General features: G+C 42.0%; 3 protein-coding genes and 1 pseudogene across 28 annotated transcripts; 2 read left to right on the top strand and 2 right to left on the bottom strand.

Moving 5' to 3' along the window:
• The first annotated feature begins 18,608 nt into the window (after nt 1-18,608).
• On the top strand, nt 18,609-66,500 carry NSUN7 (NOP2/Sun RNA methyltransferase family member 7). Of its 3 annotated transcripts, none has more exons than XM_027544359.1 (12): nt 18,609-19,410; nt 19,649-20,047; nt 31,673-31,731; nt 32,113-32,243; nt 39,452-39,604; nt 39,945-40,128; nt 42,230-42,440; nt 51,945-52,088; nt 55,849-55,950; nt 58,195-58,312; nt 63,530-63,653; nt 64,163-66,500. In XM_027544359.1, exons 2-12 carry the CDS (start codon nt 19,738-19,740, stop codon nt 64,790-64,792), a joined length of 2,166 nt encoding a protein of 721 aa, XP_027400160.1. In that variant the 5' UTR covers nt 18,609-19,410; nt 19,649-19,737; the 3' UTR covers nt 64,793-66,500. The 3 variants fall into 3 exon arrangements, with proteins under 3 accessions (XP_027400160.1, XP_027400161.1, XP_027400159.1); XM_027544360.1 differs by having other exon boundaries at nt 18,609-19,278; XM_027544358.1 differs by having other exon boundaries at nt 18,615-19,359.
• Nucleotides 66,501-67,301: 801 nt separating this feature from the next.
• On the bottom strand, nt 67,302-451,447 carry APBB2 (amyloid beta precursor protein binding family B member 2). 23 transcript variants are annotated; one of them, XM_027544336.1, is made up of 19 exons: nt 451,223-451,429; nt 371,918-372,073; nt 340,633-340,738; nt 307,057-307,176; nt 272,972-273,040; nt 262,684-263,493; nt 190,852-191,060; nt 181,624-181,686; nt 181,156-181,241; nt 181,001-181,061; nt 141,463-141,609; nt 138,893-139,020; nt 137,588-137,593; nt 81,458-81,572; nt 80,764-80,851; nt 79,896-79,979; nt 78,017-78,132; nt 75,483-75,662; nt 67,302-71,237 (listed from the first exon to the last, which is right to left on the bottom strand). In XM_027544336.1, the coding sequence occupies exons 5-19, from the start codon at nt 272,988-272,990 to the stop codon at nt 71,070-71,072; spliced, it is 2,280 nt and encodes a 759-aa protein (XP_027400137.1). In that variant the 5' UTR covers nt 272,991-273,040; nt 307,057-307,176; nt 340,633-340,738; nt 371,918-372,073; nt 451,223-451,429; the 3' UTR covers nt 67,302-71,069. The 23 variants fall into 23 exon arrangements, with proteins under 23 accessions (XP_027400137.1, XP_027400139.1, XP_027400140.1 ...); XM_027544338.1 differs by having other exon boundaries at nt 67,785-71,237; nt 190,852-191,057; XM_027544339.1 differs by having other exon boundaries at nt 67,785-71,237; nt 79,896-79,976.
• LOC113894235 lies at nt 117,647-120,218 on the bottom strand (annotated as a pseudogene). Its single transcript, XR_003511520.1, has one exon. The product of XR_003511520.1 is annotated as a 60S ribosomal protein L7a pseudogene (transcript).
• A 51,619-nt stretch (nt 451,448-503,066) lies between the features above and the next one.
• UCHL1 (ubiquitin C-terminal hydrolase L1) lies at nt 503,067-514,801 on the top strand. The gene is made up of 9 exons (XM_027544361.1): nt 503,067-503,187; nt 503,320-503,331; nt 503,815-503,943; nt 506,693-506,843; nt 508,747-508,832; nt 508,910-508,957; nt 509,781-509,847; nt 510,742-510,800; nt 514,371-514,801. The coding sequence occupies exons 1-9, from the start codon at nt 503,155-503,157 to the stop codon at nt 514,455-514,457; spliced, it is 672 nt and encodes a 223-aa protein (XP_027400162.1). The 5' UTR covers nt 503,067-503,154; the 3' UTR covers nt 514,458-514,801.
• Nucleotides 514,802-563,193: the final 48,392 nt, after the last annotated feature.

Consider the following 563,193-nt stretch of genomic DNA (forward strand, 5'->3'; position numbering starts at 1 on the left):
AGAATATGTGACTGCAATACTACATAACAAAATCTAACCCTTTACAAAGTTCTCTATACTTTCAGTCTATTTCTTAACAAATTCTCTGAAGAAGCACAGAATCACATAAACAGGTGCATTCAGAGCAATTGCTCATACCATTTGGGTCAAGTCATTGCCTTTCAGAGTGTTTTAAAAATGCCCTAATAAAACCTTAATACTTAAGATCATTATCATGGTTATTATCATAACTATTCTTTGTTGAGTGCTTATTACATTCTAAGAAGGAGGCTAAGGATTTCATGTACATTATCTCATTAAAGCCTTAAAACAATGCTAATAGTCACTTGCTTAAAGACATCTAGCTAATACATGAAATAACCAGGATTAAAATTCTGCTCAGCCTGACTCTCAAGTCTGGAATCTTGTCCACTGAGTTTGCCCACCCTCCTTATTTTTGTAGTGAGAATACTTAAATTCCCTCAAATCATGTGATTTGTCTAAGACTGTAGAGCTATTAAATGGCAGAGTCAAAACTAAAATCTACATCTCCTCCTCTCAGGACCAGATTCTTTTCTCCATACTATGCAATGTTTGTTCATTAACAAAGTATGGGATCATAATTTATTCACGATATATACTTAAAATAATTTAAATTAGAATTTGACCTTCACATAGAGAAAACTAGTGATTATGAGTTTTAGTGTATTTTGCCACTAACAGCAAAGTGTTTTCTGTAGTCAGGATGGGGCTTGAGGAAGCAGAATCAAGACATTAAGGAGGGTACATGATCATTGATTCTGGTCCCAAAAAAAGCAAATGAAGTGAACCATTATCTGTGAGAGTGGTCAGATATTAAAATGTTATTAGTAGAGGGATTCCACTGAAGACCACAGAAAGGCTTGGTTGGAGCTAATGGCGCAGTTGGTAAAGAATCTGCCTGCTAATGTAGGAGATGCAAGTGATGCAGGTTCAGTCCCTGGGTTGGGAAGATTCCTTGGAGGAAGAAATGGCAACCCACTCCAGTATTCTGGCTTGGAAAATTTCATCGACAGAGAAGCCTGGTGGACTATAGTCCATGGGGTCACAAAGAATTGGACACAACTGAGCACAGATTCATACTGTCATTCAAGAAGCATGAAATGTGATTTAAAGGGGAGAGAGCTCTCCTGGGTTGCTCAGAGAGTGGCAACTGTCTCTCTAGATCCCTCCTGAGGGCTCTTCCCACACCTTCTCCCCATGTCTTTGAATCTCTATCGCCTGACTGGCTGGGGGCCAGAGACCGGGGGAGTGTTCCAGCCCTGGGTGGTTTCAGGACTGGCCTGAAACATTCAGCTCTGGAAGGCAGCAGGTGCTTCTTCAATCTCCATAAGCCCCAGGAGAACTCAGAACAATGGCCTTCTCAGTCCTGGCAGCCGGGGCGGCTCTCCTCAAGGCCACCTCCCTTCCATTTAAGTCCCTTTTTATTGAAGCCAGTTGAATGCTGCCTTATCCGCATTAAGGGGGCTTGGGCTGCTCCCGGCTACAATTAGATTTTTATGCCACCTGGGCATAGAAACTCACTTCATTTCCAGTGTCCCACCATTCTGTTAGATTTTTTTACTTTGAAGTTCACAATTTTTCATCAGCAACCTATTAGATGAAAGAAAAACTATACAGGTACACGGAAGTAGAAAACAATTCTTGCTGAGTTACACAAGAAAGTCCAGTGCAAGAGACATGGTGACTAGTAATCAACTGTGGGAAGCAAGCGTCTCAGCTCAAATCCCTGAAATTGTTCCTATAACTCCCCTTGCTGGCCAATGTGGAGAGTGACAAGAGAAAGAAAATCGTCATATACTTTCTGCTCTCCCAGATATTTCTTCCTCTTACTGTGTATCCAAATACCTCAAGGTTAGAAAAGACAAAAAGGTCAGGTGGGGAAAAAAAGGTAAGAAAAAAAATCTAGTATGAGGGGATTAAAATCAATAGTTCTGTTTGCTATGTTTTTGAGGGGTCAGCTATCCCAGTGGGAAATGCAGTGACGTAATCACTTTGAAGGAGAAGGAAGTGCCTCCCTCGGTATGAAAACTGCATGCCACTCACCCTCATTTATCTCATAAAAAAGAACATAAGTTACGTTGGACAGGATTTATATCTATAGCACCAGGGAGTCTAGCTTTTTCAAAGCCATAACATCCAGCTAATCTCAAGGTAGTGGGTGAAAATGAATTATATTTATTGAATCTGGCACTAATCATGATGAATCACAAACACAAGAGTACCATGAATTCAGTTATCTCATTGAAAACACATTTTTAATTCAGACAGAAAATTCCTGTAACATATACGTATTGAGAAATAACATTGCACTACACTCAATGTATTCAATCTTAAGGAAAGGTGGCATGGCAAATGTAGTCACCAAGTACATAGATTTTTGATAGTTATACTCTTTTTATTTTTTTCTTTAAAAATTTATTTTTCTGAGGTCAGAGGTGAGCAGGTGCCTGACCCATAGGGCCCTCCTGTCTGTCACACGTACGAACGTGACCCAGAGCCCAACAGTCTTCCAGAGTGAGGGACATCCCAGGAAGGGTCTGCTCCCCGCAACCCCTTCTCCCCCATACAGAGTGGGCTGCCCTGCATCTGCCTGAGTCCTGGTGACATCTAAGTGACAAAACATACAAATACAGGAAATCCTCACCACTCAGTCAAGGTCACTTGGTTTGAATCTAGACAGTTATACTCTTTAGCATGTTTGGAAGATATAAACAGGTGTCAGCTAGGAAAATCCATTGTCATTTGATATTAAATTTATATTTCATACGCCCTGAGTCTTGTCTTATGATAGCCGGATTGTTCTTTTTTGAGGTTCTGCCAGTTAACAGTCCCATCACTAAGTCAGCTTCTGGTCATATCCCATAAACAATAATCTGGAAAGGATTTTCCTGCTTGTGGTTAAATTATTGTAAGAAAATAAGCTTATTTGAAGGTTATTTAGAAATTTCACATTAACTCTCTGAACTTCTCCCATGTTACTTAATACTTTTATGTTCTAATAACCTGCAAAATGATGTCCTCATGATTATTGCTCATCTAGAGTGATTGTATATAGGACAGGATATCAGTCATTGTTCACTGGTGATGTGCATCAACATGATGAGCAAAGATTCCCAAATATCTGATCATCACCCCTAAAATGGTAAAAATCTGCCTATCCCTGCTTCAGTTTATTTATCCTGTGTGGTTAATAATGCTGTTAGGCTGTTCCAGTGACACTGGGCACTGCAATCTTTAAAATATGATGTCTAAAATAGGGATATGTGTGTGTGTGTGTGAGCTAAGTTGCTTCAGTCAAGTTCAGCTCTTTGCGCCTCTATGGATCATAGCCAACCAGGCTCCTCTGTCCATGGGACTTTCCAGGCAAGAATACCGGAGTGGGTTACCATGCCCTCCTCCAGGGGATCTTTCTGACCCAGGGATCGAACTTGTGTCTCTGGTGTCTGCTGCACTGGCAAGCAAGTTCTTTACCACTAGTGCCACAAGTGAAGCCCAAAATAAGGACACAAATACAACATTTGGTGGTTAGATGAAGCTAGAGTTTCATATAAGGTTGAGGGACCTGGATCTGGATTCACATTCTAAAAGTGGCATTGTCAAATGGGAGGACCAAGTTACAAAGGTGAGACCAGGCTACAGGAAGAGGTCTCAAAGCATGTGATACCAGGAAAATACAACTCCTCCACCTTCTTCTTACCTATCACCTTCTATTTCCACCTCTCTCCCTGGTGGCTCAGATGGTAAAGAATCTGCCTGCAATGCAGGAGATGCAGGGTTTAATTTCTCTTTTGGGAAGATCCCCTGGAGAAGGGTATGGCTACCCACTCCAATATTCTTGCCTGGAGAATCCCATCGACAGAGGAGCCTGGTGGGCTATAATGCACGGGGTCGCAGAGTTGGACATGACTAAGCGACTTTACACTTTCCCTTTCCCTTCACCATTTAGGCTCCATGGCCCATTTCTGCAGCTACTTTCTTGTAAACAGCTTTGTCATCCTTTCTGCATTAGTTCTTCCATCATAACTGCCAGGCAAAAGACTGGCTCTGGATCAAACCACTCATCCCCATCTCTGCTGAGCTCCCCAGGTGGCTTAGCTTGCAGGAGAAATCATACAACTACATGGATTGATTCCACTGAAGACTAACGGTCTCCAACCTGAGTTGGTCCCTCAATACAGCCTGGTAGTCATTTCATATTTCCTAGGTGGCTCTGTCTGTCTGCCATGCTTCATAGGATTCAACTTCTATTCACTTTCCTCAAAGCTCTGATATTAGCATGAAATCTGTCTTCTTTTCCAACAGAGAAGACGGTGTTTAGATGGGAGTTCTTTGTCTTTCCTGCCCTCCAGGGATGTGATGGTAGATGCCTAATAACTGATCGTCTGCAGGGTGCGACGTGGAGGAGTTCTGATTTGTAATGTTGCCAACTTCCATGGGATAAATATTCCCATTATGGCTGAATCAAAGCTATTAGCATAAGTTAACCAGATCTCAAAATTCCTGAAAATTTAACAACTGGCTCCTGATAGCTAGTAGAAGCTGGCTTCAGCACACACTGCTTGAAGCTCAGAAACTTAAATGCATCCAAAATACCCTCTCCTTCCCTCTCAGTTACAATGAAAGAGCTGTCTGTCCTTTGCTCCTATCTGAAGTGAATGTCTTCTGCCTTCTGTAATACCTTTTTCCATCTCTCAAAAACTCAAATCAGATCATGTCAGTTGCCTCCTTTAAAACTTGTGATGGTTCTCCAAGGGGATAGAGTTGACACTCCCTGATATGACCTATGAGTCCCTGTGTAGTTGTTCTGAATCCCATCCAAGGTCTCTCTCTGCTTCCCCTATTCCCATTGATATAATTTTTTCAGATTCCTTACATGCCATGAGGTGTTTCATCTCTGAGCCTTTGAATATTTATTTTGCTCGGAACACCATAACTTACTTCCTGCTGCCTCCCATCCTTCTGCCTCTGACTAACTCTTACTCATTATTAGAAGTTATTTCCTGAATAAATGCTACTGACTCTGCTTCCTCCACTACTCCCACTATTTCATTTAACACACTGTACTGCAATGATTGTTTTACTTGTCTATCTCCTTCATAAATAAATCTCCATGAGGGCAAGAACTGTGTCTATTCCCATTACCATCCCATTGATTTTAATCATAAAACCTCATATTCATTAACAGTCACTCCTTATCCACTCCCCACCCCAGCCCCTGGCAAACAGTGACCTGCTTTCTTTCTCTATGAGATTCATCTCTCTCAGCAAGTTCACAGTGACAAATATTGAACCTGGACCTAACTTTTAAAAAAGGTAGATGTTTAGGGAGACTTTTTAAAAAGATTAATCAATTAATTAGGCTCCGGCAAGTCTTAGTCATAGTCTGAGGGCCTCTCTAGGAGCAGAGGTGCCTGAGCTTAGTTGGCCCAACGCATGTGGAATCTGAGTCACCCGACCAGGGATCAACCCCCCAACCCCTGCATTGCAAGGCAGATTCTTAACCTCTGGACCACCAGGGAAGGTCCCTAGCTACTAACTTTTAAAGTAAGAATATTAAGATAGTGATTAATGGCAAATTATTAAACATTCTTGTGTTTTATTTTCCTTAACTTGGAAAGGATGCCTACTTACGTAAGAAGGCAGGTCATAAAATGACCAACAGTTTTTAATGAAGTATGCATTGCTCAGTTTCTCATCTACTTCTTCGATCAATTTATAGAATTTTCACAATGTTGGTTTCTGCTCCCAGAAGTGAAACCTCTCATTGTTTCAAAAACCCCTTCTTCTGCCATGGCTGCTCCTTAGGTCCCTGCCTTCTGCCTAGAGTCCTCTCTGTTCTATAAACATGAGTTTCTTCCACTCTGATCTCATGAAACTTGGATCCCTATGAGTTAACTATTTTAAAACTTGTTGTACATACAATGTTTTACTGTTCACACTTAAAGCCTGTCTTTTAAGAACTGTTTTAGAGGTTTTATTTTCAGAAATATGTAATGAAAAATAATAGTGAAAATATAATAAACACTAATGTAAAGGAAACATGCATCTTATATTATTTGTAGGAATGATTTGAGGCCTAGATGAAAGGTCCCTTCCTCAAAAGAAGATTTTGAGGAATCTTCTAGGGCATTTATTTTTTACAGGTCCCTGGAGGCACAGCCAACATGAGACCTGTGGGTCCAAGACTTGCCCAACTCACACAGGAAGTCTGCTTGAAGTCTCATTTACTTCTGGTTCAGCCTGACTCTAAGGGTGTAACCCTTTGTAACCCTCTCAGCCTACTGTGGGAACAGTCTCTTACTAGACTTTGCGTCTTCTGTAGACCCAGTGCTTTCATTTCTGACCTCCTCACCAGTCAAAGCCATCTCAATGAAGTTTCAGATTTGCTGGGATCAACAAATGCTCTCAGAGTAAAAGCAGATTCTGTATTCTGATCACTTTTATTGGTTCTTGTGTTAGCTTTAGCTTTAGTCTTTTGATTCTTGACTAATTTGAAGCATCCAGTTACTGTTTTCATATTTTTCCAGAAATTTTGTTTTTCCTATGAGAACACAGATCTGAAAAACCTTGCCCACCATTACAGGAAATGAAAATTCACCCACACCCATCCAAACTCTTTAAGAAGGAAATAGAACCAGAGGAAACCAAACAGAGTCTGTGAAAAGCAGCAGGTCCTTCCAAGTGTGTTGTGTGGTACTGTGAAGAGCAGAAAGGTGAGAAGTGAGGGGACACAGACCACAAAACGAGTGTATGGAATTGTGGTGAGGGAAGATGAGAGGCTCCTAGAAGCCTCTGGATGCAAGAGAATTCTAACTAATGAGGATTATTGATTTATCTATACTTTTAAAAAATAGTGACAAATTTAAATGAGCTACTATAGACCCCCTTAAATGGTTGGGAGAACAGAGACAATTTCTATTTTGGCTGACTTCTTTAAAACAATATCATTCTATGATTGTGCTACAGAAATCACTGCTTTATCAACCTTACATATACTTGTTTACTGCAGCTGATTAAGAGAGTAAAAGGGAAGGGAGAACACAGAAGGGAGGGAGAGAGGAGTAGTGATACCAAGAGCAAAGCTGTGAAGACACTTATTGTATCAGTAGAATTAGTACCTGTTTCATGTGAAAGAGAGAGGTTGAACGAAGCATTACCTCTGTCCTGTTGAAGCTCATTGTCCAGTGACAGGTGAGAAGAATGTATCATCAAATAATTTGAATACAATCTAGGTCTAATCAAGTTTTACTGAGCATTAGCTAAGTGCCAGATGATTTCTAAGAAAGAAAAAAAGCAACCCCTGACACCCAACAATTGATCTTTAACTTATAGCTAGACTTGCATGTGCTCAGAAGCTGGCCTGGAGTTCATTGCTAGGTCAAGTTATTCTCCTTTGGACATATACCACTTCACAAAACACCCAAATCAGTCAAGGTCTCTCTGGGACCATGAGCAAGTGAGACAAAACAAGACAACTTCTTAATTTTGTCTGCTGCTACTGCTGCTGCTAAGTTGCTTCAGTCAGGTCTGACCCTTTGGGACCCCACAGACGGCAGCCCACCAGGCTCCCCCGTCCCTGGGATTCTCCAGGCAAGAATACTGGAGTGGGTTGCCATTTCCTTCTCCAACGCATGAAAGTGAAAAGTGAAAGTGAAGTCGCTCAGTCATGTCTGACTCTTAGCAACCCCACTGACTGCAGCCTACCAGGCTCCTCCGTCCATGGTATTTTCCAGGCAAGAGTACTGGAGTGGGGTGCCATTGCCTTCTCCATAATTTTGTCTAAGCATGGACAAACACAAAGTCACTCTACAACACACAAAATACCAATTAGCTGTTTTCCCACTCACAGGACTCAGTACTGCTTCTTTACCATAAGAATTTAGCCTCACTCTACCCTCCCTTATGGGGCTTCCCTGGTGGCTCAGATGGTAAAGAACCCACCAGCAATGTGGGAGACCTGGATTTGATCCCTGGGTTGGGAAGATCCCCTGGAGGAGGGCGTGGCAACCCACTTTAGTATTATGCCTGGAGAATCCTCATGGACAAAGGAGCCTGGTGGGCAGGCCACAGTCCATGGGTTGGCAAGAGCTGGACATGACTGAGTGACTAAGCACACAGCACACACCCTCCCTTATAAATAAATTTCAAGTTATCCAGTCATTAATTGTCCCTGCATTCTAACAGCACTCAATCTAGAGGAAACCCTGTTTCGTCAGATCCTCCCACAAATCGTCCAACCACAGCCCAAATCCTATAATAGGTCCTTTCCTCCTACTGAGAGGCCTCCCTCCACCCATGGCGTGCATTCTGCCTTACTGCAATGAGTGATAAACCCAACTTGTCCAACTGCAGGTGTGTTCCTAGCTTTGGCTGGAGGGCATCACCATTTCAAATATATTATTTAATGTAATGTTCAAAACAAGAGCATAAGCCTGAATTTACAGATGATCTTAAGACTCCTAAAGGTCAATTTAATTCAGAACTACAAACAGAATGAGACAAAACAGGGATTTGAATACAGGCCGTTTGAATGCTTGTCACTATCTCAAATGACTGAAGACAAGATAGTGAGGGAAAAATGTGTCCAAAACAGACAAAAGACTTTTCCCCCTCTTTAACTATTTTTATGAAGTGATATCTCCCTCTTGTGATATTTTATAACATGGGTTTTTAGTAATTTGAATTTTGCAGCTATAGGCAATTATTCGTATGCTACCAAGATTTAAGAGAATACATTTTCTAGATATTTGCCCCATAGGCAAAGTAAAATTGAGCAATTCAATTAAAAACTATAGTTTATGAAGAAAGAAATGTCTTTTATTGTCACCTACAATACTTTTTTTCCCCTTGAGAGACAACCCTATTGCCTTCTTTTACTTTAAAATAAATGACCTTTCTTAAGATGACTAAGGATCACGTAAGATATATTGGTTATCTCTATGTCAAAGACAGGAGTGAGAGAGATTCTTCACTGAATATTCTCTTGTATTTTTTTAAAAATTAAAACCATGTGAATAAATTACCAATTAAACACAAATTAAAATGTTAAAGGTCAAAAATAAAATATACATGTATACCCTTTTACTTTTTAAAAGATAAGTGGAATCTGCAACTGAGGTACTATAGAAAATAAGATGAATTCTCTTTTGGTTTTCCGTTTTTAAGCTGTAATTGACCCAGATTCCTTTTCTGAAAAATTAAAAAAATTTTAAGCCACACTATGCCACATTTTAGTTCCCCAACCAGGGATTGAACCCATGTCCCTGCATTGGGAGTGTGGAGTCTTAACCATTAGACCACCAGGGAAGTCCTCTAGATTCTTTAATATGAGACTGTAGCAGCAGGAAAGAAATACACAGACTAGGAAAACTCAAGTGAAAAATAACAGAGACAGATAAAAATACAACAGAGGAAGACAAACACATCATGCTGGAGCATGTGAATATAGCAATGAATACATTGGCTCAGACAGTAAAGAATCTATCTGCCATATTCAGGTTTGATCCCTGGGTCGGGAAGATCCCCTGGAGAAGGGAACGGCAACCCACTCCAGTATTCTTGACTGGAGAATTCCATGGACAGAGGAGCTTGTCGGGCTATAGTCTGTGGCGTTGCAAACAGTCAGACATGACTGAGCAACTAACACACACACACACACACATTCCTAAATAATCATACTATCTGGATTTCAAGACAAACTTTTCTGAATCACTTAAAAGAGTATAATTATAAACTTAAAGTAGTGTTGGAATATGAAGCAAGTACTGCCCTGATATCTTTATGCTAAAATAATTATTTGTAGTTTATTTGAAATTCAAATTTAACTGAAGTGAAAGAAAGTAAAAGTCACTCAGTAAAAGAAAGTAGAAGTCCGACTCCTTGCGACCCCATGGACTATATAGTCCATGGAATTCTCAAATTGAACTGAACATTTTGTAAATTATCTGGCAACTCTATTCTTTAAAAAAAGTCAGACAACTCATCAATTTACCAGCAGATGGCTCCCTAAATCTAGTTTAAAATAGTACACTCAACCCTAGTGAGGAGTCATTGTTTCAGGGTTTTTGTTGTTATGAGTATTTACTCATTTGATTGGTCTGTTGTGGGTGGGTTAATTTGTTGAGGGGTGGGGAGATGGGAATTTTTACTTAGTTATATGAAAACATAAAATATCCCTTCCAGCCATTTGATATGATTCTTTGTAATCCTTAACTTTAGAATTAAAATGAAAAAAAAATCATTTTTAATATCTTTTTTTATATTTGCTCAAGCATTTAAACGCTAAGGCGACATACACAATTTCAGTGTAAAGTGACTCTGACATTTCACAAAGGAATTTCATACCAATTAAATTATGTATTCTGAACTTTAGGGCAAAGATCTCTATGAAAACTAAACTTTTACCTCTTTCATGCAGTCTGATTTGCTAGAATATTCTAGCATTGAGTCTCTCTGGATTCCTCCATGGTTCAGCGGTAAAGAATCCACCTGCAGTGTAGGAGATGTGGATTCAATCCTGATGCAGAGCATCAGGAAGATCCCCTGGAGAAGAAAATGGCAACACACTCCAGTATTCTTGCCCGGAAAATCCCATGGATAGAGGAACCGTGGATTCAATCTCTGCATCAGGAAGATGCCCTGGTGAAGAAAATGGCAACACACTCCAGTATTCTTGCCTGGAAAATCCCATGGATAGAGGAACCCATGGATAAAGAAAGCTGAGAGCCAAAGAATTGATGCTTTTGAACTGTGGTGTTGAAGAAGACTCTTGAGAGTTCCTTGGACTGCAAGGAAGATCCAACCAGTCCATCCTAATGGAAATCAGTCCTGAATATTCATTGGAAGGACTGATGTTGAAGCTGAAACTCCAATACTTTGGCCACCTGATATGAAGAACAAACTCATTGGTAAAGACCCTGATGCTGGGAAAGACTGAAGGCGGGAGGAGAAGAGGGTGACAGAGGATGAGATGGTTAGATGGCATCACCGATGCAATGGACATGAGTTTGAGTAGGCTCTGGGAGTTGGTGATGGACAGGGAAGCCTGGCGTGCTGCAGTCCACGGAGTTACAAAGAGTCAGACACGACTGAACAACTGAACTGAACTGAGAGGAGCCTGGTGGGCCACAGTCCATGGATTAGCACTGAGGCAAGAGCTCTGTTTTTTAAATTTATTTATACTTAAAAAAATATTAAAGTACAGTTGATATATAAGTTACATGCGTACAATGTAGTGATTCACAATTTTAAAAGGTTGTATTCCACTTAATGAAAATTGCTCAGCCGTGTTCAACTTGCAACCCCATGGACTATACAATTAATGGAATTCTTCAGGTCAGAATATTGGAGTGGATAGCCTTTCCCTTCTCCAGGGGATCTTCCCAACCCAGGGATTGAACCCAGGTCTCCCTCATTGCAGGCAGATTCTTTACCAGCTGAGCCACAAGGAAAGCTCAGGAATACTGGAGTGGGTAGCATATCCCTTCTCCAATGGATCTTCCCGACCCAGGAATCAAACCAGGGTCTCCTGCATTCCAGGTGGATTCTTTACCAACTGAGCTATCAGGGAAGAATATTCCATTTATAATTATAATAAAATGTTAATTATATTTTCCATGTTGTATAATATATCCTTGTAGTTTATATGTATTAGTTGATACCACTTCATACATGCTGTACTGTGACCCAAAATACATATCCAATGCTCCCAATGAAATCACTGATTCAATGGAATTTTTTGACATGCCACAAATTTACTAACATTTTGCAAATGCCAGAGTGTACTGATATATTCAGGTATGTTTTCTAAGAAAAACATATTATAGAAACAACTGTTATCTTAAAGTCTATTTTGTTTGATAACAGTATAGCCAGTCTCTGAAGACTCTCTTGGTTCTATTTTGCAAGGCTATAGTTTCCCATCCTTTCACTTTCAATCCATTAGTTGGGACTTTTAAATCCATCTTACTAACCCCTTTATATTTAATGTAAATACAGATTAGGTAGAATTTGTATCAACCATTTTTCTATTTGTTTTCTATATGTTGTATATCTTTGTTTTTTTATCCTTCCATTTCTGCATTTTTTGTCAAAATAAACTTTTAAATGGATATTTTAATAGATATTAGGTAAATATTAAATAGATATTTAAATATTTTTCCCCTATAAACTGCCAATCTTTTCAGGCTCATTAAATCCTTTCCCACTCACTTTTTTCTTAGTAAATAAATCACAGACTTGAGCATACACGCGTTCCAAGTTGCTTCAGTCATGTCCAACTCTTTGTGACCCCATGGACTGCAGCCCACCAGGCTCCTCTGGCCATGGGATTCTCCCGGCAAGAATACTGGAGTGGGTTCCATGCCCTTCTCCAGGGGATCTTCCCAACCCAGGGATTGAACCTGTGTCTCCTGTGGCTCCTGCAGGCAGATTCTTTACCGCTTAGCCACCAGGGAAGCTTGATTTGAATATGTCAAAGAACATACAGAAAGAAGAGATTTGCCCAGGCAATGGCAACCCACTCCAGTAATCTTGCCTGGAAAATCCCACGGATGGATGAGCCTGGTAGGCAGCAGTCCATGGGGTCGCTAAGAGTCGGACACGACTGAGCGACCTCCCTTTCACTTTTCACTTTCATGCATTGGAGAAGGAAATGGCAACCCACTCCAGTGTTCTTGCCTGAGAATCCCAGGGATGGGGGAGCCTGGTGGGCTGCCATCTATGGGGTCGCACAGAGTTGGACACAGCTGAAGCGACTTAGCAGTAGCAGCATACAACTAAATGGCAACTTACTCCAGAATTTTTGGCCTGGAAAATCCCATGGACAGAGGAGTCTGGAGGGCTACAGTCCACAGGGTTGCAAGGAGTTGGACACGACTGAGTGACTGAACACACACACACATTAAGACTAAAAATCAGGTCTTCTGACTCTGGTTTCAAAGTCCCACTACAACTGTGCCATTCAGTTCAGTTCAGTCGCTCAGTCGTGTCCGACTCTTTGCGACCCCATGAATCACAGCATGCCAGGCCTCTCTGTCCATCACCAACTCCCAGAGTTCACTCAAACTCACGTCCATCGAGTCGGTGATGCCATCCAGCCATCTCATCCTCTGTTATCCCCTTCTCCTCCTTCCCCCAATCCCTCCTAGCATCAGAGTCTTTTCCAATGAGTCAACTCTTCGCATGAGGTGGCCAAAGTGTTGGAGTTTCAGCTTCAACATCAGTCCTTCCAGTGAACACCCAGGATTGATCTCCTTTAAGATGGACTGGTTGGATCTCCTTGCAGTCCAAGGGACTCTCAAGAGTCTTCTCCAACACCACAGTTCAAAAGCACCAATTCTTCAGTGCTCAGCTTTCTTCACAGTCCAACTCTCACATCCACACATAACCACTGGAAAAACCATAGCCTTGACTAGATGGACCTTTGTTGGCAAAGTAATGTCTCTGCTTTTCAATATGCCATCTAGGTTGGTCATAACTTTCCTTCCAAGGAGTAAGCGTCTTTTAATTTCATGGCTGCAGTCACCATCTGCAGTGATTTTGGAGCCCCCAAAAATAAAATCTGACACTATTTCCACTGTGCCATTGTGAGTGAGTGAGTGAAGTTGCTCAGTTGTGTCTGACTCTTTGCGACCCTGTGGACCGTAGCCCACGAGGTTCCTCTGTCCATGGGATTCTCCAGGCAAGAATACTGGAGTGGGTTGCCATTTCCTTCTCCAGGGGATCTTCCCGACCCAGGGATCGAACCCAGGTCTCCTGCATTGCACGCAGACGCTTTAACCTTCCACTGTGCCATTAGATCCTTCTAATTCTTTTTTGATCAATTTCAAATTACTTGCATTTTCTTCCTCTTATTTCAGACAGCATTGTTTCTCTAATTCTTGAACTCAAATCTCTTCATATGGTATTTCCCCAAGTATGGGAAATGATTTGAAGTGGTATGCCAACCTAGTGTTGAAAAACAAACATACAATGAGAAAGTTGCTTTATCCAATTCTCTTCTATTCCGTCTGTCAAGGAGAAAATATACTGGTGTTTAACACCTTGCTAACATTGCCCATCTTCCTTTTTCTCCTCTTTCTTTCTATTAAGGCACATAGGCTTAGTTGCTCTGTGGCATGTGGGATCCTTCTGGATCAGAGATTGAACCCCTGTCTCCTGCATTGGCAGAAAAATTCTTTACCACTGAGCCATCAAGAAGCCCAGCCAGTTTTCCTTTTTAATCAAGAACAGTCAACCTCAAGCCTGGAGCTTTGGTACAACCATTTCTAACTAGAATTTAATAGTGTTATTTTGCTTTTGTTGTGGTTATTTTCATTTATGGCAAATGATTATGATTTTCCATGTACAAGTTTGCTATTTAAGAAAAGCCATGATTCTGAGTTAAAATAAAACACTGAGTAATATAATTGGTAGTATATGAATATGTAAAAATAATTCATGAATGTGGTGTTTGAATGACTAACTCTGGGAAACTACTGTATGGCGGAAATTTATTACAATGGCTGTCTGTTGTAACCCTTGATTCTCTTGAGCCACAAGAACAATCAAGGGCTAGGGTTACAAGTCTCCCGAATCTTCTTTTCCTCTTGCGTCTTAGGTAACAAACTCCTCCTTAGTTGCTGTTGTCATTTTTGGATTCTAAATCTCAAAGTTATTCCTAATGGCACTTTTGCTCAATTGGACTTCTGTTCTTTTTCACTTGCCTACCCTTCAAAATACTCTGCTCCATCTCAGTCTCCTGCTGTTTCCAAATTAAGGAAGATTTCTACCCCTGCTCTGCAAACGGTTATGGCTCTTCTGGTTAATCTTTGACTGTCTTGTAGTAAAGAACCCACGATCATATTTTGATTTGCCCAAAGGGATCTTTGCATTTCCTTTTCAAGTTGCTTGAAACAAGTTTCCATAAGGACTAGGATAGGAAACACTTGAATAATGCAAAGTATTCCTTCACATCAACACTCACACAGCATCAGAGGATTGATGCTCTTTACCTCAGAGTGAGTTTCCTGCCTTCTTGGGTTATCAATCCCTCCTCCCTCCTCTGGAATGGGTTATTTCAATATCTATCAGCTCTAAAGTTCAGAGTTGGGAAAAGCTTAGGTCCAGGCTGGAACACTAGATAGCTATGTCAAATAAAAAAGAGTAAGGGAAAGAATTATTGTACACACACAAAAAAAAATCAGTAGTACTATTTCTCAGTAGCCATAATGATAAACTGTGCTGTGATGTTTAAGAACATAAGTTAAAATTCTTTGTTTCATACACTTTTTACATTTCTATAACAAGTTGCACTGGAACTAAGCACAACTTTTTATGCCCAGATCAAACTGAAGCAAATGAGCAAATGTGTTTTTGTTTTGTTTTTTAGTTTATTTATTTTAACTGAAGGATAATTGCTTTACAATATTGTGTTGATTTCTGCCATACATCAACATGAATCAACCATGGGTAATTATCGTATATTAACGCATATATATGGAATCTAGAAAGATGGTACTGACAAACCTATTTATTTGCAGAGCAGCAAAGGAGATGCAGACATAGAACAAATGTTTTTTGAATACCTACTTGACTAACATACAGGAGCTACTCTGATTCAAATACAAGGAATGTTAATTTACAAATATTTAAAATACTCTACCCTGTGGGGAAAGAAAATCACTCCTTTAAGTTCCTTCTGCAGAAAGCTCCAGGTAACTAACCCTTAATTTCCTACATCATCTCTGACTTAATGTTCTGATCATATTACAGAGTGCAATTTAAACAAGGACTATATTTTTTCATACGTGCTTTCACAACAGCTGAATCCACATACCTATCTCTCCGGTAACTTTTGTAGTGCTCACTGAGATTTGATATGCTTCCCTCTAGTCCTCCCCTCCAATACTTTAAGTCCACAATGAGCCCATAAACCAGGAAAGGTAAGGAGGGAGGATTAGAGTAAATAGTAACCACGAATTCACTAACCCACAACTGTTGGCCTAAGCTTTACTTTGGGGATAAAGACTCTCATTAAATCTTGTTTTCAATACAGTGAGTTGTCACACTGATATATCATTAAAAAAAAAAAAACAAACAAGAGCTAATCAAACTATATTTTGAAAGACAATAGTATTTTAAAGTTTATAGCTAGCTTTTTATCTCACATTTTCCATAGATCATACTGTGTACTGTGTGATGCATAATAAAATATACCATGACCCCTAAAGACACCTTCATGTTTATAATCTGTGCATGTGAAAGACTGATATTTTGCTCTTTCTGGGAATAAAAAGATATAACAAAACTTAAAAGACACAATAAAACTATTTTATAGAGTGTGTGTATTGTCCGGGTTATGCAAGTAAGGATGGCAGAAGTGGGGAATACAGAGATACACATAAATATATACAATAAAAAATAAAGTGTCTCAAAATACAAGTATACATATCCATTAATTTCCTGAGATTAAGGTCCCTGATCATTCTATACATTTTTTTTAACCTTTAGGACTGAGGAAAGTGTGAGGCACACGGTAAGAATTTAATATATATCTGATAAATGAATGAATGAACACATACATGCATGCACAAAATATTATGGGAACATTAAGTAGGGGAGACTCCACATTGAGAATAATGGGAGTGGTGCATTGAGAATAACTGGTGGGTGATGGGGTCAGGGCAAACAAATTTGTAGCAAATTGCTACTAATAGTTCCCCAATATCCATTCTCCCCTTCTTAACAATAGAGGGGGAAAGGAGGAACTAACTATTGAGCTACTACTTTCCAGACAATCTTGACATACATCATTCCACTAAATACTCACAAACCTCCTCAAAGGCAGCATTATTATTCAGTCTGCCTTATAGGTCTAGAAACTGAAGCTGAGAGATGTAAGGACTTGCCTAAGGTTACACAGATAATAAACCAAATGCCAAAGTCTAGCCCTTCCTGTTTAACACACGGAGAAAGAACCAGCGAACACAATTTAGAATCTCTTGAGTGACCATACTGATCTTGCTGCTGCTGCTGCTGCTAAGTCGCTTCAGTCGTGTCCGACTCTGTGGGACCCCATAGATGGCAGCCCACCAGGCTCCCCCGTCCCTGGGATTCTCCAGGCAAGAACACTGGAGTGGGTTGCCATTGCCTTCTCCAATGCAGGAAAGTGAAAAGTGAAAGGGAAGTCGCTCAGTCGTGTCCGACTCTTAGTGACCCCATGGACTGTAGCCCACCAGGCTCCTCCATCCATGGGATTTTTCAGGCAAGAGTACTGGAGTGGGGTGCCATTGCCTTCTCCCATACTGATCTTAGTTACATAAATTACGTTTCTTTTCCAGATTGAACCACTTCTACAAAGAAGATGAACAAAATTTGAGATTCCCAACCAGCAGCAAATAAGGTATTTACTCAAGTATATTTACCATACATCTTGCAGAATTTGGGGCTTGCACTTGCAAGATTTTCCTATGACTTTGATCTCAGTCCAAAATGAAGAACTTCATTCAACTTGTAGGCTTTGGTTTTTGCTTCATACAGAAAATGGAGACCAAGTATCTAGCAGATTTTTCTTTCTTTTAAGTAGATATTAGCATCTATTTTATTTTCAATAAAATACAATCTTATTTTTAAAATGATTTCATAATTTTTTTTCACTTAAAACTTGAAACGTAATTTGTCAAGTTGCGCAATCCAATGCCCATTTGTTTTAAAACCTAGGATTTTTTTCAACCAGGCAAGAAATGTGAAGTACATACATGTTATTCTTCACATGATCTTTATATATTCATATTGGCATTTGTTCATTGAATCGTACTGTAAGAAAAATTTGAGAGCTATTGAAGCTCTCAAAAATTAGACCTATTGAAGTCTGTTGGAGAAGTTTCAAAGCAGCAACACAAATGGTATACAGTAGAGAAAAAAGCAACCTTTTCTTTTTCTCCAGTTTTAGAACATGCACTTTGGAGATAGGTTAACAGGCAATCAATAAAAAGCTTAAGAGGCACATAAACTTAAATCTCAGTCATCTGGTTTTTATTCTAGAAATTAAAGTATTTTCCCACTACCTGTAATACTTGAGCACAGTTGGTTTTTCTTTGATGAGTTAGGATGCAGACTTCTCTCCAGGACACTCAAAAATTAAAGTAGCCATATTAAAACCCTTTGGGGGAAGCTTATATATATCCCCAGTTTCATTCTATACTTTGAAGGGTGTGAATTTGCTTGTTTGTAGGCCCATTTCAGCAACATCTTTCTTTGCAGGCAGCTCCTGGGAAGGAGGCTGGCAAAGATCTTTACACAACTTGCCCTGGAAGGCTTCACCCGTGGCTCAGAGGGTAAAGAATCTGCTTGCAATTAATTTAGGAAAACGGAAGACGGGGCAGGGGTTCCATCCCTGGATTGGGAAGATCTCCTGGAGAAGGAAATGGCAACTCACTCTGGTACAGTATTCTAGCCTGGAAAAATCCATGGACAGAGGAGCCTGGGAGGCTACAGTCCATGGGGTCACAGAGTCCACCACGACTAAGCGCAGCACAGTCAGTCCTGGAAGGGTCTATCTAATGTGATATCTGTGGTACCTATTGTTCCAAAAAGCGTGGAAATAGTCGATTCGTCTTTTTTTAACCTTGTTTTTTTTCTTCTTCAATAGTTCTACACTGAGTTGTTTTAACATTTCCTGCGTGCCCGCTAATCCTCTAAACTGGATGTTGTCAGCAATACAAAATTCTTGCTTTCAAGGAGATCACAGGGGACAAGTTGGAGAAGAAGGGTCACTTGTGACTCTGTGGAAGTCGAGGATCTTCAGGGCTGCGCAGTCCAATTATGGAGGGGCCTCCAACCTGAGGAGGGGCTGGCACAGGTGTCCGGGGTGAGAGGAGGAGCAACTCAAGAAAGGAAGCGCTGGCCAAATCCCGCGGGAACTGCCCTCTGACAGCGTTCCCTCCCCCCTCGTCGCACCCTTGGTTGCCACGGAGACCCGGGTACTGGGTAGGCTGACTGCCGCAGACAGGGGAGGCCTACCTTTTCGCGGCCGGAGCCGGCGGGCCCACCAGCCTCGTGCTCTACCCCGCTCAGCTGCCGCGTTCGTGAAGACGACCGTGCGGGCGGGCGAAGCCCTGAGGAGCATCCTCCCCTCAGGAACCCGAGCGAAGCGAGAGCCGGGGGTCGCGACCCCCCTGCCCCGACCCCGGCGGGTGGGAGAAGCTCATTTGAACCAAACTGCCTGCGCGGACCACCGCGGCAGCCCAGCAGTCCCGGGGCCCCCGAGGGCGCTGTGTAAGATACCAGGCACCGGTGCCCGAAGTGCTGCGGCCGCGTCTCTGTTCCCAAAGCCCCGGGGAACATCCGCCCTCTGGGGTAAGGGAGGACTCACGGGAGCCAGTGAAAGGAGCGCCCGAGGGGCCGCAGGTGCGGCTCTTGGGGGAGCTCTGCACCCAAACGGGCCTCGGTTAAGGTCTCGTAATTCGGAGGCCATTCGGAGCCGTCTCCACCCCTCTCCCTTTGTGTGTGGAGGTTTCCCGGCTCCAAGTAAGGGATGCTCGGGGCGGCCAGGGAATGCCACCGCTGGGTCTCTAGGGCCGGTGGGTCACCAAGTGTAGTCCTGCGGAAATAGTGGTTTAACCGGGATAATCTTTTATTTTCACAGAGACGATGCTTGAACAAGGAAAACCATTTCCCGGAACATCTGAATTGTAATTCAAGCTTGAGTTACCTAGGACAGTCAGGGGGGCAAACATGTTTAACTCCGCAAATGAACTGGAGTTTTTGGAAGAAACAACCGCGGAAATCTCCCAACTCTCTTCGCTGGCGCTGTCAGGTGACCCAGCATGCAGCGAAAACAGCTCAGCTGGTTCACCCGAAAAAACTGGCTATCCGGACTCCGTTTACATTCTGGCAGCGAACATTTTTCAGGGCACTAGACTCGAAAAGTCACCAGAGAAAGCCTTAATAAAGTATGGGAATGAGCCCTTGCCGTCCTCAACCGAATCCGAGGATGAATCCTTTCAGCGTTTGTCCTATGAGTTGGCTTTCAGTGCACTTAAGTGTGAGTAGTACCAGTTCTGACAGTCAGCACTAAAAGAGAATAATGAGAGAATTTCTGAGGTGCATCGAACCTCCTCCTCGCACCCTCACACACATACCCCAGGTTTTGTTTTTAGGCTTCTGAATATCTTTGGTCAGTTGCGGATGTCAAGGCTTTAAGGAGAGTTTCCAGGAAAACAATCTCTTTCAGTCAGATATGTTTTCCACTGTAGATTTCCCTGTGCTTAGGTGGGTCAAAATTAAGATGATCCTATTCACTGCCATTTTCTTTGTTTACTTTTGGAAGCTTGTAAATTTATTCTTCCAAATTTTTGTAGAAATCCCTTTTAATCTGCCTCCAGGATTTGAGGTGTTAATATTTCAGATTTCCTCGATGGTGGGTAATTATCAACTTCTGAGTATGGAGTTGATTCCAGGACAAAACCAAATATTTTTACTATAAGAGCAGTCAAAGGGCCTGGAGACAGGTTTTAGTACTAACCATCAACTATAATACAATATAAACTGTAAAGTTTGTACTGCTTGGTATACTGACTGAAAAGAAGTTCCAAAGAAGTTCCAGAAATGTTTGGAGTATTACCAGCATGGCTAAAATGATAAAACTTCCTAAAGAGACACCTAGAAAGGGCATTACATGTATCATTTACTTACTGTTAATACTTATTGGGCCTTGCACATCCTTGCTGAGAGTTGGTTAACAATTGTTCAGCTGAATTAAAAGGTCCCATTAATTACTCAGCTATAAATGTGTGTTTTTGGTTGTCTACAGACATGATGTAGCTCAGTTCTGAAGCCAGGAATTTGTCATCACAGAGAAAAATTTGTGTGATGTTCAGAAGCAGCTTCTCCCTGTTTCATTTCTTTACTTTCTGCTTGTGATCTTTTTTTTTTTTTTTTTAAATCTGTCTTAGCCATTTTTCCCTCCTCCAGTTTAAACTTTCAGATTCTATTTCATCCCTTCCCTCCTCTTCTTTTTTAAAACTTAGATTTAAAGACCATCCAGAGTGTTGGTACTTTAAATCACGAGTCAAATTAACATTTGAAGATTTTCTCCTTGCAACAGTGAGATGCACATTAGGCATCTGTGTCAATTAATTGATATTTAATATTAATGCCCAAACTCTATTATAGACAATTTTTTCCTGATAGAGTATTGAATCTTACCTTTGTGTGTGCTGTGTGTGCTTAATTGTTCAGTCGTGTCCAACTCTGTAACCCTGTGGTCTATAGCCCGCCAGGCTCCTCTGTCCAAGGGATTTTTCAGGCGAGAATACTGGAGTGGATTGCCTTTAGAAATCAATAATAAAAGCCTGAGATTATTCTTTGTAAAATTAATCCATTGATTAGATGGTCATGTTGTAGTAATGTGTATGGTAGATTATAATTTTCTTTCTCTCAATCTTTATTTCTTTTTATGAAAGTGTCTTGTGACTGGCATTTTTTAATAACCCAGATCCCATTTAGATAAATTACTGTCATTTGTTGTTGTTCAATCGCTCAGTTGTGTCTGACTCTTTGCGGCCCCATGGACTTCAGTATGCCAGGCTTCCCTGTCCTTCACTATCTCCCGGAGTCTGCTCAAACTCATGTCCATTGAGTCGGTGATGCCATCCAACCATCTTGACTTCTGTTGTCCCCTTCTCCTCCTGGCTTCAGTCTTTCCCAGCATCAGGGTCTTTTCCAGTAAGTCAGTTCTTCACATCAGGTGGCCAAAATATTGGAGCTTTAGCTTTAGCATGAATGCTTCTAGTGAGTATTCAGGACTGATTTCTTTTACGATTGACTGGTTTGATCTCCTTGCAGTCCAAGGAGCTCTCAAGAGTCTTCTCCAACACCACACTTCAAAAGCATCAATTCTTCGGCACTCGTCCTTCTTTATGGTCCAACTCTCACATCCCTACATGACTACTGGAAAAACCATAGTTTTGACTAGACGGACCTTTGTTGGCAAAGTAATGTCTCTGCTTTTTAATATGCTGTCTAGGTTGGTCATAGCTTTTCTTCCAAGGAGCAAGCATCTTTTAATTTCATGACTGCAGTCACCATCTGCAGTGATTTTTGAGGGCAAGAAAAAGCCTGTCACTGTTTCCATTGTTTCCCCATCTGTTTGCCATGAAGTGATGGGACCGGATGCCATGATTTTGGTTTTTTGAATGTTGAATTTTAAGCCAGCTTTTTCACTCTCTTTCATTGTCATCATAGGCCTTTATAAACCTACTTTTCTTGAAATGTTCATTTTTATAAGTTCAAATTCTAAGATGGGATGGTTTTGGTTGTTTACTTGGTACAGCTGTTATTTTCTTTTTAATGATAATAATACCTTGCTTTAAATTATCATCTGAATAATTTCCAAATGTTCATATGGAATAAAGCTAGAATTCCTAAATGTAGTGGATTTCCAAGGTAATTAAGAGCCTGATATTTTGCTTTAAAATATTGGAGGTTTTTATATATTTCACTTTTGTCTTATGTATTATCAGTGTTCTTTCAATATTTTCACATGTAATATTTTATAAACTCAACATCTGGCTTATATAGCATAGGTTCAAGGAATCACAGTTCAGAGAATCATGGTTCAGAAAAGAAAACTCAGGATTTCTTCCCTAAGGTTTTATAGGAGCAGTAAAGCTGAAAAGGTTAATGCACAAACTAAAGAGAGCTTGGGTAATGATCATCTTTTTTATTTTTTATGATTTCCAGTTTTATTATTTGCCCTTTTGTTGATGTCCTTTGTGTATAAGCTCTTTCAAAGCAGAGAGTGTGTTTTTCTGATTAATTGTTTAAAGGGTTCAGAATAAGGATTTTTGAAATGATAACCCCTATTCTTACTCCGCTAAATAAGATGCAAGGTCAGTTTTCTACTAAAGAAGGTAATGAAGAGTAACTTATTCCTATTAAGTTTGACTTATGTCAGAGAAGTAGAGTATTAGCAGCTAATTTATTTTTCAAAGAATCTCTGGATGTTTCAAGAACTACCAAATATTAAAACAGAAGAAAAACTGGCAAAATGATTTCTTAAAAAATAAATTAATGAACAACCCATTAAGAAAAAAAATTGAGGAAGAAGGTATTCCTGAAATTATTGATCATAAGTTCAGTTCAGTTGCTCAGTTGTGTCTGACTCTTTGTGACCCCATGAACCACAGCACTCCAGGCCTCTCTGTCCATCACCAACTCCCGGAGTTTACCCAAACTCATGTCCATTGAGTCCGTGATGTCATCCAACCATCTCATCCTCTGTCGTCCCCTTCTCCTCTTGCCCTCAGTTTTTCCCAGCATCAGGGTCTTATCAAATGAATCAGCTCTTCACATCAGGTGGCTAAAGTATTGGAGTTTCAGCTTCAACATCAGTCCTTCCAATGAACACCCAGGACTTTTCCATCCTTTAGGATGGACTGGTTGGATCTCCTTGCAGTCCAAGGGACTCTCAAGAGTCTTCTCCAACACCACAGTTCAAAAGCATCAATTCTGCCCTCAGCTTTCTTTATAGTCCAACTCTTACATCCATACATGATTACTGGAAAAACCATAGCCTTGATTAGACGGACCTTTGTTGACAAAGTAATGTCTCTGCTTTTTAATATGCTGTCTAGGTTGGTCATAACATTCCTTCTAAGGAGTAAGTGTCTTAATTTCATGGCTGAAGTCACCATCTGCAGTGATTTTGGAGCCCCCCAAAATAAAGTCAGCCACTGTTTCCACTGTTTCACATCTATTTGCCATGATCTTAGTTTTCCGAATGTTGTTGATCTTGTTTCTGGCTTAATTCTTTCTCCAGCTTCCTCAGGTGTATATACTAATTGGTGACCTCTCAGTCCAAGGAACTGGTTATGTCAGTAATCTGGTCATTTCAGAATATGTAACCTGTCAGTGAAAAACCTGGCAAACATTTAATGTATGGTTGAGTTATGGCTTTGGGAATCACTAACTGTAGTCACGGATCCCTAAGACCACCCTCAGGTTCAATGATTCACTAGAAGTACTCACAGAACCCAGCAAAGCTGTTATATTCATAGTTACAGTTTATTACAGTGAAAGGATTAAGATTAAGGTCAGCACTGGAAAAATGTACACAGGACAAAGTTCAGAAGAGACCAGGTATAAGCTTTCTATTGTCCTTTCTCAAAGAAGTCTTAGGGACAGTACTTAATTCTCCTAGCAACAATGTTTGACAACATGAATGAAGGTTGTCAAATTTCCCTCCTTCCACAGATACAAAAACCCCATGTGCCTATATTTATAATTATTCTTTTTAAAATTGAAGTATAGTTGGTTTACAATATCCTGTTAGTTTCAGGTTACAGCTAAATTACTCAGTTACTTATTTTTTCAGATTATATTCAATTAGAGGTTATTACAAGATATTGAATATAGTTTCCTATGCTATACAATGAATTTTGTAACTTATCTATTTTATTTATAGTAGTAATCCCTGTTACTCCCATATTCCTAACTTGCCCCTCCTTTCCTTTCTTTGCCCTTTAGTAACCATAAGTTTGTTTTCTATGTCTGTGATTCTGTTTCAGTTTTGTATATAGATTCATTTGCATTATTTTTAAATTCTACATATAAGTGATAGCTTATTTGCATTTCTTTATCTGACTTCACTAAGTATAGTGTTCTATAGTTCCATCCATGTTGGTGCAAATGGCAGTAACATTCATTCTTTTTTATGACAGTAATATTCTGTTGTGTGTGTGTGTGTGTGTGTGTGTATATATATAAGTGAAAAGTGAAAGTGAAGTCGCTCAGTCGTGTCTGACTCTATCGACTCCATGGACTGCAGCCCACCAGGCTCCTCCGTCCATGGGATTTTCCAGGCAAAAGTACTGGAGTGGGGTGCCATTGCCTTCTCTGAAGAACTACAATAGATTTATGTATTTGGCTATCTTGCTGAATTCATTTATTAATTGTAATAGTTTTTGTGTGAAGACTTTAGGGTTCTCCATGTAGAGTATCATAGTATATCTAAATAGTGACAGTTTTACTGCTTCCCTTCCAATTTGAATACATTTTGATTTGTTTATTTGGCTGTGTTGGGTCTTTGTTGCAGCATGTGGGATCTTCATTGCATCATGGGGGACTTTTGTGTGGCACACAGACTCTCTAGTTGTGGCTCAAAACCTTAGTTGCTCCATGGCATGTGGGATCTTAGTTCCCTGACCAAGGGTTGAACCCACGCCCCCTGCACTAGAAGCAGATTCTCAACAACTGGACCATCAGGGAAGTCTTGATTTCATTGTTGAACTCATTGGGTTTTTAGTAGCATGTTGTTTAGTTTCCATATGTTCATTTTTTTCCAATTTTTATTCCTGTGATTGATTTCTGGTTTCATAGAATTTTGGTCAGAAAAGCTGCTTGAAATAGTTTCTACCCTTTTAAATTAGTTGAGTCTTGTTTTATGACTTAGTATGTGATCTATTCTAGATAATGTTCCATGTGCCCTTGAAAAGAATCTGTCTTCTGGATTTTTTTGATGTAGTGTTTTGTAGATATCAGTTAAGTTCAAATGATTGTGTCATTTAGAACCTCTGTTGCCTTATTGAGTTTTTTCTCTGAATAATCTGTCTATTGATGTCAGTGGGGTGTTAAGGTCCTTTATTATTGTATTATCATCATGGAGTGTTAAGGCCTATTATTATTGTATTATTGTTAGTTTCTCCCTTTATGTCTGTTAGTATTTCTTTTTAATGTATATTTAGGTGCTTCTCTATTGGAGGCATTTATGTTAACAAGCATGTTATCTTCTTGCATTGATCCCTTTATCATTATATAATGCCCTTCTTTGCTTTTCTTTATGGGCTTTGTTTTAAAATCTATTTTGTCTGATGTGAATATGGCTACCCCTGCTTTCTTATTGTTTGCATTTTCTTGAGCTGTCTATTTTTTATCTTTTCCCTTTTGGTCTGTGTATGTCTTTCACCCTGAAGTGAGTCTCATATAGGCAGCATATTGCAGGTTCTTGGTTTTGTTTTGTTTTTCCATTCAATCTGCCACTGTGTGTCTTTTGATTGGAGCATTAGTCCATTGACATTTGAGGTAATTATGGATAGGTATGTACTAATTGCCATATAATCCTTGCTTTTCAGTTCTTATAGTTCTGTTTCTTTTGTTTGTTTCTTTTTCCTTTTGTGGTTTGATAATTTTCTTTTGTGGTATGCTTGATTTTCTTTATATTCTTTTCAAAATAAACTGTTGTATATTTCTGATTTGTGGTTATCATGGAGCTCAAGTATGTTAACTCAAAACTATATCTCCTGGCTTTAAGATGATAGTCATCCAATTTCAAACACACTATAAAAGATCTATATACTGCCATTACCCACATTTTGTGATTTTGATGTCCTATTTTACATCGTTATGCATATCCTTTTACTGTTAATTGTAGTTATAACTTTTTTTTTTTTTTTACAATTTTTTGATTCTGTTTTAATCTATGTATTCTCCAAAATCACTGCAGATGGTGACTGCAGCCATGAAATTAAAAGATGCTTGCTCCTTGGGAGAAAAGCTTTGACCAACCTAGACAGCATATTAAAAAGCAGAGACATTACTTTACCAACAAAGGTCTAGTCAAAGCTATGGTTTTTCCAGTAGTCATGTATGGATGTGAGAGTTGGACTACAAAGAAAGCTGAGCACTGAAGAGTTGATGCTTTTGAACTGTGGTGTTGGAGAAGATTCTTGAGAGTCCCTTGGACTGCAAGGAGATCCAACCAGTCCATCTTAAAGGAGATCAGTCCTGGGTGTTCATTGGAAGGACTGATGCTGAAGCTGAAACTCCAATACTTTGGCCACCTCATGTGAAGAACTGACTCATTGGAAAAGACCCTGATACTGGGAAAGATTGAAGGCGGGAGGGGAAGGGGACAACAGAGGGTGAGATAGTTGGATGGCATCACCAACATGAGGGCACGAGTTTGAGTAGGCTTTGGGAGTTGGTGATGGACAGGGAAGCCTGGTGTGCTGCAGTCCATGAGGTTGCAAAGAGTTGGACATGACAAAGCAACTGAACTGAAGTGATCGTCAATCCTTTTATGTATTTGCCTTTCCTATTGTGATTTTCCTTGTCCTATAAATACTTTGTTTCTTTTCTTAGAGAATATCCTTCAGTATTTCTTTTCAGTTCAGTTCAGTCGCTCAGTTGTGTCCGACTCTTTGCAACCCCATGAATTGAAGCACGCCAGGCCTCCCTGTCCATTACCAACTCCCAGAGTTCACTCAAACTCATGATGCCATCCAGCCATCTCATCCTCTGTCGTCCCCTTCTCCTCCTGCCCCCAATCCCTACCAGCATCAGAGTCTTTTCCAATAAGTCAACTCTTCGCATGAGGTGGCCAAAGTACTAAAGTTTCAGCTTTAGCATCATTCCTTCCAAAGAAATCCCAGGGCTGATCTCCTTCAGAATGGACTGGTTGGATCTCCTTGCAGTCCAAGGGACTCTCAAGAGTCTTCTCCAACACCACAGTTCAAAAGCATCAATTCTTTGGTGCTCAGCTTTCTTCACAGTCCAACCCTCACATCCATACATGACTACTGGAAAAACCATAGCCTTGACTAGATGGACCTTTGTTGGCAAAGTAATGTCTCTGTTTTTGAATATGCTATCTAGGTTCATCATAACTTTCCTTCCAAGGAGTAAGCGTCTTTTAACTTCATGGCTGCAATCACCATCTGCAGTGATTTTGGAGCCCCCAAAAATAAAGTCTGACACTGTTTACACTGTTTCCTCATCTATTTCCCATGAAGTAATGGGACCAGATGCCATGATCTAAGTTTTCTAAATGTGGGTAGGTTTAATATTGCTGAATTCTTTTAGTTTTTTCTTGTGAGAAACTTTTTCTCTTTTATTTTAAATGATAATCTTGCTGGGTAGAGTATCCTAGCTTGCAGGTTTTTCCCTTTCAGCAATTTGAATGTATCATGCCACTCATTTCTGACCTTCAGAGTTTTCTGCAGAGAAATCTACTGATAGTGATAATGGGGTTCCCTTATAACTTACTCTTTGTTTTCCTCTTGCCACCTTTAGAATCCTTTCTTTATCTTTAAATTTGTCGTTTTAGGGAATTCCCTGGCAGTTGAGTTTTTAGGACTTGGCACTTTTACTGCTGTGGCCTGGGTTTGATCTCTGGTTGGGGAACTGAGATCATGCAAGCTGTGTGGCATGGCCAAATAAGATAAAATAAATTCATCATTTTAATTATGGTATGTCTTGGTATGGGTATCTTTGGGTTCATCTTGTTTGGGACCTTCTGTCCTTCTTGTACTTGGTATCTGTTTTCTTCTTTAGGTTTTGGAAGTTTTCATCCATAGCTTCTTCAAATACACTTTCAATTCTTGTTCTCTTTTCTTTCTGTAACACCTATTATGTGTCAGTTGTCATGTCTGAAATCATCTCATAGATCTCATATGTTGCATTTGTTCTTTCATTGTTTTTCTGTCTGCTCTTCTCATTTAGTGATTTCCATTATTCTATCTTCCAAGTCACTTACGTAGAGCTCTTTCTTGCTAACTTGGTTGTATAGCAGTTCTTCTGCCAGTTTCCAGTTAGTTTTCTGTGAGAATTGTTCCACATATAGAAGTTATTTCAGTGTGTTTATGGGGAGAGGTGAGATCCACATCTTTCTACTCTACCATCTTATTCCCTTTCAGCCTTGGCATTCTTGAAATGTAAGTTTTAGAAGTGAATTATATAAAGTGGATCACTGAAGGAAACACTATGAACACATAATAAAAATAGAGAAGGAGAACCTAGGGGAAAGTCAAAAGAAGAAACATCTTCCATCTTTCTTCCAGGATGGGAGGGATGATCAGACAGACTGTGTGAGTTTTAGGGGTCCTATAAATAGCACCCCTCTTACACCTGGGGCTTCCCTGGTGGCTCAAATGGTGAAGAACCTGCCTGCAATTCAAGAGACCTGGGTTCAGTCCCTGGGTCGGGAAGATTCCCTGCAGAAGGAAATGGCAACCCACTCCAGGACTCTTGCCTGGAGAATTCCATGGACAGAGGAGCCTGGTGGGCTACAGTCTATAGGATTGCAAAGAGTTGGACATGATTGAGCAACTAGCTTGTACTTTCTTACACCTGAGTTTGTAACCAGTAGAGAGAAAAAAAATGTTCAGGGACATGGCTTTAGATCGTCAGTCAAGGCAGGCTTGTGAAATACTTCAGAAGTAGAACTAGAACTTTCCATCTAATCCAGACACAGCTGAAGAAATGCAAGTCCCTCCACCCAACTCACAAGGCACATGGCAGAGAGCAGTCTGGAATGCATGCCCACCTTCTGCAGAAACACTGGCAGACAAAGAGTGGAAGGGGTAGGGAGTAAGATATGCCCCATTCTTTCTTCCAATTTCACTCACTAAATAAACTCAATTTTCGTTTCATGTAGAGTGATGAGTAGGTAGGGAGAGAATCTAGGAGTGTTTCTCTAGGGAAGGCCTTCTACATTGGAAACATGAGGAATGAGGATTGAGTTCCCTTCAAGAGACTAAAGAGAAGAGTTTCGAATTAGTGGGAGATGAGGGATAATTGGAGCTATTGTGCTGAACTAGGATAGGTAAATTTTGCAATCTTCAAAAAGTCCTGATAACTCAGTTGTTAGCAGTGTGTTTTATTTAGCCAGTGTGGTGTGTTGTAAGAGTAAGTACAGGAAAGGCAGCATAATGTGAAGAGAATGCATTTGGGTATCAGACTGCCTGGGTTTGACTCTGTGATCTGCCGCTTGCTGTGTGACCCTGAACATATTACTTGACCATCCTGTGCCTCATTTCCTAATCTATAAAACGGGGATAATGATGGTACCTAATTCATAGGATTGTTTGAGAGGGTTAAATGAATTAATATATAGAAAGCATTTTAGAACAATGTGTATCACATAGAAAGCACTATCTAAAATACACATTATTAGGGACTTACCTGGTGATCCAGTGTTTAAGATTCTGTGCTTCCAATACAGGGGGCATCTGTTTGATCCCTGGTCAGGGAACTAAGATGCCACATGCACGGCCCACACAAAGAGTATACATAATTAATGTTCATATTGCTGTGTGAGAAAATTCTTTAAACTGTAGATACATAAAGGCAGTGCATTCTGCGCAATTGACAAGAGCTCTAAGGAAAAAATGCAGTGTTGGCAAAACAAATGTTCTGTCTTCTTTTCCTTCATTCTGCCTCTCATATTTTTTAGGAGTCCAGTAACTCCACTGCTCAAAGTTCTAAAGCCTATGCAGGTCTCCTGTCCTAGCAGGCCTTCATTCTTATGATGACTGTATTTTCTATGACAAAAATTGGGACTCATGCTGAGAAACTATGAATTAGATAGGATTCGGTTTGCAAGTACTAAGAGTGTGAAACTATAAACTTCATTTTCCTTATAAGTGAAATGGGGATATTGCCTTGTACAATACAGCCATAATTGGTGACTAAAACATGGATATGATACCTGAAAGATTTCCTGTGAAAATTGGAGTCTGTTCTCCCAAGTTTGTCGCTTCTTATTAGTTTTCCCATCCCCTAGATAAAAACTGAAATTCAATGTGTACTGTGTATGTAGGAGGTGTTCCACAAATGTTGATGAATTGAAGCTATCCTAGCTTTCTGTTAACTGATTAAAGCATTTGTTATATGATGTGTATATATAGTTAAGTCATTATAACAAATGGAGCACTCATCTGCCCTGTGGAGGTTTCAAAATATGTCCATATGTTTTTACTTATTACCTTTGTAATTATCCCTGTGACCAGGTTGCTGTCTCATCCTGGACCTTTACATGGGTAACTCCTTGTCATTTGGGTCTTAGATTAAATGTTATCAGTGTCTTCACTAGTGAGTTTTATCAAATATTTAAATAAGAAATAACACCAATTTAGTGCAAATTATTCCAGAGACTAGAAGAAGAGGGGATATATCCCACAAATTTTATAAGGCCAACATAACCCGGATACCAACATTGACAAAGATATTATGAAGAGAAAATTATAGACCAATATCCTTCATGAACATAAACATAGAACAAAAATCCTAAATAAAATGTTAGCAAATTGAATTCAACAGTATGTAAAAGGATAAGACATTATTAATTAGATCTTCTTTAATGTTTTTCAAGGATATAAATTAAAGATTGAGATTCCTTTATTACTACCTCAGCTATTCAGATAATGCTCCTTTGACTTCCATGATGATTCCATGTGGAGCCTGGGCTTTCCTGGTGGCTCAGTGGTAAAGAATCTACTTACCAATGCAGGAGATGTGAGTTCGATCCCTCATCTGGGATATCCTCTGGAGGAGGGCATGCCAACCCACTCCAGTATTCTTGCCCAGGGAAATCCCATGGACCGAGGAGCCTGGTGGGCTACAGTCTATGGGGTTGCAAAGAGTAGGACACAACTTAGCAAGTAGACAATAAACAACACCACCACCATGTGGAGCCTGGGTCACAGGGGTCTGGGATTCATAAAGATTACAAATATTTCATTATGCCATTGTAATTTGGGTCTTTATCAAGAATTAAGGTATATTTTGAAAGTAAAAGTATTTTGCAGTATTGGCTAAAGTGTATTTTGATTCCAAAGTTTTCATTTTCAGCTTTGGTGTTTTCATAACAGACATTTTCTTTGTTTTACAGATCAAGATATTTTGGAAACTATATTAATAGACAGCTATATCTTCCCAAGTACCACAATAGTAAGTGTATAACTTTTATATAATTAGCTGTCACGTGAGTGTTATTTAGAAAGCACTAAAAATAAGCCTTGGGATTTAAATACCTAGTTTGTTTAATGCTAAGACCTCTTCAAAACACAGCCTTAACTCTTTCCTACTTCCAAGTTTCTAATATAGATTGTACTCCTTTCATTTTGATGAACATGCCAGAAATTGTCCTTTTTGAAAGTTTTATTTTTTACTGAATTTTTTTTCTAGTTTGCAGTCCTTTTCTATCTCCCAGTTTAATCAGATGATGTGAAAATAGTCATACTCCTGCTCGCTTGAAAAATAATGGAATGGGAAATATTGCTGTTAGATGTTATTTGTATGCTATTCCTTCTCTGTGTTTCCCCTTGGTAGCCAGATCATTTGAACAGTCTTATCATTGTGATGCTATATGATTTCCAAGACAGAAAATTTCAAGCTCGTCTTCTTTCTGGTAATGAAGAGTCTATAGCAGAAGTTCTAGAAGTGGAGAACCTTCTTAACAGGTAACTATAAAGGTTAAAAGGATGTTTTATATGAATTCATTATTAGTGTTTCACTGGTGAAATAGTATACAATATAATGTGTGGATAAGTGTTAAAATTTTATAGAGAAAAAATATAAAAGTTCATAAGTTTCTTGAGTTCCTTTAAAAAAAGATCTTGAACAAAGTAAATATATTACTTAAATTCAAGTTGTTTTGAAAGCTTGAATTGTAAGATCCAATTTGTAAGTATTTGGAAAATCATGAAAAATTCCTGACAATTTTTAGCACATACATAACTTACACTTCATTTGAAACAGCTATTATTTATTTACTTGGCTTTGTTTACAGCTCTTAAACTAACATGTATCAAACAAGAAAATTCCAATTAGATAAGAACCCACCACTTAGCCAAATTGAAAAAAGAATCTACAGCTTTTACAACTTAATGTCAGTAGTTAAGAGGAAAACTAACATATTTAAAATTTGTTTTCCTTTTACCCTAAGTATCAGCAGAAGCCTAGCATGAGAACAGTAATAGCACCTACCTAAAAAGGTGGTTGGGAGAACTAATTAGAGTAATGTGTGTAAAATGCTGAGCTAGGAGCCAGGCGCATAGTAGATGATAGTAGATGGTCATTCATTAAATGCTACCATTGTTAGGGCTGCAGGATCCTAGTTCCCCAACCAGGGATGGAACCCATGCCCCCTACTGTGGAAACGCAGTGTCTTCACTGGACCAGCAGGGAAGTCCTCTATACTCTTAAGCCTTAATAGAAAGCACAACATAGCAAACAACAGCAATCCTGTAGGAACACGTTTCCCTGGTGAATAATCTGAAACAGTTGTCATATCTCATTTTATATTGTTATGGAAAACTCAGTTTCATTTTGAAGGTTGAGACCAAAAGAGTCACTGAATGGAGTTATAGTAATAACTTACCTTTATTGAGGAGCACTTAATATGTATCAATCACTATTACAAGAAGCTCTTTACATAACAATTCTTCGAAGTGAATATTGTTATCAACCTGTATTTTTACACAGAGGAAAACTGAAGCACAGACATGTTAAAGTAACCTGTCTAATGTCATAGAGCTAGAAAGAGAAGTGCCAGAATTCAAATTCAGGAAGGCTAACTCTAGAGAACTTCCCTATAGCTCAAATGGTAAAGAATCTGCCTGCAGTGCAGGAGACCCAGGTTCAATCCATGGGTCAGGAAGATCCTCTGGAGAAGGGAATGGCAGTCCACTCCAGTATTCTTGTCTGGAGAATCCCAAGGACAGAGGAGCCTGGTGGGCTACAGTCCACAGGGTCCCAAAGAGTCAGGCATGACTGAGTGACTAACTCTTTCACTTTCACTTCAGGGCTCAAGATTTAACCATTTATATGCTACTTTTCCTTCTACTTAAGATAGTGAATCTTGGGTAAAATATGCTAGACGATGACAGATATGACATAGTACTATGTCAGTTGTAGCCATGAGAAATTTGGGGATGCAGAAAAGCAAAAGCAATTGAATGTATGTACCTTAGATAAGCAAGGATCTTGCTCCTGTTTACTACATAGGTTCCTGGGCAACCACTTCACCTCCCCATACCACTACTAGGCAACCTGCCTCTGAGGATGGGTACCCAGGATGGGTGCAGATACATTGGAGAAAAAGTGGTGGGGCAATGTGCTTTGGGACAAGCTCTGAGTTTCAGCTTTCCTGAACTGCTTTCAGTTTCCATTTGACTTAGGACTAAGGAGATTTTCATGGAAATCTCAACTTAGTGTGCGTAATGAGAGCTGAGGTTAGGCTAAAGCAGCCAGGAAAGCCACAGAGCTCTAACCAAGTAAGAAAGACCAGACTGCGGTTTCAGCAGCAGCAGATTCTTAGCTGAGAATGCTAGCGAGGCAGGTAGGAAATAGGACAAGCAAAGACCATGGCTCACGAGGCCAGAAGAGCCAGAAGATATTATTGTCTAAGGTTCCTGATTCCTCAGATTTTTACTTTTCCCTGTAATATATACTGTGCTGCCTCTTGCCTGGAGGAGGTTATCTGGTTACATTCCTGTCAGTGCAACAGAAACTACCCGAACCAATCGGGCTTCATATAATACAGATCTTACTCCCACATTAATAAGTTATTTTATATCCAATTCATGCTATGCTCAGTTCATAATATGTTATAGGATAAGTGAGTGTATTTAGTGGTTAAATTGAAGAGAATAGTAGTGTAATATACTGGTATAAGGATAACATTGAGAAAATCCATGTACAATGAGAAAGATAATGCTAAGAAAATACATGTATAAAGATAACCTAGAAGGTTCTAATCAATAATCGCAGCTTTCAAGTAATAGAAGCTATTTTCAGTTAGCGTGAGCAAAAATGGAAAATGTTCTTAAATAGATCCTGGAATATCTTATGCAATTCAAAGACTCAGGAAGAGGATGAAATCAGGAACTGGAAAGATGTCAGGATTTTCTTTGTCTCTTTACCTTTTTATTTCTGCTTCTCTCTTAATATCTGCTTCATTCTCCTTTTCTCTCCTGATCTGCCTTCTCTGTTTGTAGCCTACAAGGAAAAAGCCTTACTGCTGCACCCCAGGTCTTAAGCTTACTTGTTATACTTGTATGTTAGTTTCTTCACTTAGATTAATTTATTATCTCTACACCCAGTTCTAAATTCTACCCCCTTCCAGGGAATTTGATTGGCTCCTCGTGGGTCAAGTGCATTCCCTTGGGCCAGTCCTCCATAGCTAATGGAGTAGAATTCTGAACTCAGAATGTTGGAGGCCAACCTCTATAGATCATCTGGGCCTTGGGGCTGGGCAGTATTGTCCCCAGGGCAGTAGAATCATGTTAAGCTTAAAGTATACCTTAGTATGTTTCTACCAAGACGATGAAGACTAATTTTAAGAGGTGATAGAAAAAGAAGCAGTTATTTAACAAGAAACTGAATGAGAATCATTTTCTCCTTATAAAAATTGTGTTTGATCTTTGTTGTTGTCTCTACCAGAGATCCTTGTGTTTTATCACTCTGTATACCAACTGGTATCTTTTTCTTCATTTGTTCATGGCTCTAGGGATAGAATCCAAGGTGAACCTATTATCATTCATTTGTTTATTATTTTTGGCTGCACTGGGTCTTTGTTGCTGTGTGGGCTACTCTTCAGTTGCCGTTCGTGGGCTTCTCATGTTGATGGCTTATCGTGGTGGCTTCTCTTGTTGTGGAGCACAGGCTCTAGGGTGCTCAGGCTTCAGTAGTTGTGGCTCATGGGCTCAGTAATTGCAGTTCTTGAGCTCTAGAGCACAGGCTCAACAGTTGTGGTATGTGGGTTTAGTTGTCCTGTGGCATGTGGGATCTTCCCAGTTCAGGGATGAACCTGTGTCTCCTGCATTGGCAGGCAGGTTCTTTACTGCTGAGCTACCAAGGAAGCCCTATCTTTTTGATATATGCAAGGGCTTTAAGAACTCATTTCTTGTACAAATGCAACTATCTTTGAAACAGTGAGACCGGATTAAATAAAAGAGACCACAGCTTCTTCCTTTCTTTCTCTGCATGCCTCATACTAGCCCAAGAATCTGATTCTGCCAAATAATTTGTTGGACTTTGGTGAGGCAAAACTAGAAAAGGCACAGTGAAATTAGAAAATGGGCAGTGAAAGACTGGAGAAGCAACAGGAGAGGAAAAACTGAGTAGCCCTTCCTCCCAAATCACCCAAAACTATCCTGTTACAGTCAAGGCACCACCAGCTTCTTAGATATTATCCTTGATTCTTCTTTCCTGCCCTCCCCAGTGCCTCTGCCATACCTATTACATTAAGTTCTGTAACTCCAGTTGGAAGCCATATGCTGAATGTGTCTACTTGTTTCCATTTCCACTCCTACTATCCAAACCCAAGCCATTTATAATCTGTCACTTGGACTACTGCAATAGCTTCTTCATTCCCTGCCTGTAACTCTTCCTTTTTCACAATCTCTTCCATAAATAAAGTGATCTTTTAAAAATCACTTTAATCACAGAGTGTCTTGGATCAAACTTATTCATTCCTCCTATAAATAACTAACTGTGCATGCTAAGTTGCTTCAGTTGTATCCAACTCTTTGCAACCCTATGGACTGTAGCCTGTCAGGCTCCTCTGTCCATGGCATTCTCCAGGCAAGAATACTGAAGCGGGTTGCCATTTCCTTCTCCAGAGGATCTTCCAGACCCAGGGGTTGAACCCACATCTCTGACATCTCCTGCATTGGCAGGCATGTTCTTTACCACTAGCGGCCACCTGGGAAGCCCCTATAAATAACTAGATGGACAAAATATATGAGACAAAGATTTTGGACATTAGACAAAAAGCAGCACAGAAATTTAATCCTTGAGAAAATGAAAACAAATGAGGTGAGCCCTAGAATAGTCCTGGCTTTATGCTTACAGGTACCTTCCAACTGCAGTGCAGGAAGGATGATCTGTAGAGAAAACTGTAGTCTTACTAAAATTAAGAAAACAGAGACCAGAGTTTGGATATGATCATTTTTCTTCTTGATTTTATTAATGTGGTAAGGTTATTTACCTGGAATGATTCATGAATTTTAAAACCATTTTTAACATTCATGGATTTGGGGGATAAATCACATTTGCTTAGATACTCCTTTTCTTCTATTCCCAATTTTCTCATTCACATAATGCTTTAGAGTTTTTCATTTGCCAAAATGCTTCTGAACACTTGTTCATGGGGTTCTATCTCTTATATTCTTTCCACCCCTTCTTTAGAAACTCTTAGCCCATTTGACTTACTTAGTGAATATTGTGAAACAGTGCTCAGTATAATGTCTGATTTTTTTTTATTTCTATAGGAAATTCAAGCAGTTCACTGAAGATTATCTTTTGGCATTAAGAATATAATTTGTATTTAAAGAGAGCCACATTTCTTTTGTGTTAGGCATTACTAATGGCACTTCAAAACTTGAGATATTTTGAGAATTCCCTGGTGGTCTAGTGGTTAGGACTCAGTGCTTTTACTGTGGAAGGCCTGAGTTCAGTTCCTGGTTGGGGAACTAAAATCCCACAAGCCATGTGGCACAGCAAAAAAACAAAGACAAAACCCACCACCACCACCAACAAAAAACAAAACAAAAATCCCCTTGAGATCATTTGTTCTTTGTATATAAAATTTCTGACAATTTTAAGCTAAAAAGGAATAAAACCCATTTCTTTTAAAAAATAAACTTAGAGAAAATGGTGTACTAGGTAGGATTCCTTTTTGACAACCAGACAGGAGTCCAACTCAAACTAGATTAGGCAAAAGAAAAATTTTATTATAAAGTATCTCATCAAAGAATTGCACAGTGAGACTTGCAGGAAGGATGTTGATGTGCTTATGCTTCTGCTAACTACATCCTGTGTTGAGGTCCTTTAATGGACTGGAACCTGGTGGTCCGGAGTTGATGATAAGAAAGTAAAAGGGAGAGAGAAAGAGGATGATATTCCTTGGTTAACGCAGAAAACCGATAAAGTCCTTAGACACAGGGCTTGCATCGCTCACGAAGCCACCTGGCGCCCTCTCGAGGGGGGCGAAGGCACAGTGTGCCTTGTTGAGAGGGTCTTAGAAACCTGGTCAGGAGAATGAGCATGACGGGTCTCTGTGCTCCAGAGAAGTAGCCTGAGAGAGAGAGAGAGAAAGAAAGACACGGGGACCAAAGCTCTGATGGAGCAAAGGTGTTTTATTCAACATTGTGTGAGTATTTATACTGTCTTACAAGGTAGCTATTTTCAGCAGAGATAAAATCAAAACTTACAAGTTATCAAGGAAACATGAGGTCATCCATATGAAAGAGGGAGGGTTGTAAATAATCACTTTTACCATATGGTTCATAAAAAGGAAGAGGGTCATAAATAGTTACTTATCACTGTATGGAAAAACTAACGAAGGAAATGCATGCATTCCTAAGCCCCCAGGAGCAGTGTGCTACTCCACTTAATTCCTGAATACTCAGGAATTAATAAGGGACAGAGGATTCATGACAGATCCAAAATAGCACACAGGAAGCCTCCTATTAAATGCTTCCTGACAATCCTGTGACTCAGGTATGCTCAGGACTCTCTTCCACACTGGTCTCTGCCTCTTTGTGTGCTTTAGCTTCATTGTTACATCTTCTTTTTCTGTTTGTAGAATGGGAAACTTGGCTGCTGTCAACTCAGGAGCTTTATATTGTACAGCACCAAAACCCAGAAAGACTGACTTGGCTCTCTGTTACTACACAAAAAAATTCTCTTGACTGGTTTGGGTCAAGTGCCCACCTTCTGCTGATTACCTGTGGTCAAGGAGACAGAGTCAGTACGCAATACCTCCCAGTGATTTAGGCCATAAGATTAAAAAAGAATCATTGGGTTTTCATTTTATGCTAACAAGTTCTTGTTTTTCTTTCCTGTTATTTGTAACTATGAGATATGAGATAATCAGAACTGGGAAGGACTTGATACCAATTCATGAAAGCTCCTTAATCTTGTCAAGATTACACTCTTGCCATCTCTGATAACACAGACTGACCTAATAGTGAGTGCCTGCCAGGCACGGTGCTTGGTGACACCCATGGTACTAAGTGAAATTCACTCAGTTGTGTCCAACTCTTTGCGACCCTGTGGACTATACAGTCCCTGGAATTTTCCAGTCCAGAATACTGGAGTGGGTAGCCTTTCCCTTCTCCAGGGGATTGTCCCAATCCAGGGTTTGAACCCAGATCTCCCACATTGCAATGGATTCTTCACCAGCTAAGCCACCAGGGAAGCCCCATGATACTAATCCCCACAGTAATAGCAAGGTAAGCTGATCACGTTCTACAGATGAGAAAACTGAGGCTGGTGAGAGTCAGCATCATACCTGAGGTCACACAGCTAGTAAGTGACAGAGCCTTAATTTAACTTCAAATTTGTCTGACTCTAAGCCCTTCACCTTTACTACATAAAATTTGTCTTTCAACCAGCTGTTGTTATAAACGATTAAGATATACAACTATATGGAGATAGCAAAACCTGAAAAACAAGAAGCAGAATTATTGGGTTTCCATTTTTAAAAATTTGGGGGGATTCCCATTTTTAAATATGGCAAATTTTAACTTTAGACTTCAAAAATTTGAAATAGAATTATAGAGTATTATAATTCTAAATCTAATTGTTAATTTTTCAAGTGGAAAATTGATAGTCTTGTCTTCAATGCAGTAGTTACCAAGAATGGATTTTCTGTCTCTAGTTTTAAGACAAAATTGGCTGCAGCATTGGCAAGATGTCGAATCAAACATGATGCCCTTTCAATTTACCACATTCTTCCAGAAACAGTTAGGAACCAAGAATTAAGGGCCTCCACTTTGCCGCTTTATGCTTGGATAAATACTTGTAAAATCAGGTAAGAGTTCTAATCAAATTCTTTACTCAAGTCACTTGCCTTTCAAAATAATGTGATAAAAGTATTACCTTTTTAATGGATGAGGGGCTCATCTGAGGGAGTGAGTGGGAATTATAGTTTCGTTCAGGATTTTATCACCAGATTACCAAAAGTAATTTAATAAATATGTTAACTTTTTTATCCCTAAATTTTTTTTTACTTACTGATGGCTTAAATTATAAGTTCCATTAATGCAGTATATGCAATGATACTTTTATTTATTGTAGGAAAAAGATGCTGATATTAAATACATTTTTATGTATTATATTTGTAATTATAACCTAATATTATGTATTTACAGCCCTGAAGAAGTTTATTATACTTTGAAGAAAAATGGTTATAATAAAGTCAAATCTGTATTGCATATTGATAATAAAGTCTTTGCTGTGGATCAACATTGCTATGATGTCTTAATTTTTCCATCTCATCTTAAAAGTGATCTTCTAAATATAGATCTTTTTAAAGATTATAAACTTATATTTCAGGTAAACAAATTTTTACTTTCACTGTGGTTCTCAATATTGTGATTCTCTCAATAATCCTGCTTACCCAAAGAATTTCTCTACTTAAAACCTAAGAAATTGATTATATTTTGTATAGGTTATCAAGGAGGTTTATAAGGCCTAATTTCCACATAGAAGTATAAAATTAACACTGCTACATCAGTTTTCCTGTTGTACTTTGGCATCTTTGCCCCATGTGAAGTGGGCATATTGTAAGGAACATATTCTCCTTCCAAGACACCATAGATGGGGGAACTTGTATTGCTTATAGCTGAAAAGCTGTATTTTTCTGTCCCAAGGGAGGATTCAAGAGAAGGCATGGTGATTCCTTTTTCTTTTTTTTGTTTCTGAGGAAGATGCTAGTGCCATCCTGCATTTGAAAATGCAATGTGTAATATGTTCCCATTATCTCTTTACTATAGTCTTACAGCTTTGATTTGTAAGATATGTATAATGGCTATCAATACAGGAAGAGAACGTGAGTTATAATGGTATTTCAATAGAATGAAAAATAAAAGGTTCAAGAAATTGAGTTAAATTAATTTTTATGTCCTTAGATTCCAATTCTTGCCTCAGAATCACTTTGATCTTGTAAGGTTTATCCCTTCACAGTACCTGCATTCTTGGGTAGTGTCTCTTGGCCTTATCTTGTGGTGACATGCTATTGAGCACTGAGACCAGTTGTATAAACTCATCTGCTTAGCGCCCTTTTTAAACTTGTCAACCATCTTACTTTTAATCTCTGTGAGCTAGCAGCCAGTTAGATGACAGTGTGATGGGGAAGAAAGAATGGCAGTGGCAGATGAGTACATTTTCATGAAAGTTTAAGAATGGGAGCTAAGGCAGGACACCAGTAATCTATTAATCACATTTAGGGGGTTTGGCATTGCCTTATTACTATCAGTTCAGTTCAGTTCAGTTGCTCAGTTGTGTCTGACTCTTTGAGACCTCATGGACTGCAGCACACCAGGGTTCTCTGTCCATCAGTAGCTCCCGGAGCCTACTCAAACTCGTGTCCATCGCATCGGTGATGCCATCCAACCATTTCATCCTCTGTCATCCCCTTCTCCTCCTGCCTTCAATCTTTCCCAGCATCAGAGTTTTTTCCAGTGAGTCAGTTCTTCACATTAGGAGGCCAAAGTATTGGAGTTTCACCATCAGTCCTTCCAGTGACTATTCAGGACTGATTTCCTTTAGGATGGACTGGTTGGATCTCCTTGCAGTCCAAGGGACTCTCAAGAGTCTTCTCCAACACCACAGTTCAAAAGCATCAATTCTTCAGTGCTCAGCTTTCCTTGTAGTCCAACTCTCACATCCATACGTGACTGGAAAAACCATAGCTTTGACTAGACGGACCTTTATTGGTAAAGTAATATCTCTGCTTCTTAATATGCTGTCTAGGTTGGTCATAGCTTATCTTGCAAGGAGCAAGTGTCTTTTAATTTCATGGCTGCAGTCACCATCTACAGTGATTTTGGAGCCCCCAGAAATAAAGCCTGTCAGTTTCCATTGTTTTCCCATCTATTTGCCTTGAAGTGATGGGGCCAGATGCCATGATCTTAGTTTTCCAAATGTTGAGTTTTAAGCCAACTTTTTCATTCTCCTCTTTCACTTTCATCAAGAGGCTCTTTAGTTCTTCACTTTCTGCCATAAGGGTAGTGTCATCTGCATATCTGAGGTTACTGATATTTCTCCCAGCAATCTTCATTCCAGCTTGTGCTTCATCCAGCCTGGCATTTTGCATGGTGTACTCTGCATGTAAGTTAAATCAGCAGGGTGACAATATACAGCCTTGACGTACTCTTTTTCCGATTTGGAACCAGTCTGTTGTTCTATCACTATGTAACAGTTAAATGATAACAGTCATAATTTAAGCTAAACCAATTTTGTTTGTTAACTTTATAAATATAAACATATATACATATAAATTTATAAAGTTTATAAATATAAACTGCTAACTTTATATTGTGACATATATTTAAGGTGTTTTAAACTCAAAATGGGCTAGGTAACCTCAAGATTTCTGCCAATACCTTGTTTTACCTAAACCCTTTGAAATTCTAATCATACTCTTATCTTGTAGGACAAATCTCGAAGTCTCGCTGTCCATTCCGTAAAGGCTTTATTAAATATGGATGATGATATCTTAATGGTCAATACAGGTTCCTGGTACACAGTTGCCCATATGTCAGTCTTAACAAATAATAATACCTCAAAAATATTTGTGTGTGGAGTGCAGTCACAAGCTAAGGATCCTGACCTGAAGAACCTTTTCACAAAAATGGGATGTAAAAGTATGTACATATATTTATTTGCTTTGTGTTATGTTCTGTAAGACTTAGAAATGTTAAAAATATTTGAATTTGTTTTTTTTTTGTAATGCAAAACTCTGTATATGAAATATACTCCTAAAATCCCCACTATATCAGACTACTGTTGCTTAATATTGGTTAAACAACTGCAGTTTAAATTAATGAATATATTAGCACTTTGGTATATTGCTTAACGTTCAACTACTACATAATTTGAGGTTCAAACAATAATTAAAGTAAGTGGTAGAAATTGTCATCTCGTAATACATAAGAACACAATCACAGGAGCACTTAAGGGACAAAGCTAATATCTAGGACCAGATTCTAAGTCCTTAGGCTTCTTATTTTTAAAAAATGTTTCCACTGGATCAAGCTGTGACAAAAGATAACATTTTATTATAGGTTCAGTGGAGCTGGAAAACTAATCTTTTGACAGATTCACAGGGTCAGAGAGACAATAAGTAGAATTCAGGGCTTAACATGGAGAGGTAGACTGTAAATTCCCAGGATTTCATTGGAGCACTGAAGTACACTCTGGGTAGTGATCAGTCCTTTGATGAACTAAAGCCCAAATTCCAGTCATCTCAGTTCCCAATTGAATTACGGTGATGTAACATTGCTAGTGCCCAGGCTTCACTGTGTACCAGAGGTAAAAGTAAATTCTCTTTGGAAGAAAGAAACAATATCCTGAATCTCATATTGTCTCCTAAATTTTTTCAAATACAGTGTCTGGCACTCAAAAAAAAAAAAAAAAAAAAAGAAGAAGAAGAAAGATGTGGGTGAAATAAAAAGAAAAATACTGCAGTAGAAGAAAACCCACAGAAGGTCCAGTGGAGATACCAGATGTGAACTTTATGATTAATATTCTTAAAAGACTAAATGACAAGTTGTAGAATTTCAGCAAAGAACTAGAAACTTTTAAAAAGCCAGAACTTTAAAAAACTTTTAGAACTTTTAAAAACTTTTAGAATTTTTAAAAAGCCAGAAGAAAAATCTAGAACTGAAAATACAATATGTGAAATTAAGAAATAGATTTTAACAGTAAATTAGAACTAAAAGAAGGAATCAGTGAACTGATGAGTCAGAAGAAACTATCCAGACTGAAACATCTGGAGAGAGAAAAGGATGAATAATACGGAAGAGATCATAAAATACACATGACACTCAGTGATCCAGTGATCTCATGTATGTTGTGATTAGGAACCCAGAAAAAGAGGAGAAAAGGAGTTGAGAAGAATCAATATGTGAAATTCAGGTGGAGGGGTTTTAAAAATTGATGAAAGTCACAGATTCAAGAAGCCCTATGAACTCCAGCAAAAATAAATGTGTAAAAAAACATGCTAGGCACATCATAGCATAACTGCTGAAAACCAAAGATAGAGAACCATGTTCAAAGCAATGAGAGAGAGAATACATATTACCTTTAATGAAATAGGAATAAAAATAAAAATTAGCTACTTCAACAAAGACAGCTGAGGCCAGAGACAGTGTCTTCAGTGCAGAAAGAAACTGCCAGGTTAGGTTTATTTACTTAGCAGAAATTTCCTTTGACGTGAAATATATTCTCAGAAAAGAAAACCTGAGTTTGTCACCAGCAGATACAATAAATGAAATACTACAGATTATTTTTTGAGTAGAAGGAATATTATCTCATACAGAAAGTTATAGGTGCTAGAAGAAAGGAGCAATGGAAAAGGTTAGTACATAGGTAAATCTAAATAGTTGTAGTCTAATATCTTGCGGGATTGTAAATTAATGTCTTGTGGAGCTAAAAATATGTGTCATATATAATTAAAATAATGGTATATAATTTAGAGAAGGAAAAGAATTAATGTGTTCTCTCATCCTTGCTTTGTCTAAGATATGATAAAGGTATTATATCATTGGGTTGCAAAAGATTCAGACACAACTTAGTGACTAAAACAATGAATGTGTTATAATATTGGAGGCAATCAATAAATAAAGAATGTAAAACTAATAGCTAAGGGGGAGATGTGGAATATGGAATTGGAAACACCATACTAACATATACAAGGCAAAATAAATAGAAAATAAGTATGTAAATTAAACTTAAAATATGAATATCTAAATCAAGTAAACATTAAATATGCATGACTAATACTTAAATTACAAGACAGCATCAATACTGGATTTTTATTTATTTATTTATGTATTTAAATATACATTTATTTATTTTAATTGGAAGCTAATTACTTTACAACATTGTTTTGGTTTTGCCATACATTGACATGAATCTGCCATGGGTGTACATGTGTTCCCCATCCTGAAATCCCCTCCCACCTTCCTCCCCATCCCATCCCTCTGGGTCATCCCAGTGCACCAGCCCCAAGCATCCTGTATCATGCATCGAACCTGGACTGGCGATTCGTTTCACATATGATAATATACATGCTTCAATGCCTTTCTCCCAAATCATCCCACCCTTGCCCTCTCCCACAGAGTCCAAAAGACTGTTCTATACATCTGTGTCTCTTTTGCTGTCTCACATACAGGATTATCGTTATCATCTTTCTAAATTCCATATATATGTGTTATTATATTGTATTGGTGTTTTTCTTTCTGGCTTACTTCACTCTGTATAATAGGCTCCAGTTTCATATACCTCATTAGAACTGATTCAAATGCATTCTTTTTAATGGCTGAGTAATACTCCATTGTGTATATGTACTACAGCTTTCTTACCTATTCATCTGCTGATGGACATCTAGGTTGCTTCCATGTCCTGGCTATTATAAACAGTGCTGTGATGAACATTGGAGTACACATGTTCCTTTCAATTCTGGTTTCCTCAGTGTGTATGCCCAGCATGGGATTGCTGGGTCATATGGCAGTTCTATTTCCAGTTTTTTAAAGAATCTCCACACTGTTCTCCATAGTGGCTGTACTAGTTTGCATTCCCACCAACAGTGTAAGAGGGTTCCCTTTTCTCCACACCCTCTCCAGCATTTATTGCTTGTAGACTTTTGGATAGCAGCCATTCTGACTGGTGTGAAATGGTACCTCATTGTGGTTTTGATTTGCATTTCTCTGATAATGAGTGATGTTGAACATCTTTTCATGTGTTTGTTAGCCATCTGTATGTCTTCTTTGGAGAATGTCTGTTTAATTCTTTGGCCCATTTTTTGATTGGGTTGTTTATTTTTCTGGAATTGAGCTGCAGGAGTTGCTTGTATATTTTTGAGATTCTTTGTCAGTTGCTTCATTTGCTATTATTTTCTCCCATTCTGAAGGCTGTCTTTTCACCTTGCTTATAGTGTCCTTTGTTGTGCAGAAGCTTTAAGTTTAATTAGGTCCCATTTGTTTATTTTTGCTTTTATTTCCAATATTCTGGGAGGTGGGTCATAGAGGATCCTGCTGTGATGTATGTCAGAGAGTGTTTTGCTTATGTTCTCCTCTAGGAGTTTTATATTTTCTGGTCTTACATTTAGATCTTTAATCCATTTTGAGTTTATTTTTGTGTATGGTGTTAGAAAGTGTTCTAGTTTCATTCTTTTACAAGTGGTTGACCAGTTTTCCCAGCACCACTTGTTAAAGAGATTGTCTTTTCTCCATTGTGTATTCTTGCCTCCTTTGTCAAAGTTAAGGTGTCCATAGGTGTGTGGATTTATCTCTGGGCTTTCTATTTTGTTCCATTGATCTATATTTCTGTCTTTGTGCCAGTACCATACCGTCTTGATGACTGTGGCTTTGTAGTAGAGCCTGAAGTCAGGCAGGTTGATTCCTCCAGTTCCATTCTGCTTTCTCAAGATTGCTTTGGCTATTCAAGGTTTTTTGTATTTCCATACAAATTGTGAAATTGTTTGTTCTAGTTCTGTGAAAAATGCTGTTGGTAGCTTGATAGTGATTGTATTGAATCTATAGATTGCTTTGGGTAGTATACTCATTTTCACTATATTGATTCTTCCGATCCATGAACACGGTATATTTCTCCATCTATTTGTGTCCTCTTTGATTTCTTTTACCAGTGTTTTATAGTTTTCTATATATAGGTCTTTTGTTTCTTTAGGTAGATATATTCCTAAGTATTTTATTCTTTTCGTTGCAATAGTGAACGGAATTGTTTCCTTAATTTCTCTTTCTATTTTCTCATTGTTAGTGTATAGGAATGCAAGGGATTTCTGTGTGTTGATTTTATATCCTGCAACTTTACTATATTCATTGATTAGTTCTAGTAATTTTCTGGTGGTGTCCTTAGGGTTTTCTATGTAGAGGATCATGTCATCTGCAAACAGTGAGAGTTTTACTTCTTCTTTTCCAATTTGGATTCCTTTTATTTCTTTTTCTGCTCTGATTGCTGTGGCCAAAACTTCCAAAACTATGTTGAATAGTAGTGGTGAGAGTGGGCACCCTTGTCTTGTTCCTGACTTTAGGGGAAATGCTTTCAATTTTTCACCATTGAGGATAATATTTGCTGTGGGTTTGTGGGTTTCATTATGTTGAGGTATGTTCCGTCTATTCCTGCTTTCTGGAGGGTTTTTATCATAAATAGATGTTGAATTTTGTCAAAGGCTTTCTTAGCATCTATTGAGATAATCATATGGTTTTAAAGATCAACTGTAAAATGCTGTTTGTAAGAGATACCCCTAACATAAAAGCGTATTAAAAATTGGACAGAAAAAGATATCCAGTAAACATACTAACAAAAAGAGATACAGGAAAGCAGTGCTAAGTCAAGAAAAATTACTAGAAATACAGTTAGAACATGTTTAATTCATCAGGTAAATATACAGTACTAAAGAAGACTAATACAGTCTCAAAATATATAAAGCCATGTTATCTAGAATCAGCAGATAAAATGCTCTGTATATAGAAAATTCTAAGGAATCTATGAAAAAAATGCAAAGTTAATGTAATCCCTATTAAAAAAAACCTAGGTGGTATTTTTCAGAAATTGACATTCGAATTGTCTTAAAATTCACATGGAAATCAAAGGGACATGGAATAGCTTTGAAAAAGAACAAAGTTGTAGGACTCATACTCCTTGATATTAAAACTCACTACCCAGCTTTAGTAATCAAGGCAATGTGGTACTGGCATAAAGATAAACATCAATTTAGTTCGGTTCAGTTGCTCAGTCGTGTCTGACTCTCTGCAACCTCATGAATTGCAGCACGCCAGGCCTCCCTGTCCATTACCAACTCCCGGAGTTCACTCAAACTCATGTCCATCGAGTTGGTGATGCCATCCAGCCATCTCATCCTCTGTGGTCCCCTTCTCCTCCTGCCCCCAATTCCTCCCAACATCAGAGTCTTTTCCAGTGAGTCAGCTCTTTGCATGAGGTGGCCAAAGTACTGGAGTTTCAGCTTTAGCATCAGTCCTTCCAAAGAATACCCAGGACTGATGTCCTTTAGAATGGACTGGTTGGATCTCCTTGCAGTCCAAGGGACTCTCAAGAGTCTTCTCCAATACCACAGTTCAAAAGCATCAATTCTTTGGCGCTCAGCCTTCTTCACAGTGCAACTCTCACATCTATACATGACCACTGGAAAAACCATAGCCTTGACTAGACGGACCTTTATTGGCAAAGTAATGTCTCTGCTTTTGAATATGCTATCTAGGTTGGACATAACTTTCCTTTCAAAGAGTAAGCATCTTTTAATTTCATGGCTGAAATCATCATCTGCAGTGATTTTGGAGCCCCCCAATATAAAGTCTAACACTGTTTCCACTGTTTCCCCATCTATTTGCCATGAAGTGATGGGACCAGATGCCATGATCTTCGTTTTCTGAATGTTGAGCTTTAGCCAACTTTTTCACTCTTTTCTTTCACTTTCATCAAGAGGCTTTATAGTTCCTCTTCACTTTCTGCTATAAGGGTGGTGTCATCTGCGTATCTGAGGTTACTGATATTCCTCCCAGCAATCTTGATTCCAGCTTGTGCTTCTTCCAGCCCAGCGTTTCTCATGATGTACTCTGCATAGAAGTTAAATAAGCAGGGTGACAATATACAGCCTCGACGTACTCCTTTTCCTATTTGGAACCAGTCTGTTGTTCCATGTCCAGGTCTGACTGTTGCTTCCTGACTTGCATATAGGTTTCTCAAGAGGCAGGTCAGGTGGTCTGTTATTCCCATCTCTTTCAGAATTTTCCACAGTTTATTGTGATCCACACAGTCAAAGGCTTTGGCAGAGTCAATAAAGCAGAAATAGATGTTTTTCTGGAACTCTCTTGCTTTTTCCATGATCCAGCGGATGTTGGCAATTTGGTCTCTGGTTCCTCTGCCTTTTCTAAAACCAGCTTGAACATCAGGAAATTCATGGTTCACGTATTGCTGAAGTATGGCTTGGAGAATTTTGAGCATTACTTTACTAGCGTGTGAGATGAGTGCAATTGTGTGGTACTTTGAGCATTCTTTGGCATTGCCTTTCCTTGGGATTGGAATGAAAACTGACCTTTTCCAGTCCTGTGGCCACTGCTGAGTTTTCCAAATTTGCTGGCATATTGAGTGCGGCACTTGCACAGCATCATCTTTCAGGATTTGGAATAGCTCAACTGGAATTCCATCACCTCCACTAGCTTTGTTCATAGTGATGCTTTCTAAGGCCCACTTGACTTCACATTCCAGGATGTCTGGCTCTAGGTGAGTGATCACACCATCGTGATTATCTGGGTTGTGAAGACCTTTTTTGTATAGTTCTTCTGTGTATTCTTGCCACCTGTTCTTAATATCTTCTGCTTCTGTTAGGTCCATACCGTTTCTGTCCTTTATCAATGCAAAGAAATAGAGGAAAACAACAGAATGGGAAAGACTAGAGATCTCTTCAAGAAAATTAGAGATACCAAGGGAATATTTCATGCAAAGATAAACATTGATCAATGGAATAGAATTGAGAATCCAAATGTAAAGCCCTAATTACATTTATGGTCAACTGATTTTCAACAAGTGTACCAAAACCATTCAACAAAGAAAGAATAGTCTTTTCAACAAATGGTGCTGGGATAAGTGGATATCCACATGTGAAAGAATAAAGTTGGGACCCCCTACTTCATATCATACACATAAACTGGGTAAAAAACCTATTTATAAGAGGTAAAACTATCAAACTTTTAGAAGAAAACACAAGGGTAAAACTTTCAGACCTTGAATTTGGCAGTGGTTGTTTAAACACCAAAAGCACAACAAAGGAAAAGATAAATTGAACTTCATCTAAATGAAAACTTTCATTTTTCAAAGATGGTCATACCATGTGCTGGCAAGGTATGGAACATTAGGAATGCTCAAGCACTGCTAGTTGGATTATAAATTTGTACAGTGACTTTGGAAAACTAGCATTGATCACTAAAATTGAAAATATACATGCCTGCTGCTGCTGCTGCTAAGTCACTTCAGTTGTGTCCGACTCTGTGCGACCCCATAGACGGCAGCCCACCAGGCTCCTCCGTCCCTGGGATTCTCCAGGCAAGAACACTGGAGTGGGTTGCCATTTCCTTCTCCAATGCATGAAAGTGAAAAAGTGAAAGTGAAGTCGCTCAGTCGTGTCCGACTCTGTGCGACCCCATGGACTGCAGCCTAACAGGCTCTTCCGTCCATGGGATTTTCCTACTTCTGGTTTTATTACCCTTATGAATTTTTACCTATTTAAGTAGAGAGAATGGGAACCACTGGGTAACCAAGTAGTAGAAGAACGAAAGTGTCTCATTTTAGAAGCATTCCAACTGATAAATGAAAAAAAGAAGACGGAATTAGAATATGACTATTTTGCAGCACCTTTGCTCATACCATAAAGGCAATTTAATGAATGAATATGACATCACTTGTGAATTAGTTTTGTGCCCTCTACCTCCCAAGGGAAAAAAAAAAGAACTCGAAACTAAATTAAGCTCTAAAGATCCAACTACTAATTTATAGGAAATACAGAAGACAAGAACATGTTAAACTACTCTCTAGGAAAGCAAAGAACAAAATCCAGGCTCTGGGAAACTAGTAGTACAAGTAACCATGTTATATTAAGAAATAAATGCTAAGAAAAAATGGAAAGGGTACCTGTCAACAAAAAAAATTTAAAGTAAGACATTGACTCATTGCAATGTGTGAACTATGTAACTCCTGATTTAAACAAACTAAAAAAAATTTTAATGTGTGAGACTTGGAAAATTTGAGCCATGATTGGATGCTATTATAATTTGATGACAATAAGGAATTACTTTTTAAAATGTATGGGGTTATTTTTAAAGAAGTTCTTATCTTTTAGATAAATGGTGAAATATTTCATAGTTTCAAAATAATATGGGGGTGGAAGTGTGTGCAGATATAGATGAAACATGATTGGGCATGAATGTTTCACTGTTGAAGCAATATCATGAACATTTGAAAAATCACTATATATTATGGGGTTTTTGACATAATGTTTGAACTTTTGCAATGAAGAGTTAAAAATAGGGGGAAAAAAGAGAAAGGTGCACTTGATTAAAAAATTTTTTTTCAAAAGAGACATAATAGAAGATTGATCAGACAAAAGAAAGGGGTAGGGTATCGCAATTTCAAGAGTGACTCCTCAGCAGATGAGGAGAATGAGAGCCATTGTAGGACTGGGGGAGTTGCCCTAATATTAGGGTCACAGACAATTACAACCTGAGGGAAGGCAGACTGTCCTAAATTATAGGGTCCCTAAGGGCCTTTAGACTGTGCTTAAGTAAAAATTATAAAATGCTAAAAAAAAAAATAAATGCTAATAAAATTTTTTCCAGGGAAAATAGAATATAAAAGGGGATTAAAAAAATGGGAAAGGGAAGTAACCAGTACTGAGCATTTATTGTATACTAGGCACAATGCTAAGCCTAACTACTTTATCTCAATCCTCACTACAATTAAATGAGGTGTGGACAATAATATCCCATTTTACAAATAAGGAAATAGAGGCTTGTCACACAGGTAAATAGTGAATTTGGGACTCAAACTTGGGTATTTCTGCCTCTAAAACTCTGTTCCCTCCACTACACTGGGCGTGCATGCTAAGTCGCTTCACTTGTGTCTGACTGTGCGACTCTATGGACTCTAGCCCACCAGCCTCCTCTGTCCATGGAATTCTCCAGGCAAGAATATTGGAATGGGTTGTCAGGCCCTCCTCCAGGGGATCTCCCTGACCTAGGGATGGAACCTGCGTCTTCTGTGACTCCTGCAATGCAGGCGGATTCTTTACCACTGAGCCACCAGGGAAGTTCACTACACCATACTGCTTTACATGGAATCTGAAGTTCAGGATGGAAAAATTTAAATTACATTTTATGTAGAAGATATTTAACCTTCAAAATCATTCAAGTGAAGGAGGAAGGACTCTATTAAGAGAATTCATGTGTTAACTTAAGGATGTTATCAGAAAATAATCCTCTTTTCTGGTTGCATTAAAATGACATTTTGTGTGGTTGAGGATTTAAAAATGAATAGTGATAAATAGATATAACTACATACTGCATAAGATTTTTTAATTAATATTTTGCATACATTTTCTGTGTTTTTTCTCCCAGATATTGAGATACTTCATGAGACATTTATGAAACTCGAATTAAAGGATCATCGATTACAGAAAGTTAAAGTGATTCTGCTGCTACCTCGTTGTTCAGGACTTGGTGTTAGTAATCCAGTAGAATTTATTTTAAATGAGCATGAAGGTACTTGCTTTAACTTTTAATTTCTAAATTATTTAAATTTGTTAATATTTTTTAAATTAAGTTACTTAAAATCATTATTTTTAAAATCATTAAAATGATAGATACATCTGATCAGTGAATAGTTACCATATATAAGGCACTTATATAGAAAGTATTTTACAACCATTATACCATTTAATTTTTACACCAGTTCTGTGAAATATGGACAAGGGGGATATTCAAAATATTTAGTAATTAGAGCGATGTAGGCAATCAGAACAGATGCTGGCCAGTATACTATTTTGGTATATACCAGAGCTCAAGATATTGGCATTAAAATGTATGAGAATTTTATAAATAAAACTGAGACTGAGAGAGATTGATTCATTTTTATAAGGTTATATAACTAGTTGGTGACAGAGTCAGGATTAAGATTTAGATCTGCCTAACTCTAGAGGCAGTGTCAGACTTTATTTTTGGGGGGCTCCAAAATCACTGCAGATGGTGACTGCAGCCATGAAATTAAAAGACGCTTACTTCTTGGAAGGAAAGTTATGACCAACCTAGATAGCATATTCAAAAGCAGAGACATTACTTTGCCAACAAAGGTCCGTCTAGTCAAGGCTATGGTTTTTCCTGTGGTCATGTATGCTGAGCGCCGAAGAATTGATGCTTTTGAACTGTGGTGTTCGAGAAGACTCTTAAGAGTCCCTTGGACTGCAAGGAGATCCAGCCAGTCCATTCTGAAGGAGATCAGCCCTGGGATTTCTTTGGAGGGAATGATGCTGAAGCTGAAACTCCAGTACTTTGGCCACCTCATGCAAAGAGTTGACTCATTGGAAAAGACTCTGATGCTGGTAGGGATTGGGGGCAGGAGGAGAAGGGGATGACAGAGGATAAGATGGATGGATGGCATCACTGACTCGATGGACGTGAGTCTGAGTGAACTCCAGGAGTTGGTGATGGACAGGGAGGCGTGGCGTGCTGCGATTTATGGGGTCACAAAGAGTCGGACACGACTGAGCGACTGAACTGAACTGAACTGAACTCTAGAGGCTGTGCCCTAAGATGATTCTAATCAAATTGTAAACAAACTTTCAAAGTCAAGACTTCTTTAACCTGCAGCATGTATGTTTTATGATTTTTCTCAAATGTTAATTCTGAGAATATTTTATTTGCTTCTTTAATAAACTAAGAAATATTTTTAACACTAACATTTATTGAGCAGTTACATATAAGGCACTGAACTGAACACTTTGCTTGGATTATTTCATCAAGTCCTTACAAGAACACTGTGAAGTGGTTAACTCTTATTATTTCTCTTTTACAAATACGGAATACAAGCCTCAGAGAGGTTGAAGCCTCTTGGTGTTTTGACTAGTAAGTGTCAGAGCCTGGATTCAAACACTACTGCTCTGACTCCAGCCCTTTGAATCATGCTGTTAATCACAGTATGTTAACTGAAATTGATTCTCACTTTAATCCCTTGTTTATAGTGAAAGGCATAGATAAGGTTAACTGGATATTAAACAGAGAAGACATTCCACTAACATTCAGAATATGTTGAGTAACTATTTGCTATTTCTAGCAAGGAAAGAATTTAAAATGAAGGAAAAGAAATTGAGGGAAAGTAATATTTATGGAGTACAGCTATGCCCCAATCGATATTCCAGGAAGTGTTCATGCATTATAACTTAATATTCACAATAACTTTGTGAGGATAGTGTTATGTAATTATCTCTGTTTTATAAAAGGGGACAAAAAAACAAAGATTCAGACAAATTTAGCAAGTTGCCTGAGGTCATGTAGCTAGATTCAAAGCTGGAATTCAAATTCAGCTTAGTTAGCATATTCCACTATACTACACTATAGAAACAATCCCACTATACCACACAATTTTTATACTGAACCATATGGAATTCTGTCTTGCTTATACTGAACCATATGGAATTCTGTCTTGCTACAGAAAATTTCTTTCCATGAGAGTTAAACAGAAGAATAACCAGCTCAGAGGGGAGTGTGGTAGACTGAGAAAATTCCTACACTCACTTTGGAAAATGATCAGAGAATAATTAAATTTTGAAAGAAGAGAGGAAGTAATAGCAGCAGCTGCAATAAGCACTGCAGTCAAAAGAACTCGAGCTTAGAACTCCTGTGAGACTGGCCTTAGCCTGAGCCATCTTGAAGTGGGAACGCAGAACAAAATAAACCATTGGTAAAAATAATCTAGAGTCTAGGGGAGAAAAGACCAAAGGGAACCACAAATGACAAAAAGGGAAAATAAAGTTTCCTAGATATTGGTAATATTTTGAAATCCTTGACAAGGTGACCAGCTAAGCCAAGAAGTGGTCTTAGGCAAGCTTGGAAAAAAGGAAGGTTTTGAAGGAAACTACTTTGAGGAGGTAATAGCCAGAGCAGATAAGGAGCTGCTGACCTAGTGATTATGGTAAAAATATTAGTCATAAATTTAGTGATCATAAACTTAGATTCATGAGAAATCATGAATTAGTTTGAAAAACACTTTAATATTGAAAAACATTACAACCATTTTTAGAATGGTTAAAAAAATTCCTATATTTGAGGAATATATAAAATTGATCTTTGTTAACCACTTGAAATTATTTTAAAATGGGGTGAAAAAGGTAAGTTGATATGGTTTTAGAGTATAATAATGTATAAATAGTCCTTTAAAAAGTGATTAAAGACTTAGAAAAATGTGAAGTGTAAAACTAAATTGGAAAGAAATGAAGTTTAATTAACCTTTAGTAATATTACTGGAATGGGGACCAGCCCAATATATGGTATAAATAATTGCCTCTTATATTCCCAGGGGGCTTCCCTGGTGGCTCAGTGGTAAAGAACTCACCTGCCAATGCAGGAGACATAAGAGACATAGGTTCGATCCCTGGGTCGGGATGATCCCCTGGAGGAGGGCATGGCAACCCACTCCAGTTTTCTTGCCTGGAGAATCCCATGGACAGAGGAGCCTGGCGGTAGCAGAGAGTTGGGCATGACTGAAGTGACTTAGCACATATTCCAGGGACTTACTGAGAGGCAGAATAAAACAGGGCTTAGAAGTTTGGTCTGATTGCCAGGCTAGAACCTGGTTTTGATCTAGTAGCTGTATGACCTTAGACAAGTTATTTAATGTATGCTTGAACAATTTTCTCAGTGTTAAGAGGGATAATAATGCTTCAAGGGGTTGTTGAATAAAATAATCTATATAGAGTAGTAGTCAATATATCTTAGTTAATATTATCAAGAAATATGTTAAAAATAGTTTTAGAAATTTAAAAAATTACTGTAAGAATTTCTTGATCTGTTGTTTTTTTATCTATTATGAAGACATACAGTTGCTTCCCTGGAGTTTTTTCTTCCAAGATTTCTTTTAGTAAGCTAATGTTTTTAACTGTATTCTTTCTTTCTCATATCTGACTGTAGCCCATCAGTTTCTGCCTTGGAAAATAGATCTTTTTTCTCTTTATTCATACTCAGGCTGACTGCATCCTATCTTTTGTGCTTGAATGACTTATTTTGGCTGGTTAGATAACTCTATGATAAGAATTTGGAGAATAAAGAAAAGTAATATTAAAACTAAGCAAAATTATCAATTCAGATTTAAAAATTTTAAGTCAGCATTTTTATAGTACTGTATTTTTAAAAAATATTTTCTATGAAAACTCATTAATAGGGAAAATGATTAAAATATTAAATAATGTGATCACAGCAATATATGAAAAATCTAATAGTGATATATTTTAAAGCATATATTTGTTTTTAGATACAGATTTACTTAAGGATTTCTCTCAAGGAGGCCCATCAGAAGATAAACTTCATGTTCTTGCTCAACAGCAATATGAACAGCTAGCACATGCCATGAAATGTAAGTTTGTTATCAGCACAAACTGGAAATATGTTGTAAATCTTAGAAACACTAATACTTCATTTATCATATTCAGGCAATGATGTGTGAACCATAAGTGGATTTCCCAGAACCCTTAGTCATAGTTCCTTAAAATAACAAAATATTTATTTTTACCAATCTAAGTCTCTAAAATATATGCTTTACTATCATTTTAAATATAGGTTAGCAAGAAGAATTATCAGCTTCTTAATAGTGAAATGAAATAATTATGTACATCAGTTGTTGTATAATTTCATCTTCTCTGTTTCTCTTCTTTGGCTTTTCAATGTAATTTTTCTGTTTTGTATCGCCCTAACAACTCTTCTATAATTCCAACTTTAGTTAAACTCTTAATTTGTTTAATACTAAAAAGAAAGTAGATGAATTAAAGATATAGCCTAGATCTCTTAAAGTCTGAGTAACAAGGCCATTTAAGTATTTATATTATTGCTTCAATCCCTACATTTAGATTTTGAGTACCAATGCCCTTTCACACTTAGATATGGAAATCTAGAAGACTCTGAGAAATTACATTAACTTTTATTAACTTAGTGCATGTTTATCAGATGTCTATTCTGGGTCAGGTATTAAGCCAGTTGTTAAGAATATGAGTTTGGATAAATCCTGACCTCCAAAGGCTCAAAGGTTAGTATAGGGTATAGATGATTTAATATATAAAGATATAGCATATATGAAGTAGAAATTAGGCAAAATAGAAAAACATGGAGGAGTTCTGTCCTTTTAACTGATGCTATTAATAAACACTATTTTGAATATGATAGTATGTATATGATCAATGAAATGAGTTGGTTGGAAGATTAGGGAGCTGATAAATAATACATTTTAAAAATTCTTTCTATGATTGCTCTATTTGAAATTGCAAGATAATCTCTTGAAACTAACCATCCTCCATATCTGCTTTGATTTTCTCTATAGCATTTGTCACCGCCCAATGCTTTAGTTTTAGGTGGGGTCTCACTGCGCAGCTTGCAGGATCTTAGTTCCCTAATGGGAACTAAGAACCTGGGCCCCTGGCAGCGAGACTGCTATGTCCTAACCACTGGACCAGCCGGGAATTCCAAAATCTATTTATTTATGTTTTTTCAAAATTATTTATTATTTTTGACTGGGCTGGGTCTCCATTGCTGTGCAGGCTTTTCTCTAGTTGCAGAGAGCAGGAGCTACTCTCTAATTGTGGTGCACAGACTTCTCATTGCAGTGGATTCTCTTGTTGTGAAGTAGGGGCCTAGGCACGTGGGCTTCAGCAGTTGCAGCTTGTGGGTTCAGTAGCTGTAACCCATGGGCTTTAGAGCTCAGGTTAGACTCATGGGCTTAGTTGCTCCACGGCATGTGAGATCTTCCTGGACCAGGGATGGAACCCATGTCTCCTGCATTGGCAGGTGGATTCTTCACCACTGAGTCACCAGGGAAGCCCTGTTTATGTCTTATGTCAATGAAACATAGAAAATAAGCTCCCTGGGGCAGGGGTTTTTGTGTGTATGTATTAAATAGTAAGAACAGTGCTTAGCATGTAGTACGTGCTTGGTAAATGTGAACATGAGTGAGTTGCTGGTAGTAATATTACCTCACTTTAGAGTTGAGGAATTGGAGAGGTAAGTAACTTTCTCAGGTTCATAAATCAGTAAATAACAGAATTGGGATTCACACTTAAGTCTGTCTCTAGAGTCCTTTTAACTAGTTATGCGATATGGCTTTTGGAAGAATGGCTGGAAGTGTCAAGCTGTGGTAATCTGCAGTATTTATTTGCTTGTGTTTGTAATAAGGTTGGTCACATGGATTGGATTTTCAACTTCTATATGATTCAGTTATATTTACTTCATTTATTGGCCAGACTATATTACTAATACATGCTTTAAAGGGGAGCCATGCAAGCATCTGTAGACATCATTCCCATCAAAACCGTGTGGTATTAGTACAGACATCTGGGCTTCCCTTGTACCTCAGTTGGTAAAGAATCTGCCTGCAACGCAGGAGACCCAGGTTCGATCCCTGGGTCAGGAAAATCCCCTGGAGAGGAAATGGCAACCCACTCCAGTATTCTTGCCCAGAGAGAGTTCTATGGACAGAGGAGCCTGGCAGGTTGCAATGAGGTCGCAAAAGTTGGACACAGTTTAGTGACTGAACCACACCACCACTGAAAACACAAGAGATTTGTTCACGATTGTTAATGGAGTCATTATATTCCGTCTTCTTTAAATATAGTTACCAGAGCTCAAGCTATTGTTTACTGCACATGTTCAGTTTATCCAGAGGAAAATGAAGCTATTGTTAAGAAAGCACTGGAATTTCAAGACCACGAGATTAAAGTACAACCTTATAGGTAAGAAAGAAAGAAAGAATTCTAAACAACTCAACTAAATATCTTTGAAAGTGAAAAATTACAATTTTCTAAGTTAGAAGGCATTTCATTTCTTTTTTATTGGACTTTAATATGACCAAATACCCTAACTTCTTACAACTTTAAAGTAGATTCTGTAAAAGCTTTGCAATGGCTTGGTATGTGAATTGTATTGTACACTAAAAGATTTGTTTTGTTGTTGTTATTATTATTGCTCAATAAGGTTAAAGGCATTTGGGCTTCGACTTGATTGATTTCTGGGTAAATTGAATATAAACTTTGTATCCTGAGTCTTAGATACATGCTTCAATAAAAGGAAAGTATAAAATAACCTTAGAAAGTAGCAAGAAAATTGGATATTTATTATCTGAAAATATATGTTTCTTAGACCTGTTTAGCCTTTGGCACCCACAAGGATTGAAATAAAAATAGCCTGAATAACCATAATAGCTTTTGGGTAAAATGATATATTAAACTAGGGGTAGAAGGCAATGGCACCCCACTCCAGCACTCTTGCCTGGAAAATCCCACGGACGGAGGAGCCTGGTAGGCTGCAGACCATGGGGTCACTAAGAGTTGGACACGACTGAGCGACTTCACTTTCACTTTTCCCTTTCATTCATTGGAGAAGGAAATGGCAACCCACTCCAGTGTTCTTGCCTGGAGAATCCCAGGGATGGGGGAGCCTGGTGGGCTGCCGTCTATGGGGTCGCACAGAGTCAGACACGACTGAAGTGACTTAGCAGCAGCAGCAGCAGAGAAGAAGAACTGTAATACTCCATCCAAACTCTGGACATCAAGATAAGGAGTATGTCTATTAATGATATATGACACCAGTTAGTTCTTCAAGACTGTGACAATTAATAAGGTATTTTAAAATGTCTCCAATTTTTAACTTATTTCCCTTGTTCTGAACTTTTCCTGTAATTCTTTTTTTTTTAATTATTTATTTCTTTGGCTGTGTTGGACTCAGTAGTTGTGGTGTGGGCTTAGTTGCTCCAAGGCATGTGGGATCTTACTTCCCCAACCAGGGATTGAACCTGCATCCCCTGCACTCCAAGACAGATTCTTAACCACTGGACTACCAGGGATGTCCCTGTAATTCTTATAGTAGGATCTTAATAGGCATATGGTTTGTTCCCTCCTTTTAATTTGATGTTTTTCCTTTGCCAGTTCACAGATGGACATGTTAACCACATCTATATTTCCCTTCTTTCTTTACTTCCTTAATAATTCTTGTTGGTAGTTAACAGCCAACCTTATTTCTGCCAGCTTCTTAACACAGCACAAACTAAATCACCATCTAGTAGCAAACAGAATTATTGCACAATATAACCAAATTCACCAGTGTGAGTGATTTGATTTGTCTGTCAGGAATGATGTTTCTAAGAATGTAATATGGCAAAAATAGAGGAAAATCTGTATGTATTGTATTTCATTAGATTTTTTCATTTTTAAGTTGAAGTATAGTTGGTTTACAATATTATATTAATTTCAGGTATATCATAACATCATTCAGTTATATATAACTGAAATATATTTATGTATATATATGCATGCTTAGTCACTCAGTCCTGTCTGACTCTTTGTGACACCATGGACTGTAGCCCGCCAGGCTCCTCTGTCCATGGAATTCTCCAGGCAAAAATACTGGAGTGGGTTGCCATTTTCTTCTCCAAGGGAGTCTTCTAGACCCAGGGATTGACTCTGGGTCTCCTGCATTGCAGGTGGATTCTTTACCATGTGATCACCTGGGAAGCTCACAGGTGTATATATAAGTGAATATATATATTTTCAGATTATTTTCCATTATATTTATTTATATATATATATATACACACATTTCTATTGTTACAAGATATTGAATACAGCTCCCTGTACTTACTATACAGTAAATCCTGTTGCTTATCTATTTTTATGTATTATAGTTTAGATCTGTTAATCTCATATTCCTGATTTATCCCTTCCTCCTCTCCCTTTTCCCATTGGTAACCATAAGTTTGTTTTCTATGTCTGTGAGTCTTTCTATTTGGTATATAGATTCATTTGTATTATTTTTAGGTTCTACATTTAAGTTATATCATATAGTATTTGCCTTTCTCTGACTTCACCAAGTATAATATTCTTTAGTAGGTCTACCCATGTTGCTGCAATGGCAATATTTCATTCTTTTTATGGCTAATATTCCAATATATATGTATATAGCATCACATCTTCTTAAGCCAATTATCTGTTGATGTGCACTTGGGTTGTATCCATGTCTTGTCTATTGTAAATAGTGATGTTATGGACATTGGGGTACATGTATCTTTTTGAATTAGAGTTTTCATCTTTTTCAAGATATATACCCAGGAGTGGAATTGCTGGATTATATGGTAGCTCTATTTTTAGTTTTTTAAGGAACTGCCATCTCTATTTACTTCCACTGTGATTATTATTTCCTTCCTTCTGCTGATGTTAGGTTTTATTTGTTCTTCTTTTTCTGATTCTTTTAGGTAGTAGGTTAAGTTGTTTTAGATGTTTCTTGAGGAAGACTTTTATCACTATGAACTTCCCTCTAAGAACTGCTTTTGCTGCATCCCATAAATTTTGTTGTGATTTCATTGTCATTTGTCTCAAGGTATTTTAAAATTTCCTCTTTAATTTCATCATTCACCCACTGATTTTTAAGATAACATATTTTGTCTCCATGTGGTCATTTTTTTCCTCATTTCTTTTTCTGTGATTGATTTCTAGCTTCATGCCATTATGGTCAGAAAAGATGCTTGAGATAATTTCTATACTCTTAAATTCATTGAGACTTGTTTTGTGCCCCAGTATGTGATCATCCCTAGAGAATGTTGGCTGTGCATTTTGTGCTTTTATCATTTAGGATCTGTTACTTTATTGATTTTCTGTCCAGAAGATATGTCCACTGATGTGAGTGGGATGTTAAATCTCCTACTATTGTTGTATTCTCATCAATTTCTCCTTTTATATCTGTTAGTATTTGTTTTATATATTTGGGTGCTCCTATATTATGTGCAGGGCTTCCCTAGTGGCTCAGTGGTGAACAATCTGCCTGCCAATGCAGGAGATGTGGGTTTAATCCTTGGGTCAGGAAGATCCCTTGGAGAAGGAAATGGCAACCCACTCCAGTATTCTTGCCTTGGAAACCTCATGGACAGAGGAGCATGACGGGCTATAGTCCATGGGGGTCACAAAAGAGTTGGATGCAACTTAGCAACTGAACAATAATTATAATATTAGGTACATGTATGTTGATGAATGTAAAAACCTCTTCTTATATTGATTCTTTTATTATTATATATCTCTTTTTGGCCTTTTTTTTCAAGTTTATTTTGTCTTATTTGGTTATTGCAACCCCCACTTGTCATTTGTTTGCATTAAATCTTTTTCCATCCTCTCATTTTGAACCTGTGTGTTGTCTGTCTTAAAGTGGGGCTCTTGAAGGAAGCATATTGTAGGCTCTTTTTTAAAAAAAATCCAGTCTGCCACTCTGTCTTTCGTTTGGAGCAATTAGGCCATTGAGAGGTAATTATTGATATATATTTATTACCATTTTAAACCTTGTTTTCCAGTTGATTCTGTATTTCTTGTTACTTTTTCCTTTTTTTGTGTGTGTGATTTGATGATTTCCTTTTATGTTTGTGTTCTCTTCTTTTGGCTTTTGTAAATCTGTTGTATGTTTTTGACTTGTTATTCTGTTTTTCAAGTGTGTTTACCCCTTTCTGTGTCAACTCGCTTTAGAGTGATAGTAATACAGGCTCAAACACATTCTCAAAAAAATCTACATTTTCTTACTCACCTCCCCAACATTTTATGATTTTGATGTCTCTTTTACATCTTCATGTTAATCCTTTTGCTGGCTTACATTATTTACTTTCCAGTTATGATTTTCTCTTTTTTATAAATTCTTGCTCCTATCCTATTTAGAGAAGACCTTTCAATATTACTTTTAGGATAGGCTTAGTATTACTGTATTCTTTTAGTTTTTGCTTGTCTGAGAAATTCTCTCTCTCTTCTTCTGTTCTAAAGGATAATCTTGCTGGGTATAGTATTCTAGGTTGCATATTTTTCCCTTTTAGGAATTATCTTCTGTGGCCTTAGAGGGCTGTTTATATGTGGGACCAGCCCTGTGTAGCTTGTGTGGGTTATTTTTTGTGTGAGGGTTGTTTTCAGTATGAGTGCCTGCTGCCTCTTTCCTCATTGTGTGCTATCCATTATCCCATTGACAGAGTGTGTGCAGATGCAGTTGCTGGCATTCTCTCTCAGAGTAACACCTAGTGCCCACTCCCAGAGCTCTCAGAGGCAGCTTGCTCATGCCCCTGGAACTTGTGATACTGTCAGTGGCTCATGCCAGTTCCTGGAGCTCACACGCAGTGATTGGTGCTTGCTCCTGGAACTCATGTAGCCTGTGTCCTATTGTCTTGGAGTGCGTGTGCAGGGAAAGAGGCTGCTATGGCAGGTTCCGCCCCTCCCTTCACATGCCCTCAACAATGGTACATCACCACTATGGTGGGTTCAGGCTTTCTCTGCATACACTGTTGGCTGCAGTCGCACCAGAATCCAGCCCCTTCAGGCTGTTTCTGCACAGCCAACCCTGGTCCTCTCCCCAGATTGGCCCTCTGAAGCCCGAGCTTCAGCGCCCAGCCCCTACTTGCACCAGTGGATGCGTGTCTCAGGCTGGGGAGTGCACAGCTGAGGCACTGACCGTCTGTACAGGTCTCTCTATTCTGCCTGCTGCAGACAGGTTCTGCGCTCTCCTCTGAGGAAGAGCCTCTCCTTACTGGTGAAGGGACTTCACAGGGTGCTGGAACCTTTCCTCTTACATAGTTCCCTCCCAGGGGCACAGCTTCCATTTTGATCCTTTTCTCCCTCATTTTTCCTCTGTCCTCCCTGGTTATGTGGAGATTTTATTGCCCTTTCAGATGTCTGAGGTCTTCTGCCAGTGTTCAGTAGATATTCTGTGAGAATCGTTCCATATGTAGATTTTTTTTTTGCATAGTTGTGAGAGGAGGTTGGCTCACGTCATGCTGTACTCTGCCATTTTGATTGCTCCCCTTGACATTTTATTCTTATTTGGAATTTTTGTTTAACAATTGGTGGATGCGTGTGTGCTTTGTTGCAATTTACTGTCTCCCTTGATTGGCAAATAAAACATTCTAACTATTAATTATTTGCTGTTATCTATTGCAGGCTTAGTCCCCCTGTCCTTCCACTGTGCTCCTTAAAGGAAATACATTTGTCTACTGACAAATTTTTTAGAATGGAACCATCTGAAATTACCAATGGTTGTTTTATTTCTGTTCTAACAAGGGAGGTAAGGATAAAATCCCAATCTATTTCATACTTAGGGATTAAGAAACAACAAAGCCTCATACAAAGAACCTAGGAACTTTGTGAACATTTCATAATGGTATGCTTATTTCATAAATACCTAAAGGGCATGAAAAAGAATTATTACTGTCTGGCCAAAATCCCTGTTTTTATCTTTATGCTTCTCCTGAGTGTTCTTCCCTTGCTTACTCTCTACCCCCACCTCTCTAAGCACTTGTCAACATCTAGTTCATTTTAGCTCACAGACAAGAAATAAGCTCTGTAATTCTGTTTTTTTTTTTTTTTTCTATCAGGTTCACAGATGGGGAGGTTTGAGTACAATGAAAGTAATTTCCTGAAGCTTATGGGATATAGTAGGGACTGAAGCCTAAAAACTATTTCTTTTAGTATAATAATGATACTCTTTTATCTTTACTGAAACACTGATAACTATTTGTGATATACATGGTAACAGTTAACTCCCACATTTACTAACTGCTTCTTTAATTATAGCGGGACCCATCTGAGACAGTGTCTGTGAAAGATGTTTTGGCCCGTGCAGCAGCAAAGGGTCTACTGGAGGGGATTGAGTTGGGTAAATCTTCAAAACGGGAGAAGAAGAAGAAGAAACAGAAAATGTCATTGCCAAAATCTTCCATTGCTGATAACAGCGGCATCCAAATGAAAATTGCTGAGTTCCTGAGTCGAGAAACTAATGTGAGTGCTAATCAGCCGGAGACATTAACAACAAAAACATCTCTTCCACAGAAAAATACAAATCAAGTGGGTTCTTCCTCACAGGTCAGAAAACCCAGCAAGCCCACCACCAATCCTTTAGTGCCTACAATTATGAAGAATACATCTGCCAGACCACATGAACGGCCAACAAACTTTGTGAGATCTCGGCCAGAAGACAGAATGATTCCACTGAAACCCATAGAGATTGCCTTGCCTCCAGTCATACTGCCGTTTCCCAGTCCGCAAGGGATCAGATCTCACTTACCAACTCCACATTTTTACTATCGTTGGGTTGGGCCCAAGACTGTCTTGCCTGGCTATCTTTCCACACCATCAATACTCAGAAGAGGGGAAAAACCTAAAGAAAACTTACCTTCCTCTCTACCCAGGCATCCTCGACCATAGCTGTGAGTGTCTTGCAATTTTTTCTACAGGGTCAGGAGTAGATTTTTTTTTTTTCCCCAGAGTCTGCAGATTAGACAGCTGTTGGAACTGGTTTCACTCTTGGTAACTTTCAGTCTGGACTTAGGACACTGGTTTTAAAGCTGCAACAATTTTTCTACAAGGGAAACTGTGCCTTGTAACAGACTTGTTTTCCAAGTTAATTTGTGAGGCATTTATTAGCAAGCATAAGTATGGAAAAGATGATCTTGCACTGAAGATCACTCTTCAGTACCAAGTCAGCTGTAGTTTAAACATTTCAATCACTATCGAGGTTGATCTTCTGTAATGTGATTGAGGTTGAGTAGAAATAGGAAAACCAGAAAGGTCCAATGTTCTAGTTCATATGTCCATTCAGAGTGAAAACTTTCTCACTGGAAGAGCTTCCAGGATCCTAAGCACAGTGAACATAAGCTCTCCCTTCTGGCTATTTAGGCCAAATACTGTTGTTAAAAAAACAACAACAAAATGACTATAAGCAAATTTCTATCTAAGTAGTAATTCTGTGGACAAGGTCAAACTGTTGAATGTAAGTGACACACCTGTTGTTCAAGAAATGTATACAAATTTCTGGGTCTATTCAAAGATCAGGTGAAAACGGTTCTTTCAAATGGCACATAGCAGTGAAGCCCTGGTAAATCATTTCTGATGCTCAATTAAAATATATTGTAGCACTATTTTAATTATATTAAAAGTCAGTTCATCTTGACTGTATTATCAATTGCCTTCCAAGAATTGGTTATGGTTATTATTTCTGGGTCTATTGACTTTTTTTCATCATGGCAACAGAAATTGATATTAAATCAAGTAAGTTACAACTATAAATCCTGCTGTTTAAGAACATGTTCACAGACACATTTATAACGTTTGAATTTAACGTTCTATTTTCAGAATCCAGTTGTGTTGAATAGCGTTATATAAATTCCTAAATTTCAATTCAGATGTCATGATTTTAGGAGAATATTATCTTCTTCAAGATGAATATTTAGGTCTGTTTCAGCTCTAGTATTCATTTCAGCTCTAATTTCCTCACTTGAAGTGAGGATAAAAATGGTGGATTTCATTTAGTAGTAATAAATTTTTTTAGCTGAAGCATTATCAGTAATGCATGTCAATGAAACATGACTTTTTATACTTGAACCAGACATATTATTTTTAAATCCCCAAAGAATTTTCATGTTAACTATGACTTAAAAACTATGGAAATGTTTTAAATGCTCAGCTTATTTTACTAATTTCAAAAATCAAAAACTATATAATCTTTGCTTGATATCAGAGTATGGTTTCCTCTTACTACCACTGACTCAGAGCCTTCCATGCCTCCCGGAGGCAAGTGCAGCTGAACTGAACTTTGTTCAGTAAAGACCTGATATTTTATCCCGGGAATCTTCTATCTCTTTCCTGCCCTCACGCCTCTGCCCCAGGCTGAAGAGCACTCCACTGTCCAGAAGTAGCAGGTCCAAGATTTTTACTTTCTGTGATAAGTTATAAGAAGAGAACTCACCCTATTATGGAGTAGGTCAGGATATTTTTCTGATCTCTATAGCAGTGTATAATTCATGTCATAACTTCAGCCACTTCACTTCAGTATCCCATAACATGAATCTTGTTATAAATTATTTTTCTCTTTATAAGTATATGAAGATTCTGTATTAAACCATTCTTTCATTAAGCCTGTGGTTTTCTTCTTTTAGAATCTTCTTAGAAGGACGTGATCAATTGTTTAAATATTTTGGTAGAGTAAAAAAGGAAAAATACTTAGGATAAAAACAATATGCTAAAATTCTAGTGAAAAATACTGATTACACTGACATTTTTCTTTCTTCAGCTTAAGAGAAAAATGCTGCAAAAACTAAAATAATGAAATTACTGGTATTTAGATATCCCAATAGCAAATTGATTTTTAACCTGTAATTATTTACCTCTGTATAATACCTGAAACCAATTGAAATTTTGCTCTTTGAAGAATAACTACCTTTGAGATAAAAAGATAAGGAAATGCAAGATGAACAAAAAAAATGGCTATACACTTTATATTCCATTTATCTTCTTCTATATGCCTAACAGTTAAACCAGATTCAAATACTGTTTTTCCAGTTACTTTTCATTTTGGATTTAGTGCCTGTACAACTCTTTTATTCTTTGACATCAGGGTCTTAAAATAAAAATGGACTCTCTTAATACTAGAAAGAGTGCATACACGAGCATCAAGTTGGTGACTAGGCTTCCAAGTCCAAAATGCCAGATGTCCTTCCTGAGTAACAAATAAGGACAGTGTGATGAGTTATTCAAAATTTAAAGTTACTTTCTAGTTCTTACCAGGTAGAAATATACAACAGCTAATCAAAGCAAAATCTTACATTACTAAAATGGTTTTAAATTTAAGAATAATTTGAAAATAAAATGACTGGCGTGAGATTTTTATCGCTATGCCTGGATATGTATAACTGATGTCAGATAAATGAGCCAAACATTTTACGCAGCTAAGTTTATTCTCACAACATATTACATTTAAAATGTGTAAAAGTGGTCAACAGCAGAAGGGGCCAAAAGCAAAACCAAAGGTTCTTTTGGGATAAACAAGCTGCTCTGGATGGCAGGGAGTGCTCTCACTGATAAATGTGTGCAGTATCTTTTCTCTGAAGCTGAAATAAATTAAACTTCATTTTACAGGCTGTGTAACACATGTTAGCTGTGTATTGGGTAGAGGAAGTCTGGCAAACTAGAGAGCTAATGCTTTTACTAGTTAAGTGGTGCTAATATCAGTTAGGGAAATGTTTTTCACATTGTTAATGAAATCTTTAATTTGTGTTGCAATGCTTATGAAGTGAGCGTGTCATCTAAGAAGAGGAGGAAAGACTTAGGGCTTCTAGTAAATGACCTTGTGTCGACTTGTACAAATGTTCATCATAAAATCATAAAAGCGGCATTTTTTAAAAAGTAGCAGTGCCAACAGTTTATCACCAAGAACTTATTTTAATGAGAATGGGTCTAGTGTTGCTTCATGCAGTAAGACAGACATAAACGAAAGACAATGGTCCCAATTAGCTATGGCTGATCATATATTCAGGTGGAAACAAAGGGCATGAGGACATGTGTGTGTCTCTGGATGAGTTCACACGTGTTGTGAAGGATATAAAAATGAAGCACCGAGCAGTGCTTTAAGTTTGCAAAGTAAAGTTTTTAGCCATAGGCATGTTGGCTATTGCCCTTGATGTGGCCAAGGAGCACACGTATGAGGTGGCAAGTATGCGTCTATCTAGCTGCTTTTAAAAAATAAAAAGAAACTTGTAAGTATTTTGCCGTTTCTTCTACATATTCCAATAAAAATGTGACTACAAATCATTACAAAACCACCTTTGAGGCAATGTATAGTTCACTGAGATTACTTAGACCTGGATACACTGAGAGATAATATCCAGTAAAGATAATAATACATTAAACACAATAATGCAGTATATTTCAGTAAAAATAGAATAAATAAAATAAAAATATTTTAAGCTGTATTTAACAGGTTAATTAAAAAAATGATAAGACATACAAGGCATAGTGAACATGGCTGCCTGTTTACCGAATCACAGATACAAAGAATGCATAGATAACTGAAGTGTCACTACAATATCAGGTAAAACACTGGCATCCTTTCACAGAAAATACACACACACTTTCATACATACTTTTTGGCCATGGCAGAAAGTGTCTGAACATACGGCTTAACATAATTAGTTTTACAAAAGTAATTGCATTTACTATGCAAAGCTATTTTTAAAACAAAATATCTGCAGTAAAGTTTTCAGTATGTAAAGGCTATCATTCATCTTAATGCATCCTATAATTGCATATATAAATCAGTTTGCTCTTTAAAGCTAGCTCAGTATTCTTGATCCTGAAAACAAACGTATGCCTTAAAAATGAATGCGGTTCTGGTAGAGATTTCCAATATAAAAGTGGCTCACTAGTTAAGAATTCTGAAGTTTATCACACTAAAATGTTTCACTGTGGAGGTCAAGATGAAAAATCATCATGATTGAATTCTGAAGGGCACAGTAAGGATTTCTTTAATGAAGTAATTTCTTAGGATGTTATTGATAACTTCCATAGAATAGTATATAGGCTGGTGAGAAGTATAATTCATTTCTAGAGTGGCATCTTTTTTGCCATAACTCTAGGGTGCTAGCAAACAACTCCAGAGTTCTGAGAGGGAACAGAGGCAGGAGGCCACCTACTCATTCCATCACGTTCTCTGGTGGCTAAGTATCATGAATTAGGAATATTTCTACCACACGTAACATCATCTCTGGATAGTCTGTGGGTTGAACAGGTTGTGCTGCACATAGAATCCTGTCTTTACAACACATCTGAGGCACAATGCAGGAAAACAGTCCTGGACTGAGAGAGGGCATTGGCTTTATACTTAATTCTACTGCACAAGTAATTTGGCCATACTTCCCTGCTTATACAGGGAATCTTAAGATTGCTCAACAATAACTGGATATGCTCAGAGTAAGTTTGAAAAGACTCCTCCTGACTTGCGTGGAAGCAGCGTAACTTTAATAACTGGGAGTTGAGATGCGTGATGAGTTTTAGTCCTGGCTTTCTCACTCACTTTCCTGAGGTCTTAGGCTAGGTGGTTGAGCCCCTGTAATTCATATTTTTTTATTTCTCAAATGTGTTTATTACCTTCTCTACCTCATAAGGCTCAAATGTGATGATAAAAATGTGGAAACCATTCTGACAAGTACATAGCAGTAGATAAACATAAAGCATTGCTTTTATAACTGGATGATGCTATAAAATGATCATTTTTATCACTGAAGAGTAAACAAAACATGTTTAGATTTAGCTTCTTAGTGACTTCTTTTAAACAGTATCAACAAGAGTCTAAATCTGTGTATCTTTACATCTAAGTCTCTTGTCTATTGATAAAGAAGGAGGAAAGTGCTATTTTTGGGAAACCTGTTAAATAGTACATTGTTCCTATGTATATTTTGCTCTGATAAGAAATTCTTAAATCTTGAAGATAAATGGAAAAAATATAAATTTGAAAATATATCTAAAGTTCAACAAATTTTAATATTAAACACATAAATGCAGAAAGGTTCAATTTAATGCAGTTTGTTGCCATGGACAATACATGATGGACAGACAGCTTTCTGGGCAAAAAGCATTAGGGTAAGACTGAGCTAGATGTAGAATCCTAGCAGAACGTTTACCTAGAATGGGGACTACAACATGACATGGTGGTGGTGATCTAAAATAGAAAATGGTATTTCCTCAACTCCAAATTGCATATTGGCTAATTATCAAATTAAGGATGAAAGGCTTACGAGGACTATTTCGTTTTAATGTTGTTTATGTAGAGAATGGCCATAGTGAACTGTAATTCTATAGCTGCATTGTACAATATAAGGCAGAAGTTTGAAATAATGTCCCACCCAAAATGCATCCTGATTTTGCAAATCTCTTTCTTTTTCTTAATCAGTTTGAAAACCACCTAAACAGAAAGGCTATTTTTGTTCGATTTTAATTTCTGAAATTTAGCTTTTCAATTGTGAAGCTTCACTTTTTCCCCCCAATATCCCACAAACAGCTGTAGACATGAAATGGTGTCCATGTGTCAAGAAGCTCGTCAAGGAAAGCTGCCAGTTGGTTTCTATTCTGATGCCAACAGCCAGTTTTGTCAACCAAAGGTTCGATTTTATGAAAAACTAAAACAAAAATTCGTCATCCAATTTTTATAGCAATTCAATGGTATCCAGTATGCAGTGTCTAATCCAATGCTGAAAACAGAGCAAAGTGCTGTAGGACTTAAAAGTTGCTTGTGACAGATCCAGTCAAGAAGACAGTGAAACTAACTCAGGTGTCATTCACTCCAAGGATTCAGCATCTTCACTGGGAGGGATGTGGCCACGTTCTTCCCCGTGTGTGTGTGTGTGTGTGTGTGTGTGTGTGTGTGTGTGTGTGAAATTACGTAATGTTTACGATATTTACAATAAGAAAGGGACCTTCCACTGCTCATGATGTAACTTACCAACAGCAAAAAAAATTAGTCATGCTTCTTTTCATATCACACGATGGTGGCAAGACGAGAGAACATGCTTGTCTAACACTGTTTGGTTAAGGATAAATTCTCTGAAGACAAAGCATCAGCAACTGAATGGAAGGCCAGAGATCAGCTCCTCTTCTTTAGTGTAGCTATTCAACCTTCAGTAAATGGTACAGAGTCCTTTCGCATATGCAGCTATGGCGTTTCTGTGACAGGGCGTTTCTGTTTCAAAGTGTCAATGAGGGATAAGACCCCTCGTTTTACATTGGTTGTGACTCTTCTGGTCACAGAGTCTGCTGGCGGGGGAGGCGGTCGAACTTTCTGTGAAGGTGGCCTGGCTACCAAGCACTTCTGGTATCGTAACTGAAAACAAAAAAAGTTTTATGGTGGTTAATAATGTATCATTCCTTCTTGTTTAATGTGATTTTAATTCGTCAATATATTTACTCCCAAAGGTTCACAACCTAGCTCCTAAACATGAATCCAAAAGTTTATTAGTTTTTTCCTTAATGTAGAGTGTTTTAAATTCTTTAAGTTCTCTGTATTGATAGGCTGTGATTAATACACCTCCTAGTCAAAGAATGAGTTGATGAAAAAGAAAAAGGATTGGGAGAGTATGAACGGTTTCCTCAGGCAGGTAATGAAGGGGTGCTCATGCTAATTGAGAAGCAGAGTAGTAGAAAGGGCAGGGTTCGAATCTGGTGCTACCATGCGTGAACTGCATGGCCCCAGGCAAGTTATTAAATCTCGCTGAGCCTCCTTTTCTTCATTTGTTAAATGGGCGAAGAATGGGGACCTTAAAAGACAGTATTACAATTAAGACGTACTTGCAGAATGCCTTTTAAAAGAGGCCTAGCAAAACAGAAGGCATTCATAAATGTTTGTTCCCATTCCTGTTTCCTGCTTTAACTTAAAAAAATTATGTATTAAGATTTCAGGATACATTAACCTTAATAGATTAATTTTTAAAAATACCTTAGCACTGGTACCAAGGACAGGGTCTATCCTTCAGAAATATAAAAACACAATCGACCTGTTTTTGAATCAATGAAAAGATAACTAGTTCTTCAAAATTAGATTAGAAGGTTAAAATGTATCAATTTTCCCCCTCTAATCCCAGCACTTTAAAATCCAAGCACTTTAAGGTGATTCTTAACAATCTACTTAAATATTAATAGGCTCCTCAGAACAACTGTGCAACAGGTTGATGTTTCTGAGGAGCATGAACTTTCCTACAGCGAGACTCTTGTCACAATGCTCTGTCATAGCCCGCAGGCTACAAAATTAGCCCCTTTCAACCCAGTCATATGAAAAACAATTTATCACGTCTCCTGTGTGTAAAGTAAGTTTCTAGGTTTGCATCACAATCAGAAGTACACACTTCAAAGCACAGTTTTATAAACGGCAGGTATGGCAACATGGGACACTGGATGGGGAGTTTCTAGTGTTATGTTATATCCAGTGAAGAGTCAAAGTTATGCCTGATGCATTTCATTAAGAGGACCCCTCTCCCTCTCATCAAAGTATTTTCAACTGGGCCTCCCTCTACCACTCAGCTGCAAAAAAGTAAATTCAGAATGTGTTAATGCCAGAGACATTTCAGATTGCATGCATTCACACATAGATATTTCAGATGGGGAACCATGCAGATTTGAATCAAGAGGAAAGAGACCAAGTTAGAAATGCTGGATACAGAGTATAAAGAAAGGTTTATCCCTAATGTCTTACACTAGATTGGCTGAGTCACTTTAGCTGGTGGCCCTCATACAATTAAAATAGTAAATGAGTAGAAATTATTTCTAGAGAAGAGACAATGAGTCTTGGAATCAGAACAAACTATAACCAGTGATAAAGCTAATTATTTAATTGTCATCAGCATTGAAAATGTATAATTAAGGCTAAAAGCCATTCATTTTATGACTAAAATCATCTGTTACGATTTGTTTATAATTTCACACACACACACAAGAGTTACCATCCATTTTTGCTTAGCTGGATTCTCCCATTTTCTGTTTTCTCCACACAGTCCCTTCATCCCATCTCAGCTCCCTATGTCCAGTCAGGAGGTTCATCTCAACTCCTCTACTGCCCCGGCCCCCTCCACTGGGCCCTGGTTCTTTATATGCAGGTGGATTTGAGGTAGAATCCTGGCCCCACAGAACACGAGGGGAAACTGTTCTCTGACAAAGGACCGTGGTGGGGATGAAGCCACATAACAAGTGCACAGCGCAGAGCGCCTTCCCCTCCTGCCCTCTGCTTTCAGAGGCGTCCACCTCTGCCTCTCTGTCCAGCCACCCCTTCCTTTCCCCTTCTTAACCTAGCAACGTGCTTGTCTGTAAAGAAACAGAGAACGCCCTCCACTGCCCCCAGCCAGCTCCACCTGTTCCTGGACTCCTGGCATCTTCCGGCAGGTCTCAAAGTCACTTGAACCCAATCGGCAGGCTAAGCCCAGCTCCAGGATCTTCAACTTCCACCAAGACCTTGGCCCAACAACAAATATGACACCCGTTTCAATCCGGCTTTGCTGGCTCATTTCCCTCAGCCTCAAAACCGTGTGGCTCTCCCCCATCCCAAACAAATGAGTAAGAGCCCCGACGGCGTACTTCCAGCTACTCCTTCACCTCAGACTTGACGAGCAACCTTTCTTCAGGGCCCCTTTCCTCCTCCAGGTCACTCCTCCATCCAGTGCAGTCTTACCCTTAGAGCACTTTCTACACCATAACAGAAAGTCGGTTTCTGCATCTCCCCACAGTCCCAAACTCCACAGTACAAGGATCACATCTTAGTCCTACTTGAACTTCCCAGAGTGCAGCCCACAAACGGTGGACTGAGTTAAGGGAAGTGCTGCTGCTGCTGCTAAGTCGCTTCAGTCGTGTCTGACTCTGTGCGATCCCATAGATGGCAGCCCACCAGGCTCCCCCATCCCTGGGATTCTCCAGGCAAGAACACTGGAGTGGGTTGCCATTTCCTTCTCCAATGCAGGAAAGTGAAAAGTGAAAGGGAAGTTGATCAGTCGTGTCTGACTCTGTGCAACCCCATGGACTGCAGCCCACCAGGCTCCTACGTCCGTGGGATTTTTCAGGCAAGAGTGCTGGAGTGGGGCACCACTGACTCTGGGCAGGTGCTTCAGATTCCGCATTCCTTGTTGCCAGCCAGGTGATTCTCCGTCACCTGCTTCTGTCTTGTCCCACTGCCACTCCTGGTTTAGACGCAACTCTCCCCTGGCCCCCTGGTGATCTCCCCACCTCAGCCGCATCCTTTTAACCCTCCTCCACTTTGTTTTCTTCTCTCTTTTGGAGGATGGTCTATTCACTCTCCTGCTTAACAAACTCTGCTGAAAGTAACACCCTGGCATGAGATCCCAGGCCCTTCGTGACATGGACCACACCTCCTTCCACCTACCCCACCTGCTGCTGTAGAATACACCATGCAGCCTAGGTTTGGATGCCTCCTTCAAACAGTTCCCTCCTCCTTACTAGAACTTTTCCAGTGGCTGGAGTAACAGGAGCTCAAACGATATTTGTGGATTGGATCATTTGAAATCATATATGTGGTAAAGAAGCACTGGCTTTATTGCCTGGAGACCTGGGGGTGAACACAGGCTTTGTCACTTACCAATGCTGCCCTGGGGCTGGCCCTTTTCCAAATGACCCAGTGCCCCAACGGCATGCTTCCAGCTACTCCTTCACTTTAAACTTTAGGAGCGAGCTATTTTCAGGGCCCTCTTCTTCCTATGGGTCACTCCTCCATCCAGACTTGGGGGCAAACACAGGCTCTGTCACTTAACAAGTCTGTCCTGGGGCCTGCCCCCATCCCAAACAAATAAGCAAGCACCCCAGTAGCGTGCTGTCCTCTGAACCTCAATTTTGTTATAAATAAAAGAACTACCTAACAGGGCTGTGGTGAGAATAGAGTTCACAGATATAAACAAGAACAATGCACTTAGACCAACTACCTAAAATAAAGACCATTTGATACACTGAATTAAAAAAAATTAGGTTTGGTTCCAAGAAAAGAAAGAAAGAAAGTGAAGGAGCTCAGTCGTGTCTGATTCTTTGAGACTCCATGAACTGTAGCCCACCAGGCTGCTCCATTCATGGAATTTTCAAGGCAAGAGTACTGGAGTGGGTTGCCATTTCCTTCTCCAGGGGATCTTCCTGACCCAGGGATCGAACCCAGGTCTCCCGCACTGCAGGCAGATGCTTTTACCGTCTGAGCCACGAAGGAATTCCCTGGTGGATTTGGTTCCAAAAATGGCACCAATTCACACATGACCAGCATCTCCTGATCACACACTGAAATTAGGGATCAAGAACTGAGAATCCTCAGATTTATGGCTTTGAAGGTCATCGTTTTCAGTGTTCCTGGAGTCTCTAAGAAGAACTTGGCTCCAGCCACTCCTGCTGCTTCCGGGTGTCCTGCCCTCTTAAGACAGCAAACTGCTCATCACGATTGATTCCGTCTACAGGAATGAGGGTGTCACACAGCAAGGCCTTACTTGAGAGCTTAGACTCAGCTTCTTTTAAGTCAGAAATTCTACTCTAATTTATGGCATATCAGACAAAAGCAAGGGCCTGAGGGTGGAACCCCCACAGTGGGCTTACTCACCATGCAGGCAGCCTGCACCGCCTCCGACACGTTACCGGCATTAGGCTCACACCAGAAAACGTGGCACTCGAAGTGCTGGTTCCCAGTATCCATGATGAAGGCAAACGTGTGCACGTCCTTCCCGACGCCCATGAAGGACAGGAATCGCACCCGACACTCCACCAGGATCTCCTCTTCATTCTGCAAGAGACCCTGTTCAGTAGCCCAGCCACAGTCACAGACACATTTGGACCATAAGTCATAGAATTGGCTTACAGTGGCTGCACAGAGGAAATGGTCTTTAAAAATATACAGCCAGACTGAATTTAGAAAGGACTTGTATTTTTCTAGCAAGGGAAGTTTCTAAATGTGTCTGGAGAGGCCTCACTGCTGTGGGTGCCTCATTCTGACATTGAGTCTACTCTGAACCACGCGGCAACCAGGTATGAGTGTTTTGGTCTCTGTCCAGTCCACTCCAAGCCTGTGACTTCACTATGGGTAGGAACAATGCCATGTACACTTTTTATGTACTGCCCATACAGTGGCTCAGAATCCACTTGCCCTGGCAAACCCACTAGAAACCCCAGAGCACCAAGAGGAAAGGATTCACGGGATCTCTTTCCACCCAGGTCTTCCCCAACTCAACAGCGCATTGAATCATAAGTGTTAGCTGCTCAGTCATGTCTGACTCTTTGCAACCCCACTGACTGTAGCCCGCCAGGCTCCTCTGTCCACAGAATTCTCCAGGCAGGAATACTGGAGTGGGTGGCCTTTCCTTTCTCCAAGTGATCTTCCTGATCTAGGGACTGAACCCTGGTCTCCTGCATTGAAGGTAGATTCTTTACCATCTGAGCCACCAGGGAACCACTGAATCGTATTTCTGTCTAAAACTATGTAAAACAAAAAGTTACCAAATGCCTTTTTTTTCTTTTTCACAAAGTGATATCCATATGACGCTGAGTTAAGAAATGTTCGGAACTCATTCTAATGAACACTATTTCCTCTGCAACAGCCATTTGTAATTTGTGAAAATTAGTAAATACATCCAGAATGTTGACTTTTGGCTCATGAACATCTGGACTTATGAAATATTCACTCAGGTGCTGTGGGACTGCTTAACAGGCAAACGAAGCTGGTCTGAGAGGGGGAAAGCTTTCTTGGAAGAAAGACATTTATGTTGAGATCTGGGTAGGCCAAGGGGAGCGGCGCCTGCAAGGTGCTGGGGTAGGAAAAGGCACCCCGTGTTGCAGACTTGAAGAACACCCAGCGGGGCAGGCCTGCAGGCTCAGTGAGCATCTTCAGAAACTGAACTGGGTGTGAAGGCGAGCTGCCAGTGGACGAAGCAAGAGCAGACAAGGACTTATGGTCTTTCCATGACAGGTGCCTCACAGAGGCAGAATGGAAAACTGACCCTGCTGCTTCTAGCTGTGTCAGGGAATGTTTAACAGGAGGACTCCTACGTGCTGTTTCTCACAAGTCCTTTGTTTCTTTTTAAGCAGAACAGCACGCTGCTCCCAGGAACTGAGGTCATTGTGTGAGACAGGCTTGAGTCTCCTTTAGTAAACATTCTCTTTACGCCAAAACTGCTTAGTCTTGATCCCCTTTCTTGAGATATGGATTGTCTCCTGACCTTGTGACCATTAATCCCTTGTTCCCTTGGTAACAGCTGCTGTACATTTGGTTTTCTGATCTTTATCATTGGCGAAAGAAACTTCTTGTACCACAGCCTTTATATACTCACAGAGAAATCCTTAAAGCACCTTTGCTCCATCAGAGCTTGGGTGCCCGTGTCTTTCTTTCTCTCTATCCATCCTCAGCTGATTCTCTGGAGCACAGAGACCCATCTTGCTCACTCTCCTGCCTGGGCTTCTAAGACTCTCTCGAGAAGGTGCCCTGTGCCTCCGTGAGAGACGCAAGTCCTGTGTCAAGGACTTTATTGGTTCTCTGCGTAAACCAGGGAATATCCGCCTCTTTCTCTCTCTCACTTTCTTATCGTCACCTCCGGAGCACCAGGTCCCGGTCCATTAAAGGACCCCAACATAGCTGTGTGCCTGGTGGTAGTTGCTTAACCTCTCTGTGCCTCAGTTTTCTCAACCACAAAGTTGAGATAATTTGTGTCTGAGGTTAATGCTGGCCTCTCTCCAGATGACCAGTGACCCCTGCTACCACAGGACCTTTCTACAGCAGACGCACCTACTGCACCCCAGCCCCAGGTAACAGAGCCCAGTCAATACTGGAGCCTGGAGAGTGGTCAGAAAACCAAGCGCCATTAGCGAGTTACTGCTAACATCATACAGTCACCTCTAGCAAATGATTCCAATCTCCTGGGCAAAGGAAGAATGAGGAGCACCAGAACAGAATCCTCTGAGGTGTGTGCATAGATCCAGACACAAAGGGCAGTTTTCTTTTTTTTTCATGTAAGTTATTTTAATCACAAGCAAGCACAGCTCCCGAGAGGCCAAGCCTTGGCATGTGCCTGAGTTTCACAGAAGCTTATCGTATGCGAAACTGCACTGTATCCCAGACAGGCCAACTGTATCTGCCACCCTTCTCACCTTCTCACTGATGACAGTCACAGTAGCATCGGCCACGTTCATGTTCACTGACGGCCACTCCTCCTTGCTAGAGGAGGTCATAAGACTTTCTATGGCATTGTTCAAGGTATCCATTCCTGTGGATGGAAGGGATAATTGAAAAAGGCCCTAAAGCTATTCCTGACTCTCAAATATGGATCCAAATCACCCAGTAGCAGCTATGCCCAGACATTTTTTTTGTAGCCCCAGACGTTTCATTTGAGCATTTCACGGCTCAAAAGAAAAGAAATGCGAGCGTTTTCAATAGAAAAAAGGGTCATGAGAACTTCCAGAGATGTAGTGTGTGATGTCCTGTCTAACCAGACTGTCTCTCCCAAGATTCCCAGCTCCAAGTGTAGAAACATTACTCAAATGCTGCTACCTTTTTTCTAAGTAAGGAACCTTGAAAAGGCGGGAGGGGGTGGGGGGGTCCAACAGAAGCCAGCCTCTGCCAGATTACCCTGATCATCTTTTATTGTGCCTTGTTACTTGAGTAAGGCCAAGTTCAGATGGCCCCTGGATATGAAGAGTATGTGTTGCTCAATGGGGCCCTCTGGCTGAGTGTTCCCACAGCTATTTTTGGTGGGTGGTATAACAACTTCATTGCGATCTAATTCACATACCATACCATTTACTCATGTAAAGTACAAACTTCAGTGGTGTCTAATATATTCAGAATTGTGCAACCATCACCATAGTTTTAGAACATTTTTATCATTCCCTAAAAGAAACCCCACACCTTTCAGGAGTCACCCTTCATTGCCTCCAGCCTTCCAGTCCTATCTTTAGAGATCTGCCTGCTCTGGACACATTTCATATAAATGGAATTATAAAGGGTACAGTCTTTTATAATTGGCTTCTTTCATTTAGCATGATGTCTTCAAGGTTCAGCCACGCTGCAACAAGTCTAATACTTCATTCCTTTTTATTGCCAAATAATCACCACTGTATAAAAGTGGTTTTTATTCATTCTTCAGCTGATGGACATCTGGGCTGTTTCTACTTTTTGACTATTATGAATGATGCTGCTGTGAACACTCCTATACGAGGCATTTCATGTGGACAGATGTTTTCATTTCACTTGGTTATATGTCCAGGAGTAAAAACTGCTGGGTCAAATGATACTACTACATTTAACTTCTGAGGAGTTGCCAGACTGATTTCTAGGGCAGCCACGCCATTCTACATTCACCCCAGCAGTACGTGAGGGTCCTGATTTCTCCATAGCCTTTGTTATCCAGAAAAAGGTGACATCTCCCAGATTCCTTCCAGCTTGGTATGGCTAAGCAACTAAATCCCACCTATGAAATGCAGCTGACTGCTGATGCTGGGTGTACTTCTGGGACACACCTTGATGGGAAAGCATGAGGGCTCCCTCAGCCCCCATCCCTGCCCAGCACTTGACAAGGACTGAAGCAGATGCCCCAGCCTGAGACAGATGCTCTGATTCAGAAGCACAGGGCCCTTCCACAGCCCTGGCTTATGCATCTCTGAACTGCTGGGTGAATGAGAAATCAGGTCCTCTTCATTCAAGTCCCTATATTCTGGGACCATGAGTCGAAGGAGTTTAGTCTGTCCTGTTCTTTTGTTATAATTTTATTTTGCTCTGCAGCATGTGGGATCTTCCTGGACCAGGGATCAAACCTGTGTCTCCAGCACTGGTAGGTGAATTCTTTACCACTGAGCCACCAGGAAAGCCCTGTGCTGCTCTTTTGACCAGGACTGTTGTGTGCTCTAGCTGGGGACGGTGTGAGAGTGTGGTTCAAGACAAGGCAAAGGAGTGAAACAGCAGACGCCACCCTCATGGGAGGCTGAACACCAAACACTTGCCAGGTGGAAAGACAGTGAAGGTTTCACATACCGACCGGTCTGTCCACTGGTAGCATGCCCAAATACTGCACGTGGAACTTCTGGACCAGCTCAGTCTTTGGTGTTGGAAAATCTACTACAGGGAAGAAAACAACACATCTTTCTCAAAGGTTCCCACATACACATAACATCCTGCGTTTCTAGAGGTGACTGTGACAATCATTCTGTAAGAACAGCCGCTTCTTCTGCCAGACACTGGGGCCATCAATCAAAATCCCCTCCACCTTTCATGGATACACGTGTGTGTGTGGCTGGGTCGCTTTGCTGTGCACCGGAAACGTTCACAACACTGTCAATCGGCTAAATACAATAGAAAAATCGGCTAAATACAATAGAAAGTAAAGAGCTTGAAAGAACCCCAGTCACCTTTCATTTCTAGGTAGGCAAGCATTTGAAAGAAGGAGCTGGAATCTATGTGTTAAGCTGTGACGGTCTCTTGGAAGTGTGCTAAGTAGCAGCTTCAGGTGTTTGGTTTATTAGGGGAGGTTGATGCTGGAGGAAATTTAATTACAAAGGGGTGCAATCAGAGACAGGAAAAATGACTAAACAGAGCTCCCCAAAATATCAACCCACACACTTTTAAACTAGCTGGTCCTTACCCCAGGCTGTACATGAGTTACAAAGCCACTAAAAGTAATTGTCTTTAATTTTTTCCAACAACAAAACTCATCCTGGTTCTTAGTACCTAACCCTGTTGACACAAAGTCAGCTCTAAGCCACACTCAAGGCCCCGAGTGCAGGCTCGGCCTGGGTCTGGCGGGTCCAGCGTGGTTCTGAGGGACACTCGACATGTCTAAGACCCTGTGTTTGGTGACTCAGACGTGGAGTGCCAGCACCAAGGCGGTGGGGCGCGGACGTACCTTGCAGGGGGACGTCGAGGTTCCCGTGGGTCCTTTCCTGTAAGGAGCTGCAGGCCAGGGCCTTGGCATTCTTCCGTTCGGCCATAATCTGATGAAGAGAAAACGTAGCTTTGGCTCGTGGTTAGGGACCCCGTGTCCTCAGCTGTTCCAGGCAGTGGAGTGTCTGCTTCATTTTCAAGTTAAACCGGCTTTAGTCTACTGCCGGACCCCCAACCCCATCTCCGAGCTGCACACTTTGAGAACTGTGCCCTTTTCTCTGGGGGGAAAAGTGAGTGACGGTACCTCAGAGGAAATGACATTCTCCTGATTGTTCAGAATGTATGCCTCTTCCATTTCTAACGTAACAACACCCACAATAACCCTGGCCTTTTGTAGACCTCCGGGCCCACAGCTGTCAGTGGAACACAGAGCAAGTGGTAACCCCCTGCTGCTGGCACGTGGCCACTTCTGGACTTATTAGACCAACCGGACTGTGGGAGGGACCACGGCCATGTTCCCTTTGTAGGTGAAGCACCACTTAGAGCAACAGCCGACATCAGAAAGCGTATGAACTACGCTGGTAGGACTGGCGGTCGGCGTGCTTCGCCCAGAGCTTGACCTGAACGTGTCAGCTCCTGTCCTTCCACACCCCTTTCCTTGCTCAGCAGTGAGGGAAAAAAAGAGGGTTGAACTCCTCTGCCCTGACCCACCTTACCTTGGAACAGATTTCGTGGAGACTTGTGGCAATGGCTTTTGCTGGTGTGTCACATCGAAATACATGACATTTCAAAATTCTTGTATCTTTGTCCCTTGCTACATAAGCAAAATCTCTGTGCAAACAAAGTTTATCAGTCTATTAGAATAAGGAACCTTTACAACACACATTCTAGTTATGAATGTTAACTGAGCTAGGAGCCAGCGTGTCAGAGGTAAACAGAGTATGCAGTGGTTAAAAAACATAAATAAATGTCAACAGCCACCTCAAATAGAGGAACAGTTGTGTGGATGTGAGGAATTCATTTCTGACTAAAATAACTACAATGTTCCCCAGACTCTGTCTGTTGAGCTTCTGGAATCTTAATGAACAGCACATAATGAAAACTGAACTTTATGGGAACCTGCTATCTAGTAACAACAAATGTCATGGTTATAAATATTATGATCACAAAACAGAACACAGGCTTGAGAGGAGCATGAATCTGTACGCGCGATACTGTGACACACACCATGATGTAGCAGAAGCAAAACAGGCTCTGACGTGTAAACACGTGCCCAGAGACTGGATCCGACCCACGGCTGCAGAGCAGGCTGAGAGGCAGTCACGGGGACACGGAAGGACGCCACAGACCGAAGTCCCGTCAGAGGCACTCGATTCTGCTAATCACGCCTCTCACTCCAGGGCTTGGGGCGGCCACGGCAGCATCACCCCAAAACTGTCAGCTCAGACTCCGCGGTGAGCCTGCAGCTGGCCCTGGATTTCAGCATCTCCTTTACTGATGGAAAGGACAGTGCCTGTGACCTGACCTGGCTTCAAAGAACCACGCCACACAACTACATTTCTCACTATTACTGAGGACAGCAGTTAAAAAGATCAGAGGTTTATGAAAAATAAACGCTCATACTTCCCCATCTGGCAATGGATCACAATGATTTCCTGGCAGGTGCTGCCAAGCTTGGATCCCTGTTTGTAGGCATAACCACAGATTAATTTATTAATCACTTCTCAGTGTAAGAGCTGGTGATGTTCTTGTAGTCTAGGACAGATTTTCCCCAACAACGATTTGGCTTCTTTGGGAAGGAACAGGAATCTATCTGCTGAAGGCAACTGGCCACTGTGAAGGCCTGGCCAGAAAAGCCTGTCTCATCACCTTGCTGTGCCCCAGGCCACCTTGCAGCGGCTCCTGGCCACCCACAGGCACTTGAATCTCCACCTGTGCACACCTGCCCACGGACCTGCTCTGCTCCACCTTCCCGTGTCCTCACCTTCCATCGCAGTTGGTGCCCTCCATACTACAACCAGGGCCCGTCCTGACTCCCACCCCGCCATTCCTAGCCCCGCACTCCGTACCCAACCCCTGCATTCAGCCTATTTTCCTCCTGACAGAGTCTTGAATCCACCCCTTCATTGCCAGCCCTGCCAGCGCTCAGGATTTCTAGGCAGGTCTCGCCTCCCTGCCTTTGCTCACACTGTCTCCAGGCTCTGGCCACAGCTGAAGACCCAGTTGAAGCTGGGTAAGCACCCTGTCCAGTGCTGGCATGCTCCTTGCACACACAACACCCACCACTGAGTACCATGAGTGTCTGCTTGTGAGTTCTGTCTTCCCCACACCTCCTTTGAAGCTCTGTGAAGATGATTTTGTGCCTTGCTGCTGCTGCTGCTAAGTCACTTCAGTCGTGTCCGACTCTGTGTGAGCCCACAGACGGCAGTCCACCAGGCTCCCCCATCCCTGGGATTCTCCAGGCAGGAACACTGGAGTGGGTTGCCATTTCCTTTTCCAATGCATGAAAGTGAAAAAGTGAAAGTGAAGTCGCTCAGTCGTGTCCGACTCTTAGTGACCCCATGGACTGCAGCCCACCAGGCTCCTCCGTCCATGGGACTTTCCAGGCAAGAGTACTGGAGTGGGGTGCCATTGCCTTCTCCTTTTGTGCCTTATTCACCCTCAATACCCAGTCTCTGGGCCTGGCTTTAATTGGTACTGAGTGCCCCCCTCTCTCAAGCACAGGGCAAGCAGCATGCACCCTATTATCCATTGAGAAAGTTGGCCTGTGGTCAGAGGTATGAATGGCTGCTCTGATAGTGGGCTGAGGGTGGGTCTGGGTGAGAAGCTGGGCCCAGACTTTGGGGGTAAGCACAGCCTTGCTGAAACTCCAATACTTTGGCCTCCTGATACAAAGAATTGACTCACTGGAAAAGATCCTAATGCTGGGAAAGACTGAAGGCAGGAGGAGAAGGGGACGACAGGGGATGAGATGGCTGGATGGCATCACCACCCTGATGGACACGAGTCTGAGTAGGCTCTGGGAGTTGGTGATGGACAGGGAAGCCTGGCGTGCTGCAGTCCATGGGGCCGCACACGACTGAGCGACTGAACCGCCAGCCTTGCTCCACACTGTGCTCCCGAGGCCTTCCCGAGTCCCAGCCCCCATCGGACAGCACATGACTTGAGAAACGGTGAGAAGGCATCACTTTTGTTGGAGACCATGCTCGAGGGAAGTCATTTCAGGCCTGCCTCCTCCTGGCGACTTCTCTTTTCTGGACAGTTCCTAAAGTGATAACACACAGAGTCACGCCACACACTGCTCTTCTTCTTCAAAGTTCCACTTTCAGTCAGCATTTTTCTGATGCTAAGTCTTTGAAGTTCTTGTGGTCACCCATGGAAAGTCCAAAAAATTTTGTCTGGATTTCTGGAGTTCCAAAGTTTGTCCCACCAACTCTCCCAGCATCCTTAGTCCAGCTAAGCAGCTCTCCCCTCTGCCCCCGAAAGCTGGGTCTCCGTGTCCACTCACAGCACCTCCCCCTGCCCGGCCAGGTGTGCGCTGACCATCCGGCACACTCTGCAGCTCACTACACCATCTACTCCGCGTGGCCCAGTGCGAAAGCCCTCTGGCCCTCTGGCCCCCAGCACCTTGCTTGTGTCTCAATGCTGAAAGGATCTGCGTTCTGGACCACAAAGGATTACAGCTCGTTGTACCCCACCTTTAGTAGAGACCTCACCAGCATCTGTCCTCTGAGAGAGGAAGGGACAGCCAGAGGGCAACGGGTCAGAACCCAGGCACCCCAACTTCTAGTCCCATTCCTGATTCCACCGAGCTATACAGTCTTGGACATGAGGTCAAAAAAAGATGGAATTCTCCAGGACTCCTTTCCGGCTCTGATAATCTATGATGTAAGCATCCAAGATCCATCCTGCTCTCTGTGACTGCTGGCTGGCCTACAAGTGTAATAAGGCCACCATCAGGGAGGGCCAAGCAGGCCCTGATCAATAAGCAATGGATCACTCCCATCACGCTTCAGATGCAACCCCATAGGGGTAATTTTTTAAAATTATTATTATTAATCTTCATCTTCTTCTGGCTCAGGAGAAAGTGATTAAGGTCTAAGTCGACCATCTGATCCACATTTTCCCAAACGGGCAGCTTAGCAGCGCAGGCTCTGGGGCATTCTGATACTTCTTTTTTTTTTTTAAAAACAGCTTTGTTTTTTCCTGTTCCCTCCTAGGTACCAGGCTAATAGATCAGGGAGGCAGAAATCTGTTGGTAATTTAACCTCCCAAGAGAAAACAAGTTCCCTCGTCTCTTCCCTGTGGAGGGGGGGTCAGGAGATTTGCATGTCTCTATTTAATTACCATGAAACATATCCCAAATCACTCTAAAGGAGCAAAAAGACCCAAGAATGAGGATTTGTAAGAATTCACTTTCAGGCCTGGAGCACAGACAAGTCGAACAACTTCCTTCTTGTAAGAGAAATATATGGCTGAGCTAATCTCATCATTATTCAGAATGAAATCCAAATACCTATTAACTGGTGGTTGTAAAATCCTGCCTTTTCAGCACCTGATTTCTGAAAATGGCTGCAGCTATAGACAAAATAACGACCCTCCCAAGACATTCCTGTCCTAACTCCCAGAGTCTGTGAATAGGTGACCTTACAAAGAGGACTCTGCAGGTGGGACTGAGTGAAGGATTCTGAGTTGGGGCTGTGACCCTGGATTATCTTACAGGGGAAAGAGGAAGCACTCACCTTACAAAGGGACTTATCAATAAAAGAACAGGCGCAAGGGCTACAAGCCAAGGCAGGCAGGCAGCCTCTAAAGACTGGAAAAGTGGGAAGGCTTCTCTAGTGGGAACACTGCCCTGCTGACACCATGATTTTTCGCCTCTAAGACCAGATTTCTGATCTCCAGAACTATATAAGAGAATAAATCTGTGTGACTTTAAGCCACTAAGTTTGTGGTAATTTATTATAGCAGCAATATAAAACTAATACACTTCCCTGTAGGCTTCACATTCTAACCAAATTACGATATGGTATAAGAACTTACATTTAAAAGTAATATTCAATTCACTTCCACAAACACCTTCTGAGCCACTACGACACATCAGAGATGCCAACACAAACAGACAAGGTGCCAGCCTAGGCAGCCAGCTGTTCAATGACAGAGAAGCTCAGTGAGATCTAAGCTGCATCTCTAAGTACCAGGAACTCCCCAGGGTGAGAGGGCAGCAGTGGTTCAAGGAACACTCAGAGGAGCTTGAGCAAAGGCACAGAGGTAAGCAAGCCCACAGAGGGTTTGGAAGAACTCCTAGTCCTAGGCATGAGCCCTGGCACTGTGGTGAGGGTCCATGGCTGCAGGGAGGTTGCACCATGTCCTGGCAGGAATCTGGCTCTTACTCTGAGCCATCAAGTCTGTCATATGACACATGACCCCCTCTGACATGTGTTTTAAAAAGTTGCTTCTGGTAGAACAAAGTGGGTCAAGGGAAGGTGGAGGAGACAGATGGGTAAGAGGTATCAGACAGATGTCTGCAGGACTCACGGGTGTGGGAGACGAGAGGCAGAATCCGGAATAGCTCTGGAGTCCCTGCTGGGAAAACTAAGCGCCCTCACACTGGGGATGGGAGAGGGAAGGATCTGGTGAAGGAGGCTGGTGAGCTTCAGGTTGGACAAGATGTGTGAGGTGTTTGCGGGCCCACTGATCAGGTGGACACTCAGTCCCTGAGCTGAGGCCAGGTCTGGAGCTGGGCAGGTGGAGTGGGGGGTGCGGGCGGAGTGAAGACAGAGAAGCAGATGAAAAGGTAGGGAGCGAGAAAACACAAAACAAGGCCTGGATCTCAGGAGGAAAGGCATTTGAAGGCCTATCTGAGGCCAAGGGCCCAATGAAAGGATGAAGAAAGACTTCTGGGAAGGAGGAAAGCCCAGGACAGGCTGTCTCCAAAGACACAAAGGAAGGGGCTTCAGAAGAACCCAGGACCACAGAGGCTGAACAGCAGGAGACAGGCCACTCAGTCTCAGTGCCACGGAGGTCTGGGGTGACCTCGGCCTCTCGGGCCATCCCCTGGAGAACGGTGTCTGGGTCCCAGCTTCAGAGTGAAGCAGTTGAGAGACCACAGTGCATTGCCTTTCCTTCTCCCTTCTTAAACTTCTCACTCTGGGGCTCCTCAAATATACATTAAAGCAGAGAGGACAGTCAATGACGTACACCCAGTTTCACGCTGACTAAGACATGGCCTGACTCAGCCTTTCAGACTTTTTTTCTGATCAGTGCTATGATCCTAAAAGTCCTTATGCCCATATGTAACAGCACCTTAACATTTTCTAGAGCTTCTCCTGTATCCTGCTGCTGCTGCTAAGTCGCTTCAGTCGTGTCTGACTGTGCGACCCCAGAGACGGCAGCCCACCAGGCTCCCCGTCTCTGGGATTCTCCAGGCAAGAATACTAGAGTGGGTTGCCATTTCCTTCTCCAATGCATGAAAGTGAAAAGTGAAAGTGAAGTCACTCAGTCGTGTCTGACCCTCAGCGACCCCATGGACTGCAGCCTACCAGGCTCCTCCGTCCATGGGATTTTCCAGGCAAGAGTACTGGAGTGGGTGCCATTGCTTTCTCCGCCTGTATCCTGAGGGGACAAGAAATTGCTTTAATTACCAGCCTCCATGGCTACAGTATTTCTATCAATCAGCCCAGCACCACGGATGGGGATGGGGAGGGAAGAGCACCCGGAGCTGGTGGCTGTCACCCAGCTGAACAGGGCCCGCAGGGGCTGTGACACTGTGAGGGTGCGGTCAGCCTGCTGTAGCACCCTGCAGGAGCTGCTTCTTCCCCTTCGGGCCTTCACTGTCTCTCCTGTCCCCGACTTTGCGTCTCAGAGCCACCAGCAGCACTGGTGTTCACAGCCCCGAGAGTGTTGCATCTCAGAGCTGAGACAGGCTCGGATGGACTTCTATGTCCCTCTGCTCCCTGCCCCACCCCTGGGTCATGCCTCCTCCAGGGCCTTGGCATGGTCACCAATAAAGCCACAAATCTGTCTCAGATGACCCCCGAGGTCCAGTCAGAACAGGCTCCTGTCTTTTCTGACACATTCTCCAAGATGCCCATCTATCCGAGACACTGTGTGTGACACTGAGCAGCCAGCACCACTTCTGTCCTTTGCTGCAGCTTTCTCCTGGAGCGAGGAAACGTCTGCTAGAGAGGAGCTAGTCCCCTCTGGAGTTTCACCTCACCCATTTCCTGCAGTCAGGGGATCACTGCATTTCCTCCATCAACCAGGAAGTGGAAGGTTCACAGCTGTGTCTCCCCCTTAAACTGTAACAGAAGGGCGTACCAGGAATCAGCTACTTTCACCGTTAGTTGGAAACCCTTGTGATTCCAGCTCTTTTTGTTCCTATTCTTTTGCTCTTCTCCCCATTAATTACTCCCCCAGCGGACCAGCGGTAAGTTCTGTCAGGGAAAAATGTCAGTGCTAAGACATCTTACACAACAGCCTCAAATTTCTTAATGGCAAAGGGAAAAGACAAAAGAGTGCTTTTATTGTTCTCAGCTGACAGCATTTTAATCGCCCTGCAGGGGCTTAATCCATCTGTATAGAATGAATGAATCAATGATTCTTTATTCAAATGGGTTCCATTAAAAAGCTGCCAAGACAGAACTGCTCACTCTTTCCCTAAATCCCTCCCCTTGCAACTCTTCCGTAAATGAAAACTTGCTTGTGATCTTATCCCTCTTCAAAAGGAATTTAAGAGGCATCTACAGACCTCTTCTGTGTATTCCTGCCACCTCTTCTTACTATCTTCTGCTTCTGTTAGGTCCATACCATTTCTGTCCTTTACTGAGCCCATCTTTGCATGAAATGTTCCCTTGGTATCTCTAATTTTCTTGAAGAGATCTCTAGTCTTTCCCATTCTGTTGTTTTCCTTTATTTCTTTGCACTGATCGCTGAGGAAGGCTTTCTTATCTTTTCTTGCTATTCTTTGGAACTCTGCATTCAGATGCTTATATCTTTCCTTTTCTCCTTTGCTTTTCGCTTCTCTTCATTTCACAGCTATTTGTAAGGCCTCCCCAGACAGCCATTTTGCTTTTTTTTGCATTTCTTTTCCATGGGGATGGTCTTGATCTCTGTCTCCTGTACAATGTCACAAACCTCCGTCCATAGTTCATCAGGCACTCTATCTACCAGATCTAGCCCCTTAAATCTATTTCTCACTTCCACTGTATAATTGGATATTGTATAAGAGATTTGATTTAGGTCATACCTGAATGGTCTAGTGGTTTTCCCTACTTTCTTCAATTTAAGTCTGAATTTAAGTCATGATCTGAGCCACAGTCAGCTCCCGGTCTTGTTTTTGCTGACTGTATAGAGCTTCTCCATCTTTGGCTGCAAAGAATATAATCAATCTGATTTTGGACTGCAAGGAGATCCAACCAGTCCATTCTAAAGGAGATCAGTCCTGGGTGTTCTTTGGAAGGAATGATGCTAAAGCTGAAACTCCAGTACTTTGGCCACCTCATGCGAAGAGTTGACTCATTGGAAAAGACTCTGATGCTGGGAGGGATTGGGGGCAGGAGGAGAAGGGGACGACGGAGGATGAGATGGCTGGATGGCAACACCGACTCGATGGACGTGAGTCTGAGTGAACTCTGGGAGTTGGTAATGGACAGGGAGGCCTGGTGTGCTGCGATTCATGGGGTCGCAAACAGTCGGACACGACTGAGCGACTGAACTGACAGACCTCTTAGTGGTTACCCAGGCTAACGTTTCTTCCCTCCTTCTATAGCACCCAGACGGGTGGTACTTAGAAGGTATCAGTGGTATAAAACCTCACTTAGTTAACAGATCAGGAGGAGCTCCACTACTGGGACACTCCCACAAACCAACACATTTTCTCTTAATGATGAATGAAAACTTGCCTCCCCACAACGTGTGCCTATGGGACTGGGCTCTGCTTTCTGGAACTGCCCTGGTCCCACACACGACAGCCCAGATGTGTCTGGCAGTAGCTCGCTCCTTTCTTTTCTGTTAGATTCCCTGCCATTCAGTCTCTCGCTAAATCTTTTCTGTTAGCGCTCCTGACGAAGTCTCCACAATTTAGTAAAGTCTTTTATGTAAAGTCTTTTTAGTAAAGTCTTTTATGTTTGCTCAGGTCAAATACACATTATGTCTGACACACGCTGGCACATGGAGGAAACTGATTAACATTTGTTGTTATTATACATGAGGAAAAAGAAGTAAAAAGAAAAAATAAGGTCCACTTTGAAATACTGTCTCCTACTGTCTCCTTATCCACAAAGGACATTTTAATAAATCTTTGCAGAGGTACGAATATAATAACACTTGCTGAAATGTTCCCAAGACCTTTTCCTCCCAGGTTATCTTTCTGTGGAGGTGATAAGCGAACAGAGTTGTTACCACTGCAGAGGACAGGTCCCACCTGCAAACAAGGAGAAAAGAGCAGCAAGGAGATTTGGTCCAAACATTCCAAATCCAGCCCTTTATGATAAGGGGCTTTCTCTTTTCATCTCACCTGCAAAGGGCCTAAAAGGAGGAGTCCTGTTTTCAAGGCTGCCTGCTCTTCTTTGCCTAACGGCTCTTATTTTCTTATTACACTTTGAAACTATTGTTTTGGGGGCTTGGGGAAAGGAAGAGAGGGAAAGGGGATGAGAAATGCCTTCCTCCTAAATGGCTAATTAATCCAGAAGGTTACACATACATACTGGCTACATACACGTACGAGCCACTTTGATTTTTCTTATTTCACCCAGCGGCACACACAGGCTCCGATTTGGTAAACTCAACTTTCTTTGCAAACTTAAGAAGATGCTCAGTTTGTAAACTCTGAAAGGGGCATTCTAGCAACTCATCACCTGCGTAAACACACCTTTTCCACAGGGAATCCTTTCTTTACCAGGTGCTTTCACGAGACAGACTGCGTACACAGCAAATCTGAAAAGCGACTACCTGCAAATAAACACTACAGGTGCAGTGGGCAAACCAGCGTTTGTAGCCTCTCTAGACGGCCTTTGCTGTTAATATTCAGAGCAACGGGTCCCAGAGAGGAGCACTGAATGAACTCGGATGGTAGGACCTACCAAGGCAATGGCACCCACTCCAGTACTCTTGCCTGGAAAATCCCATGGACGGAGGAGCCTGGTAGGCTGCAGTCCATGGGGTCGCTAAGAGTCAGACACGACTGAGTGAGTTCACTTTCAGTTTTCACTTTCATGCATTAGAGAAGGAAATGGCAACCCACTCCAGTGCTCTTGCCTGAGAATCCCAGGGACGGGGGAGCCTGGTGGGCTGCCGTCTATGGGGTCACACAGAGTCGGACACGACTGAAGCGACTTAGCAGCAGCAGGACCTACCAAACATGTGAACACATTCTCACCATTGGCTCCCACAAGACTTAGTGGGGACTTCAGACCAGGGAGCTGGTGTCCAAACCCACGGCCCTCATCCTCCAGAAACTTCCACCACCTCCAGGGGCCAGGGCCTCCTCAGAAGGAGTGAGAGAGTCAATCAAGCTCCCCAAATCTCCTAAGCATGCCCTCTGGGAGACTGACCGTGGAAGTGTCACCACACAGCCTGTGCAGTCTCCCTTCCCTCGGGCCACTGAGCGATGACTGCAGCTCATCCTAAAGGAGGAAGTGGCCCTTGGAGCTCAGCCCCTCCTCCCCTCTTCCCCTGAGGGAGCACCTGGGTCAGACTCCAGCACAAAGAGCAAAGGTGCCGGCGCTGGTGTCTCTTCACTTTGCCGAGCAGTACTGACATCATTCTTTCAACAGGAAAAATTCCCAAAGGTTCTCCTTCCATCAAAAATGGAGCTTTTATGAAGTGACAGAGCTGAGGAATCATGGAGCTTAAAAGCCCCCAATCAGCCAACGGTCAGGCTGACATTCAGAGTACCGAAAATACACGTGTCTGAGGTACAAATACCTTTCATTTTGGAGGTGCAGCCTTTCTATCGGTATGTTCTTCTAGATGTGAGGAGAGGAGAAGAATTCCATATATTTTAGCTAATAATCCAGACTGAAATTGAGTCAGTCCCTCTGGCTGTCATCCTAGAGTCAAACCTTACCAACAAAGCTCTTTGGAGAAGTCCTAACAAGCCAGTCCTAGTATTCAGATCAGATCAGATCAGTCGCTCAGTCGTGTCTGACTCTTTGCGACCCCATGAATTGCAGCACGCCAGGCCTCCCTGTCCATCACCAACTCCCGGAGTTCACTCAGACTCACATCCATCGAGTCGGTGATGCCATCCAGCCATCTCATCCTCTGTCGTCCCCTTCTCCTCCTGCCCCCAATCCCTCCCAGCATCAGAGTCTTTACGATGAGTCAACTCTTCGCATGAGGTGGCCAAATTAGTTCTTCACAAAGCACGGAAAGCCTCCTTACACAACCTTGTACCTAACCTGATATTTCTATCATGTCTTCTCCCCAGCACGCTGACTAGATTGTGCTCAGCCAGCAGTGAGAAGGACCAAGTCATGGCTCTGCCCATCACCTTCCCCAGACAGGGTCAAGCAGCAGAGGACCACGGCCCCAGAGGCACGGCCACAGTGTTTTGAATGCAGGACATGTAACAATGATGATGAGAAAAAGTTAAAACAAAGTTCCGCCTTGTAAAGACAGCGATGGCTGTGATGAAGGTGACAGGGGCATGAAGAAAGCAAATGAGCTTTGCTAGACACTGAAGACAGCACAAAGAGGGGGAGAAGAGAAAATCGGCCGGTTACCTCTCTCTGAATCCGGGAAGGCATGAGGGAACAGAGCAGAAACAACACGTTAGCATTCACACGGTACCTGCTATTTACCGCAGTCCCATTAACATCGACTCTAAGCGCTGACATCCCATCTTATTTCCCAACTTGGCTGTAATTAATAGCCTTTCGGTGCTTATTTTAGCTGAACTCCCTCACACAGAAGCGTGTATTTTGAGCCACTTTACGATGGAGCCAAAAGATGCCAGCTGAGTTTACAGAGGATCGTATCCACCGTGGGAGGTAATCAAGCCTAAAATATCACAGTGAAATACGGGAAACGGTTTGCAGAGAACAGCAGCAGAGTACTTATCTTCGTTTTCCAGCTCCACCTGCTCCCAATAAAAAACATATGGAAACAAAGACATGGCAACAGCCTTACCTGCTTTACTAGCACTTCCGACATTTTATTAATAGAGCTACAGTGTTACAATCCAGGGATTCTCCCAGGACTGCACCCGGAGAGGGGGACGAAGCAGGAGAGGTGAAGGCCGAGCAGCAGGCCAAGGGCAGAGGTGGGCCGAGGCCTGGCTAGGAAATGAGCTCAAGGGTGAGAAAACAGATTTGTACCAGGGAAGAGAGGAACGGCATGTGGAGAGAGGCCGGCAGCAGTTTGGGGTTTGGGGCTGAATGCTTTGAGTTCCACCCCTGGAGCTGCTCTGAGCTTCCAGGGGGACCCTAGTGAAGCCACTTAACCTCCCGACCCAGAGTGCTCACCACCTGTCTGGTTTGGGCACAGCCAATTTGAAGGGGCCTGAGGGCAGAGCCCCAAGTCAGTCACAGGCAGGTTCACACTTGACCAAACTGAAGAGGCTGGATAACAGATAAAGAGGAGGAAAGCCAGAAACCTGTCTCCGCAGGGGCCCTGTGGCCAGGGTCATGGAGCGGCCAGCGGGACCCTGAGGGGATGAGAGCTGCAATCAGAATGTGAGAGACAGCGGAGTACAATCACTGGGCAGAAACGCAGGGCTGTCCACTTGCTACTGAACAGTGACTGTGACATCTTATTCAATGGGGGAAAAGCAAACAATCCAAGTCACAGATATGCGGTCTTACAGGAAAAACCACCAAAAAAGTTTGAGTGTGAATTTCAATATATGCATGGCAAAATATCTGGAACAGCTTAACATCCAAACCTCTTATCTGGCGATGGAATAACAGAGGAATGTATTTAATATAGTCATTTGAATATTATGCAATAAGAACACATAACTTTTGTAATACAAATATGTAAGTATCTGCCTCAACACTTGAGAAAAGCATTGTGATATGCATACTCTAAGGCTCAAGTAACCATGCTGCAGTGTGTGTGATCAGTCACACTCCCAGTCAATAGCAACTACCAGACTACCTTTTACTGAGTGCTGGCTCTGTGCCACCCTAGCAGCAACCTGACAAGGTAAATACTATGTTCTCAGCGATAGAAAGAGAAACAAGTTGAGAGAGAGTGGAGGGGCTTGACCAAGGTCACACAGCAGTGCCTGAAGTCAGCATTTGATTGTGGGCCTGTAGGACTCTAATTCTGGTCTCCTGGGAATGCACCTAAGACATGGACCCCACGCTTCTTCACAGTCCTGCAGAACCACCTCACGGTCTGTCTCCCGAATGAACCAGCAGGTTACTATGCACAGGTGTTCAAAATGGGGCAAATGGTTTGCAACTGGGCTTTTAGGTAAACAGAGGAGCACGCCCCCGCCCACCCTCCCCCGCCACCTTGTGGCCTGTGAACTTTTGCAGGGAGAGAAGGCATTGAAAATTCCCAAGAGAAGCCCTTTAGCTAAGTAAGTGGTCAGAGCTGTGTTCAAATCCTGCTGGTTACTTACCTTCTCTTTTTCCTGGGCTCCCTCTCTGTGACCCTCAGAACCTGCTTTCTAGTCAGTGAAAAAGGGACAAGGCCCCCTCGCTCAGGGTAATCACGAGAACCCAGTTAAATGGGATGGCGTGTGCAAAGAATGTCTGCTATGTCGCAAGTGGAACAGACTGCATCGCTACGGTTATCAGATGGTGTCATGTCCCAGCTGGGTGGGGCTGGGCAGCGACTGAGACAAAACATCTTCCATGGCAGGGAGGTTGCCTGGGGGTAATTTGTGGTCTCTCCTCGGATCTGCTGGGCACCACTTACCGTAGCATGAGGTTACCTCCCGTGCTCCTCTGCACCGCCCCCATCAACGCCAATGTTTGGAGGCAACTTAGCTCATCAGCAAAGGATCCAAAGGTCTAGTTTCCAGTCCCGGTTTGAGTAAACACTCTGCAAGTCACTTAATCTGAATCCTGGGTTTTTCATCTAAGACAGACAAGGACACTGAAGAGCAAAGAGGCTAAGGGCCTTGACCCAAGGGCAAACAGTGAATAAATACCAGGGACAAGAAAATTTGAAATTTCCTAATATTCAGATTTTTAGGATTCAAATGCTTTGATTCTTACTACAAAGATGCATGGGCAGCATTTCCTTGACTAACTTTTTATTTACACCAGGTGGTTTTGGTTCTTGATAAAAAGTTTATACCTAAGTATATGGATTATGCTTAAATAACCTTAAGTCGAGACACCTGAGGATGTAAGCTGTTTCTTTTGTGTATATTATTGGTCCCTTGGCTATTTGAAATTAGAATTATTATTAGTGGTTCATTTAATGAAATAACATCTATATGTACCTACTACGTTTTTCCCTGAAGGCAGGACTCAGAAAAATGACACTGTGAACTTTTAACAAGGTCTGTTTATTTGAGGTTAATAGACACTGCTTGATTTAAGTGTTGAAGAGAAAACCAGCCATAACTGGGGACACTTCAGAGCGATCTTTGAAATGTCATGCAAAAAATGCAGAAGAGTCCTGGTGGCAGCTGCTTCACCAACTCCACACCTTGTAATGTGCTGGGGAAGAAACATCAGCCCATAGTTGGGCTTCTGTGTGAGATGTGCCATTCTGAAAGCGGGGAAGGCTAAATTTAGAGTCAGGCGTAAGCTCACTCCCCCTTCTCACAGTACAATATGCCAGTGGGAAGAATTCAACCCCAGGATGAAATCCACACCAGCCACACAGGCGAATGCTGCCTGATCAGCATGCTCTTGGCGACTATTTCTTGGGAAAATGAATGGAGTAAGTAATTGGCAAGGTTTTCATTAAAAAAAAAAAAAAAGCCGGAAATAGCAGAACTACTTGGCATGGGTAACTGGGCATCCAAATGAATAGAAAATTCCTAAAAAAAAAAAAAGCATACCAGAATCACATGTCGATTCTAGCTCTTGGAAGAAGACATATCTCCCCAGCACAGCCACCTACTTCTTATGCAGTGCACACTGCCCATGCTTCACAAACTGAGCACGTACAGCAAAGACTTGCCAGGGTACTTCTCGCTCCATGTTTGCAGAACTCGCTGCTTCGCGCTAGTTTTTGATGCTTGTCTTTCATCACTGAGAGTCTTTTGAGCCATCTGAGCGCCAGCACAGACCAGCATTATCCACATGGCAATGAAGTAAAGACATAAAACTTCATATCATGAGAACTCTAGTACCAACGCCTGAACCTGACAGTTTCTCTTTTCCTCCAGCTTCAGATTTCTTGTTCCTGATATTTATTCACTACTTGCCCTCAGCCAAGGCCCTTAGCTTCTTTGTTCTTCAGTTTTCTCATCTGTGAAATGGGAGCAATACTGGTAACTCACCTCCTAAGATATTAGTGCTGGAGGGATGGCACTTGTTAATCAGTGTCAGACTCAACGGTGGGAAGGCCTGCAGTGTAGACCTGACGTATACACTGCACGGTGTGGTTACCAGTTGAGGGGGAGTAGGGGAGGAAGGTCTGCGAAGAGGAAGGTTTCTAAACCTGTGTTGGATCATGAAATCTTTGAACTCTGATGAAAACATCCCAGAAAGAAATGTCTACAGACCCACACTTTGACACACCATTGCAGGGGGGTGGGGGAGAAAGTTCAATAACCCCAGAAACTCATGCATAGACCCCTTTAGAATCCACATGCTGCAGGTGAAAGATCCCTGAACTGAATTCTGAATTTATGCAAATTCACCATCTGGTGTCTACTAAGTTTCAGACAATTCAGCTTAAGGAAAGGTTCTCTCCTTCCCAAGACCAAACGACAACAGGAACACCTCCGACAAGCGTACCTTCCTTTGCAAAATGAGCTGCCTTCCCACCTCCCTGCTCCTGCGCCCCCTTCCCAGCACCACGCAGCCTGTTAACTGTTGACTGGCACACACAGGAGCTAACGCTCCAACTGGAAGTGTGAAGCTGAGGATCTAAAGTGGTTTAAGAGTATTGAAATTCAAGGCACATTTTTCTAAACAAAGGACTTTCTCATGCCACTAGAGAGAAAACACAATAGTTACCAGTCAGCTTACTAATGAGGCAAAAAAGGATATTTGAGAGCAACCAGGAAATGAGAAATTTTTTAAAGTCCATCTTTGAAGAGAGCAAGAATTAATGAGCATCTGCTTGCATCTGTGCTGTATTACAATTAAAAAATAAAAAACACAACCACCTTGCTTCTCTGAATATCTGAGCAAATAGAGAATACACATAATTTATGTTTAGTTCTCAAGTAAGAGATAATTCATGCCATGTTCAAGATATAAAGTTTAGGGCACAATCAAAGGATAAAACTAATGTAAAATATACATGAATTGTAAAACCATGAGGTGTCTTCCTTCCTGAAAGGACAGATGGTAAACAAAAAGAAAATGGTTGCTTTTGTTTTTTGAAACAAAACAAAACCCAGAAAGACCCTATCTGACAAGGTTCAAGAACAAGGGAACCTCTGGGGAAGATGACAGCTCCCTATACCAGGCAAGAGGTTTTCATGCAAAAAGTGCCATGACGGGACCTATCACTGGCTGGTACAGATCAGGCTCTGAGTTTAAAACCACGACGAGGGACTTCCCTGGCAGTCCAGTGGTGAGGACTCCACACTTTCACTTTGGGGTTCCATCACTTGTCCGGTAATTAGGATACCACACAGCCACAAGGCGTGGCCAACACACACACACACACACACAAGCCCAAAAATGAACCACAGTGAGCCTGTGGGTGAATTCCTTTCAATTCCACACACCCAGCCTCATCGAAAGCCTCTTGTGAGGAAGGTACATTCTTAAACCTGTTTCTAAACTTTCAAGAGGTTTTAGTGAAAGTGTTAGTTGCTCAGTCATGTTCAACTCTTTGCAACCCCGTAGACTGTAGCCTGCCAGGCTCCTCTGTCCATGGGACTTCTCAGGCAAGAATACTGGAGTGGGTTGCTATTTCATTCTCCAAGGGAATCTTCCCAACTCAGGGACCAAACCTGGGTCTCCTGCATTGCAGGCGGATTCTTTACCATCTATACTTACGTAGACAATCCCAATTCCTTTGTGCAGAGACAAGGAATACGAGTGTGTCTGTCTGCTCAGTTATGTCCGACTCTTTGAGACCCCATGGACTGTAACCAGGCGGGCTCCTCTGTTGGAACACTACTATAGATCACACAAAAAGCCAAGACGTTCTGCCGTCATTTGAATTTTGGAAACTTACTGTAGATACAAATATCCCTGATACACTGTAAACTCAATAATACCTACATAAAAATAGATATCAACACTAGGGTGACTGATTGCTAAAAGCAAATAACACGAGTGGTTCCCACCTTATTCAACCTGCCACCCAGCCAGGCTCTGTTTTCGGTGCACATTATCACCAGGCCACACAATAACCCTTCAGGGGAGCCTCACGACTCTCACTTTATAAGAGACTCTAAGGTTCAAAACCCACACAGCTAAAAAAAGTGGCGGATCCACAAATGGAGGACAGGTTGGCCTGGCCAGCCTCATCTTTGCTCTGTGTTTTGGCGGGGGTGGGGGTGAGGCGCCTGGCACCTGAGCCTGCCTCCCTCCCAATGAATGGGCTCTCCCCAGGACCCACCCCTTAATGAACAAAGACGGCCTCAGTTCTCCGATCCTGGCTCCAACCCTGTTGGAGCTTTGGTTCCGCTTTCAACTGGACCTGGTAACAAAAATTAAGTGCTGTGCTTGGTCTAAATAACTTTCCAGGGCAAAGGCTGAGAGTTTCCTTCTTTACACACCAGACACTTGTCCTGTTGCTTCCCTGCTCTTCCCCACCCCCCACCCCACCCCATCTCTCTCTCTGACCTCACTTCCTGCCTCTTCCATACCTGCTGGGCTCTGGCTTCACCCTGTTCGTTCACAAACACACCGGACTTTGGAGCCTCTGTGCTCACTGTTGGTGCTGCCTGGATACTCAGTCCCCTAAATCTCCCACCAAGGACTTCCTCTTATCGTCATCACCCGTAGAAGACCCCTCCAGACCACCCAGTCACCGCCAACTCTCAAAGCATCTAAAACTACCCTGCTTATTTGTTTACTGTCTGTCCTTCCTTCTCCCCCACAAAAAAAGGAAACTCTGTGTTAACGTGGAACCTGCCTTGTTCACTCACCACCTGGGTAAGTGTTCACTCACCACTGCCTGGCACATAACAAGTAGTCAAATATTTCTGAATAAATAAGTAGTGTAAACAAAGGTCTTTACCCCTTATTCCTGATCACGTTGCTACGGGAATAATGCTGTGAATAATGGGGACTTGGCTGGATTTTTCTCCTGCTATTATTACAGTCAGCACTTTAAAAATGACTTTAGTTCACATTCAGTTCTCATGTCATCTGAAACAACGTTAATAAAACATATATTTTATCTGAATGGGCAGAAGGCGAGTTCTGAGAAGATTATAATCTCTTGTGACTGAATATGAAAGCAAAGCAAATCTATACCCTGATCATCTCCACACAAAGTGTTTCCAGAGCCCCTAACTAGATTCTTTCTTCGGAACATTTGTCTAAATGAACCACGGCTCCTCTGCTCCTAAGGAAATCAATATATAAATTTCCCTTGTACGTTGATTTCTATCAAGATTTACTGACTCCCCAGATAATTGTCTTCATATTTGTGTTCTTTGAGAAATAAACTTTTGTTTATCATTTACAGAAAAGACCCCAGGACAAGGTATTTCCATGCATGCTGAGGCAGAAGAAGTATGTAGAGCTGGGCTACACACACACACACACACACACAGAGCAGGAGTTAACTTCTTGATACACTTTCAAAGAAGACACACCTTTCCTATTTGGTAAGGTTACTTTTTATACACAGCTAGCCTCCTTACAGCTAGCATCTTTTTTCTTTTCCCTCAAATATGGTAAGTCTTTACAAAAACAAAACCACAATCCCATCATGGTGGCATCCTATTTTTACTGTGAATTTACCTTCCTTTTATTATCCATATGTCTTTATACTTGACAAATAGAATTAACATGCCTTCATGGAGAAGAAGCTCGAGTGCGGGCTGGGGGATGTTTGAATGATGGTCTGTCACAGAGGTACTCCTACCAGCCAGACCTGTTCAGGAATGCTCTGGAGACTGGTTTTCAGAATACCATAAAGCTGTCCAAAGGTGACCAAGCCTTCTTGTTTCCAAAGGACAAGGTCCCTATTTCAGTCAGGGGTGGCAAATGATGGCTTGAGGATCACAGTCCATCGTTCCCTGCCTGCTCTTACGAACAGAGTGTCACTGAACACAACTGCACTCCTTCACTTCAGTTGTCAGTGGCTGCTTTGGAGCCACCGTGACAGAGCTGAGGGGCTGCAACAGAAACCACAGACCCCCCATATTTAATATCTTTCACAGAACAAGTCAGGGACCCCACTTTAGATGTCAGCCTGATTCAGGGGTGCAGCGTACAACATGGACAAACAGTGAGATTAGGACCAGTTCAATAGCTTGCAGAGCCCAGTGCAAAACGAAAACGCAAAGCTCTGCCTGCATGAGAAATATTATGAATCTCAAGATTCTAACAGCAGAGCAGTACACGAAGTGTGTGTTAAACCTGTGCAACTGGCTGAGACGCTGGAATAATCCTTGTTACAGGTGATAAACTCCAGGGCCAGCTGGAAACTATTCCACTCTGAAGCAGGACTAAGATGGCTGAGACGCTGGAATAATCCTTGTTACAGGTGATAAACTCCAGGGCCAGCTGGAAACTATTCCACTCTGAAGCAGGACTAAGAACTCTTTCAATTGTAGCTTGAGAGCCAGAATGCCTTTTGCTCAACTAAAATCTTACATGGATGCTCAGAATGAGAATCAGAATCAACATGGGTCTCTGCTCCAGCCACTTTATTTTGAAAGAATCATTAGCAGGCTATGACTCTGCTTAGAATGTTTTTCCATTTTTTGGGGGGTTGGGGTGGGGTAGATAAACAAAACACACTAGACTCCTTGGAAACAGCATTTTCATGTAACCTGGCAAACAGATGCATGCTTTCATATGACAGAATCAGGTCAAATCAGTCCCAATTGTCAACTGTGTTCTCCGCAGCAGCTTTCCCTCTATCATAATTATTTCAACTGTCATAATTTATTCATCCCCAGACATGCTTACATGTTCTAGGGTAACCAGTCCAGGCTTCTAGAGCAGAAGGGGTGGTGGTCTCCATCACTTCTGCTCCTTTTCATCTGCCTAAAATTCTGACTGCAGAAGGAGTATTTTCTGCATCAAAATTTTGCAAACCCAAACCAAAGCTGGCTTCAAAACCAAAGTTAACTGACAAAGACATTGTAAGATTTCATGTTCACAAATCTGTAGCTAGAAAGAGGGGCCAAAAAAAAAAAAAAAATCCCATCAGAGACCAAATATTGCATTTCTCTACTTTTCAGATACAAGGAAATGGCTTTCTAGCTCTTGAAATGAACAGTGAATTTCCTGTGTTATTAAAGAATTTTACTCCTGCTGACTGTAAATAGATACAGAACTAGGCTTATTTACAACTGAGTATCTGTTGTTGGAAAGTCAGAGGATATTGGATATGAAATTAACAACTTCAAATGTAATTATCAACGGTATCTTATAAATCTGGAAGCCCAGGCAGAGTAATTCCATATGGATTAAAGCTGAAACCTGCCTTCTTTCTTACTTGGATCCTTTATTTTTATGACACAGCAAAGAAAATGCTCCAAGGTCTGATAGGCCACTGAAGGGTAAAATGTCCTGGACAAAAATGGCCAAATGCACAGTACACCAATAGGCAGGGCTGCTCATCCATACTGGAGAAAAAGACAAAATAAGTCAAGGTCTTGGAATAATAGAAACTGAAAGTGAGTTGCTTATTGCTTAATTGTCTTTATACAGTCATTATTTTCCAACAGGAAAAAAACAAACACAAAAAACAATGAATCTAAAAATCCAGCTCGGTCCTAGATGACCCCTCTTCCTGCGTCTTCCTCTGTCAACCGTGCCAGCTCAATCTCCACAGCCTGCTTCTCTTCATCCCCTCGCCACCACGTTGATGTTTCCTGGACCAGGACTTGCTGCCTGAACCTTCAACTTCCACCTCCGCTACCAACATCCATACCCCTTAACAGCATTCACTGGTATCTTTCTTTATGAAACAAAAGAGATAATGGCACTCTCCCAGTTACCACCTTTCAGAGGTTTCTCACGGAATCAGAAAGAAAATTCAGGGACTTCCCTGGTGGCCCAGTGACTAAAACGCTGCATTCCCAATGTAGGGGGCCCAGGTTCAATTCCTGGTCCGGAAACTAGATCCCACATGCCACAACTAAGAGTTTGTGTGCCACAACGAAAAGATCTCGCATATCACAACTAAGACCTGGCACAGCCAAAATACATTTTAAAAATACTTTTTAAAAAAGAAAAGAAAATTGAAACCTTCAACTATAACCCAAAAGCCCTGTGTGATCTTGTCCCCCTGCCCCCAACCATCTCTTCCATCCAGCATGTATCACTGGCCTTCCCACTCCAGCCACACTGGACTCTCTTGTATCCATGAACATGTTGAGCACCCCTTGTTCTTCCTCCAGCGCCCCCCACGCGCCTGGCTTCTTCCCAGCTTTTGGCTGAGCTCAAAGGTTGCCTGCTAGGATGGGCTGCCCACTGGGGCCCCCTTTCCCCATCGAGATACTCTCTCTGTCCCACTGTGCCGCTGATTTCACTGCACTTATCATGATCCGTGTCATCTTGCTTCCTGAATTGTTCTTCCAGCTTATGTCCTGCCTGTTTGAAGCATGTCTGTCTCATCCCTTCATGTACCTCTCAAGACACCTGGCATACAGACGTTCCACATCTGTTGAAGGGCAAACTAATCTATAGATCTTATTTATATCTATCAAGTACATGTGATGATCATAGTTAAATCTTAAAAAACAATTCAATTATTTATGGAGCACATCCTATCCTAGGCACTATGTTAAGGGCAGAGAAATCCAAAGGGCTAAGATGTTCTAAAAAATATTTGTGTTTAAAACAGGCACTTGAAAAGAACAAGTTATACGACTATTTAGTATGTTTTCACATGATCCTAGGGATTTGTGGAAAAGGTGAAAAGACAGACAAGTAAGAAAGTACATATTATCAGGAAACACTATTGCAAATCTACAAAAATTAGAGTGAGCTTGACAGGTGTTTTCCAACCACGCTCTAGGTCTCTAAGCCTAGGAGTCACCTCAACACCTGGGAGGCTGGGGACAGATAGAAAGCTTTGCTCAGTCAGTGGTACAGAAGGAAATTCATTTCCCCAAGGAGCTGTTCAAGATGAAAGCTGTTGAGGTGAGACTAGGAGACTGCATGAACAGTAGTTTTTCAAACAGACTGGAATTACCACATCTTAAACAATGCCACTGTTCAAACTCTTTGAGAACTCAGCTCTGGCCCACCTTGCAGTCCCAGGCTCCTCTGAAAGACATCCATGATCATGGCAAACAGGTTTAAGAAGACAGATTCCAGAGCCTACGACCCACTGTATGATTAATACCTTCACCCTTGGAGCAGAGGTGACTTTGGTCCCACCTGTGCATATCTACATCCTGGGCTCAGCTAACCTCCAGGGCAGCAGCCAGCAGCAACATCTTCTTGGTTCACATCAGGGTCAATCCGTCCACAATGCCTCCCAGGGATGCTCCAATTCAGAAGCCCAAAATGGGCCCCATGCTGGCACAGTACAAGCTCCAAAAAAGCAAGAAGGTGCTTGATGCATTTACCATTTCACCATTAGTGCCAAAGCGAAGCACACAGCAAGTGTTTGATAAATACTTGTTAAATAACTGTCCCCGTTGTTCAAAAGCCAGGGCTTGCTAGAATGACAGAAAAACTCATAAATGAAACAGCAGCTGTCAGAAAGATGGGGTTCCTGACCAAACCAGCCCAAAGCTCATGCCGTCACTCTGAGCCAAGTCCAATAGCATCTTCTACAACGATAATGGCTGATCCCTTGTAGAAAGTCTTTCCCCTATTAAGCTTGTTACACACATCTCACTTTGGACAACACAGCCACTGATAACTTAGAAAAATTACAGACGAAATTTACAAAGAGAGATTTAGGGCTATTCCCCTCATAGTGCACTGTGTCTAACTTCTTGTGAAAGGCCTCAGGACACTTTTGTCCTGAAAGGCTTCATAAAGCAAATAACAACTCAAAGGCAGTAACAAAGATTGGGAACTTTAGGGTAAAAACTTACAAACTGCTTTTGTGTCAGGGTAAGGCTGGAGGAGGAGCTGACTGCTCCATGACCTGAGAAAACCAGAAAAAGAATAACATGAGGAAGGCAGGCGGAACCCACCATTCTTGACGCTAGTCAAAGCTAGGCTGCAGCTGCAGTTATAAAAAGAAAAAGACTAATGGGATTGCCTTCTCCCCGGCCATCTCCCATCCAAAGCAGTAATGAAGATTCACAGCTAACACATTAATTGGGGAATCGATAGGCGTGCCTGGATCCAATATTGGTACAGGGAAATAGATAACAGATAGAAAAGACACAGATTCCCTGAGAATCCAATTAAGTGTTGTGTGCAACATTTAAATCACATTTTTTTTAAACAAACAAAAATCTACTTCTTTTCAGTGCCAAACCAAGCACGTGATAAGTTGGCTGTCTTTCCACATTTTGGGAATTTGAGACATTTTCCCACACGGAAGTCCAACAATATTGTAAGTCACACAACTAAAATTATTTGAAACTGCATAGTCTTTCTACACCCAAAGATACTGCTTTCAATTCAAAAATCGGACCACCAAGATCCTGAGTATTTTTCACTCCTAATACAAACAAGAGTACATAAACGTGGATTCAGAGGTCATGCGAGATGAATGCACTCATTTATTCAGTCATAACACTGGGCACAACAGAAAGCCCCAAAGCAGATCATCTCAACAGCCCGCCCCTGAACAGCTTCCTGCCACGCTCGTAAACTGCATCAAAAGACTCCTCCACCTTCCCCTCATTTCATACAATTCTCATCCTTCCCTCCAGCAAGACAGAGAGACACCTCCTCACCCCTCCCGGCCGCCCTCGACCTCGCTAAGCACTGACTCTAGGGATGGGAGCATGCAGCCTTTGTCCCGCGGGTCGGGTCTCCGCAAGCTCGGCGCCCACCCCGCCGGTTACCTGCAGACAAAGGCACGCCGCCCCGTGCTCACATCCCTCACCTTGGCCTCCGGGGCGGCCCTGGGACTGGGCGAGGATGCTGCCCCCAATGCAGGGGACAAGACCAGGCTGCGGGCACCAGCCACCCTGGGGCGGTCACTGAAACCAGCAGCGGCGCGATTCCTTCTGTCTCAAGTTGAAGCGAGAGCGGTCCGCGCCTCCCAGAGCCCGGCCCGCCCGCCGCCGCCACCCATTGGCTCCTCGGCAGGCACGTGGGCCGTCGCCCCCGCCCACCCCGCACCCCGCTGGCAGGTGCCTCCAGCCAGGTGCTCTCAGCCTCCGGCGTCAGTCCCCAGAGAGAGGCGGAGTCCCCCAGCCAACATAGCCCCATTCTATGCTGGATGTTTCTCTTTTGGGACTTCCAGGACTCGGAAAATTCCTCCTAATCCCACCTCTTTGGAGAGTTGACATCCCGGGCCTGGGTTTCCGATTTTTTCATAGATCTGCCTGATAGATGCCAGGGAGAGGGGCCATAATGAACCCACAGTCAGAAAGCCTCTGCAATAGCACAACTAAGCAGAAACAACCGACCCATCAGGCAGCAAGTTTTGAACTGAGCTGAAAAGGTAGGTTGGTTTGTTTTTAAAAACAGATTCCCTGCCAATTTACACGAAGCACTAACAGTGGTTCACCCTCCCACATCGTCCTCATCCCGTGGTGCCTCTCTTAAGGCACCTTTTGTTCCTGCCTCTCTTAAGATGCCGTTTGTTCACTGCTGATTAAAAGCCAAGATGACACTGGTACCCCAATGCTGCTGCTGCTGCTAAGTCGCTTCAGTCATGTCCGACTCTGTGTGACCCCATAGACGGCAGCCCACCAGGCTCGTCTATCCCTGGGATTCTCCAGGCAAGAATACTGGAGTGGGTTGCCATTGCCTTCTCCAATGCATGCATGCGTGCAAGGTTGCTTCAGTTGTGTCCGACTCTGTGCGACCCCATAGACGGCAGCCCACCAGGCTCCTCTGTCCATGGAATTCTCCAGGCAAGAGTACTGGAGTGGGTTGCCATTTCCTTCTCCAAGGTACCCGAGTACTGTCATCTGTAACTGAGAGCTCCCCTCCCCCTACACATATGGAAGCAGAAAAGTGTCCCCTTGGCTAGATAACAGTATTTTAAATAAGAGTGCTTGCCAGCTGCTGGCCAAAATCCTAGTTTTGAAAGGAAAATCCAAGGTCTTTTACTGAGTGTGTTCTATATGTGCCTAAAGTATTTCCTCTCTCTATTTCTGGGCAAGAATAAGTTATCTGATTGAGCAATTACAAAATGAAACAGGCAGGGAACATCAGCCATGGTTTCTGCCAAATTCAAAGTTCAATACACTCCTTTTATAGGGAACAGAAAATACAAAATAAACATGGAAAATCAAGGGAGTACGTAACTGAAAGGGCTTGTCTGGGTTTAGAAAAACACACGACAGATATACTAGAAACTCTTTAATGTTCCTGTTTTAAAAGAGGAGTAAACATCTCACTCATTCAGCATTTATTAAGCTCTTCCTAAAAAGTGTCATGCTTTGCGCTGACAACCATATACTAGGCTTTTCTGGTTAGCAGTTATCTCCCAAGGGGGACATGATTTAATTCATGGTGTATTCAATCTATGACCAGTAATACCTCAGTTATAAAGAACTGTTTACAATGAACTTCTGGCAAACACAACGGTTTGGAACACGGCCCATTTTAGAAGTTGAGGGGGTGGGTTTGAGTCTTGGGGTTCAGCAGTCAGAACAGGTACCACCAAGTCTAGAAACATGAACTGACTGCACAGGACTGCACCTGTTACTCTGTCAGAGGGTGCCCTTCCTGCCGTACACATAATGCTGGTCAGTCTGGTTATCTGCTTCTCTGCTCACTGCCAAACGGAAGCCACAAATCAGACAGGACTGCCAGGTGCCAACGGTGACAGCACAGGGTCACAGCCAAGGGTCTGCTTGCTTACCAAGACCTGCCATCTCTACCTCCTACTACTGCCTCAACCTCTCCTCCTCTCTCCTACTTTACGGTCACCCCTTGGTGCCAGCCGCCGATTCCTCCTGTTGGGATGGTCACAATAGTCTTGAGTCCCCCTGTTTTCACTCTGTACCAAATTGGCCATTCTCACGGCAGCCACACACCTGAGCCTTTAAATAGACAAGTCACACATCTGAGCATCCATGCTCCTGCTTTTAAACTTTACAGTGGCTTTCCAGTGATTGGAAATAAGGTCCATAATCATTTTCAGGGTCTCTGAGGCTACTTGGAATCTGGTCCCTACTTCCTCTCTAGTCAGTGCTGCAACCACATTCTTTCCTCCTCCTGTCTGCTCTGGTCTCCTCTTCTTCCAGTTTCCGGAACATGCTCAGCTACTTCCCACTTCAGGGTTTTTGCACCAACCACCCCTTCCTCTTGAAATGCTCTTTGCTGCACTACTCACCTGGCTACATGAGAGTTAGACTATAAGAAAGCTAAGCACCAAAGAATTGATGCTTTTGAACTGTGGTGTTGGAGAAGACTCTTGAGAGTCCCTTGGACAGCAAGGAGATCCGACCAGTCCATCCTAAAGGAAATTAGTTCTGAATATTCATTGGAAGGACTGATGCTTAGCTGAATCTCCAATACTTTGGCCACCTGATGCAAAGAACTGACTCATTGGAAAAGATCCTGGTGCTAGGAAAGATTGAAGGCGGGAGGAGAAGGGGACGACAGGGGATGAGATGGTTGAATGGCATCACCGACTCAATGGACATGAGTTTGAGTAAACTCTGGGAGTTGGTGATGGACAGGGAAGCCTGGTGTGCTGCAGTCCATGGGGTCACAAAGAGTTGGACACGACTTAGTGACTGAACTGAAACTGAAATCCCTCTCACCCTTCAGACCTCTGTCTACTTCCTTGTGAACTCTTAACTGACAGTACCATCCACCGCACAACTCTAAGCATCCAGACTCTTCCTGCACAGTCTTCACCTTCTTCACTTTATGATCTTCACTTTATTGTGAGTTCTGTAAACTTATAGTAGCGTCTGGTTTTGTTCCTCTACAGTAAAGAATTCAGCCTTGGCCAAAGAGAGGTCTGGACTTTGCCCTCGGCTTCTGGGAGGTAATTTTTAAGAGCACGGGACAGTATATTAAAAAGCAGAGACATTACTTTGCTGACAAAGGTCCATCTAGTCAAAGCTATGGTTTTGCCGGTAGTCATGTATGGATATGAGTGTTGGACTACAAAGAAAGCTGAGCGCTGAAGAACTGATACTTTTGAACTGTGGTGTTGGAGAAGATGCTTGAGAGTCCCTTGGACTGCAAGGAGATCCAACCAATCAATCCTAAGGGAAATCAGTCCTGAATATTCATTGGGAGGACTGATGCTGAAGCTGAAATTCCAATACTTTGGCCACCTGATGTGAAGAACCAACCCATTGGAAAAGACCCTGATGCTGGAAAGGATTGAAAGTGGGAGGAGAAGGGGATGACAGAGGATGAGATGGTTGGATGGCATCACCAACTCGATGGACATGGGTTTGAATAGGCTCTGGGAGTTGGTGATAGACAGGGAAGCCTAGCGTGCTGCAGTCCATGGGGTTTCAAAGAGTCAGATGTGACTGAGCGACTGAACTGAATGTCATAGCTGATATGAGTGTTTTTGTTTTCCCAGGGGTCTTGGGTCACACTAGATAGTCTAACAATGTTGTTTAGGGTCAGGGCTTTGGGTCACTGAGCATTGGTTCCACCTCTGGCTTAGTCATGTGTATGGTCAACCACACCCACATGATGGGACCCCCCCCATAAAAACTGCGGACACCAAGGCTTGGATGAACTTCCCCAGTTGGCAATGCTCCATGGACAATGTCACACATCAACGCTGGGAAAGCTATGCTGTCCATGACTCTGCAGGGAGAAGGCCATGGAAGCTCCACGTGTGGGCCTCTTCGGGACTCGTCCTGTGCGCCTCTCTCCCTGGCTGAGTTTAACTGTAGCTTTTAGCTGTGAGTGAGTTCTGTGACTCACTATAGCAGACTACCAAACCTAAGAGCGGATTTGTGGACTGTTCTCCATTGTATTTTCAGAAGCAAGCACATTTCCTGACACAAAGTGCTTAATAATACATTTAATAATCATAGAACTTAATCTTTTTATGGGTACTTTTAAAACAAGCACATAATCAGCATGTGATGCCTTTATGATTTAAGGAATAAATTGTATTACTACTTAAATATCCATGTAACTCCTACTTCTGAATTGAGGTCCAGACCCAAAGTCACCTCTTCCCTGAAGCCTTTCCCCACTCTCCAGGGCTTGCCGTTTTTGCTTCTGTGTTTTCTGGCCCACAGCTCCGCTTTCAGAGCAGTCAGTGGTCGGGCACATCTTTGTTGTGAAGGACCTGTGTTGGATCGACTCTGAGCCCCTAGCATTGGGCATGGTGCTTACACTGAACAGATATACAAAAGGTGTTTGCAAAATAAAGCCAGCTTTTCAAAAACAAGGGTTTGGTTTATTGAAAGATAGGTTCAGTTATCTGTGAAATTCTGGTACATGTTACAGCTCATTCCCTGAAAAATAGGGTAGCTGTTACTGTAGTAACTGAGTATTATTATGGTGTTCTACTCTATTATTTTCTTTTCTTTCTAAAAATAAAAATGTTCCTCAAAATTATTATCCATGTTAAAATCTGACATGCTTTAAATAAAAATATGAAAGCAGATCACCAAACTTTTTAAAGTCATCTACCTCCATAATTAGAATGAAATATCACTTTATTTACATAATACATTAAGAAAGTTTTAAAAAAGTCCAAGCACTAATCTTATTCTCCTCTGTATAAACCTAATTGGAAATTCAAACAGCACACCAATAACCTACAGTGTCTTCAAGTACCATAGAAAAATCAATTTTATTTCCTTCAGACCTGCATTTAAACTGGATAATAACTGCTATAATGTGCAACAGCCATAATCCAATTTCAATTTGTTTGATTAGATGAGTATAAACATTAAACAAGAAAGTCATGGGATTGTCATAACAATGTTCACACTGTTAACTCATTATAGAGCAAAGGATTTTAATTTGCTCCTGGAAAACACGCTGCTAGAAAATATAAACATATGATCTGAACAATCTTTAAATACTATCCACAAGATCCTGACGTTGCCTCACCCAAAGATAAAAGCAGCTTTGAGTTTGGAGGCCATGTGAAACTCCCCCTGAACTTAGGAGAGGAAAGCTCTGAATGAGTCCTTGAACATTTGAGATTATATATAAACATCCCTTCCCATCAAAATGTGTAATCATCGAGGATATCAAAGCTGTACCTGTGTCAGTGGCCCTCAAATTATAATGTGCATAATAATTTTTAAAATGAAGATACCTGGGCTCACTCCAAGGGCATGATCCGGAAGGTCTGGAGTGACCCCGTGCTCTTTTCACAGAACCCCAAGGACTGGGAGGCAGGTGGCCTGTGGACTATACACTGAGAAACTGTTTTCAGAGAAGCGGGCAGGAACTCTGTGGGTGAAGGGAGTCAGATGACACCGCAACACGGTGCTAGAGCACTAGACTCTGTCCCCCACTAGACTCCAAGCTCCTGGGAGCTCAACTGTGCCTGTGTGGTTTTGTGTCTTTGAGCACTGACTAAATTAAGTTCATAGCAAAGTGCATGCACCCACACTCACACCTGTACGGATATCAAGATAATGTACCAGGGGTGCACGTCTGAGGGTCACACGTGGTCCTAACAAGGTTATCAACAGAGCAGGTGGGAGATTTGGGCAGGATTGAGGCCTTTCAAACTTCAATGTGCAAATGCATCTCTGAGGATCTGTTAAAATGCCAATTCTGATTCAGTAGGTTTGGGGTGGAGCCTGCATGTCTAAAAAAAACCCTCCCAGGTGATTCTAATGCTCTAGTCCAAAGACTCCACTTTGAGTGGCAAGAACCCAGAGATAAATGAGCCAAACAAGGCCACAATGACAAAGAAACAGCAAAAAAGAATGCAACTTCAGATCTACAATGAACCCAGGCAAGGAAAACCAGAGAGTGGTGGACCAAGAGTAATATTTCCCAACTTATTTTAAAGGACAGGGTACTTGATGGCTGCTCTTGGAAGAAACTATAATGTGCATTTGTAAAAGAAAACCTCCACTGCTGTATGAAACATCAAATACACAGAAAGAAAATATTGGGGGAAAAAATCATGTTCAATGGCCTGGAACCTTCTTGTCCTGCTCTATAAAATGCAAAGGCTATTTATAATAAATGTGTACAATAAAAATCTTTGTAAGAGGAAGACATTCGCAAGCCCTAGGTAGGGAGCATAGCCCATTTTCTTCATGCAATATTCAGCAGAAAGAATCTCCCTCTAGATTGAAGACAGTGGGCAACTTCCTGGCACTCAGTGGATTATAAAGAGACTTGACTTATCCCTCTTCCCCCGACCTTACCCAACAGTCCTCATGTTCCCAGCTAGGGGTGGGAGCTACGCATAAATTGTTACCTTGATGATTCAGGATCCTAATAGAACCAGCACAACACTCAATTCTTCAAAGGCATCTGCTCACTATCTCCCTTCTGAACCCCGCTCTGGCTTGCCCTCTGGGACACAGAACTGCAAGGCGGTGCAGGGACGCTGACAGCGGGGTGAAGACACAGCCAGGCTGCCCTCAGGCTCACTCAGCAGGGACCCTGGAGGGGCCAAGGGGAACGCCTGCTCTCTGGCAATTTCCATGATTAAAACTAGAGAAAAATCACATTTGTGTTTCGCAATATAAACTCTACCTTAAATTGATATTAAATCCTTGACAGGGAAGATGGGGGCAGGGGTAAGAGGTTAGGGGCTGGTGGAGGGAAGCCAAGAGAAGTTCTTGAAAGAAATGACATTTTCCTTCTCCTTGAGTCCACCACTGGTCTGGTTTACATCTCTACAGTTTTGTCTTTTAAAATATTGTATAGATGGAATCATATCATATATAGTCTGTGAATCTTGCTTTTCTCACTTAGCATAATTTTGGGGGAGGAGGATAAATTTTATTATAAGACCCAACCTCTTTTCTCTAAAAAATTTTTACTTCCAGTTTTATTGAGGTATAATTGACATATATCACTATATAAGTTTAAAGTGTAGAGTATAGTGATTTGACTTACATGCATCATGAAATGATCACCACAAGTTTACTGAATATCCATCATTTCATATAGATACAAAATTAAAGACAGAAAATTTTTTTCCTGTGCTAATGATTCTTAGGATTTACTCCCTTAACAACTGTCATACATAACATACAGCAATGTTAATTATAGTTATCATGCCATACATCACATTCCTAGGACATATTATTCTTATAACTGGGAGCTTGTACCTTTTGACTGCCTTCATCTAATTCCCCTCTCCAGACTCCCCCACCTCTGATCTCTTTGAGTCTGTTTGAGTCTCTTTGAGTCTGAAGTATTAATATAATTGCCCCTTCAAACTACATTAGTACCTGTTACACAACATAGGCAATTGGATATTTCCATGTATTTCAAAATGATCACCAGGATAAGTCTAGCTATGTCACCATACAAAGATATTACATAGTTATTGACCAATTATCCCCACACAGTACATTTCATACCCCTGATTCATTTATTTTGCAACTGGAAATTTGTACCTCTTAATCTCCTGCACCTACTTCTTTCCCACCCAACTCTTACCTCTGGCAACCACTTGTTTGCTCTCTGTATCTATAACTCAAAAGACTCTGATGCTGGGAGGGATTGGGGGCAGGAGGAGAAGGGGACGATAGAGGATGAGATGGCTGGATGGCATCACTGACTGGATGGACGTGAGTCTGAATGAACTCCAGGAGGTGGTGATGGACAGGGAGGCCTGGCGTGCTGCAATTCATGGGGTCGCAGAGTCGGCCATGACTGAGCGACTGATCTGATCTGATCTATAACTCTTTCTGTTTTGTTATGTTTGTTTCATTTTTTTAGATTCCACATTTAAGTGAAATCATACAGTATTTGTCTTTGACTTATTTCACTTAGCATAAACCTTCTACATACATCCATGTTGTCATATAATGGCAAGATTTCATTTCTTTTTCATGACTAATACTCCATTGTATGCACATATATGCACACATCTTATTAATCCATGCATCTACGGATACTTATGTTGCTTTCATATTTTGACTATTGTAAACAATGCTGCAATAAACACAGGAGGGCATGTATCTCTTCTGACGAGTGTTTTTGTTTTCTTCAGATAAATACCCAGGAATGGAACTGCTAAATCATAGGTTAGTCCTATTTTTAATTTCTTTAGCAATCTCCATACTGTTTTCCATAGCTGCCACATCAGCTTACATCCTCAGCAACAGTGCACAATGGTTCCCTTTTCTCCACATTGTCGCCAACACTTGTTATTTGTTGTCTTTTTGATAACAGCCACTCTGACAGGTATGAAGTGATATCTCATTGTGGTTTTGATTTGCATTTCCCTGATGGTTAGTAATGTTGAGCATCTTTTCATGCACTTGCTGGGCATTTATATGTTTTCTTTAGAGAAGGAGCGACTGAACTGAACTGAAAATTCCTTTATTTCGGTTTTCCAAAGTTCACAGATCTGTGCATCTCAATGATCTTTAAAAATAATTAAGAGATTAAAAAACAGAACAATCTAATTTCTTGGTGGTTAAAAATCTCTATGCTTAGGCACTTGCTGTTGAGTCTGAATCCCAGAGAAGGGATCAAACAGGAGCTCACCCTATTATTACCACTTCCAGAGCCAGGAAGCAGAATGAGGAAGAAGGTGGCATTCTGACCCCTAACTTCTTAACCTTGACTCCTTCCTTCACCCCACTTTGCTCACCCCTCAAAGAGATATCAGCTACATCAGGGAACTATGGAAAGTAAAGCAGATAAAATGTGCCAGCATTTCGATCTTCCAAAATTGAGTTTAAATAAAAACATCACTTATAATCGCTCTTATTTGTTTTACCTTCTGCTCAACTGGAAGTTCCTAATTGGGAAGAACTGTGGCATTTGGGGTCAATTTTGGTACATCATCTAGCATAGCTGCCCTTGTTTTTACAAATAAAAAATAAAGCTTTATTGGAACATAGCCACACCCATTCATTTATATCTTCTCTATAGTTATTTCTGCCTAACAGGGGCAGAGTTAAGTAGTTGAGACAGAGACAGAATGATCCATACAACCTAACGTATTTATAGTCTGGCCTTTTATAGAAAAAGTTTGCCAAATCTTGATCCAGCAGAATGGCCGTTTAGTCCTGGTGGCTCAGACGGTAAAGCGTCTGCCTACAATGTGAGAGACCTGGGTTCAATCCCTGGGTCAGGAAGATCTCCTGGAGAAGGAAATGGCACCCCACTCCAGTATTCTTGCCTGGAAAACCCCATGGACGGAGGAACCTAGTTAGGCTACAGTCCATGGGCTTGCAAAGAGTCGGACACGACTAAGTGACTTCACTCATTAGTGTACTGCTGGTATAGCATTGGGCTTCCCTGATGGCTCAGACGGTAAAGCTGACATAAAGCATCTGCCTGCAACGCGGGAGGCCTGGGTTTGATGCATTGTACAGCTACTGGTCACTAACATTTGTGCAGCATTTTACATCTTCAGATCTAAACAAATGTCTGTTCATATCTATCATTTCATTACAGAATCCAATTATCCCTATTAAGACAACTATTATTATTAACATCTTCCATTACAGATAAAACAGGCTCAAAAAGAATGAATGAATTTATTTACAAGAGGTGAAGCCAGACTGGGACCTAACTCATTTCTCCAAAATTTCTGCTCTCATCACAAATAAATAAAATGTAATAAAATATGGACTTCCCATGTAAGTGGTAAAGAATCCGCCTCCCAATGCAGGAGACGCGGGTTCATCCCTGGGTTGGGAAGATACCCTGGAGTAGGAAATGGCAACCCATTCCAGTATTCTTGCCTGAAAAATCCCATGGACGAGAAGCCTGGTAAGCTACAGTCCATGGGGTCACAAAGAGTTGGATATGACTAACATGCACACATGCAATAAATAAAATATAGCACATACAAGCTGATTAGACAGTCCACAAGCTAAGGCCAACTGGATTTTCATCTACTTAATGTTCCATCTAACTCCTTCAATTAAAGTAAGTTCCACACAAAGTTCACATGTCCTCTGAGATGATTATCCACTTACCATTATTTCTGACACATTTAGAAATTGCCTAACCTGGTGGGCTGCCGTCTATAGGGTCGCACAGAGTCGGACACGACTGAAGCGACTTAGCAGCAGCAGCAGCAACCTATTTAAAGGGCTTACCTGGTGGCTCAGATGGTAAAGCGTCTGCCTGCAATGCGGGAGACCTGGGTTCAAAACCTGCTCTTTGTTACAAACTATGTTCCTTTTATACATTGTTAGTTAATTATATTAATTAATTATCAGAGTTGATTCAGGTTTTATGGGACCTAAAGCTGAGACAATTTCTGGGGACATCTTTAAGAAAATGAATACAAAAATATCTTCCTTTTGCAAGTTTTATAAACACCATGTGAACTCATCCCTAAGCCCCCTCCCCAGAGCCTTGAAAGGGGCCCTAAATTTTAAGGTTCACTATCATAATAGTAAATCCTCCTCTACTTTTTATCTTTCCCCCTAAAGAAAGGAAAATCATAGATTCCAAATTGAGTTCCTTACAAAAAGCTGGAGGAGAAGGCAATGGTACCCGACTCCAGAACTCTTGCCTGGAAAATCCCATGGATGGAGGAGCCTGGTGGGCCGCAGTCCATGGGGTCGATAAGAGTTGGACACAACTGAGTGACTTCACTTTCACTTTTCACTTTCATGCATTGGAGAAGGAAATGGCAACCCACTGCAGTGTTCTTGCCTGGAGAATCCCAGGGGCGGGGGAGCCTGGTGGGCTGCCGTCTATGGGGTCGCACAGAATCGGCCACGACTGAAGGGACTTAGCAGCAGCAGTAGCAGTGACTATAGAGACTAATTATTTAAACCTGCCACCCCCAACACTTTCTCTTAAAGCTACAAAACTGCAAGCATTATTCTCAGCAAATTCTTTCTCCAGCCTAGAGCACTGTTTTCCAAGAGCGGTCTGTAGCTAAAGTTAGCCTCACTTGGGAACTCTTTAGAAATGTAAGATCTCAGGTCCCACCCCAGACCTACTGTATCAGAGACTTTTGAGGATGGACTCAGCTTTCTTTTTTTTTGGTTGTGTTGGGTCTTTGTTGCTGCATGGGCTTTCTCTAGTTGTGGTAAGTGGAGGCTACTCTGCAGTAGTGGCGTGCAGCCCTCTCACTGTGGTGGCTTCTTTTGTTGCTGAGTGTGGGCTCTAGGCACGCAGGTTTCAGCTGTTGTGCCACGTGGGCTAAGTCGCTCTGCAGCACGTGGAATCTTCCTGGACCACGGATCAAACACATGTCCCTTGCTCTGGCAGGTGAATTCTTAACCACTGGACCATCAGAGAAGTCTAGGGATTCAACTTTCTTTGTATTCATAAAGATCTACAGCTGATTCTGATATGTGTTCAGGTTTGAGCATCACTAGTCTATGAGGCTACAGATTCCACCTTCTCCACTCATATAAAACATTTTTTGAGGAAAAGAGGGGAGACCATATCATTTAAGCAAGTTAAAATTTTATCTTCAAGAACACAATAATCTAATGATCAATTTTAATAGGGAGTAATCTCATTTTTAGAGTTCTGGAAAACTATGACATGTGAGATGTGTCAGGATTAACCAGAAGGAGACAGCCAAATGTTCACAGCTCAGAGTCTACTTTGATGACTTCTGAGTGCACTGATGATAAATTTAAACGAATTCATGAGTTATTAACTGAGTGGAAAATATATTTAAACACTCCTGATATAGTCAGAAGGCTAAGTCAGTAATTCCAAGCTCTGAATCATCTTAGAAGCTGAAGAAGCTTCCCACAAAACAGCTAGATTACTTACCTCAAGCAAAATTTCTTATTTTCAAAGAGTGGGAGTTGGACCAAATTGGTCCAACATACTGTTTTATAATTTTAACCACCTAAGATCTTTTAACACACATTTCTCACACAAATACGAGCTACTTTGATTTGTCCCCATGCCACTTTTCTCTGTTAATCAAAGTTATACTTAGCCACTAATCATAACTTCTGATCAGCATGAGCAAACCAGTGTTGCCACTCTGAATTAATGTATTTTAATTCCTTCTAGAAGCAAAGTCCCTTACCATTTCAGTTGCCCTGTGCAGCTTATACTGCACAAATGCATAATTTTCCCTTTGTCCTCTCCCCAGCCACAAAATGCAAAGAATAAAATCTGCCTCCTAATGCTGTTATTGAGAATTAAAATTAAAAAACCCACAAAACAAGATATAATGTGATTACCACTGTTTCTGGCAGATGGTGGGCACCCAAATGTGGCTTCCTGTGATTGTGAAGTAGACTGTTAGAATCTTGAAGTGAGCTCTCTAGTGCACACTTGTGATCCCCTTTTCTGGGAAACACCACACCGCCCCAACCTATGTGGCAGCAGCGGGCCCCTGGCTGACATCTTGTATGAAGTGACCTGGCCAGTCTGACCAGGATGGTCTATGCCTGGTCTATGCTGAGTATGAGTCTCTTCTTCCCTTAGGAATTTGTAACTGAGACACTGCACTCACACTGGCTGGAAAAGTATTGTGCAGGGTCATTTTTTTTTTTTTTTTGAAGGAGAATCTTTTTTATTACTTTTATGCACAGAAAACTCCATAGTGCACACTCAGCCCAGCTTGGTGGCCAGCTCTTTGGCCTTCGCCTTTTCCAGCTTGGTGATGCAAGCCACTGACTTCGGCCCCAGGACGCTGCCTCCCCAGTGACGACGGATCTCATCGTATCTGTCGTTGTAATTGGTCCTGATGGCTTCCACCAGCTTAGCCAGGGCACTCTTGTCCTCCGAGTTGACTTGTGTGAAGGCTACAGTGGTGCACGTCTTCCTGTAGACCAGGCGCCCCAGCCGGGCCTTGCCCTTGATGATGCAGTAGGGAACCCCCATCTTGCGGCACAGGGCAGGCAGGAAGACCACGAGCTCGATGGGATCCACGTCGTGAGCGATCACCACCAGCTGAGCCTTCTTGCTCTCCACCAGGGTGGTGACAGTGTCGACCCCTGCTCGAAGGACAGGTGGCCTCTTGGTGGGGACATCGCCTTTGCCGGCGGCTTTCTTCTCAGCTCGGGCCAGCAGCCTCTGCTTCTTCTCTTGCTTTGTCTCCGGTCTGTACTTGTGGGCCAGCTTAAGCAGTTGAGTAGCTGTTTGTGGGTCTAAGGCCTGGGTGAACTGGTTAATTGCAGGAGGCACTTTCAGCCGCTTATATAGAATAGCCCTTTGCTGCTGCAGCCGGATGTAGCGGGGCCATTTGACAAAGCGGGTGAGGTCCCTCTTGGGTTGGATGTCCTGTGTGAAGCCAAAATTCTTGGGCCACTTCTCGAACAGGGGGTTGACCACCTTCTTGGACTCCTGCTTCTTCACCATGGCCGGGGCCGGGGCCACCTTCTTCCCCTTGGCCTTCTTTCCCTTCGGCATCTTGAAGGGCTGGCGTAGAGAGCAGGGTCATTTCTACCATAAGAATTAAGAAGAGAGGACGAAGCCAAGAATCGAGATGAAAGATAGATATGATCCTGACACTTCGTCAGACTCTTCTCTCTCATCTTGGTCATCTCCCTGCCTCAGAGTTTCAGAAGACAACCAAACTGTCTTTTGCTTGCGTGTGTGTGCACTCATCACAAAGTCACTTCTGACTCTTTGCGACCCATGGTCTGCAGCTCTTCAGGCTCCCCTGTCCGTGGGATTTCCCAGGCAAGAAGATGGGAGTGGGTAGCCATTTCCTCCTCCAGGGGATCTTCCCGACCCAGGGATTGAACCTGTGTCTCCTGCATCGGCAGGTGGATTCTTTACCACTGCACCACCTGGGAAGCTGTGTCTTTTGCTTAAGATCACGCGATTTGTTTTCTGTTGCTTGTAATCAACGATCTTTAGTAACCCCCCATTCTCTACTGTGATGGAACCTGCACCCTCCCATGAAGACTGAGGTCAGTTGTGACTTGGTGATGTATGATCCCAAAAGCAATCGCTGGTGGTGAGGATGGCTGTTCCTCCGCATATGTCACTCCAGTATGTGGGAGTCAAAAAGGAAGTGGGCCCCTAGGCAAGACATACATTGTATGTTCAGACTAATTAAGAGTCAAGGATACTAGCCCATCCAAAGGCTGGTAGGAGAGATGGAGTGAAAGGGTTTTATGCTGGCGTCTGTCACCCACCAGCTATGGGATCCTGGTTAACTCATTTCACTTCCTGAGCCTCAGGGTTACTCCAGAGTTTCCTCTGAAGCATGAGACAATGATGACAACAGGAACAACAACAGCGACAGTAAATGTTTACAGTCTATTATTAAGGGCACAGCAAGGAAAACAAAAACTGCTCTTAGTATTTGAAACAGACGGGTGGTGGAAGAGCTGAAAAGCAGACAGGAGACAGAGCGGCACTCGGAATTAGCAATAGCAGGAAGCGACCTACCACCTCCAGGCTGAAGGGCCCACGCAGGAGGTGGTAGAGGCTCCCAGCAGAACCACAGCCTTGCCAGCCTGGGCAGGGGTGGCTGGAGCCATGAGGAGGCACAGCCTGGAGGCGAACAGCCGGGAAAGGAACCATGGTCTCCCTTCCCCCAGCCTTCACTGCTTCCAGTGGCCAAACCCAGGTGAAGGCTAGAAACGGCCTGCAGGGTCAGAGGTCAGCAGGGGAGGCGAGGAATGGAACTGAGAGCCAAAGGACTGGGGTTCTTACTATGGATGTGCCAGACACTGTTCTCAACTCTTACCAAAAGCTCAGCAATTATATTCCAATAAAAAAAAAAGTGAATCTAAGAATATGAAAAGAATGCGTATATATGTATAACTGAGTCACTTTGCTGTACAGCAGTAATTAACAAAGCATTGTAATTCAATTATCTTCAATTAAAAAATAATTTTAAAACAACAGATTAAAAAAAAAGTGTTCCTCCTAGGTGGGACACAATGTTATTCTCTGATGAGGAAATGGATGTCAGTGAAGAGGTTATATAACTTGCACAAGAAGACCTTAACAGTTGGTGGCAGGGCTGGGATTCACATCTTTTTTTTTAAATTTTTTTAATTTTTTAACTTTACATAAGTGTATTAGTTTTGCCAAATATCAAAATGAATCCATCACAGGTATACATGTGTTCCCCATCCTGAACCCTCCTCCCTCCTCCGTCCCCATACCATCCCTCTGGGTCGTCCCAGTGCACTAGCCCCAAGCATCCAGTATCGTGCATCGAACCTGGACTGGCATCTCATTTCTTACATGATATTTTACATGTTTCAATGCCATTCTCCCAAATCTTCCCACCCTCTCCCTCTCCCACAGAGGGGATTCACATCTTAAAGTCCATCTTCCCCCTTCCAGGGGTGTGGCAACCAAAAACAAAAGACCACATTGTTGCCAGCACTGCGCATCTGTTGAGAGGCAATGCAAATGCTTTAAGGATTTAATATTCGAACACTGCATGTATGCTGTTTATCCACAAATGAAGTTACAGGATGTTCTTGGTCGTTCTGAACACTGTGGACCTCTCTGTGCTGGGAACCACTACAAACTCAGCCCCAAATTCTGAAACCAAGTTTTCCCACGGCACACACGGTCACAGTACTCTAGAGCAAGTCTCTGCCTCCTTTCTTCCCTCGATATTTATCAAGAAATCATAAGTTTCAGATATAATGGATACATATTGAGAGTATTCGATATTTGACCACTCTCTTCCCCCCGCCATTTTTTGCCTTTCCTGTGTAAAAGTTAATGCTAACCAATGACCCTGGGTCAAGCTAACTGTGTGACGGCCTAGATGGAGTACGTTCCAATAATTACCTGTGCTTTAGTCACGCTGTGCCGCGCCCATGTTTTGCTCCACTGCAGACACGACTAACAGGGCAAGGAACCCCTCAGCTGGTGGAACCCCTCAGCTGGTTTTGGTTTCCTGGTTCTTCTCCACACAGCATTTCAGACCCCTTATGTCATCAGAGACAAGAGGGCAAATAATCCCTATTTACTAACCTAGCATTAGGATCAACATTTCCTAAAAATAAGGCAAATGTCTAAAGGGACTGCTTTATAAACTAGCCTAGCATTTTAGATTCTGAAGGCAGACAAGTATGTAAAACCGCAAAAATGGGTTTGAGAAAAAATGGCTTTCATATATTTTTCTTTTTACGTTTGCATTCATTTCCTTGCCAATTATATAACTGTTTAATTTTCTTCATAGGCTTAATATTATAAAGGCTTGCTACCTATGGTATTTATTACTACTCAATATTTACTAAATACTAAAACTTATTGGCATTCGTGCACATTAACATATCAGGTTTTACATACTATTTTAGAAATGGAAAAATACGAGGTTGCTCTACTATGCACATCTATATCTCTAGAAAAGAAAAAAAGTGCAAATGAATGAGTACTACATTACCTTCAAGTTTAACTGGCAGAGAGAAAGAAAACATTCAAGTGTCTAAAAATGCAGATACCAAATCATGTTATACATCATTTTGGAGGAAGACATAGTTTCTCTGGCAATAAACTGTTCACCCGTGAAATGAAATAACTCTTCTAGGAAAGGATGATTAATTATTTAATGAACATTGTGTATTTTTAGAGTCACGAAGAAAAATAAATGGGAGGAGGTGCTCCAGGAATGTCCGTGGGCAGCATCTCTACCTGCAGCCCACCAGGCCCAGCCCTATGGGTGCAGAGGATGGGGAGCCTAAATGAGGGACAGCGCAGAGCGGGGGTGGGGCACTCGGGCAGGTGCCCACTGGGGCCAGGTGCCCCTGCCAGGCCCTGTCTCATTTATCATCTCACACCAAGCTGCACACAGGTTCTAAGACCTCTGTCTCTATACAGGAGGACACTGAGGCTCAGGGTAAGTAATTCACTTGCCAAAGTCACACAGCCAAGAAGAGGCAGATCCAGGAATTAACTGGATGTGTATCAGACTCCAGAGATCCTTTCAATATACCATATAACCTGTACCACTCGGAGGGGAGACAGAGATGGGCGAGGATAAAAGAGGGGCAGAGCAGGGGAGAAAAGCGGAGTAGCAGAAGAGGTTCCCAGCACCCTAATGGTCCCAAAGGTATCAATATCAGACCCTCATCTCTGGAACCTGTTGTTGTTACCTAATATGGAAAAGGGATCTTTGCAGAAATGATTAAATTGATGATCTCTTTTTATAAACTGATTTTATTTTGGAGTATAGTCGATTAACAATGTTGTGATGGTTTCAGGTGGAGACCAAAGGGACTCAACTATACATACGCATGTATCCATTTTCCCCCACACTCCCCTCCCGTCCAGGCTGCCATGTAACATAGAGCAGAGCTGATGATCTTGACATGGGGATATTTTCCTGGATTATCTGGGTGGGTTCTAAATCTAATCACACACATCCCTACCAGGGAGAGTCAGAGGGAGATCACAAACTTAGAAGAGAAGCCTACAGAAAGAGGATGTGGAGACAGGAGTGATGGCACAGCCAAACAACACCAGCAGCCACCAGCAGCTGGAAGAGGAGGCAAGGAATGGATTCTTCCCCAGGAGCTCTGGAGACAGTGAACCTACAAACATCTTGATTTGGGCTTCATGAAACTGATGTTGAACTCCTGGTTTTCAGACTCTGAGAGAACAAATTTATATTGTTTTCAACCAGCAAGTTCATGATAATTTGTTACAGGAGCTACAGATAAACTAATACACTGGCCTGCTGAATTCAAGCCGAGAGTTCTGCTGTGTGTCCCCCTCAGCTCTGCTATCACCCAAATGCCAGGAGCTACATCTTGGGCTTTCAATTCTTTCTGAAGTTTCCTTCTCCCTTCCCCTGTGTGATCCTCAGCAGAAGTTAAAAATCGGAGTGTTCACATTAACAACTACAGGAGTAGGAAAAACCACTGGCCCAGGATTTAGAATTCATGGTTTCAGATGTAGCTCAATCACTTTTTTTTTTTTTTTGGTGCAATAGTAAGCAACTCATGTACAAGGTCTGGGTCTCACTTTTCTCATCTGTTAAAGGCATAATATTATGTCCTTTGGTCCTTGAAAAGATTAAAGGAGATAGTGTACACAGATCCTCAGTAGACTATCAAGCATTATATTAAAACATGGAGAGAGTTCTGATTATTCTCTCTTCTCGCCTTCATACAATTTATGATCATTTTTAAGAACCTAACATAAGGCCAGCATCATGCTGAATTACACATAAGGAAGAATAAAACATGTGCTAGTTATGAGGGAATTTATAATCTAACTGGGGAGGGGCACACATTTACATTAAGTAACTACACAGGGTTGAATGATGAAGTGTCATTTAAGATCTACATGAGTAGAGAGATCAAAGAGATCATAGGGCACTGCAGTGATATGAATATATCCAGTCCCTTTTCTAGGGAAGTAAATCTCCCCATCTCCTGAAGTCACACTTGGACATGTAACTTGCTTTGGCCAGAGAAGTGTGAGAAAAAGTGTTAAGTGTTGTTCCTAGGCAGAAGTTTTAAGAGTCAGTGCATGTTTTCCTCCTAACACCATGGCTGGCAAAACTCTAAACCGTGGCACTCCCTTCTGCCTTGGACACAGAATAAGGAGGTACTACAAGGAACAGTACCTCCAGCCAACATGGCATGGACATTTAGTAGAATGAGGACTGTCCTAAGCCACTGGTCTTGATTGTTACTGAAGTATAACCTAGACAGTGCTGACTGATACAAATGGTGACAAAAAGACTAACAGAAGAGGTGGGACCTGGACTAAGTGATAAGGACGTGCCATATACTTAGTATATGATAGTTTGCTATCTTGATAGCTATACTACAAAGTGCTTCATGGGACTGAAGAACTCATCTAATTACTTGATTACTTGCTATTACTATTCCATTTAGTATCACGCATGAAAGCAGGAACCATGAAGCGCTTGTTCATAGTTATATCGTTGGTGCCAAGCACAGTGGCTGACACATATTGGGGACTTAATATATGCGTGTCTAATAAGTTCCCAGAGAGGTAGATGGGACCACACAGGAGAGGAAGAAGGAGGGAGAAAAGATATCCCACAGTCTGCAACTTCAAGGCGGGCACAAGGACGATGTGGCCTTGGGCATAAAGCAAGCCACCCTGACAGATCATTTAAAGATGCACAGGTACAATTATGGTTAAATTACAAAGTTAAAAAAACAAAACTCAGTGCCCCTTCTGGATGATGACAGCCGTTTCTACTCTCCTCCTGCCCTGGTTAACATACTTCTTTGCTATAATCTATTCTAATAGTATGAGTCCAAGGCCTATGGCAATGATTAACAACATGATGATTAAAAGTGACTCAAGATTCAAAGACTTAAGATATACACCTCTTTTTTTAAAAGTGAGGCACTCTAATTTGTTCAGTATAGACATATTAAAACCTTATCTTTTATTTAAAAAAATTTCCCTCCCTTTTATTTCAACCTTTGACTTAACGAATTTAATGAATAGGATTAGGTTTTATCTTTTTTAATAAATATCTTCTACAGTTTCTTCTAAGTTAAAAAAAAAAAAAAACCCAAAGCAACTCTTAAGCTAGAAGCTATACAGAGATAAATCAAAATATTTCCTCTAGACAATAAAGGGGCTCACCCATTACTCTAGGCCACCGACTCTATGGAGGAAATATATTAAGAAATTCCACACCATCCATTAGATGTAATGTTTTTAGTAACTGCTGCTTATCTTTGTAATGAGATCCCTGGTGGAGAAAACTAGCCTTGTGAGCAAGTACCTTGAGGGCTGAGGTGGCTTCTGTGACACTATTATTCTCTAATTCATGCAGAAAGCAAGTATCATTTGGACTGGTCAATAAATATTCATTGTCTACAAAGATATATTTTTTAATTTGTTGTTCTCATAGCCACCCAGGGATTGTACAGGGGAAAAAAAATTTCCCTCAAAATACTCCTCATTGCAGAATCCACAGCATTTACCAACTACTGAATAATAGGGAAATCAGGAAAAAATCTGTATTTTAAACACTCTATTGGTTAATGGGACATTACAGCTGGACTCTATTTACTTATTAAAATTTATATCCATTTGCTTTCCAAAAGAATAAAGTGGTTTACAACAGAAGACACATATTCTAGCAGGCTCTTAAATTAGAATAAGATTTAAAACCAAATGGAAGAAGGAAGTGATTCTATAAATCGGTTAGGCTAAATATTAATTTGAACTACATCCAACCATCTCAGATCCTCAAAAAAGGCAGTCATATGGTTCAGTGTAATATTACTGCAACTGAAAGTTTGCTTTAACTTGAAACTTCCTGGCAAAGAGAGAAACATGACAAATTATGCAATTTGCACCATAAACCAAATTCTTTTAAAATTTATTTAATTGGAGGCTAATTACGTTACAATATTGTGGTGGTTTTTGCCATACACTGACATGAATCAGCCACAGGTGTACATGTGTCCCCCATCCCGAACCCCCCTCCCACCTCCCTCCCCATCCCATCCCTCTGGGTTGTCCCAGTGCACCGGCTTTGAGTGCCCTGGTTAACTAAATTCTTTAAGGAGAATCCACTGACTGCACCGAAAGCTGTGCTTCTGACAATACCACACTTCTCAGTGCAGGCATGGGGAGTGGAGTGCTAGGCAAATGAAAATCTAAAACAGAGATCTGTGATGACAGACTGTGATAGAGAGTCATCATTCAGAGTCTCTCAATCAGTGCACTGCAGTGTTTTCTAATCTGGTGGGCCCCAGAAATGCCACTGATTCCCTGAAGTTCGTTGGTAGGAAGCAAATAATGTGTTTTACGCTCACAGAGTGTTAAGCTCAGGACAGCTTGGGAAGCCCAATGGTTCAATGGTAAAGAATCTGTCTACCAATGCAGGACATGCAGGAAACATGGGAAGATCTGGAGAAGGAAATGGCAACCTACTCCAGTATTCTTGCCTAGAGAATCCCATGGACAGAGGAGCCTGGTGGGCTACAGCCCATGGGGTCATAAAGAGTCAGACATAACTGAGCATGCACAGAGGAGAGCTTAGAGCCTTAAACAGGTAAGCTGTGTATTCCGGGCTCTCTGAGAATAAGATGTTTCCCCAAATTATTTGTTTATGCAATCTTTTTAAATTTAAACACCAGGTATTAGGCTGGTAGAGTGGTCAGTTCAAGGACTTTTTGGAAAAGGTAACCAAAGATCAGTGTAATTCAGACCATAATCAATTAGGGTAAAAGCAGCATTCAAAAAGTTAAATAGAGTGTAGCAAAGAAAAAAAAAAATCAAGGAACAGAACACACTGCAAAGATAAGTATTGTTGTGTGCAATTTTTGTGTGAATAAAGGGAAGGCAGGGAGGGGAAAAACTAGATCGTGTCATAAACTATGTTTCTTACGGGTTAGGACAAAATAGCTTGAAAGCCAATGACACAAAAAACAGATGGCTACAAAGAATGTGGGGGCTCACACAGCAAATAAAAAAAAATCTAATTCTCCTTGCAAAATTTATTTTCATGTGAGTGAACACACACAGACATAATCATCAAGTTAAATAAGGCTCCCTTCAGAGATGCTGGGATTTAAGTTCCCATTGGGTTGGGTTATGCCCTGGAGGAGGGAATGGCCGGTTCAATCCAAGGAAACATAAAGGCTACATGAGGAGAAAGTGGGCAAGCGGGAAAGGACAGCAGATAAGGGAAGGGAAGTGCAGGGCGAGGGCACAATTCAGTGTAGCTGGACCTGTGCACTTGGCCACCATGCCGGGGGAAGGGACAGAATCCTTAGTGCCTGACCACTCCTACATGTTGGTGGGGGCAGTAAGTTGTTGGCTGTGCAGCTGATTAGACAGCAGAGCCATGAACCACAGTGGACTGAGGGCAAACGTGACCTGGCTATAGGTTGGCCAAGGAGGCGCTATGCACACACCGCTGTCTACAGCCTCATGGTTTGCAGGAAGGAGAGAAGCTTCTTTCATAAGGTGGATGAATTCACTAGAACTCAGACAGATGCTTACAGATTTAGGAATGACTGGTGCTCTCTCATCATTATCCCAATCCCCATTCCAGTTATGTTCAAACACTGAAGGGTGGGAGGGCTGCTGGTGGATCAGGGCCAGGGAGAATCAGATACTTTCAGTCTGAGCCAAATACCTATTGCACAGCTTTGGTAATCAAACAACTGGTGCCGTCTGTAAAATTCCTGCACAGCTGACCCCGCCCCACAGGCTGTCGTTCCCTATGTAGTCTGTCTCCTGGGACTCACCTGCTTTCAGTGCCTTTGTAGAAACATTTGGTTCTACTGGGCTAATAACTGAGACTTAGATTTTTCTGGCTTTGTTTCCAATAAATTTATACATAGGAGTACTCCCTTAGGGGGGTGCCAAGAAAAGATTTAGGGATCAAGAGGCAGGGGCCACAATTTTCCAGCCACAAAGGGACCCTCCACTCTACCATGACCTGCCCTGCTCTTAGCTGGGTGGTCCAGGATCCGGGGCCTGGGTGCCTGAGTCCTGCCCGAATGTGGATCTCTAATGGGCCAGGGTGCTCTGTGCATGAAAAGAGGAGCCCTTGAAAATGCAGCTGGAGCCACTCATCCAAAGAGGCAGACTTGGCAAGACAGGGCCTAGAGAAGCAACTATAAGCGCAAGGCACTGCCTTCAGAGAATGGTGGCCTTCTGTGCATGGCCAGTCCCCTGCCCCAGTACCTGACTGCTCTGTTTGCCAGCAAGCCCTGAACTCAGCCTCCTGCAACCCTGGGCTCCTGCAGAGGCTGTAATTTTGCACCCCTACCCCACCTATTCCACCCCAGTATTTTCAGACCCTTCTTCCCCTTTGGCATGTTTCTGGTGTGAAATACCAGGCAAAATAACAGACTTTCCTAGGTTTTCTTTTTCTTACTCTCCACTCCCTCCCCATTCCACTCAACTTTGCTGGATATGTGAATGGTGCCAGATGAACCTGTCACTGCCTCTGTGTTCCTTTATTTATAATCCAAATGATTCTTCCTGGGTTTCTCAAGATTTACCCTTTCCACTAAAAATGAACTCTTTGGCTCATTTTTATTTGGCCCAAGTCTAATCTGGAAAAGGCAATGGCACCCCACTCCAGTACTCTTGCCTGGAAAACCCCATGGACGGAGGAGCCTGGTAGGCTACAGTCCATGGGGTTGCAAAGAGTCGGACACGACTGAGCGACTTCACTTTCACTTTCTAATCTGGTACTTCTAATCTGTGGCCACTGAAACCATGCCTGCCTGACTCTGCTCCCAGGACTTTACCTTCAGAAATGAGTCCTTGTTTGAGGACCCTGACTTCAATTTCTTAATTCTTATTTTTTATTTCCTTCCTTCTCTTCCTTTTTCTAAAGAGTAGCTCCAAGAGCACTCTTTGGGAACTGCCTGGAAAAGAAGACTCCCAGTTGAAGGTATAATAAAGCAACAGGAGACGCAGTGCTGGAGCCCACAGGTGCTGCTAAGAGGAAAAGCAGCAAACATATTAATAAAGAAGGGAGCATAACTCGGTTGTCCTCTTGCCGAAGGAGAGAGGCAAGCGAACTGGAGAAGAGAAGCATGGACCCCAGTGGCAGCTGGTGTGACTCATGCCAACCCAGGCATGAACATGCCTTCATGCCGGAAGGAAGGGTGGAAGTCATGGAGACCAAGTGACTGGACTGAACTTTCATTACAAGATAATTTTTACAAATTCTCACCTTTCTCTATTAAAAAAATAACTCTCACATATGCAATTCATTGCCAGGCTTTAATTCACAGCTGTGATATGTAAGCATCAAGTCTAGTTTAATAAGAGGGTTAGGGACACAGTAAGCCCCTTGGTTGTGGCAGGGGGCCAGGGGATTCTAAACATTAATGTTAGCCCTTGAAGAGGCATCATCTCATCAAGTCAAGACTCACAAGGAACCAATAACAGAAGAGTTTTAGATATTTAAAGTCAAAGACAAAATCATGCCAACATCCTATGTTTTAAAGTTTCTACTGATTTTTATAATCTGTTATGATTGACCCAGGCTAATACTTTAAGGAAATATTGTTATTCAGTTGCTAAGTCATGTCTGACTCTTTGTGACCCAATGGACTGTTGCAGGCCAGGTCTCCCTGTCCTTTAGCATCTCCCAGAGCTTGCTCAAACTCATGTCCATTGAGTTGGTGATGCCATCCAACCATCTCATTCTCTGTCACCCCCTTCTTCTGTCCTCAATCTTTCCCAGCATCAGGGTATTTTCCAATGAGTTGGTTCTTTGCATCAAGTGGCCAAAATATTGGAGCTTCAGCTTCAGCATCAGTCCTTCCAATGAATATTCAGAGTTGATTTCCTTTAGGATTCATTGGTTTGATCTCCTTGCTGTTCAAGGGACTCTCAAGAGTCTTCTCCTGCACTACAATTCCAAAGCATCAATTCTTTGGCACTTAATCTTCTTTATGGTCCAACTCTCACATCTGTACATGACTACTGGAAAATATTACATCCTCAGTAAAAGTACTGCCCCTGAGGACAATGCCTGGCAGTCCTATGAAGGCACCTCCACATCTCTGCCATTCCAGCAATGATCCCCACTGCAGATGGACAGGCTAGGATGCTACGTGTCCCCCAGTACCAGTGCGAGGGAAGAACATGATTATTATTAAATTGCAAACAGCAGGATTCCTACTCCAGTATTCCTTCTCTTGATCACCCTAGCTCTCAAAATCTTGACATAATTATATACAGTGAGACACTTTTGAATTCCACCTAATGTCCTCAAATTTGTCTTCTCCAGTGACCAACTGTACACTGTGATATTATAATATAATAAGAAATATATATTAGTTTTTGTCCTGCCACAAAACTCCTAAAACCCTTGTAATTTCCTGAGAGGTAGGAGTGCCTTTTGTAATAATAGTTGGTCTTAGTCCCTGGTTTCTGACACAAGAGCTTGTAAAACCCTTGAAACATGCAGAGTGACAAGCAGATCTTTCTGTACACGAATGAGATGTCTGGAGGTCCCCTACGTAGCTTCAGGATGGAGGCTGGTCCCAGAAAAACCTCACTGTGATTAAAGGGTAGGGATTTACAGTTTTACCCCAACTTCCAGGGAGGTGAGAGGGCCTGGAGATCGAGCTAATCACCAAGAGCCCATGATTTCATCAATCAGCCTGAGTAAGGCAACCTCCATAAAACTCCTGAACAATCGGGTCGGGATAATTTTGGGGGTTGGGGGTGAACACATCCAGGTGCCAGGACAGTGATATACCCACAAACTCCATGGGGACAGAAGCCCATAACCCTTTTGAATCTCACCCTATGTACTTTTTCTGGCTGTTTATTTGTATCCATTATAGGAAACTGGTAACAGTAAGTAGTGTTTTCCTGAGTTCTGTAAACTGTTCTAGCAAATCACTGAACCAATGGAGAAACCTCCCTGGGAGCCTCCGATTTACAGCTGCTCTGGCAGATGTGGGGGTGGCCTGGACTTGTGACTGAAGTGGGGGCAGTCTTGTGGGGACTGAGCCTTCAGCCTGGGGGTCTGGGCTAACTCCTGATAGTGTTGGAATTGAGTTACATTGCAGGACACTTAGTTACTGTTGGCAGAGACCTGGAGAGTTGTTTGGTGTGGAACACGGACACGTTTGCTGTCAGAAGTGATTCTGTGAGTAGAAATGAATCATTTGTTGTTGTTCAGTTGCCCAGTCGTATCCGACTTTGCAACCCCATGGACTGAGCACACCAGGCTTCCCTGTCCTTCACCATCTCCTGGTGCTTACTTAAACTCATGTCCATTGAGTCAGTGATGCCATCCAACCATCTCGTCCTCTGTCGTCCCCTTCTCCTCCTGCCTTCAGTCTTTCCCAGTTTCAAGGTCTTTTCTAATGAGTCGCCTCTTTGCATCAGGCAGCCAAAGTATTGGAGCTTCTGTTTCAGCATCAAGTCCTTCTAATGAATATGCAGGAGTGATTTCCTTGATTGATTGATGAATTCAGGATTGACTGGTTGGATTTCCTTATAGTCCAAGGGACTCTCAAGACTCTTCTCCAACACAACAGTTCATAAGCATCAATTCTTTGGTGTTCAGCCTTCTTTATGGTCCAACTCTCATATCCATACATGACTACCGGAAAAACGATAGCTTTGACTATACAGACCTTCATTGGTGAAGTAATGTCTCTGCTTTTGTAATATTCTGTCTAGGTTTGTCATAGCTTTTCTTCCAAGGAGCAAGTGTCTTAATTTTATGGCTGCAGTGATTTTGGAGCCCAAGAAAATAAAGGAGTTGCATTATACCCTCAATCATTGTATGCACCGTGAAGCCCAAAATCTGAGATGATTACATTTAAGTGTAAGAGTTCGAGGTGATGATTTGTGTATGAAAGCAGTGACTGCTTATTCATCTGTGGTAACATAAGGCTTTTAGCGGCTTATCAAACAATCATTTTTTAAGTACATACAACAGTCCAATAACTGAGTGACACTCTGGGTTACGACAGTTACGTTTCCTGCTAAGACGTGAATCCAGGTTGGTGTGGGTCGTTAGGCTACGTCATCACTGATACTATACTGCCTTCTGGTTTTGGAAGGCTCCAGTGTTCCAAGAAGATTGTGGCACTTTGCAGACTGACAGTGAATCACTGGAGCCTAGCATGATGGATCACCCCTCTGCTGCATCCAGAAATGGCCATCCCTCATCTGACTTGGGAGTCAGGGGAAGTGTGAGAGATGGAAGTTGCTCAGGGATCATCATCACAATTTTTTGCTTCCTTTTGACATGATAGCCTCAAGCCCCAACATTTCACTGCCTGGTGCTGAAACATGCTTATGAGAAACAGTGGACCAGTTATCAAAACAGAAGATGCATTTCTCAGAAGAAATTGTTGTCTTTCATACATCCACCAACAGGGACAGCAACACCAAGATGGATCGGCTTGCAAACACCCTCCACATACTCCTCTGAGGGACCTCTTAGACAATCACTTACTGTGTCTTTCCGTAAAGGTTATTCTAGACTGAAAGTATTAGCTAGCATCCTGGCATGATTAATAGAAGGCAAGGAGACCACTTTCATAGAGATAAAATACAACCAAGGTGTAAGTCGGCAGAATGGTCAAGTAAATCCCGATGCCTCTGCTTACTCTGTGTCTGCATTAAAAAGAAATTAACTCTAGAGGTCAAGATAATATTGGAGCAAAGGGAGAGAATTACTGCTGTCTCCCTGAAGACTTTTCTCCCTGAGGCAAGACAGCATATACCTTAGATTAAACTTTTATCAGCAGATCTTGCAATTCCATCAATCTTTCATTACCGGCTGGCTCAGAGAACCCTCTGACTACTTGTCATTAGGAGGCTTTCCATCCTCCCCGTGAGGACCCGCCTCCCTCCATCATCCCTAGGAAAAGAAACAATGGCAAAGTGAAAATAGAGGTAACTTTCTGATTAGCTCAGAAACCAAGAGGCCCATTATTTCTAAAATCCTAAAACAGAACTGCCCTTTATCACTGACAACTTCTACCAATTTAGAAAGGATGTTTCCTTGGCACCGACAGTGTGCAAGGCTGGACAGAAAGAATAGCTGCACTCAACTTGGTCCCTGAAAGCCCTCTTCTTGGCAGACACGCCTTCCACACCGCCTCCTGCAGTCAGGGCTAATTCAATTTAAGGGTCAACAACAGAGAGTAGAGGCAGGAGACCGGAACCACGTCAGTTATTGGAACAGAGAGAGAAGATCATATAAAGAATGGTAACTACAAAATGAAAGGGGAATAGGAAGAAGTTATCATGAAGGCAGCCACTGCAAGAGGGGGCTGTGACCTGGAGGGTGGAGAGAGCAGAGGGCAGAGGTTGGAACTAGTAAAACCCACAAGTTTGGAGAAGCCCCATGGAGCAAAACCTCTGACACGGAGGAGGTGGTATGCTGGGCTGGTGTCTCTAGACTTGAAGCAGGACCAGGGACCCGGACCTTTAAAGGGGGTGCCTAAGCCAGTTGTGCTGGTGGTTCTGCATTTCTGTATTGGGAAAACTGTGTCATAACTGATGCACAGAGATAAAAATCCTGTTCCAGGATGAAGCTCACCGCAGGAAGTAAGTCCCTCCCTCCCTCCAGCCACACAGTCCCGTCAAGTCTGAACCTAACGTAACAGCAGCAAACCAGAGAAGCAGAAGTGTGGTCTGCAGAGTCCTGGCTCCAGCCTCACAAAGCAAGCAGAGAACAGTGGGTTTGGAGCTCAGGGACAGCGGCCCAATAACTGGCATAGGAAGCAATAGGTCACAGGCTGGGAACACGGAGGTGATTCGTTTCCAGACTGTCAGAAGCCTGCTTGTTTCACCTCTTCTTTGGTGATAGTGGTATTGACTTGGCAACTGTTGGCCCAGCTAGGGACTCCATTTCCCAGAATCCTTTGTAGTGGCATGGGGCCAAAGGGATGTGACGAGAATGTGGGCGTAACATGATGTGCGAGGGTTCCAGGTCGCCGTCAACTTAAGAGACAAGTCCCTTGGCCAGTCAGACTAGGAAGACACCGGACAGCAGAACAGGACTTCCTGTTTCCACAGACTTCCTTCAGAAGTCACAATGACCGCCTGATTCAATAATGATGAATGCATTATTACCTTCAACACTCTTTCTGTAAAGAACCAGGCCATATTGGGCCACCGCATTTGAGTCTCATATTGTTTTTTAACCTTTCCTTTTTAAAATAATCCATTAAAGATGGAAAGACACTCTTAGCTCGGGGGCCTCTACTGTTAATTCACACCCCTGGTTTTATCTCATTAAGGAACGGGACCAGGCCTAGATCGTGGAGTTCTTGGTCTCCCTGCTGACCCCAGGTTACTTTGGCCCATCCATATGTCTTGTCGGGATTAACGGAGGAGCTCCTCCTTGGACAGAGGACAGTGCCCAGGGGTCTCTCTTTGCCTGGTTAGCTGGGTCACTTAAGGCAAATCACACTCTCTGACCTCAGTTAATCCCTAAAATAAAAGGGTTTAAAGACCTTGGCTACTCAGCCATCTTTTACATTTAAAAGCCTGTAAGTTACAGTTTGACATATTTTAACTAGTTTACAGTCAGGATGCCCCATGCATCAGCCTCCATCCCAAGTCCCGAAATTAAGTAGCATTTTTCACAAGAATCAACACAAAACAACACTGGCAGGAAAACAAAAGCATGAATTCTGTGTGGTGAGACTTCTAAAGCAACGTAAACCAGGAGCTTGGTGGATAAAACCAGTTGGGAATATCCCAAGAGAAGAGAAAATGAGAAAAAAAAAAAAAAATTACTCAGTGCACTTGAGACTTACTATGTTATTTAGATAAAAGTTCCCCGAGATCTTAACTAAATCAGTTAAGCCCAAGATAAACATTTGAAAACTTATGAATAATCTACCACAAGGTAAAAATTGTTCATCAAAAAGAGAAAAAGAGATGCATAAAACACGTTCTCAGAAGAGACGCTCTGCTATACAAACTATAAGCACAAACAGTATCTCAGGGCCAAGATTCAACCTGCAGAAGAAAGCGCTTTTAAAAAGTACTTGTGCACAATGGCTGTGAGGGTTGCTGTTAATTAGGAAGGAATTTTATTTCCTTAGAGCAGGCCCAGTGGGGGTCTCCACTTATAATGGTTATTTATTACAAGGAATTCCAATTCTTTCTAAAGACAAAATAGCAACCTAGTATTGCCACTAATTTAAATTAACAAGTTTATTAACCAGAGCAGTATTTCCTAAAGTGTGTTCCATGTGATCACATTTACATGAAGAAAAGAGTTCTAGTCCACATCAGCACAGGAGAACCTGTGAGAGGGTCCGGAGCAAAGGGGCTTGTTACACTTGGTTTAACACACTCTTCCAACTGACCCTAGAGCTTTTTTTCCCCCCTCATTTTAAGGGAAGTCTATGAGCATCTGACCCGATTAGTGCTCCATGCTACACTGACCTGGAAAATCCCACTTATGGGGTCTGAAACCCTGCAACTATACCACTTTCCTTTCTCATGAGAAACAAACCGGAATAGCAGACTATTGGCAACACCCAGAGGATCTGTGCGCCCCTTCCTAGACCTGCCACAAGAGGCAGAGAGAGTCCCTCTCTCAAGTCTCCTGTGTTCAGAAGTCGTGTCTCCTTGCTGCTGATACCTCTTTACAAGAATGAGGAGCGTGCTTTCTCCCAGGGCCCAGTGAGTAAACAAGAGAGCTGTGGCCAGGATTGGCAGAGCCCCTGAAATTGTTGTAAAGTCCCTCCCAACCCATCCTTGGAAGAGAAGCCTGTAGGTCCACAGAAACAAGATGCGAGGTGCTACTGTGGTCGCCTGCTCCAGTCCCTGGAGGCAAAATGCCAGCTCTACAACTCAGTGCCACCGGCACACACGACAGCCTCCCACAGGAGTGGGTCAATCTGAGTGCTCCCTGGGGCTGCAGTTCCAATTCTGACTGGAAATGCAGGGCTCTTTACGAAACCCCTTTCCCCACTCTGCGCCTCTGGGAGCCTTAACATTTACTTCACTGTGATCAAAAAGAACGAAAAGTACAGAACAGTCAAGAAAGAGGAGGGTGGCCTCCCTTTGCCTAGTAATCATGCTTCCCGGGTGATACCAGTGGCAAAGAATCTGCCTGCCAATACAGGAGATATAAAGAGGTATGGGTTCAATCCCTGGGTCAGGAAGATCCCCTGGAGAAGGAAATGGCAACCCACTCCAGTATTCTTGCCTGGGAAATACCATGGACAAAGGAGTCTGGTGGGCTATAGTCCATGGGGTAGCAAAGAATTGGACATGACTGAGTGAGCATACGGCAGCATAATGCAAATGGACTCTAAGAAGCACCATAATTAAGGCTGGCGTTGAGTCTCAAGAACAAGACAAAAACTTCAGTTCTGTCCAGCAACCACTGACACCCCACAGGGAATCAGCCTCTGGCGCCAAGGAGACTTCTTAGCTAATCATAATAAGAGGCTTCTCTGAATCAACCTGGGGGATTAGTAGGGGGTGTCACAGCTGGATCACCTCCCTATCCAAAGTAAACTTCCTCCATAAGGAATTTCTGCAGAACAAACCAAACCCACTTGAAAACCTTAAGAAAATGCTAAACCCCAAATAACTTTATAAATTCTGAAATTACATGGCTCAGTGAAGCACTCAGAATTTCACGAGAATCTGCCCTTCATGCCTCTGGTATACATACTTTTCATATTCATTTTAACCACATCAAGAAATCCCCTAAGAGATTCCATTTTCTCAGCAAGGGAAGTTACAAAAGAGAATTCGAAATGGACTTGTTTTTGCAAGCAAAATGAAACACTTTTATGTTTTATTCATGCAAAGTGTAAGTCCCTTCGCAGCATTACAAATTGAATTTGCTCTTGTAAATTGCTGTAAAGGAAAAAAAGAAAAAAGGAATCAAAAGCAAAACCAAGTATCTTAAAAAAAAAAAAAAATCAGGAATACAAAGGTCCCTTCTTTCAGAGAATGAAAACTGCACTGGGGAGAAACTGAAACTTTCACTGACAGACATATTTTTAATTTACTGCTTCCAGAAGCAGCCCAGCTCAAGGGCCCCCAGCCAATGCAGGAGCTTCCTGAGGTCCTGAAAGCTAATGTGGAACCCTCCATGTATTTCTAAATTACACTTACCTGCTAACATTGAGTAAGAACAAGAAGGGGTTTAAAAAACACAAGTAACCCAGTGCACATTTCAGAAACATAACCAAGGCAAGGTAACCTGACTTATACTGATATCATTGGGTGCAGTGGCTGCTAAGTGGGGTGCAGTGGAGGGGTGGGTAGTTCTTTCCACTTTGTAGGACAACTGAACACAGCCTCTAGAACAGCCTCTGGTCCTCTGTTATCAAATGATAAACTGTACTCAAAACCTCCCTGAGGTCTGATCCCTCCCTCACCCTCTGTTTGAAAGGAAACCATGTAATTAGCTGTCTCTCCAAGTGGATGTTGCTTTAACAAATCAAAGCTAACATGCATTAAGCATTTTCTATATCCCCATCACCCTGCCAATTACTATACATACACACAGGCATAAACATACACATGCTTCGTGGTCCTTGTTATCATCCCCATTTCACACATAAGGGAAACTGAGCTCAGGGCTTGAATAATTTTGTCCACTGGAATTTGAATCATATTTTTCACCCTGAATGGAGAGCATTTGGCCTTACTTTAAAGAACTGGGGTGACCTGAAAACCTCATTGATGAAATCCACTCACAAGCTAACCTTAAGAAAACACAACCCCATCCAGTTGGACATGCATATACTGATCTTCACCTCGGCTCCCGTCTTAAAAACAAACATGGAGGATAGGAAGGAGGGAAGGATCAAGCATCTTACACTCTTCCATCAAGGCTAAACGTTTTAAAATATGTACAGACATCATCATGTCTTTTCCTTTAATTTCAGCGCTCCAGCTCTCCCACGCAAGTGAATGACAGGTGCAGATGCATAAGCTAGCTACTTACTCCCTTCAAAGCACCTGGTACAGCTGTCACTGTTCATCACTGTTACAAAAGCTCAGAGATACAGCTGTGCTCCCAGGGAGGTTTATCCAATCAGCCATCAAAGGACACTCCACCTCTCTCTTTTGCAACCATTTCTACGTCTGGTTCCAGCAAAAATGCTTGTTCTTTGATGAATGCTTATCCATTTTCCTTTCAGGCTTAGCATTTGGAACTGAATCAAAACACTATTGAATTTGCTACTGCCCGAGGCTGGGTGAAGCCAAGGCTGAACCCCCTAGAGGACCACACAACCCAATAAACCAGAAAACCCAGGAATGGAGTCACAGGCTCGAGAGAGCCATCTCTGTCATCTGGGATTTCACCAGCTTCCGCAATGCTCTTGTCCATTTTCAGCAAAGTAATAAATCATACTACAGCTCATCCCTAAATGCTAGGAGATCTTTGGGCACCTTGAGAGTTGCCAAAGATTAATTATAATTCAAGAGTTAGATGCATTTCATGCAGCCCGATTACTTAAAAAAGTATCAAATTCTGATGTCTGTGATACCTGCCACTTTATTACTTAGAACATGTACTTGAAACCGGAATTTCCCTGTTTCCAGTCACTCTGGAGACCAAAAAGATTCACAACACATCTAAGTAAGAAGTACTTGCTGGAAATGACAAACATTCAGTAGAATTTCGAAAAATACACACTGAATGGAATGTTGGTAGGACCAGACATTTCAAATGTTAAAAATGTTCAGCCAACTTCAAACTCCAGAAGTTCCTGATGAGCATGAGTTAATGACCTAAAGCTCGTGATCAACAAGGTTCTACTGTATAGCTATATTTGATATCCTGTGATAAATCATAGTGGAAACGAATATGAAAAAGAATATATATATATACACACACACGTGTAACTGAATCACTCTGCTGTATAGCAGAAATTAACACATCATTATAAATCAACCATACTTCAATAAAATAATTTAAAAAAATAAAGCTTGTGATTAGAGGCTGTTCAACCCCTCCCTTCCAACAAGCCCTCTACGAAGAAAATACCAATAGCAGAGCATCTGAAATAGCTGAGACTCTACTCTAAAACAGACTGCAGAGAGGAGGCAAAAAAAAAGGTGAGAGTTCCGAGAGTCTGGATGAGCTAGGAACTTATATGGGATGGGTGGGTGGAGAAACATGCAGAACCAGAGGCAGGGTCCAGGGCTGAAAAAGGTCTGAGGGACAGAAACCGGAAACGGAAGTAGCTTGGTTTATGAGGCTGGGATAGAGATGTGCTTTCATTTTTCACATTTCTGCAGAGAGTTCACTGTCCAGTTTCATAGTCAGTGACATGCAGTAACAGCAAGGCTCCACCTTGGCACTAAGCTAAAACCGGGCCACCTGGTGCGGTGACAGAGGACACGTGGGGCACTCACCGGCCGTTGTCGCGGCCCACGCCCCACACGCGGATGCTGACGATGGGCTGAGCGTGGAGCACGCTGCGGTCCATGGGGTCCACCAGGCTCAGCGTGTCGTTCTCCAGGACCAGGTACATGTCCTTCCCCTGGGATTCAATGAGAAGACCGCTTACCTTCTGCACAAAACTATGCATCCTCAGGACATTTGTGGCTACCCAGGGATGTCGCTTCAATGATCAAAATATCGCCCCCTGGGTCTGAACTTTGTTTTTTAAGGGAGAAACATCCTCTCCTGATTAAAATATTTATAAATCCTTCATCTTCCCCTCACATGCCCAAATTCTCTCTCCTTCTCCAAATCCTCTGAAATGTGTCCCTAGCCTGCTTTGGAGCTGGCTCTTATTTTTAATTATTTACACTTTGAATCTTTACTCTAAGAAAAAAGGCTAATGGCAGGTTCCCTGGAGAATTTGGTCTCTTACTAACTCCAGGTTGGCCAGCCTCTCGTAACCCCTCTGTCCCCATTCCTTGCCTTCTGCCCAGACCCTACCAGCCATCCCTGTGATGGCCTTCCTGGACGCACAACAAGGGCTGTCTCTTCTCGATTTGTATACCACCTCTGATCTGTGTGATTTGCCCGGTAAATAGCAGGCACAGCTGTGTGCCACTTCTCGGTGCTTCAGTAGCTAATGCTGATGTGCCTTTATGACATCTCAGATATTACAGCACACGCTTCAGGCTCCTTGGCTCGTGAATGGGCTCACTTGCCTCAGAGCTTGGTTTGTTATTATCTCCAATTAGCAGATGGGGAAACTGAGGCCTACGGGTTAAGTGACTTGCTCATGATCTGACACAGAGGCTGAGATGCCTTTAGCCACGGGGCGGGGGGGGGGGGGGTGGTGCTGCAATAAGACCAATACTGGGGAGGAGGAGGTTTCCAGCATCACTGTTCAGGCTCTGGTCTCCGGTCTCCCCACATATTAACGGCTCTTTGAGGGCAGGAACGCTAGCCTATCCAACTTCATTCTCCTCGCAAACCCTCAGGCATTTTAAGAAATTATTAAATGTTTGCTGTCTGATGGAAAGGCTGTGTCCACTGAAGGTCACAGTCAGCCCAGATGCTGTGGTGTGGATGCCAGGGAGGTCTATGCTTCGCTATGTGATGCTAAGTCGTTTCAGTCGTGTCCAACTCTTTGTGACCCCCCTGGACTGTAGCCTGCCAGGCTCCTCTGACCATGGGGATTCTCCAGGCAAGAATCCTGGAGTGGGTTACCATTTTCTTCTCCACCAGGATGGTCTAGCGGGGCAGAATGGTGAGGCTTCTTGGCCGATCTTCAAATTCCAAAGCGGGACAGATAAACTGCTCCTCGGTCTGGGTTTTAAGAATGATATCCCATCACAAGTTCTCAGAGTGAACATAAGCGCTGCTGCTGAGGTGGCAGACATGGGTGTTGCAATGCCTCTGCTCGTCAAGCATCTACAACTGAGATCCAGGATGATTTGAAATCTCCCGAAACGGGAAGAGAGCCACTTCCAGGCAAGAGCACTGGCAGAAAACAAAACTTGTGCAGGCTGTTGTAGAGACCCTACACAGCCTGGAGCAACAGACAGCAGGCCGCCTCAGACCTGAAGCGCCTCCCAGTGTCTCTGTTGGGAACTGCAGCTCATAAGGCTTGCTGTGGGCAGGGTTTTTTCTATGGACACGTCAAGTCACAGTCGTGTCCAGACCCTGAGTAAAGAGCTAGCTGCTAATTAACCAATCTGTAGATTAATCATGATTGAGGTGCAGGTCCTGGAGAGATTCTGTCTCCCAGCACCTCATGGAGGCTGGGTAGCTGGTGAGCAGCTAAGCAATGGTTGGCAGAGCCAGGAGAATGAGCCAAGCTATGGGGGAGGGTTGCAGTTCCCCAGCCTGTCCCCCCAGTGAAGGCCAGGCTCCCTTCTTCCCGCTTTCAGCTGAGGGCTGCCATGTGCTCAGGAGCTGCGTGATCAGAGAGTCCTGAGGAGCTGGGGCCCCGTGAGCAGGGCAGGTCCTACGGCCCCCGGGGGCCAACCAGGTGACCTGCTTTGGGATAACTGAGAGCTGACTGGGAATTTTTGGTGCCTTTTCCCTCTCTCTGTTCTTTCCCACCAGGAACTGGGTCATTAGCAGTAACCTCAAAGAAATCTGCAGCCAGACCCAGTGGGGAGTGGCCCCCAGCGTAATTTCCACCCACTGGGAGATCAAATCCACCCCGCCCGTCCCCGCCCACCCACCCACCCACCCACCCACACACACACACACACACACACACACACACACACACACACACACACACACACACACACACACACAGCATTTCCTTGGGATAGATTCAGGTCCTCACAAAGGCAACAAAGCCATCTTCATCAGTCAATCCTACCAACAATCTCCGTATCACAGGACTCAACCAGGGACCACTGCCGACTGTGGAACACCCCTGGTACCCAATAAAAACCTTCAGCGCTCCTCAGCACTGTGTCTCTCGGCTCTTGGGGCTCTGGGGTTTCATGAGGCACAGCGGGACTGCAAGCAAGTCTGACATTAATTATTTTCACCTGTAACTTACCTCTCCCCAAATGCCAACTGTATCTCGGATGTCGTTTTTGCAGTAGGAAAGCTGCCTGATGCAGTTGTTGACGGCAACACTACTCTTGCCAGGAGCGAGGTCCTCCTCTGCCATTTCCACCCACCCCAGAGAGCGCACAGCGAAACACTAGGAGAAAATCAGAGAACCGGAGATTACCTACTGGCCCCAGGTAGCCTAAGATCCTCTACAAAATGTGCATAATGTGTCTTCAATGACTATAAAGTGTTCAAGCATCTAATTTAATAACTAATTCTCGATTGTTGAAAAATTTAATTGTGGCTATATTTCACCACTAAAAAATGTAGTAATAACTATATTCTTGCCTACTTTTCTGTGTGTGTGTTCAGTTTTTTTCTTAGAACCAATTATTAGAAGTAGAATGATAGGGCTAATGGGTTTAAACATTTGTAAGCTCTTTTTTCTAGAATCTGGCAGTATCAGTATCTTTTATCTAGTATCAGGCAGGATTTTTCAATATTAAGAACCTCAGAGGGTTCTCACAAAGAGTAACCTCTCTGAGATTTGTTACTTGTTAAGCACCTAGGAAAAGAAAATAGAAGGGAGAAGGAATTAAATACATGTTTGGCACTTGTTTCTAATAGCAATGGGGCAAAATGTTTTCTCTAATATCCAGAAATGAAGGAAAACAGAGGGTGGGGGTGTGCATTCATCATAACAAATCTCAGTGTTTGTTATTAGCACCAAATCCTGAAAAGTCTACAGAATAATGAACCTGTAAGAAAACTTAGAGCACAAATTTAATTTATTCTTTTATCATTTAGAGATATTCAATTTGAGATTATACTCATCTTCTTTTTAAAAGTTCGGGTATTCAATTTTTTTTTAATGTGGAAAGTATCATATGCATGTTGCAACAAATAAAAAATCCAAAAATTTATAAAGAAGTTCATGGGACATATGAGGGCAATTTGGATACAGCATCTACCTAGCGGTTAACTGCCAGGGTTACCAGGTGGCTGGAACTGCAGTCTCCCATGGCAACCTATGATGCAGGTCTCCTCCTGAGCTGCACATCAATTGAAGAGACCAGGTTCCCAGGACAGGAGGGGCAAACAAGGCACCACACTCCTGTGGAGCCAACAGGCTGACTCTCAGCATCTTCTAAAGTTCCCATAACTGCACTTCATAACAAAATGAAGAAATGCAGCAAAGTTTCCCAGAGGGACCACATTCAGTCTAGTTTTACCTTCCTTGTGTCTCAGCCCCTATACCCAGACGGGGTGCGTCCTTCCTGAATTGTTAGTCACTTTCTCCAAAAAATATCCCACCAAAATACTGAAAACGGTAACAGAATGTGGATCCCCAGGTCCTAGAGGGGAAGGACCGAGGTACCTAGGACCCGGTGCGGACCCCATGTGGAATGGGACAGCTCCCACACACTGATGGTGCCCATGAGGCCTCTTACAGAAATACCAAAAAGAGAAGGTCATCGCTACAAAAACCGCAAAAGCTACTCAGGACCCTAGGTCCTGGGGAAAGGTTCTGGGAGAGGTCCTCACAGTTCATGTGCGAGCGTGCATCTGTTGGAGAGACACTGCCCAGGAGGAAGATGCCACAGGAGCCAGGGCTGCTCCCTCTGAGGCTCTGCTCCCTTTATCCTGAGACCAAACTACTCCCGCAAGTGGGCGTGTCAGAAATGCCGCAGGAGGACACCATAGCGCGTCTCCCCACGTTTCATTAAGACCCACAACTTCAAGGGCCATGCCTTCAAGTACTCATTTTCTGCTTCCTGCAGGGGGCGCTGTGCAGCTCAGTAACTTTTCTTTGTTGGTTCCGAACGTAGTCCCTGGTGAGTAAAATCACAACGCCACAATCTCCCTGCTTCCATCTGCCATTTTGATCTTGCTATGCACCAGCTTATAATGGAAAATCTCATCTCTTCCACCTTCACCAAATGTGTGGAGGTTTTCCAATATGCCAAAGAGCAGTTCTCAGTCACCAGCAGGGTGTCTGAAAGTTCAGCTCAATTCTGACACTAGCTACCTGGAGAAAGCATCAGATCCCACAGGTTTAGGGCTCAGCCGTACAAGACCCCCTCTCCCTCACACCCCTGCCAACTTCAGTTGCCAACTGCAAACCTGTTATCACCTGAGCTTCTAGCCAACCAGCTACAGCTTAAATGTTCTAATGGACCTTCCTCACTGGGTTCGCTTTATTCGCTAGAGTGGCCAGCAGAACGCAGAGAAACATTTTATGTACTAGATCGCTGATGCAGTTGTTTGGTCACTAAGTTGTGTCTTTGCGACGCCATGGACGGTAGCACGCCAGGCTCCTCTGTCCTCCACTATCTCCCGGAGGTTGATGATAAAAGGATACAACTCAAGAACAGCCAGAAGGAAGAGATGCACAGGATAAGGTGCAGAGGAAGTGTGCAGAGCTCTCATGCGCTTCCCAGGGACCACTCTCCCCAGCCTCCACTTGTGCATCAGCCTGGAAACTCTCTGAATCCTGTCCTCTGGGTTTTACGGAGGCATGATTGGTTAAATCACAGGCCACTGGTGACTGAACTCAATCTCCAGCTCCTCTCCCTTCCTTGGGGATGGGCATGGGACTGAAAGTTTCCAGCCCCTAGAACCCAGTGGGTTCTACTGGCAACCAGGTCCCATCCTTAGGTGAGTTCTAGAAGTCATCTGATAGGTATTTACTCATTTATTCCTCACCTCAACCCTACCAGGTTGATACTAAGTTACTGTGTCCATTTTACGGAAGAGGAAGAAGAGGGAAGCAGAGGCTGATAAACAGTGGACCCGGGTTTCCAGCCCAGGCAGTCTGACCTCTGGGCCTCTTACTGCTCTGCCCTATGCCTGAGATGTTGCTGGAGGGGCAGAGTCCGTCTGGGCTGGGCCCACAAGAGGCGCAGGAACACAGTCAGCAAGGTTAGTACAGTCGAGCGTGTCTGGCCCAAGAGCATGTGTCCTCCCGCCGTGTCCGACTCTTTGCAACCCTATGGCCCACAGCCCGCCAGGCTCCTCTATCCATGGACTTCTCCAGGCAAGCATACTGGAGTGGGTAGTGATTTCCTCCTCCAGGGGATCTTCCTGACCCAGGGATGGAACCGCATCTCCTGCATTGGCAGATTCTTTTACCATCTGAGTCACCAAGGAAGCCCAGCAAGAGCAGGGACAGCCTAAATCACCATTTTAGCTCTAACTTATAGGTATGTGATCTTGGCTGTGTAACTTACAAAATCTCATTTATTTGCAAAAATGGGAATAACAGTAATACTTACCTCAGAGGGTTCTCACAAGGAGAAAACAACATAATACAGGTAGCAAACACACCATGAGCACTGCTGAGTGAGAGTGTAAATGCTTACAGAGCCACACACACCTTAGAGGGAGTCAGCCAAGGGGGAAAATGAGAGGAGATTAGGAGATTTGTAGTTAGCGTGATCCCCATGTTCCAACTATCCCCAGGATGGTTTTGGTTTATGTTTGTTTTCTGGCAAAATCATTAAGAGCAGCTCCTTTTATTCTCAAAAGTGTCCTAGTTTGCACAATAAATTATAGTCACTGTAGTCAAAATTCCAGTGAATTCACCCTCTGGCACAGAGACTGAGGTTTGAATGTATCATATGCATGAGATATGCCCAGGTGGAAATGGGTTCAGCATGGCAGGGTGTGTGTGTGTATGAGTGTGTGTGTGTGTGTGTGTGTGTGGCGGGGGGCGGTGAACAGGGAATACCCTAAGACACCAGCATTACTGTGGGATGGTGCTATGCTCTAAAACTAGAAGCCAGGAACACATTTCTCCACTTTTTATACAGCCTATTACAGAATCCTATAGTCTGTGAATACTCAAAGAATTTACTAACATTAAGGCAGGTGAAAAAGAATACTGGCTGGTTTTTGTCTTTGAGTGCATGGATTTCAAAAAACAATAGTCCTCACAATACAATTAATTTTCTGTATGTATTCAATACTGCTGTAATTTAGTTTCTGATCTGAAAAACTTCACCACTGGTCCCTACGGCCACAGTAAGAGGAAATGGATGTGTGTGGGAGAAGCCCCACTAAGAAGCCAGCTCTATTTCCTCCCAAAGAACCAAGCAGCAAAGAGCAACCTGTGCTACTTGGTGCTGCCCCCGTGTGGCCAGGAAGGTTTATAGCCACCACTTTTCCTTAAAGTCAGGAAATTACTAATATACAATCAGCTTTCCGAATAAACACTCATAGAATAGGAGGAACTCAAAATATTCAATCCAAATATGTAATCAAATATCTAATCAATCTGACTGTTTAAACACTTTTTTAAAACTTTGAATAAAAAAAAAAATCAACATTTGTACTCTGATGCTCATTCTTCAATAGCTCTTTACCAAAAGGGTAAAAATGAGTAATGAATGGTTCAGGGGTCTGTGTCATCAGGCGGATCTAGATTCAAGTCACAACTTTGTACCTACCAGCTAGTGACTTTGGGGAAATCACTGGTCTCTAAGACTTAGTTTTTTTATCTGTAAAATGGGGATAATAATAGTACCTTGTGGCTCAGATGGTAAAGCGTCTGCCTGCAATGTGGGGGACCTGGGTTTGATTCCTGGGTAGGGAAAATCCCCTGGGGAAGGAAATGGCAATCCACTCCAGCAGTCTTGCCTGGAAAATCCCATGGATGGAGGAGCCTGATAGGCTACAGTTCATGGGGTCACAAAGACTCAGACACGACTGAGTGACTTCACTCACTTATACTTTATAGTACTGTTGTTAGACTGAGATAGCATATCTGGCATATAATAAGAACCCAATAAACATTTATCATGTTCTTCATAAATTTTAACTTTTATGTGTGGATTTTAAAGATTTCTCTAGTTTAACTGATATCAGACACAACTAAAACACTCAGAAGGCTCTATTAAAACACAGAAAACCGGACACCATCCCCACAGTTTCTGATTCCGTGGGCCAGGGTAGGGCTCTCAAACCTGGATTTGTAATAGTCTCCCAGGTGATGCTGAAGTTGCAGGTCTGGGGACCACTGATCCTAAAAGGCAGATCTAGGTTCAAATCTCAGGATTGCCACTTGCTATGTGTGATATTGGGCATGCTCATTAACCGTTCTGTGCCTCAGTTTCCTCACCTGTAAAACAAGGACACTGAAGTCCCTGTCTCACAATAACCTGTGCATATTGTGAGGATGAACTGGGCAGAGTTTGCTGCTGTGCCTGTTGCTGCCATCAGTTATTACGGGCATTTAGGGAACCAAGGTCACGGCTGAATCAGGAGGGATGGGCTCTTGGTTGGGGCTTCTTTCTCTCCCACCTGTTCTCTCTCCCCTGCACTGGAACCAATGGTCGTATCTTGGTTGGAAACACACATCCCGTTTCAACTTCCGTTTGAGTCCTCTATTAATAGAGACGGATGCCTGTGGAGAACCTTTTTCTGAGACACATGTCGAGGGGTAGAACACAGTGCCAAGCCTTGGTTTCTGGGGCCTGTCAGTCCTGTGTCCGCGTTCCTCTAGTCCCATCATTGTGGCTCAGCCTTCAGGAACCTAAGCTTGCTCAGTTGCAAGATGACAGTAACACTAGGCTCAGAGCACCAGGAGAGCTAAAGTGAACCAGAAAGCTCAGGGAAGGGGCGCTGCAGGCCCTCAGCAAATGCTCACTCTCTTCTCTCTGGCTCCAGGAGACCCTCTCATGTCCTTTCTTCATTCTCCCACAGGCTTTCTTCTCCTCCTTCTCCTGAGTTTTAACAAGGACAAGCAAGATGAGAGCGCCTTCTGGCTGAAAACTGGGGGAGGGGAGAGACAAGGGGAATTGGAGCTGATGGAGTTACAATCAGACACAAGCCTTGCCTCCAGCCAGGTGAGCCAGCTCTGTGCATGGCATCAGAGATGCTGCTGCTCAGACCAGCGCAATCCACGAAGCAGCACCTTCGATGCCCAGAACACAGTTAATGCTCTACATAAGTACTGAAGGATGGTGACAAAAAAGCAAATGATACCAGAATTGATAGCAACACTAAATTATAGATGTTAAAAAAACTAAGAACATCCAAGAGAAAAGCTACAATTTAGTTTACACTGCAAGTGTAATCCTGATCCAAACTCATTTATTGGAATTGCTTACCACTAAGCTAGATTACTCTGCAGCACAATAACAACTGTGTATAGAAGTCAGTAAACATTTATTGAGTGCCTGTTGGTTCCTGTAGACTTAGGGAAATGAGCAGGATGTAGAGGCGATGAGAAATTCAGGGACAGAGAGGCACACGTGTGTGTTGGGAGTCTTTAAACTCAGAGAGAGGGAATCATGGACAGCTCACTGAAGGATATGGTATTGAGCTGAGCCTTGTAGGATGGATGGGTTTATTCAGTTAACAAAGATTTACTGACAACTGTGATATGCCAAGTACTGGAAGCACATCAGTGAACCTGAGAAGCCAAACGCTCTGCTCTGAGTAGTATTTCAAAAAACTGGAAGGGCGTATTCATTTGGCTGTGACACCAGAGGTCGCACAGCTCTGTTGACACAAACCACGAGTAAGGTACAGTGGTACGTGGGGGAGGGGACGTGAGACAGTGGTTTAGGGCCTAGGTTTTCAAGTCACTGACATGGGAGCAAATCCCACGTTGGCAACTATAAGCGGTGTGATTGGAGCCAAGTTACTAAACCTTGGTATGCGTCAGTCTCTTCACCTGTTGCAGTGAGGTTGGTGGTATGGACCACCTGGGGGTACTGGCATGATTAATGGGAAGCCTGATGGTAAGAACAGGACCTGGCCCAAAGAGGATGCTCAAGAAAAGGTGGCTGGTATTTTCACAAGGTCTCTGGCTCAGGGGGTAAAGAATCCACTTGCAAACGCAGGAGACACAGAAGATGCAGGTTCAATCCCTGGGTTGGGAAGATCCTGGTGGGCTATAGTCCAAAGGGTCGCAGAGTCAGACAAGACAGAGCCACTGAACAGGAAGGCACACTGATCCCTTTCAAAAGTGTCATGCACGCGTGCAGAGTCACTCAGTTGTGTCTGACTCTTTGAGACCCCATGGACAGTAGCCCTGCATGGACTGTAGCCCTCCAGACTCCTCTGCCCATAGGATTTTTCAGGTAAGAAGACTGCAGTGGGTTGCCATTTCTTCCTCCCGGGGATCTTTCTGACCCAGAGATCGAACCCGTGTCTCCTTCAGCTTCTGCAATGGCAAGTGGATTCTTGACCACTGATCCACCTGGGAAGCCCAGTCAAAAGCTTCAGGACTAGGGAATTCCACCAAGAGTCAGTCAGTCAATTCTGTTTCATTTTTCCAACTTATGATCAAACATTACTATGGCTATACCTTGGGTGGCTGGGGATGGGGAGAGGCCCAAGGCCTGGGGAGAAGGGGGGGAAGAAAGCCCCCAGGCTCCATCATCTCATGAGCCCACCTAAGAGTCCACGGACCCTGGAGATCCACTGATGGGCTTCAAGAAGTTCTAAATCTCCTACAAATATATCCAAAATTATGTGTGTTTGCATGTAATGGAAAGAGGATCCAAAGCTGTCCAAAGGTTCTGGGAATATAAAACACTTTAAAAGAATCCCAAGGAGTTTGGAAATCAGAGTACTCAACTCATCAAAACATCAATTGAGGTAACATGCGTTCAAGGTAGGAAAAGCTGAGTAGCAGGCATTTGAGTTCTTTTTTGAGAAGTGGATGAGGAAAATGGTTAGCTGGCTCTACATAAGAAAGAAAGGGAAATGAGGGAGGAGCAGTGAGAAAGGGCTGCAGAGCCTCTGAGGAAGTTTTGAAATGGCAGGTAGGGCCTGAATGACTTATAAAGGTGAAGGAAGTCCAACACCCGGTTTTGAAAACCAGTGACTAACTTCCGATGCAACATAAACCCCCTCTATATTACCCCTGATGCTCCAGCAAAAGCCTGATAGAGAGATGGCTGACATCATCAGGAATGAAGAGAAGGGTGGACTCCTGCCCTGGGTAAATGCTTGGCAGAGGAGAGTAGTGGCAAAAGCCTCAGAGTGGAGCACTGGGAGTCAACACAAGAGAAATATAAGCCCGGTAACTGGCAGAACTGGCAGGGGTGCCGGGGTGAGGGTGGACCCATGAACTCTGCAGGATGTGAGACAGGGACTCAAGCCTGTCTCTCCTGCATCCTAAGAACATAGAGATCCCGCTGCTGCCTGAGCTACACAGAGCTGCTCTACAGAGGCTGTTTATATCTGTGTTCTTGGGGTCAGGTGGGAAAAAATATATGTATTCTTGTTGTATGTGACTATGAGGAAGGACCTTTTGAACAATCATACAGCCTGCAGAGAAACTGAGAGAGAATCTGTTTTTACTTCATACTGATGGCTGCCGTAAGGTAACCATCTAGGATATAGTCATCACGTTTGAGAGCCTATATCCTGGGATGTCTCTCTAAGAATCTGGAACTGTCCTCTGCCTGTCCCCTACCCAGTTACTGCATCAGAGACAGCATGGACCTGATTTTTGCCTACAGGACTGTCCAGATTTTGCTGAGAAATAAGGCAGCCAGTAATAAACACAGGGCTGTGACCTCAAATGACTTTCACAGCGTTGTCTAAAAATGCACAGGCTTTTCAGGGTTCCAAATATCTTCCTTAGATTGTGGTTTCCATAACACACAGGGAAGTCTTCAGCAAATCAGAGCTTGTGGTCATGATATATAGGAATGTAGATCACTGTCATTATGGACACAGTTTGAAACAAAATTAGGCTTCACCTGCCACTGGTTTTCCTGGAAACACTGAAATGCTTTCTAAATTCAGCATCTCGGTGGGCTCCACCAGAGAGGTGCCTGGGGACTCTGGAGTGGAGCCTGACCTAGTTCTCCATCCGGCTGAAGCAAGGAATCAGCCTGATTAATTATTCAGCCTGGCAACAACCTGGCCAGCCAGGAGGACCCAAAGAGCATTTCTACACTGACCCCAATGAGCACGTCAGCTGTTCCTGCTGTTTCTCCCCAGACTGTCTGCAACGTGGTGAGCAACCAAGCAGAAAACAAGACACCTGCCCTCTGGGGCCGTGGGCCGCTAGTCCCGCTTACTTAACGCTCCCTCTTTCCTACTTTTCAGGGCAAGATCACTCTACTGGAAAAATTCGTCCTCTGCTAATATCCTATGCTGACAGCTTATGCTGTCAACGTGGACACTCATCATAATGACTAACACGCATCTGGTGCTGATAGCGTGCCAGGCACCAACAACTGACCTGTAATTGAAATCTCGTCTACAACGCCCACCTCTCTGCCTGCCTGCCTGCTCACCACCCCTTACTGGTGGTCAGTTCATGGAGTGGGGTTCCCAGCCCAGGTCATCTCTGTCTCTAGTAAATAACAGGCTCCGTCCCTAGTAAACACTCTACAGACCTCCAAGGTCAGGGGCAGGAATACCAACCACATTCCCTATTGTTGGGAAATGCTCAGTGCATGCACAGTTATGGAGTCAGAGCTAAGTTATCTAATGGAAGTGGGGAAAGATGTGTCACAGTTTAGAGGTGGTGCCTTTAAGTCGTCTCTCATGTACAGCATGGGGTCATGCAGATTTCTGAGATTTAAGGCTTCGGTAACTTTAAATCCTTAAATGAAAATGTAAGGGTTCTTTCAAAGCCCTGCGCCTTGATTTCACCCTCTCTCTGTGCCATTGCAGCAGGCGATGACTCTTCTGCAACTGCTCCCTCGGCTTTATAAAAAGTGCTTGCTGACTGGCACTGCTCTACCACATGGAGAAAGCAATTGTTCTGAGATTTAAGGGAACCCAGGTTTGAACCGGAGAAGGCAATGGCACCCCACTCCAGTACTCTTGTCTGGAAAATCCCATGGATGGAGGAGCCTGGTAGGCTGCAGTCCATGGGGTCGCTAAGAGTTGGACACGACTGAGCAACTTCACTTTCACTTTTCACTTTCATGCATTGGAGAAGGAAATGGCAACCCATTCCAGTGTTCTTGCCTGGAGAATCCCAGGGACGGGGTAGCCTGGTGGGCTGCCGTCTATGGGGTTGCACAGAGTTGGACACGACTGAAGCGACTTAGCAGCAGCAGCAGCAGATCTGAACCACTGACGTGCTGAACAGCAGGCTCAAGGGGAGGTCACACTTGGGGTGGGGGGGTAGGGCTGAGATCTGACTCTGCACATAATACTTCGAATATTCAACCATTGCTGAGGTGTCTTTGCTTCCTCACTTTTACTCAGGGGAAGCAAAATCTCCCCATTCTTCCTTACCAAGTGGTCTCTAGAGATGAGCCAGTTCAGATGGGCAGAGCTGTAGCCTGGCCTCCTCCTGTCCCCTAAAGTGGGGGTGGGGGAGGATTCATGCTGGAGAATGGGACAGTGCTATTGTGCTGGATTCCTTTTAACTTTTAACTTAAAACACGTGTGAGCAGCACTGAAATCATGAAACCAACGTATCTTGCTTTTAATTTAACACATAAGATGTGCACTTTTACACAGCAATGAAATCATGACATCCATATGCTTTTAACATATTTCTAAGCATGATTATGTTGAAGAGCAATATTCTCACTAGTGCTTAAATGGGATTTCAGAGCGAGGGAGGGAATTCCCATTTATTGCACTCCTATATTAGAGACTTTTTATTAGTTATCTAATTCAATTTGGTTTAATTCTCACTCACAACCAAGTAAATGAGTTATTCCACCCGTTTTTGAGAAGAAATAAACTCCAGAAATGGTATGGACCTAACAGAAGCAGAAGATATTAAGAACAGGTGGCAAGAATACACAGAAGAACTGTACAAAAAAGATCTTCCCGACCAAGATAACCATGATGGTGTGATCACTCACCTAGAGCCAGACATCCTGGAATGTGAAGTCAAGTGGGCCTTAGAAAGCATCATTAAAAATAAAGCTAGTGGAGGTGATGGAATGCCAGTTGAGCTATTTCAAATCCTGAAAGATGATGCTGTGAAAGTGCTGCACTCAATATGCCAGCAAATTTGGAAAACTCAGTAGTGGCCACAGGACTGGAAAAGGTCAGTTTTCATCCCAATCCCAAAGAAAGGCAACGCCAAAGAATGCTCAAACTACCACACAATTGCACTCATCTCACACGCTAGTAAAGTAACGCTCAAACGTCTCCAAGCCAGGCTTCAGCAATATGTGAACCATGAACTTCCAGATGTTCAAGCTGGTTTTAGAAAAGGCAGAGGAACCAGAGATCAAATTGCCAACATCTGCTGGATCATGGAAAAAGTAAGAGAGTTCCAGAAAAGCATCTATTTCTGCTTTATTGACTATGCCAAAGCCTCTGACTGTGTGGATCACAATAAACTGTGGAAAATTCTGAAAGAGATGGGAATACCAGACCACCTGATCTGCCTCTTGAGAAATCTGTATGCAGGTCAGGAAGCAACAGTTAGAACTGGACATGGAACAACAGACTGGTTCCAAATAGGAAAAGGAGTACATCAAAGCTGTATATTGTCACCCTGCTTATTTAACTTCTATGCAGAGTACATCATGAGAAATGCTGGACTGGAAGAAACACAAGCTGGAATCAAGATTTCCAGGAGAAATGTCAATAACCTCAGATATGCAGATGACACCACCCTTATGGCAGAAAGTGAAGAGGAACTAAAAAGCCTCTTGATGAGAGTGAAAGTGGAGAGAGAAAAAGTTGGCTTAAAGCTCAACATTCAGAAAACGAAGATCATGGCATCCGGCCCCATTACTTCATGGGAAATAGATGGGGAAACAGTGGAAACAGTGTCAGACTTTATTTTTTGGGCTCCAAAATCACTGCAGATGGTGACTGCAGCCATGAAATTAAAAGATGCTTACTCCTTGGAAGCAAAGTTATGACCAACCTAGATAGCATATTCAAAAGCAGAGACATTACTTTGCCAACAAAGGTCTGTCTAGTCAAGGCTATGGTTTTTCCAGTGGTCATGTATGGATGTGACAGACTGTGAAGATGGCTGAGTGCCGAAGAATTGATGCTTTTGAACTGTGGTGTTGGAGAAGACTCTTGAGAGTCACTTGGACTGCAAGGAGATCCAACCAGTCCATTCTAAAGGAGATTAGTCCTGGGTGTTCATTGGAAGGACTGATGCTAAAGCTGAAACTCCAATACTTTGGCCACCTCATGCAAAGAGTTGACTCATTGGAAAAGACTCTGATGCTGGGAGGGATTGGGGGCAGGAGGAGAAGGGGACAACAGAGGATGAGATGGCTGGATGCTATCACTGACTCGATGGATATGAGTCTGAGTGAACTCCAGGAGTTGGTGATGGACAGGGAGGCCTGGCGTGCTGCGATTCATGGGGTGGCAAAGAGTTGGACACGACTGAGTGACTGAACTGACAGAAACTCCCAAAGAAACCCTGGCAAGTCTAAGGTTACATAAAACGTTCTGCAAAGTCTTACTCTGGCCATCACACATAATGCTAACACTTGTGAAGTGGTGGTGAGGAGGGGATTCGGGTGCTGGGGACTGAGGTGGAGGACAAAAGTGTCACACGCGACATTTATTATGAGTGTCTGTGTGTACATATTGGGTCGGAAAAATCCACTTCTCTTTTATTACTCACACAGAACACATCACTTCTGACCTATTTAGTCATCAAATGTGCAGGAGCTCTTCTGCACCCAAGCAAGTCTCTGCAACACCAGAGGGGTGTGCTACGATTTAACTCAAGCCTAACACTCTCTACTTAGAGAGACAGTCAGATCCCACAGGTTAAGGTCTCAGACCCACAAGGCTGCTTGCCCCAACCCCTACCCCTCGGACACCAAATCACCAAGTCCAGGTTGTCAACTGTGCTTCTGACCAAGCAGTTATAAACTGGAGACCCCCCTGACCCCTCATCAGGTTTAACTTGCTGGAGAGGTTCACAGAACTTGGGGGAAGTTTACTTACTAGATTACCTGTTTATTATTAAAGACTATAACTCAGGAGCATGCAGAGAGACGAAGAAAAGGTATGTGAGAGGGCGTGGAGTTCCCAGGCTCTCTCTGGATCAGGCCACTCTGCCAGCACCTCACGTTGACCAGCTCAGAACCTCTCTAAGCCTTGCACTTTAGGGGTTTTTATAGCAACGTCATCCAATAGGCATGACTGTTCATTAACTTCCTTTCTATCTCTTCTTCTAAGCTTCTAATCATGGCTTGGTCTTTCTGGAGCCTACCTAGAGTCACGTCATTAGAACAAAAGACATTACTATCATCTCGGAAAGTGAAAAGGATTTAGGAACTCTGTGTCAGGAACCAGGGTTAGATGTGTGTGTGGGGTGGGGGCGGGGGGTGGGGGGCACTTGCTTTTACAATATTTAATCAACTCATGGCCATATATGAGACAGATGTTATTACTATTCCCATTTTACAGATGGGAAAACTAAGGCACAGAGTGGCTGTTATGGACTGAATTGTTCCAAATCTATGGTTTTTCCAGTGGTCATGTATGGATGTGAGAGCTGGACCATAAAGAAAAATGAGCTGAAGAATTGATACTTTTGAACTGTAGTGTTGGAGCAGACTCTTGAGAGTCCCTTGGACTGTAAGGAGATGAAACCAGTCAATCCTAAAGGAAATCAGTCCTGAATATTCATTACAAGGACTGATGCTGAAGCTCCAATACTTTGGCCTCCTGATGCGAAGAACTGATTCCTTAGAAAAGACCCTGATGCTGGTAAAGATTGAAGGCAGGAGGAGAAGGGGACGACAGAGGATGAGATGGTTGGATGGCATCACCGACACAATGGACATGGGTTTCAGTAAGCTCTGGGAGTTGGTGATGGGCAGGGATGCCCAGCATGCTACAGTCCATGGGGTCTCAGAGAGTCGGATATGATTGAGCATCTGAACTGAACTGAACTGAGTGTCATACCTGATATGAGCAACTGAACTGAACTGAGAATTCATATATTGAAGCTCTCAGGCCCAATGTGGTTGTATATGGACACAGGGCAGTTAAAGAGGTAAGTAAGATTGCTGCTGCTGCTGTTGCTAAGTCACTTCAGTCGTGTCCGACTCTGTGCGGCCCCATAGACGACAGCCCATCAGGCTCCCCCGTCCCTGGGATTCTCCAGGCAAGAACACTGGAATGGGTTGCCATTTCCTTCTCCAATGCATGAAAGTGAAAAGTGAAAGTGAAGTCGCTGAGTCGTGTCCAACTCTTAGCGACCCCATGGACTGCAGCCTACCAGACTCCTCCATCCATGGGATTTTCCAGGTAAGAGTACTGGAGTGGGTTGCCATTGCCTTCTCCGAAGTAAGATTAAATGAGGTCATAAAGTAGGCTTAATGCAGCAGGACTAGTGTCCTTATAAAAGGAAAGAGACACCAGGAAAGTGGGCGCACAGAAAAGGCCAAGTGGGGACACAGAGAGAAGGCTGACGTCTGCAAACCAAGAGGCTCTGGGAGAAGTGAAATCTGCCAGCACCTTGACGCTGGACTTCCAGCCTGCACAGTGTGAGAAAATTAGTTTCTGTTGTTTAAGCCACTCGATCTGTGTGGTATTTCATTATGGGAGTAGATTCATACAGTGGTATATAAAGTTCAGGCGACCAGCTAGCATATAATGAAGCTGGTATTCAAACCTGTTTCCGATCAGTCACTCAGTCATGTCCGACTCTTTGCAACCCCATGGACTGCAGCCAGGCCTCCCTGTCCATCACCAACTCCCAGACTTTACTCAAACTCATGTCCATTGAGTCGGTGATGCCATCCAACCATCTCATCCTCTGTTGTCCCCTTCTCCTCCCACCTTCAATCTTTCCCAGAATCAGGGTCTTTTCAAATAAGTCAGTTCTTTGTAACAGGTGGCCAAAGTATTAGAGTCTTAGCTTCAGCATCAGTTTATGTACCTAGAAATTCCTATCACCACACCAGGCTGTCTCCTAGGAGCGGCAACAACGTTGGTTTTCCTAAAGTGGGGACAGGGAGGGGGGCAGGCAAACCTCACTCTACACCCAGAGACCTCAGAGAGGGCCTACAACCAACCCCTCCCTCAACCCAACAGGCGGTGCCTGTGCACAGTCCCTCCCCCTCCTTCTTAGGTCAGCCAGAGGAGGCTGATACCAGAGGTCAGGAGGCCTGGTCCTACTCTGAAAGGCCCAAGATAATTCAAGGGTGGGAACATGCGGAGAAGAAGGAAAATCTGCTTGAACAGGGAATGAGGGTTTCAAGCCCCCTCAGGCCTCTATTTATGGCTTCCAGCTGGCTCTGCTTCTGATGGTCAGAGGTCTAGGGGAGACCCCACCACAAGTCCAGAGGTGGTCCAGGAGCTTTTGCTCACATTGTCCACCAGGGGGCGCAGTCACACTTCTCCCTCCCAACCCCCAACTCCGATCCCTGGGGGTAAGAAGTCTCCACCGAGGTAAAGCAAAAAAAAAAAAAAAAAATTAATCAACTGCCTGATGACTCTCATCCCTCTAGGCCATTGTACTGCTGCTCACGCTGCTGCTGCTGCTGCTGCTGCTAAGTCGCTTCAGTCGTGTCCGACTCCGTGCGACCCCATAGACGGCAGCCCACCAGGCTCCCCCGTCCCTAGGATTCTCCAGGCAAGAACACTGGAGTGGGTTGCCATTTCCTTCTCCAATGCATGAAAGTGAAAAGTGAAAGTGAAGTCGCTCAGTCATGTCCGACTCTAGCGACCCCATGGACTGCAGCCCACCAGACCCCTCCGTCCAAGGGATTTTCCAGGCAAGAGTACTGGAGTTGGGTGCCATTGCCTTCTCCGACTGCTCACACTGTGTTCTAGGAAGTGCTAGGGTGGTCAGACTCAGCAACAACCTGTGGGAGGGACCAAGGGGCAGCCAGTGTGGGGCTGAGGCCTCTGGGCCCCTCAGCCAGGGTCCTGCTCTTTCTCTCACATGAAAGGTTCCTTCCGTTGAAGACAGGCCAGCATCTCCTGGTGATGTCCACAGTGACAGTCGCTCATCTATTACTGAACAGGGTGACTTATGACATTATGAGGCATTTAAATACGTTTAAAAACAAATACCATAATGCCAATTTACTCATTTACAGAGAAAAGTGTACATCTATCTCACTGGTTGCTCAGCCTGGCTCACAAGAAGATTCATCCTCTGGAGGAAATCCACTCAGTTCTGACCACCCACTGACCGCAGGCTGAGTAGAGAGGCAAGCAGAGGAGCCTGCCTCAACATCCTAGGGGCTAGGATACTTGGAGACTGATAGCGAGTGCGAGACACAGGCCTCCGGGATGCGATAAAATACGTAAACAGTGGATTGTATTAGTCATTTCCTGCACAGGAGCCAGCCTGACATTTGGAGGCCTATTTTTATCAATGGAAAAGTTGAGTGGAGGTGGGTTCAACCAGAAGATTTGGCCCAGTGTTTCCACAACGTCACAGAACAAATTAGATGTACACGCATGTTTAAACATACCTGCAAGTACAGTGCATCCAACAAATTTATATGCAGTCGTCGTCATCTCTCTAGCAGTCACTGTTTAGCCAGTGCTTTCTCTGGGCTGAGTATTTTGTATTAATATATAAAATTAAGAGCCTGGGCTTGGCAGGGAAAGCAAGGCAGCCCTGACATTTACAGATCACTTTCGCAATGCTTCACAGCATACGACAGGTAGCACAACACGAGTTCACAATCCTACAGAGCAGCAGTTCTTTATTTTACACGTGAGAAATCGAGTCTGGAGAACCAAGTAGAATCACCCCGGGCCACACGGTAAATAAGCAGCAGCCACAACGTGATCTGAGGCATAGTTCTCAAGGCAGACTGCTGTGTTGTCTTGACTTTAGAGAAGAGGAAACCAGCTCAGTGAAGTTCAGCAAAAGGACACATCTGGGGACCGGCTGGACCTCCCCGATGTCAGCATTACCTGTTCTGGAAACAGAGCACTCCATCCATAGGAGGGTCTCCAAGAACAAGCCTCTTCTGTGGACCTCTGAACGCCCACCACCCCAAAGAGGGCCTGACATGTGCTACACACTCAATAAACATTTGTCAAATGAAGACACTGGAGCTGGAGACAGACTGGAGTACGGTGGCCAGAGAGCAATGGGACTGCCTGGACCGCTATTCTCTGGCTGCTCCCTTGGCTAGCTAATTGATCTAAGTGTCTGCCTCTGTGGAGGGCTAACTCCACAGGCGCTGGTGAGAATTCCGCCTTGAACAGGCAGAGAGCCTAGCACAGAGCAAGTGGAGCCTGGACAATGCAAGCGCACGGAGCCTGGACTCTGAAGCCTGAGCACTTATGTCTGAATTCCAGCTCCCCACTTAAGTCTTGAGTGAGGCAGCTTTCTCACCTGCAAAATGGAGACAAGGACAGTCTTATGACCTAAGGAATGTCGGGAGCAATAAATGGTGCGATACCTCTAACGTGCTTAGAATGGCACTTGGTAAGTCTTCGATGTGTTGGCTATTATTATTATTATTATGATTATCTCTGAATTTTCAGCCAATCTGATCTGGGCCATGCCTGGTGACATAAGGGCTTCCTTGGTGGCGCAGTCAGTAAAGAATCCACCCACAATGCAGGAGACCCAGGTTTGTTCCCTGGGTCGGGAAGATCCCCTGGAGAAGGAAAGGGTGACCCACTCCAGTATTCTTGCCTGGGAATTCCCAGAGGAGTCTGGCAGGCCACAGTCCATAGGGTCACAAGAGTTGGACATGACTTAGCAACTAAGCCACCAACACCGACATAAAAGTCATATAAAAATATCCATTTAGCCAGTAAGGTGAGCTAGGGTCAGATATCACTTGCCTCCAAGTGCCTCCATTCTGAGACCAGAGGGCCAATCCTTCCATAGGCTAATCCATGCCCAGTGTCCAATCCATCCTTATTGGTCTAAAAGGAGTCCCATCTTCACTACCTGGCGGGGCCTTCACACAGCCCTGCAGACAGCAGCCCACATTCAAGGGTTCTGGGACACATGACCGAGGAAAAACCCGAGTCCTGGCTATGTTTGCAGCCCTTCTCTCCGGGCTTCCAGTTGCTTCCTGATTGACACACGGGCTCTTAGCAGGTCTGGGAGTGCTGTCCCAGAGCAGCGTGTGGTGCTCATGTCCCCTCTAGGCGTCAGTGGGATCTGGACACCTCCTTGTCATGTGGGCCCTCTGTCCCAATCCTGACTCTGAGCTGAAGACCATTGAGATCCTACAAGGATGGGCTCATTAGATGGGTCCCTCTGGACATGGAGCAGGCCTGCTGAGTCTTTGGAGAGTAAGGCTTGGACCATTCCTACACTCATCCAAGCAACACTGGACAAAAATTCAATACTTCATTCACTCAAAAATTCAAAAGCTTCCACAGAAGATGATTTCTAATATGCTATGAAATGGTGGATTTCTTACAAAGGGAGGTGGGATATGGGCAGAAGGGGGCACTTCTTAGACCTGATGCCTGACCCTTCCAGCTGGAGCACCTTCAAATCTCACCAGCCAAACACTCAGTAACAGCCTCCCGCAGATGGCCCAGCCTGCTGCAGCCCAAGGCCTGGGAGACCTCAGAGTCACCATGAAACATCTCCAAGAACCTTGATCTGACAGTAACCACAGAAACTTCTCCTCGTGGGAGAGTGGGACAAAAGGGAACTTCTGCCGCTGGAGACACTCGAATGCCAACAGAAGCTGAGTCTGCAGCAGTAAACATCGGCTCACGGCCCACACTCTTAGAGCCTGAGTCAGAGCCCACGCCCAGCCAGGCCCAGCAGCGAGGCTGGCAGGAGCCGTTCCTATTTCTGCAGGGAAGTGGCAGATGTCCTCACTCCTGGGAAACTATTCTTCTTCCCCAGAAGCGTGAATGATATTTTAGTTTTCCCGTATGGGAGTCTTGGAAAAGATCGAGAGGCGAGTTGTATGGTCCACATGGTTGATTTACACTATTGATTTCATTTCTGCTGCTGCAGAGTTGAGAAGCCTTATTTGCAGAGTAAGCATAGAGTAAAACCATAAGGAATACCCAAGTTCTGCATGTAAAGTTGGCTATTTTATCTTGCAGGGAAAGCAAGATGACTATGTGAACTCTAGAGGGATTGCTGATCCAACAGAAAGTGCAGAGAACCTGAGGTCAGGAGACAGGCTGCACCCTCCAGGCTGAGAGTTGGAGACCTGGGGTTGGCAGGGCTGGGACACTGCTGTCTTTTGCTATTTCTCTCTCTCTCCACACTGTAACACAAATTACAAGAAGGCAGAGGCTTGCTCTGCAGTCTTCTCTGCCCCAAGCACAGAATATGATCACTATGAGGGTTAAATGAGTTCATACATGTCATATAGGCTTTGCACAGTATTTGGTGTTTGGTAAAAGCTATACTCCAGCTTCCCTGGTGGCTCAGTGGTAGAGAATCTGTCTGCAATGCAGGAGACACAAGAGAGGCAGGTTTGATCCTTGGGTTAGGAAGATCCTCTGGAGGGCATGGCAACCCACTCCAGTATACCTGCCTGGAGAATCCCATGGATAGAGGAGCCTGGCAGGCTGCAGTCCATGGGGATGCAAAGAGTCAGACACGACTGAAGCAACTTAGCATGCACACAAAAGCTATACTCATCATCATTATTGGGACTGATTGTAGTTTTTATTGTTGGCTTATAAGAAAGATTTTTTTTAAAACTGCACTGCTCACCAAGAAACAAAATATCTGCAACTTTTTACAAAGGGTCTGAGATGAACACAGTGAACTCATAGAGTGTGAAGACCTACAAAGACCGCAGTTAGAAGCAAAGCTGTTGGTTTGATCAACCCTAAAGGGAGATTTAGCAGATCCTCGCTCGCAAAGCCGACTCCTAGAAGTCTACACAGCATGCACATGGAAAGAGCCTTTACCCACAGCATAGAGCCTAGTGCATAAGGGCCCTGGGGACCTGGAACCCAGCCACCTCATTTTACAAACAAGTAAACTCGAGTCCCGGGAGTGCTGCAGAGCTGCTGCTGACAAGAATGAGCTTCTGCCTTGTGGGGGGAGTAGTGGGCATGGAAGGTCGTTCGTCAAAGTCTTCCTTAGTCACGACCATTTGCTGAGATGGTCCCTGACCAACTGGCAGCAGAGTGCAATGCAAAGATGAAGGGAGTGTGAGCAGATGCTCTTCCAAGTCATTTACAGCAATTCAAGAAGAAAAAAGAGTTCTAAGTAGTTGTTTTAAAGGCTTTGCTTAAAATTAACTCTATTGAATTCATAGAGTAGGAATGTATGTACACAGAGCTGAAAAATTAAAATGGAGCAAATTTCCAGCAAAGACCAGCAAAAACCAAAGTAGGCTTTTAAAGGCTGAAAACCTACTCCCAGAGATGACAACATATCTGAGGAACAGATGTATCTAGGACTACAGCCAAGACGGACAGACCAAAAGGACTTCTTGTGGCCCCTCCTCACAAGCGGGTAACATGCCAGTGTCTCAAGTAACTCAGATTATGTCCTGTGAGTGTGGGGACACAAGGGAAGAGGGGGCCTTAAGGAGCCCTGTAACTTCAGAAACTGGAAACCACTCTAGGATTCACCCTGGTGATCACACAAAATAACCATGGGGGGCCCAGAGAATGTTGCAGGGCAATGGATCCCCAAAATTCTAAGAGGAGACGTGACTCTGCAGACTGGATGCTGTCACAAAGCTTTGAGATGGTAGTAAGAAAGATGACAGAGACTCACAGATAGGAGCAGAGAGGAGTTCCTGGTGGGAAAGGACAGGAGGAGGGAGAGAGAACTTCGCATTATTCAGGGACCCAGCCTCGGGGTCTGGGGACCCCAGGTCTCCACAGCTCCTGATGTTGCCCAAAGCTTATTATGCCATCTGTGTGACAGTGCAGCTGTGCCCCCTGAATGGACCTGGGGTGGAGGTCCAGTGATTTGGGCCAGAGACTGCTGGTCCAAGTTCAAGGAGAAGACTCATCAACAAACTCAGCTCCCTCTTTCCTGGGTTTCCACTGTAGAAACAGTAGCTCATCTCTTAATGCTCTGCTGTTCTTTGATTTAATGCCCCAGTAGCCTCTGAGCCTTGTTTTCAGAGCCAAACTGAAAACTCTGCTTGTCCCTTTTGCTTGATGGATGAGGCCCATCAAGGGGTAGTGACTCACCCAGGGTCTCCCAGCCCATGAGTGGCAGGTATGGGTAGGCAATGGGGTCTTCTGATTCTCCCCCTTGCCACCTCCCCCAGGAGCCACCTGAGATGAGACCCCTGTGTGTGCTTTTTCTCATCTCCCACAATGCCTAGGTAAGTGCCACACACATCAGCAGCACTTAATATCTGTTGATTCATTTTTTTCTTCTAATGAGAAGATGCAGGGTCTCCTAAAAAATGTCACTAAAACTAACTAAAGCAATATAAATTATAAAGAAAGGTGAAGGAAGTCTGCATTAATTTTTTAAGAGAAGAATGAGAAAAGCTATGGAGAAGTAGCTGGAAAAGTGTTGGGGAAGATGCAACCCAAAGTCCTCCTTCTACATAGGCCATCAAGTAATGAGCAGGTGCTCTGGAATGACAAGAATCTGGAGAGAGGGAATGATGAACTTTTTTTTTTAAATTCTATAGTTTGTGATTGTGCTTTTTTAAAAAATAAATCTATTTTTAATTGGAGGATAATTGCTTTACAATACTGTGTTGGTTTCTGCCATATATCAACATGAATCAGCCATAGGTATACATATGTCCCCTCCCTCTTGCACCTCCCTCCCACCCCTCTAGGTCACAGAGCACCTGATTTGAGCTCCCTGCATCATATAGCAAATTCCCACTGGCTATCTATTTTACATATGGTAACGTATATGTTTCGATGCTACTCTCTCAATTCATCCCACCCTCTCCTTCCTCCAGGCTTTGCTTGTGGCTCAGCTGGTAAAGAATCTCCTGCAGTGTGGGAGACCTGGGTTTGATCCCTGGGTTGGGAAGATCTCCTGGAGAAGGGGATGGCTACCCACTCCAGTATTCTGACCTGGAGAATCCATGGGGTCACAAAGAGTCAGATGTGACTGAGCAACTTTCACTTTCGCTTTTTTCTCCTTTCCCCACTGTGTCCACAGTCTGTTCTTTATTTCTGCATCTCCACTGCTGCTGTACAAACAGTTTATCAGTACCATCTTTCTAGATTCCATATATAAGTGTTAATACACGATATTTGTTTTTCTCTTTCTGACTTACTTCACTCTGTATAATAGGGCGTGGAGAAAAGGAAACCCTCTTGCATTTCTGGTGGGAATATAAATTGATACAGCCACTATGGAGAACAGTATGGAGATTTCTTAGAAAAATTAGGAATGAAACTACCATATGGAGCTTCCCGGGTGGTCAAGCGGTTAAGAATTCACCTTCCAACACAGAGGACATGGGTTTGATCCCTGATCCCAGAAGATCTCATATGCCATGGAGCAAATAAGCCTGTGCATCACAGCTACTGAGCCCACACGCCCTAGAGCCTGCTCTGCAACAAGAGAAGCCACCACACCGAGAAGTCTGCCTGCTGCAATTAGAGGGTAGCCCCTGTTCACCACAACTAGAGAAGGCCCACGGGCAGCAGCAAAGACCCAGTGCAGCCAAAAGAAAGAAAGAAAACACATTACTGTATGAGCCAACAATCCCACTACTGGGCACATACCCTGAGAAAACCATAACTGAAAAAGATACATGTACCCCAATGTTCACTGCAGCACTATCTATAATAGCTAGGATATGGAAGCAACCTAGATGCCTATCGACAGATAAATGGATAAAGAAGTCGTGGTACATATATACACACACAGTGGAATATTACTCAGCCATAAAAAGGAACACATTTGAGTGAGTTGTAACGAGGTAGATGAACTTCTCAACATAAAGGGATAAAACAAGGAAACTCTACCAAGGAGGTTGTGGGCTCTTCACCCCCGGGGCAAAGTTTTAAAAGCAGGATGTTGGATTAACTGTCCCGAGTGATGTTCCTGTTTCAACAGAGATGACCACCTTAGAGGTGCTATCTAAGTTATGATTCTGCATGCAAAATGCAACCTCTTTGAAACTTATTCCCAACAATACATGAGAACCTCAACTGTCCCACTTCTCAAATTGCTTTGGGAAGAGTCTTTACATCTTGAAGGAGAAGAAGGTAGTTCCACTTAAGCACATAAAAGAGGACACAAAATAAAATGTTTCTCTCTTGATAATCTCTTCACTTATTAACAATGTGGAGGGCCCCAGTGCTGGCAAAATCACATTACCTTAACTCTACACAGCTTCCTCTGGGGAAAACGGGGACCAGCTTCAACTAGCACACCCCCACCCCGCCAGTACGAAGTGAGCGCTGGTACGCGCTCATCTTGGCAGACGTGAACCTTCCACAGAGAGAGGTCTGCAAAGAACTCCAGAGGAACACGGAGGTTCTGCATAAATGTGATGCAAAAAAAAAAAAACTATGGGCCAATGGTGAATTTCTGAGCTTCCTGTGTCAATTCCCACCCCCACCCCCGCCCCCCATGTGTTTAATAAGTTTAAAAAAAGATTTTGGGGAAAATGTTTTATAGGTGCTACATTATTTATCTACACTTATCTTGTGGACAATATAAGTGCTTTAATGCTGTTAACGGCAGCAGGCCAGACTCCAGGCCAGACTCTGCTGCAATCCCCCACTTTTTGGCAGTCTTTGTAAATTCTGAAATCACTGCCAATGCTGGGGAGAAGTAGCAATCACGGAAGGAACAATCTAGAGTTTCCTGTAAAAGGAGGGCAACTCTGATGTCAATAATACAGAGAACCTTGGAATTTTTGTTTCTGCTTTGTTTTAAAGCTAATCTAAAGCTCCTGGTGGCTGAAGCCCAGAGCTTTTCAACCAGAACTCAGAGGTCTGAGACCAACCTCAGGCTTGGCTTCTCCCTGGGCATTGCCAAGAGAAGACTCTCATCACTGAACTCAAGTCACTGCCATCTGGGCTGAACCGCTGAGGGATTCTGAATTGATGCAGAATTTACATAAATGTGCCTTAACATACAGAAGAAGGGGAGAGTAATATGCTGTGTGTAAAGTGAGAAATCACACACATACACACACAACTATAACCAGTTAAAAAACTGTTTCAGGATTTGTCTATTAAATGAGGCACCACACACTCAACCTTGACACAGAGGAAACTCTTTATTCCTATTGTCACTGTCTCCTTTCTGAAAATTAGATTAAAAAATCCCTCATATAACTTGTATAAGCTGGTACTGTCTGCATTTTCATTAATAACCAGTGTGTTACCAGACATTATTTGTTTTATTTTCTAAAGTCTGAAAAAACGAAAGTAATCCTGCTTCACTTAAGCTACGACACGCTATAATATGCCATTTGCTAAAATGATTCCCAAACCAGTCGGATTAGAGAGGGAGGGGGGGTGGCCTAAAGATGGCATGCTTGGGACTGGGCTCAGCCCCTCACTGCCTCTAGCTGACGGGACCTACCCAGCAGCAAAAACGAGTAATTCACCATGACTGATGGGTCTGTGGGAACCATTACACCAGAATTTTCTAAAGAAACTCTTGGAAGACCAAAATCACATGTCATATACATCAAAGCATTTCTATAACATCTTACTTGGTCTTCATAGTAACACTATGAGTTTCCCAGACTAGGCATTAGCGCCATCCCACTTTACATATGAGATAAGTGATGTCCAGAGAGGTTAACAAAGTCACACAATAGTATTGGGGCCAGAACCCGGGTATTCTCGCTCCCATTTCATACCCTTTCCCCTTGGCACATGGCCCTACATTAGGGACAAAGGCTATGGCTGTTCTTTCCTCTTCGGTCATTCACTGGGAGTCAGGTGCTTCGACAATCCACTAAAACGCACACACACACACACACACACAATAATTTTTTTCCTCTCAATCTTCCAATGGCATGCTTGCAAGGCCACGGGAAGGCCCACCTGCATGAGAGGAAGCACAGCCCAGAAGTGAAAAGCTTGGTCTCTGAAGCCAGGCTGCCCGGGTTCACATCTCAGCTCTGCCATTTATCAGCTGTGGAACTGTGGGCAGGATTCTGTGCCTCAGTTTCAACTAAATATAGGAGAAATGGAACACAGCTCATAGGGCTTGCGGGAAGCAGGCTCTGGAAGCAGGATGTGGGTGTCGCAACTGCCTTTCACAGAGGAGCTAGATGAGCCTGAAAGACAGGAAACAAGCTTTTTCTGACTTTAGCCCCAAACCACCTTGGTATATGTGTACCCCATAGACACTAAGCATGAATTTGAGCAAGCTCTGGGAGTTGGTGATCGACAGAGAAGCCTGGCGTGCTGCAGTCCATGGGCTCGCAAAGAGAAGGACAGGACTGAGCGACTGAACTGAACTGATACACACTAAATGATCAATGAACATCAGCAACCATCACTGGTATTATCAGAACACAGGCTTTAGAGTCGGCTTCAATCAGGTTCAAATTCATCCACAGAATAGATTCGTCATTTTAGGAAAGTGACCTGGGGTCTCTGAATCTCAATTTGCTCATCCATAAGATGGGAGGAACAATGTCACCCTCCTTTGCAGGGCTGCTCCGAGAATCAGATGGCCTGCCGCAAGTAAAGTGCCCAGCAGTGTGCCCAGCACAGGGCTGGAGCCAGAGCTGTCAGCTACCTTCTCCTCCCACCCTCTACCGTTGCCAAACGATCAAAGTCTACGTTGGGTATCCATTCGTTTCATTGTTTCCACAGCTCAACCAAAACGTGCCAGACATGGATTAGAATACCTGCAGCAGGAGAGAGGTCTTCTTTATAGGGTATTTTATTTACTAAGTGGCATTGCCTCATAGCATTAGGTGAAGAGGAAAAACTGACATTTTCTATAAAACAAGCTCTAGGTTGCTATCGCTCTCATTTGAACTCACAGCTCTGACAAAATCACAGCTCTCAGAAAGGCTTTTTGAGAAATCATATATTCTGGCTTCTAGGGGCTGTGTGTCATTTACAATAGGCCAACATTTCAGCTTTGTTAGAGACAGGGGTAGTATGCTGGTGAAACCGACCACTGGGAATGTGGCTGGAGCAGAAAAGTGGGCCTCAGGTGGGGCCCTGTGTCCCCTTCTTGAGCAGCAGGTCTGCTGAGAATGAGCGACTCTGAAGGAACCCGAAGGGACACCTTTCTGCTCTGTGCCCACAGGAGGTGGGCTGCAGCATTGTCTGGCTGGAGATCTGGGTTAAGAACGTGCTGGTTCAGTTTTACTGAAGTGATTCTCAGTCTGAGGATTTCTTAAGGTCAAATCGAATTATTTTTAAATAGTCAAAAATTGAGTTATATAATTGATATATAACCTTATGTAAGCTTAAGGAACAGCATGCTGATACATTAGTATACTTGAGTAAGATCACCACCGTGGTGTTCACTAACCCCTCTATCACATCCCATTTTTATCATTTCTCTTTTTTGGTGGAACAACCAAGACCTAGTCTCTTAGCAACTTTGACATTTTCCATACAGTATTTTGACTATAATCGCGACACTGTATTGGAGCTCCAGGATTTATTTACCTCCCAGCTGCAGGTAAACATCTCCCATTTCCCTCTTCTCCAGCCCCTGGCAACCACCAGGGGCTACTCGGTTTCTATGAGCTCAGCTTTTTTAGATTCCACATAGAAGAGACGTCATACAGTATTTGTCTTTCTCTTAGTGTAACACCCTTAAGGCCCACTCACATTGTCACAAGTGACAAGCTGAATACTATTCCGTTGCATAGATATACTACATCTTCTTCATCCATCTGCTGATGGACACATAACGCTGTTAAACTATTTACAGATTATGCTTAGTGAACTGATCTCAAATGTCTCCTTCAACACAAAGCAACTGAAATTCCACTTATAGCTGCAAATTATCTCTCCCTTCTTTAAGTTCAGTAACATCGTAACTGTCATTCTTAAATGAGACTACCACTGTCTCTGCTATTATCTTCTTTTGCTCCCCTCCTCAATCTGATTGACTATATCATCTTGCACAGCACAGTTGTTGACTAAGTATAGCGTATACAGAACGACTGGATGGGTGACTTGGTTGCAGACAATTTGAGGGTTGTCACCGTTGGTGTCAATTTAAGAGACCGAAAATACCGAGCCTGACTATTAAAACCATTTCCTTAAAAGCACCAGAACCTGGAGCAGAGAAAGATCTCAGTCTTTGATTCTTGTGGCTTCATACTCTGATGAGATTTTAAATAGGAGGAAGGAGAGTGAGAGAACAGTGTGGCTTAGTTAAAACGCCTCAGTGTCTGAATCATTCTAACAGTGCTCTAGGAGGAACCACTGTTTCTTTGTCAATTTCATTAACTGAAAATAAATAAGAAATGGCTGCAGTACTCCATCAATACTGGCACCAGCATTAAGTCCTGGGAAGATAATGCCCAGTACCTGTTGCTTGGAATGCTAGCTTCAGGACCCCTAGGTCCCGAGCAGCTGGCTCTCCCTGGAAGGCCCTGCTGGAAGAAGGCAGTGCTGCTGCTGCTGCTGCTGCTCTTTCTGCTGGAGGCTGTTCAGCTCTGTGACCACCCGCAACCCAGAATTCTTGACCAGGATCTCACGGGGCCAGGACGCCCACCTCTGCCACTGCTGCTGGGGGCCGCCCATCAGCTCACTTGCCTCCTTCCTTCAGGAAGAAGAGGAAGTCTGCCTCTCCTTAATTAGCCTTCCAGGCACCTGCCCACTGCAGGGCACAGCTGCCAGCAGTGGGATAACAATGCAGTTCGTTTCAACAGCGCCTTTCAAAACCCAGGGTTCACACGGCTGCCAATTCCTCGACTGCTCATTCAGGCAAGTGAAGTGACCAGAAGTTAATAAGGGAAAAGGAGCCGTGGTTCTGCTGGAAACACAGCATTATGCGTGGTCATGTTGGCAAATAAAGGGAGGAAAACAGTTGTAGAAACACAAAAGCTGTCCTCTGGGCTGGGAGACAAAATGAGTACTGAAGGCCACTGGCTCAGTGTCCAAGAGGCAGCGAGTGTCGCTCTGCTCAGCAGAAAATCATGCTGGTCCACAGTCAGGAGCCTGGCTTGAGTCCTGCTCTCCCCAGACCAGCTACACACTCCTGGGCAGATGACGCGGCCTCTCTGTGCTCCGTCCACCTCTCCTAAGGCTTAATGAGATGGTCCTTGTTTTCTCTTTGTGAATGTCAACCTGAAAGCCATTTCATTTGGCCAGGACTTGGTATGTTCATCATTGGCTCTGTGCCTTGGTTTCTTGATTCAACTGTGTTGACAGCCATACCCTTCACTCAGGGCATTTTCACCGAATGACTAAAACATGAGAATGACATCTGTCATAGACTGTATTTCCCAAAGATGTCAGTGATAAAGGTCCCCCGTCCCACATGCTCTTAGCAGTGTGACCATGACATTCTCCTTGAAGAGGTGGAGTCCGTGTTTCCACCACTGGGTCTGGGCTGTGACTGCTCTGATCCACAGAGTACGGTGGAAGTGATATGGGGCTGTTTCCTGAAACAGCCTCATCTCACCTGCTGGCTTCAGCTTCCTACTCCTTGGAAGCCAGACACCACATGAGAAGTATACCTGCCTACCCAAAGACCACCACTTTGTGAGAACTCCAAGCCCCATGGAGAGGCTCTGGAGGATGAGATGCCACATGAAGAGAGACAGCGGCCTAGAAACACTGAGCTACCAGGCACGTGAGTGAAGAAGCCATCTTGGAAGTGGATTCTCCAGTCTCACCTGCTCCCAGATGCCTCCATGTGGGTTAAAAAGGAACTGCACCACTGAGCCCTTCCCAAATTCCTGAATCCACCAAATTTGTTTCATGAGCGAAGTAGTTGTCTTAAGCTACCATGTTTTGGTATAGTTTATTATACATAATAGAGTTTTGCCAAGAAAATGCACTGGTCATAACAAACACCCTCTTCCAACAACATAAGAGAAGACTCTATACATGGACATCACCAGGTGGTCAACACCGAAATCAGACTGATTATATTCTTTGCAGCCAAAGATGGAGAAGATCTATACAGTCAGCAAAAACAAGACCAGGAGCTGACTGTGGCTCAGACCATGAACTCCTTATTGCCAAATTCAGATTTAAATTGAAGAAAGTAGGGAAAACCACTAGACCATTCAGGTATGATCTAAATCAAATCCCTTATGATTATACAGTGGAAGTGAGAAATAGATTTAAGGGCCTAGATCTGATAGATAGAGTGCCTGATGAACTATGGGATGAGGTTCGTGACATTGTACAGGAGACAGGGATCAAGACCATCCCCATGGAAAAGAAATGCAAAAAAGCAAAATGGCTGTCTGGGGAGGCCTTACAAATAGCTGTGAAAAGAAGAGAAGCGAAAAGCAAAGGAGAAAAGAAAAGATATAAACATCTGAATGCAGAGTTCCAAAGAATAGCAAGAAGAGATAAGAAAGCCTTATTCAGAGATCAATGCAAAGAAATAGAGGAAAACAACAGAATGGGAAAGACTAGAGATCTCTTCAAGAAAATCAGAGATAACAAAGGAATATTTCATGCAAAGATGGGCTCGATAAAGGACAGAAATGGTATGGACATAACAGAAGCATTAAGAAGAGATGGCAAGAATACACAGAAGAACTGTACAAAAAAGATCTTCATGACCCAGATAATCACGATGGTGTGATCACTGACCTAGAGCCAGACATCCTGGAATGTGAAGTCAAATGGGCCTTAGAAAGCATCACTACGAACAAAGCTAGTGGAGGTGATGGAATTCCAGTTGAGCTATTGCAAATCCTGGAAGATGATGCTGTGAAAGTGCTGCACTCAATATGCCAGCAAATTTGGAAAACTCAGCAGTGGCCACAGGACTGGAAAAGGTCTGTTTTCATTCCAATCCCAAAGAAAGGCAATGCCAAAGAATGCTCAAACTACCACACAATTGCACTCATCTCACACGCTAGTAAAGTCATGCTCAAAATTCTCCAAGCCAGGCTTCAGCAATATGTGAACCGTGAGCTTCCTGATGTTCAAGCTGGTTTTAGAAAAGGCAGAGGAACCAGAGATCAAATTGCCAACATGCGCTGGATCATGGAAAAAGCAAGAGAGTTCCAGAAAAGCATCTATTTCTGCTTTATTGACTATGCCAAAGGCTTTGACTGTGTGGATCACAATAAACTGTGGAAAATTCTGAAAGAGATGGGAATACCAGACCACCTGATCTGCCTCTTGAGAAATGTGTATGCAGGTCAGGGAGCAACAGTTAAAACTGGACATGGAACAACAGACTGGTTCCAAATAGGAAAAGGAGTATGTCAAGGCTATATATTGTCACCCTGTTTTTTTAACTTCTATGCAGAGTACATCATGAGAAACGCTGGACTGGAGGAAACACAAGCTGGAATCAAGATTGCCGGGAGAAATATCAATAACCTCAGATATGCAGATGACACCACCCTTATGGCAGAAAGTGAAGAGGAACTAAAAAGCCTCTTGATGAGAGTGAAAGTGGAGAGTGAAAAAGTTGGCTTAAAGCTCAATGTTCAGAGAACGAAGATCATGGCATCTGGTCCCATCACTTCATGGGAAATAGATGGGGAAACAATGGAAACAGTGTCAGACTTTATTTTTGTGGGCTTCAAAATCACTGCAGATGGTGACTGCAGCCATGAAATTAAAAGACGCTTACTCCTTGGAAGGAAAGTTATGACCAACCTAGATAGCATATTCAAAAAACAGAGACATTGCCAACAAAGGTTCATCTAGTCAAGGCTATGGTTTTTCCTGTGGTCATGTATGGATGTGAGAGTTTGACTGTGAAGAAAGCTGAGCACTGAAGAATTGATGCTTTTGAACTGTGGTGTTGGAGAAGACTCTTGGGAGTCCCTTGGACTGCAAGGAGATCCAACCAGTCCATTCTGAAGGAGATCAGCCCTGGGATTTCTTTGGAAGGAATGATGCTAAAGCTGAAACTCCAGTACTTTGGCCACCTCATGCGAAGAGTTGACTCATTGGAAAAGACTCTGATGATGTTGGGAGGGATTGGGGGCAAGAGAAGGGAACGACAGAGGATGAGATGGCTGGATGGCATCACTGACTCGATGGACGTGAGTCTGAGTGAACTCTGGGAGTTGGTGATGGACAGGGAGGCATGGCGTGCTGCATGGGGTCGCAAAGAGTCAGACACGACTGAGCGACGGATCTGATCTGATTACACATGTACATAGGAAAATATAGCAGAAACAACTGTTATCTGCAGTACTGGACAAATATAGATGGTCTCATTTTAAGACCTGTTCCTAGAAGCATTTGCTGAAAATCAACACAAAATTACACATGAAATTATTTTTTAATCTTCTGCATTTACATTTAAATTCTGGAGGATTTTCCTAGTGGTCCAGTGGTTAAGAAAATCCACCTGCCAATGCAGGGGTCATGGGTTCGATCCCTGGTCTACTGAGCTCGCATGCTGCAACTGCTGAGGCCCATGCTCCGCATCAACAGAAGGAAAAGCCATTGCAAGGAGAAGCCCATGGACAACTAGAGTAGCCCCTGCTTGCTGCAACTAAAGAGAGCCCTCATGCAGCAACAAAGACCCAGTGTGGCCATAAATAAATCAATAAATCTGGGGAGAGAATCAGCAAATCCCATTGCAATCCAAGTACACTCATTGGTTTAGGCCTCATTTCCTTCTGGAAAGCCACATAAGCCATCCTTACTACCAGCCAGGGTAGATGTCCCTGGCAGAGCATCCATCCATGGCACTAGAGCTCAGCACTGACTTTGCCTGTTTGCTGTCTGCCCCTTGAAGGCAGGGGTCATAGCCACTCCTCCTTGTAAGAGCTCAGTCACAATGGCTAATGCAGAAAGTATGACTGAGATAGTTCTAACCACTTGACATATTATCTTATGTTTGTCTCAGTTCACTTAATGTTTGCCATAGCTTTGTGGGGTAGGCACTGTTATCACTCCCACTCTCCAGATAAGGAAACTGGGGCACAGAGAGGCTAAGTACCTTGCCCAACGTTACCCAGCTAAGTAAGCAGCAGAGTTTGGCTTTGAACCCAAATAGCTGGGGTCCCGAGTCCATGCTCTTGGCCATTATAACACACGACTTCTCCTTTAATATTCAGGATTCAATAAATGTTTTTGACTCAATTAATGAGTCAACAACAGAAATCAAACCCAAGCTTCTCACACAGATGAGGATTTCTGAAAGAAAAAAACCAGTGCCATGTGAACAAAAATCAATTCTAAGAACTATACACAGACATAAAAAATCCCATATAAATGCTAAGTAATGATAACGAATTTGCTACAAAGACCAAAAATAAACCTGAATGAGAAAAGATACTCCCTACCCTTCCTGTTTATCTATTAGTGCTAATCTAGTCAGTAGCCACTAATATAATTACTTCGGGAAAATCTATTCTAATAGGAACCAAGGGAGGACACAGATAAATAAAGCTCACGTACAAATACTGGCATCTCAAGTTCATTCACCGTTCATTTCTGAAAGTATCTCTACCAGACCTACTGATCTGTTATCATCTCTTCCCTCTTTGTCTCCATCTGGGCCAGGGTATAACAAAAGAGGAAGGAGACAAGCAAAGCTTTCACAAAAAGCAATGCCTGGGAAAAACACCCCTGATACACTGAGAACTGGCTGCAAGTGGCCATGACTGAACTGGGAGGTCCTGGATACAAAGACTGCAGAGGATGCATGAACATAAAGCCTTGTTGATCAGATTTCAAACTTTTTACTGTTGCTACTTGACAGCATGTTGTGTACAGACCAGCAGCATCAGCAGCACGCTAGAGCTTAGCAGAATTGCAGTACCTTGCAGTCTGGCCACAGGACAACTGAATTCGAATTTGCCAACGTGGGCAGAAAAGTTTGAAAGCACTGAAAAGGACTGGACCATGTGAATGTGGGGGACGGTGGAAAGGAAGGGAGGGGGTCTGTCCTGAAGCAGTGACCCTCCGGGTCCCTCTACCCTGCCTCACCTCCAATATTCCTGCTATCTCCGTTCCAAATGTCACACAGCCAGTGACCGTAAAGCTGACGGAAATGGTCACTGGGAGTGGGCAGACACCAACTCAGACTTTGTGGAGTCAAATGCAACAAACCTTGAGTCCCAGTTCCACAGGTTACTGGCTGTGATAAAAGAATTATTTAACCTGTTTGAAGCATGAATTTCTCACCTGTAATACACAGGAAATAACCATGGTGCCTTGCATTTGCAGGAACATTGCATGTTAGTGCAGGGCGCAGGAGGAGAGTGAGGTCAGAAAAGGGAGCCAGCCCTGCCTCCAACCCTCCAACCCAGCCCTCTCTCTGGACCTGGAGACAGAGCAGACGGAACTATTTCATCTCCAGATGCCAGAGATCAGGACTGCTCAGATCTCAGAACCAGACTTCATTCCTCAGAACCAGAAGTGACTTAATAACACATTCATTTTACAGCCAAGGAAGCTGAAACCCAGATAATTTAATGTTTGGGACAATACCATCTTCCTTACCCGGTTCCTTTGTCGTGGATGCCCAAGAGCAGTGTTTTAAATGCAGATCTAATTACTTCTCCTCACAAATATCCTGAAAATGATCTGTTATACACTCAAAGAAGACAGCAGGATGGGGTGATCAGAGGCCCAGGAGACCGCCTTCGAATACCATCTCCACCACTGATTGTGTGACCCTAGTAAAGTTAAGTACTAAAAATTTCTGGAGCTTACCTTTTCACCTGTAAAGGAGGCCCATCAGATCATCTTTAATGTCATTTCTAGCTACAAGCATCACTGACTCAATGGACATGAATTCGAGCAAGCTCCAGGAGATGGTGAAGGACAGGGAAGCTTGGCATGCTGCAGTCCATGGGGTCGCAAAGAGTCGGACACGACTGAGCGACCCAACAAGCTACAAGCAATTCAGTCCAAATGAAATGCCAGTTTCTCTACAGATGTAATTTTCAATACTGTCCACAAGATGGCAGAACACTTCCTTTACAGAAGTCCAGCATAGGGACACAAAGGGAAGAAATTCTAAGGAATTAGTACGTATTTTTCAAAGCATTCAGTTTTCAACAGTTTAATTATAACTGGATTTATCTTAGTGTTACTCATTCTAGTCAAGCATTTGGCCAGCAATAAGCCATATGCCATGAAAAGGAAAGTTTCAAAGGGTTAAATTAGGATTTTAAGGTATGAAAGGAGGATGAGCACAGGGGTAGACTGCGGAATTATGTAAATTTATAAGTGCAAGCGACCTGGTCACCCAAATATGACAAGAAACTGCCTTCTTGACAAATGAAGCACAAAAGGCAGTTATCTACAAAATGTTTGGATATACAAACATTTAAAAAACATTTTCACATAAAGAATCTGAAAAAGAATAGATACATGTATAACTATTGAGTCACTTTGCTGTATACCTGAAACTCACACAGCACTGTTAATCAATGATACTCCAATATAAAATGAAAAGTTTAAGAAAAGCATTTTCACATGGAAAAGTGACACAAAATAGACAAAGAAAAAATAATGAGATTACAAACCAAGTTTTGAATTTAAAAATGCAGAGAGATTAAACACGCTGTGCTGTCCTGAAACCAAAGAAAGACCTAGAAGAATGACTGGTAAAATCAGAATAGATTTTAGTTAAGAGTCTTGTTATTCCGTTTTGACAAGGGCACTACGGTTAAGTAAAAGAAAGGGAAGCTGGGTGATGGGAATATAGGAACTCTCTGCACTATCTTTGCCACTTTTCTGTATATCTCAAGTTATCCCAAACTAAAGTTTTCATTTTAAAAATGGATAGAAAAGCAAGAGGAAAAAACACCCAAGAAAGGACAGCAACATGGAGTTCCACAATAAATGCAGGGTTTTGTAAATGTTAAAACAAATGTCCTAGTTGATAACTTAAGAGGGGGAAATTTAAAGAAGGAGGTAGTAGCTCACATGTGATACAACTAATAATGTGAATAAATAAAAATGACAAAGCCTAGAGAACAATGGGCAGCGGACAAAGGTGTCTTCTGGGGTATTACAGATGGAATTACGTGCTGCTGCAGCCTCTCTGAAAAACAATTTTGCAATAAGTGACAGAAGCCATAAGCCGATAGCCTTTGACCTGGTAATACTGGTTTCAGCAATCCGAACCAAAGCAATGATTTACAGGGAAAAACAGCCACCTATTTTTATGAAGTTGTAGCTCTGCTCTGTAGTACTGGAAATTGTACGACTACTGGGTGTCTAGACAGATTATGGTGCAATTAATTAAATGGAATATTATTAATAGAATTAAGAATAATAAATCTGAGAACTGTGGAAAGGAACAGCTAAAATAATTTTTTAAGAGCTCAGTACATGCAATGTAGTATCCTGGATTAGGTCCTAGAACAAAAAAAGGGTCTCGGTGGGAAACACTGGAAAATGGGAATGAACAAAGCCTATTTTAGTTAGTATATGGTCTCAATATTATTTTCTTACTTTGGATAATTGTCCATGATTATGAAGATGTTATTATGGGAAGATAGGTGGAAGGTAATATGGGAACTCAGTCTTGGTGACTTTTGTATAAATATATAATTATCTTAAAAGAAAAAGTTAAAGAGCTCAGAATTATATACAAACTTATGCATACACGGCAATCAACTAAAAAACACATTCACTGCATAAAAAAGTAGGTCGGCTCATAAAACACTGTCAGAGTTATAAAAATACTTTGCTCTTGCGGGAAGAGGGAGGTGATACAGGGAAAAGAGATCATTTACACTGGTACTTAGATTTTCACTGAGCAACTGATTATCAGCATGTTTAGACTCAGAGTGGCTGGAGGGAATTTTGAAGTATTTACATCCTGATGGCCTAAAACAACTTTTGTTTTTCCAGCAACTACGTTTCACTGAGGGAGTAAGGAAGACACTTTCTCTAACAATCTATTTATTCTCCAGAGACTGTATTTAGAATTCCATCATACATGAAATTAATTTTTTTTCCCCCTAAAGAAAGGACACCTTCTGCTTGTTTATGGGGCACTCAGTTCCTGGGTTGCTGGCAAATGAAAAAGAATGGAAAGCGTTAACTAAAGATACCCTTTAGATATCTTTAGATCTATGGAAAGCTTGAACATCTGGGAACCTAAATCTTGCCACTTCGCCTCCTTAGGTGCCCCAGCAGCATAAACAGGCGAGGAGAAACCAAGAGGCAGATGGGACAGGCCAGGGGGTGGTGTCAATGGGGAACCCCTCCAAAGTGGCCTCATCAATGTCAGTTCTAAACCAACGGACTTATTCCCAATTTGTAAAAAATAATTCCATTTAGTGTTGCTGGAAACAGCACTGAAGGATTATCTGAGCCTTCCCTGCAGGGTCTCCCCCGGCCCACTTCCATCGCAGGGTGGCGAGACCCTGCATCCAGAGAAGCACAGCGAGACTCCTCAATTTCCCAAAGGGGCTCCAGGTGCGTGGGGCATCCAAAGTGTGTGGCTCTGCCAACTGCCAGCCACTCGATGAGCCCCACTCCAGCCACCGCTGCCCACCGCCCGACCCCGTCCTTCCTCCTGTCTTGGCCCAACTTTTATCAAAAGCCTGGTTGAAATGACACCACTGAGGGATGGTCTGAAAAAACCTGTGGCCCATCCATTTCACTTCTAGGCTTCACCTCTGACTCAAGTCAGACCAGAAAGCTGGTCCACACTGTCATAATTCTCCACCAGTTTACTTGAAATGGGTTTGCCCTTTGCTTCCAATGAGCAAAATTCAAATTTCTCTCTCCCTCTCTCTGTGTACATAAGTGTGTGTGTGTATATATCTATATACATACTCCAAATATACATATATATATTTGGAGTATATTACATTAATTGATGGTGGCCCCTAAGAGAAGCTCCAATTGAGACTTTTTGGGGGACAATCTAGTGAGCATGGGCTCTGGAGCCAAATCCTGACTCTGCTATTTAACTAGCTGCTTAACTTCCTATGCTTCAGTTTTCTTATCTGCAATAATGATACTGAATCCCTTGAATTTTTGTGAGGATGAGAGTTAACAGCAATGAAGTCTTTAGGATTATGTCTGGCAAAAAGTTAGTACTCAATAAATATTCATTATTGCAATTAATTTATAATAGAGCCCTGGAAAAACCATTCTATTCCATCAAGACCTGAGATGCTTCTACCTCATGCACAGTGCAAGCACGGAGGGCAGGGGTCTGAAACCCTTCTCTCCTCCCAACAGGCTTGGGGTCCCCAAGAGTGCCAGGGACTTTCTATAGCAGGGGGACCTTCAGAATCTAGGTCCCTAGACCTAGGGGAGGGGTGGGGGAGTTAGAGGCATGCATTGTTTGCAGAAGTTCTTACAAGATTCTGAGATGCCCCTACAGGAATTCATACCATTTACTGTAAGAATCCTCAATGTAAATAATCACCAGGAAGCACAAAGATGAACCCAAAGGTCAATGTTCATAACTGTGCCAAGTCCTATATGCTGAAAACCACGCTTTTTCCTTCTCCCCAGTCTGATCTGTCCTAACGCCATCTACTGTCCCAGTACAGACAGATGCACTGATTATTCCATTATGTTTTCTGTGGCTTCTAAGTGTTCTTATAAGTCTCCGCAGATCTTTTATGGAACAAAGAAGGGTATAAAATAAATAATACAATACACACACTTTTTGTTTTGAACTAAGTACAACTTTAGTTACTTATGAGAAAGCCGAGCCTCCTTATTCACACAGATTTCTAATAGGTGCTAGAATAGACATGCTGGCCATAGAACGGGGGAAGATCGAGAATTCAGTGAGCAATAAACTGGGAGGAAAAAGAGAAAGTGTCATCTTAGGTAACAGCTCAACCAGGCCACCCATTCCTGTTACTAATTGGATCTGCTTTCTGTGCATCACCCTCCCGGTCTACTCTCATCAGTTTCACACTCAGCTTTACAGACATCGCTGGCCCAGCCCTTCCGGGTAAAGCAAAATGATGCTGCTGCTCACCTTTCTTCCTCCAGCCTTTGCTGACAGCCCTTGTAAAACACCTAGTAGAAAAGCAAATTATTCACAGCCCGCCTTCCTGTTTTTACTGCGTTCCTTCCCTTTCTCACCATACAATTTATCTTTAAAGGTCAGGGCGTCAGCAGCAGACCAAGAACTTGTTCAGAACACCGCTGGCTCTGGAGCAGCCATCGTCCAACTAGTATGTGCTTAGAACAAAGCTCACCAAATTAAGGGCAATGGAGATTTCAACTGCGACCCCTGGGATTCTTACAGAACCAATGGCAATGTGGCAGCTTCCAGCCTAGGAGCCACGGTTTTGAACCTGGTTGGTGTTCCCTCCTTAACTGCTGCTACAGGAACCTATTTGCTGTTTTATGCATCGACATAGATCTGCTTTGGGATTCAGAAGAATATCTAGGTCCTGCTACATAAGATGCAAATGAAAATGCGTTTAAAAAGCAGTGGGAAAAAAGCTATAAAAAAGTATTGACATGAAGCTTTTTCCTTTCTTCTGCATTCTTTCTCTAGATTCCTAATGGTGTTTTTTCACATGTATTCAGTGTTGTGCTCTCTTGAGGATGGGGATACTTACAGGGTGAGTGCAGACCACCACAGGCCGCTCATCCCCACAGACCATCAGCTGCTGAGATGATGTACCACGCCCTGGCCAAGAGTGGGGAAACTGAGCCAGGAATCCCCCTTCCCATGGACCCACCACCCTAGCTCAGAGTAAACAGACGACCCTCCAGTCTATTACAGCACCTGTGTCAGGGGATGCGAGGTACCTGGACTGGGAGTGGGCGGGCCCCCACTGTGTCACCCACTGAACACACCGCTATGCTGTCTTCCCGGGTTGGACAGGTCACTACTTTGCTCCTTCCTAAGACACCATGGAGACTGTGTGCCTAACACAACCCTCCCCAGGCTCACACCCAGCCCCATACCGGGCTTGAAGGCAACAGCAAGCAGTGGGTAGGGGCAGGGATAGGGAGGTTGGCAGAGCCTGAGGTACCAAGAAAAGGGGAACAGGGAACCGAGAAGCAGAGGTAGGGAGGTGGCAGGACTGTGCATAAGCCAAGGCTCCAAGCCCCCCAGTGCACTCTCCACCGCCTCACTGGACTTTGCTTAGAGAACACAAAGGCAAAGATAAAAGCTTTAAGAACATCAAGTGAGCAACTGCACAGAGAAATACAGGGCCCTGATTCTCACGGATCAATGTACAACTGTAACAGCTCATACCCAGCACCAGAAGTCCAGAGCAAAAGTTCACTCTCACTTTCCACCATAAAACAGTCCAGTTTTTACGACAGGGATGGCAAGGAGCTTTCACTGTGCACATGTATGAGCTGCCCTGGAGGAGATGGGTGTGAGAGGTCCACAGCACCTGTTCAATTCCCCTTCCACCGCATTACAGGGTAGAGCCTGGCTTTTCTTCAAAGGCTTCTGAAGCCCACCTGTTCAAACAATAATTTTATCGTGTTGCACAAAGAACTGATGGAGTGAGATACAAGCAGAGTTGTGATGATTACAGAAACCCTCCCAAACCCAACTTGGCTGAAAGGATTTACTTTAAGTGTTAGGGAGATTAGCAATGAGAGAGGACTCACGGATAATTGCTTATTAAGTGGGTCTGGGTTGATAGTTTGTAAAAACTGGGCCATTATCCAAAGTCATTATTCTGATGCAAGACTATAACCTGGTCACTAAAAGCACATTTCTTACAAACCTTAGCTTCTGGGTCACTGTTGATACTACAAGAATCATCATCATCGGCATGTGGAGCATTTCTAGAAAGAAAAACAGAAAATGGGACTTAGGATTCTATTGCAATCTCCAGCTGCACAAAGCTACACCTTCTGGCAGGTACATCCAATGCCCTACCTGAGTTTCAAGGATGCATAGCGCAGGGTGGCTCCTTCAAACTCTTTTAAACTGGGGTCCGGGTTGACTGTGGCCGCGTGCAAATCCTAGAGGAAATGAGATCCCTGTTAATGCACAAAGGCAGAGACCTAGGACACGGCTTCAGATATTAGAGGGGAGAGAAATCCTCCCAGCGCGAGGCAGAGAGTGTACGTGAGCTCAGGCAGAAAAAAAGGCATGCGTGGGCTGCTGATGCTGGCTCGGTGCAAATGCCGGTTCTTACGAGACAACAGGAGCCTGGGGCGACCAGCCTGAAGTCATTCACAATGGGAGACATCAAAAAAAGCAACATGTGTGAGCCCCACCGCCTGAGCCAGAAGCCCCTCAGTCCGTCCCTGCAGAATGCATGATGTTCACAAAGAAGATGCAGCCACAGCCATGCAAAAAGGACAAAATATTGAATGAGCTAAAATCTGACAATATACTTGCCTTCCAAATGTCACTATTAATCTTTCCCCCATTCAGAACAGCAAAATCACTCCATGGCTGTTTCTAGACATACAATTATTCACATAGGAAAAAGCACATTGATTTAAAAAAAAAAAAGAAAAGAAAATAATAAAAGGGAAGAAAAGGAAAGAAAAGAAAACACACACACAAGACACTGTTGTTAGCATTGATATTCACGGGGATGGGTTAGGGAACAAATTCACTCTAACAGCAACACGTAGCTTGCTCTCCCTAGATCCACATCGTCACTAGAGGCCCAGGGTAGGAGGGCAGGAGGGTGCTTTAATTACTTACCAAGACAAATGGCTGAACGTTATTACCAGACAGGGAAGTTACTATCTACATGTGGTCTTAAAAGCACACAATATGCATCCAAGTATTAAAGGCCTAGCACACCTAATTCCATAAGTTTTTCTCTCCTATTAACCAAAAGAACTGTTTTCTTGAGGTATGCTGGTCAATGAGCTGGTTGAAAACTGGGGAGTGTCCATCGCTAGGGGCATAACAAAACTAGGGGCCAAATTATCTCCACTTCAGGAAAAAACAATAATAAAGGAGGGTAAGGCACCCTGCCTGACCTCATCTCGCTGAGATTTAATCTAATAAAAAAGAGTCTAGACAATCTAATGTAAATTCCCCTCATTCATACAAAGGTCTACTTCCTTGGCACCCAAGCCTCTTCACAAATTAATATTCAGTCACAAAATGCTTTCTGAAGCATAGTTATTGGAGAAGGCAATGGCACCCCACTCCAGTGTTCTTGCCTGGAGAATCCCAGGGACAGGGGAGCCTGGTGGGCTGCCGTCTATGGGGTCGCACAGAGTCGTACACAACTGAAACGACTTAGCAGCAGCAGCAGCAAGCATAGTTACAGGACAAAGTGTGAAGCCTTTCCTTGTTGGCAAACCTCTTGTAATAGACCTAGAATCTAAACAACTCCTTCTTTTATTCACCTCGGATAACATGGGACCATCTTTTTTCTTTCTACTCCATTAACTGAATATTCAAATATTTTTTATGTGACGTTTGGGGAATTAAATGATACTAATAAGACACCCAGGTACACTCTCACGAACTTGTTCCATTGATTTGTCAGGCAGATCTCTTTTCTTGAATAAGTCAACAGGAGGAACTCTTCCACTAAGTAACTTTTCAACTAAAGTTCTTTGAAAGTGAGATGGTAATATTGACCCATAGCTTCGGCACACAATGAATACAAGTTTCAAAGCCACTCAGAACAGAAGTGGCTGAGTTCAAACGTCCCAGGTGTTGACAAATGCATTTATCTGGCTCTGAAGGCCTCTCTGAGGGCAAAATCATTGCAAATTTGGATCTATCATCACTGCACAGCTGGCGTCACTGCTGCTTTCCTTTCTGGATTAGGCAGCTGACCTGCAGTTTTTCAAACTTAGACCACTGGGTCTATTTATTTTTTAAAATGATCTCTTTTACCGAGCACAGAACAGGAAAGTTGTCCAGCCCCTCACCTCTTTCCTCCCTCCATCCTCCAAAAAGTATTCGGTTTTCACTAAGGAGAAAATATTACAGGAAAATCTTCAACCTGTCAGTTGGGGAGACTGCTGCTGCTGCTAAGTCGCTTCAGTCGTGTCCGACTCTGTGTGACCCCACAGATGGCAGCCCACCAGGCTCCCCCATCCCTGGGATTCTCCAGGCAAGAACACTGGAGTAGGCTGCCATTTCCTTCTCCAATGCATGAAAGTGAAAAGTGAAAGTGAAGTCGCTCAGTCGTGTCAGACTCTTAGCGACCTCATGGACTGCAGCCCACTATGCTCCTCCATCCATGGGATTTTCCAGGCAAGAGTACTGTGAACCCCCTAAAATGGATGTGGGGTTTTGTGTCCTCCCTAACTGCATTCTTGTGAAGAAATTTTTTAAAAAGGCGTGTGTCTGACAAAAGTAATCTGAAATCAGAAATCATATTCAAAAAACACTGTGTTGGGATTATAGAGAGTGAAAGAAGAGCATTTTTAAAAACAAGTATTCAGAAAAGGCTCTGGCATTTAATCAAACATTTCTCTGTACGTGTGTGTTTAAATTTATATATATATATATTTACTCTTTGGATGCAGGAGTTCCTGTAAAGTAAAAGTTGTTTATGCTTCTAAGACTGTATGAATTCAGCTCTCATGCTACGGAGACATGAGTCAGTGGGCAAACTTCCAACAATCACATTTTACAGATTTAAATAAACAAAGGTGATATACAGTGATTTTGCAAAATCTTAAAATAACATATAAGTATTCCTAAATAAACCCTTTAGCACAGAACTCAAGCAAAGAAAAATGGAAACTAGTGTTATTTACCACGAACAAGACAGTCTTTTTTTCCCTCCTAAATTTAAAATTTTCACTGACAATGAAGATGAGAAATGTTCTCCTTCACATAAGTGATTGTAATTTTTCTTTTTTAAAATCAAGGGCAATGAAGGACAAAAACAACTTGTCTTAAATTTTAAGAACGATATCGTCTATTCATCTATTTTTTTAATTAAGAGAGAATACAACATTTTAGCTAGTAGTGTAAAGAAAAAAGAAACCAACAGAGATGCTTGGGTTCTACAGAAAGTCTGTAGTTTGGGTGATAGGAGTGAGGGATGAAAGAAAAGAGAAAGACAAAGAAAAGGAAAAGGCAGGTGGAGTAACCTAGGAAGACAGACACAGGATAGAGATAAAGGGAGAACAGAGACCATCGTCGGTGAGCAACAGCCTCTAATGGATCATCTCTCAGGCAATGCAGCTAAAAAGCCTTGCACAGCTGAGAGATGCTGGTGTCAGTATTACGGTGGGCACATACTCTCCGGGTGCTTGCCGTGACCCTGGCCAGGCTGCAGCAGCCCTTATCCTGATTATGGTGATCATGCTCAGGTCTGAGTGAGCCCCAAAATCCTAGCTCTGGGGGACTCACCCAGCACCTGGGGCATGGCACCTGCTGTGACCCTTCAAGACCTTTCAGCATGGTGCCCTTCATGACCTCTTAAGGGAATCTGACTGTATAACTTCGACTACTGAGAGTTTTCTTCTTCTAGATTTCTCTTCTGGGATCTTAGAAAACAGTTCCTCAAATCAAACAAAGATGATGCACTGTCCTTCTGCTGAAAGAAAACTAAGAGTTGGTCCTTTGACACCGTCAACAGAGTTCTCCTGAGGATGGGGTCCAAGGGGGTGAGAAAGTCCCTGGAGGTGCTATGAATGTCTCTATGAAGTGGTATCAACGTGCAAACTGGAGAGCAAGAGTGAAGGGCTGAGCCCGCTGACAGCTGGGCAGACAGGGAAGCACATGAACATCCCACAGTGGTCTTGACGAAGCCACGATCACATCACTGCTGCATGCTCTTCGGAAGCTATGAAGTCAACACAGCCGTCTGGGAAGCTCGAGTTCAAACCCTGCCTCTGCCCTCACTGCTCTGTGAACTCAGTGCCCTGCATATCAGACAGGGCTAGAGACACTTCCCACCGGCGTGTGGATGCCATGAGGTCAAGAATGTGAGCCCTTGGCTCAGGGGCTGGCTGCCCGAAGCTGCCCAGGAAACAGCACTGTCCTCTACTCTTGCCACGGAGAAAATAAATAAAGGCATTTGTAAGAATAAAATGTTTGAGAGCCCAGGGACTACAGAGCTTTATCAATTATGCTTTATAATCCTCTTCTGTCAAGATTTGAGCCATGGCCTTGACCATAAATGGCAGAGCACCTGGACTTCTGGAATTCTGAATAGGCCAGACAGCGTTAATGAGCACTGTGTCCATGTACATGGGTTTATTTTTTCCTTCTTTTAAAACTGCTTTCTATGTTTTGTTGGATGCAACACTATCAAAAGAACAGTTATGGTTTGTCATGCAAACATAATACAAAGCAGTTTTAAAAAAAATCTAACTAGAAAACAGATTGACAAATGCTTGTGGAATTAAATTAGTCTGTGTGAGCAGCAGCACAATTTAGAAACTATAAACTAGGGAAAAATCAGGAGAGCTGAGGCTCTAGTGCCGGCTCTGTGGCTACAGTAAGTCAGCGAAGAGCTCCCTCCCGGTATGAAGCCAGTTTATTCCTTCATTCAGCAAATATTTAATGAACATTGCCACATACCAGGCACTGTGCCAAGTGCTGAGGATGCATGACGAGGGGGGCAGGTCCCAATCCCCCAAAAAGGGAGGCTCACGTGCCTCAAGTAAGAATACTACAAAGAGACACAATGCAATGAAGATCAAAGGGCTCAGAAAGCAGGCAAATGAGAGCAATGATTCCCAGGAGATGCTAAGACGAGGCCAAAGTATTTAAGCAGAAGTGACACATAAATAAAAACAGACTAGATTCGCTAGAAGACTGGCTTTGGTAATCCCTCGGCATATAATTTCCTGGAAAGCATATGATTTTTTTTTTTTTTTCCTTTTTTGGAAAAGTGCAAGTTGTTCAGTTGTGTTTAACTCTTTGAAACACCACGGACTATAGCTTGCCAGGTTCCTCTGTCCATGGAATTCTCCAGACAAGAATAATGGAACCATTCCCTTCTCCGGGGGATCTTCACAACCCAGGGATCGAACCTGGGTCTCCTGCATTACAGGCAGATTCTTTACCATCTGAGCCACCAGGGAAGCACCCCTCGTTTTGGGGGTGGGGCAAAAGCATATGATAAAGGCAGACTCTCAGGCCTCACCCTTACAGAGTCTAGCTCAGTAGCCTAGGGTAAGAACAAGGAATCAGCATGTTCTGCAAGCCCAGAGGTTACCCTGGCCACAATCCTTGGTTCAGTGGGCTGAGAAATACTGCTGTAGCATTCACTAGTCCCTTTTCGAAGGTTCCTGCCAGTTCTGAAATATTAAGACTCCGTGAGCAGGTCAAGAACTTGGTTCAGGAAAATGATGACAGACCGGCCCCTTAATGTTGCTGTCTTATTTCTCAATGTACATGAAAATCCTCAGGTTCTAATGCAATGCTCGGAAAGTGTTCTCCTAGGGACTTAGCTGCACAGGCCCCTCCCAGGCTCCAGGAGCGATGCAGCAAGAACAGAGTAAACTATGATCACAAAGAGGTCCTGAGAAACAACTAGACCTCCCCTTGCTCTGGAGCCACTTTTCCCCTCCTTGCCCTTATTCTTAAGGAACTGGGAAACTCCTTCATCTGGGAAGATTCTAAGCAAGACTTGCTCACGGGCCAACAGTTACTCGTTAAAATATTTTGTGGAGCTCCCTCTTCTCTCTAAGACGCAACATCTAAGTAATTTGGAACAAACTGATGGATTAGGGGGAGACTGTCTCTGGGCCAAATTTCAGCGGCAAGTGCTTCCCGTCCAGTTTATAAACTTGCAAAAATACTGCTGGCGTCTGCAGAGGAAACACTATGCGTTGCGCTCAACACTTCCCTGGTGAACTTTGGAATGTGAAATGTACAATTTTCAAACTGTAAGGAAGCCTTCAGTCCTAGACTTTTGTGAAGCTTAGTCAACAGATTTGGCACTTACTTTTTTTTTAAAGCCAGCTCAGGAAAAAGCTGTATAAAAATATGCGTTTCTAACACGACGTATTACAAGTTTCTTCTCGCCCTTAACATTTTGCTTTCTCTCATGTTTCCAAATTAGTCAAAATAGATTCTATTTAGGGATCAAAGAAATGGCATTAGAGAAATAATCACTTTTTTCTCAACTGTTATTAACACCTGCGGCTGAGTACCAAAGAATTGATGCCTTTGAACTGTGGTGTTGGAGAAGGCTCTTGAGAGTCCCTCACACAGCAAGGCAATCACACCAGTCAATCCTAAAGGAAATCAACCCTGAATATTCACTGGAAGGACTGATGCTGAAACTGAAGCTCTAATACTTTGGACACCTGATGCGAAAAGCCAACTCACTGGAAAAGACCCTGAGGTTGGGAAAGACATAAGGCAGGAGCAGAAGCGGATGACAGAGGATGAGATGGTTGGGTGGCATCACCGACTCAATGGACGTGAATTTGAGCCGACTCCAGGAGATAGTGAAGGACGAGGAAGCCTAGCATGCTGCAGTTCATGGGGTCGCAAAGAGTCAGACACGACTGAGCAACTGAACAACAACACTGTTGTTGTTATGACTGTTATGAAAAGCAGTCATTTTCTAGAAGGCTCTGCATATGTCACCACCCTCCCCTGGAGGGAGATGAAGACATCCAAGGCTCTCCAAAGCCCCTGATAAACACAGAGTGAAGCCTGGGGTGAGGGCAGGGGCCAGCACACCTCCACTCAGGCTTGACTCCACCAGGGAGTAGGTGTGTGATTCTGGGTAAGCTCCCTCGCCTCTCCATGTGGGTTGTCAAATATAAAAAAGGAACGACAACTACCGTACAGATGCATAGGGTTTTAGGAGATAAGCCGTGAAGCTGGTGCTGTAAATACTCGACCTCCCTTAGCGCCTCTGCTTTAATACCCTTGTCAGCACCTGCAGGACCTTGGAACGTGGAAGGCTGGGTCTTCCCCAACCTCTCCTCTCTGCTACCTGCTTATCCCTCTGCCCCTAGGATTTCAATGTACTGCCTTTTATATCTGCTTGGTTCTTTGACTCTGTGGATAGCCTTATGCACAGGGAAAAATGTGTATGGAGCTAACAACCAAAAGGTTGATCTGAAGAACATCCATCCCACTGGTCTATTAAGGTGCTGGGTATGAGCCTGTCTCTGAAATGTCAAAAAGCTACACATCTGTTAACATGTGTCTCGGAGGGATAAGACTTTATCCAACATGATGGCAACAGAAGAGTAGAACAGAACCAACTTCAAGGTGGAAATTCACCCAGTGCTGGGGCAGATCACAGGATCTGGAATGGAGAACTGGGCATCTGCCCAGCCTGACCCAGCTACTCAGTTCACTGAGCCCCAGTTACCTCTTAAGTGGGAAACAGAATAGCCGTCTTCTCTGCCACATGAAGAGTCTTGAAGGGAACAAATGAAGTGACATTTATGAAAATATCCTGAAAGCTACAATAAGTCATGAATAGCCGCTGGGAGGCTGAGCAGTGGAGATGTGAAGGAAATACTGAATTCCAGGAGAGGAACTGGGTGGGGGGGACACAGTTTGAGCTGGGAAGGGGGTTGGGCAGTGAGGGGGAAGGGAGGGAAGCAGGCAAGGACGGGGCCAGAGCAGGTGACAGTGGATGTCAGAAGGAGGCTCAGGGATGCGAATGTGGACTCTGCCGCCTGATCATCTTCCCCAGGGTCAGCAGCCCACCTGTGCTGCGTTCTTCTATGCAGAAAGTATGAAAACAAAAGTCTTCCATATTCATCAAAGAGGTAAAAAATCTGAGGCACTTAAACCCCGAGATGCCCACCTTGGGCCTCACCCCACCAGCGCCTCAGCCTCAGGATGCGGGCTTCAAGACAAACTTCATTTCTTCCATATACGGAAGACGAGAGGCTCACTGAACAGAAAGCAGTATCTCAAAGTCAGTCTGATCATCTCGCCTCTGGACAAAGAGAAAGCAGGTGGGCTGAAATCTCAGAGCCAGGGAAGCCAAGTGAGGAGAACTCTGGCCTGGAATTGAGGAGGATTTGGGAACCCTGAGTTCTAGACCCAGTGTGGCTTCTGGTCACTGGCCTCTCTGTGCCTCGGCTTCCCTGTCTGTGATGGCTGGACACTGGTGCCAGATGCCCCCTTCCCACCCTGGCATTCTCAGCTTGCAGGGCTCTCTCTGGAGGTGAGGATGGCAAAGGGATGCAGTAGGAGAGTGAAGTCCTGGGCTGGAGAGACTCTAACAGAGAAGCCAAGCAGTGCAGGTGAAGATGAAAGAGGACCTCTGCGTCTCACTGAGGGCCCGAGGGTGTCCTGGCCCACTCAGTTCCTGGGAGCCGCGCTGAGGTCCAGGGAGAAATGCCAAGAGACACCTGGGCTGGCATGGAGGAGGACTCCACTTCCTGGTAGGCTGAGTTGGTTCCTCTCCACCTCCCAGCACACTTCACACAAGGTGAATAAAAGACTGAATGGGATTTGCTCTGGGAGTAGGAATATTATGCTAATAAAAAAATTACCCAAATTGCCCAGTGATAAGCAATGAAATCCTAAGTAGCTCAGTGGAACTGAAGCAGGTGTCTGATCATCAGGGCCCCGCACCAACAAACTGAAGCCCCAGTCTATTAACAGAGGGTTATAGCTCGCCCTAACCGTTACTTGAAAGATGGAGAGTTTAAGGCCCAGGTGGAGTGAGTGAGATGCTGAAGCCCAGTAACAGCAAGAATGTGGTTGGAATGTAGGTCTTCCTGCCTCTTAGAGAAAAGTAAGTAAATAATGGAAGATGTTGTTTACTTTTAAAGACAGGAAGGGCAATAATAGCAGCAAATATGTAGAGAGGCTTTTGGGTAAGAGATGCAGCTCAAATTCCTTCCATGTCCTCAAAGTAAAAGAAAATATGTTGTTTAAAGAACAAAAGATTGTGGTCAGAGAAAAGGCAGAAATGCCTGTGTGTCAGGAATCAAACCTCTTTTCTCAAAAAAAAAAAAAAAAAAAAAGCCATTACTTAACTGTGACCTTTTCCCACTGTAATTCTCTTGAATATTTTGTTATCAGGATTCACAAAGGTTCACTGCAGGAGTTTCTGTATTAACAACTATCATGATGGAATTTTTTTAATGCCTCAATTCTTTGTTTAAACATCAGATTTCTTCCTCAGGGATAGAACAAATTTATGCTGCTAATTATTTCTAAAATAATGTCACTTCTGCTAAATAAACAGATTCTCTTTTTTTATTTCTTATTAGAAATTAAGCATTTAAGGGTTCTCAAGGGTTATTCCTGCAGACATTCTCTCCTTGCAATCAAATGAGCCCAAGGATATTAATAAGATGTGCGGTAATTATAACACGTCAGGCCAAGAGACGTTCTTCCGTGTGTAAATATTTTATGGAACCAGCACTGTGAAGCGGCACCTACAGAGTGAAGTACTGCCTCAGTGAGCCCCAGGGAACCTTAACCACTTCTCATTAATCAGCCTCTCTTACTTTCTGTACCTGAAATGGTATTTAAAGAGACCAAAAGCCATTAAAAAATAAAAAGATCCCTGAAAGATGATATTAACACTATTCACGAAAAGGAAGCATTTCAGAGGTTTCAAATGCAACATGCGTAAAAATTGGAAAGCTTACCTTGATGACCTGTTGGGGCAGAAACAATGAGTCTAAAGAGAAATCACAAGTTACATCCACTCTACTAAGCCATTAAAAAGATACTCCATTTTACCTCATTCTCTGGGGTGGGAGATGACGTTACAGAACTAAGGGACCCTTTCCTAGAACCCTGAAGATCTGCTGGGATGGAGACAGGGCGTTCCCACTGAGTCGTCCCTGTTGGTATGTGCCAGTAATAGGTCCCAGCGATGTCGCTGATTCTCTTCCAGCCAGGTGGCAAATCTGGATCAGTCTGAAAGGAGTGGTCACTCCATATATCTGCTGGAAAATGGAAGAAAAAAAAAGAGAGAGAGAGGGGTTTTATTAAAAGAAGAAACAACTACCGTCTTCTGGTTTTAGTTCCAATAGTCAGCAGAATTCCATGGGCAGATGTGTCCATAGCCCAAATGAGAACTAAAGCCATCCTACAAACACCAAGTATGCTAAGAGGGGGAATACAGAAAGGAAGAAAGAACTGGAAGGTTGACGCTTGATAACATGGATGTAAAAGGACCCATTATCATCATTTTATAGTCCCAAGGACCCTATGAACAGGCTAACGCTCCATTAGTCAGAATCAACTACTCAAACAAAATTTGCAAGATTGCACACAAATCTACTGAACCCCTTTGTAAAGTAGTAAGATTTACTGTTTGGGATTACACATCCAGCAATGAATACAATTCTTATTTTCTTTGCTTTCTGGATGAGTTGCTGGATTTATGAGTACTGCACTTTGCTTTAATAACTCCTGCCACTTGATGGTAAACATCTAAAGCAGCATGCCTTTTGTAACACTCTGGAATTCCAAACTGCACACAGAAGCTTCCCAAAGAAGACAGACTGATAAGGCCTCGGAATTCAAAAAGGAACTCTAAAAACAGACCAGTAATGTAAATACAGGAATGAGCGTAGTGTGGAACACAACAGAGAATGGCAGGGACTGCGGCAAACGGGTGAAAGTGAAAGCTGCTCAGTCGTGTCCAACTCCTTGCAACCCCATGGACTACACAGTCCATGGAATTCTCCAGGCCAGAATATTGGAATGGATAGCCTTTCCCTTCTCCAGGTGATCTGCCCAACCCAGGGATAGAACCCAGGTCTCCCACATTGCAGGCAGATTCTTTACCAGTTGAGCCACAAGAGAAGCCCAAGAATACTAGAGGGGGTAGCCTATTCCTTCTCCAGTGGATCTTCCCAACCCAGGAATCGAACCGGGGTCTCCTGCATTGCAGGCAGATTCTTTACCAACTGAGCTATGAGGCAAACCAGTAAGCATGTACAAAGTCCAAAGGCCTTTAAATTCAAAAAATAATTCTTTAGGCACTGTGTATATGTATGTGTGTGTGTGTGGGGGTGTGGGGTGGGACAAATAAAATACATCTACTGGGCAATTTCTGCCATCTCTGGACCATATCAATATTTTATTAGTTTACTGCATAATTATTTGCTTTTAAATATCTCATTTTGGGCTTTCTTATAAAATGGGCTAAAGTACTAGAGAAGAGAGGAGAGAAGGGGAAGCAGAGTAAGAAATCCATAGAGTGAGAGGCATGATGGAGAAATTGCAAGCAGCTGGATGAACATACATAGGTAGGAAAACATAATCAGTTTGCACTCTACGTTTGGGGATCACTTTATTCTAAGGAAAGGCCCTTTCCTACGTGGTCATTCATAAGAGGCTGGAGCCAGAACAGCAATTCAAAGAAAGTAGGCTGGCCTTGCCCTGTGCAAATGTCACCGCATCATGTCACTGAGACTGCTACCGTCGCAAGATGAAAAAAAGAAGCCAAACAAAGAAGTTGATTAAGATGACGGCACAGATGTGCATTCATGAGGGTGTTTGGCATCCCAGCATTTGCTTTTCTCATTTAAATCTGTCAGAGGCAAAACTGCCGCTTGTCTCAAATTATGATGGAAACTTCCCCTCCCCCTACAGGAAATTAAGCATGATTAAATAATTTCAAGTTACCCAAATCTTTCACAAACCACTCGAAACAAATATGTGCATACACTCCTCTGTCTTGTCTCCTTGTTAGGGGCTGGGTGGGAGGGCTGTTTCTGCTGTTGTTTTATTGTCAGTATTTCAACGAGGATGGGAAAAAATACACAGGTCTTGGGATTCAGTTGGAGAAAACCCTACCAAGGGTGTCCCCTTGTCAAATTCTAGCAGCTCACAGACAACAGGCTCAAGATGGAAACTAATAAAAGAACAAAAGGAGGGTGTTCGTAAGCATTTCTGTGGTTTTTAAGGTCCAAGGGCCTGAATTTACACATGTCCTAGCTGTCTCTGCAGCTGGGACACTAGCATGCTTGTAGAATAGCTGTATACCACGATGAACAACAACGCGATATCATGTCAGACCAGGGAGAGAGACCATGGTCAGCAGCCTTTGAGTTTGGCTGTCTGGGGTGATGGAGAGGGGCCTGGGGCTACAGGGCAGGAATTGCGCTGTTCTGTCTTCAATCAGACCTAGTCACTTATATTTGGTTAAATGCTGAGTTTCTGCTGACATTTTGTTGGAATAAAAATTCAGTTCGGTTCAGTCACTCAGTCGTGTCCGACTCTTTGCAACCTCATGAACCGCAGCACGTCAGGCCTCCCTGTCTATCACCAATTCCCAGAGTCCACCCAAACCCATGTCCATTGAGTCGGTGATGCCATCCAGCCATCTCATCCTCTGTCGTCCCCTTCTCCTCCTGCCCCCAATCTTTCCCAGCATCAGAGTCTTTTCAAATGAGTCAGGTCTTCGCATCAGGTGAATAAAAACTAAAAGAGGGTTATTTCATTGCTAAAAATTGATGATGAGATGATGATGGAGGAAGTGAGGTGGGAACATTTACAATACAATTAGCAGTTAGCAGCTCAGAACCATTTATAGAATCCGCTCCACATCACCCTATACTGGTTGTAAGGAATGTAAGTCCCGTGAGGGCAGGCAGACATCATCCCTGTCATGTTCACCATCCTATTCCGAACACCTAGCATGGCAGGTGTTCAATAACAATGAGCCGGATGAATGGTGGAGAGATGGCAGATGGATGGATAGACAGATGGGGTAGACAGAAGAAAGGAAGATAGGAAAGAAGAACGAAGAGAGAAGGAGGGAGAAATAAGTGAATAAAGTCCCGAATGATGGGAATTGAACTTGGCACTTGGCAAAAGAGGAATTCTGAAGAAATCATTTCTGTGCAATTTCATAACACTGAGCAACTTCACAGAGTACTCCGGAAAACTAGCTTCTAGTTAAGGGCAAGGTCTACTTCCTTTGATGGTGTATATGAATGTTCTTGTGGACAAAAAGAAATAAGATATGATAAACTGGGAAGAGTTCTGGGCTGGAGTTGAGATTTTGTTTCTTTTTTCATTGATAGGTTCCAAAGGAATAGTAAGAAATGCGCTTTCTGAGGCGCCTCAGTGCTATTACACTTTATTTTGTTTAATCTTCAAAGCTCCAATTTGCTTAGTTCTCCTATATAAAACTATGTGCACATTTAAGTAAGTACCCTGGACCTTATTCAATAGGTCAGCGGTTTCCAAATGTTATTAAATTAGGAGGAGGGACAGTGTTGCTGGCAGGTGGAACTCCAGGCCTGTCCAGAGTCTTTTGACTGTGCACACGAAGTCATTTTAGTCGTGTCCGACTCTTTGTGACCCCACGGACTGTAGCCCACTAGGCTCCTCTGTCCATGGGATTCTCCAGGCAAGAATACTGCAGTGGGTTGCCATCTCCTTCTCCAGGGGATCTTCCCGACCCAAGGACTGAACCTACATCTCTTATGTCTCCTGCATTTTGGCAGGCAGGTTCTTTACCACTAGCGCCACCTGGGAAGCCCCTTTTGACCATAGCAGCACCATTTTTATCTCTTTTAAATATTGGTCTTGTTTGTATGATTTTCCTTGAAAAAACAGGGATCAGTTAAAGCTCACATCAATCCCACCAGAAGGCAAGGACGATGCAGCCAAGATAGGAAGCCAGGCTTTAAGGCTTAAACCCAAGTTCTCTTAATGCTGCCATGAGGTTCTCAGGGGCTGGTAATGACAGCACTGTTAGTAAGAGTAAAAAGTAACAGCCATGCTGACATAGTCTGTGGGCTGACTTACCCAGCTCCTTTACTGCAGAAGTTCATGGAGTGTCCCCTGTGGCCTTATGAAGGATACACTATTGTTACCCCGTATCTAAGGCCAGCGAGGACAGCAGTTTGGTTTAAGGCCAAGGGGTAAACTAGGTCCCTATGTAGAAATGGCTGCTATTTTTTCAGAGACCTGAGTAAGATCAGTTATAGTCAGCTTGGGGGAATTCAGAACGTGAGTAAATAGGGATGGGACAAAAGAAAGAACACAATGGCTTCGAGTCTGAGGCCTGCAGACCTGACCAGGGTTACAGAGCTGGTAACTGAGCCCCCCAAGACCCACCCTGCAGCCTGGGTACATCAATGCCAGGACACTGCCATTGCAGACTTTGCATAGGAGTCTCCCTCCTTTACTCCCTCATTAAATCTGCAACCAGTAAACTCAGGCCACCTCAGCTGGTCTGTGCATCTGCAGCCTCTCCAGTTAGAAGCCTGAGCTTCAAATTCCACTCCCAGACACACGGCGGAGGCTGAGATCCCACCTGTTTCGCCCTCCGCCCTTCCCTACAGGATCTCACACCTAAGAAGCTCTATGGTCTTCTGTCCTGTCATCACTGCATCCCTGCCTCTTACTGAAGGTGCTTCAAGGAGACGAGGTTCAGTGGTAGGTGTGGAAAGGTGCAGGTGTCCTTTCCAAGTGGCCCACTTCACTGTGTGCAGTTCTGTCCCAGAAGCAGGGCCTGCAAGTCCGAGTGTAAAAATAGCAAGGCTGAGAGCCCCAAGAAAGGCCCTCTTGTGCTGGTAATCTCTTGGGCCAAGAGCGATACTTGGCATAGGAACAAGGGGCCTGTCTGTGAGCAGCAAGGACCCGCCCCTCGAGCCGCCTTGGGGCGCCAGTGCGCTGGCCTGGCTCCACCCCTGCGACTGGGCTCTCCTCCGCAGTTGGGTCTGTGAATGAGGCAAGCCAGCCTCTCCTCACCCTCTCCCTTGGGCTCACTAGAGGAACCGAAGGGTCAAATGGAAACAAATGAGCATCTAGCAGCAGCTGGAAATTTCCCTTTCTGCTCGGGAGGCCACAGGAAGGAGGGATGGGTGAGTCGGGATTCTAAATTTGGTAACGTCTACAGCACAGAGCACAGAAGTCTCCCTCTGGTCCTCTGAATGGCCCTCACTCCCTTCCTCGACAGCTGCTGTGTGCCCAGTGCCTCAGTGTGCAAGGCAGGGGGTGAGGGCCTTGCGAACAGAGGAGACAGATGAACTCCTTCCACAAACATTTCCTGCTTACTCTGTACCAAGCATTGCTCCAGGGCTGGGGGCACAGAGGTCATCGGATAGACCTAGCCAGACCCTGCATCCGAGACCTGGGTTCTCAAGCATCAGTCACCTGGAGAACCTGCTAGAACACAGATCGTGGGGTGCCAGCCTCCCACCCTCCACCCCCACCCCAAGCTTCCGACTCGGTATCTCTGAGGTGGGGCCTGAGAATCTGCATCTCTAACAGTTCCTAGGTGCTACTGATTTCACGCTGTTGGCTTTGGGAACCAGACTTTTTAAGAATGACTGGTCTGGGAAAACAAAAGGTAATCATTTTTATCTACCAAATCCCATCTGACTGCTGGCCTCAGAAAACAGAAAATGTGAATTATACTTCATCATTCTTTCATTCACCCACTATTCATGCATTCTCTTGTACAGAGGGACTCTACTACATACCAAGCACTATTCTAGAAGCTGAGAATACAGCAATGAATAAAAGAGGCAATTTAGGGATAATGGGATCAGTTGTCTGGTGATGGGCTATTTGGTAGGATAGTCTAAAGAAAGAACAATGTCACCTCCAAACAGAAGGGACTGGCCTTGGGAACAGCATTCCTGGAAGAGGGAACCTCAAGTGCAAAGTCCCAGTGGCAGGAAAGAGGCTGTCATGTCATGACAACAGAAGGTCACGTGAATGAGAGATGAGTGGTCCAGAATAAGACTTAACTCCATAAGAGCTAAGAATTCACCCTCTATGCGAAGGAAAACTCGTGAAGTTCTCGTGCGGTCTGTGTTTTCAAAATCAGAAGAGCAATCTGCACAATGCTCCCATTCTTGGAGAAGAAAAACCTCTCTCTTCTGAAGTCTCAGCTGCAGCTGCTGCTGGCTACTCTTTCTGAGCAATGTTATTCCCAAAGGAGCCAGGCTCCTAGGTCCAAACTGCTGTATATGAATTTAGCGTTAAAACCGTTCCTCTGCTCACCAGTGGTCTGCTTCCACTGCCCCTCTCTCGCTCTCTTCTTCTCTAACTCACTACTTAGCCCCTTTATTTTTTCTGGACCTAAAACTTTGTTGTCAGGAAAGAGCAAGAAGGCTCTTCATCCCCTCCAGCTTCATCATTGACTTCTGGCGACAAGAGCACAGAGCCAGGATTCCAGGTCAGGATCATTTATTATAGGTTTGCTGAGGGTTCCAGGCAGCACACGGAGGCTGCTTAGAAGATGGTATGAAACTGTCCTAAGTCAAAGGAACTGGCAAAAATGATGACTATGGAGACAAGGGGATGAGCCCCAAATGCCCCAAATCTGCGAATTCTCAGAATTCTGACCTGCTGGCTTGCTGGACAGAAGGGAGGAAAGCTTGCTCCAAACAGTCTCAGCGCTTCTGCTCTTTCTTATATTTATTTGCAGGGCCTATCTAGGACTCGGAAGCATCTATCACAGCCTCACAAAAATTACACATTTTATTCCATTGAGCTTTCCCATGGTTGCAGTCTTCTGACAGCTCTAATAAAACGCTGACAGTTTTGAGAGTGTTGATTTTCTAACTCTTTCTCCTATATTTTCCTTTAAAAAAGTTAAGATTTTTTAATGTTTTTGAAATAGGGAGTTCTTTGTAACTGAGGATTTTCCTGTTAAAGATTCTTGAGTAAATGTTCCAAGAACTCACAGTTTAAACAGTTCTTAAATTTGGGCCTTGTAATACTACATACTTTGTGTATTTTTAACAAGTATTTTGGCATAAGCTCAACACAATATTTCTTAATTTAAACTCACTAGGGACATAAGTCTTTGCTAGGCTTACTCGACTACATTTGTTTCAAGGCTGTATTACTATTACAGACAAGAGCTCTGGAGTCAGTCAATAGCCTTGAATGTCAGCTCCAACGCTGGCTAGCCGTGTCATCTCAGACAAATAAATGGCTTAATTCTAATGGCCTGTCTGCTTACTACAACAGAACTGATGACAGCTTCTACCCCATACAGTTGATGTGGGACACGGTGCTCAGCACAAAACCAGGCACGTAATAACCACTCAGTAAGTCTCGGTTACTAGTCGCTATTAATTACTTCATTCAAATGTGGCTTTGGGGGAAAAGACTCTGGAAAAAACACATTTTGAAGTGGCATCAACCACAGTGTACTTCACTGAAAAACTAAGATTCCCAAGAGTCTGCATCTACCAAATGTGTTTTTTTTTTTTTTTTACTAAAAAGGTAGTTTTTATTTAGATCAAGAAAAGTAGATGAGAGCGTTGGCCACTCACATGTCCATTCAGAAGCAAAGCATCACATGAGGACACACTGGATTGAGTTTGTGGCATCTCTTTAAACAGCGTGTGGCTGCTTTATGCCATGCAGCTAGGCCATTAAAGAAGTGAAATGAAATGAGAACAAAATAGCTTATGAAGTCTAAGTATTATTTCAGGCACACTTCTTTAGAGACTGCTCTGCCTCAGGTCCTCAAGAAGGAATGCAAAAGGAACTGATCTCATGATGGTGGAAAATAAAAGGGAAATTATGCCGCCCTGTTCACAGACTGTTAACCAAAATCAAAATAGTCAAGGGGACTCTGCAAGGACAAATTTAAAGATGAAAGGGCATGAGATGTAAGTCACTAAAAATTATCCAGAGGGAAAACTGGTATTTGTAAATACGAATTCATCCATTCACACCTATACAATACATATGATTGAAGTTAATCATATGACCTGGCTACAGAATACTTAAAATATCATAAGAAGGTCTCATTCGACACACTTACACAATAAAATGTGCATTTCTTACAAATTATAAAAAGGGGTATTAAAATTTTAAGATATGAAATATAATCTAAGAACACTATACTTCCTTTTACAGTGTGCACAAAGTACAAAGTAGCATAATTTATAATCACTACTGAGAAGCCCCAGCCTTAAAGTCCCCAGCCCTCTCCAAAAAAGTAAAAATAAAACATTAAAACTTGAATTTTAATTTATATTTATATAAATGTATTTATAACTTTACTTATTGGTTTATATTTTAAGAAAGCTACAGGCCATTGTGATAACCTCAATTTTGTTTTTCTAAGAAGCACTGGGAAACACCGGTGATGAAACCAATGCAATCTTCAAAATTTAAAAGTTTAATGACAATACAAAATGGAGAATGTATGTGGGTGGGCATGCTCTTGAATCAACTTGTTGGGTGATTTTAAAAGTAAAGGTTACAGCATACATAAAATTGCCAGGCAGGTTTATCGCTTTTTCCTCCCGCTGTCTGACCACTTGTGCACTGAATGGCAGCAGTGCTCCCGGTTCAACAGCAGGTGGGATTATTCAGGTTTGGCAGGACGATCAACAAGTCAGCCCTAACATTCTTTGCTTTCAAGTTTGGGCATTTAGTGCCTAAATACAGTGTAATAGGGATATCTATGGTCAAATGATTAAGCAACGGTGCAACAACGGTCAGAGAACGTGTCCAGCTGCCATGCCAGCAGTCGATCCAACCACACACCTTCCTTATTTGATTATTATTTCACAGTGAGCAGCTGCAGAGGAGAAGACAAACATCCACCTCTGGTGGCAATCTTTCTTTGGCTTCCATTCAATGAGACAGACGCAATGACGACCAGCACCATACTCTTTCAAGGTAGACAGGTCTGAAAGTGCATTAAATAAAGCCCATTTTCCAGCCCTCCACTATTCTGGCAGGGTCTTCAATACACTTTTCCCTTAGAGCTGTGGTCCTCTTTAGGCTGATGACAAGAGCACTGATGACAAGGTGGAAGCTATTCCAGAGGCTGCCTAGACCAACTTCAAGGTCACTGTTACTCTAAATGGTGGCATGCAAGGACTTGACTTTCTACATTAAGTACTAGGACAAAAAATGATTAGGGAGAAACTACGAAATTGACAGAGTATTTAACAACAAACTATAATCTGGTCTTTTGCCCGCAGATTAAAAAGGCAAACTGAGGACTTCCCTAGTGGCCCGTGGTTAAGAATCTGGTGGTCCAAGCCAGCAAAAGAGACACAGATATAAAGAACAGGCTTTTGGACTCTGTGGGAGAAGGTGAGGGTGGGATGATTTGAGAGAATAGCATTGAAACATGTATATTACCATATGTGAAGCAGATGACCAGTCCAAGTTCAAGGCATGAAACAGGGCACTCAAAACTGGTGCACTGGGACAACCCAGAGCGATGGGATGGGTTCAGGATGGGAGACGTGTGTACATCCGTGGCTGAATCATGTCAATGTATGGCAAAAACCACCACCATAGTATAACGTAATTAGCTTCCAATTAAAATTAATTGATTAGTTAAAAAAAAATCTCCCTGCCAATACAGGGTCCATGGGTTTGATCTCTGGTCTGGGAAGATCCCACATGCCATGGAGCAACTGAGCCCTTGTTCCACAACTATTGAAACCTGTGCACCCTAGAGCCTGTGCTCTGCAACAAGAGAGGCCACTGCGATGAGGAGTCGTCATACTGCAAATTGAGAGCAGTCCCTGCCCACCACCACTAGACAAAGCCTGCATGCAGCCATGAAGTGACCCAGCACAGCCTATTTTGTAAAGCATGCTGAAGTGGCTGCCATCTTTTCTAAAATCAAAATCTATGTGTGGGAGCACACAGAACTATGCTCCCATAGATTACAATGTGTATATTTTGTTTCTGATATAAAAACAAAAGCAAGCACTTCTAGAACACTACAGAATTTTCAAAGTCCTGTAACTAACTTAATCTCATTTGATCCCACACAATCTGAGAAGACAGGTACAGGAGACACACTATTCCCATTTTACAGGTGAAAAAACAGATTTTAGCAAAGGCGGAGAATCTGGTTGTCATCCACAGTGGAGAAATCTCAGTGCATTTTTTTTGTTTGCGAACCATTCTATTTGTTAGAATTTAAAGGTTGTGTATTTTTACACAAGTATTTTTAAAGGTTGTGTCCTTTAAAAAAATCAGCATAACTGAAGTAATCTGTTCAGTATGCCTGAGTGGTTAGTGGACAAGATTTAATATTTGATGTAAAATGTAAAACACGATTTTTAGGCTATGGATTGGGTGGGGGAGTTAAGAGAGATGTTTTTCGGAGATTAACTTTTAAAATACACATCATAAAGGATCAGGGTAAAAGCTGTTCTTTTATGACTCCTCTGAGATATTTGTTCTCCATCTAAGTTAAAAGAGAATTTGAGGCAGCTTATAGAAAAGATAAAAATATATTTGAAACAGTAAAATAATATGAGAAAATAAGAGCCATGGAGTTGAGAGGAAATTTAATTTCTTGCCCCTAAAATTTACAAAGTTTTAGTTCTAATAAAAGAAGTTTACCAAAAAGGAAACTTTTCCTCAAGCATCAAATCTAAAAGGAACTTAGCATGTGGTAGTAGAAAAGCAGTAAATGATTTGGCTTCACATTGCATCTAGGTGGTTTTATTTTCTAATCTTGTTACAAATTATAATCACAGTATATAATAGGTAATTACGCGTAAACTTTTTAAAATAATAAAGTGGGCAAACTATTCTGTATCTTCCTTTAGTCCATGAGAAGCCTGGTGTCTGGGTCTCCCAAATAAGGTAGCAGACACAGCAAACTGTTCATCAGTTCTGAGTGTTTTCCTTCTTATTGGACACTTGGCCATCCAGAATACATTTCCCAGCCTCCCATGTAGCTAGCTATGGCTATGCAGGTTACATTCTAATATTGGGATGTAAGTTCAAGGACTGTATAGCAGCTTTTAAGAACCTTCTTCATAAAATAGTTTGCAGGCACATTTTTTCTTGCTGTCTGGAACAGACAAGCCTTCTGGGACCATCAGTACACTGGCTACCCCCTAGGGATGCTGGAATGCTAAGGACAAGGAACTTGGGTTCCTGAGGTCTTTGTGTGGAGCAGAGCCACCACATCAGTGGACTGCTACTACCAGGCTTCTATGTGAAAGGGAAATACTTTTCTATTGTAAATAAGCCACTGTTATTTTAGAGTTTTACATTACTAACAGCTGAAGTTGATCCTAACTTATCCATTTAATGGCAGGAGAGTGGATTCCAGACCTAGTACCTAGGAAAGAAACTAGTACCAAGGATTAGCTTTGCAACCCCATATTCAATACCAAATTTACAGGCATATAAATTATAAAGTTGAGTTCAGAAACCTAGGATCCTGACTCCCAACTTCTTCAACATTTCCCAAACCGTCTACTGTTGGAATATAACTTCGTTGGTCATCATTCATTCATCTTCACCACCACCAGTACAAGCAAGCATCTTAACCGTATTTCCAACTCTTGTAAAAATACCAAAGGCAGACTCTATATTGGGTCTAATTTATCACAAACCTCAAAACAAGTGTCTATCAGGATTCAACCAACCGCAAGCAACATTCAGCCATCCATTTGATCCAAGGCTTTTGATGCTTTGATTTGTACCATCCTCCTCCCCTACTTTTTCGAATTCTAGGTCAGGAGAGAAAAGCAAAGATTCTCCAGGGAAAAACAAAATGACAAAACCAATTAGCTGATGCACACCTGTGCAACAGCTTGGTTTTTCTTTTCCAACAAATGAAAGAATGGTACACAGAGCTCCGAGTTTCTCAGAGATGCTGAGGCTACTGGCAGAAAACAGGCAGGGGTATTTGTGGATCCCATCTGCCAGAGATGCACGTGTAGAGAGTGTCATTTTTTTTACTCTTCTCAAAATAGAATGTAGCATAAGACAATATTAGATATTTGGGCCAAAATTCCAGGAAAGGACAAGCAAACATAAAAATTATTCTCAGAAACTTCAAACAATAAATTATTGCCCACAGTTTAGAAGGACTTCTTTAGAGAATAGGATGTGGAACTGTTTGGTGTTAAGTTGTGGGTCCTCAGTAGTAAAAAGTTTAGAAAAAGTGTCTAGAGATGCTGTTTATCACAACAGATCAAAGTTCCTTAAAGTCAAGATCAAGCTTGCGCCTCTTTTTTTTAATCAACCAGTGTACCACAAACATGTCATACACACAGTAGGTATGCAGTGTTAGTTTTCTGAAGGTAAGTGGATGTAGCTAGGAGTGGCTCCCCTTTTCCGTATCTTATCCTCTGAAGGACTTCCCTGATGACTCAGTGGGTAAAGAATCTACCTGCAGCAGGAGACACAGGGTTGATCCCTGGGTTGGAAAGATCCCTTGGAGAAAGAAACGGCAACCCACTCCAGTATTCTTACCTGGGAAGTCCCATAGACAGAGGAGCCTGGCAGGCTACAGCCCACAGGGTCGGAAAAAAGTCGGACACAACATAGCAACAGGAATTTATCTTCTGACACCCCAGAGGCTGCTGAGATAACAACTATATGAATGAGATCTATAGGAAAGGAGAAGACAAAGAGGGAAAGGGGGGAGAAAGAAAGGGAGGGAGGGAATATGAAGGTGTAGCCTGTACCACTAAGCCGCCAGCCTCCTGAGTTGAGTCCTGCTCTACACTGACATCTAAAAACAAAGTAGAATTACAGTTTGCTAGTTTTTATTCACCCACAAATGTACTGGTTAACCCACAAGGTCTCAAATCCCAGGCAATATGCTAAAATTATCTTCTTACTAGAAAAATGCTCCCAAAGCATTAGAGGTTTCTTGCTTGCAGGGTGTCTGGGAAGGAGTCCAGATTATTATGCTACAGAAATAGGTTTCTTTTTCCTAGTCTCAAAATCTAAGCCGCTCACTTGTGAAAACTCTGGTTCAAACAGTTTTTGTTCTGGGTTAGCTCCGTTTCCTTCTTTCTAGGTCTACTGGTAGTTAAGTGTCCACTTGTAAATGATAGTCTATCTGTTCTTGAATTCTGGAATGCTCTATTAAGTATCTTCCTCCTCAACTCTGTCCCATTACTTCCTCTCTGAAAGAAATTGCTATAACCTTCGGGCCTTTTGAGAGAAGACTCTGCTCGTCACACACAAGTAATCCTTAGATATCAGAAGTGGGTACAGAAGAACATTCTTTGGAAGCAAATGAATTGGATGCTGTGTCAACGTCTTCCTTGTTGCAGGCAAATAGGCACAGATCAGCAGGGACAAGTGTATGACTATGTGGAGAATGTCACCCTAAACAGTTGCTGTGCTTCCTTCCTTGTAGAAACAAACTGTGTGTGTCTTTCCGGGTCACAGATGTGCTTTGATGAATGAACTAAGAGCATATACTCCTCCCTTAAGAAAATATTATAGTGGAGGTACCAAACCTTGAGCCATGAGCGGAAAGGAGCTGAGTAAAAGAACACACTGTATTTTTGTTTGGTTCTGTTTAGTTCTCTTTGGAGAAACAAAGAGTATTAATTACTTTTGAAAGCAAGAGTATGTTTTCAGTGTAAATTTTCCATGGGTTTTCTTCCATAAGGGTAATAATATTTTTCTTCCACTCGCTGCTTTGATGACTGACTCATTTTCAAAAAATATATTCTACTCTGATAAAGCAAGAATTGTTAAATTTTCTTATTGCAAATCAAGGTTACTTGCACTTGGCCTAAATTCTAACTGGTCACCCTGGGAAAGCTGACCTCTTTTCATGGCCATTGGGTCTGTCTGAGAAACACATTTACAAGAACTGAATTGGTTAGCGACGACTTGGAAAAAAAAAAAAAAGCCATAATTTGGAGTAGAAAACAGCAACCCATTCCAGTATGCTTGCCTGGAGAATTCTGTGGACAGAGGAGCCTACTGGGCTATAGTCCACGGGGTCGCAGAGAGTGGGACACGACTGAGTGACTCACACACACACCGTCAAAAGGATCTGACTCAACAAACAATTGCAATGCTCTATTTTCACTGAACACAATTAAAGTATATCTATCAATAAGATAAAGGTATCTTTTTTTTTTCAAAACAAGTAAATAATATGTATTTTATAGCCAGCAATACTAAGTATAGAGCTCATACACCTCCTCACATCGTTACCCTGGAGGAGGCGCTCCCTGTGAGATTATGTGCAGGGCTGGGAACAGGGGCGCCCTGGGAGTCCATTGTTCTACAAGAAAAAAGGGGAACCCCAGAGTGCCATGCAGTCAGCATTTAGAAACAATGCATTAAATGTCGCCCAGCCTCACAGACAGATCTTTGAAACACAGGACATGGGGGAAAAATTACTCTAAATAAATTAAGAACACACACACACATACTAAAAACAGCAATGCATTTTACCTTTTAAAGAACTTCTTGTAATGTGGCTATTCAAAATATTGTTTATTACATATGTGGCTCACATTGTATTTCTAGTGGATGGCACTGGTCAGAGGCTTCCAATAAGCCAGGGGTACAAGAGGGCTTCTATCCATAAAAATTCTCTGGAGCCTCAAATTAGAAGGTACTGATGAAATGACTTGTTGTTGTTGAGTTGTTAAGTTGTGTCCAACTCTTTGAAACCCCATGGACTGCAGCATGCTAGGATTCCCTGGCCTTCACCATCTTCTGGAGCTTGCTCAAACTCATGTCCATTGAGTCAATGATGCCATCCAAACATCTCATCCTCTGTCATCCCCTTCTCCTGCCCTCAATCTTTCCCTGCATCAGGGTCTTTTTCAATGAATCGGCTCTCAGCATCAGGTGGTCAAAGTATTGGAGCTTCAGCATCAGTCCCTCCAAGGATTATTCAGGATTGATCTCCTTTAGGATTGACTGGTTTGATCTCCTTACAGTCCAAGGGACTCTCAAGAGTCTTCTCCAGCACCATAATTCGAAAGCACCAATTTTGGGGGGCTCAGCTTTATAGTTTAACTCTCACATCCTTACATGACTACTGGAAAAACCATAGCTTTGACTGTACAGACCTTTGTTGGCAAAGTGATGTCTCTGCTTTTTAATATGCTGTTTAGGTCGGTCATAGTTTTCCTTTCCAGGAACAAGTGTCTTTTAATTTTATGGCTGCAGTCAACATCCACAGTGATTCTGGAGCCCAAGAAAATAAATCTATCACTGCTTCCACTTTTTCCTCATCTATTTGCCATGAAGTGATGGGACCAAATGCCATGATCTTAGTTTTTTGAATGTTGGGCTTTAAGCCAACTTTGTCCCTCTCCTCTTTGACTTTCATCAACAGGTTCTTTAGTTCCTCTTTGCTTTCTGCCATTTGAGTGGTGTCATCTGCATATCTGAGGTTATTGATATTTCTCCTGGCACTCTTGATTTCAGCCTGTGATTTATCCAGCTGGCATTGCACATGACATACTCTGAAATAAGTTAACTAAGCAGGGTGACAATATATAGCCTTGATATACTCCTTTCTCAATTTTGAACCAGTCCATTGTTCCATGTCCAGTTCTAACTATTGCTTCTTGACCTACATACAGCTTTCTCAGGAGAACAGGTAAGGTGATCTGATATTTCTGTCTCTTTAAGAATTTCCCACAGTTTGTTGTGATCCACACAGTCAAAGGCTTTAGTGTAGTCAATTAAGCAGAAGTAAATGTTTTTTAGGAATTCCCTTGTTTTCTCTATAATCCAACAAGTGTTGGTAACTTGATCTCTGGTTCCTCTACCTTTTCTAATCCAGCTTATAAATCTGGAAGTTCTTGGTTCAGATATTGCTGAAGCCTAGCTTGAAGGATTTTGAGCATTACCTTGCTGCTGCTGCTGCTGCTGCTGCTAAGTCACTTCAGTCGTGTCTGACTCTGTGTGACCACATAGATGGCAGCCCACCAGGCTCCCCCGTCCCTGGGATTCTCCAGGCAGGAACACTGGAGTGGGTTGCCATTTCCTTCTCCAATGCATGAAAGTGAAAAGTGAAAGTGAAGTCACTCAGTCGTGTCTGACTCTTCACAACCCTATGGACCGCAGCCTACCAGGCTCCTCCATCCATGGATTTTCCAGGCAAGAGTACTGGAGTGGGTTGCCATTGCCTTCTCCAATCTTGCTAGTATGTGAAATGAGCAAAATTGTACGGTAGTTTGAACATTCTTTGTTATTGCCCTTCTTTGGGAATGGAATGAAAACTGACCTCTTCCAGTCTTATGGCCACTGTTGAGTGTTCCAAATTTCCTGACATACTGAGTGCAGCACTTTAACAGCACCATCTTTAAAGATTTGAAATAGCTCACCTGGAATTCCATCACCTCTACTGGTTTTGTTCATAGTAATGGTTCCTAAGGCCCACTTGACTTCACACTCTAGGATGTCTGGTTCTAGGTGAGTTATCGTGGTTATCTGGGTCATTAAGACCATTTTTGTACAGTTGTTCTGTATATTCTTGCCACCTCTTCTTAATCCCTTCTGCTCCTGTTAGGTCCTTACTGTTTCTGTCCTTATCGTGCTATCCGTGCCCAAGAAATGTTCCCTTGATATCTCCAATTTTCTAGAATAGATCTCTAGTCTTTCCCATTCTATTGTTTTTTTCTTTGCATTGTTCACTAAAGAAGGCTTTCTTATCTCTCCTTGCTATTCTCTGGAACTCTGCATTCAGCTGGGTATATACTGCCCTTTCTCCCTTGCCTTTCACTTCTCTTTCTTTCTCAGCTATTTGTAAAGTCTCCTCAGACACACACTTTACTTCTTGCATTTTTTTTTTCCTCTTTGGGATGGTTTTGATCACTGTTTACTGTACAATGCTACAAATCTCTGACCATAGTTCTTCAGGCATTCTGTCTACGAAACTAGAAGGATATAAAACCAGTTCAAGATTAAATATTAAAATTATAAATCAGAAACTGCCAACATTTTTGAACCACTCACAACCTTCCATTGCTCTCGTTTTAAAACTTTTCTAGGATTAATGCAGCTCTTCAGAATTTCAAACCCAGTCCTTGAAACTAGACTATAGAAAAAATTCTACTACAACTTATCCCAAAGCTGTGATTTAGAATACTAAAATACAGTTGTAAAAGCATGGTATAATTTATCAATACAGTTGCACAAATATAAGATTTAACCATCCACTCCTGGGAGGTGCTTTTTTAAAAATAATAATTTTATTTTTGTTCATCTTAGTTTTGGCTGTGCTGGGTCTTTGTTGCTGCACATACTTTTCTCTAGTTGCAGTGAGCACAGGCTTCTCTTGTGGAGAATGGGCTTAGTTGTTCTGTGGCATACGGGATCCTCCCAGACCAGGGATCAAACTCGTGTCTCCTCCATTGGCAGGTAGATTCTTAACCACCAGGGAAGCCCTGAGGTGCTTTTCAAAAATCAAAATGAGTGACTTCCCTGGCAGTCCAATGGTTAGGACTCTGGATGTCCACTTCAGGGGGCTGGGGTTTGATCCCTCATCAGAGAACTAAAGCTGCAAGCCTCGAGGTGCAGCCCCCCACACACACACATTACTTACAAATAAAATGAAAATGACCTGGTAACAATTTAGAGATAACACATTCAGTAATCCCCCTCTCTCCCATGCTCTCTCTCTGACATGATCCTTTGTTGCACATGGACTATTACTATTTCCCCTGCACTCTTTTGTATGGGTCATTGGCCACCTATTAAAGGCCTCCAGGCTCCTTCACAAGACCCTTGCATTTTTACCTTTGTATCCCTGGCACTGAGCACAATGCTCAGCACATAATGGATGGTCAATAACTACCCATCAAACCACCTGGAATGTTTCGAGAGGGGAAGACTGAGATGCTGAGAGAGAAACAGTCAGATAACTTATTTTGCTTAATAAAATTATAAAAAAGTAAGAAACACTCAGCAATGTTTCCTCATTAACACCAGCATTCACATTAATGTTTACTGAAGTGCTTACCATGTGTCAGGCACTGCTCAAAGCACTCTACAATTACCTGTTCATTTACTCCTTATAAGAAACTTTTAAGGTTGGTGTTATCCCCATTTTATAGGGGATGCTTAGAGAGGGTAATTGGGCTTACTGGGTGGTGCTAGTGACAAAGAATCCACCTGCCAATGCAGGAGATGCAAGAGACATGGGTTCAATCCCTGGGTTAGACAGATCCCCAATATCTCATGGACAGAAGAGCCTGGCAGGCTACAGTCCATGGGGCCGGACACAAATGAGCAACCGAGTACACACACACACACACACACACACACACACACACACACACACCGTAACTGACTGACCCTTGGTCCCAGAACTAGTAATGGCAGAGCTGGGATTCAAGGCAGGCAGTCCCACATCTGAACCCATGCTCCCAAGCACCTGTTGGCCAATACACAAAATTATGTATTTCAGGAAATGTGTTGGGAGGAATACAGTGCTCTTATTCTCATGGCTTGCATTCCAACCTCACAGCACTGCATCAGTCCAAGCTCTCAAGAGTCTCACCGGGATTTGAAAACGGTTCATGATCGGTTTCTGTTGATTACACTGCTGCTGATCATACCCCAGCTGGCAATTTCCCAGAGAACACTCACTTCAACCACTCTCTGTCCCTTTTCCTGCACAAAAGAAAGTGACCTCTCTGAGCACACCACTGCATCCCTCTGCAATGCCCTCTCTGTGCTCTCGTTCCCTTCTGCCTCTTCCAGTCCAGCCAGTTGCATACTCAGTGGTCTCTCAACATCCCGTGCATTTCTGCACCCCTGTGCTTTTGTGTGTGTTGGTCTCCTGGACTGGAATCTCCTCCTTTTCTACAGCCTCAAAACTAGAACCTGGTCATCCTTCTCCATGGAATTCTTCCTAATCATCCTTTTTTTTTTTTAAATTAACCAGTTCCTCCCTGTACTACTACCTCCCTTTAGTGACAAAATTATTTAGGGCAATTTTCTACTTAGTGTAAAACAAAGAACATTGCCCACCATCCAGTTCTCCAAGGATCAAGTCATTAAGCACTACAGCTGCTGCCAGAAACAGTATACCCTGTAAGGAATTCAAGACAGAAAAAACAGGATAAGGCACTTTGTACTTTGGAAAAATAGGCCCCTAAGATGGTTGGAGATATCTCAGGGGAAAAAAACAAAAAACATAGCCACATCGTGAGACTTGCAAGATCTTAGTTCCCCAACAGGGATTGAAACTGGGGCAAAGGCAGTGAAAGGCCTGAGTCCTAACCACTGGACCACCAAGCAAGTTCGCCCCAAATAATTCTTCTAATGAACCCAGATTCTTGCATCTTCCCATACACAGAAGAGCACTAAAAGCATGAACTGAGCTCTCAGATCCCCATAGCTCCCACTGAGACGTATACCTGACTGCACGTATTACCCGGCCCAAACTGTATCCACGCTGGCCGCCCTCTGCCCCCCTCTGCTCAGAGCTATCTGAGAGGCTGTCTCATGGGCTATTCTTCAGTAAGACCCTGAATAGAATTCAACTCACAGCTCTGACGCTGTGGGTTTTCTTTCATTCGATATTAATATTATAGCTTCCAGTGTGACACCCCGGTCTTCTCCCCTAACTCCTGAAGACTGGAGTCAAGGATCATACATGTGTGGGATCTACAATGGCTGCAGTTGAGAGAGAGCATTGAATGTGAGGTGGAAGCTACTTTTCACAGAACCCCCTACACAACCGCATTCTTAAGTTCAGAATTTATTATATAGGCAACAAAATGCTATCACAAATTTTGAGCAGGAGACTCCATATATTTCAAGAATATTATTATTGACAAGGCAGAAAATAGATGACATATATCATTATATGTATTGGTATAAAATTTATGTATTATAACACATGTTCAAAAATTACATGTCAGTAACAGAGGTGAAAATATTGAGCCAAAAGAACATATAATTACCAGTTCTCCATCCCTACTTAATTCTGCTATCAGTATAAATCAGTGATTAAAAAAGCAGCCATTGGCCATCTGAAAGAGTCTTTCTTCCCAGCGTGTAAGTGTTGTCATGACAACATGCCTGCTTGCTGTATCTCTGTGAACAAGCTTATGTTTAAAGGGAGAGGATGAGGATCAATCAGGTTACATAAAGAATAAACTGACCAATTTTGAAATGTTTCAACCAAGGTTACCCAATACAATATTATCTCTTTAAATCCCATTAATAATGGAACCAGGCTGGGAGTTTTCAATCAATAAAACCACGCTTTAGCACCTACATTCTTTACATATAATAATAACACGCACTTAAATTCCACACACTAGCCCTGTAATTAGTGAGGAATTTTTCAAAACATATTCTGTCCTTACATTTACTGATGTTATCCTATATCGTTCCAAGTCAGATGTCACCTTTCTTCTGTCTCATCCCTTTTGAAGGATGTACTCTCCTTAGAAGCTGACTCTCTGATTCCAAGGAGACAGGATAGGGGTGATGGTGGCGGTCCATTATCTCTTCTATGCTTCCAAACTATCTAAATGTTGGACCACCTTGCACAACTACATACATTAATTTGAAAATTCTGTGTGAACCAGTATTTGTGAGTAAGAACCACAAATGACAAAACCTTGACTAAAAGTTTATAAACAGAATCGATTTTCTTGATTTTTAACACGCACTGGATTTTGGATTCACATTGTCTATTAGAAAATCTGTTGAGGTCAATAAATCTTAATCTTGAAATTAAAAACAAAACAGAACATTGCTACCTCCCACCTCCCACAATCTTGTCTTGAGCCAAAGGCATTTGGATCCTTGCTGGTTTGAAGTTTGAACATGGTCTCTGGCATCCACCTCACTTCAGCAATGATCTTACCAAGAGCACCAGAGTCTGTCAGCACCATGGGTTAGACTCAGAGTGGTCTCTTATCTCTAAGGGACACTTGGAAATACATGGGAGTGTCTGGGGTTCTCACAGCGGGTGGGGGGAGTCAGAGATGCTGAATGTTCTGCAATGAGGAGGTAGGTCAGTCTAGCAAGGGTAACCAACTGCCCTGGCTTTCCTGGAACTCTCCTCACTTTAGTACCAGAAGTCCTGAAGCCTGGGAATCTGCCCAGTCCCAGGCAAACCATCACCTTAAATCCAGCACAAATAAAGGACTGTCCTTGCTAAACAATGGAGAGCTTCCTTTCTCAAGGACAGTAAGTATACACTGACCTCTCTGTCCTCCAGGAATTCTCTGTGGTTCTACAACTCACTAGTTCCTCACAAGGGTGAACCTTCAAGCCAGCATTTCTGAGAATAATTCCTATGTCAAGGCTATGAAATGTCTTTTTATTGTTTGGCATGTTTCTATTGACTGAGAAACTCCAGCGAAACCTAACAAAGGGGAGCACAATTCTTCCTTAGGAGACTCAAACTCAGGAGGAAGGTAACATTTTAAACCTAAAACTCAAACAACATATTGAGAAACAGACCAGTGGGTTTTTGAACCTGCTTCTTCTTATCTTTGGTTTCCTTCATTAATTTTTTTTACAAGTAATTTCCTCAATTACTTTTAAATCGAGAACCTTTTATACCACTGACAACTGTAAGAACTAGACTCTGTACTTACTCATTCGAATAAAGGACTCAATAATGGAGTCAGAATCTCTAGGGATAACATTATACATCTTTATGCAGAAATAGCAGACACTCGCTGTGGGAAAATGGTTAAGTCAGCCACTTTTCATTCTCTTTAAATTTCCTCATCCTGAGGCTATTAGATAGCATAGCTGCTCAAGGATTCTACGATATTTTTCCTAGAAATGTTTTCCTTATATGGTAATCAGAGGAGTGCTGCTTTCTGTTTAGTAATGCTCCTCTGGAGGCCCAAAGGAGTTAATACCCCTAATTTAATACCAAAAATGTTTCAGTAGCAGGGAAAGAAAGTTTATCACATAACTGCTCCCCTTGACATCTTTTGGTGCTCTAATCTGATACCAGGTGGCAGATATTTTGCATTAAAATAGGTAGGGGGTCCCCAAAGAAACAGAACCAGGCATGGCTCTCTTGACACAAGAGAAGCCATTATTGGCCTAAGCCATCTTGTGCTCTAAGCCTGGCCACAACACTTGCCCTTGAACAGGTCTCAGAAATTAGTGATCTTGAGCAAAATGAGGGAACACAGGAACAAAGGAAAACCAAGCAAGACACAACAATTCAGCATAAACCAGAGTCCTAGTTCCTCCTCAAGGGAAAATACAAAACAATCTGATACCTATCTTTGAGTTCTGCAGGAAATATCAGCCCTATTCAGGTGGAGGATGGAATGATGTTTGTGTATGCTTTCTTTAAAAAAAAAAAATTTTTTACTAGAGTATAGTTGCTTTACAATCTTGTATTAGTTTCTGCTAAACAACAAAGTGAATTAATCAGTTGTGCGTACGCATCCATCTACTCTTTTTTTAGATTTCCTTCCCATTTAGGGGTGCTTTTTCTGACCCTCATGACTTCAATCAAGTAAAGCCTGGACTCTGTTAACCTTTGTTCCAAGTCTATGCTGAATTCTCCTCTGCTCAAGCCCCTTCAGGAATACACATGTACCCTTAGCTTAAAACTTCCCCAGTTTTGCTGTTGGGGAGATATGGCTTTGGGAAAGATCCCCAGTGTTCTTCTTACTTGCTGCAAGTAATAAATCCTTCCTTCTCTTGATCTGTGGCTTGGCTGTGTGTCTTTTGGCTTGATACCAATCAATAGGCAAACCCATTTTTTTTTTCGGTAACATTCCTCCAAATTCTTGGTCTAGATTTAAACCATCGGTATGCTTTGCTATGTTTAGTCACTCAGTGGTGTCTGACTCTGTGACCCCGTGGACTATAGCTGCCAGGTTTTGTCCATGGGGATTCTCCAGACAAGAATATTGGAGTGGGTTGCCATGCCCTCGACGTAGTCTTTCATATTCACATTCCAGCTTTTTATTTATTTATTTTTGGTTGCACTGGCTCTTCATTGCTGCACCCGAGCTTTCCCTAGTTGCAGCGAGCGGGGCTTCTCACGTTGCTTTCTCGTCTTGGGGAGCACAGGCTCAGTAGTTGTGGTGCATGGGCTTAGTTGCTCCACAGCATGCGCAGTCTTCCTAGGCTGATGATCAAACCCGTGTCCCCTGTGTTGGCACGTGGATTCCTATCCACTGTGCCACGAGGGAAGTCCTGAAGATTTCCTTTAATTTCAGTTAATATTCTTATTGGGTTTTCCTGGTGGTTCAGTGGTAAAGAATCCAGCTGCAATGCAGGAGACACAGGTTTGATCTCCAGGTTCAGGAAGATCCCCTGGAGAAGGAAACGGCAACCCATTTCAGTATTCCTGCCAGGGAAATCCCATGGACAGAGGAGCCTGGTGGGCTACAGTCCCTGAAGTCACAATAGAGTCAGACACAATTTAGCAACATGATTAAACAACAACTATATTCTTATGGACCAATCAGTTTATGAGAACAGTGACCAAAGAAAATAAAAAGAAAACACTTGATTTCAATCTCTAAAAATGCACAAAAGCACTCTCAACAAAAAATAAAACTTTCAAAAACCAGAGCTATTAAACTGTAGACTGCTTTCTTTCAGCACATTTGCTTTGTAAATGATCTATTCAAATAATCCTTTCAAATATTTCCTAATGCAATTATCTTGCTTAATTTTGTATATTTTAAGCCACCCACTAATTTTCAAAAACTCCTAAATAGTGAAATGAAAGGGTCTAGCATAAGCTGAAGTGGCATAGAAATAGTTTTGAGCTGAAGGCATTTTAGTTTTTGAAATCCTTTATCTGCCTAAAAGCAGAGCCTCCCAAAAGAACTCAGTAGACATAAATCCCTTCCCTGGGAGCAATTTTAATCTCTTCTGGGAGATGAGAAATCCACACCCAAACTGTCATCAGACTATTGTATCTCCTGTCCAGTCTCCTAAGAACCAACGTATTTTTCAAAGATTATTTGTTTTTCCAGAGTTCCCTTTCTCCCCTCTTCTAAACTCATTTTTTCCCCCAGAAGTACCCTCTGCTCCTCCCCATCCTCTACTAAGACTGTATATAAGCCCCAAATTCTAACAGCTTCTTTAAGTCACATTTCTTTGTGAACTCTCCTAAGTAAGTGTGTAATTATATCTTTTTTCTCTGGCTAATCTGTCTGAGGTCAGTTTAATTTGCAGGCTGCAGTCACTGACTCTAAGAGGGCAGAGGAAAAGGTTTCCCATGGTGGCAAATACAAGGCACTGTGCCATTCACTCACCAGTTCATTCAGTGAACACTTGCCAGGAGCCAGGCTGTGGGCTGGGTGTTGGGACCTAGCAGTAAACATTCATGACTGGCCTCACGAAGCTTGCAGTCCACAGGAAAAGAGTGGCATCTAGTTTGCATTTTCAAATTACACTGAGTATTATAAGAAAAGTAGAGGTGTATGGGAGTTTTAACCCTTATTAATATAGTTGGCCTACTAGTAAGATTAAGTTCTTTAAGGGTAAGGACAGAGTCTAATTTGCTCAATGCTTATCCCCAGAGCTATCTAGTATCCCACACTATCTTAGGTGCTTGATAAGAATTTGTTGAATGAATTCCACCACCTTAAACATTATACTCCAAAATAAACAATTCTGGGTAGTCTATACTGGAAATAGCCGTGTTTGTTGAGAACCACTGATATGCACCTACTGTCTTAGACATTAAATTCTTCTTTCTCACAGAGAACAGATACCTTTGAATGACACATACCCCTTATCCCAAACGTGTGAGATAGTCTCTAGTTCCCCTGCTAGATCTACTAGCCACTCTTTCTACCCTGCCCTGGGCACTAAGAGCTAGATAGACCCTTTGTAGATTTGGCAATGAAAGGCCTAGCAGCTGATAGGAGTGTGGGAGGCCAAAGAGGTCTGAGTATGAATTCCCCAGCTCCGTCTCTGCAAGAGCAGTCAGGCTGAAACAGGAGGAAGGAGGGCAGGGCACAACCTTTAAAACGATGACACAGCCATTAAGGGTATGATTTAAAAAAAAAAAATTCCTCCCATAGCCATTCTCACTTTCTGAGAGGATCCCATACCCTGGGGCCACTCTCGCCTCCTGAGACTGCATTCTGTCTATGGAATGAGTACCTCTCGAAATAAATCCACTTCTTACCTATCATTTTGTCTCTCATTAAATTCTTTTTGTGACAAAGACATCTTGGACACCAACTCTGTCTTAAGATGGTGGAAGATTTGACTCTCAGTAGATGTCAAGCCTCATCATATGCTCACTGTAACACATCAGCACACACACCCCCACAGGGGCCACGACAGCTCCAAAGCCAACTATGAAAGGTCAAAAAGTGGGTAGTGGCCCAATTCCTAGAAATCACTGCCCCTTCCCCCAAATCCTCCCACTCGTTGGTATGTGGAATTACCCAGCCCATAAAAACTAACCGTTCCATATTTTAGGGCTTTTCACCTTCTGAGACAGCCCACACTCTATGAAGTGCGTTCCTTCCACAGCCATTCTCACTTTCTGGGAGGACCCCATACCCTGGGGCCACTCTCGCCTTCTGAGACTGCATACCTCTCTAAATAAATCCACTTCTCACCCATCATTTTGTCTCTCATTAAATTCTTTCTGTGACAAAACATAAAGAAGCTGAGCTTCATTAAGTCCTGAGACCAGGTGTATCATCTCAATTAAAAGACAGTGGGTTCAAGTCCCCAATCTGGGTTTTGGCCAGATCTGAGTCCTGGCCTGTGGCTTCAAGTCCATCTGAGTTGTGCAGTTTTAACGCCACCACTCTCCTATGCTCAGAGCTGCAAATGTAGCTCTGCCTGGATTTCAAGGACCTTCCTTCCACTTGGCCTTTTCAACCTGGATATGCTGATGAGAACCTGGCTGCCGACTTCAGAAGGCTTCCCCAACCCTTAGAAATTCTTCTTAATCTTGCCCAAACTTCTGTAAACAGTGCCTCCTTTTAAACTTTCCTCAGTTACTCCACTGAAGAGATCACCTGTTTCCATCTAGAACCCTGATTCACAGAGAAATGATTATAATTGTATTCTTTTCCTAGGGGTGCTATAACAAAGTACCATAAGGTGAATGACTTATGACAACAGAAATTTGTTTTACAGTCCTGGAGTCTCGAAATTCAAAAATCAAGGTATTGAGGGAGGCATGCTCCCAAGCCTCTAGGGGAGAATCTTGACCAACTTCATCCAGCTTCTACCAGCCGCAGATGTTCCTTGGTTCGCAGCAGCATCACTCCGATCTCTGCCTCCATCCTCATAAGGCCATCTTCTTTCTGTGTTTATGTGTATGGGTCTCCACGTGGTCTTCTCCTTGGGTGTCTCTGTCCAAATTCCCCTCTTCCTAGAAGGGCAGATTTGATGACCTCTGCAAGGACCCTATTCCCAAACAGAATCATACTCAAATGTACAAAGTGTTAGGATTTCAACATATCTTTTTGGAGGACACAATTCAACCCTCAACAATATATAATGTATTAGCAGTATCTTCCATACCCAGAATTGTTGGAGGGCAGGAAGAAATCTTCATCCGTCTGCTCCCCAGGACCTAGCCCAGGGCTGTGCCCACAGAAGGTGCAAGCACTGTGTGCTTTCACAGACCCGGCAAAACAGTAAACTGGTAAATGAACGGCATGTAAGAGCTATTTAAAAACAGAACTGTGGTTTTATTATAGCTAAAAACATCATGTTAACAGAGCCTAAGAGTTGCATAACTACTTCCTCTCCATTAGAGCATTCTAGGGAGGGATGCTGAGCTTACAGTTTGCCTGTACATCCAGTTTTGCTGTTGTTGTTCAGTCGCTCAGTGATGTCTGACTCTTTGAGACCCATGGACTGCAGCATGCCAGGCTTCCCTGTCCTTTACCATCTGCTGGAGCTTGCTCAAACTCATGTACATTGAGTCAGTGATGCCATCCAACTATCTCATCCCCTGTCATTCCCTTCTCCTGCCTTCAATCTTTCCCAGCAACAGTGTCTTTTCCAATGAGTCGGCTCTTCGCATCAGGTGGTCAAAGTATTGGAGCTTCAACATCAGCCCTTCCAATGAAGATTCAGGACTGATTTCCTTTAGGATTGACTAATTTGATCTCTTTGCAGTTCAAGGGACTTGCAAGACTCTTCTCCAACACCACAGTTCAAAGTATCAATTCTTCGGCATTCAGCCTTCTTTATAGTCCAATTCTCACATCCAAACATGACCACTGAAAAAACCACAGCCTTGACTAGACGGATATTTGTTGGCAAAGTGATGTCTCTGCTTTTTAATATGCTGTCCAGGTTGGTCATAGTTTTTCTTCCAAGAAGCATACATCTTTTAAGTTCATGGCTGCAGTTACCATCTTCAGTGATTTTGGAGCCCCCCAAAATAAAGTCTGTCACTGTTTCCATTGTTTCCCCATCTATTTGCCATGAAGTGATGGGACCGGATGCCATGATCTTAATTTTCTGAATGTTGAGTTTTAAGCCATCTTTTTCACTCTCCTCTTTCACCTTCAACAAGAGGCTCTTTAGTTCTGCTTCACTTTCTGCCATAAGGGTGGTGTCATCTGCATATCTGAGGTTACTGATACTTCTTCTGGCAATCTTGACTCCAGCTGTGCTTCATCCAGCCTTGCATTTCTCATGATGTACTCTGCATATAAGTTAAATAAGCAGGATGACAATATACAGCTTTGATGTACTCCTTTCCCAATTTTGAACCAGTCCGTTCTAACTGTTCCATTCCATGTCCGGTTCTAACTGTTGCTTCTTGACCTGCATACAGGTTTCGCAGGAGGCAGGTAAGGTGGTCTGAAAGGTCAGTTTTCATTCCAATCCCAAAGAAGGGCAGTGCCAAAGAATGCTTAAACTACCACACAATTACATTCATTTCATAGGCTAGCAAAGTAATGCTCAAAATTCCCCAAGCCAGGCTTCAACAGTATGTGAACCAAGAACTCCCAGATGTTCAAGCTAGATTTAGAAAAGGCAGAGGAATCAGAGATCAAATTGCCAACATCCACTGGATGATAGAAAAAGCAAGAGAATTAATTCTGCTTCTTGACTACGCTAAAGCTTTTATATGGATTACAACATCTAGTTTTAGACATACTTAATTCTAACATCTCCACGAAGATCTGTCTAGAGAAGTAACCCTCTTTAATACAATCAGGGAACATCTATTGAACAACTCATGCCATTGGGCTGGACCCTAAGACAAATTCTAACAAAACAGATATGAATGAGCCATGGCCACTGCCTTCTAGGAGCTCAGTGAAGCCAAAACAACCTCATACAGCAGTGCCGAGGCTGTCGTGCTCACCGCACACTTCTCTGCTTCCTTCTTGTACCCAAGCATACTTATACCTGTTTTTTGGTGACTCAAGGCCATTACTCCAAATGTCACCTACTACAATTAGAGGCACTAAACATTTTACCTGCATCCCTGCTATTCAACATGCTCTGTGAGCACTTAAGATCTGTTCTGGGTTCCCACTTCCCCAACCAGCCCCAGTGCTGAGCTATCACCTTGCTAATACTGGAAGGTGTGGCTCTATCAGCTTCTTTTTCTCCTTGATCCTTCTTTCCACCTCCCAGCTCCCTTCTAACCCATTAAATCTAACCCCTTGTCTACTACAAAGCCAAGTGAGAAATGTGTCTAAATTAGAGTAAATAGGCTTGGAGAAAGCACCTGGATATTCTTAATAAGTGAAATGAAAGTGGTTCAGTATAGAGACGATGGAGCCTCTATTTGTGACTTCTCAACAGGCTCTGCCCTTGTTTCAGCTTCTCATCATTGATGTAGTCCAGCCCCCTACACCCCTCCACTAGGGTGGTTTTCTACAAGGAGCAGTAATCACAACTAATTCTATCTAATTACATGGTTTTATTATTGTCTGATTCATGCAATGCAATTTCAGCTCCTTGAGGCTATAAATGGAGTAGATAGATCTAACGGCGTATCTTTGGCATCTTGTACAGTATTTGGTATACACTACACGCTGTTAATAAGTATATTCATCTTCTAACATTTATGACTTCTTGCTACTTCAGGCTTCCCTGGTGGCTCAGTGGTAAAGAATCTATCAGCCAAGCAGGAGACACAGGTTAGATCTCTAGGACAGGAAGATCCCCTGGAGAAGGAACTGGCAACCCACTCTAGTATTCTTGCTGGGGAAACCCCATGGACAGAGAAGCCTGGCAGACTTCGGTCCATGGGGTCTCAAAAGAGTCAGAATTTAGTGACTAAACAACAACTACTACTACTCCAGGCACCATTCACTTTATCTCATATGATCTTATGGCTGGCCTCTAAGGAAGGGCACTATGCCGTAAGGTGTCTTGTGTAGGGCACAGAAACAACTTTCAGGTCAACAAGAGGTTTGAATGCAGTAAGAAAATAAAGAACCCCTACTTTCCCCTATATAAACCTCATTCTTTACAAAACAGAGACATTCTTTACTTATTCAAGGGAATCTGATAAATATCTGCTTTCCTGTTTAATCCAAATAAGTAAATTTAAGTCGCAGGTGGATTCTCTTCTGTCTGGGCTTCCCTGGTGGCTCAGACAGTAACAAATCCGCCTGCAAAGGAGGAGACCTGGGTTCGACCCCTGGGTTGCAAAGATCCCCTGGAGGAGGGTATGGCAACCCACTCCAGTATTCTTGCCTAGAGAATCCCCATGGACAGAGGTGCCTGATGGGCTACAGTCCATGGGGTCGCAAAGAGTCAGACATAACTGAGTGACTAAGCACACACAGTAAATTTAAGTTACTCCAAGATTTTAATTTTGGGGTCTTTATTTTTTATGAATTTTTACACCTTCTTCTGGACAAATTAGGAAAATTATCAGCAGTAATAAGGTCTATGCAAAGTCATGAAATATTAACAATGTTTAGGCTAATTTTGCTTCACATAGATGTTGTTGTTTTCTCTCTTCTATAAAATTCAGTGCTACAGAGTTAACAGTATACAGAAAATTTACTACATTTAGACTTTAATTCCAAATTATTTTTTACATCTGAAAGTCAACAATGTTGAAAACAAATTCAAAAATTCCAGCTTCACAGTAGCAAATTAGGCAGAACTTCAGAATGGTGCTTATTTTATGTGAAATGTATAATTTACTGTAATAATGAAATGATAACATTAATGGGACTCACTGCTGCTGCTGCTGCTAAGTCGCTTCCGTCGTGTCCGACTCTGTGCGACCCCATACACGGCAGCCCACCAGGCTCTCCATCCCTGGGATTCTCCAGGCAAGAACACTGGAGTGGGTCGCCATTTCCTTCTCCAATGCATGAAAGCGAAAAGTGAAAGTGAAGTCGCTCAGTCGTGTCCGACTCCTAGCGACCCCATGGACTGCAGCCTACCAGGCCCTTCGGTCCATGGGATTTTTCAGGCAAGAGTACTGGAGTGGGGTGCCATTGCCTTCTCCGATGGGACTCACTAGGTATGAGAATTAACCAAGATGCTAATTCTTCATCTGACACCAGGTGGCAGACATTTTAACATTAAAATTAGCTATTTCAATAGGTATTTCTCTAAATCCTTTGATTCAGAGACTGCATATCTTTGAGGACCACTTTACTTACTACAGGAATTCCCAAAGCATCCCCATATTAAAGAGTGGTCCTAAAACCACTTACCAGTTGTGGTCACAAAGCCTTTGGCCACTAACATATGTATTGAACCTACCAGGTGAGGGTCATTCTGCTAGGCAGTGGGTCATAGAGAGACACAGGCAGGGCATCACATGCTTTCAAGTCTAAGTGTGGGGATTAATATTAATCAGATATTCATCAAAGAATTAAAGAATTGCACATTTTATTTGTGCTACAAAGGAGAACCTCTGTAAGTTTTCTTTACACACCTCACAGATGAAACATGCCAGAAGACTTACAACAGGAAAATATCCCAAGTATCTCAAAACGCAAAGCACCGTGCTAGATGCTGAAAGGCAGTGGCTCTTCACATGCCAGCAGGAGGGTGTCTTGTATTCTTACTAAGTACTCATTGGGAAAAGACCCAAATTATAATGAAGTCAGTGCACCTTTAATGAAATTTGTGCTTTATTTGTCTCAAGAGCATCTAAATACACTTGAAAACGAGTCCCACACATATAAATATATACTCGGTACACATGGAAACGGAGCCTCTGAAATATCTTCTTGTTCTCAGAGGTCTGAGGCCCACAGACTAGGAATTACTACAGTCTGTGACAGACAGAAAGATGACTGCCAGGAAGACACTGGAGACACTGTTCCTGACCTCAAGGAATCTTCTTGCCAGTGGAGATTTAACAAATCTCAAGGCTAAGGTTTCACATAAGGTGGAGAGCGAAACAAACCCAGGCCCAGCAGGGTGTGGCCAAGGATACGAGGCTTCACAGGAGGAGCTTTGATAAAACGATTCAGCCGTTCTCATGCGAAGGTGACAGATGTCCTTGTGCGTGCTCATAACCAAGTGCTGATACATGTGAAGGCGCAAGAGACGGGACTCAGAAATAGCCTGTGGTTGCCCTGTTTTCTCTGTTTGGGAGATTTTGCCCACCAATATTCCGTGACAACAGCCAACAGTGTATGCTCCAACCCAAAGTGGCAATTAGTCCAATGCTTCATCCCAAATCGGGCAGCTCTGAGGCTGGGCTAAGCCTTACCCGCTAGGGAAGGACATTCTGCTTCTTGTCAGCACATCCACCATCTCGGTGCTGGGACAAAACCCAGCTGATTTGGTAACAGTTACTTTTCAAGCTAATTGTGAGTCTATCCACCTGTGAGGTTACTTAGCAGTGGACAGTCTGGAAAGGAAGCTTGAATACAAACTGCTACACAGAAACACTGCTTTGTCAGTGGTAAGAGTCTACTACAGAAGAAGAAATGGAGAAAACATTCAAACATCTTTATATTTAAATAGATTTTTTTAAAAAGTACCACTAAATATGGGGAAAAAGCATGGAAAATGACTTAATGCGTATCAATCCAACTGTCCATCACAGTTGAAGGGTTTTTTGGTGAGGCAGTTGACTCATAAAAGCTTTCTCTGGTTCCTCTCCCCAGCCTCAGCTCTATAATTCCTTGACTGTATGAGTCATCATGAAAATTATGAAGATGACACAAATACAAACAAGCAACTAAAAGCTCATTTTATCCAAGATTCTCTTAAACATAACACATTAGAAGAAAAATGTTCTAATTCAAGATAATAATGGGGGACAAGGAAAACTGTTTATTAAAGTCAATGCATTCCTGACTAAAAGGGTACTTGAAGCTTATCCTTTAGAAAAATTCAGAGACACACCTGAAAAGAAAAGACAAAAAGAGCCAGCAGACGCCCCTCTTTCCTCTACTCTATGACCTTGGCAAGCTGTTTCCACGGAGACTGTTTTCTCATCTGTACAAGGAGTTCAGATAACTAGATGAGTGAGCTCCACGGTTTTCTAACACTCTCTGATTTTAAATTTGGAAAGGAAAGGCTAGATATTTTATTCTGCTTAACATTTCCCCAAAAGTTGCACATCAGAATCTATATGCCTAGAGATTTCTAGAAATTAATACTGTTACAGAGTTTCTAGCCAATTAATAGTCAAGATTTGGTGTCCAACATACAATAAACAATCTTTGGACATGCGGTAGGCAGATTTCTAGGATGGTTCCAAGATTCCTGCCTCCTGAAATACATGCTTTGGACAGTTCCCTCCCCTGAGAATGGGCAAGACTGAGAAATACGACAGGTTATCACTTCTGTGATTAGGATACATTGTAAGGTGAAGGATTCTGCAGATTTAATTAAGATCCTTCATCAGTCAACTTTGTTGCTCAGTCATGTCTGACACTTTGCAACTCCATGAACTGCAGCACGTCAGGCTCCTCTGTCCTCCACCATCTCCTGTAGTTTGCTCAAATTCATGACCATGGTGTCAGTGATGCTATCTAACCATCTCATCCTCTGCTGCCCCCTTCTCTTTTTGCCTTCAATCTTTCCCTGCATCAGGGTTTTTTTCCAATGAGTCGGCTCTTCTCCGTATCAGGTGGCCAAAGTATTGGAGCTTTAGCATCAGTCCTTCCAATGAATATTCAGGGTTGATTTCCTTTAGGACTCACTGGTTTGATCTCCTTGCTGTCCAAGGGACTCTCAAGAGCCCTCTCCAGCACCCCTATTTGAAAGCATCAATTCTTCAGTGCTCAGCCTTCTTTTTGGTCCAACTCTCATATTTGTATATGACTAATGGAAAAGCCATGGCTCATGGCTCTGACAATGTGGACCTTTGTCAGCAAAGTGACGTCTCTGCTTTCTATTATGCTGTTCTAGGTTTGTCATAGCTTTCCTTCTAAGGAGAAAGAGTCTTTTAATTTCGTGGCTACAGTCACTATCCACAATGATTTTGGAGCCCAAGAAAATAAAATCTGTCACTGCTTCCATTTTCCCCGCTTCTATTTGCCATGAAGTGATGGGACTAGATGACATGATCTTAGTTTTCTTCATGTTGAGTTTCAAGACAGCTTTTTCACTCTTTGAAAGGGAGATTATCTGGGATGGGTCTTACCTAACCAGGTGAGCCCTTAAAGAAGACAAGCAGCAGCAGACCAGCCTTGAAAAAGCAAGCTGCCATGTATAAAAGGAGGGGACCACATGGCAAGGACCTAAGTACAGTCTCCAGAGCTGAGAGTGGTCCTGGCCAAGAGCTGGCAAGAAAACAAAGATGTTGGTCATACAACTACAAGGGAATGAACTCTGTCAGCAATCAGTGAGCTTAGAAAAGGACCCCGAGCCTCAGACAAGACTGCACCCCTGGTTGACACCTTGGCTTCAGCCTGTGAGGCTCTTAGCAGAAGACCCAGCTAACCCACACTCATAATCCAGACCCACAGGACCTACAGATGCTCGTGAGCATCTGTTAGTCAGCAACAGAAAACTAACATAGGACACTCAGACTTTGAGGAGGGCTTCCCTGTTAGCTCAGTTGGTAAAGAATCCGCCTGCAATGCAGGAGATCCCAGTGCAATTCCTGGGTCTGGAAGATCTGCTGGAGAAGGGATAGGCTACCCACTCCAGTACTCTTGGGCTTCCCTTGTGGCTCGGCTGGTAAAGAATCCACCTGCAATGCGGGAAACCTGGGTTTGATCCCTGGGTTGGGAGGATCCCCTGGAGAAGGGAAAGGCTACCCACTCCAGTATTCTGGCCTGGAGAATTCCATGGATTACTGTCCGTGGGGTTGCAAAGAGTCAGACACAAATGACCAACTTTCACTAGACTTTGGGAACAAAACCAGGGGCTGTTTCTCCATGTTACCACCAAGTGGACCTTTTCCAGGGTTTTCCAGTTCACATTTGCCTGGAAAGCACTGTCTGCTTCCTCACGACTTTTTTCTTCTGAATCCATTTTGGATTCATTGAGTCTTGTATAACCTTGGCCTGAAAGAGCAGTAGCCACTCCACTGTGGACATGAGATAAAAGGAAGAAGGTCCGCATGTGGCCCACAAAGGGATACAGCAGAGCCAGTGAGTGTCCAGTCAAGTATGACCGTTCAGTTCAAAGACACGTGACACTGCAGAGGGGAAGGTTTGGTATAGTTTCAAAATCTGTAGAAATTATAGTCCTAAAGTTAGATCCCTTCTCCACTTTGTGCAATCTAGTAGACAGTATTTACAGTCTCATAGCTTGATAGCTGCATATGGGCACAGAATAAAACTTTAAATTGTGCCGCTTTGGGATAAGGACCAAAAAGGCAGCAAGAAGTATCCAAAATTTACTATTTCTTAAACTCAGACTTTTTCTCAAGTCTATTCCAGCTCCCAGTCTTTTTTCTCGACTAGGAGAAATCTCAGGTTCCTGAAGTGGGATGGGAGAACCACCTGTGTCAGACTCATTTCAGGATACCTGCCAACATGGAGACTCCTGGGCCCCAAAGAGCCAAGAACTGGAATCTCTATTGGGAAGGACCCCGGGAACATATATTTCAACATGCTGAATCTTGCACAGTCATTCTGCAAGCCAGCAATCTAACTTGGATCTAATGGATGGTTAATTCCATCCATTTATAGATGAGGAACACAAGCGCAAGCAACTTGTTTACAGAGACGTGGTTAGCAAGGAGGCGAGCTAAAATTAAAATCGAGAATGTAAAATCTACTAACACAGACCAGGAAGCTGGAAATGAATCAATGTCCCTGTGTTTTCCACATTAATATTCTCCCCAATTAGTAGAGATAATTAAGCATTGAAGATAAAATGACTCTGTAGTGACAGAAATATGTAAACACATTAGGGGAAAAATTTCATTTCACCAAGATCTGTGATTAGTTAGCATGGTATGGCTGGTGCAAAATTTGACAGTACACTGAGTTATCATTGGAATGGTTTGGGAGGAAGGTTCTTCATTGAACCTTACCTTCCAACCACCCATTAGCTCCAAACAATGTGTCTCCATTCTGGTTTTAGGCGTGGCATCTGCTCCCTGCAGACAACGAGTCTACCATGATGATGTGCGCAAGCTGTCCCTGCTCTCTCCAGGTGTGGTCCCTGTGGTGCTTCCACTGCAGCAGTCATGTTCGGGCTTGGGACTACCCTTCCTTAGGTGCACAGCATGCAGAAAAGTAGAGCCTTAAGACAACCCCCAAGCTCACTCAATCGCCAACTAACCACAAGCTATTGTTGTGGATTTGTACGTATTCCTTCATTAGGACAGCACTTCAATATTACCTTAAAATCCTAACCCCCAGTTCCTTAGAATGTGACTGGATATAGAGATGGAGCCTTCAAAGAAGTAATTAAGGTTATATGAGGGTGTCGGGGTGAGCCCTAACCCAACAGGACTGGTGTCCTTATGAGAAGGAGGATACCAGGGGTGCATGGACAGCGGAAAGACTGTATGAGAAGGAAGCAAGAGGGTGGTTATTTACAGCAAAGGAGACAGACCTCAGAGGAGACCAACTCTCCCGCCATCTTGACCTGGGACTCTCAGCCCGCAGAACTGTAAGAAAATTCATTTCTGTTGTTTAAGCCAAAAAGAGAATGAAACTCACACTTCTGTAAATCTTCAGGAACTAATAAACATTTTGCAAATACTCTCTTCCTATTCTAGGAGGTAGGTAAATGTTATTTGTCTCCGTAATAAACAGAGCAGCTACAGCTGACTTAGTACCATGTCACTAAGTCAGAGTCCAAATCCAGAATCCTGTATACTGTTGATGTTGTGATCCCTGAATCATGAGATCTCTTGTAAGAAAAGGGGGAAAAAGGCATTCTTATTTTGCAACACCGCTGGTGAATTCACTGGTTAATGAAATGATCCAAAGAAAACCCTGGCTCGACAAGCATCTGGTTAATATGCTGAGGGTGGACTAGTCCACAGATTCATAACTTGGTCTTGATCCTTGGAGGCAAAAGAAGGCAACAATGCAGAACGACCAGTGTAAGGGATCACTGGGTGAGGCTGGAAAACTGATGGCTTGTCAGTCTCCATAAATCACACACACAGGAGGGCTTTCCCAGCCGTGCTAGGACAGTGATCAAGCAGGAAACCCACAGCGGGGCCGACCACCTGGGAAGCCTGCCCATCTCAAGATGGTCAGAGTTGGACCATCAAGAAGACTGAGTTCCCAAGAATTGATGCTTTTGAACTGTGGTGTTGGAGAAGACTCTTGAGAGTCCCTTGGATGGCAAGGAGATCAAATCAGTCAATCCTAAAGGAAATCAATCCTGAATATTCATTGGAAGGACTGATGCTGAAGCTCCAATACTCTGGCCACCAGATGAGTAGAGCCGACTCTTTAGAAAAGACCCTGATGCTGGGAAAGACTAAAGCAGGACGAGAAAGGGACCACAGAGGATGAGATGGTTGGATGGCATCACTGACTCAATGGACATGAGTTTGAGCAAGCTCCAGGAGATGGTGAAGGACAGGGATGCCTGGCATGCTGCAGTCCGTGGGGTCGCAAAGAGTAAGACATGACTGAGCAACAAACAACAACAAAAATAAAAGTTCAGGGAATTCCCTGGTGGTACAGAGGTTAGGACTTGGTGCTTTCACTGCCAAGGGCCTAGGTTCGATCCCTGGTTGGGGACCTAAGATCCCATATGCTGTGTGGTGTGGCCAAAAAGTAAAAAAAGTAAAACTTCACGTCACTGAGCCTAGAATCAGGTATCTTTGGGTGAGTTCAGAGCTGTCTTTTCTTTTCAGGGATCTTAAAGGCCTACTTTAAGATGACAGAATGGAGGGCAAAATAGACTAGGTAGAATTAAGCATAGAATTAAGGGTTTTGGAAGAGGGTATATGGTCACTGGTCAAATGAACTGTTCCACCAAGGAAGTCGAGGACTGAGCAACAGGTAGGGGTCAAGGAGGTAGTGTTTCCTGACATCCCTACTCAAGGGCATCTCGTTCTGTTCTAACACTGCAGGATATATGTCCATATGGGTCACTGCAGAGTGAGTGATGGGTTCTATACTGTCCAGTCTCCTGGAGCCTGAAGAGATGAAATGACAGCTGCTGCTGCTACTGCTGCTGCTAAGTCGCTTCAGTCGTGTCTGACTCTGTGCGACCCCATAGACGGCAGCTCACCACGCTCCCCCATCCCTGGCATTCTCTAGGAAATGACAGCTAACAAGTAGCAAAGAGGCAGAGAAAATCTGCCCAGAGGAAGCTGGGAATTGAGTGTTGCTGCTTCTTCGTCCTTTTTTTTTGGTAGAAGGAATAGTTTCTAGTAGACATGTTAATATACTGCAGCATTCATATTATGGGGAATATAAGAAATTAATAATAAAATGCATTTTAATAGATTTTTTTAACAGACACTACCATCGTGATGAATACCATATTTAATATTCTTGCTGAGACTCACACACAAGGAAACAGATTCGGGAACCCACTGTTTGTCACAGCTTTGTTTATAACAGCAAACTTTCTTGGCAGCGGTATCTGTCAAAAATTCTTTATCTGAATAACTCCTCTAGGAAAATACTTGCACATATTCATGAGATGCGTAAGAGTATTCATAGAAGACTAGTTTGTTATGAGGAAAACAAGAACAAACCTAAGGCCTGGCAATAAGGAACAATAAAATAAATGTAATGCACCTAAATTTGAGACTATTATGCAGCAGAATGAGGAGGTCTTTGTACTGAACGTGGAGTCTTGAACTAGACTTCCTGTATTCTAATCCCAGCTCCACAGATGCCTCTTACAAGGTTTACGATCATGAACAAGGCCGTAACAAGCAGTGGTCCATGGATCGCTGTTTCCCTGTTTAAGAGACTGGCTACATGACCTTAGGAAAATTCTGTAACCTCTCTAGGACTCAATCTCCTCATACTGTAAAATGCAAATAATAATAGTGGTCTTCTTATAGGGTTCGTGGGAGGTTTATAAGTAAAGTGCTTAGAACACTGGCTGACATAGAGTAAGGGCCACTTAAGTGTTAGTTTTCAGTAGCACTAGTCCCCAGTACATGTTGTGTGTTGAAGGGGAATGCAGGGGAGAAAAACACTTATAGATTGTCTCATTTATACAAAATAAAACCAATAAGCCACAACACAGCTCTCCTCTGTCCCCCTGCTCTCCTTCCACCCCAACACACACACACACACACACACACACACACACACACACACACACACACACAGCTCCCCTCCAGGGAAGAGAGATGGGGGAATAGGAATGGGTGTGAGGAAATTCTGACTTACAAGTCTAGCCTTCAGAACTGTCTGAATCTTTTGGAACCTGAATCATCTACACTGGCTTTCTCCAAGTTCTTACCTCCTACTCACTCCTAATGCTACATCAAACTGCATTCTGCTCATATCACATCTCCAAAATTACTCTCCTCTAGTCATTAATAACCTCTTACTGGTAAAAGGAAAATGCATTTTTCAATTCTCATTTTATTCCACTTCTTTATGTCTTTCAACACTCTTTTAAAAGAGTGGCTTCCAGGAAACCACAGCTTTCTGTCCTGCTCTGCTCCCATATCCCCAGTCTTCTCGACTTTCTCCCGCCCTCCACAGTGGCCTTGGGCCTTGAAGGCTGATGCATGGGCCCTTTCTCTGTACTCTTGAGTCAACTTGCAGGCAGCCTCCTCAGTACCCAGGGCTCCTGTTATGATATCTAGGGACATTTCTCTCACACTTACGCCCCCACTCCAGATCCTTCCTGAGCTGCCCACTGGGCATCGCCGTTTGGATATTTTGAACGAGTTATCGTGTTGAGGCCCAATCCTCCAGCTTCCATCCTTTCCTATCTCATCCCTCCCATTATGGAAGCCACATACTCAGGGCTCCTCCGGACAAATCCCCCTTCTTCACAGTGGATTACTCTACCCGCTTTTCAGCCACCTCCTTCCTGCCCTCCAAATCTCAATTGCTACCTTCTTCAGGCTAAAACAGTCTCTCACCTGGGACTGTGATTGCCTCCTAACTGGATTCTAGATTTTACCCTTCCTCTCAGAGGTTCTTAACCAGGCAGGGTCCATGGACTCCAGAAATATTACATTTTTATTTTCATTCATCTCAGACTGAAATTTAGCATTTCAGTGAGTCACGAACATTAGCAACAAACCATGCTAGTATTAATATTCGCAGAATGCTGATATTAAATAGTATTGGGAGAACACCAATATTCCAAATACTGCTGTGATTTTGCCAACAAAAGAAATCAGGTATTTTTGTATAACACGACAAATGTTAGATATATTGTTTACTGTCATTATTACTTTGAAACCGGTAGCTATTAGACTCCCCACTAAATCTGACTATGTAATGCATTAAGCAGCACATACACCATGACATCACATGTGTATTTAACTTTTTGACAATTATATTTCAGTACAGTTGGTCTCTTTTGTAACCCTTTGTGTTTTATGTTATAACATAAAGCATTAGAGTTTTCCTTGAGCATCACCAAACAGCCTAAGCCATCAATAGCACAATAAAAGTCAAGAACTCCTGATAGCTAATTTTCACACCATGGTCAAAATTATTCTCTCAAAACACAAAGCTTATATCGCCTTCACGGTGTCAACGTCACCATCACCTGGGCTCCCACTCTCTTGCTAATAAAAACTACTCAGTCATCTGGCCCCTCCCTACCTCTCTGACCTCACCTGGCATCGACCCCTTGCTGCCTAGGCTGCGGCCACACTAGCTGCCGTCAGGCAATTCAGGTTTGCCATCCTCCACCCGCCCCAGGCGGAGAAGGCAATGGCACCCCACTCCAGTACTCTTGCCTGGAAAATCCCATGGACGGAGGAGCCTGGTAGGCTGCAGCCCATGGGGTCGCTAGAGTCAGACACGACTGAGCGACTTCCCTTTCACTTTTCACTTTCATGCACTGGAGAAGGAAATGGCAACCCACTCCGGTGTTCTTGCCTGGAGAATCCCAGGGACGGCGGAGCCTGGTGGGCTGCCATCTTTGGGGTCGCACAGAGTTGGACACGACTGAAGTGACTTAGCAGCAGTAGCAGCAGCACCCGCCCCAGGGACTTTGCTTCTCTGCCCACTCATCCCTATCTACTGCCTCCACCTGTTGACACAGCTAACCCTTTCCAATCTTCAGACCTTCCTTAAACATCTCCTCAGTAAGGCCGTCCCAGGACCCCAAGGCCACCCTTTCCCTTGGCTCTGCATTCAGGGCTACCAGAAGTTTCTCCCCATGGCACTTTTCACAGTTAGTATAATCTACTCTTCTCTGTGAAGAGATCAGTTTCACAAGACGGGAACCATGAGTGCTTTGGCTCTAGTTTACTGAAGATCATTGCTAGAAAATCAATTAATATTCATCAAATGAATGAGTGGCAGAAAAAAAACAACCTAAATAAACAATGATGAAAGTATTTAAATAGGTGATGGCATTACACAACCCAAGTTAGTAGGCAGCCTTTAAAAATAATGTAGTAGAAGTATATTTGCTGACATGAAAATTTATCAATATATCTAATATTTAAGGTAATAATAATTGTAAGGGGCAAGCTACCAAGCAATTGCTCAGCAATTTCATCTTTATTAAGAAGGGATAAAACAGATACATAAACATATGAAAAGATAGTGCCACAGGACAAAGTCTGAAAGGACAGTCATGAAATACATAATAGTCCTTACGTCTGGGTAGCAGAGTTGGAAAAGATTTTAAATTGTACATTTATGTCTACTTTGTTGTCTCCCTATCTAGCCTTGTCTTCAACGAACACTTATGCAGCTAATAAATTTTTAAAATTTCAAACTATCTGCTTAATTATTTTTTTAAAATAATTAAACAACCCACAGGTAGTAAGCTATGTTTAATTAACTAGGATCCATATCAGCAAGATTTATCTTAGGAGATAAGCAAAACTTTTCAAGAGGGTACATAAAGGACTACAGAATCTAAATATACACCTGACAGTCAGCACAGTGTCCATGGTTAAGATAACTAATATCAGGACAGGTCTTTTCAGGTTAGTATTGATTTCATTATCTTGTAAAATCCACTTTAGTTATAGTAAATTTCATGTTCAACATATTTACTACTCTACAAACCACAATAAAAAAAAAGATAAAAATCATGGCAATTTCTGTTACTATGAAAGGCAGATTTCTTACCAGATATACTGAAATTACAGTAATATTTTTTTTCATCCTGCTACAATTTAACCCCATTATATCTCTAAGTATTAAAACAATAAAAAGATACGATTAATTAATTTGAGATAGAGTGAAGCTGGGTAAAATGATGAACATTAATAATTTCTGGCAAGTTGAGCAAAGTAGCATTTATAGATACATGTCAAACTGAGAGATGGATCATGGGTAATGATGATCTCAGATCCATTTGATATTTCATTATGGCAAAAAGTTACTTGGCCCTGCACTAGTGGGTCTGGCTGGAATGAACTTGCTGATTCATATTATCTTGAGTACAGACTTTTTCTACTTGGATAATTTAATAGGCTGTCCCAGAGAAGAAATTAGTGACACATGAAGGAGAAAAAAGAAGTTTTCTAAAAGACTCTAGTTCTGTTTGAAAGACTTCAGGCTCCATAGATCACAATTTCCAAGCCTCACCACTCAGACCATAGGAAAGCTAAGAACTTTATTTTGAGACCACTCTTAAAGCTACTCCATCAATTCAAAATCGCTCATTTCCTTTTTTTATGATTCCCTCACTGCCAGCCCAACAAAATAATAAGGTAAAAAATAGAGTTTCAAAACAATCCAGAAGCAAGCTTTAACCAAAAACATACCGTAGGCAATAAGAGATTACTTACAACCTCTTGCTGGGACAATGCAATCCACTCTCAGCTGATCTGTAACCAGCATCCTTCAGGTTTTTGAGCTACATTTCTCAGCAGCTTCCTACCCTTCTCATGCCTCCAAATCAGCTCATTTCAAGTAAGGCAAACAGTTTTGTGTATAAATAAGGATTTAGTTAATTAGCTCAAGCAGAATCCATTTTGTAGGGAAGAATGACATCACCTCTCCCATGCACCTGGCCTGGACATCACACTGCTGAAGCCCCACATGAAATGGCATCAATGCCTCCCTGTCTGTATGGGCTGGGAACACAGCAGCTAGGAAAAGTGCATTCACCACTGAGCTGCTTCCAGCTTGAAAGACACTGATGAATGATCTCACTTATTCCTTTAAGAGAAGAAATCAAGAACCAGGGCATTTGGACTATGAATCTATTATATTAATCCATCACCCATGATTGATACTAAGTAGCCACCCAAACAGCAAAAACTCCTCACATACACATTCCTCTTGGAGCAAAAGAAGCCGTTCAAAAAGAAGATCTTCACTGCAAATCGTCTGGCTAAACATGAAGGAGAGAAAGGGAAGAAAAAATGAAAAATAATAAAGACAAATTTAGGAGACACAATTCTTTCCAGGGTTCTTAAACTTCAGTACTTCACAGGAGCAAAACAGGAATGGTAGAAATTGATTTTTGTGAAATGCTATTAAAGAGAGTGCTGTTCTCATCAGAAAGTCCCTACCCTTTTTAACCATAATCAATAATTTAAAGCAAAGCCAAGAATCACGTCAGCCAAAATGACCAAGAAAACTTTTTTGTGCACAATGTAGGAATAAAATTAAATTAGTGTCTGTTAAGAAATTACTACTCTTCAGAGAATTATTAGGTAAAAATATTAACTCTTTTTCAGTGTGCCAATATACTAACTTGAAAAGTTTAGTAATAATAAGATATCAAGTATATGTATCAGGTGCTAAATAATAAGATACCAAGTATATGGATCAAAAGAATAATCGATTTATCTTTTTTATTACTTGGACATTTGATTTACTGTCAAAGTTTAAACGGTTGATTTGGAATTTGATAGGGACAAAACATACTTCAGAACTTGGCCATGTAATTATAAAAAGCTGTTTCCTTCCTCAGTTCAGCAAATTTCTTAAAGTTATAAAATAATCAGCAGGAAGCTCTGATGGTTTGATTACAAATTACCTTGAATCAGTTCTTTATTTTACTGTTCCTTGTTTTCTTTAGGTAATGATTTGTACCCTAAGGGATAAGAAGGTCTATTTAATATTTCACAGGCCTTTTTTTTTTTAGATCTGACATTCCATTCTAATGACTAATTCTTTGAAACATATTTAAAATTAGGATAGTCATCACTTCTCAAAATGAAGGATTGAACATACTGCGTACAATTTGTAACTAGGGCATGAGAATTCTCATGGTGTTTCTGGCTGGTGATCACAAAATGGAAGAAGTTGAACTTTGGCAAGTAGATATGTACCACCACGTTTGTGACTGCCCCTGGTTCTAGAACTCTTTATTAAGAATGATTCTGTGAGCCTCCCAAGATGAAGTAAAAGCAAAAACAAACAAATGGGACCCAATTAAACTTATAAGCTTTTGCACAGCAAAGGAAACCATAAACAAAATTAAAAGATAACCTAATTATTAGAGATACACAAATCGAAACTTACAATGAGACATCATCTCACAACAGTTAGAATGACCATCAATTCAAAAGCCTACAAATAATAAAGGTTGGAGAGGGTGTGGAGAAAAAGAAACCTTCTTACAATGTTGGTGGGAATGTAAATTGGTGCGGCCACAATGAAAAAGAATATGGAGGTTCTTTAAAAAACTAAAAATACAGTTACCCTATGATACAGTAATCCTACTCTTGGGCATATATCTGGAAAAGATGAAAACTCTATTTCAAAAAGACACATGTGCCCCAATGTTCACAGCAGCATTATTTACAAAAGCCAAGCCAAGGAAACAACCATATGTTCATCAACAGAGGAATGGATAAAGAAGCTGTGTGTGTGTGTATGTATCTACCTATCTACATCAACATATATAATGGAATATCACTCAGCCATTAGAAAGAATGAAACAATGCTGATTGCAGCAACACGGATGGACCTAGAGATTACAAGTAAATCAGAGAAAGACAAGTATCATATGACATCACCTCCATGTGGAATCTAAAAAATGATTCCAGCACAAATATATTTACAAAACCAACAGACATAGAAAACAAACTGATAGTTATCAAAGGGGAAGCAGATAAATTAGCAATTTGGGATTAATGTGTAACACTTTAGTTTATTAAAAATAGATAAACAAGGATCTATTGTATAGTTATGGGGGAACTATATTCAATGTCTTGTAATAACCTATAACCAAAAAAGAATCTGAAAAAAGATACACACACACACACACAAATACAAAACAGATCCACTTTGCTGTACACCAGAAACTAACATAACATGGTAAATCAACCATACTTCAATTTAAGAAAAGACAGAAGAAAAAAGAGTGATTCTGTGAGCCATACAGCATTTCTGCAAGAACCTAGTGGATTCATCCTAAGCATGTGCTTAATGACTATCTCTCTGGACGGAGATGAATGGATGGAACAGAATGGAATTAGAGTGGATAAAATCTAAAGTCCCTTCAAATTCCAAGTTCTACGGTCTTTCACTACAGTAAAATGAGACTTTACATTCAGACATTAGCATTCAGCAGACAAAGTGACTCTCTCCAAACTTCAATTTCCATGTCTGAAAAAAATGGAAACTATTACACCCAGGAATATTTTGTAAGCTGAATGAGATACTGGATGTGAACACACTGTTCATATAGTGGGCGAGAAACAAATGGTCACCATGACTAAGTGACTGTGCCCCAGGATGATTCAAAGCCAATTCTGACAAGAATTTCAAAGCAGTGTCATAGCTACACACACAATCCAACAGTTGCAGAACCAGACCTGACCCAAGGGTGATATTCCTATTGCATTTGTGCTGAAAACCCTTATTTCTTTTCCTTTCCCCTTGGGAATTCAGTTCCCCAACCAGTGACTGAATCTGTGCCCTCTGCAGCAGAAGAAGCAGAGTCGTAACGAATGGACTACCAGGGAAGTCTGAAAGTCCTTATATTTCAATACCCACTATATTCAAATGCAAATGATTAAAGCTTAATTCCTCCCAACAATACATTTTTTTGGTTTGTAAATGTCAGACATGGTACGATACAATTAACATTACTGTAAAGAATGCTAAATAAATGAAGTTTTATTCTCCTGTCCAAAATCTTTTCCTAGGTTTGTCAATGTTTATATAGCAGATGAGAAACAAGTGGATTTTTCAGTAATACAGAAAAGAGAGAGGAGGTTGATAATGAAGCCACCTTTTCTACCTCATTTACCGCTGCACAGGATTAACAGTCATGTGATCATTATTACCCACTTGGATTTTCAAAGGAGGTAGCTATCCCATGATGCCTTGCCTTTCCCTGTATTTTCCAGGGCTCTGGGGCAGAAGGAAAGTTACACTCAGCTCAGACAAGATGCTTCCTCTCCTCACCTCTTCACAGAAGCACACCAGAATGGATATGAAAGATACCTTCCAGAGGTGGATTTTTCTCTGCAGAAAGGGTTCATTTCCAGAAAGCAAAACCAAAATCTCTGCAATCTAAAATCTATGCTTCTAAAAATTATGGCTTTCCTTTTATTATTTAGCTTTTATAAAAAAAAAAACAATGTGCAGATGAGCTTAATGGAAATCAATAAAATGAAAGAGTTTTTAATTTCCCTTGAGTCGACTATAAAGTACAATTTTTCCCTAAGCCATCCCAAGTGTGTTGGATTTTCAAACTAGCTACATATTTACTTTGTTTGCTAATATGCCTGTTTGTTTATTTATCCTCTCATTACTCTAGTAAATGATTTAGAGTAACTCACAGAAGTGCCTGCATCACACAGACATTATGAAACCTCCCACTGAATCCTGGTCTCTGCTATGCTGAGCTGTAGTGATCACTGTGTCACAAGGGCTTCATCTGAAGGGGGATGCATCTGCTCTCGGGGGGTCTGGGGGTGCTGTCACAGACGCCACATTCACAGAAGAAATAGCATGCCATCGCACTTTCTAATCCAACGGCAACAAAGGTAACAATCACTGGGTATTCAGGAAGAGCAAATCCTGGCCTCAAAGAGATCTTCAGTGCATTGTCCGCTCAAGTAGAAAAGAAAAGAAGAAAAGGAAAGGACACATTCAGTTCAGTTCAGTCACTCAGCCATGTCTGACTCTTTGCGACCCCGTGGACTGCAGCACACCAGGCTTCCCTATCCATCACCAACTCCCAGGGCTTACTCAAAGTCATGTCCATCCAGTCGGTGATGTCATCCGACCATCTCATCCCCTGTCGTTCCATCCTCCTTGTACTTTCAATCTTTCCCAGTATCAGGGTCTTTTCCAAAGGGTCAGTTCTTTGCATCAGGTGGCCAGAGTATTAGAGCTTCAGCATCAGTCCTTCCAATGAATATTCAGGACTGATTTCCTTCAGGATGAACTGGATGGATCTCCTTGCAGTCCAAGGGACTCTCAACACCACAGTTCAAAAGCATGAATTCTTCAACGCTCAGCTTTCTTTATAGTCCAACTCTCACATCCACACATGACTACTGGAAAAACCATAGCTTTGACTAGAGAGACCTTTGTTGGTAAAGTCTTTGCTTTTTAATATGCTGGCTAGGTTGGTAATAAATTTTCTTCCAAGGAACAAGCGTCTTTTAATTCCATGGCTGCAATCACCATCTGCAGTGATTTTGGAGCCCAAGAAAATAAGGTTTCTCACTGTTTCCATTGTTTCCCCATCTATTTGCCATGGGGTAATGGGACCAGATTCCACGATCTTAGTTTTCTGAATGCTGAATTTTAAGCCAACTCTTCACTCTCCTCTTTCACTTTCATCAAGAGGCTCTTTAGTTCTTTGCCTTCTGCCATGAGGGTGATATCATCCGCATATCTGAGGTTATTGATATTTCTCCTGGCAATCTTGATTCCAGCTTGTGCCTCTTCCAGACCAGCATTTCTCATGAGGTACTCTGCATATAAGCTAAATAAGCAGGGTGACAACATACAGCCTTGATGTACTCCTTTCCCAGTTTGGAACCAGTCTGTTGTTCCATGTCCAGTTCTAACTGTTGCTTCTTGACCTGCATACAGATTTCTGAAGAGGCAGGTCAGGTGGTCTGGTATTTCCGTCTCTTGAAGAATTTTCCACAGTTTGCTGTGATCTACAGTCAAAGGCTTTGGCATAGTCAATAAAGCAGATGTTTTTCTGGAACTCTCTCGCTTTTTCGATGATCCAGCAGATGTTGGCAATTTGATCTCTGGTTCCTCTGCGTTTTCTAAATCCAACTTGAACACCTGGAAGTTCATGGTTCACATACTGTTTAAGTCTGACTTGGAAAATTTTGAGCATTACTTTGCTAGCATGTGAGGTGAGTGCAATTGTGCGGTAGTTTATACATACAACATGCTAAAATGATGTCAATTATAAAAGAAGAGGTCCAAAAGATGGACCTGAGAAATTAGTGCTCCAGAAACAGACCCCATCCCCCTTAGTGTTCCCTGCTCAAACATCTGACTTTCAACCATATTTTCAGGAAAAATGAAAAATAAAAAAAGGAACATGTACTTCGAAAAGACAGATCTGGTGTGAATCCTCATCGTTCCAGCTGCCCAACTATGTAATTTTAGTCATATTTCATACAGCTTTCTGAGCTTCATTGGAAGGAAGGAAGAAGGGAGGGGGGTCTTCCCTGTAGCATTACGGTAAAAATTAAATTCCCTCAAGCTTGAGGGATAGAGACTAACACACAGTAGGTACTCAAGAAATGGTGGCAATTGACACTCCAGAAAAACATCGATTTCGACTATGCCAAAGCCTTTGACTGTGTGGATCACAATAAACTGTGGAAAATTCTTTAAGAGATGGGAATACCAGACCACATGACCTGTCTCCTCAGAAATCTGTATGCAGGTCAGGAATGCAGGTTATAGTTAGAACTGGACATGGAACAACAGACTGGTTCCAAATAGGAAAAGGAGTATGTCAAGGCTGTATATTGTCACCCTGCTTATTTAACTTCTATGCAGAGTACATCATGAGAAACGCTGGTCTGGAAGAGGCACAAGCTGGAATCAAGATTGCCAGGAGAAATATCAATAACCTCAGATATGCAGATACCACCACCCTTATGCCAGAAAATGAAGAAGAATTAAAGAGCCTCTTGATGAAAGTGAAAGAGGAGAGTGAAAAAGTTGGCTTTAAGCTCAACATTCAGAAAACAGATCAATGGCATCTGGTCCCATCACTTCATGGCAAATAGATGGGGAAACAATGGAAACAGTGAGAGACTTTATTTTTCTGGGCTCCAAAATCACTGCAGACGGTGACTGCAGACATGAAATTAAAAGACGCTTACTCCTTGGAAGGAAAGTTATGACCAACCTAGACAGCATATTAAAAAGCAGAGACGTTATTTTGTCAACAAAGGTCCGTCTGGTCAAGGCTATGGTTTTTTCAGTGGTCATGTATGGATGTGAGAGTTGGACTATAAAGAAAGCTCAGCACTGAAGAATTCATGCTTTTAAACTGTGGTGTTGGAGAAGACTCTTGAGAGTCCCTTGGACCGCAAGGAGATCCAACCAGTCCATCCTAAAGGAGATCAGTCCTGGGTGTTTATTGGAAGGACTGATGTTGAAGCTAAAACTCCAATAGTTTGGCCACCTGATGTGAAGAGCTGACTCATCTGAGAAGACCCTGATGCTGGGAAAGATTGAGGGCAGGAGGAGAGGGGGACGACAGAGGATGAGATGGGTGGATGGCATCACCAACTCAATGGACATGAGTTTGGGTAAACTCTGGGAGTTGGTGATGAATAGGGAGGCCTCGCATGCTGCGATTCATGGGGTCGCAAAGAGTCAGACACGACTGAGCTACTGAACTGAACAGTTCCATAAAGTGAGGATTGTCAGTGGTGTTTCATAAACGAACAGAGTAAATTCCTAAAAGGTAATCAATGACTCTCAACCTTGTCTGCATGATGGAATTATCTGGAGAGCTTTAAAAAGTATTGATACCAGAGCTTTAAATAAGTACTGTTCACAGACCAATGAAATCAGAGTCCATGGTGGGAATGCCCCAGCATAAATAATTCTTAAAGATAAGAGATTATATTGTAGGCCAGAGTGAGAATCACCGAGTTGAATCCTTAGCAAGCACAGCTCCACATCTTTTCTTCTACTCATCCTATGCTTATCTATCATACGTCTTTGCTACACCTGCTACACCAATAGTCTCAAGAGTGGGAGTGGCACAATATGGAAGCAACCCAAGTATCCACCAACAGATGACCGGATAAAAAAGATGGGGGACACACACGAGATGGAATGTGACTCAGCCTTACAAAGTAAGGACATTCTGACACTTGCTAGACATGATTCAACCCTGAGGACACTATGCCAAGGGAAATAAACTAGTCACAAAAGACCAACACTGTGTTTCCAGTTACATGGGGCAACCAGGGGAGTCAAAATCATAGAGACAGCAAGTAGAATGGCAGTCGTCAGGGGCTGGGGGAAGAAGTTAAGGGGGTTACTATTTAATGAACACAGAGTTTCAGTTTTACAAGAGTTCCAGGGATGGGTGGCAGTGACAGTCACAAAAATAAGAGTGTACTTAATATAACTGACCTATAAATTTAAAAATGATTAAGATGGCATACTTTGTGTTATATGTATTTTATCACAATTTTTTTTTTTAAAGTGGGAGTTGTGCAAGATACTCTACTGGGATTATAAAGAAAATATATCTTCTATTTATACTTAACTGTACTGTATAGTTTTTTAAATTTTAATTGGAGGCGAATTACTTTACAATATTGTGGTGGTTTTTGCCATACATTCACATGAATCAGCCATAGGTGTACATGCGTTCCCCACCCTGACCCTCCCCCCCACCTCCCTCCCCATCCCATCCCTCAGGGTCATGCTGAATCTATGCATAGAGCATATTAGTATGTTGAGAATCTGTGGGGTTTATAAAAACACACACATATGATCACAGTGTGTATTCAAATATCAGAGAGGACAATGAAAAAAGTTTGGAAAATACTTGATTCCCTAGGAAGAAATGTGAATCCCAGTGGCACCTTAGAAGGCTGGCCTGAAACAGTGAAGTTTACAGGCTAGAGGAGGGCAGGTGTGGAAGGAAGACGGCCTTACAGCACACAAGCTACCTGAGCAACCTAAGACACGCATGGGACAGGGCAAACACTGGATTTCCGGTCCATAAAATCTATTTTAGTGTAAGTTCCACTTTGCTGGTTATAAAATAATAACTTAGACCAATGTTAATACCAAGTCAAAGGCACCACCAATAAGCATTACTAAATTTTTTAGGAAACTAGGTACTTATTGATTTCTACCATGTGCCAGGAATATACTTTACATATATACACAATTTGCATGGATTTTAGCACATACACGTTCCACATATTATTAGCTCAATCAATCATCACAGGAATTTTACAAGGAAGGTGACATGAACTCATTTTATAAATGAAGAAACGAAAGTCTTGTGTGTGGCCACGCTAAGTTGCTTCAATTGTGTCCAACTCTTCGTGACCCCAGAGACTGTAGCCACCATGCTCTTCTGTCCATGGGATTCTCCAGGCAAGAATACTGGAGTGGGTTGCCATGCCCTCCTCAGGGGATCTTACTGAGCCAGGGATCAAACCCACTTCTCTTATGTCTCCTGCATTGGAAGGTGGGGTTCTTTATGGGCGCCACCTGGGAAGCCTATATTTGACTCTAAATACCACTTTTTTCCCCGCTACATGATCAGAATGTGGTGAGAGTAAGAAATGCATTTTCTCATCATAATCCAGTGGCTATACATGCATTTATCCAACTGTAAAAATTGTCTCACAAAATCATACTTAACCTAAAATGACAGACTTTGACTAGATTGTTACTCAGCATCACAGAAACATTCTAGCTGTATTAGGTGTCTAACCTGAGGCAAGAGTTCATTTTACAAAAGTGCCGAGGATGAGGAGTGAAATTCACCCAAAGTTGGTAATGACTCATGAAAGCTTGTGCCATACCATTTTATACCGAAAAGAAAAGAAAAAAGAACTTAGCAAACAGCTCAGCATTTCATTTGCTTACCATTTCAAACCTTCCAGACTCCCAAAAGGCTCTTGACAGAACTACGCAAGCTCTTGGGAGAAATGCTTTGGCTAGACAGAATCCAGACCAAACATGCCATCACGCAGGAAATGCGTGGTGGGTCCAAAGGCATCCATGTGGACAAAGTAAGGCCGGTTAAACAGTGATTTATTCTAGCCCAAACTACATCCATCATTTCAAAACTATGTTTCACCATGTTATTCCAAACTGTATATGGCATCTTCTCTGCCACTTCTGCCAAGGAAAGCAAAGACTCTGAGATTCAGCTCATAAAGCTTTAAGTAGGGTTTATATGCTCTATGAAGACAAGTGGAGGAAAAGATAAGCAACAAGAAATTCTGAATAGTGAGGGGAGGGTGGAGGGTTTAGTTGGCTGACTATAAACAGATTTCCGGTAATTTTAAATCAGGTTCTGATTTTTAGATTTATTTGGCTTCCTTGTATTGATAGAGTCCTCTGGAGAATGTCTTGCACTCTGAAATGTTCATACCCCTATCAACATTAACCAGTTCTTTCGTAAGTGTAAGAATACAACCTACTAAACACTTTAAATGAAATTATAGTAGGCCAGAGTAACTTACAATGAATGATCCTGATTATTTTTTTAAAAGCATATGCCAAGAACACAGGAAAAAAATGTACATGGAGTTCTAACTATAGTAATTTTCCCCTGCTTCTTGGTATTGAGTCTGAAGTGATATGATTTTGTTTGTTCAGTTTTGGTAAATGAGGGGAGAAAAAAAGCAAAACGCACAGAAAAGCTCTAGACTTTTTAACTTCTCTTTCCAAGATAGATGCACTTTTTAATCTACAGCTTTGAAAATTCTCTTTCCTGAATTATAGCTTATCCCTTGGTTTTCCAGGTTTCTTTTAGAATCTTCAGAACAACAGAAAGTATTTTTCAGCTGAGGATTCTACTCATTTCAGTCTTTCATAAGGTGGACTGAGGCTTCTCTTAAGAATCTTCTTTGAGAATGTTCAGGATAGTCTGAATCCGAAAGTTATAAACCCTACCAAGTGATAGAACTCTACAACCAGGAGAACATTTGTTTTAATCCCGACTCTCTCTACTTCTGTCTCTCTCTGACACAGCACATACCATAAATTCATACTGAAAGTAATGGTGTGAGAACTGTCAATTAAGGTAAAAAAAAATATCAAAAATAAAGCACCTTTGCTAACCTAGCTAATATTCAGAACACCTTTGCTAACCTAGCTAGTATTCAGAACACCTTTTTGCAAATGAACAGCATGAAACTTCATCTGACTGGTTATCAACACAGATTTTAGTTCATTTTAGCAACTACAGACTCCTGATACAATTCAACAACATCTTCAATATCTCCTGTGTAGTACTCTTGGATGACTCATAAATATCAATACATAATGAGAATAATAAGGGGCTTCCCTAGTAGCTCAGCTGGTAAAGAATCCACCTGCAATGCAAGAGATCCCGGTTCGATTTTTAGGTTGGGAAGATCCCCTGGAGAAGGGAAAGGCTACCCACTCCAGTACTCTTGGGCTTCCCTGGTGGCTCAGATGGTAAAGAATCTGCCTGCAATGCGGAGACCCAGGTTCAATCCCTGGGTTGGGAAGATCCCCTGGAGAAGGGCATGGCAACCCACTCCAGTATTCTTGCCTGGAGAATCCCCATGGACAGAGGAGCCTGGTGGGCTACAGTCCATGGGGTCGTAAAGAGTCAGACATGACTGAGCGACTAAGTACACAGCGCAGTGAGAGTAAGAGCAGACTGACACTTGGAAAGTTGTTTCAATTAGGAGCATAGGATGATGGCTGGGTAAAAACACCGGGACTCTAGGCAAGTGACCCTGGTGTGTGGCTGGGGGAGTCAAGGGCAGAACCCAGATTCCTGATGCCCAGAGCCAGGTGACTTCACCACCCTCAGGATGCACTCCTCTGTCCCATCTTTCCAATTAAGGCTGGTTCTCACAGGCAAAGACTGACAAGCCAAACTCTACAGGGCCTTGAAGGAAAGCAGGCCAGCCTTCAATTTGCCAGGACTTTATTAAACTGTATCTTGTCTACGCATTTAGTTTGTGTTTGTGTATACAATCCTAGTCCCTCTTACGGCACATCCAGTGCTGTGCTGCATGCTCCACATGCCTGACTCCATTTAATCCTTCCAGCCACCAAGGAGGCAGGCACCGCTATTAACCCCATTTCACGGAAGGAGAAATACATGATGCTAAGTGCTTCAGCAACAATCATCCATTAAATAAGGACACAGTTGGGATTTTAAATATTCAACCTGTATGCAGCATCAAAGTTTCTGTCACAGACCCATTTCAGGGTCAAGAACCAGAGAAAAGACTTCCAGTGGCTTAATTTCTGGAGCCTACAGTAATTAAGAACACCTCTTGCGTCTACCAAAAACAAAGCACTGTTTTTAAAAGGAAATGTATTTTTACACACGCTTTTCACTAGAATTATAATTCTTGTTAAATTCTGGCAGATCAGTACTAACTCTAAGAGGTACATGGCATTTTAAACACAAGTGCAAACCCAGACTAAAGCAGATTCTGTGTCAGAAACCTACGTAGCTTTGAAAAAGCATGGACTCAAATTTCAAAGGAGAATCTTAGGCATTTCAAGGATTTTAGGTACCTTGAAGCATCAACCCAAGGGGAAAAGCAGGACATGGCAGACTATTCTGGTTTGATACCATTTAAACATAACATTTATCTGATTCTGCTTCACCTAAGACACGTTCCCCAAGCAACTTTCTACTTCGGTCTGGGTTTCCTGAAAGGTTGCCAGGAGGGAAAGAATGCCTAGTCCTGTTGTTCATTTGCTAAGTCATGTCCGACCCTTTGTGACCCCATGGACTACAGCACACCAGGCGTCCCTGTCCTTCACTATCTCCTGGAGTTTGCTCATATTCATGTCTACTGAGACGGTGGTGCCTAGTTGTGTTATTTAGGGCAAATCAGATCATCTTATTATTTCTAATTAGGAAATAAAACACTGGCACTAAGAGTGTGCACTGACTGTATAATGTCAAGAAATTCAGTTAATGGAAAAATAACCATTCTTATCAGAAATTAGTAAATTGATATTTTTGCTGGAGTAGTTTCATGAATGCCATCCCTAAGAGACAGATCTGCTTTTAGAGCCTGTCAGCTAGATGGGTCAAAAATGCCACTTGGTCAAGGACTTTTTGATGAACAGTGAAGAATTGATCTTTTGAACTGTGGTGTTGGAGAAGACTCTTGAGAGTCCCTTGGACTGCAAGGAGATCCAACCAATCCATCCTAAAGGAAATCAGTCCTGAAGATTCATTGGAAGGACTGATGCTGAAGCTGAAGCTCCAATACCTTGGCCACCTGACTCGAAGAACTGACTCATTTGAGAAGACCCTGATGCTGGGAAAGATTGAAGGCGAGAGAAGGGGACGACAGAGGATGAGATGGCTGGATGGCATCACTGACAAATGGACATGAGTTTGAATAAACTCTGGGAGACAGGGACAGGGAGGCCTGGCGTGCTGCAGTCCATGGGGTCACAAAGAGTCGGACACGACTGAGCGACTGAACTGAACTAAGGACTGCTGGCATAGACTCTCAATGTTAACTTGTCAGTGGAAAAGAATGCTTGTCTTTGTACATGTGGCCCCTTCACTTTACCGTAAAATAAGAAATGGAATGGATCATCCCTGTGTTTAACAGCTCAATCGTTGGCAAATGTGATATCTAGCCACTATTCCAGAAGTGTGGCAAAATCAGGTTTAATATTTAAAATGGGAAAAAGAGCAGACTGGTTCAAAGCATCATAAATATTTCACTGTTGTGTTTGGGAGGGCAGTCCTCTAACACCATCCAATCTGGTTAAGACACCATGTTCCCACTCCTCCATCTAAATCTAAGTATGGGTAAAACAACACAGCAAAAGAAAAGTCCCAGACCTAGTGGAAGAATTGTGTCCAAGTAGTGTCAGAACTCTAACTTCAGAACATTACCCTCTGACTATTGCTACAATGTCACAAACTCACACACATAAAATAAAAAACAGCATCTTTCTCCAAAAACCAATTTCCTCCACCCAGCCTCACTATTTCTGAAAACCAGTATCTTCTTAGTCTTCAAACTGAAAATCTGACTGTGATGCTACTCTCTCCTTCATCACCCATATCCACAAAATCACTAAACCCTAGAGATTCCGTTCTTCTACCTCTGTTCTATTTTAAAGCTACTAGTGTCCATTCCTTATGGTCTCTAATTTATGACTGTGAAACTCTCATAACTGCCCACCTCCTTTGCCCTCTGACATATTCTAAGCACCAATGTCTGATGTACCTTCTTTAAACCCCACCTTGCAAATCACACTCCTTTCAAATAACTATCAATTTTTTTCACTAACAAAAAGCAAGTTCAGAATTAAGCATTCAGTTCAGTTCAGTTCAGTCGCTCAGTCGTGTCCAACTCTTTGCAACCCCACGAATCGCAGCATGCCAGGCCTCCCCGTCCATCACCGACTCCCAGAGTTCACTCAAACTCATGTCCATCGAGTTGGTGATGCCATCCAGCCATCTCATCCTCTGTCATCCCCTTCTCCTCCTGCCCCCAATCCCTCCCAGCATCAGGGTCTTTTCCAATGAGTCAACTCTTCGCATGAGGTGGCCAAAGTATTGGAGTTTCAGCTTCAGCATCAGTCCTTCCAATGAACACTCAGGACTGATCTCCTTTAGGATGGACCAGTTGGATCTCCTTGCAGTCTAAGGGACTCTCAAGAGTCTTCTGCAACACCACAGTTCAAAAGCATCAATTCTTCGGCGCTCAGCTTTCTTCACAGTCCAACTCTCATATCCATACATGACTACTGGAAAAACCATAGCCTTGACTAGATGGACCTTTGTTGGCAAAGTAATGTCTCTGCTTTTGAATATGCTATCTAGGTTGGTCATAACTTTCCTTCCAAGGAGTAAGCGTCTTTTAATTTCAAATCACCGTCTGCAGTGATTTTGGAGCCCCCCAAAATAAAGTCAGCCACTGTTTCCACTGTTTCCCCATCTATTTCCCATGAACTGATGGGACCAGATGCTATGATCTTCGTTTTCTGAATGTTGAGCTTCAAGCCAACTTTTTCACTCTCCTCTTTCACTTTCATCAAGAGGCTTTTTAGTTCCTCTTCACTTTCTGCCATAAGGGTGGTGTCATCTGCATATCTGAGGTTATTGATATTTCTCCCGGCAATCTTGGTTCCAGCTTGTGCTTCTTCCAGCCCAGCGTTTCTCATGATGTACTCTGCATATAAGTTTTAGCATCCTCCAATATGGCCACCACCTACCCACCTGACGTCTCTCACAATTAACCCTTCAGAGACTCTCCTCTCCATCAAATTTGCTGCAAGCACTAACCCTCACATGGAGTGCAAAAGTTCCCAAAAGAGATTCCAGGGGACTTCTGAGGTCAGAATTATTTTCATAATATTAAGATGCTATTTATAGTCTTTTTCACTATGTTGACATGTAACTGAGAGCATGCAAAAAATATGGATGAAATTGGTGGCATCTCAGCATGAAGCAAGAAAATGGCACAGACTGTACTAGAAATTACCATATTTCCAATAATAGTATACATATTCTTACTGAAAACAATGCCAGCTTCAGCTAAGAATGTCCTTGAAGGAGTAAAGGTAATGAATTTTATTAAATCTCAACCCCTCTATACATTTCTTTAATGTAATTATTCATAAGGCACTCCTGCTGCACAAAGAAGTATGATTGTTATTTCAAGAAAAAGCACACAGAACACACTTTAAATTAACAGAACCACTGACAGACAAACTATGGTTATTCGAACTTGAGTACCGGGCAGACATGTTCTCAAAACAAATGAGGTGAGCCTGTAACTTCAAGGAAAACAACTGACAGTATTTGTTGCCAATGATAACATATGAGCTTTCAAGCAAAAGTCAGAATTTTGGAAAAACTCATAAGCACCACTGAGAGCTTGACAGCTTCTCAATAATTAAGGACTTTTCTGATGAGATACGTGGTGAGATGAACAAATATAAGGGTTTACATTGTATAAAGAAATGTGTCAACATTTGGAAGATCTTCATAACTTGAATCAACAGTTTCTAAGCCACCAACACATGGTTACAAAAATTATGTGTGACAGACCAATGCATTTTAATAAAACAGAGTACAAAAAGTTTATTATGGTTTCAGATTCTACATTGAAATTACCAATTATCAAGCTTTGATGTAGTACCCCCCCCAAAAAAAAATCCATAATTGCCCGAAAAGGTTATTTCTACCTATATATCTGTAATAGGCCAGCAGGATTTTATTTATCCCCTTCAACCAAAACAATTTACTAAGATAATGCTAAAAAGTAGAAGCAGATAAGAGAACCCAAATGCCTTTAGTTAAGCCACACATTAAAGAGATTTTCAAATAAATAAAACAATATCACCACTCTCATAAATTCTTGTTGGTTTTTTGGGGAAAATGCTTGTGCTTCATAAAACATCCTATTTTGTTAACATTAAAGGGTTTCTTAATTCTTTTTTAAAATGAGTAACTTTTCAAAATAGCTCAGCTTTAGTTTCTAATATAACAAATATTGATAGATATAATCCACATAAACAAAAGACCTTTGGGGTTCTTACAATTTTTCAAAGTGTAATGAGGTCCTCAAGACCAAAACTGGGAGAACAGCACCTTAGAACCAACATTTCTTTTGATTTCTTTCAAGTTTTTCTGTGTGTCCACTACTTCTTTACTTCTCTAAGCTCCTACCTTTCAATTTTGTCCTCTTCTTGTGTCACAAGAGCCCTTCAGGTCAAGAAATACCTCATCTGGAACTTCATGACCCTGATCTGTTCTACATGCTTGGCAAAAATCTACCTGGTATCAACAACATACGTTTTGAGGTCAGTGTATTTGTTCCACGTCATTTTTTTTAAACACAAGCATATCCCAGGGATTGTTTATCCTGTATGCTCAGGATATAGCAGTGAATAAAACAGACTGGATCCCTTCCTCCTGCAGCTTACAGTCCAGTGATGTTACCACTCTGTGTGGTCAACCAGAGTTAGGAGAAAGCTTACTAAAAGGCAGAATTTCCAACATTGAAAAAAAAATTGTTTTTAAATTTTTAATGCAGAATCTCAGGCCTTAGCCCAAACCTACTGAATCACAATCTGCATTTCAATACAATCCCTAGGAGATTTTCCTGTACATTAACTTTGAGAAGCAGAAGATTTACTCATCCTCCTAATTACTGTGAACTTCTTAGATGTAAACTATTACATCTTTAATTTGTTGCACTGCTAGTATGAAGGGGCTTCCCTGGTGGCTCAAGTGGAAAAGAATTTGCCTGCAATGCAGGAGACCCAGGTTCAGTCCCTGGGTCAGGAAGACCCCTTGGAGAAGGAAACAGCAACCCACCAGTACTCTTGCCTGGAGAATTCCATGGACAGAGGATCCTGACAGGCTGCAGTCTACGTAATTGCAAAGAGAAATAATACAGTTTACCAATTACACTAATCATTCATTCAAACATGAGTACCCATTGTATTTCTGGGGATTAAAGACAACAACAAAGGCAAAACAGCTTTTATCACCAAGAAAAGTTTCAGATGTGCCCGTGCTCAGTAGCTAAGTTGTGTCTGACTCTCTGCAACCCCATGGACTGTAGACCACCAGGCTCCTCCATCCATGGGATTTTCCAAGCAAGAATACTGGAGTAGGTTGCTATTTCCTCCTCCGGCGGATCTTCCTGACTCAGGGATCAAACCTGCATCTCCTGCATTGGCAGGCAGATTCTTTACCATTGTGCCACGTGGGAAGCCCAAGGAAGCCCTCCATCTCATAGCAAGCATTTTTGGAAAAGTTAGCTATCATTACAATTATTGTCTTATCTTTGCTATGAGAGGAAGGTTTCAATTTCATAGCAAAGATAAGACAATAATTACAATGATAACTAACATTTCAAAAAAATGTTTTCTGTGAGCCAGGTATTGTGCCAAGGGTTTTAAGTAACAATTTTATAAGGTCAATTCTATTACTATTCCTACTTTAGAGAAAAGAAACTTGGCACCCAGAGGTTAACAAAGTGATGGAACTGGGATGAAACAGGATGTTTGACTGTCAAACCAAGAAAAAGGTGAATGCTGTAAGGTACTTAAAGATTTAAAAGAATCTTGAGGAAGGAGCCTGTGCGTTCCTTGAAGGCAAGATTATGCCTCAATCTTGGAACCACCTAGAGAACTAGCTCGGTTCCTGTACATGTTAGGAACTCAGCAGACATTCATCAACTGGAAGTATTAAGGTTAACCTACCATCCTTACTAAAGGTACATTAAGGTTAACCTATCACCCTTACTAAACACTATCCTAAAAATAAACAGTCTAGATTTTACCAATCCAATAATCCTTAAGTACACTGAAGATACAGTGGACCTGAGGTTGAAAATGCTTCTCTCTGATACTTGATACAAAGAGTCCATTCTCAATTACAGCATGTAGAGGAAAAATAAACAGGAGACAGAAGGACAAGGCAACAACTAAAAGCCACTCAGGAATCCTGGAAGAAGCTGATGCTTATTCTGGGGCAAGAAAGAAGAGCAGGAGGTCACAGAATGTCTTTCTTGTCCATAGTGAGCAAAGGATGAAAGAAAATGTCGGTCAAAGGTCCCCCCAAAAACACATCCCTGGAGCAGAAACTAAAGGAGTTAGCCCATTACAGAGAAGTGTCCCTGCAGGCTTCTGATATCAGGTTATCTCACTCCTCTCTGCCCTTGAACTTCCTTTGCTGCACTTCCCAAAAGCCCTTTCCCAGTGGTTTGGAGTTGAGGTCATCTCTATTCTCTTACTTTCTGGGAATGTTACATGGAACTGCAACCATCTTTTCTTCTGGAATACCCTGAGGAAAGGTTCTGTCGTTCTATTAACGCCATTCCACACATCAGTTAGGGATTAAGAAGGCTCTCATGAGCCAGTCATCTTGTATACCCAGCCATCACACACACTAGCCTGTGTAAGAAAAAAGTGTTCTGGTAACAAACAAATAACAGACCAACATCAGCTTCCTAAGCAAGCCATTTACAAGATAGAGATCCAGCTTTAGAATATCCTAGATATACCAATTGAGTACAGTGTTATATGAAGAATTCTTCAAATTATGCTGATGAAGAGAAACAATTGCTTAACAATGTCCTTAACGATATTAAAGAAGAGTCTTTGCAAAGATTAAACTCAATCATATTCAAGAGTAAATCTACAGATGGCAAAACAAAATGAAAAAAAAAAAAGGGAAAACTCATGTCCTAACGACTGAAGCAACTTAGCAGCAGCAGCAGAATGTACTAATAAATATCACCTCCCTTCGTAGATACTGACAATAATGTTTTAGAGTCCCATTCTCTCACTTTCTGACCCTTACACATGGAATGTTGACTACATATGATTTTCTAATAGTTAAATGATTCAATCTTCCAGTCAAATCTGTTTGAATAGGAAGCTTTTACTTAACTGCTTTGAACCCAAGGGATCTCAGAGGGAAACACAATATAAAAATTAAAAGAGTAGTCGGTAACTACACTCACATTTATGAAAGCAAACTGGGTGTTTAACTGAGCCAGACTTGAAGCACAAAAAATTTATGAACCACCCACATCCTAGCTTTTGAAAAGCTAATGTTTTCCCTCCGCTCACCAGATTAACAGATGGAGAACTCTGAGAAGTCATCTAAAGATGTCTTTGGAAATTTTAAGCATGTTTTGCTTAACAGTTCATGTCACACTTTATAATTCCACCAGAAGGCATGGGACTGTGACTAGGATGACTATGATTCAAAGAAGTCTGTAGGTGCAGGCTGCTGCTACTACAGCATTACATGCAAGCAGCTAACAGGCAAGACCAACGGCAGCCAAGTTCTTTCTACTATAACAGTTTCATGTGAGTGTTTATGGCTGAGTCCACCAACACTTAGAGCAGGGGTCCACAGGCCTAATGCCTTAAGCCCCAGAAGACAGGACCCATCTAAAGGCTGCCGCTGACTGGGGACTCCATGGCATTTGAGTCCAGCATTGAGAGATATCTGGACTAAGGAATGGGAAACTCCTATTTTTATGTAAAAGCTACTAATTTCTAAGCATTGGCATCTAATTCAAAACATCATCTGGTAGACAAAACCTGTCTGTGGGTTTCCTGTGCACTCCCCAGCACTACCCATTTGTCATCTCTGAAACTTTCATGGCATCATATTGCCTTTGCGTGGTCTCAAAGTTAGGGTCACAGTTTTCCTTTTATACTCTGCACAGCTCCTAAGAACATACTGTATGTTTAGTAAGCAGTGTCTCTTAAACGGAGGCTACAACAATACCCCAATTTAAAAAAAGGAAGAGAAGCATGGTTGCTACTGACATCCCTGTGTCTCTGATTTTAAGTTTGGACCCGAAGGAATAACACCATCTCCATATAGCCACATTCCCTGAACTATCCTGTTCAGAACCAAGCAAAACTGCTGAATGTGAAGCTTTACTATGTCTTTATCGTTTTGTCTCCCCTGCCCTTTCCATACCCACCCACCCATCTTGGTTGGGTTTGTGGTTTCAGATTCACCAGTATCAGTTCCACACTTAAGTTCCTTCATTGAAGAATTTGGACGAAAGCTATCCCAAATGATCTTGAGGTCCTTTGTAGCATACTCTACTCACTTATCCATTCTGACAAGATCTGCAAGTATTAATTTTCCTTCCTGAAAAACTTGAATACAATAATTCCTGGAAACATCCTTTCACAGCTCCTCTGTGTTGCATAGATTAAGAAATTACCTACAAAGATATCCATACTGGGTTGGACAGAATTCCCCTAAAATTCATATCCACTCAGAATCTCAGGATGTGATCTTATTTGGAAATACGGTCTTTGCAGATATAATCAGTTAAAAGTGAGTCCATATTGGACTACGGTGGGCCCTAAAACCAATGACTGCTGTGGGAAGACACAGGCAGACACTGCAGTGATGCAACTACAAGACATACCGAGCACTGCCAGGACCCACCAGAAGCCTGGAAGAGGCAAGCAAAAAGCCTTCAGAGGAGCATGACTCGACTGATACTTTGATTTCAAACGTCTAGCATCCAGAACTGTGAGAGAATAAATATCTTTGTTTAAGCAATCAAGTGTAAGGCAATTTGTTGCAGCAGCCCTGAGAAACTGATAAAACACGTAAACATCTCCCCTTCTTCGCTTGAAAACTTACAGTGCCCAGGATCTGAGGATGGGCTTTATCTTTTCATACTTTCACATTTCAGACATGTGAAATGTGACAAAGAACCCAGGGGCACATCTCAGAAGGTAACTTCGTGTGTGTGTGTGTGTGTGTGTGTGTGTGTGTGCGTGTGCGCGTGTGTGAGGGGGGGTGCTTCCTCCAGGGAGACAAGAAACTGTGTGTGGGCTATCTGAGGTTACAGGCTGGTTCTAATTTAATTCTATGTCTCAGGTACCTAGCACAGTCCACAGAGTAGACTTTTAAAAAATAACTTCTCTGTGTTTGTATATATGAATTAATGAAAAAATTAATTAAAACAAAGCAATGGTGAACATACTCACCATAAATCTCTCTGTGTTTATTAACTTTAGGTTCTTTGTGAGAACAATAGGTTAGGAGAGAATGTTCATGATGAAATTTGACCAGAAAGCTTCTGAAAGTGGCCAGTAGCATCACCTGGCATTTCTGGGAGCCCATCACACAGGACTACTAGAGGACTCCATCCAGTCATTTCCTAAGCAGCCACTCTCTGTCTCTGCCCACATCCTCTCCCCAGATGCTAAGCAACTTGTGAAGCTGGGTTCTAAAATTTTGATTTTCAACATGCCATTAAAGCAGACATGAGAAGGGGGGGAAATCATGAATTACACTTCTTCAATGGGCTTCCCAGGTGGCTCAGAGGTTAAGACTCTGCTTGCCAATGCAGGAGATGCAGATTTGATCCCTGGGTCAGGAAGATCCCCTGGAGGAGGAAGAGCAACTCACCCTAGTATCTTGCCTGGGTGAGAAACCCAGGACAGAGGAATCTGGTGGCCTATATAGTCCATGGGAGTCACAAACAGCTGGACATGACTGATCGACTAAGCACACACACACAGTGATTAATTTAAAGAGAGAAAAGGATTCCTTACTTTCTATCAGCTCTGAAGAGCAATGGTCTCCTGCTGGTCTTCATCTGTCAAGAACCTATTCAGTCTTCAGCACAGACAACTTAATGCCTGAACTTCCATATCCCAAACAATTAAAGTTTCTTTCTCCTCTAAGCTCTCTCTATCCCACAGCACGCCAGCATTTCATAGCTCCTTCCTGGTTCCGTCTTGAATATACCAACAGTCTTGTGTTCATGACTAGACTGTTAGGACTTTTGTGGCCACTCATTTTATTGCATCTATTTTTAGCATGTGCCCTGAAGTACCTCCTCTAATACTTCATAATGGAAAGAAACCAAAATCTATCTTATCATTCAACTGAATGTATATATATTTTCTGGAACGTTCCAAAAATAATTAATTGAGCAAAATAATTTTCTTCCTTAAGTTCATGGAATGAGATAAAAAAGTCTTTTTATCCATCTGAGCCCCGAGGTACTAAAATCTAATTTGGAAATCACACCATCCACCCGGAACACAATCCGTCCGAGCTATTTTGGAAACATTTCACATGTGTCTTCTTCAATTCCTCCTGTCACATCAGGGAACTCTCAATTGAGACGATAAGACAGAAAGGCGAGTGAATCACTACTGAGTGTTTAAAAGATTAAAATGAATGCAGCAGGACAAACCAACTGAACACTGGGCCCTTTCTATATTCTGGATTTTTTTCTTTTTTCCTTTAAGGGATGGGAGCTTTCAAAAAGCAATTAAAAAATACTTTATGTTTGAAATTGTCAAAATCTATTGACATAAAATTTAAAAATTTCTAGAAAGTGTTAATAATATCAACTTGTCCAAACCTCTAACACTCTTAAGCTAGCAAAGGCCAGAAATAATTAGTGCAGCCAACTGTGTTGACATAATTAGGTTCGTGCCTTGGCTTTTGCCCTCAGCAGCTTATCCAACTTGCAAGAGTTCTACTTTGCTTGCCTTAAGACTGGAAACCAATCAATTTAAGACATCAAAGGATTTAAACTCTTAAGCAGTACAGATCAATTAGCAATGAAATCAACTCACAAAGTATGCAGGTAAGTGAAAACGAAATGGTTCTTTTCTCTGGCTGCTCTGAATTGTAGACTTATGGTAGCTCAGCTGTGTAAAGAATTTGCCTACAATGCAGGAGATCCCTGTTTAATTCCTGGGTGGGGAGGATCCTCTGGAGATGGGATAGGCTACCCACTCCAGTATTCATGGGCTTCCCTGGTGGCTCAGACAGTAAAAAATCTGCCCACAATGCGGGAGACCTGGGTTGGATCCCTGGATTGGGAAGATTCCCGGAGGAGGCCACAGCAACCCACTCCAGTCTTCTTGCCTGGAAAATTGGGAGCCTGATGAGCTACAGTTCATGGCGTCGCAAAGAGTTGGACACGACTGACTGAATGCAGCACGCAGACATCTAATACAAAGAATGTTTGTGATGGATTGAAATGCTGGCCCCAACTCTTCGTCTTTCCCTGGAGACTAGAATAAAATAATAATCACCCTATCCAAGTGTTCTGAACAGCTATTTTATATAAGTTGTGCTTACTTTTTCTTTTTTTGGCTGCACCAAGCAGCATGCTGCTGCTGCTAAGTCGCTTCAGTCGTGTCCGACTCTGTGCAACCCCAGAGACCGCAGCCCACCAGGCTCCCTGTCCCTGGGATTCTCCAGGCAAGAACACTGGAGTGGGTTGCCATTTCCTTCTTCAATGCATGAAAGTGAAAGTGAAGTCGTTCAGTCATGTCCGACTCTTAGTGACCCCATGGACTGCAGCCCACCAAGCTCCTCCATCCATGGGATTTTCCAGGCAAGAGTACTGGAGTGGGGTGCCACTGCCTTCATAAGCAGAGATTAAACCCATGACTTCTGGAGTGGAAGCACGCGTGTGTCTATGGCGCTCAAGTGCACGCATGCTCAGTCATGTCTGACTTTGCAACCCCATGGATTATACATAGCCCGCCAGGCTCATCTATCCATGGGATTTCCCAGGCAAGAATACTGGAATGGGTTTCCACTTCCTACTCCAGTGGAAGTATAGGGTCTTAACTGCTGGACCACCAGGAAAATCCCTTCCTTTTTCTGTTTTTATAGCTAGACTTATGTAGCAAATCACAGACAGTATGCATATTTGTGGTCCAGCTCCATCTACCCAACCAGCAAACAGATAAGGTTTATGGAGCTTGTGATTATGTTACCTACTGTGAGAAAAGGTTCATATCCACACATGATAAAGACTTCGCCCCTGCTTTCATAGAGCTCCAAGTCCAAACAAAAACCTTTCAGTAAGGTTACAAACTTCTGAGAGGAATGTGATAACCCGAGACTTGGAAATATTGCCTTGAGGTACAGAAAAAGGACTTTCAACAGCTCAGAGGGCCTGGAAAGATTTCACAGAGGAACTAAGAGTTGGGCTGAAACTCAACTGCTTATAAGAATGAAAAGATTCTCTAAAATATAATTTTCCATCCTTTAGATTATAAAGATACGCTGGTTGAAGTATATAAAGTCTGATTATTCAGCCACTGGTGCCACAAGGCAAGGTCTCTAAACTATGATACAGTGGGAAAATGTTGGATGCTGTGTCTAGAGACCTTGGTTCACATCCCAGCATGGTCGCCTGAGTGTGATAAAGTCCCCCAAAAGATCTGGAACCCAGAATTTCACTGTGCCTTCCACAATAACTGATTAATCAGTATCCCCCCATTATGAAGCAACATTTTCAGCTAAGCTATAAAATAAGTTCAGTTCAGTTCAGTTGCTCAGTCATGTCCGACTCTTTGTGACCCCATAGACTGCAGCATGTCAGGCCTCCCTGTTCATCACCAACTCCCGGAGTTTACTCAAACCCATGTCCATTGCATCGGTGATGCCATCCAATCACCTCATGCTCTGTTGTCCCCTTCTCCTCCTGCCTTCAATTTTTCCCAGCATCAGGGTCTTTTCCAATGAGTCAGTTCTTTGCATCAGATGGCCAAAATATTGGAGTTTCAGCTTTAGCATCAGTCCTTCCAATGAATATTCAGGACTGATTTCCTTTAGGATGGACTAGTTGGATCTCCTTGCTGTCCAAGGGACTCTCGAGTCTTCTCCAACACCACAGTTCAAAAGCATCAATTCTTTGGTGCTCAGCTTTCTTTGTAGTTCAACTCTCACATCCATACATGACTACTGGAAAAACCATAGCCTTGACTAGATGGACCTTGGTTGGCAAAGTAATGTCTCTGTTTTTTAATATGCTATCTAGGTTGGTCATAACTTTTCTTCCAAGGAGCAAGCGTGTTAATTTCATGGCTGCAGCCACCATCTGCAGTGATTCTGGAGCCCCCAAAAATAGTCTGCCACTGTTTCCACTGTTTCCCCGTCGATTTGCCATGAACCTCATGTGAAGAGTTGACTCATTGGAAAAGACTGTGATGCTGGGAGGGATTGGGGGCAAGAGGAGAAGGGGACGACAGAGGATGATGGCTGGATGGCATCACTGACTCGATGGACTTGAGTCTGAGTGAACTCCGGGAGTTGGTGATGGACAGGGAGGCCTGGCGTGCTGCGATTCATGGGGTCACGAAGAGTCGGACATGACTGAGCGACTGATCTGATCTGATGGAACCAGATGCCATGACCTTAGTTTTCTGAATGTTGAGTTTTAAGCCAACTCTTCACTCTCCTCTTTCACTTTCATCAAGAGGCTCTTTAGTTCTTCTTCACTTTCTGCCATAAGGGTGGTGTCAGTCTGCATATCTGAGGTTACTGATATTTCTCCCGGCAATCTTGATTCCAGCCTGTGCTTCTTCCAGCCCAGCATTTCTCATGCTGTTCTCTGCATGTAAGTTAAATAAGCAAGGTGACACTATACAGCCTTGACGTACTCGTTTCCCGATTTGGAACCAGTCTGTTGTTCCATGTCTGGTTCTAACTGTTGCTTCTTGACCTGCATAGAGATTTCTGAGGAGGAAGGTAAGGTGGTCTGGTATTCCCACCTCTTAAAGAATTTTCCACAATTTGTTGTGATCCACATAGTCAAAGGCTTTGGCATAGTCAGTAAAGCAGAAGTAGATGTTTTTCTGGAACTCTCTTGCTTTTTTTTTTTTTCTATAGGTCTTCATAGACCTGTTCAGCTTCTTCAGCATTATTGATCAGGACAGAGACTTGGATTACTGTGATACTGAATGGTTTGCGTTGGAAACGAGCAGAGATAGACCATTCTGTTGTTTTTGAGATTGCATCCAAGTACTGCATTTCAGACTCTCTTGTTAACTATGAGGGCTACTCCATTTCTTCTAAGGGATTCTTGCCCACAGTAGTAGATGTAACGGTCATCTGAATTAAATTCACCCATTTCAGTCCATTTTAGTTCACCAATTCCTAAAATGTTGATGTTTACTCTTGCCATCTCCTGTTTGACCACTTTTAATTTTCCTTGATTCATGGACCTAACATTCCAGGTTCCTATGCAATATTGCTCTTTACAGCATTGGACTTTACTTCCATCACCAGTCACATCCACAACTGGGTGTTGGTTTTGTTTTGGCTCTGTCTCTTCATTCTTTCTGGAATTATTTCTCCACTGATCTCCAGTAGCATATAGGGTACCTACTGACCTGGGGAGTTCATCTTTCAGTGTCCTATCTTTTCTCCTTTTCATACTGTTCATGGGGTTCTCAAGGCAAGAATACTGAAGTGGTTTGCCATTCCCTTCTCCAGTAGACCATGTTTTGTCAGATCTCTCCACCACGACCCGTCCGTCTTGGGTGGCCCTACACAACATGGCTCATCGTTTCACTGAGTTAGACAAGGCTGTGGTCCATGTGATTAGATTGGTTAGTTTTCTGTGATTGTGGTTTTCAGTCTGTCTTCCCTCTGATGGAGAAGGATAAGAGGCTTATGTAAGCTTCCTGATGGGAAAGACTGACTGAGGGGGAAACTGGGTCTTGTTCTGATGGGCGAGGCCATGTTCAGTAAGTACCCCAATATCAAATAAAATAAGTACCTGATATAAAAATCAGACATTGATTAAAATATAACATCAAATGATTTACTCACTACATCAGGGCCATTTGGGGATATGTAGATGACCTCCATTTTTATTCAATTAATCATTATTTACTTACAAGTTCACCTGCTATATTTCAGGCATGTCATGACAGCACAAAGATGAAGACAAATCACCAATCCTTTCTCTTAGGGTACAGAAAGTCCTAACTAAAATCAGAGACCAAAATATAAGTAACTCATAATTAAGAGAGAAGTAAACTTATATATACCACTGCTATACTGATAATGATTATCACTAATAAAAATAAGCACTCATTTATTAAGTTCTTGCTATATGCCAGACACTGTTCTAAGGGCTCTTCAAAGATGTCTTCACTTAATCTTCACACCAGATCTATGCTAAAACATTACTAGCACCCCCACTTTACAGTTGAGAGGCTATGCGAACTGCCTACGCAGAACCCAGCGGAGACCTGAACTCAAGCAGTTGACCCAAGAGCCTGTCCTCTCAATGCTAAGTTAATGAAGCATTAGGCCCACAATCACACCATCTGATTTGGTTTTCTCTGTGTATAGCCTGCCTTTGTACACATTAGTAATGAACCAAATTTTGAAAACGGCCATTCTATAGGATACCGTCAGTTTCATACTCTATATCTTCCATTTTATTAAGCCCCTATGTAAAATCATCAAGTTTCTTTCTTTTTTTTCATGGCCACACTGCGTGGTCTGTGGGATCTTAGTTCCCTGACCAGGGATTGAACCCAGGCCCACAGCAGTGAGAGTGCAGTCCTAATCATTGGACCACCTGGGAAGTCCCAAGAGGTGTTTTTTCAATGGGAGTTCACAAGGGGCTCTGAAGAAATTCCAAAAGAATTCCCAAACATTCATTTTGAAGGGATGGCTTCTAAATTTGTTTAAAAAACCCCTCAATCTCACAGCTTTGGAGTTGAGTCACAGCTAACACATTTTTCCAAGCACATCTAAATCAAAATGTCTATCCTTAGCGACCTATTATGGACCATCACCATACTGTCATCCTTACTCTAAACCTCAAGGTCTTCAAAAGTGACTTGAAGAATGAAAAATGAACCTAACCCCTCAACAAGTCAGAAAACTCTAATCCAATACATATCACATGCCAAGCACTCTAATGGCTTCTGTAGAGAAACTCAGCAGCAAGTTACCCTGGGACACTGAGCAAATGAGTAGTGAGCTGAGGAGACCCTGGAGAGATGAACCGAGCCCGTGCATGGGGTCAGTTTAAGCTCTGTACTCTCTGCCAGCCCTTACTGATACCAGCATTCAATAAGCAAAGGGGTTGCGGATAGAACTACCCTAAACACTCAGCATCAGGGGAATTGTTAAACCACGGAGCTTTAAGAGGGTGGAATAGCATGCTTAAACATTTAAACTTAGCCTGAGGTAGAACACCGCTATGTCCTGTTATGAACTGATCTGCAAAATACATACTTCAGTGGAAAAAGTGAAGCATTCATAAAATAATGTCACTCATTTAAAAAATTTTTTTACCATGGAAAAATTTAAGCACACAAAAGTAGAGAGAACATAGTAATAAAGCTTTATGTACCTACCTTTAACAAAGATTAGCTTATGGGCAAAAGGCATACACGTATTATTTCAATAAGAATATATTACACTATATGTTATTCTACTATATTCTAGTATGTATCTCGAAAAGGTAAAGACTCTTTAAAAATATTATGAAATAGGGGGAAATTTTAAAGTTTATTATAAATGTGGGTATATGCCTAAAATGGCTCCTGAAAAAAAAAATGCTTAAAAAAAAAAAAAAGTAGTGGTTTTCATTGGAAAAAAGGCAAACAGAGTGAGGAACAGGGGAGACTTTACCTAATACATTTCAGTAAGATTTAAAGTGTCACTACAACAGGAGCACTGTGCTCAGAAGAGCAGCAGAAAGGCTGCCATGACCTGAGGAAGGCAGCGCGGCCTCAGCGGAGGGCGCTGAACACACGAGAGCAAGTTTGAACGTGAGATACTCAAGGAGTCGTTTATATAGATTCAGACACTGGCAGGTGACAGTTTCCATCGGCTACAGGATATGAATTCTCTAAATGTAAAAAGTAATAGAGAGCTGTGAACTCAGTGACATTACTAAACATAATTATAATTCCAATAATGTGCAGGCCCAGACGTTTATGAGATGAAATGGGCTCATCTCAGCCTCCCTACTGCCACATATCCAGCAACAGGAAGCTGATGAAATCATGTAAAGCACTCTGATTTTAAAGGGCACTTCAAAAAGCCTTTTTTTCTTTTTTTCAACAAGGTAATGTCTTATTTTCTCCTTCTCTTTTCCTATCTGTAGTCCTTATAACTTCTCTGCCTTATAGGTTGGGAAAATGTCATTTCCTTCCCTGGTGGTTCTATCTGTAACATCTGTATCACATTAACACAGCCTTGGGAACCACTAGATGCAGGGTTAGGGTAAAGAAAGAAGCCTTTGTGAGTGCTTGTTTACAGTGAATTCAGATACAATTCAGTTCTCCAATCTTTTAACCTTATGATCAGTAAAAAGGGGACTATGAGAAGATGAGATAAAAAGTAGCTCAGTTTTAGGACCCTGCTCATTTCTGTGACAATTTTCAGTTCTGTGAAAAATCCAAAGATGTTACAAATATAGACAAAAGTCAAGAAAGACTGGTCTCAACTAGACTAGTTAAAATCCAAAACTTCTGAAAATATATTAAAAGAAACACCACTTTCTCACTTTCAAATATCATTTGCACAAGGCTAACAACATATTTCCCAGTAAAGGTCAAAAAGGACATGTCTTTAATGAATAGACTTTCAACTTCTTAAACTTTAAACTTTTCATTAGCTTGAGCATAAACACGTTTTTCTGAGAACTTTAAAAATAGTTGTTCTCTTTCTCAGGTTGCATCCACCCCTGGCAACTGCCTTATTATTTTCCTTACAAAACCCAGTGTTTCGAGATAGTAGAAATGGTTCACCTAACCACTGGCAGTATAATTTCCAAATAAGTGATGTTTTACTGTATTTAATACTAGGGACTTATTTCTTTTACAAAAATGCTTCCCAGGACAAACAACTTGTTTGAATCAAAATGAAAATGCTGAGTACTTTTCACATAAATTGCCCAATTTTTCCCTAAGAGGCTCAAGTTCTTCTCCACCTGCAAATGAAAATTTTGGGGGAGGGGGGTCATTGCAGAGATTAATTCCATCAAGAAGGGAAAGTGCCACCACAGGCTACACTTCTCTCGGGTACCTGTCTCGTCGGGGGAGCTGGGGGAGGCGCTGTCTTGGGACAGAGTGGTCCAGCTGGACTCCTCATCGCTTGGTGCCAGGTTCTGGATCCGGTGGAGTGCACAATCGGTTTTGGCCCCTGTTTTAGGATGATCCTTCTTGGTCTCTGGGCTGGATGATACGGTGGCTATGTGGCCCTCCTCGGGGCTAGACTGGGGCTTGTTTGGTTTCTGCAGCAGCACATCACCGTTCCCGACAGTGGGGGAGGCCTGGCCTGGCTGGGCCTTCTCTCCCACAGCCCCAAGCTGGTTGCCCACGTTCTGCTCGAGATCCCTGGTGGAGGTCTCCAGGTCTGCATAGTAGTTCAGGAAGCTCTTGGTTCTCCGGGGCTGGGAGGGTAAAATCTCACAGTCCGGGGAGTCCCGAGGGTGGGGCTCTTTACCCTCTAACTTCTCAGAAGTGATGTTGATGACCGCGGTGGGGCTGACGTTCCTGTTGGGGTCCTGCTGCCCTTGTTCTGCGGCCTTCCGGAGCTGGTTCTCCCCGTTTTTCACCAGCTTGATGTTGGCAGAGCCATTTCCCAACAGGGGCTGTGCGGCTGGATCCGAGAGGCCCATGGCCGCCTGGATATTAGTTAGTGCATATTTTTTCCTGCATTTAGGGGGTGTGCTATTCTTGGTTTCTGTGTGTTTTATTTCGGCGTTCAATAGTTCATTGTGGGAGGACCGGAGATTGAGGGTGTTTGGTGGTGTGACTGGGCTGTTCCGATTCGTGACGTCCGTGGTTCCGCTGCTGGCCATAAACACTGCCAAAGTGTCTACACCTGAGTCAGCTGGAAAAAAAGAAGAAGAAAACCGGTCATTGGATGCCCAGCATGATCAAATGACTTAGCGCACAGAGTGAGCAAACATTTCCATACGGAAAATTGAAAGAATCAATGCTTCCATTGCAGTTTTGTAGAACTGACCCATCTTCCTCTCTCTTTTCACCGTGTGCTCATACATTAACCAGGAGCAAATAAAAGGCTTAATGTGGATACACAAAAGCCAGTTTATAGAAAAGCGTGGCGGTCTGAGGTTTCAAATTTTACTTAGAATAAAAATGTATCTCTCTTTTGAATTCATATAAAAGCACTTTCTCCCCACAGCGGGTCTTCATTTTTTCACAACCTCGAAAATCATCTGCTTTCTAAACATTTACACTACATTTCTATTTTGTCGTTACCTCAGGCAACAAAAAAGGTTGCTCAGAAAGCCTCTGGGGCTCCAGTATTCTTAATTAACCTGAAAGGTCACTGTTCAGTAAGGTACCACGTATCCAAGGTAATTCTTCTTCACCATATTTAGAAATCGTGTTCTGAATGCCAGGAAAAACCAAACCTCCATTACAGTTTGATACTGTCTTGTGAACATTTCTGACCTGGGCTTACTGTGTGCACTAACCATAAATTTTGGAGAAATGGCTTAATTACTCAAGAACATACACATAAAACAATTTATAATAATGCAGCATTGAGCCCGAGGCTACAGACATGTTAGAGCCCCCAAAGGAGTCTGAATATATTCCACTGAATTAAAACACACACTCAGCAGTTTGCAGGCACCACGTGCCCTTGCAGAACTCCTGGAAAACTGTCTGGCAGTTGCATTTATCTCAAATATTGTTCACACCATCAGTGATTTGTTCCATGTGTCTCTTGCTAGGAAGAGAGAAAGATTCCTCAAACTAGAAAGGAACAAACTTCATTAGGGGGAATTCCTAAAGTTTCAGATTTCTCAGCCTATGACGAATGACTTCTTTCTTATCTGATCCCTTGCCCTCCAGACACTTTCAAGGGCTCCTCCTCTATATCAGGAGTAGATGAACCAAAGCACAGCTCCTAACATTCCTGAAATTGTACTGTGACAACCCCCTCCTTCTCCATCGAGCAAAACAGAGGCCTCTGCAGGGGAGGAAGGTAAGAATGTTCTCCAGTTTGGGAGCTTAGCAACATCTCTGTCCATCGTCCAACACTCAGGATGGGATATTTTAGAAGAGTCACCACTAGAGCCTTGTGTGCTTCTCTGAAGCTAGGCAACATCTGTACCCTCCAAGCCTTGTCCATATTTACAGCAGAATGACCATGTGGCCCGCAGAGATAGCGAGGGCTGGAGCCCAAAGGATTCCTGCTTACCCACACCTGTCTCAGCACTTGGGCTTCACTGAGGATCTAGGGTCTAGGATCTTTTAAACAATACTGACAACTGAATTTTTAAAAAATTCTTTATACTGCTTTGGCTAGTACTACCGTTTTACAGGAAACATGTTTTAATATATAATTCAACCTCACTTCAGAGCAGCATTTGGTATGAAAAGGGTCCACTGTGAACCCACACGAAGTTTTCCCTGAGACATAATACCCGTAACATAGGACAGGAGAGAAAATTATATTTAGACTCGGGTATTTGGAGTGACATTATTATGAGAAAGCTGGCAATCTGCTGGCTTTTAAGAAGGTGTGACAAAAAAAAATTTTTATGAGGCTGTTTTATGACATTAGATACTATATTCTAGCAATGTTATTAGGGAGAAATTTTTATTTACTTTGTTTATAGCCATAAACACTTTCACAAAGAATACCATCAAAAATTTTAGGTGATTTAATACTGAAGTAGCCTTTATATCTTGGTTTTACTTGACAGGTAAAACCTTTGAGCCGTGTTTTCACCAGCCTTTGGATCCTACCACCCCTTCTAGTCCACTGCAACTCTTCTGCTTGCTAGAAATCACAAACGCAAAATTTGGGAGGGTTAAGTTAGAACAACAGGACCAAAAACAGCTCTGCAGATGCTGTTCTTATAGATCAAAGCCTGAACACAATTCAGGTGTGTGTTTTAAATAGTAAATGATAGTATCATCTGGAAGCAAAATAAAAGGTTCAGATCTAGAACGAAGACAGTCAGTTAATCCTATGAAGTACACAGTTGTCCCTAGATGTTAATACATCAGCCAGCAAGTGTTTTGGGCTCACAGGGTCCTGAAGCAGGTAGCGATGAGCAACTTCCTAGAAAGGCCAAGGCAGCAGAAAGGAGGCTCCCAAAAGTGAGGAGGCAGTGCCCATGAGGATGACTGCACAGAACTCAGGTCAAAGACACGAGGCACAAGCCTGCTCCATGCTAATTCCTGGTTAAGTGATCCAGGACATCAGGCTCTCAGTCTCCTTGTCTGAAAAATGGGGACGATAATAGTACTTGGCTGCTGTAAGGATTAAAATGCGAAATGGCACTAGGAGGTTAGCACAGTGCATAAACAATAAATACAAGTGATCTTCAGCCTTTTAATCCAAGTGACAGAGCACAAAGCTGCCTGCTGTCAGGCCCCTAGATTAATCAGGCATTTGATCTGAGTTGTACAAAAATGGTCTTGCTGCAGAGACACAGGGAGCAAACAGACTAACAAGAAGAGGTAAAGAAGCCGAGTCTACAGGAGTTTAATTACAGAAGAAAATCCTCAGATTTAAGAGAAAGGAGGTATGTGATTCTTTTTTTTAAAAGAAAGAAAATTTTATAATGTCTTTTTAAATCTTCTAAAATTTAGTTATTTTCTTTACGGTCAAAAAAGCCTATGAATTAAGTCCAATCTCCTTGACATAACAGAAAAGTTGCTTAAACTCTTCATTTCTTTACCAGGATAATGCTTAATAGTATCTATACATCACTGAGCTTTGCTGAGGACTGAGAGAGACAGCTGTCAAGCACTGAACCTAAGGCCTGACGTACTGTAAGAGCTCAACACACACCAGGGATGACTATCATCTCACAGCTCCCTCCCGTGCTGCACTCTTCTGTCTCTGGCCACCACACCTCCGGCCATCATGTACTGAGCACGCTCTTGCCTGGTGCTGTGGCTAGGAATGCGGAAACCAAGACAAATAAGGTCCCGCCTGCGAAGCGCTCTCAGCCTCAGACACACACAAAGTGACAGCAATCAGGGTACAAAGGGGTAAGTGATCTTCCCACTTCACACTGGAGAGGAGCTGCAGACAAGAGAGTGTGGATTACCATCTGGGGAATCTGAGCAAATCAAGACGTGAGAGGAGAGGTGGTAGAGAGAGAGGAGGAGGGATTGGGCAGAGGGTCCTGGAAGACCTGCTCCAAGAGATGGACTTGACCCTGAGGCAGAGAAGAATATCAAGCACTTCAACAGCTGCAAGAAGAATGAATGAGGCTCAAATGTATGTGTGCAAGGGTTGTGTTCTTTTCTTTCCTCAAACATATTCTCCAAGATGGAGATGACTCTGATAAAAGGCAATAGAGAAGCAATGAAAATTTGGCATTAAAACATCAGTGATTGTCAGGGAAAGAGCATAATAAGGTAGACAGAGGGTGTCTCTCTAACTAGAGAGGGAGGCTGGCTCCATCTTCATGTTCTATCTGGTGTTAGATACTGACTCTACTATTTACCTGAGGAGAACAAAGCCCCAGCAAGGAGACTCGCTGGAAGGCTACTGGAACAGTCCAGTCAAGACAGCAGGGAGAGTACACGGGTCAATCTGTACGGCACAGGGGACGCTTCTCAGTGATTTGTGGTGACTTACATGGGGAGGAAATCTAAAAAAGAGTGGATGTATGTATAACTGAGTCACTTTGCTGTACAGCAGAAAGTAACACAACATTAAAAACAACTATATTCCAATATGAAAAAAAGAGACAGTAGGGAGAGGACGAAGTGGGTATAGGGAGGTACTCACACAGCTATAGGGCCAGCTCTGGTCACTCATCTCTTGACCAGGGTGTACAGTGAGGTCTCCATGAGCCACCCGGATTTAGAGATAGGGACTGAAAAGAGCCAGGTGCACTGAGTGATCATAAGGACAGTGGCGTCTCCTGTTATATCAGCTTCAGGAGGATGGCAGAGTTGGGCAGGGAGTGACCTTTAAGGAACTTCACCAGAAAACAAGCAGAAGGAGAAAGAAGAACGGCTGGAGGGTGATCTGGGGATATGGCGAGGAACTTTTGTTCTTTAAACTGAGAGTCCAAGCCACGTTTCCTTTTTTTATAGGCCGGGAAAGCTGAAGCTGGCACAGAGGGGAAAAGAAGAAACACAACAGAAGGACAGACCACGCTGGGGGGACCCGCAGAACGGATGTGGAAATGTCAGCCTCGTCCAAGACATGAGGAGGGGGGAGCGGGAGCCAGGACAGGGTCAGGCACATACGTCACTGTGGTGACACAAAAGCAAAACTGAGAACCTCAGTTTCTCCATAAAGATGAAGTCTTTCCCTGGGGGAAGCAGTCTAGGGGGAACATGAGGAGAGGGACAAAGTTTCGAAACAGTCACAACAGAGAAAAACAGAATAAGCAATTTCAAAACAAATACACAAATAAAAGAAGGCTGGCGGCATAAAAACGGACACATAGCTCAGTGGAACAGAACAGAGAGCCTAGAAACAAGTCCACACGTACATGGTCAACTAACCTATGACAAAGGAACCAAGAATATACAGTGGGGAAGGGCAGTCTCTTCAATAAAGGAGCTGGGGAACACTGGACAGCTGCATGTGAAAGAATGAAACTACAATACTATCTTATATGATACACAAAAATTAACTCAAAATGGACTACAGACGTGAAATTGAGGCCTGGAGTCATAAAAGCCATCAAAGAAACTATAGCGGGGTGAGCCCCTCGACACAGATCTTGGCAACGGTATTTGGCGTTTGACAGCAAAAGCAAAAATGAACAAGTGGGACTACATCAGAAAAGGTTTTGCTCAGAAAAAACAAAAACTTATCAAGCAAATGAAAAGGCAACCTATGGAATGGGATTTTTAAATAGGAAAGAAATAGGCGCAGACAGGGACGTGATTAAGGTGTCACATGTGAACAGTGAGGAATGCACTCCAGGATCTGGTCTGGGGTGGGGGCAGGAGATGGAGCCAGGAGGAGGGTGAAGAGCTGGGGGAAAAGGCTAAGGGGTCAGAGGTCCCTGACAGATAAGGCAATAGGCGTGACAGGAACAAGGAGCCGCTCCAATCCTAGCTGCACGCACACTCTGGGGAGCTTTTAAAAAGTACAGAAGCCTAGGCCCACCCCCAAAGACACTCCAGATACCTGATTCAATTAGTCTGGAAGGTGAATGTGTGTGTTAGTGTTAGTTGCTCAGTCGTGTCCAACTCTTCGTGAGCCTATGGCCTGGAACCTGCCAGACTCCTCTGCCATGGGGTTTTCCAGGCAAGAATATTGGAGTGGGTTGCCCTTTTCTTCTCCAGGGGATCTTCCCGATCCAGGGATCGAACCCGGGGGAAGGTGAATGGGACCCATGATATTGCCATCACTTCCACATCTATTCATCATGCTGTTTTGAGTGTAACTCACAAAGATTCAACATCAATTCAAGAGGATGGATTCCTATAGCAGAGCCAGGTATATGTTCAGAACTAAGAGTGTGAAAAGCGCTCATATCACCACTGCTGTCACCCTCCTGCATGCATGATGGACAAACTACTACGGCCTGGCAAATACTTCCTCCTTTTCTAATAAAAGTTTCACATTTTTTCTTAAGAATCAGCCGTCCTCCATGCTCATTCATTCATTTGACAGGTATTTTTTCATTCACTAGTCACAGACACCATTCTAACTGTTGAGGAGACAGAAGTAAACAAAACTGACAAAAATATCTGGTCTCATGGAGCTTACATTCTAGAGATCCAGCCCCCATGTTCAGGCAGAGATGACTGTACCCTTGATTTATGAGGTCCCCGGCCCAAGCCCAGCCAATCAGAGTAGCAAATCCCCATGGCTATGGTGACTGATTCAAGGAAAAGCATGCCTTTGAACTGGAATGCTGGAGAAGACTCTTGAGAGTCCCTTGGACAGCAAGGAGGTCAAACCAGTCAATCCTAAAGGAAATCAACCCTGAATATTTATTAAGAACTGATGCTGTAGCTGAAACTCCAATACTTTGGCCACAGGATGCGAAGAGCCAACTCACTGGAAAAGACCTGGATGCTTGGAAAGACTGAAGGCAAGAGGAGAAGGGGGCGGCAGAGGATGAGATGGTTGGATGGCATCATCGGCTCAATGGACATAAATCTGAGCAAACTCCGGAAGGTAGTGAAGTACAGGGAAGCCTGGTGTGCTGCAGTCCACGGAGTTACAAAGAGTTGGACACGACTGAGCAACTGAACAAGAATCCTAAGACTTTTTCTGGAATAATCAGAAGAGAAGCATGCTCTTTTCTCTTTTAGAGTAAAAGATTTTCAGCTTAAGTTAATGTAATGCACAAAGTATTTTTTATGAAGCCTAACCAAAACTAGGTAAGCCAGGGTCACTTTAATTTCATGGCTAACAAAGCTTTCCTCAAACCCTGAGTCACAAAGATCTCAGCACTGAGATGCAACCCCTGTAACTCAGATGACATCCTAATATAAACCTGTGCTGGAGCCCATAGTTACACTCACCCTTCCCGCTTCTCTTTGCTGAGACCTCTAGCCTCCTGTTGAAGAAAACTTGTCAGTAATGGCAGGAAATGCATCTCTTCAATAACCTACTGCTCTTCCCCTGCTCCTGTCACATGCTTACAAAATTGGAAATTGACAAATGGGCCCGGGGAAGCCCAATGTCTGCCCAATTTCTAAATGAGACTTCACATCTTCTTCATTTTTGTTTTCTGCTATACAATTTTATTTCCACTGAGGGGTTAACAGCAAAACTTCTATGCTGAGGAATGTTGCCTTTTGAACTAGACCTCAAAGTATTAAGGAAATGAAGTAAACTCAGATTTTTTTTTTTTTCCTTTTAGGAAGGAGAGGCAAAATAAAGCTGGTTCCTGAAATTACTCATAAAAGTAAACTCTCAATGTGGCAAAAATGATAAGAAGTTCTCTATGAACAAAGAAGGCAAAGGTTATTGGGAAGCAGCTAGGGTTCCTTGGTCAGAGAGGTCACAGGATTAGAACCCTGGACATTTTTAAACTGGGAGGACAACCTCACACAGTTGGTTCACGGGGCACCTTCCCCAGGCACTGAGATAAAGGGGTGATTTCAACCTGCAGCTCTGACCCGCCCTATTCAACTAAACTGCCTGAGGGCTCACTCTGTTCCACAGCCCAAGTGAATCTGAGGAAAGCCAAGAGAGATGTACCAAAAGCTTTCCCTTAAGAAACTTGGTCAGACAGGGCAGTGGGAAGGAGAAGTTATTAACCCACCTCCCAGTGGTTAGAGCAGGCAGAGGGGCTTACAAGCAAAAGGTATTAGGGATGTGGAGAGAGGTGCAGGGAAGACTTTCATGAAAGTAACAGCTGAGTTGGGTCTTGAAGGATACGTAAGTAGGAGTCCCCCAGTGACAAGGAAAAGAAAGGCACTCCAAGCAGGGGAAACCCAGGCATTCCAGCATCAAGCCTGGCAGATGTCGTCACCTTGGGAAATGATATGCTTGTACCAAGCACATTTTCATTGCTCAATTTCTAACCTCTTCTCATCATTTCATCTTCTTTAAATAATGTTTTTTTCTGAAGATGACTGTATTTTTAAAAATATAGCTTAGAGTTATACGGTGGAGTTTGATGAATATAATCAGTGGTCAAGCTGGTGTAGATGGAAGAAAACAAGGTAAGCTAAAATAAGGACACAGGTTTTCTTCAGCAACTGACAAGTCAATCCCAAAAGAGAAAAAAACATTAAATAATGGCAGAATCCTTGGAATAGGGTAATGACCCGACTATGCCACAGGCTGAGAACTCCTCACAAGGGACTTCTGTGCCGAATGTTGAAGGTTCAGCAGGAATTTTCTAGGCATATAAGGTATATATTCTGGTATGTTTTGGTTTTTTTTAAAGGCTCTCTGTAGTCACAGCTCCTCAGAGTTGGAAAACAAGGCTGAAATCAAGCCTTATCCCATGCTCTCCACTAGCTGCTATTGTATTTTCAGGTAAAAAATGGCTGGAATGATACTCCACTGAAACAAAAATACTGTTCTCCTTATAAAATGTGTTATGTCCTACACCAAATGCATGACAGCAGTAGCTGTTATTAAAAGCCATGCTGGATAATGGTTTCATTATCTCTTATGTAACTACCAACGAATAAAGCAATCTAACAACAGGAAATGTACATAATTGGTATAACAAAATATAGTGACATAAGAAATTTCTATAAGTTATTTGATTAGCTTACCTCTACTCAGAGGAAATCAGAAAACACATCATTTATATATTATTTGCCAGCTTTATTCTTACATTTCCATATTGAGTGTATCTTACAGTGTAATAAAAGATTTTAAATACTAAAGAATTCCTAGAAGGAATTCATCTCAACACTTAACATGCATTTTTCTAAAGGACATATGTATTTGTTTTGATTCTGCAAAATTAACATACTTATTCAAATATGCATTTACAAAGAAAATCTACACTCTGTCCCTAAATTGGCCTCTGAAAATTGCCTCTAAGTTCCTGATTTTCTTGTATGAATTTAGGTTAGTCATATTGTTTTTAGGTGTTTTTAATAAAAGGATATTTCCTGTCCCTCATCTACCTCTGCTGAGCTTAGTGTTTATTTTATTGTGTTTTATTTTCTCTCTCTGTGAAGATGTAACATGCACTGTTATGTAAAGGAGAAAAGGACTTGGACATACTTGCTGAGTTTAACTTTTGAATTCAGGGACACTTACTTAAAAGCAACCTGCTGAGTGGTAGGTGTCCTAACAAAGAATCTACCCAGATCTGCCACTTGCAATTCTATATTACATTTAATTCAAAATGTCACTGCAATTGCTATTTTTATTATATTACTGTGAAGCTAAGAAGTAAATTCATATCACATTGTATGTAGACTAGCATCCATAATGACACAAAGAAAGGAGCATACAATAAAATTAGGTTGGTATTCTTAAGGCCTGAAATTAATCAGCATTAGAATACTGAATTGGGAGCCTATTATAGGCAAATCCCACAATGCCTAAGAGGCTATTTATGGAGACTCACCATCAATATCTCCTTTGTTCATATTTAACACTTAACAGGCTATAATGTGCAACAGTAGATGGCAAAATCTGACAGTTTTAATTTTCTGTTATAGTCGATTAAAATATTTTCACAGTACAGTATTAGTAGGATCATGCAAATAATAGATGAATGCAGTTAAGTGCAATTAATTCTTCTTATTGTAAAGATCCACTTTTCTAGTACATTAGTGAAAAACAATAAAAAGCAGAAAACATGTATTGTAGCAAATCATAAGTTTAACGTCAAAACAATTATCTAGTATATATATATGCTAAAGTTTTAATATTCAACTAGTACAATGCATTGAAACATGTGAAAGTATCTGACCTGGAAGTACTTCTGACATGGGTCTCTGGACGTCAGCAATGGTGCAGGAAATAGGTTATAATTTGAAATCTGAAAAGAAGGATCATTTGAGAAATTAAAACCCCAAATAACAAAGAATTAAAGGAAAAAAACGTAGCATTGAAAATTCTTCTAAAAGCTGTTAAAAATGTTAAACAAATCTTAACAGACAATGTCCAGATTTGGTTTACTTATAGTTGGCTAAACCACTTTTGACTAAAATTTGAATTCCTGCTTAACCACATTTATTTCTTGAGAAACCACAAACATTTCTTGAGATTTGTTTTTCCATGCCAGGTTTAAGTTATCTTTCTCAAGTTTCCAATGATTTTTCTCATTAAGAACACACAATTCAGAAGCCAATAAAGAAAAACTGGCAAATTTCACCACATAAAAATTTAAACCTTCTGTTAAAGGGGTAAAAATGGCTATAAACACAACAAAGAAAAAAAAAAACCTGAAAAAAAACATTACAAATGAATTTATTTACAAAACAGAATCAGATTCTCTGACAAGGAAAACAAACTTATGGTTACCAAAGTGGGAAGGTCAGCAAGTGTGGGATTAAAAGACACATAGTACTATATAAATTAGGAGTTTGGGATTAAAAGACACACAGTACTATATAAATTAGGAGTTTGGGATTAACAGATACACAGTACTATGTATAAAAGATAACCAACAACACCTACTATGTAACACAGAGAACTATACTCAATATCTTGAAATTATAATGGAAAAGAATCTGAAGAAGAATATATATATATATATCTGAATCACTTTACTTTGCTGTATACCTGAAACTCAACATTGTAAATCAACTATACCTCAATTTAAAAAAGAGCTCATACTATAGATGACATAAAAAGGTAAATTTTCTTTATATAGAAATAATTCTTTGAAATTATTAAGAAAAATATAAACAGACCTGAAGGAAAATGGGAAAAGGACAGAAACAAATCTTAAGAGAAACACAAATGTCCAGTAAATATAAATAACTAACATCAATTAAAACTGAAGAAAATGCAAATGTAAATGAGTTACTACTTTTCCTATAGCAGACTGCAAAAATTAACAGGCTCGATAACAAATAATCTAAGGCAAGGACATTGAAAATGGGAATTTTCAGTTCCTGCTGGTGGGAGTAAAAACTGGCAAAACTCTATGGAGGGCCTTTTAGAAATACGTGAGCAAATTGAAAATGCATGGGCCTTCTTGCCCAGCAATTCTTTTCCTAAGAATTTATTTTACAAATAAACTTACATAGACTCTATTATTCTAAATGGAAAGGATCAGTAACAACCTAGCTGTTCATCAGTGGATAACTTCCTCATTAAATTATGATACAGCCATTCAGTGGAATACTGTGCTACCGTTCCTGCTGCCTCTAAATAAAATGAATTGAATCTACGTCAGATGATACAAAAAGGGCCTTAAGACGTATCACAAAGAAGTAAATAATATGCATGATTGAATTTGAATAAAAATTTTAAAAAATATATATACATACATGTGTGTATACACACATGTACATACTTGCGTTTACATAGATACATGCACACACACACACATACATACTTGTATTTACTTAGAAAATGTCTTAAAGGAATAATGAAGAACTAGACACACTGGTAAACTGCCAGTTTACCAAATTAGATACACAATAAGGAAAACTGAAAACAGACCTTGTTTTCAGTGAGTTGGTATCAGGAATGTCAATTAGAATAATAATCCATTATATTAGTGTGGATATTCAAATATGGATACTGCATGATTTCATTTATATAAAGTACAAAAACAGGAAAAGCGTTTCTATGTCAAGATAGTAGTTTGCCCTGGAGGGCAGGAAAGGGGAAGAAGCAAAAAAGTCGCCCCTAGGACGCTGCAATGGTGATATACTTTCTTGATAGGGATGTGAAAATTTATCAAGATGTACCCTTATGTGCACATTTCTGTATGCTTACCACTCTTCCATAAAATGTTAAAAAAAAAAAATGAGTCAAATGTTAGTGGTTTTCTATAGCATTATTCAAGTTGAGAAACTATATTTGCAAAGACTAAATTCTAATCTAACCTTTCCAAACTAGTAACCTTTAATAGGCACTACCTTCCAACTTTATGATTCAGATAATGACCTGACAACCTGGTTTACCAGCCCACCATACATTTTTAAATTATATTTTCACATATCACGGGTAAGGCTCATTACTCTGGTATAATTAAAAGGGTGGGCTTAATTTAAACTGTCCTGAAACAGCAAGAGATGTTTCCTCCATGCACCTTTGCTTCTGCCCTATATCTTTCTCTTTTAAAAGTATTTCACAATTCACTTTTCCTTTTTTTAGTTTTTGTCTTCAATATACCTTCAGATATAAGCAAAGCAGATGTGAGGTGACAACCATCAAGATAATGAACGTCCATAAAGTAGAAAGGAAGCTAAGAAAAGGCTTATTTACAGAAGTATCCTGAAAAGACTTGAACAGAAACTGAAAATTTGCATATTTTACTGTGTATTTTCCTTAAAATATTCCCCTGTGTTGGGGCAAAAGGAATATTCCTTTTGCCCAAACACAGGGGAATATTTTAAGGATAATACATACTATAACTAGCAACTAGAATCAATCTAGCAACAAGTTTTCTTTCCAGCAGCATTTCATGTGTACCATTAATTCATCACTATTACCCCACCAATAATAATGCTCACGTGCCTGTGACAATGCCATTGGAGCTCAATAAATCTCCAAGAGGACCACAGAGAAGCAGCCAAAGTGGAAATCATGAAAGCACTAGTAAACAAAGAAGTGAACTAGTAAATTAAATGTCCCCTGGAACTTTGGTTCAGTATAAGATGCTAAGTACTTCCCCTATCCACTGGACGTAAGTGCAAGAATTCAGAATTATACACATATATGTTAATTCAAGTTTTTATATGATAACAATTCAATCCTCAAGGCCTTTATTTTTGCCAGTATGATACCCCTGACCAAGAATGCTACAGTAAATTACCTCACTATAATCAGGTCCTTATGTGTTCCATTTGCCTTACTATTTTATTTGTAATATTGTGTTCGCAATTTAGAATAAAAAGACTTTTCTCCTTATTTTTATTGTGTGTTTTATCTTTTTTCAATATGTAATTTCACATTGTCCCCAACAGGTTTCAAATTGGAAACAGAGAACATTCAAATCGAGTATTTTGAGGATTTAATTAAGGGACTATTAAAAAAAAAAAAAAGTTGACAGGGTAGGAAAACCATAAGGGATAATACAGACGCCAGGGCTTATAAGAGCAAGTTGCCACCCCTAGTCTGAAGGAAGAGAGAGCTGTGTGTAGGGTGGGTACTGCCTACCACCACCACCCTCTTTGAGGTCCACAGCCAGCATTCAGCAGTCTGGTACAAAACCGCTGCCTCACAGCCTAATCCTCTGACTACAAGAATCAGAAATTATTCTTTAGTAAGCTAAAGTTGTATGTTAACTCCTTTTTTACCAAGGAATAAATGAAAACTGATTCAAAGAACTAACTCATTTGAAAAGACCCTGATGCTGGGAAAGATTGAAGGCAGGAGGAGAAGGGGACGACACAGGATGAGATGGTTGGATGGCATCACCAACTCAATGGACATGAGTTCTGAGTAAACTCCGGGAGTTAGTGATGGACAGGGAGGCCTGGTGTGCTGCAGTCCATGGGGTCACAAAGAGTCGGACACGACTGAGTGACTGAACTGAAACGAAAACTCACAAGTGCTTATCCACTTAGATCCAGCTCAAGTATTACATCCTTAATAATATGTCTTTTGAATTATCTACTTGTTTCATCACTATTACCCCACCACTAAACTTTCTACAAACTTCTATTATTACACTTAACACATGACATTTAATTTTTATTTTTATCTTTTTTCCCTAAAGAGGGTAAATAATTTGAAGAGTGCTGGAGAAGACTCTTGAGAGTCCCTTAGACAGCAAGGAGATCAAACCAGTGAATCGTAAAGGAAATCAACCCTGAATACTCATTGGAAGGTCTGATACTGAAGCTGAAGCTCTACTACTTTGGCCACCTGATGTGAAGAGCCAGTTCATTGGAAAAGACCCTGATGCTGGGCAAGATTGAAGACAGAAGGAAGAGAGGGCGACAGAGGATGAGATGGTTGGATGGCATCACTGATGCAATGGACATGAACTTGGGCAAACTCCGGGAGATGGTGAGGAACATGGAGGCGGCTGCGATGGGCGCTCTAAGCGCAGCCAAGAGGAGCTACCCCGCGTCCGAGGTCAGGGGCGGCGGTGAGAAAAGTTATCCCACGCTCCAGGCCCGAGGCTAAGGGCGGCGGCCAGGAGGAGCAACTCCACGCCCCAGGCCAGGGGCGGTGGCCGGGAGGACCAACCCCACGTCCAAGGAGCTATGGCTGCCTGGGGCACAGGAGGGCCAAGAGGAGCTATCCCACGTTGAAGGTCAGAAAGGGCAGCGGTGAGGAGATACCCCTCGTCCAAGGTAAGGAGCAATGGCTGTGCTTTGCTGAAGCAGCCGTGAAGAGATACCCCACGCCCAAGGTAAGAGAAACCCAAGTAAGACGGTAAGTGTTGCAAGAGGGCATCAGAGGGCAAACACACTGAAACCATACTCACAGAAAACTAGTCAATCTAATCACACTAGGACAACAGCCTTGTCTAACTCAATGAAACTAAGCCATGCCCGTGGGGCAACCCAAGATGGGCGGGTCATGGTGGAGAGATCTGACAGAATGTGGTCCACTGGAGAAGGGAATGGCAAACCACTTTAGTATTCTTGTCTTGAGAACCCCATGAACAGTATGAAAAGGCAAAATGATAGGATACTGAAAGAGAAACTCCCCAGTCAGTAGGGGCCCAATATGCTACTGGAGATCAGTGGAGAAATAACTCCAGAAAGAATGAAGGGATGGAGCCAAAGCAAAAACAATACCCAGCTGTGGATGTGACTGGTGATAGAAGCAAGGTCCGATGCTGTAAAGAGCAATATTGCATAGGAACCTGGAATGTCAGGTCCATGAATCAAGGAAAATTGGAAGTGGTCAAACAAGAGATGGCAAGAGTGAATGTCGACATTCTAGGAATCAGCGAACTGAAATGGACTGGAATGTGTGAATTTAACTCAGATGACCATTATATCTACTACTGCGGGCAGGAATCCCTCAGAAGAAATGGAGTAGCCATCATGGTCAACAAAAGAGTCCGAAATGCAGTACTTGGATGCAATCTCAAAAACGACAAAATGATCTCTGTTCGTTTCCAAGGCAAACCATTCAATATCACAGTAATCCAAGTCTATGCCCCAACCAGTAACGCTGAAGCAGCTGAACTCAAATGGTTCTATGAAGACCTGCAAGACCTTTTAGAACTAACACCCAAAAAAGATGTCCTATTCATTACAGGGGACTGGAATGCAAAGGTAGGAAGTCGAGAAACACCTGAAGTAACAGGCAAATTTGGCCTTGGAATATGGAATGAAGCAGGGCAAAGACTAATAGAGTTTTGCCAAGAAAACTCACTGGTTATAACAAACACCCTTTTCCAACAATACAAGAGAAGACTCTAACATGGACATCACCAGATGGCCAACACCGAAATCAGATTGATTATATTCTTTGCAGCCAAAGATGAAGAAGCTCTATACAGTCAGCAAAAACAAGACCAGGAGCTGACTGTGGCTCAGACCATGAACTCCTTATTGCCAAATTCAGACTGAAGTTGAAGAAAGTAGGGAAAACCACTAGACCATTCAGGTATGACCTAAATCAAATTCCTTGTGATTATACAGTGGAAGTGAGAAATAGATTTAAGGGCCTAGACCTGATAGATAGAGTGCCTGATGAACTATGGAATGAGGTTCGTGACATTGTACAGGAGACAGGGATCAAGACCATCCCTATGGAAAAGAAATGCAAAAAAGCAAAATGGCTGGGGAGGCCTTACAAATAGCTGTGAAAAGAAGAGAAGTGAAAAGCAAAGGAGAAAAGAAAAGATATAAACATCTGAATGCAGAGTTCCAAAGAATAGCAAGAAGAGATAAGAAAGCCTTCCTCAGCAATCAATGCAAAGAAATAGAGGAAAACAACAGAATGGGAAAGACTAGGGATCTCTTCAAGAAAATCAGAGATACCAAAGGAACATTTCATGCAAAGATGGGCTCAATAAAGGACAGAAATGGTATGGACCTAACAGAAGCAGAAGATATTAAGAAGAGGTGGCAAGAATACATAGAAGAACTGTACAAAAGGGATCTTCATGATCCAGATAATCACGATGGTGTGATCACTGACCTAGAGCCAGACATCCTGGAATGTGAAGTCAAGTGGGCCTTAGAAAGCATCACTACGAACAAAGCTAGTGGAGGTGATGGAATTCCAGTTGAGCTATTCCAAATCCTGAAAGATGATGCTGTGAAAGTGCTGCACTCAATATGCCAGCAAATTTGGAAAGCTCAGCAGTGGCCACAGGACTGGAAAAGGTCCGTTTTCATTCCAATCCCAAAGAAAGGAAATGCCAAAGAATGCTCAAACTACCACACAATTGCACTCATCTCACACACTAGTAAAGTAATGCTCAAAATTCTCCAAGACAGGCTTCAGCAATATGTGAACCGTGAACTTCCTGATGTTCAAGCTGGTTTTAGGAAAAGCAGAGGAACCAGAGATCAAATTGCCAACATCTGCTGATCATGGAAAAAGCAAGAGAGTTCCAGAAAAACATCTATTTCTGCTTTATTGACTATGCCAAAGCCTTTGACTGTGTGGATCACAATAAATGTGGAAAATTCTGAAAGAGATGGGAATACCAGACCACCTGATCTGCCTCTTGAGAAATGTGTATGCAGGTCAGGAAGCAACAGTTAGAACTGGACATGGAACAACAGACTGGTTCCAAATAGGAAAAGGAGTTCGTCAAGGCTGTATATTGTCACCCTGTTTATTTAACTTCTATGCAGAGTACATCATGAGAAACACTGGACTGGAAGAAACACAAGCTGGAATCAAGATTGCCGGGAGAAATATCAATAACCTCAGATATGCAGATGACACCACCCTTATGGCAGAAAGTGAAGAGGAACTAAAAAGCCTCTTGATGAGAGTGAAAGTGGAGAGTGAAAAAGTTGGCTTAAAGCTCAACATTCAGAAAACGAAGATCATGGCATCTGGTCCCATCACTTCATGGGCAATAGATGGGGAAACAGTGGAAACAGTGTCAGACTTTATTTTTCTGGGCTCCAAAATCACTACAGATGGTGACTGCAGCCATGAAATTAAAAGACGCTTACTCCTTGGAAGGAAAGTTATGACCAACCTAGATAGCATATTCAAAAACAGAGACATTACTTTGCCAACAAAGGTTCGTCTAGTCAAGGCTATGGTTTTTCCTGTGGTCATGTATGAATATGAGAGTTGGACTGCGAAGAAGGCTGAGCGCCAAAGAATTGATGCTTTTGAACTGTGGTGTTGGAGAAGACTCTTGAGAGTCCCTTGGACTGCAAGGAGTCCAACCAGTCCATTCTGAAGGAGATCAGCCCTGGGATTTCTTTGGAAGGAATGATGCTAAGGCTGAAACTCCAGTACTTTGGCCACCTGATGTGAAGAGTTGACTCATTGGAAAAGACTCTGATGCTGGAAGGGATTGGGGGCAAGAGGAGAAGGAGACGACAGAGGATGAAATGGCTGATGGCATCACTGACTCGATGGACTTGAGTCTGAGTGAACTCTGGGAGTTGGTGATGGACAGGGAGGCCTGGCATGCTGCAATTCATGGGGTCTCGAAGAGTCAGACACGACTGAGCGACTGATCTGATCTGATAGTTGATATAAAACTATATTTTTATAGTTTTATATAGTTTATAAAACTATATGTTTATAGGTACATAACAATGATTTCATGTTTTTATATATTGTAAAATGATCACCACAAAGTACAGTTAACAACAATCACCATCACAGTTACAAAACTTATTTTTATCTTGTGATGAGAACTTTCTGTGTACTTTAAAGGATGCCAAAGAAAAAGAAAAAATAAAGACAAAGAATTTCACTCTGTCATCCCCAAACAGAATTAAAAAAAAAATCTGACAAATTCCTTCCAACATACTTTGCTCTCTTGTCCTGTCCACTCACTCTTTAGACCCCTAGTACTTCACCTGGTTTCATGAATCCTGTCCTGGCCTCAGTCTAATCCCTCCTAATACCCACCCCAACCCCCCGCCGCCCAAATCCACCCCTGCTGCACAGAGCCAGATAAACACTGCTCTGTTCACAATCACTCCTGATTCAAAGGCCTCCAGAAACAAGTTCTTTCAGCCACTGACATTCATACACAGTTGATTCTGGAACCTCTCACTTACTCAAATTCTTCAGTAACTTCAAACAGCTACGTTCCTGAAACTCTGCTGCTGCTGCCACTGCTAAGTCGCTTCAGTTGTGTCCGACTCTGTACCACCCCATAGATGGCAGCCCATCATGCTCCCCCGTCCCTGGGATTCTCCAGGCAAGAACACTGGAGTGGGTTGCCATTTCCTTCTCCAATGCATGAAAGTGAAAAGTGAGAGTGAAGCCATTTAGTCGTGTCTGACTCTTCGAGACCCCATGGACTGCAGCCCACCAGGCTCACCCTTCCCTGGGATTTTCCAGGCAAGAATACTGGAGTGGGGTGCCACTGCCTTCTCCGCCTGAAACTCTGGCCCAACGCAATCCTTGCTCTAACATTCTCTTGCTATAACAAGTATTCTATGAAGTCCCCTTTGCTATCTTAAAGTGCAATTCATATATAATATAACCTATTTACACAGATAAATTCCAGAAAAGGAGAAATAAAGGGAGAGAGACACGTGCCAGTAAGCAAAATCTCAGGCCTGACAACACAGGAGGTCAAAAAAAAACAAAACAAAACAAAAAACCAGTCATGGAATGCTCAAATCTACGGGAAGAATCACTGTGAGCACAACAGCACCACATGCAAACTGAGACAGAAGTGTGATTTTGTGCTGACATCCTGGATACAACCTGTACGTACTTCTGTTGCTGCTGCTGGTGCTAAGTCACTTCAGTCGTGTCTGACTCTGTGCGACCCCATAGATGGCAGCCCATCAGGCTCCCCCGTCCCTGGGATTCTCCAGGCAAGAACACTGGAGTGGGTTGCCATTTCCTTCTCCAATGCATGAAAGTGAACAGTGAAAGGGAAGTCGCTCAGTTGTGGCCGACTCTTCGTGACCCCTTGGACTGTAGCCCACCAGGCTCCTCCTCCCTCCATGGGACTTTCCAGGCAAGAGTACTGGAGTGGGCTGCCATTGCCTTCCCCATGTACTTCTGTTACTGATGCCAATTTCAAAAGGTTGAACAATTCTAAGAAAATTCAAACAAATATTAATACAATTATCTTTCAATTAGGAGTTTACACTTCTAGAGTATACAGTATACATTAAAGCCATAAAGAATACTTTATACCTAGAATTTCTGGCTCAGATCACTACAAGCAAGCTGTTCACCTACATTAAAATCTGGTAAGGGTACTTGTAAGCTTTGCAGAGTTAAGACACTGTTTAATGTACAGGGTTGCTGGGTACTGCAAGACATTTTTCATCCCTGGTCTCCACTCCAAAAGTACAAATAGGGGGCACTTTTCCTAAGGGGTGCTCTAGATACTGGCCAACCTCCAACTTTGAAAATTATAAGCTCAGCACAGAGTTCTCTCTTCTTAACTCACTCAATACCTCGGTCCTATATGATTCTGAGCCAGTACTTAATACCTGAACTGTGTCTTATTCAACTGCAAATTGCAGTTAACATCTATCTGAAAGTTGCTATGAGGATCAAATGACATATGATAGGTTGCCTGCTTGCTTTGCTTAGTGCCTGGCAGATGCAAAACATTCAGTAAATGCTAACTGATCTATTACTTTAGGACACATAGGACCTATTTTTCTCAACGAGGTTGTAAGCTTTCTGAAGAAAAGCAAAGTGTCTTGGAGATCTTTGCACATTCACCATAAATACTCAATAAACCTTAGTGGTCCACAGCCTCTGCCTTCTCTTCCTGCCCCATCTTGCCTTGTTGTGAAGATGTCCACAAATAATGAATAAACTGAGTCCAAGAATGAAGCAAAGCCCTGTAGTTACAATGGAAACTTTTTTTCTGCCATTACTGAAATCTTTTCTGTAACCTGCTGAGCACAGGAAGGGCTGTCAAAAAAACTGTCATCTCAGCCTTGCTGTTGAAAGTTTACAGGCTTATATTTGTTGATAGATACTTTTTATTTTTAGTATTTATTTATTTATTTTGGCTGTGCTGGGTCTTAGCTGTGGCATGCAGGATCTTCAGTTGTGGCATGTGGAATCTAATCCCCTGATCAGGGATCAAATCCGGGCCCCCTGCCTGGGAGTGTGGAGTTTGAGCCATTGGACCACCAGGGAAGTCCCTCATTGATAAATACTTACATGAAATAGGTACTGCATTTGAGGATTAGTCTCCAAATTCACACGGATTCAGTCTTAAAGGTTTTATATATTTTCCCCTAAAGAATGTAATCTCTATTTCCCAGTCTATACAGTGGAGGAGCTGCACCAGATACCCAGGGCTCCTTCCAGTTCCAACACTAAGTACACATCCACCCATCACTTACTATGTGCCCAGCATTGTGCTGCTGCTGCTGCTGCTAAGTCGCTTCAGTTGTGTCTGACTCTGTGACCCCATAGACGGCAGCCCACCAGGCTCCCCCGTCCCTGGGATTCCCAGGCAAGAACACTGGAGTGGGTTGCCATTTCCTTCTCCAATGCATGAAAGTGAAAGGTGAAAGTGAAGTTGCTCAGTCGAGTCCGACTCCTAGCGACCCCATGGACTGCAGCCTACCAGGCTCCTCTGTCCATGGGATTTGCCAGGCAAGAGTACTGGAGTGGGGTGCCACTGCCTTCTCCGAGCATTGTGCTAAGGGGGTACTTTTAAAGATTCTCTCATTTAGCACTTCCAACAATCATATGAGAAAAGAACTATTATTACATCAATTTTCTGATGAGGAAACAGGCAAGGAGGGTTAGGCAACCCACCCAAGGTCACACGGGAGGCAAGTGACAGAGCTGTTATCAGGACCCACATCTGTTTGCATCCAAAGACCAGGCTCATGACCACTAAGCCACGTTTCTCAGGACTCTCTCTCTTGAAGTTGATTCGAATTGTCTGAATTAGTTAATTCTGCAAGATAATTCATGCCGCATTATTATTCTTTTGAAGTTTATGTCCAGCTTTCTGATATACAGGTAAACAGAAAACAAAAGGCCTCTCAAAAAAAGACCCCAGCCGCTCCCTCTAGTTTGAACAACTAGTGTGTGCAATTTTATGATGCATACACAATAAAGAATATTTAATAAAACTCTAATACTACTAATATATTAATATAATATGTATATGTAAATTTTATTGCAGCATTTTGTTTTTCCACAGAGAAGAGAGGTGTGACATATAATACTGCAAACTATGGAAATAAACTTAATTTGATTTTTCTTTTAAATCTGAGATATAATTACTGGTAATAATTTCTTGCCATCTGCACACCTGGGTGCAGGATATCTATTGCTAAAAATCACTGTTATGGAAGAGCCTAAATTTATCATTTCTGCAACTTAAAACAAGGGGGGAAATGCAGCAATAAAGGTGTAAGGACTAATTATATCTCTCATGTCTATATCTTAAGCAAAAACAAAGAGGCTGATTTGTGATTTTAGCTTTTCAATCTTACTTGAGTCAATGTTCTCAAAGCCAGATTTCAAACCCAACTCCAAGAATAAAGAAAAACAAACACAAACAGGGAAAACCCTGTTTCCTGAACTATATCCCAGGGGAAAACATCAACAACTAGAAGAGAAATATTTTCAAGACAAAACAATAAATGTAGGTTTTTCCATTTACATGTTAGCTTGACTACTCTAAACAAGAAAATTTTTATGCTTCTTCCACAGACACACTTGATCCCCATTTTTCATATTTCAAAGGCATAACATCTGCAGTTTAGAAATAAGAGCGATGTTGAAGGCTTCTAAGAAGTGCCAACCTAAAATATGCTGATGACGGCATTAATGGCCTCAGTCAACAACTTCTCTGCATGCTCACCCTCTGTTCTATCGCTGTGCAGTCCCTCCTCACTGACTCTGGCCTGGCTCTGTCCCTTGCTTTGGTCAATGGCAGGTTAGCAAGTGGGGTGGCACAGAAATTCACAAGGCACGGCCCATTTCCAGCCCTCTGAGAAAGATATGAGCTGAACCACTGCCGTGAGACTGCACCCAGGCTGGCCGGACGGAAGGATGTTGGAGACTTGGGTAGAATAGCTGAGTCCTCTAGGCCAGGCCACTGAGATCAGTCTGAGCCCACTGACCCACGAGACTGGTGGGAGAGCCCAGCAGAGCTCTGCAACTATACCTTCAGCTGACTGTGAGCCCCTGAGTGAACCCAGTAGAGGCTGTAAGAATGACTCATCCATTCTGTACAAACTTATGGCTATTGTTTAAGCTACTGAATTTTGGGGTGGTTCACAGACAAGAGATAACACTAACTATACCAACAACAACCAAAGTGAGATAACAGAAGAGCCACTGGGATTAAACCTGAATTGATCCAGGGGAGGCATGATGTTATCTGAGGATCCTGCTTCAGGGAATCAAGTTCTTTCGTGGAGATTTATGCCCTCTGTCAGTTACACAGGGCTGTCTTGATCAATACAGGCTGTATCTTTGGTTTCCACAGCTGTCTGGTCACATCACAAAACCATTTACACACTGCACATCAGAATATTCTGTGACAGCAAATTCTAGGAATTTGTCATAAGGATGTACAAGCATCAAGATTTCTACTAGGAACAAGTTAAAGGTCCATCAATAGGAGACTGATTTAATTAATACAATGGAATACTATGCATCAGTTATTTAAAAGTGAGGATATTTCTAGATTTAGTTTTATAGAAAGATCTCTACTAAACACTGAATGAAAAACTAACAATAAAACATATGATGAGTATATTGGCATTTCACACACCGTGCTTTCAACTTTTCTGTATGTTTGAAATTATAACAAAAAGTTGCAAAAAGGCATGATGTACAGTGCCATTCATTCATAAATTTTTAAAAATACTTTTATGGTAAAAAAAAAAAAAACAGATTTAGAAAATCACAGAAAACAAATAGTGTATGATAAATAAAAAAGCTCATAATTATCACCCAGATCAAGAAATAAGACTTTTCTAGCTAACTCAAAATGTATTCCATGAATTTCTTCCTTTCCTCTAAAACTAAATAAACTATCTTGAATTTATTATATCCACTTTCTTGTGTTTTTTTTATTTTTTCTTTTCTTCTTTTTTTTATCTTTCCTTTTTTTTTTTTTTTTTCTTTTTTTTTTTCTATGTTGGTGTTCCTCTACCCTGAAGGACTGCAGGCAAGCTCAAACTCTCTCCTCTCCAGCCTCGGAAGCTCCCTTACTATCTCAGCAGATCTCCAGCCAGAGTGATGGAACCTTTCTTACTTCACAGCTCCCACCCAGGGGCAGTTTCCCTCCCCATTCTTCCTCTTTTTTCCTCCTTCATCCTACTCAGTAATGTGGGGATCTTTCTTGCAGCTTTGGTTGTATGAGATCTGTAAGCTTCCAGTGGATATTCTGTGAGAATTGCTCCACATATAGATGTATTTTTTATATACATATCTGAAGGGGAAGTGAGCTCCATATCCCTCTACTCTGCCATGTTGAGCTCCTCTGTGGAAGTCTTGTATGTAGAATTTAAGTCTGGTTTAATATGAACAATCCTGTATAAACAAGTACCAACAACAGTAAGGATCATTTCCACTCCTAAAATTCTGTAAATACCTCTCACTTCTGGCTTGTGTGGTGGGGGAGGGGGTTGGCGGGGCAGTTTAAAATGAAAAAGAGTGATCCAGAAAGACTGGTTTAATCATATTACTTAAGCCCACATTAGTTTCATTTGCCATGTAAATCATTATGACCCACTAGACAGCTGGAAATTATATCTGAACCATTCTCAGAAAATCAGTCCATTTGCTAAAAATGCCTATTTAATTGCATGTAACTCTATGCTATTTTGGGCTTCCCTGATGGCTCACTTGTCTGCCTGCAATGTGGGAGATCTGGGTTTGATCCCTGGATAGGGAAGATCCCCTGGAAAAGGAAATGGCAACCCACTCCAGTATTCTTTTTTTTTTTCTTTAAAAAAAAAAAAAAAAAAAAAAATTTCCAGTGCACCAGCCCCAAGCATCCAGCATCGTGCATTGAACCTGGACTGGCATCTCGTTTCATACATGACATTTCACATGTTTCAATGCCATTCTCCCAAATCTTCCCACCCTCTCCCTCTCCCACAGAGTCCATAAGCCTGTTCTATACATCAGTGTCTCTTTTGCTGTCTCGTATACAGGGTTATCGTTACCATCTTTCTAAATTCCATATATATGCGTTAGTGTACTGTATTGGTGTTTTTCTTTCTGGCTTACTTCACTCTGTATAATAGGCTCCAGTTTCATCCACCTCATTAGAACTGATTCAAATGTATTCTTTTTAATGGCTGAGTAATACTCCATTGTGTATATGTACCACAGCTTTCTTATCCATTCATCTGCTGATGGACATCTAGGTTGCTTCCATGTCCTGGCTATTATAAACAGTGCTGCGATGAACATTGGGGTACATGTGTCTCTTTCCCTTCTGGTTTCCTCAGTGTGTATGCCCAGCAGTGGGATTGCTGGATCATAAGGCAGTTCTATTTCCAGTTTTTTAAGGAATCTCCACACTGTTCTCCATAGTGGCTGTACTAGTTTGCATTCCCACCAACAGTGTAAGAGGGTTCCCTTTTCTCCACACCCTCTCCAGCATTTATTATTTGTAGACTTTTGGATCGCAGCCATTCTGACTGGTGTGAAATGGTATCTCATAGTGGTTTTGATTTGCATTTCTCTGATAATGAGTGATGTTGAGCATCTTTTCATGTGTTTGTTAGCCATCTGTATGTCTTCTTTGGAGAAATGTCTATTTAGATCTTTGGCCCATTTTTTGATTGGGTCATTTATTTTTCTGGAGTTGAGCTGTAGGAGTTGCTTGTATATTTTTGAGATTAGTTGTTTGTCGGTTGCTTCATTTGCTATTATTTTCTCCCATTCTGAAGGCTGTCTTTTCACCTTGCTAATAGTTTCCTTTGATGTGCAGAAGCTTTTAAGTTTAATTAGGTCCCATTTGTTTATTTTTGCTTTTATTTCCAATATTCTGGGAGGTGGGTCATAGAGGATCCTGCTGTGATGTATGTCAGAGAGTGTTTTGCCTATGTTCTCCTCTAGGAGTTTTATAGTTTCTGGTCTTACGTTGAGATCTTTAATCCGTTTTGAGTTTATTTTTGTATATGGTGTTAGAAAGTGTTCTAGTTTCATTCTTTTACAAGTGGTTGACCAGATTTCCCAGCACCACTTGTTAAAGAGATTGTCTTTAATCCATTGTATATTCTTGCCTCCTTTGTCAAAGATAAGGTGTCCATATGTGCGTGGATTTATCTCTGGGCTTTCTATTTTGTTCCATTGATCTATATTTCTGTCTTTGTGCCAGTACCATACTGTCTTGATAACTGTGGCTTTGTAGTAGAGCCTGAAGTCAGGTAGGTTGATTCCTCCAGTTCCATTTTTCTTTCTCAAGATCGCTTTGGCTATTCGAGGTTTTTTGTATTTCCATACAAATTGTGAAATTATTTGTTCTAGCTCTGTGAAGAATACTGTTGGTAGCTTGATAGGGATTGCATTGAATCTGTAATTTGCTTTGGGTAGTATACTCATTTTCACTATATTGATTCTGCAAAAATCCTAAACAAAATTCTAGCAATCAGAATCCAACAACACATTAAAAAGATCATACACCATGACCAAGTGGGCTTTATCCCAGGGATGCAAGGATTCTTCAATATCCGCAAATCAATCAATGTAATACACCACATTAACAAATTGAAAAACAAAAACCATATGATTATCTCAATAGATGCAGAGAAAGCCTTTGACAAAATTCAACACCCATTTATGATAAAAACTCTCCAGAAAGCAGGAATAGAAGGAACATACCTCAACATAATAAAAGCTATATATGACAAACCCACAGCAAACATTATCCTCAATGGTGAAAAATTGAAAGCATTTCCTCTAAAGTCAGGAACAAGACAAGGGTGCCCACTTTCACCATTACTATTCAACATAGTTTTGGAAGTTTTGGCCATAGCAATCTTGTGTTTTTTTTAATGATGTCATTACCCAAGGTTACAACCCTGGTCAATACAGTTAATTCTTATCCATTTTTTAAAAAAATGTGACATGTATTTTAAGTAATTTTAAGTGATTCTATATCCCCCATCAGGGCTTTTCTGGTGACTCAGATTTTAAAGAATTCTCTTGCGATGTAGGAGACCTAGATTTAATCCCTGTGTTGGGAAGATCCCCGGGAGAAGAGAATGGCAACCTACTTCAGTATTCTCACCTGGAGAATTCCATGGACAGAGGAACCTGGTGGGTTATAGTCTATGTCCCCCATCATCTTTATCTTATAATTTATCCTTAGAGAATCTGGGCATTTGAGCTATGGCGTTTCCACAGTATGAATTCTGATGGCTGCATATCTATGGTGCAGGTGAACATGTCCTTAACCCTCTGAATTTCCTGCAAATTGGCAGCTGGATTCAAAGGCTTGAAAAAAACTGAGATTCAATCCATTTGGTTGTATGATCTTTCATTAGGAAACACACGATATCTGATTTTCTAACGTTAGAAGCCATTGTCGCTCAGTGCCCAAATCTGTTAAATTGACGGGGCATTTGCTGGTGGAAAAAAATTTAGGAAATGCCTCCCCTCACCTGGGTTTCCCTAGTGGCTCAGATGGTAAAGTGTCTGTCTGCAATGCAGGAGACCCAGGTTTGATCCCTGGGTTGGGGAGATCCCCTGGAGAAAGAAATGGCAGCTCACTCCAGTATTCTTGCCTGGAAAATCCCATGGACCACGGAGCCCGGTAGGCTACCGTCCATGGAGTCGCAAAGATACGACTAAGCAACTTCACTTTCACTTTCCCCTCACCTATTCTGTGGTTATCCAGTGATCCGTTCATATAAGAAAGGCAGAGTACACATTTGGTTCTTGACTACTTTTCAGACAATGAATAGGTGTCCCATTAACCTCAGGTAACCAGTAATTTTTTTTTTCTTATCACCGACCCTCACAGATTTAAATATATTTGCAATTCTTATTCCTGAAGCTCTAATTGCCCCATGCCAGTAGAAGCCTCTTCAAGTTGGCTTCTGAGACCTTTTGACATGGTCCTAATAATCTTTGATAATGTCCTTGATAGCTATTATCTTGAGATGTTCAGGCTCATGTTATATCTCACCAGTTATTCAGGAGATTAACTCTTCAGGAGATTCCTTAGGAAGTGTTCATAGGAACAATTATTTCCTCTTCTCACTTGTTGCGCCTGAAAGTAATGTCAGTGTTCTTTACATGTGCAAGTCAATTTTGATAAACTTAAAAAGTATAGGCTCACAGGACTTCCTGGTGGTCCAGTGACTAAGACTCCTCATTGCTGACACAGGGGGCCCGGTTTTCATTCCTGGTCAGGGAACTAGATCTCACATGCCACAGTTACAGAGTTCACAGGCTGCAACTGAGCCCTGGTGCTGCCAAATAAATAAATAAATAGATAAATGTTTTTTTTTTTTTTTTTAAGTACAAGCTTTTGTCTTTTCTTAGAAGACCTTAAAATGTTATGCCATTTTCTTCCAACATGAAGAGTTTCGGTCAAAAAGTCTGAGAACAAGCTAGTTTTCTGTTGCCGTTTTCCTCTTTTTTTCTAGATGTCAAAAGGACTTTTCTTGCTCTTCATTTTAATCCAGTAATTTTACTAAAATATCTTGGCGTTGGTTGTTCTAGGTTGATATCCTAAAATACATGATTTGCTTTTTTAAAAATGTGGTTTAAAATCTTTTTTCGGGAAAATTTTCTTGAAACTCAGTATTTTTTCCCTCACTTCAGTTTTCTTTTCCTATTATGGTATAGTCAATCTTCTTTTCCTATTTTTAATATTTGTCACCTTTTTCCAAATTTTATTTCTTTGTTCATTTCCTTTCAATTTTTAACTTCTTTCTCCTTTTCACCCTAGAATTCTCACCTTTGATTTCTCTTAGGTCAGTACTTGTGGTATTTACTTGATTTTGTGTCCTAACTTAGAATTTATTCCTAAAGTGATTTTTTAAAATTTCAAATTCTTTGAGCTCTGTCATTTTGTCTGGGATTTTTCTAATTCAATTGCTGTTCTGTCATGTTTTATATCATTTTTTAATAATCTCTTTTACTCTGAAATAATGTATTAGTTTTATTTTTTTAAGCATACCATTTTGGCACCTTCTCATAATCTATAAGATATTACTGTGTTCACTGTGTTCCTTTTTTTTAATGTTAAGTCTGTATAGGACTTAATCTTCTTAATGTTTTATAAAATTTCATGTAAGTACAGAAGACTGGCAAAGTTAATAAGTAGTTCATCAAGGAATGATTAGACAAGTTCATCAAAATGTTAACAGCAGTAATCTCTGGGTGGCAGGATTTAGGAAAGTGTCTTCTCCTGTTTCATATGTTGCTGATTTGTGTAAATTTTTTTATGATGAGTATGAAGCATTTTCATATTCAGAGCAAAAGAGTTATCTTCAATTTGAAAGAAATAAAGTGTGTACACGAAGATATATGAGTGTGCTCAGTCGCTCAGTTGTGTCCAACTCTTTGTTGACCCTATGGACTGGACTATAACCCTCCAGGCTCCTCTGTCCACTGAATTTTCCAGGCAAGAATACTGGAGTGAGTTCCTACTCCAGGGGATCTTCCTAATCCAGGGATTGAACTCATGCCTCTTGTGTCTCTTGCTTGGTGGGCAGACTCTTTACCACTGAGCCACCCACATATCATATACATTTAAAAATAAATATGTAAAGCAGCAGCAGCCCAGCCCAGCCCCCTACCTGCACTACCTATGTCTCCTATTCATAAACGAAGGCTCTGGGGTAAACGGTGATAAGGCTAAGTTTTACTAAGGAAGACAAGTTTAGAGTTTGTGAAAAGGAAGACAGCCACCACCCATCTGCTTTCCATGCTGTATTTGACAGATTTTACTCTGCATCTCAGAAAACATGTTAATAGAACTTCTCGTGGTGAGAGGAAGGGATTAAAAAAGCAAAGAACCCTGTTGTGATAGTTTGGCACTATATAGAAATGGCTCACAGCGCCTGCAGTTCACAGAACAAAGATAACATCTTTTCATAAATCCACACTCCAAGCCATGCCAAATATGCACCCGAGAAATGCCGATGGCAGAGACAGCAAAGCACCAAACGGGACAATCCCAAACAAGAATGAGATGGAGACGTAATTTGCTTAACTGGGCCTTCATATATCTATTAGAGAAAACATAAGAGATGAACTGCCTCATAAAGCAGATGGTCTTCTCCAGTTCTTTTTCTTTTTTTTTTTTAAACAAGATAATTAAAGGAAACGAAAGAGCAAGGATCTTGTTAAATTGGCCAAGGAAAATGATTTCATCTGAAACAGAATGAGTGAGTTTTGGAAGAAAGGATTTCAAGTTTCCTTACAGAGCTGACTCAGGTCATTTGGTAATGCCTACATCAGAAAGGGAAGCCATTCCAAGGCTAACTGCCTTCTAGACAGTGTGGAACACCCTGGCAGCCCTATTAACAGAGGCCAGAGCGAGGCTGGAGGGGGGCTGTGACCTTGTTGAAAGAACCCTGGAATAGGGAGTCAGGACACATGGGATTTGACATCTTGACTTGTGATTCTGAGGAATCTAGTTCACTTTGTCACCTGTTATTTTATTTTTTAGAGAAGCCCATTATTCATTCCCCTATATCCTACCTCAGTAGTGAGAACAAAGGAAGTAACGAGGAAAATCTGTTTAACAAAGACTATAAGCACAAAATTATCAGTTTATAATGAGATTTTGTCTCAACTGCTGAACATCAAAGTCCCACTGTAGGGTACTGTTGCGAATTAAAAATCAGAGGAAAGGGGCTTCCCTGATGGTACAGAGGATGGGAATCCGCCTGGCAATGCAGGGGACATGGGTTTGATCCCTGGTCTGGGAAGATTTCACAGGCTGTGGAGCAACTCAGCCCATACGCCACAACTACTGAGTGTGTGCGCTAGAGCCTGAGAGCTGCAACTGCTGAGCCCCTGAGCCCTAGAGCCCGTGCTCCAGAACGAGAGAAGCCCCCACAGGGAGGGGCCCACGCGCTGCGACTAGCACAGCCCCCACCTGCCGCAGCTTTTGCAGTAGCAAAGACCCCATGCAACAACAACACACACACCAAAATCAGCAGAAGGGAAACGAGGGTTCACGTATTTTGAACTCAGTAGAAGAAGAGACTATGTCCATTTCTGTTCTCTTCTAAGCTCTAACACACTTTTTTGAAGGGAAGGAGAGGCAGATAAAAGTATACCCCAAAGGCAACTCAAGATTCCATGTCAGATTCTTGACTGAGAGTGATAAGAGCCAAGGTCTTTTATGGTTTTGGCTGGGGTTCATCCAGAACAGGCTGTGCCCCTAAATGTCACCATGTATGGTTTGCCTAATGAGCCTGAATTTCTAACCAAAGCTCCAAGGATAATATTAAGCACTGGGTAACTAACATTAAGTAACCAGCAATTGTTGAAGGTCTCCTCTGAGCTACACATACATACCATGCCCTACTGTTCTCAGACTCACAAGCCCTAGGAGATAGAAATACCAGTATTCTCTTTTTGAAAGGACATGGAGCTACATCAAGGTTAGAAAACTTGCAAAACACCATGTAGCTAATAAGCTACAGAGCTCAGGCTCCAAGCCTGATCTACTGATTGTAGAATCCTTAGCTTAATAGTCTACTTACTGCCTCTTCCAGAAAGTGAAAAGAGGAAGCTGGTGAAGCAGCGACTCCAAAGGTCCCATTTACAGAGTTTATTGATCACTCACCTGCTGGTTCCAGGATAAGGTGAATGTCTTAACCAAACCATTAAGAAATGGCTCCTTTCCCCCCGCCAAACAAAAGCAACATAGAGCTTTCCTCCTGACCTGTCTCCTCATAATCTATGGAGCTCTCTTTCTCCCTGAATTCTTGAAATCCTTCCCCGTCTCTCCTTTGGACTTTTCCTGATGGTTCTAGCATTACTTCCCCAATCTCTCCCCATGAAAACCAAATCTGCTCTACATTTCAAAAACTGTAATTTAATCCCATTTCAACACATAATGCATATGAGTCAATCTTGATTTCACCATTGAGTGGCTTAGAAGAGATTTGGAAACTGAGTAATTTCTAGTACTTTTATCACACTGACTATTTACCAGGCATTGTTTTAAGACAAATATATTAACCACTTAAATCCTTAAAACCACACAGTGAGGAGGAAATTGTTATCACCCCCGTTTTACAGATGAGGAGCATGCGTGTGTGCTAAGCTGCTTCAATCGTGTCCAATTCTTTGTGACCCTATGGACTGTAGCCCACCAGGCTCCTCTGTCCATGGGGTTCTCCAGGCAGAAATATTGGAGTGGGTTGCCGGGCCCTCCTCGAGGGGATCCTCCCCACTGAGAGACTGAACCTATGTCTCTTGTGTTTCCTGAACTGGCAGGTGGGTTCTTTACCACTAGTGCCACCTGGGAAGCCCATAGATGAGGTTAACAGGCAGCAAAGTACTGAGTAAGTGCTCCAGGTCACATCTGAAGCCGGCAGTGATGCTGCTTTGTTTATAACCTCTCTGACCTTCAGCTCGCTCATCTTGAAAATAAGAACAGTAAAAACATGGTTACCAGACAGAAGTGAAATAAACATGCACAAAGCAGTTTAACATAATACTTAGATTCCCTCGTCTCCCTCCAGCATTTTTGGGATCATTCTAAGGTACAATCCAGAAAACTTTAATTGGATGAGAACAGAGAGATAAGAGAAGAGCTCAGTATTCAGAAATGCTGTTCCATTTGTGCATCACAACACCCTTTTGATACAAATGTTACCTCCTCCATTTTACAGATGAGAGACAAGAGAACCTATGCATGGACTTTTCATGAATGACTAGACTGGACTTGGAACTCACATATGCATCCTGCCTTTGTAAGGTTTTTAAGGGGCTTGAGGACAGGGACAGCCCAGTCTTCTGGTCCCTTCATCTTCCCCTTACAGCCAGACCCTGAACAGTGCACACTGTATAAATTCCACATACACCCAATGCTTATCTGACTTGCCAGGGTTACCTTTCCCGGGAAATCAAGATGGAAAACCAAAATCAAATACAATAGATGCCAATCACACTTACTGACCCAGCACAATTAGCAACTCCTCTGATTAGAAGGGGAAAGAAGGATGAAGGAATGATAGAGGGAAGGGAAGGAGGAGGAAGAGAGGGAGGGAGGAGATGAAGAAAAGGAGAAGAAAACGCCCCAAACTGCAGAAACGGTGATGAAGCAGAAAGCCAAATGGCAACTGCCATGTTCTTTCATCCACTTTAGGATTTTTTTTTTTTTTCCTACAAGGGTATCAGCAACCGATCTTTCAACAGCTGCTGTCCCCAGAAGGGGCACTGGGGCCTTCAGCTGGGACCTGCAGTTAGAGGTCTCAGAGAAGACCTGCCTGGCCACGATGGCCTTTCTCAGAAAGGAGGAGGAAAGAACACTGCTCTCAGCCCTGACCCGTGGACGGAGACCAGAACAGGGCGTTCCTCCCAACTCCGGATGCCCATTCACAAAGGAACACCACCGCCTCCTCCATCTCCAGCCGTGACCCACCCTCCCATCAAAACCTAAGGGCAGACAGGAAAGCGGAAGGCAAAGATCACTTCCAGAGAAGCTGAAACAAAGGTGACCCCCACCCATCATCTCTCCTGTTCTCCCACCCAATATTATTACACTGGGAAGAGGACAAGCAGCCTCAGAACTGTGAAGGTCACGAAGTGAATTAAAAATAACCGCTTAGACCTACTGTGAACCCAAAACCAGGCTAATACCGATGAGCTCGGGAGGGTACATAAACTCTGACATTTGTTTGGACACACTAACATTTTAGGGATCTTTTTCCCCAGACAGTTTTACCAGTGAGAAAAGAGGGCTCTGCACAAATAAATCATCACCTTCCCATCAAATCTCCTTCTCAATCTCCCTGATCCAGTTAGGCAGACAGCCAAGCAATATCTCAGTCATCTGTGACTCTGTCCCTCCGCAGCCCCCATATGCAATTGGGGACCTGGCACCACTGATCCATCTCAGAAGCTCCTCTCCTGGAATTCTCCTCCTTTCATTTCCACACCAAGCTTTTATTACTCTCCTGGAAGCCTTCAATCATCCCCTGATCGCCCTTCTGCCCTCATTCCAGTCCTCCTGCCCCCTGCTACGGATCCATCTTCTGAAGAGAATTCATCCCCTTTATCACCACCAGACCACATTCCCAGCGATTAAAAGTAGGACTCTAGGGCCAGACATGGGTTTGAATCCTGTCTCCATCACGTCCTCCCATCAGTGTCTCTTTGGGTTAAGTCATCTAACCTCCCAGTGCCTCAGTTTCCTCAAGTGTAAAATGGAGATGAGAGTGCCTATATCAAAGGCTTCTAGTGGGAATTAAACAGGCGAGGGCAGATGAAGTACTCAGAATGCTGGTGGTAGAATCAGGGCTATGTCAGTGTTAGCTATTATCATCATCAGTATTATTTTAAGAGCACCCCACTGGCTCCCAAATACAATCCCCACTCCACTGATGGGCTCTCGAGGTACTCCATGCACTGGCCCAAACTGGCCTGAACTTGTCCCTGATCTCCTCTACCGCCTGGCCCCAAAGGGCTGCCAGATTGGGCTCTGCACTCTTTCCTAAACTGCCTGAAATCATCCACCCCCAGGCTCCTACCAGTGCTCTGCCTGGGACTCCCTGCCTCCCACCAGTGCCTGTCAAGCCCTCACCAGCCCTTAAGGATGAGCCCAAAAGCAAACTCACCCAAGGTCATCTATCTGCCATCTGGATTCCAACATACAGCACTGAAGATGTTAGAGTCTAGAAAGTTTCATGGTCCTGATCCTACCTGCCCAAGAGTTATTAATCCTTTCTAGTCCACCTGAAAGAAACAACCTTCGTCCTCTCTGGGCTTCAGTTTCCTATCTGTAAAATGAAGAAGTCAGAACAGATGGCTTAAAAACCCTTCTTCTGAAGGTCCTTGGATTACACAAACACTGTTTCCTTGTTTCTTTGGGGAAATCTTTCATTAAAGAAGAGGGTGCACAGGGTAACCACATGTATTATTATTTTTTAAATGAATGACTAATTGTTATAGGTCAAGTTCTAAGGTTATGAAAAGAGTGGGATTTTATTAGATGATGTCTAAAATTCCTTTCCGGTTATAATTTGACGACCCAATGATTTACAGTCCCTTTTTTTCCTAACTGCTTAGAATACAATTTCATTTTATACTTTATATTATTCTCCATGATGCATACCAGAGAGCCATTTCTATTTTCCCCATGGAAAACAATGTGCTACACCCAAAGGCCAAGACAGTTAAAAATAAAATCCAAATTATTTCCCCTATCCTTCAATTCAGCAATCGAAAATTCCAGAGGAAGTGTTTTTTTTTCCCCCCATATAAATACAGAACAGCCCCCAAATTTCTTGAAACCACCAGGGTGGAACTTAGCCATAAAAAAGTTTGAAAAGCAGCAGAGAATTTAATAAGACCATTACCCTGAAATCCAATAAAGCCTGTTGGAGCTTCACACTTTTAAGAAATCAGACTATTTATGCTATTACCTCTAGTACTATTATAGTTTCCTACAAAGCCATAAATACACACAATGTAGTTCACCAGAACACTGACTAAGAGCATCATAAAAAAGACCATAAGGAAGATACTGGCCATGAAGTATGGCTCCGTGATACCTGCTGCAGCAGGCTCACACAGACAAGTTCATTTATTTTGAAAATTATATTTCTAAGGCCACAACTCATCACTTTCAAACTTTTAATAGAAGTTAAAATTTCCTTTTCAGAAACTGTTTTCCCATAGGCTAAAGGTCATACTGAATATCAAGGGGAGTTATACAGCTGTCACAGTGCACGGGACAAAGCTTATAACACCACATCTTCATATTTGCTTCAGTTAGCACTGAGTTCACCTTCAAGTATCAGAAACCTAACAAACATTGGATTCAACACACTGGAAGTGGTGGGAAGGCTCAGGGCTGCTAGTGTTGGTTCGACAAGAACAATGTCAGAGCAGGTATCTTTGTGAAGCTCTTGGCTTTTCCTTTCTGCTTGTTACCTTGTGGCGACATAAGGGTTGCTGTGCACTCACACGTCTGATCAGCACTTGAGGCAGAAAGCAGAGGAAAGCAAGGGATGGTACGGACAGGCTCATTTGTCAGGTTTCAGCAGAACAGTAAGTCTTTCTCAAAAATCCCATCCCCATCCCAGTGGAATAATTCTCAGGTCCCATTGACCAGGACTAGGTCACACGGCCACATTGGCTACAAGGAATGCTCAGAAGTCAGGAGTCAGATCTGGCATGTGTCTGAGGCTGATCACCACACCACCCTGAATTAAATCCAGGTTCTAACAGTGAAAATGGAGCAGGATACAGGTACTGAGTGAGTGAGCAATTAATTGCATCTCCATTTTGAGTCTCCATCCCAGAAACAAGAAAGTCATTCATGGACTAGAGAAGGTAATTAATTACAATATTTCCAAAGTGTCTTCTGCTCCCCACACCAAAAGCGTCTACTACATATAAAGTAAATTTGAATTTTATAAATTCAAGGCCTATATAAAAGCAAACAAACAAAAACTGTCTCATCTTTAGGTTTGTATGCTTTGGAATTTCTCCCTATATGTAAGCAGGTATAAATTGGCAGTGAAAAGGCTAAAATGTAGCCATCAAGTCTTGCTGTTGTGAAGCCTGATCACAACCCAAACACTAAAAAGCTTTATCTCAGGTGGGGTTCATCTTCCCCTAGCCAGAAAAGCCATATTAGCTGCAGCTCAAATGTTCAAGGTACCAGATGAGGGAAAAGCATTCTAAATGTTCTTTCCCCACCTTACTTCTCCTCTGCTCTCAGCCTCCCCCCTTCCCCTGCCTGCTCAAACAGGTGCATCTGTTTACCCCCCTGGATCTCCCATGGGACCAGGCCACCCATCAATTTAATGTTCAGTGGGTTCCCACTGCTCTGAGGAAATGATCTAAACCCCTCACCAAGGCCCTAGAGTCTGCTTTAGCCCCGCCTCCTTCCCCATCCTCATACCCCACCAAGCCCACCACGCTCCTATGCCGGGCCCACGCAGACTCCCTTTCCACCCCTTGAACTGTCCGTACTCCCACAGCCTGCACTGGGCTTTTCTCATTATCCACGTGGCTAGGCTCGTCCCCTCCTTCAGATCACAGATCAAATGCCACTTCTCCAGGAACATCTTTCCCTACGTCACTCCGTGTCACGTGGGCCCTGCTCACTAACTCTCCATCATGCTACTGACTCCTCCACAGTATGTCCCACAGTCCATAATTATGTTCCCTGTCAGGTAGCTTCTCCACTCTCTGTCTCCATCACCAGGAGAATGGAAGTTCCCAGGGAACGGTGACCTTACCCACCTTATTCAGGGCTGTAGCCTCAGAGCCCAGCATCCAGCAAGTGCTCCAGACCGCTTCCTCTGCCCCTGCTTCCAGGACGGGCTGATGCGGCTGACCTCTAACTCCCGTCTGCATCGCTAACACTCCAGCTGGTGGTTTAGTCACTCAGTCATATCTGACCCTTTGGAACCCCATGGACTGTAGCCCCACAAGCTCCTCTGTTCATGGGATTTTCCAGGCAATACTGGAGTGGGTTGCCATTCCCTTCTCCAGGGGATCTTCCTGACCCAGGGATCAAACGCATCTCCTGCTTTAGCAGGTGGATTCTTTACCACGGAGCCACCAGGGAAGCCCAACACCTCCATGTGGCCACCAAACAGACATGGCATCCTCAGAACCTGCTCCTCTGCAATCTGGACCCTGGAATTCTCTCTCTCACCAATAACATCTCTTGCTTGTAACCCTTTCCTACTCTCACATTGACCGGAGCAGGCAGCACAGTGGTTAAGAGCACACACCCAGGAGCCTGACTCTGGGGTTCAAATCCCAACTATACCACTTACTATGTAACCTTAAATAAGTTACTTATCTCATCTGTGCCTCAGTGTCCTTGTCTGTAACTGAGTGATAACAGTAGCATCTATGTCACAGAGACTTGTTGGAGGATTACAAGAACACACCTGAAGTGCTCAGAATAGTGTCTGGCTATTTAAGTGTCAGTCATCAATAGTAACAAAAATAGGCATTATTATGAACGTGCTTTGTTCTCACCAGGCTATGCACTCCAATGGACCTGTACTGTGTGACGATATCCCATTTCACATGCCCTTCAAATGCCACCCATGGCACCCGCAATCCCATAGCTGCTCTGCCATCTACATGATCAGAATCAGACCTATTCCCAAACCTTTCTGTCTGATCGGAGAAAGATGTTCTCTACATTTGATTTTTAGATCTTGAACTTCACTGATTACACATATCTTTACTAGCCTTCCTCTCCTCTAAATTGCTACATCACACAATTTGAGTCTACCTGATGCAGTTACTACCTTTAGTCATGTCTGCCTATGAAAACATCAACTCTTTAAGGACCATATGTAACTCTTCTCAACCCTCCAGAAAAGCCAGCACAGCATTTACGAGTACAGCAGGTGTAGCATCAGTGCATCTGTTGACTGGCTCTGATCACCTGTCCAGTCTTAACTCCACTCTGTCACTCAACCAGGAAAAAAAAAAGAGAAGTCTACTTTGGTGACTCAGATGCTAAAGAATTTGCCTATAACACGGGAGACCCAGGTTCCATCCTTGGGTCTGGAAGAGTCCCTGGAGAAGTAAATGGCTACCCACTCGAGTATACTTGGATGATGAATCCCATGGCCAAAGGAACCTAGGGGGCTGCAGTCCAGGGGGCTGCAAACAGTTGGACACAACTGAGTGACAAAGTTTTGCTTAAATTGGACCCTCCAGCGTGAAAAACAGTGACTTTAAAAACAAAAAACTCTTCTATCTGCTGATGTTCAGGAAGCCCTCTTTACCCCTAACCAAGCCCCAGTCACAAGGATAAGATGGTAGCAGATATGCATGATTTAGCCAAGTCATGGTGGATTTATTGGTATCAAACTCCAAATGAGCAATATGTAACTTAAGCTTTTTGAGGAATGTTCTTGTACTCTAAGAGACGGGGATCAACTGTTTTTCTTCTCATAATTGGACAGTCCCAAGAAAGAACTCAAAGGAGAAATCAAGAGTAAGCCCGTGGATTTAAGTATTTTCCATAAAACTGAGAGAGAGAAAATGACTAAAAAGTCTAAACATAGCTTTAACAAAACATTCTTAACAGACTATTCAAATAGCTTGCTAGTTTCTATTTCTATATACTCTATTATCTATCCATCCATCCACCCACATTCTCATACAAGGAAGGTCTAGAAGGTACAGATGCTAACAACAAACTGACCTATCTTGTGAGTCTGATATATACCAAGTCATTCCTTTCAGAATTCTATGGGTTTCATTAGAATTTCTGGTTTTCATGACCGTCATTCAGTTCACCCAAGTTCACTTCCCCAAAGAACAATGTCAAATTTGCACAAATGAGCAAATGTCCAAGAAACCTGGAAAAACAATTCTATTTGCTTTGGCTTCAAAATTGCCCCATAAAGTTGCTTATTTCTCTTCTTTCCTTTCCAGAAGCTCCCATAAGATGGGTCTTAATGCCCCAGTCTGGCTGGGACATTTTCACCCAGTTACTCCCCTAGCAGAGTGCTGTGGCCACCTCCCCAAGGATAACACACCCTTCTTATCTCTCCCTGAGTCAAAGCCTGCCCACTTGGCCGGAAGGCTATCCATCCCCACCAACCCAATCCTCTTCACATGGGGTGTGAGGAAAAGGCTGCTCAGAACCCCTACAGTTATCCTAGACATGCAGGTACTCACTACACTCTACCAACAGGTTCCCCTTGCTGCAAGAAAGCTAGTGTTTGGAAAGAGAAATGGGACGCACACTCAGCTCTCCAAGAACTATTCTGCCATGTTTTTCAGAGTCTCCTTCTGCAACCAACACAGACGCCAAGTGGGCTTCCTTCCAGGATGTTGACTCCTACCACTGAAGACCTGACATGAGGCTACTTCATTCCCTTCTCCCTGTTCCTGCAGAGGAAAGCACTAGATCCACAGCATCCTTGTGAAAGGAGAACTTTTTTTTATGACAACAAAACAAGACCTCAAATCTCTAGCTTGGAAGAAACAGATTAGAGAAGGATTTTTAAAAAAGAAAAATACCTACAAAGAAAGGATTTTTAACTTGGACGACTGAAGTTTGGACAATTCTTCTTCAGAGAAAGATAAATATATAGAAGTAACCTTTCTTTATTACTCGTAAAGTCAAGATAGACCCTTACTTACTAGGACATGAAATATGTTTCCATATTTATAAATAACCTAAAAATACTGCTAGGAGACAGGCCTCATAAAACAATTTCACAGCTTTGGTTCACATAACATCTGACAATCTACAGCCTAACCTACTGATTTCGAGCTGTGCACGGAAAGTGGTATTCCACGAAGAATGAGGTGTCCATCATTGAGATTGCAGCTCACTAAACTACACAAGTGTGGTTACTCAGGTACAAGGCAACTCAGTAAAAGGATCTGCAGAACACCCATCCGCTGAAGTAATATTTATTTAACTCCTACTTCTATTTAAAGTTCTAAGGAAATAGGGATTATAATCAGATGATTCAAAAGGCTTAAAAATCCTTTAATCAGACTGCAGCGGTAAAGTTTATAGTCAATATGGTAAGCAAAGATGACAAAAAAAAAAAGACTGCCTATTTCAAATACATGAAAAAACTGAATAAGATCTAACAACTTTTTAAGTACAAAGAAAACAAGTCAAAATCATGAGAAATAAATCCCTGGGCCAGAACTGAAAATGGAAATCAGAGTCAGTGGAGAAAGCTGAAGCTTTGAAGACTTAAGGCAATGGCAACCCACTCCAGTGTTCTTGCCTGGAGAATCCCATGGGCGGAGGAGCCTGGTGGGCTGCCGTCTATGGGGTTGCACAGAGTCGGACACGAAGCGACTTAGCAGCAGTAGCAGCAGCAGCAGAGTTACTATATGATCCAGCAATCCCACTTCAGGGCATATAACTAGAGAAAACCCTAATTCTAAAAGATACATGCACCCCAAAGTTCACTGCAGAACTATTTACAATAGCCAAGACATGGAAACAAAAATGTCCATCAGCACAGGAATGGCTAAAGAAGACATGATGCATATATACAATGGAATATTACTCAGCCATGAGCTTCCCAGCTGGCGAAATGGCAAAGAATCTGCCTACCAATGCAGGAGTTGCAAGAGGTAGGGGTTTGATCCCTGGGTTGAGAGCATCCCCTGGAGAAGGAAATGGCAACCTACTCCAGTATTCTTGTCTGGAAACTTCCATGGACAGAGGAGTCTGGTGGACTGCAATTCACAGGGTCACAAAGATTTGGACACAACTAAGCACCCATGCATTACTCAGCTATAAAAAAAAGAATGAAATAATGCCATTTGCAACAACATGGATGAACCTATCATGCTAAGTGAAGTTAGTCAGACAAAGACAAACATCATATATCACTTATATATGGAACCTAAAAATTTGGTACAAATGACTTATTTACAAAACAGTGCTGCAATTCATGGGGTCGAAAAGAGTCGGACACGACTGAGTGACTGAACTGAACTGAACAGACTCACAGACTTAGAAAACAAACTTATAGTTACCAAAGGGGAAAGATGCGGGGGAGGGATAAATTAGGAATTTGGGATTAACACATACATACTGCTGCTGCTGCTAAGTCACTTCAGTCGTGTCCGATTCTGTGCGACCCCATAGACGGCAGCTCACCAGGCTCCCCCGTCCCTGGGATTCTCCAGGCAAGAACACTGGAGTGGGTTGCCATTTCCTTCTCTAACGCATGAAAGTGAAAAGTGAAAGGGAAGTCACTCAGTCATGTCCGACTCTTAGTGACCCCATGGACTGCAGCCCACCAGGCTCCTCCATCCATGGGATTTTCCAGGCAAGAGTAGTGGAACACATACACACTACTATATATAAAATAATCAATACAAACATGCTGCTGCTAAATTGCTTCAGTCGAACATGCTGCTATATATAAAATAGATAATACTGTAGAGCACAGGGAACTCTATGCAATGTTCTATAATTACCTACATGGGAAAAGAATCTGAAAAAGAATGGATTTATGTATATGTATAACTGATTCACTTTGCTGTACACCAGAATCTAACACAACACTGTAGAACAACTATCTTCCAATATAAAATAAAAATTAAATAAAAAATTTCTATATTAAACATATATTACTTGCATGATTTTTAAAGCGCTGTTTCTATATTATTATACTCTTTCTATCTGAAGTTCTCTCTTAGGGCCTTCAGATTACCTGTAATTACTGGGTTCAAATAATGGATAAGAAAAGGAGATTTGAGACAGATACCAGCATCATTTGATGCTGAATCTTTTAGGCTTCTAAGACCATATTACTGAAAGATATGGTGTGGAGAACAGACAAGTGGACAATATCTAAATAAGTGATCACCCAAGTGATGACCAGGTCACTAGAAAGTCTGGCGGGAGGAAAGAACACAAGCAGAAGGCAGTAAATCTGGGCTCAAACTGCAACTCTGCCCTGTCGAGTTACTCTGTTGCTTCAAGCCTCAGTTTTCTCATCTGTGAAGTGAGGATGATAATATGAACTTTTCAAAGCATATCCCCCTTGAAGCGAAGAATTTCTAGCAATTTCATGATACAGCGAGTGGCACAGAGTAAAAGAACAAACAAAATCCATGTCTTTCATTGCTGAGAACAGAGGAAGTCAAGGAGAGAAGGCCAAAAGAAATAATCGTATGTGCCTAATACTGTTGAAACTTTTTAAATGGCAATTCCTTAAGAAAGGGAGGAAGTGTCCACAACTGTGAGTGGGAGAGAAGGGAGGGCAAGAGAGCCAGGGCAGGCAAGCAGTCCGGGGCCCAGCACACTGATGGTCCTCGAGGCCTGGCTCACACCCTCTTGGGCTTGGCCCAAATGAGCAGGTCAACACTTGTGAATTTCCTAAGGTAATTCACTTCTTCTGCCCCAAGAACCCACATTTTAAAATTTTAACCATTTTAAAGGAAGAATTTCCTCGAAATATATCAGACTGAACCATAAGCAATCATAGGCTTCCCTCGTGGCTCAGTTGGTAAAGAATCTGCCTGCAGTGCAGGAGACCTAGGTTCAGTCCCTGGGTGGGGAAGATCCTCTGGAAAAGGGAATGGTTACCTACTTCAGTATTCTTGCCTGGAGAATTCCATGGCCAGAGGAGCCTGGTGGGCTATAATTCATGGGGTCACAGAGTCAGACATGATGTGGCAACTAAACCATCACATAAGCAATCAGCATTTTTGTAGGTCCAAAACAGCTGAATATTAACAATTTCATATGGTTCAATAGTAGTACATGCCTTCAAAATATTTCTATGGCAGAGATAGGCAACATTTTTTCTTAACAGGTCAAATTGTAGATATTTTAGGCTCTGAGGGCCAAGAAGCAAAAACAGAGATTAGGCAGGTAGCCATTCAAAAATATAAAAACCCTTGTTAGTCCCTACAAAAACAGGAATGGGCTGGATTTGACTCAAGCGCCACCCTTTGCCAATCTCCATTTTACAGTATCACAAGGGTAAACTTTTTCTGATTATGTTCACTATGAAAATCGCTAATTTTAGGGTAATACAGTGATGCCCTTGAAGGATACGAAAGTGGATGTGTAAAGGCCATTGCTCCCACCCAGTGGCTTTAACGCTGGTGTGCTTGGTCTGAGCCCCAACTCTGCTGTCAGCTCTCCCTTCCGCTACTTCTTCTAATGACCTGGCTTATTTTAGAAGCAATTGTCTGGGGGAAGGGTTGAGGGTGGTTCTAACTTTTCTATGAAGGCAAAAAAAAAAAAAAAAGGAAATGTAGAAGGAAATGGGGCTTAAGGGTGACTATGAATAAACATAACTACAGAAGGATGGGGAGCACAAGCACTCCAAGGAATTGCCCAAAACACATCCCTGATTTGAAGCCAAAACTCCAGAGGTCCAAAGGATGCAAAAAAAAAAAAAAGTAAATACCTAAAGAGCTGGCCTAAGGTTTAGAGACTAAAGGGGGCAAAAAATAAGTCTGAGACAGACTATACTTTATAGAAATAAGAGATCATTAAATGCGCAACGACCATGTTTCTACTAAGTTAATCAGAGTGGGATCAAACAGGAAAAGGCTGCATTTGTGGACATTCCCAAAAGACTAATACTGGAAAAAGGGAACTGTTGTGAGACACAGTAAGTCATCACTGGGGGAATCAACACTTTCCTCCTGTGGAGAATGGTAAGATATTAGAGTTGGGAACTCTCTCGCCAACATGTATTCAACAGTGACATACCGTGAGGACCTCTTCCAGGTCCATGAATTTTTTTATTTCAAAGGTATTTTTTAAGTCACTGGGAAGTGTTTCTAATTTATGGCATTGCTATTGTTTCAAATGTTATATATTGCAATGAAAAAGGAAAGCTTCAACAAACAAGCAGAAAAAAAAACAAAACCTATGTGTAAGTGGATATACTGAAACAGAAAAGAGAAACTGCTGATACACACTTCTGGTCTGTCTTATAGGGCCACTGATTCATAAAAATCCTAATTTAGGTAACATTTTCCATCATTCAATATTAAAAACTTACCCTAGAGCAATCCATTCTCCTGCATTTCTGAATACTCTCATGTATATCTTATAAACCTTCACCAGTTCAGTACCCTGCTATATTCTACACGGAAAATTAAAGGGGGTTAAAAAAAGAGAGAGACAAATCCCATACGTACATGAGCTGCCTGGATGACAGTGAGCCTCTGGGTACCGTCTGCCCATAGCGACGACCAGTCAGCACATTGTCAGGGACCCCGGCAGTTTCCAAGTACTCAGGAAAGACTGAGATGGTTAAGCTGTTATAGGAGGGAGACAAAAAGAAAAAAAAAAAAAGAGAAAAAAATAAAAGATTTAGGATAATGATTGCATTTTTTTTTTTCATTAAAATGCTAATGATGACCACAAATTTCCAGATAACCAGGTTGATGAATTATTCATGGTCACATCCAAGATGAAGTCTCCCTGCCACTGCCGGAAGGCCCAGAGCATGCTGATAATTAGCATGTGGGCCCTCTACTGAGTGTGACAGAAGTACAGGTGACCACAAGTCTGTCCATCAGTGCTGGCCCTCACTGGCCCTCTTGAGAAAACGAGATGACCCCACCCACACTGACGCTTTCTCATCTCACTCTTCCTTCACATCAAGGAATAGCACTAGCCTGGCTCTTTGTTGTGACATCTAAACTCATACCCTATAAAAACTTGAAAAGCTTGAAAGGAGACATGAGATTTTCTGTATTGAGCAAAAAAAAATATCCAATTTTTAAAAACTTTTCATTGAAGTAAAACATACAGAAAATGACACATACCACACATGGACAGCTCAATGAATTTTCTTAAACTGAACACCAGATCAAAACCCAGAACATTATCAGGACCCCAGAAGCCCTACTTCATGCCCCCTTGTAAAGGTACTACTCTGCATGAATTACTTTTGCCCAGTTTTGTAGACAAATTGATTCAATGTCCTTATCAATTTTTCACTTAAAAATCATTCATTGGACACCTCCTATATGTGAAGCACAGTGCCAGGCTCGAGAGCTACAGAGATAAGACACTGTCTCTGTCTTTAAGGAAAGCAAAGTCTATTGGGACCGAGAAACACACACAAATGATCCCCAAAGGGCAGTGGGATGCACACAGTGACTCAGATTCATGGCAAGCAGCCCAGAAATACAGAAGCAGGGAAGACTTTCAAATACAAGGGAGCCTAGCATGTCCTCAGGCTGAGTAGGACTCAGCCAAGCTGGGAGTGGGAGACCGGACAACGGAAAAGGCAGAAGTAAGAAACTGCATAGCATAACTCAGTGTTGCTAGACTCTCCAGGGTGAAGCCAGGAAAGAAGCTGGAGCCAGACCGCACCCTTGTATACAAATTCAAAACCTTTGAACTGGCTGCAGAGAGCCACTGAGGGATCAGATCTGAGTTTCAGATTCATTACTTTCTGGATGGATTCACCGAGGGCAGAGCAGAGGCAAGGAGACCAGTAGGGCCAGTTTGGTTGTCAGGTAGGAGAGGAACGGGTAAGATTAGGGCATGGAGGTAGGTGGTGAAGGAAAAAGGGGAGAAGAGTTAGTACTTGAAACATCCAGATGCTAAAAGCAGAACAACATGGTACTTGACTCCATGTGGGTGGATGACAGCGACAATAGAGGTAAAGAATACTAGTGAATGAACGAGTTTAATAAGGAAGACAGTGGGTTTAGTTTGGTGCATTAGAAACTGAGATGTAGAAGATTTGGGTGAGCACTTCCAGATATTCTTGAGTGTGAAGGTTGGCAAAGAAACCTGAGCAGAACATAAAAGTGGTTATTACATAGAAAGTAGCAGAAATTAGATTAGCAGGTGAGATCACTGAGGGAATATGGGTAGAGGGAGACAACTGGAGGCTTAGTGCTAAAAGCAGAAGCCTAGAGAACACAATAATAGGGAGAGGAAAAAGACCTTGTGAAAAAGACCAAAGAAGACAGTCAGAGAGGTACCACGGAAGACAATGAGATGATTAAAGACAAGAAATGAAAAATACAGCTTTGGATTTGACACTTCAGCAGCCATGGGCCCCCTTGATTGAAGGTGGTTTCATTGAGGTGGTGGAGGCAGAGATAAGAGAGCAAGTGAGAGAAGAGAAAGGAGAATGAGCAGTTGTTGGAAGAGACTGGTGCTAATGGAAGTCGATTGATTAGCTGAAGGAATCAGTAGAGAGAGAAAGGGTGAGCGTTCAAGAGGGAGAGATAAGAACAGGATAATGACCCAAAGAAGGTGGGTAAAAGGGTTAGGATGACAAATGAAAGAGCTGACCTTAAGAGGAAGCGGAATCCACAACCCTCTGACATTAGAAGAATAGTAGAACTAAAGGAATAAAACAAGTCTGGTTATGGTAAGTTTGAAGGTAACAGCATTGGTGGGATATTAGAGGCAATGGACCAAATGACATCAACATTGTAGACAAAATAGTTGCCATGTCTCTTTGCGAAGAATAAGTTGACACACAAATGGTTTGATGCCACAGATCCTGAAAATCTTGATATTGGGCTATCCTCTAAAATTAAAGTAGTCTAACCCTGTTTTAAGGTAAATAAACATAGCCAGTACAAATCAAGACAGGAAGGGGCATTTGCAAGATCAGCACACCCACAGCAGAACCTAGTAGTACTAAAAGAAACAGCACACGAGCAAAAGATTCAGATGAATTCACCTCTTAAAATGATTTTTTATCTCAGCGCCAAGCTTTCCAAAGATTTACACATAGTTTCATTAAGCGAAACCACGACCCACTATCTTACAGGCTTCTTAAGATGCTTCCATTCAGACTAATGTAATGAGAATGAAGTCATGGCATCTGAAAGAAAAGGCAAGAGGAGGAGGCTGGCGCTGGCAGTGGCACCTGCCCGTGATTTCCTAGTGAAATGTCCCTTAAGATGTCACCCTGCTCCAGTCTCTTGCCCACGCTCCCACCTCAGCTTCTGGCAAGTCTGGAAGTGGGTGGAGTAGCTTGGCTCTTGAAAAGAGCTCCAACAATGCCAAGTGTAGCAAGGTTCATTAGAAAGTCTAATGCGATGGAAAACACCTTATAAAGTAGCTTTTCTGTTCTCCAAGCAACCTTTGTGATCTCACAAACTCCAAGGCCGCTCCGGAACTAGTCCGTTTTGGTTACGTGACCATATCTACCGGCCATCGTTGGAGGATGACAGAATATCAGAATTGCAGATAAACACATGATTATCCTTAAAGTCAGCCAGAACAGAGAAGGTTACGGAGCCATGAGATGCCTATGGACTGTGTCATTCATCTCTGCATCCCTGGGGCACAGGGAATATAGCAAGCAGTCCATAAATATGGAATCAATCAATAAACCAATATATAAGTGAAGAGTTCTCACAACCAGGAGATAAAGAGGCCAATTAAATGGTGAGGACAGAATTACTCTTTCTATTCCTTCTTTTCCCACCCTGATGTCAGAGCCAAGCTGCAAATCGCTTTCAATCGCACTCACTTTCCTCTCCATAGAAGAAACTCTTTATGAACTCATAAATAAATATTGTGTAAGTAAGAGAGTTCAGAAATCATGAAAAACAATATGCCTCTTAAAAGGGAAAATAAGTAGGTGCAAACATTTTGTGCACACAAAGAAATAGAAATTGCCCACTTTACATCTGCCTTCTTTGTTATCCTTCAGTGAGAAGGACAGAACATCATTACTCTTAACAGCAGGGTGCTTCTCCTCCTACTGCTCACTCACACAGCCACCCGCTCAGCTTCAACCCACTGGGGCAACAGATCCTAATGAGATAATCAAGTCTCGCTTCCTTAAAAATTCTGATCCTGACATGGATTTGTATTATTCATCATCTCACTTCTTTTACGGCACATAAGCTCCGAGGTATCACCGATCACAGTGAACACATTTCACACATGACAAGAAGCACACTGTAGTATTGTCTGGAGACAACTTTAAGGACAAAGTTCCCTAGAGTAAGGAATTGTAGGTGGTTGTTTTGTCTGTTAGTATGCACTCTGTGCTTCTGAACTGTTAAAAAAATCACTCAGTAACTCGGTCCTGGAACACTGACTGTTTCTGCCCATTTGAACAGCAATATATAGAGAAGCAAACAGATCTAGAACATTACCATCTTTTTTCTATTCTTGATTAAGGATCTAGGAGACCAGGGCTTCCCTGGTGGGTCAGTGGTGAAGAATCCACCTGTCAATGCAGGAGACATGGGTTCGATCCCTGTTCCAGGAAGATCCCACATGCTGTGGAGCAACTAAACCCATGACCACAATGAAAGAGCCTGTGCTCTGGAGCCCACAAGCCACAATTACTGAGCCCTTGCGCTGCAACTACTGAAGTCTGAGTACCCTAGAGCCTGCAACAAGAAGCCACCGCAATGAGAAACCAGAGCACCGCAACTAGAGAGTCGCCCCTCCTCACAGCAACTAGAGAAAAGCCTGCACAGCCAAAAATACATTAATTATTCAAAAAGAGAAAAAAGAATCCAGGAGACCAAGATGAACAATACACTATTCACTTGAATGCAAGCCACCAAGGAGAGGAAAGGAATATTTATGCCAGTACACAAAGTGTTTAGTGTGCAACTTTTTAATTACTATATTTATGATACTATCCATAATATATTCACTAACACAAATGCTCTCTACAGGGACATTAATCCTCAACAAATACATTAACGCTTCCCTTCTCTCCCCCAAATTCTTATTATGCTGACATGGGGCAAAAATGCCAAGAATTCTCTCCAAAATAAACATTCTATGTCAACAAGCACTTGTTCTGCTATCTCCCTTTCTAACTATTTTATGATAACATAATCACTCTACACTCTACTTAAGTACTTGCTGCTATTGCCCTAAAAGACAAATTTGTAAGCGAAATATTTTCCTAAAGGGCTTTGTTCAATGTAACATCTTTTTTGCTATGAAAGCGGGTTCAAGCTACTAGAAAGTTGCTTATGCTAAATTCTGTAACTCATAATTCTCTGGTGTCACCCTGCATTATAATACTGTATAATTTCTGCTTTTTAGAAACCTCAAGGAGTAAGACATGATTATGATGAAGATTTTCATAATAGCTAAAGGGCGACCCATCTAAGTAATAAAACGGGTTTCATTTCAATCATATTGGATTTTTTTTTTTTTTCCCTAAAAGATAATGCCTTCTCAGAGAGTCCAGAAAATGATTAGTCTCTGGTGGCACAGAATCATCAATATGACTATCAATTATCTTGCTCTATTAGAACATGAGAAATATTGACTGAGGAAAAGACGGGAGCCCTGTGGATACTAAGCAGATGTTCAATTTCTACCAGCATGAACTGGATGGGGAGTTCCTACCAAAGCAACAGGACATTCTGGGAACCAAAAGGAAGAGGCTGCTGAAATTCAAACACCAAGGAAAAGGAGACCCAAAGGTGAAATCTGAGTCACAGATCCAGGTCTAGGGCTAAGTGGAGTCAGGCTGAGTGGAAGATGAATGGATGGGACAAAGGGACAGGATGAAAGGCTGGCTCTATGTGGGTGCTGCTGGTAACCGACTGACAAGCGCCAGTGGTCAGTGGTCTGGCCAGTGGCAAAACCACCTTTCCAGGCACAGAGGGATGTCTGCTCCTCCCCTCAAAGGTCACAAATGCAACATTTTGGGAGATGTTTTGCCTGCCAAGTTTGGTTATCTCCTCTCCCCTGCTATCAGGAGGTGAGTTTCATTACTGTTCAAGTATCAATCTTTCCCTTCCTCAAGTCAGCTGAGTTTGGAAACCAAATAAAATTTAAAAGCCTCAGAGAACTAAAACTTAAAATACCAAGTTTCACATAAGCTCTGAAGGACACAGTTCACATTCTGAACCCATACTTGGGCAGCCAAGATGTCTTTTTTGTTTATTCCTTGGTTCTTATAGAATTCAACTCCTATTCCTTAAGACTCACAGGAAGTCATTTAGTACAAACATAGCCAAACCCAAAATGTGCCCTGGGGTGTTATTAGTAAGTGACCATGCCTCAGTTTGCTCATCCATAAGATGGATATTATAAGATGGAAATAATAGCAATATTTACCTCCTACAGTTGCCATGACGCTTCTCAGGTGGCTTGGTAGTAAAGAATCTGCCTGCAATGCAGAACACCTGGGTTCAATCCCTGAGTTGGGTAGATCCCCTGGAGAAGGGAATGGCAACCTACTCCAGTATTCTTGCCTGGAGAATTCTGTGGACAGAGGAGCCTGGTGGGCTACAGTCCATAAGGTCGCAAAGAGTCGGACACGATTTAGCGACTAAGTAACACACACACACACATGGTTATTTAACAAGGACTTCCTTTAGAGACATTTAGTAAGCTGAACATCCAGGAACACAACTAAATCAACTGCTCTGATGTGAAGTATCTGTGGAAATGTGTAAATAAACTCAAAACCTGGAGAAGAGAGGGCTTTGCCACTAGATAAGTAGCTGCAGGCAAGTCAATTAGCCTTCTACACCCATTTGTAAAATGGGTTAATGATACCTATCTTGCAAAGGTATGAGGAACAACAAATGAAAGGCTTAGACAGTATAAGCAAATGTAAATTAAACCTTAATTAAATGGAAACACAGTACCTAATGCCCTATGACACATAGATCTTTAGAGCTGAGAAAGTCATCTGCCTGGTGGTTTCTATCCAACTCTCACCACCTCATATGATAAGATCTTCTTCCCAAATTATTTTCAACAACCTTTCTTTGTATGTGTTAGTTGCTTAGTCGTGTCTGACTCTTTGCAATCCCATAGACTGTAGCCGGCCAGGCTCCTCTGTCCATGGAATTCTCCAGGCAAGAATACTGGAGTGGGTTGCCATTTCCTTCTCCAGGGGATCTTCCTGACCCAGGGATCGAACCTGCGTCTCCTGCATTGCAGTCAGATTCTTTACCCTCTGAGCTATAGGGAAGCCCCTGTTAATAAAATGTTTTCAACATTACTGTTTAAACAGTAAGTACAAGTATTATTGAATTTTCAGGTTAAAAAAAACAGATTATAAAACTCTGCCCCCCCAGCATTATGATATTCCCACTTTTTTTCTTAACTTTTTCTTAATTCAAATGATTTCTTTTCCCCCTTTCCCATTTTTCTTTATTAAATCTTTGCTTTCTCACTGGAAGTTATGTCACTGCAATAATAGTAACTACCATCTTTATGTTATTTAGCAATTTACAAGGCACTTTCATATACATTATCTTTATTTCCCTTATTCTTTCTTCTCTTTATTTCCCTTTGCTCCACTTTTCAAAACACAAACAGAACTTCGTAAAATCAGTAAAGAAGCCATTTCTCTCCTTCTGACTGCCAACACATTAACATACAATAGAGTTGTCTACAGCAACTTAGACTATATACAGTATACTTAAATAGTGACACATCTAAATCTTCTTGCAAATAATTTTTTTTCCTTAGTGATGATCTTTTGAAGTTAAAGTAGAGTGAAAATTATGTAACATGTTAGTACATGTTAACATGTACTAACATGTTAACATAAGACAGGAAAATTTCTTTAAGTACCATGAAAAATAGTAAATAAAAAATAAAAGAGAAAAGAAATAGTAAAAAGATTTATGGAAAGAAAAAGAACAAAGTTGATGTTGCTTTAACTTTCAGGAAAATTTCCACTGTCTGTCTCACCAGACCTATTTTTCTCCAAGCTCTGCATTAAATAATCTGATCATTAAATCTGTGAAAACCACAAGGGATGCACCCATCTCATTAAAAAAGATGATCTTTTAAGCTATGATAATGAGAAAGAGCATCTATTTTTGGTTTTAAGGGCAGAAGTACTTCCTGCCTGTTGCTCCGGAGGCAGCAACACTTCTAGTAAGCTTTAGCACAAAGCAGATGCCTGGCACTCTTTACTGATCATGATGAAAACAGGAACCTTCAACTAGGAATGTTTCCTCTCAGAAGCTCTGCATACTCTCAATCTTGATTTGTCAACAAAGAACATGAGGTGTCTGAAACAGAAAAGCATTAATTCTACCAAGTGAAGGTAAACAACATTTTTCTTAAAAAAAAAAAAGAAAAAAAAAAGGATTTGGCAAACTCTAGGTTGGGAATCAGATCAGATTCCCCTATCTTCATTCAAACCCTACAGGATACAAAAACCTTTAAAGTTTGAATTGGCTTCCTCTTGGCTTAACAATGGTTCAATAAGGTCCATAGTAATCTTACAGTAATTCTTGACATACATTAATATATTAACAACTTTAAAAAAAATGTTTAATGTTTTAAAACTGGGGAACTAATAAAATATGAGGAAAAAGTTGAAAGAGAGGTCATATTTGGCCCTGATTCTGCTGTGGTGTTTACAAGGTCAATAACATAAGCCTTTGCACATTATGAAATCTTCTACATTTTGCAAGGGATATTCTGAGATTTTATCCTAAGAATAAAGAAGGATATTATGGTCTGACAATCATCTATAAAATCTATAGATACGTTTTATGAAAACTCAGTATCCTACAGAATATACCTGTCTCTCTGTGTGTATGTGTGTGTTTGTGTGTGCGTGCATACCCATGCACACATGAGTGCACGTCCAACTCTTTGCGACCCCATGGACTGTAGCCCACCAGGCTCCTTTGTCCTTGGGATTCCCCAGGCAAGAATACTGGAGTGAGTTGCCATTTCCTCCTCCAGGGCATCTCCACAACACAGGGATAGAACCTGTGTCTCTAGCAGCAGCAGGTGGATTCTTTACCACTTGAGCCACCTGGAAGCCCATAAAATATTCCTGGGACTGCTACATAAAATGCTCCTGAGAAAAGAGTTTTTTGCCAGCTTGGACATGACTCAAGTCAAACTAGTAGGGGATTTAAGAAAGTGTGACCCAACTGGGATTATAGCCGTGGAAAGCCCAAGGGGATGAAAGTCATTTCTTTGAAATACTGTAAATTGTATGCTATTCTTGTGAACAGGTTTGAGGTCTGACTTGGAATTATACCTAAGAAATAGCTGACCCTTTCTCCTAGTATGTACTCAAATCAAGAAAGGATGACACTTATTTCAATTTTGACATTGTGAGTAACAATCCTTGAATGAAACAAACATATAGTAAATGGAATCCATCCTAGAATAACCAAATTAACTCTTCTTTAATGGACTGGACAACCATGTATCCAGGTAGAAAAACCAAACTTGAGAAGTTAATGATTAGGGATTTTCAGGATTGAGTGGTGGATTACAATTATGTTCTTAACTACCTTCCCTCCAGATTCCACTAAATAAGAGTCACGGATAGACTCACAGGAGAATGGAAGAGGGGAAAATTGATGGAAAAAATTTTTGGAAAATGGAAAGCAGATGAGCTAATGATGAGTGAATTTTCAAAGAGGAACAGACAAAACTAAATGTGTACTGGTAGAACTGACAGGAAGAAGCCAGCCAATGTGGGGCACAGACCCCCAGAAAAGTACTAGTCCAGGCACAGTTACATCTAAAGTGGGGGCATGCACAGTTATCAAGACAGTATGGTACTGGCACAAAGACAGAAATATTGATCAGTGGAACAAAATAGAAAGCCCAGAGATAAATCCACGCACATATGGACACCTTATCTTTGACAAAGGAGGCAAGAATACACAATGGAGAAAAGACAATCTCTTTAACAAGTGGTGCTGGGAAAACTGGTCAACCACTTGTAAAAGAATGAAACTAGAACACTTTCTAACACCATACACAAAAATAAACTCAAAATGGATTAAAGATCTAAACATAAGACCAGAAACTATAAAACTCCTAGAGGAGAACATAGGCAAAACACTCTCTGACATACATCACAGCAGGATCCTCTATGACCCACCTCCCAGAATATTGGAAATAAAAGCAAAAACAAACAAATGGGACCTAATTAAACTTAAAAGCTTCTGCATATCAAAGGAAACTATTAGCAAGGTGAAAAGACAGCCTTCAGAATGGGAGAAAATAATAGCAAATGAAGCAACTGACAAGCAACTCATCTCAAAAATACACAAGCAACTCCTACAGCTCAACTCCAGAAAAATAAATGACCCAATCAAAAAATGGGCCAAAGAACTAAACAGGCATTTCTCCAAAGAAGACATACAGATGGCTAACAAACACATGAAAAGATGCTCAACATCACTCATTATCAGAGAAATGCAAATCAAAACCACTATGAGGTACCATTTCACGCCAGGCAGAATGGGTGCAATCCAAAAGTCTGCAAGCAATAAATGCTGGAGAGGGTGTGGAGAAAAGGGAACCCTCTTACACTGTTGGTGGGAATGCAAACTAGTACAGCCACTACGGACAACAGTGTGGAGATTCCTTAAAAAACTGGAAATAGAACTGCCTTATGATCCAGCAATCCCACTGCTGGGCATACACACCAAGGAAACCAGAAGGGAAAGAGACACATGTACCCCAATGTTCATCGCAGCACTGTTTATAATAGCCAGGACATGGAAGCAACCTAGATGCCCATCAGCAGATGAATGGATAAGAAAGCTGTGGTACATATACACAATGGAGTATTACTCAGCCATTAAAAAGAATACATTTGAATCAGTTCTAATGAGGTGGATGAAACTGGAACCTATTATACAGAGTGAAGTAAGCCAGAAAGAAAAACACCAATACAGTATACTAACGCATATATATGGAATTTAGAAAGATGGTAACAATAACCCTGTGTACGAGACAGCAAAAGAGACACTGATGTATAGATCAGTCTTATGGACTCTGTGGGAGAGGGAGAGGGTGGGAAGATTTGGGAGAATGGCATGTATGAAACGAGTCGCCAGTCCAGGTTCGAAGCACAATACTGGATGCTTGGGGCTGGTGCACTGGGACGACCCGGAGGGAGGGTAGGGGAGGGAGGAGGGAGGAGGGTTCAGGATGGGGAGCACGGGTATACCTGTGGTGGATTCATTTCGATGTTTGGCAAAACTAATACAATATTGTAAAGTTTAAAAATAAAATAAAATTTAAAAAAAAATTTTTTTTAAAAAGGAAAAAAAAAAAAAACAAGCCAAAGACAAATACTACAGGTATCATTATATGTAAAATCTAAAAAAAAGAAGTCAAACTCATAGATTAGAAATCAGGTTGTCAAAAGCTGGAGATAGGAGAAATGGGGAGAAGTTGGTAAAAGAGTGCAAATTTTCAGTTATAAAATGAATTACATGGTGACTGGAGTTGAAAACACTGTATTGTATAACTGAAATTTGCTAAGAGAACAAAACTTAAATGTTCTCACCGAAAAAAAAAGAAAAAAGAAAAATATGTGAAGTAATGGATGTGTTAATTAACTACATCAGGGAAATCCTTTTAAAATGTAAATGTGTATCAAAATACCATGATGTACACTTTTAAAATCTTATAACTGTATATGAAATATACCTCAATAAAGTTGAAATAACAAAAGATCCAAAAATCAAAAAAAAAAAATAATAAAGTGGGGGCATGAATGGAGAAGGCAGCGTGGAGGTAGCAGTGACAACTGGAGAACCGCTTGTAGGACATCTTAAGGAGCAAACCTCCAGATCCATCCTGAGCCATGAAACTTGCCAGCTTTCTCTCCTTCTACCTGAGAAGGTCGGGACTCAGGACCACAAGGAAGGGTGACTGAGTGGAGGTACCATTCTGAAATACAGGACTGAGCAAAAGCATACACTCCAAATGGAAATAACTTTCTTTGCTGGATTTCTAACCAGCCCAAGAAGAGATCTACAGTTACCAAAATCAGAGAGAAAGGGGGCTTCTGAAAACAGAAAATCATCCTATGGTAAGTAAGGTTCCAAGGTGACGTGAGAGGAAGCCTGCCCACTTCTTCATGCATACAGAGCCTTCACATAAATAAAAATGACAGCAAATGATCACTGGACATGTGATGAAGAGTCTAACATGACAGACAGGAGCTTCAGGAGGAAAGAGGGTCAATTCTGGGAGCAGGAAAACACTTCATATCCATTATTAAAAAGATATTTGCACCCATAAATAAAAAAAATAAGATGCTATAAAACAGAAATATTGTGAGAACAAGAAAGAGTTACTGGAAATTAATATTATGATCACAGAAATTAAAAATTATAGGGGATAGAAGATAATAGAGATAAGTGTGCCCCAAGAGTAGAACAACAACAACAAAAAAAATCAGAGAAGGATAGAGGTCAGGAATTTTTTTTTAAAACAATAAGGAAGTTGGAGGGAAAATACAAAAGTTCCAGTGTGTCTGACAAGTAAGTTTCAGAAAAGAGAATACAGAAAACAGTGGTAAGAAAATTACCATCCACTACCTCCCGCAAAAATGATCACCATGGATGAAAAAAGTTACACACCAAGGCATGTTATATGAAACATTAGGGGATTAAATGTAAAAGACTCTACAAGCTACCCCCTACATCAAAAAAAAAGTCACATATAAAATAACCAGACTCAGAAAAGCATCCAACAATTCAAGAGCAAATTTGGAAGTAGAAGAAAATGAAGCAAGGACTCCAAAAGTCTCGGGGAAAATCATTTCCAACTTTAAATTCTGTATCAATCATATGTGAGGAGAGACTAAGTGATATCTTCACACATGCCAGATCACAAAAAAATTACATCATATACACTCTTCTCTCTCAAGAAGCAAGTGGGCAATGTGCCTCCCCCCAAAGAAAAAGGAAACCAGGAGAGATGCTATTCAGTAAACAGGTCAATCAAGAATTCCCAACATGGTAGTAAAGGAAAATTCCAGGTCAACAGCTGTGCATAAGGCCTCAAGAGCAAACAGTCCAAAAGGGAGCAGGCAAACAGAAGGCTCCCGGAAAAACGTCACACACACACACAAGAAGTGAGAGCCAAGCCGTTGCGTTTGACCTTATTTGAGAATTTGGGGATGAATAAGTAGCACATAAATAGAATGGAAAGCCAAAAAAAAAAAAAAAAAACAAAGATTTTTTTAAACATACTGTACAAAAAAGAAAACAAAGCCACTGCATAACTCAGCTATGGAAAATATTGATGGAGATACAACTATCTCAGAGAGTGAGAAGCAGGTATTTAAGGGAAGGAGTATAAAAGAAAGCTAACTCCTTCTCTTCCTTAATAGAAACTCAATATTTAATGTCTAAAAATGAAAAAAAATCAAGAAATATCAATATAAAGATATTAGCTACATGGAAGTAAATGTCAGAAGAAATGCTAACTGAATTGAAAGCAGTTGCTTCTGAGAAACAGGAAATGATAGAGCAAATACACAAGCAGGAACTTGTAACCTATATACATGTACTAGGATGATCAAAAAGTTAGTTCAGGTTTTCTTATATGATCTAATGGAAAACCCAAATGAACTTTTTGGCCAACCCAATATTACTTCACACAAAAAATACATTTTTAAAAGGGTATAAAGTTATGAATAAAATATATAAACCACCTAATCAAACACAAATTGATGATGTGAAGTTTCACTTTATACTATAAATTTTAAAAAAACAGATAATCTTAGTCTCCTCCTAGTTAACCAAATTGATAAAAAATTCAATTGAGTGCATTTCACCTTGAACTAGTAAGGAGCACTGCATGAGAGATCAATTACACATAGATTGTCAACACGTGGTGAAAGCTCCCTGGATACCAGGGCACAAGGGGGGCTCCTCCATCTTTGTGATCATAGAGTCATTAACCACAATTGCAAGTGGATAAACAGGTTGTCCACTCCTTATCTACCAGAGACCCTACTGTGCTTTCTTATAGTGAAGATTTGTCCTTACAGAGGGAAGAAGGATGGAGAATGTTCAACATCAGAACTCTCTTCCTATATTTGAGAAATTTCTCATCATATGAGTATTGAAGAGACACACCTTTCAACATAGAGACAAAAATGGCTGGACCTTCCTGGACTCCCTTGCAGCTAAGGCATGGGACCTAGTTTTGGCCAGCTCTGCACTGAGAGCTGGACCCAGAGGCAGGAGTAAATTATCACGGGTGAGGGCAACAGCAACAACATCTAGTGCCCAGAGGCAGGTAAGGCGACAGATCTGGTAGCAAAAGTCTGGCCCCAGTGGTGTGGTCAGTGTAAACTAGCATGAGCCTGTGTTCAGGATCTGTGATCGAGTCCACCCTGCATTGAACTAATCATAGCATATAACCTTGGGTATGAATCTGGCTGTGTAGTGTCTAATTGCTCCATCCTGTTCCCAACTTCCAGCAGTTCTAGAAACTACCCACTATCTTCTCAACAAATTACTTTCCTGTGTAAACCCTTCAGCCAGTCTCTACTGCATCTATCTAAGAACCCTGCCTGATACACTGCCCCAGAATACACAGGTGGAGATAGGTAACCATCTACTGAAGTTAAGAATGAAACATTTATGTTCCTTATGATACTAAAGCAGAATTAAGGACATTTTTCCACGGGGAAACATGGGGGAAGGTTAAGCTTTAAGTTACAAATAAAACTGTACTGCTGGAATGTTATGGGTTAAAAGTTTCAATGGGCTCATCTATTCTTTGTTTTCTCCCACTAGAAAACACACTCCAAGTACAAAATCACAAGCTGACTTTACATTAAGCCATGAGAATGTAATCAGTTTGTGAATTGTCACTACTCACATTTGGCAAAAGACTTGTGCTCATGATTTTTGTTGTTGTGAGTGGGCAGAAGAGCAGTGGGTGAGGTAGAACAATTTTCTTTGTCTTTCTACTCAACACAGAGCTTTCTGAGAGATGAAGCCGTTTGAAAACCAGTGGTCAAGAACTGCACATGAATATGAAAATGCAAACCAAGGCATGCAAAGATTTATACTCAACGGTAGAAACATCAATATTGCTGAAAAGCTACATCCATCAGCTCAGCCTGCTGCAGCATATTTAGTCCCAAGACTGAGAAGGCTGAACCCTAGGCAATTTATCTGCATGTGTGTCGGGCTAACCACACAAATTTTGCAGATGAAGCTAGAAGTTAAGATAGATAGATTGGAATGAACTGTTGATCTGACCAAAAGGGCCTCATAAGAGAGTCAAATGCATTGATGACATTAACAGAAATGTGGATGCAAAGAAAGAAAGCCTCTTTGTGTGGTGGGCATTGTTTTTGGAAAATGAGGAAGTGCTTCAAGACAAAGTATAGCTACAGTTTTTGTTAATTGTACAGAACAAGATTATACCCACCCTGTAAAGAAAGCTTACAAAATAAATGCAAAGCCTGATGTACGCACATAACTTTCCTTTCTGTGGTGTTATTTCACAAAGACTTGCCAAGAGATCAATTCCTCAGTCACAGAAGTTAGGATATAAGGTCACCTTGGAAAAAAATTAACTGTATTTCAGTTGGTGATGTAAATGCTACCTCAAATTCTCTCAACTGCCAAAGCATCTTTACCATAAATTCTCCTGTGCCGTCAGTTCCCATGAAATATCTAATGGCTGCTAAAACAAGAGTTTCATTCCACAGTTGTCCAAGTGAATTATATTGTGCTCATGCAGTGTTTTGAAAAGCTGAGATAAATTTATTTTAGTCAATCCCAGATCAACCGCCTCGCTGTCTCCCCACTCCCTGTTTTTCTTTGGGATTACAATGGACAGTGATGCCACACGGCAACATGTGTATGTATCAGAGTAAATATGCAATCTAATCACCACAGCTCTGTACAGAACAAAGCACAATCCTGCTCCTTCAGTTTCAGAAATCAAAAGAGAAAGGCAGCGGGATTCCAAGAAACCAGTCTCAAAAGCTTTTTCCACGACTACTTTTTTGAGAAAATTTGAAATAAGGGTCAGCTTCTGATGCATAATATAAAGGAGGCAAATTCATAGCTAGCTAATGAATTTCAAAACGGTGAAACTCTGCTATTTCCAAAACCCACTGTGTCCAAACCCTGAATTAATATTTAGGTATACAGAAGTGTTTCTTTGTTCTTCCCCTTCTCCAATGGCTTAAGAGACCATCCAGAAATGAGGGGTTCTATTTCATCCTGTGTAGGTTATGCTTTCAACCATCATTAAGTAGCACTTTTTTTTTTTTTTTAACTTTTACTGTAAGAATCTCTATATAGAGCTTCCCTGGTGGTACAGTGGATAGGAATTCGCCTGCCAAGGCAGCAGACATGGTTCAATTCCTGGCCTGGGAAGACCTCGACATGCTGTGCAGCAATTAGGCCCTTGTGCCACTACTACCGAGCCTTTGCTCTAGAGCCTGGAGACTGCAAGTGAGGAACCCAGGTACCTCAATTACTGAAGCTCTTCACCTGGAACCCATGATTTGCAATAAGAGAAGCCACCGCAGTGAGAAGCCCGTGCACCGCAAGCCCCTGCTCACTGCAACTAGAGGAAAGCCCATGCAGCAACAAAGGCCCAGCATAGCTGAAAATAAATATACTTTTTTTAAAAAAGATCTCTCTATGATTATATAATCTCTCAAATACCTTCTTAATCTAAATTTTTTAACAAATATGGTGGTGTTAGTCGCTCAGTCATGTCCAACTCTTTGCGACCCCACAGACTGTATGTAGTCTGCCAGGCTCCTCTGGTCCACGGGATTCTTCAGGCAAGAATATTGTAATGAGTTGCCATGCCCTCCTCCACAGGATCTTCCCGATCCAGGGATCGAACCCAGATCTCCTGCACTGCAGGCAAATTCTTTACCATCTGAGCTACAGGGAAGTCCCAACAACAAATATGGCAAGATATAATTAAAATGGCATTGAATAAATCAATATCACACAGTGTAAACTAAACCAGTGACATTCTAAAGAAAGTATAAAATGGTGAAACACTGTTGCTCATTTGGAAAAACTGTAACTGAAAGCAAGTCAAATGAAAACCAATCCTCCAACATTTACTACAAACACAGCAGTCTGTAGTAGACATGGACGAGGAATGAGGCATGTGACACGCCTGCTGCCAGCAGGGACTCAACAGACTGCAGACACACGACCCGTGGAGCACTGATGAACACTGGGCCACAGGCCCCCAGAGAGACTTCATGTGAAGGACAAGAGGTTGGACGGGTCAAAGGGGACCCATCTCTGCCATATTATTAAGCCTAGTATACACACTTTAAAAAATCTTACGTGAAATGACTATATCCACTCTTCTTATATCAAAGGATAGGAGTCAACAATACTGTCAAAGTAACTTCATGCAACTAAGCAACTTTACCACATCTTCCGTACCATATTTTTCTGACCTCACTCATTAAATTGCTGTATTTACTTTTGACCAGTCTGAGTCTCCCACTGGAGTATGAGACAATACAGGTCAGAGGTACACCCTACAGAACTTTTTTAATACTTAGCTCTACACAACTGAACACAAAACAACCAATATATTAACGATGAATGGATGAATGAATGGTAAGTACTACAATAGTAGATATTTATTTGGTGATTTTCCTGAATACAAAGATTGATTCTTGACAATAAAACAAAAGTTCAGGAGGTTTCTACAAAGCTATATTTCATTAAGAAAATGGTCAAAATTAAGAATCAAAAAATACACAAAAGAGGCATTCACTGAAGCATTGTTTATCATAGGAAAAATGGCAATATTCTAAGTCTTCATCAATTGGGCAATGTGCTGTTTTATTATGGTCAAACATGGGATAGATTATGGAACTACTAAAAGTGACAAATATGAAGGCCTGTATCAGAGGAAAATTAAGATATAACAATAATAAAATATAAAAGGTCAAAAGAAGATGTATACTACAACTATGGACAAATAAAAATGTATATATATGTAAAAGAAAAGTGGAAAGAAATGCACATAAAAACACTTAAGTACTTAGACTTGGAGTTTATAGGTGATTTCTCCACTCTAAACATTTTGTAATACTTAATATTTATATCATCATTTATAATCCTATTGTAAAACTATCCTGCCATTTACAAATTCTTGTAGCATTTTAACATTGTGTCCAATGGTAATTGTTATAATGATTATTAATAGCGACTTATTTCATCAATCTAACTGCTACTGGAAGATATACTACTATTTTATGTACTAAGAATAAAACAAAAGTGCTGCCAATAATAGTTGTAGATGGTCAGCAACTGCAAGATACATCAAATATCAAGAATGTTAAGATGTGAAAGATCTATGTCTTAGAATCAATGAAAAAATAAAGAATAAACAGAATAAAGCGACTGTAAAATCAAAATTAGGCAAGAAACTAACAAATCTATGAGGAAATTGATAGAAATCTCTTAACAAAGTAAATTATTTGAGTCACAAATAAGTCTATATAGAGACTAGGATAATAAAAGGAACAAGGACATCATACAACAGGAGTCAAGTCTTCATTGTACCTCTGAGATCAAATATCTGTGGTCCAAATGGAAATAGATTATTGTTGCTCACTCACCCAGTTGTGTCCAACTCTTTGCGACCACATGGACTGCAGCACGCCAGGTTCCCTGTCCCTCACCATCTCCCAAAGTTTGCCCAAGTTCATGTCCATTGCATCGGTGATGCCATCCAGCCATCTCATCCTCTGACACCCTCTGCTTCTTCTGCCCTCAATCTTTCCCAGCATCAGGGACTTTTCCAATGAGTCGGCTGTTCACATCAGATGATCAAAATACTGGAGTTTCAGCTTCAGCATCAATCCTTCCAATGAGCATTCAGGGTTGACTTCCCTTGAGATTGGCTGGTTTGATCTTCTTGCTATCTAAGGGACTTTCAGGAGTCTTCTCCAGCACCACAGTTCAAAGGTATTAATCCTTTGGCACTTAGCCTTCTTTACAGTCCATTTCTCAAAACTGTACATGACCACTGGAAAGACCATAGCCTTGACTTGAGTGAATGGATTATCAAGAAGTAATTAAGAAACCAACAGGCCTAGACAAGATTTTCTAGCTTGGAATGGGGGCTATGAAATGATTGGCTTTGAGTGGCATTCCCTTGAAAGTAATGCTGAAACTTTCTATTGGTTTATAATCACAGAGAGGGCAACTGATTGAATTTTGGTAATCTCAAATTTATGCATGAGGGAGTAAGATGGGAAGAGGCAGTAAGTTGACATCAGTGAATGAAATGTCAAGGTTCACAAAAGCAGAATTAAAATTTTTAGCTTTTCACCTACTAGCCCTCTAAGTTTTCCTCCCTAGGTTCATCCATTTCATAAATAATTGGCTTTTTTATTTAAAATAATGAAAACTAATCTCATCTGAACTTCTATCAGTTTGGCATGAAGAAAATATAAGGAACTTCACAGTTGGAAACCAAATCATGGGACAGTACTTAAACTGTCCCTGAGACAGTAACCACAACAATGCAACAAATTTTAAGAACAAACGTACAATAAGCTGTGAAAGAAAAATATCACCCAAGAAGAAAAAGAGAGTCAAGTTCATTATTTTAAAAGCAATAATTATTTAAACCCTTCATACACCTACATGTATAAGGTAAAGGGGTCTTATTCACTGCCAAAATGACAAAAACAAAATACAGAAGTCTAATATTGAACTAATATAAATATCCATTTGGTTAGTAGTGTAAGAATGAATAAAAGTCATAAAAGCCAATCTCAGAAAAATCAACAAAGCCAAAAGTTGGCTCTTTAACAGTCCGACAGAACTGACAAAACTTTAGATTAAAAAACAATAGAGAAGATTCAAATAAAATCAGAAATGAAAAAGAAATTACTACCAATTTTAAAGAAATTATAAAAGAGAATTTAAAGACAATTATAAAAGAGTACTATGAACAATTGTATGGTAACAAATTTGATAACCTAGATATCACAAAATAGGTATCTTTCTAATTACACCTACCAAGATGGAATTATGAAGAAAGAAAATCAGACCTATAACAAGATTGGTCAGTAATCTCAGAAAGAAAAGCCTAGGACCAATGGCTTCACTGGCAAATTCTATCAAACATTTAAAGAAGAATTAACATCAATCCTTCCCAAGTCCTCCTAAAAAAAAAATAAAGACGCTTCCAAACTCATTCTATGAAACCAGTATTATACTGACACCAAAGACAGTGTTTTTTAAAAGAAAAAAAATCCTACAGACCATTACTCTTTATGAATATTGATGGAAAAAGCCTCAACAAAATGCTGGTAAACAACTCAACAGAATATTAGAAGTGGGATTTATTGGTGGAATGCAAAGATGGTTCAACATATGAAAATCAATCGGTGTAATACACCACACTGAACAGGAAAAAAAAAAATCACATGATCATCTCAATTGAAGCAGAAAATAAATCTGAGAAAATTCAACACTATTTCATGATAAAAACACTCAACAAATTAAGAACAGAAGAAAACTACTTCAACAAAATAAAAGCTTTATATGAAAAGATCACAACTAACAATATACCCAGTGGTGAAAAGCTGAAGGCTTTTCTGTTAAGATCAAGAATAAGGCAAGAATGCCCACTCTTAGCACTTTTTTTTCTTGTCACTTCTGTTCAATATAATACTGGAAGTCCTAGCCAGAGCAATTGAGAAAAAAGTCAGGGCAGGAGGCTGGGTGAGAGCATCCAAATTGGAAAGGAAGAAGTAAAATTATCTCTGTTCACAGACAACATTAAAACCCATCACAGATGTAAAAACACTAACAATTTCAGGGAAAAAAATGGTAAAATAAACAAATTCAACAAAGTTATAGAATATAAACCAACACACCAAAATCAGTTACATTTCTATACACTAATGATAAACAATCCAAAATGAACATTAAAGACAATTTTATTTATAACAGAATCAAAAAAGAACAAAATATTTAGGAATAATCTTGAAGAGGCAAAAGGCTTATATACTTAAAACTACAAAAAAATGTCTGAAAGAAATTCAAGTCAAATAAATGAAAAGATATCCCATATTCCTAGATCAGAAAACTTAATATTTAATGTCAATACTACCCAAAGTGATATACAGATTCAATGGAATCTTTATCAAAACTTCAAAGATATTTCTTTCCAGAAACTGTGAAATTTGTACCTATTCTCTTTTTTAATACATTTCAGCAGTGAACTGCTCCAAATTACCAACAAACAATAATAATAAAATAATAAACCTATAAAGTAACATATTGAGCACTGCAAATTCAAAGCCACCATTCAGCTACATAGAAGATCCAACATTTAAAATACAATGGCATCATCACTAACATTCAGGCTGCCTCTGCTGCTGCTAAGTCACTTCAGTCGTGTCCAACTCTGTGCGACCCCATAGACGGCAGCCCACCAGGCTCCCCATCCCTGGGATTCTCAGGCAAGAACATTGGAGTGGGTTGCCATTTCCTTCTCCAATGATGAAAGTTAAAAGTGAAAGCGAAGCTGCTCAGCCGTGTCCCACTCGCAGCGACCCCAGGGACTGCAGAACCAGGCTCCTCTGTCCATGGGATTTTCCAGGCAAGAGTACTGGAGTGGGGTGCCATTGCCTTCTCTGAACATTCAGGCTGATAATGGACCAAATTCACAACTTTTTGCATGAGACGATCACTGGGGATACTTGGAAAGCCTATTTGCCATTGCATGTGAAAAGCATACCAACAGAATAGTATAGTATCAGATAATGGGTGGAATGGTTTTTTCCAGCAAGATCAATGCCTGGGTCTCCACAGAACAGCTAGAGTCACAAACCAGGGTGGTGTCTAGAAAGGTAATCACCATCATCAGATACAGAGACGCTCAATTTGTTCAAAAATTGTACTGTATATTTTTAGGAGGTATTATAGATGCACAGAATTCCTGATTGACAGGGACTTTACAATCATATTGCATGTGAAAATCATTTTAAGGAGAAGCAAATGATGACCCCTGGCAGGAATGCTTATATAATACAAAGTCACACAACCAGCAGTTAGCAAAACCAGGACTAGGACTTTTGTTTCCTGTATTCCTCCATCTTTCCTAATAAAACTCTTTAAGGTTGGGAGTACCACTTTAGTTTGCTGGCAGAAAAAGTCTCCACACAAAATGATTTACTTGATCAGTTTTCAAAATGATCACCACAATAAGTTAGTTAATTGGCTATTCCCCAGTACAAAATAAAAAGGTTAAAATTTTTTTCTCTTGGGATGAGAACTTTAGTATCTCTTAGCAGCTTTCAAATACATAATACAGTATTGTTAACTACAGTCACATGCTGCAGATTACATTCCCATGACTTATTTATCTTATAACTGAAGTTTGTACCTTTTAATTACTTCTCCCTACCCCTAAACCCCTCACCTCAGACAATCACCAATCTATTCTCTGCTTCTCTAAGTTCAGGATTTTTTTTAGATTCTACATATAAGTGAGATCATACAGAATGTGTCTTTCCCTGTATGACTTATTTCACTTAGCATAATGCTGTCAAGGTCCATCCATTCTGTTATAAGTAGAAAGATTTTCTTTTTTCTTGATGTCTGAAAAAACAGTCGACTAGATATATATATATCACAGCTTCTTTACCCATCCATTCAGCTGTTGATGGACACTTGCATGTCTTAATTATTGTAAACAATGCTGCAATGAACATGTGGGTGCAAATATCTCTCCCACATAGTGATTTCATTTCTTCTGGACATATACTCAGCAAATGGAATTGCTGCATCTTATGGTGGTTCCATTTTCAATTTTTTGAAGCCCTCCATACTGTTTTCCATAGTGGCTACATGATTTTACAGTCCCATCAGCAGTGCACAAAAGCCCCTTTTCTCCACATCCTCACCAACACTTTTATCTCTTGCATTTTTCTTAACAATCTGTTTATTTTTGGTTGTGCTGGGTTTTCATTCTGCATGCAGGCTTTCTGTACTGCACTGAGTGGGGACTACTTTTCATCGTGGTACACGGGCTTCTCATTGTGGTGGCTTCTCTTTTTATGAAGCACAGATTCTAAGGCTCATGGGCTTCAGAAGTTGCAGCATAGGGCTCAAGGGTGTGCGGGCTTCAGTAGATGTGGGAGGCAGGCTCAACGGTTGTTGCTCACGGGCCCCAGAGCATGCAGGGTTCAGCAGTGGTGGCACACAGGCTCTGCAGTTGCAGCTCACAGGCTCTAGAGCACGGCTCCATAGTTGTGACGCACAGGTTTAGTTGCTCTGAGGCATGTGGGATCTTCCCCCACCAGGGATCAAACCCATGTCCTCTACATTGGCAGGTGGATTCTTATCTACTGTACCACCAGGGAAGTCAATATCTCTTGTATTTTTAATGACAGTCATTCTAACAGGTATGAAGTGATCACAAAACATTTTCTTTAAGATTCTTGACCACATCAGTATATGCCCAATATGATTAAACCAACTCAGCCCTGCCTTAGGAAAGGAACCTCCTAGGATTCTATGGAAGACTTTGTATTGACTCTGGACTTTCTGGTAGCTATGGTGGCTGTCATCCTGTGTGTGCTCAGTCACTCAGTCACGTCTGACTCTTGGTAACCCAATGGACTGCAGCCCACCAGACACCTCTATCCATGGGATTTTCTAGGCAAGAATACTGGAGTGGGCTGCCATTTCCTTCTCCAACATTGTCATCCCATTCCTGGCAAAAGTAGTTAGGATCAGCCCTGTGAGAGGTGGACTTGCCATTATCAATTATCCTGGGAAGAGGCAGCACTAAGAAATTAATATGAGAAAGGAAAGAGCTGGCAGAAGGAAGAGGGAAACCCTCACTCTTCCAGAGCCTTAATCTATTGGATGCCTGGTCTCTGCAACCAAATATGCTGACAATCACTTTTGGAGGGGGCGATGTCTAAGCCAGAGAGGCAGCCTCATGAGGGTTGGTCTCATTCTGCCACATCTAGTAGCCAATTTTATGGGACTCTCAGGGTTTTGTTAAAAATCATAAACTCAACTTCTATCTACCACAGGGAATTAAGGACATGTTTCCAAGCTAGAGATGCAGTGTAAAATGGGAAAGCAGAGTCCATGGGGCTGCAAAGAGTAGGCCATAAATGAGCTTGACTAGCATGAAAGATAACCCTGGAGGGAAAAAGAAACTATGGGACTTGAAGGTAAATCCATCACTATCTCATAAAATATGGAAGAGACTGATCCTAATAAGCATGATTTTAATCCTATCCAACCATACTGCAACTATTGTCAAGCATTTCCTGAACACTTAAAAAACTTTTACGTATATCTGTGTGACAAAATACTAGTTCGTGTCTGCAAATCTATGTATATGAACTATAAAACCAATTTAACCCTATTTATTAGGAGAAAAATCCCAACATATATTCTATTAGTATGCTCTGAGTCCCTGTGTGAATGCCTCATTTGATTTTCAACAAAAGACGCAACTCAACAGACTTAAGAAACAAACTTGAATTCAACAATTTCCCCTCTACTCATTTATTTAAATCTCTGACAAAACCTCTAAGAAATTATTTCTACTATCTACTTGGAAAACAAATGAAAATGCATCTAAATTAAATTACCACTGTTGTGGAAACACTGAAACTCTAAATAAACATGACAAAATTTTCTCAAAGGATGCTAGACTACCTCAACACCATTCATCTTCAGGACAACCTTTAAATGTCCTTTTTCATATGGCTATGCCAGCCACTGGTGCTTCCTGGGTAGCTCAGCTGGTAAAGAATCCACCTGCAATGCAGGAGACCACTGTTTGACTCCTGGGTTGGGAAGATCCCCTGGAGAAGGGATAGGCTACACACTCCAGTATTCTTGGGCTTCCCTGGTGACTCAGTCAGTAAAGAATCCATCTGCAATGTGGGAGACCTGGGCTTGATCCCTCAGTTGGGAAGATCCCCTGGATGAGGGAATGCCTACCCACTCCAGTATTTTGGCTTGGAGAATCCCCATGAACAGAGGAGCCTAGCGAGCTGCAGTTCATGGGGTCGTAAACAGTTAGACAAAACTTGACTGACTGACTAAGCATATGCCAAACATTAGTTGTAATTAAAGTTCTTTTTGTTGAAATTGGCTTATACTTCTCTACATCTGAATCTTTTCAGGTACTGCTAATTTTCTCTTCTTTCTATTTATGAGAGATCAGACAGTAATCTAATACATAATTTTATGAGTACTACATCCACATTAATTCATCAAAGTAGTCTGAACACTGTAAAGATCTTTTTTTTTAAAAGATACAGAATGCCACCAAATTCCCTTATCAGTAGAGTGGCCATTTATCATCCAAACCAGAACATTTGATATTGAAAGGGGGCATCATCAAAAACAATACCAGGCAGCAGGCACAGTCAGGACTGCCCCAGCAAACTGACACCTATGGGCCACCCTACTTATTCAAGAGCCACCTCCACACTTGGCTTCCCTGGTGGCTCAGAGGTCAAAGCGTCTGCCTGCAATGCAGGAGACCTGGGTTCGATCCCTGGGTCGGGAAGATCCCCTAGAGAAGGAAATGGCAACCCACTCCAGTATTCTTGCCTGGAGAATCCCACAGATGGAGGAGCTTGGTGGGCTCCAGTCCATGGGGTTGCAGAGCCAGACACGACTGAGCGACTTTACTTTCACTTTTCACCACACTTAGAGGCTCAAAGTCTCAAAAAGGTAGAATAAAGTTCATGATGGGAAAGGGGACAACAGTGGGTTCACATGTGAACAGAAAGTCAGAAGAGTCCAGTTAGAAGGTGAAAAGAAAGCTGAAGTCTCTCTCAAGTATTCACACCCAACGGCATTTCCAGGTTCCCTAAACACAACTCCTCCCCTCCTCAGGTATTAATATAGTTTGTACATATGAATCAAGTCTGTCTTATGGCATGTGCTCTCTTTATTTATCGGTTTATTTCACTGCTACCGTCCCACTCCTCCTTGATATCACCTTATCTTAACCCTCCTACCCACCAAGCATATGAGTTTCTTTCTCCTCTCTTCCTTATTTTAGGTCCCATCACTGAACCAATAAACCAGAGTTACTGGGGACTTAGCACAGTCCTCCTACATAAAAAAGGGATTCCAAAGGTGAATTAGATTCAGTCCTTGAAAGCTAATTGCTCAAATTTTTGTTCACCACACTGTTTAAAACTCAATATAGTTTCACTCCAGCCTCCATTTCTGAATGTCCTAAGGAGCCCAACCAAGGTGTACAGATGCCAAGCTTCCTAGTAAAGCCACCCCTCTGTTTATTTGTGGATAATTTTCTTTTCATACTGATGAAAAGAAGAATAAACTCTACAACTTTGGTTAAGGCATCAAAATTTCCACATCTTAAAAAACTTTATAAAAGCTATTCTACTCTCCCACCCAAGACACTGAGGTTTGGGGGGGCAACAAACACTCTTTCTTGAATTTCTAGTTCCTCCTTGAAGCTGGTGAAGGATTATGACCTGCCCACCACTGAATTTCCAGCACCTCACAGAACGTGTCCAGCACAAAACAGATACTCAATAAATATCTGCTGAATAAATGAATGAGTCAGGGGCTCATGATTTATCAACTGTTTTATATTCCAATCAAGATCTTTGCTCCATCGATCATTTCCACTGAAAAGTCAGTCCCATCTCCCTATCCCAACAACTCCCTCTCCCCACCATAGTAACAGCTTTCAGTTCAGTCGCTCAGTCGTGTCTGACTCTTTGCGACCCCATGGACTGCAGCACGCGAGGCTTCCCTGTCCATCACCAACTCCCGGAGCTTGCTCAAACTCATGTCCATCGAGTCGGTGATGCCGTCCAACCATCTCATTCTCTGTCGTCCCCTCCTCCCCCTACCCTCAATATTTCCCAGCATCAGGGTCTTTTCTAAGGAGTCAGACAAAAACCCAAGATCAAATCCCATTCACTTAATAGCAATGCAACCGTGAGCAAGTTTTCTCATCATTTTCTACACCTTATTTTCCTTATCTATAAAATAGAGATAGCACTATCACGTTTGCAAGCTTTCTGTTGTATTTGTGAGATCTGAAAACACTTTATGTAAAGGGCCAGGCAGGAACCCAATAAATGTGTGTCAGATGAAAGAATAAATTGCCATTCTGTTCTCTGGCTCCAGATCAAAACATAACCATCAAAATGTAATTTGCCAAAGCTGGTCTTCATTTAACCACAGATAAGCATTTGGAGTTGTAACATACAACTGGAGTCTGTCTGCTGTGGAACATCAAAGGGAGAGTTTAACATCTGCTTTTAAATGCAGGAAAACAACAATTAGTTCACAAGTAAAAGGGAAAGGGATAGGACGGGATTTTATTTTCCCTGCCAGGGTATCCATGTATTAAGGGACTACCAGCTTACAGCAGACTGAAGCTTTTTTGCAAGGTCACATAGTTGGGGGACGTAACCCTGGCAGTGGTTTTTAAATTCAGTATTTACTGACAGCTCCTGCTTTCATGATCAAGAATGTACAGGCCAAGTCTGCCCTTCCTTCGAAGGGCAAAACTAAGCAGTCAAAAAGTGCAAGAATCAGACTGAGACCAAAGAATATTTTTATCCAATTTGTTCACTCTTCTAGCAATCTAAGATATTAAACCTCAAGAGAGAGTAACATCACAAATCTTTGAAATCTATGAAATGCATGCCTGTGATGGCCAGGACGCATTTGTTTCTGCTGTAGAGCCAGGCTCTGAGATCCATTCTCCTGTGGTCTCCTTCCCGTCAGGCTGAGCAGCAGCCAGGGGAATAAGCGGCTCCCTGTGCTCTCACATACCTGGACCTGCCATGAGAGCTATTTACGGGCCCTCACCTTCCTCTTTTCCACTAACAGAGGCAGAGAAGCTATGAACCTTCCCCAGGGCTTGCCTTCCTCCCTCACTGCTCACTTGTGCTACTCGCCTGGAAGATGAAAGAAACCCCAGAGTTTTTCAAAGCCCAGTGGCAATGTTGATCTCAAGTAACATTTTCCATTTTCTTTGGAAAATGTTTTCTTTCCTACTCTCCTCCAGCATAGGGAACATGAAGCACAGTCTAAACTACCTCCTTGGAGCACATAGAAGTAAACACAATAGTTACAAGAGAAGGTGAACTCTGGCTTAAAGACACCCAAGGGTCATCATGGGATAAATATGTGCTATAATACTGAACCATCACATTCTGTCTTACAAGTTCACAATTCTAGCCTTTAAAGAATATCTGAGCAAAAGTGGTTCCCATCTGAATACAGGCATTTTTTCCCCAAATTCCCAATGAACCAGGTACACGAACCTACTTTCATAACCTGTTTTCTTATCCACTCTCATGTTACAGATGTTTTCTTGCCATAAGTCACAGAGTTCATAAGCCAAGAAACTAGGGTGTCTGACTCCAGGGATCTCCCATAATCTGCCCTGAACCAGAAAAGTACTTCCGTTTGTTGTCTAATCTGAGTCCAGCCACTCCCCAGCTATGTGACATTAGACAAGTCACTCAACGGTAGTGACCATCAACACAAGGGCTCCACATATTTTTAGAAACTGAGGTCCTCACCTACATGAACGATAGGGTAGTATATTTTTATGGACTCAAAAATATTATTTAAGACAGTTTCATACCTACCATGGCAAAGGAGCATCAAGACAGCTTTACAGTTTCCAAAAGGTACTAGAAGTGTGTTTTAGTCTCAGCTTCCAAACTTAGTCTAGTTTTGGACAGCAAGTCATAAATTTTTAGATAAAATGGCATCAGGAATTTCCTGAAACTTTTGAGATCAATCTAGATATCAAACTATTAAATAAGTAGGTAAATAAATAAATATCACACTAAATCGAATGACCACCCGCCCCTTTTAAGTTACACTTGATATAACTGCAACAGAAGCTTTACATATATAATTTTAAAATACTGAATTTTAGGAGACAAAATATCTTAGAAATTATTCACTTTACCAATGCAAAATTTACTGAGCAAAGAGTTATGAAAAACATACAAAAAACGTGAATGAGACTGGATCCCAGTGCTCAAGACCTTGTGTGTGTGTGTGTGTGTGTGCATACATACACTCTCAGTGCTCAGTGGTGTCTGACTCTTTGCAACCCCACGGACTGTAGCCCGCCAGGCTCTTCTGACCATGGAATTTTCCAGGCAAGAATAATAGAGTGGGTTGTCATTTCCTCCTCCAGGGGATCTTCCTGACCCAGGGATCAAACTTACATCTCCTGCTTGGTAGGCAGACTGTTTACCCCTGTGCCACCTGGGAAGTCCCCCTCAAGACTACAGTTTATTAAACATTATGTAATTAACTATACCCAAGTTAAAAACTATAAAAGATAAAATCAGAACATATTATCAGAGAGATTTGAGTAGGGTATTAAGGGAGTTTTGAAACATAGAAAAGATTACTTCTAAGCATAGCATGGTGATTAAGAGCATAAACATGAGAGTCATAGAGAACTGGGCTTTAGTCTTGACCACTCCACTTCCCAGCTATGTGACATTGTGAGTGAACTGAAAGTTGCTCAGTCATGTCCGACTCTTTGCAATCGCACAGACTATACAGTCCATGGAATTCTCCAGGCCAGAATACTGGAGTGGGTAGCCTTTCCCTTCTCCAGGGGATCTTCTCAACCCAGGGATCAAACCCAGGTCTCCCACATTGCAGGCAGATTCTTTACCAGCTGAGCCACAAGGGAAGCTAACTTGTCTAATGTGATATTAGATCCCTGATTCCTTGGGAAATGACTGCCCTTCCTCCACGGGCTCATAACATTTGTGAGTCTGTCTTCTCTACCAGCTCTCCAGAGTTGGATGGGTCCTGCATGGGCTTTGAAGTTAGATGCATTACAGTTAGAATCCTAAGTCAAACATTTTTTAGCTGTGTGAATGTTGGCAAGTTCCTTTCCCCTGAGTTTCAATAATCTCTACCCCAAGAATTACTGTGACAATCCAGTGACTCAATACTTTGATTTCCACATTCATTCAGACAGTGGAACCAGTCTAAGGGCAGAATATCAGAATTAGTATATCTAATTGTACCATGTGAACTATGAACTATCCTACTAGGAGAAATTACAACTACCTTATATGCATTGTTGTTTTATTGGTGATGTTTAGTTGACAACTCTTTGCAACCCCATGGACTATATAGCCCACTAGACTCCTCTGTCCATGGGGTTCTTCTGGCAAGAACACTGGAGTAGGTTGCCATGTCCTTCTCCAGAGCATCTTCCCAACCCAGGGATTGAACTCATGTCTCCGGAATTGGGAGGCAGACTCTTTACCACTGAGCCATGAAGGAAGCCCCATATATATGCATACTGGTTCCCAACTATTACGTGTTTGTGTGTGTGCGTGCATGCTCATATGTCTATAGATATATATACACATGTTTTTTAAATCACTGTTCTAAATTGATCAATTAAATGCTTGTTGTTTACTAACTTTGTTTCCATTTGCTAATTTAACTTAACAAGTAGTAGCAGATACCAAAAGTTTAGGAAAAAATAATAAAAAAACTTAAAGATGAGAAAATTCTACTCATGATTTATTTTGGAAGAGATAGATCAATGAATATCATTAGTGAATGTTAGTGGTCAAACACCTCATTTAAGAATATCCAGCTGACTGTTCGTCACATAGTACACACTGAATAAATGTAATTTGAATCTGAATTTGAAACTCAAATTAAGTTCTTTGAAAGCAAAAGCATATCTCATTCATCTTTGAACACTGAGCTCTGAACACGGTGCCCAGCACACAGTAGTTGTGCAAAAAATATTGGTTTAATAAATGAACCTAAAACTGAGAAGGCATAAAAGATCTGTAATACATTTCGCATCTCCAACTGATGTGGATTTCAATCTGTTCCAAGAAATTATATCCCAAAGCCTATGAAATGTTCCTTCTGTACCCATCACCTTATCTGAGATATTTAGAACTTCTTGGGAGGGAGAAATAACATAGATAGAATCCTTTCTTAGGCACAGAAATATTGATGAAGACAGCTAAGCAGGAGGAACATGTCACCCGCGCTCCCGTAATATAACAAAGGGACCAAAGAAGGCGCAAAGTTTTACACACAGTGCCTGTCAAACGGTGACATTCACCATTGTGAACACATATCTAGTCCCATAAGCCTCCTATTCAGAACATGTCTTTTTACAGTAAACGCTCTATAGAGATTGTAGAAGGTGAATTCTAGTCTATTATCTGTTTGCAGATGAAAAACTCTCACCATATACTTCACATATTTTTACTCCCTTCTAACTGAAAGCCAGGATCACCTCAAATTAAACAAAAGGCTAAGATCCACTTGTTTCTCTTCCACTAAAAATGATATTGTGGACAAACATTTATTAGCATGGGAATTCATGACTTATTAAGTGGAAAAGGCAAGGTACCAAATAATTCATAGCATATTCTACACTGGCAGTATTAACATAAAAAGAAACACATATATGCATTAAAGACAATAATAAAATAGAAGCTACTTTCTACTTTTTTTAAATAATCCATGCCTAATTTTTCAAAAGTGCATCTAATCTTGTCATAGACTCAAGTTTTCAGAAACCTACTTCAAATAATTTCATACTTGAAACAAGGAAGACTTTGAAAACATGTTTGTGATTAGGAAAAAAATAAAAGCACAGGACAAGTGGGAGTTCAAAGGAAGTATGGTGGTTGTTTAGGGTTCTGAATTTCCCTTAAAACTGTGCATTTATCTCCCCCAAAATAAGTCACTAATTCATTTAAGTACCTCTTATAAGGGCTTCTCAGGTGGTACTAGTGGTAAAGAACCTGCCTACCAATGCAGGAGACTGAAGAGATGTGGGTTTGACCCCAGGGTTGGGAAGATCCCCTGGAGGAGGGCTTGGCAACCCACAACAGTATGCTTGCCTGAAGAATCCCATGGACAGAGGCCTGGCCGGCTACAGTTCATAGAGTCTCACAGAGTCGGACACAACTGAAGCAACTCAGCACGCACGTACAGCTCTCCAAGTGCTATTAGAAACATTCACCCGTGACTTCTGTAAATTTCAGAAGGGACTTGCCTCTATCTCCCCCTGCCCTGCCCTCTCCCTTGTTTACTTCCATACAACTAGTTCTCCACAACTAGATTTATGCGTAGCATCCACATTATAATCACCTTTTTAAACTTTAGAGTCACCTGTGAACATCCTTCGTGCATACAAATTTTCACCTATGACCTCAGTTTTAGTATGCTTCTTCTGCCATGGTCCCTCTGGTACCACAGGACTGTTTTTAGTTTATTATGGTGATCAAAGGTCTTACCAAGGCCTCGCTTCTACAAAATGGAAAAGTAACTTTTACAGCAATGTCACAAAGGGAATATTTTGGTGTAACAGAAGGAAAATATTTCACCAGGGACTATATAAAATTTTAAAGAAATACTAAATCATTTGAAAGGCAGTCCAAGTAGCTCACTTTCTGGGACTGTTATATTTCCAACCCAAACACCACTGCAAATATTGAGATCCTAAAGCCCAGAGAATTAATCTTTTGCTCTTTTCGTTCCACTTCTGTGAACAGATTGGTGACTTTCAACATAATCCTCTTTCAAATATCCTTCCAGGATGGAATAACAATTAGACCACATAGGATTTCCATTATTTTAAGGTCAATATGTGAATACAAACTAAAAAACTCAGCTATTAATAAACATATTGCTATTATTTTTTAAAAATTCCACTGACTTTTTTTTTTAATACCACAGTATATCACTACTGCCAATATTTCACTATAAACAGAAAAGTGTTTTTGGAGAAAATTTTCAAAGTCCTTGCTTTCAGTGGATTTATATTTTAGCAGAGACTTCATAGCTCTCAGAAAGTGTTTTCGCGGTGTGTGTGTATATTCTGTGGTGTGTATAATATTTTTTCAGTATGACTATCTTACTTAACTTCAAAAGAGTCATAACTTACCTTACTATAATTATTTCCATATAACAAACAATTTTGTTATAAATAAATTTACATGACAAACAACATAACGATAAAATCTGATCTTACTGTTTAATGCTTCTGTGAACCTTCTAGAGTAAGGTTCTTTTGTTTTGTTTTAGGAATGTTTCAACTATCTCATTTGTACTGTCAGAAATGTAGAGGAGTTAGAATACACAAGAAATACAAAGTTTAGGAAACTATGTAGTGATTTAATGAGCAAACAGCTCCTATTGCCAATGATATTGCTTTTGGAACACACCAGAAAGGAGGTGTGGGTGAGCACGTGTGAGTGTGCATGAGTGTGTGTGTGCTATTTTGTTTACATTCTTAGGGGCCACTCATATTTCCAAGTAATATCGACAAGAAAGCAGACTGATTTTATTATTTTTAGGGCCCGTTTTACCTTTCTTTTCAAAAAGATCAGGGAATAAGACTGAACTTTATGGCACCAAATAAGTTTTTCTGTCAAGGCCTTCCTACAGGTGTCTCAAACTATCTTCAAGTTTCTCTAAGTTGTAAAATAATAGAACTGACAGGTGCATCAATTCTTCTAAGGCCAAGCTACATGAGGGACTTATTGAACACATGATTTTCAATTTTATTTTCCTTTCCAGACAAGAAAAGAACCAAATGGATTTCACTCTTATCCTAAAGAATTCAGAACCAAAGAGCTTATTTAAAAGTCTAAAATGCCTGAAGCTCAGAAAACTGAACTCAGTTTTCTATCACACCATATTATACTCTTACCTTTAGAATTTATCTTCTGAGCACCTGGTAAAAGATTTTATCACAACCTTGAGGACTCAGCTTATGAAATCCCAAAGAAATGGCACAATGCAGAAAGTCATCCTAATATCTTGGAAGGTTTTCTTTTTTTTAAGGTTCCTGAGTCCCTTTCCACGTTTCAAGCCCATAAGCGCATATAAAACTTATAAAGCCAGGAAAGAAAGGAAGTAGAAAAGTGACAGACACATTATTAACTTTCTGAGACAAATTAAACAGAATTTTTTTTTAAAGCAAGTTAGAAAAACACTTACTTTTCCCAGGTCTTTGGTACAAAGCTCAGAAGGCAAGTTCCCTTTTCCCACAAAGTCCTGTTAATTACTAGCAATGACTCAGTGAGGTCAGGCAGCCCAAATATATCTAGAAATTGTGTAGAGACAAAAAGTTAACAAAGTCAGATTAGAAATTAAAAATCAAAATACCACATTGCTATTCAAAGTCTCTATGCATAATTAAAATACAGATTTCACTGGAATATCTAAATGATGAACTGTGATATCTACTTTTCTTTCAGAACAACACTAACGAGACTTGCTAAATCTAGATGGTGTTTTGACTTGTCACCTTATTAAAGTTACTGAAGCAGGAACCAGCAAGGCATCTTGGCAACCATTCACGGTAAAAATGTCCTTCTCAGGGAGTCATAAAAAGCAACTGAGGGAGGATCTGGACTTCTAATTATACTGCAACTTGGGAGGGAAGGTCTTCTGAAATCACACTTGCCTGCCCCACCTTCCAAAGATGAGCTCATCTCACAAACACAGAAGCGGGTTGTAAATAGACGTGAACAATAACAACTTAAGAAATTCATCAGCAACTTATAAATGCCCGTCAGGTGTACCCACTTAAGCGCACTTCACTTTTGCATGTGGGAATGAGAAGAGTCTTGTTAACTTTTTTCTAATGAAACAGAAAATCTGAAAATTCTGTGTGATGATGCTCTCACTTAAAACATCAGTTACTTCCTCTCACAATCTTGCAAATGAATACATAGGTAGTAACTCATTCATAAGATAAACGAGTTTCACTAGGTGTAACAGACGCCACAGGTAAATCATAATTTGAAGTCTAAACCTGTCAGGCTCTCCCGCAGTGCCAGGGCTGCACACAAGATGTTATTCTAAGTGTGATAAACTTGTTTAAAAGCCATGAGAGATTGAGAAATAGGTCCATTAGGAGGAGGCAGAAAGTACTGTCACCACAGGCAGTCAGAAACCCACAAACATCAATGGGCATCATTTATTATTACTGTCACTGTTACGCTTTAGAGTACTGTTACTGTTCTGCTGTTATTGTTACATTACACAGTGTGGACTCTTAAGCCAAGTTTTTCTGTTTTTACACGAATATCCCTGAGACATCAGTGCAGTACCACATAGTACACTCTGTTCTCCTCTAACTCTCGTGTCTGATATCACAGGGAACAACCTGAGCATAACTCGGATTTCACATTTGTTTAGGCACGATTTCACACTGCAAGAAACACAGGGTAACAGCAGAAGACTGCACGGGGAGGAACCCCGCTGCCTAAGGTTACACAGAATGCACAGAGCCACACCTCGAATACCTGCCAGCGATCTCAGCTCCCCACAAGGGTGCCAAGCCACGGTCCTCCACACCGGGTGTCCCAACTTTGCTTCTGATTTCAGGTTACCCCCACTGCCATCACCTCACAATGGCTCACAAGCTGTAACCCTTCCAGGGCCTCAATCCACAGGAAGCGTCAGGGTTTTCGCAAGGTAAAGTGCTGTATTATACTTTTATCTATTTATTTCTTAACCCAACACATATGTGTAAAATTGTGCTCCGATTTTTATCCAGTTTCCATTCTATTTTTTTTTTTTAACATGTCACTGAGAAAGGTTTTTGAGTGTATGTCCCTAATCCCACTATCCCTTAAGCACTGGTTGGGCGGCGGGGGCAGGGCAGCGAGGCAGTGTGTCATGATTCTGCATAGCGTGGCAGTTTTTAGAAACACATGTATTGCACTTTAGCAGAACCGACTGTATAATAACCACTGTTTATAAGGCTGCTTGTGATTTAAATCAGAGGAGTTAAATTATGATTTTCATATATTTTCATTATGTTTAAGACAATAGCAATATATGTCATGTGTGTGTGTTAGTCGCTCAGTCATGTCTGACTCTTTGCAACCCCATGGACTGTAGCCCACCAGGCTCCTTTGTCCGTGGGATTCTCCAGGCAAGACTACTGGAGTGGGTTGCCATTTCCTTCTCCAAATATATGTCATACAATTTTAGAAAGACTCTCACTCACATTTTAGGTTTTACAGTAACCTAGTATGAACACTTTTAAGGGTGTTTCAGTTACGTGAAAAATTTATTAATTAGAAGTTCCCTGATGGTCTTGTTAATAAATAACGTGTTACTGTACCATTCTGGAGAGACCAACATGATGGTGTTATAAAGACAGATTCTTGCAGAGGAGGACTTATCTGGAATTGCGAGAGAGGACAAACTGAATTACTTGTCATTCCTTGAAACGAATACATCTTTAAAAAAGTCCAAGATGTACATAAAGATATGTACAAAAAGTTTTCCATTACAATAACATATTAAGCAATTTTAAAACAAATGTTTGGCAATGGATAAACAGTTTTTTTAAATATGTAAGATACTTAACAAAATGAGAAAATGTTTCTAAGCAGTGTTCACTGGGGAGTGCTGGCTATAGGATGGATGATACGTTCAATGTGATCCCAATTTTTTAAAAGTATCTATATCTAGAAAAAAAGACTGAAAACAAGTCAATATTTGAAAAGTTGCTAATTAAAGATAACAAAAAGAGAGTAGAATAATTTTTACTTTCTTTGCATTTTTCTGTGGTATCCAAATTTTCCACAATAATCATGTCTACTTTTATAGTTAGAAATAACAATATGCTATATAAAAATAGGACGAAGGCATCTGGTGGGAAATAACTCTTTTTATCCCACTTTAATTTCAAATGTGAATCCAGCCAGTAAAATGAACACCAGCCCAAGAACAAGGACACCAGATGCTACTTCCACAAGCATTAACAGTCACAGAAAGTAATTTCTATCTCATAATTCAAAGGCAAATACAGTCCCAAAAGAGATGTTCAAAGTATATAGATCAGTTATAAAAGCCAAAATATAATTTGCTTTTACTGGCTAAAACAGTTATAGATTTAGTAAAATCCAGATTAAGGAAGATTTTTAATTACATAATTACATACAAGCTGTCTTAATGTCCGAAAGAAATTTAGTTATGGATGAAGAAACTGTGCCCTGGATATAACTCCTTTCAAACAAGATCAAGATTAAAGAAATACAAGAAGCAATGGCTTTGGTTATGGGGATGAATGCCTCACTAAGGGGAGTTTTCAACAGAAAGTAAGAAAAGAGAGCTGGATCTTTATGACCTCCGAAAGAAGTCAGCTATATTACAATTTTCCCGATAACCATAAAACTGGGCTTTGAAAATGACTCATTTGCCAAAAATGGTGATTCCTTAGTCATCAGTCTGCTTAGTTTAATCCCGTGCACTGAAATCCCATAAGACCTGAATGGAGAAAGTACTCAGGAGTCAAGGGCTAATGTGGGGCAATTTGGCCACCACACACTTGAGTTCACTTACTTATGCTGGCCAGCAGCACATTTAAACGATGTGCCCCTTTTCATTTTCAGTGTAACCTTGCTAGCTTATCAAATACCAAGTAACCATTTGGTGTAGAGTAATTGCTTTAGTACCACTCTCCATTCTCAAGAATGCACTGAGGGTTAAAAATCAGGGGCGGGAGGGGTGCTGTTTCACAAAATTACAAAGCATCTGTAACATGTAATGTATACATCTGAATAATAACCATTGTCCTATTGTACATAGATGTACTAGTCTGTTCTTTTTTTTAACTTCCAAAAATGTTGACTTCAATGAAAAACAAATAAAAACAAAACCCTTCTGTTTCAAATTTGCTTTTGTATTTTTAAGCATTTTCGAAAGTTCTCCATCATATGGAAACAATTAACTCCTGGCTTCATGTTTTGTTTTGTTTCATAGAAAAGGCAAATTGAACATTTTAATTACGCTATCTACAAAGAGAGATCACAGAGGTGATACTGAGTTCCAGAAAAATCAGTCGGTTCAAATTCAAGAGCAAAGGCTTCATTTTATTAAATGCATGTTGATTACTTTAGAAAATAACTTAGAAATTCTTGGCTTCTATGTTTTATAAGTTGCTGCCTAAAATGCTGCACATATGTGCCTTTAATAATTTGCAACCAAATATTATAATCAACAAGTAAATTCAAATATTGTTTTCAATTAGGAGTGTTGAAAATAAAAACTATGAGTTTTAATCTTTACAAGAAGACATGCTGAAATATGTATTTACCTATACACACCTCACACTAAGGGATTCTCAGTATGGAAACCATATTTCTTAAACTTCTCTAAGAATTAGCATACGTGTAGCTCAGGGGGATACACTCTCTCAGCATAACTGGATATAAAAAAGGGCAACCAATTTTCAGAGTCTACCTGGAAAATAAGCAGAAATTATTTTCTCAGGCTCTCTCGTCACTCCCTGGGCAGAATTCCAACATAATCTAAATTGGTCTTGGCACCATCTCACTCCCCCTTTTGCATCACTGAGCCACCTCTGGTCCAAAGCCCAGTGACCTTCAATATCCATGGCCTCTTCCTTTCACTGGTTCTTCCCTTCCAACTTCTAGACTCCTGATGACTCCATGTGAATATTTCAGCAAAGCTGGGCATTGAGGAAGTTTAAACAAATGATTCATGAATTTTAACTTTCTCTGGATTATATGCATTTTTAGAGAAAAGCTTGAATACCCAGATCCTGCCTTTCTCAACACTGTAACTCATTGGAGAAATAGTTGAATCCAGGCCTGGAGGGTAAGGAAAGTACAATATAAACCTAGAACCTCTCACTATGCCAGAAAGCAAGCAGTGCTCAAATATTAATGCAGACATGACACAGGACAAGGGAGCTGCCTGAAAGGGGCTCCCACTAGGCCCATGTGGTACAGTCTGAACAAGGAAAAGAATGATATGAATAAACTGTAACACGTTCAACTTAAAAAAAGGAACCATAAATCCACAGATCTTCATGCAAAGGAGGATACTGGAATGCTCTTTACAAAGACGGCCAGCTAACAAACACCAAAGGAACAGCAGAAACAGAAAATCCCACTTTGCAACCACTGACGCAATGATTGATTCAGTCAAGGCTCATTAATAGACAACGAAGACCATTAGGGGAAGGGTTGCTGTGGAACAGGATACTCACACAGTCTCAGAGTATCACCCTTCGGATTACTTATCACTTACCTAGGGGAAAAGGTATCCTTATAATGGAGAGCTCTGGCAGACCACCTTACCCAAGCGATGGCTGGTATAATCAATCAGAGGGTAACTGGACGCCACATGTCTCCACTATGTGATGTGTCTGTCAAAATGCTTAATCTGTATCTTACCATAAATTAACAATCAAGTCCAGATTGCAGTACTTTCTATAAGAAAATTATCTTGGAATTTTCCAAGATATCAGTGCCACGAATGACAAAAACAAATGAAAACAGGGTGACTGTTCTGGATGAAAGGAAAAGAAACAAAATGCAATGAATGATTGTTGGTGAACTTTGGATGAGGAGAAGGGTTATAAAAGACATTACTGGAATAACTGGGGAAATCTGAATCGGTATTACGGGCTGTGTGGGAAAACACTCTTGTGCTTGTGAAATAACATGTGAAGTAATTGGGGTACAGGGTCAAGCATGACCTCTATAATTAATTAAATAGTTCAACAAAAGTATTTTTAAAGTATATGTATTCAGAGACAGAAAGAAATAAGACAGAAAACAAATTTGGCAAAATGTAAGCATTTATATGGCAGGCTATAACCTATAAAAGCCAGTAAGAGCCGAAGAAATGATGCTTTTGAACTGTGGTGTTGGAGAAGACTCTTGAGAGTCCCTTGGACTGCAAGGAGATCCAACCAGTCCATTCTGAAGGAGATCAGCCCTGGGATTTCTTTGGAAGGAATGATGCTAAAGCTGAAACTCCAGTACTTTGGCCACCTCATGCGACGAGCTGACTCAGTGGAAAAGACTCTGATGCTGGGAGGGATTGGGGGCAGGAGAAGAAGGGGACAACAGAGGATGAGATGGCTGGATGGCATCACTGACTCGATGGACGTGAGTCTGAGTGAACTCCAGGAGTTGGTGATGGACAGGGAGGCCTGGCGTGCTGCAATTCATGGGGTCACAAAGAGTTAGACACGACTGAGTGACTGATCTGATCTGATCTGATGGTTACTTATAGGTTAGGTCTACTCCATATAAAAAGAAATAATACAGGAGCTTATGGTTGAAACTGACACAAAAAGATTAATTTTTCTAACACAAAAATTACAGCATTTAGTCTATACCAAAAAAACACAAACTTTCTCCAATTCAGTTTTCTTCTGTAGCAGTTAATAGTCATTAGGTGGAAGGCAGAAGATTTAGAAAGAGAAGAAACCTAAGGAAGAGGATGACAACGGATAAAAATTAGGCACAGTTCAGTTCTTTTCCACACCTCTTCTTTTGAAGAAGAGGTTAAGTTCCAAGGTTTAAAAAATTATGCCCTGTTTTCCATCCTGATGACCCTGGGTAGATGTAAACCTTTCCAATGAGTGAGAAAGAGTCCCACTGCAAGATGGAAACTAACTAAACACCAGAACCAGGGAAGCTGAGCATTTCATGTCACGCTCAGCCCTGGCCAAGCCTAGAACAGAGGGCCATGCATCTGAATAACCATCCGTCTGAGCACACTAGCATCCCAGCTTGCCACTTGTAGCACCTCCTCAAACCGAATGTGTTGGAAACAGTGTTCTCCGCCACCAAACCCGACCCTGTGTTTTCATCACCTTTCTTCTTAGTCTGTTGTTGTTCAGTCACTAAGTCGTGTCCCACTCTTTGCGACCCCAAGGGCTGTAGCCTGCTAGGCTCCTCTGCCCATGGGATTTTCCAGGCCAGAATACTGGAGTGGGCTGCCGTTTCCTTCTGCACTTTTTGGTCCATCCAGTCTCAAAAGCGCAGTTGCATCTTTTACTTCAGTTCCCACCTGCCCTGTCTTCCTCGTTCACATACTCAGGGCCATATTAGCCACGAGGCCTCTCGCGGTCCAGGCAGAAACAGCTTCTCTTTTCTCTGTTTCTCCTCAGTATTTTTATCTATGGCACTTACTTGGCACTTTTACAATATTTTTGCCACACAGAACCGATTCTGCACTCACTGTAGGTAAGAGCTTTATTATGTCACCTCATTAAAAAAAAAAAAAAACCACTGCAATTCTGTGAAGTACTTTATTATTTTGCTATTTACAGCATGGATAGTCAGGTGAAGTAACTTGTATGAGGTCACAAAGTTGATCTACCCTAATACCAAGGTGCTTCAGGTTTTATTTATAATTTTAAACCCTGTCCCCTGTCCTTAAATCAAGCACAGACTCCTTCAAGAAAGGGATCATTTTATCTGGCTCTGCATTCTCTCCAAAGTCTAGCAACACTCATAACTCATGTTCACGGAATTATATTTCAAGACTCAGCTCAGAAACCATTTTTCTTTCTGACTTCCAGCCTCCTCTTGTGCCCCTCCTCCTTGCCCTCCGAACGCTTCTACTGCAGTATAGGCACGCCCTAACTGCGGCGTTTGTGCCCCGAAACACAGTAGGCACTTAATGAATGTTCACCAAATGAAATGTTTATGCATGAGACAGCTGGGTTCCTTATCAAGGCTGCTATGTCTCGCTAGAAAATTGATCTCCACTTTTATCATTATCACATACTGAGGAAATTATTTTAAGAGAGAGTGACAGTGGGAAAATGGAGATAAACAGTCTTGGTCTTCGGGTCCTACTCACTTCATCTGCTGTCCCGGGTACACTGTGTTCTGGAGAAGTGCTTCTGAATTTTAACATATATAAAATATCACTCAATACAAATTACAACTCAGTATATCATAGGGCTTCCCAGGTGGCACTAGTGGTAAAGAACCCGCCTGCCACTGCAGGAGACGTAAGAGATGGAGGTTTGATCCCTAGGTTGGGAAGATCCCCAGGAGGAGGGCACAGCAGCCCACTCCTGTATTATTGCCTGAGGAATCCCATGGACAGAGAAGCCTGGTGGGCTTCAGTCCGTGTAGACCAACACAGAGTTGGTCACAACTACTTTGGCCACCTCATGCAAAGAGTTGACTCATTGAAAAAGACTCTGATGCTGGGACAAGAGGAGAAGGGGACGACAGAGGATGAGATGGCTGGATGGCATCACTGACTTGATGGACGTGAGTCTGAGTGAACTCTGGGAGTTGGTGATGGACAGGGAGGCCTGGCGTGCTGCGATTCATGGGGTCACAAAGAGTTGGACACGACTGAGCGACTGATTTGATCTGATCTGATCTGAAGCGACTTAGCATGCACACAGCATGTTGTAGTACAGTCTGAAATTCTGTATTTCTTTTTTGGGGGTGGGGGGGAGGATAAAGGATGCAAACAAGAGGCTAACCAAGATTCTGTATTTCTAACAAGCTCCCAAGAGATGTCTGTGCTGCTGATCTATGGACCACACTTTTGAGGAGCAAAAGTCCTAGACTGTAATAGTGAAGCTGTTCCCATTTCTCTTAAAAGAGAAATAGCATGTAGGCTAAATGACCAGACAGGAATTCACAGTGTTAATGCTAGTTATCTCTGGGTTTCTTCTTTCCACTTTTCTATAATTTCCAAGTATTCTATAATGACTCTTGCTGATGGAAATAAAAATTTTAAATTCTATATATACACACGCATAAAAAACTCTCCATTTGGACACTTCTACTCTGCTCGACTACATCTTTGTTTAAGCAACAAATATACTTAAAAGGACCAGACTTGGGAAATAACAAGATGGTGAATTTAGCAATTCTCTGTCTGCTCATTTTAACATGTAGATTAGCATAAAATAGTAATTACCCTTAACAAGCAGTCACCACCACAAGCATTGTTTTTCTCAGGTTCCTTTCCCTTACAAGAAAGAGAAAGAATTCATTCAGGTAGAAGACAATAAAAGGCACACCAAATTAAGGACAGGAGAAAAACCAAGCAGGCGCTACACTGAACCTCGTCCAAGTGGGTCAACAGAGCCTCATGAAGTTGAAACGAAGGCGGAAACGCATTCTCCCAGCAGAAGCAGGGTGGGCTGGGTTCCCCGACAAGGCTAAGTGGAATAAATTAGAGCGGCACTATCCAGGCACCTGCAAGTGAGGTGGAAAGAAATGGTCCTCAGAGGAGCTCCCTTCCAAAGTGTAACAAGGGGAGATCATTAGGAAAAGGCAATTAGAGGCTGCATCTTTGCAGGAAAGCACTCCCCAAATACCTGACTCCTTCTCTTCCATGGAGTTCCAAAGGATGCCAGGTTTAGTCTATCAGCTGTAGAAGTCGCAGCCCTGGCAGGCAGGCCCCTCATAACCACTCCGTACCTGCAGCTATTCCAGACACTTGCCCAGGCCCTAGGTGTCTGTGAAGTGACAGAAACAAAGGAGGCGTCCAAGTACCGCTCCTCTGGAACCAGTGTTCCTGGTTAAAGCAGGATGGACAAGGTTCTGCATTCTCTGTTTTTCAACCCACAGTTCTAAAAGACCTTTTTCTGTAAAGAAATATTGTGAAATTCACTGTGAAATTACCTGAAAGGACGGGAACTTAGTGCCTGGAAGGCTTATATATACACTAGGACTGAACCACTTCTGTTTGTCTATGAAGAATGTGGTTTCATATCTGTAAAGTTTAGACATGCTAGACATTCAGCTCAACTGAAAACAGTGAGTCACTGTTTCTTTGCTGAATCCTGTGAGTCTAGAGCTGGACCACTCAAGGCAAATAAACATATGCTGAGGTTTCTAAAAATGTGATCATGTGAGATTTCAAAAGTAATGTCAAAGTCATCGTCTTGATGGGAGGAAAAAAAATCTGAAATCTACTTGGACTTCCTTACACTTCTTTTATTGAAATTCAAATTGTTTTTATTTTTAATTACAGGAATTGTAGATGGCAAGGGAGAAAGCACCATAATCTTCTTAGTGATCCAAAGCCTACAAGTCCTAATATCATAGTTGGAATTTTAGATTTAAAGAGACTTAGGAAGCATGACAAATAAAATGCAATATGTGGTCTTTAGCTTCTATTCTGGTTTTTAAAAATGTTTTTAATGCTAAAGACTTAGAAGACTAAGTCTTTGGGAAGTTTGACTATGGATTGATAATAAATGACATTTGGGTATTATTATTTATTTTGCTGGTCATCATAATAGTACTGCCTTTATGTAAGGTAGCGTCTGTATTTTTTGGAAATGCATGCTAAAGTATTTAGGGGTAAAATGCCATGAATTCTAAAATTTATTTTTAAGTGGTTCAGCAAAAAATAATATATGTAAATTTAGACACATGAAGTAAATAGGAAAAATGTTAATAATCACTGAAATTAGATAGGGGTTCAATGGGTGTTCATTGTAATATTTTTTACACTGTTTTTCTATTTGAAAATTTTTAGAAGTTTAAATTTATATCAAAAACACATATGGCCCTAATAGTTTTATCTACCCTGTCTTGCCATATTAGACCACAGTCTTTTCTCCAGAAGACCTCTCTCACATCTTCCACTTCTGTAACTTTGCGTATTACATGCTCTCAATTTTCTCCCTCTAGTCACTTTGCCTCTGGGGAAGGCTAATTTATTCTTTCAGGTCAATCTCAAATGCTACCTCCTCTTGCCTAACCTCTGCCCAACTTGATGCATCTCCCCTTTTCTGACTGCCTATGACACTCTGTACCTCTCATCACACTTACCGCATTCCATCCTGCAAGATAAACACTGACTCTGACCTTTACTGAGTGCTTCCCACACGTGAGGCTGTGGTCACATGACCTCACGTGCATTCTTTCCTCTCTTCGTTTCTTTCCTACCCCACTGAGGTAGGAATTGTCATTATTCTCTTTCCACAGGTGAGAAATGAGATATGAGAGGCTGGGTGACTTATTCACAGGGTTAGTAAGCAGCAGTGCCAGGCTTCATCAAACACAGCCCATTTGCATTCAAACTCTTAAGCATTCGTGTGCATGTCATCAGCAACGTGGCCTGATCCTTCCCTAATAACAATTTAAGGGCAGGTAGAGCATATTATTTATTTATTCACTCAACCAATAATCATTGAAAAGCCACTATTATTCAGAGACATCTGGCCTATGCGATGGGGTAAAGTTGTGAACATCAACCTTTTAGCAATAAACAAACTAAAATAGACTGGAATGGGTGAATTTAACTCAGATGACCATTATATCTACTACTGTGGGCAAGAATCCCTTAGAAGAAATGGAGTAGCCATCATAGTCAACAAAAGAGTCCAAAATGCAGTACTTGGATGCAATCTCAAAAACGACAGAATGGTCTCTGTTCATTTCCAGGGCAAACCATTCAATATCACAGTAATCCAAGTCTATGCCCTGACCAGTAATGCTTAAGAAGCTGAAATTGAATGGTTCTATGAAGACGTACAAGACCTTCTAGAACACACACCCAAAAAAGATGTCCTTTTTAGGGGACTGCAATGCAAAAGCAGGAAGTCAAGAAACACCTGGAGAAACAGGCAAACTTGGCTTTGGAGTACAGAATGAAGCAGGACAAAGGCTAATAGAGTTTTGCCAAGAGAACAGACTGGTCATAGCAAACACCCTCTTCCAACAATACAAGAGAAGACTCTACACATGGACATCACCAGATGGTCAATACCAAAATCAGATTGATTATATTCTTTGCAGCAAAAGATGAGAAGCTCTATTCAGTCAGCAAAAACAAGACTGGGAGCTGACTGTGGCTCACATCACGAACTCCTTATTGCCAAATGTAGATTTCAATTGAAGACAGTAGGGAAAACCACTAGACCATTCAGATATGACCTAAATCAAATCTCTTATGATAATACAGTGGAAGTGACAAACAGATTCAAGGGGTTAGATCTGATAGACAGAGTGCCTGAGAACTATGGATGGAGGTTCGTGACACTGTACAGGAGGAAGTGATCAAGACCATCCCCAAGAAAAAGAAATGCAAAAAGGCAAAATGGTTGTCTGAGGAGGCCTTACAGATAGCTGTGAAAAGAAGAGAAGGGAAAGGCAAAGGAGAAAAGGAAAGATATATCCATTTGAATGCAGAGTCCCAAGGAATAGTGAGGAGAGATAAGAAAGCCTTCCTCAGCGATCAATGCAAACAAATAGAGGAAAACAATAGAATGGGAAAGACTAGAGATCTCTTCAAGAAAATTAGAGATACCAAGGGAATATTCCATGCAAAGATGGGCACAAAAAAGGACAGAAATGGTATGGACCTAACAGACGCAGAAGATATTACGAAGAGGTGGCAAGAATACACAGAAGAACTGTACAAAAAAGATCTTCACAACCCAGATAATCACGATGGTGTGATCACTGACCTAGAGCCAGACATCCTGGAATGTGAAGTCAAGTGGGCCTTAGGAAGCATCACTATGAACAAAGCCAGTGGAGGTGATGGAATTCCTGCTGAACTATTTCAAATCCTAAAAGATGATGTTATGAAAGTGCTGCACTCAATATGGGTGGTAAAGATACCATCACCAGGGACTTCCCTGGCTGGTTAAGACTCTGCCTTCCACTGCAGGGGGCGCAGGTTCCATCCCTGGTCAAGGAACTAAGATCCGATACACCATATGGTGCAGTCAAAAAAAGTGGCACCATTTTATAAATGAGGAAAATTGACGCTTACAGTTGAAGTGAGAATTCATTCAAAGACACCACTGCGTGACTTTGTTCCACTGGGATTCTCCATGGCCTGGCTCAAAGCCAACTGTACTACTGCTCTCTTCAGTCAGAAAGCCAGGGCCCCTCGCTGAACTTGTCCACAGTGCTGGCCTCATCTCTGGAGGCGGTCTTTCTGTGCAGGCCACGTCTGTTCATGCATCCAATCTCCTGAGGAGAATTACATAAACTGACTCAGGACTAGGGCCCTGCCTCACTCACCCATCACCTGCCCTGTGTTGACACAATGCCTCCCACTCTGGGTGCTCCCTAGGCCCAGTGGCCCGTGACCACATAAATGATCCTGAGTTGCAAAGCTTATCCATGAGCAAAAGCCATGGAACAAAAACATACCCTGTTCTGGTGCTTGAAAACTAAAAGTTCAAGACAACTATTTTTCATTGACCTTAAATAAATTAAGTTTTACAACATGGCTGATAACCATAAATAGAAAAGAGAGGGTGTTGTTTTCCCCATGAGTCCTCAGCTAGGCCTCCAACTGGGGGCTATGAACATTCAGGGAATGTGCCACAGGTCTTGGTTTCCATCCAGATTCCAGAAAAAGAGCAGAGGAAAATGAGTTTTACCAGCAATATAGTTTGAGTTCCTCCTCCAGGAACCACCCTCTACAAAATAACACCTAAAACGGGCTTGTGCGCATTCTTCTTTCTATAGCTTTGTTGGCCAAATTGACCATTCTGTTATTAGAACCTTGGATCCTCTAAGTTGAATGAAAAGTCAAATATTTTTAAAATATTATATCATTAAAAAAAGACTCTTCTTTGCTCCCCTGGTACATAATATAAAGGTTCTGACTTTGCACAGAAAGGGACTGATTCAGAGTTAACTGTTCCTGCCTTGAAAGGAAACCAAAGGCTTCCAGTGCCCCAGGATATCACAGAAGTTTCTGAAAGAAGCAGTTTACTGAATAGTACTTCTGTGTCTTCAAAGTTTTAATATCTAACAGTGGAAAACTAAAACCATTAGGATCAAAGAGGCTAAAAAAAAAAAAAAATCAATGCTTCCTTTGTTTGTTTTTAACCAGAATAACCAAAACTGAATATAGTTCACCAAAGTATTAAATTTCTGTCTCACTGTAATTTTCCTTCTGTGTCCAACTATACAAGAGACTTTTAAAAAAACTAATAAAATGTTCAATCTTACCATCAATAATAATATGCTTTGAATTGTTCAGAAATGAAAGATAGGATTGTGGGTCTCTCCAAACCCTTTCTTGTGTGTCCAATGGCATATATTATAGGCTTGCTCTTCTGCATTCATGAGAAAAGTGACCAGGGAATACCAGAGGGAACTAAGGGAGGTGTGTGTGTGTGTGCATGCCAAGCACTGAGCCACAACATATCTGTGGGTGGAGTTAGAGTAGAGGAAGGCAAGCAATAAAGCTGGCACTCTTAAAAAGTGTCATAGGTGTCTCCTAAGATCTAAAATTCGACTTGCCCCTCCACTTTTCCACTCTGTTCTTTGCTCCAGGAAGCTGACAACATGCTTCCTCAAAGCAATACTGATGAAAAAGAACAAAGCTGAAAGCATAATCCTCCCAGACTTTAGACTATATTACAAAGCTACAGTAATCAGAATAGCAGAGTACTGGCATAAAAACAGACACCAGGATAAATGAAACAGAATAGTGAGCCCAGAAATAAACCTCACCCCTGCAGCCCCTGTTCTACTCTCTGAGTCTAATTTTCTATTTTTGATTCCACATTTATGTGATACCATAGAGTATTTGTCTTTCTTTGTCTGACTTATTTTACTTAGCATAATACCCTCAAGGTCCATCCAGATTGTCACAAATGGTAGGATTTCCGTCTTACTCGAGGCTGAATACTCCTCCACAGTGTGTATGTATATGTGTGTACGTGTATACGCATGTATACGTGTATATGTGTATATATGTGTAGTCCATGTAAAATATCTTCTCATCTTTAGCTATTCATCTGTTGATGTACATTTAGGTTATTCCATATCTTGGCTACTGTGAATAATACTGCAACGAACATGGGAATGTAGAAATCTCTTCAAGGCCCTGTTTCAATTTCCTTGGGATATATACCTAGAAGTGGGATTGCTGGATCATATGGTAGTTCTAATTTTTTGAGGAAATGTCATACCGTTTTGTACAGTGGCTGCACCAATTTACATGCCAACCAACAGTGCTCGGGGTTTCCTTTGTTCCACATCCTCACCAGCACCTGCTGGTGCCTGTCTTTTTGATAACAGCCGTTCTTACAGATGTGAGGTGAGTATCTCACTGTGATTTTGGTTTGTATCCCCCTGGTCATTAGTGATGGTGATCACATTTTCATGTATCAGTTGGCCTTAGACCTTCACCACCTCTAGTTCAAAATTGGGAAAGGAGAATTTCAAGCCTGTATGTTGTCACTCTGCTTATTTAACTTATATGCAGAGTACATCATGTGAAATGCCAGGCTGGATGAAGCACATGCTGGAATCAAGATTTCTGGGAGAAATATCAATAACCTCAGATATGCAGATGACACCACCCTTATGGCAGAAAGTGAAGAACTAAAGAGCCTCTTGATGAAGGTGAAAGAGGAGCGTGAAAAAGATGGCTTAAAACTCAACATTCAAAAAATGAAGATCATAGCATCCAGTCCCATCACTTCATGGCAAATAGACAGGGAAACAATGGAAACAGTGAGAGACTTTATTTTGGGAGCTCTAAAATCATTGTGGATGGTGACTGCAGCCATGAAATTAAAAGATGCTTGCTCCTTGACAGAAAAGCTACGACAAACCTAGACGATGTATTAAAAAGCAGAGACATTACTTTGCCAACTAAGGTGCATATGGTCACAACGATGGATTTTCCCAATAGGCATGTATGGGTATGAGAGTTGGACCATAAAGAAAGCTGAGCGCTGAAAAATTGATACTTCTGAACTGTGGTGTTGGAGAAGACTCTTCAGAGTCCCTCGGACAGCAAGGAGATCCAACCAGTCTATCCTAAAGGACATCAGTCCTGAATATTCATTGGAAGGACTGATGCTGAGGCTGAAACTCCAATATTTTGGCCATCTGATGCAAAGAACTGACTCATTGGAAAAGATCCTGATGCTGGGCAAGATTGCAAGCAGGAAGAGAAGGGGACGACAGAGGATGAGATAGTTGATAGCATCAATGGACATGAGTTTGAGCAAGCTCTAGGAGATGGTGAAGGACAGGTAAGTCTGTTGTGCTGCAGTCCATGGGGTCACAAAGAGTCGGATATGACTGAGCAACTGAACAAAAACAAAAACAATACCTCTTATGCAGCCTTCTCTTGCCTCTAGCTCTCTCCTTTCCCTTAACTTTCCTACACCGTGCTTATTATCCTGATATACTATATATTTATCTATTTATGGCCATCTCCTCCCATGAGAATGCACGGTCCCATGAGCGTTCAATCCCTGTGTCAGGAAGATCCCCTGGAGAAGGAAATGGCAACCTACTCCAGTATTCTTGCCTGGAGATTCTCATGGATGGAGGAGCCTGGTGAGCTACAGTCCATGGGGTTGCAAAGAGTCAGACACAAATGAGCAACTTCACTTTATGCCTACTGTTTGAAAAATGGGTAGTGCACAGTCTGCACTCACTAAATTTTTGTTGAATAAATTATTTGGTTAGGGAAAAATAAAAAGAACTGCTGGTCTGCTTTCCTAATGACTGCAACTAAATTTCCAGTGACCAAGATCTTCAATGGCCATCTTTAGAGATGCTATAGAAGGAATTCTGTAAATTAAAAGATGAGTCTACATGAGGATTTTCTACACTGCACATCAAGCCAGCAGAGTACACAGTAAATAATAATAATTTTTTAAAAATGAATAAACCTAACTGTTTAAACCTGAGTGGCAAAGGTTTTATGTAAAGCACCAGAATAAGCAAGTTTCACTCTGCAAGCCACAGAACCCCAGTCACAATTACTCAACTCTGCTGCCGCAGGATGTTAAGAGCCAGAAACAATACATCAGTGAATAAGCACAGTTATGTGCCAATAAAACTTTATTGATAAACACTGAACTATGTATAACTTTCACATGTCACAAGATATTATTATTCTTTTAATTTTTTTCAAACACTTAAAAATGTGAAAACCATTCTAGAGTTGTAAACCATATAAAAACAGGCTGTGGACCAAGATTTGACCTCTGTGCTGTAAGTTTCCCAATTTACATCCTTTCTAAGGGTGGTTTTTGTTTTGTTTTTTTCTACAAACGAAATACATTCTGCCCCATGAATCTCTTGGATATATAGTCTACAATTAATTAAGCATGGAATAACTGCTTTTGTTAAAGAGTAATAAGCTGGAGAAGCAGTTTATTTAGGTGAATAAACATTACTAATGCACCCTTTCGTGGCTGTCTTTCTACACAGATTTTGGTCATCTTCAAATGCTAGCTCTGTCACCATCTTTTCCCTTATCTAAGTATTTTCATTTTTCAGCCTGTTTAAGAAATTTCAATCTGCTCTTTCTTCCTTTACAGAGAGGGGAACTGTAGCAAAATCTTAGGACAGAGGGGAGAGTGGCTTCCCAAGGATTTGAGGCAAGGTGGATTCCAGTACAATGTTTCCTGATTAAGTGTACAATGTGTTGCTCAAACTTTGCTTCCAAGTACTCTCAAACACCCTCTGTTGTGTGGGCCCTGGAATGAGAACTATTTAGACTGCAGGTGCTACTAGCACTCAGGGTCACCTGTCCCCATGAGCCATAAAAATTTACTGAAAATGCCAGGCTGGCACTAACATAGCCAAAACATGTTATTTCATAACTTAAAGCAGAAGATTTTCAATTCCTCTCATTTATAATGATAGCCTCATCTCTCTTACATAATAGAAATATATGAAAATGAGGAATTTGAAGAAGCACTCTTTATGGTATCTTTCAGAAATGCCGGCCAACACAGGGAAGAGGTGGATTAACATCGGACATGCCTACTGGACCATGGACACCCTATAGAGGATGGGAACGCTTCACAGTAGCCCTTCGGATGCTCTCAACCCAATCAAGAAAGAATTCAAGAGGAAAGTCCCCACCCCCTGTGTTCTCTGAGCACAGGAGACATGGAACAAAACTCAAATTTATTTTAACCTAATTGATCACATACTCCACTTGCCCTACTCATTGTGCAAGCAGATCTACTGGAATGTGAAGTGAAATTTTTTTCAGTTTTCTGCAATGCCTCTGGTGCTCTGCTTCTCAAATTTCCCAGTAAATCAAATTCAAATAATCAGGCCAAAGGAAGCCAATGGTTTTCCAACTCCTACTGTAAGCAACGCAGCCTACATACTGACTGTGAAAACCACAGATTAAATTAAGCTTCGCTTGAATTTCAAGATGCCAGAGACGGTCTCCTGAGAAAGCGGACTTGGCTTGAAACCCCAGTGTCTCACACACAGGGTCCAATTCACAGCAAAGACGGCCGTCCACAAAGCCTCCCCGTCTTCCCAGACCTCTCCTCCATTCTGCAAAGCTTGGAATACACACATCAATGAAGTTGAGACATCAAATCACGGAAAGTTGTAAGATAAGCCCCTCGGCCTCATCTCACACTCTTCATTGAGCTTCTGAGGGAAATGGCAACGCAGATGAGGCAGGCAGCTTCCAGCAAAAATAATCAGAAGTGAATAAATACACCAAGGAATCACCACTGTGGCTGCCTGGCAAATCCCATGGGCATTTAGATCGACACATTCTGTTGGGGAATAACCAGGGCCCCAGGGAATCACCCTCTTCCAGACACCCAGACTGTGATGCTGAAACCAGGTGATGGATGAAGTGATGGTGAGGACACTTCCCTAAACAAGCCTGGCTGCTGCCTGTATTAGTCTGCTGCTGCTGCTAAGTTGCTTCAGTCGTGTCCGACTCTGTGTGATCCCATAGACGGCAGCCCGCTAGGCTCCTCTGTCCCTGGGATTCTCCAGGCTAGGGCTGCCCTAACTAGCCACCACAGCTTACACGACTGAGATCTCCAAGTCCAAGATCAAGGTGTCACTATCCAGGTGTTGACAAAGCTGCTCTGTTCTAAGGCCGCTCTCCTCGGCTTAGACGCTGCCTTCCTGCTGTTTTCTGCCCTGGGCTTCTCACTACACGTGTCTGTGTCCAGATTTCCTTGTCTTGTAAGAACACCAGTCATAACAAATTAAAGTCTACCTCCGTGACCTCATTTTAACTTAATTGCTTCTCCAAAGACCCTATCTCCAAACATACAATCACATTCCAAAGTACTGAGGATTAGGCCTTCGACATAGGAATCTTGGGGGGGACACAAGTCAGCCCTTGCCCTGCTGGAACCACTGCTATGGCAGGGCTCTGCTTCCATTCATTCTGACCAGTGCCAGAGGCTTGACAATAAACTGATAACTCAATTCTCGCTATTCTGAAAATTAACTAACTTTCTTTATAGTATATAATTTTCACTGCCTTTATAAAATACTTTGTCACATACCAAATACAATCACAAAAAAAGTCATTGGCAATGGGGCACACTAAGCCTCAGCTGCTTTTTTTTATTTTTATTTTTTCTTTAAAGCAATTTGCACTGCAACAAAGATCACCACAAGAAAACATGAGGACACTCAGTTGACATTTATCATAGTGGAAGGCAAGTGTGAAAAAATACATTCTCACTTATTTCATGTATACCTTTTCATGCAGACATTCATGTCTTTGCATGAAGGATTACTTACTGCTGTGTTCATCTGTGCTGCCAACTCTGGATATCAAATGGGTTTAAAAAAATAACACTAAGTGTTGTATACCTAAAGCTAATTTAATATTGTAAGACAACTTAGACTTCAATAAAACACACATGCACAGACACATACTGAAATCAAGACTTCTATTCAAATGAGGTGTGTGGCCAGGAATATCATCAGTGAAATGTAACATTTAAAAATCCTGTATCTAACTGATTACCAACTGAGCTACCAGCTACCAGCTCACTTGGTAAAGAATCCACCTGCAATGCAGGAGACCCAGGTTTGATCCCTGGGTGGGAAAGATCCCCTGGAGAAGGAAATGAATGGAAACCCACTCCAGTCTTCTTGCCTGGAAAATCCCATGGACAGAAGAGCCTGTCCACCAAATTTGGTAAACCACAAAATGATTACCAAAGCTCTTTTTAAAAGAAATACCAAAACCAGTATCATTTAAAGGTGTTTAATATCAATTTAAGCCTCAACAATTTCTGACCTTATAACTGTTTACCTCCTCCATATTTAACTATGTTACTTATCAATTCCATAAACATTTACTGAGACTGTACTATTTAGCAGGCACCATTCGAGGTGCTAGAGATAGGTCACTAAACCAGATCCCCGCCCTCGTGGAACTGAGTCTGATAAGATACACACATCACTTGCCCTACTGTTCTGCAAACACATTTTCCTTCCCAACTTCCCTGATTAGGACATGGGTATCTGCAGCCTCCTAACTCCCCAAATACAAAACCTTGGAGCTATCTTACATTTCTCATTCTCCATCACATCCCTCCTGGGGTCTCCAGGGGCCACTTCCAGCCTTTCTTAATACAGACAATATTACCACCTACAAGCCCTGGCCATCAGCCCTGTGCTCCTCGTCATTCACCAAATCCTGTTATTCCCACCGCTGGGATCCCTCCCCAGTCACTTCTAACCTCTCCACTCCATCACCACAATCCTGGTCATTCTTCTTCTCAATGTACATCACATCCTCTCTAGAAGATGAAACCTGTAAAGCAGGACAAGTGATCTGCTCCCCTTTTATCTGCACTGTTACTTGTGTTTGCACAGAACTTTGGATACACTGTATTAACTCAATATTTTGTATTCCTGGCCGTCTCCCCACTAGACCATGTGCTCTGAGGGCAGGGCTTCTTATTTTTTTTAATTCTCAGTGACAAACGTGAGAGGCCAGTAGACGTTGTGTGCCTCTTGAAAGCCGCTTATTCATCCATGCAACAAGTGATTATCAAGCACCCACTCCCCTCCAAGCAACTATTCTAGATGATGAGGATATATAAGTGAATACAAACCCTCAAATCCCTGCCTTCTGCAATTTATATTTAAACAAATTTCTACCGTACAAATTTATGTTAGAGTGAGATAGAAAGATAATCATTTAAAATGTAAGTAGCCAATGTGTTATAAAAGAATAAGCTCTATAGCAAAAAAATTAAGAAGGATAAGAGGGATTTGGGGAGGAGGGGCAGGAAAGTTTGCAATATTCAATACCATCAGGGTAGGCAGGTAGGTTTCACTGGACGGTAACATCTGAGCAAAGGTTTACATAATAGAGAAAGTTCACCATGTGGGTGCCTGGGGGAAAGGATACAGGAAGAAGAAACAGCAAACGTGAAAGCCCTGAGGCAGACATGTGCTCAGTGTGTTGAAAGGCCAGTGTGGCTGGAGTGCACTTAGCCCAGGGGAGAACAGGAGGTGATGAGGTTCAAGAGGGAAGGAGGGGGCTTGTTACGGAGTCGGTCAGGTAACTGGAAGGACTTGTATCTTTTACTGTGAGGACAAAGAAATCATTGCAAGTTTTGAGCAGAAGGTGTCCTAGAGTGACGTGAGTCTGAACAGAATCACTCTACCAAGAATGGAGAGAGACAGAAGTGAGGACAGAATCAAGGGAAGAAGTGAGGAGGCCCCTGGAAGAACTCAGGCAAAACACAACAGCGGCTCGGGTCAAGGTAGCAATGCGGCTATGTTCTGATCGCTGAGTCAATAAGGTTTCTGACGGACTGGATGGACCTTGGAAAAGTGTCTCCATTTCTTCCTGAGAATAACAGTCAACTTCACTGAGAGGAACAAAGCCCCAGCCAAGACCCTGCTCCTTACCCCTTGGCGGCTGTGAAAGTCAGGATTCATTCTCCCATGCTCAGGTCCCGCCTCTCCCGTCATCCTTCAAGTGGCAGGGGGGACCGGAGCTCAGGATGCTGCCCCATCACAGCGTCACCTGCTCTCAGTGCATCCCCTTTGGGGCACAGACCTGCTCCAAGGCCCTCCACCGCCTCCTCGCGTGCTCAGCCCCGTCTCAAGGCCTCAAACCTCTTTGTCAACCTGCCTCTGCCCTCCATCGCCCTCGCTGGCCCCCTGCAGTGCCCTGGGCCTCAGGCCCTTGCTGCCCCCTCAGGTTCACTGCAGGTCCCAGCTCCTCTAGGACTTCTCCCCAGGATGCTATGGCTCACGTTGGTTTCTACCTCCTCAGGGTTCCTGCGGTCTTCAGCACTTGTACCAACCATCCACATCACTCTGGCCCATCTACACTGTGTGCTCTGAGAAGGCAAGAGCCACGCCACAAGCTTCTCAGGCCCGCCCCTCCTCCCCCCATCACCTACCCTCCAGGAAGCAATCCTAACACTTGCTGACAAAGATCATCACAGGGGAAAATCCAAGAGGACAATGTTTGAATTATTTTAAGTGTACTGTTAACATCTGAAAAGTGCAAGGAGTCACATAAAAATCCAAATGTACGTCTTCTCTCAAAATATGAGAAGATGACTGGAAGATCAGGCAACATTGGCCCTTGTTCCTGAATAGCTGAGTGGTAACTGTGCCCCCTTTTTCCCCGCTTATGCTCCAGTTCACTTGCTTACTTTTCTGCCAGGTCCTGGTAGGCAGGTGAGTTTCCAATCCCCATACCAGGCACTGGTTACCCTGAATTTTTAAAATATCAAGTTCTTTTGGGAACTGAATATTAACTGAAGGTAGTATCGGTTTTTCTCACTCATACAGTGACAAACTTGTTTAGACTTTTCTATATTTAAAAAAAAATTACATTAATTCTATACATACACCAATACATACACGTATGTACTTTATATTAACCTTCCAACAGATTACAATTTCTACACTCTGGTTCAAATACCTTCCACTATGGGGGGGAGGGTATAATTCTTGTGGTAACTAAGTGTAAGAGGGTCAGATGTCAATACAGAAGCTATATATAAAGAAAGGAAGACAAGGCAAAAATAAGTAATACTGATGAGCTATTTATCAAATCATTTTAGGGGAAAAAAGCTACTAAAATTATTGTGGAAACTAGAAAAATTTCCATGGTTTTATAGATTTTTAAAAATAAAAACGTCAAGGATAAGAGACTGAAATATGTACAGTTAAGGGATGTTACAATGGATTTGTTCTCCACACCACAACTGCCTACATGCTAAAGAAAAATTGTTATCTTTCTATTATTAAATTTCAGTATCTAAACTAAGACCACAGGAGGTAAAGTGAAAGTCACTTAGTCATGTCCAACTCTTTGTGACCCCATGGAATATACAGTCATGGGATTCTCCAGGCCAGAATACTAGAATGGGTAACCTTTCCCTTCTCCAGGGGATCTTCTGAACCCAGGGATCGAAGCCAGCTCTCCCGCATTGCAGGAGGATTCTTTACCAGCTGAGCCACAAGGGAAGCCTAAGAATACTGGAATGGGTAGCCTATCCCTTCTCCGGGGTAAGTCACACCATAAAGAAATGGATACAAAGGTTTCCAGAGCACCTTACCGACAGCAGAAGAGTCAGCAGTTACTGTTACTGGAAGAGTTTAGGGGAGTCACCTCCTTTGACCTATGACTCCTGTCTGGGGGATTTTAATTAAGAGGAAAGCAAGATCTAGACACAGAAGTCAGAAGTTACTTAAAAGGCACCCTGGCTTTATCTGTGCATCAGTCATTACTTCTAGTCCAAACAGGCAGGCCTTTCTTAGCAAACAGCTCTCCTGATTTAGCAATCAGATTTTGGAGACTTCCACGGCCACCTCCAGCCTTGTGGTCTGAAAAGCAAATACAATTCAGTCCAAAGCTCATATTTAAAGCAAACAAACTGAGCATAAGAGTACACTTTCAGACACACTTCAGCTCGATGGGATTCTTTGTCCTTCAAATCACATTTGGTAAATATCTTTCTCTTTTTTCATTCTCAGCTCAATGTTTTAACTAAAAAGCTTTCAAGGGAACATTTGCTGGCTTAGCATATACTTTACCACTCTGCCCATAAAAGTTACCTATCTCCTCTACATGTAAAGAGGCAAGAAAAAGGGGGAAATTTACAGTGTTTTAAAAACATTCAGTAAGGTTTTATAAACTGTATTAAAAAATATAATGAATGGTTATGGTCATGATCATACACTGCCCAGCTAGCTCTTTATTCTTGTTTAAAAGGAAAGAAAATGAATAAGTGAAAATGGCTAGAAAACTCAAATAATACAGAAAAGAAAGAAAAGTTTTTTGGTATAATAACAGTACATATTTTTCCACGGAGAACAAGACATAAGTACCATTAAAACATTTATACAAAAGGAAATGGTATTCACATGATTTGGAAAAGATTTTTTTCATTTTATATAGATAAATGCACATATGTATATATACAAGTGTATGTGTGTGTATATATATAAATGATATAATTCCAAATTGGCACACAATAGAGCTCCTTCATTCTTTACAAATAAGCTATGAGAGCAAAACCTGTACAAATATCTTGGCACAGAGTTAACAAAACCTATTTATGAAATTGCTGGTGATTTTAAATTTTGAAATATGTTACCAAATTGCCCTCCAGTGGCATCTACTTTATAAGATAATCCAAACAGCAGTCCCTTTTCTGCATATAATGTAAGTATTACAACTGACCTGCTTTGCCTCAAACCACATCACGGAACTGCCAATCAACCCATCACAGAACAAGTCACGCTCTTCCAGACAACACAGATTCTACAAACGAAACCAGCAGCATCATGGATCAAAGCTGGAGGCTGGCAATCACAGCTTCGAGAAGAGTGCCATGCAGCTGACCTTTTATTTTTTTCTCTATTCTTTGTCTAAGACACAACCGCAGGAACGGCTGGGTAGGGGCAGAGAGATTACCATCTCCTGGGGGTTTACCTTAGTGTACACGGGATGCTATGGTGAAACACCACAGACCGGGTGGCTTACAGACAACAGGAACGTATTCTTTCTCACAGTTCTGGAGGCTGGATGTCCAGCTCGAGGTGCCAGCACAGCCACCGTCTGGTGAGGGCCCTCTTCCTGATTCACTGCTGGAGTTCCCACGGTATTCTCAAATGGTAGAAGGAGCCAGGACGTCTCTGGAGCCTCTTTTATATGGCAGTAATCAGGGCTCCAGCCTCATGACTTAAGCACCTCCCAAAGCCACCACCTCCTCATACCATCATCTTTGGAGGTTAGGATTTTACCATGTGAATTTGGGGAGGGGACACATTTATCTGGACTTCCCCGGTGACTCAGTAGTAAAAGAATTCGTCTGCAATGCTAGAGACTCAGGTTCAAGTGCTGGGTCTGAAAGATCCCCTGGAGTAGGATATGGCAACCCACTCCAGTATTCTTGCCAGGGTAATTCCATGGACAGAGGCGCCTTGCAGGCTCAAGTCCATGGAGACAGGAGCAGTACTCAACTATGAATACTAGCAGATGGAAACACTAGAAGTCTGAAACCATCATAAAGTTGAACACCTTGATCCCTCCTCATGGTCAAATGCCACAGGGCCTCCATAAGACAGTGCCAAGAAGCTCGAAGCTCCCCAGACAAGAAGTGCAGAGTCAGGGTCAGGGATAGTTGGGGATAGTCAAGGGGTCCAGGATGACATTCTTCCTTCCTTCTAAGTAAGCTGCTTGGGAATGTCTGATTTCCTCAGCAACCAGATACCTCCAGGTAGCTGACAGCAGGTTGACTGAGCATGTGGCTAGGCCACATATCTTAGCTGTAAAATCATGGACAGACCTCCAAAGAGTTGTACATTTTTATTTCTGCCTCTGAGGGTCTGATTAGGTGTTTTCCTCAGGAAAAAAGCCTTGAAAAACCCCCATCCACTGACAACCTCCTACCTATTTATTTATCAAAAATAACAAAATGCCACTTCTCCAGATTAATCTACATCCATGTTAACCACTCTCTACTTGGAAATTCCAAAGCATCCTACTCATATAGTACTTTGGGCCTTTATTACCTCATTAGTTATAATAACGATGGAAGATATACAAAGAGAGACACAGAGTTTTGTACAGACCAACCACTTTGTAAGCTGTGCAAAGCTTTTTATTTATACAGGTATATCATGAAATTTGAGAAACAAGTTTAGATTCAAATTTAAATCAGTAGCTGGGAGACTTGGATAAAACCATTAGATCTCTCAGCTCCAGAGCATCTTCATCTGTAAAACAGGTAATACTGTCTCTCTCGTAGGATGCTTGTGAGGATTCTCCCCACTCCATCCAGTCCCACCAAGAGCCGAGAAAGTGCTTAAGTTCTCAGCACACTAGACAAGCTCAATAAAATGTTAGCTCTCCCACAAGGGCTTCTATTCTGGCTATCTCTCCCCTAGGATACTTCATTTTGTTCCCTCCAGCAACTATCAAAGTTGACTTTGTTAATACTGTTAACAAGTTCATTTGGAATTTAACTGAATTGCACTGAACCAAGTAAAATTAATTCAGCATCTCTTCGCACTCAAAAATGAATGCCTCCCTCAAGATCAGTGGTCATTTTTCATCCAACTTTAGAATCATCGAGGGCCTAAAGGCACGGTTGGCACTCCAGACTTTCTATTTCTGAGATTAGTCTCTGATAAAGCCACTAATTGTCTCTTACCTGCCCAGGCACTGCCACTGTACTTGAACCGGACACCAGAAAAGAGTCACAGCACTCACAAACTATTTACAACCTAAAGTCATCAAGAGAACCACCCTTAAGAAACCAAGCATGGACTAGTTACAAAGACTCTGGATTCTGTCCTCAAAAGGCCTCAGCAGCATGAAGAATGCAAGAAAAACTGTTGCCTTTAATTCTTAAAAAGAACACACTAGCAGACTATATAGAGCATTTCCTAATGAAAGCTAGACTGATGTTGATATTCGTTTTCAAAATAAATTACTGGCTTGGACACTGTCTATGCAAAAACATCCAACAGACTTATTTTTGCTTATAAGTGAAGATCAATTCTTTTTGAACAGTAATAATCAATTCAGAAACTTGAGAATTTCTAAGCAGTTACCATATCATGTATATAGGTCATATTCGGACAGTGTCATCAGATTAAATGTTTCCTTCATTATAGATCATTACGGGACTGAGAAACCACTGCTTGTTCTTACATCAGTAATTATACGAAAATAAACGACCACTGACTACATGTCACCGGAGTATGGTACCTTTAAAGGAAACCTAGTACCTTATTATAAAGACATGCAAAAAATAAAAAAATGCAACATTCCAAACTCTATTAACATGTACATTTACCATAAACATCCTCATTAAAGGTTTCACAGGAACGTGGTTTCTCCTAATGAAAGCCAGTTCCAGACATGCTCTTCATTCTTGCACCAGCCTCACCAAATGTGACCACACTGACCTGATTTTGGCTTTATCTGCAACCATATTATTATAAATAAGCAGGAACCTTCACAGATGTAATTGCACCACAACTCCAACTGCAGCAGCTCAGTCACTTCAACCCTCTAACTTCAGACTGCAGAAGGCTCCATTCAAACTAAAGCGCAGTTCAGAAGTTACCCTCACTCAGCCCTACTGTGTTTCAGTTCCCCAAGAAAAGCAAGACCAACAAGGCCACAGCCTCTTAGAATATTATACTACACTCCTCAGAGGGTCATTCATCATTCTGTGCATAGGTCACAAGGATTTTTTAAAAGGACACCAAAGAGAAAACACTGAAAGGAGTGACTCGGTTAAAAAATTCGTGATACCCATTTCCAGGTCCTAGAGAAATAAACAAAAGCTTACCTATTGTTTTTTCTCTTAAATGAAAATAAAAAGAGGAATTCCATGTTGCTCCGTGGATGTCCTCTTATGAAGTGAGCTTATCTACCAAAGGACTGCAAGGAAAGCAAAGGGGCCAGGTAACAAACACGTCAGCTCCACACAGGTGGAAACGAGAAGATTACAAAGAAAGAGCAGGAGGCAGATAAGCCATCCTGGAGAACTGAGCCCTCCGGAAAACGGGAGGCAGGGCTTGACCTACTAATGGAATTGCAGAAAACATGTTCTAAATCTAATCGTGATTTTAAAATCTGATTAAAGTCCAATAACAGATGTCTGCTTTTAGCTATATGACAGGGAGGAGAAATGTCTCTGAATCTCACCAACACAAAATTAATATTTTTTCACATTAAAAATAAAAGTCAAAATTGTAACTTTACTAGAAAACAAAATAAAATGGCCAACTAGAATCCAAACATCACAATAAAGCACTTTTTTCCTTTTCTGATCTTTATGCATTCCCAATTTTTACAAAGTCATAACTAAAGAAGAGATAAAAATTTGCAGCCCTTATGTTTCTAATATAATTAACGTCTTCACAGCAAGCAGTCCATTGAGAACCATACCAACAAAAGGCAAAAACAGCACACTTAAGGACAAAAGTGTACCTAGCACTTTATATTACAAAAAAGGTCCAATTTGCATAAAACGTAAAACCATACTATAATCCCCAAACCCAAGACATTTTAATTGACAGTTTTCATTTAGTAAAATACTCGTTTTATAAAATTTATCTTTCTTTGTGTAAAGACTCAATTTGTATAATCATTAATGAAAACACTTTAAATTCTTGAAATAATATACCAAAAATATAAATCCTTCAATCAGTAATCATTGGTAATGATTAAGACAGATGTAATCTTACCTGGTTCCTGAGAAACCTGTATGCAGGCCATTAAGCAACAGTTAGAACCAGACATAGAACAATGGACTGGTTCAAAATTGGGAAAGGAGTACATCAAGGCTGTATATTGTCACCCTGCTTATTTAACTTATATGCAGGGTACATGTTGCCAAATGCCCGGCTGGATGATTCATAAGCTGAAATCAAGAATGCCAGGAGAAATATCAACAACCTTGGATATACAGATGATACCACTCTAAAGGCAGAAAATGAAGAGGAACTAAAGAGCCTCTTGAAGGTGAAAGAAGAGAGTGAAAAAACTGAGTAAAAACTCAGCATTCAAAAAACTAAGATCATGGCATCCGGTCCCATCACTTCATGGTAAATAGATGGGGAAACAATGGAAATAGTGACCGGTTTTATATTCTTCAGTTCCAAAATCATTGTGGATGGTGTTGACTGCAGCCACGAAGTTAAAAGACACTTGCTTAAAAGCTATGACAGACCTAAACAGCGTATTTAAAAGCAGAGACATTACTTTGCCGACAGAGGTTCGTAGAGTCAAAGCTATGATTTTTCCAGTAGTCATGCACGGATGTGAGAGTCGGACCAAAAAAGAAGGCTGAGTGCCAAAGAATTGACGCTTTTGAATTGTGTTGGAGAAGACTCTTCCGAGTCCCCTGGACAGCAAGGAGATCAAAACAGTCAGTCCTAAAAGAAAGCAACCCTGAATATTCATTAGAAGGACTGATGCAGAAGCTTCAATACTCTGGCTACCTGATGTGAAGAGCTGACTCATTGGAAAAGACCCTGATGCTAGGAAAGATTGAGGGCAAGAGGAGAAAGAAGTGGCAGAAGATGAGATGCCTGGATGGCATCACTGACTCAACGGACATGAGTTTGAGCAAACTCTGGGAGATAGTGAAGGACAAGGAAGCCTGGCGTGCTGCAGCCCATGGGGTCCTAAAGAGCTGGACGTGACCTAGAGACTGAATAACAACAGGGCAAAGAGTAGGGAAACTCCACTTTCTGCTCAGCTTTTCTGAAACCTATAACGGCTTCCTCCAAACAAAGACTATTAATTTTTTTAAAGTCAAATAAGGTCAATTATAAAAAACACAAAGTAATAATCATAAAGCCCAACCTTGAGAAGAGGAAACAAATCAGTAAAGTTCATGATGCATTTAGAATTCTGCTTACACCAGAAAGCCAACTCATGCTTTTGGTGAGAAAAGCAGCTGTTCCCCTCTGGTGTTCAACTCTGGACAACTTCTTGAAAACCTCTCATTTGGCTGCTCCCGAAACAATTGTGTTTACAGTAAATACCAAGATTCTACTACTGGTGAAACTCTGAAATTATCTTCCTTATCGGCAATTAACTATAGGCTCTGGAAAGCCTCCCTTTCTTTCAGACTCAAAAAAGCAAGTAATTGAATTAAATATAGTTCTAAATATGTGCCTGTTCCTCCTCTGTGAAATAACAGCTCTCTCTGCTAGTCTCTTCCCAAGCCAGCAGAATAATAATTCCGCATCTCTTTGACTCCCACAGAATTTTGCTGCCTCTGGTGACACACTTTCACTCTGTGGGTCAGCTAGCCTAACGCTGATCTGATCTGGCCTATCACTGCAAGCCCCTGAGGACAGGGGCTGAGCCACGGTCACTTCATGCGAAGACTTCACACTGAAAGGTATGGCCAATCAGGATGTTTTGGGATATAAGTGATCAACCCCTAATTCAAACTACCTAGCTAACCTTCTGGCAGAGGGAAACTGGAGTTGCTGGCTTTGGGGCCTGCTGGGTCTGGGGCCACCCATGGTGGGTGTAAGGTGGGTATCTGTGTGCGTGTGTCTCCCTAGCGCCATTCCCCTTCTGCCATCAGCCTACTCGGATCTCCTGTACGTTGACTTCATCCTCAGAAAGCGTCTTCCTACATGGTATCAAAGAGGGTCACTAGCAGCTCCAGCTTAACAAACCCACAGACAGGAAAAAGCTCTCTGCAACAGTTCCATAATTCCATACCTCCACAACGGATCCTTGTGACCCTGACTAGCCAAGCTGATGTCACATGCCCAAGACAGAGGCAATGGAGTCATCGCCTCCTCTGACTACATGGGCTGAGAACAAAGCAAGGGTGACTGATGGCTCAGGGGAAATCCGGATGATTTATTGAAAGGAGGAAAGAGATGCTGGGTGGGCAAAGCCAACAGACACTCCCTGCTTCACAGACTCTGAAGACCGCTGACTCAGACCCTTCTGCTTATTACTTGTAATTCCCTTCTACTTATTAGGTGTAACCACTGAACACTGAATACAAAGTGTTTTCAGTGTCTGTCCCTGTATGACATTCTTTCTCAGAATGAATTCTTTCCCACCTTACTGCCACCTGTGAGGCGGGCTATGCAGTTTCCTTCCCCTGCTTCTCAGTGAGGCTATCTTGCATTTAGTTACATTCCTATTGTTTTCAGGACATTTCTTCTCCTTTGTCCTGGGTATCTCAACACCAAGTGCACACACTGTTGAAAACGAGTGTGTTGCTAGCTTTTGTTTGGAGAGAGATTTAAGAGTAGGCAAAAATTTGCCAAGCAAACCAAAGGAACACACACAGAAGTACCCCGCCTCCCTCAAAATGGGGCAGGTCTCCACAATCCACCCTTTCTGGTGTGGAAACACACATGAGGGAAAGTCTCTGAGAGTCTCAGGACAAGTCCAGGCTTTCTCCCCAAAATAAAGCCAAGATCAAGGAGTGATTACAGGTGACCTCTGGTCATGGTTTGTTGTACATTTGCTAACCTTAAGACCTTCCTCTCTTCTCTGAGAGAGAGAAGATGGGACAGAGGAGAGGGGAAAGGAAAACAAAGAAAGGAGGATAACTATACACCATATACAGAAGTTTGCCAGGCTATCTGCCATTTGTACAACAGCCAGGAATCCCTCAAATAACTGGGAATGATTATTTAGGGTTGTCTCAAAAACACTGCATGAAATAACAAAACCGCCTTCCCCATGTGATCCAATCCACTTTACCCAGCCTCTCTGATCTTATACCAACCTGATCTTGCTTAAGTTATCGTCTGTCTCAGGCTTTCACAGGAGCTTTCTTTTATGGATTTTCCATCCAGCAAACATTTCTGTTCCCCGGCTGGGCAGATCCAACCACAGCATGCTTGGCTACAGACGGCAGCAGCTCACCCACAGCAGCTCCAACCTGGAGGGGGGCGAAGGCCGGAATCCATTAGAGGAATTCACAGTCACAAACACGCTCTCTCTCAGAACTGTATGTCTGGCAGGAGAACTCCCAGCATCGTCCAAACGTTTAAAATCATTAATGAACAGAGACAACAGTTTATAAGGTCTCCTAAAGATACCTTACAAGTTTGGGCTATTCTGAGGGGGAGGATTGAAGTGTTTAATTATTACTAAAAAGGTTTGGCCAAATGCTTATGCTCTGTTTGTGGAAAATTTAAAAGCCAGATGTTTTAATTAACCACAGAAAACACAAGCTACAACTAAAATTTCATGAACACACTGATCTGCCCTGTGGAAAACCACAGGAATGTTCTGGCAAGGCTCGGACTGAATTCTTGGGACACAGAGGGCTGGGATCATTCCCCTTAGGAACCCGAACAGAAAATTAACTTGCTCAATATGTTTTAAAAAAGAAAAATGAAACCCAGATTTAATCTCAGTCAAATACAAAAGCATTTCAGGACTTCAAAGGGCACCACCGAAAGACACACAAGGGAAAGGTCACAAAAAATTCCAGTGTGGTATAGGATTTAGAATGTATTTTCAATGCAAAGTGAATAGTGTAGCAGAAAAGTTCACAGGCTAAATAACCCAAAGGAGAAACTAATCATCTTTCATTTCCTAATAGAGGAAAATGATGTATGAAAACCAATATTCAAGTGAATCATAAATATTATCAAATGTATAATATGTTCAGGCAAAAGGAATCACTTAACTATCCTGCTTCAGGCCAAACCTGCACCCTGGCCCACACTACCTACTATGCTCCAGCTTGAAGAATCAAGGCATCCAGAAAAACTGCTAAAATAACTTAGGCTCACTGAATTCAGAAACAGAAAAATGAGGGAATCTTATAAAAGCAATTAGTGAACAATTAAGAACAGATTAAAAAGTCTTTCTTAGTGATAGTACTAGTTATGACAGCATCAATACACATCAAATATTGATTCAAGAGAGAACGAAACACATGTTATTTTCAGATACTAGGTCCACAATTCTATTTCTGTAAGTCACAGACCCTGACACAAGTGTGCCAAGCATAATATTACATTAATCTCCATCTTCGTTTGAAACCTCTGTGGCAAAAATAATTTCAAAAGGAACACAGCAGGAAAAAAGCAAGATATCAAGGTATCTATCTGTGGTGTAATCCCAGTTTTGTTCTACAAATTGAGTGTATATAATCTAAAGATTTCAAAGCATGAACAATAATGGCTATTTCTGGATCATGGAATTAGACATATTTGTGTTTACATCTTAGTGTTTTTCCAAGTTTTATACAATTAATATGTATCATTTTTAGAATCAGAATATTTTTAAATAAGGTTTTTCTTACTAAACAGTATGGGAACACGAATCAGAAATGGAATACCAATATAATATATTAGCCTCATTTGTGGGCTTCCTTTTATCTGAAGACTAAGAGCTAAAATTAAAAAGACTTCATTTATCTGAACTCTGTAATTCTTCATTTAGAAGTTCAAAACCCAAGTGTCCAATAACACCCCCAGGGTTGAACAACTACTTTTCTAGGAACAAGAAATTTTTACTGATTTTGCAAACCTGTCACAAAGAAACAATAACATAGTTATTCCTCTCCCTTAACTAATGCATCTAAATTTCTCTATCACTAGCCACGCTATACAACTGTCACTTATTAAAAATGTCCTGATGTCACTTAAGATTTCACAGGAGCAGAGCCCTTGGTAAACACTGCCACACGCCATTTCTGATATTTCCAGCATCTCAGAAAACACAAAACACAATGGTGGAATCTCAAGGGAATGGCAACCCACTCCAGTATTCTTGCCTGGGGAATTCCACGGTCAAAGGAGCCCGGTGGGCTATAGTCCGTAGGGTCACGAAGAGTCGGACACAACTGAGCAACTAGCGCTTTCACTAACACTGGGGTACCTGGCGGTCCACCACTCTAAGAAGACAACGTCCTCAGTTTACAAATGAGGACACTGCGGCCCAGAGAGATCAAATGTCTCTTCCAAGGCCACACAGCTGGTGGGGCAGGGATAAGTCCAGATCACCAGCTCCACTGTGACCACCTGCTCTATCCACCACTACATCTCGGCACGTACTCCACCACAGGTTAAATTCATATTAGCAAAACGAGTAGAACAAGACAAGAAATGTATTCTGTCAAAAATGAAATGCATGCAGGGAAAGAAAAGCAGAGACTCAAAGCTGGGCTAAACTAGATGAGGCTCTGCCCATAACCCGCTCTGCCGGAGAAACAATGGCTACAGTGTGAGCAGGCAGCAGGTGCCTTGAACAGAAACCGCCTGTCATGCCAAAAGCTTTCTGGTCCTAGTACTTGTCCTGCTGATGACAGCACGGCTCCAGTGCTCGAAGCAGGACAAGAGGTTTTCAACAAGAGAAAACAACACTGGCACCTGTGAGCCACCTGTGGGTGAGACGAGGGACATATGCTCACCCCACTGTTGGCGGTAAATAATCTACTAAATGATCAGACATCAAGTCTGAGCCTCCTCCTTCCAAAAGTTTCAGGGAAGAGACACGATTGATTTCAAAAATTAAGAAACAGAGTGGGATCATTTTGTGAAGTACAGAAACAGCAAATCCTTATGTTGTGTACCTGGAACTAACAGTGTTGTGGGTCCATTATGCTTTAATAAAACATTGCTTGAAAAGAAAGGAAGGAAGGAAAGGAAAGAAGAGAGTCACCAATAACTAAAATAAAATAATCCTAACGCTTCATCTCTTATGCCAGATACAAGCGTGGGGGTAAGCAGGACTTTTCCTCACTTCCTCTAAGTGAAGTATACGAACAATGCTCCTCTTCACTTCTTTCTCAGCATTCACCTATAGCGTCCACACCACGCCAGTCAGAAACCTAGGAGTCCCACAGATGTGAAAGCCCGATGAGTAAGGGAGAGGAGAAGACAATGGCAGTGAGGAACTCAGAATCGCTCCCTGAAAAGCCTTCACTGAGCTCCCTCCCGTCACCCCGTGCCTACTGTGCAGCCGGACCACAAAGGCAGGAACTGTGAAGCCGCTAAAAAAGCGCTGCATCCAAGGACGATGTGAGCCTGCTTTGTAAGCGGCCGGGGCCAACACAATGGCCCCGTCCCGCCTCATCTCAGGAGTCAGGCGCCCGAAAAAACGCATATTTTTTCCACCCCAAACTGCTCCTTCCCCACTATCTATTTCCATGGCTGGACCCTGGAGGAAAGACAATATTGACAGTTTATTCATCCCCTTCCGTGCCTCTGCTCTGATGCTAAAGGTTAATGTCCACAGAGGGCAAAAGGAATCAGATTCTTGTTGCTATTTCACAATGAAATCAAAGCTTGGTAGTGAGTGTTGTTCTAGGAACTCTTGGAAAGTCATTTGTAAGGTAATGACAGTAAGTTTAAATTTAGCAGTCTGGTAGAATAAACTCTGGCCTGCTAATCAAATTTGGCACAGTCTTGCTGAAATCACAAAATTATCTTTCTCAATGACAAACTAAACATAAATTAGATCAGATTCATTGATTTTGAAATCCTTTCTTACTGGGAACCCTGACTGTGTGCTACCTGGTTCTTTATCTTCACCCAGTGTCTTTGGCAAAATGTGCCCCTAGATACTGCCACTATCTGAGAATCTTAAATGTATGGTCAGCACTTTTCCCCCGTTTTAATATCACAGGGAAAGTTTGTCCTTCCTGAGCCTGATTCCAGAAGTATTAGCCAAGCCAATTCAATACTTCTGAAATTTCTCTCTCAAAATGATCAGGAGTACCAGGCAAGAATATGTCAGAGAACATTACTTTCGTGGTGTGGGAAATTTTATTTTAAAAACTTAGATTGAGAGTATTGATAACTTCACATCTTAAAATATTTGGGAGAGGAGAGTATAAGTCATTTGAAATAATGAGGGCTGTGTTTTAAGTTACACATCACCAGCAACTGAAATCTATAAGCGAAACTGGCACCCAATGAAGTCTGTGGAGACATGACAATTTTAAAAAGGTTTCATACAGTAACGTCCCCTGTCATGCTCTCAAGAGGGTTGCAACATTTTGGAAGGGGAGGAATTGACGCTTTCTAATGTTCTAAAAACTATTCTTCGGAAGTAAACTTGGTTCAAAATTGGAAAAAAAGTACAAACGATAAGGCTGTATATCATCACCCTACTTATTTAACTTATATGAAGAGTACATCATGCAAAATGCCGGGCTGGATGAATCACAAGTTGGAATCAAGACTGCCAGGAGAAATATCAACAGCATCAAATATGCAGATGAAATGACTCTAATGGCAGAAAGTGAAGAGGAACTAAAGAGCCTGTTGATGAGGGTGAAAGAGAAGAGTGAAGGAGACGGCTTGAAACTCAGTATTCAAAAAACTAAGATCACAGCATCCAGTCGCATCACCAGATGGCAAATAGATGGGGAAAAAATGGAAGCAATGGCAGATTTTATTTTCTTGGGTTCCAAAGTCACTGAGGACAATGACTGCAGCCGTGAAATTAAAAGACGCTTGCTCCTTGGAAGAAAAGCTATGACCAACCTAGACAATGTATTAAAAGGCAGGAACATCGCTTTAATGACAAAGGTCCGTCTAGTGAAAGCTTTGATGTTTCCAGTGGTCATCTATGGATGTGACAGTTGGACTATAAAGAAAGCTGAGCACTGAAGAATTGATGCTTTTGAACTGTGGTGTTGGAGAAGACTCTTGAGAGCCTCCTGGACTGCAAGGAGATCCAACCAGTCCATCCTAAAGGAAATCAGTCCTGAATATTCATTGGAAGGACTGATGCTGAAGCTCCAATACTTTGGCCACCTGATGCAAAGAGCTGACTCACTGGAAAAGATTCTGATGCTGTGAAAGACTGAGGGCAGGAGGAGAAGGGGATGACAGAGGATGAGATGGTTGTATGGCATCATCAATTAATGGACATGAGTTTGAGGAAACTCTGGGAGATACTGAAGGATAGAGAGCCTGCTGTGCTGCAGTCCATGGGGTCACACAGAACTGGACACGACTTGGTGACTGAACAACAACAAAAGCTGTTCTGGGAAAAATAAGGGATGAAAAAATCAACAGATGTAGAGGTTGTGGTCCCAGCTCTGCTTCTTATGACCTGAGGCTTTCTGGGATAACTAACATACACTCTTTACCTTTTGTTTTATCATCTGTAATACTGGGATGAGACTACTGGCCAGTTTCATGGGACTCTCAAACAATGAAACCCAATACGAAGGCATTACATAAGTTTTTAAAGCACTGTGTATTCATTCAACATATATTTACTAAGAAACTACAAAGCTGCCAGATACAGCACTGTGGATTCAACCACAAACAAGAGACGCAGCCCATTCCTGCAAAGACTTGGTGATGGGATGCAGTAAAATCTGTAAGAAGCACAGGGAGTTATGGGACCTGCAGGCGGCTTCCAATCCGAATATCAGAAAAACATGACATATTGTTACCTTCACAAGCTCTTGAGGAAGTTTTGCAAGAGCTTGTAAAGGTAGCAGCAGATGCAGTTTTTGGTTCGGGTTAATTGTTAGCTCATTCTTAGTACATTTTTACTGAACACTCACAGCATGCCAGGCACTATTCTAGATACTGGAGATCTAGCACTGAACAAAATTTCTGCCCTAATTTAGCTGATATTCCTCATCCACATGAAATGTAATAAACAGGAACTAAACATAGTTCAGCAGCAAGGATGCTTCTGCTGCAATATAATGGTTTCTTTCTCCACCAAAATAAGCACACACGAAAGTTAAAAGGAATATTCTAATTGATCTAAATACAGTAAACATTTTATATATTAAATCTCCAGGCTACATTTTACAATATGCCAAACAACTGCCACCATATGAAAGGCACTCTTGGGTCTGAGGGTTTACGATTTGTGTCTTTTGGCATGGAGAACACTCTCCATATCTCCCCCCACCCTCACTCAAGGAAAATGAACATATGCTGGAATCCATCCAAACACAACCTCAGTTTTAACAAGGGGAATATCAGTTATTTTAGAATCATTTCCTGTAGTCATTTCTGTAAAGGATAAAAAAAATTGAATTCTATTTTTTTTTAGAAACTAAACTGAACATGCCAAACGTCTGCCTTCACAAAGTTTCCTTTAAAAATCTATTTAAGGGGAGGGGAGGGCATGAGAACTAGGCTGTCCAGAAGGTAGTTAACCCAAAAGTCTAAAAATTCAATACAGGATGGAGGTGTGGGGGATGAGGAAAGGAGGAAAAAGAGAAAGGAAAGGAAGACACAGGAGTGAAAAGTTACACAATGATCTCTAGGATTAAAACCTGAAGAGTTCACAGGCTCAACAAATACCAACGGCCAGTGTTCAAAATACTGTATAGCAAAGAAGAGGTTAAAAAAAAAAAAAAAAAAAAGACCAAAATGCTACTCAGCCCAAGAGCAAGGGTTCCTAAATTTGGGGGTTCCTACCAAAAAACACAAAGTCCAAAGCCCAGGTGTGCAGATGATGTACTAGGTCTGTGGACGTGTCCACGGATCTTCACTTTTCTAACTGGACCCAAACGATACTGATTCACAACGGTCCCATGGCTGGGAACCACTGACTTACTGTATTTCTGTACTGAAAAAAGTTCTGGAACGTTTTTATTATAATAACAGATAATTCTTTTGCTAAGTGCTTTCCACTATTCTTTCATCCTGAAGTAGGAACTATTACTATGCCTATCTTTTTAAATGGGGAAATTTGAGGCATGAAGAGGTCAAATGACTTAACTAATGTTACACAGCTTTTAAATCAAGAACCTGGGATTTTTGGCCAAGTCCTATCTGCCCTGTATTTTCTTAGCACTCTGATCTGGTGAACTTTAGCAAGCTAAATCTGCTTGCCACTCTCTAGTCTAAGGTTGTCATATAACTAATCATCTTAATAATATACTATAGGCATTCGGAGAAGGCAATGGCACCCCACTCCAGTACTCTTGCCTGGAAAATCCCATGGATGGAGAAGCCTGGTAGGCTGCAGTCCATGGGGTGGCTAAGAGTCGGATACGACTGAGCAACTTCACTTTCACTTTTCACTTTCATGCATTGGAGAAGGAAATGGCAACACACTCCAGTGTTCTTGCCTGGAGAATCCCAGGGACGGAGGAGCCTGGTTGGCTGCCATCTATGGGGTCGCCCAGAGTCGGACACGACTGAAGCGACTTAGCAGCAGCAGCATAGGCATTAATACAGAACTTAAATCCCCAAATTCAGTAATAAACTGTATAATCTTAGAGAGTGCTAGGAAAAACATACATAAAGCATGGTCTATTCAGAGCAGTAGGGAGGTACCTGGCCAGGTCTGTAGTTACTTTAATTACCTTCCATCCCATCTTAAAATCAGTAGAAGAATGCTTATGATCTTAGGGAAAATATGCTCCTTCACCAACATTAGACTTTTTCCTAGAAAAAAGCTGGACACAGCAAAGTCGGGCTCATTAGGAATTACTGCCAAGAGTTTCACACCTTCTCAACAGTTTCATGCTTTTTTTGGTGATGTGCCAGCTATTTGTCCTTTGAGGCCCAGCCCAAATATTACCTCCTTCATAAAGCCTTCTCAGATGCTCTGGTAGAAATAACAACATTGAAAATTTGCAATGGGGAGGGAGGAGGGTTCAGGATGGGGAACACATGTATACTTGTGGCAGATTCACTTCGATATTTGGCAAAACCAATACAATATTGTAAAGTCTAAAAATAAAATAAAATTTAAAAAAAAAGAAAAAGAAAATTTGCGCTCTTCAATGCTTCTCCTATCGCATAGGACAGGCTGATGTTTATCAAGGAATACATATGCCTTATCTCACCTAGAGCTAGACATCCTGGAATGTGAAGTCAAGTGGGCCTTAGAAAGCATCACTACGAACAAAGCTAGTGGAGGTGATGGAATTACAGTTAAGCTATTTCAAATTCTGAAAGATGATGCTGTGAAAGTGCTGCACTCAATATGCCAGCACATTTGGAAAACTCAGCAGTGCTCAGAGGACTGGAAAAGGTCAGTTTTCATTCCAATACCAAAGAAATGCAACGCCAAAGAATGTTCAAACTACCACACAATTGCACTCATCTCACATGCTAGTAAAGTAATGCTCAAAATTCTCCAAGCCAGGCTTCAGCAATACGTGAACCATAAATTTCCAGATGTTCAAGCTGGTTTTAGAAAAGGCAGAGGAACCAGAGATCAAATTGCCAACATCCGCTGGATCATCAAAAAGCAAGAGTTCCAAAAAAACATATTTCTGCTTTATTGACTATGCCAAAGCCTTTGCTGTGTGGATCACAATAAACTGTGGAAAATTCTGGAAGAAATGGGAATACCAGACCACCTGACCTGCCTCTTGAGAAACATATATGCAGGTCAGGAAGCAACAGTTAGAACTGGACATGGAACAACAGACTGGTTCCAAATAGGAAAAGGAGTACGTCAAGGTTGTATATTGTCACCCTGCTTGTTTAACTTCTATACAGAGTACATCATGAGAAATGCTGGGCTGGAAGAAGCACAAGCTGGAATCAAGATGGCCGGGAGAAATATCAATAACCTCAGATATGCAGATGATACCACCCTTATGGCAGAAAGTGAAGAGGAACTCAAAAGCCTCTTGATGAAGATGAAAGAGGAGAGTGAAAAAGTTGGCTTAAAGCTCAACATTCAGAAAATGAAGATCATGGCATCCCGTCCCATCACCTCATGGCAAATAGATGGGGAAACAGTGGAAACAGTGTCAGATTTTATTTTTGTGGGCTCCAAAATCACTGCAGATGGTGACTGCAGCCATGAAATTAAAAGACGCTTACTCCTTGGAAGGAAAGTTTTGACCAACTTAGACAGCATATTAAAAAGCAGACATATTACTTTGCCAACAAAGGTCTGTATAGTCAAGGCTATGGTTTTTCCTGTGGTCATGTAGGGATGTGAGAGTTGGACTGTGAAGAAAGCTGAGCACCGAAGAATTGATGCTTTTGAACTGTGGTGTTGGAGAAGACTCTTGAGAGTCCCTTGGACTGCAAGGAGATCCAACCAGTCCATCCTAAAGGAGATTAGTCCTGGGTGTTCATTGGAAGGACTGATGTTGAAGCTGAAACTCCAGTACTTTGGCCACCTCATGCAAAGAGTTGACTTATTGGAAAAGACCCTGATGCTGGGAGGGATTGGGGGCAGGAGGAGAAGGGGACGACAGAGGATGAGATGGCTGGATGGCATCACCGACTCAATGGACATGAGTTTGAGTAAACTCCGGGAGTTGGTGATGGACAGGGAGGCCTGGCATGCTGTGATTCGTGGGGTCACAAAGAGTCAGACACGACTGAGTGAACTGAACTGAACTGATGCCTTATCTTAACAGAGTCCTCGCAGCATCTCACCCCTTCACCCTTTGTTCTCAGGTGGCCTGAGCTCTTTCTGGTTCTTCTCCATCTTTCCTAATGTTCTTTCTTGGGCTCCTTTGTATATGACCACTAGAATATTTAAAATGGTGTTCACAAAGGCTTCATCCTGACTCTCCTCACAACTTCACACAAACTTTCTGGGTGACTTCAACCATGTTGCCAAGTCCAGCTACCTGGATAGTCTGATGACTCTCATTCACCCATTCAATAAAATCATCCATTCATTCGTCAAACATTTATTGAGACATACTCTATGCCAAGTATGCACCAGGGGTTCTTTCCAGGTCAGACCTCTCACTTGACTATTCTCTGTCCAACCCACTAGGATCACAACTCCTGATTCATTTTATGTTCTTGCTCCCTATTGCATCCATTCTAAGAGTCACATTTCTTCCGGTTTCACGGAGGTAACAGTGATACGTGTCTTACAGAACAGGCACATTTCTTCCAATTTCACACAGGTAATAGTGATATGTATCTTACCAAAAATGGCATTTAAACACCTTTGGCAGTATTTTCTTACATCTTATACACATACCAAAACAGTGGCTCTTATAAACAGTGGCATCTTAAAGTCTATGAACCCCAGAGACTATCTTAGTATATTTCCCTCCCATTATTCTACAACAGTGCTGTCCAAGAGAACTTTCTTTGATGATGGAAATGTGCCATATTTGTGTTGTCCAATATAGTAGTCATTATCCACATGTGCGTTGAAATGTGACTAGTATGACCAAGGCATTGAATTTTTATTTTTATATGTTTACCAATTTCCTTATCATTCCTTTTTGCATCTCAGACTTTCCTTCTAGAATCACTTTCTTCTTCATGAAGTACATCCTTTAAGTTTCTTAGTAAAATCTGCCACAGTAAGTTTTAATTTTTTTGCAAAGTATATTTTGCCTTTTTCTTGAATGACAGTTTTGCTGATATACAATCAATAGTATTTTCTTTCAGCATTCTGAAAATATTTTTCCAGCATCCATACTGCTGTTGAGAAGTCAGTTGTCAGTATATTATTCCCTTGATAAACAATCTATTTTTCCTATCTGGGTATTCTTAAGATCACCTTCCTTATTTTGGTATATTTAAGTTCCTTATGTCTAGATATGAATTTCTACTTATTTATCCTTATTGGCCTATGCTGTGTTTCCCTTTATTGGTCCAGAAATTACTTGGATTTAAGGAACACTGGTCATTTATGTACTTCATGAACTCTCTCTGGAAATTATTTGTACCCTAGATTTTCAAATATTACTTCCTTCTATTTTGTCCATTATCTCTCTGCAATTCTGAACAGATCTCATCATGGCTTTTATATCCTTCAACTACACCTTAATGTTTTTCTTCTTATTTCTAAGTTACATTCTGGTTAATATCTTCACATCTTTTTTTCTAGTTCATTAATTGCTTCTCTAGTTGTTCATAGTCTAGTTTATTGAGTTTTTAACAGTTATAATTTTTTCCCTCACATTTTGTTCTTATTTCTTTTTTCTCAAATCTGCCTGGTCAAAATTTTTTCAACAAAAACAGAACACCTACATTTATATTGCTCTTCGTGCACACTCCTCTCCACAACCACATTGAGATATAATTGACAAACATTGTATTAATTTAAGGTATACAACAATATTTGATACATGTATATATTGCAAAATGACCACCATAATCAGTTTCATTAACATCAGTTACCTCACATTGTCACAGATTTTTTTCTCACGCTGAGAACTTTGAAGATGTACTTTCATAGCAACTTTCAAATATACGATACATTTTGGTTAATTATACTCACCATGCTGTACATTATCTACCTAGAACTTATTTTGTTTGTAATTGGAAATTTGTATCTTAACCATCTTCACCGACTTCCTGCATCCCTGACCTCTGGCAACTAATTGGTTTCTAAGAGTTTGGCGTTTGTTTTGTTTCTTTTTTTAGATTCCACATATAAGTGAGCTCTTTCTCTGACTTATTCCCTTGGCATAATGTCTTCATGTTGTTGTAAATGGAAGAATTTCCTTCCTTTTTATGGCTGAATAATATGCCTGATCATTTTTTTTTAATTGAAGTATCATTAATTTACAATATTGTGCTAGTTTCTGATATACAGCAAAGTGATTTAGTTATAATTATTGACTATGCCAAAGCCTTTGCCTGTGTGGATCACAATAAACTGTGGAAAATTCTGAAAGAAATGGGAATACAGACCACCTGACCTGCCTCTTGAGAAACCTATATGCAGGTCAGGAAGCAACAGTTAGAACTGGACATGGAACAACAGACTGGTTCTAAATAGGAAAAGGAGTACGTCAAGGCTGTATATTGTCACCCTGCTTATTTAACTTATATGCATCATGAGAAATGCTGGAATGGAAGAAGCACAAGCTGGAATCAAGATTGCAGGGAGAAATATCAATAACCTCAGATATGCAGATGACACCACCCTTATGGCAGAAAGTGAAGAGGAACTTAAAAAGCCTGTTGATGAAAGTGCAAGTGGAGAGTGAAAAAGTTGGCTTAAAGCTCAACATTCAGAAGACGAAGATCATAGCATCTGGTCCCATCACTTCATGGCAAATAGATGGGGAAACAGTGGAAACAGTGTCAGACTTTATTTTTGGGGGCTCCAAAATCACTGCAGATGGTGACTGCAGCCATGAAATTAAAAGATGCTTACTCCTTGGAAGAAAACTTATGACCAACCTAGATAGCATATTGAAAAGCAGAGACGTTACTTTGCCAACAAAGGTCCGTCTAGTCAAGGCTATGGCTTTTCCAGTGGTCATGTATGGATGTGAGAGTTGGACTATAAGGAAAGCTGAGCGCCGAAGAATTGATGGTTTTGAACTGTGGTGTTGGAGAAGACTCTTGAGAGTCCCTCGGACTGCAAGGAGATCCAACCAGTCCATTCTGAGGGAGATCAGCCCTGGGATTTCTTTGGAAATCCCAAAGAATTCCTTTCTTTGGAAGGAATGATGCTAAAGCTGAAACTCCAGTACTTTGGCCACCTCGTGCAAAGACTCTGATGCTGGGAGGGATTGGGGGCAGGAGGAAAAGGGAATGACAGAGGATGAGATGGCTGGATGGCATCACTGATTTGATGGACCTGAGTCTGAGTGAACTCCGGGAGTTGGTGATGGACAGGGAGGCCTGGTGTGCTGCGATTCATGGGGTCACAAAGAGTCAGACACAACTAAGCGACTGAACTGAACTGATAAACATATATTCTGTTTTTCAGTTCTTTTCCATGATTGTTTATACATGATGCTGAATATAGTCAGCTGTGTTATATGGTAAACCCTTGTTGTTTATTTTACATATAGCATGTGCACTTCATTCTCCCATTTATCCTGCTCCCAACTCCTCACTCCTCCCCACCTAGTCAATTTTTATCTCACGCTCTTTTCATTTATTTGTAATTGTATTTTATTCCTTAAAGTATTTCAAAATCGTTATTTTATATTCTGTATCAGATAATTTTAATATCTCAAGTCTTCAGGGAAAAGTCTATTCTTTATTTGTTTCTGATGACTCTGGCCCCGGTGGTTTGTTTTCTAGAAGAGTTAGCTGTCTTTGATCCTGAACTCTTATTTGGTTGATACTGGTCAGGACAATCCTAAGGTCTAAAGTAGGGATGTCTTCCTCCAGAAAGATTTTTGTTTGGTTCTGCCAAAAGCCCAAAGGCACTATCTACCTGGGCCACTTTAGATTCTTTTACAGGTCCTAGTGGGATACAGGCTCTTCTAACACTGCCACTCACCCAAGGCTTAGTCTTCAACCCCGATGGCGAAGGCAACCGCCTTTTCTGTTTGCCTACACAGAAAGCTCCCAGCTTGGGTTTTACCTTACTAACTGGTGGTTGGCTGAGACTCTGGAGTTGTCTTAGTTCCCATGATCCCAAAAGTACATAAAAAATGTTTTATCAAGATTACAAGGCTTTAGTCGGGAAACGTGATTGATTTCTAGCTACACTGCTAGAAACCTAAGCCTCAAACTGATCATCTTCTCTCAAAGCCTACTTTTCCTTCGTTTCCACATTTTGCTGAATGACATCATTCACTCTCGCGCAGATCTGAAAGTCAGTATAGCAGGGACCAGTGACCCCAGTCTTTCCTCCACCAGCCCAATAAAACGAGGCACCAAGTCCCAACTTCTGGCTTGATCAAAAGTGGGTCTGTCTGCCTTTATGTTTCTAATCATCATAGCACCTAGTAGTATATATTTAATCATGAAGGACAAGGAAGCAAATTAAATGAAGCTAAATTAAAACCAAAACCATATATTCCATCCAAATAAAGGTGCTTTATTATGAGGGAAGGTCTGAATTCAGGGAAGTGGAAGGAGAAATGAACTAGGACTTTGGCTGACAGCACCATGATCATATTACCAATGAAAGGTTTAATGTTAGTCCAAAAACTTATCTGTCATGATAAATTAATGTTAATTTGAGTGTTATTGATTTTGCTTAAATTAATAAATCTGTCATTGTTTTACAGTTACATAAGAGCTGGAAGCATAAGGAGTTTATACCTAGTTTTATGTTCAGGCATATTTAAGCTACTTCATAATAAAAATATTTATGTCAGTACTGGGAGTTTGTGAGTAATTTTTTTTCTTTTAAATGAAGAGGTCCATAAATTACGAGATTTAAGGAACACTGGTCTTTATATACTTTGCCACTTTTGATATATTCATCATTCTCTGCATTAATGAATAGAGAAGTGGAATACAACAGCACGAGCAAGAGACCATTTACTAAACTACAGTTTCTTCCCCTAAGTCTCCAGCTGTTTGAAACGGCTCAATACTGATGAATCTTTTAAGGCAGCACGCTTTGTTTCTTTCCTCCAACAGTAGTGGTTTCTAACAGGTAAGAAATATGCTTCTAACATGCAAACACACTGCTCAGTCCACTTCCTACCTCCACCCATTTTACACCGGACTGTATAAAATGGCACAAACATACCTGGCAGCAGTATAATAAATGTACCAACTGCAACGTGTCAAACAAAGGCTAGTCCTTGCCTTAGGGAAGTCCCTTTCCTGGTTGGGTTTCAATAACCAGGAATTGGGCTGAGTACAGCACTGTTGTTCTGAATGAGTACAAGAAACTCCTGATCACTTCTTTTTAACTTCTGTATTCTTTATGGATTGATGGACTGTAGTTCCTTTGATCTCTAAATATTTCATTTTAAAAGTCCCCCTACTGAGAAAAAAACTCCCTCTCCCCAACATACTGGCGCATGTGTCAACATCGTATTTCTCTTCTCACAGAGCTTGACTCAGTCAGAACAAGGTCATAGCAGTGCGTTACTGGACAGAGGAGCACACTGGAGTCCAGAATGGCGAAAGGCTTAGCCAGGGACACACGGCTGATGTGCAGCGATCAGAACCTGGTTTTACCCAGTCTTGCCACCAAGATCCATGTCTGTGCATCTGTCATCTGCTTCATTTTAAATTGTAAGTAGTTTGAACTAGAACTTCACATTGATGCCTCTGGTCAACATTAAACTTTTTTTTAAGTCAAGTAATTTGATATTTTACTAGCAATAATTCAAGGATATTCACAGTGTATGAAACAGCTCATATTTCAATAAAGTTCTAATGAAAGTTTCTCAAATTCTGAATTCTAAGATTCTTATTTGAAAGTGGCTGCTTTCGTTTTTTATTTTTAATCAGAGTATATTAAGTTGGTGGTGGGGGAAGCAGAGGGGATGAGATTACCTCTTTATTTGAAGAGAGAAATACAACATTATACTAATAGATTAAAAATATCAGTGATCACATGAAACTCTAATTCAGCAGTTCTCAAGTTCAGATCTGGGGTGGGGCACAAGAACATGCATTCTAAACAAGAAGTATTATATTGCTGATGGTCTGAAAGGGAAACACTGATCTATTCAATTTTTTTTAATTAAAACTAATGTTGGTACTACTTATACTTAGTCAAGACAGTAAGACAAAGAGGAGGAGGAGGAGAAAGGAAGAAGAGCGAGAGAGAATGCAAAAACATACTATACAGCCAGACATACACACAGACATGGTGTTACCCTTCAAGCATGTGGGAAATGGGCTTTCATGGAATAACATTCCTAAACTCTGACCTAATAAATTATGTTGAGAGTGGCTGCTAAGAACTTAAAAAACCAACTCAAAGCATAAATGGTGCTATTACCCAAAGAATAGGTGAAATCACAGACCAGTATAGGGTTTGGAAAAAAGCAAACTGGCTGTCTGGGGAGGCCTTACAAATAGCTGTGAAAAGAAGAGAAGCGAAAAGCAAAGGAGAAAAGGAAAGATATAAGCATCTGAATGCAGAGTTCCAAAGAATAGCAAGAAGAGATAAGAAAGCCTTCCTCAGCGATCAATGCAAAGAAATAGAGGAAAACAACAGAATGGGAAAGACTAGAGATCTCTTCAAGAAAATTAGAGATACCAAGGGAACATTTCATGCAAAAATGGGCTCGATAAAAGACAGAAATGGTATGGACCTAACAGAACCAGAAGATATTAAGAAGAGGTGACAAGAATACACAGAAGAACTGTACAAAAAAGATCTTCATGACCCAGATAATCATGATGGTGTGATGACTCACGTAGAGCCAGACATCCTGGAATGTGAAGTCAAGTGGGCCTTAGAAAGCATCACTACAAACAAAGCTAGTGGAGGTGATGGAATTCCAGTTGAGCTATTTCAAATCCTGAAAGATGATGCTGTGAAAGTGCTGCACTCAATATGCCAGCAAATTTGGAAAACTCAGCAGTGCTCACAGGACTGGAAAAGGTCTGTTTTCATTTCAATCCCAAAGCAAGGCAACACCAAAGAATGTTCAAACTACCGCACAATTGCCTTCATCTCACACACTAGTAAAGTAATGCTCAAAATTCTCCACGCCAGGCTTCAGCAATATGTGAACCGTGAACTTCCTGATGTTCAAGCTGGTTTTAGAAAAGGCAGAGGAACCAGAGATCAAATTGCCAACATCTGCTGGATCATGGAAAAAGCAAGAGAGTTCCAGAAAAAACATCTCTTTCTGCTTTATTGACTATGCCAAAGCCTTTGACTGTGTGGATCACAATAAACTGTGGAAAATTCTTCAAGAGATGGGAATACCAGACCACCTGACCTGCCTCTTGAGAAATCTGTATGCAGGTCAGGAAGCAACAGTTAGAACTGGACATGGAACAACAGACTGGTTCCAAATAGGAAAAGGAGTACGTCAAGGTTGTATATTGTCACCCTGCTTATTTAACTTCTATGCAGAGTACATCATGAGAAATGCTGGGCTGGAAGAAACACAAGCTGGAATCAAGATTGCCGGGAGAAATATCAATAACCTCAGATATGTAGATGACACCACCCTTATGGCAGAAAGTGAAGAGGAACTAAAAAGCCTCTTGATGAAAGTGAAAGAAGAGAGTGAAAAAGTTGGCTTAAAGCTCAACATTCAGAAAACGAAGATGATGGCATCTGGTCCCATCACTTCATGCAAAATAGATGGGGAAACAGTGGAAACAGTGTCAGACTTTATTTTTTTGGGCTCCAAAACCACTGCAGATGATGATTGCAGCCATGAAATTAAAAGACACTTACTCCTTGGAAGGAAAGTTATGACCAACCTAGATAGCATATTGAAAAGCAGAGACATTACTTTGCCAACAAAGGTCCATCTAGTCAAGGCTATGGTTTTTCCTGTGGTCATGTATGGATGTGACAGTTGGACTGTGATGAAAGCTGAGCGCCGAAGAATTGATGCTTTTGAACTGTGATGTTGGAAAAGACTCTTGAGAGTCCTTCGGACTGCAAGGAGATCCAATCTGTCCATTCTAAAGGAGATCAGTCCTGGGTGTTCTTTGGAAGGACTGATGCTAAAGCTGAAACTCCAGTACTTTGGCCACCTCATGCGAAGTGTTGACTCATTGGAAAACAATGATGCTGATGCTGGGAGGGATTGGGGGCAGGAGGATAAGGGGACGACAGAGGATGAGATGGCAGGATGGCATCACCGACTCGATGGACGTGAATTTGAGTGAACTCCGGGAGTTGGTGATGGACAGGGAGGCCTGGCATGCTGCAATTCATGGGGTCACAAAGATTCAGACACAACTGAGCGACTGAACTGAATTGAAGAAATATTTGTTTAATTAAGGAGCAACTCCAGCTCTAACTGGAAATCTATTTAACCACAGAAGTGAAATCATAATTAATATGATCATATCTAATTTTCCCCCTGTGTTTGTTTCCTTGGGGCATCTGTAATGGCTGACATGGAAATGGAATCATAAGTATTGTTATAAAAGTAACATTTGTTGGAAAGCTTATCTTATATTTTCACAGCTCATACACTATAGTATGGCTCTATTAATTTTTCTCAGGCTTTTTCAGAGAAATCTGAATTATTAAAATTACACACATTATGAGAATTCCCTGGTAGTCCAGTGGTTTAAGACTCCATGCTTCCAATGCAGGGGCACAGGTTTGATTGCTGGTTGGGGAACAAGATCCTGCATGTTGTGTGGTACAGCCAAAAAAAAAAACCTACATACATTATCCACTTTAAACCAAGTAATACTGGCAAGTAAAATCTATTAGAAAGGACAAGTTGCTGCTGCTGCTGCTGCTGCTAAGTCGCTTCAGTCATGTCTGACTCTGTGCGACCCCATAGACGGCAGCCCACTCGTCCCTGGGATTCTCCAGGTAAGAACACTGGAGTGGGTTGCCATTTCCTTCTCCAATGCATGAAAGGGAAAAGTGAAAGTGAAGTCGCTCAGTTGTGTCCGACTCCTAGCGACCCCATGGACTACAGCCCACCAGGCTCCTCCATCCATGGGATTTTCCAGGCAAGAGTACTGGAGTGGGGTGCCATTGCCTTCTCCGAAAGGACAAGTGGAAGAAGACAAAAAGGGAGGAATAGGAATACAATTAATTGAGGAGGAAAATTCAAGAGTAAGTCGGGAATTAAACATAGCTAAGAATACAAATTAAAAGACTCTTACTCCTTGGAAGGAAAGTTATGACCAACCTAGATAGCATATTCAAAAGCAGAGATATTACTTTGCCAACAAAGGTCCGTCTGGTCAAGGCTATGGTTTTTCCAGTGGTCATGTATGGATGTGAGAGTTGGACTGTGAAGAAGGCTGAGTGCCAAAGAATTGATGCTTTTGAACTGTGGTGTTGGAGAAGACTCTTGAGAGTCCCTTGGACTGCAAGGAGATCCAACCAGTCCATCCTAAAGGACATCAGTCCTGGGTGTTCATTGGAAGGACTGATGTTGAAGCTGAAACTCTAATACTTTGGCCACCTCATGCAAAGAGTTGACTCATTGGAAAGGACCCTGATGCTAGGAGGGATTGGAGACAGAAGGAGAGGGGGACGGCAGAGGATAAGATGGCTGGATGGCATCACCAACTCGATGGACATGACTCCGGGAGTTGGTGATGGACAGGGAGGCCTGGCATGCTGTGATTCACGGGGTCACCAAGAGTCGGACACGACTGAGTGTCTGAACTCAACTGAACTGAAGAATACAAATGCTTCCTCACCCAGATTCTATGTTACTTTAACAAATGGTGGGGAAGAAATCCACAAAAGACACTGTTCTGAAGGAAATTACCAGAGCTCCTGAGGACACTGAATATCCCTGTGCTGTCTAAATCCATCATCAGTCCAGCTTCACCAATCCATCCACCCATTCATTCATTCCTTTTTCCTCTTTTCATTTCACGAAACATTTAGCAGTGTTAATTTTATTCACTTTATCGAAAAGTAAATCCTGATGTTATATTAGGAAAGAAAACTTTCATCTGCAAGTTAATCTCCACTGTGAAGCCAAGTACACAGTTTTAGGAAAGTTCATAGCCTTTCGAGTCTTGAGAGAAATGGGTTCCAGTCCCAACTGCATTGCTCATTTATCTGTGTGACCTGGAGACCGGTTCATCATTTAACTTCCTGAGTCTGATCACTCCTATATAAAATGGGGGCCATAACATCTGGGCTTCCTGGGTGGTACAGTGTTAAAGAATCTGCCTGCTGACACAGGAGACGCAGGTTTGATCCCTGGCTTAGGAAGATCCCCTCGAGAAGGAAATGACAACTCACTCCAGTATTGTTGCCTGGAGAATGCCATGCGCAGAGGAGCCTAGCAGCCTATAGTCCACAGGGGTTGCAAAGCGTTGGACACAACTGAGCATACACATCACATGTACCTCCTGGATAGCACGGGATGAAGGCCAGTGTCCTAAAGGACCATTCCTGGTACACAGCAAGTGCCTGTTTCTATTGTTCTTTCACTCCTGCTGCATTGGCCTGAAGGCTCCACAATTTTCTGTCTGGGCAGGTCAGTCTGAAGTGAGTATTCTCGAAACTATCAAGCACTCAGTTCCAAGCTGAAAAAGCTCCCACACGAAAGCCCTTCTCAAACAACCATCCTACGCCAGGCTTGTTAAAGCCGAGAGACTGCAGATCCTTGGAACTCTGTTCTGCTTTCCCCAAGTACAGACGAAATGAAAGCCACTCTCCTCAGGCTTTCTCAAACGACCTGGCACCCTCAAAGGGCGCTCAGGAGAGCATTTTAGCTATAGTGAAAGAAGCCAAAGAAATGACCCCCAAAATTTTCACCCCTGGAGCAAGCTAACCCTTATTGAATAATAAGTGGGAGAGTGGAAGGAACAAATACGCGAGGAGGGCTTGTAGACGTGTTCTGCTGCCCTCATCCCTACCTAACAGGACACACAAGGGCTCCAGTGTATGAGTCCTCTAGAAACCTGAAGCCAGCCAGGACATACCAAGAAATAAAAGTGTCAGTAAAGAAGGAAACTGCTGGTTCTGACCAATTTCCCCAGCCCTTCGATAAGAGCTATACACTCCAAAGCCCATTCCCAAGGCAATTCTATCTGGAGGAGAAGGGGCAAAGGCACTGACTCCAAGGCCAGGTGGCCGGGGCTCAAAACCTGGCTCCGTCCCACCCTTGCCGTGTGACCATGGACATGTCATGCCGGAAGGACATAATAACAGCACAGAACTCGGAGGGCTGCTGTGAGAACTGGGAGGATAAACAGTCACTCTGGTTTGTCTCAAGCCATGGCTCAAAGCCAGGTCGACATCAGGAGCACCTAGGAAGCTTTTCCAAAAGGTACGTGTCTGGACAGTAGGTCTGGTTTAGAGCCCAGAATGTGTATTGTGACAAAACCATGTCCCTCTCAGGACCACCCGGAGGTGAGATACACTGGCTGAGATCAAGTCCCAGCTCTATCAGACCAGCCTTTCTTGGCAGGGCAGCATTGGTTCAGGGTGCTTCAAGGCTACCACTGCCCACAAAAATGCCTCTACAACCTGAGTGCTGCTGCCTGAAATTCCTTTAGCAGGAGCTTTCCCCTGCACAACTCAGAGACACATTCTAAATCGGGAAAGGAACCAACCTTGAGTAGGCACCTACAGTGGGTCAGGCCCTTTCTGAGTCCTGCTCCTTGAGACCATCTCATGGCACAGCTCCTGTAGAGGAGGAGGGAACTATGGGGCAGAGAGCTTTCGTAGCAGAGCCAAGAAGGTTCTGCAGTAAAGCGGGCAGCTCTGCCCACGGCACCACACTGCCGCCTGGCCCACCGCCTGCTCTCAGGAGGCCTGGACATGGTTCTAAATCAAGGACAATGAAAGTGGACTGAAGGAGGAGCTCCAGACACACAGCCCACCCCACCCCCAGGTCTTCCCAGGTGGTACTGAATCCAGACTAAGCTGGAGTACAAGGATGCAGAAAGGAGTCCTCCACTTAGACCTCAACTCTTCCTCGAGGAAAGGATTTTAGACAGATCTCAAACTCATCAAGCCTTCATGCTACGTCTATATGAAAGAAATGTATGAGCCTGAACTCTCTACCTCTCTATCTCCCTCTTTTTTCTAAGCAAAAGGAAAGGAATAGATGCATTAATGAAAATAAAGAAAATGACCTGATCTACCTCAAAAAATTTACTATACTGTGAAGCTCAATAAGATCACAATATCCACAGTAATATTAGCTAGTATTTATTAAATCTAATCAGTACCAAGAATACATCATCTCCCAACAACCTCTAGAAATTTCCATTTTTTGAATGAGAAAACTGAAGTAGGGGAAGGTAAAAATAACTTGTCCAAAGACCCAACATTTGTGAATGGAAATTCAAACCAGGATAAAATCTAGCCTTCTCAACTCTTAAGTCTAGTATGTTATTTTCTGTATGGACTCGCTTTGTCATCTGTCAGGTTTTATAGAGACATTACTTCCCTTGTCATTAGGAAATTTCCATGAGCTGTTAAGTGCCTCAACACTGCAGAAAAAGCAAAGGGATATGAATAATCTATAAACTGGAATCTCATCCAAGGAATAAACAAGGGAAGCTTGTAAACCTATTTTCAGCTTAATGAACACAAAATAAATAGAAGCATCCAAAGAAAATGAAGGCAATCAAGAAATAACATTAAGGAGGAAAGCAATAGGCTTAAGGGCAAAAAAAAAAAAAAAGACAGGATGCTGCTTTGTGGGTGCTGGAAAACAATGTTATTTATTGGGAAACATCAAGGACGAAAAACAAAGATGGGGATGTGATTTCGACAGCTGCGAGGCAGTGACCCAGGGCCCAGGCAAGCTGGCTGTAAGGAACTGGCAGGGGCCTCCCAGATGCTGCCGGCCTTGACTGGGAGGACAAGGGTCTGAGATCAACAGGCCTTAGAAAGGAAGTGACGGAATCCCTGCTGCTTAAGCAATTAGTCAGCATGCCTGAGAACACCACACTTCCTCTGATCTCCCTACCCTGTGAATGCTAGGGCATTACCAGACTTCCTTCTCAACACAGGGGATTTTAAAAAAACACTAGACAGATCAGAAAGACAGGGATAATTTCTCTCTCCCTACCACCACCCAGTCATCAATGAGGAACCAAAAGAGACCTGAGGAAGCTGAACACAGCCACTGAAATAACCAGCAGCCAAGAGAGTGGATTCCACGAACATTCCATCTCTGCCCTCTCAGCCGAATTCCTCAGCAACTCAGCCCATGAGCAGGCGAGTGATGGGCAGGGCAGATAGGATAACCTCTAAGAGGCCGGTTGTGCTCACTAGCTCCCTTCCCAGACTACCCTCTTATGTCCCATAGGCTGCCGTGAGTTCTCCAATGTGCTTCTACCATTGGAGAGAGGGAGAAAAGGAAGAATCTGAGTATAATGAATGTACTTAAGCCTCAATGAACCTATGAGAACTAGAAATACAAAATATAAGCAGAACTACTGGTGGCTCAGTCAGTAAAGAATCTTAACTGCAATTCAGGAGAGGTGGACTTGAACCCCGGTTTGAGAAGATCCCCTGGAATCCCCTGGAAAAGGGAATGGCAACCCACTCCAGTATTCTAGCCTGGAGAATTCCATGGACAAAGGAGCTTGGCAGGCTACAGTCCATCGGGTCACAAAAAGTCGAACACGACTGAGTGACTAACACTTAACCCTGGAGCCAATAGAAGTATCCACCATTTATTGAGCCATTATTATGGGCTAGGCACCGCTCAAAACACCCAGTAGGTACTGATTCATTTAATTCTAACAACCCTCGGAAGAAGGGAGGTTAAGCCACTTGTCCAAGGAACACAGAGCCTGAGCTCATCTTAATCCCTATACAGGCAGCATCAACTTCATGAATAAGACTTCTCAGCTAATGACGGGATGTTACTTTGTTCTTTGCCTGAAGTTCTATCAACTCAAACTGACAATACATACTACAGAATGCTGCCAGCTTCCCTGGGGAAAAGGAGATGACAAGTCTAGAAGTAGAATCTGGTAAATACACAGCTCGAGTGAAACCAACCATGCCCCTCATAAACACAGCTCCTTGATGCCAGACTCCTGAACACAGGCTCCAAGTCTCTATCAGAAGAGCAGCATTCCAAGTGACCAGTGGCCATGAGGACCCATCCAGTGAACTCACTAACTCAGGAAAGTCTGTAAAGCCCAGAAGTGTTGAATGGGTGACTCCAGATCATATGGCTTCTCTCAGAGCAAGCCAGGGCTAGAACCTGAGCCTCCCAGATGCCAATTTCATGCCCTTTCAATTCTTTAAAAACAAGCTTCATGTCTTGTCCCTTATCTCATACCTTTTATTATGGAAACTTTCAAACACATAAAAAGCAGAAATAATGAAAAACCTCTGTACCCACGATCCAGCTTCAACAATTATCAACTCATGCCCAATCTAGTTTGCTCTTCATACTCACACTCTCCCTTCCCCTCCACCACGCTCGCCAATTCCAGGCTGTCTGAAGGTAAATCCCAGGCACCATATCCTTTCATCCACAAATATTTCAACATGGATCTCTAACAAATAAGGCTACTCTAAAGCATAAACACACTAATATCATGTCTATGAAAATTAACCATAATTTCTTAACACCAGTTATCTGATCATTGCTCAAATTTCCCTAATTGTATTATGTTTTTTACTGTTTGTTTGAATCAGAATGCAAATAAAGTGTACACATTGCAACTGGTTGATATATTTTGTAAGTTCTATTAATCTCTGTCTCTCTCTTTTTTAACAATCTATTTATTGAAGAAACCAGGTCAATTGTCCTGCAGGGTTTCCCATAACCTGGATTTTGCTGAGCTTTCTTTTTATCTCCCCACAATGCTCCGCACTATACCTTGTACAAAGGGGATATGCCTGGGCTTACCCACAGGCATTTGAATTTATTTTTATATTGTCATTCGCTTCCTCCCTCCTCCTCCCTGTTTTACAACAGCAAATTCCATTTAATTGTTGATTCAGCTCAACAACTATCTACTGAGTGCCAGTAAGGCAAGGCTGATGGAAGACCAAGGTGAATAAGACAAGATCCTTATCTCTGAGAAGACACAGTTCAATGAGGGGGATAAAGGCCATCTTGTTAATTCAAGGGGTACAGATGAGAACTATCAGAGAAGGCCCTAGAAGAAATTCAAAGATGTGGTGGGATCTAAGTTAGACTGCAAAAGATGGTTTGGGTCCATTTAGAACAAAGGACAATATGATGCAGAGGATAACCTGAGTGATGTTAGTAAGGTGGGAATGTTTCTGGCCAAGTTTTAAACAGACAGCAGTGCTGGTGGAGAAAATATTTTACAGAAAAAGAATTTGGTAAGAAAAGTTTCTGAATATCTGCTGGGGATCTGAGAATCATCAAATGAGGGGAGTAGCTCTAGATCCCTATTAGACAGGATTAGCATCAGCACTGAGAATGCATGAGAGGCCAGAATGCAGGGTGGGTTCCAATAATCCAGTTAACAGGGCCCTGAACTTGGCCAATTAGTGTTTGTGCATTAGTCCCTCTGTTGTGTCTGACTCTTTGTGACCCTGTGGACTGTAGCCCACCAGGCTCCTTTGTCCATGGAATTCTCCAGGCAAGAATACTGGAGTGGGTTCCCACTCCCTTCTTCAGGAGTCTTCCTGACTCAGGTATCAAACCCTGGGCAGACTCTTTACTGTCTGAGCCACCAGGGAAGCCCAAACTAGCCAATCAGAAAGAAAAGGAAGTGACAAGATTTGTCACTTGAATACCCAGAACCCTAAGGCAGGAAAAGTGGAAGATATGAAACGCTGATTTGAGAAAACAGAAACAATGTTCTCGAGTATCTCCATAACACTTTAAGTAACATGCTTTCATAGCTCTGTAGGGCTTCCCTGGTGACTCAGATGGTCAAGAATCTGCCTGAAAGTGGGAGACCTGGTTCGATTCCTGGGTCGGGAAGATCCCCTGGAGAAGGAAATGGCAACCCACTCCAGTATTCTTGCCTGGAGAATCCCCACAGACAGAGGAGCCTGGCGGCTTCAGTCCACGGGATCGTAAAGAGTCAGACACACACTAAGCACACACACGTAGCTTTGTATTAACAGTCACATCAATATAAACATTCTCTAACGTTTTGCAAAGAAATAGAGGAAAACAACAGAATGGGAAAGACTAGAGATCTCTTCAAGAAAATTAGAGATACCAAGGGAACATTTCATGCAAAGATGGGCTGGATAAAAGACAGAAATGGTATGGACCTAACAGAACCAGAAGATATTAAGAAGAGGTGGCAAGAATACACAGAAGAACTGTACAAAAAAGATCTTTATGACCAAGATAATCACAATGGTGTGATCACTCATCTAGAGCCAGACATCCTGGAATGTGAAGTCAAGTGGGCCTTAGAAAGCATCACTACGAACAAAGCTAGTGGAGGTGATGGAATTCCAGTTAAGCTATTTCAAATCCTGAAAGATGATGCTGTGAAAGTGCTGCACTCAATATGTCAGCAAATTTGGAAAACTCAGCAGTGGCCACAGGACTGGAAAAGGTCAGTTTTCATTCCAATCCCAAAGAAAGCAACACCAAAGAATGTTCAAACTACCGCACAATTGCACTCATCTCACACGCTAGTAAAGTAATGCTCAAAATTCTCCAAGCCAGGCTTCAGCAATACGTGAACCGTGAACTTCCTGATGTTCAAGCTGGTTTTAGAAAAGGCAGAGGAACCAGAGATCAAATTGCCAACATCCGCTGGATCATGGAAAAAGCAAGAGAGTTCCAGAAAAACATCTATTTCTGCTTTATTGACTATGCCAAAGCCTTTGACTGTGTGGATCACAATAAACTGTGGAAAATTCTTCAAGAGATGGGAATACCAGACCACCTGACCTGCCTCTTGAGAAATGTGTATGCAGGTCAGGAAGCAACAGTTAGAACTGGACATGGAACAACAGACTGGTTCCAAATAGGAAAAGGAGTATGTCAAGGTTGTATATTGTCACCCTGCTTATTTAACTTCTATGCAGAGTACTTCATGAGAAATGCTGGGCTGGAAGAAACACAAGCTGGAATCAAGATTGCCGGGAGAAATATCAATAACCTCAGATACGCAGATGACACCACCCTTATGGCAGAAAGTGAAGAGGAACTCAAAAGCCTCTTGATGAAAGTGAAAGAAGAGAGTGAAAAAGTTGGCTTAAAGCTCAACATTCAGAAAACTAAGATCATGGCATCTGGTCCCATCACTTCATGGGAAATAGACGGGCAAACAGTGGAAACAGTGTCAGACTTTATTTTTGTGGACTCCAAAATCACTGCAGATGGTGACTGTAGCCATGAAATTAAAAGACACTTACTCCTTGGAAGGAAAGTTTTGACCAACTTAGATAGCATATTCAAAAGCAGAGACATTACTTTGCCAGCAAAGGTCCGTCTAGGCAAGGCTATGGTTTTTCCAGTGGTCATGTATGGATGTGAGAGTTGGACTGTGATGAAAGCTGAGCGCCGAAGAATTGATGCTTTTGAACTGTGGTGTTGGAGAAGACTCTTGAGAGTCCCTTGGACTGCAAGGAGATCCAACCAGTCCATTCTAAAGGAGATCAGCCCTGGGTGTTCTTTGGAAGGACTGATGTTGAAGCTGAAACTCCAGTACTTTGGCCACCTCATGGGAAGAGTTGACTCATTGGAAAAGACTCTGATGGTAGGAGGGATTGGGGGCAGGAGGAGAAGGGGACGACAGAGTATGAGATGGCTGGATGGCATCACTGACTTGATGGATGTGAGTTTGAGTGAACTCCGGGAGTTGGTGATGGACAGGGAGGCCTGGCATGCTGCGATTCATGAGGTCGCAAAGAGTCGGACATGACTGAGCGACTGAACTGAACTGAACTGAACTGAAGAAGAAAATACCCATTCAAAGATGTATAATCAGATAAAGGTTTCAGAGCTGTGAAATTAAATGGCCACCTTGGAGGATTTCCGTTCCTTCAACAATGAACCCATGAAAACATCTCACTGTTTCACTCATTTCAGCAACTGCCAATTTTGAGCCAAACAAATTATCCTCAAGCAAATGTCACACACAGTAGGGAGTGAGTTCATTTTCCTAAACTGTTGTCAAAGCTTTGCATACTGAAGCTTCCAAAAAAGGAGAACTGGAAAAATGACAATTTAGAGGTGGGAAAGAAACATGAGTTATTTCAAAGCAGCAGCCTGTGATACGGAGAAATCTTTTTTTGAAGTGCCTCCATCTAACATTTTCCAAGTTGCAATCATTTCAACTGCTGGTTTTCACTGTATTTATGCTAAAATTTAGCTGATTTATTTTAGTAGTATTTTACCAGGGTGAAAAGCCAAAAATGAATGGCGGGGGGGAAAGAAAAGAAAATACTACTGTTGGTTTTAAATGAAGTTGCTCAGTCGTGTCTTACTCTTTGGCTCCCATGGACTGTAGCCTACCAGGCTCCTCTGTCCATGGAATTTTCCAGGCAAGAGTACTGGAGTGGGTTGCCATTTCCTTCTCCATGGGATCTTTGGGACCCAGGGATCAAACCCAAGTCTCCTGCATTGCTGGCAGACACTTTACATCTGAGCCACCTAAAGTAAAGATAAAACTAGAAATGTAAGGAATTAGGAAAGAAAGAGCTTTGTTAAGAAAACGTTAGACTAGTTTTATTTCTTCTGTTAATCTAAAACAATCCAAGGTTACTCTAAGTTAGAAAGTCCATGTATAACAGGTGAGGTGAGTAGGTTATGGGGTGGGGGTTACCCATCCATTGAGGCAAGTTAGTACCCACCCTAAATAATCAGTTCAAGGCCAGGAAACTCCTAACGCCCTTAATAGGATAGTACAGTCTCTGATGAGTAAGGCAGTTAGGAAGGGGAGAGTCACAGCCTCCTCCAAAACCTCCCTCACTGTGGGGTCCATTTATTTAGCTATATATCTTCACAATATATTTATTGTGAATGGATGGGCACTTTTTGCCAAAACTGCACAGACAATGAGTATAGACCATTTGCACTTTCATAGAAAAACTTACCTATTTTGAAAATACATCTTTCTTGTCTGAATGAAAATCATCATTTATTTTTCACAAGGTAATATTAGAAAATATTGTGCTTACATGGGTCTTCCCTGGTGGCTCAGACAGTAAAGAATCTGCCTGCAATAAAGGAGACCCAGGTTTGATCCCTGGGCCAGTAAGATCCCCTGGAGAAGGGAATGGCAACCCACTCCAGTATTCTTGCCTGGAGAATTCCATGGACAGAGGAGCCTGGCGGGCTGCAGTCTGTGGGGTTACAGAATCGAACATAACTTAGCAACATTTTCATTTTCTTTCATCCTGAAAGCACAGGGTATGAAAGAGAGGAGAAAAACAAATGACATTTCCTGAGGTCCCATGACATGTGCAGATCTTTACCTAGATCTTGTTTAATTTGGTGGCAAACTTAAAAGTAGATCTTGTCGTCTACATTTTAGAAGTAAATAACTGGAGAGTTAGCTTAAGCACTTAACCCAAGAGTCCTCCATTAGTGTCAGAGCTAGAGTTGAACTGGGTGTATTTTACTCAAAACTGCTACCTTATCCACTTAGCATACCATTTGACACACATTCCATGATGGCAGAGTAATGAAATTTCTTTCAATTTTTTTTTTCCTTATCTATAAAGGAATGAAAGTGAAAGTTTAAGTGTTAGCTACTCAGTCGTGTCTGACTCTTTGTGAACCCATGGACTATAGCCTGCCAGGCTCCTCTGTCCATGGAATTCTCCAGGCAAGAATACTGGAGTGGGTTGCCATTCCCCTCTCCAGGGGATCTTCCCAACCCAGGGATTGAACCCACATCTCCTGTATTTCAGGCAGATTCTTTACCATCTGAGCCACCAGGAAAGCCCTATAAAGGAATAATGAAAAAAATTTTTAAATCTACAAGGAGGTATGTATCTTTGTAGAAAAGTTAGAAAAAGGGTTTCATATTATTATTATTTGGGGGACATTTTTCCCCAGGAGTCTGAGATTTAGAAACATTCTGGGATTTTTTTCCCCCTTTTTTTGATGTTTTTAAAATATATAATAATATAAGCATATTTTAAACCATTCACATCCCAACCTTCTTACAGTCAAGTAATCTCAATTCCTACAATAGTATTTATAAGCACGCTATACCAGGATCATTCAAAATGATAGCATATAACTCCAGTTAGTATTTCTCAAGCTGCAATGCATGCTCCCAGACATAGTCTCAGAAGTACACATTTTCTCAAGTTTGAAGAACTTGAGCCTAGTTAATTCTACCATATCCCTTTAGAAGAAAGAACAAATAAATTACTTTATAGTTAAAACAGAGGAATGATATGAGGTCCTGAGAAGCACTCATACCACTTCCATAATATTCTTAACAAAAATGCGTAACACATGAAGAATCAACCAGCAAACCCAAAACGAGGGGCATTCTACAAAATAACTGGTCAATACCCTTCAGAGTGTCAAAGTTATGAAAGACAAAGAAAAGGTGAGGCCTTGTTCCATATTAAGATGACTGAGGCACTATGACAACTGAATATAACTTATAATCCTGGATTGGATCCTAGACCAGAAAAAGAAACATTAATGAGGCATTAACTGGCAATATTTAAATAAGGTTCCTGGACAGTAATATTAGACCAATGTTTAGTCCCTGATTTTTGATTACTATACAGTGATTATGTAAGATAGTTACATTTAGAAAATCTAGATGAAGAATGTAAAGGAATTTTTTGTATTTTTCACTATATTTTTAACACTTAAAATTTAGGCTTTTTGAAAGCCTAAAATTATTTCAGAATAAAAAGTTCAAAACACTAAAAAATTTTCAATAGACAAAGAAGGGTATGAAACATCAAAAAAGAAATCCCAAACAGCAGAAACCTGTGCAATGTCTATTAACATACAATGGACTAAGGGGCCCGTCTCCTCTACAGAGATGGTCTTAATGGAGATCTAACAGACACAAGATGTCAGACTCTTATTTGGCTTCTCAGGTAGGTTTCCCTCCAGAACACATGTCCAGACTCCTTTCTAGTTCTAGTCTTTAACATTAACCAACTGATTTTTATTTCATATGAAGCTCTTGTGATCTGAACTAACAAGAACCCATTCCCCAGAGTCCAATTCTTTTATAGGTGTACTGAGAAAAAACTAATTTTCCAGGTTATTAAAGGTAAAAGCCAGACCCCAGACTTTGGTGATAAACAGCTACTTGCCCTGTGTGCTGCCCAATGACCATTCTGCAAGACCGTTACACCAAAAGCTCCTTACTGTTCCACACTTTGCTGCAAAGAAAATAGGCAGCTCCCAACAAAAGAATGTGTACTCAAGGTACAGTTACCTTGTAAAGCAAGAGAAGATGTCAGAAGCCAACTCTGAATCTTGTTGAATAAAGGATTATGGAGGACAAAATAGTCAAAGATCAAGAGCCAAACTCATACACAACTCAGCTAAGGTTTAGCAGACTGTTGGTTTGAATAACACTTTTATAAGATTCCCCTAGAACCTATATCCACAGTGGCCCAGAATGATCCTTATAAAAGGTAATCCTACCCACGTCTTTCCCCAACCTAAAGCTCGTACATAGTTTTCAATTGCATTTAAAACAAAAACAAAATCCTGGTAGTAGCCTAGTGTCCTGGGCCCTGCCCACTACTCCAGCTCTTCATCAAGGTCCCTCTGCTTTGCATGCTCCAGGCCCTGAGTCAGTCTTGATCTTCATTCCAAAGACTCAGTGCAAACTGTGCTCTTTGTCTAGAATGTCTTCCCACTCCCATCACCCTGACATACCCACACACTCACACACACCCAGCCTAGCTAACTTCGATCCACTCATCAACATCATTCGGGTTTCAGTTGAAATATCACTTAATCAGGGTGGCTTTTACTGACCAATCTTGAGAATTAACAGGGGTCCTATGATTTCTCTTCATAGAACCTACCACCATTTCTAACTATATATTTAAAGGCTCTTGGTCTCCTATTAGATTAGGAGCACCTAGAGGGCAGGGATTAAGTCTGGTTTGCAGACCACCACATCCTAAAGTCCAGCACAGCATTCTGCACTTTGGACAGAGAGGTGGATGATCCTGCCCAAGTCCTTAACTTTTTTCAGGGATTAAATGAAGCACTGTATGTCAAGCATATAGATATGGTAAGCACTCATCAATGAGAGCTATAAGAATTACGCCAAAAGGTCTTTGCTCCAAATATGCTTGAAATTTACCTCTGCTTTTTCTTTCACCTGATGGAGGGGAAAACAGCCTAGCAAAAGATGCCAAGTTGTCACTTTTTCGATGATATTTCTTGACTGCCAAGTCAGCTCATTTTAGGATTACTGAAAAACTTCAAATTGCAAGGTATCATCAAGAAAGGAAACACTTCTAAAATTAACACACTACATTTTTGTTACTCTGAGATAAATCTATACTCATCATCAGTTCATTTTTACTTCCCTCTATAGTCTTCAACGTCATCATCTCTTTCAAACTTCTGGTTATTACTACAAGGACATTGACTCCGTTTTCAAAGACTCTACTAATAATTTTCATGAAAAGGAGTTAAAACTATGGCCAAAATTTCACCTGCTTTAAAAACATGAAAAGCTTGCTTACCTCAACTATGAACTCGTGAAAGTAGGATAAATCAGTTACCCTGAGCAGTCCTTGTTCATAGGATTTAGAATCATGTACAGTGGTAAGTCAGTGAAAAGATAAAAATAGGGGACTGAAACACCCAAACTGATCATTTTTTTCAAGATATGTTTCATTGTAAGAGCAGCGAAATTCTCCTGGGCCCAGACAATATGCTCAGGCAAAGGAAACAGGGTCCAAATACTGAGATTTCTTAGGAGATAACTAGACAAATTCCTATTGACCAGAAGAAAAATGAGAATTCAAGAGTGTGTTACTTCCTTAGAAGTAAACGACACTTTAAAGAAAATGTCTCCACTGAAATTCCAGATTTATATATTCTATGCAGCGATCACCTAGCAGCTGCATGCAAGGTCCAGTGGGTAATTCAAAGATGGACAAAGATGGGAGTCGGGGGAGACTTTCCTTCTACCCTCCTAGGTTTGATAGCTAGGTCTATGAAATAAACTGAGAACAGGCAGATTAACAGGAGAAAAGGTCCACGAATGTATTAATTTTTAACATAACACACATTGGGGACATCACAGGAAAAATAAAATGAGTACCCCAAAAAAGCAGTGAGATTTGACAGCTTATACACCATCTTAAGGAAAGGGAAGGATATCAGCCTCTCTGCAGAGAGCAAACGATTTTTCAGAAGATGAATAAGCCCTTAGAAGAATAGATGGGAGACATCATAGTTTGTTATGAAGTCTGTCTGGGTGTGGTGTATGTGAAGAGGCAATCCTTCCCTGGTTGATGAAAGTCGTGGGGAGGGGATCTGTGACAACCGAGTTCCTTCTGGAGGATCTGTCTTCAGGTAGATAAGGGGAGTTCAGAGAAAGCCTCTCTCTGTATTTGCTGTTTTTCAAGTGCCTTTAGTTAAAACAATCAATACATCAAAGTAGCACATTTTGGGGGGCATGTAGGTGAACTCCTTCAGATGATCCGTATCCTCAGTCATGGGATAAACAGATACACAATACATACAAAACTGCTCATGCATCTGATACTTTGAATCTCACGAAAGCTAAGAACCTGTGTGTGTGGGGGGGGGGGGGGTGGTGATATTTAAGCAAAAAAAGCTCTCTTAATTTAATCCCCTTGCCAGACTAACCAGCACACCCCACTCCCTCTCTACAGCACAATGACTAATGTTTCAGCACACCAGCAGCTCACAGCTAGTAGGAGGCGCTACTAGAGCCCAGGGCTTCTCCAAGTATGGTCCAGAGATAGACACCAGTCTGCAAACTGTTATCAGCTGCCCAGGAAATGGAAAGTGAGCATTTACAATAGAAATGTGGGTAGTCTTCAGACACAGTTGCCACACCCAAGTGCATGAATAGCAGACTCATCTCAGTGACCAGTTTTGGTGATGACGACCTTGTGAGGCAAGTTGTCAAGTGCTGTAGAACCATGGGATCACAAGAGATAGTTTAAGGTTACCTTCTCAACGGTAATGTAAGTATATTAAAATCGAAACCCACTTCTTTCATTGAAAGATCATTTACATTTGACCATAAATTTAAAGGACAAGTTGGATTTGGCTACTGAGGAAGAACTGAAGTTGAATTTTGACACAAGCATCACTTGCTTCATTTTGGAGAAAAGTGAAAAATAAAGATCCTGAGCTTGCTGAAATTGCTTTGTCTTTCTTCATCCTCATCAACATCCCTCTACAAGGCCAGCTCCTCTACCGTGGGCGTTACTAAAACAAAATCATAATCAATTGAGATATACATTATTCATTAACTCTGAGACAAGCTAGCACTAACCCAGCCTAGAGCAAATAGGTTAACAAGCAAGAGTAAGTTCATCTATGACATCAAAAATCTTAAAACACTGATTACATCCAGTGAACCAGTGAAGTTGCTCAGTCGTGTCCCACTCTTTGCGATCCCATGGACTGTAGCCTACCAGGCTCCTCCATCCATGGAATTTTCCAGGCAAGAGTACTGGAGTGGGTTGCCATTTCCTTCTCCAGGGCATCTTCCCAACCCAGGGATTGAACCCAGGTCTCTTTACCGTCTGAGCTACAGGGTTATTTAATATGGAGAATCACCACTTTAGTCATAATTTTCTGTTCAGCTATAACTGGATTAACAAATTAACAAGCTATAGTGAGTTGTTATGTGAATTACCTATATTCATGCTTTTTTTTGGAAGGAGATGCACAGATTTTGTAATTTTCTTTCCTATATTTGCTGTGTTTATATTTAACAAAATGTAATTTTATTTATGTTGTTTCTAAAATATTTTTTTAAAAAACCTAAGGCTTGCATAACTTTTTTATTTCTTTCCTCCTTTTTTTTGTTAATAAAAGAACAAATCCATGACAGATTGAAAATAAAAAGACTAGACCTTCACCACATATAGGCTGAGAAGCAGAGGTCAGCCCCCCAGTAAAGCTGTACCTTTCTCTAGGGTCAGATGTGTTCACGTCTGTCTATGCTAGTCGTTCAATTGTATGTAAACACATAATAAATTGTATAAAAACACATAAAATATGAGCTCAGAAAAATGTTTCTATGAAAATGAAGTTGCATATCTGAATACTGTGGAGTAATTCAATGAAAGAGTAACACTAAAATAACTGCTGTCAAATTAGGCATGAAAAAGTGGCAAAGGATGGGGAGGCAAATCAGAAGAACCTGGAAGAATTCTAAACTCATAGCTCACAAGCATCCTAACACTCTAAAGCAAGCCAAACTGAAAACCAGGTAGACTAGGCATTGCAGGTTATGGTCCATGTGCCAAAAAACACATGGAAACCACTTATCAGGCCCTACTTCAGAAATTAGCAACATGGATGTACATTTATATGTCTAAATTTAAAATATAAGATATAAATAAATGTAATGTTTTTTACACTTCTCCACTTCAACTGAGCAGCTGCTGGTCATAAGAGCCCCAGATAAAACAGCTTATCCTATAAACACAAAATTCTGCACTGAATATTCAAGAGATTCTGACCTCCTGGCTCTATTACTGAGACATGACCGGTAGATGACAAAACAGGGACAAAATACAATGTATAGAAAGACACACCAGTCACAAAAAGCATAAGGAGTCCAAAGAGAGATTCTAACCATATAAAGAAAATGAAACAACTTGTGAAATTGCAAAGCATATGTCTCTTTTTTAGTAACACTCTTATCCATACTGCATTCCTGCAGAGAATGTGCTTTTTAGCAGTTAACAGCATTAACCAGGAGAAGGCAATGGCACCCCACTCCAGTACCCTTGCCTGGAAAATCCCATGGATGGAGGAGCCTGGAAGGCTGCAGTCCATGAGGTCGCTAAGAGTCGGACACGACTGAGCGACTTCACTTTCACTTTTCACTTTCATGCATTGGAGAAGGAAATGGCAACCCACTCCAGTGTTCTTGCCTGGAGAATCCCAGGGACGGGGGAGCCTGGTGGGCTGCCGTCTATTGGGTCACACAGAGTTGGACGCGACTGACGCGACTTAGCAGCAGCAGCAGCATTAACCAAATAAAAGCAGAGCCCTAGGGGGACTTTTTTCGAAAGGTCAAGAAACAAATGCAGAATCAAAAAGTAATATATAAAATTCCTTTATGAGATACTGCAAAACATTTTCCTCTTACTATTGTTAGGTAGGTAGAATAGGGAAAAGGAGTCCAAAATGGCAGTGGCTAAAAGACAAGGAAGGTCAAAGGAAGGTCGGAGGACCAGAGTGAAGACTTCAGGCAGAACAAACAGCACTCCTGGCTAAGCCCGATTTGCATAGGGCAGGCCCAGGTGGAGGAAAACACATATAAAAGGAGGAGCCAAACGCTCGCTCTCTCTCTCTCTCTCACTCTCCTGCTATCTTCTAAATAAAATAGAGCTGTAACACTGATTTGCCTAAGAGCTATAACACGGTTTGTCCAAGACCCAAGAGCTAATGTCCGTCGCTCCAAATCTTTATTGTGACGAGACAAAGAACCGAGGAACGTACACTCACGTGACACTATCAATACAGAAAATTGTTTTGAAACATAAACCAAACTAATCCATGGCCACAGGTTTAGCTTAATTCTGAATCAAACTTTTTGGAGCTTATCCATGGAATAAATGCAGGGGAGGAAAAAATAATTTTCCCTCCACATTTCTGAATTCTTAGCTGAAACTCTTGTAATAAAAGACAGATTAACAAGAAAGAAAAAAAAATAAAAACTCATTAACATATATACTTTGTATACATGGGAGATATCCAGAGGAAAATGAATAACTTGAAGAGGTGGCTTAGAATTCAGACTTAAATACCATCATAATAGGGAAAGGCGAGGGGGAAGTTAGCATCTTAGCGGAAAAATGAATGGGTCTTTAGAAGAGGAGGGACGAATGATAGTTTGTGACAAAGTCTGTCTGGGCCTGGTGTTGACTCCTAGTCTCCTTTCCCATGATAAGGGTCAATCCGTTCTGGGTGATGAAACTCCTGGGGTGGGGCTCTATGACAACTGAGTTCCTTTTGGAGGATCTGTTTTCAGGCAGATAAGGAGACAACTGGGACATGAGGCAGACAAAGCCTTCCCCTGCATTTATGTGGCTCAGAGCTTCCCTTGTGGCCCAGCTGGTAAAGAATCTGCCTGTATTGCGGGAGACCTGGCTTCAATCCCTGGGTTGTGAGATGCCCTGGAGAAGAGAAAGGCTACCAACCCCAGTATTCTGGCCTGGAGAATTCCATGGACTGTACAGTTCAGGGGTCACAGAGTCAGACATGACTGAGTGACTTTCACTTTTCAAGGGCCTACAGTTCAAAATAATCAATATATCAAAGTGGCATCTTCAGAGGCGGCATGTCCTAAACTCCTCCAGTCAAATTCGGGGCAGCATATGCTACTACCCTCCACACACAAAGCGCGGGCTATGGGGGGTGGACACCAGGTGCATGTTCCAGGCCCTGCCCTCCAACTGTGGCTCTGCCAATAATTAGAACCATGACTCTTAATTTTGGGGTCCCCATTTGCGATCTCAGGGAGTCAGCACCACAGGTGCTACCCACGCTAAGCTTCTATTACTGTGGAACTAAACACACCAGTGAAATGCAATGACGCTTTTATGGGCAATGAAAGGCAAGAGGCAAACATAAAATCCACTACAGTGACAGATCTGGACACTTGCCGCCTTGGTTATGAAAAAAAGGAAAACATGGGGAGACATGTAGCCCAGATAGCAGTGTCCCAGACAACCAAACTTTTATAATCCCTTCTGGGAAAATGAATAAAACCACAATATAACTTCTAAAAAAATTTTTTTTGTTCGCGTTCAAATAGGTTTTCTTCCTTATTTTGTAATTAGCAAAAATTTATTTTTAAAATAACAAGAAGGAAGTATATTGAGACTAGGGATTCACAGTGGTTATTTAAAGACTGCTTTACTGGCATCTTTATCTGCTCATACAGAACATTAAATTAATTTTTTCTTTTTTAGCGAAAAGGTGATAATGAAGTAATTAGGAACATACACTCAGAGCTAGGTGGCCTGGATCCAAGTCCCACTTACCAGCTGTACGTCCTTGAGTAAGTTTCAGTTTCCTCATCTGCAAAATGAGGAAAACATGGTCTCATCATCTCACACGGTTGCTGGGCATGAACAGGAGTTAATATACGTACAGCACTAAACACAGCTTTTCTGCACACACAAGAACCTACACAAGCATTCGCTAATACTTTATGGTGACTTTTTCATGTTTAACCAAAAATAGATGCTCACTAACACACCAAATGAAAACCAAACAAACATCAAGACCCTAGAAAACCTCACATAAAAATATCAACATTAAACACTTAAAACATTAAAATAACTCCAAGAATATAATGACATATATCATGTCCTATGACGGGTGTATGCTATATATGACAGTACCTTCATCTAAGTATTTTCCCAGGCTCCAATCCTTCATCAATTCATCCTACACTAGATGAAACTTCCGAAAGCAATGGGCTTAGGTCAGTCCCTCCAAGAACCTCGATGACTCCACACAGTACAGGGTAAACCCCAGAGCCAGACTAAATGAGCCGTTAGCACCCTGTACTTCACAGTATCTACCAGTTTGTACTGGGTTATAATTACATACTTGAGTGTTTGGTTAATGCCTTTCTTATCACTAGAATGACTGACAGCCCAGGACGTAGGCCTGCATTTTACCCACCACTGTCCATCACAGGCACGCCTGCTGCAAGTGCCATTATGTACGTGATGGATGACCCTCAGCATCCATGCAGGCTCACAAAACACCCCATTGGTACGACCTTTCACGGTTTGCAAAACACCCTCACATAAATTTTCTCACCTGAGTCTCACAGTAAGCCTTTAGGGAAGGCAGAGGCCCCAGAATTCAGAGTCACCGAAGGTCACATTCAGTGTGCTAACTCCTAGTCTGACGTTCCTTCCAGAACATTCTCCTGAGTTAAATCCAATAAATCATACTAAGGCTTTGACCTCTCCTTGTACTTTTCAGCGTCTATGGTTTTTACTCTTCCCTTCTACCCATCTAAAACGTCTCCTGCCTCCTTTCCTGATTTTCATTCTTTATTAATAACAGTGATTGATGGGCAAATGCTCCACCTTCCCTCAGGTGTCATACATGTTTCATTGCTAGTGCGTGGACACCCGTGTATTTACTCACCAAAATGTTTTTCAATTGTATGGACATTTCAATATAACACTGAGCACCTACTAAGTGTTTGACTATGTGAAATTCCAATGAGAACTGCACAGTTAGGACACTCCTGTCCTAGTGGTTAGAAAAACCACTGAAGTTTCTAGAAGAGAATAACAATGTAAATCAACATGCTTTAAAAAGCATACAATGGCTGCCACCCAGCCTGAGATATCCCAGGTACCTTAGTTAATAAGGAAAGTAACTGCTAATTCCCACTAAATAGATTTTATCAATTTCTATATCATTTTGAAAAAGAATACAGATTAAATTAACTTACCATCATTTTAAAGAAAAATACTCATACAACGACATCCACAAGCCAAGTACCCCCAGGTCTACTCCACCAAAATGGTTTTTGTCCATAAGGTCTGTTACACAGTTAACGGTCCTTCTCAAACTCATCAGCTCAAAAGCACACACAATTAAAATGGAAACAAGAGATGCAGGAATCCTATTCCTCTGAATTAACAGCACAGAACCACAGCTCTAAATACTACAGCAATAAACCTACAATAATCCTCGTGAAATATAGTATCAATTAAATGTTGGTGCAAGAAATGTAACGCAGAATTACTGCCGTATTAACACTCTCTGAAGATAAATCACCAAAGACTTTAAACAAGTGCAAATCGATTCTATGAATATTTAACACAGCTGGCTGTATTTAAAATTTCCCATGGCAGACATATACTGGCATCCAAAAGAGCTCCAAAGGGTTAAAAGTGAGAAATTATATATGAATTCAGAAAAAGGAAAGACAGCAGCCTGTGAATTTTTCTTATCTTGGAAATGACAATATTTTACAGCCTCAGGGGAAAGAAGACAAAACAGTATTCCATAGTGTTAACTCATTACAGGATTTAATAGAAACACCACCCAACTAATCCTTCCTTCCCATCTAAATTTCATTGCTGAATTTAAGAGTCCAATCTCAGATAAGAAAAAAAGTTGCAAGAACACTGTAACAAGAGGAAAGGACAAAAACCTGAGATATTGTTTGTCTCAAGATAAAGGTGTGGGTCCGTGAATCTGTATAAAGCTGCATGCCTGTCTCCACCTCACTGTCTCCTAAGGACACAACTGCTTTCGAACACCATGGTACCACAGGTTTTGAACAAGCCTAAGCAAGCCTGCAGAACGGTGGGGTTGTGCTGGTTTTCTTGTTTGAGGGTCTTTAAAAGTAGACTGAAACTTGCCCAGGTGTTTTCTTTTATCTTCCAACAGATCAAGTGGCCTCCGCACACCGCGCACCCCCCCCATAAGTTTCTTGATCACTCTGCCTTTCCCACACCTTGACCATCTACAAGGCGGTTGATTTATAAATAAATCCCGCAGAGAAGCCATGACCAACCTCTAGAGAGGAGCCTCATGAGGAAAAACTTCCCTTTTATTGTATCTAAAGCTCAGTTTAATTCCACTTCCCTCTTTTTTTTTCCCTCTGTGAACTCAGTAGAAGGGAATAAATCCTTGAAAGAAATAAAATCCCTTTTATCTCACAAAATAATCACATGTGCAAATTCTATAAGTTAATAGCTAATAGGTGTGCCCCTCAAAGGAGGGAAGACATCAATGATCAAATTTAATTCTCTCATTTGTGTTTAAAAGAGTCAGACCTAATTTGGCCTTATAGAAACAAAGCATTTAATGTCTCCTTTGGTTCTGAAATTGTACCAGTCTCCCTGAAAGTTTAAGTTCACACTTTCACCTACATTCAATTCCCAGCAAGTGTATAGAGCTTTTCCTAATAGTTTCACTGAGTCATTGAGGGAATTGGAGTAAAACCCAAGTTCCTTCTGTTTAACTCCACTCTGAGTTGCCCTTTTAGGTCTTCTGCTCCCTTACCTTGGCAGACTGGGAAGATGAGATAAAATTCAAGTATGTTAATTATACTTTGCTCCTAATTCTTGATTTTAAGATATGCAAAGGAGAAAATTGCGATGCTACTAAAATTGTTTTTGGAGGTAAATTATCCTGCAGACTAATTATGTATAATTTCTTCATTTTCTTTATTCAAGCAAATGAATTCCAGATAAATTTCCTTTTAGGTCAAATTTTTCTTCTCTTGAAAAAATTCATGACTAAGCCTATATAACCCTAACACTGCCTTACTCAACCCTCAAGAACTGAGTATTACTACATATCCTGTTAGGAGGAAAGGAGCTAAAACTTGTCTGAAAGGCGGTAACATTACATACTTTGCCATAAAGTTGCTATTTCTGAGAAGAGCTAAGACTAAACAACCCTGTAAAAGAAAAGAGGAGGGAGCCTAAGAAGTATCGATACCTGACCTCCATCCTAAGATGATCACACAAAGGTTTTCCATTTCTAGCATCCTAGTTACTCTTCATCTCTGCTGTCAACACGGGCCCTCCCAGCAAGCTACTCATAAAATTAAATGCTGCCTGTGTTTAGCCTCTACTTTGTCTCTTCCGAGTTCACTCTAACCAGGCTTTCATCACTGTCATTCTATCAGAACTGCTCTTGTCAAAGTCACCAATGGCCTCCATGTTGCCAAAGCCAGAGGTCAACCCGTTTCTTACTCTATTGGATGATTACTTTTGAAACACATTCATTACATGCCTTCTGAAACCCCTCTGCCCTCTTTCTTTGGGTTCACTTCCCACCTCACTGACTCCTCTTTTCAGGGCTCTCTCTGCTGGTCCCTTTCACCTTTGAACTCTGGATTCCAGAATCTCTCATACATCCAATTGCCTCCTCAACCTCTCTACATGAGTGTCTAACAGGCATCACAAACTTAAGTCCTAAATCAGACTCCTACTGTTACCACCTCACTGGCTCCTTGCAAAACCCTGCCCATCTCAGCAAACGGCAACTCCATTCTTCCAGGTGCTCAGGAGCCATCCTTGCCTCTTCATTTGTTTCCTCTCTCTCTCTCTCCTTCCTCCTCACCACATCTAATCTACTGCGATAACAGCTCTACCTTAGTATATCTTAAACCTCACAAATCACTACCACCCTCTCTAGCATCCGGCACAGTGAACAGCATCTCCTGCCTTGATTACAGTAATGCCTCTGCTTCCTCTCTTCATTCTCATCTCCACAAAAGAGTGATCATTTGTAAAAGATAAATGTGATTATTATATTATTAACCTGTTCAAAACCCTCTAAGGGCTTCCCACCTGCTATGGGTTGAAGTGTTCCCCCACCCTACCTCACGAATTCACATGTTGACGTCCTAACCCCCCAATACCTTATTTGGAAAGATGGTCATTGCAGATTTATCAGTTAAGATGATGTCATTAGGGTGGACCCTAAACCAATATGACTGGTATCCACCTAAGAAGGGGAAATTTGGACACAAAGACACACACATAGGGAGAACCCCACAGGAAGGTGTGGGTTGAGACCTGCAAGCCAAGGAACACCAAATATTGCCAGCAAACAACCAAAAGCTAGGAGAGAGAGATGGAGCACAGACTCTCACACCACCATCAGAAGGAACCAACCCTGCAGGACCCTGATGGACTCATGACATCCAGAACCGTGAACCAATACATTTCTGTTGTTCTTCCACCCAGTTTGCGGAACTCTATTAGAGCAGCCCGAGCAAACTAATACACTATTTCACGCAGCATAAAAGGTGAACTCCGTGCAATGGCACAAAGGTCCCACATGACTGTACCCGACTCACACCCTGGCCCCCTTGATGTTCCCCCAATAGGCCAGGCGCATGTCTCAGGGCCCCTGCGATGGCTCTTCCTGCAGCCTCTCTGCTCTGCTCCGGTACCAGCAATTCTTTTAGATGTCTGTCTCAATGCCTCCATAAGGCCTTCTCCTCCCTCCAACACTCTCACTCCCCTCACCAAGTCTTGTCTTTCTCCACCATTGTGTCACCTCCAGAAACTTACTTACTGTGACAGACTGGGAGAGCCACTGCTAAGAGCTGCAGAGCAGCTGCAGGCAGAAGCACTCCAGGGCCCAGCTCCTCGGTGACCAGAGAACGTCCTGCCGGAGGCCACACCCCTTCCGGGCAGCCACACCAGGTAACACACCTGAAGGCAGCGAGCTCATCGCTGATGCCTCAGCTTGTCAGGCAATCCATGCTCACTCCAGGGTTCTCAGGCAGGCTGGTGGAGGCTCTGTCAAACCTGCACCGCAGCTCAACCTCATCCTCTGTCCAATCCTGTTTCCACCCCCTTCTGTTCACTGTGTGGATCCCAAGTCAACACCTTGTTCCCCAACCTCCAAATCAGCGCCTACTTCAAGAAAACCCAACCCTGAAGCACTTACCTGCCTCCCGCCACTTGAGTATTATCTTATTGAGGGCAGAGAGTTTGTTTCAATGTGTCCCCAAAGCCTAAAATACTACCTAGTAGGAACAGGAAATAACTGAATGGGGATGGTGGAAGGAAGAAAAGGAGAGGAAAAAAGAAAAGGAGGGAGAGAGGGAAGGAGGGAGAGCACTGACTCTGCGGATAGGAGACTGCTGCTGCTGCTGCTGCTGCTGCTGCTAAGTCGCTTCAGTCATGTCCGACTCTGTGCGACCCCATAGACGGCAGCCCACCAGGGTCCCCCGTCCCTGGGATTCTCCAGGCAAGAACACTGGAGTGGGTTGCCATTTCCTTCTCCAATGCATGAAAGTGAAAAGTAGAAGTGAAGTCGCTCAGTAGTCATGGCCTGCAGCCTACCAGGCTCCTCCGTCCATGGGATTTTCCAGGCAAGAGTACTGGAGTGGGTTGCCATTGCCTTCTCCATGGATAGGAGACTAGCCCCTGGATAAAATAAACTCTTAAGATAGTCATTATCTGTCACAAAGCAAAAGGAATACATACGATTACAATGAAACTGTGCATGAGGTTTCCAAAGTGCACGTGGCTGTTTTATTTCAGAGAAACTTAAAAAATTTTGTGTACAAAGTCTCTGAGATTCACTTAGTATCTTTATACTCCTGACTCCTCCCTTCGTCCTAGGATTTTAAATTTTGCAACCTCAAGGTCTACCATCAAGAGGATTTCAGGACCCGAACCTTTCAGGCAGGAAAAATACTGTGTAACTACTGTTCAATAGCTTTGTGATATCTTATATGTTAATTCTTAACTCCCACTAACAAGAAACTCTGCTTGGCATTTGATGGATATAAACAGTGTATTATAGCCTTTCTCTTTATTGACTGTGTCTTATTTCAGGCCTCACTCTCTCTCTCTCTCTATATATATATATACACACACACACTTTTTTTCCCCTCAGAGAACTGCCTTTCACGTTATTGCAAAACTAATTGCATTCAGCTCTGACAAATGACATAAAATATATTTTCCATGCTCCATAATTGGCTACTTGTTTGGACCCAAATAAAGCTGATTTCCACCTGGTCACGTACCTCATGCCAATTCAATCAGGAATATGTGAGGTTTGACTACAAAGTAACAAAGCTGAGAGGGTTGTGTGTGCTTGATTTATAGAGTCACTTCCATTTCTTTACATATCATTGCATAATGGGATTCTAAGGGGAAAATGTAAAGACATGTTTAACAACAAAATCACCTCTAAACTAGAGCTACTATCACTCTACTGGTCTGAATTACAAATGGATTCAGAACACTGTGCTTAGAGCACAGAAACGTCATACACAGTTGTATGTACACATAGATAAACATAAATATTCCATACATAGAAATATTTTATAACCATAAATATGAATAACAGGGTCCTCCCAGTCAAACCTATCTAATTTCATCAACCTTCTGAAATTACATCTTTCACTGAAGCAGCCCCAGGGCACAAATGCAATAAGATAACATTAATTAAAATACATAAAACCATCCAGGAGTAGCAAGGAATATACTATCCAATTTTTTAAGGGTAGAAGTTGAACCAAAAATAGTAATCAATGTTTTGCCAGCTTAAAAAGCTAAGTCTTACATAGTGCCTGAAGCTACAACTCTACCAGACTTTCTCCAAGGTAGAATAATAATAATAATTAGCATGTTATTCATCCGTCTGGTATGCACCTAACTTGGCAGTGTACATGTGCACGCTCATTTTGCAACCACAAGCTTCAGTTCTCTGCTACCTACTGGCCATTAAGCAGAATCTGCGAAGTTCCAAAATACAACGTGCCATCCCCAATCACTATGCCAACATTCAAAGCACACACAAAAAATGGAGATTCTATGCAATCCTAATGAGACCCTCGTAACTACTGCTGCTGAAGTTCAGCTCTCCACTTCATGACATCTGGGGACTGAAAAAAGAAAACAAATTCCTAGGACATTTCAGAAGACTGGCCATTCCTGTTGATGATCTACCTAGATAACGCAAAAGAAAAGAATCTTAAAGAGGCAGGAAGGTTTCCAGCTCTGGTGTCTGTGGGGACAGTCGTGCTGCTCACCATGGCAGGGAACACAGCAAGTCCTAACAGGGTTAAAAAGTGCTGGCATCACACACGGCTGGCAGGGATGTAAACCTGAACAACCACTTTAACAGACTCCATGAAGGCTGGACAACCCAGCAATCCTACGCCTAAGAACACACATGGCAGAAATGCATGGTACGTGTCAAAACCGTATACAAGAATGCTCACAGCACCATTATTCTCGACAGCCAACAACTGGGAAACCGAATGTCTGTCCACAGTCACGTCAGTAAGCAGAAGTATAGTCACACAATGGAAGACCACGCAGAGGAGAAGAATGAACTACTGCTACTCACAACAACACAGGAGGCTGAGCATTAGACCACCCATATGAAAAAGGACATACCGCGTGACTCCATGTTTGTGAGGTTCAAAACAGAGAAAACGCAGCCACAGTGACAGAGGTACAATGGGAGGGATCTTCTCTGAAAGAGGACAAGAGGGAAGTGGCAGAAAGGATGGAAGATTTTCCATCTTAATCTGACTAATGGCTACACAGGTGCACACAAATGGAAAAACTCACCCAGCAGTTCACTGAAGATTTGTGCACTGCCCTACAAAGAAAGTGTCAGTCGCTCAGTCATGTCCGACTCTTTGCGACCTTACAGACTATAGCTGCCAGGCTCCTCTGTCCATGGGATTCTCCAGGCAGAACTCTGGTTGGGTTGCCATGCCCTCCTCCAGGGGATCTTCCTGACCCAGGGATCGAACTCAGATCTCCTACATCGGCAGGCAGATTCTTTACCGTTTGAGCCACAAGGGAAGTCCAATACCTTAATTTTTACATTTCATGAGTAAATTAAATTCTCCTAGCCCTGCAGCTTTACAGAGACAACAAATCCCCATCATTGAGCTTTCCCGAGGAAGTCATGAATGAAATGTTCTGGATGTGGCTCAGACTCTTCAGATGTAGAACTGTATGGCCTTGACAGAGTATGTCATCCCTCTCTCCTACTTTTTCTAAAACCTCCCCAGACATAATTTATTGATCCCTTTTCTGTGTTGAAGGAACAGGGATCTCTATGCCAGCACTGATGATCTGTGAGCCCCAGGGAGACAAGCTGGGGCTCACTCACTCTTGTCTCCTAAGCACAGAGCAACAGGTACTGGATTTTGTTTGAATAATTCAACAAACCTTCAGTAAAATTCCCTTAAAAGTTCACAACTAAAGATCAAGTGTCACATCTTCCCTTATAATTATCCAAGTAGATGCAATCCTACACCTGCTACCATTTTTTTCCATAAAAAAGTTGATTTAATCCTCTAATATTATCATCCTTGAAGAAATAAAAATGCTCCACAGTGGCACATATTGCTTAGCCTGACTTCATGCAGTATTTTTGTTTTCTAAAGGAGACCATAACAAAAGAATTTCCTACATAAGCTATTTCTATTTTTATTGAAGTGTAACTGGTTTATAATATTGTTAGTTTCAGGTGTATAGCAAAGTGATTCAGAGATATATTCTTTCTTTTTTACCCTTTTCCATCATAGGCTATTACAAAACATTGAATATAGTTTCTTGTGCTATACAGTACAGAGAAGGCAATGGCAGCCCACTCCAGTACTCTTGCCTGGAAAATCCCATGGATGGAGGAGCCTGGTAGGCTGCAGTCCATGGGGTCACTAAGAGTCGGACACGACTGCACGACTTCACTTTCACTTTTCACTTTCATGCATTGGAGGAGGAAATGGCAACCCACTCCAGTGTTCTTGCCTGGAGAATCCCAGGGATGGGGGAGCCTGGTGGGCTGCCGTCTATGGGGTCGCACAGTCGGAGACGACTGAATAGACTTAGCAGCAGCAGCTATACAGTAGGTCCTTGTTTATCTACGTTATATATTGTAGCAAGTATCTGCTAATCCCATATTCCTAGTTTATCCCTCCCCCACCTTCCCCTTTGATAATCATAAGTTTGTTTTCTATGTTGTGAGTCTATTTGTTTTGTAAATAGGTTCATTTGTACTATCTTTTAGATTCCATATATAGGTGATATAATATTTGTCTGACTTATTTCACTTAATATGATAATGTCTAGGTCCATCCATGTTGCTACAGATAGAATTATTTAATTCTTTTTTATGGCTGAGTATTATTCATATGGTGGTGGAGAAGACTCTTGAGAGTCCCTTGGACTACAAGGAAATCAAACCAGATGACCCTAAAGGAAATCAATCCTTAATATTAATTAGAAGGACTAATGCTGAAGCTAAATCTCCAATACTTTGGCCACCTGATGCAAAGAGCTGACTCATTAGAAAAGACCCTGATACTGGGAACGACTGAAGCAGAAGGAGAAGGAGGCAACAGAGAATGAGATGGTTGGAGGCCATCACCAACTTGATGGACAAAGTTTGAGCAAGCTCTGGGAGATAGCGAAGGACAGGGAAGCCTGGCATGCTGCAATCCATGGAGTCGCAGAGTCGGACACGACTGAGCGACTGAACAACAATATTCATACACACACACACACACACACCCCGTGTCTTTATTCATTCATCTGTCAGTGGACAATTAGGTTGCTTCCACATCTTGACTACTATAAATAGTGTTGCTAAGAACATTGGAGTGCACGTATCTTTTCAAATTAGAGGTTTTGTTTTTTCTGGATATATGCCCAGGCGTGAGATTGCTAGATCATACAGTAATTCTATTTTTAGTTTTTTAAGGAACCTCCATACTGTTTTCCATAATGACTGGTCAATGTAAATTGGTGCAATATAGGAGAGTTCCTTTCTCTACACACCCTCTCTAGCATTTATTATTATTATCGACTTTTTGACGATGGCCATTCTGATCTGTGTGAGGTGATATTTCATTTTGTTTTTCATCTGCATTTCTCTAATAATTAGCTATGCTGAGCACCTTTTCATGTGTCTGTTGGCCACCTGTACGTCTTCTTTGGAGAAATGTCTATTTAGGTCTTCTGCCGATTTTTTGATTTGTGGCTGTTTGGTTTTTTTGATGCTGAGTTGCATAAGCTATTTGTATATTTTGGAAATTAAGCTCTTGCTGGTCACATCATTTGCAAATATTTTCCCCTATTCCATAAGCTGCCTTTTCCTTTTATGATTTCCTTTGTGGTGCAAAAGCTTGTAAGTTTGAATAAGTCCCATTTGTTTACTTTTGCTTTTATTTCTTTTTGCCTTGGGAGACTGTACTAAACAACAATATTGTTACTACTTATGTCAAAAAATGTTTTGCTACACAGGCTATTTCTTAAAGTTCTGTCTGTGATCATCTCATCAGAAGAAGTGAGAAAAAAGCAAATGCCAGTCATGAAAAGAAGGATACAAGTCCTCCTTTATATAATCAGGTTTGGCTACTGGATGTGTTATGTTTTGCAATGTTTCGTTGTGCAGGTTACGCATCAGAGACAATTTCATACTAGTCTTATACAGTTGGCCATTAATATATGGCTTCATTCCCGGAGGTGACAAAAATTCACCTCCTAAGAAACATAAAGCAGTTGAACCAATAAAAAGTAAGAATTTTCTCTAAGAGGAACTGAAAGGAAGCCAGTGAACGCTAATCTCCCACTCCTGATTAAGGAGCTTTGGAGAAATGGGGAAGGAGCCGGTGGTCTCTTTCTGATGGACAGAAGCAGCAAGAGGGTGGGGGACCAAGGACCAGGAGATGGAAAACACTTAGCCCACTTTGGCCAATGAGCAACCTCCTCTCTGCCTTACTAATGCCTGTGTGATGCCCATGATCAAACCATGGTTATAAACCATCAGCAACAGACTATTCATCGGCTTAACTCAGGGTCCACTGAAAATGTCAATAGCTATTCAATTCTTTTCAAAGTTTATTACCAAGCATTCATTTTATTCTTCCCCCAACCCTCCCTAGAATACCCAAGTGTCAAAAAAGATGGTTCTTACAAATACAAGAACCAATGGTTCTTACCCCTCACCAAGTGGGGTGACCAGTTTGAGAAGTACAAGTGGGCAACCACTGACCATGCCTCTGGGGTGCGGGGCAGCCCTGACTCAGCCACCCTCCACTGCAGTGGCCAAGGCGTCACAGTGAATATTTGGCTTCGCAGGACTCATTGTGCATGCTAAGTCACTTTAGTCATGTCTCTTTTCGACCCCATGGACTGTAGCCCACCAGGCTTCTCTGTCCATGGAATTATCCAGGCAAGAATACTGGAGTGGCTTGCCATTTCCTCCTCAGGGGATCTTCCCACCCAGGGATCAAACCCGCATCTCTTAAGTCTCCTGCATTGGCAGGCGGGTTCTTTATCACTAGCGCTGCCTGGGAAGCCGCTGCAGGACTGATTACTTGTCTTCCGTAACAAAACAAACGAAGCTATTTTTCTCACTTCTTCATTTTCAACTCCTTCATTTCACCACCAAAATTAGGGACCTGTTTTCACAAAGCATAGCTGGTGGCATTAGTCAAATGATGTTTTTAACAATGGAGACCACACTATCCGATGCTGAGATGGGCCTTCTGAAGTGTTATTCTTCCCTGAGACAGGAGAATAGCATAGGCAGGGCACAGTAGTAGTAAGACAGACCAGATTATGAGGTAGTTTTTTCGAGACCTGCAAACCTCTGAAAGTGAGCTTGACAGTGAACCTGTTCACAGTGAAACTTAAAAGCTTACTGGTTAAGAAACCTGGGTTTACAAAAACAAAAATAAAAACAAAAAACTAGTAGAATTCTAGTCTTGGTTCAACTACTTCATGTATTAAAATTCTTTAAATTCTGTATTCCTTTCTAGATAACCAGAATATATTTACTTAGATGATAAACCAGCAAGCCTTTTTCATCCACCAATTACCTTAACAGTAAAACAAGAAAAAGATGAGAAAGAATTCTCATCTGGGGGAAAGAATGAATGTAATTGGTACTCATTAATACTACGTGATAGGCCCTCTTAGGCACAGCCTACAAACCTCACAGCCTTTTAAAGCAGAAACTGATCTCTCCAGCCCGTAGAAGAAAACTGAGGTGTGACATGTCCAAGACCAGTTAGCAGCAGAGCTAGGGTTTGAGGCAAAGACGAAGGACACCTCAGACCTTTCCTAGACCACGATCCTCCCACTGGCATTCCTGAGCACGCCAAATGGAATCCTGGGCCTCCCCAAGGCTACTTCCACCAGCAGGCTTCCCGTGCTCCTTGCGGAGGCTGCCGTTTTCTGCATCAGTACTTCTGCAGCCCCCCCAGGACCCAGCTGGGAACAGGCCCACCACTGCTGCTGTTACCGCAACAGTCTGAAAAATACAGCACAGCCTTGAGCAGGGTAGAAGAGCCTGAGAGGACAGAGAGAGAGAAAACACACACATGCATGCACGCAAGCGAGAAGGTGGACGTGTGCACAGAAAAATAAGAATGGTGGAACTGTAAAAAAAAAAAAAAAAAGAAACGGAAGTAAAGATAAATTTTAATTCATACAGAAAAGCGGTCATATTTCCTTAATACGGTATATCAGGATCTAATACTTGGTGGGATATTTGAATATCTGAAACATTTTGTTACAACAAAACTTTAAAGATAGATACGCTGCTGCTGCTAAGTCACTTCAGTCATGCCCGACTCTGTGCGACCCCATAGACAGCAGCCCACTAGGCTCCTCTGTCCCTGGGATTCTCCAGACAAGAATACTGGAGTGGGTTGCCATTTCCTTCTCCAATGCATGAAAGTGAAAAGTGAAAGTGAAATCGCTCAGTCGTGCCCGACTTTTAGCGACCCCATCGACTGCAGCCCACCAGACTCCTCCATCCATGGGATTTTCCAGGCAAGAGTACTGGAGTGGGTCGCTGTTGCCTTCTCCAAAGATAGATATAGAAACATAGATATCAATATGACGTATATAATTATACACACCTGGAAGGTTACCCAGACTGTTAACAATGTTACCACACAAGGAGCAGGAAGAAAGAATGGGGCACTTATACTTAATTCTGTATACCTAGAGAGGTAGTAAGACAAAACCTAAAGAACAAACATAAGTTTTCAATAATTACTACAGTTTTACATGGAGATGTAATTTTACATTTGACCCAGCAGATCACACCTCTCCCTTGAAAGATATCCTCATTTGGCTTCTAACACAGCACACCCCGCCATCAGTGCCCAGTCCTTCTAAGTCTCCTATGCTGCTTCTTACGTCTCCAACCCTAACATGTCAGTGCAAGTCTTCTCTAACTTCACCCCCTTCCTGGATGATCTTTATACAGTAAGTCTATATACAAATGAGTCCCGTTGTAAGAGCATGTTCATAAGTCCAACAAAATTAGCCTACTAAAACAGAGGGCAAGCTGTAATTTCACTAACGCCTGATGTTGATGGAATGCACGTTGACATCTTTGAAAGTTTGCAACTTAAAGGTTCTTATGTAGGGGACTTACTGTACTTCCAAATCTGTAAAGACGTCTTTCCCCTAAGTTCCAATTGCTGGGTTCATATCTCCAATCAATGTCTGTTAAACACCTCAAACTGTCATATTCAAAGCTGAACTCCGGATCCACCCTGTCTTTGCCCGTTTAGACTGCTATAACAAAATACCATAGACTGATGGCTTAAAAACAACAGAAATTTATTTCTCACGGTCTGAAGGCTGGAAGTCCAACATCAAGGCACCAGCAGATTCAGTGTCTAGTGAGAACACTCTGCCAGGATGCGGACTGCCAACTTCTCCTATCTTCACGTGGCAGAGAGCAGAGGGTTAGCCAGCTCTCTCATGACTTACAAGGGCACTAATCCCATTCATGATGGGTACACTCTCATGACTTTATCTAAACCTAATTACCTCTCAAAGACCCCCATATACTAATGCCATCACATCAGGGAGTAACACGAATTTGGGGGGGCGGGGCACATTCAGTCCGTGACACTCCCCCACCCAAACCTGTTTCACGAATCACAGTCTTCTCCATTAGAGCTGCCTCATACTTCCAACCGCTCAGACTAAAATCTTTGGAATCATCCTTGACTCCTCCCTTTCTATCACACCCCACATTCAACCCATCAATAAATCCTCTGGGTCCACTTTGAAAATATATTAAGAATCCAGTCACCTCCACTGCTACTGGCCTTTTCCAACTCTCCATCATCTCTCAAACCAGATTACCACAGTCACCTTTGGACTCATTTCTCTGAGTCCGACCCAACACTCCTAAAGTCTGTTCTCACACAGCCACCAGGTGACCCATGTAAAACCTAAGTCAGACAGTGACCCTTGGCTGGGAACCCGAAGCGGCTTCGCGTCTTAATTGGCTCTAAAGTCAAGGCTGTTTTAATGGCCCAACCAGCCCTACAGGATGCTTCACCACCTTCACCCCACCGTTTTATCTGTCTGCCCCCGTCCACTCCTCTCACCTCACTCCAGCCACGCTGTCGTCCTCCTGTTCCACCAACACCACGGCCTGAAGCACTCTTTCCCCGAGGACGCACAGCACATCCTTCCTCACCTCATTCAAGTGCTGACTCAAAACACCTTCTCTAATGTCGCCCCTGACTGACCCCCGTTGAAACCACTCAGAATATAAACGAAGAATGTATATAGCCGAGTCACTGTTGCTGCACAGCAGAGACTGGCACAACACTGTAAATGAACTACACTTCAACTAAAAAGATAAAAACTAAAATCACATCCCCCTCCTCTTACCCTCCCCTAATCCCTGCCACCATCCCTCTAGTCTGACTTATTTTTCTCCCAGTTGTTGTTTTTCAGTTGCCAAGTTGAGTCTGACTCTTCGTGACCCCATGGACTGCAGCACACCAGGCTTCCCTGTCCTTCACAATCTCCCGGAGTTTGCTCACACTCATGTCCATTGACTCAGTGATGCCACCCAACCATCTCATCCCCTGTCGCCCTCTTCACCTTCTGCCCTCAATCTTTTTCAACATCAGGGTCTTTTCTAAAGAGTCAGCCGTTCACATTAAGGTGGCCTAAGTATTGGAGCTTCAGCTTCAGCATCAGTCCTTCCAAAGAGTATTCAGGGTTGATTTCCTTTAGGATTGACTAGTTTGATCCCCTTCCTTTTCAAAAGTCTTCTCCAGCACCACAGTTCAAAATCATCAATTCTTCAGTGCTCCACAGTACTTATACCTTATAATGTCGATTATTTATTTCCTTTAGTTACTGTCTATAATCCTGACAATGGAAGCAAGCTCCACAAAGACTCAGATTTCTATCTGCTTTGTTCCCTGCTTTGTCTCCAGCATCTCACAGGCCCTCAATAAATATGGTGAATGAGTAAATAGAACCTTTGTTCAGCCACTTATTCTCACCAGCATTTTCAACTAGTTTAGTGTAAAACAATTCCATGAGCACCATTATGTTGTTCCTGTCCTGAATTTTCTAATTAAACATCTCCCCAAAGGTCTCCCTCACCAGGCTGCCCTGTGTCCAATGCTAGCTTGCCCTTGCAGTGGAGAGCGGCCTAATTTTTTTGCAAGTGGGAGGAGACTTAAAAGGCTCCATCCCAAGTGTTAACAATTATTATCTCCAAATGCTGACATATCTGATGATGTTTATTTTTTATTTTCCTTCTGCCTAAGCCTTGTCATAATGAATACACTGCATAATGAATACATAATGAATGATTCTCATGATGAAAGAAAACCACAATTGGAAATGACTCCCCCCTTTAAAACTAAAAATAAGAGTAGACTGGACCACAGCTGAAATAATTCATGCACTTGCCATCACAGCTCTGAGAAGTGTAGCCAAAGAAATCCTGAGGCCACACGCCTCCTTTCACCTCTGAACATCTGCCAACAGAGGGGCACCAACGGGCTGCGTTCCAGTGGTGGTTTTTCTAAACTTACGCAGGTTCAGAACATAGACCAACGTCACTGGGTAATTTGGAAACAATTAACAAACCCATCTTTAAATTGATTACTTAAAGATACAGGTGGTTCACCAGATTTAAAAACAAAACCATGTTGGCTCAACATGCGGGTTTATTTTTTTTTTTATTTTGCCTAATCAGCAATCTGCACAAAGCTTTGTGCCAATGTCTAGCCTATTTTAATCACTTTTTCCTCTATTTAAACAATGTAATTTTTTTTTCACCTCCTAATCCAAATGTTCAAATGGTGAACGCTATTTTCAAGAGACTGTATGGACCCAACGGTGCAGCATTGATCCAAGCCCACAGGAATCATTGAACTTAATATTAAGTGAACCTTCTTAGCCCTTGTAGTCTTTTAGCAAATTGAAGAATAACAACATTAACAAGAGCCAATGCTTTATGTTCAGTACTTACTTTAGACAAGCACCAGTCTAAGCACTTCAAGTTAATATGCTTATTTAATCCTCCCAAAGTCTTTCATCCCTATTTAAAAGATGAAAATACAGAGGCACAGAGAGGTCAAGAAATTACCTTAAGGAGACACAGCAGTTAAGTGGCAGAATTCAAACCCTGGCTCTAGGACCAAAGTCAGGTACTAGAGGAACTCTTGTACCTCTGTGAGTAATCCCTGGGGATATCTCCCTGTATGCCATGCCTCTGGATATACTACTCCCGTTTCCCCTAATGTTATTTCTTTCCTTTGTTGCCTGCTGGCAACCCACTCCAGTGTTCTTGCCTGGAGAATCCCAGGGACGATGGAGCCTGGTGGGCTGCCGTCTATGGGGTCGCACAGAGTCAGACACGACTAAAGTGACTTAGTGGTAGCAGCTGGAGTGGGTTGCCATTTCCTTCTCCAACGCGTGAAAGTGAAGCCGCTCAGTCATGTCCGACCCTCAGCAACCCCATGGACTGCAGCCTACCAGGCTCCTCCATCCATGGGATTTTCCAGGCAAGAGTACTGGAGTGGGGTGCCATTGCCTTCGCCGTTTGTTGCCTAGAAAACTCCAATTCAACCTCTAAAACCTGAAACCCTGAGAATTAATCGTGCTCTTTCTATCACCCTTTGCCTTATTTATATACTATTTTATTAAAATGTAAATGAATTAATCTTTCCTGACTTAACTATTAAGTGAAAAGGGGTTGCATCTGATTCATATCTAAATTCTCCACACTTAATATCAAAAGAATGAATGAATTAATTAATTAATTTACAAATTTGAAAACTTTCGAGGTTTATTTAATAACACAACAACATTTATTACATGCTTACTATGCCAGGCACTTCGAGTATTTTAATTCACTTAAACCTTGCACGCTAAGTTGCTTCAGTCATGTCTGACTCTTTTACAACCCTATGTATAGACTGTAGCCCTCCAGGCTCCTCTGTCCATGGGCTTCTCCAGGAATGGGAGTGGGTTGCCATGCCCTCCTCCAGGGAATCTTCCCAACCCAGGGATAGAACCTGCATCTCTTAGATCTCCTGAACGGGCAGGTGGGTTCTTTATCACTCGCGCTACCTGGGAAGCCACTTAATTCTGACCATAACCCGAGCGACAAACGTACAATTACTGTCAACATTTTGGAAACAATGTTAAAGATTCTATTACTGCCCAAGGTGAAAGCTAGTAAGAATCAGAACTTGACCCGAGGCAGTGTGGCTTCATGCTCACTGCCTCCCCAGGACACAGGTCCTGTATTGGACTCCCCAAGGCCCAGAGGAAGGGTCAGAGATAGTTCTTGCCCAAAAAGATGCCACACAGAATCTACTTCTCTTCTTCATATTAATGATCGCCTGAAGGATTTATGTTCAGGCTGAACACTATCTCGAATGAAGTTTGCTATTAAAAAAGCTCAGTATATATTAGTTGAATGGTCAAAAAATCATTTCCATATAGTTTTGTTGTTGTTGTTTAGTTGCTATATATACATGAATACTGTTGTTGTTCAGTCATTTAGTCGTGTCTGACACTTTGCAACCTCATGGACTGCAGCACGCCAGGCTTCCCTGTCCTTCACCATCTCCTGAGGTTTGCTCAGACTCATGTCCATTGAGTTGGTGATGCTATCCAACCATCTCTTTCTCTGTCACCCCCTTCTCCTCCTGCCCTCAATCTTTCCCAGCATCAGGGTCTTTAGCAATCAGTCAGCTCTTCGCATCAGGTCGCCAATGTACTGGAACTTCAGCTTCAGCATCAGTCCTTCCAGTGAATATTCAGGGTTGATTTCCTTTAGAGTTGACTGGTTTGAGCGCCTTAGAATGACTGAATTTTTTACATGTAATAGCACCAGGAACTGGTCAAAGTACTAAACACATATTTTATCTTCAAAATGGCTATGTGAGGACTTCCCTGGTAGTACAGTGGATAAGAATCCACCTGTATTGATAAGAATCCACGCAATGTAGGAAACACGAAGTCAAGCCCTGATCCAGGAAGATTCCACATGCCACAGATCAACTAAGCCCATGCACCACAACTACTGAGCCCATGTGCCGCACCTACTGAGCCCACGCGCCCTAGAGCCTGAGCTCCACGACAAGAGAAGCCGCCACAAGGAGAAGCACCAAGCACCACAACTGGAGAGCGCCCCCACTCGCCACAGCTAGAGGAAGCCCAGGTAGCAACGAAGACTCAACGCAACCAAAAAGAAGACAAATACACATTTTTTTTAATGACTATAAGAGGAAGGTATCCTTTTTAGCCCTACTTTACAGATGAGGAAACTGAGGCACGACAAGTTTCAATAACTTGAGGTTCAGGATCACATTAGACTGTGAAACCAGGATTCAAACTCAAGCAGTCTGACTCTAAAGACCTGTCATTTCCTATGGATACTGGAACAAACACAAATTATTTGACTTAACAGAAACATATTCTCTCACAGTTCCAGAGGCTTGAATTCTGTTATCAAGATATTGGCAGGACCATGCTCCCTCCTAAGCATCCAGGAAAGGATCCTTCCTAGCCTCCTCCAGCGTCCAGTACTCAGTTGCTTCAGTTGTGTTTGACTCTTTGTGACCCTATGGACTGTAACCCATCAGGCTCTGTCCATGGGATTCTTCAGGCAAGACTACTTGAGTGGGTTGCCATGCCTTTCTCCAGGGGATCTTCCCAACCTAGGGATCAAACCCAGGTCTCCTGCATTACAGGTGGATTCTTTACTATTGAGCCACCGGGGAAGCCCCCCCAGCTTCCAGTAGTCCCAGTGAAACTCTAATCTCTGCCTTCATCTTCATGTAGTCTTCTTTTTTCTGTGTCTGTGTATCTCTGTCTTCACGTGATAGTCTCCCTCTCTGTGTCCAAATTTCTCTTCTGATAAGAACATCACTTACAGTGGATTAAGGGCCCACCTTGCTCCAATCTGACCTCATCTTAATGACATCTTCAAAGACCACTTTTGAAATAAGGTCACATTCACAACTACCGGAGCTTAAGACTTATTGGCTGGGAGGTGGGAGGCAAAGACACTATACGGAACTGACTCCAGAGATGCAAGGAAATGACTCCGTTTTTACAGCCAGTTAATTCTCTTGATTGGAACAAGATTTATTAGTTCTCAAATCACTTATGAATACAGAGTGCGAACATGCTGAGTCACTTCAATCGTGTCTGAGTCTTTGTGATCCTATGGACTATAGCCCACCAGGCTCCTCTGTCCTTGGGATTCTCCAAGAATACTGCAGTGGGTTGCCATGCCCTCCTCCAGAGGAAGATGCCCAGGGATCAAACCCAGGTATCCTGCATTGCAGGTGGATTCTTTACCACCAGCAAACCCCTGAATAACAGTAAATGAAAGTGAAAGTTACTCAGTAGTATCCGACTCTTCATGACCCCATGGACTCTCTACAGTCCATGGAACTCTCCAGGCCAGAATACTGGAGTGAGTAGCCTTTCCCTTCTCCAGGGAATCTTCCTAACCCAGGGATCGAACCCAGGTCTCCCACATTGCAGGCAGATTCTTTACCAGCTGAGCCACAAGGGAAGCCCAAGAATACTGGAGTGGGTAGCCTTTCCCTTCTCCAGCAGATCTTCCTGACCCAGGAATCAAACCCAGGGTCTCCTGCATTGCAGGTGGATTCTTTACCAACTGAGCTATCAGGGAAGCCCTGAATACAGAAGGAAGTGGTTAAATGTTTGAGATTCAAGGATTTCTTTACATACAAGATAAACAGAACACAATCAAAATGTAAACATATTTTGAGTAAATTAGAAACTTTGTTTATCATACAAGAGTATTTCCCTAGAATGGAAGTCGGTTAATATACTAGAAAAATTCAAAGCAAAATACTTATAGTCTGCTTACTTTCACATTCTCAGTTTACTATACACCACCCTTTCTTCCTTCAAAGCAATACTTCCGAATTTTTACAATGGATAATCACCAAACAATATTCTATAATAGTGACTTATAATCATTTATACTTTCTTTTAAAACTCCTAAGTGTCCATTTCTTTTGATTCTTTGGGGTCCACAGCTAACAGTTTAAGATTACATGCAGCCTTCAAATTTTCATCAACAAAAATTAGTGGTCAAGGAAACATGTAAATGAAGTACAAAATTTTTGCAAGTAAATGGATGTATTTCAAATTTAACCCCTTGACAATTTCCCTATATCCTTCCAAGGTCTAGTGTCAAACTTGTGCATTCACCCTACATCAACTGTGATTTTTTCATCTGTTAATCACCACACAATGGAAACCTGATTTTCTCTGTATGCTGAGGAAACAACTAGAAATTTCCAAAACAGGCTAATTCACAATTTTTTGGTTCTTTAAACAGATTCTCTGGCAAGAATAATTGTTAACCAGCTCAGCACTCAAGAATTATTCTTCAAGATGGTTTCCCTAGATGACATCATTGATAACTAATTAAATGAATACATTTTTACTAGCATCACCTGGATGACAAAAAGACCACAAAGCTGCCTTAACTCATTTTAAATATCAATCAGATCAGTCGCTCAGTCGTGTCCGACTCTTTGTGACCCCATGAATCGCAGCACACCAGGCCTCCCTGTCCATCACCAACTCCCGGAGTTCACTCAGACTCACGTCCATCGAGTCAGTGATGCCATCCAGCCATCTCATCCTCTGTCGTCCCCTTCTCCTCCTGCCCCCAATCCCTCCCAGCATCAGGGTCTTTTCCAATGAGACAACTCTTTGCATGAGGTGGCCAAAGTACTGGAGTTTCAGCTTGAGCATCATTCCTTCCAAAGAAATCCCAGGGCTGATCTTCAGAATGGACTGGTTGGATCTCCTTGCAGTCCAAGGGACTCTCAAGAGTCTTCTCCAACACCACAGTTCAAAAGCATCAATTCTTCGGCGCTCAGCCTTCTTCACAGTCCATCTCTCACATCCATACATGACCACAGGAAAAACCATAGCCTTGACTAGACGAACCTTTGTTAGCAAAGTAATACAGCATTTAAAACAGGATGCACATGCACAGGATGCCAAAGTTAGTCAAAGCAAACACCACAGGCAAAATGATATTCTCTCAAGTCACATTCTTGACATGAAATTCTATCTGCTTTTTTGTATTCCATCAGTATCCTAACTCAAATCAGAAGTGGAAGTAGTAATAGATTATTCCAGAGGATGGTTCAATTATTTTGGAAGAAACAAATGACCTATATTTTTTTAAAAACAAAGTAACAGACTTCCTGTAGAAAAAGACCACTATTAACATGGAATAATTTGGCAAATAAAATTCAATTTTGCTAGTACACCACATTAAAATGCAATTTTCAGACTAATATATTTACAGAACATTTCAAGACGGCCAGTTGCTCACCCCTGGAGGCTGGAGCTTATCCTCTCTAATTATACTGAGTGCATTCTCAGGACAGAATGCTCAGTGATTAGAGAAATAACTGACTTTTTTCCTAAAGAAAAACATCTCAACCCCAGTTACATCCTTTAAAAGCATATATCACCCTACAGAGAGGATAGACATTTTTCTTTGTTTAAAACAGCAATTAGAAAAAAAATGCAAAACAGCTACAATTACAACAGTTTGTGTTTCTGACACAAGCTTTCTCACACTGGTTGGTCCTTAGACTCTCTCCATTCTCCTGGGAAATTTCCTAATTTTTGCAATCTAGTAGCTCTTGTGTCTCAGGGAAATATTCATTTAAGGGTGTGTGTGTGTGTGTGTGTGCATTTGCATCTGCATTCACATTTACTGAGGGCCTTCCCCATGCCAAGTTCTGTGTGTGTATGTGTGTGTGTGTCTGTGTGTATGCAAGCATCTGCATTCACATTTACTGAGTGCCTTCCCCATGCCAAGTTCTGTGTGTGTGTGTGTGTGTGTGTGTGTGTGTGTGTATGCAAGCATTTGCATTCACATTTACTGAGTGCCTTCCCCATGCCACATTCCATCCTCATAATCTACATTCAGCCCAGTCCCAGCACCTGCTCCAGCTGTGTGCCCTGGAACAACCTGGGTGAGCCTCAGCTTCCCCACCTGTATTTGCAGATGACAACAGTAGCTGCCTCATAGAGAAGCAGGGCCAAGTGATCTCCACGTAAGGCATTCATCACAGTGAGTCATAGGAAATGAGTTGTCTCACAGGAAATGCTCAATAAACATTAACCCTAATTAATCTCTGGGCTTCCCTGGTGGTTCAGATGGTATAGAATGACCCTTCAGTGCAAGAGGTCTGGGTTCAATCCCAGGGTTGGGAAGATCCCCGAGAGAAAGGAATGGCAAGCCACTCTAGTAATCTTGCCTGAAGAATTCCATGTACAGAGAAGCCTGGCAGGCTACAGTCCATGGGTCGCAAAGAGTTGGACATACCTGAGCAACTAACACTCTCACTTTCACTTATAATTCTATAGGATTCTTCTTTCTGTAAGAAAAAGGATGTAACCTTTTCTGATCGAGACTGACCCAGGGTCAAATGCCAATCTGTAGGTCTCCCAAATCTATCAAACTATAACACAAGGCATCAAACATACTAGGGAACTGTCATCCACATTCTCTTTAAACACTAAAAGGGGACAGGGGAGATAACAGTCAACACCAAGACCATGGAGTTGAACACAAAGCATTAATACAGGACTTCCCTGGGGGTGCAGTGGATAAGAACTGGCCTGCCAGTGCAGTAGACACGGGTTCAATTCCTGATTCTGGAAGATTCCCCATGCCTCATAGCAATTAAGCCCATGAGCCACAACAATCAAGCCTGTGCGCTAGAGTCCAAGAGCCACAACTACTGAGCCCGCGTGCCTAGAGCCCGTGCTCTGCAACAGAGAAGCCACCCAATGAGAAGCCTGAGCACAAGCAAGAGTAGCCCAGGCAAAGCAGTGAGGACCTAGCACAGTCAAACCCAGTGCAGCCAAGAAGTTAAATACAATCTTAAAATTTTTAAAAACCTACTACTGCCAATTATGAATGTCTCCCCACCAGCCTTTTTTTTAAAGAATTATTTTTTAAACATTTTAATCCTAAACAGTATGTAAGTTTTTGGTTAAGGACCATCTTCCATAGCATAGTAACAAATGTGGAGTTCATCTAAAATGCCTGGTCCACCTACCAAGCATTTCAACATGAGGAAATCAAGAAAGTAAATAACTTGATCAGTTTATAGCACACATTTTCACATGGTCACAGTAAACCCTCCCATCCAGGCAGTTATCATTCTGGATATTTCATAGATAGAGAAACTGTGGCTCAGGCAAGGCACCTCCTATATCCAGCAACCCCAGGGCAGGGCCCAAATCGAAACTTGGCTCTGTCTAGCTCTAAACTCCACACTCTCTTTAGAACAAAATGGTCAAGGCAAAAGAAGGGCTAGGTCAGCTGGTCACTTGACTATGAGGGCATAATCAATTAAATAAATGGGAAAGGTACCACAGTTTTTGAGGACACCCCAATGAAGATTAATTTTTATCAAATCACTTCATCTCCAAAGTAGAAGTCAGTAATATACATGGCCAAAAACATGACCCAAATAACGTGTGTGCATGCTAAGTCGCTTCAGTCGTGTCCAATTCTTTGCGACACTATGGACTATAGTCCTCCAGGCTCCTCTGTTCATGGAAGCCTCCAGGTAAGAATACTGGAATGTGTTGCCGTGCCCTCCTCCAGGGGATCTTTCTGACCCAGAGACTGAACCTGTGTCTCTTAGTCTCCTGCATTGGTAGGTAGGTTCTTTACCCCTAGCGCCACCTGGGAAGCCCTGATCCATGTAAGGCATACCCAACTGATTATTTCAAATCTGTCTGTGTTAGCGTTAGTTTCACAGTGAAGAAAGCTTTTGAAAACACAGGAGTTAGGGATGAGGTTCAGGTGAGTGGTAGCTATTCCCTCTCAAGCTGCCAGGGTCCTTGACTGCCTCCCAACCCTCAAAGCCTCGGCCCCAGTGGCATACTACACAGATGCTAGAACAGGCCCCCAGGTTCCAAACTGATAACAAGCCAAAATTCCTTAGGTCACAGTATCCTGGGCTGGTGAGTGTATGGGACCAGTTCTCTTGCTTTTTTGTTACACTTTTTAACTGTGGTAAAATGTACATAACAAGATTTATCATTTTAGCCATTTTTAAGGGTACAGTTCTGTGGAACTAAGCATGTTCACACTGTTGTGTGACCATCACCACCATGCATCTGCATAACTTTTTCATCGTCCCCACCTGATACTCTGAACCCATTCAACAATAACTCCCCATTACCCCTTCCCTCCACGCCCTGGCAACCACCTTCCACTTTGTCTCTATGAATCTGACTTCTCTAGGCACCACATACAAGGACATTCATACAATATCTGTCCTTTTGGACTAGTTTATTTCACTAAGCATGATGCCAGTTCTCTCTTTGTTCCCATTTGGTCTCCTTGAAGAAACATCCTTGAAATTCACACTCTTTAGATGAATTAAAAGTGAATACACAAGAAGAGATGGGAATACCAGACCACCTGACCTGCCTCTTGAGAAACCTGTATGCAGGTCAGGAAGCAACAGTTAGAACTGAACATGGAACAACAGACTGGTTCCAAATAGGAAAAGGAGTATGTCAAGGTTGTATATTGTCACCCTACTTATTTAACGTATATGCAGAATACATCATGAGAAACATTGGGTTGGAAGAAGCACAAGCTAGAATCAAGATTGCCAGGAGAAATATCAATAACCTCAGATATGCAGATGACACCACCCTTATGGCAGAAAGTGAAGAGGAACTCAAAAGCCTCTTGATGAAAGTGAAAGAGAGTGAAAAAGTTGGCTTAAAGCTCAACATTCAGAAAACGAAGATCATGGCATCTGGTCCCATCACTTCATGGCAAATAGATGGGGAAACAGTAGAAACAGTGTCAGACTTTAGTTTTTTGGGCTCCAAAATCACTGCAGATGGTGACTGCAGCCATGAAATTAAGTAAGACGCTTACTCCTCGGAAGGAAAGTTATGACCAACCTAGATAGCATATTGAAAAGCAGAGACATTACTTTGCCAACAAAGGTCCGTCTAGTCAAGGCTATGGTTTTTCCAGTGGTCATGTATGGATGTGAGAGTTGGACTGTGAAGAAAGCTGAACACTGAAGAATTGCTGCTTTTCAACTGTGGTGTTGGAGAAGACTCTTGAGAGTCCCTTGGACTGCAAGGAGATCCAATCAGTCCATTCTAAAGGAGACCAGTACTGTGTATTCTTTGGAAGGATGATGCTAAAGCTGAAACTCCAGTACTTTGGCCACCTCATGCAAAGAGTTGACTCATTGGAAAGACTCTGATGCTGGGAGGGATTGGGGGCAGGAGGAGAAGGGGACGACAGAGGATGAGATGGCTGGATGGCATCACCGACTCAGTGGACGTGAGTCTGAGTGAACTCCGGGAGTTGGTGATGGACAGGGAGGCCTGGCGTGCTGCGATTCATGGGGTCGCAAAGAATCGAACATGACTGAGCGACTGAACTGAAATGAACTGAAAACAAGAATTACGTTTCCCTTTTAACTCATTGTTAAAAGGATATATTCAAAGAGCCAACTCATTGGAAAAGACCCTGATGCTGGAAAACATTGAGGGCAGGAGGAGAAGGCGGCAACAGAGGATGAGATGGTTGGATGGCATCACCAACTCCATGCACATGAGTTTGAGCAAACTCCAGGAGATGGTGAAGGACAGGGAAGCCTGTTTGCTGTAGTCCATGGGGTTCCAGGGTCAGAGGTTACTTAGTGACTGAACAACAACAAAAGGATATAAGAACACTAAGAATGGCTAGGGAAGAATTAAGAGTAAGCCAGCAAAGCCACCCCCAACTTTATGAAATCTCTACTTGTTTCTATTCATTCTCTCAAAATTTTTCACTCTATGCAAATAAAATGTTTAAAACTGCATCACACTAGGTATACTCCGTCTTTAATTTAACCATCTATCAAAAAGATATATCTCTAAGCATTTCAAAAGCTAGTTTTCAAGGTCAACACTGAAGGTAAAGCAAATGTGATTTCATGAAAATATGTATCCACCGAGCTCTCCAATGGAAAGAAACTGTTTGGGGCATGCTAATACCACACTGCTTAATAGTTGTTGCTGCAAAAAGAAAGTAACACCTTTATAAATGTTCATAAAAAAATCATTTAAATGTTAAGCAAAAAGATATATAAACTCTGAATGGGCCATCCATCCCACTGTTCTCTCTCTCAATGGAAAACAGCACAACAGCATCTAATGAAAATCTTGTTTCCTTTACAAGAAATAAAGATAATAATGCTACAAATCAACACTTTCCCCTATTGTCTATTTTTATTGGTTTTTCTTGCAAGCCACATGTTCTTAGAACAAAAGAGGAAAAAAAGACAAAATTCAATAAAATGCCACATCTTATTTTTGCTTCTTATTTCTGCTTGCAGCTTGTAAAATATATACATAACAGCAGGATCTAGTACCAGTAACGGAAAATGATTTAAGCTAAAATAAAACTCAAGTCAGCAGGAGATGGCTTTGATCGGGGGACCATTATACGTAAGTTGATGGAATGCAAGACTTCCTTTATTTATTTTAGTACAAATAACCTCAAGTCCTGGAAAAAAAGACATTTTTAGAAAATGACACTGACCCAGTTGCTGAGTCTCATGAATAAGAGTGGTGAGCCTTACTTCTGTTGCAGCGCTGCTCATACATTTTCTGCTCAAAGCATTGGAATCCATTTAATTCAAATGTGGGAGTTTCTTCTCCCTGAATTTTAGGATAATGAGTGGTTGAAGACATGGAGATCCTGACCACAGAAATTGTGCTCAGATGCTCAGTGGTGTCTGGCTCTTTGCCACTCCATGGACTGTAGCCTGCCAGGCTCCTCTGTCCATGGGATTCTCCAGGCAAGAATACTGGAGCACATTGCCATTTCCTTCTCCAGGGGATCTTCCAGACCCAAGGATCGAACCTACGTCTCCTGCTTTTCCCACATTGGCAGGTGGATTCTTGACCACTTCCCAGCGCCACCTGGGAAGCCTGACCATAGTAATGGTATCCAACGAGACCGGTCACACTCAATTTCCCATCCCGTTTAGGGAAAGCACCAGTGCCAAGAAAAGAGCACCCTGACCCCGGGGACCCAAAAGCACCAATTCCCAGAACTAAAAGGAATCCCCAGGGACTCCCAGCCCTAATTCTCCTCACGTTCCAGGAGGTTCCTTCCTTGGAGGGAGGAAGGAACTTTCTCCTTTCCTTGGAGGGAGGAAGGGCTCTTTCATCTACATCTGCAGCTTCTTTTAACCCTCTTCTCAGTGAAGTATTACTGCATCTCTCTGGGAGTCTCCCCAAATATAGAAAAGTCAGCAACATGGGACAGGGGCCTTTCCCCACCCCTGGCAACAGAACCAAATGCTCTTTTACTCTGAATTATGCTATCTACACTAATATCCTTTCAAAAGACTCACTCTGGGCTCTCCCTCTAATGAAAATTTTCAGTGAGCTTGCCCCACCTAGTTCTTTTCCTGGCCTCTGTGCCAAACTAGAACCATAAACATGATTGGAGAATAAAACTCTCCAAAAAGATGGACCTAGTCCATCTTCCCTGACTTCAGGGAGGACCAAAACTAAACATACCTCAACAGAAAAATAATCCAAAAGCCAGTATTTTTTTAAGTTGGAATTAAGATTCCAACATGTCAGTAAAAACCCAGGTCAAGGTTAACCAAGTCGTGACCCCAAATTTCTTTTTTTCATATCAAATGCTCAGCCTTAGCAACTCCAACTGGTCACTCCTCTCTCTCCTTCCACCTGAGGTCAGCTGACCTCTAGGACAACGTCTCGATACCCAAAAGAAAACAGAATGAAGTCGTAATTTGAACAACGAAGGTAAAAAACCACTCTCCATTAGCCAGTTCCTCCCCTAAATGCACCAAACGAGCAACAATCTCTCAGGCTCAAAATGCCATTTATCTCTGGACCCAAGACAGGGGGACTGATCTACTGATCAGGCATGAGGAAAATCAATAAAAGAAATCCTGTCCCAACTGAAGATCCTGCATGTGTGAGTGCTCAATCATGTCCAACTCTGCGACCTCATGAATTGTAGCCAGCCATGCTTCTCTGTTCATGAGATTTCCCAGGTAAGAACATTGGTGTGGGTTAACTTCCCTTCCTTCAGGGGATCTTCCTGACCCAGGGATCAAACCCGTGTCTCCTGCGTCTCCTGCACTGGCGTGAACGTGAAAGTTGCTCAGTCCTGTCCAACTCTTTGTGACCCCATGGACTATACAGTCCATGAAATTCTCCAGGCCAGAATACTGGCGTGGGTAGCCTTTCCTTCTCCAGGGGATCTTCCCCATGCACATATGACTTGTGCATTGGCAGGCGGATTTGTTACCACTAAGCCATCCTGTAGTCCTCTACAAGGATGAGAAAGTGTTGATGAGCGATGAGAAACAGGGAGTAGAAAGGAAGCAGAGAGAAATCTGCCTCACATGAAACATTCCTTCAGGTGCATGCAAAGCAGAACCTTAGAGCAGGCTGTTTAAGGTGCACACCAAGAAACACCTGTTCAGAAGAGGCTGTGCAAATGCACCCACAGGCAAGTGCTGGGTTAAAGAAAGCTAACAAATTTCTTTTCAGCAGGAATTCTCGAGTATGCTGATGAGTAGGTACATACAAGTTTCTGAATTTAACACAGAAGCCTTTATTCACAATGATTTATGGTTTATTCCAATGATTCAGGTTTCCAATCACTTTGAGAAATACTGCTTTAGAGGCTGTGGAACCAAGGCAAGCTAGAGCTGAGGCCTGAATGAGCAGAAAAAATAATAAGGCAACATCAATATAGTTTTTGGATGTTAGGAGCATTAGGGCTCCTTGAAGAGCTTTTTATTGTTGGGGGGATATATTCCTTGATTATTTTTTTTAATTGGTTTATTTAGTTTCAAGTGTATGGCAAAGTGTTTACATAGATATGTATTCTTTTTCAGATTCTTTTCCACTGCAGGTTATCACAAGATACTGAATATAGTTTCCTAAATTGTGTTTATCTATTTTCTGTTAATCCAGAACTCCTTACTTCTCCTCCTCCCCACCCCACCCTCCATCACCAAAGAGATGTTTTAAAGTGAGGCTCTCTGCACCATTCTCCTGGCCTGAAATTGCTCATCTCCAGGATTCTGACCCTGATAGCTCAGTTGGTGAAGAATCTGCCTGCCATGCAGGAGACCCAGGTTCAATTCCTGGGTTGGGAAGATCCCCTGGAGAAGGGATAGATTACTCACTCCAGTATTCGAGGGCTTCCCTGGTGGCACAGCTGGTACAGAATCCACCTGCAATGTGGGAGACCTGGGTTCAATTCCTGGGTCGGGAAGATCCCCTGGAGAAGGGATAGGCTACCCACTCCAGTATTCTGGCCTGGAGAATTCCATGGACTGTATAATCCATGGGGTCGCAAAGAGTCGGACATGACTGAGCGATTTTCACTCATGATCCTGCCATGACCATGACTTAGTAGTCACCCATTAGGGCCACTTGATCAATAGGAGCCCACTAGGATTCTACATCACATTACCCATCTCTATTATTTCACAGAGCCCCCCGCAAAGGCAGCAGAGAATGTTTTAATCATTGCCATACCCTTAGGCCCCACCGGCACACAGTAAGTGCTTAATAAACATTTGCAGAATGAATGAGGAAGTGAAGTATTCTGGCTATCCCTCCCTCTGGCTTGGAGAAATGATGAAACATCTGGTTATATTTAATTTCAGTTCAATATGATTTATTAGTTCAAATAGAGAGGCCATGCTTATGCTGTGGTTGCAAAATTAAATATATCTCCATTTCCTGTGGACACATGTTTTCATTCTGAGCCATGATAAGAAAACAATGTACTTTTGAGTCATTCTAGAAACAACAATGAGTTTAAACTGAGCCCCTTCCCAAGACCTCTCTAGAATTAAACACAAAAATCACAAAAGTTAATCAGCTTTTACATTAACACATACCAACCCCATTAACATCATGCTGTAAGTCTATACCATCATATCTGGGGATAAACTCTCAACTAGCTGCTGAAAATGTCCTGGGGCATATTTACCAATGACAACACTCTTATTCACTCACATCCTCATTCTTTGACAAATGTTACTTGAGTACCCAGGACTTCTGAAACACCGGGAACATGAAAATGGAGAAGTCACAGTGCTGTCCCTCAAGGACTTGAAGACCAGAAGAGGATCCAGGGAAGTAAATGGATACAATTCTGTGTGGTAACAATGGTGGGCTGTAAGTGGGGGTGAGGAGCTCACTGTGGGAGCCAGAAAAGCCAGTTGCCCTGTCCTGGGTACACCAGTGGTCTTCCAAGTGTGGGCCCCAGACCAGCAGAATCAGCATCTCCTGGGAAGCTGTTAGAAGTACAGACTTTCATCAGGCTACACCACAGGCCTGCGGGATCAGAAGCCCTGCCGTGGGGCCGGCCCTGTGCGCTATAACATGCCCGCAGGCTACTGACGCGCACTGAGGTGCACGATGATTAAACTACTTCCTGAAAGGGTTACAAAAGTCAAGCAGGTAAAGAACAGACAGACGGTAAGGATGGTTGCAGGCGATGGGAACAGGATAAAGGGCCAGAGAAAAACTGGCATCTATAAAAAACCATGAGGCTTGAGCTCAGAGCATGAGATGGAGAGCACAGGAGACTATGAAGTGGAGCAGGTGTGGCACCAAGGGGCCAGGGCTTCACCCTGAGGGCCACGAGGAGCCCCTGCGGAAAGGAATGAACGTGCCCAGACCTGCAGACTTCAAAAGATCACCTTGGAGGCAGTGTTGAGAACAAGGAGGAGTGCCAGAGGAGGAGTTGCAGATTCCTAGGTGAGAGGTGACTAGCAATGGTAACACACACTCTCAGAAACAGCAGGCTCTGAGTGGGAGCCGGGGATCAGGAACGCCTTACTCTGCTGCACAGATGGAGGGACCGGGTGTGCAGTGGGACAGATGGAGCACCCCTTCTCCTGGGAGGTGGTGCCTGACACACACCTCACACCCCAGCAGGGCAGGTGCTTGTCAGGGAAGCACTGAGCACTTCTCCCAGGAGCACACATCACATTTTATGTAGCTATTCTTTAGCTGTCAGAGTCAGTGGCCATCGTGGTCAGTTTCCACATGCATCATTTGGAACAGCGCCCAGTGCTTGAGAAGCCAAACTGAATGAATGGACAAGCCAGGAGGCCACTGAGAGGCCACTGCTCTTACTCAGCGGAAAGAGGACTGTGTCGTGGGGAAGGAATTAGAAAGCTGTATCAATTGAACTTAATTTTTCTCTAGTCTGTTGATACCATTCAAAACACTAAATGAAAACCTCTACAAGTCAATCACCTTATAAAAATTCAACAGTTTTTGATCTGTTGCATAGAGTCCACAGGGCTTCCCTGGTGGCTCAGATGATAAAGAATCTGCCTGCAATGCAGGAGACCTGGGTTAGGAAGATCCCTGGGTTAGGAAGATCCCCTGGAGAAGGCTACCCACTCCAGTATTCTTGCCTGGAGAATTCCATGGACAGAGGAGCCTGGTAGGCTTACAGTCCATGGGGTCACAAAGAGTCAGACAAGACTGAGCAACTAACACACACACACAGAGTTCACAAGCTCACCTACCTGTCGAAAGTCAGAAACGACCATGAAGTCAGAAGCACACTTGCAAGTGAAAATATTGATATGACAAAGCTCCAGGTCATAGACAGACTGCCACCTAATTGAGACAACAAGTCTGCTTTGTTTTCAGAATAACTCTGCAAAGCCCCAAAGTATAGGACAGAGACATTTCAAAGCCCGCTGAGACAGACTGAATGTTTGCTTTGATTTTTAGAAATGATTTCCAGCAGGCAGATAATGTTGTGACCCAATTACAGGGTATTTTGGAAACAGCAGGCACCTAACTTGGGGGTGGAGCTGGTGGGCGTAGCGGGAAGAGTTACTGAGCAGGCAGTACCGCCTGCCTCTGAATCCTGCACAGAATTTTATAGAGAAGGGAGCTGTGACAATCAGAAGCAATGCAACTTCTCCCTTGACCTGCTTCCCGTTTTCTCACCATTCCCAGAACAGACAGAGCTAAGGAAAGTCGTAAGTATATTTCTCAGCCCTCTAGGGGGAAGGTTCATGAAGGGCAGAAATTCAAGTCCCTGGGGGAAAAAAATGGATGAAAGGCAAAGTCCTAGCATCAAGAAGTGGAAACAGTGGAAAATAAAACTCACAGACAAAAAGGAAGCAGAGAAACAACAACAATGGCCAGTTCTTACTCCATGCATACTGACAGGTGGCACACAAGCTCAGCTATAAGGTCTTACTAGAGACTGAGTGCTGTTTTCTTGTTTGGTTGGTTTGGGTTTTGGGGGGGTTGTTTTGTTTTGACCTCAGCATGCATCTTGCAGGATCTCAGTTTCCCAACCAAGGACTGAACCCAGGCATGGCAGTGAAAGCGCCGAATCCTAACTCTTAGACCACGAGGGAACTCCCCCAAGTATTGTTGTAAGCCCTTATTATATTCATGAAACCCTCATAACAACCATGTTCTGGGGAAGCTGAGGCACTGTGTAAGTCTGTGGTCCAACTGTGCTGTCCAAGATTATACGGTAATGGAACCGTAGAGCAGTACTGGGATGCTGAGAGTCAAACCACCAAACCTCAACTGCCTCCCCACAGGGCTCTCCTGAGCACGCACTGCAGGACACTTACCAGCATCCTTGGCCTCCACCCATTTGATGCCAGTCATACAGCTTTGACAATCATGACAATCAAAAATGTCTCCAGGAGTATTGCCAATGCCCCCCCACCCCCGGCCCCGTCCCCCACCGAGAACCACAGCTATAGAGATTTGAAAGGCCAAATCTCTAGGTCCTTTATAGAAGCAATAGCAAACACCAGCTGTTGGATAGAAGAAGCAGGCTACCACACTTCCACTAAACCAACGTAAAATGGAAAAGGAGACAGCTGAAGGACTTTCTGTAGCAGTGAGTTTTACTATAGTCCTTTGCCATGGCTCCTAGAAAGCCTGTAAGGTCTTCCTGTTCTCCCTTCTCCCCTCGCTCAGAGCCTCACAAATGCCTCTACTGAAGCACCTTATAATGACACTCCAGGACATTCCTGTCTTCCTGAACACTTTGCACTGTACCTGGCGCCAAGTCTGTATTCAATAAACATTTGCTGAACAAAGGCATGGACAAACGAAGCCAAGGTTTCTGGGTGTCCCTAAATGATTGCATGTCTGTCTTCACTAGGGATCTCGAAAAGGTATAAACAAATAAAGTTTGGTTAGCGGAGAGGATGAGAGGTTCTGGTCAAAATCTGAGGTTGAATCAGTGCTTTTCAAAGTATCTACACCCCTCTCAGTTCACTTTAAGTCCAGGCTATGCGTCAGTTCTGTTCAGAACTTCAGCTGTATTTGTTCACTGGGGAACGAACTCAAGAAATCTAACTCATACTAAGGAAATTCTACTTATTCATATTATAACTTGTGCTGATACACAGTCTGCCAAGCAAACAGATACACTCATTACTGCAGGGCCACTGACTGACTCTATTGCCCAAAACAAAGGTCTACTTGGGAAACCAGATGCAGATCAGAAGGTAAGAACAGGCACACCCACCACCCTCTCTCCAGCAGCCAGAAGTCTCAAGTCAGCCTTGGGGCTGCTTGGAAAGGCCCTGAAATCCTCAGGTTCCTCCAGTCATCAAAGGCCTTGTCACCCCAACACTGCCCGATTGACATGTGACAACTGATCAGATTCGGGGGCATTTTATTTACAACAGAAATATCCTTGACCAGAGTTTTCCCAGAGAGATTCAACACAGCAACCCTTAGATTCAGACATATTTAGAAATTAGATTTGGATTTTTCTACTATTCAATGTGTGTTCAGATGAAAGAAACGCACATGAGGCCACCATCTGGAGGCAATGGCTCCATCACTAAGTATGCAGATTCAGGTTAGCGGGATTCTATAAATGGATGAAAGGTGAAATTTTCATCTTCTTCCCAAAGGCTGAATCTAGGAAAGTTTCATGTTGTGGTGGAAAAAATAATGCAGGCTTTGTTTAGGGCCTGGGCAAGTCCTTTAAAGTTTCTGAACCCGGTTTACTCACCTATAAAAAGGGAAAAAAGAAGATACCCCAAAAAACGAAGTGAAGTGTTTCCTATATAGCACCAGGCAGAATTCACCCTTGATGAATGTTACTTCTTCACCTCCTCATTCCTCAGCAGCCCACACACTCCTCTGGGGTGACAGCAGTTGCAAGGCAAGCATTACTGCTCACTATGTTGCCTTTGGGCTTCCCAGCTGGTGCTAGTGGTAAAGAATCCACCTGCCAATGCAGGAGACACAAGAGACACGGGTTCAATTCCTGTATCGGGAATTTCCCCTGGAGAAGGACATGGCAACCCACTCCAGTATTCCTGTCTACAGAATCCCATGGACAGAAGAGGCTGGTAGACTACAGTCCATTGGGTTTCAAAAGAGTCAGACACAACTAAACACATGCATGTATACACACGCAGCCTTTAGTGAAAAGGCCCTCAGTTTCCTAATCTCTAAAATGGGAACAGCACTACAGTATTCTGTAAGAATTAAATAGGGTAACAGCTAAAACAAGCTCTTTGCACAGAGTTCCACAATAATATATTATTAAGACCAGTGAGATCCAAATATTACTAAGTACAGATTTTAAAGTATTATCTGAAAAGTAATTATTTTCTTAAGCCACTATTTAAAACTCAGAAGTAATTTGTGTTTTTTTCCTCACCTCCCACCCTCCTGTCAGCTACTCACACTAAAGGTGAACAATCCCAATTCCATGAGCAAATTATCCATAAACCTTCTCCAGCGATTCATCGAGGCTCACGTGGAGGGCATGATACTGAAGAGGTGCAAACCAAGCCGGCTATAACACCACTTCCAGTTCTACGGCTGTAACTCCAACAGCATTTCCTAGAATCACCAATCCTGAATTGTTAGAGCATGCCATTTGGGCAGAAAGAAGTCTGCATGCAAAAAAACAAACACCACAATCTGTCATTCTGAGGCCCTGCCTGCTAAAATTCACATTTCAGTCACTTGTCCTTTCTGCTCTCTCAGAACCTCATCTTTCATCTTGGCACTTTCCTTGTCATTCTTGGGCTATAATTCAAAAATACTTGCTGATTCCCAGAGCACTTTCGAAATTAACTTCTTCTCAGCTCCTAGGACCTTGAGTCTGTACCAATGATTCCACATTCCTGGAAGGCCCCATCAGCTCACCCACAAGCTCCAGTGTGTCTTGGCCTCCACTAGTCAACTTGATCCTGAGGGCAGAGCTCCCTATATCTCAGGCCCAGATTCCCAGACTTATCAATTTCATGGATGATTAAGCTGCCAAATAAAAATATTCCCATCAGTTCAGAATGGCATAATCTCAGAGAAAAGGACAGATCTTCTCAGTTGAACACACTTGGAAAATACTCACTATATGGTCATCATTATCACTCGGATAAGGAGAGTGGAAACCTCACCAACAGACAACAGCCCTAGCGCTGTGACGTGCATACGGTAGACACTCCACTAACTAAACTCTTACTCACAGGGCAGCAGTTTGGGAAACGCTACATTCCATACCACCAGTCATGCCAAGGCTTCCTTCTTCAACAACAGCGTTGCCTTCGCTCTATGGAGCTCTGTAAGTTCTCCCCAACCTCATCCTCCTAAGTGCATACTTCTCCCAGCCCGGTTCCAAAAGTGCATTCTTTTTACTCAACTTGAAAAGGAAAAATCAAAACAAAACCGCTCTGCCTCCTACTTCAAGCATTCCTGAAGCATACTTTCCGAGAGAGTTACACTTCAAAAACTTTAGTTATAACCTAGCAGATAAAATTTTGTAAGACTTCCACAAGCGGCAAAGGACAGAATGGTTCACTTTATTTATAACAACTACCAAATAACTAACAAACAATAAAGAAAAACCTTAATTCATATTCCATACCATTCATTTTTTCCATGTTATCTTTCCAGAGCTGTCCATATGAATCTACACATTTTACATACCAATAAATAATATGCTGTGACTTTTTCCTGATTACAAAAATAATGCCTGTCCTAGCATTTGTTCAATACTTAGAGGACCAGGTAAAATATTATGAAAAAGAGATTATGTTGAGAGGGAATGTCTCCTGTAACTCTACACCCCATGCCCCCTCATACCTTGAAACAGACCAAGGCTTCTTACTTCTTGCCAAGTTGTGATGACTTGACTTTCTACCCCCCCGTACTGCGTCTCTTCAGCTCTCATCTGGTGTTTGCGGTTCCTGCCCTACTCCTACCACAGGCCCAGCAGCCCTGGAGCCTAGTTATGATCAGAAGCACTAGATCTACCATCTACTTATTATCACTTATTTAAATCCGGAGAAGGCAATGGCACCCCATTCCAGTACTCTTGCCTGGAAAATCCCATGGATGGAGGAGCCTGGTAGGCTGCAGTCCATGGGGTTGCTAAGAGTTGGACACGACTGAGCGACTTCACTTTCACTTTTCACTTTCATGCATTGGAGAAGGCAATGACAACCCACTCCAGTGTTCTTGCCTGGAGAATCCAGGGACGGGGGAGCCTGGTGGGCTGTCGTCTATGGGGTTACACAGAGTCTGACACGACTGAAGTGACTTAGCAACAGCAGCAGCAACAACTCTGGCTTCTCTTCACCTGCCTCACTTAAAGGTTAATGAGGCTGAGTTTTGAGAGCATATTAAAAGCGAAGTACATTACAAACATCAAATTAGATAGGTTTCCTTCGACCCATCACAGATTATAAAAAAAAAAAGTTGATGTAGGTACATTTGGACAGCCATCATTCCTGGTACTACAGCATGGGCATCTGCTCAGTACAGTGATGGTGCTAACATGAAATGATAATGATCAGTTTATTCCAGAGACCGAGGGCTGCAACTCTGATCAAAGGCTAAAGAGACAAGGCAGGGACATGGGAAAAGTTTGCCCAAAGTTCATATAGGTGCCCTGGCAACCAAGGCACAGGATAGTCTCCTCTAAAGCCCCTGAAGAGGCTTATTCCTTAGACCACCTGCACGCCCTGGAGCAGAATCTCTTCAGAAGATGCTGTAAAACAATTTCAAATACCTAAAGTGCTCTACCCAAATCTAATTATTACCTTTTCTCCTACCTCAACTGCAGCCCCACAGAGTTAATTTTATGACAATCATTCTTTGACAAACAAAAACTAGAAGGGATGTAAGAAATGGGCAACAAAATGAAGGGCATTCCACACAGTAGGCTTCCCTGGTGGCTCAGTGATAAAGAATCCTCCTGCCAATGCAGGGGACCTGGGTTCAATCCCTGGGTTTGGAATATACCCTGGAGAAGGGAATGGCTACCCACCACAGTTACCTGGAGAATTTCATGGACAGAGGAGCCCGACAGGCTACCGTCCATGGGGTCCCAAAAAGTTGGACACAACTTAGCAACTGAACAACAATTCCATAAAGCAGGACAGCCCAGACTTAGTGAAACAAAATCAGCTTCATCTAAGGCTTCACCTGTAGTCCTCCTTTTCAAATGGTTGCATCACAGGCCCCTGGACTGGGACCTGAAGGCTCAAAAGACACCATGAGGGTGCCTTCTACTGCAACACCATCATTTTACAGATGGGAAAACTGAGTTTCCCAAGGTCACACAGTAAATTTAAGTAGCAGACAACCCCGGCCCAGAAGGCAAGTCTTGGGATTCCCTGGCTGGTGGTCTTTTTGTGAAATGCCACTAGACATTTACTATGGAGCATCTGTCACTCTGACAAACTACTTCACACCATCAACACGTAACAACATGCAGAGTATGCATTGTGCTTAGTCACTCAGTTGTGTCTGACTCTTTGTGACTCCATGGACCGTAGGCCTCCAGATTCCTCTGTCCATGGGATTCTCCAGGCAAGAATACTGGAGTGGGTTACCATGCCCTCCTCCAGGGGATCTTCCTAACCCAGGGATCAAACCCAGGTCTCTTGCATTGTGGGCAGATTCTTTACCACCTGAGCTACCAGGGAAGACCAAGAATAATGGAGTGGGTAGCCTATTCCTTCTCTAGGGGAACTTCCCCACCCAGGAATCGAACCAGGGTCTCCTGCATTGCAGGAAGATTCTTTACTAGCTAAGCTACCCAGGAAGCCCCAGAATATGCGCTAATAACATGTAAAATTAAAATGGGTAATCTGGGCATATCTTCCTTACATTCATTTGTTAGTAGTACAACTCTTTTGAAAATAAATGAACATAAAAAAAGTTTTTAAATCTGAATAGAAGCTTCTTAAAAACATTCAAATCATTCTGAAGACATGCTGTTCCAATCAAATCTAATTCCAAATAACAAATCAAATATGTCTTACAAGAGAATGCTTATTGAATAATAAAAGCAGTTAAACATAGTCTTATATAAAATAAAACTCGGAAGTTCTACTGCTTTACAAGCAATGAACTGTCCACCTCCTCAGAGGGATTTTCTTGGGAAGCTGACATTTATGTCAGAGATAACAACGTATAAGATGTGTAAGAGTCTGAATATCAGACTTGACACATAGTAATGAACAAATGCTACTTTCCTTAACTTGGGAGAGGAAAATAAGCATCGCCCTCATAAGCAGTAATATCTTCTTACAATACTTTTCTAAAAGTCTGTCCTGTGCCCATGAAAAGTGTAAGGGGCTATACTAAATCAGGGTGCTGAATATTTTAAAACTGAAGAAGGTATTCAGACAACATCCCATTTATTTTAAGAGACAAATTTAGATATCCTAAAATCAGGATAATCAACATAATACTGTTCCAATACAATGGCAAGCCTCCCAGTATTCCTGCTGTAACAAAAAAAGAAAAAAAAATTGATTTTTGTTGTTTCTCTGGTGGCAGGGAAAAAAAAAGTCATCAAACTTTGAAACATGACATAAAAAGAGTAACAGTTTTAAAATATTTTATCTTTGTACATGCGGATTCTTCCACTATTTAGCCGATTTTTCTTAAATGATTTTGTAGTCAGGATTTTTATTACTCCAGTTAACTGTAAGAAGTCAGTCTTTTCAACTTCAGCTCCTGCGTTTTTCCACTAGCACTTTACAAAAGTTTCAGAAAATGGGACTGTGCTGGCTCCATGCAGGTGAATTACTTAGTTAACTGTATTAACATCCTTTTGAAGAGAGAATGAAAGAAACATTTCTTTCCTTTCCAGTTCCCTGGAAAAGGATCTTAACTTTAGAATTTCTTCTCAAACGCTCTGAGCAAATATCTAGACCGACCCCAGCCAATGGAGTCCCTGAGTGATTTTTTGAGGTCATATAATTAGCCAATGACCAAAGAACAGCTACTGAGATCTTCATCTGTTATCCCCAGGTGCTCTGCCTGCCAGCCCACTGCACTCTACCGCCACCTGTGTTCTCTCAGCATTCCAGACGCCCCCCACCCCAACCCTGAGGCTCCTCATCCTCTTAACAAATGTCACCCTTTCAAAACTGCCATTTCTAGGACTCTGCAAGTTACCATAAACTGCTCAACAAATATTGCTTCCAAGCTACAAACTGAAAACACCACAATGTGGCTTCATAAAGAAACCCCCCTTCCTGAACGCCCAGCTACCCGAATGCACTCTTAATTATCATGGCCATTTGAGGACAAGATGTGAAAAATAAATTCATGACAAGAAAAATAAACCAAAGACTTAAGAGCCCCCAATCCAGAACAACAGATCAGGATGCCACTGTTTGCTTTTTAAATCAGTGAAATATTAAAACAAAGAACAAACCAATGCCAACCTCACAAAGTTTCCCCATTTCTTGGAATTCAGATATGATTGCTGGCATCATTTTAAGAGAATCCTTTGAGTATTTTACCTAAGTCATCAGGCACAATGTAAAGCCAGTGACTGAGGGACTTCTAATCAAAACGGAGCCGAGTCTTGTCTGAGCTTCTGACACTGACCTTATTCTCCTCTCAGTGTTTGGCCCTCCCCAACCACTCAATCCATCCAAAACAGTCTGGGACAGTCATGGCTCTAAACTGCCCTGAACTTGACCACAAAACGGCCACAACTCTGTCTGATTTTTTCAATGGTTTTTGCTTTTTTTTAATTCAGGCCCTGCGGTCCTTCGACCCTTAGCCCCTGACCCCTCAGTTCTAGACCTCTTCGCCGATGTCAAGATCACCTTTGTTTCTATGGCACTCCGCATCCCTCCTCCGTCCAGCAATGTTTTCAACACACAAATGTCATTTCTAGGGTTCAACCCTCCATTCTGTCCGGCGGGCAGCAAAGTGGATTTCAGGATCAGCTTCCCTGATTCGGTCCCCTTCGCACAGCCATTTTCTAGTTAAAATGCTCCCTGCCTCCGAGAGGGAAATGAACTTTTCCCCCTTTGATCTCCCAGCGGCTAGGCTCTGAACCCCCTAGAATCCATCCCGGTCTTCAACTCCCGGCAGGAGTGCGCTGCCGCTGGTGGAGGGAGAGCCCAGCCGCACAGCGGAGGCCGGTGCCAAGGCAAGGGGGTGTGCGCTCTTCCCCGCCGGCTCCCACCCTCGCTTTTTCCCCTCCGCAGCCCCCCCGGCGCACCCCCTCCCACCCTGTCTCCCCCGCCTCAGGCCCTGCCAAGCCCCGGCTGCCGAGGGAAAGAGGGCGCCGAGAAGCCAAAGGGATGGAGTCAAGGAGTGAGCCCGCAATCGCCGTGCCACCCGGCCCTGCGGCACGGGAGCGGGACACACGAGACTCCGCAGCGAACGCCTGCTGCAGATGCTGTGGCAGCTGCTGCAGCTGTGGCTGCGGCTGGGCGAGTGGCAGTGGCCGCGCTGCCCTCGGGGCCGCGAGGAGAGGAGCAGCCGCCCGGGCTACGCGCCGCCACTAGCCCCACGCCGCTGCGGCTGATCGAGTCTCTCCCCAGCACTCCCGGGCCGCCCCGGGATCCAGAGTAAAAGCAAGGAAGAAAGCTGTGCTCACCGGCAGTACGCGGCGCTCGCCTCGGCTCCGGCGCCCGGCAGCTCTGCTCCAGTCTCGCCCTGCCGGGAGCGTCAGGATCAGCTGCGGGAGCAGCGCACGAGCTTCCTACTTGAGACCAGGACGGGCTCCGGCGACTGAGCATGCCCAGTGCCGCTCCGCCAGTCCCGCGCAGGGAGCGGCGCCGGCGAGATTCCACTTCTCCAGGCTTTGGCGGCGGCTGCGCGGAGAGGCTGGAGGGGCCTGACCGGGCGGGGGCAGATCCCGAGAAAGGCGGGGCCGGGGGCGGGGGCCGAGGAGGAGGGGGCGGGCCGCGCTCCTAGTGCGACCCCTGCAGGCAGAGCCTTCGGGGCCTTTCGAACTCACAGTCCCCTAATCATCCGAGAAGATGGCAAGGAGACAAGGCGGGCCAGAACGTCGAGACCCAACGCGAGGTAGCCCGGCATCCCCTCCTTGTGGCTCGGTGTCTGTCTGCACCAAAAGGCAGTTGGGTAACCTTATCCCTGGCTAGTCTTTTCTCCCACACGTCTGCATCCCCTTATAACGGGAAAATGTCCTCAGATGAGAGCTGCCCACGCCCATCCAGCTGCAACTTTGTGGGCGAGACCTTCTCCTTCCTTCTGCCTCCTTATCTAGAAACCCAGGCATATGGCGCGTGAACACACACACACCATTTCTCCATGTGAAAATCACAGCAAGAGCACCTCAAGGGAGGAACACACCTGCAAGAGAGGGAAAGCATAATCTCCCTTTCCCCTCCAGGAATATTAACTAAAACTCAGACGAGCAAGATCCTGATAAGAAAGAATACCAAGTAGCAATCAGTTTTTTGCCCCCAGACACTGAATAACATCCCCAAAGCATCTTTAGGATTGCTCTTCAACAGTGCAGTGATTGTCAGACTTGAGCCTCCATCAGAATATCCTGAGTGTTTATGGAAACTCAGATTACTTAACAGAATCTCGGAATGGGTAGGTCTGTGGTGCGCCCAAGCCTCTGTACCTTTAACGGCTTCCGAGGTGATGCTGGTCTGAAGACCACGCTTTGGGAACTACTGCTCCACACATACACAAAAGTCTTTCTTACCTCCTTTCTTATCTCCCTCAGGAGGACTATGCTAAAAGTAATTGACTAATAACTACAAGGTAATGGCTGCTCCTGTCATCCTCTTCCCTAAACCTCCACAATGCAGTCCTTCAAACAGCAAACTCACTGGTCCCTATTCTTCATGAGAGGACTCTATGTGGTTGGGGCCCGCATTACTTTTTTCCTTCAACATCATGAATTTACTGAGGACCCACAAAATCTTACAGTTAGCTTAGGGATAGCCGTGAATAAAAAAGCCCAGACCCCTGCTTTCATAGAGCTTAGACCAGCGAGGTGGACAGAAATCCATTAAACAATTACTCAAAAATGTCATTTCAAACCCGAAGAGTGCTAGGAGGGAAATCTACTAGGTGTGTAGTAAAGGGTGTATAATGGGACCCTGATGCAGTCTAGAATGGGGTTGGGAGAAATGAGTAGTGGAGGAAAGCTGCCTTGCGAAATAGGAGTTTCTGGCATTTGCACCCCCAAACCTCTCCCATAAACACTTTCCCTCAGACCAATCTGGAGGCCAACAATTAATGTCACTCCTTCCGCAAAAGAAAAACAATATTGCCGCCAAGAATTCCCTATAAATCCATGGACGTGCTCATCCTCGGGGCTGTCTCTGAAACCCCCACGTTCTGCCTATGGAGTTCGTGCACCACACAGGTAGTCGACGGTCGCGGTGTAACCCACTTTGGGAAAATGCGGAAAGCTCTCTAGTTCGAGTCTACGTCCTTCTGGTCTAAGGAAGAGAGGAAATCAGCCCAAGACCACTCCGCCCATCAACAGGGGACCACCATCAGCCTTCCAGGCAGATCCTCTTTCCGCAGGTACTCTATTCCCTCGGACTCAGCTCCCCGCGGCTCCCCGGATACCCATCCCTGCCATCCCCTCTTTCGGGGATCCCAGAGCGGTAATCTCCGTCCACCCCTCCGGGATCGATCTCCTCCAGAACGAGAGGAAAACCCGCGGTGGAGCCCTCGGCGGCGGGGCGGGGCGGGGCGACGCACGCAGGCGCAGTGGCCGCCAGGTTGGGCCAAGGAGGCGCCCCGCTCCACACCTGATGCAATCAGCCTTCCGGAAACGGGCCCAGTGGCCACGCTCGCGCAGGAAACGCTCCTGCGCCCTCACCCGGCCGCTGTGTCCCGGGCCCGGCTTCCGAGCCTCCTGGCCATTTGGCTTCGCCCCGGGTAGAGGGCGACATTCGGCGACCCGCAGGGGACCTGCAGAAGTTGGGAAATCACCGCCAGAAAAAGCAAAATCTCTGGCTGCCCTAATAGTGACGTGGAAACGGCCACCGAACGCTCGCTCCGTAGCTGCAGGAGGAAATTCCCTTAATTGTGTATATCCAGAGAGGATAGGCGGGGTGGAAAAGTGGAGGGGAGCTTTTAACCTTGCTTGGTTGCTTCTTTCGTCCGCCTCTCAACACATTTTCTTTCTCCCTCATGGAAAGGAACGTTTATAGTAATAGCCGTTTTCAGGCAATAAGGAGAGAAGTCCCTGACCGCCAGCCCTGCCACCCCCATCTTACTTGGTGTGTAACAGCACGTTAGCTCTGCTACATAAAGCCTTCCACCATGCATTTTGTAAATAATTGGTTTCTCTATGTATCATCATTTCAGTTTACTAAGAAAATCATTTTTTGTTTCACCACCTCGTGCAATTTTGGTATCTATTGTGAGCGGACTTTTTTTTTTTTTTTTCTTCATGCTGACTCGCCAGTGAATTGTTTTTCAAGGAAATGAAGTATTCCAAAAGCATGTTTATAAAAGCATGGAAGTAAAAATTACCTCTGTAAGTCATTTAAGACTTTAAGGGGGAAGAAAAGGCAGATACAAGGAATTTTAGTTGGAAGGATACTTAGATCATTCTAGAATCAAGTCAGGATCAATTTTTAGATGTTACAGAGGACCTCTCTGTGGTCCAAAGAGGTAAATGATTTTTCCTTACTTAACAAACTACTCAGCAGAACTAAGGTTACAAAGTACAAAATCAGTGGCAACAAAAGACATCCTATTACTTATTCCTGCTTCTGAAGTCATTGGTCTTTAAATAGTCCTTGATGTATCCAACCACTGTACAATCTATCCAACTACTTTTAAGATAACCAGAAACTAGGCATTCAGTTCAGTTCAGTTCAGTCGCTCAGTAGTATCTGACTCTTGGTGACCCCATGAATTGCAGCAGGCCAGGCCTCCCTGTCCATCACCAACTCCCAGAGTTCACTCAAACTCATGTCCATCGAGTCAGTGATGCCATCCAGCCATCTCATCCTCTGTCATCCCCTTCTCCTCCTGCCCCCAATCCCTCCCAGCATCAGGGTCTTTTCCAATGAGTCAAGTCTTCGCATGAGGTGGCCAAAGTACTGGAGTTTCGGCTTCAGCATCATCCTTCCAAAGAACACCCAGGGCTGATCTCCTTTAGAATGGACTGGTTGGATCTCCTTGCAGTCCAAGGGACTCTCAAGAGTCTTCTCCAACACCACAGTTCAAAAGCATCAATTCTTCGGCACTTAGCTTTCTTCACAGTCCAACTCTCACATCCATACATGACCACAGGAAAAACCATAGCCTTGACTAGACGGACCTTTGTTGGCACAGTAATATATCTGCTTTTCAATATGCTATCTAGGTTGGTCACAACTTTCCTTCCAAGGAGTAAGCGTCTTTTAATTTCATGGCTGCAGTCACCATCTGTAGTGATTTTGGAGCCCCAAAAAATAAAGTCTGACACTCTTTCCATTGTTTCCCCATCTATTTTTCATGAAGTGATGGGACCAGATGCCATGATCTTCGATTTCTGAATGTTGAGCTTTAAGCCAACCTTTTCACTCTCCTCTTTCACTTTCATAAAGAGGCTTTTTAGTTCCTCTTCCCTTTCTGCCATAAGGGTGGTGTCATCTGCATATCTGAGGTTATTGATATTTCTCCTGGCAATCTTGATTCCAGCTTGTGCTTCTTCCAGCCCAGCGTTTCTCATGATATACTCTGCATAGAAGTTAAATAACTAGGCATTAAATACTTCAATTACAGTGGTATGAAATTCTTCAGAACTTCCAAACATCAAGAAATCTTTTGAGTCAACATTTACAGCTTCTAGTAGCTTCACTTGATCATGTGGTTTATGAAAAATTGAGGTTAAGCAAAGGGAATTTTAATGATCACAACAAAATATCAGAGTTAAGATTTTCCACTGTACTGATTTAAAATATTTTATCAAAACAAATCAAAGTGAAATACAAAAATAGTTGCAAAATTCATACACTACAATAAGAATTTTTCAGAACCATATCTACCTTTTTATCTTGATGAATGTGTATTTCTTTTTTGGAATGTTCTGACATTTAGAGATCTGGGAAAACACCTTCACTTATGCAAAAATAGAGTCAAGTAAATGTCAAAACACAGAGGTGCAAAGTACAAACTCATCACAATAAGGTACTAGTTACAGAAGAGCCAGTCTTAACTGGGTGCTAAACCAGGGCCCGATACAGCTAAGGGTTTTACATAGGTTATATAACTTAATTCACAATTACCCCCTGAGTTAGGTACTTATTATCCTTGTGTTACAGGTAGTAAAAATGAAGTCTGAGAATGTGAAGTAACTAACACAAGACACAACAAATCAATTCAATGGCAGAATTTCAGTTTGAACCCAGGTGTTTGCCTAGAGCTTGAGCTTAAATAACACTCTATACAGAAAAATGTAAATACAGAGAAAATGATTGTGATTTTTGTCTCATACAGGAGAAGAGAAATTCCTTGGCAGTCCAGTTCAGTCGTTGGTTAGGACTCTGCACTTTCACTGCCAAGGGGGGTTCAGTCCCTGGTAGGGGTATTAAGACAGCCACAGGCTGTGAGGTACAGCAAAAAAAGGGAAACAAAAGAAGAGGTGGACTATTACACTTACTCTCTTTTCAAAGATGAGTTGGTAAAATTAACCGGTCTGCGTTAGGATGGAGCCCTTTCTTAATTAATGAGTTATAGTCCCCCGTCTTAGGACCAGCCTGTGTGCTTGCGTGCTGTGTGCTGTGCTGTGCTGTGCTTGGCCGCTCAGTCGTGTCTGGCTCTGCAACCCCATGGACTGTAGCTGACCGGGTTTCTCTGTCCATGGGATTCCCCAGGCAAGAATACTGGAGTGGGTTGCCATGCCTGCCCTCCAGGGGATCTTTCCAACCCAGGGATCAAACTCCAATCTCTTTTTCTCTCCTTCATTGGCAGGTGGGTTCTCTACCACTGGTGCCACCTGGGAAGCCCAGGACCAATCTTCCTCACAGACAGAAAGCAGATAATCTAATACCTAATGATTTGGGGGTGTTACCAACATGGCCTCTCCTCTGACGAACTACCTTCATGTGTAGCTGGTTCCTCTAGTCCTAAATTATACAATATGGTCATTACTAACCACATATGCTTTTTTAATTTATAGTAATTAAAATTAGAATTAAAATTTCAGTTCCTTAGTCATATTAGCCCCATTTCCAATGCTCGATAGCAGTGTGGGCTAATGGCTACAGTATTGGACAGTGCATGAAATATTTCCATCGCTGCAGAAAATGTTATTGGACAGTACTGCTCTAGTCCTTTATCCCAATCGTGTGAGAGTTTACTCTCTCCTCATTCTTCACCATTCCGACTCTAAGACAAACCATGTTTCTAGCTCTATCTAGCCTTCCCCTGAGCTTTAGTCCTATTTTTCCAAACTAAAAATTATTATCAGAGTGTGGAATACACGGAAAGACATGACTTTGAAGTAAAATTCTATTTCACATCCCAGCTTTTTTATTTGCCATCTGTGTGACCTTGGCAAGTTATTCAACCTCATTGAATCTTTATTTTCCTATCTAGCAAATGAGCATCCTGATCTTTTCATCATCAGTTTGTTTAGGGTTAAATGAAATAACACATGTAAATCTACTCGTAGGCCTCACAGAGACTTCCTTCCTTCCATTCCTATTTCAGTTAATAACATCACCAATTACTCAGGTTTCCAAACTAGATCTCAGTCATCTTTAATTCTTCCTCCTCAACCACCCGCAACAAATTAGTCATCAAACCCTGTTGCTTCCATCTTAGGGACTTTTCTCAAATCTGGGTTCTCCTCTCTGTCTCACTCCCACTGTTCTCATTGACTTGTCATGCACTGTTTCAGTATCCTGCAACTGACCTTGGTGACACTCATCACTCCCATCCCAAGTACTTCCTCTGTGCTGCTGTCAGAGAGATCCTTCTTAAAAAAGATGCTGATGACGTCACTCCCTTTCTTAAAGACTACTAATGACTTTCAGTTGCTTCAGGATCAAAACTACTAAACCTAAGGACTCACATGATCACTCTCCATTCCATTTCAAACCTTTATTTGGACTCCTCTTACCAACCTCCCTTTCAGCCACCCCTTCCCCACCTCCAAACCCCACCCTCCACTACAGCCCCTACACTGACAGTCAATGCTCCTTGAGGCATTCCTGGGACAGGTAATGGCCTTTCTTGTCTTTGCCCTTGCACACTCCCTTCTCAGGCTAAACTGACCCTATTATGTATTCCTTACCTGGCAAAATCTTTCTTATTACCTCCAGTACAAAAGCTTAGTCAACTCTCCTAGGAAAAATTGGTGACTAGCTTATCCATGATGCCATAGGTTAAGAAGAATAGATGCTGTGTTCAGGCTACCCAGGTTTACATCCTGGCTACACTACAATGCCACAGGTGGTTTGAGGACAGTGACTTACACTCTCCCAACCTCAGTTTCTTAACTGAAAAGGTTGATAATCATAGTATGTACAACTTAATGTTATCATTATACTCAGATAATGCAGACAAAGCTCATAATGTTGCACCTGGCTCAGAGGTAAGCATTCAATATTATTACCTTAAAATTATTACTATTATGATTAATATCTATCCATTTTATCCTGTTATCATTATGTGGCTCTTTTTACATTCTAATTAAATTTTTTACTTTCAAGATTTTTTATATTTCACATTTATATTTGATTTTACATTAAATAAAAATGTTTTATTACAAAAGTAATTGATATTCATTGAACAAAATTTAGGTAACACTGATGACAAAAAAAAAAAGACATTCTCTACTGTTTAAGACACTTCTTGGTTGCAAACAAAAGGAACTCTATCTAGTTAATTTATCCAGAAAAAAAGTATAGGAGGGTTGTCAAGCAGCCCACTGTATCAACATATAGATGGAGAATTGGTTCAGAAAAGGGTCAGGATCTATGTAAGGCTGGCAGCATGTAACAGAGACCAGACTATGGCACACTCTGTCACCAACAGCCCCACTGCACTGGCCACTTGCTGTGGCCACTATTCCAGGGTCTCAGCAACTTAGCATCACCATCTCCCTATTCACGTTCATAGGTGAAACTATCCAAGGTCACATGCCCATGCCTCAGCAGCCAAAAGGCAGGGAGAGGGAATGTTTGCCTCCCTCCAGACTCCCTATTGGAGGTGGGGCCCTCTCACAACCAAATTCATGCAATAGAGGATTCATCAAAAATGGTGAATCCCCTCTCTTCATGCTTCATCACTCATTGGCAAACATCAGTACTTCCATGCTTTTGTGACTTTCCTTATGTTGATTACTTTACACTCCCTGCTTTACACATCCACCTTGTCCACTTTTCAAAATCATACTCTTTCCTTAAAGGCCAAGATTTCTTTTTTAGTCTACTGCACAGTAAGTTATGAAACTGAGAAAGACCCTACAGGACCCTCCCAAGTACAAAAGCTCCTCCAAGTCCCTTGTTTCTTGTTTATACAAAAATGCGTCAGACTCCTAGGCCTTCCATGAGTTCCAAAGAAAAGGTACAAGCAGTTACTAATTACATAAGTGAGAGAATGAAGAAACAAAGGAAAAGCAGTTAAGCAAGAAATATAATGACAATAATTCAGCAATAAAACAGTCCTACTTCCTCCTCCAGGAATATGGATATACATAACAATCTGACAATCTTGAAGTTGTTCTGCAGGAACAACGACCACTCCCCCAAATCCTAGGTGGAGGATGGTGACTATAAGCGTGTGGCCCTCAGGTGGGTGGAACCAGAAGGTAGATGATTACGATTCTGGAAACATCACCCTGTTATCTCACCAACCAATTAGAAAAGAGTCACACACACTGCAGCCCTCACCCCAAATGTTGCCTTTCAGAATCCCTCACTGAAAGCTACTAGGAAGTTCGGATCCTTTGAGCAAGAGCCACCCCCATACTCCTTGCTTGGCTCCCTGCAAATAAATGCTATCCTTTCCTTTACCATAGCCCAGATGTCACTAAATTGGCTTTGCTGTGCAGCTGGTGAGTGGACCCAAGGTTCTTTCGGTAATAGTTAATTGCTCACTTCTTGACTGCAGAGCATGACATATATTTTTGTAGCACCCCATACATACAGTTTGGAGAAGGAAATGGCAACCTACTCCAGTATTCTTGCCTGGAAAATCCCATGGACAGAGGAGGCTGGCCAGCTACAGTCCATGCGGTCACAAAGAGTCGGATACGACTGAAGTGATTTATCACACACCCATGCATACATAGAATTAGATGTTGTATCATTCTTTGTTGTTATACTGTGAACTTATATTTCTGGCCTTATCACATAGAAGACAATAAATATCTGTTTAATGAATGAAGGAAAATTAGCTTTTATTAAGGTGCTGAACTAAGCACCTTACAATCTTAACTCATTTATTCTCAAGTTATAACTCAGTTTTCCCTCAGGCTGAATCACTATTTTATGACAAAGGAAACAGACACAGGGGAGTTAAGTCACTTTTCCAAGGTCACACAGCTATTAAAAGACAGAGGCAGAATTTGTTCCAGACTGCAAGGCTTGTTCCAGATCTTAGGCTCTTATCTAATGAAATGTTATCACTCTGTGAAATGTAGTACATGGTCCTTTTTCTAGGGAATTCCACTACAAGTTTTGTTTTTGTTTTTAAAGTGCTGACAGCTTCCTGGTAAGAGGATAAAGCTGATTAAATTTCTTTGTAAATTTTCACTATTTAGTAAATCTTATAAACACTTATTCTATGATTCTTGAACAATGATAATGGATGGGCTTTACATTAATGACATAAGTTTACTTATAATAAAAATCTCAAGTCAAACAGATCATTAGGTCTTTCTCTCCATTTTCCCTTTTTGTCTGTCTGTCTCTCTCTGATACTCCACCCTCCCTCCTTCCCTCCCTCTCTTCCTTCCTTCCTTCCTTTCTTCATTTACTTAGAAACTCAATTTATGAGCACATAAGCACACGATAAAATTCATCACATTCTTTTCTCTGCCTTTCTTCCAGATTACCATGAGTTGTTCCTGCAGACACCGGCATTTGTTAAACTGGCTCTGTCTACAAAAAATTTATGTTCTTATGCTCAAGCCAATCTCCTTCACTGGCTGTATGATATCCTCTCACCCCTTCTAAAATCCTTGTTTTGCTTATCTTCAGACAGTAGAAATTTGAGTCCAGAGTACCAAAGTATCTGATGTCTCAACACTAACTGTCTACACAGATAAAGGCAAGAATTTAAATCTTATAAATGGAGGAAAACCATCACCTTCATGTTCAAAGGATACAACATATATAATACCATCCAAATCTGGAAAAATACTCAATTTTAAATTTATAAAAACATAATTAAATAGAAAGAAAGAAATCTGAAATAAAGATAGCTGAAAGACTAAAAAGAACCACAAGAGAAAAAATGCTTCGCTCATACCAGAGATAGACAAGAACTATATTGCTAATTTGCAAAGGAATTGATAGTCTCCTGGATCAAAAATTTGTTTTCTCTGTTTTCTACTTGTTCCTGCCAAGTACTTTCCACTTTTAAGCACCCCATTGCCCAGTCTACAAAAAGAAAGTAAATGAAGAAAGGAAGGAAAGGAGAGAGGGAAGGAAAGAGGCAGGGAGGGTAGAGTATCAGAGACAGACAGACAATAAGGGAAAATGGAGAAAAAGACCTAATGATCTGTTTGACTTGAGATTTTTATTATAAGTAAACTTATGTCATTAAGTTAAATGGAGTCTAGCTTCTTACTGATGTCTGAGAGTATAAAAGCAATTTGGGAGAAGAGGAATTACTATAAGAAAAAGAAGGGTAGTTAAAAGCAATAGCACAGAAATAATAACTAACGTGGCGGTTAGATATTAGAAAAAAACAAAGTTCTTGGGAAGGTCAATTATATAAAAGGAAAGACTTCAAAGGCCTATAACAAGTGCTCCATCCCTTGAGACACTTAAAAATTAACCTGGACAAAGAACTAGAATATATTTTGTAGAAACCAATCCTTTCTGACAAGCTGGTAGATTAGCTCTAATTGATTTTTCCACCTCTAATTTCTTTGAACCTCTGAAATGCTATTCTTAGAAGACAAATGAGTTTTCTTTGAGGATGAACTTTCTGTCTTTGTTTTAAGGAAATGAGTTATGATTTCTCATGAAAATAGTTTCTAAGACAATGGTTTTGCAAGTAATAGTTGTTATTTTGTTATAAAAGTTAAAAATCAAATTTGCAGGCACCTGAAACTAACATAATATTTATATCAGCTATATTTTAATTAAAAGGGAAAAAGTCACAGTCACAACACTAGTAAACATGATAAAATACAATATATTTCCTTCCTGTGTACTAGCAATAGTCTTGGAATAAAATACCCAAGTGGGGAAAGAATAAATTAGGAATTTGGGATTAACAGATATATACTATTATATATAAAATAAACAACAAAGACGCATGGTATAGCTGTATAGCAGAGGAACCTTTATTCAATATCTTGCAATAACCTATAATGAAAAAGAATCTGGAAAAGAATATATACGTGTATATTACACTTTTCCATCAGGCCCCAATATCCAGGCTCACAAAAGCAACTTTCCCTGCAGTTTCCAAGCAGTGCAAAGACACACCTGGGACAAACTGCACACACACACACGTGTGTATTATTTTCCAGATTCCTTTCCATTATGTATATATATGACTCACTTGGCTGCATACTTGAAATACTGTAAATCAACTGGAGTTCAATTAAAAAAAAAAGTTCTCAAGAAGTAGAGGAATAGGATAGAGTCCAAAAACAGGAAAGGTGGAGCAAGCTAATATTCTATTAGTTTTCACCTGTTTTTTTTAGTTCATATCCTATCTAGAAAGTTATCACTGAGAGGAAAACATTTAGTTTCATTGAAGTTATATCAAATTTTGAATTATTGAATCAGATAACACTTTTGAGGATATGGGGACTATATCATCATGTACATGTAACTTATTGTAAGAAAAGAGCTAAATTAGTAAAGTACTAGAAAAAACTTTGCCTAAATTCTTTGAATTTTCTTAGAGAACATTTTGCTTGGGGAAAAAAAGGGAAATAAGTGAAACAGGGGATATACCTGTTTCTCCTTACATACATTATGGTTTTCAAAGTATTTCTACCTATATACTTGGATGCTGCTGCTAAGTCGCTTCAGTCGTGTCTGACTCTGTGCGACCCCACAGACGGCAGCCCATGAGGCTGCCCCGTCCCTGGGATTCTCCAGGCAAGAATACTGGAGTGAGTTGCCATTTCCTTCTCCAATGCATGAAAGTGAAAAGTAAAAGTGAAGTCGCTCAGTCGAGTCCACCTCTTAGCAACCCCATGGACTGCGGCCCACCAGCCTCCTCAAATGTTATTTTTTTTTCTGTGAATAAAAACATGATTGGCCAAAAATAGTCTTAAAAATTTTTTTTAATCCCTGGGCAAGAAATATATTTTTCCCTATTATATTCTGAAGATTTCAAGTTTTGTGTTTTTATGTTTAAATCTTTAATTTCTTTTCTAATGTGGTATAAGATACAAACATAATTTTACAAGAAGAGAGCCAACTGTTCTAATGCAATATTTTGAAAAATCCTTGTCTATTATGCCACTTCTATCATACCAAGATCTCATTGATCTGTTCCTAGGCTCTCTATTTCCTCCTAGTGGTTAATATTTCTATTACCATGCTTAATATTACACAATTTTAGCATTATTACCATTGTAATATATCTCGATACCTGGCAAGATGGGCTTCTCTTCTTCCTTCTGCTTTATTAAATCTGCCTTAGCCCTTCACTCACAATATCCCTTCCTTATAAAATTTATAATAAATAAGTCATTTTGATGAAGTACATTTAGAATTTTGATTAATATTATATTTCACATAGATTAATTTGAAGAGAACTGAAATTTTTGCTTTATTGAATAATCTCATACATAAATGCATTATATTTCCATCTAAGACTTCCTTATTTTAGCAAATTACTCTCTAAGCTACTAAACTGTAAGCCCATGAAACCCATGCATCTTTTCAAATTTGAGAATGACATTAGAAAGAGGACTTGATTTTTATATTGTCTATTTTTAATTTTACTTTTGCTTTTGAAATATAGCTGATTTACAATGTTGTGTCAACCTCTGCTGTACATCAAAGTGACTCTATTATACACCTATAGACATTCTTTTCTATATATTCTTTTCCATTATGGTTTATCACAGGATACTGCATATAGTTCCCTAAGCTATACAGTAGGACCCTGTTGTTTATCCATCTTACATATAATAGTTTCTATCTGCTAATCCCAAACTCCCAGTCTACAGTGTCCTAAACCTGATGCTAGTTCAGCTGAGACAAAACTCCTGTACAGAAGTTCATTGTTCCCACTTTATTTTTCCTGGATTTGATCTTGAAAAAAGTCAGTGAGATGAAGGAAACCAGTCAAGCACATTGCCTTTGTCAAGTGACTGGTCTTTATATAAATCCAGTGTGGTTAGGATTATTGCTCTCAATTCCAATGACATTTAAGATGACAGTCCCTCATTTATATTAATCTCCTAAAATTTGCAAAGGGAGACTCAAAGAAAAAATAAACAAATTTCTTTCTTTTAACCAGTGTGTTTACACTGCTTACATTTAACAGTTCCCAGAATAACCACTAAAAGAGAAAGGGAGACATTGCTAAAAATACAATACATACAGTAAAATAGAATACTTAAAGTATTTAAATAATCCAAAAGAATATGGTGAAGGAACCAAAATGGAAAAATAATAAAATTGTGGACCTGTCCAGTCATGCGAATAATTATATTAAATATAAGTTCTCTAAAGACTCGAATTAAAAGACAATTACTCTCAGATTAGCTATAGAAATAGTTATATGTTATGTGTTATCTACAAGAATGAATGAATGCTCAGTCACTTCTGTTGTGTTTGACTCTTTGCGATCCCATGGAATGTAGCCCACCAGGCTCCTCTGTCCATGGGAGTATCCTGGCAAGAATACTAGAGTGGATTGCCATTTCCTCCTCTAGAAGATCTTCCCAACCCAGGGATCAAGCCTGTGGCTCCTGCATTGGCAGGCAGATTCCTTATCAATTAGGCCACCTGGGAAGCTTATTTAAATATAAGAAAGCCAATTTAAAGATAACTATATAGATAAATGAATAGGAAAAACATATGATGAAAACACTAATCAAACATTATTTTATTATTACATTATCTAACACTGCCATAACAAAATATCAAAGATTAGGTGGCTTGAACAACAGAAATGTATTTCCCTTACAGCTGTGGAGACTGGAAGTTCAGGATCAGGGTATCAGCAGGCTTCATGAGGCCTTTATTCTTGGCTTATAGATCACATCCTTCTCTCTCTGTCCTCACTTGACCTTTCTTCTGTGTAACTACCTGCCCAGTGTCTCTTCCTCTTCTTATAAGGACACTAGTCATATCAGATTGATGCCTACCCACATGACTCCATTTAAATTTAATTGGCTCTTTACAGACACTATCTCCAAAACACAGTCACATTGTGACGTACTGGGGTTAGTGCTTCAGCATGTAATTTGGGGGATTTGGGGCACAGTTTACTCTATGACATCAAAAGAAGCTAGACTTGTCACTTTTTATGTAAGATAAAGCAGACTTCAGAATGGGCTTCCCAGGTGGCACTAGCGGTAAAGAACCTGCCTGCCAGTTTGGGAGACATAAGAGACACAGGTTCAATCCCTGGGTCAGGAAAACCCCTGGAGGAAGGCATGGCAACCAACTCCCCTGGTGGGCTATAGTCAATAGGGGCACAAAGAGTCGGACATGACTGAAGCGACTTGGCACACACACAGACTTCAGAATAAGGAAAATCACCAAGGTTAAACAAAGACATTATATAATGAAAAATGGATGGATTTGTCAGTAATAGAACAACCTTGATGTGTGTTTACCTAAAAATCCAAGATCAAAAATATGCAAAGCACAAGTTGATAGAGGTGAAAAGATAAAGAGACAAATACACAATTATACATGGAGTCTTCAACACTCCTTTCTCCATTGGGGGTAAAACAAACAGACAAAAGATCAGCAAGGATATAAAAGATCTGGAAATTAACAGAACATTGTAAATCTACTATGAAAAGTGTTGCTTACCCGTGTCTGACTGTTTGTGACCCCCATGGACTGTAGCCCACCAGGCTCCTCTGTCTATGGAATTCTCCAGTCAAGGATACTGGAATGAATTGCCATTCCCTGTTCCAGGGGATTTTCCCAACCCAGAGATCAGACTCTAGTCTCCTGCATTCAGGCAGATTCTTTACCATCTGAGCCACCGGGGAAGCCCTACCAGGGGATAGAAGAGGGTACTCAAACATGGTCCTTATGTATGAGAACTTAAATGGAGCTGGGCAAACAATAATGACTTACTTATAGGAGATCAGAAGAATATCATTACAGACATGACCAGAAGCCCAGAGGAAAGTCTGCCACACTAGGGATGATGGAGTTGGGAACATGCTGAAACTCACAGGGAATAAAATAAAGGGTTCAGGCTATGAGTGGCTGACTTCCTAGGAGAAGCACGGTTCTGAAAAAAATGCACGATTTGAACAGGTGAAGACTTGGCCATTTCTGATTAGGGGAGCATCAGGAAGAGAAAAGATCTGAATACTCTGTGATTTCTAGGAGAAATTAGAAAATAGTTTGAATGCAAATACAAAATATCAAAATTCATGGGATGCAGTTAAGTGTTTAAAGGAATATTTACAGCATTAAATACTTTTTTTAAAGGAACAGACTCACATCAATAATCTAAACTTTTATGCTAAAACAAAACAGAACATAAAACAACAAAAAACAAAAACAAATTAAGCCCAAGGTAAGTAGAAGAAAGGAAATAAGAGAATTAATAAAATAGAAAGTGAAAAAATAATAGAAAAAAATCAATGGAAACAACTCTTGGTTCCTTGAAATAAGGGCTGGCTCAGATGGTGTGATCACTCACCAAAGCCAGACATCCTGGAATGAAAAGTCAAGTGGGCCTTAGGAAGCATCAGTACAAACAAAGCTAGTGGAGGTGATAGAATTCCAGTTGAGCTATTTCAAATCCTAAAAGATGATGCTGTGAAAGTGCTGCACTCAATATGCCAGCAAATTTGGAAAACTCAGCAGTGGCCACAGGACTGGAAAAGGTCAGTTTTCATTCCAATCCCAAAGAAAGGCAATGCCAAAGAATGCTCAAACTACCGCACAATTGCAGTCATCTCACATGCTAGCAAAGTAATGCTCAAAATTCTCCAAGCCAGGCTTCAACAGTACTTGAACTGTGAACTTCCAGATGTTCAAGTTGGATTTAGAAAAGGCAGAGGAACCAGAGATCAAATTGCTAACATCCATTGGATCATCAAAAAAGAGAGCTCCAGAAAAACATCTACTTCTGCTTTATTGACTATGCCAAAGCCTTTGACTGTGTGAATCACAAAAACTGTGGAAAATTCTGAAAGAGATGGGAATACGAGACCACCTGACCTGCCTCTTGAGAAACCTATATGCAGGTCAGGAAGCAACAGTTAGAACTGGACATGGAACAACAGACTGGTTCCAAATTGGGAAAGGAGTACATCAAGGCTGTATATTGTCACCCTCTTATTTAACTTATATGCAGAGTACATCATGAGAAATGCTGGGCTGGATGAAGCACAAGCTGGAATCAAGATTGCTGGGAGAAATATCAATAACCTCAGATATGCAGATGATACCACCCTTATGGCAGAAAGCGAAGAAGAACTAAAGAGCCTCTTCATGAAAGTGTAAGAGGAGAGTGAAAAAGATGACTTAAAACTCAACATTCAGAAAACTAAGATCATGGCATCTGGTCCCATCACTTTGTGGCAAATAGATGGGGAAACTGTGGAAACAGTGGCTGACTTTATTGTGGGGGGCTCCAAAATCACCGCAGATGGTGACTGCAGCCATGAAATTAAAAGACACTTACTCCTTCGAAGAAAAGTTACGACCAACCCGGACAGGATATTAAACAGCAGAGACATTACTTTGCCAACAGAGGTCCGTCTAGTCAAAGCTATAGTTTTTTCGTCATTAATGGATACGAGAGTTGGACTATAAAGAAAGCTGAGCACCAAAGAATTGATGCTTTAAACTGTGGTGTTGGAAGAGACTCTTGAGAGTCCCTTGGACTGCAAGGAGATCCAACCAGTCCATCCTAAAGGAAATCAGTCCTGAATGTTCACTGGAAGGCCTGATGATGTAGCTGAAACTCCAATACTTTGGCCACCTGATGTGAAGAGCTGACTCATTTGAAAAGACCCTGATGCTGGGAAAGATTGAACCCGGGAGGAGAAGGGAATGACAGGATGAGGTGGTTGGATGGCATCACTGACTCAATGGACATGAGTTTGAGAACTCAGGGAGTTGGTGATGGGCAGAGAATCCTGGTGTGCTGCAGGCCATGGGGTCACAAATAGTCAGACACGACTGAGTGACTGAACTGAACTGAACAGATGGTAAAGAATCTGCCTACAATGCAGGAGACCAGGGTTCTAAGCATCTAGTTAGACTGATCAAAGAAAAATAAAATTTACAAATTACCAATATCAAGTTAATTAAAAGAATATTAACAACTTTATGCTACTAAATTTGATGTCCTGGGTGAAATGGATGAATTCCTTAAAAGATAAAAATTGCCAAAACCAACCCAAAAGGAAAAGGAAAACTTGAAAAGCCCTATCTACGTTAAAGAAATTGAAAACTTCAAGCCACTAGTGAAGCTTTTAAAACTTTAAAAGAAATAGTAAAACTTCTAAACAAAATTTTTCATAAGATAGAAAAGGAAGAAAAACTTTCTAACTAATTTTATGAAGCCAGAATCACTCTGATATCAAATAGAGAATATAGGTATAAAATCTCTTAATAGAATTTTAGCAAATTGAATACAACTATAATTACACATACACATGTTGTTGTACCTGCGTGTATGCATGTGTGTTAAACATATTAAAAAATTCAGATTAGAAAGAAATAACACTTGTATTTATTTGTAAATGACCTAATTTATATAGCCAATCTAATTGAATTTATTATAGATAAAGCCACTAGAACTAAAAAGGATATGTAAAAAGGTCATAGGAATCAAGGCTAACACACACACTAAAACTTCTTAATCTCTATTTACAAGCAATGAGCAATTGAAAAAATTTTTAAATTACAGTAGTATCAAAAAAATAATTACTTACATTTACCAGTAATGATAGGTTTTTAGAAATGTATATAATACCATAAAAATATCAGGAATAAAAATGATGAGAGATGTGTTAAAGCTTTATACCTAAAACTACAAAATATTAGTAAGAAAAGTTACAGAAAACCTAGTTAAATGAAGAGATATATTACCAAGTTTGTGGATTGGAGGAATCAGTATTGGTATGGTGGCAATGGCTCCTATTCTGTTCTATAGATTTAGTGAAATCTCAGCCAAAATCCTAGCATACTTATATAAAGTAATTGACAAGCTAATTTTAAAATTTATATAGGAAGGTAAAGGACTTAATTTCTTTAAAAAGCCACTCCAATATTTTAAGTTTATTTTTATTATAGCATCACCCCATTTCCAGGTACCAATACCTATTTTAGCTATGAATTGCTCTGTAATAAATGACCCCTTGCAGCTGAAAATCACAAACATGTATTGTCTCACCATTTCTGCAGGGCAATCGTCTGGAAGCCCGGGTCTCTCACGAGTTCTCAGTCAAGCTGTTAGCTGAGACTGCAGTCATCTAAAGGCTGGGCTGGGGGGAAATCTGCTTCCACACTTGCTCACATGATTTTTGGCAGTCCTCAGTTTCTTATTGGCTGTTGACCAGAGACCTCTGTTCCTCTCCCACATGAGTAGCCTGATGGATCTTCACAACATGGCTGATGGGTTCTCCTAGAGCAAGTGATCCAAGAGAAAGTGGGGAGGGAGAGTAAGAGAGACCAAGATGCCCTGGTGTCTCCTGGGGTTTATTTTTAATCTCTTTGTAAATAATATTAGCAGAAGTCATGCATTTTTATCAAATATCACATTTTTCAAGAAAGAAGAGGCTTTAACCTTTTTCCATGAGAAAACTATAGGCCTTCATTTTAGATAAATGATAATAATATTCGTAAAATAAAAATAAGCAAAATGTTTTGAGCATTCACCATGTCCTAGGCAGTCCACTGAGCACAGAGATCAAGAGAATGGTCTCTGGCACAGACTGCCAGGTGTTGCCTTTCTAATTCACCACTTGCTGATTGTGTGCCACTGGGCAAGTTACTAAACTCTCTATGCCTCCGTTTCCTCATCCATAAAATGGAGGTAAAAGTAATGTTTACCTCCTACAGTTATGAAAATTAAGTGGGTCATAATATAGGGATCACTAAGGGGCTGGCATCTAATAAACATTTTGTAAGATTTAGCTAATATCGATATTAGGCAGAATTTATAAATGTCACATCATTTAATACTCAAAACACTGGAAGGTAAGAACAATTATTATTTGACTTTATGGGTAAGGCAGTTGAGCTTTGATAATGTTGGTTAAGTAATTTACCTAAATGCACACAAATGAGTGGCAGAAATGAGCTCTATGCAATTCTCTAGCTGGGGGTTCCTTAAAAAAAAAAAGTCTCAGATGTGGGGAGAGAGATGAAAAGTGAAGGTAGAATCTAGATTAAAGAACTTCTGCTGCTGCTGCTGCGTCGCTTCAGTCGTGTCTGACTCTGTGCAACTCCGTAGACGGCAGCCCACCAGGCTCCCCCGTCCCTGGGATTCTCCAGGCAAGAATACTGGAGTGGGTTCCACTTTCATCCATCTCATTAGAACTGATTCAAATGTATTCTTTTTAATGGCTGAGTAATACTCCATTGTGTATAAGTAAGCCAGAAAGAAAAACACCAATATAGTATACTAACGCATATATATGGAATTTAGAAAGATGGTAACAATAACCCTGTGTACGAGACAGCAAAAGAGACACTGATCAGTCTTATGGACTCTGTGGGAGAGGGAGAGGGTGGGGAGATTTGGGAGAATGGCATTGAAACATGTATAATATCATGTATGAAACGAGTCGCCAGTCCAGGTTCGATGCACGATACTGGATGCTTGGGGCTGGTGCACTGGGACGACCCAGAGGGATGGTATGGGGAGGGAGGAGGAAAGAGGGTTCAGGATGGGGAACACATGTATACCTGTGGCGGATTCATTTTGATATTTGGCAAAACTAATACAATTATGTAAAGTTTAAAAATAAAATAAAATTTTTAAAAAAAAAGATTTTTTTTTTTTAACAGAAGAAGAAAAAAAAAAAGAATACTGAAGTGGGTTGCCATTTCCTTCTCCAATGCATGAAACTGAAAACTGAAAGTGAAGTCGCTCAGTTGTGTCCGACTCTCAGTGACCCCATAGACTTCAGCCTTCCAGGCTCCTCCATCCATGGGATTTTCCAGGAAAGAGTACTGGAGTGGGGTGCCATTGCCTTCTCCGAGAGAACCTACTACCCATCTCCAAAGTCTGACCAACTGACATTGAAGTCCCTTTTCTAGAGTACTAAATTGGAATGTTTCCAATAATCAGAATTGCTTTGGCTTTTAGACACCCATCTGCCACTCAGGGTGTGGTAGACATTAGGCCCATCCACAGATATTCCAGCTGTTTTCCTAGAAGTATGGTGGAACTGCACTTCCCATGCCCCTTTAAATCAGGTATGGCTGTATGGCTTGCTTTGTCTGATGAAATATGAGTGGAAATGATGTGTCCATGCCAGGTGGAAACTTTAAGAACCAACATGCCTTTTGCTCATGTCCAAGTGATATCCACCTCAGCCTAGATCCTTGAGGGACTATTATTGGCAGGGCCTCTCCCTGACCTTCTATGGACATATGGTGTGAGCAGCTAGTAAACCGCTGCTGTTTTAAGCCACTGGGATTTTGGGGGTGTTACCCCAAAATAATCCATTTTCTCTGGGATGATTATGCACAGTTTCAAAACCTTATTTAAAAATTGTGATACCTATGAAACATTAGTGCAGAAAACATTTTATTGGGAATTCCCTGGTGGTCCGATGGTTAGGACTCAGTGCTTTCACTGCTGTGGGCCCAGGTTTGATCCCTGGTCAGGGAACTAGGATCCTGCCAAGGAACAGCCAAAAAAAAAAACAAACAAACAAACCTTAGGCGGGTGGTGTAAACATTTTGTTGAACTCTATTACTAGTTTATGTTTTCCAAAGGTACCTACAGCTAGCACTTAGCTTATAAACTGGCATCCCTGGAACTGAAGAGATTTGTTAGCTTTTAAGACTCTTTTTGGGTTTCCCTAGTAAAGTAATGCTCAAAATTCTCCAAGCCAGGCTTCAGCAATATGTGAACCGTGAACTTCCTGATGTTCAAGCTGGTTTTCGAAAAGGCAGAGGAACCAGAGATCAAATTGCCAACATCCGCTGGATCATGGAAAAAGCAAGAGAGTTCCAGAAAGACATCTATTTTTGCTTTATTGACTATGCCAAAGCCTTTGACTGTGTGGATCACAATAAACTGTGGAAAATTCTGAAGGAGATGGGAATACCAGACCACCTGATCTGCCTCTTGAGAAATTTGTATGCAGGTCAGGAAGCAACAGTTAGAACTGGACATGGAACAACAGACTGGTTCCAAATAGGAAAAGGAGTTCATCAAGGCTGTATGTTGTCACCCTGTTTATTTAACTTATATGCAGAGTACATCATGAGAAATGCTGGACTGGAAGAAACACAAACTGGAATCAAGATTGCCAGGAGAAATATCAATAACCTCAGATATGCAGATGACACCACCCTTATGGCAGAAAGTGAAGAGGAACTCAAAAGCCTCTTGATGAAAGTGAAAGTGGAGAGTGAAAAAGTTGGCTTAAAGCTCAACATTCAGAAAACGAAGATCATGGCATCCGGTCCCACCACTTCATGGGAAATAGATGGGGAAACAGTGGAAACAGTGTCAGACTTTATTTTTTGGGGCTCCAAAATCACTACAGATGGTGACTACAGCCATGAAATTAAAGACGCTTACTCCTTGGAAGGAAAGTTATGACCAACCTAGATAGCATATTGAAAAGCAGAGACATTACTTTGCCAACAAAGGTTCGTCTAGTCAAGGCTATGGTTTTTCCTGTGGTCATGTATGGATGTGAGAGTTGGACTGTGAAGAAGGCTGAGCGCCGAAGAATTGATACTTCTGAACTGTGGTGTTGGAGAAGACTCTTGAGAGTCCCTGGGACTGCAAGGAGATCCAACCAGTCCATTGTGAAGGAGATCAGCCCTGGGATTTCTTTGGAAGGAATGATGCTAAAGCTGAAACTCCAGTACTTTGGCCACCTCATGGGAAGAGTTGACTCATTGGAAAAGACTCTGATGCTGGGAGGGATTGGGGGCAGGAGGAGAAGGGGACGACAGAGGATGAGATGGCTGGATGGCATCACCGACTCTATGAACGTGAGTTTGAGTGAACTCCGGGAGTTGGTGATGGACAGGGAGGCCTGGTGTGCTGCGATTCATGGGGTCGCAAAGAGTCGGACACGACTGAGCGAATGATCTGATCTGATCTGATGGCTCAGTGGTAAAAAAATCTGCCTGCCAATTCAGGAGACAAGGGTTCAATCCCTGATCCGGAAAGATCCCACATGCCGTGGAGCAACTAAGCCCGTGAGCCACAACAGTTGAGCCTGTTGGTCAACTAGAGCCCGAAGGTCGCAATAACCGAGCCCATGTGCTGCCAACTATCGAATCCCACATGCCCTAGAGCCCACGCTCCACAACAAGAGAAGCCACTGCAATGAGAAGCCTGAACACTGCAACTAGAGAGCAGCCCCTGCTCGCCACAACTAGAGAAAAATCCCACCAAACAACAAAGACCCGACGCAACCGAAAACAAATGAATAGTAATAATAAAAGAAGACTCTTCTTCACTGTGTCAGTTAACCTGAAACATAAACTACCAAAGGTCAGCAGAGCTTACGGCAAAGAAAACCAACATTAAACATGACCTATGTTAGAGCGGCAGAGAAGGCAATGGCAACCCACTCCAGTACTCTTGCCTGGAAAATCCCATGGACAGAGGGGCCTGGTGGGCTGCAGTCCATGGGGTCGGGTCGCTAGGAGTCGGACACGACTGAGTGACTTCACTTTCACTTTTCACTTTCATGCATCGGAGAAGGAAATGGCAACCCACTCCAGTATTCTTGCCTGGAGAATCCCAGGGACAGGGGAGCCTGGTGGGCTGCCGTCTATGGGGTCACACAGAGTTGGACACAACTGAAGCGACTTAGCGGCAGCAGCAGCAGCAGCATGTTAGAGCGGTAAAGCTCCTGTTGGAGTATAGTCATCAAAAAACAAACACATTGGCTCCTGTTTTAACTGTTTTTAAAACAACTACACATAACAACAGCAGCACTTTAACAGCACCATCTTTTAGGATTTGAAATAGCTCAGCTGGAATTCCATCACCTGCACTAGCTTTGATAGAACCTAGGCCCATGGCAGTGGAAACACTGAGTCCTAACCACCTTATGGCAGAAAGTGAATAGGAACTAAAGAGCCTCTTGATGAAAGTGAAAGAGGAGAGTGAAAAAGCTGGCTTAAAACTCAACATTCAAAAACTAAGATTATGGATGGCATCTGTTCCCATCACTTCATGGCATATAGATGGGGAAACAATGGAAACAGTGAAAGACTTTTTCTTGGGCTCCAAAATCACTGCAGATGGTGACTGCAGCAATGAAATTAAAAGATGCTTGCTCTTTGGAAGAAAACTTATGACCAACCTAGACAGTGTATTAAAAAGCAGAGACAATGCTGACAAAGGTCCATCTAGTCAAAGCTATGGTTTTTCCAGTAGTCACGTATGCATGTGAAAGCTGGACTATAAAGAAGGCTGAGGGCCAAAGAATTGATGCTTTTCAACTGTTGTGTTGGAGAAGACTCTTGAGAGTCCCTTGGACAACAAGGAGATCAAACTAGTCAATCCTAAAGGAAATCAGTCCTGAATATTCATTGGAAGGACTGATACTGAAGCTGAAGCTATACTTTGGCCACCTGATGCAAAGGGCCGACTCATTGGAAAAGACCCTGATGCTGGGAAAGACAGAAGGCAGGAGGAGGGAACGACAGAGGATGAGATGGTTGGATGGCATCACCAACTCAATGCACATGAGTTTGAGCAAGCTCCAGGAGATGGTGAAGGACAGGGAAGCCTGGCATGCTGCAGTCCATGGGGTCACAAAGAGTCTGACACGACTGAGCGACTGAACAACAACAACAACACAGGACAAAGATTGGAGGGGCTCATCTACAAGCCACGGACACCAGGAGCTAGGAGAAAAGCACAGAACAGATTCCACATGCCCCCACCCCCGCTGAGCATGAACCAGCCGTGCTGACATCTACCCTCCAGATGTTACGGAATGAATTTTCGTTGATTTGATCCATTCAGTTTGTAGTGTTTTATTATGGTGGCCCTAAAAAACACCTTCCACTCCAAATAAAGTCCTTTCAAGACAGATAAACATCATATAGAAACATTCTTATGAACATAAAATAATATCTTGAAACTTTAGAGATTGTCAAAGGTATCAAAGACAAAATAAAGCCTAAAAAGGGTTTGCAATTGTCATTTTATGTGGTGACACATTGATGACACACCAAAAAAAAAGCCACCTCTCTAGGTCCAGAGGTGCTCAGAGTTATTTTACCTCCATTTTATTTTGGTATTGATTTTGTAACAATATGTAGGATGAACAGCAAATCTGATAAATGGATCCCCCAGTGTCATCTGCAGTAACAAGAGAGGCACAATAAATGTCTCATATTTAGAGTACAATTGCCCTCCGGTATTAGCCTCACACAGCCTTTGATACCTACAATATAATGAAAGCTGCAGCCAGGGGCTTGAAGGAGGGAGAAATAAGGAGTTATGTTTTCAGAGTTTCATTTTTGCCAGAAGAAAAGAGTTCTAGAGATGGCAGTGGTGATGAGTGTACAACAATGTGAGCGTATTTAATGCAACTGAACTGTACACTTAAAACAGTTCAGAAGGAAAAGTTCATGTCATGTGTATTATACTACAGTTTAAAAAAAAAGTTTTAAGGAAGTACACTGAAAACAAATAAGAAATAATGTTATTTCACTGCATCTGAGAATGTATATATATACTATAAATACAGTAATCTATACTTAACAAAATAACTCTCACTTTTTCATTGGTGTTGGGAAGTAGAAAGACATTAAAGATGACAGCCTACTGCATTAGTCAGGCTGTGTGTGTGTGTATGTGCACACGTGTGTGTGTGTGCTCAGTCCCTCAGTCATGCCCAACTCTACGCAACCTCATGGACTGTAGCCTGCCAGGCTCCTCTGTCCACTGAATTTTCCAGGCAAGAATACTGGAGTGGGTTGCCACTTCCTACTCCAAGGGATCTTCCCAGCCCAGAGATCGAACCTGCATCTCTTGCATCTCCTGCATTGATAGGTGGATTCTTTACCACTGTGCCACCTGGGAAGCCTGTTAGTCAGGGTGCTTCAAGTTAGAGGGCCAGTGCAGACTGGGGGAAAGAGAGAATGCCCTGGCACATATAACTAGAGAGTCTGATTGGTGTAGATTGGTGACGACTGGGACCAGTGGGACCAGTGGACAAGTAGGACCAGCTTGGTGATGACTGGAACCAGTGGATTCTGAGGATATCATCAGACCTGGGGCTTTCTCCAACTCCACGTCCTGCCTCCTTGCTTATGTCTGGATGAATCAGCCTCTAATTCATCATGGGGCCTCTTCCCATCACGGCCACCAGCCACTCCACTGGCCACTCTCCTGACCAGTAACCCCACCAGATTTGGCCAAAGTCCTAGAATTGAGAGCCTGGCTTAAGGCTCCTGCCCATCTCAAAGCCAGAAACATCAGGGGAATGAGGGAGTCCAGCCCCACTAAAGCAAAAGCCTGGGAACTAGTGAGGGTCTTTCCCCTCTCCCTAAAAAGGATGTGTTGTTAATAAAATGGGAATGAATGCTGAGCAGGCTAAAACAACAGCTGTCCACAACATGAAACAATTGAACATCCTCTAAAAGTAATGTCAGCTAATTACATTTGTTAAACATGAAGAAACAGCCTCTATATTCTCAAGCTACTAAGTGTCTCCCTAGCTGGTTATATTAATGTACAGATATGTCCAATTCTCTTAGACTAGAGAAAACACAAATAGTAATTAGGAGAGATTAACAAAAGGTTAAAAAAGGAAGAAAAAAATTGAAGTGGGTTACTTCTTTTAATCAGGATCAACACATAAAGTAGCTTAGCAATTCTGTGATGTGCTTCCATTCCTCATCCTTACAACCACTTCAGTGAGAGTAAGATCTTTCCTATATGGGCCTGGGAGAGCATCTGTGTCAGGCTGGTCCTCCTTCCCACTTTCCCTTTTACATCTCTGGAAGGCACATCTCTGTCCCAGCTTGGTTCTGCCTCTGATGCTTTGCCTCAGCTGTAAAACTAAGCAAAGGCACAGTTCAACATGCTGCCAACTGTGCCGAGATAGCTACGACTATGAAGGTCGTATTGGTGCACAAGCCTGGTGATTCTGACTCTTTGCAATGAACAACACTGAAGGTAGAAGGAATGAAGACATCAGCTAACAGATGACCGAACGTAATTTGTATATGATTTTGGCATGTAACTTAGATGAAATGCAAAAAAATGTCGTGGCATTGGTACAACAAAATTCCTTCAATTTTCATGTATTCTTTTCATGTGAACAAGATTTCTCCTAGCTTTATCTGTAACATTGACAAACAGGAATGGAATTGACGTTAAGCCCTGTCTCAATAGCAGAAGCAAAAGATTTATTATAATTACTATTAAATCTTCTAACAATTATAGTACCTTTATTCATCCCCAAATACAAAAGCTAATTTTAAAAAATGGAGCCTCATTCATCTCATTGAGATATACTACTAAAAACCTTTTATTTTTTTATGTTTAATAATTATCCATGAGATCTATAACATGTGTACAGTACTTTAACCATCTGCTGGTAGTAATAGTAACTTAAACTAGGAGATATTCTAAAACACTTACAGACTTAGGTCATAGGAAATAAAAATAAAATTTAATTTCTATATTGTAGAGAATTATGCTAGAATGATAAATGAAATACTGTTAGGCACAAAAATACATTATATTTGGATAAAATTTTCTGGGAGAAACAGAATGGAAATATGAGATAAAGAGCAAAAAGGAACAATATAAAATTTCCAACTACTAATGGACAGCCAGCTTACATATTTTAAAAATACATGATAGTGAGTATCAGATCACTGTGGTATGTAATTCTGTTGGATATATTTAAAAGAATAATACTTTGTAAATAAATTTAATGCACCAGAAATTATATTCTTTATATCGATTTAAACTTGAGAAAAAAATTTTGGACGTCAATTTTAAAATGTGTGAGGGTGGGTACATTGTTTATAGTCCATGCTAGTCAAAAATACTTAAAGCACACTGATCTAAAGGAGGAGACAAGATGGACACTCAAAAAGAAAGTAATACAACAATGTAATATGTGAGTCTTAAGGGAGCCTGCACAGAACAAAGGCTTAGGAAACCAACCAACATGCAGTGGTTTGAGAGATGGTTCAGGGGAAGGTGATGTTCCCAGGGGTAGCAGCAGGCTGGCTGCCAAACCTGGATCAGAGTTTTAGCTGTTAGTCTCAGAGTCTTAGTAGAATATATACTAATTATATACTTATAATTAATACTTCATATTTGCCACACATGGAAAGCAAAAGGAGAAGAGAGTGGCAGAGGATGAGATGGCTGGATAGCATCACTGACTCAATGGACATGAACTTTGGCAAACTCCAGGAGATAGTGAGGGACAGGGAGGCCTGGCGAGCTGCAGTCGCAAAGAGTCGGACACGACTTAACAACTAAACAACAACATTTACCACACTGGGAGATAACTTAATCTATAGTAAGAATTCCAACTATCACATCCAGGACATAGCGTTAGAAACCAAATTACAACCAGAAGGTCATTGGTTAGTTCTAGTGGAAGCAGAAGACGGGTTTAGAGTGGTGTGATATGAGAACTGAAGGACCTAAGGTTCCAGCAGCCTCTGTGTGTATGCGATGGCAGCAAGGGCCCCCTGCCGCAGGCCCTGGAGGACTCCAGTTTCGGGGTCAGGCTGTCAGCACGGGCAGGGCTAAGAGAGGTCCTGCCAGCTTCTGCCTTTGGGGGTTTCACGATCTATGCGAGGCCATGCTTCTCAGATTGAATTTATCAGAATACCAGGCTCATATTAATCACAATCAAATTCTAATCCTGTCTCCTTCCTTTGACCTGCTGGTCACCTAAACTGAAGTTTTAGGCAAACTCCTTCCTCATTCTCACGTTTATGGACAATATCTGGCCTTCTTCCAACATAAGATGAATTACATCCATTATGTGTGGCTTTTTTTCTTGTTTAAATATAAGGTAAGATTTTATTTTGAAATCTTTGTGGGAATAGAGATGAGGGGGATCTCATTCCCAGGAAGTGTCTGTAAAATGTGTAATAAGTGCAATTATCAATTAATGTATGAGAAGAAGAAAATTGAGCATATTAATTATGCAAGATAAGGGTTAATTAAGATCCCTCGCACTGCTCTGTACTAATCACAGTCACTTTGAAGACAGCTGGCTAAGAAGGAAGCTTAATTAATTCAGCACACATTGATTGAGCTCCGACTGGGGCACTGAAGCATGCTAAGATGAGGAGATAGTGTTACCAAACACAAGACGCACGGTGAGGCCAAGCACACTGAAACGTCAGAGTTTAGAGCAGAGAAGGATTATCACAGGGCTGAGAAGAGAGAACAGGTGACTCATGCTCAACCCTCCAGCCCCAACACACCGAAGGGTTACAGCAAAGCGTTCTTAAAACCAAGGTGACAGAGAGGCATCCCAGGGTATGTGATGCACAGTTCTCTGATTGGTTGATGGCAATCAGTTCTTAGGTGCCAGAAGGTCCAGGGCTTTGTGCTCATCGTCATCAAGTAGTTAATTTCTCCCATTTGAAAGCACATAAAAGCTCAGGAAATATGCATCAGAAATTATTATCTAGGTACTTCAGAGAGGAGCTAAAGTGGAGGATGTAGAGGGGAGGGGTCTGTCCCAGGGAAGGCCCCACAGGGTCCTGCTTGGTTACAATAGGAAGAGCAGTAAGGCAGACTCTGCCACTAAGCCCTCACGTGGAAGCAGGTCATTCTCCTACAGTGTGATAAATGCACCATCAAGGAATAAAAGAGGATTATAGGAGCACAGAGGAAGAGGGTGAGAGATGGGCTTCACAGAGGAGACATATTACCTTTGTTTCTTGGACGAAGAGCAGAAATTTACTAGGAGGATACATCCAATATTTTGAGTATTATTGGCATCTGGAAACCTGTAAGGGCATTGCATCTTTAGAGAATGGTAAAAGTACAGTGTTTTTAGAACTTAGGGTTTGTGAGGGTGGTGCAGGAAGAGAAGGAAGTTCATATTGTCTGAATCTGCAGTGGGAATATGATTGTGATTTCACATGGATTGGACTTCTGGGTAAGTAGGAAAGTATCAACCATCCTAGACACCTTGGAAAGGCACATGGGGCCAGACGGTGGATAGAAAATACAAAAATTCAGGAGTCTATCATCTCAGTGAAATTTCTAGGAGTCCAGAGGTGTGGGCCACATCAAGATATCCAAGGATAAGGACAAGTTGCTGGGTATGGCCCCCTTATCAATGAGAAAAAACAGAATGCCTCCTAGAGTATTTTAGACACGATATACTTACTTAAGATTGCTACCTGACCCATGTTTCCAACAACCAAAAGGTCTTTCCCATTTTTGAGTGGAGTACAAACAAAGACATGACTTTCCAACAGGCTCAGGCTGCTGTGAAAGCTGAATGGCCACTTGGGCTGTATGCTCCAGTAGATCGCAAGGTGATCAAAGGGTCTGTGACAGATAGGGATGAGGTATGAAGTATTCTTGCCTGGGAAATTCCATGGACAGAGGAGCCTGGTGCACTACAGACCACGGGGTTGCAAGAGTCAGACATGACTGAGCGACTAAACCTCCACCACCCCTACCACCATGAAGTCTTTGGCTGGCTCCTCAACTCAGACCTTTAGGACTTTGAGGAAAGCTATGTCATCCTCTGTAGCTAACTATTCTTTGAGAAACAGCTTCTGGCTTCCTATTGGACCATAGAAAAGACTGGACTACTCAACCTGAGCTGTCCTTCATGCTCTGGGTATTTGCTGTGCCATCAAGCCATAGAGACCAATGCGCACAGCAGCACCCCATCATCAGGTCTAAGTGCTATGTCAAGACTGGCCTCTAGTGGGTCCTGTAGGCATGAGTAAGTTCTCTGAGCAAGTGACCCAGATCCCATGGCTTCTACTCTTGCCATTAATGCTTCCTGTCTCTCAATCTGTCCTTATGGGCTGTAAGAATAGAAGAAGGAAGTCATAAATACAAATACTGATCACATGATCAGTTGCAGACACAAGGACTGTAGTAGTTATGAATATTTCTTCCTTGCCTTGGTAAGAATATATTTGTGTGTATTTTTTTTTTCTGTCCCATTTTCCTGTGGTTAAATATAACTTGTTAATCATGGTCAACTGTAAATCTCAGGATTTATGTTACAGAATATAAAAGAGGGGCTTGACTCAGTTGAAAGAAGAATGATATGATATGGATAAAGTATAATTTTGTTTTCAGTTGTTTGAGAAATAGTTGCATTATGTTAAACAGATGCATGTTCTTGCTGCTGTCATTATGTGAAAATTAAATGTGCTTAGAAGAACAGCCAGGAATGGCCCCAGGCCCACCACCAGACCCTTGGCTGGAAAATCACAGAGGCTGTAAACTACACAGAAAAAAACAGATTCCCATCCATCTCCTCACAAACTCGCCCTCTGTGGTCCACTTTAGTGGCTGAATGTTCCTGGCTTCTCAGATTCCCCTCAGGCTCTGTCTTGCACCAGGGCTTCAGGAAACTGGTTAGTGACTGCCTGCTCCTCCGAATCCACCCTTCCAGACTTTCACTTCCCGAGCTGATCCCACAGCTGTGTAAGATCCAATTTCTAAAACAAATCTTTTGTCCCACAACACTCACAGTGTTTCTTCTCCCATGACTAAACCCTGACAGTTCCAAGATACTTGAGCCAAGGCCTGAAGAAGGCAAGGGAGTGGTAATGAGGCTACCTTGAAAAGAGCATTCCAGGTAAAAGGAACAGCAAGTGCAAAGGTCCTGAGGCATGAACATGACTGAAGAAGTAGTGTGGCTTAGTGGAATTAGTGAGAGGGGCTCCCCTGGTGGCTCAGATGGTAAAGAATCTGCCTGTAATGCAGGAGACCCAGGTTTGATCCCTGGGTCTAGAAGATCTCCTGGAGAAGGGAATGGCAACCCACTGTAGTATTCTTGCCTGGGAAATCCCATGGACAGAGAAGCCTGGTGGACTACAGTTCATGGACAACTGAGCAACTAGCATGTACATGGATGACAATAGGAGGAAATAAGATCAGAAAGGTCAGGGGAAGAGAGTGTCTACTGAAAAAAATATATACGACTTAAAAGTTAAGAATTATGTTTTATTTGGGGGCATTACTGAGGACTGTATCACCTGGAATATATCCTCTCAGATAGATCTGAGGAACTGTTCCAAAGAACCCAGGGAGAAGCCAGGATATACAGCAGCTTTTGTTTTTGTTTTTTTTTCCAGCAATTTTTGCTGAAAACAAAAATCAAACATCAAAAGAATACTGTTAATCACAAAAAACATACACATCTCTAGTAACAATTTGAATGCATTTGTATGTATGGGAAGATGCAGGCTCATTGAAATTACTCCTTTGATATGCATCTTAACTATCTAAGGCCAGGATCCTATTTTTCTCCATCTTCAGTTCCCACTGGGCACAATGTTGGGGTGGCTGCAGCGCCTAACAGCTTGACAGCAGGCATAACTTATTGTGTACCAGAATGGCAGGCAACATACTTTGTTTACTGAAAGGGCAGGCAAGATTTTTTTGTCCACAGCAGCAAGGTCATGTAGGGCCTTGTAGATAACTGGAGGCGATTTGGCTTTTTCTCTGCTTGAATTGGAAGCCATGGTTATAAGCAGAGCGACACGATCTGACTTATTTTTAATGAGCTCACTCTTGCTGCTATGTTGAGAACGGACTGTAGGAGGCAGATAAGGGCAGAGGCAGGAAGATGAATTAAATGGCTGATGTGATAATCCAGATGAGAGATGTTACTGACTCAAATCCAGCTGTGGGCATGGAGTGAGGTGATACGTTGTTAGAATCAAGATATATTTTGAATATAGAGATATTAAGATTTGCCATCAGATGGAATATTGGGTGTGAGGGAAAAAGAGGAGTCAAAAACAACTCCAAGGTTTTTGGCTTGGGCAACAAAGAATGGGGTCTCTATTTAATGAAACAGAGAAAGCAAAAGGTAAGATATATTTTGAGAGTAACATCAGTAGTTCAGATTTAGTCATTTAACTTTGCCATTTCTATTAGATCTGTAGGGCAATATGTCAAGTAGGCATTTTGGGGAGAGACTCAGGTGGAGTTACACATTTTGGGATCATTTACAGGTAGGTAAGATCATTAAGCTTCCCAAGTAGTAAAGAATCCGCCTGCCAATGCAGGAGACACAGGAGACACAGGTTTAATCCCTGGATTGGGAAGATCCCCTGGAGTAGGAAATGGCAACCCACTCCAGTATTCTTGCCTGGGAAATCCCATGGGCAGAGGAGACTGGCAGACTACAGCCCATGGAGTCAGACGTGACTAAGCGTACACACCAAAAACAGGATCATTAAGGGAATGAGAGTAGTTGGAAATGAAAATGTTCAGAACTGAGCTCTGAGGCAGTTGGAAGGGCTAAAGAGATGAACAGTGGCCAGAAGACTAAGGACAGTCAGGAAACTGATCTCAGGTTCCTGATTTTGTGTTATTCCACTTTTCTTGTGAGCAGGGAATATGTCTTCTTGACCTGCATATTCCTGACATCTAGCATAGTTTCAGTCATTTACCAGATGCTCTACAAACAGATTTTAAAGTGAGGGCTCTGCTAGTTGACCGAGCAGAAAGATAACCCCAAAGTTGGGAGAATATATGTGTTAATAATATCTGATACATGACTTGTATCTAAAATATAAAAAGAACTCTTACAACTCAATCATAAACAGACAACCCAATTTTTGAAACCGGCAAAGGATCCAAACAGACATTTTTTCATAGATTTACAAATGGCCAAAACACACAGGAAAAGGTGACTAACATCATTAGCCATCAGGGAAATACAAATCAAAACCACAAGGCAACGTCACTTCACACCCACTAGGATAGTTAAAACCAGAAAGAAAATGATAAGTATTGGTGGAGGATGTGGAGAAACTAAGATCCTCCAACACTGCTGGTAGGAAAGTAAAATAGTGCAGCCACTTTGGAAAACAGTCTGACAGTTGATCAAAAAGTTAAACAGAAAATTACCATTTAACTAAGCAATTCTACTCTTAGGTATATAGCCAGGGGTTGCAATTATAATCAGAGAAGGCAATGGCACCCCACTCCAGTACTTTTGCCTGGAAAATCCCACTAGTAAGTTCAGATTGGCAGTAAAGAAACAGTCTGACTCGCAGGGATTTATGGAGACAATAGGACACGGTGTCCCTAGGAGCAAAATAGATGGATGATTGACAAGGACACTGCTTACTAGTAAAAGCAATCAAGGATAGGAGAGCATGAGCCTAAGAGAGGGTACAATAAGACATTACAATTCCTTGTCTGCTTCCATGGTCAGAGTGTCTTCAGACCTAGACTCAGCCTCAGGAATGAGGCTCCTGTAGCACCATAGTGAGTATGCATGGGAATTATAAGCCAAGTCCCTCACAGAAGGGACCTGTGGATATTTACATACGTAAATGTACACTAGGGAAAAGGTAACATCCAGACATTTCAAGGACTACTGGACACAGGGTCTGAATTGAATTGCTACCTTATCACAGCCCCCGCTAGAGTAATAAAAGGAGTTTGGGCCAAGGCCTGGTTTACAGTGGGTCTACTAGGTCTGCAAACCTACCCCAGTGGTCAGTTTTCTGATTCTGAAATGCAAAATAGGAATTTATATATATGGCTGCTCGTGCAATCCCCTCATTGAATCCTTGGTCTGTGGGCTAAGAGTTCTGAAACCATAATCTTTGGCTAAGATAAAAAATAAAAAACAGTAGCATAACCTGGGAGAGGGGGATGGTAGAGGCTAGCACCATGCTTTGGGATTCAAGGGCTTCCCTGGTGGCTCAGATGGTAAAGAATCTGCCTGCAATGCAAAAGACACTGGTTCGATCCTTAGGTAGGGAAGATATCCTGGAGAAGGGAATGGCTACCCAGTCCAGTATTCTTGTCTGGGAAATCTCATGGATAGAGGAGCCTGGCAGGCAACAGTTCATGAGGTCACAAAGAGTTGGACACAACTGAGCAACTAACACTTTCAGGATTCAAAGAATGCAGAAGTGGAAGTCCCTATCCTATCTCCAGTTCACTGGTCTGGCCCATGCTAAAACCAGATGGATCCTGGAAGACCACAAGTATATGTAGCTGCCTGTCAGGTATGGTATCTTGGCTAGAACAAATTAACATGGCCTCAGGTACATGAAATTAAAAGACGTTTACTCCTTGGAAGGAAAGTTATGACCAACCTAGATAGCATATTCAAAAGCAGAGACATTACTTTGCCAACAAAGGTTCGTCTAGTCAAGGCTATGGTTTTTCCTGTGGTCATGTATGGATGTGAGAGTTGGACTGTGAAGAAGGCTGAGTGCTGAAGAATTGATGCTTTTGAACTGTGGTGTTGGAGAAGACTCTTGAGAGTCCCTTGGACTGCAGGGAGATCCAACCAGTCCATTCTGAAGGAGATCAGCCCTGGGATTTCTTTGGAAGGAATGATGCTGAAGCTGAAACTCCAGTACTTTGGCCACCTCATGTGAAGAGTTGACTCATTGGAAAAGACTCTGATTCTGGGAGGGATTGGGGGCAGGAGGAGAAGGGGATGACAGAGGATGAGATGACTGGATGGCATCACTGACTCGATGGACATGGGTCTGGGTAAACTCCGGGAGTTGGTGATGGACAGGGAGGCCTGGCGTGCTGCGATTCATGGGGTTGCAAGGAGTCAGACACGACTGAGTGACTGAACTGAACTGAACTGAACATGGTGCTCAGTCACTAATTTGACAAACATGTATTTTTCTATTCTAGTCCAAAAAAGAAGGGCAGAAACAGCTTGCACTCACATAGAACTAGCAACCATACATACTTATGGTTTAGCTCCAGGGCTATGCTTCCTCATCTTCCATCATAATACAGAGTGAAGAGATCTAGGAAGACTTTGTACACATCCCAGAGGACATCACACTGACCCATTACGGTGACAATATTATGTTGACAAGGCCAGATGACCACAAGATGTTGGCATGCTTCAAGCTTGATGAGCATGTGACATGGTGCCTTTACCAGTGGAGACCAACCAGTCACATGGTGGCAGAATGTGGACTACACTGAACCCCTTCCATCCTGAGAGTGCCAGGAGTTCATGTTATTAGGAACAAACATGTATTACTGGAATGGCTTGGTATTTTATGCCGGCAAGTCTCCACTGAACATCACTACCTGAGGACTTAGGGGTGGTTTGATTTCTCCTGGCGTGGGGAGAGCAGGCCCGGAGACCCAGGAAATGTGGGAGTGAGGTCAAAACTGCGGGACCCACTGATTGTGCTCCAGCCACACTCCCAGAAGCTGACCTGAAGCTGACGGCCTGGTGGAGCATTCACAGGGCCCAGCAAGACAGCACAGCCAACAGCTGAGAGGTGCAGACCACTCTTGTCCCAGAGGAAGAACAGTTTTGCAGGGTGGTTCATGCTCCCCAGCTTTTCCTCTGTGGAGCAGGCCAAATCAGACTTTACCTGAGACCACATTCCTGCCTGGCTCTTTCCCCTTCTTTTTTCTTTTTCTTGAGACATGAGAGATCTTAGTTCTCCAACCAGGAATTGAACCCATGCTCCCTGCAGCGGAAGCGTGGAGTCTTAACCACTGGACTGCCAGGGAAGTCCCTCTTCCCCTTTATCTTGCTTCCTTCCCTCCTTTAAAAGCTTTTCCTGGAGAAATGCTTTTCCATCAACAAATCATGGTGCACTGAATTCTTTTTTCTGGCTCTGCTCTTTGAGAACCCAACAAAAGACAACCTCCCCACCCCCATCAAAATATGCTCCTGAGAGAGGCAGCTTCAGGAAATGAAACCATGCCTGCTCAGGCCACTAAAGAGGCCGAATTCCTGCTCTTGACAAAGGATCTGCTTTCATTAGTTCTTTCTAACTAAACAAATCCTGAGGGCTGGGAGTCAGTCTCTGTTTCTCTACCTGGGTTTTTATACTCTGGGAACAAAGAACCACATTCTAGGAGCTATTGATAATCATAGATAAACCCCCATCCTCCTGGAGTGACAAATATCACTAGAAAATTTGGGGTAAATATTTCACATTATGCACATGTATTATGAGGGCTTTCCTGGTGGCTCAGATGGTAAAGAATGTGTCTGCAATACAAGAGACCTGGGTTTGATCCCTGGGTCAGGAAGATCCCCTGGAGAAAGGAAAGGCAACCCACTCCAGTATTCTTGCCTGGAGAATTCCATGGACAGAGGAGCCTGGCAGGCTATGGTCCGTGGGTCACATAGAGTCGGACATGAATGAGCAACTAACATTTCCACTTTCATGTGTATTATCAAGTAGAGTACAAGATGGGCAAAAATTTTAGATGTAATATATGACCTTAATAGGCATGTCTCTCCTGAAGCAGGCAATGAGGCCCCCCCAACTCCATGTTCAAGTTCCTTCTCTATGGAGGGTGCTGAGGTGGGAAAGTTTGATCCAGGTTGGAGAGTTTGATGAGCAGACAGAGTTGGTGATGGTTACTTTCAACAAGGGGCTTCGCTTACCGCTCAGCTGGTAAAGAATCCGCCTGCAATGTGGAAGACCTGGGTTCGATCCCTGGGTTGGGAAGATCCCCTGGAGAAGGAAAAGGCTACCCACTCCAGTATTCTGGCCTGAATTCCATGGACTGTATAGTCCATGGGGTCACAAAGAGTCGGACATGACTGAGCAACTTTCACTTTCCACAAGAGAAGGAAACAGCTTTCAATCCTCAGACCAAGGCAAGAAAAGGAAAGAAGCTGGAGTTCCACCAAACCAATTTAATGTTTCTATTCCTTCCCTTTATAATGACTAACAGGTTTGAGGACTTATTTGCTCAGCACTTTATAAGCATAAGCTCATTTAATCCCAGCAACACTCTGTGAGGTGGGTACTGTGAGCAGCCTCAATTTACATGTGGGAAAAGGGAAATTCAGTCAGGTGAAATAACCACCAAGGGAATTGGAAAATATGTGGGTTTTGGCATCCACCTCCACATGCTGTGTCTTCTCCACTCTTTGTACTGAAAATGTGGGACATATAAAAATAGAGAGAGCCAGGAACTTGATATCTCCAGGATAAAATGTCACTCACTGAACTCAAAAAGGGCTGAAATCCTGCCTGAATTAGAACATTTCATTTCCTCTCTTTTACCCTAATGATCATTTGATATTTCTGTTCTCTCAATTTTATATTTTTCAGTTGGGTATTTTAAATGAAAAACTTTGACTTCTTTCTCTTGCCATGCTGTATTTAGTTCTCTCTTATCATCTGCATCAATTTTGCCCTGGATATAACCTCTTAGGCCTGGTATATTATGTAAAAATAAAGATAAGTTTGAAAATATTAGAGATAAGAATGCTCAGGTTTCACAAGTCTAGAGGTCATAAAGAATCTCTGCGTAAAGGTAATATTTTGTTTATTTCTTTCTTAAAAATTTGCCAGGTTCAGTGTATACTTTTCATCTGTCTGTGAAAAAAAGATTTAAATGCTATTTCAGATCTCATAAATACAATCTCAAATCTATAACCTCAAATCTTACAGGAGAAATGATGGAGGGTTGACTTATTCCTCCCTCATCAATATCATTTTAAAAAAATGGTTCAGTACTTTCTTCCTACTCTGCTGAGTTGCTGGGCATAAATCCAGGAATATGAGGCATATCTAGCCAGACTCCGAAGATGATTACTATTCCTTTCCGGCTTGAAGTTTTATAAGTCAGTCTCATGTATCAATTAATGTTCATATTGATATATTTCCCCAGAGTATTCTAGCTTGCCTTTGTGATATGGGAGCTGCTGTCACAGTTTCTTGTATCTCCTTAAATAATTTGCCCTGGTGGATACAGAACATTATTTTTTCATAGGTAAGTTAGCCAAGATCCTCAGAAATTTTCTCAAAGCATATGGTTTCTAACATTTAAGTTTACATGCATACAGTACAATAGTTATACACACTTAAAATCAATTTTAAACAGATGATTTAAAACACTATGAAGTACAGATGGCCAGGAGGCACATGAAAAGATGCTTAGCATTACTAATTATTAGAGAAATGCAAATCAGAACTATAATGAGGTATCACCTCACACGGGTCAGAATAGCCATCGTCAAAAAGTCTACAAACGATAATGCTGGAGGGTGTGCGGAGAAAAGGGAACGCTCTTACACTGTTGGTAGGAATGTAAACTGGTATAGCCACTATGAAGAACAGTATGTAAGTGTATCTGTATATGTATACATACACAATGGAATAGTATGGCTGAGTCCCTTTCCTGTTCACCTGAAACTATCACAACAATTGTTAATCGGGTACACCCCAAGACAAAATAAAAAGTTAAAAAAAGAATGAAAAATGTCATTTGCAGCAACATGCATGAACCTAGAAACCATCATACAAGTGAAATAGGTCAGACAGAGAAGGACAGAAATCGTATGATATTGCTCACATGTAGAATCTAAAAGAAAACAAGATACAAATGAACTTATTTCCAAAACAGAAAGAGACTCACAAACACAGAATACAAATTTACAGTTACCAAAAGGAAAAGGGGGTGAAGAAAGGGATACATTAGGAGGCTAGGATTAACATATATACACTACTATGTATAAAATAGATAACCATCAAGGACCTAGCTCAGGGAACTATACTCAGTATTATGTAATAATCTATAAAGGAAAAGAATATGGAAAAGAATATATCTTTATATGAATTGCTGCACTGTATACTTGAAGCTTGGGTTTCCCCAGTGGCTCAGCAGTAAAGAATCTGCCTACAATGCAGGAGATGCAGGAGACATAGGTTTGATCTCTAGGAAGAGTCCCTGGAGGAAAAAATGACAACCCATTCCAGTGTTTTCACCTGGAAAATCCCATGAACACAGGAGCACAGTGGGCTACAATCCATGGGGTCGCAAAGAGTCGGACACAACTGAGCACATATATACACCTGAAACTTACATGATATTATAAATCAATTATACTGCAACAAAAATTTAAAACATCACTATGAAGGTCTTTCTGACAAGCGTTCAATAATTTCAATACATTTTTCAGGGTATTATCTTATTGCTTATTATATAAATCCTTCTCCATGTTTTTAAGCTTGTTTTTGATATGTAGACAACTCCTAAACTACTAACTAAACTTTGCAGATACTAACACTTATGTGATCTCTTAGACACAAAGACATCACATAAGCCTAATAGATATAAATAAATAATAAATATAAATATATTAATTGGAAACCAGGCTATAACAATGTGGCAGTTTTAGATAATCACCAATCAAGCATCTTGGCTGGAGTTCCACGCATTACTCTGGCAATCTAGGCCTCTTAGAATAGAAAGTAGTGGTAACAAAAGTGATGATGAAGATTCACCGCAAATGAATACTTTGAAGAATAAAACTGGAGGGGGGAAAAAAAAGGAAGGAAGGAGGAAAAAGGAGCAGAGAAGGGAGGCAGGGATGAAAGGGGAAGGACCCAAGCTACAAGCGGTTCCCTTTAATCTCAGTTCAGGCATCTTCTAAAGAGGACAGCAATTCAAGGGAAATCAAAGGCAGTTTCTAGAGAAATAGATTTCTTTGTTCTGACAAGTTGAAAGATGCTGTGTTGAAGGAAGCTTTTGCCAAGACATACCACATTGGATCTTCTGTCCAAGGCCATCATCAAGGTCAAGTTAATGGCCAGGACTTCTGAAAAATGTGGTCTTAGTGAAATCTAAAAGGACACTTAATGCTCTTTCCAATAGCCACATAAATCAAGAGGCATGTGGCATAGTGGGTTTCCGTCCTACTTTGACCACTCATTGGTATTATAACTCTTGGCAATTCATATAACCATTTGGAGCTTCACTTTTTACATGTTGAGGTGACAAGCAGACATGGGGTGAAATTCCAGGTCCATCTCTCATTACTCTGTGGTTTTAGGAAAGTTACATAACTTCAATGAATTGATTTCTTCAGCCATAAGATGTGAATAAGACATAAAGAAATCGTTCAGAAGTAGCCTGACCAAAAAAAAAAGTACATAATGTATGATTCTATTTATATAAAGCTGTAGAAAATGCCAACTGATCTACAGTGACAGAAAGCAGATCAATGGTTGTTTGAGGAGCTGGGAAGCAGGGAAAGATGGGGAACAGAGAAAACTCTGAGCTGGCAGACCTGTCCGTGATCTTGATTTGGTGATGGTTTCACCAGTGATATGTCTGCCAGAACATCGAGTTATACATTAAACATTGTGAACATTTACTGTTTGTCAATTATACCTCAATAAAGCTGTTTTTTAAAAGGGTGAGAGGGTTAAATGAGATAGTATGTACAAAACAATTAGCACAGGATGTGGTACAAGAAAAAGTCTCCAGAAATAGGAGTTCCCTTCCCCACTGATGTCAAAGGGCCATTTAAAATGGTACTGTACCCCATAAACATCCACCAGTTCTATCAACACTGAAATCTTCCCAGAAGTTTTGTAGTCAGATAAATATTTTCAAAGAAAAATATGAACATAACTCTGGGATTTTTAAAGGACATTATTTCTGTGGCTTTCTTTCAAACGTTTATTAGAAGCATATTTTCATAGTTGGAATCACATTGGATATAAGACTTGCATGCTACTTTGCACACCCTGTTTTATAGTAAAATGTCTTGTATGTTGTTTTTAATGACTGCCTTGTAATTTTTTTCAGTGGTATGAATTCTGGATATATTTTGAAGACAGAGTGGCTAGGATTTGCTGACAGATTAAGTTGGGGCATGAGAGAAAGAGAACTCAGAGATGACACCAAGGTTTCTGGCATGAGCCAGAAGTTCTGTGAAGTTTCTGGGATGTGGAAGAGTGTGAAAAGGGCAGATTTGAGGAGAGGATGAGGAATTCAGTTTTGGACAATTTAGGTATTAAATATCAACATGGAGATGTGGAATGATAGTTGGACTTAAGATCAGAGGGGAGGTCTGGTTGGAGATAAAAATTTGGGAGTCTTCAGTAGGAAAATGGGGTTTAAGGTTACAGGGCTGAATGAGTTCTTCAAGGGCATGAGTATAAATAAACTGAAGAGGTTCAACCGCTGAGTCATGGGAGCCATCTAGAGTCAGAGATCATGGAGCTGAAGAGGAATCAGCAAAGGAGACAGAAAAGGAGTGGCAATGAGGAGAGAGGAAATCCCAGGGAGCTGGTTGTCCACAATGTTTTTAAGAGAGAATGCTGCTAGTCATTCAAGTAAGAGGAGAGGATAAAAAAAAATCATTCTTGAAGTAAGGAGTGGCTGTATCAAGGGCAATTTTGGTGGAGTGTTGTGAGCCAAACTACTATTGGAATGGATTCAAAAGGTTATGGTAAATAGAAGTTTCTCCAAAGAAGAATAAGCACATGAAAAGATGCTCAACACTAGTTGGTCTCAGGGAGACACATCAAAATGACAATGAAATATACCACCTTACATCTGAGGATGGCTGCAATCAACATGGAAATAAGTGTTGGTGAAGATGTGGAGAATCACTTTTATAAACGGGTACATTTCAGACATTCTTACACTGTCATTTTCCCTGATATATCAGTTAGCATTCCCTCTTTTATTTTCTCAAGAATGATTAATGTAAGAATAGAATGATCTTTTCCCCAAATATTTGGTAAGACTCACCATAAAAGCATTTAAGCCTGGGAGTCTGGGTATTTCTTCTTGGAAAGATGTAAAATGACAGTTTTATTTGGGTTTACAATACAGTTTTCTATATTTTCCTAGGTATTTGAAAATTTTCTCTGTTTTGAAATTTATTGGCATAAAATTGTTCATAGTACTATACCCTGTCTTTTAAATTTATAATGTATATGTGATTCCCACTCTACATCCTTAATATTGTCTCTTTCTGCCTTATCTCTTGACCTCCATAATCCAGATGATTTTATTACTCTTTTAAAAAAACTTGTTTTTGATGACTTGTACTTGTATTTTCCTATATCATCTATTTCTGCTCCTTATTACCTATTTTCTTCTACTTGCCTTGAAGCTATTTTGTTGTTCTTTTTCTAACTTTTCAGTTGGATGCCTAGCTCACTACTTTTCCACATTTCTTCTTTTCTAATATAAGCGTTTAATGTGATGAATTTCCCTCAAACATTACTTTCACTGTATCTCCTAAATTTTGACATTAAACTTTTATGATTGCTTAGTTCTAAATATTTTCAAATTTCAAGGATGACTTTGACCCATGATTTACTAGAGTGTGCATTTAATTTCCAAAGTTAATTTTAAAACTCTCACTTGTCATTTTATTATTTGTATTTGAATTCATTGCATTGCAATTATAAAACGTGGTCTGCATGATACTGATTCTAGAAAATCTGTTGAGTCATGCTTTATGACTTGGCACTTAATCAATGTTTGTAAATGTTCCACAAATGCTTGAGAAGAATGCACATTTTTAAATTGTTGGGTAGAGTTTTACATACATCCATTAGATTAAGATTATTTATTGCAGCATTTAATTTTGCTTTTTAATCTTCTGTATGTCACAAACTCAGTTCGGTGAGCTGGGGGAGACACAGACAGAGAGAGACAGGGAGAGAGGGAAAGGGAGAGAAGAGAGCTGCTAGGCATCAGAATAACTGGTGAAAACAAGCCAAAAATGCAAGAGGTAAGCCTTTAACCACTTCAGGCTTTGGTACAAGCAAGTGATTAAATGAGACCAAGTGCAGTCTCCTCTGGTTCTGCTCCAGGGCAGCTGGGTCAGTGCTGATGTGGGGATCATCCCACTGCTGATCGAGTCCTGGAACAGAAGCCTCCAATAGGTTTATGGCCCCTGGAGTCAGGGCTGAGGGAGGAGGGGAGGGTGTGACATGGAAAACTACCGAGTAAGCCTGAGCAAGAGTGCCTTTGAGGGTTGCCCTCTGCTCCCCATAAGGAGGCCTCAACCCAGCACCCAAAGATCTCTGCCCAAGGCTTAGATAAAGGCTTAGAAATAAAGGCTCAGGAGTAGGAATGCAAATATGCGAAAGAACATGATTGGCCAGAGGGGCCCAAGTCCTTGACTGTGACTCCTCTCAGAGGCTGCAATAAATACATTGGCTTTGCCCCAAGTCTGATGTAGGATGGCATGCTTCCCCAAGAGCTGCCAGGTGAAGCCTTGGTAACTGCCTGTGGTCAGACCTGCAAAATCAAACCAGATACTATACTCCTCACTCTTCGCTAGCTTCCCAGGTGGCTCAGTGGTAAAGAATCCACCCATAAGGCAGGAGACACAGGGCACACAGGTGCGATCCCTGGGTAGGAAGATCCCTTGGGGTAGGAGATGGCAACCCCCTTCAGTATCCTTGCCTAGAAAATACCACTGACACAGGGACCTGGCAGGCTACAGCCCATGGGGTTACAAAGGTTGGACACACCGGAGCACACACACACACTCCTCACCATATTGTCAGCTGGACATAAATAACTGAGAAAGGGGAGTTCATGGTAATCATGGATTTATCTACTTTCCCCTGCAGTTTTATCAGTTTTTGTTTTACACATCTGAGGCCACTTTATTAGGAGCGTGCATCTTTAGAATTGTTGTATCTTCCTGCTGAATTAAATAATCATAATGATACCCTTTATCTCTAATCACGCTACTACTTAGCAATACATTATGCTATTAATATAGTTACACTAGGTTTCTTTGGTTAATAATTTTGCTGGAAAGCTTTCCCTTTCTTTTACTTTTGATCTTGCCATATCCTTATGCTTTAGATATGTCTCTTAAAAATGACACATATCTAGATTTTAAAAACCTAATTTGATCAAACGTCTAAGTTTTGTCCATTTATATTTAATATGATTTTTAAATTGGGGCTTTCTTCTATTTTTATATCTTACCTTCTTATTCCTATTTGCCTTGGATTTTCCACGTTTTTGTCCCTCATATGTTGCTTGTTGGGGGCAACATATTATTTTAATCCCTTTTCTCAGACCATCTACTGGATCATTTTCTTTCATTTATCTCTAGTTATTTGGATTTATGTGCTTTTTAAAATTTTCTTTATTAATTTCCTTTGAGATGTTACTTACCATGACTAAATAACTTACCAAAGCCTAACAAGTAATTTCTTAACCTCTGCCAGAACAATAAAGAAGCTTTGAATACTTTCATTCTCCCTGCATTTGTCACATCATACAATTATGCAAAATAGAATGTTAGCACTATTCTATCTATTGATATTTAGATTTACATGTATGCTATTATTTTTTAATACTTTTTTTGAAAGACTGATTTTATTTATTTTTGGTCACATAGTGTGGCATGTGGGATCTTAGTTCCCAGACCAGGGATCAAACCTGTACCCCCTGAATTGAAAGTTCAGAGTCTCAGCCATTGAACCATCAGGAAAGTCCCCCACTGATGATCTCAGGCCATCTACTGGATCATTTTTTCTTCTTTTATTACATCCTTTAGAAGTTTATTTTGTACGAGTCTCAAAGTAGTAAACTCAGCTTCTGTTAATACATACATTTTTTTCACCTTGGCTTCCCTTGTGGCTCAGCTAGTAAAGAATCCGCCTGCAATATGGGAGACCTGGGTTCGATCCCAGGGTTGGGAATATCCCCTGGAAAAGGAAAAGGCTATCCACTCCAGTATTCTGGCCTGGAGAATTCCATGAACTGCATAGTCCACGGGGTTGCAAAGAGTTGGACATGACTGAGTGACTTTCACTTTTCACCTTTGTTTTTGAAAAACAGTTTTGCTGAGTAAGTTCAAGGATGACAGTCATTCTCTCTCAACACTTGGGAGTTATGTATTATTTCACTGTTTCCTGGTTTTCTTGGTTGAAGAGACTAATGTCATTTTCATTTATGCTTTCTTTGTGGGTGATTTAAAAATTTCTCTTTGTTCCTTCTTGAGATACAATGTGGATTTCTTTTTACTTTTCCTTCTTGAGATATAGTGTGCTTCCCACTCTCCTTAAGTGATTGGGGTGCTTTTACTGATAGGTGTGAGGTTCAGTTTTGGTCAGTTTTCACAAGGGCCATTTTCAAGAGGTAGGGGCTCTTGATGAAAGTTTGGCAGCTGATAAAAAGAAATAAAGAGAGTACATGCTTCTGGCATCATGGCTGACCTAAGCCCTTCCAGTGAAGGTCTACTGATACTCTACGTAGGAAACACTATACAAAATACTGCTGATCTCATAAGAGGCAAAGGAGTTCTCCAAGAACAACTTCCCTTCCTCCTCTTTGCCCTCAACATTCCCCAGAAGAGTATAGATTTGAGCTGGAGTCTAAGAAAGCCGTACGGAGTTGGGGCCAAAACAGTGGGCATCCAGGTTAGAAAGAAGAGGAGAATAAATTTCAGTAGGAACAGGGTTTGCTACACAAACGGCCGAGTATCAGAAGGAATATACGGAGAAATGAAACCGTAAATTTCTTAGAGTAGTGAATTTATGTACAAATTGAGGGGTTTTGTTTTAATTCCTTCATATTCTTAGGCCACTGAAACCAAGACACTAGACATCTATATATTGATTTATTCACTCAAAAGGTTCTGAAAAAAATGCCTGGTTAGGTCTTAAAACTCAGCAGTACTCTTGAGAAGGTATTTCTTCCCGGTATATTTATAGATATAAATTTTTTCTGCTTAGCATATCCCTCATATGCTAATCTCATGGATTAGCATATGTAACATATATATGTAACAAGGATATATGTAAAAGGATATATGTAACATATATCCTTTATATATATATCCATATATATGTAAAAGGGTATATGTAACAAACAGCTCTGAAGCACCCTTCATAAACCAATTTTAACAGATAAATCTTATCTATTATATCCTGGAGAAGGCGATGGCACCCTACTCCAGTACGCTTGCCTGGAAAATCCTGTGGACGGAGGAGCCTGGTAGGCTGCAGTCTGTGGGGTCGATAAGAGTCGGACACGACTGAGCGACTTCACTTTCACTTTTCACTTTCATGCACTGGAGAAGGAAATGGCAACCTACTCCAGTGTTCTTGCCTGGAGAATCCCAGGGACGGGGGAGCCTGGTGGGCTGCCATCTGTGGGGTTGCACAGAGTCAGACACGACTGAAGTGACTTAGCAGCAGCAGCAGCAGCAACCACATAACACAGGCCTAATGGCCAAAGTTAAGGAATTAGGGGCTTCCCTGGAGCCTAGTGGTAAAGAATCTGCCTGTCAATGCAGGAGACACAGGTTCGATCCCTGATCTGAGAACAGCCCACATGCTGCAGAGCAACTAAGCCCCTGATCCGTAACTATTGAGCCTGCACTCTAGAGCCCAGGAGCTGCAACTGCTGAAGCCGGCACCCTAGAGCCCATGCTCCACAAGAGAAGCCACGCAACGGGAAGCCTGCGCACCACCACTAGAGTGGCCCCAGCCGCCACAACTAGAGAAAAGCCAGCGCAGCAAGTAGGGCACAGTACAGCCTAAAATAAATATAATATAATAATAATAAAATTAAGGAATTAGAGATGAAACTATAGTTAACCCAGACCTTTATATAATCTGGACTATACATCTTTCATTTTCTGCTGTTCGAGTTCCTTGGAATGCTAGAATTGGGAGAAATCGTAGTGTTCATGCAATTTTACTGATTTTTTTTTTTTTTTTGCTCATTTTACTGTTGAGGAAACTGGGATGCAAAAAAGTTAAACAGTTAATTAAACTATTTACATGTTTGATGGCTGATCTAAGCCCACCAAAGTCACCGGATTCCAATTTCACAGCTCCACAAGAAGCAGTAACTGAGGGACAGCAGGGCAAGGTCTCTATTTCACTGGTCCTGAGAGTGCCTCTTGTTCTCTGCTACCAGTTGCTGCTGCTGCTGCTAAGTCGCTTCAGTCATGTCCGACTCTGTGCAACCCCATAGACGGCAGCCCACCAGGCTCCCCGTCCCTGGGATTCTCCAGGCAAGAACACTGGAGTGGGTTGCCATTGCCTTCTCTGCTACCAGTTGCTAGCTGTGTCTTATTACTCCTATGTACTAAAGCCCTTCCTCTGTACCTTAAGAACATACGCATTTATTTTTCACTGTGGACAGTGCATGCTGCGAGCTCTCCTGAACACAAGCTGATCATGAAGAGCTTGATAAAAAAAAGAAGAAAGGAAAGACACTAGTGTTTCCTTGTGTCTAAGATACACTTGTTTTTCATATTTAAACATTTTTGAAAAGAGAGGTGCCTGACAACTGACCAATACATTTGATGCACCGGATCCCCCCTCCCTCTCCAAAGAAGCTCTTAAATTGATCATCTATCTTAAAATTGATGATGTTTCAAAGCCCAGAACACATGGTCTATGCCTTATGGCTGTTATCTGCTAACCTCCTCCCCAACCCAGGTAAGCCTAGTATAGTGTCTGACACATAGTAGGTGCTCAAGAAAACCCTGTGTTGAATGAAAATGATTCTATGAAGTAAGGTATAATTCGGTGAGGACATGCATTCTCCTCCCTCATGTTTCTTTCCCTTCGGACACACCTGTAAATACAGAGTTAAGGACCTGCTCTTTAGGAAACAGGAGGAAACTTGACTTTATCATAGGAACTAACTGCAGTAACTTCTTTGCATTATATATAATTCTATTGTGTTATTTTTAACTTTAACATATCTGGATGTCAGAACCTTGCTTCAGGGGAAACATTATTGACAGAGGAATTGCCAAGAAAGTTAAAAAAAAAATGTTGAGGCAGTACTCTGTCAATAATTTATGTGCTGATTATAAATTCAAACTAAACTCTTAGACCTCAAAGTGAGCCATGCTTTTCAAAGAGTTGGGTGACTTGCTCTGGCCCTGGACATCGTGGAAATTAGTTAAGTTCCTTCTCAGAGGCTGATCTTCATGCTTACTATGACTAAGGCTGTAAGGCTAGCCCTTAGAAGGAAGTAGCCAGGACAGTTGAACATGCACAGGTTTTTAAACCAAATAAAATTGGGTTGCAACCCAGAGTCAGACAGTTAGTAGTTGTGTGACTTCTAGCAATTTAAACAGCCTCTCCAAGCCCTCAGTTTATTTACCTGCAAAATCTAGGTAGAAATATGAACATCAGAGGGTTGGTCTGAGGATTCAATGGGGATGACAAATACAATGTCCTTTGTATAATAAAAATAAAGCTAGTATACTTTCTATCTTCATCTCCCTTCTTGGGTAACTTCTGACTTCAGTCAGAAATACCCACTTCTCAAAATATTTGGGGAGTACTGCTCCAGGGCATTGGAGAAGGAAATGGCAACCCACTCCAGTGTTCTTGCCTGGAGAATCCCAGGGACGGGGGAGCCTGGCGGGCTGCCGTCTATGGGGTCGCACAGAGTCAGACACGACTTAAGCGACTTAGCAGCAGCAGCAGCTCCAGGGCTCAAGTCACTTGCCTTCATAAAGACAGTGTGTACTCTGCCCCTTCAACTTCCCAGGTGGTGCTAGTGGTAGCCTGCCTGCCAATGCAGGTTAGATATAATAGACACAGTTCAACCCCTGGGTTGGGAAGATTCCCAGGAGGAGGAAACAGCAACCCCCTCCAGTATTCTTGCCTGTAGAATCCCATGGACAGAGGAACCTGGTGGGCTACACAGTTCATAGAGGCGCAAAGAGTCAGACTAACGACTTTCATTTTCGACTAACCATTTCACTTTCACAAGAACATACAGCTTTTATGACGTGCATTAAAACAAATAACTGTTCCAGGTTTGTGATTCACCTAAAATCATGTCATGTACCGCTATTAACATGACTGCACTATACCAATGCAGGAATCCAAAACTCCTCTAGGTATTTTAGACAGAATGGGATTTAATACAGGGAAATACCCATTTACAAAACCACTGGGAGTGCTGAAGGACTAGCCTTAGGGATGAGGCTTCAGGATTGCTTCCATACACTCTAGAACTGTTCTACCAAGGTCATTTGAATATCTGTCTTATTAGTGATTAGAATCAAAACAAGGTTATTTTTTAAAGGGTCCGTCCCAAATCTTTATTGTTGCTAAAAACGAAAACCACTTATGATAAAAATCCTACTTCTGGTGAATCAGAAATGTCCTCTTTAGTTATGAAGGACAGCTTATCCACTCACTGATTTTATTTTTCCACGTATAACAGGTCTATTCCATGTTTATGCTGCACGTTTAATTGATTTTTTAACATATTTTTCCTTCTGATCTTTGTCTATTAATTTTTAATGATTATAAACAAAATGTTGTGGACTTATTTTTCACTTGATATTTTCCAATTACATACTTTCAAAACCACAGAATCAAAACCAAGTGACTATAAAGGCGAACTGTACAATGATGATCAATGCACAGAGCTTCATACATATCCCTATTACAATTTTAACAGCTTTGCTAAGATATATTCACCCACTGAAAGTTTTTTGGTATATTCATAGGGGTGTACAACCATTTTGTACAACCAAAAATCTCTCTATCAAATTTCGCCATCTTCTTTTAACTTATTTCTCTGAGCCGCACAATTCTGCTATTTAGATTGCTTATTCTTGCTTGCATGCGTGCACTCTCGGTGCCAGTAAAACTGCACAAGATGGGGTCAGAACTACTGCCAGGTGGCTGCAGGCTGAGATTACTCCATTCAGCAGTACTTCCTTTTTTAAAGGGAAAGTAACTTAAATAAGCTCTACAACCACTTCAACTACAGTATCAAGGGATGGCAACTCAGGGAGTATGAAGAAAGAACACACTGAGAAGTGTTCTACCAGTCCATCTGGCTAGCAAGTCCAAAAGAAAAGGAGATAAGTGCTGGTAGACATCACTTGTTCTAGATGCAACCATTCTATTTTTCCTAAGAGTTTATTAATTATGAGTCTGAGAATTTGGCTAACCACTGATATTAAATCTCCAGAGCTAAATATATTCTCCCTTTACCATCTCTTTTTGTTTTTTAAAGATCAGAATACAGTTTGTTCATGTCCAGTCTATGGCATCTTCTTGTAGGCAGGGAGCTATTTTATTCATTGCTCTGATGCTTCCTGACACATAATAGGGCCCTGATATATATATATATATATATATATATATATATATATATATATATATATTTGTTGAATGAATGAATGAATGAATGACTACGTTTAATAACGATCCCTCAAAATGTTATCATTACCTCTTTTACTATTTACTTTGGTAATAACTGTCATCTGCTAACTTCTATGGGTCTATCAGCCTTATGTTAAATGTCGCTTCCTTTGGGAAGCCCTCCTGATTCCCTAGGCTAAGTGCCCCGAGCTCAACTTCCTCCCACACCATTCTTATTAACTGATAAGAGCTCCATGTCAGAAGCTATTCTGTCACCTATGTATCCCCATCACACAGTAGGTTAGGTGCTTAATCAGTGCTTGCTGAAAAAATGATGTAAATTGGGATGTAATTTGTCCTGTCTTAAAGGCAAGAATGAATTTAATGTAGCCAACTATTTTTGTACTACTATTCGTCTGTCTTGACTTTCTTTTTTTTTAAGAAGCAACTTTACTGAGGCATAATTTACATACTATAACATTCATCCATTAAATTCTTCTTACAAATATCATTTCCTCTCTTATTTTCCATGTGAAGGTAATTTTTTCTGACAGCAAAAATGGGAAGAAAATAGAAGTGGGATGTAGTAGAGTTTTGGATAGAGAATGGACTCGTTGAGTCCAATTTACCAGGGTTTACTTCTCAGTCTGCCCTTTCAATTGTTATCTTAAAGGAAATTAACCTCCCTGAGCCATGGATTCTGAGCTGCAAAACTGCACTAAGAAGAGTTTCTTCACTGTCTCCTCTAAGGGTTAAGTGAGATGACATGCAAAAAATCTGATCTGTAAAGGTTAAAAAAACTGTAAAAAAAAAAAAAAAAAAGGCAGATCCCCTCCCTTCTCTCTGTCATCTTTTAACCTTGAATCCCCTAAATGGTAAGTCTATTCTTTCACCATTATCATTGTTTTGTTCTGAGCATAAATGAAAAAATACCCAATCTTCTTGTTTCCTTACTATTCAGCAAGCCCTACTTCATTCTGAGGTTAAGCTTTCCTGCACTATTCTTACAAATTTTGTTCCACTTTTTATTCATTCTTAGGCATATGTTGTCTCCATCTTTTGAATATGCTGGTAGAAAAACCCAAACCCCACTTGAGATCATTAAAGAACAGTGGTTTCTTTAGCTGCCGTTACCTTTCTTCTTCTATTCTATCATGAACTTAACATTTTATTTTTCAAGTCTCACACTCCTTGAAAGGAAAAAAAAAAAAGCTTTTCCTTTTACAGCCTCTTGTCTTCAAATCATACCTGTCTATCCACTGGATCTGTTTTCTAAAGTCTCCGACAGCCTGCCTTCTCTGTGTCCTGTATTACAGTCACATCCCCCCTGTCTCTACCGCTTCCCCAAGATCAACCAATTCCTCCCTGGGAATCACATTACATCAGCATTACTAATGCAATAAATGCTATGTTACAGACTATGTTTTATTCTAGGCGGTCAATTAAAAACGAATCTCGGTGCTTGTTTGATTTAACATGGAGGATGAATTATTTAAGATCAAATGCAAACTGCTGCTAGATTTGGAAGACATATTTATATTCATATTAAATATATACCTGTTGAATTTGGGGTTTTTCTCAATGCTTCAGAGACTCTAAGCTTTCAGGTAATTGGGATGGTCGAAAGCGTGGTTTTCCAGAAACTTCGCAAAAAATTAGACTGCATCAAAAGGACTGCTCCACACATGCAAGAAACACCTACCAACAAAACCCATCTTCACAACCACCAGATTATCTCACCAGCAAGTGAGACTGCAAGGTTTGGGGGCTAGGCCGTACCACTCCGCGCTGCGCATGGGGGGATTCGTGCCTATTTGGCGGCGACTGACCGTTTCCCCTCGCTTGGTTTTGCCTTTGCTCCCCCTGCGCAGGCACCCACAATGCGTCAGGCCGGCGCCTTATAGCTGCAGCCTGGGCGGCTCCGCTCGCTGTTTTTTCGCTTCTCTGGGTTGTGTTCGTTTCGACGTCCGCGAAGATGCAGCTCAAACCAATGGAGATTAACCCCGAGGTGAGCGTCAGGTGCATGGTTGCCCGGGGGTGGCGGGGAGCGCAGGGCCGAGGGTCAGCCCTCGCTAGGTAGCGTATCACTGACTGCTTTTATCTTTGCTTTTTTTTTTTTTTTTTTGCATTTGCTTTTCAGATGCTGAACAAAGTGAGTGACGTCTCGCGCTGCCTCTGTCCTCCTCCCCCCGGGAGCACCGAGGCGCCTTCGGCTGTTTTGCGGAGACCCAGCGGCCCCCTGCGCACTCTAGAGGCGGGGGGGGCTGGGGCGCGGCCCGGGCGCCCTCTCCCTGCTGCTGCATGGGGGGCGGCGGTGACTCTGCGAAACCGGTCGTGGGTGGGATGGAGGAGGCTGCGCCCAGATGCGAGCGCGAGGCCGAGCTCCCGAGGGCGTGGCGCGGGGCGCGCGGACTAGGATGCCCGGGCGTCGCGGGAGCCACGTGTGGGCCGCGCTGTGTGCTGTGTCATTGCGCCCGGCTGGGGTGGGGGGCGGGGCGGGGCTGGGCCAGGCTCCTCCCAGGCCCGTGTAGGGGCGCGAGGATGCGGAACCCGCGCCCGCCGCCTCCGCCCGCCTCCCGGCGGGGGCTCGCACTTCTGGGTCTCTGCACCGGGCCGCTCTATTTCCTCTCCGCAGGTGCTGACCCGGCTGGGGGTCGCCGGCCAGTGGCGCTTCGAGGATGTTCTGGGACTGGAGGAGGAGTCTCTGGGCTCGGTGCCAGCGCCGGCCTGCGCGCTGCTGCTGCTCTTTCCGCTCACGGCGCAGGTAGGGCGTGGGGCCCGGGGTGCGCAGGCTCCGCGCTGTGCGCGCTGCCCCCAAACCCGAGTGAGGCGTTGAAGACGGTGTAGGGTCTCCTCCCGTTCTGGCCGCCCAGTCCTGGCACACTGCCTCTTCCTTGTCGGGGATGGAGGGAGAATTCACACTTTCGTGGTTCCTTACTCCCTGGGGGTCCTGTTTATTGAGGTTATTGTTTTGTCTCGTGTCCATCAGCGTTGCTTTAAACTTGGAAGAGAAGCAGCATCTCGGTTCCATCATCCTGATTATCCAGGAAGATTGTTCATCCTACTCGTGAGTCAGGTTGACCCTAGGCTTTTCCGAGCTTTTCACGCCAAGGAGTGGCTGGCCGATTGTTTGCCTTTAAGGGCTGTGATCTGTTGTTTTATTGTCTGGTTCTCTCTCAGACTCCCTCCTTGGTGTAAAATGGAGGGATCTCGGTAAACAATAGGTTCTTTAATTTTACGCCTCTACTGCCTGGGCCTTCAGTGGATACAGGGGTTTCTTCCCAAACCTCCACGCCCTACAACTTACACACTTGTTTTTTTTTAGTCTCTCTTACTTGTTTTTCTAAAGCTTAATCACTGTGCCTGGTTCCGGTGTGGAAATCACCTTCTAGCTCTCTGACCTTGTAGCTTATTGAACAGGTGGACATTAGACCTGTCTTGGAAATGCTTTTTCATTTCTCTTTAGATGGTCTTCCTCCTGCAAGTATGCATGGATGTACCTCAAAGACTGAGTATCAGATATAAAAACGTGGCTAGGGTGATTGTCTTGGCTGTACGGAATCCCACTTGTGAGCATGGCTTTGTCTGTCTTAAAGTGCTGCCACTCGATCCCTGATTTAGGAGTGGTTGAATTTTGCTTAAGTGAAACTCCAGGGGCATTAGCCTATGGGGCATCATTCCAAACAGTGCGTTTAACTCGCAGCATCCTAAGGCGACAATTCTAGAAACATCTCAGTATAAATTAAGCCTTTGGAAAGTTCAGGTGTTCCTCCAATGGGCCAAGTATTGGGGGTTAAAAACAGTTATTAAAAGCTATTAGGATAATCCCACCGACATGTTTGTTACTGAATTTTCACTTAGGTGAAAATGGAGTTCCCAAATAATTGGAAGTCAGAGTATGTTCCCTGTAGATCAAATCAAATGCAGTTTTCTCTCATTTGAGCCTCTCACAGAGGTTTCTTAATAGAGGAACCATGATGACTCGGGCATTTTTGAGCTACAGCACTCAAAATGCAAGGCCTCTGGGAGGCAGTGGAGAAGCGTATTTGTCTTACAAGAGCCCACTGGTCTCATTTTGCTGGATCAAGCAGCTCTTGGTTAGAGAACATTCTGGATTGAACATTTTGTGCTTGAGAGAGCGCGATACTTTTTCCTTTAGCTCTAGTTAAGTCTATCAGATTCAGTGAATGCCTATTTTGCGACACAAAACACCTTCTGGGCTAAATACTGAAGCAGATTCAAAGCAAGTTGAGGTTTATAGGTGGACTTCCAAAAAGCTAATGTTAATTTAGAAAGCATCTAATTTTGTCAAAGAATATTATGAAATCCTAAATGGACTACTTCTAAAACATTTTAAGTGATCATGAAATACTTACAGAAGTGTCGCCATGCAGGAGTTCAGACAACCATAAAGGATGATGCTACCCCGTTATGAAAAATTAAATCTTTTTTTAGAAAAGTGAAAATCCTTAACTGTCGATGGAAGCTCAATTCAAGTACAGTAGATGATGCTAGAACGTCCTACTGCTTGGAGTTGATCTTATGTGACAAGAGAGCTTATGCCTTTGATAGTACCACAGACAAAGCTGAAACTTCAATTCAATGTAAAATAATGCAAGGCTACTAGAATTAGAAATACATATACTTCTGGGGTTCTGTACGATTTATACTGGTTGTAAAAATTAGTATTTCTGTAGTGTATAATTGGCAAAGAAACAAGTGTCTCCTATTTCTTTCAGGAGAAATTTTTGTGAACTCACAATCCAGCACGCTAGACCAGTTGTCTTTCCTCCCTAAAAGTTGTTGTTCAGTTGCTCGGTCATGTCTGACTGTTTGCAACCCCATGGACTGTAACCCACCAGGCTCCTCTGTCCATGGGATTTCTCAGGCAAGAATAACTGGAATGGGTTGCCATTTCCTTCTCCAGGGGATCTCCCTGACCCAGGGATCAGACCCGTGTCTTTGCATTGCAGGCAGTTTTTTATTAAAAACATGAGGGAGTAGTTAATTTCTTTAAATCGTTCCTTTCTATAGTTTTGTTTTGAAGTGACATGTACTTGGACTAGAATAACTTCAAAGAATAAAGAAGTATAAACTAGCTGGTGTTCTTGGGCATTCAGTTGACCATCGCTTGATTGGAGTGCGTGTGTAAGATACAGTTGTTGGTGTTAAAAGGAAGGAAAGAACGAACTTGTCTGTTTTTCTGACTTCAGCACACCATCCATCTCAAGCTAAAAGGTGGCGGTGGTGTCTAGACAAACTTGGGCTACAATCCAAGACCGCTACTGCACTGCAGCTGCAGGGTGGAGTGTCTGCACCTCTCAGAACCCCACTGGCTGACTTGGTATGGGAGGCAGACGGGCCATTCTCTGGGTGCCAGCCAGCACCTAGGACCAAGACTCCTGGTCACACATCCCACTTGTGTCTCCGTTTAGGCACTAGAACTCACTGTGCTGCCATCTGTTCTTTGCATTTGCATTTTGAGATGTAAAAATGTCTTCTTGAACTCACAGCATGAGAACTTCAGGAAAAAACAAATTGAAGAGCTGAAGGGACAAGAAGTCAGTCCCAAGGTGTACTTCATGAAGCAGACCATTGGCAACTCCTGTGGAACCATCGGACTCATTCATGCAGTGGCCAATAATCAGGACAAACTGGAGTTCGGTGAGTGGGTTTTGAGGCCAGTCACCCTCTAGTTGATCTTCAGTTAACTGCAGTGCTTCCTTCCAACATTCCCAAGGGTCTGTTCAGCAAAGCCATTGCCTTAAAATTTTTTTGAAAACCTACTCATGCATATAGGATCAGCAGCTGAATTCTCATTGTTCTTTCTCTTTTGAGGAAGGGAAGCTCATTTTCCAAGAAGCGTGGTATGGCTTCCTCCACCTGGAGAGTCAGACTCTTGGGCTCTCCCATGAGCAGACAGAGAATTGTCATGATTGTCATGTGTTCCTGGTCTAGTCTCAACAATTCTAAAGAGCTAGAGTTGATGTTAAGCCATAACATACCAGCCTTTAGGACCTTTGTTTAATGGTGCAGTGTCTCATAAGCAACAGGAGAACTAACATGGCCTAAAGCAGCAGGAGATCCTGCAGGGGCATAGCCACAGCCCAGCACTTTGAATGATCCATCTCTGAACAAAGCTGGGTCAGGGGTTTTAGCCTGCCTCCAGCGGGTGCTGTGGAGGACATAGAAGAGATGAGTCTTAGCCCTGAAGTTCTCAGAAGCTCAATTAACAGTGCTAACAATGCTAAAATACATGGCATTATATATGATTTAGGCCAAGGTCAACACATTTAAAAGCCAAAGAGTAAGTCTTTTAGGCTTTGAGGGCCATATGTTCTTTGCCCTTGTAGTGCTATAAGTAAGAGCAGCCTTAGACAAGATGTAAAGCAGTGGATGTGGCTGTGTTCCAGTAAAACTTTATTTACAAAGATAGGCAGCAGTAGTTTGCCAACTCCTGATTGAGACAGTGGATGGGGGTGGCTGAGAACTGAATAACTTCATCTAAGAGTCCATGCTGTCGCTTGTAGCAGGTCAGATAACTTTTTTAACAAAGGAATTGTGGTTCAGACTCTACTCTTTGTATAATTTTGAAATTAAAAAGCAGGGGGTTATCCAGCCATAAAGGGACCAGATCTTCTAGAAGCTGCTTTTTCAAATAATTGACGCAGCATAGTCATATTAAAAAGTTGTAGCTTGGTCCTTTTTATTTCTTCTGCAGTAAGTATCATTTTCTTTAGAATGTTGTATTCCTGCAACTGCAGATACTGTAATTCTGTAGACATGGTCCTGATGGTGCCACAGGCCTAATCTGAGTCATAGTTCTCCTCATAAAGTTATGAAACGTTTCCTGTAACTTCCGAATTTTGAATGGTGTGTATTTAGCAAATCTGAAACGTTTAGAGCTGAAAATTCAAATCGAGGTCTTTAGAAACGCGAGGTGCTGTTGGCTTCGTACTCACTGAGCAATGACACAGTGTTGACACCAACCGTCGGCTAGTCAGCTGTTCTAGGCCAGCTGTTAGGTGCTTTGCATTTCAGGTCTTTAGGTTGATGTCTGTCTGGATAACCGTATTACTAAGATTGCTTTTCTTTGCCCTGAAATAAGTCTTGGTTTGAGAACCATTACTAGATTTGAATGCTGCATCACGTATGCAGTAAACATTCATTATGCATGGGTAGCTGCTGTAGATGACAGGACTAGACAAGACAGTTCTGCCTTTATGGCATCAAAAATCTCACAGATTGGTGCTGCAGTTGGATCAGTGCTGTAACAGATGTGATCAAAGAGATAAGGGTGAAGTGGAAGATGAAGGGGTTGGGGAGCCAGGGAGATGTAAGGAGGAGCCTGAACCCCCTAGAGGAAGGGAGAGTTCTCTGGTTTGAATGCAGTGAGAAGGGAGGGGTTGGAGAAAGGGGCTGGGGAGGGGACAGCTCATTCCCATCCTTTGAGGCCATGGTAAAATTTCAGGTTGCCAAACATGACCAAGGATGTGCTGTCTCCAGTAAATGTGCACCCATTCACATTATACCTGTACTAATGATGCTTTTGTTTTTTTCCCCCCAGAGGATGGGTCTGTTCTGAAACAGTTTCTTTCTGAAACCGAGAAGTTGTCCCCTGAAGACAGAGCAAAGTGCTTTGAAAAGAATGAGGTAGGAAGAGAACTGCTAGAACATTGATTTTTAGTACTCTGGAGGTTTCTGTGCTAACTGTCCTGTGTTTTCCGCAGGCCATTCAGGCAGCCCACGATGCCGTGGCCCAGGAAGGCCAATGTCGGGTAAATACAAGTTAAAGCCAGGTGGTCCAGGCGTCCTCTGTTTCCCCAGAAACCTGTGCAAAAACCTCTCAGCAGGATCCAGCACATGTGTCTACTCAAGGCCGAGGAATCCAGAAAGTTCTACCAAAATAATGCCTTGACCAGACCTGTTCATAAAAATGGCTCCTCAAAATAGCTAATTGGCAGTTGACACAGTCTTGAGTAAATTCAGGCTGATAATGTTTTATGTAGACTCAAATGGGTCTAGTAGAGTAAGTAACACCCTTCTTAGTAATAAACATTTTAGATACTCTTAGTCACTTGGAGAGCAAGCTAGACCAGCAAGGACTAACAGTTTCTAGATGACTTAGGTATACCAGTAATAACAGAGCCTTCGAGTCAACTGTTAGATTTAAGTTTATACAACCCTAGTTGGCTCTGCCACTATCTAGTCTTGAGTTTGGGTGAGATGCTTATCCTCCTGAAGTCTTAGTTTCTTCCTCAGTAAAAAGCAAGTCTTAAGAGTTCTGATATTACTGTATATCTACTGTAATAGTCTTAGAATAAAACCTAATATATGGGAAATAGATATTAGCTCTAATCATTTAAAATAATACATAGGCAAGTTGGTTCAAGCATATTCCACTTAGGGACTTTAACAAATTAGGTCCTGCTTATTGTATATTGCAAAATACAGATATCAAATGAACAGATTGTACACCTTAAACTTATTCAATGTTACGTCATTTATATCTTAGTTTTTTCTTTCAGCTTTATTTTTAAATGCAGTATATCATACAGTAAAAATTCTCATTTTCGAAAAAAATGTCTTGATTCTCTTCAGGTAGATGACAAAGTGAACTTCCATTTTATTCTGTTTAACAACGTGGATGGCCACCTCTATGAACTTGGTATGTTTCACTGTTGGAGTCTAATGTAACTGCATGCATTCTCTCACACAGTTCCTCTTAGAGTACTGGTGTGGGGCTTTATGGCTGCACTTCCTGTATCTTTAAGCTCTTACGGGGGCATTTAACCCTTGTTGTGCCCAGAGTACCTCCCTCGGACAGCTGACCAGTGGAATGAGTGGATTTAGTCACAAACCAGTAAAGAGAATGGGTCAGCCACTTCAAGATACGCATTCAGATTCTGTCTTCTACCTTCTACTGTAGCATCACCAGTATAGTCTCCACCATTATCCTTTTCAGACAAGGAATACTTTTAGAAGGAAATAAATACTTAAACATGACCTATCTGTGTAAAAAGAATTTAGATATGTTGGGGGTAATTCCTGTTAGCTGGTTTTACAGGCAATGAGGAAGATCATCCATCTCTGTTTTAGGAGTCATCCCCTTTGTATTAATGGGGAAAGACTTGCAGCTGTGTTATCTCAAGCCAGGATACTACATATGGGCAAGCAAGGGTGAGGAAAACTTGGGGCCAGTCAGCAGTTGTTGAGGGACACATGGAATCTCAAAGATCCCTTTGTCTTGCCTCCACCTTCGTGTACCTACAGACTGCATCTAACTTCTGTGCTGTGGTCCTTCTCGAGAGATGGGCACAAGCCCTGCTGTTAGGTCGCTGGATTGGGCTTGTGTGGTCTTGGCGCTTGTAGATTAGAATGCCTGGGATGGATACTAGGAAAACTTGACCCTCATTTCCAGCCTGTTTGTAGGCAGCCTTCCCTCAGTGGGAGTGGTAGTTGTATTTGGAAGAATCTAAAGCTTGCCTTTAAGTGGCACAAGCACAGTGGCCAGAAAACATAGATGGAGAGAGAACCGACATGCCTGGCTTTTCTGTTTCAGATGGACGGATGCCTTTTCCAGTGAACCATGGCACCAGCTCAGAGGACTCGCTGCTGCAGGTAATCTGTGGCATCCATTTCCACTGGGGCCCACATTGTGTTAGCTAGTTTGTCTGTTCTGAAATGCAAACTTTTTTCAGTACAGCCAGCATCGATCATCTGGGATAAGAGTAATCTTTAGGGCTTAAAGATCATCTTAGTAATTCTATCTACCTCATTTTCTGCAAAGGGTTTTAAACAAGGTGCTTTAGAGCAGCCCTGATTAATCTGTCTTGTGTTCTGTCTTTAGCCCACAGTTAGAATTAGCCTGAAAGTTATTGCTTACTCCCTGTGGGATTAAGGTGACCATTGTCCCTTTGTCAGATTACATCATAGCCACTGACTCAGACTCAAGGAACAGCAACCCAAGCCTTGCCTAATCCATCTCTGACAGCTGAGTGTGGGTCAGTCTTGACCTGTGAATTCTGGTTATGTGGTTAACTCTTTGGAGTTTTTTCTTCCCACATGGCCACTCCACTGTTAACAGGTCAAAAGAAGCAAATTCACAACATGCCTGAAAAGAACTTTAAGATTCAGGGTCACTATGTAACCATCCTGGTACAAGTGACTGCAGATAGCTCTTAATTCTAAAACAGAGCTGGCAGACTAGTCCACTTCACCCTAAAAATGAATCTAGAGTTGAATCAGTTTGCTTTTATAAAGGAAAATTACTTAATTGTAATAAAATTGAACATGATGTTAAGATACAACTTCTTCATTTGTCGTAATAAAAGCTAAACTCTTTGGTGTGCTTATGTGCAGACAGGGAGTTGGCAAAAACTTTTTCTGTGACGAGCCAGGAAATATTTTAGGCTTCCTGTGGCATATGGGCTCTGTTGCATGTATTCAGTTCTTCTGTGACAGCTCCAAGGCAAGCCCATAGGCAGTGTCTAAATGAATGTGTATGGCTGTGTTCCACTTAAACTTTATTCACAAAAATAGGCAGCAGGCTGGATTTGGCCCACACATTGCAGTTTGCCGACTCCAGGCTAGATGCTGTACTACGTTAATTACCTGTTTCACAGTCCTTTCAATGATGCTGTGAGGTAGTCACTCTCATTTTACAGGTGAGGAAGCTGAAGTGCAGAGGTGAGTGATGCCCACGGTCAATGACAAACTGTAGAATCAAGCTTCAGATAGTCGGGCTGTCTGTGCTCTTAGCCACTCTACAATGCTGCCTTTATAATAGACCTGTCTTTGGAATGCCATAGGCCTGGTGACCTCAAGGTGTTAGTGGACCAAGTGATGCCATTCTTGGAGGGAGGGTCCCTTTCTCTGGCCAGCTTTCATATACACCTGAGATCAGTCAGAGCTAATTCTTGGATATACCAGGGATACCTGAGAATGGTGATACGGAATGAGAACTAGACCTAGAGAAACAGGATGAGGGTTTGCATGAGAGTCAGGATTCACTTATGGGGGAGAAAAAGAATAGGGGCAGTAATTCTCGTTGCATCCTACTTGGATTGAAGGCTCTGGTCCTTCTAATAAAGTTTCCCAGGTACATACTTAACTCCTATCTAAGGTTATGCTAACACAGGCACGCCTCACATTGTGGGTTCAGTTCCAGACCATCACAATAAAGTGGGTATCATAAGAGTTGAATTTTTTGGCTTCCCAGAGTATATAAAAACCATGTTTAAGTGTGCAATAGCATTATGTCTAAACAAAAATATACATAGCTTAATTTAAAATATTGCTAAGAATTGGCTGACTATCCCTGAGCCTTCAGTGAGTCAGTACTTTTGCAATAGGAACATCAAAGATCACTGATAACCATAACAAATTTAATATTAATGAAAAGTTTGAAATACTATGAGAGTTACCAAAATGGGACACACGTACAAAGTGAGCACATGCACTGGGAAAGTGCTGCCAGTAGACTTACTCCGTGTAGGGTTGTTACAAAGCTTCAATTTGTGTAAAAAAGAAAAAAATGCAGTATCTTCAAAGCCCAGTAAAGTGAAGTGCAATAAAACGCGGTATGCCTGTACCATAAAATGTACTCTTCATAGAGTACCTAAAACTTCTGTGAGTAGAATTTATGAGGTGTGGGGAAGGTAAAAACCTTTTTGTTAAAAAACACAAAACTATATTACAATCAGCCAGCATCTTAGTGCGAATTCTTTTCCTAAGACTGGTCCTATATGGTTAGAGATGTTTTAGGTTATCTAAGTGAAAGTGAAAGTCACTCGGTCGTGTCCAACTCTTTGCAACCCCGTGGACTATACACAGTCCAGAGAATTCTCTAGGCCAGAATACTGGAGTGGTGGGTAGCTTTTCCCTTCTCCAGGGGATCTTCCCAACCCAGGGTCTCCCACATTGAAGGCAGATTCTTTACTGTTTGAGCCCCCAGGGAAGCCCAAGAACACTGGAGTGGGTAGCCTCTCCCTTTTACAGCAGATCTTCCTGACCCAGGAATCGAACCGGGGTCTCCTGCATTGCAGGCAGATTCTTTACCAACTGAGCTATCAGGGAGGCCCTAGGTTATACTCCAAATAAACTTGCTAAACTGGTGAGAAAATACATAGACTTAACCCAGGCATCTTAATTTGAGTGAATTAGGTCACTGCTTAGTGTGTGTAGCAGATGGCTGTTGTCTTTAGAGGCACATCCTTAATGTTAATGAACACCATGGGTCCTAAAGGAAAGTAGATTTGGGGAAGGCAGTCTGTAATACCAATGTATTAAAAATTCCGATAGAATGTTTCTTTAGATCCCCTGCAGTTTTTCTGAGTGGTTCCAAAGCACGAAGAAAACCAGGGTATGGTTGATGCTTTCTAAGGGCCAAAACTGATCAGGTTGGTGATATTTTAGACCTTGGGAACTAGTGTTCCGTGATTGTTTTCTGTCAGAGCATCCAATAGCCTCTTAAAGGTCTTACATTTAATATTTTGGTTGGACTCTTTCTACTGGACTTTTTACAAATTGAACAATGATCAATATTCTGATCCCAATACACTTAAACCCTAGCATTCAGCAGCTAACATTGGGATCAATTTTCTGTCCTTATTCTTTGTAATCTGGGTTTTAGAATTAGTAATTCATGGCATTCCCTAAATATCTAGGCAATTATTTACCTGTACCTGGAATGCCAGATATTTAAATTTTGTAGAAGGTTTACTTTCCCCTGGAGAAGGAAATGGCAACCCACTCCAGTCAGTATTTTTGCCTGGAGAATCTCATGGACAGAGGAACCTGGCAGGCTATAGTCCATAGTGTCGCAAGAGTGGGACATGATACCACCACCAAAATGTTTACTTTTCCCTAATGAAGAGAAGTGAATTTTCTGTCTGGATTTGAGGGGAAGAGGGTGTACTTGTCAAAGCCAGCACAAGGTGGCAGGAGCACAGAGCATTTGCGAGTGGCCATCAGGGCTTCTGAAGCCCTGTCTGTGATGTGGGTCCTTGTCTTTCCCATCACCTGATTTTTTTTTTCCCTCTTGTCTTAAGCCCTGGTTTTCAAGTTTGTTGGGAGGTTTAAAGTTGGTCAGGGTGCACTTTGCGGGTCTCAGTGATAATTTTCCCTTGAAGTGTTCATTTTGAGCTGTTTGGTGTTTAGAACTTAATTCACAACTTTCCTCTTCCTCAGGACGCTGCCAAGGTCTGCAGAGAATTCACTGAGCGTGAGCAGGGGGAGGTGCGCTTCTCCGCTGTGGCCCTCTGCAAGGCGGCCTAATGCCCCGTTGGGGGCACTTTGCTTCTCCCCCTCTTCCCTTCATTGTGAAAGTATATCCCCCCCATGCTGGTATAAAATGCTTCAGTACTTGTAGAGCACAGCTGTTCTCCTTCGGTTCTGCAGATAAGCACTTACCCTCAACCACGCCCCCACACTGGCAGAGCTCAGCTGTCGATGGAGCAAGTTTGACATCAGCCTGTGATGGCGAAGCATTCCCCGCGTTGTGTCTTGTACCTCAATATCTGATGCTTTAATGGCTACTTTGGTTTGTGTCTGTAAGTTAAGGCCTTGGATGTGGTTTGTCCTTGAATAAAAGTTTTCTGCTGATAAGAGATAAGCCTAAACTGGTTTTCGTTTTTTCTTCCCTCCAATATATCCCAAAGTTTCATAGCAATTTACATATATACCTTCCATATAAGAACTTTTACAGTACTGGGAAGAAAATTATCATGAAGTTATCAGTTCAGTGTGTTTCTAGATTTTTTCCTATCAGTTCAGTTGCTCAGTCGTGTCCAACTGCATCCCCATGAACTGCAGCACTCCAGGCCTCCCTGTCCATCACCAACTCCTGGAGTTTACCCAAATGTATATGTTACTGTGTGTTCCTATAGGCTTTTTTTAAAATTAGACTTTTTTGGAGCAGTTATTTAAATACGTTGATAATACATTGTTAGTTTCAGATTACGACATAGTGATTCGACGTTTAAATACATCATGAAATGATTACCATGATAAGCCTAGTAACTACCTGTCCTCTTACAAGGTTAATGCAGTGTTAGTGATCATGTTTCTTATGCCATAAGAGTAATTTTATAGAAAAACAAGATGTTACAGTTCTCATATACCCCTCATCCATTGGTGGCTCAAACGCGAAAACATCTGCCTGTGATGTAGAAGACCTGGATCATTCCCTGGGTGGAGAAGATCCCCTTGAGAAAGGAATGGCAACTCGCTCCAGTATTCTTGCAAGGAGAATTCCATGGACAGAGGAGCCTGGTGGGCTACAGTCCATGGGGTCACAAAGAGTTGGACACAGCTGAGCAACTAACACCCCTCATCCATTTCCCCCATTTCATCTTAACATTAATATGATATGTTTGTCACAGTTAATGAACTGATTGATAATATGGGCTTCCCTGGTAGCTTGGCTGGTAAAGAATCTGCATGTGATACGGGAGACTTTGGTTTGGGAAGATTCCCCTGGAGAACGGAACAGCTACCCACTCCAGTATTCTTACCTGCAGAATTCCATGGACAGAGGAGCCTGGTGGGCTGCACTGTCCGTGGGGTCCCAAAGAGTTGGCGATTTTCACTTCACATTGAAAATACTATTGACTGAAGTCCACACCTTATTCAAATTACTTTTGTTTTTACCTAACGTCTTTTTTCTTTTGAGGATCCCATCCAAAATACTCTTAAGGTTCCTCTTGGCTATGACGGTTTCTCAGACTTGTAACAGTTTAGAGGAGTACTGGTCAAGTATTTGGTAGGATGCCCCTCTCGGGATTTGCCCAATGTTCTCATAGTTAAGGTTATGAGTTTTGGGGGCGGAAGACCACAGGTAAAGTGCTGGTCTCATCACGTCGTATCAAGAGTACATAACCACCTTGATCGCCTGGCTAGATAGTGGTTGCATTTCTGCATAGTAAAGCTACTCCTGCCCCCACTCCACTGTATAGTAGAAGGACGTCTGCACAGCGCCCCCTATAGGAGCAGGGAGTTGAATTAAGCTCTGTTTCTCCTTGAAGTTGGAGTATCTATATAAATTATTCAGAATTCTTTTGTAAGGGAGCTTTGTCTCCTCACCTATTTATGTAATCAGTATGAACTCCTGGATATTTTATACTCTGGGTTATCATCTAGTAACCTCATGTTGTAACTTTTAGCTTTGGGCATTGAGAGCTATTTCAGTTGGCTCCTGTGTCCCTTTGACATACCTCAATCAAGGAGGCTTTTGCTTTTTTTTTTTAATGATTTCTTTTCAGAAGTTTTTTTAAAAAACTATTTGCCATTTATTAAACCTTAACTAATTTGTAGATAAGGACATACTAATGTAACATAAGCTTGGATTAATGATAAATGACATTTGTTTTCAATGATTGATACTTGAATATAGCACTTCCTCTCGAGTTGTAGGAATTCAGGACCTCAGGGAAGAAACCCCAGACCACCACCCCTTAGTCTGATCTTCACAGAAGCACTTTATCTTGTCTGTTTCAGAAGCCCAGGAGGCTTGGGTCTCAGCTACCTTAAAATTTTCAGCTCTAACTATTCTATGGTGATAATACTTCTGATTCCAACTTCTAAGTAAAGGATATTTTGGTTCCTAGGAGCAAAGTGATCACTACTGTTAACAATCTTCTAATGTAGACAACTAAATACACATTGACTTGTGATTTTAAGTGCTTGGAGCTGAAACCAGGGAGATGCATTTTCAGTTCTGACTTGGTATATGAATTTCATGGTCACTGTTTAGATTGACTTAGGAGAAAGGAAACAGAATAAGGCTCCTTTTTGCTAACAGAAGCTGGTGAAGATACTGTTTTTGGTCTTAGAAGGTGTGTGAATTTCATGGTCACTGTTTAGATTGACTTAGGAGAAAGGAAACAGAACAAGGCTCCTTTCCGCTAGCAGAAGCTAGTGAAGATACTGCTTTTGGTCTTAGAAATACAAATTATACCACTAAATGTAGCTATAAGACTTTATGCATGAGAAGCATATTTATTAAAATTCTCTCAAACTCTAACACACTTTTTAGCAAGTCACACCATGGAGGGTCATATAATAGCTGATATATATGGGTGATTCCAACCCTGAAGGTGCAGAGAAATTTCACTTTTACTGAGGAAACACAGAGATTAGTTTATGTGCCCAAGTTCTTACTGCTAATTACTGGGGAAATCAGGACTTAGGCTGTGGAATGACCCCCAGAGGAAGTTGTCCTCATTTCAGAGTCAGCCATTCTGCCTTTTGGTAACTTTGGACAAAGGAATTACCGTCCTCCATGTTTTCAATTGTTTCGTGTTAAAATGGACAACACAGAGTGAAAATGTCTGGGAAGGGCCTGGCTTCTGGAAGTTTTCCTCTAGTACCAGCATCTTCCCCAGTGCGCTCTCTGAGACCTCAGCCATGTGTAACCCCAGGAGGTACAATCAGCTTATTGTAAGGGCAATACCTCCTGGAGTTGTACAACTCAGAGCTTCTGTTTCTTCAGTGAGATTATGCCCAGTTGGCTTATTCCTTAAAATGTTACTAATCTTTAGCAATGAAGGTGACTTTGCTCTTTTTTTAAATTGAAGTATATAGTTGCTGTATAATATTATATAAGTTAAGGGTGTATAATATGCTGGACAAGGGAATGGCTTTCAAAGGTTATACTCCATTTATAGTTATTATAAAATACTGACTATATTCCTCTTGTTGTAAATGTATCCTTGTAGCTTATTTTATACCGAATAGTTTGCACCTCTTAATCCCCTGCCTCTACACTCTCTCCCCTCTCTCTGTGAGTCTGATTCTTTTTTGTTCTAGTCACTAGTTTGCTGTATTTTTTAGATTCCACATATAAGTGATGTTACAAATACTTGACTTTCTTTGTCTGACTTATTTCACTCAGCATGATGCCTTCCAAGTCCTTCCATGTTGCCGCAAATGGCAAAATTTCACTTTTTTATTGGCTATTTTAGTGTGTGTGTATATATATGTGTGTGTATACACAAGCACACACACATATATTTATGCACACACACCACATCTTCTTTATCCATTCATCTGGTTCGTGGACACCTAGCTTGCTTCTACATCTTGGCAATTGTCAATAATACTGCTCTGAGCTTTTAGGATTAGTGTTTTTTTTTTTTTTCTGTATGTATCTCTGGGAGTGGAATTCTTAATTTTTTGAGAAGCCTCCATACTGTTTTCCATAGTGGCTGCACCAATTTACATTTCCCTCAGCCGAGTATGAAGGTTCGCCTTTCTCTGCATCCTTGCCAACACTTACTATTTGTGTTCTTTTTGATGACAGTCATTCTGACAGGTTTGAAGTGATATCTCATTGTGGTTTTGATTTCCCTGATGATAAGTGATGTTAAGCATCTTTTCATGTGCATTTCCTTAGGAAAAATGTCTTTAGTTCTTTTGTTCAATTCTTAATTGGAATTGTTTTTATGTTGAGTTGTATGAGCTGTCTACATATGTTGGATATTAGTCCCTTAACAGCTATATCATCTGCAAATATTTTTCTCCCATTCAGTAGGTTGTCTTTTTGTTTTGCTGTGCTAAAGTTTAATTGGGTCGTATTTGTTTATTTTGGTTTTATTTCCTTTGCTTTAGGAGACAGATCCAAAAAAAATTCTGTGATTTATGTCAAAGAATGTTCTGCCTATGTTTTCCTCTGGAATTTATAGTATCCAGTCTTGCATTTAAGTCCTTAATCCATTTTGAGTTTATTTTTTTATATGGTGTTCAAGAATGTAATGAAAGTGACTTTGTAGTGTTTTCAACAGGCAACAGGCAAAGCCACCTGATGCTAAGTATCCCCACCCCCCACTTAAAAAAGTTATTTTTGGCCACACCATGTGGTATGCAGGATTTTATTTCCCCTACCAGGGATCAAACCCACACACCCCTTCTTCAGTGGAAGCGAGGAGTCTTTATTTACTTCAAAGAAGATTTTATGCTTTGAAAGTAGGGTCTTATCCCAGGAAATGAAGGACACTTGGTAGCTTGGAGGAAAAGGAGAGATGGATCAAAGATAAGTGGTGATGCAAATTAAAACCATAGCACTTGCTGTATTCCAGCACTTCACAAGTATTGTCATGTGCTAGGAGTTGATGGCACAATCCTCAGCTCTCAACCGCAAGCTGTGCTGCCAGGAGTAGCTCCAGGAGACCATGGACAAGGGGAATTGTCAAGAGCCAGAGCTAAATTAGTAGCACCTGGATCAATGTAATTGGTTTTAGTTGAATAAGTCACAGCCACAAGTTGCCTAGAGAGACAGGACAACTACATGTCCATCCATTATTGCCTCATTCTTTGCAGTGAGCGGGGTACATTCTATTTCACATCAAGACATGAGTAATACAAGTGTACCCTTTTGTAGGCCACTGACTTTTTAAGAAGGGAAGCATGATTTGAAATTTAAACTATAACTTTCTAAGGGCAGAAGAGGGGTTTTGAAAATGAAGATTCATAGGTTTATTTACTATGGTTGCATTTAAGTATCTCTGGGCATTACAAGAAACAACATTTAAATGTCCAGTGTTTCAGTATTTAAGTTCAAATTGAGTGGCCAATACGTGAATTCCTTATAGTTTTCAGTGATATCCGACTCTTTGTGACCCCACAGACTGTAACCCGCCATGGGATTGTCCTGGCAAGAATACTGAAGTGAGTTGTTGTTCCCTCCTCCAGGGGATCTTCCCAACCCAGAGACTGAATCCATATCTTCTGTGTCTCCTGCTCTGGGAGATGGATTCTTTACCTCTGAGCCACTGGGAAAGTCCCTTAAAACAATAGAAGGAAGATAAAAGCTTTATTTGGAAGAAAAAGTTATGACCAACCTAGATAGCATATTGAAAAGCAGAGACGTTACTTTGCCAACAAAGGTCCGTCTAGTCAAGGCTATGGTTTTCCCAGTGGTCATGTATGGATGCCAGAGTTGGACTATGAAGAAAGCTGAGTGCTGAAGAATTGATGCTTTTGAACTGTGTGTGGTGTTGGAGAAGACTCTTGAGAGTCCCTTGGACTGCAAGGAGATCCAACCAGTCCATTCTGAAGATCAGCCCTGGGATTTCTTTGGAAGGAATGATGCTAAAGCTGAAACTCCAGTACTTTGGCCACCTCATGCGAAGAGTTGACTCATTGGAAAAGACTCTGATGATGTTGGGAGGGATTGGGGGCAGAGGAGAAGGGGAACGACGGAGGATGAGATGGCTGGATGGCATCACTGACTCGATGGACGTGAGTCTGAGTGAACTCTGGGAGTTGGTGATGGACAGGGAGGCCTGGCGTGCTGCGATTCATGGGGTCGCGAAGAGTCAGACAAGACTGAACGACTGAACTGAACTCAACTGAAAAGCTTTATTTAAAACTATGCTCATTTTATCCAGTAGGTGGCAGCAAAGGAAAGCTTATGGCAACTTCAAAGCTAAGTGGTGGTGGTGGTGGTGGTCTAGTTGCTCAGTCCTCTCGGACTCCTTGTGACCCCATGGACTGTACTCCACCAGGCTCCTCTGTTCATGGGATTCTCCAGGCAAGAACACTGGAGTGGGTTGCCATTTCCTTTTCCAGGGGGATCTTCCTGACCCAGGAATTGAACCCAGGTCTCCTGCATTGCAGGCAGATTCTTTACCAACTGAGTTATGTAGGTTTGTATAATGTCCAGCGCTGTCCACTGGGGAAAGAAAAACCAGTTGCTTTTGGTGACTGGCCCTCTGGAAAAGATGAAGTATGATAGTGATTTGGCCTCATTTTTTCCCAGTGTTTTGAACTCATCTAACCAGTCGTGGTATAGATTGGCCAAAATCAACCTGTATCAGAAAGTAAATAGAAATTAGCAGGAATAATTTCAAGTCACAAGTTCATTAAATAAATAAATGCTTCCTTTGCTGATATTGAGTTAGATAGTATCCCAAATACAATTGATTTGATATAATCAGTTCTATAATCAACTCTACATCTAGTAGAATCTGGCTTTCAACATTTTAACTGAAAATAGTGGATTTAATTGTATAATATTAAGTTGTTATAACAGATCTTTAAGAAAATATTTTTCTCAATACTTTAGTTATGGAATGTTAATTTTATTTTCAAGTAGCTTCTCTCTCTCTTTTTTTTTTTGGAACCACGTGGGACAGCTTGCGGAATCTTAGTTCCCTAACCAGGAACTGAACCTGGATGTGAAAGCTCCAAGTCCTAACCACTGGACCACCAGGGAATTCCCTTTCAAGTAGTTGCATGTAGATGATTTGACTTTTTCATTAAGAGAACTGGGTCTCAGTTCAGTTCAGTTCAGTTCAGTCTCTCAGTCGTGTCCAACTCTTTGCGACCCCATGAGTCACAGCACGCCAGGCCTCCCTGTCCATCACCAACTCCCGGAGTTCACTCAGACTCACGTCCATCGAGTCAGTGATGCCATCCAGCCATCTTATCCTCTGTCGTCCCCTTCTCCTCCTGCCCCCAATCCCTCCCAGCATCAGAGTCTTTTCCAATGAGTCAACTCTTCGCTGGGTCTGGGCCAGCATTAACATTAAGTAGTTGGGTGACATTAACTAATTCCCTTTTCCGACCTTAGTTTCCTCTTTTTTTAAATAAAGTAATTAAATTGACTCAGAGTTCACAGAAGTCCCTTCCACCTCTAAGAGCTTACGTCCCACGTGCCCCACCATTCACTCTGTTGGCCATTCCCAGCTTCAGGAGGTGCATGCAGTAGAGCTTTAGTTAGCTCTTCACACTCATGGCCCCTTATCATAACCACTAGGTTGAAATATCCCCTTTACAGTCCTGAAAGGGTTCATACTAATATAACCTACCAACACACACAAGAAATCAATTTCAGGAAAATGCTTCAACACGTGAGTGCTCAGGTATTGCCACATGAGAAGACGTGAAATGAGACAAGGCTGGTACTTAGAATCCTGAAGACAGGGCCAGTGACAGCTGCAGATGGAGCAGAGGTGGCACGTTGATAATTCAGGCTCCCTGAGTAGCCTTGTCATTGGTCATGCAGTTTTCCCCCAGTGGTGAAAATCTTGTTAAAGCCCCAAACAAAATACTTACATTCTTCCCCTGGCTCATCCACTACTGTATTTATGTAAAATTCAGCACACTGTGTAAAAAAAATTGAAGTTCAGACAATAGTACTGATTTTCCATTGGCACGAAGGCCTAGAGGGACATTTGAAAGCTGAGTAACATGCAGCCTAATTCCTCATTGTGTGAGGCTGTCTTCTCACCACCTGGCCCCGAGCACTAAATGCTGGTGGAACCTATCCCCTGTTACCGCAACAAAATATTTGCATGGGAATTTCCAAAAGATTCATTAGGGCTTGGTACCACCTGCTCTGAGGATCACTTAGCTACACAGACCAGCTTCCCTAAGTAACTTGCTGCAAGCAGAATCCTAGAGTGGCCCCCAAGCCTCCCAGGCCCTGGTGTGTAAACACCTTCTCCCGGGCACTCAATCAAACACTAATCTAGGTGCTGTTTGAAGGGAGTTGCAGATGTAATTAAGGTCCCAAATTAATTGGCATTAAGATAGATTATCCTCAGTTGGCCTGACCTAGCCTTAAAAAGGACTAGGCTTTTCCTGGCAAAGGAATGTGGGCAGTCTCTGGGAGGTGGGAGTGCCCCTAGGCTGGCAGTAGGGTAGTGAGGGTCTAAGTTCTACAGCCTGAAGGAGCCTGGATGCAGATTTTTTCCCAGAGTTTCCAGAAAGAAACACAGCCGACCTTGTAAGACCTTACCTTCACTTCAGCCTTATAAGATCTCTTGTACGACAACCCAGCCAGGCCACGCTGGACTTCTGGTTTATAGAACTCTGAGATAAGAAATGGGTGTTGATTCAAGCATCTAAGTTTGTATAATTTGTTATGCAGCAGAAGGAAATGCTTGCTCCTTGGAAGAAATGCTATGACAAACCTAGGCAGTGTATTTTAATACACTTTAATACTCTGCTTTTTAAAGCAGAGACATCACTTTGCTGACAAAGGTCCATATACTCAAAATTCTAGTTTTCCTAGTAGTCATGTATGGGTGTGAGAGCTGGACCATAAAGAAGGTTGAGTGCTGAAGAATGGATACTTTTGAATTGTGGTGCTGGAGAAGACTCTTGAAAGTCCCTTGGACAGCAAGGAGATCAAAGCTGTCAATCCTAAAGGAAATCAACCCAATTCATTGGAAGGACTGATGCTGAAACTCCTTGGCCACCTGATTTGAGGAGCTGACTCATTGGAGAAGACCCTGATGTTGGGAAAGATTGAGGGCAGGAGGAGAAGGGGGCGACAAAGGATGAGATGGTTGGTTGTCATAATCGACTCAAAGGATATGAGTTTGAGCAGACTCTGGAACATAGTGAAGGACAGGGAAGCCCGGTGTGCTGCAGTTCATAGGGTTGCAGGGTCGGACACAACTTAGTGACTGACCAACAGAAGGAAACCTAGGTATAACTTAATAAAGCGATGCAACACATTTGCGAGCCTCTGGCCTGTCCTGATTGTCCTCTCTAAACCACCCCTTTGTGGTCCCCACCACTGACCCCTGTGCCTGCCCCACCCCCAGGAAGAAATCACATTGGTTCTTCTCATTTCCTTGCCCTCCTCACATCTCTGAGCACGAGGGTGTGAAGAATCTGCTGATGTTCCAGGAACTGACAGCCCTCCCTTATATTCTGCATCCTCCCCGGGGGTGTATGGTCAGTCAGTTCCCCGACTCAGCCTGCAGCCCAAGTTTGCCCCAGGAACACACGGCTAGCTCTGTCTGTACTTGTCATCAGGAGGCACCAGTTTGGTGAAACATAAAGAGGTAAGGGAAGATCCCCTGAAGGAACTGACAACCTGCTCCAGTATTCCTGCCTGAAGATCCCCGTGGACAGAAGAGCCTTCCGGGCTACAGTCGATGGGGTCTCGAAGAGTCAGACATGATTGAGCACTCATGCAAACAGGTAAGGTGATGTGTAACCTTAATCGCTTACTGAAATCTGACCTGCACATCTTACTCATCACTACAGAAGGTCACAAAAATCCAAACTGTATGAGTATGATTTTTAAAAAATGATGTCCTTAAAATGCATAGTACTTGGGAGTTCCAGGGTGGTCTAGTGGTTAGAATTCAGTTTTTTCACTGCAGTGCCATGGGTTTAATCCCTGGTTGGGGAACTGAGATCCTGCAACATGTGTCTTGTAGCCAAAAAACACAGAAATAAAACATGGTCCTGAAAATTCTCATTTTGTGTGTAATGAAGAATTCCAGGCCTTCCAGTATGATCTGCTGTTTGCTTCTCTCTGGGACTATTTTGTCTGTAGCTCCTCCTGGAATTCTCTGCACCCACCTCCCACTCTTGCCCCCCACAATACTGCTCAGAAATGCCACCAACAGAGCCACATCGGTCTAGAAGGCTCCCTTTTTAAAGTTCCTTTTGAAAACATGGAAGCTACCTTTGAGAGCTTTATAATAATTATTTTAACATTTAAGGCCCATAAATTCTTTGAAATAAAGAATAATAGTTAGTGGCTAGGAAACCAGGCTTAGTTTGTTTTTTTTTTTACTTCTGTGACTTTATTTGCTTCTGTGGGACACTGTGGGCCCATGTACCTCTTCTTTAAAGACACTTGCTGACAGTATAAAGGCTGTAAGTTCGTTATTATTTGTGCAAAGTCGACTCACTTCATGGATTTTCTGTGGGGTCTCTTCTAATAGTCTTGAGCCACCACAAAAGGGGACCTGTAGTATATGCACGATATTTCTCTCCCTCCCTTTTCCTCGCTTCTTCCTTTCCTTCTCTTTCTCTCCTCCCATCACCCCTTCTTCCTTTCTTTCTCTTATGCTATACTTTTTTTTTTCTCAAACTGTTAAAATCACAGCATGCATTTTATATGAACTTTCTCCCTAATCTTTCCCTCTGATTACATTTATTTCCAATTCCCTTAATGACTTTATTAAGGTGTAGTTTTACGTACCATAAAATTAACTCGTTGTAAGTATGCAATTCTATTATTTTTGTATAGAGTTGTAAAACCATCCCCACAAATCCAGTTTTAGAGCATTTCCACCATCCCCAAATGTTTCTTGTGTCTGTTTACAATGAATCCCTGCTCCTACCCCAGCCCAAGGTAATGACTTATCTGCTTTTTGTCTCCTCAGATGTGCTTTTTCTGTAAACGGAAGCATGCAAATGTAGTTGCTTGCATCTGGCTTCTTTCACTTAGCACAAGCACATTCTTATGGTAGCATGAACCAATTGTTCTGCCCTTTTTACTGCTGAATAGTATTTCATGGTATGAAGATGCCTCCTCTCGTTTATCCATTCACCATTGCATAGGCAGCTCAGTTACTTCCATGTGGGGACTATGATGAAGAACGCTGCTCTGAACAATCATATACATGTGTTTGTGTGGATATGTTTTCATGTCTTGTGGGTAGACTCCTAGAGTGGAATTGCTGGGACACATAATTAAGTTTATAGGCTGCCCGCAAGAGGAAAACATTGCTTCTCAACAAACATATATTATACAAAAAGCGTGACAGGAAATCAAGTTTGTAATAAGCATCTAAAGTCTTATAAGTATGTAACATCTGATCAAGTGACTCAAATTCTTAGAAATAATCAAAGGTCTATGTGAAGATTTATATAGTAAAATATTATTCTTAACAATATTATAGTGAAAAAGGAAGCACTGTAACTGACTAGGGGAAAGTAGGGGAAAGACTTAACAAATAGCTACATAACCACAAAATAGACAAAAGTATCTGGAGGGGGGCCGGTTGGTGCAGGCAGGAGACAGTAAACAATGAACAAGTCAGCAAAGTATCTGGTATGATAGAAGCTGAATGTGAGCATGCTAAGTCACTTCAGTCATGTCCGACTCTTTGCAACTCCATGGACTATAGCTCACCAGGCTCCTGTGTCCATGGGATTCTCCAGGCAAGAATATTGGAGTGGGTTGCCATGCTCTCCTCCAGGGGATCTTCCCAATCCTGGGATCCAACCTCAGTCTCTTACATCTCTTGCATTGGCAGGCGGACTCTTTATCACTAACGCCACCTGGGAAGCCCAGAAGGTGATGAAAGGTATGGAAAAAAGAGAAAATTACACAGCAGAGCTTGGTAAGGAGGTGGGGGAGAGGCACGTGGTTGAATAGAAAGGTCAAGGTCAGTTTTGAATGTGTTGAGTTGACGCAGTCAAGGTCAATCTCATTGACAAAATGACTGAGCAAAACCAAAGCATCTGGGAAAGAAGATTCTGCACTGAGGGAAGAGCTGGTGCTGAGAGGCCAGAGGGTACTAGTGAGTGAGGGGAGAGATGTGAGAGCCAGAGCAGAGAGGTCACGGGCAGGGGCAGGTCACAGGAGACCTCGAGGGCCGCTGTAAGGACTTTGGTTTTATTCTGTGTGATTCTTGGGAAGCCATTTCAGGATTTCAAGCTAAGAGGTGACATGGTACGCTCTTGTTGTGAAACAACCCCCCTGGTTGCCCAGCGGAAAATGAACTACAGAGAAATGTCCAACTCAGTCGTGTCCGACTCTTTGTGACCCCATGGACTGTATGTAGCCCACCAGGCTCCTCTATCCATGGAATTCTCCAAGAATTCCTCTATCCATGGAATTCTCCAAGAATACTGGAGCAGGTTGTCATTTCCTTCTCCAGAGAGAAATGAGAGAGAAATAGAATAGAGTTACAAAGTGAATACTATCCAGGTTTGAATGATGTGAGAGTGGGTAAGTTACAGTACTGGCATTGCCTAGCTTCCCTCTCACATCTGTTTCTTTTCTTTGACCTTCTGCCAACACACAGATGCACCCCAACACGCACACATTCCAGTAGACACACACCCCAGTAGATAGGGGTGGTAGCGTGGTTGGGATTGTGATCAGGAGCCCACCCTCCTTTTTCCGACTTTCTTATCTTCATGCATGGACATGACGCTCATTCTGGAGACACAGAAATAGCAGCTCACAGTCCCTGAAAGAGAGAGAGACAGAGACAGACAGACGGAGGGAAAGAGAGGCAAGTAAGAGCTCAGTGGTGACTTGACCCGACGGCTCACAGGTCTCTGGCAGGAATGGGTGCTTTGTAATGAGAGAGTTAAGGGAGGGGGTGGGGACCAAGGGAGCAGTGGTCCTCACAAGTGCCTGGGGGCTGAGGTAAGCCTTGAGGAGAAGGAGAATATCAAAACCTGGTAGTGGAGAAAGTGGTGATGGGCCAGGCAGAGCGGAGTCCCAGGCACAGGGGAGAGGGAAGTCGTGCTCTTGTGATTCAGAAACTGCAGGCACTTGCGCAGGGGGCTGGCCCAGGGGAGGGCACTGCAGTGGGAACGCCAGGGTTTGGGAGGCCACGCTTAAGACTTTTGCTTCTGTCTCTAGGCAGAAGGGAGCTGTGCGCTTTAAGCACAGGAATGAGCCCAGATGGTTTTCCATGGAACCTGTGATCCTCACAGAGGTGGCAGCCCCTCCCCTTTCCCATCAGGGGCGACTTGGAATCAAATTCATTTAATGGGCACTGGCGCCACTGCCCTTTACTGCGAGCGTTTACAGCTGGGTGGTTTCTCCAGTAATGCAAGCCAGGCTCGGCAGGGCAAGAGAGAGGTAAATCTCCTTCATGCAGTAACGGCAGACTCTGTATTGCTGCAAAAGGGCAAGGCCAACATTTCTTGCCTTCTGTTTGCTAGACTGTCTGTGACAGAGCAGCAAGTAGAGCCCTGTATTGATACTGTGTTCCCAACACCAAGGATTATGCCTGAAGCTCAGTAAACAGACAACAAGACATAAGAAATCTTTTAAAGGGGTAGAAAGGCCAAAGCCATGTTAATAGAAGAGTCATCCTTGCCTCTGCACAAGGCATGGATGTCGTGTTGACTGCGTCGTGGGGAGGTGTACTTACTGCCTTAGGTGCCTGAGGATCATCCATATCTCTCTCTGGTGGGCAGACAATACAGTATTTACAGCTGTGCTCGTTCACGGCCATGAGACCCCATCCCCACCCCAGGTCTAATCTCACCCCAGGGCTGACACTGAGCGTAAGAGTCTCCGCATTCTCAGCCTTGAGTCTGCAGTGCATGTGAGCTTAGTTGCAAGTCAACTCGTGTCCAACTCTTTGTGAACCCAAGGACTGTAGCCCTCCAGGCTCCTCTGTCCATAGGATTTACCAGGCAAGAATACTGGAGTGGGTTGCCATTTCCTCCTCCAGGGGATCTTATGTATACATATATCCTCTCTTTTTTGGATTTCCTTCCCATTTAGGTCACCAGACAGCATTGAATAGAGCTCCCTGAGCTATACAGTAGGCTCTCATTAGTTACCTATACCCGGAGAAAATCATAATGCCAAAAGACACATGCACCCTAATGTTCATTGCAGCGCTATTCACAATAGCCAGGACATGGAAGCAGCCTAAATATCCATCAGTAGAAGAATGGATGTGGTACATACATACGATAGAATATTACTCAGCCATAAAAAGGAACAAAATTGGATCACTTGTAGACATGTAAGTGGACCTATTTCTGCTTTATTGACTATGCCAAGGCCTTTGACTGTGTGGATCACAATAAACTGTGGAAAATTCTGAAAGAGATGGGAATACCAGACCACCTGACCTGCCTCTTGAGAAACCTGTATGCAGATCAGGAAGCAACAGTTAGAACTGGACATGGAACAACAGATGGTTCCAAATAGGAAAAGGAGTACATCAAGGCTGTATATTGTCACCCTGCTTATTTAACTTATATACAGAGTACATCATGAGAAACGCTGGGCTGGAAGAAGCACAAGCTGGAATCAAGATTGCCGGGAGAAATATCAATAGCCTCAGATATGCAGATGACACCACCCTTATGGCAGAAAGTAAAGAGGGACTAAAAGCCTCTTGATGAAAGTGAAAGTGGAGAGTGAAAAGGTGGCTTAAAGCTCACCATTCAGAAAACGATCATGGCATCTGGTCCCATCACTTCATGGGAAATAGATGGGGAAACAGTGGAAACAGTGTTAGACTTTATTTTTTTGGGCTCCAAAATCACTGCAGATGGTGATCACAGCCATGAAATTGAAAGACGCTTACTCCTTGGAAGGAGGGTTATGACCAACCTAGATAGTATATTGAAAAGCAGAGACATTACTTTGCCAACAAAGGTCCGTCTAGTCAAGGCTATGGTTTTTCCAGTAGTCATGTATGGATATGAGAGTTGGACTGTGAAGAAAGCTGAGTGCTGAAGAATTGATGCCTTTGAACTGTGGTGTTGGCGAAGACTCTTGAGAGTCCCTTGGACTGCAAGGAGATCCAACCAGTCCATCCTAAAGGAGACCAGTCCTGGGTGTTCATTGGAAGGACTGATGCTGAAGCTGAAACTCCAGTACTTTGGCCACCACATGTGAAGAGTTGATTCATTGGAAAAGACTCTGATGCTGGGAGGGATTGGGGGCAGGAGGAGAAGGGGGTAACAGAGGATGAGATGGCTGGATGGCATCACTGACTCAATGGATGTGAGTTTGAGTGAACTCGGGAGTTGGTGATGGACACGAGGCCTGCCGTGCTGTGATTCATGGGGTCGCAAAGAGTCGGACACGACTGAGCGACTGAACTGAAGTGGACCTATAGATTATCATACAGAGAATGTCAGAAAGAGAAAAAACAAATATCATATATTAACACACATATATATGGAATCTAGAAGACCCTATTTTAGAATGCTCTCTATTTTTATTTGGAATTTACAGTGAAAGACAGTGTAGGTCAGTAAGAACTTTGCATTCAGAAGACTTGAACTTGAATCTTGTTTCTGACATTAAGTATATACATTTCCTTGGTCAAGCAACTTAATGCCTCAGGATCTTTATCTAAATGGGAGAATACTTAACTAGTGGGTTGTTATGAAGATTAAAGGAGAGAGTGCTGGTAATACACTTAAAAAATTAGAATAAATATATTTTATTGTTTAAACCTTTTAAATTATAGTATATAACACAGAAAGACCTATAACCTAATGGTCCAACTTGATGACAAATATTTGTAAATAATGAATGGTTTCCTAATCTTTTATTTCTAATAGCAAATCTGCCCTTCTAACGTGTTATTTACCTGGCTCACCACTGGTTCAAGGTAAAATTGAGACGTACCAAGTATTTTGGATGGCTTTTCTTTTCTTTCCCACGGTCCTTCCCTTATTGTTACCTGTGAGTGAGATGGTCTGTGATCAAGTTCCATAACTCTCTAGGCATCAGGGGTGGACAGTAAGTTCAGGCATCCTTAGAACATCATACATGTGATTGTTTCCACGCTTCTTCCTAAAGGGCAGCTGCGTAGCTGCTGAACCTGGGGTTGCTTTTTCTCTCTTGACCAGATCAAATATTTTTTAACGTCTTCTTGTTTGCATTGAAATGGATATTTTGGGATACCAAGTATCAGAGTCCTTGATTTTCTGTTAAATGCAATGCCAGATGATACCCATGTCTTGCACAGCTTTCAGCTCTCCATCAAAAAGCAGGATCTTTTATTGTCCCAAAAGTCCTAAGCCCCTGAAGGTAGAATTGGTCCTTGGGTGATTATTGATGCATTATTATAAAGCAAGCACATTTGAAATCACCAGCCAGGTGAAGAAATAGAACTTTGCTAGTCACCCAAAAGTCCGCTGTGTGCCCCATCTCAGTCGCAGCTTTCTGCCTTCCCCCAAAAGTAACCGTTATCCTAACTTTGAAGATAATCACATTCTTGCCTCTTGTCACCAAAGTGTGCGTCTCTAGATGCTATCATTTTGTCTTAAAAAATTATGTCTCTTAAATCCCTTTTTACCAACCTACTTTAAAAAGGACTATATTTTAAAAAGAACAGTTTTAGGTTCACAGCAAAATTGTAAGGAAATACAGATTCTCATATCCCCCTATGCACAGCCCCTATGCACAGCCTCCTCCATTATCAACACCCCCGCCACCAGAGTGGTACCTTTGTTATAGTTGAGAGATCTACACTGACACATTCATAATCACCCCAAATCCATAGTTTACATTAGAGTTCAGTCAATATCATACATTCTAAGAGTTCGCACAAACATATGATGATGTGTATCTACCATCATAGTATCACACAGAGTAGTTTCATTGCTGTAAAAATTCTCTGTGATCCACCAGTACTCCCTCTGTCCCCATGATGTGTTTTTTAATGTCTCCAGCTGCCTCCCTGACATTCTGAGGATGAATTCGAATAGAGATGGCTAATCAAAATCTTCAAACATAACAAGTCCAAAGACTGCAGCTCCTTTGGCTTTTTTTTGTTTATGTTTTTCCTATTCTTGAAACCAACTGAGCTCATCCATGCCTCCAGTTCTTGTGCATAAAGTTGCCTCCATCTGATATACTCTTCCTCCATATCTTTGAAAAACAGACTTTTCCTCATCATTTAAGACACAACTCAGCTATCACTTTGATGACCGGTATCACCATCATCACCACATTGTCCTCTTTCATTTCTCCCATATCACTCTCACTCTCTACTTTTATCTTGAAAATTACCTATTCTCCCCAATCAAAATCTCCCTGAGGCTTGTGGAGATTGCCTTTTTACTCTGTCTATTGTGTCCTTTATGAGCAGAATTAAATTTTTTTTTGGCTGCAGCATGTAGCATGCAGATCTTAGTTCCCTAACCAGGGATCGAACCCATGCTCCCTGCAATGAAAGCGTGGAGTCCTAACCATTGGACTGCCAGGGAAGTCCCAGAATTTAAAATTGTTGATGTTACCCAATTATCTGCTTTTTATTTTGCCATCTGTGCTTTAGCTGTCACATACAAGAAATCATTACCAAATCCAATTATCATGAGGCTTTCCCCCTATATTTTCTTCTAAGAGTGTGGCTTTACCTCTTACTTTTGAGTTTTTGATCGGTTTTTAATTCAGTTTTATATATGGTTTAGGTAAGGGTCCAGTGTTATCCTTTTCTGTGTGGATATCCAATTTTCCCAGCAACACTACAACCTCTTAAATGGTAGACTTGCTTTACCTTGATCCACCTAATCCATTCTCTTCCACTGGTCAGGGTGACCATTCACAAGTATTTAAAACTCTCTTTAGTGCTTCCACATACAATCTACACATAGCCCTAATAATCTGGCCCCTGTCTTCTCCAGCCTCATCCGCCCCCACTTCTTCACAAGATTCCCAGACTTGGCTACAGTGAACTGAAAATTTGGCAGGACAGTCTCTCTCTGCCTGGAATCTTTCTCCCCCATCTCTGCTAGTCAACTTCAAATAGTACTTCAACTTTTCTGATATTGTTAAATTAGTTAAATAAGGAGGTCATTAGACTAAGTGTTCTTATGCCTTAGCAGACCACAAGGGCAAACCAACATCTAAGGGCACCCAATCACAAACAGCAAACTTGGCTGTCCCTTAAAAAAGGCAACTGGGTAAGCTATAGCCAATCAAATCATCTCCTTGCTTTTCTTCTGCATCTTCTCTGTAAAGTCTAACGCCATCTCCTGTCTGCAGAGCACTCCTAACCACATCAGGTTTGATGCTGCCCAATTCAAATAGATTTTAACTCAGGTAAATAATTTAAAAATTTAACATGTCTCAATTTATCATTTAACAGTTCTGTTTTCCTGAAACACCTTCCCCCCTTTCCAGTATGCATAAGATCAGGAGATGGCAAATATCAGCCCTGAGGACAGATCCAGCCCACCACTTGATTAGTAGCATTGCCACGTCCAGTCACATATGTATCGTCTGTGGCTGCTTTTGTACAAAGTGGTGATGGCAGGACTGAATAGATGTGACTATTATATATGACCCCAAAAGCAAAGAAACCTATCCTTGGCCCTTGACAGAAAAAGCCTCTGGATCCTGGTGTAGATACCTCTGTTGATGTATTCCCATTTTCATCTTGCTGTGATGGAATGTCACAGTTTAGGCCACCTTGTCCTATATCTGCCTTTTTTCTCAGTTCCCACCGTGAGAGTGGGGCCTGGGCTAGCACAATGCCTGGCACATAATTGGTTCTCCATCTATGTTAACCAAATTAGTTCAAAACAATTCCTTCCTATAAATATCATTATAAGGTTATTCTAAATGAACTCATTCGACTGAATGTGAATCTTTGAAATCATGCCCATGACTAGGCCCCCGGGAGGGGTACAAAAGCAATAGAAACCTGGTCATCATTTCTGAGAAGGACGTAAGAATTCAAGGGTCTGGATGAGGCACAAGAATCAAATGTATTAAAAAGAGAATGTCGTAGAGCAAAGCGAGGATGTACTTAGAGAGCAGAGGACCAGGATGAGAGACCCTGGTGGGACTAATTAACACAAGCTTTTGGAGTGTAGGAATCCCAAGTGGTGCCAGACTTGACTGCACATTGTAATCAGCTGGAATGCTTTAAAGAGCACTGAAGCCTGAATCCCACCCTGGGGAGTCTGATTCATTTGATTGGGGTACAGACTAGGCATCTGTTTTTTTTTTAAATCCCTAGATGAGTGATGAAAATGTTCTGGAGCTAAGTGTGATGATAGCATGACATTGTGAATGTATTAAGTGTCACAAATGTGACACTTATGTGTAAATTTCATGTTTGTGTATTTTAATACAGACACGTGCAATCACCCACATGCTTGTGTCTGGACGTGTGCAGACACACACACACACACACACCCCCAAACACTTCCCAGGTGATTTTAATGACAAGTCAAAGTTGGGAATCAGTGAGCCTTTATTACAATTTCTGAGATAATAAGAGTCCAGTGGAGGTCTTTATTAAATAATTAGCCTGCCAGAATGCTGAGCCAGAAATTTCCATTCTGTTGATCTTATTGGGAGCAAAGAAATTTTCTTTCCAACTAGAGCCCCAGGTGATTCTTATTGCAAGAGAAGTTTGGGAAATCCAGTCTAGTTTAGTGCTTCCCAGAGTTGCTCAATCCAAAAAAACTCTTGGGGCTCTCTTAAGCTCGATTCTGGAACCAACACCAGAGAGTCTCCAGAGTCTCCAGAATAAAGATGGGACTCATCAGGTTTAAGCTACCCAGCTGATTCTTTGAAGCAGGCAAATTTAAGAAGCACTCTCTAGTTCAGTCCTTGATATTGGTTGGCTCTTCTACAAAACCTCTGAAGGCTTAAAAAAGAATCAAATTCCCTATTCCCAAAGATGCCGATTCTGGGGTAGGGTCTAAACATCGACAGCTTTTTGTCCTTTAAGGTACTACCTCTGTGTATGAGGAATAACCAGGATGAATTATTATTGCGGACATTGTTTCATCTTTCTACTTCCCTATTTTCTCCCTTCTCCCAGTTTATTGAGGTATAACTGACAAAATTACAAGGTGTTCAGAGTGTACAATGTGGTGATTTGGTATATGTATGCATTGTAAAAGGACCCCTGCCCTCTAGTTAATTAGCATATTTTCTCCATTATCTCACCTATTTACCTTTTTTTTGGAGAGAACATTTAAGTTTTACTCTTTTAGTAAATTTCAATTACACATACAGTGTTAAAAACATAATTACTGTGTTATACATTAGATCCTCAGACCTTATTTTTCTCATAACTAAAAATTTGTATTTTTTTTTTAACCAGTCTCCCTCTGTTTTCCCCACCTCAGAGCCTCTGACAACCACTTTTCTACTCTCTGTTTCTAGGAGTTTGACATTTTCCCCCTCATGTAAGTGATATCATGCTATATTTGTCTTTGTTTGGCTTACTTCACATGGCATACGTCTTCCAGATGTGTCATGTTGTCACAAATGAGAGGATTTCCTTATTTTTTAAGGCTGAATAATATTCTGTTGTCCTGACCAGTGACTGAACCCAGGCCATGGCAGTGAAAGTGCCAAATCCCACCCACCCGACAGCCAGGGAATTCCCCGGATACTCTAATGTTGGATGTGTAGAAGGGAAGAGACACAGGCATGGCCTGTTGTCCCACAGCGCCTTGAGCAGTCCTCAGATCAAATACATTCCAGATCCAGACAAAGAGAAGTCCGGCCAAAGCAGTAACCCACATCAGTGCCACCTGTGTATTAATGGCTTCCTGTTCTGGTCCCTGGAGTCTTGGTGCCGTGGTCAGGTAGGGTTCAACAGTTCAGTGGTTAGTGAATGTGCTTAGCTGTGAAGGAGACAATTATATTGTAAGGATTAGTAATCTCCCTTCAAATTCCTTATTTATGTGTCTGTCTCCTGGCTAGATGGAGAACTTCTGGAGACAGGAGCTTTCTTTATTATTTTATCTCCAGCAGTTACCTCAAGGGCTTGGCATAGAATGGAGATTTATAATTGTTGATATAATTAATGATTGGAATAGACCATGTCTCTTTGGAAATACCAAAATGATGGTAAGTCTAAATTTATAAGAGGAATATAAACAGCTGTACAGATAATAATCAAGGCATTTTGATGTGTATATATCTGCATCCTGCAAATTATGTTCCAGTGGTCTTGCCATCATCAAATAAACACTTTCTACTTCTACGCCTGTTGTTAATTATTAAGATCTGCTTCACGTGATTTAATTAATCTTTTATTATTTTTGGTTCTACTCTCCATTTTGCTATTAGAAAAAAATTCATGGTTTCATAATGTACTTTATTTTGGTGATTGTCAAGTTTTCCCCCGTATTTTTCTTTTGTTGAATTTTATTAATTCATAGTCTGATTTCTCTTCAGATCAACTCATTTTGATCTACCTGCGAGATTTCCGTCTTCAACAATAATAGAGTATGAAGGTGGAGCACAGAGAAAAGTAAACATTAAATTTCAGCCTAAAAACACAATAGGAAACCTCTGAGGTTTTTGACTGACTGATTGCCACGTGCAACGGGAAGCTACCACAGCAGTCCCCAGCTGAAAATGTTGGTGTCCCCTGGAATCAGCACTGGTGACCTGTTTTGGCAGAGACAGCCGTTGTGCTGTTGCATCCTTCCAACCTAGCACCTGAGTCAGTGCTTTGGGGAAAAAAGCTTACTCATTTTCAAAGTAAGCTTGAACTTGTGTTTTATGTGCTTAATAGCGGCATCCTAGTGTTTGCTACCGTTCAGGTTTTTTTCCTGAAGAATCTCTGTCCCTGGGCCTTCATCTAAACTAAAACTGACATTATTGTACTTAAAATAGGAAGCATTCACAACTAACAGAGTAGAAAGAATGACCTGATTTTCATGTATGTCTAAAAGACAATGGGTCGTATTGACTGCCATTTTATTTGGGAATCTGCCTCACATGCTAGGATTTTTCCAATATGGAAAATTCAGGCAGGTTCAGGTTAGCCAAAGATAGAGGAAATATTTTTTCTTGTCTTCAGGTCTATGTGGAGATGGAAGAGAAGAACCTTCTCTTGCAAAGAGCTAGGAAAGCTGTGCTGACATCCTTTAAAACATGGTTTGCTAGTGAGTAGGATCTGGTATATATTAGAGAACTTCTGCCTTGCATTTCATAATCCCCTCATTTGAGAGTATGATTTAAAGAAGCACCAAGATGCAATATCCCATTGGTAGTTTGGAGTATGTCTCAAGTACATCTCAATTCCAGGGTGGTCTTCTCTCTTGGCTGCAGGCTTCAGCTGCTCTCCAGTGATCTGTTAGTATTTGTGTTTGACTGTTATTACATCTGGTTGGTACTGAAGGTTTAGAAGACTATTTACTAAAAGACCTCTCAACACTTACATAGGTTTTTACTGGCCAAAACGTCAGTGACTGACAGCTCCAGTACCCACTCCTATGAGAACCAGTGCCCTTCCTCACCCACGTAGCCCCTGTGGGAGGCATCATTTTCTTCTGTGAACCCACACCCCAATCTAAGCTGAGCTGGGTGTCTTCCTGGAATTTATTGTCATATGAAGAAAACCAGTCTACAGAGCCAAAATGGGGAGACTAAGAAGAGCAATCAAGAGAGAGAAAGGACCACTGGCTGGTTTTAGGGCCCTGGTTCCAGTCTTGAGCTCAGCCACATGCCTGCTGGGTTTGGTTGTTTTAACTCTTCTTGAGTTCTGCAAACCAGTAAGTTCTTCTTTCTCTCTCTGTTGCTTAGAGAAGTGTTTCTATCACTTGGAACCAAGCAAATACAACATCAAGAGCAGCTTATGGTCACCACCAGGCAAAGTTCTTTTTCCTGCACTTACTTGAATGATCTGTATCTCTAGACTGTGGTTGCTAGAAACTATTATCTGAGTTACTCTTCTCATTAGAAATTGCTGGTAAAGATAAAATGGGAGAACTAAGCTCTATGAAGATTTGTTTTACTTAATCCAGAGATACAAAAAATGCCATTACACACACATGATAGAATGACTTTTTGAATAACTTTTCTAACAATTGTAATGAACTTTTATGTAATTCCAATAAAAAAGCATACATGAGTACCTCCTACGTGCTAGGAATTGCACATCCAGAAATAAAAGGTCAGTTCCTTCTGTACAAGAAGTTTATGGTCCAGGGCAATAGTGCTCAAGGCGTGGTGTTTGAGCTGGCGGGCTCAGCATCACCTGGGAACCTGTTAGAAAGGTAAATGATCACACTCTGGGGGCGAGCCCAGTGATCTGTTTTAACAAGCCTTCCAGGTGATTCTAACGTTTGAGAACAACTGGTCCAGGGACTTATTTATATATATCCAAGTGTTCAATTTTCCTCCTCACTAATGACACAATTTTGGACTCTTCTGATCTATAATTAGTGCAGACCCATGCCTCACCCCTGATTTAAATGATAGAAAATGGAAATCACTTTGAGCTTTCTGAACAATAAAGCCCAGTGCAAAACTCCTGGGAAAATCTCTCATCTCCTTGTCCCTGGGCCAACAGGAAAGGAAGGTGCGTGCTCTAGACCTGTCTGAAGTGGCTCCAGTTTATAGTGGCAGATTAGACAACATATGGAAATAAGTGTGAATGGTGGGTTCCTGCCGTCCTGGACTCTATCTTGGCACCGCCTCACTCAAACCAATCTCTGAGCAGGGTCTGTGCCAGAGCCTCTGTGGGGAAGTGTCTGAGAAAAGTCAGTGATACCGGCCCTCAGACCACATCACAGGGCTCTTCACCCTCTATTAAAACTTACTACTTGGTTCAAAAAGAAATAGAGGGATAAACTGAGAACCAATGAGAATCAAAGTGCTTAGTGAATGTAAGAGCTCTTCCCCGCCTAAGAGCTTCTGTTGACTTTGTCTTTCTGAAGACTGTCTCCTGGCTGCCTTCTAATTTGTTGTTTTCTATCCATTGGCCTTCTCAGTTCTTCACTTTTCTATTTCCCATCAGTCAATTCAATTAAATCCTCAGTGAATACCTATCATGTTCCTGGCTCTGAACCAAGCACAATAAAATGAATAAGACTTAGTGCCTGTGAAATCGTGGGTAATCATCAGTCAAGTTCATTTCACTTACCTTCACTAATTAGGGTCATTTTAATTGTTGCTATAACCAACTGGCATGTCCTCCAAGCAGCATATAACCTAAACAATAAGTCTGCCCAACTTGTATTCCGGGAACTTGGAGTCAGCTGAGTCTAGTTCAAGCTGACCTGGTTAAGACTGGCTAGGACCAGTGGCCCTCCAACAAGGCATGTGTGAGTGTCTGCTCAATGACCTTTTGGTGCCAGAGGACAGAAAAATCCACCCTCAGATCATGCTAAGTGCCTTCATTTTTTCACATGCAGTGGCTTGTAGCTTAGTTACACCTGTGCAGAAAGGCAATTACTACACCTTTTCCAATCACTTTCCCCCATGCTCCCCACACCTCCAGACCACCCTGCTTCTTGGTTCTTTATGCCATAAATACCCCAAGCCCCTCGCCTGGGGAGGCAGATCTAAGACTTGTTCTCCCTGCTCCTTACTTGGTTGCCTTGTAAGCAAACCCTTTCTTTGCTGCAAACCTTTCCTCTCAGCATTTTGGCTTGTTGGGCAGTGGGCAAAACGAACCTATTTCAGTAACACCTGCTCTCAAGAAGCACGTAGTTGGCAATGCTCCACAGCCAGTCAGCCGCCACTGATGGCTGAACTACATGGCAGGCATTGAATTAGGTTTTGGGGGTTTGCAAATTAATACAACATGGCTCCTACAATGAAGTGGTTTGTCAGTAGCAGGAGGTGGGCTCAAGCCAAATGTGATAAGAATCATAAAGGAAATAAGAAGGCACAAAGAGACCAGAGTGCTGGACTCTATCTGAAGGAGCTAAGGGGGGCTGAAGGAGAATTTACCCTTGGAACTGGGTTGAGGGGTGAAGGAGGGTGGAAAGGATGGCATGTGACAGCATGATGTGACCAGAGTAAGGGGAGAAGCCCATAGTGGCCGGAGGGCAGGTTCCGTGTTTGAAGACTAGGCTGGAACAGGAAGCGAGGCTAAACTGTGAAGGGCTGCCTAGGCCACACAGCAGGCTAAGGAGTTGAGACCTGATTCTATGAAGTTCATCAGGGTTTTCTCAAATAGGGAAGATACATGGTTATAGGCTCTATAACCATGGGATTCATCTCTGTGGAAGACAGATTTGAGGGGATGAAAGCAAGAAGTGAGTGTTCCAGCTATCAATCACTTTATCATGAATGGCCCCAAACTTGGTAAATAGAACAGTGATGATCTATTTCTCATAATTTCATGAATCAGTTGGGTAGCTTTTCTGCTAGTCTCACCTGGGCTCACTCACATGGCAGCATCAGCTGGTAGGTCAGCAGAGGTCTGGACAGCCCTCTTTATCCACGTGGTCTCAATGCTGTTGTCCTGAATCATGAGTGGTTGGTTATCATTTAATGTCTAGGCCATGTTTTCTTACACAGAAGTGCGAACATTCCAAGAAGGCAAACCTGAAGCTTCAAGTCTTCTCAAGGCCTTCCTTGGGGGTTGTATAATGTCATTTCTACTGCAGTTGACTGGTCGAAGCCATGCAGGAGGAGACAACACAAAGATGTGACTATGCGGGAGCATGGTTTCTTGGGGGGCCACAAAACCAGGAGCTTATTTTTAGAGATTAGGGAAGAGACAATGAGAAGCCGAATTTAGTTAGCAGTTGTGTGAGTGAAGAGAAGCAGATATTTAGCCAACATAAGAATTAGTCATATAATGGGATGTTGTATTAAAGCTCAGATGAGAGTTGCAGGCAAAGTGTAGTGAAAATCAGATTGTAGGTGTAGTGGATGCTGTTGGTACTTCCTCCCCCATTCTTTTCTGCCAATTCTTTCTGCCATTGGCAGATGGAGGATCTGCCAATCCTCCATCCCCTAGCTGCTGTGAGTGCCAACTGATAACAACTCACAGCTGGCTTTCTCTGGAAACTTGCTCTTGGCTGAATAGGAGCTGTCTTCTATCCCACCACACGATTGAATGGCACACGTGCGAGAGGCTGCTCCTGACCTCCGGGTGTAAAATGGTACAGTTCGTGCTCTAGAGTTTGCCTGTGGGATCAGACTCAGGCTAGTCTCAAGAAAGATGCATCTTTGCTTAGCTGTCCCCCCTGCCCTGCTGTTTCCCTTGCTCCTCTTCTCTTGAGAGCATTTCCTGGGTTGGTTACTAGGAAACCCAACAGAAGCAGCAGGGAGAAAATATTCAAATGGACTTTGGAGTTTCTGATGGGCTTTGTTCCCTGTGCCATTTTCTCCATCTATTTTCAATTTATGTTTCTCTTTCTGCTTTCTGTCTTCTCCTGTATAGTTTCCCTTCTTCTCAGAGATTTTTTTTTTTTTTCACAACTGGACAGATTTATCTAAGAATGCTTATATGATTCTGTGAACCTGAAAAGATCTATCTGCGAAAGACTTGAGCTTTACAGAAGTAAAGCCAACAAGGTAGGCTTAACATTAAAAAACAATGGCTTCAGTCTTATAAAGTAATGCCTGTCCTGTGGAAAAAGGACAAAGACTGTGGGTCTGAAGACATGGCACAGTCTTCTTACAGTCTCTCAGTCCTGTCTGACTCTCTGCGACCCTGTGGTGTTTACAGTCCATGGAATTCTCCAGGCCAGAATACTGGAGTGGGTAGACTTTCCCTTCTCCAGGGGATCTTCCAAACCTAGGGATTGAACCCAGGTCTCCCGAGTTGCAGGCAGATTCTTTACCAGCTGAGCCCCAAGGGAATTTGTTATTCTGTCGTTTTTCAGCATCTGATCACCATCTGGCAAATAGCCTGATTCCTCCCAAGGGGCCAGCCCTCTCCTCCCACCTTTAGGCCCTGGTCTTCAGGTGGGGCTGCATTTCTGATTCGGTGGAGGGCATGCAGCCTGGATATGAACTAATCAGAACCTGGCGTCAGAGATTGGCTCACAGATAAACAGCTCAAGTCAGGCCAATCAGAGACAATCAGACTCAATTCATGGCTTTTCCTTGAGTTCTCAGAGAAGGAGTTTCCTGCTTTTTTCCTGTGGTTGTGAATCGGAAGTATGCAACTCCAGGAGCTACTGGCAGCCATTGTTTGATGGTGGGGGTGTGGGGTGGGGTGGGGTGTGAACTCAAAATCAAAGGGGATCAACACAGAGGAAACAAAGCTAAGAAACAGACAGACTTGTCCTGACTTCATCGCAGGAGCTCCTAACTGTGCCTGGACTCTGTAGCTACAGGAACTAGTACTTTTTTTTTTTTTAGAGCTGGTTTGAATCCTGCCATTTTTGACCAGAAGAGGTTAAAGCTCCAAGTAAAACACATGGAATTTTTTTCTCAATGAGCCTCTTGGTTTATCATACTCAGACATCTACTTTCTGTTTGTCAAATGTGCAGTGGATCTGAGGAGTTTATATGGACGTTTCAGCAGGGTTGCAGCTTCTTAACCACACTATGAATGAAGAGAAGATGGTGTCCGCTGAAATGAAGAAAGAGTGGCTGGTAGGGGAGAAGAACACGTGGATTCTTACCCTGATCTTGCCACAGAATCACCTTGAGACAGCTGGTACAGTGTCCAGCTTGTCACGCAGCCACTCAATTCTCAAGCACTTCTGTTCTACTTTCTCCCTTGTTTCTATTGAGTTTTTGATGATTTTCCCCCTTCTTTTTTTTTTAATCTCTATTCAGAGGATGGAGCTACACATTTGAGACATTCATGCAAACAATTAAAGCCCTTTGCAAATGTGAACCCCCTGGTTTTCATGTTACTGGCCTTGTTTCAGTTATTTAACCTCAAAGTGGTCCCCAAACCTTACCATGATACAGCCATGCACACAGACTGCTTCACCAGTAATTTTTTAAGGCTTGCAGAAGTGACCATCAGTTCATGTATATTAATGCCTTCAATTCTCAGAGCAACCTTGCAGGGTAGGTATTCCTGGATCCATCTTCTAGGTGAGAATATTTGAGTTCAGAGTAATTTACCCAGAAAAAAAGCTAAAAGCTGGTGAGAGGATATAAAGTGAGTTTGGACTCCATATACTTTGTTCTTTCCTCTGCAGGAGAATACAAGGCTATCTACAACAGGTACTTTTGCAAACACCTTTTCCAACCCTGAAGCCTCTTTGAAGGTTCTCCATGGAAATAAAGCTGCACATTTATTCATTCATCCTGTGACTTAAGAAAAAATTATTGAGTCCCTACCAGATGCCAAGAATAGTTTTAAATGCTGAGAATACAAAAGAGAACAAGAGAGATAGCTTTCCTAGTCCTCAGAGAGCTTACACTCAGAGACTGGGAAGGACAGACAATAAACATGAAAACATGTATATGTCATGTCAGGAGGTAATAAGCCCTATGAACTAAAAATGCAGCCAGGTAAGGGCATTACAGGGCTTCCCTGGTAGCTCAGAGAGTAAAGAATCTGCCTGCAATGCAGGAGACCAGGGTTCAATCCCTGGATCGGGAAGATCTCCTGGAGAAGAGAATGGTAACCCATTCCAGTATTCTTGCCTGGAGAATTCCATGGACAGAGGAGCCTGGCGGGCTACAGTCTATGGGGTTGCAAAGAGTTGGACACGACTGAGCGACTAACACACACAAGGGTATTAGAGGGCTTCCCTGGAGGTTCAGCCGTAGAGTCCTGCAGTGCAAGAGCCACAAGTTCCATCTCTGGGTTGGGAAGATCCCCTGGAAAAGGAAATGGCAACCTACTCCAGTATTATTGCCTGGGAATTCCCATGAACAGAGGAGCTACAGTCCATGGAGTCACAAAGAGTCTAACATGGCTTAGTGACTAAACAACAATGTCAGATGTTAGAGAGTGATGGGTGCTGCTTTAGATGGAATGGTCAAGGAAGATATCTAAAGGAAGATGTCCTTGAGGAAGGATATTTGAACAGAGACCCAAATGGAGGGACAGAGTGAGGTATGCAGTTTTCTGGAAGAATTCTGTGCAGAAACTTTCTCACCACCATGGGGTATCATCAGCTGTAACTTTTATCTGACCCACCATCCTTCTGCTAGATAGACTCTGGGAATGTGGGGAAGCCCTGTAGAAGAGTCGAAGCTCCAGAGGTGAAGGTGATGGGAGTGCCTGGGAATGAAGGGAGATAAGCAATGCTGACCATAGATAGGAATCTGCTCTCTAAACATGCTGGTCACCGAAATGCTATGTGGTAACTTGAATTGGATCTTGGAGTAGAGAAAGGATAGTGGGATAACTGGTGGGACTCTAAGTAAAGCCTGAAGTTTAAGTTAATAATATTTAGCAATGTTAATTTTCTTAGTTTTGATTAATATACTATGATGTTAACATTAGACAAAGCTGAGTGATGGGTGTGTGGGAGCTCTGTGCTGTCTTTGTAACTCTTTTATAAGTCTAAAATTATTTCAAAATAAGAAAAAAATTAACAAAGTGCTAGTGACTGGAAACTAGTACTATTGCTAAAATAAATGAGACTGACACAAATGGAGAAACACACCATATTTGTGAATTGATGGGCTTTGTATTTGAAAAACATCCATTTTCCCTAAAATGATCTATAGATTAGATGTAATCCCCCCAAAATTTTTGCAGATTTTGTGTTTAGGAAATTGATGATTCTAATTTATATGGAAGTACAAAAAACTAAGGTGGTCAAGGCAATCCTGAAGGAGATTTTACCAGGTATCAAGACTTACCATCACTAAGACAGTGATGATATGAGTAGACAGAGACTGGAACAGAATAGACAGTTTAGAAACAGACCTTATAAAGTCACTAGATTTATGCCAAATGGGACAATAAAATACAAGTTTTCTTTTTTGTTGTTCTTCCAATGCCCTATGGAGGTTTAGTTGCTAAGTCGTGTCCAACCCTTTTTCGATTCCATGGACTGTAGCCCATCAGGCTTTTCTGTCCACAGGATTTCCCAGGCAAGAATACTGGAGGATCTTCCTGTCCCAGGGGTCAAACCTGGGTCTCCTGGATTGCAGGCAGATTCTTTACTAACTGGGCCACCAGGGAAGAATTGTCTTTAATAAAGAGTGCTGAATCAACTGGATATTCACAGAGAAGAAAATTATGTAGGCAAGTATTTGTGTAGGCAAGTATTTCTCAGACAAGGCACAAAAAGCACAAACCACAAATTGTGTGATAATTGGACTACTTCAATCTAAGAACTTCTTTCATTAGAGGATCCCATTAAGAGAATGTAAGAACCATAACATGAGAGAAGACATCCTGTACTTTATATATCTGACAAAGGATTAGTATCCAGAATATATAACTAACTCTTGTCAATCAATATGCCAATTCAACAAATACTTTCAATACACAAAACAACGTGGATGAATCTCATTAACATGGTAAGCTCAAGAAGACAGACAAAAATGTATATATTGTATGAATTCATTCATATAAAGTTCAAAAACAGGCAAAACTATTCCGTGTGCTATGCTGTTACCTTTAAGGTGACTATGTAACTGGAAGAGGGTCTGAAGAGGCTTCTGGGGTCTGGTAATATTTTATTTTCTGATATGCATGCATTGTGCTAAATCACTTCAGTCGTGTCTGACTCTTTGTGACCTCCTGGATTATAGTCCACCAGGCTCCTCTGTCTGTGGGATTCTCCAGGCAAGAATACTGGAGTGGGTTGCCATGCCCTCCTCCAGGGGATCTTCCTGACCCAGGGATCAAAACTGCATCTCCATAAAGGAATGCATTCTTTTAGGATTTGTATACTTTTTTTTACATATATATATATATATTTTACATATATATATATATTATACTTCCAATAAAAGTTTATTGAAATGCTATATGATTGATTTAATTAGAAAAAAGTCTAAGTTGGGATTACATGAATAATTTTCTAATGAGCTGTAAAATCATTGTTGTATAATATTATCTACTGCTATATAACAATTATTCCAAAACTTTGTAGCTTAAAACAACAAACATTATTTCACATGGTTTCTGAGGGTCAAGAAGCCAGAGGTGAGTTAGCTGGGTAGTTCTGGCTCTGAGTGATTCATGAGGTTGCACTCAAACTGTTGACCGGGGCTTTAGTCACCCGAAAGCTTGACAGGGGCTGGAGGATCCACTTCTCCCTTCATTCACCTCATCGGCAGGCCCCACTTCCTCATCAGCTATTGGCTGGACTCTCAGTTCCTCATAACATGGCCCTTTCCATAGGATGCCTGAGTATCCTGACAATATGGCAGCTGGCTTCCCCCAGAGTGAGAGAGCTGGGGAGAAAGAGAGTCCAAGATGAAAGCCACAGGGTTGTTTTTTTTAAATAACCTAAGTGTAGAAGTAATATACCATCACTGCTGCTGTATGTTATTGTCCACATGGATTAACCCTGCTGCTGCTAAGTCGCTTCAGTCGTGTCCGACTCTGTGCAACCCCATAGACGGCAGACCACCAGGCTCCCCAGTCCCTGGGATTCTCCAGACAAGAACACTGGAGTGGGTTGCCATTTCCTTCTCCAACGCATGAAAGTGAAAAGTGAAAGTGAAGTCACTCAGTCGTGTCTGACTCTGTGCAATCCCATAAGACAGCAGCCCACCAGGCTCCTCCATCCATGGGATTCTCCAGGCAAGAGTACTGGAGTGGGGTGCCATTGCCTTCTCCATGGATTAACCCTAGCACAGGGAAATGAGACTACCCAAGCAGCTACAAATCCTTGAGGGCCATCTTGGTGACTGGTGCCCTGGCCCATCTTCCTCACCACCTCTTACTAGAATATTTGTAGAAATTCTAAGATTCCCAAACTTCCCATTTCTCCTGTTAAAATTTTATCAATAAGCACAAAAATCTTCAACTGCTTTTAAACCCATAACCTCACTGGAAAACTTGTTGGCAGGGGTGAGGAGTCACGTGGGAAGAGGACGGATTCTGCCATTGCTGTCCCTTGAGACATTTGCTTAGTGAAGATGGACTTTCAGGCCTGTGATTACAGAAATTCTAGCAGCCTTCTCATGCCTATTACCTCAACATAATGACTTCTTTTGATCACAGATGCCTGCAATTCCACCACTAGATGCCTATACCATTAGCAAGAGTTGTTTTCTGGCCAAATGAAGATCCATGATCAGAACACTACAGCAGTGTTGCTCAATCATGGCTATTCATGATAATTTCTTGCTGCTAAGTGCTCAGTTGTGTCCAATTCTTTGTGACCCCATGAACTGTAACCCACCAGACTCCTCTGTCCATGGAATTTCCCAGTCAAAAATACTGGAGTGGGTTGCCATTTCCTTCTCCAGGGAATCTTCCTGACCCAGGGATCGAACCTGCATCTCCTGCTTGGCAGGAGGATTCTTTACCACCAGTGCCACCTGGGAAGCCCACGATAATATCTTGCTGCTGCTGCTGCTAAGTCACTTCAGTCGTGTCCGACTCTGCGACCCCAGAGACGGCAGCCCACCAGGCTCCCCCATCCCTGGGATTCTCCAGGCAAGAACACTGGAGTGGGTTGCCATTTCCTTCTTCAGGGAATCTTCCTGACCCAGGGATCGAACCTGCATCTCTTGCTTGGCAGGAGGATTCTTTACCACCAGTGCAACCTGGGAAGCCCACGATAATATCTTACAAAGCTCTTAAAAGTAGTAATTCCTGACTCCACCTGGACCCACTGATTCAGATCTTCCAAAGATAGTCTCCCAGGATCCATACTGTGAGGAAACTTCCCAGGAGATTCTGAGAGAGCGAGTCAGGCTCCTCCACAACAGTTCCTGCAGAAGTGCTTGGAAAACACTGATATATCCCGTTAATGTATGTGGATTTCAGAACCTTTTCAGAGAGGGATATTCAGTGAGGAGAAGCCATTTGTTCACAAAGAGCCCATTTTCCTTTCTACCTCCATCTATTCAACGTGCTGAGTGAGATAAACTTCTCAGCCTCTTTGAATGCTTTGTGGTTCCTCTGTCTCACTTTGGTTCCCATCACGTCAGCCTTGAAGGTGGAGTGGCCTGTCAGCACCACATCCTTCTGAGTGGAGCCACAGAATCAACTTTATCTGCTCAACTTCAGACTCTGCTGTGTGAATCCAGCCTCAGGGACTTAAGGTTGAGAGGATGCAGGGCCGTCTCTTGACACAGCCAGATGTTTCCTCTTTGGCAATAGAAGGACACGGTGCCTTCTTGAGTCTGCATAGACGTGAGATTACATTTTGTGGACTCGATGAATCTAGAGACTTTTCTCACCTATAGGATATGCAAAGCATGTAAAAATCCTGTAAAGCACGTGAAAACCTTGTGAAGCACATTTTAAAAACAAGTGTTTGCTTTTTCATTCATTTTCTTGACAAACATTTACTGAGCATCTCTGGCCTTACCTTTGGCTCTTGCTTTCTCTCTTTTTTAAAGAAATAAATGTTTACTTTTATTTTATTTATTTGTCTGCATCGGGTCTTGGTTGGCTGGGTCTTTTTGCGGCACAAGAGATCTGTAGATGCAGCATGCAAAATCTTAGTTGTGGCATGTGGGATCTGGTTCCCTGACCAGGGATCAAACGTGGGCCTCCTGCATGGGGAGCTTGGGGTCTTAGCCACTGGACCACCAAGCAAAAGTCCCTTTTGCTTTCTCCATTCCAGTCCCACTGGCCTTTTGGTGTTCTTAGAACAAAGCAGGCACCACCCTGCTTAAAGAATGTACTCTACTCAACAATGGGCCAGGAACACTCTTAACCAGGTATCCACTTGGCCAACTTCCTTCCCTCCTCCAAGTCCTGCTCAAATCCCACCTTCTCAATAGACTGACCACCCTATTTAACACTGCAAGCAGCTTCCCTTCCTGACCTTGCTCTTTTTTCTATGGTGCTTTTCATCTTTTAATATATCATATACTTTATTATGTCAATCATCTTTTGTTTGATTTCTTGCTCTTGAATGTAAGTTTCATCAGGTCAGGAATCTTTGTTTTGTTCACCAAGCATCTCAAGCAACTAGTACAGTACCTGGCACATGAAAGACACTTGATGAATATTTGTTGAGTTGTTAAGTTGGTACTGGAATAGTTTCAAACAATACATAGGTGATCACTGCTGTCACAGAGCTTATAATGAAATGGAGGAGACTTAATGAACAGTTATAGAATGCTTGTTTAGTGGTCATTATGTGGTTAGGATGGATGTATACAGAGCTCTATAAGAGACTGTATGAAGGGCCTGCCTATTAGGATTCAGGGCTGGTTTGCTGAGGGAACAACATTTAGCAGGGGACTAGGAGGTTGAGTGGAGTAACCTCGCTGAAGGAGGGAGGGAAGGCAGAAGAAAGAACCATGAATCTACTTGAATTCCAGATCTCAAGTACTTTACAGTAGCCTAGCTTCTTCTGACAACTGAGTGTACCCACCACAGCCTCATCTGGAGGGGCCCCTCTTTTCTCTCAATGTAGCTATTCAGTTATGTTTCTAAAAATCTGTAAAGCATTTCCTTTACTTCTTGTGTCAACATCTGAACATCAACTTCAGAATATTTCTCTTGCTACAGATGGATATTCTTTGGTGATTAACATTCTTTATCTCCTTAATCAGATGAAAACATTTATAAATAAATTTTTTAAAAATTCATGGATCAGTAAAGTTTGAATGTGCTTGGCAATGAATCAAGAGTTCCAGAGATGTTGTCTCAGAAACAAAACCAAATAAAGGCTGAGGTAAAAGCGTTTCAGGTTGAGTTGAAAGCCTTAGTTGATGGGATGAGTAATCCTTCAGGTATTCTTCCAAGCACTTGAAATAAAGTACTTTGCACAAGGCAACTAAAAAAAGGTCTGTTAAGGGGATTACAAGGTGAAAGTTATAATAGTTATTCACCTGCAACAGATCACCTGACTCCATTAGGCGTTTTTTTTCCCCTTTTTATCAGAAGAACAAACACCTTTATAAGAAAACACGTAAGTATGGAATAATGAGTAAGTCGTAAATACTCTGAAAAAGATCAGAAAAGCTCATGAGCACTGCTGCTGCTGCTGCTGCTGCTGCTAAGTCGCTTCAGTCGTGTCCGACTCTGTGCGACCCCATAGATGGAAGCCCAACAGGCTCCCCCATCGCTGGGATTCTCCAGGCAAGAACACTGGAGTGGGTTGCCATTTCCTTCTCCAATGCATGAAAGTGAAAAGTGAAAGTGAAGTCGCTCAGTCGTGTCTGACTCCTAGTGACCCCAGGGACTGCAGCCTACCAGGCTCCTCTGTCCATGGGATTTTCCAGGCAAGAGTACTGGAGTGGGTTGTCATTGCCTTCTCCACTCATGAGCACTAACAGACCTTAAATATTCATTTGCTGTGGAGAAAGAGGAACCCTTATGCACTGTTGTGGGAATGTAAATTGGTATAGCCACCAGGGAAAACAGTACGGTGATTCCTCAAAAAATTAAATATAGAACAACTGTATGATCCAACGATTCCACTTCTAGGTATTTATCCAAAGAAAACAAAAACCCAACTCGAAAAGATATATCCACCTCTGTGTTCACTGAAGCATTGTTTATAATAGCCAAGACGTGGACACACCCCGAGTGGCCATTAAAGGATGAATGAATAAAGAAGGTGTGGTAGATATAGACAAGGGATATTTATTCAGCCATAAAAAGGGGAATCCAACAGGGAAGGACCTTGAAGGCAATATGCTAAGTTAAATAGTCAGATAAAGACAAATACTGAATAGTCTTACATGTAGAATCTAAAAAAACATAACAAATATAAAAAAAAAAACCCACCTGATAGATACAGAGAACAGATTGGTGGTTGCCATTCAGGGATAAAGGGTGAGCAAAATGGGTGAAGGGCGTCAAAAGGTAAAAACTGCCAGTTATAAAATAAGTAAGTTAAAATAAGTAAGTCATGGGGATGTAATATACAGCATGATGGCTACAGTTGACTATATTGTACTGCATGTTGCTAAGAGAGTAAGTCTTAAAAGTTTTTATCACACACATAGAATTGTAACTATGCTTGGGAATAGATGTTAATTGGACTTATTATGGTGACCACTTCATAGTATATACATATATCAAATCATTGGAGAAGGAAATGGCAACCCACTCCAGTGTTCTTGCCTGGAGAATTCTATGGACCAAAGAGCCTGGTGGGCTATAGTCCATGGGGTCGCAAAGAGTCAGAAACAACTGAGAGATTAACACACATATCAAATCATGATGTTGTATATACCCGGAACTAATATGCTAAATGTCAACTCTATCTCAATAATAATAATAAAAGAATAAGAAAAATTCACTTGCTAACTCACATCTGGGAACTCAACCTTGGAACTGGAAGCTGGAGGAAGCGGAACATCCTTTCTAGAGCTCTGTTTTCCCAGCTTCAGAGATGCCCCTGTGATCAAGCCACAGGTGAGATGGTACCTGAGGAAGAGACCTAAAGCTTGCAGAAGGAACGTGGGTGGGGAGGTGGGTTCCACCCTCAGAGGACTACAGTTCCGTTAATAAAGCTTCGGAGGACTTGCTCCATTTCTGTTTCATCTTTTGCTCAGTTGACTGGTTTATGGAGAGGAATGCATAACTTCATTTGTGAGTCATGATGGTTGTGATCATTTCAAAGGAAGCAGTAACTTTATCTTAGGATTTCTCTCTGTATCAAGCAGAAAAGGCTAGGTTACGCTTTTCGAACAAACAAGTCCACAATCTCAGTGGCTTAAAACAACTTTTCACGTAATATTAAATGTCCAATTTGGGCTGGGCAAGAGGGCTTGACTCATCATACCTAGAATCTCCTGTTGATGGAGCAGCTGCCATCTCTAACACTGTGGGTCACCAGACCAGAGGGAAAAACTGGAGGGTTTTACACTGGTAACTAATTGGTCACAACTCATTGCCCCAAATTAGTTACATGACCCCACCCAATGCCAAGAGGAATAAGAGGTACAATCTTACCATATTCCTGGAAAGGAAAGAAAACAAGAAATATTTGGCAAACAGCTTTAATAGCTGTCATGCCAATCCTTGACCTGGCCATTTATTACTGGGTGTAAAACCCTTTCTGAAAGAGATGGGAGCACTTCTTTGCAAGGGTCGAAAAGAGCCTGAAAATCGTTGTCCTGGTCTTAAATGCAAAAGAAAGGCTCTATTGAGTCATAGAAGGAGTAACTGAAGGGGAATCATGAATCCACATCCTGTTACACCCCTGTTACTTTTATTTCTGATGAAGACTTGTATCATTGTCATCCATTCTTTTTTTTTTTCTCCCATTTATTAGGTTCTTTTTTAAAAATTTATTTTTGATTGGAGGATAATTGCTCTACAATATTATTGACTTTGGCCATACAGCAACATGAATCAGCTACAAGAATGCATATGACCCTTTCTTCTTGAACCCCCTTCCACCCTCCCACCCCATCCCAGCCCTCCAGGTTGTCACAGAGTACTGCGTTGAGTTCCCTGTGTTATTCAGCACTTCCCCTTAGCTATCACATCTGTCAGGCTAAACTTAGTCTCCAAATCTCAGGTCCCTACTGTTACAAGTTTATTTTTCACCCATGCTACAAATCTACTCTAGGTATGTGTATATCTGCTCATCTTAGTCAGTCAGAGGTGCAGGAGCTCGGAGGCCACACCATGAGGTGCTTCCACATCACCCTGTAGTTGGAAAGTGAGATGGTGAGCCTCCAAACCACTCTGAAGTTTTTTTTCTTGGAAGGGACACATATCACTTGTGCTCCAAGTTTACTGGAGACACCAAGCCATGTGACCATATCCAATTTCAAGAAGGCAGGAAAGTGCAGTCCTACCACGTGCCCAGAAAGGAGGGAAACCAGGAAAATTTGGGGAGCAAGCCCATAGACTACCCCACCAACCAAGCATGGAATGAAGGCTAGAAGCCCTCTTGGAAGGAATTGCTATGGTGATCTCCAGGCAGTCCCAGACTGGTGACTAATACATGGAGTTGAGGAGCTGAGGAAGAACTTGACTTTCTCAAAGCATTGTAAAGCTCCAAACTATTTTCCTGCTCCTTTTTTCTTCTGTATGATAAACCAGGCATGATTATTCTCTCCACTTTAAAGAAAAGAAAGGCCCCGAGAAATGAAATGTTTTTCCAGATTCCATACTGCTTCCGTGACAAAGGCAGAACCACCACCAGAGTTCCAATTCAGAATCCCCTTCCCTCCCAATGTGTCAGCCACCACTATGGGTAGATCTTTGGGTATCAGGGACTCCTGAACCTCAATCTGTGTCTTAAAGTAAGGTGTGATGTAGGAGATTGGAGGAAGTGGCTAGAAAGCAATAAGACTGACAATTCGCTTGATGTTTGAAGTAAAAAGATGCTTAGTTCATAAAAAATAAAGAATTCAACATTACTTTCAATATAGACTTTTAGACTATATAAGCAATGCATAATCATTGTAAATATTTGGAAAATATTTAAAATATTTGGAAAAAAATAAAGATGACCCACTCAGATATAAATACTATCTTTATAAAGCTTCTTATTCAAATGAAAATTTGGGACCTGTAAAAATAGATGAAAGAAACTCAAGGGTACTTGCCAAGGAGCTTAAGAACAAGTCATCATTATAATTGCAGTTGAAGCCATCTCCTCTGTAGCTTCCTGATCCTCTCCTTTTCCCTCCAGAGGTAACCAGCATCCAGGATTTGGTGTTTATAAAATTTTCTGCATGCCCTAATGTCTAGTATATATGAATATATAGCATTACCACTTATGTTTTCATAGTTCATTTAAATGGCATCATACTATGCTACATGTTGGCAACTTGCATATTTTTTTCTCTGAATATTATGTTTTGAAGAGTTATCCAGGCTGGCACAAACAGCCCTAGTTCATTTATTTAGCTGCCTAGAACAGCACTTCTCACACTTTAATAAGCACAATAGTCACCAGGGGATCTTGTTAAAATACAGATACTGGTTGGGTTGGTCTGGAATTCTCAGGTGGACCAGTGAGACTGGTGAGGAATCACATTTGGGGGAAAAGGACTGTATAGTATTCCTTTGAGTCCACATGGCACGATTCATTCATCTAGTCTCCTGTTGATGGACTTTTAGCCTGTCTGTAAATTTTTGTTTTAGCCATTACAATGTTATGGTGAGCATTTTTTTTTTTTCCATCTCTTTTGGCACACCTTTGCAAGAGATTTCTCAGTTACAAACAGAGGAAAGCAATTGCTGGGTTACAGGGTGCAATTTGACTAACTCCTGCTGAGCTGCTCTCCAGAGTGGTAGTTCCCATTGATCATTACCAGCAGAACAGAGGAATTCCTTCTGTTCCACACCCTGGCTGCACAGGCTGTTGTCAGCAGTGAGTTGTTTCATATATTTATTGGACATTGACTTTTCAATCTTTCTTTCAATCTTATGTGGTGGGTACTCATCTCAGTGTGTGTGTGTGCTAAGTCACTTCAGTTGTGTCCGACTCTGCGACCTTATAGACTATAGCCCGCCAGGTTCTTTTGTCCATGGGATTCTCCAGGCAAGAATACTAGAGTAGGTTGCCATTCCCTGTCCAGGGGATCTTCCTGACCCAGGGATCAAACCCACATCTATTATATGTCCTGCATTGTCAGGCAGATTCTTTACCACTAGTGCCACCTGGGAAGCCCACTCATCTCAGTGTTTAACTAAAAAACACAATTTTCTTCACTTTATCCAAACTCAACTGAATTTTAACTTTGAACTTGTATTTTGCAACACTGTTGGAAACTGAGTCTTGCTCAGTTTGGGGTTCTCTCATCAGATGGTAAAGAATCTGCCTGCAATGCAGGAGACCTGAGTTTGATCCCTGGGTCAGGAAGATCTCCTGGAGAAGGAAACGGCAACTGACTCTGGTATTTTCCCTGTCCATCACCAACTCCTGGAGCTTGCTCAAACTCACGTTCATTGAGTTGGTCATGCAATCCAACCATCTCATCCTCTGTCGTCCCCTTTTCCTCCTGCCCTCCATCTTTCCCAGCATCAGGGTCTTTTCCAGTGAGTTACCTCTTCTCATTAGGTGGCCAAAGTATTGGAGCTTCAGCTTCAGCATCAGTCCTTCCAATGAATATTCAGGACTGATTTCCTTCAGGATTTACTGGTTTGATCTCCTTGCTGTCCAAGGGACTCTCAAGAGTCTTCTCCAATACCACAGTTCAAAAGCATCAATTCTTAGGTGCTCAGTTTTCTTTCTTGCCTGGAAAATCCCATGGATGGAGGAGCCTGGTGGGCTGCAGTCCATGGGGTCACTAAGAGTCGGACATGACTGAGCAACTTCACTTTCACTTTTCACTTTCATGCATTGGAGAAGGAAATGGCAACCCACTCCAGTGTTCTTGCCTGGAGAATCCCAGGGACGGGGGAGCCTGGTGGGCTGCCGTCTATGGGGTCGCACAGAGTCGGACACGACTGAAGCGACTTAGCAGCAGCAGCAGCAGCAGTTTTCTTTATGGTCTAACTCTCACATCCATACATGACTACTGGAAAAACCACAGCTTTGACTATACGGACCTTTGTTGGTCAAGTAATGTCTCTTCTTTTTAATATGCTGTCTAGGTTTGCCATAACTTTTCTTCCAAGGAGCAAATGTCTTTTAATTTCATGGCTGCAGTCACCATCTGCAGTGATTCTGGAGCCCAAGAAAATAATGTTTGTCACTGTTTCCATTGTTTCCTCATCTATTAGCCATGAAGTGATGGGACCGGATGCCATGATCTTCATTTTTTTGAGTTGAGTTTTAAGCCAGCGTTTTCACTCTCCTCTTTCACCTTCATCAAGAGGCTCTTTAGTTCCTCTTTCTGCCATAAGGGTGGTGTCATCCTGGAGGAAACTTCTTCGTGTTGAGGATGGGGTGGAGTGGAGTGACGGAAGTCCTCTGTCTCATCCTTTTTTCTGCTGGTCTTTACTGGTCCCTAAGCGTGTATGCTTTTGCAAATGAAAGTCAGGAACACTCCTTTGGTTTTTCTTTCTGCTGGTCACATCCTTCCCCTGAAGCAATGGGAGAAGAAAGGTCTAACTGCTTGAATGGAGGGGAGGAGGAGGGACACATGGACTGTGACCATGTGAAATGGTGCAGCCAATTTGAAAAACAATTTTGCAGTTTCTCAAAAGGTTAAATGTAGAGTTACCATGTGACCCAGCAATTCTCCTGTGTGTGCACCCAAGAGAAGTAAAAATGTAGGTCCATACAAAAATAAATGCTCATACCAGCATTATTCGTAATAGCCAATAGTGAAAATAAAAATGCCATCAGCTGATGAATGGATAAATAAAATACTTTATATTCATACAACAGAATATTATGTAGCAATAAAAATAAATGGTGTGCTGGTACATGCTGCAACATGAATGAAACTTGGAAGCATTATACGAAGTGAAAAAGCTTGACATGTAAAACCAAGTATTGTCTGATTCCATTTATATGCATGTCCAGAATAGGAAAATCTATAGAGACATAAAGTGTATTAGTGGTTGCCTAGGTCTGAGGGGAAGGGATTGGAGAGGAAAGGGGAATGGCTGCTAATAGGGCTGGGGTTTGTTTTGAAGGTGATGAATGTTTTAAAATTGATTGCGGTGTTAGTTACATAACCTTCTGAATATACAAGAAATCATTGAATTGTACACTTTAAAAGGGTCAGTTGTATGGTATGTGATTTATACCCCAATATATCTGCTAAAAAAGTGAGCCAGTTGAAAAAATTCTGGTTGCTCCCCACCAAATGATGTGTTTTCCAACTACACGCACATCATACACATTACAGATATTTCAAAAATTGGAAGCAGATCCTACATACAGGTAATCCTACTTTCCCTCCTAAATGTGTATTAGGCTTGTACTTTGATCAAAGTACCGTGGTGGATGCTGTGGAAATACAAAGATGGATAAGGCATGTCCCTTTCTTTGAGAAGCTTACAATATGATTGCTTCCATCCGCTTGGCTTCTAGCTGCTGTGACTTGCAGGTGGTATCAATTATTCTTTTCACCTGTCCAAATTAACATCACAAACTTTAGTGACTTGAGAGCAGCAGTTAAAATAATCCAGATGATAGAAGAATTCTGTAAGAAGTCATACTAAAAAGATTTAAATTTTTCAGTCAGTAAAGACAAATGTGGAGAAGGTTAAGTTACCTTGAACTGAAATGTATGCTCCAAATCTAAGAATTCTCAGCTTTGGAACCTTTGAAGAATCCCTGTTGCAACCTTCATTCATTAAGCTAGACTCTGGGGGTAAGACACAGGTATAAGTAGGTCTTTAAAATGTCTCCCTTGATTCTAATATGCACATTGGAAACTATAGGCTTAGATGCTTGGTTTGCTGTGAATAAGGAAAAGCGCTACAGTATAAAGGGGAGGGGCACTTACCATGGGGAATGCCTTACCCACCAAAGAGTATGTGTTGAAGGTAGGCAGTCATACTCTGTGTGACTTGCCTGGGTGAAGTGGTGATGTAAATATATAACATGGCTCCCAACATCAAGTTTGTGATAAAGAACTGTCTGAGGGACATAAGTGTTTCCGAAGCAAGAAATAGAACTTTGGATTAGAAACCAGAAGAGGCCATCATCAGTCCAAGAAAAGGTTAAGCCAAAAAAAAAAAAAAAAGTTGAAGGATGTTCAAGGAGAATTGAAGAGGAGGAAGTAAAAGAAGCAGAAACTTCAGGAGTTAGCTCTTTGAATGCTGCCTGATGACTATGTGTGATCCATGATAATCTGTCTGGGTCAAACGTGTAAGTGTTATATGCCTGAATTAGGTCTACGAAAATTTGTAGGCTATAATTAAGGGCAATTAGAGATATTTGAGACCTAGCAACACTTTTTGGGCTTAGATCGTGAAAGGCAACAACACTATTCCTTAAAATAGTCAATCTTCACTCTTAAAAACCCAAAATATTGGCCTGAATGGCTTGCCCTCTAGTCTGGTGCAGTGGTTCCAATGTTCTAAAGTATTACTTTTAATTTCCCATTTTTTAAAAAAGGATTTATTGAGAAGATGAGAAGGGGAAGAGAATTAAGACTGGTAGTCTTTGTCCACCATTTGATAGAAGCAGGGACAAAGGTTTCTGTGTTTGCTCAAGGCTCTATGCCGAACAGGATGCCCTGTAGACATCATGGCTTTTTGCAAAGCATTATTTCTTTAGTAGCAGTGGAATTAAATACAGAATGTCGACCTCCATATGATTGTGGTCTTGGCACTGGAGTTAGAGTCCTGGCACTAGAAGCTATTTCCTGGTACAGGAACCTGGAGAAACTGCTTTCCTGTTATGTTTCAACTGTTCGATTCATCTATCTTCTCTTCTGAAGGACCCATAGAAGCAGTCTAGCTCAGTTGTGGTGAAACCCCACCCAGGCCTTTTAGACTGATAGGCAGAGTTTCCCCTGGCAGATAGGCGGCCTGCAAAGCGAGAGCAGAGCATGCATGGGAAGAGTTCAAGAAAGGGTCTAGTTAGAGTGCTATGGAGGACTCTGGAGATCAACTGGGGAGCCCCCAGCGCATTTTTTGAAAAAAAGAAAGAAGGATTTTCTATTATTTTACTTTGTTTTTTTACTTATTTATTTATTGGACGTGCTGCGGGGCACGTGGGATCTTAGTTCCCTGGGACAACCAGGGGTCAAACCCGTGCTCACTGCAGTGGGAGTATGAATTCTTAACCACTGACTACCAGGGAACTCCCAGCGTTTGGTTTAGAATCAAATCAGCATTTACTCAGCATCTCTGAAATAACTCTAAACTGAACATCTGAAGCTATCTTACAGGGGAGCCATTTGATAGTTCATTTCTTTCTTTGACTGAATTTTAGAGTACATTTTTACCTGTTCTAATTCCTTGTGGGACTGAGTCCTTGTACTTTGGGGAAAAAAAGTACAAAAAAGTATTTGAGGTTTTAAAACCCATATGCTGGGAAAGATAAGGAGTCCTAAAATTTTAGTTCTGTTAACACTTCATAAAAGAAGATTGTAGATTTTGCAAAAGAAAATGTTTTATCTCCCCCTCGGGAAAAAGAAAGTTTATTTTATTACTTATTAATTTTTTTAAATTGGAGGATAATTGCTTGACAATGTTGTGTTGGTTTCTGCTCTACAACAACATGAATAAGCCATAAGTATGTATATATCCTCTTTTTCTTGAGCCTCCCTCCCCCCACCCCCGAAAATGGTTTTTTTGGTTGGTTTGATTTTGATAGAATAGATTATTGATATTAAAGTTAGAGAAATGGGTGAGATTTTGATATGAGACACTAGGCTTGTGTTATTTGTTCTGATATCTCTTTGTTTGGCTACTGGTCAAATCTCTGAGCTGGAAAAATAAAGTTAAGAGTTTGGAATTGTATCAGTTTTGTTCTTACTTTTACATGTTGACCCTATATGATTAAAGCAGTTGCACATTCAGTTTATTTTCTGAAAGTTTGTTATAGATATAACCAAAATTCTGCAGATCTGTAAATAAATTATATCTAACCGTACATAACCTGAGTTACATTCTTGGGTGAATCATATCAACATTGGCAGAATGTTTAAATAAACATTCTAGAGAAGGTTAAACAGAGGTTAAACAGTTTATTCTCCCCTTCATACCAAGTTCTTTAGACATTTGAATTCTTCCCTAAAGTTTTTAATTTTACTCAATGAAAATTTTAAGAATAAAAAATATCAAGATTGATCTGAATAAAAACGATTAATATTCTTTGATATGAAAGCATATTAATTTTTCACTAATCACTCAATTGAAACAAATCCTTAAAAACAATCACTGCCCCCCTACCAAAGTCACAATGTGAAAAATGCTAAAGAGATTTTCTCACTATAACATCACAGGAGTTTCAGCTTTTAATAAAGTTTATGGACAGAGTGGCCACTGGGGTAAAAAAGTTAAATTAGAGTTAGGATGTTGGAATTCCTTTGTGTTTCTAGTGAGGCCCAGCATCCTTAACTTCTTTCTGTAGTAGACTTTATCCCTTTGAACACAGGGGTTGACACACAACCTCTTGGCCCCAGTGTCTGGTCCAAAATAGACATGTGATCCAATCTGGACCAATTTCAGCCCTTTCCTGAAATTTTTTAGCTTGGAGCTAAAAATAAATGATTCTTTTGGGATGTAAAGTCCATCACCATGGGCTGCCATAAACCTCTTTGTCTGGAGAGCTCTTGGAGTGTGAGAGAATGAGAGTGACAGGCAAATAAAAATGGAGAAAAACAGAAATGGATGTAGTCACAGGAGAACTGGGGAAAATGGAAGACACCAGAGTTACTGACGTCCAAATTGCTGCAAGGTATGAGGGTTAGGAACACCAGAAGACTGTTGTATTGAGAAAGAGAAACATCATATATCCTTTATATTCGGAATCTAAAAAGAAATGATACCAATGAACTTATTTACAAAACAGAAATAGGCTCACAGACAGAGAAAGAGCTTATGGTTGTGGAGGGCAGGGTTGGAGGAAGGGATAGTAAGGGAGTTTGGAATGTACACACTGTTATATTTAAAGTGGATAACCAACAAGGACCTACTGTATAGCACAGGAAACTCTACTCAATGTTATGTGGCAGCTTGGATGGGAGGGGAGTTTGGGGGAGAATGAATACATGTATATGTACGGCTGAATCCCTTCACTGTTCACTAGAAACTATCACAACATTGTTAATCAGCTATTGGGTGCTTGTGTCCTTAGTCACTCAATCATGTCCGACTCTTGCAGCCTTACGGACATTATGGAGCCCTCCAGGCTCCTCTGTCTATGGGATTCTACAGGCAAGAATACTGGAGTGGGTTGCCATTTCCTTCTTCAGGGGAATCTTCCCTACAGGAATCAAACCTGCATCTCCTGCATTGCAGGCAGATTCTTTACCTCTGAGTCATTGTGGAAAATAAGAAGGTAAAAAAAGAGGAAGACTGATGTGTTTATTATTTGGATGCTACTGAAGATGTCCATCCACTAAATCACTCAGCATACTCTTTGTAAGGGAATTTATTTCCCATTCCTTCTGTTTCCTTGTGGAGAGAAATTCCTACTATCACAGCCTTGGCCTCTCTTGCCACTTCTTACTGTTGCCCACAGCAAAAGAAGGACTTGGTTTAACTGGCAGTGTGGAAGAAGAAACTGGGGCTTCCCTGGTGGCTCAGACTGTAAAGCAACTGCCTGTAATGCGGGAGACCTGAGTTCAATCCCTGGGTCAGGAAGATCCCCTGGAGAAGCAAATGGCAACCCATTCCAGTATTCTTGCTTGGAAAATTCTGTGGATGGAGGAGCCTGATAGGCTATAGTCCATGGGTCGCAAAGAGTAGGACTCAACTGAGCAACTTCACTGGTTCACTGGAAGAAGAAACTGGGTATGCTCAGCTAACCTCTTACCTTTGTCTTTTTTTGAGGGAACTGCCTGCAGTTGAACAAGAGAAGTGAACTGCCTGCAAGAGAAGTGAACAAATCAGTTCAATCACTCAGTCGTGTTCCTCTCTTTGTGACCCTATGGACTGCAGCATACCAGGCTTCCCTGTCTATCACCAACTCTTGGAGTTTACTCAAATTCATGTCTGTTGAGTTGGTGATGCCATCCAGCCACCTCATCCTCTGTCATCCCCTTCTCCTCCTGCCCTAAATCTTTCCCAGCATAAGGGTCTTTTGAAATGAGTCAGCTCTTGGCATCAGGTGACCAAAGTGCTGGAGTTTCAGCTTCAGCATCAGTCCTTCCAAAGAATATTCAGGACTGATTTCTTTAGGATGGACTGGTTGGATCTCCTTGCAGTCCAAGGGACTCTTAAGAGTCTTCTCCAACACCACAGTTCAAAAGCACCAATTCTTCGGCCTAGTATCAGGTATTAAGTTTTGCAGATCACATTGGCACTAGAATCACATGTAAGTCTAGCTACGAAGCTTCAGAAAGTGGCCAAATGGGTCACACTGGTGATTGTCCAGGAGCAGCCATTCTTCTTCACCTGTGAAAGCTGTTGCTTTATTCCTTGGCAGGAATTTTGGCCAGTCCAGGTTCGATGCACGATACTGGATGCTTGGGGCTAGTGCACTGGGATGACCCAGAGGGATGGTATGGGGAGGGAGGAGGGAGGAGGGTTCAGAATGGGGAACCTGAATTCAGACTCATTTTGTGGCAGATTCATTTTGATATTTGGCAAAACTAATACAATTATGTAAAGTTTAAAAATAAAATAAAATTAAAAAAAAATGCAACTCTCCTTACCAGAAGGCAAAGTAATGGAAACTGGAGTTTGTGTTGTATATGGGGATTGGAGGATTGGGATGGGGGAAAAAATATTTTGTAACTTAATTGAGATAATGCTGGTAAAATGATAAACATAATGCTTGAATAAATTCTCAATAAATGTTAGCTGTAATGATAGTTAGCTCCTTACCTAAAAAGAAGAGCATATATAGGTGTGACATCGTACTGGATTGCATTGCCTATGTGTGTGCTAAGTCACTACAGCCATGTCCAGCTCTTTGTGACCCCATGGACTGTAGCCCACCAGGCTCCTCTGACAATGGGATTCTTCAGGCAAGAATACTGGAGTGGGTTGCCATGCCCTCTTCCAGGGCACCTTCCTGGCCCAGGAATCGAACCCACATCTCTTCCGTCTTCTGCATTGGCTGGCACGTTTTTTCTTTTTTACCACTAGCACCATCTGGAAGCCCACTATGTTGCATTGTGTGCCCCCCTCCCCCCTGCCAAGTATGTCCAAATCCTACCCTTTAGTACCTGTGAATATGGCCTTATTAGGAAAAAGGTTATTCACAGAGGCAATGAAGTGTTGGTGAGAGCATGCTGGATTCAGGGTGGGTCTTAAATCCGTTGACAGTTGTTCATTTAAGATAAATGAGAGAGAGAGAGAGAGGCAAGTGAAGATGAAGCAGAGGCTGCAGTTGTGCTGTCACCAACCAAGGAACAATAAGAACCCCTAAGAAGGTAGAGACAAGAACAGAGTCTTGCCTAGGCCCTCAGAGGGAGAGTGCCTTCCTGATACCTTGATTTTGGGCTTCTGGCCTCCAGAATTGTGAAAGAATAAATTCTCGTTGTTGTAAGGCCCCACATTTGTGGTAATTTGCTACAGCAGCCCTAGGAAACCAGTGCAAATGTTAAACCAAGAAAAAGGATGTGACAAGTTACAACAGAAGGGTACAGATTGGACGCAGCAGCTGGAGGAGACATAGTTGAATCACCTGGAGGAGGTGTAACGCACCTTCTTTCCAGGGAGGAGAGCACCAGCAGGGGAGCAGGTGCTGCTTCAAAAATCACTGCCTTTTCGTTGGGAGTCCATGGGGTCCTACTGGGCTGGCTCCGAATAAAAGTAGGAGAATCAGAAGTACAAATAATAATTGTGGTGTACTGGATGGAGAGCAGATAATTATCACCTTAAAGACATGCCACTCTATATTTTGTTGCCTAGGCAACGTAGGCAAGGGAAAATAAATTATCTATATTCAACCATTTCCATAATAAAAATGTTAAGATATTGGCTCTAGTATTAATTATCAAGGTTTCTCAGTGCCTGTTGAGAGAAATGGCTCAGCCATTTTTATAGTTATGTTGTTTACTGAGATGTTGGAAAAAAAAATATCTATGTGATGTATAACGCAGAACAAATGCCGGTTTTTGATCTCTTGATCTGATCCCTGGGTGCTTTTCCATTTCTCACCCTTATCTTTAATCCGTGATCATCATCCTCAGCTACTTTCTTTTTTAAAATAGCATTAAGAAAATAGTAATATGAGTAATTCACATCCATTTCAAAACAATTAGAAGACACAGAGAAGTCAAATGGAAACAAAATGTAAATGACTCATAATCACATCAGTCAAAGATTGTCATTGTTAACACATTGGTGCATATCCTCAC

Source organism: Bos indicus x Bos taurus, chromosome 6, assembly GCF_003369695.1.
Source record: "Bos indicus x Bos taurus breed Angus x Brahman F1 hybrid chromosome 6, Bos_hybrid_MaternalHap_v2.0, whole genome shotgun sequence".
NCBI classification, from domain to species: Eukaryota; Metazoa; Chordata; class Mammalia; order Artiodactyla; family Bovidae; genus Bos; species Bos indicus x Bos taurus.

Excerpts from the sequence above, each read along its gene's own strand:
- NSUN7 (XM_027544359.1), top strand. The coding sequence starts at position 19,738 with ATGTTTAACTCCGCAAATGAACTGGAGTTTTTGGAAGAAACAACCGCG. Across the intron at positions 20,048-31,672 it reads GGCTTTCAGTGCACTTAAGT|ATCAAGATATTTTGGAAACT; the intron begins GTGAGTAGTACC and ends TTTGTTTTACAG. Across the intron at positions 55,951-58,194 it reads GCTAGCACATGCCATGAAAT|TTACCAGAGCTCAAGCTATT; the intron begins GTAAGTTTGTTA and ends CTTTAAATATAG.
- APBB2 (XM_027544336.1), bottom strand. Across the intron at positions 141,610-181,000 it reads ACAGTGACCCAGAAGCTAAG|TGTTTCGCTGTGCGCTCTCT; the intron begins GTTTGTAAGAAA and ends ATTTTCTCCTAG. Across the intron at positions 71,238-75,482 it reads CGGTGCAGGCTGCCTGCATG|TTACGATACCAGAAGTGCTT; the intron begins GTGAGTAAGCCC and ends TTTTGTTTTCAG.
- UCHL1 (XM_027544361.1), top strand. The coding sequence starts at position 503,155 with ATGCAGCTCAAACCAATGGAGATTAACCCCGAG. Across the intron at positions 508,833-508,909 it reads AGTGCTTTGAAAAGAATGAG|GCCATTCAGGCAGCCCACGA; the intron begins GTAGGAAGAGAA and ends TGTTTTCCGCAG. Across the intron at positions 510,801-514,370 it reads CAGAGGACTCGCTGCTGCAG|GACGCTGCCAAGGTCTGCAG; the intron begins GTAATCTGTGGC and ends CCTCTTCCTCAG.